This window comes from Lissotriton vulgaris, chromosome 12 (assembly GCF_964263255.1).
Source record: "Lissotriton vulgaris chromosome 12, aLisVul1.2, whole genome shotgun sequence".
Lineage (NCBI taxonomy): Eukaryota > Metazoa > Chordata > Amphibia > Caudata > Salamandridae > Lissotriton > Lissotriton vulgaris.
The window spans coordinates 118,770,689-119,347,404 of record NC_141700.1 but is presented as its reverse complement, the minus strand read 5'-3'; the positions used below and the strand labels follow the sequence as shown (position 1 = coordinate 119,347,404).

At 47.5% G+C, this 576,716-nt stretch overlaps 1 protein-coding gene and 1 pseudogene across 3 annotated transcripts; both read left to right on the top strand.

The window, feature by feature from the left end:
• The first annotated feature begins 56,469 nt into the window (after positions 1-56,469).
• On the top strand, positions 56,470-57,162 carry LOC147673583 (uncharacterized; annotated as a pseudogene).
• Positions 57,163-92,786: 35,624 nt separating this feature from the next.
• RPRD2 (regulation of nuclear pre-mRNA domain containing 2) lies at positions 92,787-568,854 on the top strand. 3 transcript variants are annotated; one of them, XR_015302626.1, is made up of 12 exons: positions 92,787-93,412; positions 227,455-227,584; positions 279,391-279,491; positions 281,345-281,413; positions 291,689-291,744; positions 292,687-292,813; positions 349,829-350,004; positions 350,384-351,182; positions 459,884-460,321; positions 461,943-462,140; positions 511,332-514,538; positions 567,727-568,854. XR_015302626.1 is itself a non-coding variant. In XM_086947466.1 (11 exons), exons 1-11 carry the CDS (start codon positions 93,223-93,225, stop codon positions 514,085-514,087), a joined length of 5,040 nt encoding a protein of 1,679 aa, XP_086803592.1. In that variant the 5' UTR covers positions 92,787-93,222; the 3' UTR covers positions 514,088-515,358. The 3 variants fall into 3 exon arrangements, 2 of the variants coding, with proteins under 2 accessions (XP_086803592.1, XP_086803593.1); XM_086947466.1 differs by lacking the exon at positions 567,727-568,854 and having other exon boundaries at positions 511,332-515,358; XM_086947467.1 differs by lacking the exon at positions 567,727-568,854 and having other exon boundaries at positions 93,132-93,412; positions 279,391-279,482; positions 511,332-515,358.
• The last annotated feature ends 7,862 nt before the right edge of the window (positions 568,855-576,716 follow it).

Genomic DNA, 576,716 nt, shown 5'->3' with positions numbered 1-576,716 from the left:
ACCACCAGAAGGTATTCCTGACTCACAGAAGGGCTACTGGAGCCTTGCTTAAAGAACAGCGAGCCTCATCTCTAAAACCAATTGGGGCACTGATTGATATCTATAGAGCAAGGGTTGTGAGCGCAGCCCTGTACGGGGCTGAACTGTGGGGTTTGCAGAGAGTTGATACCCTGGCCCATCTCGAAAACAACTTTCATAAAGACCTGATGAGGCTACCCCACAGTACCCCTACAATCCCTCTCTTGTTAGATACAGGCACACCTCCAATCTGCGAGCAAGCAAAATTGCGTCCCTTGCTACTCTGGTCTCGGATATGGAATGTCCCTGAACTCTGTAGCTATGCTGATGCCCTAAGAGATCTTCTGTCGCTTCCAGGGTGTAATAAGGTACCCTGGTTGAGGGAAGTCAAACTCCTGCTCTATGAGCTGGGTTTGGGAGATGCCTGGGTCAACAAAACTGCACCTCCCAAACAGCTACTTAAGAAGGTGTATTGGCTCTGGGTAGATAATAAGCGAATGTCCAACCCCAACCACTGTAAATCTGTCGTCCAGTTCTTGCTAGTTAAGGAGTTACCTTATAGGGAACCCTATCTGGACCAAATTCATAAGTCTGGAGACAGATCGCTGTATTTTAAATTTAGGGTGGGTGTGCTCCCTTTAGGACTGTTTACTTCCTCTTGGATCCCTCCGCTCCAAACGCTTCCTTACTGTCCGTTCTGTGTCACAAAGGTTGAATCTGTCGCCCACTTTTTGTTTGAGTGTAAAATTTATGCAGCGCCAAGATCGAAATGGCTAAAGCCCTTGTGTAAGACTTTGGGAACAAGGTCACATGTTGAAGCCCTACGTATATTGCGCTCAGATGCACGTCCGTTTTTTGCATGTTGCATGGCGAAATTCTTAGGTTGGGCTTGGCGCTTAAGAACCTCAAGGATGTTGCTGCTCCAGTAAAGTGTCCCTTGATAAAACTGAATTTCAAGCTGGTGTATATATGGAAAAGGACATTATTATCTGCACACTTGTTTTTATCGCTTTTACTCTTCGAACCTTAAAGTACTATATTGTATATTCTGTACTGTTTTTAATTGATGTTGTACTGCTTTTTATGATACGTACTGTATCGAAATAAAGTTATTACGCAAGTAACTACCAATATCTGTCACATAAAGCACAAACATTAGGGGGCAGAGCCCCGCTGCCCAAAGCAAGCAGCCACCCCTGGTCTGAAATTAAACTGGGACAGACTTTATTCCTGAAAATTTACTGCAAAGATGTATTTTTGGTTTGTTCCCAACAATGCTCCCCTACCAATGGCTTCCACAATCCCCAAATCATCTGGTGGCCAGTGGAATATCTATGAATTATCTATCATGATATGCCATTTATTAACCTGTAATATATCCCAATATGTGCTGAAACCCAAAACCTACTGTTCTCTTTATTTAGAGTTCACACAACTAAATCGCTAGGAAAGAGAATTTCATAGAACACTCTTTAGAGTGCATAGAGGGTGGTTTACTTGCTCAGAATTCTACAATTGTTGTATACAATGGTCCATTAATTGTCTGCAAAATAATCATGGGTATAGATTATCAAACAAGCAGATTCATAAAGAATCTGGGAAAAATGAGAGAATCCAGGCAACAAACCCAACAGAAAGACCACAGTTGCATCTTAACGCAATAACCTGTTATGACGTAGGAGACTGATATTTGAAGATAGTAATACTTATGTTCTGACTATATACCCGCCTAAGCTTTTCATGCTGTGGGTATCAGTTTATGATATGCACCCTTCGTTTCTTTGTAGCAAGCTTTGTTCTTATTGCCATCACTCCTCTTTGTGGCGAGTCCCTCACTATGATTCCGAGACACACAAATGTTTATCCCAGCAATGCCAGAAGTAGAGAGGGTTCTGTCGGAAACATCTTACTTGAGTTGTACGCTTCGATTAAAAAAATCAGCAGTGAGGGCGCACCACTACAAGTGGAAGGAACCAGCTCCTTGTATTCCTAGTCTTGGACATATTGTCAGATTGCTATTCGTGAATCTGGTGTATTCTTGATTACCATTTATATGCCTCTCAATCCATTGACAGGCAGATATATTTTCACTATTTATCCCTTTTGGTAAGGTTTTGGTCTCCCATTTTGCTTTAGCTCAGCCAGACCACAGGGCCAGAATGGTTAACTGATTTGATATATGTGATTTTACTGGCACGCTATTCAAAACTGTAGAATTATGAAGTAAGGGGTCATGAACACTTCTAGTTCAGAAGGAAAGTTGACTATCAATTCATCGATAACATATTTGTCAGGGATAATGTTATAATTCCAGAGAGTTGTGAGGTCCGAAGGACATTTTTTTTTATAAGTGCTCAAAATGTACCGTCTGTCAATGTGTTACTGTGAGAATCTGGCTTAGTATATGGTGCACACTTATGTAAGTGGGCACCTTGCACTAATCCAGACAACCCTTATGGTGATTTTAGTGGTCTAAGGCAACCTCAGAAAGCTCTCTAAGTGGTAGCTGTGGAGAGCAGCCTTCTGGCTTAGTCCAGAAGGAGTGTAAAGCAGCTTGTTTTACCAGAACATAATCTTATTGATTTAGATTAAGTGAAAAAGAACCACACAGGGTATTTATAAAGATATGTATTCATTATAAAACACTCACTAACACATACAAATATCTCCTACCTGGAGATATACACACTGCAAACAATACTTTGCAAAAAAACAGGTAAGTAGCACGAATACACAGTGGTCGCCAGGGGAGAGACCAAACCATATACTAAAATAGTGGTATGCGAACCACGACTCAAGTCAAGACTACACCCAGAAGACCCAGAAATGGCCGGGGACCCAAGTAACCGCCTGAGTTAAGTAACCAGGAACCCCACAGTGGGAACACGACTGCGTGCTCAATACAAGCCAATGAGTAAGTCACAGTGGCAATTTTAAAGAAGGACTCTTCCCAGTGGACCCTGAAGAAACCCTGTGGAAGATGGAAGGTTGGAGAGTCACCCCCGTGGATACCCTAGGAAACAGGATACCTACACCAGGGAAGCCAGGGCCATACGTGGCTTCGGAAACCACCGTCAAACTCAATGGAGGACTTCAAGAAGATGCTGCCGCTGGGGAAGGTTAAAGTGTCCGGTGGAACCCAAAGGTGGTGAAGATAAGAAGTACCTGCAAGCAGAGGGGAAGGAGTCTATGCCACACAGGAGTGACCAGGAGGCATGAAGATGAAAGCGCACCGTTGTATGGTGTTGCAGGAGAGCTGACGATGGCCTTGGAGCTGCAGCTGTGCGGACCAAGTGATGCTGTGGAATACCAGAAACCATTGACGAGCTGTCCCATGTCGGATATTGAGAGTTGAGGGGTCGTCCGTCAAGAGCACCAACAAGCATCGGCAACTGCAATCAATGTGGAAAGTGAAAAAAGTGCAGTATTGGGAACAGCAAGGTCCAAGTGACTCACCACAAGCAAGGGAGCCAGAGCAGGCCTGAGCAATCCGAGGAGCCTGCTGAATTCATAGAAGTCCCTCAAGAGGATCCCACAGACCGGGCAACTCTGGAGTTGCAAGAAGACCTCGAGCAGCTCACCAAAGATGCAGGCCCACGATGCAAGTGATGTGGTGAGGTCGAAGATTTTGGTCACAGGAGATGCTTGTGGTGGGGGCTACTTGAAGCCTGAAGTTCTTGGTGGAAGAAAGCCACCATGCCTCTGCAACGCAAGTTGACGCGGTGCACAGGGATTCGGTTCCGGCGGCTCCTCCGAGGGATACTGGCCTCAAACTTGGTGAGAGGACAGGGCCGGCCTCGAGGGATGTAAAGAACCACCACCTGTGATTCTGAGCCTTCCGGAGTCTGTGGGAGCCCAAGATCAGCAGACCGGTCCGCTTTGTTGCGGTGCCTGCAGATGCAGGGAAGTGACTACTTCACCTCAAGGGAGATTCCTTCGGGTGTCTTGGACATCTACAGGCCTAGGAAAGTTCCTTTATGGAGCACAGGCACGGACGTTGCAGCAGACGAGCAGGGCGACGAGACCAGAAGCAGCAGGAGTCTTCCCAGTTGCAGTCTTGATGCCCAGAGCAAAGTCCAGAGTGCGCAGATGTCGAAGAAGTGGGGTCTTGATATGAATCTTGTCCCACAATGAATATAGTGACCCACCTTAAGTACCCCAAGGTAAGGGTTGTTACGATTCAGGGTTCCCTCCCAAGGGTGGAGTCTGACAGTGGAGGGGGGGGAATACTACCATGTCCTTTGTCTAGGTTTGCACCCGAGCGTGAGCCAACTGCTCCCTGAGCTGGTTTAAACTGGACCAAGCAAGGATGGCACCAAATGCAAATGTGCCCCTCCAGCATACTGAGTAACACTAGCAAGCGATCCCACCCAGCCCCAGTACACTCAACCCGATCTGGGAGGTAGTCACACCTCCCTGTGACAGGATACCTATTGTTCTGCCTTCCCCTGCTCGGCTCAGCAGCAGGAGGGCAGAATCGTGTGTCTGGTCGGTAGCAGCAATGTTGTGTTGTCCGGGTCTAGAAGACTGGTACGAGGAGCACCGAGGACCTCCCAAAGAAGCTTTACAGTCCATGGAATCATACCTACCACACCTTTTATGGTGTGTGGGTATGATTCCAACATGACAGGATTCGTTACAGCCAGTTTAGAGTTATCCATCGCATAATGACGCATGGCCACTCTATATATCTGAATGGCTGATGCACTTACAACCCCGGAGAATGGACTCCGAAGGTTGTAGGAGTGTCCTGCTCATGCAGGGGCACCCTCACACTTGGAACCAAGCACCCTGCCGTCAGGATTTAAAAGACCTTACTTAGGGATGACTTGTAGGTTTTAGGTGCAGTGTCCTCAGATATAGGGAAACCTATATCTGTTGTAAGTGGTGCTAGCTCCAGCTTACACAGGCTGCAATGGCAGGCCAGTTGTCACAGTTTGAATGGTCTCCCATGGGTGGCATAATACATGCTTCAGCCCATGGGGGACAACGGGTGTACCCATGCCCTGGATACCTCAGTACCATATACTAGGGACTTATAAGGATACACCAGTAGTCAATCTGGGGTGTACTGGAGAACTCACCATTACCAATTTAGGGGAGAAATCACAGAGACTGGGTTCCTGATTAGCAGGATCCCAGTCAGAAACCGCATAACACCAGGCAAAAAGTGGGGGTAACCATAAAAGCAGATCGTACTTTCCTACAGTCACCAGAAGTATCAAATCTGTGTTTCAGCGTGGCTTTTTGTTGCCTTTCAAAAAGATTACAGGAGGGTCTGGAATATTGTTTAAATAAAATTAACACAATCAATGGACTATCTTCAGGCTTGACAATTTAATTTTCCAAACCAATCCGCCATGTGTTTCTCAGAGCCCGGATAACCAGGTTACCTCCAGTCTTCAACTCTAGTACCGCCAGAACTTCCAAAGCATGGTCTGGTTGAATGTAAGTCTGTTGTTGGTCACCAGCACACCTAGAGTTGGTAATGTGCTTGCTCGCTTACCATCCTATATAGGTTCTGTGAAGATGCCTTTGAGCCTAACAAAGGTTTTGCTGAGTAATATAGAAACATTCATAAATTACAGCAGGATTTTAAGGATGATTAGGGTTTTGATCTGATATTATTCCAAAGAAAGATAGGAGTGTACCCCAACACTATCATAAAATAAAGGAAGCCACAGATATTACATAGCTTAAATTCTTGAACATTATCAAACAAAATTCAGCTTAGTGTAACTCTCGAAATTCAGCAAATCTAGAATATGAGCATTTTTTGGACAATGGTTTACTTAGGATCTACCTCACTGAGGCTTACATAATGGAATAACCACGATTAATATGACTGGTACTTCCGCTGTGTCTCGGGTGGGAATATTTTGTACCTTCGCGTACCCTGACATGCAAACTCTATTTCACATGAGCATGTGTGTGTAACTGGAAGCACACCTGCTGTTCACATTGCTACTGCAGCCACCCTAGCATAGCTGCGGGTGTACATTGTTAGGGCCGTCAATCTCCTAGCATGCAAAAGCACTACCAATGAGGGCCCTGGCAAAAATGATTAGCTAGCCCCCAAGGTGCTCTAAAAGCTGCAATAATGCAACACGAGGGTCTCTTCGGTGCTGGCGGACTTGGGAGTTGACACGGACTTGTGCATTTCTAGTGATACTTTACTCGGTGAGTGTGACCAATGCGGCATCAGCAGCAATGGTCTTCTAGCCCTACTCTCGAGACATCCTTGATTGGGTCATGAGTGACTTCACTGTGTCACTCTCTGACCCTTGTGGTTGTGAGGCCTGGTTGTTATCGACTTGTGACTCGTGTGGGCCTGGCCACGGCAACCCTGTACAAGCACAATCAGTAAGTAAGTACTTCTTTATGAGTTTAATTTTAATTGCATGCGTCATGATGTGGACATGTGGGCCACTGCGGCCAGCAGTTCACTGCATGGTGGCCTGAAGTGGCTCCACCTCCGCTCCGCAGTGCTGTCCTTTCTGTGCCAGCCCTGAGCCCTGTCTGCAACTTGCTAAGCAAACAGCTGTTAGAAGGTGGTTCTGACCATCTGAACCGCCTGGATTTTTCACTTTTTGAACACCACATTTTTGAGCTTTTACTGTGGGAGATCCTCAAAAGCTTGAACTCGCTCACAGTGAACTCCTGATGAAGCAGACTGCATGTGGATTGCACCCGTGTCTGCCTTGTGAGAAAAGGCAGCTGTGCTGCAGGCAGGGTAAGGGGCACCGGACTGGTTACATGTAGACACTTGTGCACCCATGTCGTGCGCAGGCCAGGAGCAGGTACAGGTAGAATGGTGTGGCAGGAATTATGCAGAGTTCGGTGGTGACATGGAATAGGCTTTATAATGTGGGGAGAAACGTGTATGGGAAATTCAGTGTATTTTACTGTTACACTGTAGGAACACTCCATTACTCTCCTATGAAGACAGGGACCACCTGGGTTAGTTTCACTTCCCTAGGGCCTACAAATTCCAGACACTCACGGAAGTACACTGTAAGTTGTGTAAAAAGAGGTATTCTGCTGAGTCCAAAGCCATATCTGTACTTCTTGGGTCATCCAGAAATGTCATATTCCTCTGACTCAGCTCATAACCAGTGCTTGGCCGGAAGTGACCATGCCAGGCTGGATTAATTACCTTCCTCCCCAAGCTGTAGCATCCGAGGCCTAGCCCTTCATGCAAGCATTCCATGGGCAAAGGTCTCTCTAAGAGGGAGGGATGGGGGTGAAGCTGCAGGCTATCCATCAGCAGCTGTCACCCGGCAACAGGCACCAGGTATGCTCTGGACCTGGGCCAAGAAGTCAGCGGGGGGGGGCTTTTCAGAGACAGTGTGGCATGAGACCCCTGAACGACGTTATCTTGAAATATCCCAGATGTCTGTGCAGGAAGGAGGGAGCTGGGGCGGAGAGGTGATGTATCGCCGCAGGATAGGGCAGAAGTGCCTTCCTGCCAGCCCCCTACCAGTTCTTTTAACCCGTTGACCGTGGCACGAATTCTGCAGAGGTGCGGGCATTTTAATCAGTGGGCGGGGTTCGGATGGCCCTCGGCTGTCTTCCGCACACGCCCACTGTCACTTGGGACAGCCGGGGGCTGTACTCAGCACAGAACAGAGGAGCTCTCTCTGGGGTGTGGGCTTGCTGAGGAAAGTGATGGGTCAGGTCCCGGTGGCTGCCCCCAGAAGAAAGTAAAGTCGGGGAGCACTCCCCGTGAAATGGCTCCAAGGGGTGTCAGGAGCCCACACTGGCCCCTGATGAAAACTGAGGACGGGGAGCTCTGTTGCGCCCCCCAAAATGGTGTGAGTGACCCGGGACCCACAACTCTGGGCCCCACAGAAGTCGGGGAATGCTGTCACACCCCGTGAATATAGTCCTGGGGCCCAGGACCCCAACTCAGGGTCCCGAAGAAAAGGCGGAAGTCGGGGAGTGCCGTTGTGCTCCACATGAAGATTTCCCTGTGGCCCTGGGATCTCCAACTCCGGGGCCAGGTGTGAGAGGAGAAGTGGGGCGAGCGCCGCTGCACTCCCCTGCAGCAGGAGGGGGGGTGCCACCACACTCCCCCCAAGGCCCCGCCCAACTGGCAGCATCATCCGTTTCTGTCCGTCAGAGAGGGCAGACCAGAATGAAGAGTGACTCCCGAGGCAGCACGCAAGGGTGCTGCTGGCCAGTCGGGGAGCCGGCGAACGCAGTCAGGGATGGGCTCCTGGAGCGGCTCTCCAACTCACCTGGATGCGGGGTACCTGGGTGGGAGCAGGCCCCCAAGGGAGCAGAGGTGCAGCGTAGGGCTTGCGACTGAGGCAGAGCGGCTCTCCCCGGAGCAGCGGGAGAACCGCTGCTATAATGGTTAGGGCTACACTGATGTGTGAAAGACGGAACATGGATTGTCTTGGTGGAGACATCCCCTTGAGGTGGAAAGGTGCAATTCCACAAGTGGTGCCTTTACATAATGTTGTTCCTTTTGGGGACTGGAAATCACATGTGATATGTGAAATGATAATAAAATTGGGGTTATGTTGCTAGGCATTCTTGCTAGGGTGACTGGTTATAAATGCTTACTCCTGTGATTATAACTGTGATGCCTTTTACGGGCTTTAATTGCATTGCATTAGAACTGTTATTATTAGATAGGATAAGTACATGTCATTCTAAGGGATATTTAGACATGTATTCTTGCTACTGCGTTAGTTGAACAACAACCCAGACTGTCTGCCACTGTGATTCAAGGGTGTATACTGTATGGTCAGTATGAGATGCTCAGTCAGTCAGGGTTATGTGTCACTATGGCAGGTGTTCCCACTATAAGTGCTTGGTGAGAAAATGGGGTGGGCCACCACTGGGATGGTGCCAATGGGAAGGGTCCTCACTCCAGGTTATGGTCAACCCACCTGCATTTGGGGGCAAGTTAATGTGCATACTTGGGAGTGGTGGTACTAGACACCCCCTCCAGCGAGAGGGGTGGGAATATTATGTAAAGTCACGAAGTAATTCCAACGGCTTATGTATATTTGTAAATTGATGCTTAGTATTGAGTGAGTGTGTGTGTAATAAATATACTCTTCCTTTTTATAAAGAAAAGTATAAACTGGACAATCAATTATTGAGTGTTATTTCTGCATACTTGTAAATGCCGATTACTGGCCCACACCACCTACCTTGAGTAAGCCTTAGGCTGCTCTGCAAAGGGTTGTACGACGGTACAATGCTGGTAAATGCATCGTATGCCTTTGCCTCCAATTTTTTATCACGCATGTTTTTAGCGCAATTATGCATTTACATCGCATGCCAATACCATGCATTATTTTAATGTATTTGTGGGGAGAGACCCTCCACCCCCTCAACTTACCTTAAATGCGTAATATTGGTATGAGATGTAAATGCATAATCGCAGTAAAGAAATGTCTGCAAAAAAAATGTGAGGCAAATGCATACGATGTATTTACCTCGTTGTAAAGGTTGTTTCCCCTTTGTAATGGCACCCGTGATTCTCTGGATCTGACACCAGTCACAGAGCAGGCTTCCATGCTTGAGATTTCCTCCTTTTAAGCTGCGCACAGCCAAAGACTGAAAGAGAGATGGGAACAAAAATCGCTTTCCATCCCTGGCCACAAGATGTCTTAGTTTTCAAAAAGTTGGGAACTGAGAGGCGAAAATATCTGCAAATCCTCCAAATTTCACAGGCACCTTAGTAAACAAGCATTTGCAATGCAAAAGGTCTTGCATAAGGAACGTTTGAGCTATTGGTATTGTAAATGACACATTTTTTTATTTATGTGTTGGTTTTGAAAATAGCGAAATTAATAGCTTTGTCATTTACAATGCCAATAGTTTTAACTTTCGCAAATGTGGCACCTATAGCATTTGTAATGCAATATCTGTTATATTTACTTGACTTACATGTATTGTAAACGATCTGGGCTCCGCCTGATTCCGCCGTGATGCCGCCTCTGGGAGTCGGGGTCCCACAGGGCTCTATCTTGAGCCCGACCCTATTTAACATCATCATGACCCCGTTGGCGGCGTTGGTGGAGTCGTATGGCACCCAGATCGTATCCTATGCTGACGACACCCAGCTCCTCTTCTCATGTAAGAGAGGAGGTGACTTTGATGAGGAGAGTATCCGGGATTGCCTTGGGGCTGTTTTCCAATGGTTCCAACTGAACAGCCTCAAGTGCAATTCCGATAAGTCCGAGGTACTTTTCTTTGGGTGTGACACAGAGCCAGATTGGCAGGCCTGGTGGCCGATTAATATGTTCCCTCCGTCTTGTTCTTCCCAGGTTGCCAAGAATCTGGGGGTCAAGATGGATAATGGACTAACATTGAAATCCCAGATCCTCGGGGTGTCGGGCACCTGCTTCGGCATCCTTAGGATGCTGCGGAGGTTTCTTCCCCTGCTGTCCGAGGAGCACAGGAAACTGACAGTGCAGGCTCTGATTGGGTCCAGGTTGGATTATTCCAACATTCTCTACCTGGGCCTTCCAGAGTACTTGTTGCAGCGGCTTCAAGTGGTGCAGAACGCCGCTGCGAGAGCAATCTATGGTTTAAATAGACGGTCCAGTGCATCGGGCCTGTTGAAAACCTTGCACTGGCTTCCCATCCGGAAACGGATCGCCTTCAAGGCTCTGACTTTGGCCTATAAAGCTCTCCACGCGGGGGGAGCAAAGTACCTTCAAAAGAGACTGGTCTTTTATCAACCGACCAGGTCTTTGAGGTCGGAGTCCCTGTACTTGGCAGTTGTTCCGCGTGTAAAGAGAGCGCGCCTCGGAGGCCGCTCTTTTGGATTGCTGGCACCACAGTTGTGGAACTCTCTGCCGCTTGCTCCGCGGGGAGCTACTAGCCTGCTGGCTTTTAGAAAAGGCCTTAAAACATGGTTGTTTACTCAGTAGCCTGTTTTGTTTGTATGTTTTTGCTTGGCACTCTGTTCTTTCTTTTATCGGTGTTATGTTATTTTGTCGCAGCCTTCCTTTTCCAATAAAGCGCCGGGACACTCTTTTTGAGTAGCTGTGCGCTATACAAAAGAATAAATAACATAACATAACATTGATATTACAAATAACAATGGCTTTTATTTTTTTAAAATAATTAATACTTAAATAAAAGCTATTGTAATTTATAATGGCAATAGCTTAAACTTTTGTAAATAACTTTTGTGAAGATTATGTTCAGTGTATTTTATAGTGACGAAAATCCAAGAACAGAAGTGAAATATTAACATCTTTTTGTGACATTTGTAATAAAGCTTGAAACATTGAGAGAACATATCTGAAAGAAACAGGTTAGTATTAGATTCCTTACCTTAGAATATCCCCAGGCATCAGTCTGGATCTGGAAATTTTTGCGTAGCAGTACCCTTGCGCGTCGGTAGGCGTCGTCTGCGGCTCTGCGTCCGTCGTCGGCGCCGTGATGACGTTGTCGGAGTACTTAGACACCGCCTCCGCGTGCCGACGTCAGTTCTTCTTTTTTCCGTGCCAGCAGCGCAGATCCGGAAAAAGTGGCACCTTAGTCATTTTTTGACTAAACTTTTTGAGATCTTTTTGATCTTTCTTCGAGTCTTAGACTCCGATCGGTGCCGGTAGGGATGCCAGGTTTTAAACCTTGTGAGGACTGCGACCGGCTGATGTCGGTCACCGGCCCTCACCGACGGTGCCTCCACTGTCTCTGCGTCGATCATGACGACAAGACCTGCTCCGACTGTCGGGCCTTAACATCGAAAGCTAGGCGGGAGCGGTTCTGCAAGCGGCTCGAGCTCCGGCAGTCGGCCCCGCGCCGTGGGTGGTCCCGGTCTCGACGGATGTCGACATCACTCCTCAGGATCGAAGTTGTCAGGTAACCACAAGAAGTCAAAGAGACGTCATCGCTCTTCCGACTCCCCCCGACGCGGCCGGGGGTTCGGGTGACACCGCCCACGCGGCTCTGTCGGAGTCGCGGGTGCCGCGACCTGCCCCATACCCTCCGGTCCCTGGGCAGCAAACGACGCCGGATGAGATCGAGCGCTTCCTCATGGCCATGCGGTCCCTCTCTCATACGACGGGCTCCGCGGCGCCTCCGGGCCCAGCGGACCCGGCTGGGGGCCCTAGCGGGTCGGGTGCTTCGGCCCTGACGCCGGCGGGTGCTTCGGCCCCGACGCCGCCGGCGCCTTCGGGCCCGTCGCCGCAGGGCCCCACTGGATCTGCTTCTGGATCCGGATCATCGCTGGTCGACCTGACGACCTCACTGGCGCCGGTCCCGCAGGTGTCACCTCCGGCGCTATCCTCGGGCGGCGCTGTCACCGATACCTCCCTCGACCCGGTTCCGGCATCAGAGCGTCGCCGCTGGGCGCCGCTCTCGACGCCGCTTGGGGAGTTTTACTTCAATGAACCGGCCCCATCATTTGACAACCCTGATTATCAGGAGATGGGTGATGAGGAGTATTGGAAGGGGTCTCAGGACCCTCTGACACGTGAGTGTCAGTCCCAGGAGGACTGGACAGGTGGACTTGGGGATGCCAGTGGTCTGGACACTTCGCCAGACACTGGTTTTGTCTCACCTCCTACCGTGGCTTCGGAGGAGGGGGCAACCTTCAGTGTGGTGTTGACGAGTGCAGCCAAGGCCTTGGGCCTTGAGCTCCCCGTCGCGGCCATGAGGACTAACCTCCTCACTGAGGTCCTTAAACCGCAGTCAAGCTTGGCTGAGCCTCTGCTGCCGTTTAATGAGGCCTTGACTGACGTTCTTTTGGGCACTTGGTCTAGGCCCGCTACAAGTCAGCCTGTAGATAGGAACAAGGCCAGACTCCATCGCCCGGCCCTGGGCGACCCTTGTTTCCTGTCCACCCACCCCACCCCCGAGAGCCTGGTATCGGGGGATCATTTGCAGCTTCTGCAGGAGGAAGTTACGGCCCTCTTGGCCAAGGGGGCCATCGAGCACGTTCCTGGGCCAGAAGTAGGGTGTGGTTGCTACTCCCACTACTTTCTGGTACCCAAGAAGGGCAAAGGGGGCCTACGCCCTATCTTGGACCTACGGAACATCAACGGCTTCCTCCGGAAGGGGAAGTTCAAAATGCGGACACTGGCTCAGGTCTTAGCTGCCCTGGACCCAGGAGACTGGATGGTAGCGTTGGACTTGCAGGACGCTTATTTCAACATCCCCGTCCTGCCGGCCCACCAGCGCTATCTGCGGTTCACGGTAGGCCACGAGCACTTTCAGTTTACCGTGCTCCCCTTCGGCCTTACAAGTGCCCCACGGGTGTTCACGAAAGTGATGGCGGTGGTCGCAGCTCATCTGTGCAGGTTAGGGATTTCAGTCTTCCCCTACCTCGACGACTGGTTGCTGAAGGCGGGCTCGCCCCAGACAGTCGTCAGCCACTTCCAACGACGGCGGATCTCCGGCACTTGCTGGGGTTCTCCATCAACGTGCCGAAGTCACACCTGTGTCCCTCTCAAAAGCTCCTCTTCATCGGACCGGTTCTCGATTCGGCGCAGTTTCGGGTTTATCCCCCCGAGCAGCGGGTTCGGGATATTCAGGCTCTGATTCCGATCTTTCAGCCTTTATCCAGAGTCTGGTCAGGTTGACGCTGTGGCTTCTGGGGCTGATGGCTTCATGCATCCTTCTGGTGCATCACCCCCGTTGGCGGATGCGGGCCCTGCAGTGGGACCTGAAGTTTCAGTGGGCCCAGCATCAGGCCAACCTGTCCGACCATGTCCTGATCTTGGAGGGCACTGCAAGACAGCTGCAGTGGTGGCTCACGGACCGCGATTGGGTCAGCGGCAGATCCCTCTCCCTTCCCCAACCGGAGCACGTAGTTGTGACGGACATGTCCAGGGCTGGGGAGGCCACAAGGGAGAGGCGGAGATCAGAGGCCTCTGGTCTCCGGCGGAGTTCCGGCTCCCAATCAACCTTTTGGAGCTGCGGGCGATTCGTCTTGCACTGAAGGGGCATTCCTCCCTTCTGTCCGGGGGAGTGTAGTGCAGGTGTTCACAGACAACACCACCGCCATGTGGTACTGCAACAAACAGGGCGAAGTGGGGTTGTGGACCCTCTGCCAGGAGGCTCTGCGCCTTTGGCAGTGGCTGGAACATCAGGGCCTGACCCTGGTGGTTCAACACCTGGCAGGTTCCTGAACGCCAGGGCGGACGCACTCAGCCTCTGGTGCATGATGAATCACGAATGGCGTCTGAAATCTGACGTGGCGCAAGGTCTCTTTCTGCAGTGGGGAGAGCCTTGGTTAGATCTATTCGCCACCGAAGAGAACGCGCAATGTCATCAGTTCTGCGTGTTGGAATTTCCAAGGCGACACTCGCTCGGAGATGCTTTTCGTCTCGAGTGGAGTTGCAGTCTGTTGTACGCCTTTCCGCCTATACCACTTCTGCCCAGAGTGCTGAAGAAGATCAAACGCGACCGGGCCCAAGTCATCCTTGTGGCTCCGGACTGGGCATGAAGGTACTGGTATCCCGAGCTACTCAGTATGTCAGTCGATCCCCCGGTTTGTCTGCCTCTTCAGGAGGACCTTCTGTCGCAGCAGCAGGGGACGGTCCTCCACCCGAACCTGTCCAGTCTCCACCTCCATGCTTGGAGATAGAGCGGTGACAGTTGAGGCCCTTTGACTTGCCTCCTAAAGTCTGTAATATCATTCTGGCAGCCAGGCGTCCCTCCACAAAGTCGGTATACGCCTGCAGGTGGAACAGATTTGTGGCATGGTGCACAGCAAAGGCTGTGGATCCTCTCTCTGCACCTCTTTCTGAGGTTCTTCTCTTCCTTCTTTCTCTTGCCCAGCAGGGCTCTGCTCTGGGCACTATCAAGGGCTACCTTTCCGCCCTTTCGGCCTTTCTAAGGCTGCCTGATCAACCATCTTTGTTCAAGTCCCCTATTGTAACTCATTTTCTGAAAGGCATTACAAACACATTTCCACCTGTTCCATTTGTGATGCCTCAGTGGAAATTGAACCTGGTCCTTACTTATCTGATGTGCGCTCCCTTTAAACCACTTCACAACTGTCCTATCCGCCTTCTTACTCTGAAGACTGCTTTCCTGGTTGCCATCACCTCTGCCAGGAGAGTGAGTGAGCTCCAGGCTCTTTCATTCAAACCTCCTTTCCTTTCTGTCCATCCGGACAAGGTTGTGTTGCGGACTAGACCCTCTTTCCTGCCCAAGGTTGTCATGGCCTTCCACATCGGGCAGTCTATCATCTTGCCCACCTTCTTTCCGCCTTCGCATCCCTCAAAAGAGGAAGAGCGGCTCCACTGTCTGGACCCAAAACGTGCGCTCTCATTCTATCTGGATCACACAAGCCAGTTCCTGGTGGATGACAAACTCTTTGTTGGTTACGTGGGCGCTAAGAAGGGATGGGCGGTACACAAGCGGACCATCTCTCGGTGGGTCATCTTGCGTATCAAGGCTTGTTACTCCTTGGCAAAGAAGGAGCCTCCTGTTGGGCTGAGGGCCCATTCCACTCGGGCCACGGCGGCTACCACTGCCCTGGGCCGGGGAGTCCCCTTGCAGGACATCTGTCAGGTAGCTATGTGGGCCTCGCTTCACACGTTTGAGAGACACTACTGCGTGGACAGCCAAGTCCGGAGGGAGGCTTCTTTGGCCGTTCCGTCCTCCAGGACTTTCTGGTGTGATTATTGGTTCGCAGACCCACCACCGGGATTGGTATTGCTGGGGTATCTATTCTAAGGTAAGGAATCTAATACTAACCTGTTTCTTTCAGATGAACAAGTTACTTACCTTCGGTAACGATATATCTGTAAGAAACAGTAGTTAGTATTAGATTCCTTACCGCCCCACCCATCCTCCCCGTTCTGCGAACCGATATCTAGGGTTAAGGTCATCCCCTTTCAGGGCCCTAGTTTTATTGGCACCAGTGTTGGTATTTAACATGGCTCTGCGTTTCTGGTGCGGAAAAGCTGTGTCTAAGAACTGACGTCAGCACACGGAGGCGGCGTCTAAGTACTCCGACGACGTCATCATGGCGCCCACGACGGACGCGGAGCCGCAGACGACGCCTACCGACACGCAAGGGTACTGCTACGCAAAATTTACCGGATCCACTCTGACGCCTGGGGATATTCTAAGGTAAGAAATCTAATACTAACTACTGTTTCTTACAGATATATCGTTACCGAAGGTAAGTAACTTGTTCATTTGAACCAGTTGTTTTTGAATGGTTGCACAGATTGATGCTGTGGTGTTGCTGAGTGATGTTGTGGTGGCGACGAGTGATGCTGTGGCGTTCAGTGATGCTGTTGTAGCGCATAGTGATGTTGTGGTGCCCCTGAGTGATGCTGTGGTGGTGGTGGACGACGTGGTGGTGGACGACGTGGTGGTGGTGGACATGATGGTGGACATGGTGGTGGTGGACATGATGGTGGACATGGTGGTGGTCGTGGACGTGCTGGTGGATGTGGTGGTGATACAGGTGGTGGACATGGTGGTGGTGGTGGACGTAGTGGTGGATGTGGTAGTGGATGTAACAAGTGACATGTGTTTGAGTCGCGGCAGTTATAAGTTAGACGATACAGTGAAATAGGACGACACCAATTCACACCGGCGCTTCTTTTCCCGCCCAAGTCCCTCACCTTTCTGTCACTTTAGATTTAAAATCCTAGTTCTGTGTAAATAATTCCCTTTCTGCACCTTCAAAATGCTGCAGCATGCGTTCAGAGGCAGAAAATAAAGAAAGGACAGTAAACAAACTAAGCATTTGGTGAAACATTGCTGGAACAGAAGAGAAGCTGGCTGCGGGGATAAATCCGGCATTCGGCTTAGATTAACTGTGCGGCAGGTGCCCTGGAGTCAGTACCAAGAAGGGAAAGAGTATATGATACTTCAGGAATATCGACAACAAAAACACGTTTATAAGTGGTTAAATTCAGGAAAGTTCTGAGAGTAATACAGAACAGAACGCACGTTCAAAAAGAGTGCTAAATGGTCGAAATAAAGCGAACATTGTCTAGGCTCTGGCTTTGAAACGAAAATGTTTCCTCAGCAGGTGGCGCCGTTTTCACTAAAATAAGACCCTTCCTTTACCCTAAAGCGCACTGGGACTTCAATAACATGAGAATGTAAAGCATTAGCAAATAAAAAGCGCCAGTATAAGTGAGTGGAACACGATTGGAGAAGTTAGAATTGCCCACAAACAGCTGTTGAGCTATCAAATTAATTATTCAATTAAAAAAATGAAAGACATTATACTTTTTCTGCGTTCGTGAATTCAGTTCATAGGAAAAAATATATTTAAAGATATGCATAATCCTTTCACCTGTTTCGGAAGTGCACAGTGTTTTTTTATTTTATTCTGTAAGTGTTCATTGAAAATTATACTAATTGACATATTCCTATATTTATATGCGTAGTATGAATATTGATAACTGTTTAGATTGTGATAATTTGTTCTGAAGCGTGTTGCTATCGCATAATCCACACAATGGTCTGCAGTACACATACAATACTTTGAATGTAAAAATCGCTAAAACTCGACGTCCGACAATTCATTAAATAATAAGAGCGTGAGTTAAATAGAGGGACTGCTCGAGCCTTTTCTCTTTGTTCTATTAAAAAAAATAAGTGTATATATTTGTATGCCTAAGTGGTGTAATTTTGAATATGATTTTCATTGTTCTAGTTAGAAAATGACTTTTTCCAGCATATATATATTTATTTATTAAGTATTTAATTTTAAACAAATTGTACCTTTAGCCGAAATACAAATGTCATGCACCGAAAGCGACATTTTAGGTATCATAGGTGAATGTTATTTATAAAATACAGATTCATATTTTGTCTTCTTTGGTGGTGGCAAATGAGTTCGATCATTAACCAATTAAAAGGTGTTTTTTATCTTTTATAAACACATGGGCACTTTTGAGGTACAGCTTCGTAGACATATATCTAAAACACGTTTCATGACATTGTTCGCCATGAGGCTTTGTAATTGTGAACTATAATGAGGGCAGATAATGTTAATAAATGTTTTATCTTAGTATATATTCCATCAGTTTGTTCCTCCTCCTCCTGCTGACAGCCTTAGCGCCGGGACACCCCCGTTGGGGGTAGCCGTGCGCTTTACAAAATTCATAAATAAATAAATAAATAAATCAGTTCACCTCGGTACACGTGTCACTTAGTTCGGTGTTCTCCGTCCTCTGTAAAGAATTAAGTGTTCCTCAAGTCTTAGAAAATAGATATGAGAAGGAAGGGAATAAATTGGTAACCACTTAGAAACCACAGAGAAGGGAAATATATCTGCTGTTCCTTCTTATCAAATCGAGTTAATTATGTACCACGCTCAGGTATTGGATGAAGAAACCGACGAGAAAGAGACAAGTGGAGAACAAATACTGGGAAGCACTAAGATAAACACGGCAAAAGCAAAGCAGTTGCTACATTGGAACACAAGCGATGCGCGCTCTGTGCTGGGGGAGGGCCATTAGCCTGTGAGAACTCGCGGCGGAAATCAAAGGAAGGGTGGGAGGGACATTGGCGAGCGAGGGGTGAAGGGGTGTGCAGCCTGGTGAGCTGAAGTGGCAGCAGAGGTGGAGCGCAGCACACGCGCACAAAGTGTCTGGTGGCAAATGGAAGCTGTGCACAATGCGTGTGGTTGTGCTCACATGCACTGTCCCCGGTCCGCACTTTGGGTGCACTTTTGAAAGCCCTTACTTTAATCTCGCAAAGCATCCCTAACGGGATGTCTTCAGCGAGACCTAAAAAGAATAGTGCGTACCTTCTCGCAGATATCATGGGACAACCCAACTCCCCTTACCTGTGAATGATCTATCAGGAAGCCAGTCTGGTGTAGAACAGGCTGCCGTCCTTTACAGGATAGAGACTGGAATCATCAGGGCTGCATCTCAGTCACAGTGTCTAGGATAATCCATAGAAGTGCCCCTCTGAAAAACTTAACTCAGAGGCAGTTTATGTAATGAAAGCCTAGTTCCATTCGCACTGTATCAAGCTGATGTGATTGTGTGTCTTTAAGATTCAGAGCTGTTTCCAACTGCGCAATAAAAAGCAAAGGCAACATGTTCAGTGTTTTTTTTTTTTCCTCTGAGTCCTATGATTATGCTGGCTGAATACTCTTTGGGCTATGTCGGGCACTCCCAGTTTGGTACTGGTAGCTCTACGACGAGGGCTATCTAGCTCTTGGAGCTTGGTAGAAGAGTTTATCCCAGCTGGTTTCTTCATTAGCACTCATGCAAGTTTTCGTACCAGTAGGCGGGTTTTCCTATTTCCAGAAGCCTACGCCTCTCAGCTTTCTCAAGCCTACGCCAAGCCGGCGCCCAGCGCCAGACCCCCTGGCCCCCGTCCCACCCACCCCACCCGCATTACATACGACGCCTCCACCCTTTTAGCCCTTAACCCCGGCCGACTCCCCACCTGCACCCAAGCCGCTCCTGGACACACCCATGGACCCTTCTCATGCAACTCCTGCAAGTATGACAGCACCAAGACCAACTCCTCTTCCACTAACACCAAACAGAGATCCGACACCAACCACCTAAAATGCATCCTGCTCAACACCCGCTCAGTCCACAGACACGCCATCGACCTCTGGAATCTACTAGACACCATCTCTCCGGACGTCGCCTTCCTAACAGAAACATGGATGAACGCCTCCTCAGCCCCAGACATCACCATTGCCATCCCGGAAGGCTACAAGATCATCCGTAAGGACCGCACCAAGCAAACAGGAGGAGGCATCGCCATCGTCCATAAGAATTCCATCCGCATCTCAACCAGCTCTGACGACAACCTCGCTAGCGCCGAACACCTTCACTTCCAGATCCACACCGACCCCAAGACCACACTCAGAGGCACCCTCCTCTACAGGCCACCTGGACCCCGGGCACAATTCAGTGAAGACATCACTGACTTTATCACCCCACACGCCCTCCCCTCCGAGGACTACATCCTACTGGGAGACCTCAATTTTCACCTGGAGAAGAGCAACGACAGCAACGCCACCACCCTTCTGGACAATCTCGCCAACCTTGGACTCAAACAACTTGTTAACACCCCCACCCACTACGCAGGTCACACACTCGACCCCATCTTCACCTCCAGCAAACATATCTCCTTTAGTCACACCACAGTTCTCCATTGGACGGACCACAGCTGCGTTCACTTTGTTTACAAAAAGACCACATCCCACAACCATCCTCAAACTACTCTGCGAAGAAACTGGAACAAAATCACCATCGACCAGATCTCCTCATCGCTTCTTCAAAACCCCCCTGCCCACTCTTCGAACCCCAACCAAGCAGCCATTAACCTCAATCAATGGCTAACCAACAGCGCCAACAACCTAGCACCTTTGAAAAAACGTCAACTCAAACCAGGCAGCAAAAACGCTTCCTGGTTCAACGATGATCTTAAGAAATCCAAGAAAATCTGTTGCTCCCTTGAGAAGGCCTGGAAAAAAGACCCAAACACCAGCACCAGGGACGCCTTCAAAAACGCCACCCGCACACACCACCAACTGATCCGAACTGCCAAGAAAGCTGCACTTAAAGACCGACTTGACAACAAAACCCACAACAGCAAGGAATTATTCAACATCGTCAAAGAATTTACCAACCCCTCAGCCAACTCCAACGACATCACTCCCTCTCAAACCCTTTGCGACTCCCTAGCCTCGTTCTTCCACAACAAAATCGCAGACATCCACAACAGCTTCGACAACCAACCCGGAGACCAACCCTCCCAACCTTCTGCCGTACCCTCACCCCCCTTGAACATCCTTAATGAATGGAACCCTATCTCCACTGAGGACACCATCCGCCTGATGAACTCCATTCACTCTGGATCCCCTACAGACCCATGCCCTCACCATATCTTCAACAAAGCAGACTCCATCATAGCACCACACCTCCGAGACGTCATCAACTGCTCCCTCAACTCCGCCACCTTCCCGGAAAGCTGGAAACACGCCAAACTCAGCGCCCTTCTGAAAAAACCCACAGCTGACCCCACCGAACTCAAAAACTACCGCCCCATTTCGCTCCTACCATTCCCGGCCAAAGTCATCGAGAAAGCTGTCAACAACCAGCTCGCCGCCTTCCTCGAAGCCAACAAATCCCTCGACTCCTCACAGTCCGGCTTCCGAGCAAAACACAGCACTGAGACCGCCCTCATCGCAGCAACAGACGACATTCGAACTCTACTGGACAATGGAGATACAGTCGCCCTCATCCTCCTTGACCTCTCCGCAGCCTTCGACACAGTCTGTCATAGCACCCTCCTACAATGCCTCAGAAACATCGGAATCCAAGGAAAAGCACTGGAATGGATCACCTCCTTCCTTACCGGAAGAACTCAGAGAGTCCGCCTTCCACCATTCAGGTCAGAGGCCACTGAAGTCATTTGCGGTGTACCACAAGGATCTTCACTCAGCCCCACCCTCTTCAACGTATACATGAGCCCCCTCGCGACCATCGCACGCCAACACAACCTCAACATCATCTCCTACGCCGATGACACTCAACTGATCCTCTCACTCACCAATGACCCGAACACCGCCAAAACCAACCTACATGAAGGAATGAAAGAAGTAGCCGAGTGGATGAAGCACAGCCGTCTGAAACTGAATTCAGACAAAACAGAAGTCCTTATCTTAGGTACCTCCCCCTCCGCCTGGGATGACTCTTGGTGGCCAGAGGCCCTTGGAAAAGCACCCATCCCGACGGACCACGCACGGAACCTGGGCGTCATCCTGGACTCCTCACTCTCGATGAACAGACAAGTCAACGCCGGTTCATCATCTTGCTTCAACATTCTCCGCATGCTCAAAAAAACATTTCGCTGGCTCCCCACCGAAACTAGAAAAACGGTCACCCACGCACTGGTCACGAGCCGCCTGGTCTACGGTAACACCATATACGCCGGCACCACCGCAAAACTTCAGAAAAAACTCCAACGCATCCAGAACGCATCAGCCAGACTCATACTAGACATCCCGCGCAAAGACCACATTTCTAGTCACCTGAAAAACCTCCACTGGCTCCCCGTCAATAAGAGGATAACATTCCGCCTCCTAACCCACGCACACAAAGCACTCCACGAACTTGGACCTGAATGCCTCAACACACCACTTTCCTTCTACACCCCCTCCCGTCAGCTACGCTCCTCCAACCTAGCCCTTGCTGCCGTACCTCGCATCAATAAAACCACCATGGGAGGAAGATCCTTCTCTTACCTGGCAGCTAAAACCTGGAACTCACTTCCCATTCACCTTCGCCTTACTCAGAACCACCTAGCATTCAGAAAGCAGCTTAAAACTTGGATATTCGACAAGTAATTCCCCACCCTTCCTCAAGCGCCTTAAGACCCTCTGGGTATGTAGCGCGCTATATAAATCATCTGACTTGACTTGACTACTGAGTGTGGGTACGGACAACTTGAGCGTGCACTGAAGTGAGATTGGTGGCGAATGAGGATAATAAAAAAATAAAAATAAACACAAACACATGCTCAGTGTGCCTTAGCCTTGGACAGAGTGTACAAATGTCATGATAAAGCAGTGTCTCCAATTAAAACTGATGTAGGCTTTCATGTCTCTATGATACGTTTAACAAGCTGCCCAGGAATTAGGCAATGCACTCAAACACATGTGGATCTATAACAACAAAAGTATTTGTTCAAGCCTCCAATGGCAGGGTTAGCCTGCAGGGAGACTGGAATTCTGGAGTTGCAGGGGCAGGAGAATTCTACTATGGACGCGTTAGATTTGTGAGCAAGCTATATCACGCAAGAGGCGGGATATAGCTTATCAGAACCCAGGCAAGCACATTTTAGCAAAACATGCTGTCAGCTATCAGCTGATTAGCATGACAAATGTTAAACAATGCCCCATCTACATTATAATGTGTTACTCTAACACTAGATGCTACATATTTGCCAGAGCTGTGTTCAGAAATTTTGCTCATAAGAGAAACAACACTCAATGTGCCCTAATATTGGGCTGATCCTGAAGATTCTTTCAAAACTGATTTTACAAGCACCAGAATACCCTTATGGTGGGGAAGATAAGAACAAACTGTGTTTGGTAATCTTACGTTTCTGTTTTATTGGTGCTGCCAGGTTCAATCTTTCCGGCAAACCTGCAGAGTAGTCTTTAATCTTTGACAAGGCTGGTTTAGTAATAGTAACAACAGTGGTGAAAAATCACCACTTCAGAAACAAAAATAATCATACCTGCATCATTCAATGTATTCAATGTTGGCCTGTATGGCCACCAGCTGGATTATACAATAACACTGGTGAGGACCGAGTGTTTTAACCAAAACCTAGACATGGCCAGCAAGCACCACTGTTAAAGAAGTTCATCCACCTTGGCTCCTTACTGAAAAGTTTCAATGTGATCCATCAAACAGGGCCTAAAAAACAAGCATTTGCAATGCAATAGGTCTCTCATTAGGAAAGTTTGAGCTTTTGGTATTGTAAATGACACATTTTTTATTTATGTTTTGTTTTTGAACATAGCGAAATTAATAGCTTTCTCATTTACAATGCCAATAGTTCTAACTTTTGCAAATGTGACACCTATAGCATTTGTAATGCAACATGTTTTGTATTTACGTGACTTACATGTATTGATATTACAAATAACAATGGCTTTTACATTTTTTTTAATAATTAATACTTAAATAAAAGTTATTGTAATTTATAATGGCAATCGCTTAAACTTTTGTAAATAACTTTTGTGAAGATTATGTTCAGTGTATTTTATTGTGACAAAAATCCAAGAACAGTAGTGAAATATTAAAATCTTTTTGTTACATTTGTAATAAAGCTTGAAACATTGAGAGAACATATTTGAACCAGGTGTTGATGAATGGTTGCACAGATTGATGCTGTGGTGGCGCTGAGTGATGTTGTGGGTCCCTGAGTGATCCCATGCTGGTGCTGAGTGATGCTGTATGCTATGCTATGCTTTGCTATCCTATGTTTTGTTTTGTAATGCTATGCTATGTTTTTGCTATCCTATGCTTTGATTTGTTATGCTATGCTATGCTGTGTTTTGTTATGCTATGTTTTGTTATGCTATGTTTTGTTATGCTATGTTTTGTTATGCTATGTTTTGTTATGCTATGCTATGTTTTGCTATGCTTTGTTTTGCTATGCTTTGTTTTGCTATGCTATGTTTTGTTTTGTTATGATATGCTATGTTTTGTTGTGTTTTATTATGCTATGCTTTGTTTTGCTATGCTATGCTATGCTTTGTTATGCTATGCTATGTTTTCTTATGATATGCTATGTTTTGTTGTGTTTTATTATGCTATGCTTTGTTTTGCTATGCTATGCTTTGTTATGCTATGTTTTCTTATGATATGCTATGTTTTGTTGTGTTTTATTATGCTATGCTTTGTTTTGTTATGCTATGTTTTGTTGTGTTTGGTATGCTATGCTATGTTGTGTTGTGCTATTATATGTTTTGTTTTGCTATGCTATGTTTTGTTGTGTTTTGTTAAGCTCTGCTATGTTTTGTTGTTTTGCTGTTTTGTTATGCTATGTGTTGTTTTCTTATGCTATGATTTGTTATGTTATGTTTTGTTTTGCTATCCTATGCTTTGTTTTGTTATGCTATGTTTAGTTTTGCTATCCTATGCTTTGTTTTGTTATGCTATGTTTTGTTGTGTTATGCTATGTTTTGCTATGCTATGCTTTGCTATGTTTTGTTATGCTAAGCTATGTTTTGTTATACTATGCTGTTTTGTTATACTATGCGATGTTTTGTTATGCTCTGCTATGCTTTATGTTATGCTATGCTATGTTATGCTATGCTATGTTATGCTATGTTTTGTTATACTATGCTGTTTTGTTATACTATGCGATGTTTTGTTATGCTCTGCTATGCTTTATGTTATGCTATGCTATGTTATGCTATGTTTTGTTTTGTTCTGTTATGTTTTGCTATACTATGTTTTGTTTTGTTATACTATGTTTTGCTATCCTATGCTTTTTTGTTACATTATGCTATGTTTTGTTTTGTTTTGTTTTGTTTTGTTATGTTACGCTATGCTATGTTATGCTATGCTGGTGAGGGTGAGTGAGGGTGTGTGAGGGTGAGGGTGTGTTAGGGTGAGAGGGTTGTGAGGGTGAGGGGTGTGAGGGGGAGTTAGGGGATGTGAGGGTGAGGGGTGTGAGGGTGTGAGGGTGAGGGTGAGGGTGTGTGAGGGTGAGAGGGTGTGTGAGAGTGAGAGGGTGTGTGAGGGTGAGAGGGTGTGTGAGGGTGAGAGGGTGTGTGAGGGTGTGTGAGAGTGAGGAGGTGTGTGAGGGTGAGTAGGTGTGTGAGGGTGTGTGTGAGGGTGAGAGGGTGTGTGAGGGTGAGGGTGTGTGAGAGTGAGGGGGTGTGAGGGGCAAGGGGTGTGTGAGGGTGAGGGGGTGTGTGAGGGTGAGGGGGATTAAAAGGAGGTCAATATTTTTTGATGCACGATTTTTCAGACTAGAAAAAGCGAGTCTCCAGCTTAGGTTATAACCAGCATATTCTGGACTGATAAGTGTAACAACAATCAGCTGCCTAATCAGAGCACATCTTACACTTGTGAGTCTTAGGTGATATGTAAGGGAATCTATTACTCATCTCTAAGTTGTGTCTGTAGCGCAAGTCTTGTGAAGGAGTTATGTCACTGTCCAGGCGGTCCGTACGGATTCACCTCAATTGACGCGGGGTGTCGAAAGATTGCATAAAAGTAGCGACTGATGATTAGTCCAGGGACCTACTGAGTGTCTAAAAAGTGGTCATCAGTGTGTACTCTGGGTTCTAAGTCAGAATGGTAACATGAGTGGGTGGAGTAGAACAAGTAATGGACGTCAGTGCGCACTGTAGGTCCTATATCAGGGTAGAAACATAATATGGCGGAAACAACTTAGTAATGGTGGCAGGTCTATAGCCGAATGGTATCCTGAATGGAAAGAGGAGCACAAGCAATGGAAGAAGCTGGGTGTGCCGCAAAGCCATGGGGTAAGGTGTGTAGAAAGACATATTGGAGACAGTGCCAGGATGCGGTCTGGGCGCATAGACACTGGAGCAGTGAGATAATACTGTGGCAGATGAAGTAGTCACATGATCTGCAAGGTTTCAAAAGTGACAAGGGGTTACCACCATAAATGGCCACAAGTGGAGTATCCAAAACTCTATACAATAAAAAGCAGAACCAATAAACGATCAGAATGGGTGGTGTCTAGACACTCAATGATACATACCGTATGTTTGTTCTGAACGGTTCAGATGGGTTCCGAAGTAAAATGGTCTCCTCGTGTGACTGGACCGTTTTCGTGTGTGGGAGAGGTCACATTTTAGATGGTGACTCCTGGACAGAGAAAGCCTCCTTGATAAGGGCCCAAGTGATGCGTCTGCCACGGGGGAGGGGGGAGCGTAATATACATAAGCAAGTATGTCAGGGATGTAAAGGCCAGCCCACCTGAAATGTGACAAAATTAAGTCTATCCAGAACCAGTGCAAAAGATGGAACAGAGAGGACAGGTGAGGTCTAATGTAAAAAGCACAAGGGTTACAGGCAAGTGCAAGGGTAATTGAGACCCAACTAAGGCCCCGGCAGTAAACATGCATTCCGTAATCAAAAAGAGGTTAATAAAACACGCATGGGCCCACAGGTAGCGGTCAGAGACCCTTAGGGGTCTGGGCCGCCATGTGAATCATTAAAAAGGTGACAGAGTACAGCGAGAAAGCAGCACAGTGGTGGATTATATGGTAGGCGAACAGCGAGAAGCAAACACTAAGGTAATGCCTAGAATCAGTAGGTGAAGGACCCAGATACCGTGCCTCACAGGGAGAAGTAGAATGCAGTGAGGGGGTCAGCCTTAAAAGCAAGGAGGGACAGCAGAACACCATGGAAAGGCAGCACTAAAAAGGATTTAATACTTGGGGACAATGAAAGCGAGGACAGCGATGATGTCGAAGATCGGCGTGCACAGGATAACAGGCTCTGTAAGTCCCGACTCGCAAGAAAGTACAAAGCCGGAAAGGGAGGCATCCCGCTTACCTGGAGCCGTAAACAACCTGTGCTCCTTCCTCGTATCGCCTGTGGATAATGTGGAATCCATACCGGGGTGGGCCAGTATATATAGAACAAGTGAAGAGCGCGCACCGAACAGAACGTAGGAAGAGAGACTCAATGGTGTGTTCATCCCTCGGAAGGTATTGCTATCAGCTAGTTATCCTGCGTGTGATGGAACGTCAGGAATGTAGGAAACCGCCTGATGCGGCAAGGCTTCTGCAGTCTGCATGGCTACCAGGTAAAGTACAGGGCATGAAAAAGAGACTAATGGATAAAGCAATGCACACTAAAAGAAAGCATCGGAAATCCCAGTAAGAATATATTGTGCCCGCACCCAAGATCACTGTGGTGTTGGCATGTTTGAAAATCAGAAACCTTCATGCGGAATGCAACAAAGTAATATGATAGTCAGGATGAAGGAGAGAAAAAGTGTGTGCGCAGGGGGCGGAGAGTGGTGCAGCAGCACAGAGACTGAAGCAAAAAAAAAGCTCTTGGCATTGCGTGGCGCGGGAGCGGCTTCCTTTGAAGTCTCATGGGGGGAGCGGGGGAGTGGCTTCCTTTGAAGTCTGATGCTGAGGCTCAGACAAATGGTGTGGGATGTGGCTGACAATGGTGTGGGTGTGCGATGTGCACGTGCCTGGCTCACATGAACTGTACTCGATCCGCAGCTAGGTAGACTTTTCGAACTGCTTACTATAATCTTGCCTATTTAATCCCTACGGGAGAGAATAGGCGAGACCTAAAAAGGAATGTTACCAACATATAGTTAGGCCACAACACACCAATTTAACAAAGTGTCAAATCCGTGCACGGGGAACCAGTAAGCTAGGATGTGTTGAGTATGATGGACGATAAAGATGAAGTCATATCATATGAATGGCTGACTGCAAGGCAATAACAAATATGTTGCACTGAAGCGTAGGATGCATGTTTAAATTCCGATAGTCGTGGTTCAAACAGACACAGGCTCATCACTGTTACCTTACAGCACGCATCACAAGAACTGTATCTGACTCCACAACCGAATCAGCAACTTTTTCATAAGACAACAAATCACCCATCCCAGTTGAGAGAGTCTTTGTTCCTATTGTGACACACCATTGTCTCGAAGTAGCATTCAGTTCAGTTGCGACACTACAGACACACTACGACTTTTCACTTTCGCAATCAACATCAGGAAGATATACTAACAAAATGTTATGACTTTTTCAATGACCTGGGGTCACAGAATCAAAAGAATAATATTAAGCAATGGTGAATTCAAATTTGCATCCGAGTGGAACGTGAGGGACAAAAAACTGAAGGCTGTCATCACTGCAATAGCAGTTGGCTTATCACCATGGATCTCCTCACAAGTCTTTACCAGAAAACTGAAAAGTATGCCAAAGTCTGCAGCTGCATGGAGATGTTCATGTCCAACAAAAACATAAAAAGGGAATGTGATATCTCCTCCACACTCCTCAAGGATTGCTCTCAGAGCAGGGTATAATGTTGAGTTAGCTGAGCCCTCAAATAAACACTACTTCTCTATTAACACAGGTCCAGGGCGGTATTACAGAATTGTATCAAATGGGTATTATCTAAACTAGAACGAGTTATAACTCTTAGCAACAACATTTTGGTACATGTTATCCCCACCGAAGAACAACATACCAAGCTCTGACTTTTATTCAAGAGGATTAAAGACTCTGCTCTCCCCTAATTTGTAACAATTCTAAAACTGGGAGCAGAAAACTCTGTTTTTTGGTACCATTTCTTTACAAAAGGTCTTACCCTATAAATCATAAAGGCTGATGATATCCATTTGGCACCACTGCTACAATCAGTATGCAATTTATTGGGTATGTCACCTGGTGTGGATGTTTCATTACAATCTAACTGCACTGACCAACACAATGTCAGGACTCAGTCTGGGACACTGGCATGTGTCTGGGATACTGGCAAGGACAAAGTAGGCAGAATACTGGATACAGATCTGCCCAAGATCACACTGTGAGTCAAAGGAGAAAAGAAACCCAAAGAGGAAGCGCTGTATCAGAGAATAAGAGAGTTAAGGCTCAGAAAGTATAGGCACTCAAAAGGCCATTTAGCATTCAGAATAATTATCACCTAGGACGGGTCTGTAAGACACACACGAGGCCTCTAAAAGGCATATTCAACATAAGAACGGCGAGAGGAGATCCTTTCATGACACAAAAATACCAGAAACAATGTCACTCCTGTTCCTATTTTCTTTTACTGCCACCAGCACAAAAATACAGGCCAGGTCAGAAAACACTGTGCTGCAGACATGTTTGCAAAGGGAAGCAAAAACGTTGTAGCTCACTGCGTGTGAGAAATGGTACATTAAAAAAGGATGTCTCAAAGATGTCTGTTAGGACTGCTACAGGAGAGGGACTCTATTTTATGTCTTGTGATGCCTCTACAGAGCTATGGCTTTTTAAGAACACGTTGTATTATCAGAGTTCCAGTTCTTTGTTTACCATGGGAAAAATCAGATGAAAAATTCAAGGAAATGACAAAACCTCACTAATTAATAAATATCTAGGACTAGATAATGGCGTCACTGTTGTAACTTCGAAGAGAAGTTGAAGCTTATTTAGCAGCAAACCCAAAAAAACACCTCAGCGCCATGCACCATTCCCAACTGTCGCTAAACTTCTAATTCTCAACAACAATGGAACCCCATGACTGCATTCTTATACACGGCTGACATTCCATAAAACTCCACATTACCATCTCTAAGAATACAACAGTCACACTTAGACCACCAAGCAAAAGTTGGTCCTCTTCAAAAGCTTACAACTTAAACCGGGTACCGCTAAGCACTAGAGAGGCACTTTTTCACTACTCACCTTCTTGCAACAGAGAGGTCTTTTTTTGCCGCTCTCAGACTCTCTTGCCAGCTATGCACCGCCATCTTGGGCGCTGAGGTATGGCATACCCGTCACTATAGCTACAACATAGTCATGCTCCCGGAAGAAAACCATCACGTCCCTGTTCTAGCGATCTTTGTTCTCCTTCGTGCAAATGACCAATCGCTTTCAAGTGTGTATTTTTGTTTCAAGCTTACTTTAAATGCTTTCTGTAGAACAGCCAAACTCATCCAAAAGCAAATTCTCATCTGTAAGTTCAGGAAGTCCTTGGTTTCATCAAAAAAATTGGATGACTTATCCTTTAAGTCTCGCAGCAATTTAACACCTTACTATGGAGACCATCTTTTTTTGGCACATTCTTAATTATACTGCAGTTAAATATCTTTGCCCTTAAATTACTATACCAATACACTATCTCAATGATTAAACAGTAAGGATGTAAATTTCAAGATGGCCGCTACTCTTACATGGGTTAGTAAGGGGATTATCTTTACTAGTGCCTCTTTTGTTTTAACTACCTTAGTTCAGTACATTTCCTATCAATCCCCTGCCGGTATTTGGATTTCACACAGTAAGTTTTCGTTGCAGTTCGAGCAATTTGAGGTCTGTAGTTAAGAAACGTGGGAATTATATGATCTGTGTAAGAATGTGACAATCATAATATTGCAAAGGTTCTCAGAAGAAAGACATTTATAGTCTTCCAAAGGTTTGGCAGATGGAGACCACCCTTTGGGGTTTGTTTGGAGATATTTCACTTTGAAGCCAATGGGGTATTCATCGTTAAAAAATAAAATAAACAAGTATACAGTAGCGCTTGTTAGAAGCAGAGTGCTCTTTAAAAAAAAATATGCAGAAACCAGCAAAGCGAGCGGCCCGCATATTGAAAGTGAAAGCTCAAGCGCCTTTTACACGAAACTTGACCCACGAACAACAAGCTCTCTGCATTGGGGGCGGGGGAGCTGCATTGGGGGACGGGGGAGCGGCTTTCTTTGAAGTGATGCCGATGGTGTTTGATGTGCACGCCCCTGGCTCACATGAACTGTACCCGATCCGCAGCAATTTGGGTAGACTTTTGAAAGCCTTACTATAATCTCGACAAACAAGCATTGCTAAACAATGCTGTAAGTCAAGACCTAAAAAGCATGGCCTTTTTTACAAAACTGTGGATTTCACGATTTATTTTTGCAAATTGTTAAATCCTGGAGAATTTGAGAATGTATTTTGCAGGAGATTCAAAACTGGGACTAGACAAAACACAGATCTCTCCAGCAAACAGGTTAACCTCCAGAGATATCTTACCATTATTAATATCCCCCAAGACTAAGTTGACACACAAAGATCTCTGCAGCAGGTGCCTATCCATAATATATTTTAAAATGCAGACTTTACAACCAATTAAGCAGAACAGATTTACTGCCACATTTCTCCTTTCTGACAATTTCTTTTCGGTAGAGTTTTGAAAAATAAATGTAAAAGTGGAGGCCCTTTCGGGTTCTTTGTTGGGTGGTAACAGAATGCGCTACCTTTATTGTGAATGTTTATATTGCACAAACCTATCCCAGTCGGGGAATAACAGAATTATATGTACCAGATGAAGTACATGTCCAACAGGCAGGGCCTGGGAACCATGCAGGAGGTTTAAAAACATAACAGACATTAATAGACTACATAGAATGAGAGGGCTGGGAAGGGAAGCAGTAGAGGGTTTAGTCAATATTTAGGAGTAAGATGGCAAAGAGATTCGAAGCAAATATCTGGTGTGATACTTGGATCATATGTAGGAGTATAAGGCTTTTCAGATGTGATTAGGGATGTTATAAATGTAGTCATTGAATGTCACAAGTGATTTAATATTACAGGGCAGAAGCAGTGCCTGGCGGGGGCAAAAGTAGTAGTTACTTTAGGGTGAATTTCAGTGGTTGGTTAGTTTCAAATAGTATGTTTTACGTGACATTGTCACCTAACTATAACATCCCTTTGACCATTGCTTTTTTCCAGTGAATTTTTAAGGTTTGGTTGATGTAAACTTAGGTATTCTTACAATTCCGAACTATAACATCACTTTAACCTTTGTCTTTTTCAGTGAATTTTTAGGGTTTCTGTAATGTAAAGTAAGATGTCCATCTTAACGCACGACAGGGAGGCTGGACGCGTGGTCTGGCCTGGCATTGTCCTTTGTGCTGCCCCGTCCACGTTTGCTTCCCCTAACCCCTCTCCTTTTTGCCCTCCATTGTCCAAGTCCATACCCCTTCCAACACATCCAGCCCTATGTGGCCGTTGTTCTGCCACTGCCCTTCCCACCTGCCCGGCACAGTTAGCTTACTGCCCCTAGCCATTTCCCCCCTGCTCTCTGCTGTCCACGTCCATGAACCTCACTTCTGCCCTGCATGGTCTGATGTTTAACACTGTCCAATGTTTCCTCACTGCCCAGGACTGGACTGGGAACACACAGAGGCCCTGTCAATTGAGTCGGACCGCCTGGGAGGGGGTGTTGATTGTTGAATACACTGCAGCTGCTTATGTTACAGAGAGGTACAAAAGGGGGTGGTGATGGACGGAGCATCTGAATCAATCAAACACTCACACCCAGTCAAAAGATCTGGGTTTAATCCATCACCGTTCTTTAGCCCACTCTGCCACCCCAGTTCAGACATGGCTATATGCAAATCAGTCTGACCCTGTGCCTCATGGGAACAGTCCAGCCCGAACTGCCAAGCCATGTCTTCCCTGGACCGGAAACAAGCTTCCGAGGACCGGTTTCTGGCATTCCAGTCGTCTTCAGCCCGGCTTGCTTGAATCCAGTGGCAAAGTGAGCAAGGGACTCATGTCTGAGCATACCCTGCCACACTTATGGCGGCCAAAAGCGGTACAAAAGGGGGTGGTGCTAACTGTTCATCATCCTTTGATGACAATACAGTAATCTCTTTTTTGGGAGAGTGGCATAATAGAGGCACCTCAAATCAAAGAAACTAGTCAGACACCAACATAAAAATACCACCTGGCAATTGAATTATTGGCAGACAACTTATATTTGCATTATTATAGTGAACCAGCGCAAGCAAAACTTCAAAATTCCCTAAACTGCATGCCGTATGTTTAATGGAGATTACAGAACCCATCCTTGGGTAGAGTATTCAGTCCTTAAAGATGCTGTTTATTGTTTTGCATGCATGCATTTTAGTGCGGTTTCTGTGGGAGGAGCAGGACGTGAACCTGGCAATGTTGTGTTTGTTGACATTGGCTTCAGTAAGTGGGGAAAACCTACTCATTCTTTGTCCAAACATTCACAGTCAGAGAAGCATAAATCATCAGTTATTGCTTGGACCAACTACAAATAATTGCAGCAGCCTACAAACAATCAGCAGTCCGTTTCTTCCATACTAGTAAAAGATGCAGAGCAAGAAATTTAGGCAAATAGATGACATGTGGAGCTGCTGCTCAAGGTTGTATGTTTCTTAGGTCGTCAAGGGCTTGCATTCCGTGCCACGGATGAAAATGAGGATTCTCACCACAGGGGAAAGTTCATTGAATTCTTAGAGAGGATTTTGGATAAAGATGAGAGGTTATGAGCAAAAATGTCCAGGAGGTATGGGCACTATACCTGTCCTGATTACCATAGTGATATATTTGTGGTGGCAGCCTTTGTCCGTGAGCGTATTGTCAAAAAAGTGATAACATATTTTGCAATGCTTGTTGATGAAACCAAAGATGTCTCGCATAGAGAACAGCTGAGTTTTATTATCCGCTTTGTTGATGGAAATGTACTGGAGAAGGCTCCAAAGTGTTACCATATGGAGAAGTTAGATGCCTCCAGCATTGGTGCAGCCATTGTTGAAGCATTACAGAAACCTGGACTTGACTGGAAGAAGTGTGTTGGAGTGCTACAATGGAACATCCATTATGAGTGGCTGTTTTAATGGTGTCCAAGAAAAAATAAGAGAGATCGCCTCACAAACATTGTGTTAGTGCAAACAGTAACTAACATACAACAGTCATTTTCCACATTGCAAGCAGTTTGTTTTTCTTTCTCAAAGTTCACCAAGCCATGACCTCTTTGTGAAAACTCAGAAATCTGTATGTAATGATGCTAGAAAGACTCTCGGGTATGATTTTACTGGTTCTCTTGTGCTAGAAAAGTACAGATGCGTCTATTATCCTTGTTCTCTGTGTAATAGAATCACAACAACGTGGTAAGGAGGCTAGTTCTGAAGCCAGAGGAATTCTTAAAAACATTGAAAACTTTGGTTTCTTACTTACATTGCAGTGTATGGAATTCATTCTCTGAAAGATTCACAGTCTATCCAAACTACTACAGAGAAAAGACCTTCACTTGCAGGGAGCATGTGACCTTATTAAGTCAACGCAAAGGGATTTGGTGAAACTCTGTCAAGACAGCCAGTGAACCGAATTGTTAAGTCAGGCTAAGGGCTTAGCAGAGCAGTGTGGAATTGAGATTCAAGAAAATACAATCCAAGGGCTTTACCTTTAACCCCTTCCATGCTGGTGACGAACCCCAGCCGTCATGCACTACAGTGCTCGTGTGCTGATGACGACTGGGGTTCGTCATGGCCTGCCCGTGTTCGGCCGGCGGCCGCACACGGGAAAAATCGCGGCCGCACGGAAGGGGTTAAGACACCATAAATTGAGTAACAAGCTGAAAGATTATTTTGTCAATACCTCTGTAGGGAATAAATCCAGTCATATTGATGTCTCAAAGTCGATCTCCACTGTCTGAGTGCTTAAAGCATGGAGTTTATTTTCCTACTTTGGATAGATTTGTAAATGAGTTTGATGGTCGGTTTACAGACAACATGGGCCTCATGTCTACTGTCGGAATGTTCAATCCAAAAGCTGCATTTTTTGGGGGCGTTTCCTCTGCACTAGTTATTGTTGACAAATATCCAGAGGCTGCAGTACACCGAAGTCTTCTGCAATCTGAACTGGAAACTGCAAAATCTTATGTTTCAGACACGAATGTACTGGGTATTCACTCTGTCATGTATCTACCAGGAGCATTTCCTCAGGTGTTGGATCTTTTAAATCTAGTTCTTACATTACCTATTACTTTTGCTACAATGTGAGATTCTTCCTCTGTATGAAAAGGGTGAAAAATTATTTGCACAATAAATGTGGAATCAAGAGAATGATTTAATGATAATGGCTTGTGAACCTAATGAGGTAAAACAGCTCAATTTGAATGAAGCCATCAATAGATTTGCTGACATGCGCTCCTGGAGGTATCCTTTTACAAAACAAGCTGGTCCTTTCCCTCATTCAGAAAAGCATCCTCACACTTTGCCAGGCAGACAACAGTTACTCCTCGATCACTCTCTATTACGCCACCTGAATAAATCTGCCAGTAAAATCTCAGGAGCCAGTACCCTATGCAGGGTCAAGAAGACAGATGCTATCAAGCTGCCAAACAGTATTGGCCTTTTCATGATGGCTAGGCAAGCAACAGCTATTTCACATCAGTCCCAGTCACTTCTCACCTTGAGGCATATGCCCCCTGAAGATATCCGCCTGGGTTCGCAGAAGTCAGTAACCTATGCAGGGCACAGACATCGGTTACCATGCTGGAAAACATATCCACCTCCTCAATGGTGAAGTGTGGCTCACTGGTTAGAGCAGGCAGACCCTGAAGCAGAGGTCAGACCCGGGACCAGGGTTCAATTCCCAACGCGGCAGGGTCTTGAGCTCAAATGTCCATGGACTCGATAATTCTCGCTTCGGTGCCGGACCTAATCATGCAACTCTTGGCATTAAGCTTGCTTAATCTCCACAACGGCCCCCCGCGGCGGGATGCCTGGCTTTCACCTTGGGGATGCCCTGTAGGGGCTATCTCACAGGGAAAAACCAGGACGGGTTCCCAAGGCAAGCGCGGAGATACCCCTTCGGGGGTCGAATCTGGAGCTATATAAGAAACATAATAATAATAATAATAATAATAATAATAATAATAATATGGCCAGGCAAGCAACTGCTGCTCTCCAGTCCATCTGTTTACACCTTGAACCATTTACTGTCTAAAAATAGCAGCCGGGGATCACCGAAGAAATTATACTCTGCAGGGGCAAGAAGACAGCATCTACCACACTGTCATGCAGTATCTGCCTTCTCCTGATGGCCCGGCAAACAAGTTACTCCTCGATCAGTCTCTATTCCCCTTGAGGCTTATGTCACCTGAAGATATGTGCCAGTGATCGCAGAAGTCAGAAACCTATGCTGGGGCAAGAAGAGAGCAGCACCAAGCTTCTAAGCACCAACTTGCTGTCCATTTTGTATCTTTCTGTCAGTGGATATGCAGCCTCATCACATATGGGGCTGTATTACAGAAGTGCCCAGGGGTGCAATGGGTGTTTGTGCCCGCATTGCATGCCCCAGGGCATTTTTGTATCACAGAAGGGGCCGCAGAGGCTTGTGCTTCCCCTTCTTTAATACCGATAGCGCTGGCATAAAAAAAGCTCCAGTGCTATAATCAGAGGGTGTTCCATCATTTGCATGGGGGCCCTGCCCTGTGCAAATGAGGGAAATACTTTTGCCGCTGCGCCCGCGCTGTATTATAGATGCAGGCGAAGAGGCAAAGAAGCTGTCGGGGGCGCACTGACAGTACACCACCTTAAAAGTGGTGCACTGTCAGTGCGCCCCCTGATGGCAGCCCCCTGGAGAGAAGCAAGGGGGTCACATGGACCCCACCCCCAGACATCTCCTTAAAAGCGCAGGCGGGTGCAGTCACTCACTGAACCCGCCTGCAAGGGGAATCTCCAATTCCCCTTGAAAGTGCCACCTGCAATGGGAAACACAGAGCGACGTCAAAGCAGCTGCTCCATTTTTCACAGGAATGCGCTGCGCCTAGGGCAGCGCATTCATCATAATACTGTGCATTTTCCTTGTTTGCTCTGTAGTATCAATATGATAGCCCGTATCTCCCTCCAGGTGAGTAAAATCCGCCCACATTTTCTTAACACTCTTTAAACATGCTAATGCAGAACAAGCATGTTATTGAGCAACACAAGTACTGTACCAGTGATGTGCATGTTTTCTGTGGAAGAAATGAATGATAGTAAACCTGGAAAGATTCATTGGCTCTGCAGGTTTAGAAGTATGTATACCATGTCATTGAAATGAAGGTTTCTGGGAGAACTTGACCTGCAGTACATAGCACTGATATGTACGTTTCAAGACTTACATTTAATTACATGGTACTCTTTATTTCTAAAACAAATGATAAAGTGAACTTGTTTTGAATAATATAGGCCCATCAACCGTCTCATTTTATATGTTATTTGATATTGATAATGGCTGATTTCAACTTGCCAAGTGTATTCTCCATTGTTGTACACTATTTATCTGAAAGAAACACGTTAGTGATAGATTCCTTACCTTAGAATTACCCCAGGCGTCAGACTGGATCAGGAACGTTTTTTTGTCAGCAGTACTTCTGCGCGGCGAAAGGCTCCACGCCCGTCTTTTGCATTGTGTTCGCTGGGAAGACATCGCAGCAGCTACTTAGATGCCGCCCTCACGCGCTGACATAAGTTCTTTCTTTTTCTGCGCCAGCCAACACAGATCCGGAGAGAGCGGTACCTCCAGTCACTTTTTGACTGAACTTTTTGGCGACGTCTTTTTTGAGTCTACGGCTTTAAGGTATGCGGCTCCTGTACCGACTGTTACGGATCTGCACCCCAAGTCGTGCCCCAACTGCCGGTCCATGGCTTCTGAAGGATTTGCAGGAGCGGTCTCGAAAGCTTCTTCAGCGCCGACAGTCGCCTCCGTGCCGTTCGAGGTACCGGTTGCAAGGGAGGTCGAGGGACCGGTCGTGGTACCATCATCATTCTTCCAAGTGTTCGAAGTCTTCGCACTCTGGGTCGGGTAAGTCGAAGCATAAGAAGAAGTCGAAGAAGCATCGTTGCTCTTCAACTTCTCCCAGTCGGTCAGCTGACATGACGAGGGATGTGGGCGGTGCCACTCCTGCGGCTCTGCATGCTGAGCCTGCTCAGTCAACTCCGGGCTTTCCCGGGACCCGGAGCGACTCCTGCCCAGCTTCGTACGTTCTACAAGGCGATGCACGCCATCTTTGGGCAGCCCGAACCCGCCGGCGCACCTTTGGGCACCGTGGACTCGGTTGGGGGTCCAGGCCTTCTGCCGGCTGCTCAGGCCCCAGCGCCACAGGCCCCCCTGGGATCCAGGCCCGGATCGGCGCCGGTTGACATTATTACACCTCCGCCAGCGCCCCTTATTCCGGCACCGCTACCACAGCCGATGCCGGTCATGCCCCTGGCTGGCGTCGACCCCGGTCTCCATCCTGATGTGGACCTGGAGCCAGAGCGGCTGCGGCAGATAGGGGTTTTTGTGCCCCTGTTCACTCCTGGGGTCCCTTTTCAGCCAGATTGGTACTCAGAGGCTGATGGAGCAAGGACTCATATAAAAGAGACTTGCTCGGATGCAATCCTCTCTTATAAACCCGTAATGTAGCATTAATAATGTATTTTGATACTAATATGCACCACATTTCATATATTTTTTGTTAGATGAAGCTTGCCTAATGTGTTTTACTAACGAGTAACCCAAGTGTGACTTAAAATGGCAGGAAACTGTATTTCGCATGCATCAGCTGCATCTACGCAGAATGACGTCTTTATGCTTGGAGGGAAATTTCTGCTTCTGCGCAAATGCATCTAAAATGGCCGCTTGGAAACTCACATGCTAAGCATTTGCTTTGCTGAAACTAAAATGAGTTATATACTAAATGCTAATGCATGGAGAGTCTTTATAAGTAAATGGGGTTAGAGTAGAATAGGTGGTATACAGTGAAATCATTTTATTTTGAAATTAATACTTTTTCTTTTGATCTCTCTATTAATTCATTGTGAAGGGTTGACCCCTACCTCGAGGGAACGGCGGAGCAATATGGACTCTTATCCCTCCGGAACTACTCCTCTCTCTGTCTTCCCGCAGGCCCCATCGGTAACCCCGATACAAGACGGACTGGAAACGACCCTTCGTGACCCCGGAAGTAGGGTCGATAGTGAAGGACCGGTAGTGACCTCACCTAACCCCGGAAGTCATTCGACCGGATATCGGCAGGAGAGTAGAAAAGCCGACGACTCGAACGACTCGGGGTTCCCAACAGCAAACTCGTGGCAGGAGTTGGCAGACCTCGGAGAACCAGCAGCGGAAGAACCGAAGGACCGGAAGGAAGAAGCAGACGAAGAAGACGTCTGATGTGAGGACTGGTGGCGTCCTCAGGAGGTGGCTGGAGAGCGGCCGTAACTCACAGGAGAGTTACGGCGGTGCATGTGAGTACCTTGTTACCATTTTTCCCTGTTTCCACTGGTAGCCGTGTACATAGTGTAAATAGCCCTCCGAACCACTTTCACTGTAAAAACGTGCACCGACACTGTATAGCATTGCGCACTGTTTCTTTCTCCCGTCCACGCACGCTCCACCCTCTACCCGTCTCCTTCTCTTACCGCAACCCAAACCCGTCACGCCCTTCCAAACCCTCCACCCCCCAGGTGTTGGTGTCAGTATTGTGATAAGTTTTGTTACCCCTGGACTAATCGCCCTGTTTCGTTCTCTTTTTCCTCCGAGGGACTCACCGTACCTACACCACGGAAAGACGACCGCAGCCCAGCAGCGAACATCCCTACGGACCCTTCCCGAAACCTCGTCCCTACAACCCGTCTGGATTTTCACCCGAACCTTCTCACCCATTGAACCGTGTTTCTTTTGTGTGAACAATAAAGTTTTCGCTAATCATAGCGCACTTCATACGGCCTCCACGCCTGTTATTCCGGCCCGCCCTAAACCCCGCTCCACATTCATATTTGGGCCTCTGAACAATGCTAAAGTCTGCACCCCACGTCGTTCCTCACGCTGGCGCAAAGATGACAAGCCTGAAACCGTGAGGTCAAGTCTTGAAACTCGTCCAAGGACGTTCTCAGTACATGTCCTGGGAACCAGCTGGACATCCTGAAGACTCAATGGATAACTGTAAAATGTATACATTGTTGTTGATAAAATTGAGAATACGGGTGGGAAATAAAGCTTGGGAGAACAAATTAATGGGCGGGAACTTAAAACAAAGAACTAAAGAAAATTTAATAAAACTTAGCATGGTGTGATGATCATCCCCTCAGCATGTCCAATCAGAAGAAGCAGCTTAATAAAGTTGAAACATTTAGGGGAGGTACATGTCATTAGGAAAATATAATTGCGTTAGCTAGTTAGAACAGTGAGCAGTTGCTGCAAGACAATGCTGAGAGACCAAGATGCTGTCCGAATGCTGATCGAATATCTGAAAAAGCAGACTTAGACTTTTAAAAGCTATAAGAATTAGAAGAAGATCGCGGAAGAATCGAGGAGGTAATAGAATTAGAAGAAGATCGCAGAAGAATCGAGGAGAAAGTTAGTGTCAGAGAGGGGTAAGACGCAGGTGTTAAATCCATAAGAGGTCACTTATCCTGTCCTGAATCCTGTCCTGAAGTCCTTGTCACCTGATCCTTCCAAGGGACTCATTAAACTCTTGGCCCGAGGGTCTGATTTCACATCATCTTAGGTAAATATGTATATCTCTGTGTATTGTGTCAATGCCTGTGGAACAAATGTGTGGCATGGTGCACAGCAAAGGTTGTGGATCCCCTTTCTGCCCCTCTTTCTGAGGTTCTCTTGTTTCTCCTTTCTTTAGCCAAGCAGGGCTCTGCTCTGGGCGCTATCAAGGGCTATCTGTCAGCAATTCGGAGAATTATCAGGGCGGAAGGTCAACTCGTCGAAAACCTGCTTGTTCCCCCTGAGACGGGACACAGCAAGGCCCGACCACCGTCCTGAGCTTAGGTGGGAGCCTGTTTGCTTGAAGTATTTAGGGGTGTATATATACCACACGGCGGCGGACATACTGGAAGGCAATATAGGCAGATGCATACGAGCGCTGAAGGGCTGTATGACCTTATGGGCTACGCTTCCGCTGACAGTCACTGGGCGCATTTCATTATTGAAAATGATCGCCCTGCCGCGCCTCCTTTATTTTTTTTGCACCCTTCCTGTCTGGATTCCTAGATCCCTGTTTTCTCAACTGGAATCCCAGATGACCTCCTTCATAAGGGGGACGGGCAGATGTAGGATTGCACTGGCGACACTCATCCGCCCGAAGGATGAGGGTGGACTAGCGGCCCCCGATTTTGAACTTTACTATTTGGCTGCTAGACTGCAGATCTTTACGCAGGAGGTGGCGAGAGTATACCGCGGTCCAGAGAGCGAGAGAGATAAGGGCACCCCACGCCACGTTTTGGCTTATATAGCTTTACAGCAGAGAATTGCTCTTGGGGATCTGACACCCGAGGAACGGACGTTCAGACTTTGCTGGGACCGATCTCGGCGTCGGGCGGGAGAGCAACGCTCATATGCCCTGGAGATACCGTTAGGAATGCTAACAGCACTCCCCCACGTCGGAGACTGGTCCCAGTTGCAGAGTTGGGAAGAAGCGGGAGTACAAGTGGTAGGCGACCTCTACGAAGACGGGGTACTGGTTCCGTATCTGGAGCTACAAGAGAAATATGAGCTGCAGAGGGGAGGGTACTTATTGCACGCCGCAGTGACTAGGGCCATCCAAACGCACTCGAAGGAAGGTCTTGTGGAGCCAAAGACAACTATGGCCTGCCAATACACCATGATGGCAGCCGGAACCTATAAAGCAGTAACTTGCTTATACTCTAGAATGATACGGGAAAATTTACCACCGCTGTCGGCGCTAAAGGCCAAATGGGAAGCAGATCTTGATAGGGAGATCCCTGAGACGACTTGGGCCGGTTTAGTAAGGCGAGCTAGAAACAGCACGAGGAATGCGCGCTTTCAGCAGATCCATTTTTATGTGCTGCACCGGGCTTATTTAACACCGGGGAAAATGAAGAAATATTTCGGAACAGACACTGCGGCGTGCCCGAGATGTGCTTTGGAAGGAGCGGAGCTGAAACATATGTTATGGTCCTGCCTTGGTCTCCGAGAATACGGGCAGGCGATAGGCGATACTTTAACGGAGGTGACGGATAGGACATTCCAATATGATATAGCAGTTTGTTTATTACACTGGTTCCCCCACACGCCTAAAAACAAAACCACAATTACATTTATAGACATGGGCCTGATGGTAGCCAAAAGGGAAATCACACGACACTGGAAGGCGAGAGTAGGTGCCACACACAGGAGATGGACCAGTGAGTTCTTGAAATGGGCCGCTCGTGATAGTACACACCAATACCAGATGGCTCGCCGTAAACCAACTGATAGGTCATTGGACACGGCGACGGCTTGGGAGACACTAGTCCAAGCCCTGAGAGATAGCACAATACAGGGGGATGAGGCAGAACTGGGCGACATTGGGGACAGCCCCAGCATCACACCGGGAACATCGCAAACCTAGATAGACACTAGACATTAACTCCTGATTGGACCCATAGAAGAGATAGTGGCAAATACTCCTGAGTGGGTGGTGGACATCTGGGAGGGGGGGGGGGGGGAAGTTGGGGACAATTCGTAATGGTTGGGGGATTTCATAGAAAGGGTCAGAAGAAAAGCAGACGAGCACATATTTAAGAGGGAGGACTACACCTGCTACATATTGCCAGGCATCGAGAAGTTTTATGTTTACCGCCGCCCGACCTCCGGGTTGTGGGCTTCAAGGCTGTGTGCAGATGCTGATGCAAACGGACGAAGGAGAGAGTTAAGAGGGGTAACCCTGTGAGACAACTGTGGTACTGCAAATCTGCAATAAAAATTATTTAAAAAAAAAAAAAAATCAAGGGCTATCTGTCAGCCATCTACGCCTTCCTTCGGCTTCTAGATCAGCCTTCTCTTTTCAAGTCCCCGGTTGTTAATCGTTTCTTGAATGGCATAACTCTTCTCTTTTTTGCCCACCTTCTTTCCGCCTCCGCATCCTTCGAAAGAGGAGGAGAGGCTCCACCGTTGGGACACAAAACGTGTGCTTTTCTTTTATCTGGATCGCACCAAACAGTTCCGGGTGGATGACCAGCTCTTTGTTGACTACGTGGCCACCAAGAAAGGAGATCACTGAAACAATATTGAGGTCAAGAATATCGAGTTACAAAAATATCGAGGTAAAAATATAGAATACCAAAATATCGACCTCCTATCTCCAAACAGGTAAGTACAAAAATATCGAATCAAAAATATCGATGTAAAAATATAGTTAGTCAAAATATCGATTTTTTAAAATGCTTTAAATTAAATAAAAATGTATGAAATAATAAATATAATAAACTTAAACATACTTAAAATACTTTAAAAACCTTACAATTAATAAATAATTAATATAAGTAAAAAAATAAATAATACAAATAGATTTTTTATATATATATATATATATATATATATATATATATATATATATATATATATATATATACTTAATATTAATAAAAAAATTACAATATTTTTACCGTAGGATAGCGGAAAAGGTCAAATTTACTATAACCACTCCAGTGAGTGCAACAGTAGGGAAAGCATTGGATAGCGTAGGGGTAAAAATTACTATTCCAACTCCAGGGAGTGCAACAGTAGGGAAAGCGTTGGATAGCGTAGGGGTAAAAATTACTATTCCCACTCCAAAGAGTGCAACAGTAGAGAAAGCGTTGGATAGCGTAGGGGTAAAAATTACTATTCCCACTCCACAGAGTGTAATAATAGGGAAAGGGTTGGACAGCATAGGGGTAAAAATTACTATTCCCACTCCAGAGAGTGCAACAGTAGGGAAAGTGTTGAATAGGGTAGGGGTAAAAATTACTATGCCAACTCCAGAGAGTGCAACAGTAGGGAAAACGTTGGATAGCGGCAGGATAAAATTTACTATTCTCACTCCAAAGAGTGCAACAGTAGGGAAAGCGTTGGATAGCGTAGGGGTAAAAATTACTATTCACACTCCAAAGAGTGCAACAATAGAGAAAATGTTGGATAGCGCTAGGGGTTAAAATTACTACTCCCACTCCAGAGAGTGCAACAGTCGGGAAAGCGTTGGTTAGCGGGAGAGTTAAAATTACTATTCCTACTGCAAAGAGTGCAACAGTAGGGAAAGCGTTGGATAGCGTAAAGGTAAAAATTACTATTCCCACTCCAGTGAGTGCAACAGTAGGGAAAGCGTTGGATAGCGTAGGGGTAAAAATTACTATTCCCACTCCAAAGAGTGCAACAGTAGGGAAAGTGTTGGATAGCGTAGAGGTAAAAATTACTATTCCCACTCCAAAGAGTGCAACAGTAGGGAAAGCAATAGATAGCGTAGGGGTAAAAATTACGATTCCCACTCCAGTGAGTGCAACAGTAGGGAAAGCGGTGGATAGCGTAGGGGTAACATTTACCATTCACACGTCAGAGAGTGCAAAAGTAGGGAAAGTAAATACTTCATATATGAATAAAAATTAATTAAATATTAATACCAAATACAAATTAATTAAAAGTAACTAACAATTTTATATAATATAATCATTAATCAATTAAAAATACAAAAAATAATAATTATTAGAAATAATTACCTATTAATACAAATTATTTACCAATTAACAATTAAAAAATTATTAAAAATTACAACAAAACAAAACCAATAAATAAATAACAATATTTAATTATTTACAATTAAATTACTTCCCACCCTGTTCCCCTATAAACCCACAACCTGCTACAGAAAATACAATAATAAAATGTACATAATTATCCATTGATCAATTAATTAAAATGAATTACCAATTATATTTTAATTACCAATTACAAATTTAAATATCAATTAATTCAAAATAAATACCAATAAATACATTTAAAAATGTAAATAATTATATTTAAATTACTTCTCACCCTATTCCCCTATAAACCCACAACCCGCTACAGAAAATACATTAAAAAAATTATCATGATTATCAATTAATCAATTAATTAAAATAATTAACAATTATATTTTAATTAATTACCAATTACTTATTAATTAACAATTAATTCAAAATAAATAAAAATAAATAAATTAACATATTTAATTAATTATAATTAAATTACTTCCCACCCTATTCCCCTATAAACCCACAACCCGCTACAGAAATATATTACGCAAAATTAAATACCATAAAATTAATTAATTAAAATTAATCATAAAATAAATATACACTTTTCACACATATACTAACATAAAAAATACTTGAAAAAATTAATATTAACTTACTTACGTCAAATTCGATATTTTTGTTGTCCATATTCTGTCCATTCAATATTTTTGTTGTCTATATTCTGTCATTCTATATTTTTGTTGTCTATATTCTGTCCATTCGATATTTTGTCCATTCTATATTTTTGATTTGATATTAATGCTATTCTATTCGATATTTTTGTAGTCTATATTCTGTCCATTCAATATTGTGTCCATTCTATATTTTTACCTCAATATTAATGTAACTCGATATTAAAAACTCGATATATTGAGTGTATACCGTAGAAAGGTCAGGCCGTGCAAAAGTGGACTATCTCCAGATGGGTAGTTTTGTGTATCAAAGCCTGTTATTCTCTAGCAAAGAAGAAGCCTCTAGTGGGACTGCGCGCGCTTTCCACCCGGGCGACGGCAGCCTCTATTGCTTTGGGACGGGGTGTTCCTCTAAATGACATCTGTCAAGCAGCTACAAAGGCTTTGTTGCACACATTTCCCAAACACTACTGCCTTGACAGTCAAGTCCGGAGAGATGGCTTCTTTGGCCGTTCTGTTCTCCAGGACTTTCTGGTGTGATCTTGGTTTGCCGACCCACCTCCGGGGTTGGTATTGCTGGGGTATCTATTCTAAGGTAAGGAATCTATAACATGTTACTTTCAGATGAACAATTTACTTTCCTTCGGTAACGATATATCTGTAAGGAACATTAGTTAGTTACAGATTCCTTACCGCCCCACCCATCCACCCCGTTCTGCGAACTGATTTCTAGGGTTAAGGATATCCTTTCAGGGCCCTAGATTTGTGCACCAGTGGTCAGTGTCTTGCATGGCTCTGCGTTTCTGGCGCAGAAAGACGTGTACAGAATTGATGCAGCGTGCGAGGGCGGGGTCTAAGTAGCTGCTGCGATGTCATCTCGGTGACCGCAACGCCAACAACGGCACGGAGCCGACTGACGCCACCTTTCGACGCACGGAGGTGCTGCTGACGAAAAAACTTTCCAGATCCAGTCTGACGCCTGGGGGTAATTCTAAGGTACGGAATCTATAACTAACTAATGTTTCTCACAGATATATTGTTACCAAAGGTAAGTAACTTGTTCAATAAGTTCTTAATCAATGCTATATTATCTTAATTGTACACCTGAAGATACTACCTGAAACAACATATGCAGCTGCATTTTCAATAGGGGACCTCAACCTCTACTTAGACTCCCCTAGAGAACCAGTGGTAGCCTGTTTCATGGATACAATTAGCGTCCTTGGCCTAACCCTGTTGACACAGGAATCTACACATATAGCAGGCCACATACTAGACTGCATTTGCTCCAATTCAGACACGCTGACGATCAAACCCCCTTGTATCCAATCCTGATCAGATCATAAATTCATCCCATTTGATCTTTCATGGGAAACTAATGTCCCAGGTAAAGGTATCAAAAAAACAGCCGGCAGCTTCAAACCAGATTGGAAAAAATTACTTACCTGGCCAGATCTCTTAGAGAAAGTAAAAGATAGTAGACCCACACTTACTGGCCATACCTCGACAGACAACCAGCTGTTTTGTGAGTGGATCACGACACTCAGCAAGCCCTCAGACGCAACGAGCGTAAAAAACTGTGGTATCAAACATAAAAAGTGTGCCCCATGGTTCTCACTAGCCTTAAAAGCGGAGTTAGGCGAAGTTCGAACGCTGGAACGGAGGTGGCGTAGAAACTACGAGGCCAATGACTGCAATATCTATAAAGCAGCCCGAAGGCAGTACCATGCCTCAATTAAGCTGGCAAAAAAGCCTATTATCTAGAGGCGATATCCTCCTCTGAAAATGGACAGAAAGAGATCTTTAAGATTGTAAACAGTTTCACCAACTCTAGAGCATTCTCACAGGAAATTCCTCCTTCCCTGCCCCTCTGCAATTCTATTGCCAACTACTTTGAAAAGAAAATCCTACACATTGTTAAGGATTTTCCCCAACCAACACCGACCTCCTTGGATTCTGAAAGGGTTGGGCCAAGCTGAAACCCATGAAGAAGCAGGTTAGCGCTGGGATACTCTCTGAGTTACTACGCGCTTTATAAAACCATTAAATAAATAAATAAATAAATAAGCAGGGAGAATACTAATATGGCCTGTTTTAACGCATTTGACCCTATCTCCCTAGAGGAGTCACACCAGGCCATCCTTTCAAGTAAATCCGGATCCACCTTCGACCCCTGCCCCCCATCGTTCCTACAAGCCTTGGGTAATGAGGTGAACCCTATCATCAATCGCATTATTAATTCCTCACTCACCACGGCGGAGATCCCGCGTGAATGGAAAGTAGAAGCAGTTAAGCCCCTCCAGAAAAAACCTTTACCTGATCCGACTACTCTCTCCAACCTGCGTCCCATTTCGCTGCTCCCACTGTTGTTTAAACTGACTGAAACATTTGTCAATACACAACTCACGAAATTTCTAGAAGACAATAATATCCTGCACACCAACCAATCAGGCTTCAGGTCCAAACATTCAACAGACTCTGCCCTCCTGTTCACGGCAGAGACCCTGCGCACTGCTATGGACCAAGGGAAGAAGGCCGTCCTGATACTTTTGGATTTATAGGCGGCCTTCGACATGGTCTCACACACAATCCTGGTCGACCGTCTATTAAACTCAGGTATAGGAGGAGTAGTGCTGACATGGTTCAAAAACTTTCTTGGCCAAAGACGACAAGTCACGGTATTGGGTGAATTCAGCTCTGAAGAAAAACTCATCAGTACAGGGGTCCCTCAGGGCTCTAGTTTGAGCCCTGTACTTTTTAATCTATATATGGTCCCCCAGATCGAGCTTATTTCTTCCTACCAGATTAGTACAATATCATACGCTGATGATACGCAGCTCATCCTTGTACTTGACAGGGAGCGGCCTGGAGCAGAAGAAAACCTTAAAAACTGCCTCACTGCTACATTTGAGTGGATGAAGAGCAACCACCTCAAATGTAACTCGGGGAAAACCGAAATCTTGCCGTTTGGTTCTGTAAATTTGTTTTCACCCAGACAGTGGTGGCCCGAAGATGCCGAAGCCCCTCCTAATACCATCTCCTCTTCCCGCAATCTGGGCATTAAGTTTGATGACTTATTGTCATTTAAGCAACAAGCAGTGGCCGTGGCTGGCACTTGTTTCCACATCATCAGAACCCTCAGAAAATTCTTTGACCTCCTCCCATTGCCAGCAAGGAAAACGGTAGCAGTTGCGCTCATGCGGGAGCAAATAAATCTGTGCTCCACAGGCTGCAGATGGTCCAGCACGCAACCGCTCGCCTGGTCCTTGGCTGGCCCAGGAAGTCATCTGCCTCGGCCGCACTCAACGCCCTCCATTGGTTACCAATACACAAGCGTATTCTTTTAAAAATCCTGGTCATCACCTTCAGAGCCTTTCATTCACAAGGGCCCAGGTATCTTTGAAATGGCTTCAGACGCTATCGGCCTGCCCGGAGCCTGAGGTCCTCAAATCAAAACCTACTAGTAACCCCAAAATTCAGGCTTGCCACTAAGGGTGGGAAATCCCTTGATGTCCTGGGTTCCAGGGCATGGAACAAACTGCCACCACCGCTTCGGCAAATTTCAACAGAAAGCCACTTCAGGAAAGTCCTGAAGACCTGGGTGTTCTCTCTCACTGACGCTGCGTGTAAAGCCTTAGCATAAAGTGGGAAGTGTCCATCAAGCTGCTATCAGTTAACCGACCTGTTCCACCTGGGTTGGTACCAAGCACCAAGATGCTCCTTGGAGTGGTAGTAGCGCTATACAAATGTACTTTACATTACATTAAAAGGATTTTAAAATATTTCTGTTCATAGGTACTTCTTTTGTATTTGGAGAGATGTTCCAGCCTCTGTGTGTGATGTAAGTAACCAAAAATTTGAAATTAGATCACTTCCTGTGACAGCACTAAGTCAACGGTCAAGCAATGTCACTTCTTTTGATTTCATGGGGGTCCAAAGGGTAGGTAATGTCACTCCCTGTGATGTCAGCAGGCAAAGGTTCATGTGATGTCACTTCCTATGATGTCATCAGGACAATGTCCGTGTGATATTACTTCTTGTTGCATCAGGTAGGCGGAGGGTGGGTCACATGGCTTGTGATGTCAATTATACTACCCCAGGCATTTTGATGATTGACGTCCATGTTTCAAGCAATCATCTGCTTTTGGGGAAAGTCTCAGCTCTTTGTCGATCCAGCGGGGAGTTTCGGTCCTCAATAAGGCCATGCTGCAGATCTGCAGTGCTGGGGAATGAGCACTCCCCAGTACTGAGCACCAGAACAGCACGACGAAGATGATGAAGAGGCAGATATCTGGTAACCTATGAAATATGTGGTGCTGGCTTATATCTTAACTTGAATGCCAGTGGCTTAGGTACCTCTAAATAATCTGCAGTTGAGTCCCCTTAGTGTCCGTAAACCAAAGAAAGCGCTTACAACACAGGTGCAGTAAGGAGTGCAAGAGATGCTGTGGAAATACTTTGAAATCTGAGCCTTCTTCTTCAGAGTCTCTGTTGCATTTAACAAAGTTGTTGTAAACCCATTTATGGCAGCATGCTCAAAACCTTTTTACTACCAGAAATGCATTGACCTATTGCTAAGTCCACCATCTGGTTACCCGACGTTCTTTAAACATCATCCCACTCAGAAGAGCATTGTGGTGCAGGCCTTCACTTGCCAGGTGAACACTTAACTCTGGCTTATTCCTTCCCCTTAATATATAATTCACCTTGCAGCAATGCAAACTTTTGTCATAATAAATAGAATGAGCGGGAAACAGCCTTTACAACTAGGTTTTTACCGTTTTGTGCCTCTACCATGCATTTTGTAGCACGCATATTTACACAGTTGTTAGAAATTGGATTTTTGGTAGGCTAGGGCATGTGCCAAAGCCAGGCAGAAACCAGTACTCTAGTCAGGATAAGGGACTTAAACTCCTAAAATAACCCCTGCTCACCCCCTTGATAGCTTGGCACGAGCAGTCAGGCTTATCTTGGAGGCAGTGTGTAAAGCATTTGCACATAACCAACAGTAATACAGTGTAAGCACTATAAAAGGACACCACACCAGTTTAGAAAATATCCAATAATTGTATATACATAAGACAAGACCAAACACAATAAAAATCCACAATGCAGTACTTAAAAATCTTCAGTCATCAAAATATGCTTGAAAAATAGTTCCTTGATGTCGATAGCTCCGTCCGGGGCTATCACGGCGTTGTGAGCAAACCAATCCAAACAGTTCCAAAACGTTGCAGGCCAGCTACGGGGTCGTAAAGACCCGCCAACAGTACCTTTTAGAAATGCAGGGCGTCGGCGCCATCTCTTTGGGCTTCCAAAAGCACGGCATCCGCAGGTGTCGGTTCTGGAGGTCGGTGCATGAGTTGTCTGGGGCCCTCGAAGTCACACGTGTTGCAGATAGATCTCCTCACTGTTGGAGTCAGGAGCGCTGGCGTCGGCAGGCATTGGGTGCTATGGTACTACGCCTAATTCGCTCGGACTCGCACTCGCTGATATCTGCTACTTGAGATTGATTCTCCTTTGCCCGATCACTGACTGGATCGGATGTCAGATCGCTCCCCCGTACCCCAGCATTCAGCCTTGAACGACCCGGCCCACAGGCCCGGTGATTTCGCATCGACGATATCTAGTTGTGTGCCCCAGGATTACCGCTGATAACTTTATTTCCGACAGCACCGTTTTCCCTTCAACCCAGTCCTGATGAAGATCCCAAATAATGATGATCGAAACGCCATCGACCACAATGTGGTTCATCCTAACTACAGTAAACCTAAATTAGAACCCAAGCTTCTCAATTCATCTGGAGCCACATTGTTTCATTTACTCACTGTATATATTTAAGCCCCATTCACCATGCGCCGTTTATGCTGATCACATTGTCACTTGCGTCGCCACCCTGTTCATCACATGCACATCTTGAGCACCAGCTACAATTAGGGTTGTATTATTTGTTTACCTACAGTGCTGCTACTACTGTAATTTGCCCAACTGTCTCTAGATAAATATGATACCATGAGCACATTTGAAATAATCAATGAGTCTCCTTATTTCTCTGCTGATAATGTTTATTACATATCCAGGCTAATTGTCTTTCAATAATACCAGTTGGGATACTATCTGTTTATTCCGTGGTACGAAGTGCAGCGGTGTGCGGTGCCCTCAGGTCGCAGTGCGAGCAGCGGCTCTGTGATGGGGTCAGATGGCGTTGTTGGTGAGAACAGGGTTGCGGTGCAAAGTGAATGCTGTGCGTGCAGTGGTGTAGCTGGGGGGGGGGGTGGTGGTGGGATGAGTGGGGGCAGTCCGCTCCAGGCGGCACTATTTTTTAGGTGGCCGCGTGGCACTAGAGGACCGTTGCGGCCGCGGAGGCCTTTATAATTTATTTGGGATCAAACACAGTGTCCCCAAATAAATTATAAAGGTGGCCACGGCCGCAACAGGCTCCCAGTGCTGCGGCCACCCGCGGCCGTTTAAAAGTGCAAAGCCACGCTTTGGTTACAGCTGAGCTGCACAGTGCACACATTCACAACACAAACGCTGGACTTAGTTTTTGCCAATTTAATTGAAAGCACTGCAGGCGGCCGCCACGGTGCTTTCAATTAAATTGCCAAAAAAACTCCTCGACCGCTGTTGCCCCCCTCAGAGTCTAGGGCTGTCAATCTTGTAGCGAGCGCTATCAATTACGGCCCTGTAGTGATATTTTGGCTAGCCCTCCTCGCCTCGCGATTAGAACATAGCAGTGACGCGTTATGCGATTCACTGCTACGTTCTCTTGAGGAGTCAATTCTGGCCTGGGGCAGTGCAGTTCTTTATGCTTGCAGGCAGCTTTGGGTATTTTTCTGGCAGGCTCTCTGGACATCACTCAATACAGAAGAGGTATGGTAACAGAATACTACGCACTATATATTGTGGTTTACAAATACTGTAACATAAGTGTAGGCAACCAAAATATCGACATGGTACGTACATAACGTTTTAATGTAGGTTTACTATACATGATTCTACATAAAGCGCCACTAAATCAGTCGCACACCAGCATACTCCCTAGAAGCTTTTACATACAACTAGCATGCACACAATACTGCATCATAGGACACCGACGTGGGATGTAATACGTGTTTAAAAAGCAGTATATACCCTAGCCAAACAGAGCACCTGTAATCCCCAGGCCGATGGAACATCCATACATCACAAATAAAACACACAAAGGTATCCCTAGGTCAAGCATTTTACTTTCACACTAACTCATACACTCCATTGTGAACACTGCACAAACTTCTGAGCACACACAACCAAACCCCAACAATCTGAATAGATAGCGTCAGCCAATGGTTCATTGAGTACCATTCGTGAACGTCCTACATTCGTATGAAAAACTACCCAGATAGAGAATGCGCTACGATTGTCAGGACTAGCTTCGCAGGATTCAGACGCAGTAGAATAAAGGACCATCTCCTGACATCACCAAGTACCCTGACACGGGGTTTCCCCCCAGGGTCTTCGAGTTATGAAGCGAGGGACACCAGGTAGGGGTGGGGTCAGCAGGGACAAAGGCTCTGAAATGACATAAACACAACCATAAGATAATGTCAAACAATCTACTCTCTTCAATTCTCGCTAAAGCACATATGTCTAAAATACCTGTTTGTCCTCTGCATACGTATATAACAAAACACCATATGACCCCTGTAGCACCGTCTGATGAAGAAAGCAGAATCATGTATCAGTGTATATACATTCATGAATAGATTCTCAATTAAGTGCTTTAACAGAACCCCTACCCTGCTGGAAATCCTATGTGCATCACAGGACCTGAAAACCTCCAGGGAGTATTGAATCCGAAGGCAGAAAAGCAAGGATAGAAAGTCCCCTGAACTGAAGGCTACCCAAGCAGTGATACAGAAGCCTTCAGTGGAAGTAGACAATTGGTTACCCCCTACCTAGGAAAGTAAATTGTTCGGATATGAAAGAAACCATATACGCGGTTAATCTCACAGCATAAACATAAAAATGTACTCCAAAGGAAAATCCGCAATTACGGTAACTTGCGGTTGCGACCACCGCCAAGCCCCGCACTTAGTATCCATAGTATGGATCCCAAATAACAGACGGTGTAACGCTGCAGCCGCACGCAGTAACCCGCTGTAATGTCTATGGCACACCTGTCCACCCGATGCAACAGACGGCGTTACGCTGCCTCTTCAGCACGCAGTAACCCGCTGTAATGTTCACGCCCAACCCAAGAAGAGTCCTCACATACGGTGTTACGCAGCATTTAGCACGCAGTAACTCGCTGCGCCGAAGTGAACGATCCGCCAAGCGTCAAAAGCCCGCCAGCAGAACACCAGCAACAGAAGAGAGGTGGCGCCCCAGCCGCAACCGCTCCGTTACTCACGGACTCCGCCGAAGCTCCGTCACTGCTCTCCTCAGCTCTACACTCGCTCTCCAGAAACAGGACTTGCTTCGTCAACCCGACGAAGAACCAAAACAGGAAGAATTACGCGCAACCTCTCGCGCTTCATGACAGGATTTATCACTTCCTGTCAGCACACCGGAATCATGGGAATTGTAGGTCCGTACCGCCCAACGCTGCTACAGGGGCTGAATCCTGACAACGATACCATAACAATGAGTGTTAGGACTTTGGGGATCCCAGTGAACTTCTCCCAGGTATGGGGGCGCGGGAGCCACGACCGGCTGATGGTCTTCGACGTTGATCCAATGGACCCGAGCCCACACGCCTCCTCTCCCTTCCTGACTTTGATTTGCTTTAACTATGTCCCCCCCCACCCGGACTTCTCCTGGCCCTTTGGGTCATACCCACTGGGTTACTCTCATGGACTTCTTTACATTTTTTCTTTTGTCCTGACCGCCTTTTTGCTACTGCTCTCGGCCGCTTTTTTCTCCTGACCCTGGCCCGCCATCTTGTCCGTTCCCTCGGCCTTTATCCTTCTCCCTCGTCTTTTTTCCCCAGAACCCCCCACCCCCCAAGGGGCGGCAATCTGATGGATAGCCCTGGGTGCCACAAGCTCTAGCTACGCCTCTGGGTGCTTGTCGCGGTGCTGGCAAGTCACTGTACAAGCAGGTCACGATGCAAGCAGCGTCGTCGTCGATGCTGAAGTGCTGTTGTCGGTTGAGGGACTTGAGTCGATGGCGCCAGAGTCGGGAGGCTGCCGTGTGGGATGAGAGCGGTGCGTTGTGTAACTTTACGAGCGGTGCCCTCGATCCGCGGTGCAAGCATCGGCGTCGATTTTGGCATAGAACGGCGTCGTCGGGGATACCTAGGCATCGTCATGAAGCAAGGCAGTGTGAAGTGCGTGGCTCGCAGGTCGCGGTGCAAGCAGCGGCCCTGTGGCGGCGTCAGCAGGCGTCGTCAGTGAGACCAGGGTCGTGGTGCGGCAAAATGCATTGCTTTTAAATCTAAAAACAATGCGTGGTATTGGCATGTGTTGTAAAAGCAGATTCGCAGTAAAAATTTGCACGCTAAAAAATATGTGGAAAAGGAATGCAAAGTAAATACCTCCGTTGTACAACCAAAATGAGCAAGGCTCTTATGAAACGTATTAGGTAAATTTCAGGACACCACAAAGGCTTCCTCTAGCATACATAAATGCGTACTTACCAACAGACCAGATTCAGGCGGGAGACTTCAGATTTTATGACAAGACCGGAGGCTCATATTATGCTTATTTCTTGTTTTAATTAAAACCGCCACCAAGAAAAAAAACTACAATACCCAAAAACCCTGGGAAAGAACAACATACATTACATGGCAATACAGTATCCAATAGGACGTTGACTACAATAATAAAAATCTTGACTAAGAGCAACAAGCCCTCTTTTCTTGCTGCTTGCAGTCAAAATAAGTATTCTGCTTGCAAACTTTTTATATTTATAATGTTGGCTATAATATTGGTTATATTGTGTATGCTTACTGGTTGGGCATTTTGATGTATTCCTCTGCCTGCGATCGTGCTAGCGGCGTTCCATGGCCCTTGCCCCTCACCTTTTTCCTTAACGGCTTGACTCACTTGTTTCCTTTCCTGAGCTGACAGTTGTGGCTTTGTGTGTTTCCCTTTCTGAGCGCGCTCGACTCTGGCGTTCGTTTAAGTTGGGCCTGTGGGGGGTTCTCTTTGTTTCCCGCTTAAGAGTTTCCCTCCGTCTGTGCCGGTTTCCGTGTTCTGGGCCTCCCTGCTTGCGGCCTGCCTTCGGACACACCCCTGTCTCTGGCAGACCTTTCCTGAAGGCTAAGTTAACCCTTCAGCCTCTCTGTCTGTCTGCTGTATTTAGCTACAGTTTTTGTGGGCTTTAAAGCCCTGTTTGGTCATTTTTATAGTAATATAAATGTAAATTGATACTTGTATAGCGCACTACTCACCCGCAAGGGTCTCAAGGCGCTTGTACGAATACCGCTGTGGAACCCATCCTGGCTTTCCCTGTGAAGCATCCACTCCTGGGCACCCCCAAGGTGGAGGCCAGGCATCCTTAGCGTTGTGGGGGCCGTTGTGGAGATTAAGCAAGCTATTGCCCAGAGTGGGACTCCATGATTGGAATAGGCACCGAGGCGAGAATTATCAGGTCTGTGGAATTTTGAGCCCAAGACCCGCCGAAGCAGGAATTGAACCCTGGTCCCGGTTAGACCTCTGCATCAGGGTCTGCCGCTCTAATCATTGAGCCACACTTCTCCACCATATATGGCAATGTCTGATGATGAGGTAGGCTACTCCATGAAGGAAAATTTTAAATCTTTTATAAAAGATTCTGTACAGCATGCTGTGTCTGATTCTATGTTAGCCTTATCAAAAAATGTGAAGGCCTTTATTTCTAAGATGTTATATGGCCCTAATGAGATTCCTTCCAAAAAAGGAAAGAAAAGTGTTGTCCCTATGAGTGGTTTTTCAAATAGAGATTTGATTAAGATTGATCCTCCTGCCAGAGAGGTTGCATTCTCGGGGCTTCCTACCTCCCCCCTAAACATTACTAATTTGCAGGACACTGATATTGATGATGATGGCGTCTTAGATGACTACAGGGCTGATTCGATTATCACTGATGGTTTTTTCTGATAATGGCCTTTGGAGAAAAGGCATAAAATGTTTCCCTCTGAGGGTACATCCCTTCCAGTGTCCAATGCCCTTTTGAATCATTTGGAGGAATTTATGTTCGACTCTGTACTGATATATCACCCGAATTGGTTTTCTTCTGACCACGTGTTAGATTATGTTTCTTTTTATTTGAGGCACTCCCTGAACAAGTCTTCCAGAAATAAATTGAAATCTGAGTTTCCCCACAAGTCCCTTCCCTATAAAGTGGCTGATACCCCTTCTATTGTCCCTATTACTGTTTTGTCACTAAATTTGGGAAAGACCCAAAGAAAGGGGTTGATGGAGCCTGGTCTAATTGCTAGGACAGTATTTAGGATCTGGTGGGTCCATTGACCAGGATTCTGGATTTGGTCGAGGAGGCTAATATGGAGGGAGAACAGGTGGATCCCGACTCACATTCGAACTGGGCTCAATGGGCCACATGTGTGTTAGGTCATGCGAATGCTTACATTTCACAGGAGAGACAGAAGAGTCTTTTATTAAAGATAAACCCTAAACTGAGTAGAGTGGTTGCTAAAGAAGAAGGCCCTCAGGCTAATGGCCTTTTATTTGGGGATTCCTTCATTAAGGAAATGGGCAAGTACGTGTCCACTTTTGCCACCACTGACAAGGCCCAATTTAATATGAAGAAGATATTTTCCAGTTGGGTTTTTAGTAGGGCTGGCAAAGGTAGGTGTTGCTTTGCCGGCTGTTATTCCGCCAGGAGTTAATCCCTCCACAGAGGCTCCTTTAATCAAGGCTCCCAACAGGATTTCTATCAGGAGTACAACCCCCAGTTCTATCTCCACCGTTCCCGTGGATTCCAGAACAGGAGATACAGAACCAAAGGACAGCAGTTTTCAGTCCTTCCTCCAGTAGGAGGCAGATTGGTGCATTGTCTAGATTCTTGGTTGTCTCTAACCTCAGATCCTTGGGTCATTCAGTACGTCTAGGGTTATTGCATAGACCTTTATCAAGTTCCGATGCAAGGTTGTCTTCCCCATCCCCTACGCTTTTCACAGGAGCAGTTTCTCCTTGTGCAGACCTTAAAGCCCGCCTTCTCTGAAAGTTGATCCAGTTCGGCCATAAAAGCCAGAAGAGAAGTCTGGGGGTCTTCCAAGGTTGCCACCACATTGTCCGCATATTAGCTGTGCATATGTTTATCCCCCCCCCCCCCCCCCCAAAGCATATCCCCGATATAAGACGGTTGTTGCAAGTCCTTTTTGCCATTGGCCCCATGCATAAAGCAAAGAGAAGGGGTGAGAGTGGGCACCCCTGTCTTGTTCCTGTCTGGATGGGAAAAGGGGTGGAGGTGTAGCCATTTATTCATACCGACGTCAAAGGCCTGGTGTAGCTACTCAAGACATATTTTATAAATCTGGCAGGGAGACCGAAATGTCACAAGGTCTCTCTTAAGTAAGGCAAGTGTACTCCATTGAACGCTTTTTCTGCGTCGGTAGAGAGAAGCATGCGTTCAGTGTCAAAGCGCTGCACTTTATCAGTGATATGGGGTAGTCGCATGGTGTTATCAGCGCAATGGCGATTGGGCATGAATCCTGCTTGATCTGGGTCAATCAGGCCGGGAAGAAGGGGGGGTAGTCGCTTGGCCTATAAGAAGCGCTCTGCCACTTGTCCTTACCGGGCTTTGGTATTATGACCAATGAAGCTTTCAACATAGTTGGTGGGAGTGATAAAGAGGTTCCAACAGCATTGTAGGCCTCATTGAGGACAGGGGCCAGAACAGAGCAGAAGGCCTTGTCAAAAAGGAAAGTTAACCCATCAGAGCCCCGGAATGTAAGTAATTTCTGTTTTGAGATGCCAGACATCACCTACTCTATCCTGATAGGGGACTTGAGAGAGTCGGCCTGGTCTTCTGTTAATATAGTGGTAGGCCGCTTCTCAAACGTAGCTGGCGGGGCATCTGGGGAGAGGTATTGCGCCTCATAGAGGTCTGCGTAGGACTGGCGAAATGTTTCGGCAATCTGCAGGTCTGTTCCTTTACTCTCAGGGTAATCACCAATGTGATCACGGATGCCTGCCACTTTACTCTCAGCCTGTTGGCCAGCAGTCTCCCATATCTGTCGCCCCCACTGTAGAATGCAAAAACAACAGTTGATGGACAGAATGCAGAACAATGTCATACATTCACCCCAATACAGAGATCTGGGCCTAAATCCATCGTTTTTTTGCACTCCACACCACCCCAGTTCAGAAATGGCCATATGCAAATCAGCCTTGACCCTGTGCCTCATGGGAACAGTCCAGCCCGAACTGCCAAGCCATGTCTTTACTGGACCGGAATCAAGCATCCTAGGACCGGTTTCTGGCTATCAACCATCAGCCAGGATAGCTTGACTCCAGTGGTGTGGAGAGCATGGGACTCACGTCTGAGCATACCCATCCCACTCGGGGAGACAAATGCAAACACAACAGTTGATGGACAGAATGCAGAACAATGTCATACATTCACCCTAGTACAGAGATCTGGGCCTAAATCCATCGTTTTTTTGCACTCCACACCACCCCAGTTCAGAAATGGCCATATGCAAATCAGCCTTGACCCTGTGCCTCATGGGAACAGTCCGGCCCGAACTGCCAAGCCATGTCTTTACTGGACCGGAATCAAGCATCCTAGGACCGGTTTCTGGCTATCAGCCGTCTTCAGCCAGGATAGCTTGACTCCAGTGGTGTGGAGAGCATGGGACTCACGTCTGAGCATACCCATCCCCCTCGGGGTGACAAATGCAAACACAACAGTTGATGGACAGAATGCAGAACAATTTTGGAAAAGGTGATGGGCAGAGTTTCTGAATGATGCAGAATACTCCTACCCAGTCAAGAGATCAGGGCTTGATCCATCACCGTTTTTTAGCTCACTGCACCATCCCAGCTTCAGAACCTGGCTATATGCAAATCAGTCTGTTCCTGTCCCAGTGCATGATGGGAACAGGGCAAACCAAACTACCAAGCCAATTCTTATACTGGGAAGGAGACAAGCTACCGGGGACCGGTTTCTGGCATTTCAGCCTCGTCGCCCCGGCTTGCTTGACTCCTGATGGTGCAATGAGCTAGGGACTCACGTCTGAGTATACCCTCCCACACATAGTGTGGATAAAATCAATTTTGGAAAAGGTGATGGACAGAGTTTCTGAATGATGCAGAATACTCCTACCCAGTCAAGAGATCAGGGCTTGATCCATCACCGTTTTTTAGCTGACTGCACCATCCCAGCTTCAGAACCTGGCTATATGCAAATCAGTCTGTTCCTGTCCCAGTGCATGATGGGAACAGGGCAAACCAAACTACCAAGCCAATTCTTATACTGGGAAGGAGACAAGCTACCGGGGACCGGTTTCTGGCATTTCAGCCTCGTCGGCCCGACTTGCTTGACTCCTGATGGTGCAATGAGCTAGGGACTCACGTCTGAGTATATCAGGATCCCCCACTGACCCATGCCCTCATCACATCTTCAACAAAGCAGACTCCGTCATAGCACCGCACCTTCGAGACGTCATCAACTGCTCCTTCAACTCCGCCACCTTTCCGGAAAACTGGAAACACGCTGAACTCACCGCCCTTCTGAAAAAACCCACAGCGGACCCCACCGAACTCAAAAATTACCGCCCCATCTCGCTCCTTCCATTCCCGGCCAAAGTCATCGAGAAAGCTGTCAACAACCAGCTCGCCGCCTTCCTCGAAGCCAACAAATCCCTCGACTCCTCACAATCTGGCTTCCGAGCAAAACACAGCACTGAGACCGCCCTCATCGCAGCAACAGACGACATTCGAACTCTACTGGACAATGGAGACACAGTCGCCCTCATCCTCCTCGACCTCTCTGCAGCATTCGACACAGTTTGCCACAGCACCCTTTTACAACGCCTCAACAACATCGGAATACATGGAAAAGCACTTGAATGGATCACCTCGTTCCTCACCGGAAGAACCCAGAGAGTCCGCCTTCCACCATTCAAGTCCGAGGCCACCGAAGTCATCTGTGGCGTACCACAAGGATCCTCTCTCAGCCCCACCCTCTTCAACGTATACATGAGCCCCCTCGCGACCATCGCCCGCCAACACAACCTCAACATCATCTCTTACGCGGATGACACTCAACTGATCCTTTCTCTCACCAAGGACCCCAGCACCGCCAAAACTAACCTACACGAAGGAATGAAAGAAGTTGCTGAATGGATGAAACACAGCCGTCTGAAACTGAACTCAGATAAAACAGAAGTCCTCATCCTAGGTACATCCCCCTCTGCATGGGACGACTCTTGGTGGCCGGAAGCCCTTGGAAAAGCACCCATCCCGACAGACCACGCACGGAACCTAGGCGTTATCCTGGATTCTTCACTTTCAATGAACAGACAAGTCAGCGCCGTATCCTCATCCTGCTTCAACATTCTTCGCATGCTCAAAAAAACATTTCGCTGGATCCCCACCGAAACCAAGAAAACAGTCACCCATGCTCTGGTCACGAGCCGACTGGACTACGGCAACACCCTCTACGCAGGCACTACCGCTAAACTCCAAAAGAAACTCTAACGCATCCAAAACGCCTCAGCCAGAATCATATTAGACATCCCACGCAACGAACACATCTCTGATCACCTGAAAGACCTCCACTGGCTACCCGTCAATAAGAGAATCACTTTCCGACTGCTAACCCACGCACACAAATCACTCTACGACATCGGACCAGAATGCCTCAACTCAAGACTGTCCTTCTACACCCCCTCCCGCCAACTACGCTCCTCCAGCCAAGCCCTCGCCACTGTACCTCGCATCAACAAGACCACCATGGGAGGCAGATCCTTCTCGCACCTGGCTGCTAAAACATGGAACTCACTCCCCACTCACCTTCGCCTTACCCAAAACCACCTAGCTTTCAGAAAGCAACTTAAAACGTGGATATTTGACAAGTAATCCTCCTCCCCCTCCTTAGCGCCTTGAGACTCTCTGGGTATGTAGTGCGCTATATAAATTCTCTGACTTGACTTGACTTGACTTGACTCCCACACATAGTGTGGATAAAATCAATTTTGGAAAAGGTGATGGACAGAGTTTCTGAATGATGCAGAATACCCCTACCCAGTCAAGAGATCAGGGCTTGATCCATCACCGTTTTTTAGCTCACTGCACCATCCCAGCTTCAGAACCTGGCTATATGCAAATCAGTCTGTTCCTGTCCCAGTGCATGATGGGAACAGGGCAAACCAAACTACCAAGCCAATTCTTATACTGGGAAGGAGACAAGCTACCGGGGACCGGTTTCTGGCATTTCAGCCTTGTCGGCCCGGCTTGCTTGACTCCTGATGGTGCAATGAGCTAGGGACTCACGTCTGAGTATACCCTCCCACACATAGTGCGGATAAAATCAATTTTGGAAAAGGTGATGGACAGAGTTTCTGAATGATGCAGAATACTCCTACCCAGTCAAGAGATCAGGGCTTGATCCATCACCGTTTTTTAGCTCACTGCACCATCCCAGCTTCAGAACCTGGCTATATGCAAATCAGTCTGTTCCTGTCCCAGTGCATGATGGGAACAAGGCAAACCAAACTACCAAGCCAATTCTTATACTGGGAAGGAGACAAGCTACCGGGGACCGGTTTCTGGCATTTCAGCCTCGTCGGCCCGGCTTGCTTGACTCCTGATGGTGCAATGAGCTAGGGACTCACGTCTGAGTATACCCTCCCACACATAGTGTGGATAAAATGAATTTTGGAAAAGGTGATGGACGGAGTTTCTGAATGATGCAGAATACTCCTACCCAGTCAAGAGATCAGGGCTTGATCCATCACCGTTTTTTAGCTCACTGCACCATTGGGGTGACAAATGCAAACACAACAGTTGATGGACAGAATGCAGAAGAATGTCATACATTCACCCTAGTACTGAGATCTGGGCCTAAATCCATCGTTTTTTTGCACTCCACACCACCCCAGTTCAGAAATGGCCATATGCAAATCAGCCTTGACCCTGTGCCTCATGGGAACAGTCCAGCCCGAACTGCCAAGCCATGTCTTTACTGGACCGGAATCAAGCATCCTAGGACCGGTTTCTGGCTATCAACCATCAGCCAGGATAGCTTGACTCCAGTGGTGTGGAAAGCATGGGACTCACGTCTGAGCATACCCATCCCACTCGGGGCGACAAATGCAAACACAACACTTGATGGACAGAATGCAGAACAATGTCATACATTCACCCCAGTACAGAGGTCTGGGCCTAAATCCATCGTTTTTTTGCACTCCACACCACCCCAGTTCAGAAATGGCCATATGCAAATCAGCCTTGACCCTGTGCCTCATGGGAACAGTCCAGCCTGAACTGCCAAGCCATGTCTTTACTGGACCGGAATCAAGCATCCTAGGACCGGTTTCTGGCTATCAGCCGTCTTCAGCCAGGATAGCTTGACTCCAGTGGTGTGGAGAGCATGGGAACTCACGTCTGAGCATACTCATCCCACTCGGGATGACAAATGCAACTACAACAGTTGATGGACAGAATGCAGAACAATGTCATACATTCACCCCAGTACAGAGATCTGGGCCTAAATCCATCGTTTTTTTGCACTCCACACCCCCCAGTTCAGAAATGGCAATATGCAAATCAGTCTTGACCCTGTGCCTCATGGGAACAGTCCAGCCCGAACTGCCAAGCCATGTCTTTACTGGACCGGAATCAAGCGTCCTAGGACCAGTTTCTGGCTATCAGCCGTCTTCAGCCAAGATAGCTTGACTCCAGTGGTATGGAGAGCATGGGAACTCACGTCTGAGCATACCCATCCCACTCGGGGTGACAAATGCAAACACAACAGTTGATGGACAGAATGCAAAACAATGTCATACATGCATCCCAGTACAGAGATCTGGGCCTAAATGCATCGTTTTTTTGCACTCCACACCACCCCAGTTCAGAAATGGCCATATGCAAATCAGCCTTGACCCTGTGCCTCATGGGAACAGTCCAGCCCGAACTGCCAAGCCATGTCTTTACTGGACCGGAATCAAGCATCCTAGGACCGGTTTCTGGCTAACAGCCGTCTTTAGCTAGGATAACTTGACTCCAGTGGTGTGGAGAGCATGGGACTCACGTCTGAGCATACCCATCCCACTCGGGGTGACAAATGCAAACACAACAGTTGATGGACAGAATGCAGAACAATGTCATACATTCACCCCAGTACACAGATCTGGGCCTAAATCCATTGTTTTTTTGCACTCCACACCACCCCAGTTCAGAAATGGCCATATGCAAATCAGCCTTGACCCTGTGCCTCATGGGAACAGTCCAGCCCGAAGTGCCAAGCCATGTCTTTACTGGACCGGAATCAAGCATCCTAGGACCGGTTTCTGGCTAACAGCCGTCTTTAGCCAGGATAACTTGACTCCAGTGGTGTGGAGAGCATGGGACTCACGTCTGAGCATACCCATCCCACTCGGGGTGACAAATGCAAACACAACAGTTGATGGACAGAATGCAGAACACTGTCATACATTCACCCCAGTACAGAGATCTGGGCCTAAATCCATTGGTTTTTTGCACTCCACACCACTCCAGTTCAGAAATGGCCATATGCAAATCAGCCTTGACCCTGTGCCTCATGGGAACAGTCCAGCCCGAACTGCCAAGCCATGTCGTTACTGGACCGGAATCAAGCATCCTAGGACCGGTTTCTGGCTATCAGCCGTCTTCAGGCAGGATAGCTTGACTCCAGTGGTGTGGAGAGCATGGGACTCACGTCTGAGCATACCCATCCCACTCGGGGTGACAAATGCAAACACAACAGTTGATGGACAGAATGCAGAACAATGTCATACATTCACCCCAGTACAGAGATCTGTGCCTAAATCCATCGTTTTTTTGCACTCCACACCACCCCAGTTCAGAAATGGCCATATGCAAATCAGCCTTGACCCTGTGCCTCATGGGAACAGTCCAGCCCGAACTGCCAAGCCATGTCTTTACTGGACCAGAATCAAGCATCCTAGGACCGATTTCTGGCTAACAGCCGTCTTTAGCCAGGATAACTTGACTCCAGTGGTGTGGAGAGCATGGGACTCACGTCTGAGCATACCCATCCCACTCGGGGTGACAAATGCAAACACAACAGTTGATGGACAGAATGCAGAATGTTAGACGGACCTGGAGGGTCGGCCGAGGACAAGGGGAGAGGTCTCCGGGGAGAGCCGTCTCCAGCGGTCGTACAGACGAGTAACTTCCCCCCCCACAGATGTACACCACACAAAGATAAGGTTTAACATTCTTTATAAGCAATCTTTAAGTACGGTAGAATGGTACAAGGAGGTCTGTACTCAGGGGTCCCCTCGATTCTAGTCTCTTGGATGGGAAAGGGGGTAGCGGGACAGTCTTGTTACCAATCTGGTAGATGCGATGATATGATGGGTAGCTCACAATCCTCGAGCTCGGCGTTCTAGGAGGACGGGCCGCGGCGGCGCCAGCAGGTCCCGAGATGATCGTAGGTAGCGACGGTCCGCGGCAGCGCCAGCAGGTCCCAATGAAGGTGGTAGTTACAACGGGCCGCGGCAGCGCCAGCAGGTCCCGACGAGGATGAAGGTTGCAGAAGGCTGCGCAGCGCCAGCAGGCAGGACGATAGTTCACAAGGCAGGGCTGCGGCAGCGCCAGCAGTCCGTCAAGGATGAGTTCTTCACGGTGTCTCTCGACTCCAGGATACAACTGCCTTCCTGCTCTGGAGCTGCCCCAGTTATAGGTCTGGCGCCCTTTGATGTCCGGACCCTCGCACTTGGAGGTCGGGAGGTCCGGGATGAGGAAGTCCAGACACCCAGCAGGGGGGTGGAGCCAGCGCCCGGGGAAGCTGGGGGCGATCGGCACCTGGCGGGGGAGAGCCATCGACACTTCTTTCTCCCATTGACCCGCCAAGTGGTCCGTTCACCTCCTGGGTGGATGGTGGTGCCGGGATGTCGGGGCCTGGCCAGGCCCAGGGTTAGGGTCGAGTTGAGGCCACGCGGCCTCGTGGTGCAGTGTCCAAGATGGCGGCCGGGCCGGGCAATGGAGCTGACAGTGGCTCGGCCCAATGATACAGAGATGTCCGGGGGCAGGAGTCCCGTAGGGGACGGGGTGTGGGTTGCTTTGGTGGGTAATACCTAGAGGGCCAGTGTCCGGGCCCTGTCATGCGGGGAGGGAGCGAGCCCTTCGTGTGGCCTGTCCAACATGCGTCCCCCCCAGCTGAAGGCGGGGAGAGTCACTCATCCTCTTTGGGACTCTCCACGTCGAGGCGGAAAAAGCGTGACAGGCCATCCGCGTTGGCGTGGTCCTGGCCAGGTCGGTGCTCCACAGTGAAGTCCATCCCCTGCAGGGAGATGGACCAACGCAATAGTTTGGGATTTTCCCCCCGCATCTGCATTAGCCATTGCAGGGGCCGATGATCTGTTTGCACCCGGAAGTGGGTACCGAAGAGGTAGGGCCGGAGCTTCTTGAGGGCCCACACTACTGCGAAGGCCTCCCTCTCGATGGTGCTCCAGCGCTGTTCTCGGGCCAGTAGGCGTCTGCTGATGAAGGCCACCGGTTGGTCAAGTCCATCAGGGTTCAGCTGGGAGAGGACAGCCCCGATGCCATGGTCGGAGGCATCGGTCTGTACGATGAATTCCCGGCTGTAGTCGGGGGCCTGGAGCACAGGGGCGGTGCACATGGCGGCCTTCAGTTTCTCGAAGGCCGCTTGACAGTCTGGAGTCCAGTTGACCTTTTTCGGGTGTTTCTTGGATGTGAGTTCTGTGAGGGGCCCCACAATGCTGCCGTAGTCCTTCACGAACAGCCGGTAGTATCCGATGTGCCCCAAGAAGGCTCGGACCTCGGTTTGCGTGATTGGAGGCTGCCAGGACTGGATGGCAGCGATCTTGAGCTGAAGAGGGGCCACCAGGCCGCTTCCCACCTGGTGTCCGAGGTAGGTCACGGACCCCTGACCAATTTGGCACTTGCTGGCCTTTATTGTGAGGCCGGCCTGTTGGAGTGCCTGCACGACCTCTCGGAGGTGGCGGAGGTGGTCTGACCAGTGGCGGCTGTACACAGCGATATCGTCCAGGTAGGCGGCGCTGAACTCTTCGAGACCCGCCAATACCTGGTTCACCAGTCGCTGAAAAGTAGCTGGAGCGTTCTTCATGCCGAATGGCATGACTTTGAAATGGTAGTGGCCATCAGGGGTGGAGAAAGCGGATCGTTCTTGAGCCCGGGGGGTGAGGCCGATCTGCCAGTAGCCCGCTGTCAGGTCGAAGATGCTGAGGTAGCGGGCAGCCCCCATGCGGTCGATCAGTTCATCTGCTCGGGGGATAGGATGAGCGTCGGTTCTGGTGACAGCATTCAGACCCCGATAGTCGACGCAGAATCGGAGCTCAGGAGTGGTGCCCGGGGCAGCAGCTTTGGGGACCAGCACGACCGGGCTGGCCCAGGGGCTGTCCGAGGGCTCGATGACCCCAAGCGTGAGCATTTTTGACACTTCTTCTTGGATGCAGGCACGTACCCGATCTGGTACGCGGTACGCCCGATGTCTGATAGGGGGACTGTCCCCAGTGTCCACGTCGTGCAAGCACCAGGGGGTGACCCCTGGGGTGAGGGAAAACAGGGTCGCAAATTGCAGCAGGAGGCCCCGACAGTCTTGGCGCTGTTCCGGGGTGAGGGCATCTGAGAGTCGGACCCCGTCCACTGAACCATCTTTCTCACGGGTCCTTAGGAGGTCAGGGAGGGGCTCGGAGTCTTCTTCCGCTCCACTGTCTGTAGCCATCAGTAGACTGAGCTCCGAGCGCACAAAGTGGGGTTTGAGTCTGTTGGCGTGGAGGACCCGGAGGGGGTTCCGGGGAGATTCCATATCGATAAGATAGGTGACGGGGCTCTTGCGCTCGACTACCTTGAAGGGCCCTGTCCACTTGTCCTGCAAGGCACACGGTTCGGTGGGGGACATCACCCATACTTGTTGGCCAGGTTCGAATTCGATGGAGGAGGCATTTTGATCGTACCACTTCTTCATGTCCTCCTGACTGGTCTCAAGATTTGCTTTTGCTATTTCTCTGAATCGTCTGGTCTGATTGCGTAGGGTCAGGAGGTACTTGAAGACGTCTGGAGGGGTCTTCCGGGGGGCCATCTCCCAACCTTCTTTGACGAGGCTGAGGGGCCCTCGAACAGGGTGTCCGTACAAGAGTTCGAAAGGGCTGAAGCCGAGGGACTTCTGGGGGACTTCTCGATAGGCGAAGAGGAGGCACGGGAGTAGCACATCCCACTGGCGACGGAGGGGCTCTTCCAACCCCCCGATCATTCCCTTGAGTGTGCGGTTGAACCGCTCGACCAGTCCGTTTCCTTGAGGGTGATAGGGGGTCGTGAATCGGTAGGTGACCCCGCACTGTTGCCAGAGGGATTTCATATATTTTGAAATAAAGTTTGTGCCTCTGTCGCTGACGACTTCTCGGGGGAAGCCCACCCGGGAGAAGATCCCCATTAAGGCCCGGCCGACCACCGGGGCTGTTACAGTTCGCAGGGGAACAGCCTCGGGGTAGCGGGTGGCATGGTCCACCAGTACCAGGATGAATCGATGTCCTTGTGCTGTTCGGGGGTCCAGGGGCCCCACAATGTCTATTCCCACCCTTTCGAACGGGGTGGTAACAACCGGGAAGGGTTGCAGGGGTGCCTTGAGTTTGCGGCCGCTCTTCCCGCTGGCCTGGCACGTGGGGCAGGACCGGCAGTGGTTGAGGACGTCATTTCTCATTCTTGGCCAGAGAAATGGGTCACCAGGCGGTTGTAGGTTTTGTCTTGTCCCAAGTGTCCAGCCAGGGGGACATCGTGGGCCAAATTCAACAGGAAGTCTCTAAAACGGAGGGGCACCACTAACACTCGACTGACCCCTAACTCCGGGATTCTCTGTTCGCTATACAACAGGTCGTTGTCCCAATAGATCCAATGGGCTCCTGCGGTATCTCCCGCGCTCTGGGCGAGGGCTTGCTGTCGTAGCCCCTCGAGGGAGGGACAGGTCTTTTGCTCTTGACGGAACTGTTCCTGGGTGGGCCCCCCTTCTTGACGCCACTGAGCCAGGTCGGGAAGGTCCTGGAGCTGGGCGAGCCTTTCTGGGGTTTGCTCTGGGGGGTCGGTATGGTAGGTGTCCTCTACTGGAGCGATCGGGGGAGGAGGTGCTGGCCATTCGGGTTCTTCAGGTCGGGGGATGGCACGGGCGGCCATGGACCGGGTGGTTACGCACGCCCAGTCCGGGAGGCCCAACATCCCCAGGTGCTCTCTTCTTTCCACTGCGGCCCACGGGGAACTCTCAAGATCATTCCCCAGGAGACAGTCCACGGGGGCATCATCGCGGACCGTCACCTTCAACATGCTGGAGACTCCTCCCCATTCGAAGGGGACGCAGGCCATCCGACACAGACTCTCAGAATTGTCAGCTGAACGGACGGGGCAGAGAATGTTCGGCAGGATCTGTTCTGGGGTCACCAGGTGACAACGGACGGCCGTCACACTGGCCCCCGTGTCACGTAGGGCTTCCCCCTTCACCCACTGACTGTATTTTCTAGTGTTGGTGGGTAGGGGAGCCCGCGGGATCATGTCTCTTCCCCCTAGGCACGCTAGAACCATGGCGGCCGGTTCCCACTCTTGTTGTTCTTGTTCGTATTCTTCCTGTTCCACGGAGATTTGCTCTTCTCCCAGGGCGACGGCAGCTACCTGGCGGGGCCCCGGGGTCTGGTTCTTTGGCAATTCGGATCATTGGCGTAGTGGCCGACTCGCTGGCATCGGTGACAAGTGACATTGGCTCGGAACCCCGGGTGCATCGGGGGGTTGCCCCGGCTGGCCGGGGGTGGGGTGCTGGTAGCGGGAGCGGCCGGGACGGTGTCTCTCCCCCGTCCCTGGCCTCCTCCTCCTCCTCCTCGGGGACGGTGCTGACCTTGGTTGTTCCTGTTCTGTTCGTTCGGCCCACTCCGGCCTACTCGGGTGCTTTCCCATCGGTCAGCCTCTGCGGCGAGCTGCTGTGGATCAGTCAATTTACTGTCGAGGAGGTGCTGCCTGAGCTCGACGAAGCAGTTGTTGGAGAGGTGCTCCCACACAATGAGGTTAAAAAGTTGCTCGTAGGTCGTTACGTGGCTCCCCTTGATCCAACCCTCGAAGGCTCGGCTGAAATAGTTCACATATTCCACCCACGTTGTACCCGGGATTCGGGTGCAGTCTCGGAACCTTTGGCGGTACATTTCGGGTGTAAGCCCATATCGAGTGAGGAGGGCAGCCTTCATGTGGTCATAGGACGTCATTAGGTGGTCTGGAAGCTGTAACAGGGCATCGCGGCCTTCATTGACGAACCTCCCCCATAGACCGGCTCCCCAGTCACTTCGATCGATCCGGTGGGAGGTCATGGCTATCTCGTAAGCCTTGAACCACTGTTGTATGTCGTCGTTTCGGAAATACTCTCGGACGACATCCTTGGGGATGTGGACCTTTGGTTCTGTAGCTCCTGGGGTGCGCGGTTGCTCGGGCACCCCCAGGTCTTTGTTTTGCTTCCGTAGGTCTAACTCTGCCAGTTTGCGCTCGTGTTCATACGCTAGTCTCTTTTCTTCGAGTTCTCTTTGTCTCTGTTTTTCTTCCCGCTCTTCCCGGAGCCATAGATATTCTAGGTTCAGTTTTTGTTCGGCTAGTTTTAGTTCACCGTCCATCTTGAGCCGTGCCATTTCTAATTCATGTAGTCTGCTTCTTTCTCTCTCTTGGATCTCTTCCTGCGAGAGACCCGTTCTTCGCTCTTCGGGAGCAGTGGTGTTCCTCTCTGATGCTGCAATGTTTTGGTCCGGGGGTCCGACGGCCCCGGTTTCTGCCCAAGACTCAATGGCGTGCTTGAAATCGTCTTTAGTGCTCAGACCGGTGGTAGCAATGCCTAGTTCAATGCAAAATTGTTTCAACTCACGATGGTTGTACTCTTCCAATTTGTCCATCTGGAATTTTTCTGCGCTCTCTCTGGTTGTCATTGTGGTTTAGTCGTGGGGTGAGTCACTTTCTGTACGTACGCGTTGATTCGGATCGCGCCGCTGGCCACCAATGTTAGACGGACCTGGAGGGTCGGCCGAGGACAAGGGGAGAGGTCTCCGGGGAGAGCCGTCTCCAGCGATCGTACAGACGAGTAACTTCCCCCCCCACAGATGTACACCACACAAAGATAAGGTTTAACGTTCTTTATAAGCAATCTTTAAGTACGGTAGAATGGTACAAGGAGGTCTGGACTCAGGGGTCCCCTCGATTCTAGTCTCTTGGATGGGAAAGGGGGTAGCGGGACAGTCTTGTTACCAATCTGGTAGATGCGATGATATGATGGGTAGCTCACAATCCTCGAGCTCGGCGTTCTAGGAGGACGGGCCGCGGCGGCGCCAGCAGGTCCCGAGATGATCGTAGGTAGCGACGGTCCGCGGCAGCGCCAGCAGGTCCCGATGAAGGTGGTAGTTACAACGGGCCGCGGCAGCGCCAGCAGGTCCCGACGAGGATGAAGGTTGCAGAAGGCTGCGGCAGCGCCAGCAGGCAGGACGATAGTTCACAAGGCAGGGCTGCGGCAGCGCCAGCAGTCCGTCAAGGATGAGTTCTTCACGGTGTCTCTCGACTCCAGGATACAACTGCCTTCCTGCTCTGGAGCTGCCCCAGTTATAGGTCTGGTGCCCTTTGATGTCCGGACCCTCGCACTTGGAGGTCGGGAGGTCTGGGATGAGGGAGTCCAGACACCCAGCAGGGGGGTGGAGCCAGCGCCCGGGGAAGCTGGGGGCGATCGGCACCTGGCGGGGGAGAGCCATCGACACTTCTTTCTCCCATTGACCCGCCAAGTGGTCCGTTCACCTCCTGGGTGGATGGTGGTGCCGGGATGTCGGGGCCTGGCCAGGCCCAGGGTTAGGGTCGAGTTGAGGCCACGCGGCCTCGTGGTGCAGTGTCCAAGATGGCGGCCGGGCCGGGCGATGGAGCTGACAGTGGCTCGGCCCAATGATACAGAGATGTCCGGGGGCAGGAGTCCCGTAGGGGACGGGGTGTGGGTTGCTTCGGTGGGTAATACCTAGAGGGCCGGTGTCCGGGCCCTGTCATGCGGGGAGGGAGCGAGCCCTTCGTGTGGCCTGTCCAACACAGAACAATGTCATACATTCACCCCAGTACAGAGATCTGGGCCTAAATCCATTGTTTTTTTGCACTCCACACCACCCCAGTTCAGAAATGGCCATATGCAAATCAGCCTTGACCCTGTGCCTCATGGGAACAGTCCAGCCCGAACTGCCAAGCCATGTCTTTACTGGACCGGAATCAAGCATCCTAGGACCGGTTTCTGGCTAACAGCCGTCTTTAGCCAGGATAACTTGACTCCAGTGGTGTGGAGAGCATGGGACTCACGTCTGAGCATACCCATCCCACTCGGGGTGACAAATGCAAACACAACAGTTGATGGACAGAATGCAGAACAATGTCATACATTCACCCCAGTACAGAGATCTGGGCCTAAATCCATCGTTTTTTTGCACTCCACACCACCCCAGTTCAGAAATGGCCATATGCAAATCAGCCTTGACCCTGTGCTTTATGGGAACAGTCCAGCCCGAACTGCCAAGCCATGTCTTTACTGGACCGGAATCAAGCATCCTAGGACTGATTTCTGGCTATCATCCGTCTTCAGCCAGGATAGCTTGACTCCAGTGGTGTGGAGAGCATGGGACTCACGTCTGAGCATACCCATCCCACTCGGGGTGACAAATGCAAACACAACAGTTGATGGACAGAATGCAGAACAATGTCATACATTCACCCCAGTACAGAGATCTGGGCCTAAATCCATTGTTTTTTTGCACTCCACACCACCCCAGTTCAGAAATGGCCATATGCAAATCAGCCTTGACCCTGTGCCTCATGGGAACAGTCCAGCCCGAACTGCCAAGCCATGTCTTTACTGGACCGGAATCAAACCGTTCCCATGAGGCACAGGGTCAGACTGATTTGCATATGGCCATGTCTGAACTGGGGTGGTGTGGAGTGCAAAAAACAATGGATTTAGGCCCAGATCTCTGTACTGGGCACCTGTGGTTTTTGCATTTGTCACCCTGAGTGGGATGGGTATGCTCAGACATGAGTCCCATGCACTCCACACCACTGGATTCAAGCAAGCCGGGCTGAAGACGGCTGGAATGCCAGGAACCGGTCCTCTGAAGCTTGTTTCCCGTCCAGGGAAGGCATGGCTTGGCAGTTCGGGCTGGACTGTTCCCATGAGGCACAGGGTCAGACTGATTTGCATAAGGCCATGTCTGAACTGGGGTGGTGTGGAGTGCAAAAAACGATGGATTTAGGCCCAGATCTCTGTACTGGGTTGAATGTATGACATTGTTCTGCATTCGGTCCATCACCTGTGGTTTTTGCATTTGTCACCCCGAGTGGGATGGGTATGCTCAGACGTGAGTCCCATGCACTCCACACCACTGGATTCAAGCAAGCCGGACTGAAGACGGCTGGAATGCCAGTGGCAAAGTGAGCAAGGGACTCACGTCTGAGCATAACCTGCCACACTTATGGCGGCCAAAAGTGGTACAAAAGGGGGTGGTGATGGACGGAGCATCTGTTATGTTATGTTATGTTAAAGGTATTTAGTACCGCGCACATACACCAATTGGTTTCTTGGCGCTCGGAGACCAGTGGAGAGGACACAGGGGAGTGGGTGCAGCTAGCCATGAGCATGACGGAACAGATATGGTTTCAAGAATTTACGGAAAGTAGGATAGTCAGGGGTGAGCCGGATTGAGAGAGGAAAGGAGTTCCAAGTGGACGGAGCAAGAAAAGAGAAACAGGCACCACCATGCTTCTTACGTTTGAACCTAGGAGTGATCAGAAGATTGTGAGCAGAGGATCTGAGGTGTCGAGAAGGAACATAGGGGTGCAAACAGAGAGAGATAAAGACAGGAGCAGAGGCAAAAAGAGATTTAAAAATGGTACATCCCAATTTAAAGATACAGCGTTGCGCAACCGGGAGCCAGTGTAGAGTTTTTAGCATCGGGGTGACGTGTTGGTGTTTGGGCTGCTGAAAAATTTATCTGGCTGCCTGGTTTTGCACCAGTTGGAGTCGGTGAAGATGGTATGCAGGAATCCCCACGTATAGACAGTTGGCATAGTCTAAACGTGAGGTGACCAGGGCCATGATGACAAGGGTGAGAGCCTCTGATGATAGGAACCTTCGGATCTTCCCGATTCTGCGAAGATGATAAAAGCAGGCCGAGGTAACAGCGTTGATGTGCGGCCGTATCGAAAGGTCACTAGAGATAGTAACACCGAGGCTCTTCACAGAGTTGACTGGGCAGGGAGGGGGACCAAGGGCAGGGGGCCAGAAATTGGGAGTCCAGGAATGTGGGAGCCCGCCAATCAAAACCAACTCTGTCTTGCTAGGATTGAGCTTCAGCTGGCTGAAGTTCATCCACTCATAGATGGTAAGCATTGTGGTTTGAAAATTGGAGCAGGAAAGAGGGGAGGGGTCGATGGGAAAAATAAGTTGCAGATCATCTGCATAGTTGAAGGTGGTAACAGAGGAGTGACGAAGAGAGACAAGGAGGGGCTGCATATAAAGATTAAACAAAAGACGGGACAAAGCAGAACCCTGGGGTACATCACAGGAAAGTGAAATTCGGGGAGCAGAGAAGGAAGACAGGTGAACCGATTGGGAGCGGAGTTGGAGAAATGACACAATCCAAGACAGGGCCAGGCCCGAGATGCCAGCATTTCTGACACGGTCGACCAAGATGTCATGGTCGACCGTGTCAAAAGCGGCCGAGAGATCAAGTAGCACTAGGGCCTGGGCCAGGTTCTTATCAGCCCCCTGTCTCAGCGTGTCCATGACTGCCACCACCACTGCCTCCGTGGAATGGGCTGGTCTAAAACCTGCCTGTTGATCATCGAGGAAATGAGTTTCCTCGATGAAAGTGCTCAGGCAGCGGGTGACGTAGGTCTCCAAGACCTTCCCCAAATAGGGGAGGAGGGAGATAGGTCGATAGTTACCCAAGACCGCAGGGTCAGAACCGGGTTTTTTTAAAATAAGTACCACCACAGCGCTTCTGAAAGCATTGGGGACAGAGCGTGTAGAGAGTGAGCGATTTAGAAGGTCAAGAGGAGGGCCGGGACAGGCCATAAAGGCATCTCTTAGGATTGAAGGAGGGCAACAGTCATTGGGGGAACCAGAACCGACAACCTGGAGTAATGAAAGAAAAGTATCCAAGGAGATAGGGGGAAATTCGTGCAGGAAATGAGGATTCGGAGAGGGAAGGGCGCTGACCTGAGACATGGTGGTAGGGGGGATGTTATTTTTAATTGTGGAGATTTTGTCGATAAAAAAAGAATTAAGGGAGTCTCACAAAGCTTGCGAGGGTAGAGGCTGAGGTGTAACTCGGTCGGGTAGGGAAAGTTCAGCTACGATGGAAAAAAATTCTATTATTTTGGATGCAGAATTGATAACTTTCTGGGAATAATGGGAGGATTTGGCCAAAATAATAGATTTTTTGTAAGATTTTAATAAATCAATATAAATAGACTTTAATAAAGGATCATAGTTACGCCTCCAACGGCGCTCAGCCTGTCTGAGAAGGAGTTTGTCAGCCTTCAGTTGGTCAGTGAACCAAGGCTGAGCGTCGTGAGGGCGTTTAGATTTAATGATTTTAACGGGAGCAACCACGTCACCGGCTTGAGACAGCCATTGGTCCAATGTGGCTGCTTGAGAATTCAAGTCAGGGTGGTCAGGGGGGAGTGTGGAAGCAAGAGTCGAATGAAGGAGGGAAGTGTCGGCGTGCTTCCAATTACGTGCCGAAAAGTTGGAAACTAATGGGGGACGGGTGGGTGCTGAGAGTTGTAGGGAAAAAGAAATAAAAAAATGATCGGACCAGGTGCTGGGATAGACCGTAGGGGGGGAAATATCCAGGTTGGTAGTCCATACCTGGTCCAAGGTATGGCCCTTGTTGTGTGTAGCAACAGAGATATGTTGTGAGAAATTTAAACCAAGTAGCAGACCGGAGAATTCGAGTGAAAGAGAGGATTCCAGGGGGTTTAGTGGCCAATAATTGAAATCGCCAATGATCAAGACCCTAGCGGAGTTAATGGCCATCTGCGAAATTAAATCGCTAAACAAGGATGGGAAGGAGGGCATGTTAACAGGGGGGCGATACACTAAGACACAAATGAAAGAGTGTTTAGGAGATGTGAATTTCAACGTGAGGATGTCAGAATTTAGTATAGGGGTGGTTGTAAGGGAAGTGAATTGTAGGTTGGAGCGGATGATGGCAGCAACTCCACCGCCAGGTCTACCAGAAGTCCTGTTAGAATGAAGGATATAATAGCCCGAGGGTATAGCGGCCAGGATGTCAGGATAGGAGTCCGCATGGAGCCAGGTTTCAGCGAGGAGCAAGATGTCAATATGGCCATGTAGGAAGGGGGAGACTCTAGTTGGCGCAGTGGAACACTAGCGACAAGCAGGGACTCCCGCTTCCTCGTCAGGGCTGAGGGTTACCTTCCAGACAACCTCTGCTTACCCTCTAGGTAGTGTGGCTTAAGCAGTCGTAGGCTAATCTTTGGGGCACATAGGGTTAAACACTTGCAATATTACACCGTCACAACCAACCCACCACACAATGAGACCAGACTGTATTCTGTAAAAATATATATCTTTATATAGATTTTAAGCAGGCTTGTGAATACAGTTATCAGACTTTCAAATAGCGGTTCCAAGTTACTTAGTTCAGGTTGCCACAGTTCGTTCTAGCAATAAGAGTTCTTTAGGGCCTTCTGCCCAGTTCAACAAAGTTCTTGTGGAGCAGGCGGCTTCCGGGGGATCTGTCCCACGTTGCGTTGCCTTCCCGGGGTCGCTGTTCTTTGCGGCTCTCAGCCGAGCAGTTCACGGGTCATCCGGGGCAGCGGTGTTCTGTGGCGGCAGGGTCCTCTCCTCATCGTCCGCTCCGACCTTGGAGGCGGCGGCTGCGTGGTGGCGGCAAGTGGCAGTACGGTCCTCAAGTGCAGGACGTACCCAGCCAAGTGCCGGTGCAGCTGTGTGCTCACAGCTGGGCTGTCGGGCAAAGTACCGACCTAGGGGACTCTCAGAGGGCAACTGTCCATCTTTGCAAGTGGATTGGCTGCTCGTGGCGCAGTCAACTCGAGAGCTCGGACCGGACTGGTCCTCCTTCGCTTTGCTCTCGGGCTCCCGGTGCGGTTGCGGTCACGGTGTTCGGGCCAGCGGCGGCTGGTCCTCACTTTGCTTTCGCTGTTGCTTTGGGTCCCGGTCACGGTGGTCAGGTGGATGTCGTTGCCTTGGAGGAGATTTCTCCGTCGGTACTGCAGCGATAAGCAGCACACGCAGTCGCTTTCTTCAGGGTGTAGCGCCCACTGGCCCTGGGGCACTGGTCAGGGGGCAAGTTCAGTTGCAAGCCCTCGGAGATCTTTTAGCAGAGTTTGGCACAAAGTCTTGTAAAGCAAAAGTCTTCTCGTAGTCTTTCCTTTTTCCTCTCCTTCGGCAGCAAGGCGCCAGACACAGGCAAGAGACAGCACTCTTCCTTGTCCTTCCCGGTCCTTCTCGTCGGGCAGAGTTCCTTCTGTAGCCCAAACAGGATCTAATTTTCAAGGAGCAGGGCTCCTTCTTTTATATGGCATTTCTTTTGTTCTCGCCGGCCAGGGGGGCCTTTGCATAGCCACTCTCAGTCCTTGAGTACCCTGGTGGGTGTACTCCGGCTTCTGCTTTCAGTGTGAGGGGCAGGCGCATCAGACGCCCCACAGGAGGTGGAGCCAGCATTGTGCGGACAGGGGCGGCCAGAGTACCTTGTTGATGGGGGCTTCGCCCTTCCTAGGCCAGGTGCCGGCTGAGTCATCAGTCGCTCCCCAGGAGGGTGGAGCCAGCATTGTGGTGGCAGAGCACAGCTACAGTTCGAGTCAAGAGGCACTCCTACCTCCCCCTAAGGTGTAATCTGCGCATTCACCACCTGTCATCCTCCCAGCCCTGTCACTCACACGTCCCAGACAGTCAGATACACATACCAGCAAAGGCGGGCTGAAATGGTTAGGCAAGCAATGCTAACTTTCTAAAAGTAGCATTTGCAAACCCAGGATACTAAAATAAACTTTACTAAAAGAAATACTTTATCATCCTGAGTTCAGGCATACTAAACACGACGCGCTACCATGCTCCTTGAGCCTGCTGGGATTATAGGGTGTAATAATTCCAGCAGCTCAGTCTGGCCTAATGGAGCAGGTAGCCTTCAATAGTGAAATACGGTTTTGGTTGTAAGTCACTACTAGGACATGCCACACACATCAGGGCTTGTCCTACCTTACACCTACAAGGCACCCTGCCCGCAGGCCTACCATAGGGGTGACTAATATGTAGTCAAGGGAAGGTTCGGGGGCTGGCAAGTGGGTGCACTTGCCCAGCTATCGTGACAGTACGAGACCGCACGCGGGTTCTGCGATCGCAGTTCCCAGACACATCTTTACGGCTGCTTCGGTGGGTGGCGCAACCAGCGCTGCAGGCCCACCATCAGTACTGGCTTCTACAAGCCCCGGCACTCCTAGTGCACTTTACTAGGGACTAACAGTAAATCCAATGAACCAATCATGGATACCAATCGCATGTACAATTTACAGTAGGGAGCACTTGCACTGCGGCACGGGTCAGCCGTGGCGCAGTGCCCTGAGTATCGGAAAACCAGCAAAACATCGGAGGCACATCAGCAAAAAGTGGAAGGGAGACTCACGCCAAGGTGCCAGGTCTAACATGTGTCCCCTCCAGCTGAAATGTGGGAGGAACTACCCTTCCCCAGGGAGTTCCACATCACTAAGGCGGAAAAATCTGGACAGACCGTCAGCGTTGGCGTGATCGGTGCCAGGGCGGTGTTCCACCGTAAAGTCCATACTCTGTAGAGAAATGGACCACCTCAACAGTTTCGGGTTCTCACCCCTCATTTGCATCAACCATCTGAGGGGCCTGTGGTCCGTCTGAACTCGGAAGTGAGACCCAAACAGGTAGGGTCTTAGCTTCTTCAGCGCCCAGACCACAGCAAATGCTTCACGCTCTATTGCACTCCACCTACTTTCCTGTGGAAGTAACCTCCTACTTATGAAGGCTACGGGTTGGTCAAAGCCCTCCTCAGTCATCTGTGAAAGAACAGCCCCTACACCATGCTCTGAAGCGTCTGTTTGCACTATGAATTCCTTGGAGAAATCGGGAGCCAGGAGCACGGGCGCCGTGCACATGGCAGTCTTCAGGGTGTCAAAAGCCTTCTGACAGGTGTCAGTCCAAATCACATTCCTGGGCTGCTTCTTCGAAGTCAGCTCTGTCAAGGGGGTCACGATCGTGCCATAGCCCTTGACAAACCTCCTGTAATACCCAGTGAGCCCCAGGAAGGCTCGTACTGCAGTCTGGGTCTTGGGGGGTTCCCAAGCCAGGATGGTCTCAATCTTGGGTTGCAAGGGTGCTACCTTGCCACTCCCAACTTGGTGTCCCAAGTACACCACTGAACCCTGCCCAATCTGGCACTTGCTTGCCTTGATTGTGAGGCCTGCTCTGCGCAGGGCCATCAACACTTCCCAGAGGTGTCGCAGGTGTTCTGGCCAGGTGCCACTGAACACCGCGATGTCATCCAGGTAGGCGGCACTGAACTCGTCCAGCCAACACCTGGTTGACCAATCTCTGAAAGGTGGCAGGGGCATTCTTCATCCCAAATGGCATAACCCGGAACTGGAAATGCCCATCTGGTGTAGAGAATGCTGACCTCTCCTTTGCCCCATTGGTCAAGGCGATCTGCCAGTACCCAGACGTCAAATCAAACGTACTGAGGAACCGGGCAGCCCCTAGCCGATCAATGAGCTCATCAGCTCTGGGGATGGGGTGCGCGTCAGTCTTCGTGACTGAATTGAGTCCTCTGTAGTCCACACAGAACCGGAGTTCGGGTGTGGCTCCCGGCGCAGCAGCCTTCGGAACCAAGACCACGGGGCTGGACCAAGGACTGCTGGAAGACTCAACCACCCCCAGGGCAAGCATCTTGGAGACCTCCTCCTTGATGCAGGCCCGGACCCTGTCAGTCACTCTGTAAGCCTTATGCTTCACAGGTAAGCTGTCTCCAGTGTCCACATCATGGACGCACCAATCTGTGACACTCGGAACCAGGGAGAACAGATCTGGAAACTGCCCCAGCAACTGGCGGCAGTCTTCCTGTTGTTCGGGGGTCAGGGTGGGTGAGAGGTTAACTCCATCCACTGACCCGTCCTTCTCACAGGCCACTAAGAGGTCAGGGAGAGGTTCCGACTCCTCCTCCATTCCGTCATCAGTTGCCAACAACATGCCCACTTCGGACCTTCGCAAGTGGGGCTTGAGGCGGTTGACATGTAGGACCCTCAAAGGGTTCCTGGGCGTCTTCATGTCCACCAAGTATGTCACTGGGCTCTTGCGCTCCACAACCTCAAATGGGCCTGTCCACTTATCCTGAAGGGCACAGGGCTCCACTGGGGCCAGGACATACACCTCTTGTCCAGGCTGAAGCTCGACCAGAGTGGCATTCTGGTCGTACCACCGCTTCATCTCCTCCTGGCTCGCTTCCAGGTTTGCCTCGGCAAGTTGTCTGAAGCGTCTGGTCTGGTTTCTGAAGGCCAGCATGTAGCTATATACATTCTGGGGAGGTTTCCTGGGAGATTGCTCCCAGCCTTCCTTTACCAAACTCAGAGGTCCTCTCACGGGGTGACCGTACAGTAGCTCAAAGGGGCTGAACCCTAGGGACTTCTGTGGTACCTCGCGATATGCAAAGAGTAGGCATGGTAAGAGGACGTCCCACTTACGCCTCATCGGACCTTCTAGGCCCATGATCATGCCCTTCAGGGTTCGGTTGAATCTTTCAACCAACCCGTTACCTTGGGGATGGTAAGGCGTGGTGAACTTATACGTTACGCCACACTCTTGCCAAAGGGACTTCATATACTTGGATATGAAGTTGGTCCCCCTGTCGCTCACCACCTCTAGAGGGAATCCTACTCGTGAGAAAATTCCCATCAGTGCACGTCCCACCACGGGGGCCGTCACTGTCCTCAGAGGGATGGCTTCAGGGTACCGGGTGGCATGATCCACCAAGACCAGGATGAACCTGTTGCCCATGGCTGTCTTGGGGTCCAGAGGCCCAACGATGTCAATACCCACTCGCTGGAATGGCGTACCGACCACAGGGAAGGGTTGGAGGGGAGCCTTGTTCTTCCCTCCGGTCTTCCCACTTGCCTGGCAAGTCGGACAGGTTCTGCAATGAGCGTCTGAACTCTTATGCATTTGGGGCCAGTAAAAGTGGGTGACAAGCCTGTCATAGGTCTTGTCCATCCCCAAATGTCCTGCTAAAGGCACATCATGAGCCAGACCCAGTAGGAAGGCTCTGAACTTCTGGGGTACCACCAGCACATGGGCTGACCCAGGTTCAGCAGCCTTAGGCTCCGAATACAGGAGGTCGTTCTCCCAGTACACGTAATGTGTTTTGGCCTGAACACCATTGGCCTGGTCTGCAGGCTGCTGCCGCATACCCACGAGAGAAGGGCATTCTTTCTGCTCCTTGCAGAATTCCTCCCTGGAGGGTCCTCCTTCTTGCTGCCAATGGGTCAGCTCAGGCAGGTCTTCCAGTTCGGCGATCTGTTCCCCTGTAGGCTCCAGGGCATCCCCCTCAAGGTCTGCTTCCTCCTGGGCCGTGGGAACTTCAGGGGCCAGTTTCCCGCACCCCCTGCGCCTTCTCCCTAAGGCCGGTTCCTGGGCCTCTCCTTCAGGCCCCAGGACCTCTTGATCCCCCCTACTGGCTGCCATGGACCGGGTGGTCACGCACGCCCAGTCAGGCAGACCCACCATCTGCAGGTGAGTCGTCTTCTCCACCTTTTCCCAAGGGGAGTGCTCCAAGTCATTCCCTAGCAAACAGTCAACAGGCATGGTTTTCCTTACACAGACCTGCAGAGTACCAGAGACCCCCCCCCACTCGAAGGGAACTTGAGCCATCGGACACTGACTCTCAGAATTATCAGCGTTGATAACCCTACAGTAGGCATGGGGTACAACCTGCTCTTGAGACACCAGGTGCTGCCTCACCGCAGTCACACTGGCTCCTGTGTCTCGAAGAGCCTCAGCTTCCTTGCCATTGATGATCACCACCTGCCCATATTTCTTAGTGTTAGAGGGCAGGTAGTTCGTAGGGATCATCTCACTGTCTCCTAGCGAGACCAGGGTCATGTGAACGGAATCTCCACCCCCCGGGACCATCACTTCTTCTCCTAAGTGAACACTAGTCACTTGTCGGGGCGGAGCACCAGTGGGTGCGGGTTTTCCAAACAGGCGACACTTGGGGTCACTGGATATGTGCCCAGGCTCGCCACATTTGTAACAATTGAAGGGCCCCTTTGGAACAGGCTTACCTGTCGGGCCCCATTCTGCTTTGGGGGTGGGGGAGGCTGAGAACCTTGCTGCGGGTTCCCCTGGGAACTACTTTGGGGGCCTTTTTGGAACCCTTTCTGTTTTCCCCCCTTGTCCCCCCCAATCTTCTGCTGGGGACCCTGCCCACTCTTGGCGGAGTCTCCCACGGGTCCCTTGTGGACCCTGGTGCTGAGCCAGCGGTCCGCCTCCTCAGCAAGCTTCCTCGGGTTGGACAGCTTGCTATCGATCAGGTGTTGGCGTAACTCAGGAAAACAGTGATCAGACAAGTGCTCCCATGCAATTAAATCAAAGAGACCTTGAAAATCATCCACTTTGCTACCCTTCACCCAACCATCCAGTGCTCTGCAAAAATAAGTCACATACTCCACATACGTATTCCCAGGCCGCTTAGTACATCCCCTAAACTTCTGTCTATACATTTCAGGGGTAAGCCCGTACCTGTTCATTAAAGCTTCTTTCATGTGGGAATAGGATCTCTGACTTTCAACGGGCAAATCTAGCAAGGTATCTCGCCCTTCGCTAAGGAACCTTCCCCACAACCCCGCTCCCCAATCCTTGTCAGGGACCCGGTGGGAGGACATGGCTACCTCGTATGCCCTAAACCACTGTCCTATGTCATCCCCCTTAAAGAACTCTTTAACTACGTCCTTCGGGATGTGCACTCTTGACTCTACCTGCACTGGCGATGTGCTGCCACCAGAGGGAGGACGATCCAAGTCTCTCTCCTTGAGACTTATCTCCCTCATTTTCACTTCATAATCCATTTGGTGCTTTCGCTCTTCCAGCGCCATTCTTTTGGTTTCAAGCTCCAGTTGGATTTTCAATTCTGCCAGTTTTCTTTCGTGATTCCTTGTTTCTTTCCTGTCTGCCAGCTCCTCTGGCGACAGGCCTTTACCAAAGCTGTGCACGCTGTCTTGCCTTTCGAGATCCACCAGATCCCCAAGTGCATTCTGCTCCTCCGTTGCATCTTGCTCCGCAAGGGCGTCTTGATCCTCCGGGGCCTTTCTGGACTCTATCCAGGCTTTCAGGGCCTTGTAGAGTTCTGGCTTATTCTTGCAACCAGCGTGCGGAACCTTGAGTTTCCTACAGAAAAACTTCAGCTCATCCTTGGTGTATTTATCCAGCTTCGCGGCGTCCCACTCGACCTCCAACACCTCCGAGGTCGTGGACTCCGCTCCATCCAGGCTCTTCGTGCCCGGCATGGTTTCCACACTCGGAATCTTCTTTCGGCAAAATTCAAAAAGCAAAGTCTGTGGCTAAGTAACTGGACTGTACTCACTGTGCAATGGTCAGAAGTTAAGGTATAGATACTGCAAGTGTAAATTCGAAAATCCTCACCGCTGCGTCCAATGTAGGAAGGGGGAGACTCTAGTTGGCGCAGTGGAACACTAGCGACAAGCAGGGACTCCCGCTTCCTCGTCAGGGCTGAGGGTTACCTTCCAGACAACCTCTGCTTACCCTCTAGGTAGTGTGGCTTAAGCAGTCGTAGGCTAATCTTTGGGGCACATAGGGTTAAACACTTGCAATATTACACCGTCACAACCAACCCACCACACAATGAGACCAGACTGTATTCTGTAATAATATATATCTTTATATAGATTTTAAGCAGGCTTGTGAATACAGTTATCAGACTTTCAAATAACGGTTCCAAGTTACTTAGTTCAGGTTGCCACAGTTCGTTCTAGCAATAAGAGTTCTTTAGGGCCTTCTGCCCAGTTCAACAAAGTTCTTGTGGAGCAGGCGGCTTCCGGGGGATCTGTCCCACGTCGCGTTGCCTTCCCGGGGATGCTGTTCGTTGCGGCTCTCAGCCGAGCAGTTCACGGGTCATCCGGGGCAGCGGTGTTCTGTGGCGGCAGGGTCCTCTCCTCGTCGTCCGCTCCGACCTTGGAGGCGGCGGCTGCGTGGTGGCGGCAAGTGGCAGTACGGTCCTCAAGTGCAGGACGTACCCAGCCAAGTGCCGGTGCAGCTGTGTGCTCACAGCTGGGCTGTCGGGCAAGGTACCGACCTAGGGGACTCTCACAGGGCAACTGTCCGTCTTTGCAAGTGGATTGGCTGCTCGTGGCGCAGTCAACTCGAGAGCTCGGACCGGACGGGTCCTCCTTCGCTTTGCTCTCGGGCTCCCGGTGCAGTTGCGGTCACGGTGTTCGGGCCAGCGGCGGCTGGTCCTCACTTTGCTTTCGCTGTTGCTTTGGGTCCCGGTCACGGTGGTCAGGTGGATGTCGTTGCCTTGGAGGAGATTTCTCCGTCGGTACTGCAGCGATAAGCAGCACACGCAGTCGCTTTCTTCAGGGTGTAGCGCCCACTGGTCCTGGGGCGCTGGTCAGGGGGCAAGTTCAGTTGCAAGCCCTCGGAGATCTTTTAGCAGAGTTTGGCACAAAGTCTTGTAAAGCAAAAGTCTTCTCGTAGTCTTTCCTTTTTCCTCTCCTTCGGCAGCAAGGCGCCAGACACAGGCAAGAGACAGCACTCTTCCTTGTCCTTCCCGGTCCTTCTCGTCGGGCAGAGTTCCTTCTGTAGCCCAAACAGGATCTAATTTTCAAGGAGCAGGGCTCCTTCTTTTATATTGCATTTCTTTTGTTCTCGCCGGCCAGGGGGGCCTTTGCATAGCCACTCTCAGTCCTTGAGTACCCTGGTGGGTGTACTCCGGCTTCTGCTTTCAGTGTGAGGGGCAGGCGCATCAGACGCCCCACAGGAGGTGGAGCCAGCATTGTGCGGACAGGGGCGGCCAGAGTACCTTGTTGATGGGGGCTTCGCCCTTCCTAGGCCAGGTGCCGGCTGAGTCATCAGTCGCTCCCCAGGAGGGTGGAGCCAGCATTGTGGTGGCAGAGCACAGCTACAGTTCGAGTCAAGAGGCACTCCTACCTCCCCCTAAGGTGTAATCTGCGCATTCACCACCTGTCATCCTCCCAGCCCTGTCACTCACACGTCCCAGACAGTCAGATACACATACCAGCAGAGGCGGGCTGAAATGGTTAGGCAAGCAAATGCTAACTTTCTAAAAGTAGCATTTGCAAACCCAGGATACTAAAATAAACTTTACTAAAAGAAATACTTTATCATCCTGAGTTCAGGCATACTAAACACGACGCGCTACCATGCTCCTTGAGCCTGCTGGGATTATAGGGTGTAATAATTCCAGCAGCTCAGTCTGGCCTAATGGAGCAGGTAGCCTTCAATAGTGAAATACGGTTTTGGTTGTAAGTCACTACTAGGACATGCCACACACATCAGGGCTTGTCCTACCTTACACCTACAACGCACCCTGCCCGCAGGCCTACCATAGGGGTGACTAATATGTAGTCAAGGGAAGGTTCGGGGGCTGGCAAGTGGGTGCACTTGCCCAGCTATCGTGACAGTACGAGACCGCACGCGGGTTCTGCGATCGCAGTTCCCAGACACATCTTTACGGCTGCTTCGGTGGGTGGCGCAACCAGCGCTGCAGGCCCACCAGCAGTACTGGCATCTACAAGCCCCGGCACTCCTAGTGCACTTTACTAGGGACTAACAGTAAATCCAATTAACCAATCATGGATACCAATCGCATGTACAATTTACAGTAGGGAGCACTTGCACTGCGGCACGGGTCAGCCGTGGCGCAGTGCCCTGAGTATCGGAAAACCAGCAAAACATCGGAGGCACATCAGCAAAAAGTGGAAGGGAGACTCACGCCAAGGTGCCAGGTCTAACAGGCCACCCTCCAGGAGTTGAAATACATCAAGTTGATGTTTCGGGAGGGAGCGGGTATTAAGATAAACTGGTGAGATAGGACGAATACCAGAGGAGCTTGGCTTAGTAAACATGGGGGCGGCAGAGTTGAAGGAAGAGGTGGCAGGGAAAGGAGCCAGGGGAATAGTAGAAGGGAGGGAAGAGAATATACCGAATTTCTGAGCGATAGCAATTATGTGAGGAGCAAGGGGGGCAAGGGGGGCACAGGGGAGTAGAGAGCGAAGTTCATGTGAGGAATAAGTGATGCGTCGGGCAGCATGCATTGCCCCGGGCCTCGGTCGGCCTCAGACGGGCGCAGACGGGCTTGACTTATGCGCGACTTCGGCGCGAAGTTGGCGCTCCCGCTGCGCTCGTTCGCCATTTATGCTGGCCGACGTGAACCACTAGACCGCTCACCTGCACGGTGGAGAGGCAGGGCGGAAGTGGTGCAGAACCGGAAGTGGCGCTCGTGCAGGGACCCTCCGCGCAAACGGCACACTGCCGGGGTGGACCGGGGTCGAGAGCAAGGTAAGTAAGGTGAGCGTGACAATCAATGGATAGTGCGGGCGCTGTAGGGCATAACACATAAAATAGCAGTAAAGTATTTCAGAAATGCGCAAGCAGCTCGTAGTCGAATGGGTTACACACAAAATAACAATGAAGTCTTTAAAAATGAGCAAGCAGCTCGTAGTCAGCTGAGATAAGGTTAAAAATCCTCGGCAGCGCTGGTGCACGCCTGCGGCCTTCAAACCACGTTTGTCTGAATCAATCAAACACTCACACCAAGTCAAAAGATCTGGGTTTAATCCATCACCGTTCTTTAGCCCACTCTGCCACCCCAGTTCAGACATGGCTATATGCAAATCAGTCTGACCCTGTGCCTCATGGAAACAGTCCAGCCCGAACTGCCAAGCCATGTCTTCCCTGGACAGGAAACAAGCTTCCGAGGACCGGTTTCTGGCATTCCAGCCGTCTTCAGCCCGGCTTGCTTGAATCCAGTGGCAAAGTGAGCAAGGGACTCACGTCTGAGCATACCCTGCCACACTTATTGCGGCCAAAAGCAGTACAAAAGGGGGTGGTGATGGACGGAGCATCTGAATCAATCAAACACTCACACCCAGTCAAAAGATCTGGGTTTAATCCATCACCGTTCTTTAGCCAACTCTGCCACCCCAGTTCAGACATGGCTATATGCAAATCAGTCTGACCCTGTGCCTCATGGGAACAGTCCAGCCCGAACTGCCAAGCCATGTCTTCCCTGGACAGGAAACAAGCTTCCGAGGACCGGTCTCTGGCATTCCAGCCGTCTTCAGCCTGGCTTGCTTTAATCCAGTGGCAAAGTGAGCAAGGGGCTCACGTCTGAGCATACCCTTCCACACTTATGGCGGCCAAAAGCGGTACAAAAGGGGGTGGTGATGGACGGAGCATCTGAATCAATCAAACACTCACACCCAGTCAAAAGATCTGGGTTTAATCCATCACCATTCTTTAGCCCACTCTGCCACCCCAGTTCAGATATGGCTATATGCAAATCAGTCTGACCCTGTGCCTCATGGGAACAGTCCAGCCCGAACTGCCAAGCCATGTCTTCCCTGGACAGGAAACAAGCTTCCTAGGATGCTTGATTCTGGTCCAGTAAAGACATGGCTAATCAGTTCGGGCTGGACTGTTCCCATGAGGCACAGGATCAAGGCTGATTTGCATATGGCCATTTCTGAACTGGGGTGGTGTGGAGTGCAAAAAAACGATGGATTTAGGCCCAGATCTCTGTACTGGGGTGAATGTATGACATTGTTCTGCATTCTGTCCATCACCTGTGTTTTTTGCATTTGTCACCCCGAGTGGGATGGGTATGCTCAGACGTGAGTCCCATGCACTCCACACCACTGGATTCAAGCAAGCCGGGCTGAAGACGGCTGGAATGCCAGAAACCGGTCCTCGGAAGCTTGTTTCCGGTCCAGGGAAGGCATGGCTTGGCAGTTCGGGCTGGACTGTTCCCATGATGCAGGGGGTCAGACTGATTTGCATATGGGTATGTCTGAACTGGGGTGGTGTGGAGTGCAAAAAAACGATGGATTTAGGCCCAGATCTCTGTACTGGGTTGAATGTATGACATTGTTCTGCATTCTGTCCATCACCAGTGGTTTTTGCATTTGTCGCCCCCACTGTAGAAGGCATGGCGCAATCTAAGCACTGCATACTCCGCCCTGTCCAGATCTAGGCCAGCCAATTGGGCTTGTGCGGCCTCAAGCTGTCGCCAGATCGGGGGGCGCCGGTCCGTCAATGTATGCACTCTAACTCCTGTACCTATTTTGTCAGGAGATCCCTCTTGTCTCTACAGATCTTATTATCTGAAGAGACAATGGCAATAAATTCTCCTCTAATCACCGCCTTCAGGGTTTCCCAAAGGATAGCTATGGGGGTCTCAGGGGTGTCATTTGTCACCAGGAAGTCGTGAAGTGTCTTCGAGATCTGTTGGATCACCTCAGGACGATGCAGTAATGTGTCTCTGAGGCACCAGGATCCTGGTGGAGGGTGAGTGAAAGGGAGGGAGAGGGCCAATGTCACCGCTGAGTGGTCCGACAGTGTGCGGGTCAAAATGTCTGCTTGTTGGGTGTGGGATACGATGCTCTGGTACCCTGAAAGCAGTCAATTCTCATGTAGGTCTTATGGGAATGGGAGTAAAAGGTGTATTCTTGGGCCATTTGGTACAAGGTTCTCCAAATATCTGTTAACCCCATCTCTTTTAACATTTGTAGCCCCTCCTCAGAGAGGGCCCCAAACTGTCCCAGACGTTGAGCCAATCTATCTAGAGCATTGTCAAAGGCAGGGTTTAAGTCGCCCCCTAGCCGCGGCATTCGGTCGGTTGATCTAGTAAGCTCAGTCAGTGCCCTTCGCAGGGAAGCCCTCTTGACCCGCATTTGGGACATAGACCGATCCTATTGTGAGAGTGTGTGAGCCTAGTATGAAGGAGTAGGCCAATAGTTTGCCCTTACGGTCTGCTTGTTCGGAACCAATCTTTCCGGGGAAAGCAGAATAACAAGGATGGCAATCCCTGCAGATTTAGTGGACTGGTAGGAAAAGACCTGATGGGGGAATGCTTTGGAACAAATCTTTTGGGTATCATCGGGGAGGAGATGGGTTTCTTGGAGGAGGAAGATGTGGGCTACAGAGTGCTCAAGGTAGGAAAGGATGGCATGAATTTGATTGGGTTGTTGACCCCCCTCACATTTAGTGTGATGATTTTAAGAGTCTGGGTCATTACGAGGGCCTTTAGGTGGATCTATTGGAGCTCGCTGTTTGAGGGATTGAGAAGTGTGGTGACCGAGGATAAGGGGGTAATTCACCTGAGGCCAGTGGCTTAGAGATGGGGCGGTCAAGGAGTCTGATCTAAGGGAACCCAGGAGTGGGAGGAGGCCCAACAAACCCAATTCAATACAACAAAAAGATAACATTATATAAAAAATATCATTAATGTCCCGGGTGGTGAGACCCATGAGAGAGGGATGGAAGAGGTCAGCAACACTCCGCCCCGGCCCCCATCCGGCCAGGGCTGCCCGCCGCTTTGGAGAAGGGCTAGTGAAGGACCATTGGAAACCAAGATCTGCTTGGAACTGGTGGCCTGGTAGAGGAACAAGGATCCATTCACGCCGGGCCGGTGGTGTCATCTCCAAGGGAGGCCAAGACCATCCTACGTTCTTTTGCTATTGTTTCTGTGTCTGGGCGTAGCTGGGCCAAGGTGCGACCCACTGTCTTCCATTCACGAGTCCCTGGATCTCTGCCCAAGCCGACAGCTGGAGGAAGGTTCCCTGAGGGATCATCAGTGATGTTCAACAGTTGGTGGGCCTCCTTCACTGAGCGGATCTGGTGGATCCTTCCATCCAAGTGGAAGATTAATCAAAAAGCGTGTTCCCAGGAGTAAGGGGCTTCCATGGAGCGGAGTTGAGCCCTGATCGGTCGAAATGCCCTCCTTTTTTGCAGCCTAGAGGCAGCAAGATCTTGAAAGAGAGTGGATTGATATCCCCGAAACTGAACTCGATCTTTGTCTCTAGCCTATTGGAGGATGCGTTCCTTTAGCTGGAAGTTATGAACGCAAGTAAGAATGTTGGCAGGGGGTGCCGGGGAAGGCCTCTTCGGGACAACATGCTGTGTTCGGTCTAATTTGATCTGCAGCTCAGGAGGAGTCTCCAGAATCGATCTAAAAAGATCTCCCATGAATGAGGCAATGTTTTGACCATCCGCTCCACTTGTAATCCCCCGGATGTGTATGTTATTTCGTAGCGAGCGGTTTTTTGAAGTCTTCAGCGTGTGCTTGGAGGTCTAGGTGCTGGTCTCTAAGGCGGACTACCTCTTGCTGTAGTTGTTCAATCTCCTCATCTCTAGTCGTGCCCTGCACCTCTGTGTGTCTACCCTGTCTCCCAGCGCATCCACATCTTTACTCACCTCCCTGAGTTCCTGAGCGAGTTCCATCTTCATGGTTTGTAAGTCATCTCTCAGAGAAGCAAAAGCATTTCTATGAAGGAGCGGGTGAGCGGGCCTGGGTATCACTAGTATCCATAGCTACTTGTGTTTCTAGAGGGAACGCAGAAGTGTCAGTACTGGAGCTGGATGCTTTGAGAAGTAGGTCCTTGACTGAGCAGTCTTTTTCCCCTTGCTAGTCGCCATGATGGAAGAGTGAGGAGTGTGCACTGCAGGTGGGGACGCTAATTTCTCATTCACCAGTGGTCTCCCCAAGCTCAGGTGAGGGGGAGTTTGCAACTCGGTAGATCTCCCAAGCATCTAGGTCCACTGTCTGATTCCAAGCCTGTCTCCCTCTGAGACCGGTCTCTGTAGACCTGAGATTCAGCTCTTGTGGGAGGCTCTTGATTAAAGGGGGGAGGCATCTATGGGGGAGGTCTTCGTGTAGGTATGAGTAGATCAGTAGTTTCTTTTTAGGGGAGGTCACCAGCTAAATGGGCGCACCCCCAGGCATCATAGGAGGGCCCAGCCAGACAAGGTACTCTATTCTCCAGGACATGGCTATTGCGGGTCCTGGCGGCTGAGGTCACGGATGCTGGGTCTCCGGGGGGGGGGGGAGTGGCTACCATTGTATCATGCGTATGTAGATCACCTGCTGGGTTCCCCTCCGTCATTCTCTCCTCCAGGGGGCAGCAAGGCGGCCACCCACAGGGGGTAACCGCTGAAGGTACTCTTCCTACGTGTTGCAGCTCACCAGGTGAGAGCTAGGTGGTGGAACAGGCCTGGTGTTGTGTCCACAGGGGGTGGGGAGGGCACCACTGGTCTTGGTGTCTGGGACTCCCGCCTTTGTGTCCCAACATCTGGACTTGTGTGACTGCAGACTTTCTGGGGGCCTCTGCCATCCGGGCAGTTCTTTACGGGCTCAGTAGGGGAGGAGGCCCTCCTTGCTGGGCACCCTCAAGGTTTCCGGCCTTGAGACTTGTGACCGCAGGGAAGTAGGCTGCAGCACATGAATCTCTTGATCTAGCGGGAAGGGCTTGTCGTTTCACCTTCTGCGTGGCAGGCACCATCTGGTCAGAGCTTTCTACCTCTTGGGCTCTCCTTGGTGCATGCGTCTATCCTTCAGCGCTGAGGGTGGCCCGGCCTGTTCTTTGTCTCTAGGAACTGCCCAGGTCCCGTGACGTCTTGCTACTGGGCTGTCTGCACACCTCACTCGTCCTCTGGGCCTCCATTATGCAACCGGACGACCACGGGTTCCACGGGGCAGGGACGTCCAGCGGGTTTCTCTCAGGTCCCAGTCGGCCAGCTTCCTCCGTTGCTGTGGTACACCAATCGATGTTAGAGGCCGGCCAGGATCAGTAAGCCTACCGCTGGCGGTGTAGGTGCGGAGTTTGGTCTGTTCTGGCCTCTCGGTTTCTTGGGGTCTGTTCCTGGGCCTGTGCCTCGGATCTCCAGCTTTGGGGCAGTCTCCTGGCTCGCTCACTGCCTTCGGGGATCGTCAGGAGCCCAGCCAATCACTGCTGGTCTTGCGCGGCATCGGACCACCAGCTCTCTCAAGGCATCATGATCGCGTCTCAGCCCACACCTCTCCTGGTTCTCAGTCATCTCAGGCCACCGCTTGACCTCTAGGGCGACCTGTGGAGTTCTTATACTGCTCCTCTGGTCCGGCATGACAAGGCATGGGCAGTGGGCCCTGTCGGCAAGATGGAGTGACGAGTAAGTGCGTCCTACTCAGTTGCCATTTTGGCCACACCCCCATCTCCGTTTGCAGGAGGAGGTGCAATCCCTTCTTTTAAAACGGGCCATAGAAGAGACTGCCTTCGATCCAACAGGGTACCTCAGCACCGTTTTTCTGGTTACCTCATGGGAGCAGTCTAGACTGATTTGCATATGGATGGGTCCAAACTGGGTTGGCATAGTAAGCAAAAGAACAAATTAAACCCAGTTCTTTGACTGGGGGTGAGTGGTTAAAAAGTTTCAGCACTCCGTCCATCATCTTGTTGTGTTTGCTATGTTTGCCCTTGGTGGCCAAGGGTATGCCCAGACATGGGTCCCTTGCTCGCTGTGCCACTGGATTCAAGCTAGTCTAGCTGATGAGGAGTAATACCCTGAAATCTGTCCCAGGATGCTTGTATCTGGTCCAGGGAGGACCTGCCCTGGCAGTTCTGGCTGGTCCCATGAGGAACAGGTTCAAGACTGATTTGCATATGGCTGGGTCCAAACTGGGGTGGCATAGTGAGCAAAAGATTGATCCATCATCTTGTTGTGTTTAATTAAATCTAGCATTTCAGACACCAAGGCTAGGAAAATCTCATTTTTTAAGGCAAAAATTGCATTATTTCACCTGTCTCCAATCTAAAATTTCCTCTACTTGAATAAATGTTAATAGGGAAGATTAATTCCCCTCCCCACAAACCTCTCAATTTCCTGTTGTGAAATATTGGCATGTATGCACAGGACTACTGGAAGCACCTTGGAACGTCATGATCTTACAGGAGAACTCCCACAGTATACTCTTCGTTACTTCTCGCCACAAAAAGGAAGGATACAATCTTATAATTATTTGTAATGCTTATGGAGCTATAGTTCTCAAAAATAACATGCCCGATAAATTGATTATCGCGGAGACCGAATAGTTGAGTAATTAATACTCAGTTCGGTTCAGTTTCCTAAGCGGTAGCGCTTGACAGCAAGCAAATCGTTTTTCCACCGTTCTACGCCCAGACTATTGTCCGTAACATGCGTACTCTGTCCTATCTACGTGACTACTGTTGCCTTCACGTTTAATATACGTTCAATGCAAATAGTATATCACCATAGGTTTGCGTTTCGAATGATTTCCGAACCAGAAATACCCTACTTTTCGTGATGGTATGGCCCAAATCCCCAGCGCATGCGCACAATTCCAACCGTTTAGTCCCCTCGTTTCATCTAATGGTATCAACCATACGTCAACGCACGCGCATTACTCGCCGAGCTAGTGTGTGTAGAGGGTGTCAGTGAATGTGCGCGCGCGGTAGGGAATGAAAGCACAGAATATTGAGGTCGTGCAATAGATCACTGAGGCGCCCACACCAGGGTGTTATTTCGCTCTTTCAAAGCTCGGATTGGAGCTCAAGGGGAGGGGTCCCCGAAATAAAGAGAGCCTGCGGGCTCTGGCGGGTACGTGGGAGAGGACAGCAGCATTGAGCGTGCACAGATACACAGCTGCACGGGGCGGAGCTAACGGATACCAGACGCTCACCAAGGGGTGTGTCGCGTCAGGAGGAGGTGCTTCCACTGTGAGAATTCCGTACTGCGCATGCGCGTCTGCTCCGTGTTGTCCTGAACTGTCGCGCGTTGTATCTAAGCTCTAGCTGTCGCGTGCAGGGGGCGCGCTCGGTGCTTGAACGTGCGCGCCACCCGCCAGTGCGGGAAGATGGCGGCCGGGAGCAGCTCTCACAGCAAGGGCCGGGGCCTGTCCGGGGCCCTGGAGATCGCATTGGACAGGAAAATGCAGACAGTAACCAACACTATGGAGTCCATCCAGAGCCTGAGCGCCTGGTGCTTGGAGAACCGCAAGCACCACAGTATGGTCGTGCACTACTGGCTGAAGTGGCTCAGGCGCTGTAAGTATCAACAGCTATTCTGTTTCTGCACATGACCAGTCCTGTGTGTAGCAGAACACCCTTGTAAGCAGCCATGGACACCAGTGTGTAGCCGTAGACGACATATGATACAAACCACTTTAGTGCGAACTGTCTTTCGTCAGTGCCTGCAGTTTGTCCGCTGTTCAAGGTCTCCCAGAGGCAGTTTGTTTATAAGCTAGGGTAACCAGACGTCCAGGATTTCCCCGGACAGTCCAGGGTTTCACAGGACTGTCTCAGTGCCCTGACACTTATTAGTTTTGGATACATGGTCATGGGGCGGGTCAGAATTGAAAGGTATGCTCTCCTTTCACTCGGTCCTCTGATGTCTGAAATAATGAAAGTAACTTATGTGTTTGTCAGGCAGCACACAACTGGGTCCGTTGCATGCCCCTCTCACAGGAGAGTGGAGGAGAGCAGGCGGCTCGTAGTGGAGGAAAGTCTAAGGTCGCACTCTGACTACACCCACCAGCAGGTGAACCCCAGGAGCATCATGGTAGATGCGGTCTTTGTAGCGTGTGCGCTATTCGAAGATCGTGTGTTTTTGCATGGTTGCAGCACCAACTCTGGACACGGGTGTTTCGGAATAATTGTTCCTCATCAGCAGAGTGTAGGATTCTTCGGGGTTTTCTGTGCAGGCTGCCAAGTGTTTTCAGGTATGATACCTCTCAGGGCGCGTGATCAGAGCTCGTCAGCTCGTAGCTCAAGGGAGCCAATTTAACTGAAAAGTCTAAGGTCGCACTCCGAATACACCCACCAGCAGGTGAACCCCAGGAGCATCATGGTAGATGCGGGGTTTGCTATGCAGGCTGACGAGCTCTGATCACGTACCCACGCGCCCTGAGAGGTATCATATCTGAGAACACTTGGCAGCCTGCACAGCAAACCCCGAAGAATCCTACACTCTGCTGATGAGGAACAATTATTCTGAAACACCGGTGTCCAGAGTTGGTGCTGCAACCTTGCAAAAACACACTATCTTCGAATAGCGCACACGCTACAAAGACCGCATCCACCATGATGCTCCTGCGGTTCACCTGCTGGTGGGTGGAGTCGGAGTGCGACCTTAGACTTTTCGGCTCGCAGTGGAGGTCCTGCCATGGCTTATTATATATATTTTTTTACATGGACAATCCAGATATAGATTAAGTAAGACTAAAGCTTTAGTCCTGCATTTATGTATGGCCTGTTCCTGTTTGTGCTTCTCAAAATTTAGTCACCCTATTATAAGCACACACATCCCACAAGAGTGACCCAGAGGTGAAAAGGGGGCATGCATAGTAGCTAGAACTAATATATACTTGTCAATAATAATGCTTGGTCAGCTATTTCTCTTGTACAGTAATTCCTGGCTACAATATGTTATAGAATTAAAATCACCAGTACTGGTTCAAGTGTACTTGAACGGTACCAGCTTTTGAACTGATTGTATTGTAATTGCTTTTTTTAGTACTTATGCTGCTCACAAGGCAATAGTGCGACTTGTGGCGAGTAGCCTGCTACTCCAGAATCCAAGGTTGGTGGTTACTTTGTAGTTTAAGGTTAGTGAGTTTAGTTGTTATCATAAGAAACCCCTACATGCACTACTCTAGATGGTGGTGACATCGGAATAAGTTAGATATATTTTGGTAGTGTGGTTGGTGGTAATTAGTGAGGTGAGTAGGAATTGTAAGTGGAAGCTCTCATTTGAGAGTTAGACGCCCATGCCCTTAGACATGGGGAGGGGGGCATTCAGAGATAAGTAAGCTTGTGTCAAAGTATGAGGAGTGAATAGATACGGTAGAGGAACCTTAGACACTTGCTGTATTGCAGGTGTGTGATTACTAGTTTGCCAAAGAACAGGGTTTAGACTGAGAGATGAGGCATAGGCTATTTGCACATGTACATATAGAAAAAAGGCATATAGCTTTTCAGGACTCGAAAAATCCACTCGCAATGTTGAGTGAGATTTTTTCAGGTCGTGCTATTTTTAGCTTTTACTCGTCCATGCTGGCAAGTTAGCTTAAACTGGAAGGAGCAGGTGTTCTGTTCCTTCAGAAAGTAAATAAAGACGCCTTTAAACCTTGTTTTTTGTCTTGACACATTTGCTGTCTGTTCAATGACAGAGGTCAAATGTCAGTTTGTCTTTCTACTAATTGTTGCTTATCTGTTACTGGAAAATGGTGTTTTCTTTCTCTTTTTATAGTTAGTGCTTTTTTTCAAGTGAGTTATCTGACAATAATTGTGAAACAAAAGGCTATAAAATGTCATTTTTTTCGAACAAAACTTTCAAACAGCATGTAAATGAATAGCGCATGTATTTCTCAAAATATTATGAAAAACTTTTTTTTGTAATTCAGAAGTGTGATGCAGACAAAGATTTATATAGGGGCTTAACAAATGAGAACGCTTGACTTGATGTGTAAATGATGAATATTTGCAGAAACTTGATTTCTGGACATTGTACACTATATAGTTTTAAAACCTCGTCAGTGGGAAATTCTGTGGGCATTTCTATATAAAATCGTCTGATTGCAAATTAGTGTGCTGCTTACGTTATGCTTTAGTTATGTATTCATTAAAAGTGACAGTTTTTAAACATAAGTTGAGGAACATTCCTGCCCCCGCACTGATGACTATGCAGTTAATGAACTGAGGCAGGTCAGCGTCATGTGTATCCTATACGTGGCTAGATTTGTATTATATATGGAGCAAAAGTTTAGTCTATTAAATCAAACAAGAGATTTCCATTTAGTCTAATAAATCAAACGCGATTTCTGTACAGCAGGCATGCTGAGCTCGTTTATTTGAAGGTGCTCTCATGTGATGAAGAAAATGGCATCTCAGTGAATTAAAATACTTGTCAAGGATCACATAATTTGAAACCAATTTATGGGTCAAGATCATGATAATTAGGTCGAGTAGATTATTTGAGTCAACAGACCTGCAGGTCTAGTAAAATGTTTTGGATTATTCGAGGCCTCACTTTGTGCAGGAAACAATCCGAGCCGGACATGCTGATTATTGTAAATAATCAGTCCTTTTTTTTTCGTGCAGAAATGGCAGTGTGGTGGAAGATTGCTTGCCGGTTTCGTACAGCCATCAGCAGGCGAAAGTACAGAAGAAAAATATTTGCTTGTTTGATAGTACTTTTATTTTAGGTTTAATTATGTATGGGCGGGGTGGGAGGATTATCTTTCAACAAGAAAGATGGATGTTTTGTATTAGATCTTGACAAGTTGGCCAGAGCTTCTGATTGTGGTACGAGCAAGCTTTTATTTTTGCTGTGTGTCTCGCTTTATTAAAAATTGTATATCAGCGAGTGGTGACCTTCAGCGCTTGGGGAGGACCCAGTCGTCGGCCCCCCCACCCCGATTACTCCCAATATAAGGGTGATTGTTGATCCTCTTTTGAAGACTCAAGGGCTCAACTCCTGTTTCTTTTTCGTCCTGGCTAGTTCAGTGGATGCTTCTGACCTTTAATGGTTGCTGCCACCACTGTTGATGGCTTATTTGTTTTCTCTGGGTGGTTCAATCCCGTACTTAACCCCTTCTGAGCCTATGGCGAATGTTTCCGTCATGAGTGCAAGTGTGCAACCATTTTGCCTTGGGAGGTGGGAAAGAGCTTCCCAACCTCCCAAGGCATAGTTTTAGTTTCCCTTTAATGACGATAGCGCGCTGTCATCATTGCAACTAACTGAAAATTAGTTTCAGTTTCACAGTTTTAGTGTTCGTGGAGCTACCTCAGCCCCGAGCGCAGAAACAAATGGGAGAGGTATCAGAAAGGTGAGAATCTTCTCTTTCCAATGGTACCCTTCCCTAGTGGTTCGCTGCTTGGGGATCGCCCCAGGAGGGAGTCTACTAGGCACCAATGTTTTTTTTTCCTCCAAAGTTCAGGGTGGGGTCTGCCCAGAAAGGGCATGCCAATAACCCCCTCCTCAAAAAATGCCACACTTTCTAACCACCACCCCTCCCCCAACGAGGCAGTTGTGGGCAATAGCCCCCCAGGGGGCAGAAGGCCACTAGGCACCGACCTTCTTCTCTTTTTTTTGTTTTGCAATGTGCCTAGCTGTGGATTTTGGTCACTAGAGCAGTCGGCACCTAGGGAAACCTAGCACGCCTATACATTTTTGAAAGCTAGACACCCAGGAGAATTCGGGAGGGGTGACTTGTGTGGCTCTCACCAGGTTCTGTTACCCAGAATCCCTTGAAAACCTCAAACTTTGTCACAAAAAACAAATTTTCCCCATATTTCTGTGATGGAAAGTTCTGGAATGTGCGTGGGTCCAGAAAGGTTCACCCACCCTGCTTTCTCCAAAGTCTCCCGATAACAAGCATTTGCAATGCAATAGGTCTCGCATTTACACAAGTTTAAGCTATTGGCATTGTAAATGACAATGCCTTTTATTTATGTTTTGAAAAAAAAATAAAAGGCATTGTTATTTGCAATGGCAATAGCTCAAACTACGAGTAAATGCGAGACCTATTGCATTGCAAATGCTTGTTTTCCCCCCCTATGCAACTGCTTTCTTAAATTTGTGCACCTGGTACCGTTTTACATTTTCTACTTCGAATATTTTAGCTTATTCTATTATGTTTGGGCAGCAGTGGCAAAACTCTCCTATCAGTGCAACGCTGTCCATACGTTCAGCTTGAAGGAGCTGCACAGTCCCATCCTGTGCTCAGAACCCAGTGGCATTTCTTATAAGCAAGTTTTGGCGAAATATGCAAGATACGGACTGTCAAACCTCTTCGTATATGCTGTTTAGAAAACTAATCAATATATTCATGTGTCCTCAATTTTTAAGGTAAAAAATTATAGCGATACTTCTCAACTTGATTTAAAAAATAACTGGTGTCAATCATTCTATCTATCTATCCACCCATCTGTCTATCCTTCATTTTATTGCTTTCCTCAATGTCCACGTTAAAAAAAAAACTATTGTGGGACTTCGCAACTTGAGATCGAAATTCACTGTTATCTATCTACCCATCTATCTATCTACCCATCTATCTATCCTGTCTAGTGTCCGATTATTTGCTTATCTTTTTTGTCTGTCAATTTAAACTATGTTTCTAGCTCATATCCATTTAGTTTGCGTTCTTATTTGCAACTTACAAAAAGAAGCATGTGTAAATAGCTTAGTGGTGAGTGACAATAAGCATGTGCAGGTGCATAAGCCCCCAAAGATGCAGCAGGCGTTGTATGCCAGATATATTGATATTTTTGCAAACAGAAAAAAACTTTAGTTCTGTTATTTACAGAGACTTTTCACTTAAGCTCATCTGCTGTATGTAAATACCCTTCAATACATGCATTATGTGATTAGCCTCACATACATACGATCCGAACTTTTTGTTATAAGTTTTAGTGAATTATATTTTGTAAGCAATACTTTCTCCAAACAAAAAATGTGCTACTGCACCAAAGAGCCACACATTCAATGTTCTCTAAACACATTCAAACACATAAAACATTGATCAGCACAATTTTGCATATTCAGGATGTGACAAAAGTTCAGCTGTGACCAGTTCATCACTGTCTCCAGACCCCTCTCTGGTTGGGCCCGTTGCTCTGTGGAATAAAGCACCTACTCCATGGATCTGTGTTTTGCCTCACAGTCACAGATTGAAACCCTGGCAGGTCCACTCGGCCATTCATCCTTCCGTGGTCGATTAAAATTAGTACGATTTGAGTTGGATAAAAATATACATCTGCTATTCAGCACAAAGATGCCCCAAGTGGTCAATGAATGATTCAAAATACACAACATATGGTTATATGTCTGTCAGTTGCATGGCTTTGTCTGTAAAAGCCTTCTGCCATTTCACTTTGCTTTTAGAAACCACAGACTCTTCTTCACATGTGAACACCAGTATGTTTGATATTACATTATATACCAAAAAACGTTAAAAAATATAATGCCACAAACAAGAAATTGCTTGAAAAAGAAACGGGCTGAACCAGTGGAACAAAGGTCCAGTTGAAATTTGACCTATGATCAACACATATGTATGTTATCACATGTGTATGACACTTGGGTAAAGCACTCAACCGGCAGATGTGCTTTGAAGTAGTTTTAAAAAACAATGCATGCATGCACGACGCAACCTCGCAGACCCCTCGTAAATATTCATAGTCACGGTGCGTCCACATAAGTGCACTCACCTACCGTTCTTGGTGACAGTAATTTCATTCGTCACCACTTTGAATTTGTGCCACAGCTCGCCGACCTCAAGGGTCACCTGTAGCTGCTTCTCCGTTGGGGACCCTTTCTCCTTCCCTGACATGAGCTGGCTCTCCACCACATTGAGCAGCCTGTACACGGAGCAGTCGGCGTCCTTTCAGCCGGCATCAGTCATGGTGGCTTAAAGTGCACCCTCAAACTTTTCACTACACTGTGAACAGTCTCAAGCTAATAATTCTGAATGAGTGAGGTAGGGACAGCCTACTGACTGGACTTCCATCACAGAGGGGTGGCGGGGCTGCCGCCTCCTCACCTGCCGGCTGCCAATAACACCACACCATTCCTTTCTTATAGGTTTGCGCAACCAGGATTCAGCACTAATTATTTGGATGGTCAGGTGGATGACAGGTTGACGTACTGATTGGTTCGCTTACAAATAGCAGGCATTTAAGGCAAGCACTCCATGCTAATTGCCGCGCGCTGTCTTTATGAAGAGTTCCCGCCTGTACAAGTGACGGACGCTTTCTATTGCGATGTGGATAATTGGACAGCTCATCAAGGGAAATTATTTACGCACGGACAGGAAGAGAAATTGTGAAATCGTGTGTGGTTGTCTAAATGCAAATATAAGCAAGCTCATTACTGATAACCGCAGCAGTGTCAGTGAGAGTACCACAGGAAAAAGAAAAACGGTTTCACGAATCTAAGATTTTGCAAAGAAGCCTTAAAAATGTGCGTGTCTATCCTGGAATCAGAATTCTCACGTTCAATTTATGTACTGATCTCTTAATCGGAGAGGTTATGTACGTCACGCTAGGGGCGCGGCTTGTTATCAAGCTATTTCACCCTGTGGTTGCGCTTGTTTCGGCACGCGTCAGGAGCCCGTACCCACCGTGCCACATCAGAGGCTCGCGCTCCTGCCGGGATGGTATCGGCGACTGGTGCTCGACACGTAGCCACTCCTGCCATGATGCTGGGCGACACGCTGCTCTTCCACCCCCGGCTGCTGCTGCTGGACTGGAGCCTGAACACTGTGTCCTTCCAGCGCATCGAGGAGGTGGTAGTGAGCGGTGACTGCCGCGGCCGACAGCTGGGCAAGGGTGTTTGTGTGTGCACGGCGGGGGGGGGGGTTTCTATGTGTGTGTGCGGCAGGGGGGGTTGTGCGTGCGTGCGTGTGTCTGCTTACAAGGAGCCATGGGAGACAGGAAGCGCGCGCGACCTGATCCAATTGCGCGCGACCTGATCCAATTGCGCGCGACCTGATCCAATTACGCGCGCATGCACATCTCTTGTCTCCTGTCTCCCTTGACTCCTTGTAAGCAGAAATGATTACAATAGAGTCTTGCAGCGACGATCGCTTCGCGACTGGTTTGCAGTGCGAGACCTAAAAATGGTACCTCACTTCTGTGGGTGGGCGAAGAGCCCACGGCAGGGCCGGGCCCAAAACATATTGTGGAGACATAAAAATTACCTACCAAAAATTGACCTGGTTTTGAAAAGGGCTCACCTGGGTTTTTGACCACGTGCTCGGCAGCCATCTAGTGAAACCTACCAAACACAGATATCTTTGAAAACCAGATACCCGGGGGATTTTAGGAAGGTATGGCTTGTGTGGACCCCCCAATGTTTTCCCACCCAGAATCCCTTGCAAACCTCAAATTAAGCTAAAAAATGCGTTAAAAAATATTATATATATTTTTTTCTTCCCTAAAATTTCTGTGTGGGAAGGTTGTAGGTTCACAGGGGTGACTCAAATTTCCTACCACCCAGCATTCCCTCAGGTGTCCTGATAAAAATGGTACCTCACTCATTTAGGTGGTCCAAGTACCAGTGACAGGCAAGGGCCCCAAACGTATTGTGGAGACATCAAAATTACCTATCGCAAAACCACCTGGTGTTGCAGGGGGTGGGGGTGTCATCTGGATTATTGGCCCCGGGCTCGGCGGCCATCAAGGAAAACCTACCGAACCCACACATTTCTGAAAACTATACAGCTGGAGGAGTCCAGGGAGGTATGGCTTGTGTTGATCTCCCAAAGTTTCCCTACCCAGAATCCCCCTGCAAACTTGGAATTTAGCTGAAAAAATCACTTTCCACACTTTTGTGTAGGATCAATGTGCTGTCACAACTGTCCTACCACCCAGCAGTCCCTTTGTTCTCCCGAGTAAAATGATACCTCACATACTTATACACAAATACGGTGTGCCAATTAAATGGGTGGTTTTTACTTTTTTTATTTTGCAGTTTTATATAGCGCAAACTCGACCCGAAGGTAATGGAGCGCTTTACATGAGCATCAGTTACATTACATTGCTCAAGATCACATTCCTTATTGGTAGGCACAGGGAGATCAAGTGATTTGGCCAGAGTCAAAGTGTGTTGAGCCAACGCCGAGACTTGAACCTAGTTCCCAGCTCCAAAGTCGGCAGCTTTGGCCTCCGTCACCCCTTGAATATATAACGTGTTCTTTATCTGCAGTGACTAGCGTAGGGCCGGGCGTATTTAGTAGGGACGAGTTGATGATGCGTTTAAAGTGTCTGGGGACTCAGCATAAGTTTCTGCTCCTTGGCCACTGCGGTCGCCAGTTCCTACAAAGGTATGTGCACCGTAATGAAAAACCATGAACACACAATTGCTGCATGTGAATGCCTGTCACTAGCATCAAAGTGGCCAGAAGAGTATGAGGCACTGTAAATAAGAAACTAAGTACGGTACACATCTGGTGAACCAAGGTTCTCCAGAGTCGGTCCTGGAGGGCAGGATCCATGCCGGATTTATAGCATATTACCATTAACTTCATTTATCTTATCTTAAAAATCTGGCATGTATCCGGCCCTCCAGGACTGATTTTTTGAGAGCTCTGTGGTAAACCGTAAGAAGAGCAGACCCGATCATGGAGGGTCCAGGTATGACCTTCTGTGGATCTTGTCTGCCCACACCTACTGCTACTTCTGCTATGTTGAGAGAACTGCTTGAGAATATGGGGCAAAAATAGGTGCTTTTCGTTTTACATAATTTCATGTGATTTTTGTAGAATGGTCGTTCTGTTGAAGTTTGTTTTGTTTCTTCCCACAATAGCTAATAAAGGCTACGATAATCCTCAAGTTTATTTCACAGCATTTTCTGCCCATGCAGATGAGAATGCCGGGTCGACTCTCCATGAGGAAGTGGGCACTGCAGTGTATGAAGGCTGCACTATGGATGCAGCTTCTGATAGGACATCCCTTGGGTGGCTGTGAGCAGAAGTCCCATGTGTATCTTTAGGTGCCTCACCAAAAGAGGTGGTGAACGGTGCCAAATTTGCTGACCAGAGGAATATGGCACTTCACAAGAGTTGCACACGTGTAAGGAAGTGTCAACATGCACATGACGTCTAATGCAGATGTATGTTTGGATGGTGTAGAACCTAATGGCAGAGAGTGTACCATCTGCACAAGTTATACTTGAATTCTAATGCCCCAGCGTTTGACACTGTAAGTCGGTTCGGACTGGGCATCGGGCGTTTCCCAGGAGGCTCGAGGGGTGGGGTGCGCTTTTGTGACTGGGGGCCCGGTTTTGCAGCAGTTTTAAAAGTGCTGTAGAGCTACTTGTATATCCAACAGTTTTTAGGTAACAATAAAAGTGCCAAAATAACTCTGGTGATTATCGTCCCTAAGAGATGGGAGTTTTGTCTAGTGGCAGTTTTAACTCCTCAATGGTAGCGCAGAGGGTTAATATGCCTGTTGCAAGGAGTGTGTACTATGCAAATCACAGAATTTTGTGTGCATAGATCAGTAGGTTATTGCTTTTGTCAAAGGGATCCTTTTGTTCATTAGTTATAAACTTAATCTAGGTTAGGAAGTTTTTTTTTTTTTGTCCCAGTCTTTCATTATCCTGATTTTGCTACAAAGGGTTTGTTTGGGTAGATATACATTTTTAGGTCGAGCCTGGGCACGATATGCTCTGCGAGGCATGCTGTGTTAGAGTATGGACTTGTAGCCCCGCTCACTCTTATTTTTTTAGGTCGAGGACTCCGTCGTACTGCGTAAGCAGTGGGCGGAGCCCTGAAGATTTAATGTTTATTAGAGGGGGCTTGGAACCCGCCCCTCTTCTCCATTGGCTGGCTTCCTAAATGGAGGCCAGCCATTGGAGGAGAGCGGCGTCACTCGGTTCAAGCCCCGTCTTTTTTTTTTTTTTTTTTGGATTCAGGGGCGTTTTTTTAAGCTTCTTTCTATTTACTTTCTCTCCTCCTCCCATTAACTGGAATGTTACCTTCCAGCCAATGAGAAGAGGAGAGAAAGAAAACCACGCTCCCTAATCTGAAAATGTCGGGGCTTTTCGGAAGCCATTTCTGTTTACAGAACACGGTGAGCGCTTGTTTTTTGACGCTAGACTGTTTAAAGCTACTTCCCGTGTTTCTTGTCAGATGTCTGTGTGCAGGTTTTTTCATATTCGTCACGTTCACTGTGCCCCTCTGGTGGAGTTGTACTTAAGCAGAAAAATAGTTGAATTATCTGAAAATATGCACGCGCCGACACTCTGAGCTCTTAGGGGTCCTCGCCGGTGGGTTTACCAGCAGAGATCACAAACAAACTAATACAAAATGGCCCGGCTTGAACTTCGTGAGTGTCCGACAAAAAGGCAGCATTTCAAAGCCTGGGATGGGTAACCAGGCAACGAGGCTCGATTTCAAACTCCGATCTCAGAAACACTGGCGGCAACCGGCGTGTGAGAGAGGCTTTCTCCTCCCCGAGCTGCGCGAAGAGACCGGCACGAAAGGGGCCATTGTGTAGCACCCATTCCCACCACGGGAACAGGACACGCTTTTCCAGGTACCTGCTGTATGTACGTACACTATAGCACCCATTCCCACCACGGGAACAGGACACGCTTTTCCAGGTACCTGCTGTATGTACGTACACTATTGTATTTTCCAAGCGCCTCAAACAAAAATGCTCTATAGACATTGAATACGGGAACTACACCGTGAGTGACTTGGTGCAGTTTTCACAGAGCTCCCAAGATGAGCATGTCCTGTGTGAGCAGCTTGTGCGGGTGTGAATCATGATTCGTGCATTCTGGGATGTGTGGTCTTGCATGGATAACCCGCTCGCCTTCCCATTTTCCTCAGTAGCTGAAGTTTAACTCTCGCCGCGTTAGATTTGAGTGGTCTTCCGGGCCCGGCTGGTTACTCACTTGCATTGGTTTGTAATTGTACAACAGTTTGAGTATGGTCAGGCGGTGTTTGTCGTGCGTGGTTGGTAGTGTGAGTGTGTGGTGTAATGCAGCGTGCGTGATGGAAGAGTCTGTTTGACGTGCTTGCGGATAGGCGCACGCCAATCACGTTGTGGCCTGTGCACTGCATACTGACACAATCGCAGTTTTGCTTTTCACATGATGCATACATGTTTACACTGAAGCATACCTCTCAAACTGCCGAACTCTTCCCCTTCGGGCCTCTGCCAAAGTTAGGGTACCCTAACCAATTTAATCATCATTTTTCTGTGACTTTCTTATTCTTCTGGTGATGCCTGGGCCCTTCCATTCTGGACATAATAGTAATTACAAGGTCCAGTGGATTTATTTATTTCTTTATTTATATATAACCGTGGACATTACCCAAAGGTGTTAGAGTGCTGCTAGTTAAAAAAAGAGATAAAAAGTTACAAATTGCTGCTAGTTAAGATCATTACAAGAAGCACAAAGTATCAAGTCACGACATATGGATATTTGCTCGTTTTGATCATTACAAAGGCACGGATTTACAGATTGTAAGAGAAGGTACGTATTGTAGGTAGCAGCAGCAATGTTAGATTAGGTGAGACAGGAGTAGTGCAGTTCATCTCAGCCTTGGGAGGGTAAATTATCTTCGGGGAGGTTGGCTAACAGGACAACTGGGCAAAATGTCTTTGTAGGAGAAGGGCTTTCAGCTCCGTTTTGAAGACCAGCAATGAGGTGGTGGAGCATAGTTTTGGGGACAGGGAGTTCAATATTCTAGTCGCACTATCTGTGAAAGAGGGAGACACGAGTCGTTCCTTTGTAAAGGTCGAAGGTTCTAACAACATTGCTTGTGCATTTCACAACAGTCTGGACCCTCTCAAAAGCTTCACTTTGCTAGATAGCGAGGTGTATGCAAGGCCTTGTGGGTGACACAAGCCGTCTTATGCATCACCCTGGCTTCTATGGGGAGCCAGCAATGAGTGACCAGCATTGGTGAGATAAGGTTGTTTCTTTTCACCCCATGGATGTAGCATGCTGCTGAATGTAGACCTGATTGCAGAGGGGTGAGGTGGGTCTTGGGGATTATAGTGTAAATAGAAGAAACTTTACTAGCGACTTCCGCCGGTTTGGATATATGAGTTTATTGTAACTCTTCCTTGTGGTTTCACACAGTTAGTAATTATTGGCAATCTTTGTGCCAGTGTCCGACTGATAACCCAGACTCATCGCTAGTAAAGTTTATTATATTCTCGCAAGTTGGACTGTATCCTGCATTGCACTCCAAACTGCTCTAGTGCCCTTTCATACTCAATATCTTAAGTTCTTTCAGCTCATTGCCAAGATTTCCATTATCAAGTATCTGTATGAAATCTTTTTCTGGACCACCACTGGCCGGACATAGTGTTCTGATCCAGCATGAATTATATCTTTTCACATTAAAGCCACTAAGCATGTGGGACCTCACAAAATAGATGTATACTCAGGTTGCTGTGTTTTGGGGTGTTCACTGTTTTTGATAACCTGCTTTACATGGAAGCGAACATCTGTCAGCTACTGTGGCAACATTTTGTGTTGTGAGCTTAATACACAAACTGGAGCTGCCACAATGAACACACTAAGATTTGGGCCTATTTGCAAGAAGTCAGAGGGATTACCGTGGGGGACGGGGAGCCACCACGTACTGGGGAATGGTGGCTCTGTGTGTTTGTGTTTGTGTGACTCTGTGTGTGTGTGTGTGGCTCTGTGTGTGTGGCTCTGTGTGTGTGTGTGTGTGGCTCTGTGTGTGTGTGTGACTCTGTGTGTGTGTGGCTCTGTGTGTGTGTGTGTGGCTGTGTGTGTGGCTCTGTGTGTGTGGCTCTGTGTGGATAGCTTTTTTCGTAGGTTGCTCTGTCTGTGTGAGGGTGGCTTTGTGTAGGTGGCTCTATGTGAATGACTCTGTGGGTGGCTCTGTGTGTGTGGGTGGCTTTGTGTGTGTGGGTCTGTGTGGGTGTAAATGCAATAGGTCATGCATTTGCAAGCGATTAAGCTATTGGCATTGTAAATGACAATGCCATTTATTTAACGATTAAGCTATTGGCATTGTAAATGACAATGCCATTTTATTTATGATTTTAAAAAAGTCCTGAGCAATGCCAATAGCTCTACCTTTAATAATGCCGAGACCATTGCATTGTATATGCTTGTCATTGGCTTGCGTCATTGTCCTTCATGAACGCTAGCTTCTGATTCGTTAATAGGCTTGTTAGTCCCTCCTTAGTACAGCCTTGTCTTCATTTGTAACCTCTCATGAGGACTCGCCCTTTTACTTCTGTTACACAATATGCCTTATTTAAACTGTATATTTGAAAACAACAAAGGCACCCAATAAAGTCAGCAAGGTACCCCTGGTGATACATTCTTTTTAAACAACAGTGGTCCCTTACAAGAAGGAATACAATTTAATAAATATAGACGGTCGTTTCTATATTGGTGTGACCTGTCCAGCCGGACAGAGGTCTAATATTTACTTTTTAGTAATAGCAACAATTTCATCAGCAATTTACAAGGTGGGGCATAAACCTGTACCCTACTTAGCATTAATGAAACATACAGTTGGAAAACGTGAAACACAAAGGGCTTTTAGGCAAAAGCTTATGGTTTTGAAATGTTCACAATTTCAATGGTAAAACAGGAGAAACATACACCTTTACATATTAAATGACACAAGGTTCATAAACGTATAAGGTGCGCAATAACGTCAACTGTGTTTCGATCCCACTACATTATTATGGGGATCATCATCAGGACATGTAATGAATGCCTAATGGATACAAGCCTCATTTGCCGTGGACGAGCCAGGGAGGAACAAGCCTCTAGAACCGGTATTGTGCCGTTAATATTGCGAAGGTCGGAAGCCCAGAATCGGTGTCCTATGTGCTTGGTTCATCAATGTGTCAACTTATCAAGAATTGATTCACCTATGGTCAAGACTGCGCCCTATTTCTTGTTCTTTGATTATTAATTGTGAGATTAAATAGTCTACTGACATTATAGTCAGTTGTAACTGTTTACTGTGCTGTACTCTGTTTAATTTTCTAATTTGAAGTTTTGGAGTACGTTTTCTCCTTATACTGGGTAACACTGTTGGTGGCACAGTGTTTACATTGAGCACTCCATATAGACTGTGAGATCACGTTTGCAAACCCAACCGAGGTGCTGGCTTCTTCTTTTTAAACAACTACCATCATTTGGATATAATCATACATATGAACAATGGTCCTTAAATAGTTAGATCTAAGCAGGATAAATATAGACTAGAATCAGTACTATATTCGGAGTGTCCAGCCGGACAATCAATTTAATAAGGTAATAAATCCAAACAACATATTTGTGAATACAACAACAATATAGTGGGACACAATCCAGTATCATACAAGGAACATGACATATACAAAACACAGGACATTTTAGGTAAGACCAGGGTAGCTTGTTAAATGTAAGTTCTATCAAGCTTAGTACAAACAGTCAATGCACTTCTTTTAACACAATGGATTAATGTGCATGCTGTTTTACATGGGTCGACAAAGTTTAGATCCTTTCAACAAGATAGGAGGATCATCATCAGTCAATCTAAAGGAATCTCCCTTGGATATCGCGGCATATCGTGCATTGTCACACCGCTGGAACTTCGAATTGCTTTCTGATTCATAACTGAATTCCGATTCGAATTCGTTCATAAAGATCCCAATTTTGGTTCTTGTAACCCTGGACCGCCCCTACAATTGGAATTGTTTTTCTCAAAGATCCGAGGCAATTTCTATAAAATCAGGCTTGCACTATTCATTGTCCTGATGATGTTCCTACTATCTTGAAAGGATCGAAACGTCGTTGACCCATGTAAAACACCGTGCACATTAATCCGTTGTGTTAAAAGAAGTGCATTGACTGTTTGTACTAAGCTTGATAGAACTTACATTTAACAAGCTACCCATGTCTTGCCTGAAAAGTTCTTCTGGTTTTTGTATGTCATGTTCCTTGTGGGATACAGGATTTTGGCCCACTATATTGTTGTGTTGTTCACAAATATGTTGTTTGGATTTATTACCTTATTAAATTGTCTGGCTGGACACTCCGAATATAGTACTGATTCTAGTCTTTATTTATCCTGCTTAAATCTATCTATTTAAGGACCATTGTTCGTATGTATAACTGCTACCCAAGGTCATTAATTACCTTGAGCGTTCCCTTGTTTTTCTTCAGAAATCATTTGTATATAAATCATTCACCTATATGCGACTTTTACGCGGGGTCAGCAACTGTCAAAATGTGACCATTTGTGCCCTGCGTACCATATCATACGTAAACATACACAAACCTTCACAAAATTAAGCCTCTTTTCTCAGGTGAACCTTGTGCTATTGTGCTCATTGTAATCCGTACCAATACTTGATTAATATCGGTTTATCTGCGCTGAATAGATATGCCATTTTATACACTACTGCAATCCGTGTTCTGTATTAATACCTTGTAACAAAATTAAATCCCAAGCCTAAATTGATAGTACCCTGCCTGTGCAGAACTGCTCTGTCTAAAAATCTGGCAGTGTTCTCAATAACTAATCCGGTACTAATCAGTGCCTGTCCCTGTTCAATAGATTTTTTAGGTCTCGCCTGGCGTTGCAGCGCGCATACTCTGCAAGAGCTTCTTGGAGTCAATACAGTTTCAGAAGTGGTGTTTCTGCTCCGCCCGTAATTTCTATTGGTGTGCGTCATTTCGCGTAATTGATTATGCTAAACAGAGTGTCATGATTGCACCGTAGGCTTTTTAGTCTCTCCTGGTTACCACCCTGTCCACTTTTAGCCACACCCACCTGGACTGGATCTTTTACTGGCGGTGTGACACAGTGGGTTTTATAATTACTGTTGGCACTTTTTTTTACCATTACTTGTGTGTGATCTGTGCGTTTATTCTTGTTTACTTTAACACTGAGCGCAGGGCCCGCTTGAAGGAAACCGCACTTGGTTTCTTTATATTTTTTTAACTTTAACACTGAGCGTGGTGCCCGTGTTAAGGACACCACGCTCAGTGTTAAAGTAAAAAAAAAAAGCAACCAAGCATGGTGTCCTTCAAGCGGCGCCGCGCTCAGTTTTAAACTGCTCGGTGGATGTTCATCTCCGACATCATTTTTTTCTTATTGTACTTTGCATATTTGAAACCCGGTCCTTATACTTTGAGTAAAGCATGCACATCGCGCGAGGCCACGCTCAGTAAGGGCACCTTGTTATTGAGTTTCGTTCATTCTCAGTTGTTTATTTCTTCAGCTTTCCGCGCACTCTCCACATAATAATTCATAGCCTTATACAGGAAGCACCCTTTAAACATGGCGCATGTTTCGGGTATTCATTTTTAGTCCCTTTTCTATTTCCAGGGCGTTTTAGAACTTCCTTCCATACCTGTTCTGTTTACTCGGTTTTCCTAGGAGTGAGTTCGGCGCGGCAGTCTTGGTGTGTCGAGTTAAGAAGAATGCCAGTACTTTGGATCAAGAGTTAATATAGTTACTTTGCGCACGTCTGTGCTAATATTGAGACTCTACTAATTCTTTCCAGCAACCTTTGAGGCCATTTCACCTGGTAACAGTGCGGTTACCGATCAAGTTTCACTGGCATTCAGTCTTATGAGGTAATTACTTGACGTTTTCAAGCTCACACATTTTATAATAATAATAATAAGCATTTATTAAGCGCCTGGCTGCACAAAACTGTGTGTCCCCGCGCTGACTGCAAATGCAAACCCATTAGAGGAGCAAAGAACCTTGGGAGATGAGGCTAGTATCTGGGAAATAGATGGGTTTTAAGTTTAGCTCTAAAACTCTTTTCAGATGGCTCCGCAGATGGATCGGCAGAGCATTCCAAAATTTGGTGGCCAGGTAGCGGAAGGATTTTCCGCCCATCTTAGCTTATGTGATGCAGGGGATTTTAAATAGCATCATGCCCGACGATCTGAGGTCTCTAATCGGCCGATGGATGGTAATAAGATCTCTCAGGTAGCCAGGGCCTTTGTTTTGAGCAATGCGGTATGCATAGCATAGTCTTGAATATAATTCTCTCTTTGATAGGGAGCCAGTGAAGCTTGGCAAGCGCCTGTTTAGCAGATGATCTTCGAGGGAGACCGAGCACCAATCGTGCTGCTGAATTTTGTATGCATTGTAGCTGGTGCAGCCCCTTCTGATTTAGACCGAGTAGGAGAACATTGCCATAGTCCAAGTGAGGAGATATTAATGCATGGACAATGGTTTTTCTCGCTTCGGTCGGCACAAGTACTTTACGAAGTACCTTTAGAGTACCGTAGCATTTGCTTGTGACTTTATTCACCTGCGCTTTGCCTGAAAGGTCGGCGTCAAGCATGACTCCGAGGTTTTTTACCGTCTCCGCAGGCCGCGGTAGTTCTCCTAATTCGCTAGGCCACCAAGCCTGGGACCAAACAGAGGCATTTTTCCCCACTATCAATACCTCAGTTTTATCTCCGTTTAAACGGAGACAGTTGGTGTTCATCCACGCCGCTATCGATAGCATACAATTGGAGAAGTTGGCAGCTGAGTCTCTATTGTCTGGCGTTATTTTGAACACCAACTGGGTGTCGTCGGCATAACTGACAATGCCCACCCCATATTCCTCCGCAGTGTGTGCCAGGGGCTCCATATAAATGTTAAATAAAGTAGGGCTATGGACGTCAGTTAGCAGATATTACCAGTGCTTTCTACCATTTCTTAACCATAGGGTGAGGAAGTGTGTTGCTGCACGCAGCAATTTAAATTTGGGGTTCAACTCCACACTTTTCAACATTGTTCAAGGGTAAGGGATACTGATCAGCTACTGTTGACATTCATAGACAGTGTGGCTTTAACAAGCTCAAACATGAGGTTCAGATACATTATGATACGTTTTGTCTTTAGATCTCTCCAGATGAAGTGCTGTGGTTGCTATAAGTCGTTTTATATTGTTGCAGAGCAATTCTGTAAGTGGTAGTCTTTCTTGAGCAATGGCAGTGACGGTTTTTACGTTTTCTGGGATACTGTTGCATTATGAAAAAAACTTTCACACTGTCTGCATGGATCGCTATCTCATCACGTCCCTTCACTGAGCATGAGTTTTCAGCTTTTCGCCTCTTGGCTTTTTTTTCCCCGGTGTTCTTTACCCTTCACTTTTACACATCCTGGCATCCATTGGGAGTACTATTGCCATGTCTATGTGTTTTTTTGGGTGCTACAGGCGACTACCCTGTATGTTTGAATGTTCTATAATTTCACTGAAAGTAATTCAATAACAGCACAAATGTATAATGGCACGGTGTCCTTCAAAGTGCATAGGTATCTGCACAAGCTCCGTTCCTTATTCCTCATACTGCTCTCCACACTTTCCTACATTAAAAAAAACGCAATGTACTACATACTTTATTCCTTCTCCCTGTTTTCTCTCCCCCGCCCCTTTCGCCACATCCTCTTCTACTCCTCACTATACTTCATTAACACACAGGCTATTCTTCTGATCATTTGCCTTCCCAAATCTTAAACACTGCTCTTCTCATACTAACCCTATGCTTTAAACTACTACACAGCTAACCATTACAATTCTAACAAGAACCACAACACATCACAACCATATATTAAATAATTCAAAGCTATAATACAATACCATTAGCAAAGCAAATGGCTGTAACTTAATCAAAGGTGAGACCTATTGCATTTTCAATGCTTGTTTTACTTCAGTATCCTTTCCTGTCTTTGGTGAATTTACAACAAGAATTGTAGGTTGAGAAGAAGGAAAAAAAAACCAAAGGTCACTTGAGCAAAATCTATTTGCCCATTTAAGGAGCAAATGATTCAGAGAAAGACCTGAAGAGGGTATTTTGTGCACCATTCGTGCAGATCTAGTTTGGGGAGTTATTTATGTATTCAAATAAATGTTAAGTTGATGTATTTTGAGCTTTCTTGTCTTTGTGCATGTAACCCAGATTAGTGTTAGGTGATAACAGATTAGAAGTGGGAGCTACTGAAATATGGCTGGGCCAAAGGGGGGTTGTAACAATAGCGTGTCTGAGGGGGAAAGAAGTGGAAAAAGAAACATTCAGTAGAAAAAAAATTAGATTAGAAACTGTAGCGTTTTTTGCTTCAAGTATTTTAATGAATTGTAGAGTATTTGGCTCTTGTCTGGTAATAGATTGTTCGACTGCTTCTGCATGTAATGAAGCGTTATTTACAGCTTCTTATTTAACCATGGACAATACAGAAAGCTTGGTTCCCTTCCCTGGGCTGTTGAAGGTTTATTCTGAGAAAGAGAACATAGAATTTATATAACGACGCCCTGGTGCACCTTTTTAGGTTTCGCTGGGGAGCGGAGCCGATTAGGCTCCGCCTCCAGAGAAATCTAATGAGTATAGTAAGCACTATGGAACACGCCCCCCCGTCCGATTGGCTAGCTCCATAAATGGAGCCTAGCCATTGGACGAGGGGCCTGTCCATCAATGCCGGACCAGACACGGGGGCGTTCCCGAGATTCTTTGGCTTTGGCGACGTCACGCGACGCCGGGAACGCCCCCGAGTCTGGTCCGGCCGGGCCGTGCTTGCTGCTGTCCTGCCTTACTCTGTGTCCCTCCTCCCGCCGTCCCCCTCCCCCCGCCCCCCTCCTCGCTGTCCTGTGCACGTTTCCCGTTTTTCGACCACGGCCGCCGGAGGAAGCCCTGGTGAGTGCGTGTTAAATCTTGCCTTCCCGCCCCCTCCTCCCCCTCCCCGTGTGTCCGTTCCGCCCCCTCCCCGTGTGAAAGGGATTTGTTTCTGGAGCTCGGCTCGGGTCCATTCCCGCCCCCTCCCGCTTCCCGCCCCCCCCTCCCCCCTCCCGCTCGGAAGTGCGTGTGCAGTTGCTCATCTTGCCTTCCCGCCCCCTCCTCCCCCCTCCCCGTGTGTCCGTTCCGCCCCCCTCCCCGTGTGCAAGGGATTTGTTTCTGGAGCTCGGCTCGGGTCCATTCCTGCCCCCCTCCCGCTTCCCGCCCCCCCCTGTTCTGTGCCCGTTCCCGCCACCCTCCCTCCCTGTGCTCGCCCCTGTCCTGTGCCCGTCCACTTAAACTGCATCCTCTGATGCATTTGGTTTTGTTCCCGCACTCTTTCGATCAGGGAGCCATTCTTCCAGTGCTCGAACTCTCCCTGCTGGTTCCAGTGTGCGGACAGCACCTGTCCCCCTACAAACTTTAAAGAGAGCACACGTGGTGCCCGTTAGCTCGGGTCCATTCCTGCCCCCCTCCCGCCCCCCCCTGTTCTGTGCCCGTTCCCGCCACCCTCCCTCCCTGTGCTCGCCCCTGTCCTGTACCCGTCCACTTAAACTGCATCCTCTGATGCATTTGTTTTTGTCTTCCAGTGCTCGAACTCTCCCTGCTGGTTCCAGTGTGCGGACAGCACCTGTCCCCCTACAAACTTTAAAGAGAGCACACGTGGTGCCCGTTAGCTCGGGTCCATTCCTGCCCCCCTCCCGCTTCCCGCCCCCCCCTGTTCTGTGCCCGTTCCCGCCACCCTCCCTCCCTGTGCTAGCCCCTGTCCTGTGCCCGTCCACTTAAACTGCATCCTCTGATGCATTTGTTTTTGTTCCCGCACTCTTTCGATCAGGGAGCCATTCTTCCAGTGCTCGAACTCTCCCTGCTGGTTCCAGTGTGCGGACAGCACCTGTCCCCCTACAAACTTTAAAGAGAGCACACGTGGTGCCCGTTAACATGCGTGGCCGCCTGCTTGCCGCCGTCGACTGAGTCCTCTGGCTGTCTCTGTTGTGACCGTCACACTGTGTGATCTCTGACCTGAGAGTTGCTTGTTTGAAGAGGGGTGCGGGGGACGGTGAAGGTATGAAAGCTGGGCCGCGGCTTCCGAGCCTTTATCGGTAGACTCCAGGCAGCGGTGCAGTGCTGAGGGGCGCGGGGCTACGGGGGCCACTTCCGGTCACAGTGAAGAGGGGCCAGGGGGTGCTGGGCCCCCCTCGCAGGGGGCGAGAGCAGTGCGGACAGATAGGACGCAGGGAGAGATTACCAGCTGCCACTTTTGAAACTTTTTTTTTTAACTTCCTGCCCCTGGTGTGATCTGTGTTTGGCTGCAGTCTTCACCCCCTTGAGTGTGCGCAGCAGCGTGTGTCTCGGTGTTCACGGCTGCTAGTGTTTCTCTGTCTCAAAAAAAAAAGTGCGCAGCAGCGTGTGTCTCGGTGTTCACGGCTGCTGGTGTTTCTCTGTCTCAAAAAAAAAAGTGCGCAGCAGCGTGTGTCTCGGTGTTCACGGCTGCTGGTGTTTCTCTGTCTCAAAAAAAAAAGTGCGCAGCAGCGTGTGTCTCGGTGTTCACGGCTGCTGGTGTTTCTCTGTCTCAAAAAAAAAAGTGCGCAGCAGCGTGTGTCTCGGTGTTCACGGCTGCTGATGTTTCTCTGTCTCTCTCTCCCAGTGTCTGGCTTTTCTGGTCCATATATTTGTCTGCTTTCTGTGTCTTAGTCTCTCTTAGTCTCTCTGTGTGTGCAGCTCTTGTCTGTGTGACTGTGTCCTCTGTTTCTACCTGTGTTGCCATCTCCCAAGGTGTGTCTCTTCTAGTGTCTGCAGGCTCTGTTGTCCGTCTGTCTCTTAGTGTCTGTGTCTCCCAGTGTCTGAGTCGTCTGCGTCTCCCATTTGTTTGATTCTCCCTTTGTTGCATCTCAAAGTCTGTATCACCAAGTGTCTGTGGCCCATCTCTTTTTCTTTGTTTCTTAGTGTCTTTCTCTCGGTGTCTGAGTCACTCTGTCTGCCTCTTCCATATGTGTGAGTCTCCCTGTATTGCTTGTTGCATTTCGCAAAGTCTGTCTCTTCTGCTGTCTGCAGGCTCTGTCGTCCATCTGTCTATTGGTGTTTGTGTCTCCCAGTGTCTGTGAGTCACTCTGTCTGCCTCTCCCATGTGTCTGATACTCCCTGTGTTGCATCTGCCAAGGTCTGTATCGCCCACTGTCTGCGAGTTCGATGGTCCATCAATGTTTCTCTGTGACACAGTGTCTGTATCTCCCGGTGTCTGTGATACCCATGTATCTGCCTCTCCCATGTGTCTCTCTCTTCCATGTATCTCTCTCTGCCATGTCCTGGTATCTACCATTTGCATCTCCCAATGTCTGGCTCTTCCAGTGTCTGCGCGATCTGTGGCCCATCAATGTGTCTCTCTCTCTTAGTCTCTGTGTCTCCCGGTGTCTGTGATACCCATGTATCTGCCTCTCCCATATGACTCTCTCTCCCAGTATCTGCGGGTTCTGTGGTCCATCACTGTGTCTCTGTCTTAGTGTCTGTGTCTCCCATTGTCTGTGATACCCATGTGTCTTTCTCTCCCACGTGCCGTCATATCCCATATGCATCTCCCACGGATTGTCTCTCCCAGTGTTTGCAGGTTCTGTGGTCCATCTGTGTTGCTCTTAGTGTATGTGTCTCCCATATTCTGTGTCTCTGCGTTATGATTCCTATGTGTCTGGTCTCCAGTGTACATCTCCTATGTGCCTGCATCACCCAAAGTCTGTCTCTCCCAGTGTCTACGGGTTCTGTGGCCCACCTCTGTGTCTCCATGTGCTTGTTTCTCCCATGGGCTTGTTTCTCCCATGTGCATCTCCCATGTGTTCGCATCTTCCATGGTCTGCCTCTCCCAGAGTCTGCAGGCTCTGTGGTCCACATCTGTATCTGTGTCTCTTAGTGTCTGTGTCTCCCAGTGTCTGTGATTTCTTGTGTCTACCTCCCATGTGTCCACATCTCCCATGGTCTTTCTCTCCCAGTGTCAGCAGGTTCTGTGGTCCGCCTCTGTCTGTGTGTCTTAGTGTCTGTGTCTCCCATTGTCTGTAACTGCCTGTGTTTGCCTCTTCCTGCGTTTCCATTTCCCCTACATCTGTGACTCCCTTCTGTCTCCCAGTGTGTGTTCCTCGTGTCCATGCCTTCGCCCTCTGCTGTCTGTCTCCCAGTGACTCTCTAGTGGCCCCTTCTGTCTCCACACATGAGTGGGTATAAGTGAGGAGAAGAGCTGAAGTGTGATTGAGGACTGCACTATCAGATGTATGTGATTGGCAGCTCGGCAGACACCTCTGATGATCTTGTAAATGCTGCTTGGCAGCTGCAGTGGGTCCCTGCCAGTGCTTTGATTCTGGGGTGAATGCTCCTGTTAGAAGTAGGGAAGGGGGTGTGCGGTGTATTTGTGGTCCTGGGGAAACGTTCTCTTTAAAGCCAGAAACTTCAAGGTTTTTCTCCTCCATATTTGTTCATAATTATTGATTTTTTTTTTAGCTGTTAGATCTATGCAAATCTCTTGTTTTGTGGTTATTTTTTGTGGCAGCTAGTCTGAGTAAACAGTCGGTGTGTCTTTTAGATGAGGAGCGTGTGGCAGGGAGGTAACAGATTTGTCCAGGATCACAAGTGGGAAAGCCAGCTCTAAAACTTCAGAATCTTGGTTTTAGTGTCAGCAACGAATTTGTGTATATATTTTTACATCTAACTTAATCACTGAGCCACGTGTCCTGGCGTTATCGCATTTCTTAAAAACGACTATCTAGTTTTTTTTTCTTCTTTTGCTTTGGTAAGCTATGGCACATTTTTTTTCTTATTTCTATTGTTTGTTCCACATTTCCTGTAGCCCTCACCAAATAAGATTATTATTATTAATTCCAGATTTACATCACTGTGCTTCTCCTTTCTGGTCAGGCGAAATCTTTTGAGAAGCAGTATGTGGCTTTGTCCCGCCTCTCTCTTCCATTGACTAGCTCCATAAATGGAGGCTAGCCATTGGAAGAGAGATCTGTCAGTCATTGTCCGAGGCGATTCGTGGGCGTTCCGGTGACTTTTTCCCTCTCCGCCCCTTTGTTGCCTTCATTGCGGCGGTGGGTGTTGTCTTATTTTTTTTTTCCCCAGGATGTTTGCGGCCAGCATTTTTTTCTAGGAGCTAGGGCGAGCGGGTGGGTTCACGTAATGCTCCTTTCTCGTCAGGAACCTCCTGCAGCCTCTCCCTGCCCTGCCAGAGCCGAGGAGACACAGCCGTGGCATTTCTCCCCGTTCTTTCCACCCCCCTCCCAGTCCGATGCCTTCTCTCTGATCTTGCAGCCGTGGCATTTCTCCCCGTCCATTCCACCCCCTCCCAGTCCGATGCCTTCTCGCTGATCTTTTGTCATTAGGTAAATGCAAAAATGTGTGCTGCGATTGCCCCTCTTGCCACGAAGGACGAGGAAAAGAGCTGAAGCCGGTGCCGCGCCTGACGGTGGGCGAGGCCGGCCGGGACATAGAGAAGAGCCTCGCAGGCTCCATTTCCACTTCTCCCGGCTGGGAGGAAGCTATTGGCCAAGAGAAAGGCAGGAAGTCCACGGGAGCCTACCCAGTGCTCCTCCACCACCGGATTGTAGCCAGCGTCTCTCCCCGAGGCTCCCCCAGCGAGAGGAGGGCGAAGGAAGCAGACCAGCAGCCAGAGAGTCCCGCATGCCGGCAGCAGAGTGACCTTATCGGAGTGGGACCGGAGCAAGGAGAGGCTCAAGGGGCATAATTGAGTGAGAGCCTGAGAGGCTCCCAGGGGCATTTCTGATTTAAAGCCCACAAGGGCTCCACCTGGGCATGGTTGGTACCGAGTCCCCTGAGGAGGGACTCCCACATCTGGGCATAGTTGCTTTAGAGCCTGCTGGCTCAAACACAAATAAGACCCACCTGCACCCTAAGCCAATGAAGACTTTTACACTGAAGGGCATCCTGAGGTTCTTTACTCCTCCCTTCGGTACATAGGTGATGATGATGTTTTTACAGTCATTAACCAGTGACTGGGTGATGGTAACTTTAATTGCGACATGGAATATTTTATTTTTAGTATTTTACTTTTAGTTCCCTGCCCCCTCGCTGTGCTTGCTCTCCTGTGTGTGTGTGGCTCTGGGTGGGTGTGTGTGTGGCTCTGGGTGGGTGTGTGTGTGGCTCTGGGTGGGTGTGTGTGTGGCTCTGGGTGGGTGTGTGTGTGGCTCTGGGTGGGTGTGTGTGTGGCTCTGGGTGGGTGTGTGGCGCTCTGGGTGGGTGGGTGTGTGTGGCTCTGGGTGGGAGGGTGTGTGTGTGGCTGTGGGTGGGTGTGTGTGGCTCTGGGTGTGTGTGTGGCTCTGGGTGGGTGGGTGGGTGTGTGTGTGTGGCTCTGGGTGGGTGTGTGTGTGTGGCTCTGGGTGGGTGTGTGTGTGTGGCTCTGGGTGGGTGTGTGTGTGTGTGGCTCTGGGTGGGTGTGTGTGTGTGGCTCTGGGTGGGTGTGTGTGTGTGTGGCTCTGGGTGGGTGTGTGTGTGTGGCTCTGGGTGTGTGTGTGTGTGTGGCTCTGGGTGTGTGTGTGGCTCTGGGTGGGTGTGTGTGTGTGGCTCTGGGTGGGTGTGTGTGTGGCTCTGGGTGTGTGTGTGTGTGGCTCTGGGTGTGTGTGTGTGTGGCTCTGGGTGTGTGTGTGTGTGGCTCTGGGTGTGTGTGTGGCTCTGGGTGGGTGTGTGTGTGTGGCTCTGGGTGGGTGTGTGTGTAGCTCTGGGTGGGTGTGTGTGTGTGGCTCTGGGTGGGTGTGTGTGTGTGGCTCTGGGTGGGTGTGTGTGTGGCTCTGGGTGGGTGTGTGTGGCGCGGTGGGTGGGTGTGTGTGGCTCTGGGTGGGAGGGTGTGTGTGTGGCTGTGGGTGGGTGTGTGTGGCTCTGGGTGTGTGTGTGGCTCTGGGTGGGTGGGTGTGTGTGTGTGGCTCTGGGTGGGTGTGTGTGTGTGGCTCTGGGTGGGTGTGTGTGTGTGTGGCTCTGGGTGGGTGTGTGTGTGTGTGGCTCTGGGTGGGTGTGTGTGTGTGTGGCTCTGGGTGGGTGTGTGTGTGTGTGTGGCTCTGGGTGTGTGTGTGTGTGTGTGGCTCTGGGTGGGTGTGTGTGTGTGGCTCTGGGTGTGTGTGTGTGTGTGTGTGTGTGGCTCTGGGTGTGTGTGTGGCTCTGGGTGGGTGTGTGTGTGGCTCTGGGTGGGTGTGTGTGTGTAGCTCTGGGTGGGTGTGTGTGGCTGTGGCTCTGGGTATGTGTGTGGCTGTGGCTCTGGGTATGTGTGTGTGTGTGGCTGTGGCTCTGGGTATGTGTGTGTGTGTGGCTGTGGCTCTGGGTATGTGTGTGTGTGGCTGTGGCTCTGGGTATGTGTGTGTGTGGCTGTGGCTCTGGGTATGTGTGTGTGTGTGTGTGGCTGTGGCTCTGGGTGTGTGTGTGGCTCTGGGTGTGTGTGTGTGTGGCTCTGGGTGTGTGTGTGTGTGTGTGGCTCTGGGTGTGTGTGTGTGTGGCTCTGGGGGTGTGTGTGTGTGGCTCTGGGGGGGTGTGTGTGGCTCTGGGTGTGTGTGTCTGTGTGGCTCTGTGTGTGTGTGTGTGTGGTAGTAATTGCTGTCTGCTGAGCTCGTCCGTAGGGTACAATAGGTCTCACATTTGCGAGAGATTAAGCTAATGGCAATGTAAATGACAATGCCATTTATTTATCTGTTTTTAAAACCAACACATAAATACAAATTTTGTCATTTACAATGCCAATAGCTCTAACTTTTCCAAAGGCGAAACCATTGCATTGTAAATGCTTGTTTTCAAATGACTGCTATTTCACTTAAAAAGTAACACTAAGCTGTGAACTCTCCAAGCAACTGAACTAAATTGTGTAAGCCATCAGTGAAATTGTCATGCTTTGTGATATCAGTATCCATTCGAAATGTTCAGCTTAGCCATAGACTATGCTGCACACCGTAGTCCTTATTTCAACTTCAATTGAATCTAGTCTCGTCACATTGTCCTATAAATAGACAACACATCCCAGATACTTTCAGACACCAGTCTAAGTTGATAGCATTAGAATGCGGCATTTAGAACCCCAGGCAACCAATGCCAAGAAGACTGCAATAGGCAGGGACTGTGGACATTTCAAATTGCAATTACTTGACCCATTTTACAATAAAACACAGTTCCAATCCGACCATAGTTAGAAGGCTGTTGTGAATTTGGCACTGCTGTAAAGAAAAAACAGAGGAAACCGTGTACAGACACCTGTCAACTGATAATCCAATTTCTTACACAAATGGTAGTACTAAGTTTGTGTATGTTAGAGTTACAATAGGGTTTACATTTTAAATGTTTATTACATTTGTTGGCTGTAACCACAAGTTAAAATTTGTCATTCATACCAAGATTATTTTTTATTTCGGAAAGGCATTCTCTAGGTTTTGTTATTTATTGTGGGCAAGGACTCCTTTCTGCTACAATAAATGCTAAAACGTATTTTGCTGAGTCATTTGTTTGAATTTTTTACATTAATAAAATACATTTTTAAGGACTCCTTTTCTAGTTTTCCGAGATTTATCAATATTTACGAGGGCACATGCTTGTATAGTTTAGTTATGATGACATATTTGTGTGATATTGTACTATTGTGAACAGACCAAGTAGTTTTTATTTTTTTCAATTGCGCTGTAAACAAGCATTTACAATGCAATGGTCTCGGCATTATTAAAGGTAGAGCTATTGGCATTGTTCATGACATTTTTTAGGTCTCGTAGAGAGACCTATTGGGTTAAAACAGAAAGCCAAACCAGGCGGATTTTGCCGAGTGCATGTGTGTCCGTGCACGCGCTTTCCATTTGCTTCCCGAGCCGCCTGCCTGCGTCACACTTCAAAGGAATGCGGCCCACGCAATGCCGAGAGCCAGCGCTTCCCCCCCCCCCACTCGCTCACTCCCCTTCTCCCCCGCCCCATCCGACTTGTTCTTGTTTGTTATAATTTCAATTCATTCATTCATGTTTTTTTGCCATTGTAATTCACAACATGTACGTACTTTGCTTTATGCTATACTAATCAGTTAAAAACCCCACATTTCTGTGTAGTTAATTTTGGAAAGCAAATGGAAGAGTCTTTTAAATGACCACGTTGATTAGAATCCCCTGCTGTCTCTTGTCGGAAATATAATTTGAAAGATGCTTTTGCCGCCAATTTATCAATAACCCGAAAAATGAATGAAACACGTTTACGTGGCTTTTAAGTCATCTTTCCTTGTATTAGTTCCAAATTTCTTTGTACCTTTGCACTATTTATTGCTACCGGTAACAATGATTGGGGGAGTGTTGTAAATAGCGCTTCACACCACATAGGCGCTATTCTGAGCACAGAAGCAAAAAATATTTTTCCACCAACATTTGGAATTAGAAGTGGGCAGTTAAACGTTCTCACTCTAAGACCTCAGCTGAGAGAGTCCAAGGGTTTGCAAAGCTGCCTTTGGATTCTTTCTGAAGAGGAAGCCGAGCCACTACAAACAAAAAGTGCATGTGGTCTCGTGAATGCGCTTCTATCCTCCTGCCTGACGGGAGCTTCACACACTTCAAAGGTTCCGCTCCCGCCTGCACTTCGCACTCTCCGACTTCCCCTCCCACGGCCGCTCTTCCCATTCACGCGCTCGTTACCATTTGCTCCCGAGCCGCATTCCACCCCCCCCCCTGCCCCCCACGCACCCCCCCCCCCCCCCCCCCCCCCCCCCCCCCCCCCCCCCCCAATGCCAGGAGCTTGTTTTGTAAATACCCGTTGACAGCTGGGGTGGACAGATAGACAACCAGAATATATCCTGCTGGCTGGAACCCTTTGAACACATGGGGGGGGGGCTCTACCCTGCATACATATTACACTATTGCTGTATTCTTCAACACACAACAGTTCAGACACTCTTTGTCACTGCTGTTCTTTACAATGCTGCCCTTATTTGTTTAAAACCTGACCCCCAACCGCACACATCGCCCACAAATCTTAAGAGGCGCTAACACCACCAGTCCGGTAATAGCGCCAGAGGTACTTGAGGCCGGGGGTGAGTTTGCATGACATTTTATTTATTTCCCTGTGCGCTTTGTTAGCATTAAGTGCAAACTTCTAGTTTCACAGAGCACTGTATAGACTGGATCGCTTCTGGGTGCTATATTTAAATGTAATGCTCTGAAGGATGTCCTAATGACAACACAGGAAATGAAATTGATATAAAGTAATTGCAGATCACACGCTTTTCAGGTTGGGCAGGTCCAGCCCCTTTAGATTCATTTCACGCTTTGCATCATGGTATTCGTAGTCTCTCAATTTATGCTCAGCACTGTAATTTTTCACAAACCTATGTTGATTTTTCTTTAAGCTTTGTAAAAAAAAGCATCTACTCAGTGTAGACAAGGGCACAGATCAAAGGGCAAGGAATAGAATTGCCTCTTGAGGGGCGCACGCACCCCCGCACAGGAAGCAAGGCTCCGACGGACCATGTTAATATGCCTGAAAGCGTGAGAGCTACCCCGACAAATCAGCTTATTCAACATTTAAAAGTGCTCGGCCCCCGTTGAGGGATTCATTTCACGCGAGGCATTATGGGACTTGTGGTTTTTATAATTTCAATTCATTCATTCATTCATGTTTTTTCGCCATTGTAATTCACGACATGTACGTACTTTGCTTTATGCTATACTAATCAGTTAAAAAAAAAAAGGGAGGGAAGGGGACAAGGGAAGGGGCTTAGTATATAGAGTTGCCGTTTGCGGGTTGTCGAGGGAAGGTTATCTGGAATTTGCGTGTCATCAATAACGTGAGGAAGGGCCACCACAATTCGGGAAATTCCGACCCCCCTACCGGCCAATGTAAGAGTGAGTTTTTCCAAACCCAACACCAACCAAAGCCTCTGGAGCTAGCCAGTATGCGTGGGAAGCAGAGTGGTGCGCCAATGTATCAAGATATTCTGTATATTAGCCCCCTGGGCTATCGCAATCAGTCTTCCCCCTCTGAGGTTTGAGTGTGTATGTCAGTGGATTGGGTAGTCCCAGAAGGATGTATGAAGGCAATCGTGGGAGTTGCTTCTCGAGGTGCAGGTCAGTCTCGTCAAGGACTTGGGACCAGTAAGATTGCAGACCGGGGCAGCTCTATAGTATGCGTTCCAGTGTGCCCACCTCCCCGCATTCCCGCCAACAAAGGTTGCTGCACCGGGGATCAAAGCGGTCTAGCCGATCCGGCGTATAGTACCAATACGTGGCAACCTTTGTTAGGGTCTCCGTGAGTCCCATGTGATAGGCCGAGTGTCTGGCCCTATGGTAAATACCGTCTCATTCCTTGTGGCTTAAGAATCTCCCTAGGTCTCGCTCCCAGCGTGCACGGCCCGCATTGTATGTATACGTGGCGTTGGCCAGAAGCTTTTTTATATAAATCTGAAATGATTTTCTTATCGGAAGTGGGTGTCACAAGCCATTTCTCGTACGGGGTCAGGAAACGCTGTGCTTGCGTTTTGACCTGTGGATGTAAAGCCCAGTGCCGAATTTGGAGGTAAGACATACGCTCAGTCTCCGGGAGACCACAGTGTTCCCCGAGATGGGGGAAGGCCATAATGCCATCTAAGTGGAAGAGGTGACCTAGGGACCTACAGGGGGAGGCGCACCAGTTCTGAAAGGATCTAGTGACAGTGCCCGGGTGAAAGTCTGGATTGTCGAATATCGGTGTGAGGGGCGATGGGAAAGTGGTCAGCTGGGTAGTGAGATTGGTGTGATCCCAGAAATCCATGCTTGTGATGTATGAGGCATATAGGTTAGCTGGGCGATGTTGTCTACAAAGGAAGGGGATACCTTGTAGTGGTCTGCCCGCCACTGCTTGGTCCTGAAATAGCCAATGTTTTTCTGATTCTAACCGCTGCCACTCCACAAGGTATTTAAGCTGGGCGGCGTGGAAGTAGAGTTGGAGGTCTGATACACCCACTCCCCCCTTTTCAGGTGGGAGGATTGGTATCTGGTGTCGGAAGTGGTGTTTACGGCCGTGCCAGATTAAGCGCGATAAATCCCTCGGAGTCCGTTGAATCCAGCCTAACGGGGGCCTAAGGGGAAGAGTCTGAAAGATGTACAAGATCTGGGGGAGGATGGTCATCTTGGTGGCTGCTATTCTACCCAGCCAGGATATCATGCAGTGTTTTAATCTGTTCAGTTTCGTGTGGATGTGGGTGCGGAGAGTGGCCTAGTTAACGGCAATGGTAGTGGGGATGGTAGAGGCTAATTGAATGCCTAGGTAGGGGATCGCAGTTGGGGCCCACTATATTGGATGTTCCTCCTGAATGGAAGTTAGAGTGTGCGGGGAGAGGGCGATGTCAAGGGCCATGGATTTGTCCATGTTGATCTTGAAGCCTGATCCACATGCAAAGCTGTCCAACTCTATGAAGAGGGAGCGCAAAGATGTGATCGGATCCGACAGGGAGAGAAGGATGTCATCAGCATATAGGCTGATGGTATGTGCGTCCCACCCCCCCCCCCCAAAACTTGATCCCTGTTATGAGTGGCTGCCATCGTACTCTAAGCGGCAAGGGCTCCATTTGGAGCGCAAAGAGGAGAGGTGATATAGGGCACCTTTGTCGGGTGCCCCTGCCAATGGGAAATAGGGAGGAGGTGTGACAATTAACTCGGACCGTTGCCATTGGAGAGCGATAACAATTCAGAATCAGATTATGACATTTCTGACAGTCCGACCGCCATCAGTACCATCTCCAGATTGGGCCAGTGCACTCGGTCAAAGGCCTTCTCGCGTCGAAAGCCAGGAGCATGTACTCCCCCGGGATACGAGAGGCTTTTTCTATTAAATGCAGGATGCGTTTAGTGTCACTAGTCTGCCTTTGCTGGATAAAACAGGCCTGGTTCGGCTCCACTAGTTGGGCCATGTATGGCGCTAAACTGGCTGCTAGGATGCTAGTCTACAACTTAATGTCCACATTTAGGAAAGATATAGGCCTGTAGGTTCTACATTCGGTTTTACCTCTCCCCGGTTTTGGAATCCCAACTATCGCTACCTCGAGCATGTCTCCCTGGATGGTACCACTCTGTTCAAACGTGTTGAATAGGGCTGTCAGGGCAGGAGCTATTTGGTTGCAGAAGGTTTTATAAAAGGCAGCCGTGTAACCGTCTGGTCCCGGTGATTTGCCCAGTTTGAGTCGGGAGATAGCCGAGATCATCTCCTCCGTCTGGATTGCTCTATCTAGGTGTGCAGCTTGCGCTTGGGATAGGGAGGGCATCTGCGCTGCTGCAATATATCCTGCACTATTGAGGTTGTCTAGCGAGTCCCCCTTGTATAGGTCTGCGTAAAAATCGCAGAATACTTCAGCTATCTCCGCGTCCTCCGTAACAACTCAACCTGTGGGCAACCGAATACCCTGAACTCCCTGGCGCTGCCTAACCTCCTGTAGCTTGTTCGCCAGGAGATTACCACACCTGTCCCCTCCGGTGTAATAAGCGTGCCGATGCCCGAGTGCCGCATATTCCGCCCTATCCTGATCAAGGGCTTCCAATTGCTTCCTCTCCACACATAGCTGCAGCCAGCCCCTGGAGGGGCCCGTCCTCTGATGCAGCTGTTCAAGCTCCGCAACCCTCTTGAGTGATCTCCGCTCGCTTACGACTCCGTTCCCTGTTCTGAGCAAAGGATATAGCTATGAATTCACCACGAACTACTGCCTTTAGGGCTAGCCATTGGGTCGCTAAGGAAGTGTCTGTGTTAGCATTCTGGACATTGTAGTCGGTAATGCCTTGCGGATTTGAGCAACCACTCTGGGCTTGTATAACAGTGTCACGCAGTCGCCAGTGTCTTAGAGGACGCGGGGGCGTGGCAGCTGGAAGGTAGCAAGGACAGGGGAATGATCCGAAAGGGAGGCCGTCAGTAGTGAGGTGGAGCAGAGAAAGTAGTCCAGTCAGGCATAGGTCTTGTGCGTGCCTGAGTGGAAAGTGTAGCTACACGAGCGTGGGTGTAAGTAGCGCCATAGGTGTGAGAGCCCCAGGTCCCGGAGGTGTGTCTGCCCCGTTGGTGGCAATACCCCTACCTGTGTTGTTCTTTGGCATGAGCGGTCCATGACATTATTTAAGACTATGTTAAGATCCCCACCCAGTAATAAGTGTCTATTGGGCGTTGCGGCCTTGAGGAGAAATTTGAATTGCCCTTCATTAGGAGCGTATATGTAGCCTGCCAAGTAGGTCGGATTCCCCAGTGTAAGCTGGCATGTCTGTAGGCGACCTTTAATCTCAGCCTCCTTCTGCAAGACCCTACCTGGAAAGGATCGAGAGAACAAAATAGCCACCCCTGCTGACTTCAAAGTGTTAGAGGAGAATAATTGCGTGAGGAATGCCTTGGGCTTCAATATGTGGTGTTCCTTCGCAAGGAGGTGTCTCCTGGAGAAGGCAGATGTCTGCTTTGGAGTGTTCCAGTAGATGAAGGACGGCCCTGCGTTTAATGGGGTTGTTTAAGCCCCTTACATTGTGTGTGAGTACCTTAATGGGATCAGATTGCAGCAGGGAACAGCAAGTGGGGTGTAGCGTGGCATGAGCGATTGGCCAGCGCGAGCAGCAAAAGGGAGTTTTGCAAGCCCCCCGGGCGGTAGGGTTGGTCAACTCCTAGGGGCAGGGAGGGGAGGTGGACGAGAGAACCCAAACATGAAACCCTTTAAAAAAACTAGTCTATAGCGAGAGTCCGTTGTCCCAGGACAACTGGTACCACCATCAAACGGGGTCCGTGATACGGTCATTGTGGATAACTTCTCCCCCCATCATCCCCCAAAAAACAGCAAAGAAGCTTAAAGAGGAAGAAAGACAGAATCCCAACTTAGTGTCTAAACGCGTCAGCAGAGTCTTCCCCGACCAGTGCCTCCGCCACCACGGACAAGGCCTCCTGTTGGCCACGAGCAATGTCCGAGGCTGCCGGTTTCCTCAAGCGTCGTCTCCTGCTCTGGCGCTGCCAGCCTGATGGTGAGGTTTCAGGCCCCAAGGTGGAACGCCCGGCGTCTTCTTCCTCACTGGGTGGTGTCAGTCCCAATAGCCTGCATGCCTCCTGTATGGAGCGGATTTGCTGTAGCCTGCGGCTGTATTTGAAGATCAATTGGAAAGGGTGACCCCAGGAATAGGTGATTCCCAACCCTCGAAGGTGCTCCGTCACTGGACGAAATTGCCGACGCCTTTGCAGTGTGGTCAGAGCCAGATCTTGATAGAGCACAAGGGAATGACCCCGGTAGGAAATGGGGTGAGCAGCCCTTGACCTCGATAGAATGGCTTCTTTCGTCTTAAAGTCCTGGACACACACCAGTATGTCTGCCGGTAAAGCATTGGGACCGCGGGGCGGGCCCACTCTGTGTGCCCTGTCCAGTATGACGTCTACTGCCCAGGAGTCACTCAATACGTGCTTGAAGAGACCGGTGGCAAAGGAAAATAGGTCGCGAGTGTCTTCCGTCCCTTCACTCCTCAGATCCTTATGTTGTGTCTGCTTGCTGAGCGGTTTTCAGTGTCCTCCAGGTGTAGCTGCAGGTCTATGTGCTGGTCTTGTAGCCTAATGACCTCCTGTTGGAGAGTCGTCAGGTCCAAGACAGTTATTTCACTCTTCTCCTCCAGCGTACCCACCCGCTCACCAATATTATCAACATCTCTCCGGACTTCCTTAAGTTCAGTAGCGAATTCTGTTTTCACTGACTGAATGTCCTCTCGGAGTGTAAGGAAGAGTGGTAATTGGTTCATCCCCTGTGCTTCCAGAGGGTCTCTCCGGCTCAGTAGAAGGCGTCGCGGAGGCCATCTTGAGAGCAGGTTGCGGCTGGCTACAGATGTCCTTGAGAGTTTTCGGCTTTGTGCTTCTAGAACTGGACATGCTTCCCAGCACTCTTCGGGCAGGTGTGAGTGCAGTGTAAGTCAGAGAAAACTGCCCGAGCTCCAGTGCCGCGTGGCAGGTATCTCCTCATGATATAATAGGGAACGGTTAGCCCGGGGTCAAAGGGTGCTGCCTCTCCAGACTGCCGTCCTGATATGAGAAGGGTGCAGAAAAAGATGGCCCCCGTAGCTATTCAGTCCCAAGTGTCGGGGTAGGTGCCGCCTCGGCTCCGAGGGGGCAGGACGGGCGTCAGATCTACGAAGTGCTGCAATTGTGGAACCTCGTCTCAGCTGTTGGGGCTCTCTATGCGTCGGAGCGTGGGATGGGGTGCAGCTACTGCTCGCCACGGGGGCCCCTCGGCGCCTGCTCGCCTCTCCCAATCCACCAGTCCGTGCTGCAGGATCGGGCGCTCTGGTCTTGGGCCTGGGGAGAGCCAAGATGCCGTCCGTGGGCTGGGGGCCGCTGGCCGTTCACCACCCATTTTCTTAGCTTCAGTGCGGTTCCCCCCTCTCACTGCGTAGGTCCCCACTCACATGGCCCACCGCTGGCCACAACTCAAAGTCCCTTCCAATCCTGGGACCCCAAATCACTGGGGGTGGAGGTAGGTCCCAGTGCCAGTCCCGGTGTGGTCCGCTAGCGGCTATATCATCCCTGTCGCCTCCCCAGTCGCCATGCCGCGTGATTCCTAGCGGGTGCGCGCATACCCCCACAGTACCTGCTTCGCGGGATCGCTGCCTTCCCTCTCTTGTGCGCTCCGGCTCCCAAGCTGAACCAGGCCCGGGGCCGCGCAGGGGGTGTTTCCGCCACCGGTGGAGAGTGGCTGGAATCCGAGGCGGTGGGTCCAGAGATGTGGCGCAGAGAGGTAACAGCAGGCCCGCCCCCTCCACCACGCCCCCGTCTCGTGTAGGGCGCCGCCGCTTTGCCTGCCTCCAAGCCGGATCCTCGAGGAACCGCAGGCCAGGGATATGTGCGGCCCGGTCCGGTGGCACAGGGCCCGGGCCGCAGGCAGCACTCAATCCGCACCTACCGGCAGTGTCTCATTCATCTGGGAGTCTTAAGCAGGTGGCAGGGCTCTCTGTATAGCTCGGCTGCCCCCTGTCTGTCGCCGCCTCGGAGACCACGCAAGGCCCCTCTGTCGTACCCGGGTTTGCTCCCCTCGGAAGTCACTCTTCTAATCAGCCCCAAGGGCGAGCGAGCGAGCCTCCGGGATGGCATCTGTGCAGGCAAGCCGGGAGGCAAGTAGCTGGCCTCGGTGGCTCGCCCCACGAACCACCTTGTTGTGGAGGCCTCCCACACGTGGGACGCCGGGGCCGTCTCCCGGCCGAATCAAAGAATCGCTTGTCCCTGTTCACTCGACCCAGATGTCGGGCCCAACCAAGGTCCGGGACGGTCATGGGGGGAGTGCGACCACTCCTCGGGTGATTTGGCGCTTCGAAAGGCCCGTGCTGTGCTGTCCTGGGAGGCGGCAGGTAGGAGCAACAAGAAACACATCCTATCCCGCCGCCATCTTGACCACGCCCCTCTGTTTGTCCATTTTTAATGTAAATCATTCTGTCCTCAGTGAGAGAAATGTTCAAATGGTATTATAGCTCTTTGTGTTTTTTTTAACATGGATGTTCAAAATGTACTATGCAATGTATCTTTTATGGTCTAAAAGACCGAAATAAAGAATTTTTGGATTGGATTGGATTATAGCTCTTTTGCCTCTAGTACATTCATTGTTAAATGCCCTATCTTCTGTTATGGGTCCTCGCTTTCAGATCTGGCCTATAGCTTTGGAAGGGAGGACTGTTTATCACTCTCTAGAAAGACATAATACTGTATTAATTGCCACCGCGCCACAGTTATAAGCCTGTGTGTTCAGTGAGGACCTTAATGGTTCAGGTGATAATTCCTAGTCACGTTGCCTGCAGGTAAGGCAATAAGACCATTCCCAGCCTAACCCCCAGGCTGATGGTAAATTCTATTTCTCTGTGTGCATGATCTTTGTGTGAGCGTAACATTATAGAACCTGGGTATACACATGAGAGTTTTGATTTGAAGCCTTGAAAGTGGATTGGTGGCTGTGCCAGAGCAAAAAGTAGATCATGTGCATCAGAGCGGCATTCAGCAGGGAGCCTCAGATGACTTACTAAGCGGGACCAATTGGTAGTAGCTGCCGGTAAAAAAAAGCTTTGTGATTTGCTGTCCAACAGTGTTCCACAGTGGTGCTAAAGTGACATGTGTCATTTTGGATATATAGTTAGACGTTTTGTCCAGTGTTTTCCGTTCAGTGTTATTGTGGGGCTAAGGAGCACTGTTCAGGCCTTCTCATGAATACATTTTCTAATATTTGAATAAATCCCTTTCAAAGATGGCATCAGTGGAATTTGTTAGAAGAAAAAACAATTTTAAAAATCTGCCCATCACACACGTCTACAGTGGCGCTGTCCTGAAATAATTACAAAACCTTTTTAAATTTGTCATTTCTCACAGTGCGGCAGGAGGGGAAGAATAAGATTGCATATTTGGCTAAATGCAGACTTCATTCATCATGTCACCACACGTTTATTTTTGATGGTACTATTTAATTGTAGTTGTATGTAACAGGTCCTACATTTCCATAGGCATTTTTGTTGTTGTTAATAGTACAGCATTGCATAAAAACATAAATCAATACAGACACTTGGCAGGTGTGAATCATGCATATTAAATTAAGTGTAAATAACGTGAACCTCATTATTGACTTTTTGTTAATTAAGGGGTTTACTTTCAAACTATTGTCCATTAAACATTGTCACCTGCCTGGGTACTTTCTAGTGTTCTTGTATCTAGTGCAAAATTTATGTATATTTAAATTAAAGCACTAGATTACTGCACTGCAGTGCCAACGCATTTCGTTCTTATGTGGGGACCAAAAGAATTCACAAGACTTTCTTCGGAGTGTATGCAATTTAACAAAAAAAATCTTTATAGACATTTTGATTTTTATGAACATCCCAGCAACCTGTTTAAGTGGGTGCTACATGTACATCAGTATCCATTCGAATTTAATTTCAGTTCACATCACACTGGGCACAATATACAAAGATCTAATGCACCCAGAGTCTACACCCTTCCCACTCCCATGTTGGTTTTATTTGGGGGGGGGGGGGGTGCTGTTGTCTGAGGGCTCTGTCGTGCTATTTATTAATCATATCTCCCCAAGTTACTAAGCCTCATTCCACTGCCTCATCTGAGCATATACAACGTTAAAGCAAACCAGGTGTTTATGGAAATAATCTGAGAGTAATGTTTTATAGACACTTAAAGCCTTATTGCATATTTGCTCCTGCATCTATATAGTGACGTTTATCATACTTATCATTACATGTTTGATAATCCATAGCTCGTTGTTAACCTCTTTTTTTTTTTTTTTTTTTTTTAGCGAATGAAATAACAAAACAAATATAAAATTGAGTATTTTAGTCCTTTGGTTTTTGTTTCTTTATACAAGGTCCAGTTACATGTCACATGAATTTCTTAAATCTGTTGCTATATTGATTCCTGGGGGTGTCAGACATGGATGGCAAGAATCAAACCTCCAAATTGATTGGTTTGTCTCACAACATATAATCATCACACCAACTTGGTCATTGAAATTTTAATGGAAGAACTGGCATTTAATTACACGCATTGGTAAAGCCAATGGATCTTGGCAATTCCCAAGCTATTGGCCATAATCCCTTTTAGCCATGTTGTCAAGCAGCACATCTGCTGTTCACCTTGGCTGAAAGCCCAGAATCACAGAATGTTGAGCCGATGCAGAGTCTCTTCGCCCTCCATGTTTATGGTCCTGCCCCTCCTTACACAAAAAGCTCCAAAAATGTAGGGGTTTTCCCTAACAATTCCACTACATCTGGGAAAGGTGAACTATCAGAAAACATGACAATGTGTGGGAACAGATTATAAGCACTTATTTCAATAGAAAAAAAAATGGATCCCTGTTCATGGGTACCGTAATCCCAAACTGCATATGTTCACACAATTCTAAACTTGTGAGCCACCTCCAAAAACAGGGTATCAAACGCTGTTTATCCTACAAATAAATATTTTCAAAACCTACAATATCACATTGCATCAATTATATCTGTTACAAACAACTTTTTCTTTCACACCCTATCATTTTTACATATTGGTTGCTGCAGAAAACACTAGTCCAACAGAAAGCCACATTAGAGGTAGTCCGATACACACTAGAGGGAAAACCAAGTCCAGGGTGTGTATCCAATTTTTTTATATGCCATAATGATCAGTCAGAATCCTCCATTTCCGTAGAGTAGACTTGTTTCCGCTCAGCGACATGGGTAGAAGAAAAAGCACACCGCATGATTTATTTTGATTTTTTTATAATTATTTTTACTGGTATTTATAGGGTACAAATAACATATACTGACAGTCATTTGAATCGTTTTCGTCGCCATTTAAATATAAAACATAAACCGTACAGTGGTGGCGGTCAGTTGGACAGAGATAGGACCAGGTCAAGGTGTGGACCAGAGAGATCTCTGTTGGAGATCTGGTGCCTATGGTGGTTTGAGGGTGATCATGTGCATGTCCAGTTTGGTCCACATCGTTCTATTATGGTGTCTGCCTGAAGTGTTCCTGAGGGTGGTAGTGTCTGCTCCTCTTAGGAAGGTCAACCAGTTAAGCCATCCTTTCAAGGTGGCCTTGGTGGTGTCCTTCCAGTTTGTTAGTATTATTTTCGTTGCTGTAGAGAGGAGAAAGTCAAGAAGGTTACTGTCCTCCTGCTTAGTGACTTCTTTCGATATCTGTGCGTACCTAAGGAGGCAAATGACAAGTTGATGGTGGCACCCAGTTTGTTGTTGGTAAAAGCTGACACTTGTTTCCGGAAGTTTTTGACTTTAGTGCAGCTGAAGATGAGATGTTCTAGATCGCCTTTTTCTATACCACAGTTCCAGCATCTGTCAATTTCCTTTAGACCTATTGATGCTAGTCTTGCCGGTGTCCAATAGGCCTGGTGGAGTAGCCAGAACTTTGTTTGGGCCAGTACTGGGGATATCATGTTCTTAGAAGGAGAGGCCCACATAGTTTGTAGTTCTTGTTCTGACAATTTTGCCTTCATTTTGCTTTCCCAATAAACCGTTTTCTTCTCGTTAAGCTTGGCCGTGGCTGGACGGAGCAATTTGTATAGATGTGAGACTTGGTGCCCTATCTTGTTTATGTTCTCCAAAAGTTGGAAGATCCAGGGTGTATGTCTGTGTAGTTTTGCTTTCGTTAGTGCTGTTTTTATGGCTAGGAAGTAGTATAGTTCTATGCTTGGTATATTGTGTTCTTCCCCAGGTTGTTGAAGGTGTATGGTGTTCCTTCTATTTCTAGTTGTGTTGGGAATTGTATTCCCCGACTTTTCCATTCTGTCATGTCTAAGGTTTTACCACTATATTTAATCTTGTTGTTCCCCCAAAGTGTTTCCCACTCTGAGTTTTTAATGCTGACCTCTAGTTTACGATCTATCATCAGTAGTGCCTGTCTTGTGAGTTTTAGTATCGGGTTGTTTCTGAGTGCTTGTGTGTTCGTGGTTAGTAGAGTGAGTGGGGCCGTGTTGTTTAGCATGGCTCTCTATGGCTAGCCAGGTCAGCGTGTATTTTTGGCCGGATAGTATCCTGTGCATTCTTTGTCTGGCTATGAAAGCCAGCTGGAACATTTTAAGGTCGGCAAGGTTAAGCCCGCCCAGTTTTTTTTTGCTAGTCTGAGTTTACCAAGGCTTATCCGCGTTTTTTTACCTTGCCAAATAAATTTGTTGATCATTAGGTCTAATTTTTTGTGGACGTCTTCTGTCATGGGCACTGGTAGCATATCCGCCAAGTAGTTGACTATGGGTGTGACCATCATTTTGATCGTTTCTATGTGTCCCCACCTTGTGATGAACTTGGGGGACCATGAGTCTAGTAGGTACTTTACCTTGCGCAGTGTAAGGGTCTCATTCAAATCTAGCGTGCTTCTCAGGTTTCTTTTGAACTGGATGTAGGAGAGTAGGGTCTGCAATCCTATGATCACCTGGACTTTTTGCTTTTGTTTCACTGGTTTACGACTTTCTCGGGCTGTGGACCTGCTAATCAGACCCACAGCCTAGCGGTTCTCTCACTAAATTGATGCGTGTACCTTAGGTGCATTACCCAATTGGAACTGGGCCACCTTGTCAGACCCTGTACCTCAGGGCATCGGTGTACCCAGGGCCTACCAGGGGCCGAAGCATGTATTATGCCACCCCTGGATGGCCATCTAAATCTGACACAACTGGCTGCACGACAGCTGGGGCACCGTAGCGTACTTCTGTTACTGTGCCCTCCGCTCCGCAGTGGTTGAATGCTTTTGTTAGGACTGGGGCTAGGAGCTCTTTGTACTTTTTGTAGAAGGGTGCTGTGTAGCCGTCTGGTCCTGGTGCTTTGTTGTCTTTTAGTGACTTTATGGCCATTGTTATCTCTGATTCCTTGAAAGCTTGGCCAAGCGCCTTTGATTCCTCGTCTGATATCTTGGGAAGGTTCCGTTTTTTCAAGTAGTCTGCGGAGCCTGCCTCGTCCAAATTGTTGTCTTTGGTATATAGTTCTTTGTAGAACTCTCTGAAGGTTTGTAGGATTTCCGAGTGGTTTGTGTGTGTGGTGTTTTGTTTGTCTGTGATGTTTGCTATGGAGTGCTGTCTTTGTTTGCGTTTGAGGTATGACGCCAATATTTTCTCTGCTTTGTTAGCCTCGCAGAGGTTGATCCGTTTGTACTTCCTGATCCACATTCCTGATCTCTCACTTAGGATTCTGTTGTATTCATATTTCTTACTTGTGAGTGTTAGGAGGAGATCTGAGTTTGATGTGTCTTCTGCGTGTTTAGCTTCTAATATTTTGATGTCCCTTTCTAGTTTGTTCAGTTGCTCTGTTGCTTCCCGATCTCTTCTGGCTTTGATTTCTATTAGGTGTCCTTTTATAAGTTGCTTTCAGGGACTCCCACAGAAATTTTGGGTTGGTGTCTTCTGTGTCATTTTCCGTTATGTAGTTCTTGATAGCGGTTTCTATTGTGTCTTTGTCCTCTTGCCTTGCCAGAGTTATATTGTTGAAATGCCATTTTCTTGTGATGCGGTCATTGTGTCTGCCTGACGTGTAGGCTAATGTAGGAGTGATTGAGATTGTTCTTGCTGCTATGTCTGTATGTTCAGTCAGGTGCGTGTGTGATTTGGAGATGAGGATGTAGTCTATTCTGCTGTACGTGTTGTGCGGGTTGGAGTAGAAAGTATAGTCTCGGGTGTCAGGGTGTTGTAGTCTTCATGGGTCCTCTAGTTGGAATCTGTTGCATATATTTCTCAGAGTGTTGTGAGAGGCCGTTGACCTTATCTTGGCATGTGATTGTCTGTCTAGAGTTTGATCTAGGACTAGGTTGAAGTCGCCTGCAACTATGTTTAGGTAGTTGGTATGGTGCTTTTCTAGTTTCGTAGTTACATTCTCCCAAAATGCTGCGTCGTCAATGTTAGGTGTGTATAGATTTGTTAGTTCTAGTGTTTCCTCTCCTCTTTTTAGTCGTGTGAGCAGAAATCTACCCTCTGCGTCATGATCTACACTTTCTATTGTTATTTTGGCCTTGGAGCTTACTAGGGTGATAACGCCTCCTTTTTTAGGTCTCGGCATCGAGACCTATTGTCACAGAGTTCGCTCTCAAGGGAGCTAGAGCGGTGCACGAGCCGACCAGGGTCTGTGGACGCGCACACACAGGCTCGCACAGACACACACTCACACACGTGCAGACACACACGTGCAGACACACACGTGCAGACACACACACACACTCGCACACACACTCGCACACACACTCGCACACACACTCGCACACACACTCGCACACACACTCGCACACACACTCGCACACACACTCGCACACACACTCGCACACACACTCGCACACACACTCGCACACACACTCGCACACACACTCGCACACACACTCGCACACACACTCGCACACACACTCGCACACACACTCGCACACACACTCGCACACACACTCGCACACACACTCGCACACACACTCGCACACACACTCGCACACACACTCGCACACACACTCGCACACACACTCGCACACACACTCGCACACACACTCGCACACACACTCGCACACACACTCGCACACACACTCGCACACACACTCGCACACACACTCGCACACACACTCGCACACACACTCGCACACACACTCGCACACACACTCGCACAAACACTCGCACACACACTCGCACACACACTCGCACACACACTCGCACACACACTCGCACACACACTCGCACACACACACACACTCGCACACACACTCGCACACACACTCGCACACACACTCGCACACACACTCGCACACACACTCGCACACACACTCGCACACACACTCGCACACACACTCGCACACACACTCGCACACACACTCGCACACACACACACACACACACCCCCCCCCAAGCCCCACTTACCGCATCAGCGGCCTCAGCCGCCACTCCTTACTTCTGCTCTCACCGGCCCTCTGAGCCATCCACTCCGTGGGCTTCTCGCAAAGACGGAAGTCCCGCCCCACGACAGCCGTGAGCGTGCACATCCCGAAACCAGAAGTTCGGGAGCGTGCAAGCTCACAGCTTGTTTTGTGATTGACAACAAGTGGAAACAGGTAGTGCCTGCTCTGATGTTCCTTACCTCAGGGTCTGTATTTTGTTGACCTACTGTAAATAGCTGTTGACAAGTAATCTATTTAAAGGGGATTCTGCTAAAGGAGACTTTTTCCTCAGTCGTTTTGTTTTCCCCGTAGATTGGTGAACTCGCTGCCCATTTCCTGGCTTGAGGCTTTGCCTGAAGCTGACGCCTGAGTCACCCCGGCTAACAGGGGAAGGTAGAAGGGAGACACACCTCAATTGTTGGCTTACATCTTCCTTTCAGCTATCGCACGGCTCCTTCGCAGCTTCGTGACGCATTAGCTGATGAGCAACTTCCTGTCCTGTGGAGTGCTTCCGAGGCAAGCAGGTCTTATGCCCACCTAGACGAACCATGTGCAGATTTCTAAGCAGCAGGAAGCCCTTTACCCCTTCATTGTGAGTCTCGGCCTCTCTCTCACGGATTTGCCTCCGGGGAAGGAACCGGGCAGTGTAAGAATAGCCGAGGTTTACACTCCAGTGTCGACGCATTTTGCTTTTTGTTTCCAGGTCTAATGTTCAACTTCTCCCATCCGACTGCTCGGTGATCATTTCAGAATCATTTAGAGCTGTGAGTGGTAACGCATTGTTTCCCAAATGCGAAGCAAGTGTCCACGCTGTCGGTTTTCTTAGAAGCCCACCCCACGCTGAATGTCAAGGCTGCTTGGTTTTATTTCCACTCCATGCCTCTCTTCCTTTCACCACCCTGCACTGCCCGTCGCCTTATCGCACGCCTGCACATTCCTTTTTCACCGTGCGTTCCTCTCTAGAGGGTTTCCTGTCTCCATCTCCCTCTTTCTCACCTTCGGACCTTTTCTCTGTGCTGCAGAAGGAGCACGCAAAAGAAGTCTGACTCCAAAAACGAGTTCCAGTGCCCGACACTGGCACAAACGAAGGACTGGCCGTTGGAATGATTACTTTCTTATGCTCATTGCGCTGAAAATAATATTACATTCAAAAGGTTTGGCAAAATTGTATTACTGGTATGAGAATCATTTTTTGAAACTGTACTTGTTTGCATTGATATATTAAGTTCACACATTGATTCCTGGAGCAGATTGTTATCTTTTAATATTATCTTAGAAACGTGCGGAACTGCGGATCTGCGGAAACTTGACATCTATCTATCTATCTAGCTGGATCACAAACATATTTCCAAGGAGGTTGAGCGTTGAAATTGTTGCATTTGTCGGATGGAATGGCCCTACTCGACCACCTGCGCTTGGTCGGAAGAATGGTCTCGTCACCACGTCGCGGTTTTCGACGTTGTGCCCTCTAAGAACCTGCTGACAGGTGTCATGTAAAGGAAGATTAGATACATTCGCAAGAAGGAACTGTTTCATATGAGACCTAGGACACCAGTGTCTTTTTGTGGCAAGTTGGGACACGGCTTTGGAGCAGCACACAACCCGGACATACCACAGGCCCCTTCTGATGCATCCCTGGAATGTATATATTCCTCGAAGACCCTGAAGCCCTTTCATTGGAATGAACAAAAACTCCTGGTGGCTTCAGTCCTCTGAACACCTCCTGAATGTTCCTTACAAATTACTCCAGTGTGGCCCTTTTTCAGGGTTACCAGAGCGGAAACGCCAGTATTTTAAATATTTTGTAAGGCTTCCTTAAAATCTAAACTACTGCAATCTCTTTACTTGGTTTATGATTCTAAGGTGATCCTGTGCAATTGTTGTTTATTTTCTAGGTTTTAATTATTCCTGCAGTACTTTAAAGTGATCTATTGCAATCTGAATCTGTGTCTGTTTTGTATGATTATTCCTGTAATCTTACGTTTTAGTGACAATATATTTGGGTTCAGTTATTCCATAAATCTTTAGTAAATATCTGTTAAGTCCTTGCAACTTTGTTCTGTATTCGTAAAACGCTTCAAAGCCCCCCGAGTTGTCTGCAAAAATAAAATAAAAACTAAAGATTGGGGTTCTCTACATTAGCAGAGGAACCGTCGGGCCCAATCCAGGTGTGTCTCAACAATATGAATTGATATGGTTTTCCCTCAACCTGTCATCCCCTGCTAAGTTCCAAAGCTGGGGGCGGGATGAAGTCTGGCAGAGCGCGCGGCGGCGGACTCCCCCTCAGTACTGCCCTCTTTGCACTCCACGCGCTGCATGCACCTTCCGCTCCTACACTCGAGTTTGGGGTCCTAAGCTAGACCCCTCTCAAGGCAGGGGACTGTCACTCCTTTTGTGCACGGTTATCTCTGCAAACACCAGCGCCCCCATTTATAGCACGCATATAGTCTCCTGGATACATACAGGGTACATCTCCTCCCACAATACAACAGTCACATTTATACATTCCCTCTAGTTGTAGCTCCATCTGTGAACGACGCCAGGCCTGATCTTCTGCACCCCACCCTCACTAATTGGTTTCAGGGCACGTGTCCCAAGGCTGGGCCCTTTGCGAGACTGCAACTTAGCTTTAAAAGTGGCCCTTTAAATGAATTGAGCACAAGAGGATACAGGGTGAAACTTCTACTCTCAACACAAGGATGGGTTTAAAAGATCCGGCACACTAGAAGGCAGGCGGGCTCTGATGAGTGTGTCCAGTGGAGCTCTGGAGAGGTGTCGGAATGAGCTGTTTTCGTTCTGAATATATTTTGGAATTTGAGGTCGGGCAGGCTGTCAACTGAAGTTTTTGAAAACAGTTCCTTAAAGGCACAGCAGTGCTCTCAGCCTGCGTTTAGTACCTTTTTCCTTCAACCTGTTGTTTATCCCAGATTCCAACAAAAAACGAGTTATTCGTATGTACTTCTGTTGTTCAGGCAAGTTTGACTTAAATACGCTGAATTCAAACGAGGTTCACTTCCTCTCAACTTTCTAAAAAGTTGCCTGTCGTAGCCTTTTCTGCTCTCATTAAGTTGTTGCAATTAAAACCTACAATTGAAGACAAGGTATGCATGTAGATAGATAGCTTTTAAGTGTTACCCTGCCACCGACGCTTTTCTGGTGACCTGTTCTTGTCATGTGTTTTGCTTGCCATGTGCTTACATTTCTTTGGCCTAGTTGGCTTGAAAGCTGTTCCGAATGACCAGGCTTTATTTCAAAGAACTGAACAGCCTGCAATATTCAACTAATGTGTTAGAAAATAGATGCATTGATTGCCTACGTGGGCGAGTCTGTTTTTTGGTGCACAGTACCTTTACTTCTTGTAGTTGTTGTGCTTCGTGTGTGTGTGGCTCTGTGTGTGTGTGTGTGTGGCTCTGTGTGTGTGGCTCTGTGTGTGTGGCTGTGTGTGTGTGTGGCTCTGTGTGTGGCTCTGTGTGTGGCTCTGTGTGTGGCTCTGTGTGTGTGTGTGGCTCTGTGTGTGTGTGTGGCTCTGTGTGTGTGTGTGGCTCTGTGTGTGTGTGTGGCTCTGTGTGTGTGTGTGGCTCTGTGTGTGTGTGTGTGTGGCTCTGTGTGTGTGTGTGTGTGGCTCTGTGTGTGTGTGTGTGTGTGGCTCTGTGTGTGTGTGTGTGTGTGGCTCTGTGTGTGTGTGTGGCTCTGTGTGTGTGTGGCTCTGTGTGTGTGTGGCTCTGTGTGTGTGTGGCTCTGTGTGTGTGTGGCTCTGTGTGTGTGGCTCTGTGTGTGTGTGTGTGTGGCTCTCTATGTGTGTGTGTGTGTGTGGCTCTGTGTGTGTGTGGCTCTGTGTGTGTGTGGCTCTGTGTGTGTGGCTCTGTGTGTGTGTGGCTCTGTGTGTGTGTGGCTCTGTGTGTGTGTGTGTGGCTCTGTGTGTGTGTGGCTCTGTGTGTGTGTGGCTCTGTGTGTGTGTGTGGCTCTGTGTGTGTGTGTGGCTCTGTGTGTGTGTGGCTCTGTGTGTGTGTGTGGCTCTGTGTGTGTGTGTGGCTCTGTGTGTGTGTGTGTGGCTCTGTGTGTGTGTGTGTGGCTCTGTGTGTGTGTGTGTGGCTCTGTGTGTGTGTGTGTGGCTCTGTGTGTGTGTGTGTGGCTCTGTGTGTGTGGCTCTGTGTGTGTGTGTGGCTCTGTGTGTGTGTGTGTGTGTGTGGCTCTGTGTGTGTGTGTGTGTGGCTCTGTGTGTGTGTGTGTGTGGCTCTGTGTGTGTGTGTGTGGCTCTGTGTGTGTGTGTGTGGCTCTGTGTGTGTGTGTGTGGCTCTGTGTGTGTGTGTGGCTCTGTGTGTGTGTGTGTGGCTCTGTGTGTGTGTGTGTGGCTCTGTGTGTGTGTGTGTGGCTCTGTGTGTGTGTGGCTCTGTGTGTGTGTGGCTGTGGCTCTGTGTGTGTGGCTGTGTGTGTGTGTGGCTCTGTGTGTGTGTGTGGCTCTGTGTGTGTGTGTGTGGCTCTGTGTGTTTGTGTGTGTGTGTGTGGGGCTCTCTGTGTGTGTGTGTGTGTGTGTGTGTGTGTGTGTGTGTGTGTGTGTGGGGCTCTCTGTGTGTGTGTGTGTGTGTGTGTGGGGCTCTCTGTGTGTGTGTGTGGGGCTCTGTGTGTGTGTGTGTGGGGCTCTGTGTGTGTGTTTGTGTGTGTGGGGCTCTCTGTGTGTTTGTGTGGCTCTCTGTGTTTGTGTGGCTCTCTGTGTGGGTAGCTTTTTTGTAGGTGGCTCTGTGTGTGTAGGTGGCTCTGTGTGTGTAGGTGGCTCTGTGTGTGTAGGTGGCTCTGTGTGTGTAGGTGGCTCTGTGTGTGTAGGTGGCTCTGTGTGTGTAGGTGGCTCTGTGTGTGTAGGTGGCTCTGTGTGTGTAGGTGGCTCTGTGTGTGTAGGTGGCTCTGTGTGTGTAGGTGGCTCTGTGTGTGTAGGTGGCTCTGTGTGTGTAGGTGGCTCTGTGTGTGTGTGTGTAGGTGGCTCTCTGTGTGTGTGTAGGTGGCTCTCTGTGTGTGTGTAGGTGGCTCTGTATGTGGGTGGCTCTGTGTGAATGGCTCTGTGTGGGTGGCTTTGTGTGGGTGGCTTTGTGTGGGTGGCTTTGTGTGGGTGGCTTTGTGTGGGTGGCTTTGTGTGGGTGGCTTTGTGTGTGTGGGTGCAAATGCAATAGGTCTCGCATTTGCAAGAGATTAAGCTATTGGCATTGTAAATGACAATGCCATTTATTTATATGTTTTAAAAACATAATGTCATGAGCAATGCCAATAGCTCTAACTTTAACAATGCCGAGACCATTGCATTGTAAATGCTTGTTTCCTACTGCCGGAGAGCAAGCTAGGTGACCTATCAAACGCGCCTTGATCTTGCTCGCATCCTCTGCTGATAGTTTAGTTTCTTGAATAAGGATGATATCTCCCTTTGTTTTTGCTAGGCAGTCTAGAACCTTTTTCCTTTTCATCGGGTGGTTCAGTCCTTTGACGTTTAATGATATGACTTTGAGGTCGGATTGTAGGGTCTCTTTGCTATTCATTGCAGTGTGGTGATGGTTGTTGTGTTTTCGAACTATCCAAGTTCCTGGGACGTGTTTTGTGTGGTATCTCTTGTTGGCTGGCACTGAAGTCAAGATCTGCGTGATGAGGTCCTACTTTCTGTCTGGAGTTGTACTCTGCGTATGATTTTCTGGCGTGACATACATGACGAACATGAGATACAGACATAAATCTACAAAACAAATACACTGAGCAAATCTGAACCCCTCTCTCTCCCCCCCGCCCTGCCCATCCCTCTCCTCCCTCCCCTCCCCCCATCTTCTTCTTTCTCGTACTGTAAGCATGTGACAGCAATGTCTTCTGCCCCCTTGCTCCCCCGGGACTTCGCCCTGGTTTTATGATCTAGTTAAGATTATCTTTTGTGCCCCCTCCCTGTGTCCAGCTTTTTCTTTGAAAGGATATGAGTGTCTGTGTTTGGCTTGATTGCTCATGATGTCTTGTTCTGGATATGGTGTTTCTTATTTGATCATTCGCGTTGACCTGTCGTTGGAGGTTTGCACGTCACTTTGGTTGAGGTAGATGCGTTGCTTGGCATATTCAGTGCTCTTGTCTTTAGTTCGCTTATTTGTGTGAGGTAGATATGGTTGTAGTAACATGCTCTTTTCCACTCACCCGTATGTTGATCATTAGTTGTGCGTCTTTTATTCTTTGCCTTCGTCTTGTGATGCTCTTCTTTTCGCTGATTTGGTTTTTAGTTCCATTGCTTGCGGTGCCGTGCCCATCAGGTACCGTGACAGTTCTGTCGGGTCATCGAAGATTTGGGTTGAGCCGTTGTTGGTTATTGTGCATCGTGAGGGGCCTACAAACAAATAGGGGATGTTTTTCCTTCTTAGGTGATCTCTTTGTGCCAGGAAGCCTTTCCTGATATCTACTGTGGGTTTGGATTAATCTTGAGTGAGTATGATCTTACAGCCTCGCCATTGCAAGTTTGTGTTTTTTCTTGCTACTCCGAATATGGCGTCTGTGTGGTCTGACCTTAGCTGCTTGCAGATTGGTCTTGGTGTTTGTCTGTTTCCTTGTCTTTGCGCTGGGATTCTGTATGCCTTGTCCAGCTCGAAGGGGTTATCAAACTTTAGATTTGTTATTTTTGGGATGAGGTCTTGGAGCATGGCCACACAGGATCCCTCTTTGTCTTCTTCCCCTTCGGGTATGCCAAGGATTCTTATGTTCCCTTTCCTCTGTCGGTCTTCAAAATTGGCCGCTTGTTTTTCTAGGTCTGTTGTTGCTCTGGCGATGTGGCTCACTGTCTTGCCTAGAAGTTGCGATTTGTCTTCAATGTCGCTGATTCTCTGTTCGACCGAGGTGATCCTGTTGTTGGCCGTGTGGATGTCTGCTCTGCAAGCAGCTATCTCCAGCTTGATGGCATCAGTGTCGTTTTTAGTCGATTTTGCTAGATCATGGACCTCGGCTAGTTTCTTGAGGATGCTATTTAGTGTGGCGCTGATCTCTGATTTTTGTTTGAAAGGTGATTCAGGTGTGTTTTCTGCTTTTGATTTCTTTTGTTGTTGGGTCACCTTCCCCTCACTTCCCGCCATACTGCTCGGCCCTCTTTTGGTCTGTATGATCGTGAATCTTCTTTCGTTCCCTGGTGCTGATTTCTTGTTTGGTTCCCTAGGGCTCACTGCTTTTTGTGCAAGTTCTGGCCTTCTTTTTGCGCGTGAATAACCTACTGTGCCTCTGTGTTGTGCCCTTGGTGTGTGCGCGTCTGTTGCTTTTGGAGCCCCCTCCTGCTTTTGCTCTTTTACGGTCTTTCCTGCGATTTTGTTGTTTGTTCTATATTCAGGGGCTGACGCCACCTTTGTTCGCCGTTAGTCGCCCGGTGGTTGGCTTAGCTTGTGCCCTTTATCTTGTGTGTTTTGCTGCTTTCACCTTTGGGCATATGTGCTTGCTCTTTCGTTGCCTGTAAGCAGCGGTGTGGGCGCTACGTCCTCCCCCCTCCCTGTGTGATGTTGATTGTGGTGGGGGGAGGGTTCCGCTTTTGCTAATTGCTGTTCCGCTGGTGTTTCCTGTGTTGGCGCCACTGGGCGCACTAATTGGTGATTATTTCCTGTTTCCACTTCTGAGCAGCACCGTTGTTTATCTCCTTTCTGGCTGGCCGTTGCGTCGTTGTGCTTTCTTAGGAGCTATTTGTCCCTACCCAAATGGCCACCACGTTGCTTATGGCTTGCTTGATGATACTTGTTGATACTGTCCCCAACAAAGATGGCCACTGTTAAATTACTACTTGTTATGTGTGCCCGTGTGAAATGCGCTTTGATGCTGGCTTAGGGTAGGTAGTGGATTTCTCTGCCTCTGCTTTTTATTAGGCTGGGCTACCTCCTTGTTTTTCGATGGTTGTGTGATCTTCGGCGCTTCGCTCGGAGCCGCCTTTCTATGCCGCCTGATTACTAATGCAGGTCACCAAAAGAATTTCTCCGTCTTGGTGAGGCGCCGTCCCACATTTGTATAATTACTTCAAAAGACTGGAGTCAAGAGAAGCCACAGGTCTACCTCTGGAAAAATGGTTATGACTAACAGTGGGTTATCCCTACAGCAACTTTCGTGTAAGTATCTTGAACGTCCTATTCACTTGGTGTGCCTTGCTCTATACGATTTCCGTAAAATGCAATCTTTGCCATAGGCAAAAGCTCAGGGTTGGTGAAGGAAAGTGCCCAGTGCAGAACCGTACCACGGAGTGAATCCTGAAAAGGAAGTGCAAAAAGCACTATGGCATTTCCTGCGCTGGCCGCATCATAGCATTTTTTTTGTGATTTTCCGCCATGCTGAACAGCAGATGTGCTGCTAGACACCTTGGCCAAAAGACATTCACATTGACCATGCCAATAGCTCGGCCATTGCCAAGATGTACTTACTTTTCCAATGCTTGTTCGGTGTTGACAGGGGTCTTGCTGAACAAATGTGGATTTGAAAAATTGAGGAGTTTTGAAGTGAAGTGAGGATGTGGTGTAATGATCTAAGCCAGGGGTCTCCAAACCAGTCCTGGAGGGCCGGATCCATGCCAGATTTTTAAAATAACTACATGTATCTCAATGGGGATATCCAAAAAATCTGGCATGGATCCAGCCCTCCAGGACCGGTTTGGAGACCCCTGACCTAAGTAGTCGACAAGGAAACTGGGCACAGAGGTTTGAATCTCTAGGTCGACTGAACAGTTTGAGATTCTTGGCAAATCACATACTCTTCCCTATAAGCATGACAGTGAATGTGTAATGTAACTGCTGAACACATAAAGCTCTCCAATACCATCAGCTTGTGTTAGCACTGTGGCAAGATGGAGAAATTGCTCCAGTACTATTGGATTGTGCAAAATATAAAAGCAGCAGCGACAATGGTAGTAGTGGGGTGACTGGTGAAGCAGGAGGTGTTGGGGAGATGGGCAAGCAATGGTGGTACAGGAAACCACAATGAAGGGTTAAAAAAAATACCTTAATTGAAGCAGGATCAGCTACATAAATGAGTGTGTCATTGTGAATTGTAACTGGTGAGCACTTAAAGCGCTCCAAATGTCCCCGGCTCAAGTTTGCGCTATGGCATGACTGAGGCTGGAGCGAGTGCTCCACTCCAATACCATCGGATCGTGCAAAAAAAGTGGTGTTTGTTTTAACAACATTTTAAGAAATGCATTTTAGTGGTATGTGTACAAGGGATACTGTCTGAAAACACAAGTAATCCTATGGAGTGATTGCAGACAAAGTAAAAAAAATAGCTCCGCAAACCGGGAGCAGTGTAAGGAGGCATGTACTTCATCCATGTGCTATGGGAGGGATAAACACAAGAAGATGGCGTGATGCCCGCATGCCATGGTGAATGGCATCAAATAACAAGCATTTACAATGCAATGGTTTCGCCTTTTGAAAAGTTAGAGCTATTGGCATTGTAAATGACACAATTTGTATTTATGTGTTGGTTTTGAAAACAGATAAATAAATGGCATTGTCATTTACATTGCCATTAGCCTCTGCAGTCACTCTGCAGTCCCTAGCACTCCATAGCACTCCCTAGTCACTCTGCACTCCCTAGTCACTCTGCACTCCCTAGTCACTCTGCACTCCCTAGTCACTCTGCACTCCCCAGTCACTCTGCACTCCCCAGTCACTCTGCACTCCCCAGTCACTCTGCACTCCCCAGTCACTCTGCACTCCCCAGTCACTCTGCACTCCCCAGTCACTCTGCACTCCCTAGTCACTCTGCACTCCCTAGTCACTCTGCACTCCCTAGTCACTCTGCACTCCCTAGTTACTCTGCACTCTCTAGCACTCCCCAGTCACTCTGCACTCCCCAGTCACTCTGCACTCCCCAGTCACTCTGCACTCCCCAGTCACTCTGCACTCCCCAGTCACTCTGCACTCCCCAGTCACTCTGCACTCCCCAGTCACTCTGCACTCCCCAGTCACTCTGCACTCCCCAGTCACTCTGCACTCCCCAGTCACTCTGCACTCCCCAGTCACTCTGCACTCCCCAGTCACTCTGCACTCCCCAGTCACTCTGCACTCCCCAGTCACTCTGCACTCCCCAGTCACTCTGCACTCCCCAGTCACTCTGCACTCCCCAGTCACTCTGCACTCCCCAGTCACTCTGCACTCCCCAGTCACTCTGCACTCCCCAGTCACTCTGCACTCTCTAGCACTCCCCAGTCACTCTGCACTCTCTAGCACTCCCCAGTCACTCTGCACTCTCTAGCACTCCCCAGTCACTCTGCACTCTCTAGCACTCCCCAGTCACTCTGCACTCCCTAGCACTCCCCAGTCACTCTGCACTCCCTAGCACTCTGCACTCACTCTGCACTCACTCTGCACTCACTGTCACTCTGCACTCACTCTGCACTCACTGTCACTCTGCACTCCCTAGCACTCTGCACTCACTCTGCACTCACTCTGCACTCACTCTGCACTCCCTGCCTATGGGGGACTTGAACCCGACCCTTCTCCCATTGGCTAGCTCCATAAATGGAGGCTAGCCATTGGAAGACATCGTTGACAATCACTTTTTCCCACTCAGAACGCGAATCGTGGGCGTTTCTGACTCTTTTTTTAAGTCCCGCTCCTTGTTGCCGTGTGTCCGGGGCCGTGCTGTGATTGGCTGCCGGCCCGGGACCTGACTTGTTTACAACTGTCAGAGCCCAAATCAAGAGTCCCGTTAAATGCAAGGCATCGCTCCTCATCCTCACACGGGCTCGCATGGAGGAGGGGAGGGGAGGTGGTGCACCTACTTGTGGCCAGCTCCCTCGCCCTGCCCTTGCTCCTCACGATGCCGGTTCAGGCGCAGCTTTGCTGACAGCTCACGGATCCGAGGGGTTTTCCTTCTTTAACCCTCCCCCCCCAACCCCCCCCCCCCCCCCCCCGACTCTCGCCCTCGTTCTCCTCTACCCCTTCTCTTGCTCCTGACATGCTATCTATCCGGCACTGTCCGTTTCGGAAACCTTCGCACGTGCGCACCACGGTGACGCCAACAACTCGGGGGAAAAAGTTTAGATTTCGGATGTGGAGTGTCAGGAGCCCTCTTCTGCCAACCCTGATTGGTCCGGGAGGGGGTATTCCGGTCCACAGGCCACAGACCGATGGCCGCAAGCACTGCAAAGCCCGGCATTCAACCCTGCGGACAGGTTCATGGGCAGTGTCAAACTAAAAACACAAAAACTGTTAAAATTCAATGAAGTATTCACCTCGTACCTACAACAATCGATACATACATCTGTCGTGCCGTTGCATCAATTGTCCACGAAATTCCGGGAGAGGTGTCTGTTTTGGTATTGTGACATTTTTATATCGCGACAATACCTGCATTCATTTTTGCGAGGAGCCGGTTGCTATAATGCGCACCGTTCAGGAAACCTCCCCCCTTGTATTGTTTTAGGTGCTCGAGGACGGCGTGTATGGATTGCGAGGTGGCTCCAACCATAATTGCCTTACCTGTCTCTGGCGATATTCTTATATTGCGACAATATCGCCAGTCACTGTATGTGCAGATGTTTCATGTTGCAGCAAGTGTTGAACAAAATCCTGTGAGACAATATTTACAGAACCACGACTATGGTTTCACAAGCAGGAAACCTTTGCATCTGGGACCGTCTTGAGCGTAGGTTCTATTTTTTTGTCGATTGCCTTCTTTTGCAATGTGTAAATCTGTCATTGGTATGTTCATACCGCAGACAATGTAATTTAAAAGTGACAGGGGCCTGGGAATGCCCGTCCGCTCGCAGGAACATTCGTCGGGATGCTAGACTTTACATTCTGTAATCAATTCTGTTTGCGCAGCTCAGGCATGCTCGACTTTCACTATATATGGCCACATATCTGATTTGGAAATTCTGTACAGCAGCTCTGATGGATCTACATTGATTCCCTGCGGTTTAGTTTGTCTCGAGTTTGAAAATCTGTTGAATATTTGTCTACTCTGAGGAGTAAAATGTATGCAGGCATATTCAAAGTGATCCCTGTCAATCCTTGGCATCGTGTGGCGTTCTGGAAATAACTGTGGACACCCCTGGCATATGTTCGGCTTCTCTGGCATATGCTGGCTATACATGTGCATGCAATGACAAGATCCTTATGTCATTACTTGATAAAAATGGACAAATGGTACATCCTAGAAAAAGGAAAAGGTAGTATTTCAGGACTAAAATATTTTTTTTCTTAAATTACAAGTTTTTGGCGCATTTAGTATATTGATAAAAAATGAAGCGACTGTATCTAAAAGCAAAATATGTGTATTTTCATTGTCCGTAATGATGAAGCCTTTAATGGCGTTCTCACTTAACCTGTTTGATGACCAATCCTTTAAGTTGAGACCTGCTGCCTAAGCCTGCAGGGTGTCTGTAACCTAAGCAGTAACAGTCTGTGCCCTCCTCAAATAAATGTCTAGCGCTGTTGTCTGTGTAAGGTTTATGTTGTCCACCCCTTCCCTTTCCAAGAAGATTGTCCACCCTAAAATGACTAACAATCTACTTGTACAGGCAAGTATGAAAACCTAAGGTGGCATATTTTAAAGCTAGGATAACAGCACATGGTACAAGAAAATACGGACCAATATTGGAAGCATTCCGTGGATGCTACAGAAGTGAGGTAGTGAGGTATGATGCTGGTTAGTAAAGAGACATATTGTGAGGATCCTGTTCTTTCCAGTGGGGCACCCTGTATCCGAATAAACTCCTATGATACAAATGTGTTGTTTTTTAGTGCACCCATTTTTAGAACCGGGCACACACTTTAAAAACAAAATGCACATACATTATCCAGCTATCGAGAAACAGTATTCCATGTCCCTGTGGGAGAATCTATAGTAATTGCTCTGCAGGTCTTTCTCAGAAGTGCCATGAAATCCATGACATTATTTCCTATTTATTTGTGAATAATTACTGTAAAATGTAGCGTTTTACCACATCTTTCGTGGGAGGTTAATTCCTGCAAAGCCCCCTAGAGGTGGGGACTGGCATGACGGTTTTTGGAATGGTTGATTCAGCCTTTCAGTCTTGTTCTGTCAGGGTGGAGGGGGGACTTGTTCCAGTGTCAGGCACAAAACAAAAACATAAAAGCAGCTGCATTTGCAATGGAATAGGTCTAGCATTTGCGATAGTTGGAGCTATTGACATTGCAAATGACAATGCCTTTTATTCATTTGTTTTGAAAACCTGCAAGCGGTGCATAAACACGCACTTTGTACGTATAGTCCTTGCTTACGAGAAGCAAGGCTGGCAGTAAAAGAGACTGCCAGCCTTGCTTCTGATAAGCAAGGACTAGAAGTACAAAGTGCGTGTTTACGCACAGCTTGTTTTCCGATTTGGTTGAAAGGATTAGTTTAGTCTGGCGGACGGATACATTGGGTGTATAACCAAAGAGGGCGGAAGCACTCTCGCGTACATCTGCCGCGCAAGTATTTTTTTAATGGGGTAATTACTTATTCTCTCCAGAAAACATGAGTCTGACTCCACAAGTGGCACAGCTGCGGGAGGCAGTTCTGGTATACCTAGACAGGAGAGGCGGCCTGCAGAAGTTTGTTGAAGATTGCAAAGCATATGATGGTACCACACGCCTTTATGCTTTAAAAGTGGGGTGGGGAAGTTTGTGATTGAATGTATTGTAGCGTTTATGGGTATCTATCTGTCTTTTGCAGACGCTTTATTAAAACGATCGACGTGTCTAATAGTACGTGTTGTAAGGCAAATACGTCGCATTTTCAATCTCAACACTTGTCTTGATTTCTAGATTCTGGTCTCCGTATTTACAAAATAAATAGCTTTTCCTATGGGTACTTTTTATTAATTAGGGTATTCAATACATGAATATTTGCCTCCCCGTCCGAAAAGTAGAACATGTGCTAAATTTACTGAATTTTCTGGGGCAGATTTTGAAAACGTAGGATTCTCCTGTTTAAATCTGGGTCGCCTAGTCACCATATACGTAGACCTAGTAGGTGAAACTGTGTGTCAAATCCTTTCCATACATTTCTTACTAATTTTCCATTTGCTTTAGTAATTGATTGGAAACAATTCAGACAGCACTCAAATGTGTTTACAGTAATCTAGTCATGTGTTTGCTGTTAGGTTTATATTCTAAAAAGAAAAAACCTGCTGGATTTCACTGCTTTTACCATTACTTTAGGTTTCGCCTGTCGAAAGCTGCGCGGCAGTGTTTCGCGCAGGCGAAATCTTTTGTTTACAAGTATGTGGGCTGTGTCCCGCCTCTGTCTTCCATTGGCTAACTCCATAAATGGAGGCTAGCCATTGGAAGAGAGGCGCATCTGTCATTCTGCGAGGCGACTCGTGGGCGTTCCGGCTTTTTTTTTTTTTTTTTTTTGGATTTTTTTTTTATATATTTTCTTTTTTTCTCATCCAGCCCTTTTTAGCACTATCATTGCGGCGGTGGGCGGGTGTTCTTTTTTATTTTTTTAACCGTGTTGTTTTCGTCTTTTTCAAAGTGCCTTTAGCCGGAGTGGTCTGCGAGATTTAAGTTGCCAGAAAGTTATTTGCGATCAGATAAGCAGCATTTTGTTTATAATTTTATTTGCATGTGTATCCCGTCTCATGTCGTCTCCCTTTTTGTACGTGTACCCAGTCTCCTGTCTCCCTGTTTCTTTTACGTCTTTGTGTGTGTCTTTGCTGTCGTCTCTACATGCCCCGTGTTGTGGATGTTTCTCTTTGCACGGCATGTTGTGTGTCTCGTTGCTGTCGTCTTTACATGCACACTTCCGACATGCCCCGTGTTTGTACGTGTACCCCGTCTTATGAGCGGCCACCATGGGGAGCCGGAGACTGTTGACGGACATACAACCATCGCTCATGCTCAACACCCGGGCCTGGGGGTCAATTCTGCCCCGCTCCACATCCTCGTCCCCCGCCCACCAAGCACAGCAGGCCCCCTTATTTGGAGAAATTTGCCGACTGTGTGAGTACGACTAGAGTATACTAAGAGGTATAGATACACGCCACAGCCAATCCGCGCTTCGGAATTCTGTGCGGTGAGCTAGGATTGGCTGAGAACCAATGTTCCAATGGTAGGTTACCTTACACACTTTACAGTAACAGTACCTCCTATTTCCAGACTAGTCCTGGAGTATGGTCAGCGGTGGTGTTTGTGATGCGATGCGATGCGGAAGTGCTAACACAGGAACAGATAGTGCGTGGAACCCACGGACCGTCCGTGTAAGTACCAGACAGAAGGTAACTTTAGCAGGGTCCGTACGCGCTGACCGACATATAGTGCATATCATTGTAGAAAGCGCAATCATAACAGTATGGAGATGTGCCGGTGCAAACGCGTTCAACCAATGCCACCGCTACTATATGTCACAAACGTCGCACATAGGCTGATGGATTATTGGATGAATCTGGGGTTATCAATATGCGGTTGTAGTTGGGTGGATGGGAGTGAATGTACAGATGGATGAATTAACACATAGTGATTACATTGTTCAGCGTCGGCGTGAGTATGGGTGGACGGATGTAGATGTGGGGGAGAGACTCATTTTAGGTTCGTGGATTTTAGCGAAATTGTAATAATGTGGCAGAGCAGAACTGTAATCTTTTTAACTTGTGTTTAAAACAGAGTACTGTCACATTAAGATCAGTGCAGTTTTACGTAGTTTCTGTGGTTGTTACATATACCGGACGGTGTTTTAACTCTGCCAGCATTTCCGTTCATGGGGGGCCGATCCATAACATGATTGTATTATAATTGAATTTGCATCGCGCTTACTATCCCTTATGAGGCGAAGAAGCGCTTTACTGGATCACCACGCTATTCTGAAGCCCAAAGTTATTCAGCTGCCTCCAGAGTGTGGGGTGAACTATTGATGGTGGAGTGATGCTATGCTGCTGTCAGATAGGTATAGGAAGACGGCAGTGCACGGCACACTTGTGTAGAAATAGATGGGGTGTTTGAGTGGAAATGAGTGCCGTAGCCTTGCGCTGCACCTGCCTCGCCCTGCTGTGCAGAGTTTAGCGTCTATGCAGAGGAGAGCTGCTGTGCAGGTTTTAGCTACTGTGATAGTGATCAGTGCGCCAGTCGTGCTCTGCAGACTTGTGTGGAAACAGGTGGTGAAAACAAAGGCTCCGCTCTTGCGTTGCACCTGCCTCGCTCTAGTATGCAGGGGGTAGCTCAGCTGCTGTGCAGGGGTTAGCTGCTGCTCAGGGTTTAGCTGCTGTGTGTGTGGCTGTGTGTGTGTGGCTCTCTGTATGTATGTGTGTGGCTGTGTGTGTGGCTCTCTCTGTGTGTGTGTGGCTGTGTGTGTGTGGCTCTTTGTATGTGTGTGTCGCTCTCTGCAGGTGTGTGTGTGAGAGGGACAGCAGTGTGAGAGGGACAGCAGTGTGAGAGGGACAGCAGTGTGAGAGGGACAGCAGTGTGAGAGGGACAGCAGTGTGAGAGGGACAGCAGTGTGAGAGGGAGAGCATGGTGTGTGAGAGGCAGCTGTGAGTCTTCTAGGGAGAGCATGGTGTGTGGGAGAGCATGGTGTGTGGGAGAGCATGGTGTGTGAGAGGCAGCAGTGTGTGAGACAGCAGTGTGAGACCTTTTATTTATGTTTTGGTTTTTGAAACATAAATAAAACGCATTGTTATCCTCATAGCTGCTATTAAACATTCCTCCCCAGTGCTGCGCTGTCCATTGGAACTAGTGCTGAATGGACGTCCAATGGTCGTGCGCAGCACTGGGGAGGTAGTGCTGCCGTCGGCCAATGCACCGAGGCAGCACTTAAGGGGTTAAGTGCAATATCATTAGCTCAAACTCGCGTAAATACGCGACCTATTGCATTGCAAATGCTATAGGTCTCGCATCTGCGAGAGATTAAGCTATTGGCATTGTAAATGACAACAGCATTTATTTATTTTCAAAACCAACACATAAATAAAAATTGTCATTTACAATGCCAATAGCTCAAACTTTTCAAAAGGCGAAACCTTTGCATTGTAAATGCTTGTTTTTCCCCCAGCTATAAACACCGTTGCCAAACAACCACAAATGGTGTAAAAAACAAAACACACACACCCACCCCCACCCCCTAGTACCCACACATGTGGAAAATAAATAGACTACACATGTGCCAAGTAATAGCATACATGTAGTCATGCTCCTATCCGCACGTCCCCTTTATAGAAACAGGATATTATAATACAGAAAACCACCACTCACTAGAATTAAAAAGACTACAATGGGGGTTTACAGGAGTGACGGGTTTGGGGGAGAGGATGATTTGTGGACTGGACAAGCACCGAGAGCTGCAAGGGAACAAACATCAGAAGGGAGGAGGTAGGTATACGAAAAGCAGTGACGGTAGAGGGGTGATTTCTGACCGTGGCTTGGGCTGGTAAGAAGAGACTGAGCTAATAAAAGCACGAGCACTGTGTAGAGTGCTTAAAAAGTAGATCCTAAATGGTCGTAAAAATGAGAGCCGAGTGAGTTTACAAGTACTTGGTCCATGCTAAACTCGAAGAAGTGGCATGACCATGCATTAACAGGGACAAATGGTGACAAAGAATATGAGCCAGACGATGGAGCAACCAAATGGGATGCCCACAGATTAAACAGGAGTCTCTTCGAGACATCGCATGCTCTATCAAGTCCATGCCTAAAAACGCAAGCTGCATCAATGGAAGGTTTTTTGTGCACTTAAAAGAATCAGGAATATTAACAGTTAGTGGTATGGGCTTGCACATAAAAAAAGAAAACAATCCACTACACTATGATCCATGACAGGCCGTCCACCAATTCGTGCACACCACAGATGTGTGGGAACTGCTCAGAATGCCCCTTAACATTGGAGAATTAAAATTAACAAATTAATTAATTGGCCAAAGCTGCACATTTCTTTAGACCACACAAGCTGCTATGAGCCTGTTTTTACTCATTGTCAAGGTTAATAACTTTTTTTATGTGAAAAGATGCGTTGCGTATTGGAAGGTACATTGATAATGACCAATGCTGTACATTGAATATTGTGATGGGCTAGCCAAGACAGGGTTCCTGGTGTACAGCAGCACGCTATCAACATAATGAGATATTAAATGTTGGATCCCTGACTAATTTAGGCCTTTCTCCAAGCTCCATCGTCTTACATAGACTAGTGGTTCCATCGCTGGGTAAAATTGCACAGGCCATTCTGTGGGTCATTGTCTGGTTCCCCTTTTCACTATTTAAATGTAGTTTATAAGTTAATAATCGGCAACAGTATTTGTGTAGGAGTGTGTTAATACAATGTTTGTCATAAATTTAATGTTACACATCAGCAGATCTAGCATGCTATATGCTAGTTCCATAGACTGCCATACTGAGGGAGGAGCAGTTTTTCAAGCAGTAACTAGTCTGTATTTAGTAAATGCTTTTTATACCCTTTATATATCAGATATCAGTATGAAATGTTAGTTGTAAAAGTAACATTTCACATGTGATGCTTATAAGAATGTTTTTGAAATTCTTTATTTATAGTCAACACAGACCATAAGTTTATTAATGTTAGTGCATCATCATCATCTGTTTTTAAGATGAATTATGTGTTCTCCAGTGAACTCCTGCATCCATGGATCCCAGTCGATGAAAATCCTAATGGAATCAAAGAGTCAACACTTATGCAAAGGAACCTACATTGGTTATGAATAGTGTGTCACAGGTTTGCTGTAGGGTCATGCAAGCTATAATTGGGTAGATTCATTAGAGGCTGGGATTTTCTTTTTGTACCCGTCCTGATGCAACCATGTTGATGGGTGCAGCTGGGAGATCGAGGGAGACCAGCTGCATTGTGTGGATAATTGGTTAACCCAGTGATTAAACAAGAGAGGGCAAAGTGGGGGATCTGGGGCACAGTGTGGCTCCCTTTCAGAGCTTGTTCCGAAGGCCTTACTCGAAATGAGAGCACAATATATTGTCTGAGAGTGGCAATGGCAATCTGGCTCACTATCCTACTCAACACCCTGGGTGGACCCTGAAGTAGGACACATTCTTCATATTGTTTTAGAAATACTGAACTGGTTTAATGGTTAATACACCTACTTCCTCTTCGGTTACTGTGCAAGAGGCTTATATGAGCAACACAAACAAGGTGAGCAAGGTGGTGAGGAAATTCAAGGTTAATTTAAATGAGATTTCACACTTAATTTAGTTTTATTTGGTTACGCATATTTGTATTTATTGTTACCATCGTAACACCTTGCATACTGATGACGGCCCCCCAGCCGTCATGCACTACGGCGCTCGTGTGCTGATGATGGCTGGGGGCCGTCATAAACCCGCCCACTTGCGATTTTGCCGCACAGGCGCAGAATCGCGGCCGCATGGAAGGGGTTAAAGGCATCTGCTGTAAAGATCTTGCCTAGTTTAGCAGACATCGATAAATAAACAAAAAGGTAGATTTCCTCACCCGGTGGAAAACAGACTGTTATTCCTGCCTAACTCTAAACAGGAAAGACCACCAGTTGAGAGCTAGATAAAGACATCTTAATGCATACATGCCACAGTAAACAAAGAAAGAAGCGATAGCTGTTTCTCAAATCTAGGCTAGTCATGTTCTGGTTGGAGTTAAAATTTCTTACCCACTTTTCTTTTTTTTTTTTTTTTTGAAAACCTTTATTGATGCATTCAAAGTATTACAAGCGCAGGCCTACAACCACAGGGGCCGGCCGCAAATTCAGCAAATCAAAATAGAATTTATGCATCTATCATCGACCCTGGCAACAGCTGCGAAGAGATTACAGCGTATGATTGAATGCGCCACCAGTACAAAGGATATATCAAAGGTTTCGTTTTTTCTATTTTGAAAGAAGCAGTAGTGGCATCACTGTAAGAGGCGTCACACCATACTATAAGAAGCAATAAGAGATGAGGGGATGTACCACGCACTGCAGTCAAGAACCGGTAACGAATAATTCAGCCTTAGTCACGCGACAGACAAGGAGTAAAGGTTGATCTATTAGCAAGCGATCAAGTGCGAGCACCATCCAGAAAACCCACCCGTAGGAGACAATAAAGTAGAAGCTGGTATAGACGCCCAATAAAGCAAGAAGTGACAGAAGGAGAGACAGCCGACCCTACTGAGAAGAGGAAAGGAAAAGAAAGGGACCATAGAACAAAACAAACTAAAATACCAACCCCCCCCCCCCCCCCTTCTCCCCCCAACACCCGCCACCCTGCACCCCTGTAATGGCTACGGCCTACCCCACTAACATTGTGCCTGTCGCCCCGGAACTACCCTAAAGAAAGGAAAAGAAAGCAGAGGAGGAGAACAACATACACACTCCCGGTACAGACATCCGAGCGTACATGATAGTGATTTGAGAGTGGAGCGCCACAATGGCCGCCATTAAGGACCTCAACGATATTGTGCCGTCCGTCCCCTCCAACCCCTCTCGCGAAGAGACGAAGCAGGATTCGAACCCCGGACACAACTCCGAGGCACCAGGCACACACAAAGCCGATGACCACAGCGGGCGCTCGCAAAACTGGCAGAATCGACACCTTCGCCGCTCGCGGGGGCCAAGCCCGTCGACCCCCCCCCCCCCCCCCCCCCCCCCCCCCCCGGAGGGTCTCCGGGCGTCAGACCCCCGACCGCGGTTGCCGATCTTCACTTGCGTCACTGTACCGTGTCCTTAGGGGAAGCCGGTAACTGAGTTGCCAATCGAAAATGCAAAGAATGATCCACGTTCGGGAGACCGGACGCAACCCTGGTCCCACACCCGATTTTGTGCAACTCCAACCCGGATGGGCTAGAAATCGAGGTCCCGGCATCAGCCCTGGAGCAGGCCAAGAATAGTACTCAACATAACTTCGTCACCCGGTAAGTTGGGAAGTCCGGGATTGCACCGCAGGAGTCAGGAGCACTTCATGTGCACGGGAGTCCGGCGGGAGGAAAGGATAGCCAACAGGATATACGAGCCGCCGGCGGAGGTTGGCGGAGCCAGGAGCTTATGCAGCCATCTTGGTTCGTAGCGTAGCTCCTCCCCCTCTTACACACTTCACTCCCACCACTGTAACACCTCAAAGTATTTACTACCTAGAAATGGTCTGGCTACCCTAACAACTCATCTGATTTATTAGATGGATAGACCAACACATTTTTCTATGGCCATAGAAATGTTCAGTTGAAGATCACCCTTAAAACTTAAATTCAAACTTAAAAACCCTCTTCTCTAAACCTGCCATCCTGCCACAGAAATTAAGCCTCATAGTGACGCAACAAACTCTCTAGACCAAGAGAACCTCTTTGTTCCTTTCTTTTCTCTTGCTCGCTCTCTTCCCCCCACCCCCTTTTTTTAGGACCTATAATTCTGTGTCTCGCCCAACATTCAAGATGTTGGTTCTTATAATTCTACCATTGAAGGAATAAGTGGCAAATATACCACAATATAAGAGGCCTCAACCTGAGCTGTAGAGACATTCCTTCTTTAACTCCGTCCAGTCGTCTCTCAAATGTCCTTACAACTGTAGATTCGCTGGCGAATGTAGTCTGGATATCACAGTACAGATCGCTAACAAAAAACTAGACCACCTTTCTTAGTCCGACCTGCCTTAATGAGACATTAGAGCCGTTCTTTGGCCTACTCATGCAACCAAAACACATTTATTCAGCTTGATTGCCTTGGGAAATCTAATAGCGGTGTGACTATTATCCATAAACACTTCAAGGAAAGTAATTCTTCCAATACTTTTCAGCAAAAGAAATGCATTAAATAACACCTGTCTTCGTTTCTACACAGCAACATTCTTGGTTAACATACTGCTGTTGCCACACATGGAAAACTATTAACCTCTAGTTGTCCATGATGAGTTGATTGTGGCAGGTCCTCTTACCTGTTTTGATTACCTCAACATACAATTCAGTCTCCTCTTCTAAACTAATAAGAGAGAAAGGAGAAAACCCAAACTCTGAATGGAAGAATACAAAGATACCAACCTAGGGTCTCTCTCTCTGACAAAGCTTCAACAGTTTTACACATTCAAACCACTTTATGGGTTTCTGGTATCGCAGAGCAGTGCACAGAGTTTTCCCATTCATGAATCTTCAATAAAGAACACCAGTAAGATGTTTCTCTGAGAAATGGATTATAGAGAGACCAGCAATTGGGCCGATGGAGTGAATCGGGCCACTAAATATGTTGATGGGCACCCTACATAAAGTTTAATCCGTAAGAAAAAAGTACAAAAATAACTAATCTTTTTGGCCCAAGCTTTATTTATTTGTCTGGACCAGTTTAATCTGATGTAACAAACATTTCAGTGACTCATCATGTTGAACAATAACCCCTGAAGTAATTTTGAAGACCCCATTTCCTTTAGTCTTCCTCTAAAATCACTGATTCCCACACTGAAGTCCAGGTCCGCATGCGGCAGAATTCACATACATTTCACAATCTGTTCTTTGCAGTATCCATGTAAATTTAAGACCTTTGATTCACTTCTCTAACCCAATTCCAGAATCTCAGCAAAGAAATCAGCAAGTTCATCACACCATTTTTGATCAACGTTAAAATTATTTTCATAGGCATCTGTGAAAAACGCATTTTATTATTTTGATCATCAGGTCTTCCATTTTGTATTTTCCCAAGATGTTGAATCGCGAACATTGGTGTCTTTCTACTATTTGTTTCAAGTCAAAACAAACCGACTTGCTTTGCTCATCTCTTTACACCCCTGGTGTTAACATACCGGCTCTTTGCCCATCTGAGGCTTATCCGTGATCCACTTTCAATGTTTATACTTGGTTGTTCGTTTGTCTGTCAGTGCATGAGAAGGAACCAGCAACGTCCACTGATAATGTTTATACTCTGTTGTTAAATTGTGTGTCAGGATAAGAGAATTGGGTCACTTGCGTATCCTTGTTACCTAATCAGTTATTGCACCTTCTGTAAATATTTTGCACGTCCCCAGCTAGTGTCACAAGCATAAATCAACTTGAAGATCTTTATAGGATGTCCACTCCTTTTATAGTCACCCTAGTGCTGTAGATATGTGCACTCGCGCCCCAATAATAAATAAAAGATACTTTAGCAGACCTCTGACTTCTGGCCTCTTGGTAAAGTGGTGGATAAAGGAATCCGATTTCCACAGATCCATCCCAGAGACCACAAAATAGGCAAAGTCACTCCACTTCTGGAAAATGACGTATGGTGACCCGAAAAATATGCATAACTATCATACGTCTTTTCAAGGCTAAATTCATAGAAAGGTGTGCTGAATAACTACTCCAAATATCCTTACTGAAACCAAACTTCTTTGCAAATTCCAGGGTAGATGTTGGAAGGGGGATCCCAGAGGCCAGGTTATGTCTACCCGACTCCTCCGTGACCCACCTCTCCCGCCAATAATGCCAAGCCTTAACGAGAGATCCCCGCCGGGGGAGACCTCAAGTATCGAATCGTACACACGAGGACCACACTTATGAACAGACACCACACCGTGGGTTTTCGATATCAGCTTCTTTATAATCACATAAAATAATTAGCACTCTTATATACAACGATCGAGGGATCGCAAATGTCTCAAGGCTTCAGGGAGGGGGTAGCGGGACAGGCTCAGTCTCATAGGCCAGTACGTAGCGTACCCTGCGCACAGCTCTCAATCCTCGAGATGGGGGGTTACGGAAGATGGTAGCCCCACTGGTGATCCTACTCACTTGGGGGTGACTCAACGCGCGTTGGTATCGTCTATAGTCCAGCCGGACTAGAGCACTCCTCGAGCCGCGACGAAGTCAGCAGGGCTCGATCCGGAGGGTAGTTCGTGAGGAGCCGCGACCACGTCAGCAGGGCTCAGAATGTTCGATGCAGAACTTCAGGGTTCAAGCTTGAGCTGCGACGAGGTCAGCAGGGCTCTGATGTTCCAGTTCCGAGAGTGAGCTGCGACGGCGTCAGCAGGGCTCGAAGAGTTATCAAGTTCAGTTCAGCCGCGATCAGATCAGCAGGGCTTCCTTGTCCAAGATACAACTGCCCGCTAGTTCAGGGGCGGGCCTTGATATAGGCCAGTGGCCCTTTGATGTCCGGACCCTCGCAGGCAGAGGTCCGAGGCCTTGGGGGCGGCCCGTGGGTGAGGTCCGGCGGTTGGTCCTTTGATCCCTTTGAAGATGCGTCCGGGAATTCCCAGACGCCCAGCAGGTCTGGAGCCAGCACTCGGGGAGGCCAGAGGTGCAATCGAAACTGGCCCCCAGGGGAACACCAGAGGTGACAGAAACCAGTCTCTCAGGGGAGGCCGAAGGTGCCATCGAAACTCCTTGTCTCCTCTCACTAGGGTAGCCTTCACCCTCCCAACGGGGGCTGGTGCGTCTGGAGCCTAAGCTGCGCTGGGGCCATGCTAGGCCCACGGAGTCAGGGATCTCGGGAAGGGAAAATGACTGCTGGTGGGCCTATGGTGCCTTGCAGGTTTGGGGCGCGCGGGCTGGGAAGGTGGCCGGGGACAGGCCGATGCGGGCCATGGGCGTTTGGTCGGACATAGGCAGGCAGCTAGGGGTTTCTAAGTACGGGGCTGGGCTAACGGGGAGCTGAGTAGCTGGGGGGGGGGGGGACCCCGCCACGAGGCCAGGTCCAACACAGGGTGGATTGCAATACTGAGAACTGAATGCTTCTGGTTGTTGATGACACAGTCCTCTTCCATTTGTTAAGTGGACTCAGTTCCTTCTCACCCTCCTTGATATCTGCAGCTGTTGACCAGGTTTAAACTCAACCATCTGAATATCCTTGATGATAGACTTTCATAGTAATTTTTTAGAGGTAGTTCGCTTCTTTCTTTGATAAGCGCTGTTGTTTCCAGTACCTGCTCCAACCTTTCACTGGTATGGGGTGTTCCTCAAGATTCCATAGTGTTGCCAATCCTCTTTAACCTATACATGGACTCCTTTGGTTCTGTAATATCAAACTAATATAGCTTACCACTTCTGTGACCAGCAGCTTTACTTAAAAAGGTAACCTTTTCTTAAGGCATTGCCTACCTAGCATATAACCTGCAAAATGTGCATATGTGCAGTACTCCACTGTAAAATTGAACCCCACAAAAAAGGTAGTTCACCACAGATACTCTACTTCAATTATAGTTGAACGCTCTCCATCGTTTATTGCGCTACATCATTATAGTTCACACTAGACAAAAATCTTATTGACCAAACTTGCATTAATTCTTTAGTGAAAACAGTGAATTTCCAAATCAGACCACTATGTGGCATATAATGATTCTGCATTGAAGAAGGCTCAACGCAAGTGGATCATTCTCTTGTACTCTCAAGTTGAGACTATAGAAACACTCTACTAATGGGGATCACAATGTTAAATCTTGCTCTTTTGAAAGTTGCAGACTGTGCTGCATCCAGACTGGTCTCTGGAACTGAGTTGTATTGCTCTTAACTTGACCTCTTTGAATTAGTTGCCGGTTGAAGCTAGAGGCGCTGTAAAATTTGCCTGCATCATCGAAAACTCTTCGGTCTGACACTTCTGAAAATCAAACAAGTGCACTTTCTGTTCCATGTGGATTGAAACTTAGCACCTCAGGCAACCCTCTTACAGTACATAATATGCAATGAAGCTTTTGGGCTGTCTCCTGCCTGCTTGCTGTTGGAATGTATCTCGCTTATGAAGTCCTCAAAACTGAAAAGAAAAATTACTTAAGCAGATCTTCCTCCCTTGGCCCTCTTTGCTGCAAGCTCCACTGTTGAAAAATGTAATTGCTATCTTTGGACTTCATAAAACGAGATCTAGCAGTCCTCTCTAGGAAATCTACAACCATGTCAATGAAAGCATGATTTATGTTCGCCTGTATATCAGTTCTACTGTCAAATATGTATCTATGACCTGTACTTTTTCCAATTGTATTTTTTAATGAACTTGCTACATGCAATATCAGGTGTTCTCCTTTATATTGAGTTAGTTGTGCATATAGGAACATAGCCTTTGATGGGGTTATTGTTGTCTGCATGATTTGCGGACATGACCCAATGATGTGAGTGAACTTGTGAGCTAGTTTCTCCCTAGTTTTGCATTTCGCTTTGTTCTCCGTATACACAAGCATGTACGGTGAGAGCCCCTCTGGTAAGTGCTATAACTTGTAGTGCCCAAGATAGCATCTGTGCCTTTTGTAGATTATGGGACTATTGTCCCCTCACAAGATTATACGGCGGTGGCAGTATGAATTGGTTAGAAAAAACAATTTTTTTTTACTAACCGTAAGCAAATTAGGATCATCATACATTGTTGCAAAACGCCGGTAACTGTGTGATCGTCCTGCCAGAGGACCCTTTATGCATTTCTTATAATACAGAGTGACAATTTGCATGCTTCTTGCATAAACAGATCTTTTTGTGCTATACGGGCCCCAGTCTTAGGTACAACATTTCTATAACACTCAGGGGGGTGAGCTCCTCCTCGCATTACCCAACCTGTAGCCACATTTGTGTATCTACCAGAGTGATCTGTGTGAAATTGCTACCCTCCCGTCGTCGTCTCTCCTTTTTTTGTTTTACAAAACAATTAAAGTTATTGGAGCTATTGACAGCATCTGGAAAGTACGGCATCCTCCCTGTCATTATACTTTTGTGTCTCTGATTAAGTGTAGAGAGAGGTTTTCACGTGTTTTTGCTTCCCTCAACCCATGTCCCCAGCCGAGGTGCTACTGGGTGGGTGGAGTATGATGCAAAGGTGGTCTAAGGGAAGAGTAGATTAGTGAAAAGGGCATGTTTAATCAATGAGGTCTCCAAGGCAGCGGCATGTGAGCTTACTAGCGGCTAGCACCCGGGTGCATGTTTTGGGCCAGGAAATGTTCCTCAGTGAGAGAGGGGTCAGAAGTTGTGGTCATTTTGAAACTATGGGATGGGGGAGCCACCGGGGAGTCCCTCTGTGTGGGTGGAAGGATCCCGCTCTGCGATTGTACAGTGTTGCTCACTTCAGTGTGGCCTGTCCCCTGTGTACTCTCCAGCATAATTCCCCAGGTCTCTAGGTCTCAGTCAGTGTTCTTATCTGTACAGACAGCGCGTAGACTGTGTTCTTACTCTTCTCCCATTCGCACAGGTCCGCCCTCCACCTCTCCGGCAGGGGGCTGTGGCTTGCTTCCAGTGGATTGCTATGCGGCGCTTCGCCAACACCAGCCCCAGCATGTTGAATTTATGCTGCATATGGTTTGTGGGCTTGGGGATCGGTAGCACACCCAGCCGGCAGTGCTGGACTGTTGGCTCAATCAGGAGTTTGTTTGCCTTCCGCAGCGCTGTGCTCCGGTAAGAACGGAGCATGGGACAGTCCCAGGTCACATGCACAAAGTGGGCCAGAAAGGTGCCACATCTTAGGCATTTTGGTGAGTGCAAAGGGTCAAACTTGGATAAGCGCACGGGGGGGGGGGTGTCCGGTGCAGGGATGTGAAATTCCTATAGCCCGACGCCCAGGACATCTTGTTTGGGGTCAAGGGGTGTTAGAAGGGGCGATCCCAAAGGCCAGGTTATGTCTACCCGACTCCTCTGTGACCCACCTCTCCCACCAATATTGCCGAGCCTTATGAGAGATCTCCGCCGGGGGAGACCTCAGGTAGTGAATCGTACACACGAGGACCAAACCACACTTGCGAACAGACACCACAACGTGGGTTTTGTTATCAACTTCTTTATAATCACATAAAAAGTATTATCACTCTCAGATACAATGATCGAGGGATCGCAGAAAGTCTCAAGTCTTTAGGGATGGGGTAGCAGGACAGTCTTAGTATCGTAGGTCAGTACGGAGCGTACCCTGCGCACAGCTCTCAATCCTCGAGCTGGGGGGATACGGAAGATGGTAGCCTTACTGGTGGTCCTACTCCCTTGCAGGTGGTAGCCGTACTGGTGGTCCTACTCACTTGCAGGTGATTAAACTCTGGTTTGGTAGTGTCGATAGTCCAGCCGGACTAGAGTTCCTTGAGCCGCGACGACGTCAGCAGGGCTCGCTCTGTTGAAGTTCTGGGGGAGCCGCGACCACGTCAGCAGTGCTCAGTAGGTTCAGTAGAGGTCTTCAAGATTCAAGCTCGAGCCGCGACGAGGTCAGCAGGGCTCCGATGGTTCAGTTCCAAGAACGAGCCGCGACAGCGTCAGCAGGGCTCAAAGAGTTCACAAGGTTCAGTTCAGCCGCGATCAGATCAGCAGGGCTTCCTTGTCCAAGATACAACTGCCGCTAGTTCAGGGGCGGGCCTTGATATAGTCCAGTGGCCTTTTGATGTCCGGACCCTCACAGGCGGAGGTCCGAGGCTTTGGGGGCGGCCTGTGGGTGATGTCCGGCGGTTGGTCCTTTGAGGATGCGTCCGGGAATTCCCAGACACCCAGCAGGTCTGGAGCTAGCACTCTGGGAGGCCAGAGGTTCAATCGAAACTGGCCCCCAGGGGAAGGCCAGAGGTGTGACAGAAACCAGTCTCTCAGGGGAGGCCGGAGGTGTCTCCGAAACTCCTTGTCTTGGCTCACTAGGGTAGCCATCACCCTCCCAACGGGGGCTGGCGCTTCTGGAGCCTTCGCTGCGCTGGGACTGGGGTCATGCTAGGCCCACAGAGTCAGGGATCTCGGGAAGGGAAAATGGCTGCCGGGGGGTTTATGGGGCCTTGCGGGTTCAGGGCGCGAGGGCTGGGAAGGTGGCCGGGGACATGCCAATGCGGGTCGTGGGTGTTTGGCCGGACATGGCCAAGGCAGCTAGGGGTATCTCGGTACGGAGCTGGGCTAACTGGGAGCCGTGTCGTGGGGGGCGGGGGGGGGGGGTGGAAACCACGCCACGAGGCCAGGTCCAACACACGTCCCCCCAGCTGAAGGCGGAGAGAACTACCCATCCCCTTGGGGGTTCTCTTCACTGAGGCGGAAGAATCGGGACAGGGCGTTGGCGTGATCAGCACCTGGCCGGTGCTCAACAGTGAAATCCATCCCCTGGAGGAAGATGGACCATCGCAACAACTTGGGGTTCTCTCCTCTCATTTGCATTAGCCACCGGAGGGGTCGGTGGTCGGTCTGGACCCGGAAGTGAGTACCGAACATGTAGGGCCTCAGCTTCTTCAGGGCCCAAACCACTGCGAAGGCCTCCCGCTCGATAGTGCTCCACCTTTGTTCTCGAGGGTGTAACCTCCGGCTAATGAAGGCCACTGGCTGATCCAGGCCTCTCTGGTTCCATTGGGACAAGACTGCCCCGATGCCATGCTCGGACATGTCCGTCTGGACGACGAACTCTTTGGAGTAGTCGGAGGCCTGCAACACGGGGGCAGTGCACATGGGGTGCTTCAGGGCTTCAAACGCCTCTTGGCAGGCGGGGGTCCAGCTAACTTTCTTCGGCTGGTTTTTGGAGGTCAATTCCGTGAGGGGCACTACGATGCTGCCATACCCCTTTATGAACGTTCGGTAGTACCCTGTGAGCCCTAGGAACGCCCGCACCTCCCGTTTGGGTGGAGGGGGGCCTCCCAGGCCACGATCGCATCGATCTTGGGTTGGAGGGGAGCTACGAGGCCGCTGCCGACCTGGTGCCCCAGGTAGACCACGGACTCCTGTCCGATTTGACACTTACTGGCCTTAATGGTGAGACCCGCCCTCTGTAGGGCTAACAAGACCTCCCGGAGATGGAGATGTTCGGACCAGTGGGAGCTGAACACCGCAATATCGTCCAGATATGCGGCGCTGAATTCTTCCAACCCAGCCAGTACCTAGTTCACCAGTCTCTGGAAGGTGGCGGGGGCGTTTTTCATGCCGAAGGGCATCACCCGGAAGGGTAGTGACCATCCGGAGTGGAAAAGGCGGATCTCTCTCGGGCCCCTTCGGTCAAGGCGATCTGCCAGTATCTACTGGTCAGGGCGAAGGTGCTGAGGTATCGAGCAGACCCTAGGCAGTCAATGAGTTCGTTTGCTCGGGGAATGGGTTAGCGTCGGTTCTGGTGACTGCGTTGAGCCCTCGGTAGTCCACACAGAATCTCAGCTCTGGGACAGCGCCAGGGGCCGCGGCCTTGGGAACCAGCACCACGGGGCTGGCCCATGGGCTGTCAGAGGCTTCGACCACTCCCAGGGCTAGCATTTGGGGGATTTCGGCCTTGAGGCAGGCTCGCACTCGGTCGGGAACGTGGTAGGCCCTGTGCTGTACCGGGGGACTGTCCCCAGTGTTCACATCGTGGACGCACCAACTGGTGACTCCGGGGACGAGGGAGAAAAGGTCAGAGAAATGTCCCAATAACTGGCGACAGTCCTCGCGCTGCTCAGGGGTGAGGGAGGGGGCGAGGCTCACTCCCTCTACTGAGCCGTCTTTCTCCTTCGCACACAAGAGATCGGGGAGGGGATCCGTCTCTTCTTCTGCCCCATCGTCGGTGGCGAGGAGTAAACTCAACTCGGACCGCACAAAGTGGGGTTTCAGGCGGTTCACATTTAGAACCTGTAAGGGGTTCCTCGGGGACTGGACATAAACGAGGTATGTAACCTTGCTTTTTCGTTCCACCACCTTGAAGGGACCTGTCCACTTGTCCTGCAGGGCACAGGGTTCCACAGGGGCCATCACCCAGACCTGCTGTCCGGGTTGAAACTCGACCAGAGTGGCATTCTGGTCATACCACCTTTTCATTTCCTCTTGACTGGCCTCGAGGTTTGCCTCGGCCAGCTCTCGGAACTTCCGTGTTTGGTTGCAAAGAGCCAGAATGTATCGAATACATCTGGTGGGGGTTCCAAGGACGCCGTCTCCCACCCTTCCTTGACCAGACTGAGAGGTCCTCGGACGGGGTGCCCGTAGAGCAGCTCGAAGGGGCTGAACCCTAGGGACTTCTGGGGGACTTCGCGGTATGCGATCATGAGGCAGGGGAGGAGGACGTCCCACTTGCGTCTCAGGGATTCCTCGAGGCCCATGATCATCCCCTTGAGGGTGCGGTTGAACCGCTCGACCAGGCCGTTACCTTGGGGGTGTTACGGGGTGGTGAACTTGTAGGTCACCCCGCACTGTTCCCAGAGAGACTTCATGTACTTGGAGATGAAGTTTGTTCCTCTGTCGCTCACTACTTCTCGTGGAAACCCCACCCGGGAGAAGATCCCCATGAGGGCCCGCCCCACCACGGGGGCTGTCACTGTTCGGAGGGGGATGGCCTCGGGGTAACGGGTGGCGTGGTCCACCAGGACCAGAATGAACTGGTGTCCTAAGGCCGTTCGGGGGTCAAGAGGCCCCACGAAATAGATTCCTACCCGCTCAAAGGGGGTACTGACCACAGGGAAGGGTTAGAGAGGAGCCTTGCGTCGCCCTCCGCTCTTCCCGCTGGCCTGACACGTGGGACAGGATCTGCAGTGGGCCTCCACATCAGAGCGCATGTGTCGCCAGTAGAAATGGGTGACCAACCGGTGGTACGTTTTGTCTTGACCCAAGTGTCCCACCAAGGGCACATCATGGGCCAGGTTCAGGAGGAATCCGCGGAAACGTAGGGGTACCACCAGCACTCGGGCTGACCCTAGTTCGGCAGACTTCTGTTCACTATATAGCAGGCAATTTTCCCAATAGACTTGGTGGGAGCCGGACTGGTCACTGACGGCCTGGGCGGCGGCCTGCTGCCGCGGCCACACTAGAGAGGGACAAGAAGTCTGCTCTAGGCAGAACTCCTCTCGGGAGGGCCCCCCCTCTTGGTGCCACTGGGCCAACTCGGGGAGATCGTCCGTGCTCAGGGCAGGCTCACCAGCTTGGTCCAAGGGACCGGAGTCGGGGTCGTTGCTTTGACCGGGAAAGAGGTCAAGGCCTTCCGTCTGCCTGCTACCCTCTGGTTCGGTGGGAACAGGGCGAGGTAATTCGGTAGTCCCCTCGGGGTGGCCACCCGGGCAGCCATAGATCGGGTGGTCACGCAGGCCCACTCGGGTAGGCCCACCATCTCGAGGTGAGTCTTGCGCTCTACTTGCTTCCAGGGGGAGCTCTCTAGATCGTTACTGAGGAGACAGTCCACGGGCATGTCGGTGCGGACTGCAACTCGTAACTCTCCGGAGACTCCCTCCCACTCGAATGGGACCTAAGCTATTTTACAGGTGCGGACAGAGTTGTCCGCGGAGATCACTTTGCAGGAGGCACGGGGTACGTTCCAGTCTGGGGTGACTAGGTGTTCTTTTACGGCAGTGATACTGGCCCCGGTATCTCGGAGAGCTCCTATGTGGAACCCGTTGACAGTCACCTGCTGTCGGTATTTCTCGGTGTTATCTGGAAGGAAGGTACCGGGGACCATTTCTCTATCCCCCGGGGAAACTAAGGTCATGGCTGCTGGGTCCCACCCCTCAGGGTCCTCCACCTCCTCTTCTTCTTCTAGGGCTATGTTGGCGAGGTGGCGCGCAGGGGGGGCCTGCAGCAGGGCTCTTCTTGAGCAGGGGGCAGTTGGGGTCATTGGCATCATTGGCATAGTGCCCTGTCTGATTACACCGGTAGCAGGCTGTGGTGATTCTGGGTCCTGATCTAACGGGAGGGAATCCGGCCTTGGCGTCCGGCGGGGGAGTCCCTGTCTGGTTCCTTGGGGGGCTGCGGGGAGGCCCTGCCTGGGAACCCCTCTGTCTATTCTGATTCCCTGCGCCTCTCTGACGGGAAGATCCTTGTTCGTTGTGGTTATAGTCCCCCACGGGCCCGCGGGGGACTCGGGTGTTCACCCACCGATCAGCCTCGACAGCCAACTTCCAGGGGTCGGCCAACTTGCTATCCAGGAGGTGCTGTCTCAGTTCTACAAAGCAATTGTTGGATAGGTGTTCATAGGCGATGAGGTCTACAAGTCGTTCGAAGGTGGACACTTTGCTGCCCTTGATCCACCCTTCCAAGGCCCGGCTGTAGAAATTCACATATTCTACCCATGTGGTGCCGGGGATCTTTTTGCAGTCTCGAAATCCCTGCCGGTACATCTCCGGGGTGAGCCCATAGCGAGCCATGAGGGCGTTCTTCATATGGGTGTAGGAGTTCATGACTGGGGAGGGCAGATCCAGCAGGGTGTCTCTTCCCTCGCGGAGGAAGCGGCCCCACAATCCGGCCCCCCAATCCTTCTCAGGTACTCGGTGGGTGGTCATGGCGACCTCGTAAGCTTTGAACCACTGCTGGATATAGTCATTCTTATAGTATTCCTTTACTACATCCTTGGGGATGTGTACCTTTGGTTCGACCGGGGGTCCAGGGTCTCTGTTCCCCGGGGGTCGGGTCTCCTTTGTTTCGGGCTTTAATTTCGAGCTCTTTCAAGCTGCGCTCGAGCTAGAGTTGGAGTTTCTTCCCTTCGTGCTCCCGCTGGAGCTTCTTTTCTTCCAGCTCCCGCTGGAGCCTCTTTTCTTTCAGCTCCCGCTGGAGCTTCTTTTCTTCCGGTTCCCCTTGCAGCCGTAATTGCTCTACGGCTAGTTTCTTTTCCACCAGCTTTAGTTCTCCTTCGATTTTAATTCGGGCTAGTTCTAGCTCGTGGTTTCGGTTGCGCTCTCGGTCTGCCATCTCTTCTATTGACAGACCTCTCTCAGTGCTGGTATTTCGTGGCAGGGATTCGGATCCCTCTTCCCTCGGGCCGTCAGTTTCAGTCGGCGGCTCTCCCTCTGCCACGTTTCCTTCTGTCGCTGGGAGAGGGGCCCCGACTTCTACCCAGGCCGTCAGGGCTTTCTGGAAGTCATCTTTGGTGTCAATCCAGTTGTAGCGATGCGGAAATCTTTACAGAATTGTTTTAATTCCTTGTGTGTATAATCTTCCAGTTTTTCTTTCTGAAATGCGGATTTCTCGCTGGTTCCGGGAGACTCATGGTTGCCCTTGTTCGGGTGGTGTGTCAGTCGCTTTACTGTACGATTCTAGACGTAGGCTCTTATCCCGCCGCTTGCCACCAATGTTAGAAGGGGCGATCCCAGAGGCCAGGTTATGTCTACCCGACTCCTCCGTGACCCACCTCTCCCACTAATATTGCCGAGCCTTATGAGAGATCTCCGCTGGGGGAGACCTCAGGTAGTGAATCGTACACACGCGGACAACACCACACTTACGAACAGACACCACAACGTGGGTTTCGTTATCAACTTCTTTATAATCACATAAAAAGTATTATCACTCTCAGATATAATGATCGAGGGATCGCAGAAAGTCTCAAGTCTTTAGGGATGGGGTAGCGTGACAGTCTTAGTATTGTAGGCCAGTACGGAGCGTACCCTGCGCACCGCTCTCAATCTTCGAGCCGGGGGGATACGGAAGATGGTAGCCACACTGGTGGTCCTACTCACTTGCAGGTGATTAAACTCTGGTTTGGTAGTGTCGATAGTCCAGCCGGACTAGAGTTCCTTGAGCCGCGACGACGTCAGCAGGGCTCGCTCTGGTGGAAGTTCTGGGGGAGCCGCGACCACGTCAGCAGGGTTCAGTAGGTTCAGTAGAGGTCTTCAAGATTCAAGCTCGAGCCGTGACGAGGTCAGCAGGGCTCCGATGGTTCAGTTCCAAGAACGAGCCGTGACAGCGTCAGCAGGGCTCAAAGAGTTCACGAAGTTCAGTTCAGCCGCAATCAGATCAGCAGGGCTTCCTTGTCCAAGATACAACTGCCGCTAGTTCAGGGGCGGGCCTTGATATAGTCCAGTGGCCCTTTGATGTCCGGACCCGCACAGGCGGAGGTCCGAGGCTTTGGGGGCGGCCCGTGGGTGAGGTCCGGCGGTTGGTCCTTTGATCCCTTTGAGGATGCGTCCGGGGATTCCCAGACGCCCAGCAGGTCTGGAGCCAGCACTCGGGGAGGCCAGAGGTGCAATCGAAACTGGCCCCCAGGGAAAGGCCAGAGGTGTGACAGAACCAGTCTCTCAGGGGAGGCCGGAGGGGTCACCGAAACTCCTTGTCTTCGCTCACTAGGGTAGCCCTCACCCTCCCAACGGTGGCTGGCGCGTCTGGAGCCTACGCTGCGCTGGGGCTGGGGTCATGCTAGGCCCACGGATTCAGGGATCTCGGGAAGGGAAAATGGCTGCCGGGGGGCTTATGGGGCCTTGCGGGTTCAGGGCTCGCGGGCTGGGAAGGTGGCCAGGGACAGGCTAATGCGGGTCGTGGGTGTTTTGGCCGGAGATGGCCAGGGCAGCTAGGGGTCTCTCGGTACGGAGCTGGGCTAACGGGGAGCCGTGTCGCGCGGGGGGTGGGGGGTGGGGTGGGGGGTGGGGTGGGGGGTGGGGGGTGGGGGGTGGGGTGGGGTGGGGTGGGGGTGGGGGGTGGGGGTGGGGGGGGGGGTGGGGTGGGGGGGTGGGGTGGGGGGGTGGGGGGTGGGGGGTGGGGTGGGGTGGGGTGGGGGGTGGGGGGTGGGGGTGGGGTGGGGTGGGGGTGGGGGGTGGGGGTGGGGGGGTGGGGTGGGGGGGTGGGGGGTGGGTGGGGGTGGGGGGTGGGGGTGGGGGGGGGGGTGGGGTGGGGGGGTGGGGGGTGGGGGGGGGGTGGGGGGTGGGGGGTGGGGTGGGGTGGGGTGGGGGTGGGGGGGGGGGTGGGGTGGGGGGGTGGGGTGGGGGGGTGGGGTGGGGGGGTGGGGGGTGGGGGGGTGGGGGGGGGGGGGGGGTTCAGGGGAGAGAGAGGACCACGCCACGAGGCCAGGTCCAAAACGGGGCAACAATTTTCATGTGGATTTTGTCCTTGACCCAACCCTCTGCAGCACAAACCCGTTGGCTGCCAGTTTGCAATACTTCATTATGGATGAGGAAAGGGCACTTTCTGCAGTTCAGGTATTATTTTTTCCATATGTTAATGCTGTTCAAACTTGTATTTATGGTTCATTAATTGAAAGCATTTATTATTAGGGTGAGCACTCTAAGTAAATGTTGTAAGCTCTGACTGCACTACTGACAGTGGTTCCAGTATAAAAATGTGTACACACGTTTTCAAAGTTTAGCAATATGAGGCTATGTGTAATGCTCCCAGAATGCTCTCTGATTTGATGTAAATATTTGCAGAAGCTTGAATGAAATAAATTGTTGATTTAAAAAATAACAGGAAAAAAAATGTCGCTGAACTACTGTACAATTTCAGGTACCATATCCTTGCCGCATCATTTAGTAACATGTGTTGATGCATGATAGTATTTCCCAAAAATATTCATAATGGAAAATTGGAGTTACCAGTTTTAATAAGATTATGGGAAACAAAAATAAACCAGCATTGGCCAAGCCAGTAGGTCTGACATTGACGGTCAGCTTTTTTTGTTTTGCCAATGTGTGACTCGTTTTGGCATGGTTTTTGTAAAACCTTATTGGTGTGGGAGTTGCCGGGCCCTCACCATTATAGCTAACATTAGCAAAAGCAAAAATAGTTTTTGATCTAAAAAACACACGCCGCCACAGTTGGTGGTACTGAACAAAACTACTTTGTGTGCTTATATGCTCCTTGTGAAGGAGCAGAATGCTGTTACTCACAGTGAAGCCAGCCGATTCAGAGAGAGAGACAGAATTTTAATAAGCGCAAAACTTCCTGGTCAACTACAGACCAAATTAGGCGCCCAATTATTAAAGAAAGTCTCAAAAGTGCACCCATGGTATATGTCCTTGCATTAAGTGCAGCTATACAGGTTTCGTGAATTCCCAACAATTTACAGAAGTAGGACAAGATATAGTACTCCTAGATGATATTTGTGAACTGCATTTTATCATGAGCAAATATGCATGTGTAGATTTGCTCATGCGAAAATCTAAGTGTTCCCAGGTTTATTTTCCCTGCAACCAACTCTGGAAGAAGGTCTACGTTATTGTCAGTATATATCCACCATTTCTCAGTTATGGAAAAGATTAGAGAAGAGTTGTTAAACTCTTGAAACATGCAAGTTTGCACAGACTCAAAAGGGCATTTGAACCCTGGAACTATTGGTTACCAAGACCTAAAGCCCCAGTAAGTAGATCTGAGGAAACGTGGCAGCATAAGGGGATTGCAAGTATTCAAACACTTCTATGGTATGAGCCCTGGCTTAATCAGAGGCTATATCAGAGCTCTTATATAATGAGGTTGCTGCCATAATTTGTTGCCACACTACATGGCGCCAAATGGACAAGGGGATTTTGTTACAGGGCAAGTGTATTTATGAAGCAACCTGCCAGTGGACAAGTAGATAATTTTTATTAAATTCCACGCACCTGTTAGGTGGGTGGTTGGAGGTAGTTGAGCTTTGTAAGCTTAAATTGTGCCTTGCTCCCAATGTCTTGGACCTTTGGAATGCACGTTTCCATTCCCCCTCTGTTAATGACACCGGTAGATCCTCCTCCCACCTGTCCTGAGTCTTTGCTAAATCAAGTCTACAATCTGTTTTCAGCGCTTTGTATAGCTGAGATATTAATCCCTGAAAGGAACCTGGATCTAGGATTGTGCATAGACTGCTAGATTCCTCTGGCTCGTTCAGTATCTTAGTCTAGATTTCGCGGGTCGTGCAAGTTATCTTAGTGTACTAGAGAAAGTGGCCTTCTGAGACCCTGTAGTGTTTTTTTGGAGCCTCAAAGGCTAGAAAGGTGTCATTAAGGTAAAGGTCACCCCGCCGAAGTACAGCTGCCTTCATACCAACCAGCCACATCCATTACCAATTGTATGTGGCGGAAACCGGGTAGCCATTTTAGGTGGAGAATGAGGGCAAAAGGGGCCTTGCGCAACACGGAGACCGCTCGCTTCCAGGCAACCTGTTTGATCACAAATGGGCAGTCTAGGGGCGGGATCCTCGAACCCATCATTAGTCCCATGACCAATAGCGATAGTCGGTTCCAGAAAAGTATGGACTCTTTCAAGCTGTCAAGGGTTTTCACCATATTCAGGGCATTTTAGGCTTCTGTCGAGTGGGCTATCTGCACCCCTAAATAACTAAAGTGGTCCCTCTTCAAAGTGAGTGCCAGTGGTGGTAGTTCAGCCGCACCCCTCCCCGCTAGACCTGCCAGCGGAAATGCGACTGACTTTTTAGGTCTCGCCTACGTAGCGCTCATGCGCTGCATAGGAGGACATTTAGCCTTCACTCTGGTAATTTTCAAGCACACACTCGTGGTTGTGGCGACATCCACCTTGCGGGAGCAAGCAGGGGCGCGCCACAAGCACGAGTGCAGTGCTTGAAAATTAGCAGACTGCTAGCGCGCGCACCACTCGCGCGTGCACTCCTCCGCCTCTCTCTCTCCCTCTTGAACGCCTTTTTTTTTATTTTTACTTTCACCGAGAGGCGAGCGCCTGTTTTACTAATCCTCCTTTTCCTCTCCTACGTTTTCCTCTGAGTGATTTGAGTGGGAAGGTGATTTTGTTGGGTAATCCCAGCAGTGTGTAGGCAGGTAAACAAGGGATTTCGGTTTCAAAATATTTGTCAATGTCCCGGAGTACTTGCTCCCAGTATTCTTGCACCTCCGTGCATTCCCACAATATGTGGGTTAGCGTGCCTGTTTGACCACACCCCCTCCCACACAGGGGATCGCGGCGCGGGTTGCTTTGGTGAAGCTGTGCTGGCGTCAGGTGCCAATAGTAACCAATCTTGACTGCCGATTCCTTGCTAGCCACATTCTTGGCGGTGTGGTGTGCCCTGTAGTATATGTCCTGCCACTCTTTATCAGTGAGGGATCGACCTAGTTCCCGCTCCCATCTTTTCTGACCCGCTGAGCGCAAGGGGGGAGCGGGGGGCATAGCCTTTTATATAGTTCCGTTCTCGCCTGCTTGTCCTACTTCTTGGTGTGGAGCCATTTTTCAAACTGGGTGAGGTGTCTACTGACCTGCGCTAACATGTCCCTGATCGTGAGCCAGTGACGGAGTTGAAAGTATTCGAAGCGTGGGATCCGTGGAAGCGCGTGGGCGTCCTGTAGGGATTGCGTCATCATAAAGCTTTCGAGATCGAAAAGGTGGCCAGCCGATCTACAATCCGACAACCGCCATTAGTGGAATGTTCCACAAACTGTACCCGGTTCAAAGGCTGGATTGTCGAACAGAGGCGGCAGCGGCGATGGGTACGTGGTGAGTCCCCTAGACACCGCCACCTTTGCCCACACCTGCAAAGTAGTGCGAGTGATAAGTGATTTTTTCATGTATGCGGGCCCATCCTGCTGCCTGAGGAGAGGATCCTCCACAGTGGCATTTGGGCCATTGCGCGGTCTTGAACAGCCACCTCTTTTCGGTGCCATTCCAGGAGATATCGGAGTTGTGCCGCCTGAAAATATCCCAGTAGGTCCGGAACTCCCAGTCCGCCTACCAACGTGGTGTGTCTAGTGAGGTCCTTGCGTATCAGCGGTCTCCTGCCGGCCCAGACGAATGGTCAGATGGCATCCTGAAGTTTTGTTAGTAGACCTATTGAGGGCGTGACTGGCAGTGTCTGGAATAGATACAGGACCCTTGATAGTAGAGACATTGTGATCGCCGCCACTCGCCCCAACCAAGAGAGTGAGTGTTGGCGCCATCTCGTTAGGTCGCCCAATAATTGACTGAGGAGGGCTGAGTAGTTCTGTTCCACTGTTTGCGCCATGTTAGGCTTTCGGGATATGCCCAAGTAGGGCACGGACATGCTGGAGGAGAGTCCCCCTAGGTTGCGGGAAGTCTGCTAGCGCCCGGGCATTACACCCGAGTGGCAGGATCAGAGACTTTCCAACGTTTATTTTAAACCCTGACACTTTCCCGAACGTCTCCATTTCCGATAAAAAGGCTGGGATCGAATTAATAGGGCCCTCCACTGCTGCGAGGATATCATCAGCGTAGAGGCTTATGGTCTGTGCCCCCCCCACCCCCCAAACTTAAGGCCGGGTTGTCCCTGACCTTTTGTGCGAACGGTTCGATGTAAATAGCAAAGAGCAATGGAGAGAGGGGGCACCCCTGTCTTGTCCTTCTTTGGATGGTGAATGGTTTGGAGCACACCCCATTAACTCTAATGACCGCTTGCAGGGCAGCATAACAACCAGCGACCCAGGCACGGAAGCGTTCTCCGACCCCGAAGCGCGCCAGGGTGGCATCTAGGTACCTTCAATCGACCCGGTCGAACGCCTTCTCAGTGTCGACCGATACGAGGGCTGCATCTGAATCATTGAAGTGGGCCTTGTCTATGACATGCAGCAGACGTTTCCTGTTGTCTGCACATTGTCTATTGGGGATAAATCCCGCATGATCAGGTTCGAAGATATCTGAAAGGCATGGGCCCAATCTCGTTGCCAGTATGCCAGTAAATATCCTGAGGTCTAGGTTGAGCAGTGATATGGGCCTATACGCTGCACAGTCCGCTGTCCTTCCCCGGTTTCGGCAGGACGATGATATCGGCCTCTAGCATGTCGTGTGGGATGGAGCCTGCGCCCCCAAAAGAGTTAAACAGTCTGGCCAGTATCGGGGCTATCAGAGGGCAAAACGTTTTATAAAAGCCAGCCGAGAAGCTGTCTGGTCCTGGCGATTTGAGCGGCTTGAGGCGCGCTACTGCCGAGATTACCTCGTCCGTCCTTATCGGTGCCTCAAGAGAACGCGCGTTCGCCTCATGGAGGGCCGTGACTGCCGCTGTGTTAAGATAAGAGTCCGCACTCCCTTCACCCGCAGTGTATAATGATGCGTAAAATGCCCGAAATGTTTCGGCGATCTGCTCATCGTTCTGCTGCTCTTGCCCACTACTATCCCGGATGGATGTGATTTTCTAACAAAGGACCTTGGCTTTGAGTTTGCTGGCTAGCAGGCGACCTGTCGCCGCCCACATAATAGGTGTGGCGCAGGCGTAGTGCCGCATATTCTGCTCGGTCCAAGTCCAGGCTCGCCAGTTGGGCCCTGGCTGCTTTAAGCTTGCGCCATATCCTTGGGGCCTCAGTCCTGCTATGGACCCGCTCAAGCTCAAGCACTTGATTGGACAATGCCTGCCTTTTATCCCGGGCTTCTGCCGCTATCAGCTCCCCGCGCACCACCACCTTCAACGCCCCCCCATATCGCTGTCAAGGAAGTGTCTGCTCTGTCGTTTGTAGCTAAATACTCAATGATGCACGTGGATTTGTTGTGTGACCCATTTACGGTGCAAGAGTTTCTTTAAGGCGCCATTTACCCTTCCATGCCTTGGGTCTGGGAATCTGTATGTGTAGCGCTAGTGCGTCGTGGTCGGAAAGTGCTGCAGGGATGACCTCTGCCTGTGATCAGAGACTCCACCTCCGAGGTGTAGGAAGATGGATACCCGACTATGGTTGCCCCCAACTTTTTGCCTAGTGTTTAGCTGGTTTTCGACTTAGCCTGGGGTCCTGAATAGCAGGATCCCAGGCCAACTATCTGCTCTCTCTGTAAAATGGACTCCATGTACCGTAGGTACTTAGCAAATTGGATATTGGGTCACCCTTGTGAGTCGCTGTATAGTGTACCGTAGGTATCCAGGGCATAGGTGTAACCAAGGCCTACCAGGGGCTGCAGCATGTATTATGCCACCCCTGACTGGCCACTCAAATAGACGCAACTGGCTGATCACTCAGCTGGGGCAAGGTCGTTTAACCACCCCTTGCTTAGGTGTAGTATTCCTATACCTACTTACATATAGACACATAGTAACCTAAAGTCACTCCTATGGCAGGCCTTAACAATCCTGGAGGCAGAGTGCTTGGTTATGTGTGAGATGGTGCTCTAGCATGAGCTGAGCCTGTCTGCAGCTTTCGGAACCATGTCCTTATAGCTGTTCTATGATATTGCCATACCATATACTCTTAAGTGCATTATAATCCTCGCGGGTGAATGCTACTTTTTGGTTTGGCTTTATCCAAACATGTCGTGTAAGGTGTCATACGCTTTGGAATACTGCCCCCTCGCCAATTCTGGTGACGGGGGTAGCATTCCACCCTTCTAGAGGGAGAAGACATGTTGAAACTACTGTACCCAGTTAAAGGTAACCAGAGCCCCAGCATCACAAAATGGATGCTGTTGCCACAGACACAAGTCTGACCTCCTGCTGGTGGGAGTCCTTCCAGTCACGGAGGTTTGGACAATAGGTTTCCTGCTTGGGGAGGTGCGAGCACCACCCCAGACAGGAGGATGTGTATTGGGACAGGGAGGGCTGAATAGAAACACACTGCCTGGAGCACACTAGGTGCTCCACGAGTACCCCAGTTCAAAGCGGTTGCTGGGGCACTCCAGCCCCAGCTCTGATGCGAAACTGGACAAAGGAAAGGGTGTGTGACCACCCCCCTTCCCGGTCCCACCCATAGGAGGGACCTAGTGAGTAAACTAGCCCCCTTTAGTTGTATAAAGGTAGGAGCTGACCCAGGAGACTTTAGATTAATCCTGGAATCGACTTGAAACGAAACTCTGGACCCTTCGACATTCACCTGAGCTGAAGACTGAAGAATCTCCCTTGTGGCCAAGGAGTGACCACCCTGGGCAACCAGGCACCATCCAGCAACTCGACGGCTTGCTTTGTCCCCGTTCCCGCCGGAACTCGAGCACAGAGCCCGACAAGATACAGACTCCCAGACCTCTCTGAGCCCACTGCATGACTCCAGCACAGCTGAGCATCATGGAAGGCGTTGGGACACGTGGGACCGGACATCTTGGAAAGTCTGCAACTTGCTAACAGCGCAGCTCCTGAGGCATCCTCGAAGCTGTGCAATGGGGACTGAGACACCCCGACACCGAGCTCCACCTGCACCGTAGACCAGCCCTCCACACTCCACGAGATCTGCGTGGGGCCCTTCTGCTTGTGTTCTGCTCGACGCGTTGTCCGGTTGCTGGCATGTTGGCTAGTAGCCCTGTGGCGACAATCCTCTTTAAAATCCATCGCTGGTCTGGTTGCTCCAGACTGGCCCTTGCTTCCCTGCAAAGGTGAAGTACCTCAGACCCTCCTGGTCTGCACCAGAAGCCTTTTGTTTGTCCCAGTACTGGAACTTTCATAGATTGCCATGCTTTGTATCATTCCCATCGTCGGAATGGGCGCCTCGGTAGTATAAAAACCATAGAAACAAAAGAGAAAAACAGGCCTAGGCCTAGGCCTCATCTCATTTTGTATCCTATCACTCTCTTTGTGTAAAAGAGACCAAACTTTTGCCAATCAGAGCAGCCTCACCCTCTAGAACCTTCCTGAGAGAGCTCAGAGCCTCAGATTTTTTCTACCGCACGTTGCGCTAGGGAGTCTCCCCTGAGCTCTGCTCAGTTTTCTTCTAAAATATTATTGGATTTTTGGATTACTACTTAAAATGTTTCAACTACTTTCAAGATGTCTGACAAGGAGAAGAAGGCCCTGTTCAGGTCCTGTGCCTCTTGTGGGAAAAAAACAACTTTTTGTGGAGGATAGGCTTGACAACTGTATTTATTGCTTGTACCCGGACCACAAGGCCACCGACTGCAAGATCTGTAGAACCTTCTCTTCCAAGACTCTCCGTGACAGAGAGGGTCGACATTTGAACTGGCTTCAAAAGATGAAGACTCGGAAGGAGCTGCTTTCATCAGATGAAGAGGATTCAACATCTCTGGCGTCCTCTCATAAGTCCAGGAAGAGGGGTAGGTCTCCCCCTGGTTCTTATTCTTCAGTTGAGCCCCCTCTTAAGGCCCCTCACAAGATCTCTGATAGGTCTGAGAGGGCTGGTCCCCTTCAATCTCCTCACGGAAGTGAAAAGGAGAGGCAGGGACAGGCTACTGGATTGGCTATGGCCTCAAAGGACAGAAAGGAGGTTTCCATTACTTCTCCTCCGTCCAAAAAAGAGAAGGTCAGTGACAAACACTCTTCTGTCACTCCTGGAACCGGTCCGGAGAAAAAACAGCGTCCGCCGACGACGAAAACGTCAGGTACGTCGACGACTGTTCCTTCTGTGAAAGTTCCCGCTGTTTCCTTGGCTCCGTCGACGGGCTCGTCGGCGGTAGCGATCTCCACGACGTCTTCATCGTCATTCAAGGTTCCAGGTTCGTCGACGATTGCTGCTTCCACGTCGACGACGATGAGCTCCGGTAAGGTGCTGTCGACAGGCTCGACGACAACGAAAACCACGTCCACGACCACGACAACTTCGACTTTCGACGCTGATGGTTCTGACGACGAGTTCGTCTACGAAACCGTTGACGACCAAGGCTTCGTCGATGACGGCGGCTGCCCCGTCGACGATGGTCCCGTCGACGACCACGACTCCGTCGACGATGGTAATACCGTTGACGACTGCTGCTCCGTCGACGAAGATGGTTATACCGTCGACGACGGCTGCTCAGTCGACGACGGCTCCGACGACGAGACAGTCGACGGGTCAAAAGATGCATTTTCCACTGAAAAGGATGAAAATTACACCGGAAATGACGTCTCCACGACGAGTGTCGTCGCATCCACCGAATATGCTCCTAGATAATGAGTCTGAGGAAGAAGAGGATGAGTTTAGCCATTATGGGGATGCCTACAGTCCCTCGGACCTGCATGTAAAACTGCAGGACACTGACACGGAGGAATATTTTGAGCATGCAGGTGACCAACAGGTGCACTATGTTTCACAGGAGCGACGTCCCACTGGTTTAGGGCAGGACATGGTGGCCATGCCCGCCTCTCTGCTCTCTGATCTTCAACTGATGTTGCAGGACTATAGAAACAGGTTTCCTTCTGAACCTTCTACGCAGTCTACACAACCTCCTCCTCAGGGATTGCCACAAGCACATTCAGTTACTGCACCGCCTCATTCGCAGTTGGTGCCCCACCTACAACCTCAGGTTATACCTCTGGTCCGACCTCGAACACCGGATCCGGAACCATCCGATCCTGTCCGCCTGGATACCTCTTCGGACGATGAAGCTGTTCAAGTGGATCCCTTGTCTGATCCATTACAGGACCCAGATCTGGATCAGGGTGACAGTGGGCTTCAAGACCTGGACGCCACTGGCCGTGATACATCTATATCTCCTCCTGCGTGGACATAGGAGGGTTCCATCACCTGATGGAGAGAGCTGCGAAAAGGTTTGGACTGCCGATTACGAGAGAGGAGTCTGAATGCTTCCTCTACGACTTCAAGGAGCAATACAGGAGATCTGTCAAGTCCATTCCGATCATCGAACATGTGTGGGAGGAAGGCATAAAAATCATGCAGAATCCAGCCACTGTGATTCCGGTTCTCCCCAGGCTGAAAAAAATATATAAATCTCCGGAAGGCAGTCCAGCTTGTCTTCTTGGTCAGCCGAAGCCTGATTCAGTCATCTCTCAGGCCGCCCAAAGCAAGTCAAAAAATCCGACAACGCCTTTGACTACGCCTCCAGACAAGGACGGTAGACGTCTGGATAATGTGGGGAAGAGGTTTTCTTCTCTCGTCGTTCTGGGCAGATACGATCGCCAGATGTGGTGCGACATGGCACCGTTTGTGGAACAATTGCCAGACGTGACAAGAGAGGAAGCCAAGAGAGTGCTGATGGAAGAAGAGAAATCATCCTCCGAAGTCATCGACTGTGCGATGGATATCGCCTCCACTGCTTTTCGGGCCTTAGCGGGTTCAATGGTGCTTCGTCGCCAGGGCTGGTTAAGAGCCACCTGGTTTCCTCAAGAGGTCCAAAATAAGATCCTGGACCTCCCATTTGATGGAGAAATGCTTTTCGGTAAGCATGTTGATGATACCCTCCAAAACATAAAGAAATATACCGACACGGCAAAGTCGCTGGGATCTCTCGACTATCGTAAGGTCCCATTTAAAGGTGTTCGTGGCAGAGGTATCTCTTTGTATAGAGGCAACGCCCAGCAGAGATATTCTTCATAGTCGTCCCAGCCTTATAAGACCCAGTACTCCAATCAGCGGCAGGGTCAATCGGCGTCTTACTCTCGCCAAGCTCCTCGAGGGCGTCAGAACAGTCAAGGACGTGATGGCGGCAAGCGGCAATAGCGGCCTCCTGGCTCTACCTGCTGTTCCTTCCCTCCCAGTCACATCGGTGGGGGCAGGATATCTTTTGTCTGAACAGCTGGAGGTGCATAACATCGGACCGGTGGGTCCTGAATATAGTACAGAGTGGCCATACGTTGGAATTCCAAGATCTTCCTCCAACAAGAGCTCCGGGCGCCATCCGCAACAAACATCTGGGACTGCTCCATCTAGAAGCCCATCAATTGTTCCTCAAGGGGGCAATAGAACCAGTACCTCTTTCTCAAAGGGGCAGAGGTTTTTATTCCAGATTCTTCCTGGTGCGGAAGACGACAGACTTGGCGCCCCATTCTAGACCTACGAGAGCTCAACACTTCTCATCAAACTCTTTCAGGATGGTCACTCTCTAGGAAATTTTTCCTCTTTTGAAACCAGGCGACTACTTGGCTTCCCTGGGTTTGGAAGATGCGTATTTCCACATTCCAATTCGCCCAGCTCACAGACAATATCTGCGGTTCACAGTGAGCAAGAGCCATTTCCAATTCAAGGTGCTTCCGTTTGGCCTTCGGTCTGCACCTCGGGTGTTCACCAAGGTGTTTGCACCAGTGGCAGATTTTCTAAGGACACATTCCCTGGAGGTGTTCCCTTACTTGGACGACTGGCTAGTCAAAGCTCCATCTTTCGAGGAAACCTCTCAGGCTGTTTCAACTTGCATTCAGTTGTTCCGACACCTAGGCCTTCAATTAAACAGATGCAAGTCAGTTCTGCAACCCTCAAAAACCACACGATTTCTGGGGGCCATTTTGAACACCACACAGTGCACGGCTCGTCCTTCGGAGGACCGTCAACGAAAGCTGATCGTATCAGCTCGCCACCTGTTCCACAAGAAATGCCTCTCAGTCCGTCAATACAAGTCCCTTCTAGGGTCGATGTCATCCTGCATTACCATTAATACCGCATTGCAGGCTGCGAATGCGCCCTCTGCAGGAAGAACTAGACAAACAATGGCGCGAGGCAGAAGGCTCATTCAACGACAAGGTGTTGGTGACTTCGGCAATGAGGCATGCGAATGGTGGATGGTACAAGAAAATGTCGCACAAGGTCTGACGTTCAGAATTTCTCCATCTCCCCTCATCTTAACCACGGATGCCTCTTTGGAAGGCTGGGGAGCGGTGCTCCGCAAACTTCAAGTCAGAGGACACTGGAGTCCAGATCAGCGCCAGTGCCATATCAATTTTTTGGAGCTGACGGCCATTCGGTTGGCCTTGCAGGCTTTCCTTCCTAGAGTTCGCAATCATTCAGTGCTGGTCTGGATGGACAATACGACGGCCATGCACTACGTCAATAAGCAAGGGGGAATGAGGTCGCAAACTCTGTCCACAGAAGCTCAGAAAATCTGGGATTATGCTATACTTCACAACATCAGTCTGAGAGCCGAACACCTGGCAGGCTCACTCAATGTCAAGGCGGACGCCCTGAGTCGACAGACGGAGGTGACGCACGAATGGGAATTGAATCAGTCCATTCTGGAGAGTGTGTTCTCGGTTTGGGTGACACCTACCATCGACCTATTTGCCTCTCCAGTGAACGCCAAATGCCGGTTTTACGCAAGCAAGGTTCATCATCAGGGGTCCCTGTGGAACGCTCTTTCGATGGCCTGGTACAGCGCATTCTTTTACGCTTTTCCTCCAATTCCCCTCATTCCTCGAGTCCTCAAGAAGATGAAGGCGGAACCGTGCAAGATGATTCTCATTGCACCAGTGTGGCCCCGGCAATTTTGGTACACAGAGCTCCTGCGGCTCTCCCAGGCTCCTCCAATTAGCTTACAATCAATTCTGTCCCTGTTGCCCAGGAATCAGGGGCAGGTTTACCATCCGGATCCTAAATCGCTCCACTTGACAGTGTGGCTCCTGAACACAGAGTTTCATCATCTGAACCTTTCCCAGGAATATCGAGACGTTTTGTCACAGGCTCGAGCACAGAGCACAAATACGACTTACAAGGCAAAATGGAGAAGGTTCTGCCTATGGTGTCAAAGACAAGGTCTCCATCCTTAGAAATCTCTGCCTCACCAACTCTTGCCATATATACTATCATTGGCTAAATCTGGGTTGGCACATTCGTCTGTAAAAGTCCATCTTGCAGCCATTTCAAGGTTTCGGTGTACTTCTTCGGGCCCTTCCTTATGGTCCCCTCGGATCGTTAAGCAGTTCTTGAAGGGTTTATTCCAGATGTACCCTCCAGTTCGACCTCCTCCACCAGTTTGGCAGCTCAATCTTGTCCTGGCTCAACTCATGAAACCTCCGTTTGAGCCTGTGCACAAGATGGACATCAAGTTCCTATCCTCTTAGCTCTCACTTCAGCGAGCTTCAAGCCCTCTCCATAGTGCATCCATTCCTTTAATTCAAAAAGGATGTTCTTATTCTTCGCACCAATCCGAAGTTCATTCCAGAGGTGCCATCTGAGTTCCATTTGAATGAACCTTTGATTTTAAAGTCTTTCTTTCCGCGCCCTTCTACACCTGTGGAATGCACTTTACATTCTTTGGACGTTCAGAGATGCTTGAAGTTCTACTTAGAACGTACAAGACCCTTTCGAAAATAATCCCAGTTGTTTGTGTCCTACAGCGCACCACGGAAGGGATTTCCTTTAGCAAAGAGTGGCATTTCCCGCTGGATCTCAGTGCGATTCAATTTTGCCATCAAGAGGAGTGCAAGCCATTGAACAGTAGAGTTCGTACCCATTCTACAAGGTCTGTGGCATCGTCTGTGGCTCTTTTCTCTGGAGTCGCCATTAAGGATATTTGCAGGGCAGCAACGTGGAGCAGTACTCATACCTTCACAAAACATTACTGCCTAGAGTCTGCAGGACGAGACGACCCAGCTGTTGGTCAAGCAGTTCTGCCGAATCTTTTTCATTGAGAGGTGAGCTTTTCCTACAGTCCCTCCATCCTTGTGAGCACATTTTGTTTATTTTTTCTTACTTGACTATAAGTATTACTATATGGTTATGTGATGCCATGTTTTTACAAAATGTGTCTTGGTGCTTTACTGCTAGCTACTCTAAAACAAAGCATGGGAATCTATGAAAGTTTCAATACTGGGGCAAGAAAACCAGTTCCTTACCTGTAACTTTGGTTCCCCAGTATTGGTAACTTTCATAGATTCCCATGCGCCCACCCGCCTCCCCTGGGAAAGCTCAGTCTTTTCACTTGAGATAGTGGCGGTTTGCACAACGGCTACGAAAATCTGAGGCTCTGAGCTCTCTCAGGAAGGTTCTAGAGGGTGAGGCTGCTCTGATTGGTCCTGGCAAAAGTTTGGTCTCTTTTACACAAAGAGAGTGATAGGATACAAAATGAGGTGAGGCCTAGGCCTGTTTTTCTCTTTTGTTTCTATGGTTTTTATACTACAGAGGCTCCCATTCCAACGACGGGGAATGATACAAAGCATAGGAATCTATGAAAGTTACCAATACTGGGGAACCAAAGTTACAGGTAAGTAACTTGTTTTCGTATCCTGCGTGGGTTGCCTTTGCTTAGGCTTGTTGGCTCCGATCTTGAAGCCGACCCCTCCATCTGCGAGAACCTTCGTGGGACAGCTCCTCTCCAGCACCTGGTCGTCCTGGACGCGTCCTGGTCCGCGTGGCTGCAAAGACAAGCTTCACGGCAGCGCCTGATTGCTCCTTGACGACGTCTGGTTCCTTCCTGGTTCCACCTGGTCACTGGCGAGTGACCTAGACTCTTTCCCCTCTGCTTTCAGGTCTTCTTCTGCTCCGATCCACCCTTGGATCCACCCGGACATCTTCCTCCCGGTCGCCTGCAGCATCTTCTTACAAGGCTATATAGGAATCAACGAGAAATCCAGACACACTGACACCTATGCACCCTCAGCCCGTGGGTGAGGTAACGCGAGTACTTGGGTGCTCCTGTAGTGCAAGGGATTGACTATCCTAGTGTCCAGTTTTGTTAGTTGTATCTTCCTAGTTAGACCGGAAGTGTCCTAAATCTCTATTTACTTACCTTTTTAAATACCCATTGACTTTCTATTGACTCTAGCGTGAGTGTACTGACACTGCACGCGCCGCCTGTGGGCCTCCTACTCCTACCCTAAGGGTCAAATAGTGTAGCACCAGTGATGCCCTAGGCCTTTTCCTTTCCCAAGTCGTGGTTCTTATACCACTTACTTAGTATATGGTTTTACGCGCCCCTAGGGCCTAACTGTAAATTGTGCTATTTAAAGTATTTCTGAGAGTAACTTGTTGTGTTTGTGCCTCTGACCTCATAAAGAGTTCAGAGGAGTGTGTTAGTAAATAAATCCATATATATTTTATATATATCCTGTGTGGTGTCTTTTCATTTGGTATTCAAGGGGTTACATATGGTAAACCAGCTGGGTTTACACGCCCTCAAGAGTCTTTTAGCCTAAGACTGTTCTGTCCACGCTACCTCTATGATAGCTGGTCTATAAGGTTGACTTTACAACCATCACCATAAGGGTTGTTTGGACTGGTCAACAACAAAAAATACAGAGTTCCCCGGGCAAAGTCCACTAAATGACTGGCATTAACCTCTCTCTCATCGAGTACAGCAGAAAGGGTGAATGTTGTGAACCCTTTTCGGAATTTTTAGGGATACCTCACACAGGTCACCGGTTGGACGACACTTGTAGTCCCACCCGGTGATCATCCAGCGTCATCATCGGTATCCTGCCCCTGCGACAGACTGGCGGTGCAGTGCCTGTCGGGCAACAACGGATGTTGCACTTTGGCGGGGATCTTCTATTCCTTAGCCAAAGGGTGTGTGGGTGTGAGGGGCATAAAAAAAGGGGGGGGGGGGGGTTTGTGGTTGTGCAATAGTGAGCGTGAGAGTGGTTTAAAAAAAGTCAGTAGAGTCCATATAATGAATTTTTAATGGCATGGCTCACTGCTTTATTAAAACAAACGATAAGGGGTATTGAGGCGGGACAGTCAAGGTAGTTGAGCCTCATTCAACCCTTAGTGAATATATGGTCAACATGTTTCTTGCCACACAGGCAATTCGTTAGGACCAAAAACAGTGCTCATATAATTGCTGGGGATCCCTCAGTGATCAGAGGAATCAAGTATACGACCTGGTGTGTGTCGTAAGGCAATCCTTCGTCAGAGCCCTTCCCAGAACCGTATTCCCAATAGTGGAACTCCCTCGCGCTGACCTGGTGGGGCCAGAACTCGGTGTGAGACACCTGATTGTTGCTGGCAGAGGGCGTCTAGACACCTACCCCTCCGGTAATACCGCAGGACAGCCGGTGACTTTGGACTGGTGCAAGGTGTTCATTAGAGTAGTGAACATCATATACCAGGTCAACTTCTCACATGAGGATCCCAGGAAATGGTTTATTCGGGCGTATGTGTGATGTGCGTGTGAGTAGGTGTATCCCGGGCTGTCTGGGTGTATCATCCTCCAAATGTCTACAAACCCTCTACTCTCTAAACATTGCTCCCCCTCTCTGGAGATCGCACCCGTGGAACCGAATCTCTGTCCCGACCTGTCCTTTTGGGAGTCCATCACTAGGTTAATATCGCCCCCAACGAGCGTGGAAGTGATGTTGTGAGTGAGCTTATCTGCCAGAGCCCCGTGAGAAAGGATTCCTGCTTGGTGTTGGGTGCATATATCGACCCGATCACGGCTGACCACCCTGCCAGCTGAATTTTGTAAGCTAGAAGCCTCCCTTTAATGTCTGCGACTTTGTCCCCAACCAAACCCTTGAAGTGACGTGCAAACAGAATGGCTACCCCCGCTTTTTTCTCTGTGGTGGAGGAATAGTATTGTTGGAAACGCCCTAGAGCGCATGCGGTGCCATTCCTTGGACAATAGATGCGTTTCTTGTAGTAGGCATTTCTCTGCCCTGGAGTTTTCCAGGAAAGATAGGACGGCCCTGCGTTTGATGGGGTTGTTGAGCCCCTTGACATTGAGGGAAATAATCTGCATAGTGGAGTCAGTCGCTTGGGATTTGCAGTGATTGTCCCTTCATTTCTAGGCATCATTAGCTGTGCTACTCTTCCTGCGCTGCCTGCAGTGCGCCACACCGGAGCCTCCCCCCCAACCCGATCCCCAACTGTGTCCCCCATTCCCTGAACCCCCCCCCCCCCACCCACCTACCCCCCTCGACCCCCACACCTCCCCCCTCCCTTACCCCAACTGAGAACCCCAAAATGCAAACCATAGTCCCAGGCCTATCGAAACCAGTTCAGGGCTGCGGTAAAGTCTTGTGGAGGGTAGTGTGGCAGTGGCGACCTCGCTGGCCCCCCCGCCCGTCCCCCCTGCCCGAGAGGGTGTAGATCGATGAGTGCAGATCCCGTGTCGGTGCCGTCTCCGTGTTCGGCCGCAGTGTCCTTGACCACCTCTTGTATGGCCGCCGCTTGTTCCTGAGCCATGGTCGTCTGGTCCGGTTTGAGTTCCGCCCTGGGGGGAGCGTTGGCGCCCCACTCGTTGCCATTCGCCTCAAGGTTTTTGCACGGGCCCTCCCTGTGAACGCCGCGGTGAAGTGTTGCCCTCGTGCTCATTTTCCTCCGGGTCGATTCCCAGCAGTGTGCATGTGTCCCTAAGGGAGCGGAGTTGGTGCAAGGCTCCTTTCCATTTGAATTCGAGCCGGAAGGGATGACCCCAAAAGTAGGGTATCCCGTTGTCCCGGAGGAACGCTGTCGCCACCCGGAAGGCCTTCTGCTTTTGCAGGGTGATGGCAGAAAGGTCCTGGTACAAGGCCACTGGGTGGCCCTTAAAGTGGATGGGTTGTGTCGACCGGGCCTCCTTCAGAATCCTTTCCTTCAGGTGGAAATCCGGTAGAAAGGCCAAGAAGAATTGGGGGGGGCAAGCACTCTTCTTGGCAGGCCAACCCTGTGCGCACTGTCTATGCGGATTTCAAAGTCTGCTGGTTCGCCTATATTATCTCTGAACAACCCCTGCAGATATTCGGTTACGCTGTTCCCCTCCGCTTTTGATGGCACTCCCCGGACGCGGATGTTATTCCTCCGGGAGCGGTTCTCCAGGTCCTCTGCATGTGCTTGGAGGTCACTTGTTTCTCCCGGAGACGGATGACCTCTTGTTGTAGGTGTTCCACCTCCTCGCTCCGTGTCTGGTCCGTCTCCTCCACAGTCGCTACTCTCTCCCCCAGGCTGTCCACATCGGGGCGAAGTTCGCGCTGTTCCCTGGCCAGTTCTTGCTTCAGGGTCTGAAAGTCCTCTCTCAGGGAATCTCGAGGAAGGCCTTGGTGATGGGGGCCCAGTCCGTCGTCTTGCCCGGAATTGCCCATCGCCGCTGGGGGGGGACGGGCTTTTGTCCCCCTTTGGGGTGCCCTTGGTGAGCATGTCCGTAATCGTACGACCTCCCCTGCGCCCCGTGGCGGCCATCCCGCTCTTTTCTGTCTACCTGCCGGGTCTGCGGCGACCAGTGGCGCTCACCCAGGGCTGGCGGGCCGGTCAAGGTGCTGTTTAAATGCGCACAGTTGGCCCGGATGTCTTCGGGGTTGTCGCTTCACAAGGGAGTCAACCCCCACCCCCCAGTCTTGGAGTTCCCCTCAATGGGTCGGCCCCCACTGTTGAGTGTAGTTCACTGGGCACCCCTGGCAAATTCCTTGCCCCTCCTCACCTCAAGTGCACATCGGGCTGCTTCTGGTCCCCTGCGGTTCCAGCCCCGTGAGTTCTTGGAGTATCCGGGCGGGCTACGGCCTTCTAAGTGCTTGCCCCTTGCTGTAGGCCCAAAAGCCTGGGCCTCGATTTTCGCACTGGGCCGCGTCACCAACGGCGGTCCCTGCACCCTCCAAACGTAGTCTCCAGGTGCTCCCACTGCAGGGGTTAGGGTCGCTGCCCGATCGCTGGTTCTGGACTTGGGGCCTGCTCATTAGGGCTCACCGATGCTTCAAGGGTGCTGTGGGGGCCCGCGGCGTTGCTGTCGGTAGGCCCAAGACCGGGGCCTCGATTTTCGCGGCTCCCACTTGCGGGACACCGCTACCTCCGCTATCTGCTGAGCGGTGCTCCCGGCGTTGGAACCCACCTTCACGGGTCGGGTTCTGGCTGTGCTCGGGTTTCCCTGTGTTCTGCCTCCGACCCGCGGCAGAGCCCTCGCTGCTCCGGCCCCCGGAGCTCAGCTTACGTCTTCACGCCGTTCTGCCGTCAAGACACCGCAGCTCTGGGTCGAGTTTCGGGCCCCAGGCGTGATGGCGCTCTGTGGGTGCTTCTGGCCTGTCAGTCCGCCCCAAAAGCGAGTCAATTAGATCCGCAGGTCAGCAGTGGCAAACGCCAACCTTACTGGGGATCTGCAAGCAGGTATTCAGGCTTTAATGGGATCCGAGCCGGAGGAGCCTCGCGCTTCAGCGTCCTCTCAGGTCGCCATCTTGGCCACGCCCCCATAGACAAATTTTAAGTGCACCAAGACAGTCTAAGCAAGTGACAGGGCTACCCCACGTGCCGTCCCTGACCTCTGCGTGACATTGTGTCCTAGACGCTGCAGTTCTGATTGGCTGAGAGGGGCTGCACTATATTTATATCACTTTGACCGGCGCTTTAAGCTTTTGCACACTATTTTTGAAATTTCACTGTCATCGCCACACTGCAGGCGGCAGGGTCGATTTAACGTCCTCGAGCAAGGTGCCCAGAAACTTAATATTAATTATTTGCCCGATAGGCAGTGTTGCAAACCACATAAAGCGCGCAATATGCAGAGTACATTATATTGGCTTAGGGCATGCACTGCTTGTGCGCTGGATATCCGTCCATTATTTACAAATCATCGGCGTGTCAAAAAACTGTTCCTCAATAGAAAAAGCTGGAGTCCGATTATGGACTCAATAGATCAGTGCCCCCTCAGTCAAATGCAGAAAATAATTTCGTTCGCAAAAGTAATGCCTACGTAAATATTCACGTAGAGTCTCTGGCACGCAAATGTTTCTAGTTAAAACCTCTTTAAACTGTTAAATATAGAAAGTAGCAACATCCTTTCACTCATGTGTGTCAAAGTTACAAGAATGTTTACAGTGTATGTTTAACTGTCTATAAGAATACATAGAAAATAAACCACGCAGCTACTCAGGACTTTTTTTTTTTACTTCTGAACATTCGAAAGTGGCGCATTATTTAGAGAGTAGAAAGTAGAGGTTTTTCTACAAGCTAATTAATTGTCCTTATTACAGAGACTTTTTAAAGCAATTCTAACTCATGTGCTTCAGAACTGTTTATTAAAAATAACCAGCATTGGCATAGCCAATACGTCTCACTTTTGGGACCCTATAAGTGTTTAGCCATGCAACAGTTGATGTTGTTGCACCAAGGATATTGTGTCGTCATAACTAAACTATGCCAATGCTTGTTTTCTTTGTCTAAGGAGCTGACTGAATGAATGAATAAGGTATTTATTGAGCGCACGGTGGCCAAGCGGCTTCCTGGCGCTGAGAGCTCTCCTGAACAAAACAGGGCCGAGGAGTTTTAACAGGGGTATGCCTGGGCAAACGAGAAGGTCTTGAGCGCTTTACGAAAGTGTGAAGATAGGAATTGAACGCATGGATAGAGGAAGGGAATTCCAGAACCGGGGGGCAAGAACAGAGAATCTGGTGCCACCAGTGCGGGATTTGCGGAAACGGGGAACAGTGAGGAGGGCAGAAGTAGAAGAACGGAGGGTACGGGCCGGGGTGTGAGTAGAGATCAGGGTATTAATGAAAGCCGGAGCAGAGCGATCAACAGCCCGGAAGACTAAGCACCCTAGTTTAAATAGGGATCTTTGCAAAACAGGTAGCCAGTGAAGTGATTTGAGGACCGGAGTGATGTGGTGAGTTTTGGGAAAATGAAAAATAAGACGGGCAGCCTGATTTTGGATTGCTTGGAGACGGCGAGTTTCGTAGGCAGGAATGCCCACGAACAAGCTGTTCCCATAATCAAGACGGGAAGTGATAAGGGCCGAATTGGAATTGAAGACTGGTCCGAACAACCATGGCTACACCCCCTCCGGTCCTGCCGTCAGGGCGATCAGCCCGGAGGGCGTAATAGGAATCGGGGAGGATGGCCAGGATATCTGGAAGTGAAGCCTCTGAAAACCAGGTTTCTGTTAAAAACAAAGTCAGGAGAATCTGAGGTAAGGAGGTTAAATAATTGCGATTGATGCTTGCCAGCCGAACGAGTATTAAGGAGGCAGGCAGAGGCGATATGGGAGGGAGAAGAAGTAGTGGTGGAAGGCATGGAAACCTGGGAATGCAAGGAGGGAATAGACTGCAGGGAAGCGGCTCGGCCTGGGTGAGGGGCGTAAATACCTAGGGAAATAAGATGCTGCGTGAGGGACAAGGGAAGAGGCACATCAGCGAGCAGGAAAGGAGTTGCCCAGAGGAGTATGCAAGCAAGGGGGCAGGGTGTGTGGCCCCAGGTCCCGGCCTGTCACGGACGGGCGCAGACGCTCAGAGCGTCTGAGTTCCAATTTAAGAACCTTGAGTTCAGAATTGAACCATTTGTGGGCCTCGTGTGGGCGAACAGACTTAACTATCTTGAGGGGGGCAACTTGGTCGCAGGAAGAGGATAGCCAGTTGCTGACTGCAGCAGCCTGGATATCAAGGGGAAGACCATTAAGGTCAGGAGAAGAGGATGCAAGGGAAAGAGAAAGGGAATGCAGATCCGCGCGGTTCCAGCTGCGGGCAAGGATATTCTTAGGGCGAATGGGTTTGTAAGGGGAGCCAAGATTAATAGTAAAAGAAATAAGAGAATGGTCAGACCATATGCAGGGAAGAATGCTAGGGGTAGAAACTATATCTTGAGATGACCAGACTTGGTCCAGTATATGGCCAAGAGTGTGGGTGGGAACAGAGACATGGGACTGAAGGTTAAGACACAAGAGAGTGGCCGTGAAGTCCTTGGACGGCAAATCCTCCCTGGGATCGCCAGGCCAGTAGTTGAAGTCTCCCAGCAGGAGAACCGAGGAGTTATTACCTACAAGCGTAGCAAGGAGTTCCTGCAGGGAGGCCACAAATAAGGGCATACTCAGGGCGGGCGATACACAAGGACGACTGTCAGAGGAACAGGAAGGTTAGTGGAACGGGCAACCAAAAAGTCCACACCAGCTATAGAAGGTTGAGAGAGAAGCTGGAATTGAAGACTGGTCCGAACAACCATGGCTACACCCCCTCCGGTCCTGCCGTCAGGGCGATCAGCCCGGAGGGCGTAATAGGAATCGGGGAGGATGGCCAGGATATCGGGAAGTGAAGCCTCTGAAAACCAGGTTTCTGTTAAAAACAAAAAGTCAGGAGAATCTGAGGTAAGGAGGTTAAATAATTGCGATTGATGCTTGCCAGCCGAACGAGTGTTAAGGAGGCAGGCAGAGGCGATATGGGAGGGAGAAGTAGTGGTGGAAGGCATGGAAACCTGGGAATGCAAGGAGGGAATAGACTGCAGGGAAGCGGCTCGGCCTGGGTGAGGGGCGTAAATACCTAGGGAAATAAGATGCTGCGTGAGGGACAAGGGAAGAGGCACATCAGCCGAGCAGGAAAGGAGTTGCCCAGAGGAGTATGCAAGCAAGGGGGCAGGGTGTGTGGCCCCAGGTCCCGGCCTGTCGCGGATGGGCGCAGACGGTCTTAACTTAGGCGCAACTTCGGCGCGCCTTCGTCGCGCCCGCTGCGCTCGTCCGCTGCGCGGCCGGGATAGAAGTGCCATAAAGTAGGCCACAGGAACCAGTAGGGGCGTGGCAGGGGGTGGAGGGACAGAGGAGCTGCACCGCCAACTCCAGAGCAGCCCAAGATGGAAGCCACGCCCGTCCCCGCCCCGGTGACCTGCCCGTCAGAGGGGGGGAGAACGCTCAGCGTGGGGCGCTCGGCAGCGTGAGCCAAGGGGGGTGAAGTAGCAGCAATAGGGGTGCGCGGTGTCCAGAGCGCCGCCCCAGGTACAGTGAAAGTCTTAAAAGCGTTTTTTTTTTAAATAAATGCAGAGTAGCGCCACAACAGGTAGCTTTGTTGCTCCCGGCGAAGCCTCGGGAGGTCTGTGTGAGGAAGAGCCTGACTGCAGCCGGTATCTCCAAGCCTGCAATGGTGTGTAGTATGTGAGTGAGTCTATGCAAATTCATATATGTGCCTCGACTTGGCATGAATCCGCATTGGTCGTCTCGTACTAGTTGGGTTACTACTCTGTTCAGCCTTGTTACCAGAACTTGGCCAGAATTTTGGTGTCTAATCCCAGCATGGAAAGGGGGCGAAAGGAGCTTGGCGAAGTTGGGTCTTTGCCCAGTTTGAGCAGCATTGCTATGTGGGCTTCTCTCATGGACTTCGGTAGTATCCCCGTCTGCTTTTCCTCGCACAGGGTCTCCAACTGCCATGGGAGCAGCGATTCTGCAAATGCCCCGTAGTATTCTCCGGGGAGGCCATCGGGCCCTGGGGCCTTACCGCCTGCCATATCTTGCTCAGCCTCTTGGAGATCTTCAAGGCTGATCTCCACCCCCAGCGTCTTGCCCTGCTCACCAGCGAGTCTTGGCAGGGGCATTCCATCCAGAAACGGCACCTGGCCACCCCCTCACCCTCTTTTTAGTCGCCTGGCCCTGTCGTATTTGTCTGCCAGGTGTGCGCATAATTGCTAATTCAAGGAAGACTGTGGGTCTGTAAGGGACCCGTGCTTCTGGCTAATCAATAGTATGATAGCGGGTGGGCACTCTCTCTTGAGAAGCCACGCTAACAGCTTCCTGGTTTTATTGCCTTCTCTATGTAGGAGCTGCCGGTATTCTTGCTTTACCAGGCAATCCAGCCAGTCCCATATTTCTCCCACTCAACGGTGGGATCCCAGCCGTTCCTCATCTGTAGTTTCTGATTTGGGACTTGCACTCTGTAAAGTGTTCAGGTCATTCTCAGCTGCCACAATGTCCTTCTCCAGTCGCTCTTTCATCCCGCCCACCTTAGACAAGCATTCTTCCTGTAGCACTACCTTCAATGTGTCCCACTACGTCCCTGTTGGAAGGGGGTGACCCCAGGGGTCAAGACTGCTCTCTTAACCACCCGAGACCCTCCTCTCCCACAATTCCTGCCGAGTCTTATCGAGAGAAGGTCCTCGCCGGGGAGGACTGATCGTACACACGGTCTACACACCACACTTATGAACGGACATGACACCGTGAATCTTTATCAAGTATGAACTTTATCAAAGTAAAATAGGTAGCAATACACAGCGATCGAGGGATCGCGAAAGTCTCGTGAACAAGGGAACGGGGAAGCGGGACAGTCTTAGAGGGCCAGTCAGTACGCCGCGTACCCTGCGCACAGTTCTCAATCCTCGAACTGGGGAGTACGGGGGCTGGCGATGGGACTTGCTGTCCTACTCACTTCGGTTCGAGGTAGTCGTGAGGGTAGCGTTGATGGTCCAGCCGGACCAGAGGGTTCTTCAAGCCGCGACGAGGTCAGCAGGGCTTGATCTTGAGTACTCTGTAGTACTCGTAGTCAGGTGGAGCCACAACAGCGTCCGCAGGGCTCAGGATGGTATCAAGGGTCTCTCGTTCTCAAGAGTGGGCCGCGACGAGGTCAGCAGGGCTCCGATGGTTCAGGTCTTACTCTTCGAGAGGGAGCTGCGACAGCGTCGGCAGGGCTCGGTGGTTCAGTTCCGTAGCTTCGACGATGAGCCACGACAACGTCAGCAGGGCTCGGTGGTTCAGTTCCTTAGCTTCGAGGATGAGCCGCGACCACGTCAGCAGGGCTCGGTGGGTCAGAGTCTGTTCTCCTCAAGGTCAGCCGCGATCAGATCAGCAGGGCTTTCTTGTCCAGGATACAACTGCCGGTTGGATGGGAGGCAGGCTATCTTATAGTCCAGGTGCCCTTTGATGTCCGGACTCTGAGGCAGGAGGCCGGTGGTCCGAGGGCCAGGCGGTCGATTGTCTGGGCGGCTGGTTCTTTGATGCTTTGGACCGTGCGTCCAGGGGATCCTAGACGCCCATCAAGGTCTGGAGCCAGCTCGCTAGGAGGCCAAAGGTGTGATCAAACCAGCCCCCAGGGATAGTTCAGAGGTGTGAGGGGAACCAGTTCCTCGGAAGGGGGCCGGAGGTGTGATGGAAGTCTTGGTTTCGGGTACTTGGTGAGTCGTTCACCCCCCGGGCGCGTCTGGACGCTCACGCCTAGCTGCAGCCAGGAGCGGCCGAGGGCTGCCGAAAGGGAAGAAGGCGGCCGGCCGGAGTGGCCAAACATGGAGTCTGATGGTCACGTGCACGGGTGCAGGCATGCGGTCTGGAGATCGTCTCAGGTCCGGTGTAGAGGCGTCATGTATAGTTCTGGGTGGATGGGGATCAGGTCCATCGGTAGTTCTTGGGTTGTGGGGATCAGAGAGGACCACGCCACGAGGCCGGGTTCAACAGTCCCGCTGGCGTCGGTAGATAACCAGTTACTGTTGAAGAAATTAGCAATTGAAATACCGACATCTGTACTGAATATGTTGTGTTTCAGTACTCCGGGCTGGAGCCGCCAAAGCGGGACAGCGGGCCTATAGCACCTAGCGCCCCATTGGAGTTTCACTGGGGCATGATCCGATAGGAATCTCCCGAGTATACAGGTAGTGTGAATTGTTAGTTGTAGGGGTAGGATCCTGATCTTACAGTGACCTAGTTCAGAGAGCCTGTGCTAAAAAGATTTTGCATTACAGGCTGCACTTGTCTGCACACCTGTCTGACCTGCAGCCTCCATTGTTTTCCCAGACTGATTGCTCTGCTAATGGCTCTTGCTAAAGGAACCTGGGAAGATAGAAAGGGCTGGGCACAAGTCCTTGTAAGACTGGCAGTTGCACCAGTTGAGACTGAACAGCATCTATAGCCTAGGTTAAGCTTTAACTGCTAACCTTATGTGCCACTAACTCAACAAAGGCAGAGAAGGACTGGAGGGCTAAACGCATGTCGTCTTTAAGTTTGATTCTGTTAGTACCCATCATGTTTTGTCTGAGGTCACAGAGTAGGCAAAAATATGATTGAATTGAAATACTACCCTGAGGAATTGCCAGTAGTTAGCCTATTTATAAACATTCCTCCCATCACCTTTGGAACATTTTATGTAATGCCATAAATAGCGGAGAATGTACTTGGACGCGACTGCCATGCTCACTGTGCCACTACAACCACGCTGCACCTGCCTTAAAAGACCCAACTAGGTCAACACCAGTCTTGTGTTGCTTGTGCTCCGGCTTGGAGAGGACTTGACTTTGCAGTTCGGGCTGGACTGTTCTGCTTGGTGCCGGAACCAGGCTGAATTGTATATGGCATGATGTAATCTGAGGTGGCATAGTGGCCAAAAAATCGATAGGTTAGAATGCTACCTCTGGCGATTGCCAGTTCTTAGACTACTTGCAAGCATTATTATTCACCTTTTTGTTTGATATTCTTGTCCTGGCAAATGGATATATCTAGGTACGAACATCGCACACACGTTTTCACTGAAAAAAACGTAGTGAGCTATGGTTCAGGCTTAAATACGTAAGACTAGTTTAATTCACAATTCATGCTTATCAATGCACCCTCAACACATGCCATAACTTGCGCTGCCTGCTACCGTGGGTTGTGTCTGCGCAAGGGCGGTTGGGTCGATCAAGAGCAGCCCATGTGATTTAGCTCAGGGCCTGCCCTCCTGCCAGTATCCAAGGGTTGGTCTTTAACGGGATATATATATATATAAATCATTTAGGTTACTCCAATACAAGCTTTGCACCCCGAATGTTGCATTATGATGGTGATTTCTGACTCTTAAATCCCAGGTGGGTGCAATGGTCCACAGCTGCCATTTAGGGTGTCTGGGATTTTACAAGTCAGTCTGGCCCTCGAATCCTGCAACTTTGAAAAAAGACATTTATATAACCAAATGGAAGCTCTTTCAGTATTTCCTCACTGTTGCCTGTGATCTGGTTGTGCCTCCCTGCCCCCTTATAGGCTGTTTTTCTCAAAGCTACAAGACACAAGGACTGTACCTCCAGTACAGTAATGAGAGCTACCTATGAAATATTCCTCTTAATGCAGCCAATCCGATCTCTAGGATCTGTTAACAAATCCAGTAGTGTTGGTTTGAAAGGATTTCAGGAGCAATGATAATACATTTCATTTTACCTTTTTGCTGCTTTCTTTACTTTCTACCATTCTTACTTGTCCGTTTGCCCCTGATCAGAGTAAGTGGTGGAGTGCATTACTAGTTCTTGCCCCCCCATTCCTAACCTGAACATAATCTATTTTCGATTCTGTTCACCTTCTGCTGAATGTACTCTGACACTTACTTTGCATTGTGTTGATGATACCATAAATACTTTTAGCTTAAAACTATCCTTGAGCGACCCATTTACACCTCTTTTCTCTATCTGTTAAGACCTGGTTGACCATCAATATGTTAAAACGCGATGCCAACAAAACCAAGTTGTTGACTTTTGCCGAGATGGTCTTTTACAGACTGACTTCTGACTTTGTTGTGCTAAGCCAGGTAAAGAATCTTGGCTTAGGGCTTGACAAGGAACTTACTTTTGGGCAATCAAGTCAGCTCTGTAATTAGCACCAGTTTTATCCAATTAAAACTCTATAGAAAGAGCCCCCTGTTTACTCTTCCCAAGTTGAGCCCCAATGTGGTAGTAGCCATTCTGTGTAGTATTGATTTATAATACCTGCTTCCTAGATTATGGTCCTAATACAGCTTCTCCAAAATACAGCTGTCTGACTGAACTGTGGTCTGGGTAAGTTTATCTTGTTTTCTGAAGCTCGCCTCAATCTGCTTCGTCTGCCATTAGTGCAGAGGATAATTTTGAAATCATATGCTTGTTCTACTGTGCTCTGCATTTTACTGGTGCCGCAGTCATTCCTGATCTGATTTTGCGTATTTGCTCTTTAGTGAAACTACACGTTTTTCTGTAAATTACTTAACTCCTCTCTTCCGATAACCTTTATTTCAATTTCGCTTCAATAAACCAGTCCTAGTACCAATATTCTACAGAATAAACAGTGTTTATGAAATATATTAGTCATTCTTTCAGTCACACTCCACTTCATAAGTGAGCACTGGAATCGTAATAGTTTTTCTGGCGCCGCTTTATTCTGTACAAATTATTCTAGAAAGTTGTCTGTGAGATAATATGCATTGATTTCTCAAGGCTGTTAAGCTGTAGTGTTCATAATATTTAGCAGGTGCAGTTACTAAGTCCAGCACCTTTCTACAAAGTTTGATTGTACTCTTCGAAACCAATATTACCACTTCCACAAGGATGGACCCTTCTTCCACCATTCAGCCACAGAGTTCAATTCCATTGCGTTACAGCATAGTTTTGTATGAATGCTATTTTGACACATTGTAACACATCATTACTTGCATTACAAGCAGCTCCACCACAGATATCATACCATATTTGGATATGATGTAATATATGAGCACGCATAGGTTGTGAGGGCTTTTTTTGTTTTACCTGTAATGACACAAACATCAGAAGCCGCATGTCCAGCATCTTTGTCTATAATCTAGAGAGTTGACAAAATCTTCCTCTTCAGTGCTGCTTCAAGTAGCCACATGTCCTGTGAACTAAGTCACTGTGAAAAGCACTTGCAGAATGTAATACAATGACTCTGTAGTATAGCTAACATTGTACAGTGCATTGACTAGCTAGAAAATAATTTTTGCACTTAAAATTTAAAATGTTCATGTGGATAAATAACCTGTTCCTGAAGTGAACACAAATTCATACATATTCAGAAACTAGGGAAAACACTTATTTGACATTGCCATTAATCGTACAAAGTATCAATCAAGTGGTTAAGTATAGCTTGATATATACTGGAAGTGGGACACCAAGGCAAAAAATGCAGTGTTGGTAGAGTGGAGACTGAAGTTATTTTGCTTTTACTTGAGTAAAACCTGTTTGTAGAATATTGCATGTAACATAGTAAAAACTGTTTTATAATAATCGTACATTGAAATGTGTTAGACGTTGGCACAATATCTTATTATTAAGCAAAAGCAATAGTTTATTAACATATTTTGTAACTTAATATTAAAGAACATTCTCCTGTCAAGCTGACAAACTGTCTTAACTGTTTCTTAGGCTCTAAGCATCATGGCAACAGGTATTGCCCGCAACCAACTTCGTTTTCCTTCAGTTTGTAAATTTTTTTGTTTTACACTTTTTTAGGTCTCGCGCCGAGATTTAATGTTTTCTAAAGTGGGGCTTGAACCCGCCCCTCTTCTCCATTGACTGGCTTCCTAAACCGAGGCCAGTCATTGGAGGAGGGGGCGACTCTCCGTTCAAGCCCCATCTTTTTCATATTCGGGGGCGTGTTTTTTCGCTTTTTCTTGTTTCTTTCTCTCCTCTTCCCATTGGCTGGAATTTTACATTCCAGCCAATGGGAAGAGGAGAGAAAGAAAACCACGCCCCCGAATCCCAAAATGACCGTGCGTTTCTCCGAGGCATTTCTTCCTCGCCTCGGAGAAACATGGTGGTCTTTCCACCACCTCGGCTTCTTTCTCCCGGTTGCCTGCTCGGACCCCTTTCTCCTGTCTTACTGACATTGTGCAGAGCCCTGCGCCTGAACCAGCCTACTCTTTTTAGGTCTCGACCTGCCAATGCGCAAGCGCATTGCAGCTCGACATATAGAGTTGGATCACGAAAGCTGGCAAGGGGCTTTGGCAGGCGGATTACGCAGAGTGCATGTGCCCGTGCACGCGCTTGCAATTTGCTCCCCGAGCCAGGCATCCGAAGCATCCACGCCCCCCCGCCACACCTGCCACGTCACAAACTACCATTTGTTTGTGCCTCGCACCATAGCATCAGACCTGCCACAGCAAAGCAGAGAGCTTCAAACTTCAAAGGAATGCTCTCCCCCGCCCCCCTCTGCGCAATGCCAGAGCTTGTACTTCGAGAGGCATGACATTTAACACCAGCCCCTTCATGCGCCCCGCAGAATCAGCCCTCCTCCCAGCGCTGCCTGTCCTTCAGAAGCAGCTTGTTTTTATAATTGTATCCCTGGCCCGTTCCTCAAGTGCCCCTTTGTTGACCTTTTCTTTTGTTTTATGTATTCCTTCAGCAGTACAGGGTGACTGAGAGGCGGTCAGTAACTTGGCCAAAAAGTTAATCCAAATACAAGTTGGCTTTCCAAACCGAACACTTAAATGAAACTTGCCCCATGCGCACGTTCACAATTACACAAGTATTTTTTTTTTTTTCTAAATGCATCTTGCAGGGAGCGTGTAAGGTTTTGCAACACTGATCCATTGGTTGTACAGCTACAGGACCGTGCTGCTATTAAGTTCGTCATCTTTGTCCAGCTGGAATTTACTCAAAAACTTTTATGCATATTTTTCATAGTCCTATATTCCAAATAATGTGAGCTCATCTAGTAAGTCTGGTTAGCAGTGTTCGACAGAGTAGAAGTACAGGATATAAAATGCAAACAGATGTACCGCGAAGTCAGTGTGTATTATAAACACGGCACAAAAACAGCACTTAATATCGCACACGCACGGCTCGCACTGTTAATGGGCATCAACCAATACCACGGAAACTTGTTGCTTTTGTTCTATGTCAGCTATGCAAAAACGCTTATACCTACATATGAATGTAAGTTTGTTTTCCAGCAAACTAAATCTATCTTCCCCTTGTGACTCTTTTCAATGGGATTCTTTTTGGTCTCAAATTATAGTTCTCCTAATCTGACAAAATTACTTCTTTGCTAAACCTTTCTAATCTTTACTGTGACTTTGTCGATTAAGAGCATTATTTTGTCACCAAATGAAGTCTCATCATCCTTGAGAACTTGTAGCATCAATTTCAGATTTTTGCCCTTGTGGCAGTTTAATTATTTTCCTTCAATTTTCCTGACTTTTCACAGCTGACATGTCATTTTGAGTCAAATAATCTTTTCAAAGTACTTATCTACCAGTTTCTTAGGTGGTTGGGAAGATGTGCGTGAGTTCTGCTCTATGGCTGCTACTCCTTTCATGGTCGTTTCAAGAATCCGAAAGGAACAGTTGGATACTACTCCTTCTCCAGATTGTTTTGTATTTGAAATATCCCAAGTAAAGGCTGGGACGCCAGCCGTCTTATTACAAGCTGCCAGGATGCTTATGGGTGGCACTTGTATTTCATTTCCTCTCATGGAATTGCATGACATGGCATTTCATCACCTGGCCTAGTACTTAGATGGCACACTGCACTGAAGCTCATCAGTGCTGCTTTCTGATGAAAGGGCACCTGAATGCCCCTTGGAACCAGATCATATGGTTCAAAAGGCCACACATTTTAATCTACATGTCTTCATTCTTTGATTTGCCTACAGACTACTTTATCTGGTAGGTGTCGAAGACCTAATGCGTACAATACAAATCATCTCGTATGCTTATAGTTGTTAATTTAATTTTTTTATTAAAGTGCTTCCATTACTCTTTTTTGTTTGTCCTGCCCCTGGAGCAAAGCTGTGTTTCTAAATGAATGAGTTGTATTCCTCCACTGCTTTACAATCAGAGAACTCCTTTTTTCTTTCTTTCAGCACTCCATGGGTGTGCATATGTTTTTTTTCTATCGATCTCGGGTACCTACTTTGTTTGACATATTTATACCCCTCCTCCTTTTCCTCTATGCATGCCCCCCGTTACTGCCCCCCCATTACCGCCCTCCCCCAGCCTCTTGCTTCCTCTATTGTACACTGCTCCTGGGCTGCTCACTTCTTTCTTTTCACACTTCCAAATGCTTTATGTATTTTTAGGTATGGCTTAGAGGTAGCACAAATTTGCTGTTCTGCGAGGCATGCTATTATGGAGTATGCACTTGAAGCCCCTCCCACTCTCCGCCCGCGATCACTTTGTGTGCTTTTTTTTTTTTCAGTCCCCCTGGGGCACAAGCATGCATCCACTTCTGTCTTTTTTTGCTGCGATCCGCTGTCCTAACAGAAGTGGATGCCTGCTTGTACCCCGGGGGAACTGACAGCAAAAACAAGCATGCATCCAGTGTAATTGTTCATAACCTCACACAAACACACAACCACAAAAACACACACAAAACAACCACACACACACACACACAACCACATACAACCACACACGCAACCACATACAACCACACACGCAACCACATACAACCACACACGCAACCACATACAACCACACACGCAACCACATACAACCACACGCAACCACAACTACACACACAACCACAACTACACACACAACCACACCACAACACACCAACACACAACACACAAACACAACACAAACACAACACCCACACACAACCACAACACACACAACCACAACACACGCAACCACGACACACACAACCACGACACCCACACACAACCACGACACCCACACACAACCACGACACCCACACACAACCACCACACCCACACACAACCACCACACCCACACACAACCACCACACCCACACACAACCACCACACCCACACACAACCACCACACCCACACACAACCACCCCACCCACACACAACCACCCCACCCACACACAACCACCCCACCCACACACAACCACCCCACCCACACACAACCACCACACCCACACACAACCACCACACCCACACACAACCACCACACCCACACACAACCACCACACCCACACACAACCACCACACCCACACACAACCACCACACCCACACACAACCACCACACCCACACACAACCACCACACCCACACACAACCACCACACCCACACACAACCACCACACCCACACACTACCACCACACCCACACACTACCACCACACCCACACACTACCACCACACCCACACACAACCACCACACCCACACACAACCACCACACCCACACACACCACCACACCCACACACAACCACCACACCCACACACACCACCACACCCACATACAACCACCACACCCACATACAACCACCACACCCACACACAACCACCACACCCACACACAACCACCACACCCACACACAACCACCACACCCACACACAACCACCACACCCACACACAACCACCACACCCACACACAACCACCACACCCAACCACCACACCCACCACACCCACCACACCCACCACACCAACCACACACAACACACCAACCACACACAACACACCAACCACACACAACACACAACACACAACCACAACCCCCACTACACACACAACCACAACTACACACACAACCGCAACCCCCACACACACACAACCACAACTACACACACAACCCCCACACACAAACAGTTTTTTTTGGCTGTCAGCATACATACGCTGTCACCAAACACAATGAACACCTTGGGAAAGTTTGGGAAGTCACCCCCAACTACGAAACCACTTGCTGTTGTAGAGTATGTGCTATACACATAGCAATACCTTGACACAGCGGACTGCTGCAAGGAATGCTTTGAGCCTCTTAGGCTGACAGACCTCAGTCTGTGCATTAGTTCACCCCGTCTTGGCGCTGCATGAAAACAGGGTGCCCACTGCCCAGCATGAAGTGAGACTTTGACATCGGGGCTGGAGATGCTTTTTATCCTTCTGCTTAGAACATTGTTTCATTTATGGCATTAAACATAAAGGAGCACTGGCAACGCTGATAAAATGGATTTCATTTTGAGTAGTGACTAAAACTTTTAAAAATCCTGCAGTACTGAAACAAGCATTTGCAATGTAATGGGTCTCGCATTAGCAAAGGATTAAGCTATTGGCATTGTTTATGACAATGCCTTTTTATCTATTTTGTAAAACAAACACATACATAAATGCCATTATCATTTACAATGCCAATAGCTAGTGTTGCATTATTATTAGGAATGCCAACTGCTCACACTTTTATAATGCGAGACCTATTGCATTGCAAATGCTTTTTTTTATCGGGGGGAACATTGGAGGCCTTTATTGTGATCTGTGGCGAATGCATTTCTGGCTCGATGTTAGCCGTCATCTGCGCCCAAAAGCCTCCCAGGATTAAAATAACACAACGCCAGAGCGTCCCACCTTTTTAAGCCTCGATGTTGTCGGCTCGCTCCGCCCCCTCAGCACACCGGTGTGGCCTCCCTAGTTTGCCGAGAGACTACAATCCCAGAATATATATATATATATATATATATATATATATATATATATATAATTTTCTCTCTCCCCTGTTTAATTCATTATGTAGCCCGTTGGTAGATTTGGACTTTGTTTTAACTGCTATAATCGGGTTTCCGTTTCCATGAATGGTGCAAGCTAAAAATGTTTAGTAGCTTGCAGTTGCCATCTTTTAATAGTTTCTTCTTTTAAAGAACGACCACTTACAGCCTCTTTCTTTTCAAAATTCAACAACCATTTGCAATGCAATAGGTCTCGCATTATAAAAGTTTGAGCTGTTGGCATTACTAATAATAATGCAACAGTAGAAGCTCAAAGATTCAGTAATGGGAGACCTATTGCATTGCAATTGTTTTTTTTAATATACATCACAAACTTGAGTGAAAGGTGTGTATTTATGTTGCATTGACTACAGTGTAATTATGTGTTGTGTTTTTATGTGGCACAGATTGGTATTGTGTGGAGATTATTTATGTGTAGTGCAATTATGTAGTACTGAGTGGTGCTGTTTTGAATACAGTGTAATTATGTGATGTGTAATTATGTGGTATTGTGTGGTATGTTGGGTGTAGTTATGTACTCTACTCAATGCAACATAAATACACCCCTCATACAGCTCAGTACCATACAATTACAACCCACACAATTACACACTAATCAATGCAACATAAATACTCTCCACATAATTACACAACACATATTTACACTCTACTCAATACAACATAACTACACTCAACAGAATACCACTCAGTACCACATATGCTTGTTTCAAGGGTTGTGGTCAGTTTCAGATGTCGTACTGCAGTTAGTTTCACGTACTGTGATCAGTATCAATCAATCAATATATTTGTAGAGCGCGCTATTTACCCGTGAGGGTCTCAAGGAGCTGAGGTCGGTGGGGTGGAGGTGGAAGCTTCACTTCTGTTCGAAGAGCCAGGTCTTGAGGAGTCTTCTGAAGGCGAGTAGCTCTTCGGTCTGCCGTAGGTGGATAGGAAGGGTGTTCCAGGCGTTGGCGGCGAGGTAGGAGAAGGATCTGCCGCCTGAGGTTGTTCGTTGGATGCGGGGGGCGGCAGCGAGGGCGAGGCTGGCGGAGCGGAGCTGGCGTGAGGGGTGTGGAAGCTGAGTCTGCTGTTCAGGTAGGCTGGTCTGGCGTTGTGGAGTGCTTTGTGTGTGTGGGTGAGGAGTTTGAAAGTGATCCTCTTGTCGACGGGGAGCCAGTGTAGGTTTCTCAGGTGGGGGGTGATGTGGCTGCGGCGGAGGCATTTTGGATGCGTTGTAGTCGTCGTAGATGTTTGGCTAGGATTCCTGCGTAGAGTGCGTTGCCATAGTCCAGCCTGCTGCTGACGAGGGCCTGTGTCACCGTTCTTCTTGTTTCGGTCGGGATCCACTTGTAGATCCTGCGGAGGGTGTTGTAGCAGGAGGAGGAGACGGCGTTGACCTGTTTGGACATGGAGAGGGAGGAGTCAAAGATGAATCCAAGATTGCGTGCGTAGTCAGTGGGTGTCAGTGCTGTCCCCAGAGTGGTTGGCCAGCAGGAATCGTCCGAGGATGAGGACCTCCGTCTTGTCAGAGTTCAGTTTCAGACGGCTGCTCCTCATCCAGTCGGCGATGGCCTTCATTCCATCGTGGATGTTGGTTTTGGCTGTGCGTGGGTCCTTGGTGAGGGAGAGGATGAGCTGAGTGTCGTCAGCGTAGGAGATAATGTTGTGGTGGCGGGCCACTTGTGCGAGGGGGGCCATGTAGATGTTTAACAGCATCGGGCTGAGGGAGGAGCCCTGGGGGACGCCGCAGATGATGTCGGTGGCTTCGGATTGGAAAGGTGGGAGGCAGACGCTCTGGGATCTGTCGGAGAGGAAGGATGTGGTCCAGTCGAGGGCCTTCTCTTGGATAACGGCTTCTTCGCGGCGTGTTTTTAGAGTGCAATGGCAGACCGTGTCGAAGGCGGCTGAGCGGTCCAGGAGGATGAGGGCAGATGTTTGCCGTTGTCTAATTGGCGCCTGATGTCTTCTGTGGCGGCGATGAGGGCTGTCTCGGTGCTGTGGTTTCGCCTGAAACCGGATAGGGGACGGGTCCAGGATGTTGTTGTCTTCGAGGTGGCGGGTCAGTTGCATGTTGACGATTTTCTCGATGACCTGGAACGGGAGCAGGGAGATGGGCCGGAAGTTCTTGAGGTCCTTGGGGTCCGCCTTGGGCTTTTTGAGGAGGGTGTTGATTTCGGCGTGCTTCCAGCTTTCTGGGAATGTCGCGGTTTCGAAGGAGATGTTGATGATCTTCCGTAGTTGGGGTGCAATGGCTGCGTCTGCCTTGTTAAATATGTGGTGTGGGCACAGGTCTGTCGTTATCCTGAGTGGTTGGAGTTTATGACCTTGCGTGTCTCGACGTCGCTGACGTTGGACCAGGAGGTCAGGCGGTTGGTTGGTGCTGTTGGTGCCGTGGTCGGGTCGGTCGTGGTGTTGAAGCTTTCGTGGATGTCTGCGATCTTGCGGTGAAAGAAGATGGCCAGTGAGTCGCACAGTTCCTGTGAGGGCTGGATGGCGTCTGTGTTGGCACTGGGGCTGGAGAGTTCTTTTATAATGCGGAAGAGCTCTTTGCTGTCGTGTGCGTTGTTATCCAAGCAGTCTTTGAAGGACAATCTCTTGGCTGATCTGATGAGGTGGTGGTGTCTGCGGGTGGCGTCCTTGAGGGCTGCGTGGTTGTCCGGTGTGCGTTCGTGGAGCCATTTCTTCTTCAGTTTCCAGCGTGCGCGCTTGGAGGCCAGGAGCTCGTCTGTGAACCAGGTGCTCGCTTTCAGGTATTGTTGCTGATTTGAAGACTGTGGTCTGTTTTATGTTGTACAGTTAGTTTGAGGCAGTCAGGTGCTAGTGTTGCATTATTATTAGCAATGTCAACTGCTCAAACTTTTATAATGCAAGACCTATTGCATTGCAAATGCTTGTTTCTCTTGCTGCAGCCGTTTGTGGTTTTTTTCTGCGTTGCGCCCTGAGCACCTAGATTCAACAGAGGATAGGCTGGCAGCGCCCACCGCCACTCGGGGATTGGCTGCCCGCTGCCACCCGAAGCGGTAGGAGAAGTCGCCCGGTGGAATCGAGGCGGGCGGTGGAGGCGGCGCTTGTTCTTTGTCCCCTCCGTGGCTCCTGTGGTGAAAAGGGAGCCCCGGCGCCGCAAGTGAAGCAGGGCACCGGCGAGGAGCGAAGCTGGCCCCCGCCACACTCTAGAGTAGACCGCGAGGAGAGAAGCAGGAGCCCGGTAAGTGAGGACTGGGCATGGGGGGGGGGGGGCACGGCAGCATGGTTTCTTGTGCGGCTCCCGCCTGATAGGGGGCCGCTCCAACGATGGGGCTAATTTGATTTAAAAGCCCCCAGTACCTGACTGAGGCACCGCCAGGGTGCATTTAGGGCGGCCCCGGATGGCTGTGGGCTGCCCCAACACTCCATCACTGGTAGGTATCAAGTGGGAAGAAATTAGTCTTTTCAACTACCGTGGAGCCGAACATGTGTACTGTCTACGCTATTAGCTATTGGAGAGAAATATAGAGTGTTGATACAGCAGAAATGTGCTGAATATACATGATACCAGTCAAACTGACTGCCCAAAAACGGGACAAGCACTGAGAAACTCTATGGGCCTCGCCATTCTAACCGATTGGCTACGGTGTTTAGCCATTCTGATCAGCTTTTGCGATGCCACTTACTTAAGATATCCCCCGTTATTTCGTAGACGCCTGCATCACTCCTATAAGCTAACACAACTACTCTCTTTTTTCATTTTATTTATTTTTTTACGTTGGCTACTCTGCACGCTAGCTTTTTATTTTGTTATCGATCCGAGATTGTTCGGAAACTAAAAGAAGGATAACCTTGCGAGAGGGAAACTGATGCAATGGGGGACTGGGTGGCACATTGGGTAACGTGCGAACAACACGGGTAAGGGGGCGAAAGCAACAGGGGTTGTCGCTCCAAGTAGCAGCAGGAGGGAAGAGGAAAACACTACAGATAGCGCGAGAGAACTGGGAGAAATACAGTGGAGTAGTGCACAGCGGAGCCCAGAAGGGTGGACTGGGTAAGGAGACATGCTTACTGGAAACGGACAAAAACCGCTCTCGTTCAGTGCTTTGCACAAAGTTCAGCTTGAAAAGCAAGTATTGAAAGCAGAAATACCAGACAGTCAAATTGATGGTAAAGAGTCAATGTTCCACGGGAGGGACAGCCCAAGATTGATGAGCTAGGGCACTAAAGAAGGGGGAAAATTAGTGACTAAGAAAGCCAACCAAAGGGGAGTGGTCGGTGGGCTCCAATACGCTCTTTGGTTTTGGTACGCCACAATACGTCCTGCTAAAACCCGTGTAGTAGACTCGACCTAGAAGGAGAGTTTAAAGGGGAATCATTGTCTGACTGGCGGCCGGGGCTAGTATTTCAGATGAGGCATAAGATCATGCAGGTGACATTCCTCTGGGCCAACTGTAGCCTCAGATATAGTTACTCCAGTAATCCAGTCTTCTCCGTAATGGCCCACTAACTATAGAATGATTCAACACTGTTACAAGAAAATTGTCTCGTGCAGTTCGTGAAGATGTTAGACGCTAAATTTGTGCCCTTTAGGAGCCCCTTTTAACATGGCAAATGACACGAGAAAGGAATTCACACAAGACTGCTTCTCTGTGCTTCATAAAGACTTGTAGTAAATATCTTTATTTATAGTTAAGTTAATATCCATTATCACTTTACATAGTTTTAATTGGGATTCCACTTGTATTTCATCGAAGCTAAATGTTCCTTGTCTATTGTCAGGGTACTGACTCTGCCCTGATTGCAGTAGCGGAGGAAGCCAGACGCATTCTTGACGCAGGAGGCTCCGCAGCTGTGGTCCTCCTTGACCTCAGCGCGGCTTTTGATACCGTCAATCACGGTATCCTTATTCAGCGCCTTACTAGGGTGGGAATATCTGGCCAGGCTTTAAGCTGGATGACTTCCTTTCTGAATGGTCGGTCCTACCAGGTCTGTGATGGCACCAACCTTTGAGTCGATCCCCCTCCAGTGTGGAGTCCCGCAGGGCTCCTCGTTGAGCCCGACGCTTTTTAATATCTATATGGCCCCACTGGAGGATGTCGTTTCACCTTTCGGGGTGAAAATAGTGACCTATGCGGACGACACCCAGCTTGTCGTCTCGCTATCCCACCATGAAAATGCGGCAGAAAGATTTGGGTGCTGTTTGACAGGTATCATGGCTTGGATGACAGAATCATGGCTGAAACTCAATGGGTCCAAAACGGAACTTATGATGTTGGGTAACCTTTCCACCTCCCTTCCCAAAACCATGTGGCCCCCCTGTCTGGGTGAGGCGCCCCAACCCAAGAATGAGATTAAGAGCGTGGGAGTATGGCTGGAGCCCGACCTGACGTTCAGAGTACAAACTAAGAAAGTGGCAGGGATCTGCTATGGTTTGTTACGCTCTGTCCGGAAGGTGTTGCCTCTTCTTCCCTTCAGTTCAAGGAAACTCCTGATCCAGGGGCTAATACTGTCAAGGTTGGACTACAGCAACGCCTTGCTGCTCGGTGCCCCTGAATCAGCCATTAACACCCTCCAGCGAGTACAAAATGCGGCGGCCAGGGTACTGACCGGCACGGCGAAAAGAACTTCGGCCAAGCCCGCTCTCAGAGCACTCCATTGGCTCCCCATCCGGGAGAGAGTTAAATTTAAGGCCCTTTCCATCGCCTTTAAGTCTCTCCAGGGAATGGGCCCCCCTATCCTCAGGGACCTTATATGCCCCTACAAGTCCTCGCGTTCCCTCCGCTATGACGGGAGCAATTTACTGACCATCCCCAGAGTAAAGAGCTCGCTCAGGAGGCAGGAGGTTCTCTGTGAATGTAGCCAAGACCTGGAATGATCTTCCTGCCGCTCTCCGTCTGGAACCCTGTCTCCAGAAGTTTCGGAAATCTTTAAAAACATTCTTTTTCCTACGAGGAGTATGAGTCCGTTGTCTGAGGATCTTGGAAGCTAGCTGTGTGTATCAGCGCTGGGACGCTCTTGGGCAGCCATGCGCTTAAGAAACCTAATTTCTTTTTCTTTCTTTCTTTCTTTCTTTCTTTCTTTCTTTCTTTCTTTCTTTCTTTCTTTCTTTCTTTCTTTCTTTCTTTCTTTCTTTCTTTCTTTCTTTCTTTCTTTCTTTCTTTCTTTCTTTCTTTCTTTCTTTCTTTCTTTCTTTCTTTCTTTCTTTCTTTCTTTCTTTCTTTCTTTCTTTCTTTCTTTCTTTCTTTCTTTCTTTCTTTCTTTCTTTCTTTCTTTCTTTCTTTCTTTCTTTCTTTCTTTCTTTCTTTCTTTCTTTCTTTCTTTCACGAGGCCAGGTCCCACACTACCCGGGAGAAGATCCCCATGAGGGCCCGCCCCACTATGGGGGCAGTCACTGTTCGGAGGGGAATGGCCTCTGGATATCGGGTGGCGTGGTCCACCAGAACAAGGATGAACTGGTGTCCTAAGGACGTTGGGGGTCAAGAGGCCCCACGATATCGATTCCCACCCGTTTAAAGGGGGTACTGACCACGGGGAAGGGCTGGAGGGGAGCCTTGCGCCTTCCTCCGCTCTTTCCGCTGGCCTGACACGTGGGACAGGATCTGCAGTGGGCCTCCACATCAGCGCGCATGTGGGGCCAGTAGAAATGGGTGACCAAACGGTGGTACGTTTTGTCTTGACCCAGGTGTCCCGCCAAGGGCACATTGTGGGCCAGGTTCAATAGGAAGCTGCGGAAACGTAGTGGTACCACCAGCACTCGGGCTGACCCTAGTTTGGCGGATTTTTGCTTGCTATATAGCAGGCCATTCTCCCAATAGACGTGGTGGGAGCTGGACTGGTCACCGGCGGCCTGGGCGGCGGCCCCACTAGAGAGGGACAGGAGGTCTGTTCCAGGTTCCCCTCCTGGCGCCATTGGGCTAACTCTGGGAGATCGTCTGTGCTCGGGGCTGGCTCACCAGCTGGGTCCAGGGGGCCTGGCTCGGGGTCACTGCTTTCGCCGGGAAAGAGGCCGAGGCCTTCAGTCTGTCCGCTGCCCTCCGGTTTGGCGGAGACGGGGCGAGTGTTTTCGGGTGCCACCTTCTCGGGGGCGGTCACCCGGGCTGCCATGGATTGGGTGGTCACGCAGGCCCACTCGGTTAGGCCCACCATCTCGAGGTGAGTCCTTCGCTCTACTTGCTTCCAAGGGGAGCTCTCTAATTCGTTACCAAGGAGACAGTGCATGGGCATGTCGGTGCAGACTGCTACTCGTAACTCTCCGAAGACGCCCTCCCACTCGAATGGGACCTGAGCTATCCTGCAGGTGCGGATGGAGTTGTCAGCGGAGATCACCCTGCAGCAGGCGTGGGGTACTATCTGGTCCTGAGTGACTAGGTGTTCATTCACAGCAGTGATACTGGCCCCTGTATCTCGGAGAGCCCCTATGCGGTGTCCGTTGACGGTCACCTGCTGTCTGTATTTCTCTGTGTTATCTGGCAGGAAAGTTCCGGGAACCATATCCCTATCCCCCAGGGAGACTAAGGTCATGGCTGCTGGTTCCCACCCCTCCGGGTCCTCTATCTCTTACTCTTCTAGGGCTACGTTGGCAAGGTGGCGCGAAGGGGGACTCGCAGCAGGGGGTTTCTTGAGCATGGGGCAGTTGGGGTCACTGGCATAATGCCCTGTCTGTTGACATCGGTAGCAGGCGGTGCTTATTCTGGATCCTTGTCCAACGGGCAGGAATCAGGCCCTTGCGTCTGGCGGGCGGTCCCGGGATGGGTGCTAGGGGGGCTGCGGGGAGGCCCTGCCTGGGGACACCTCTGTCTACCCTGACCCCCTGCGTCCCTCTGACGTAGAGATCCGTTTTCGTGTCGCCCATAGTCTCCCACGGGACCCCGTGGGACTCTTGTGTTCACCCATCGATCAGCCTCAACAGCCAGCTTCCGGGGGTCTGCCAACTTGCTGTCCAGAAGGTGCTGTCTTAGTTCCACAAAGCAGTTGTTGGATAGTTGCTCATATGCGATGAGGTCCATAAGTTCTTCAAAGGTGGTCACCTTGCTGCCCTTGACCCACCCTTCCAAGGCCCGGCTGTAGAAATTCACGTATTCTACCCATGTGGTGCCAGGGATTTTTTTGCAGTCTCTAAATCGTTGCCGGTACATTTCCGGGGTGAGCCCATATCGAGCCATGAGGGCATCCTTCATATGAGGGTAGGAGGTCATGATGGGGGAGGGCAGGTCCAGCATGGTTTCTCTTCCCTCGCTGAGGAAGCGCCCCCATAATCCGGCCCCCCAATCCTTCTCAGGTACTTGGTGAGCGGTCATGGCGACCTCGTACACTTTGAACCATTGCTGGATGTCGACATTTTTATAGTATTCTTTCACCACATCCTTGGGGATGTGGACTTTTGGTTCTACTGGGGGACCAGGGTCTCTGTTCCCCGGGGGTCGGGTTTCTTAGTTTCTGGCTTTAATTTCTAGTTCTTTCAAGATGCGCTCGTGTTCAAGTTGGAGTTTCTTTCCTTCTTGCTCTCACTGGAGCTTCTTTTCTACCACTTCTCCTTGCAGCTGTAATAGCTCTACGGCTAGTTTCTTTTCCGCCAGCTATAGTTTTCCTTCGATTTTAAGTCGTGCCAGTTCTAGCTCGTGGTTTCGGTTGCGCTCTTGGTCTGGCATTTCTTCTATCGACAGACCTCTCTCCGTGCTGGTATTCCGTGGTAGGGAGTCGGGTCCCTCTTCTCTTAGGTCGTCCGTTTCGGTCGGCGGCTCCTCCTCCCCACCATTTTCTTCTGTCGTGGGGAGGTGGGACCCAGCCTCTACCCAGGCCGTCAGGACTTTCTGGAAGTCGTCTTTGGTACTCAACCCAGTGGTAGCGCTGTGGAAATCTTTGCAGAACTGTTTTAATTCTTTGTGGGTATATTCCTCCAGGCGGTCTTCCTGAAATGCGGTCTTTTCACTGGTTCCGGTGAGACTCATGGTTGTTCTTGTTCAGGTGGTGTCAGTCGCTTTACTGTACGAATCCTAGACGTAGGCTCTTATCCCGTCGCTTGCCACCAATGTTAGAAGGGGCGATCCCAGAGGCCAGGTTATGTCTACCCGACTCCTCCGTGACCCACCTCTCCCACAAGTAATGCCGAGCCCTAACTAGGGATCTCCACCGGGGAGGACCTCAAGTATTGAATCGTACACACGAGGACCACACCACACCACACTTATGAACAGACACTACACCGTAGGTTTTCGGTATCAAGTTCTTTATAAACCGGTAAAAGGATTAGCACTCTTATGTACACACGATCGAGGGATCGTAGAAGTCTCAAGGCTTCGGGGAAGGGGTAGCGGGACAGTCTTAGTTTTTAGGCCAGTACGTAGCGTACCCTGCGCACAGCTCTCAATCCTCGAGCCAGGGGGTTACGGAAGATGGTAGTCGCACTGGTGGTCTTACTCACTTGAGGATGACTCAGTTTGTGTTGGTAGCGTCGATAGTCCAGCTGGACTAGAGTACTCCTCGAGCCGCTATGGAGTCAGCAGGGTTCGATCCGGGGGATAGTTTGTGAGGAGCCGCGACCACGTCAGCAGGGCTCAGGATGCTCGTTGAAGGTCTATAGGGTTCAAGCTTGAGCCGCGACGAGGTCAGCAGGGTTCTGATGTTTCAGTTCCAAGGATGAGCCGTGACAGCGTCAGCAGGGCTCGAAGAGTTACGAAGGTCAGTTTTTCCCAAGGGCAGCCGCGATCAGATCAGCAGGGCTTTCTTGTCCAGGATACAACTGCCCGCTAGTTCTGGGGTGTTGGACCCGGCCTCGTGGCGTGGTTCCCCCCGCTACTCAGCTCCCCGTTAGCCCAGCTCCATACCTACAAACCCGTAGTTGTCCTGCCCATGTCCGACTAAACACCCATGGCCCGCATCTGCCTGTCCCCGGCCACCTTCCCAGCCCGCGCGCCCCAAACCCGCAAAGCCCCATAAGCCCATCGGCAGCCATTTTCCCTTCCCAAGATCCCTGATGCTGTGGGCCTAGCATGACCCCAGCCCCAGCGTAGCGTAGGCTCCAGACGCTCCAGCCCCCGTTGGGAGGGTGAGGGCTACCCTAGTGAGAGAGACGAGGAGTTTCGATGGCACCTCCGGCTGTCCCTGAGAGACTGGTTTCGATCACACCTCTGGTCTACCCCCTGAGGGCCAGTTTCGATTGCACCTCTGGCCTCCCCGAGTGCTGGCTCCAGACCTGCTGGGCGTCTGGGAATTCCCGGACGCATCCTCAAAGGGGATCAAAGAAACAACCGCCGGACCTCACCCATGGGCCGCCCCCACAGCCTCGGACCTCCACCTGTGAGGGTCCGGACATCAAAGGGCCACTGGACTATATCAAGGGCCGCCCCAGAACTAGCGTGCAGTTGTATCTTGGACAAGGAAGCCCTGCTGATCTGATAGCGGCTGAACTGAACCTCGTGAACTCTTTGAGCCCTGCTGACGCTGTCGCGGCTCGTTCTTGGAACTGAACCATCGGAGCCCTGCTGACCTCGTCTCGGCTCGAGCTTGAACCTTGAAGACTTCTACCGAACCCTCTGAGCCCAGCTGACGTGGTCGCGGCTCCTCCTGAACTTCCTCCAGAGCGAGCCCTGCTGACGTTGTCACGGCTCGAGGAATATTCTAGTCCGGCTGAACTATCGAAGATACCAAACCCGGGAGAACCATCCTCAAGTGAGTAGGATCACCAGTGCGACTATCACCTTCTGTATCCCCCCGGCTCGAGGATTGAGAGCTGTGCGCAGGGTACGCTACGTACTGGCCTACGAGAGTAAGACTGTCCCGCTACCCCCTTCCTAAAGACTTGAAACTCTCTGCGATCCCTCGATCATTGTACATAAGTGTGATAATACTTTCCTTCGTGATTATAAAGAAGTTGATAACGAACCCTTTGGTGTTGTGTCTGTTCATAAGCGTGGTGTGGTCCTCGTGTGTGCGATTCTCTACCTGAGGTCTTGCCCGGTGGAGACCCCTCACAAGGCTCAGCATTATTGGTGGGAGAGGTGGGTCACGGAGGAGTCGGGTAGACATAACCCGGCCTCTGGGATCGCCCCTTCTAACATGGGGTGGGCCTTGATATAGTCCAGTGGCCCTTTGATGTCCGGACCCTCGCAGGCAGAGGTCCGAGGCCGTGGGGGCGGGCTGTTGGTGAGATCTGGCGGTTGGCTCTTGGATCCCTTTGAGGATGCGTCCGGGAATTCCCAGACGCCCAGCAGGTCTGGAGCCAGCACTCGGGGAGGCCAAAGGTGCAATCGATACCGGCCCCCAGGGGAAGACCAGAGGTGTGAAAGAAACCAGTCTCTCAGGGGAGGCCGGAGGTGCCATCGAAACTCCCTGTCTTCTCTCACTAGGGTAGCCTCCCAACGGGGGCTGGCGCGTCTGGAGCCTAAGCTTCGCTGGGGCTGGGGTCATGCTAAGCCCAGGGAGTCGGGGATCTCGGTAAGGGAAAATTGCTGCTGGTGGGCCTATGGGGCCTTGCGGGTTCGGGGCGCTCGGGGCTGGGAAGGTGGCCGGGGACAGGCCGCTGCTGGTTGTTGTCGTTTGAACGGACATGGGCAGGGCAACCAGGGATTTCTGGGTACGGGGCTGGGCTGACTGGGAGCTGAAGAACGGGGGGAACCACGCCACGAGGCCAGGTCCAACACCTGTCTTGACTATGTAATCCTGCTGTAACTAATGTGAAATGTTTTGTAACTTGTAACCCCAAAGTGGGGGTGAGATCCGATTGGGGCCAGTTGCTGGAGGCAGCAAAAGGTCTATGGAAGCTCACAAAGGTGTCAACCTATCCTGGCACCTTCTCCCAGGATGTACACTGTTTCAGCCCCAGAGAGCAGCAGGCTCTCGACTCAGGGGTCCAGAAACCTGTCTGGTGGGGGCAGCTGGTGAGCAGGCACTCAGTCTGAACTCTAGTGTTGGGTCGTTTTTCAGGGGGGATCTTAGAGATGAATTTGAGTCTTCCAGAAGCGGCGCGCCACAACACTAGTGCAGTGCTTGAAAAGTGAAGACTCTCCCAAGCGCGCGCACCACTCACGGGCTCACCTCCTGCTTCCCCTCTCGCTCAACAGTTAACTTTCGCGTTCGAGGGACCGCGCTTGTGTTTTATTCTTCCTCTCGCCGTCATTTTTGCCTTAGTTCTACATATCCAATTTACTACTGTTTTTTTACTCCAGCTCCCTCTTTATTTTGTGCACTAGTGACTAATGCAATCCAAATGCAACCAAACGAGAAAAACACATTAATCTCTAGCGCACTTCATCCTCGCCATTTCTTCTTCGAAGAACAGTCTTTTTCCTTTGAGGGAAACCTGTGTTAGGTAGGGGATTCGCCTGAACGCAGCCCGACCGAGGCAGTAAGTCTGCACATGTTTACCAGACGCACATAAAGGGGGTGCTGCATGCCAGACAGCTGTATGGGTGCTTGGGATATTAAGGGATGGATCGTCATCCCAGGAGGCAGTCCTTCTTTATATTCGGTTGAGCCTGCCAGCTGCTGTGAAGTCAAAATGTTGATTTGAAGCCTGGGATTTAATCTGCCTCTTCACTTTACTTCCTGGAAATGGATTGCCAGTATGAACCAGAAGTAAGATTGCTTTAGCGTTATAATTTTATTTTTATTTTTTGCTCCGGGTCACAGTGAACAATGTTTTTAACCCTAGTGTGTGTTTGTCAAAACAAGTGCTTTCCTAGTTTTATTTTTAGTTATGAGATTAGGTGAACTGTCCAGAATTACAGGATGGTGTGCAGATGTCCAGTCTCAAACCTGGGTCCCAGGTTCTAAAGACGCTTGCTCTCGCCTCTTCGTCAAATCCTCTCCCATGTTGTTAGGTCTTGTCAAGCTCTGTCCCATCCTTTGTTCACAACGACTAGAGGTGCGCGCCTCTGCACAAGCAGGAACGCCTCCCACCTTGCCCATCCTTGTGAAACACCTCACAAAATATTTACAATCAATATAAAAGATAAAAACATTTTTAATAAGAAATATGGAATTCAGAACTCAAGAGAGCACCCTGCCTTCCCATCTAAACAAATAACACCCTCTCCCACTCTAGGTTATAGGCGCCCATCAATTTTGCTAGCAATTCTGCTTCAGGAATTTGAATGCTTTCTGCAGAACTAGAAGTCCATTTGTGTCTCTTTGAAAATGGCATTGCTTCATTTACTCGTGCTTATTATTAGGTCTTGCATACAGGCAACGTGTGTATGCTGTCGCTTGCCAACAACTACTGTTCCTTAAAAAATGTTTTGTATGTGTGAATTGTGGGATAGGCTGGGAATGTTCACTTCACCCCGTGTCCCTGGCTATAACAAGTATGGGGAGTTGCGTCTGTGTAGTAGACGGCATCGAAAGTGAAAGGCCTCCTTGAAACAGCTTCAGAAAGTGCGTGTTGGCGACTGCATGAGCTGGTCCAGGAGGGTAGCAAACTTTGTTGGTGAATTGCCAGGAGCCACAAACTTTCTCTTTTGCAAATCACTTGGGCCGCCTTATTGGATCACTTGGCTCTATGTAGCTGTGGTACATCATAGACCATGATTACAACTTTTAAAGATTCCTGCGTTAAAATGGTCTGCTGGGATGAGCCACCTAGATCGTGTCGGCACTACTAGTGTTCATGGAACTCTGATTTCCCCGATCGATAACATATGTTTAAACTGTCACTACAAAGTAGCATGCCATGTACATTGTGATCGTGTTTTCTATATTAATGTGCACATTTTTTATTGGCCTGTAATAAAATGCTATAATTTGAATCGCCTATTGAATATCAAGTATTACTTCATCCACTTTTAAACATGCAATTTCCCTTTTTAGGTCTCGCAGAGAGACCTATTGCCGCCCATCCACAAAGCTGACTTTTACGATCCGGCTTTGTAGAAGAGCACGTGCTCGTGACCGCGCTTCTTTCCCCCTGCCTTGCTCTTCAAAGGCTCCCCTTACTGTGACTCGCATTTCTGCTTAGCCATCTCATGCCCGAGCCTTCCCACTGCCAGCAGCATTTCCCCACAGCCGCCAGGCCACATTAAAGGTTTCCCCAACACTGCCCCGCTCATCAATCACCCTCCCACGCCAGCAGCTCTTCCCGCTCCGCCCCCTGCTGCATCAAAGGCTTTTTTAGGTGCACAACTGTGCGCTAGAGACTCGTGAATGGCAGCTTGCCATCTGTGGGGGAATTAATCCTATCCCTCCTCTCCTGGTCTTCCCTGGCAGCCCTCGCCCCTCCTCTCCCCTCCCCCAGCACCCACCGGCCCAGGCGCCTTATTTCTCAGAGCCCCGATCAGCATGCTGCTGTCCGCTCATACACCTCCAGCAGCTCCGGGCTCTCACCCTCTCCTTACGAATATCCTCCTTCCCAATCTCTCCCGGCCGCCTCAGTCTCTCCTCTCTTCCTCACCTCCTCCATCTTATCTGACTAGCTTCCCCGTACTGACGTTTTCTCCTCAGTCACCTCTCACCCTAGTTCCTTCCCTTCGTCTCCTCTTCAGGCTTCCTCACACATACAGAGACCCCTTTCCCAGACCCATGATAAACCTCATGCAATGGCGCCTCCTCCTTGTTGACAATATTTGTTTCATGACGAGTGCATTTGAGCAAGTATAAAGTTGCGTACACAGTGAAAAGTGTCTTTCCACTGTTATGGAGCCCAATATGTAGTTAATTGAGATAAAGCCGTTATACAGTCACTGTGGCCGTTACCAGTAAATTGGGCATTTTGAGGATCTTAATTTAAAAAATCATGCATTTGTGCGGTCATGGGGGTTCCATGCGTCAAAATGTGTTACCGTAAGGGTAAAGGTGTTATGTAATCTGAAAAGAATATGCAATCATACGGGCATCGAAGACTTTATACCCTGGCTAACAAAGTTGCGTGCCCATAGTAATGACAGTGTGACGCTATGCATATTTCTTTTAACATGTAACACAATCAAGTGTGTGTGAATAGATGCATTAGGATGCACTAGAGTCATTAGGGTCTTAAGATACTGAAAATGTTCTGTATTCAAATACAAGGGGGTTTCTGTAGCCATACGTGCAGTTGCACTGTCACTGTTGTATAGGCATGATGGTTTTTATACAGTCACAAGGCCCAGTATGTAGTGACAATATTCTACACAATTACGGAGGCCATTATGTAGTCTACCTTGGTGTTCTATGAACACGTGAGCTGTTTTGCAAACACCACCCCATCTATGCAGTCATGCTAGATTTAAAACAGCGACCCAGCCTTCATGCGTTTTGAGGGGAGGTTTAGGACATTCCGGGCAACGTTATACATGTTCAGGGATCATTTTTATAGCCACGGGGAGTAGGTCTTATCTGAATAGGGCATTTCTACAATGACTGAGACCGTGCTACAGTTAAAGCGGCTTACCCTGGTGCGGGGGCCTTGTGCAGTCACAAGAGCCTTTATGCAATCATGAAATACTTTACATTCGCCGAGCCCTTCAAGCAGTGTCACAGGCTCAAATTGGCCTTCTGACAGACCCTGTGGCCGCTGTACAGTGATGGGAATGAGACTTGTTTTCTCGTTTTTTGTTTTTTTTCCCGTTATTCTTATGACACCAGCGATTTGCCATTGATGGGTTTTTCCCTGTAAACGTCCTATAGGGCTAACTCCCGTACATATTTTATTTATATTCCATTGAGATGGAAATGTATAATAACTTTAATTTTGATAGTTATTTATCACCGTCGCTTTATAACGTGTTGATTACTGCGTTTTAAATTGCTTTTGTCGAGCTCGCGCAAATTTAAGTATCACACCAGATGAAATAAACTGATCAACTCTTTTAAGTCCAAGCGGATCATAGGTGCATGCGCACACCAGTGTAACTTTTTTAAATCTGAGCAAATGACCAACACCCCCTCAAACACCCTCACACATCCTCAAGCCCCTCACCCTCACACACCCTCACCCCCTCTCACCCTCACCCCCTCTCACCCTCACACACCCTCACACCCCCTCACCCTCACACCCCCTCACCCTCACACACCCTCACCCTCACACACCCTCACCCTCACACACCCTCACCCTCACACACCCTCACCCTCACACACCCTCACCCTCACACACCCTCACCCTTAATTACCCTCACTCGCTCCCACACACTCTCAGACCCTCCCCAGCATAGCATAACAAAACATAGCATAGCATAGCTTAGCATAACAAAAAAAACATAGGATAGCAAAACATAACATAGCATAACAAAGCATAGGATAGCAAAACAAAACATAGCATAACAAAACACAACAAAGCATAGCATAACAAAGCACAACAAAGCATAGCATAGCTTAACACAACATAGCATAACAAAACATGTACAAAGCATAGCATAACATAACAAAGCATAGCATAACATAACAAAGCATAGCAAAGTATAACACAACATAGCATAGTATAATAAACCACAAGAAAACATAGCAGAACAAAATATGGCATAACATAACAAACAATAGCATAACATAAAACAAAGCATAACAAAACATAGCAAAACACAACAAAACATAGCATACATAAAAAACATAGCATTGCAAAGCATAGCAAAACATAGCATAACAAAACACAACAAATCCTAGCATAGCATAACAAAACACAACATAGCACATCATAACAAAGCTTAGCATAACAAAACATTGCATAGCAAAACAAGGCATAGCATAATAAAACACAAAAACATAGCATAGCATAACAAAACATTGCATAGCATAACAAAACAAAACCGCATAGCAAAACAAGGCATAGCATAATAAAACACAACAAAACAGCATAGCATAACAAAACATAGCATAACCTACTATAGCATAGCATAACAAAACAAAGCATAGGATAGCAAAACTAAACCTAGCATAACAAAACAAAGCCTAGGATAGCAAAACAAAACATAGCATAGCATAACAAAACTTAGCATAACATAACAAAACATAGCATAGCAAAACACAACAACACATAGCATAACAACATAGCAAAACACAACAAAACATAGCATAGCTTAACAAAATACATTAAAACATAGCAAAACAAAACATAATAGCATAGCAAAACTTAGCATACCAAACACAACAAAACATAGCATAGCATAACAAAATATAGCAGAGTATAACAAAGCATAGCATAGCAAAACATAGCATAACAAAACAGCATAGCATAACAAAACAAAACATAGCATAGCAAAACATAGCATAGCATACAGCATCACTCAGGGGCACCACAAAATCACTATGCGCTACCACAGCATCACTGAAGGCCACAGCATCACTCGTTCGCCATCACAACATCACTCAGCGCCACCACAGCAGCATCAATCTGTGCAACCATTGAACAACACCAGGTTCACATATGTTCTCAATGTTTCAAGCTTTATTACAAATGTAACAAAAAGATGGTAATATTGCACTTCTGTTCTTGGATTTTCGTCGCAATAAACTACACTGAACATAATCTTCATAAAAGTTATTTACAAAACTTTAAGCTAGTGCCATTATAAATTACAATAACTTTCATTTGAGTATTAATTATTGAAAAAAAATGAAAAGCCATTGTTATTTGTAATATCAATACATGTAAGTCACGTAAATACAACACATATTGCATTACAAATGCTATAGGTGTCACATTTGCGAAAGTTATAACTATTAGCATTGTAAATGACAAAGCTATTAATTTCGCTATTTTCAAAAACAAAACATAAATAAAAAAATGTGTCATTTACAATACCAATAGCTCAAACTTTTCTAATGCGAGACCTATTGCATTGCAAATGCTTGTTGCTTGTTTGGAACACTGACATTTGTACTGATGCTCCTTTACAGGTGAGAAGTTCGAACAGCTTCACATCGCCCCAAGTAGCTGCAGTGCACATCGCCCTGCAAGTCTCACCAGTTTTCACCTAACATTTCCCCCTGCTCACATTTCTTTTGCATCAGGCTTGTAAATATGTGCAGAAGATCCCTATGACCATGAAAGGCATATACTGCCAGGTGCACAAAGTATGAACAGAGACCCCTTGATTACACCACTGAACATAGGGGATTAGCACTTGCTGTCTTCTCTGTCACAAGTCTCTTCTTAAAAAACTTTTTTATTGTCCTCATACCATCATTGTATGCAAATAACAGCCTGTAAGCCGATCTGTACCTCCCCAGGCTTTTGCTATAGTTCAATAGCCCTGTGCTCGTGCCCATCCAGTGCCTTGGTTACACGATCCACGCAGGTGTAATCATAGGACTGATGGGGTTAGGTTTTAGGTGCTTGTAGAACCGCTCCAGTTCTGGGAAGCAGCCCAAATCTTAGAATGTATATTGGTCTCCAAGTCAGTATCCAATTTACAAGTTCTTTTTACTGCTAGTAACCAGTCTATCCCAAGGGGTCGGGCAGCTTTAATCCATGTTTTACAAATGACTCGCCTAGTGAGAAGAACTAAATAAAAGAGCAGAGCCTGTTTGTCACTGTTAAGGGGCCTGCTCAGGTTATCTTCTACTCCCAGCATTATTAATAGTAGGCTTATTTTTATGTTGGTACCTAAGATTTCATTTATAGTCTTTTCCACTACAGACCAGTATTCCTCTGAGGGTATTCGAAAAATATATGCCTGTCGTCGGCACTTAATATGCCGCATCTGTGTAATTTAAGGGGGGCATCTGTAACAAACTTTGCTAATTTGCGTGGTGTCCAATAAAGCCTGTTAGCCGTAAAAAAGAGATTTATTTTTAGATTCGATGGTTTGTCTGTTTTATAGAGCAGCTTAAAAGAAAGATGCCATTGTTTTTTTAGCTCAGAGATCTGCATCGCTTCATCCCATATCTCATAAGGGGCTTTAATTTTTTTCTACTCAAAAGTCAATAGTGTTTTATACATCCACTTACTTCCTTCTTCATTGTAGTTTTGTTCTGTAGGTTTTTTTTCGAACTCCCAAAAGCTTTCAGTTTCATGCCTATTCGCCTCCCCCCAGGACTTCAGCTGCAAATACCAGCACTCCGGCGTGCCAAGTGAATCCCAAATTGCCCGCCCCCCAAGTAGTATCCGATTCCTAATAGGTTCCTGATCCTTACCCACAAAATTAGTGCTGCCTTCAACGTCTTTAGTTTTGCTTTTTTTAAAAATGTCTTTGCACCAAATTTAAACAGAAATCTTTCCCGCCCCACTCTTTAATCATCTCCTCAAGTAAGCCACCCTGTGCCCCGGTGTACATAAAAGAACTCTACAATTTTTAAACTGGAATGCCATGCAGTATAATTTTAAATCTGGTAATGCAAGCCCTCCATCGGCTAGTTTACATTGCAATTTCTTCCAGGGCATACGTGCTCCCCCATCAGCCCAGACAAAACTGCCCAGTTTGCCCTGTATTTTATCTATTAAGCTGCTTGGGAATGTGAGAGGTATACAATTAAAAAGAAATTTAAGCTTCGGCAATATCGCAGTTATCACGTTGACCCTTCCATATACCGTTAATGGGAGATTTATACACCTAGTTAATATTTTCTCAATTTCCTTTGTAATTCTCTCAAGATTACTTTGTGGAATATCCTGCAATGAATTGAGAACATTTGATTCCCTAATACCTATTCTCTTTCTGTACACTCCCCCTCCAGTCCGGGATGTTATAGCACATAATCTCGGGTTTCTCTCTATTTACTAGGTATCCAGACATGGCCCCATATTCTTCTGCCAATTGCTCTACTCTTGGGATTGTTGTTGCCGGTCTGCTGTATAAATAAGTTGCCACATATAGGGCAATTTTTTTTAAAAAAATTTAAAATTTAAAATGTATTTATTTAATTTTTCCCCCCAAACGTTCCTACACGAAAAGCCTTCACTTGGTTATCTTGGCGAAGCGCCTGGGCGAATGGCTCGAGATAGATAGATAGATAGATAGATAGATAGATAGATAGATATATTGAAATTGGACAGCCCTGTCGCTTCCCTCTTGTAATCTTAAAACTCTTAGTGAGTGCTCTATTTAAGAAAATCCTTGCCATAGAGCAATTATACAGTGCTCTTGATGTGAGTAAGAAAAAAGGCCTGAATCCCATAATTTCAAAAACCACCCATAAATACTCCAGGCAGACTCGGTCAAACGCCTTGCTGGCGTCCAATATGGCCACCGCCAAAGGAGCAGATCTCTCTGCAGCTATATCGATGCATCCTATTAATTGCTGGGTCAGCTCGCACATTTGTCTCCCAGGGATAAACCCCTTTTGATCCTCCTTTATTAGCTTAGATATTACTCTAGATAACCTTCCTGCCAAAAACTGACAAAGATCTTATAGTCCGCATTTAACAGGGATATCGGCCGATATGATTCCGCCTTAACAGGGTCCTTAGCAGGTTTCGATATCAAAACTATAGAGGCTTCCTTCCAGGACTCTGGGACCTGCGCTTCCCCTCTACATATCAAGTTAAACACATTCTCCCAGACAGGTAATATTTCTTTTATTACCATTTTATATGTTTCAGATGGAACAGCATCAAGCCCTGCCGCCTTCCCATTTCTTGATCTTTTAATTGCTCCCTTTGTCTCTTCTTGTGTCATTTGTGCTTCCATTATTTCTTTTCCTTCTTCGTTCATTGCCGGAAGGTCAAGCGAGCTAAGCCAGCTTCTCACCTTCGCAGGGTCAGAAGTGATATTTTCAGTTTAAAGTTGGGAGAACAATACTACTATATGTTCCTGCATGGTATCCCAGCTGCCAAATTCTCTCCTGCATCCCTTTTTAGCTCCTTTGTATAGTTTCTTGATCTCACCACCCTTGCTTTCCAAGCGAGCAGAGCTCCTGCTTTTTTACCATATTTGAATTCGTTTATATTCGCTGCTTGCCATCTTGCCCTACACTTTTGTTCTAACCTTATTTTAAATTCTAGTTGCACCTCTTCTAGCCTCCCTTCCATCTTCAATTTTTCCTCCCCCTCGCTTATAGAGTACAGAGCCTCCTCCAAATTCCCACTCTCCTTTTTCATATTCTCTAGTTCTGTCCGTTCTTTTAAAGAAGTGAGGCTTTTTAAAATTCCCTGTATATATGCCTTTAAGACATCCCATACAGTACCCGGGGGGTTGGGGCAGTATCTTTGTTAACAAAATATTTGGTTGCTGCTTCCTTCAGAGCTATCTCTTCTCCATCTTCCAAAAGCAATGCATGCTTCAGAGTCCATCTCTTAGGTGGTTTTGGTCCTGACGCTTTCACAATTATCATTACAGGTGAGTGATCTGCAATATTGGCAGGGAGGTGTTTAATCTTTTTAATATTCGTTGCAGAAGATCTATCGGCTAAAAAATAGTCCAGTCTAGAAAAATTACGCTGCTTTTTACTGTGGTACGTGTATCCCCTTGTCTTTCCCTTCAAATGTCTCCAGACATCCACTAAGTTAAGGTCTTGTATCATACTTTTCAGGGCATTTCTCATTCTGGGAACATATACACTCTCTCTTCTTGTGGAACGGTCTAGCACAGGATACAACAGGACATTAAAATCCCTGTCTACAATTACAGGAGCTGAAATTGCTGCCATCCTCAATTCTAGTTCTACAGTATGTTAAGGGTTATCCTCGAGAGCTTGCTTTTTTGGGTTGAATGTGTTAAGGTGGACAAGAAGAGACTTGGGGCACGCAGGAACGGGGAAAAGAGTGCTTGTTATAATTTCAACAATAAATCTATGCTTTGTTCAGAGAATTGTTTTTCTTGTGTCCTGTACTCTAGGTTAACACGTTAGAAAAAGGTAATCAGTAGCACATCTTTCTCAGTATTTATCTTAACCTTTTTATGATTTTTTCCGTTTCATTTATTTAGTATGTGATGCATTCTTACAGAAAGCTGAGCGAAAGGTGTTAAATTGAGTGGGTGGCTGATTTATTGTGCCTAATTCTTGTCAAGCCATATCTTCCTAACCATATTTATATCTGGTTTATTCTTGTTGCTTCCAGCTGGTATTCCTCATCGACTGAACCTCTTCTACTTGGCAAATGATGTCATACAAAACTGCAAACGTAAAAACGCAATTGTTTATCGAGAGTCTTTTGCAGAAGTTCTTCCGGAAGCTGTGACCCTTGTAAAGTAAGAGAAGCATTTCTCATGCGTGTTCAAAGGAGCACAAATGAAATGATGTGGTGGAGCTTAACTGTGGGTGTAAATGATTGTGACTTTATTAACACTGTCTGGAAAGTCTTTGTTTATGTAAATTATTGTGCAGAACGGATAAAGGCAGCAGCTTCATATTGATCCTTTTTTGTATATTTCAGTTGGAATGGGTATTGTCTCCATTTGCAGAGCTTGTATCAAGAAGCTTTAAACTTTAAAAAACGTGATGCAGCATTGGCCAGTAAAATCTGAGAGAACTAAGTAATGGCTTAACACTTAACAAAGATATACAATATGGCCAGTTGACCTAATCGCCCTAGAAAAGCCTGTTTTGTAGTCAAAATAAGACATTTTGCATTCATAAGTGACATTAGAGGCTTAATAGATGATGCTTGTAAATCATTCTAAAGTTGACAGATGGCATATATAAAAGAAGTAGTGTTGGTTTTTAATGAAGTCTAAATGTTCGTCATTGATGTTCATTCCTTCAACCATACTTCCGAGTTGTGTTTTCCGCGTTTCTCAAATGAGGATTACCAATGCACCATCTCTTGATGTTACACAATTTATTGCTGGATATCAAAAGTGCTGATTTCTTTGTGTTGCCTACCAACTTGTTTGCAGCACTCTGGTGTTAGGTTACACCAAAGCCCTCTAAATGCTAATGACTGTATGATCTAAAATAATGGTTGTAACGGCATGATCAGTCTGAAAGCGAACTTGCCTAACCTAGGTGAACAATTTCCTCCATCAGACAAATCAGCAGTATATGAGATAAATGTAGTGTGTTTGAGTGCTCGATTTATCTTGATCATCCTAGAGATGTGACCCTTGTCGGCCAATTGAACTTAAACCCACTTAAACCCAGGTGTTCCAATGTAATGCATGTGTGGCACTTAATGGGGAAGTAATCCCAATCGTGACAGTTTAGACCAGCTATGCTTAACATTTTGTCTTCTGTGGAACCCTTCTGAATCCTTTCTGGAATCTTGGGGTGGGGCTGCCTCAGAGTCGTTATTAGGAAGGCGATGACTCCCGGACTTCGACATCTCTATTAGTTAAACATCAAAACAATACACAAAAATATAAAAAGAAATATACACCAAACAAATGCCTACAGGTTTCAATATTTTATTTCATTCACAATTAAATATAGAAAATTTTCACATTTTCAGTTTTGATTTGTGTACTCTTATTACTTAATTTTAATATTTATTTTGTAAAACAGTTGAGGATAACCTGGGTAAACCTCACGGCCCCCAGTGGTCCTCCAAGCACAAATTAAGAGCCACTGACTTGGTCCATAAAATTGCTTTGTCCACTCAATGGAAAGCTATGAAATGCTTTATGATGCAGGCAAACTGACTACATTAAAAAAAATATATATATATATTTTTTTTACTTTAACGAATCTTCATTGAGTGCCATTATATTATGGGTTGTGTTGCTGTATGCTATGCAAGTTTTACGCATACATGAAATTAGATTATTTGATTTTACCAAGGTATTAAGTTGATTTAGTCCTAATTAATATAATACCTAGATTTGCTGCCAAGAACGGCACTACTTCAATAATCGGTAACTTGTGTAATATTGCCTTTTTTGTGTACTATGTGTAAGATAGAGCCCTTCCAATATGGGTCTCCAATGAAAAGGAATAAGGAGTGGGTCAGTAAGGGTAAACCGAATTTAAGATTGACCTTTAAAAGGTGATTTGGAAGACAATTGAATCCACGGGAGCCATCAGATTTTGATATTTTAACAATGTTACAGATCCTGCTTCCTTTAAATACAGCTGTATAGAGAGTTTGAAAATAAGAGATTTCTCAATCTCCCAAGTTATATTACGATTTAATGTTTGCAACTCATTAATTCTGATCAATCAAGTTGTCCACATCGATCACGTATTGAGAGTTCAAACTATTTGTGTATTGGGTAAACATTTTTAACAGCCAGTTGTGCAAATGTCAGTTACTTTTCACTATTGCTGTATTGTATAGGCATTCAGTGTTTCCATACCCATTTGTAGTTTTCGTAACGTTTGTGTTAAACTCTTCATTATTAGAACCGTTGCAGAGTTTTGCGATCTACTAGTAAAATTTAATATTTTAATATTTGTCTCTGGGTTGCACTTTATACATGTGGGACACGGTAATTCGCAATGATGTTCTAAAAAAAAATGTGATTAGTCTCTCTCCATCCGTTTCTTAAGTTTGACTAAAACGCTGTTAGACCAAAAGATGCTTTCTAACTCTTGACAGCCATTAGTATTACCTATTTTTATATAAAACTAATATCTAGGAAAAAATATTTGCTAAATGCAGACTTTGAGAAGAATGATTACTCTGTTACCATTCCAAAATTTCAAAACTAGTAAAATATGTGATGTGGTCATCTAAAGCAAGTGTAATAGAGTCCTGTATTTCGTCTTTTAGAAAAATTCATTTCATAGGGTTATTGGTAGAATGACTACCATTCAGTGATTGTTAATAGAGTATACAAAGCTTATTAGATTAAGTCCTTTAGTGACAGGCACTGAGAAGGTTAGATTACAACTGGGATGCCCCATATGCAATCTGCATAAACAAATGAAGCCTCATCAGTTAGATTATGCACCAAGTTTAAGTTCTAATAACCCACTAATGAAACGCGTTCTTCAGACCTCCAACAACCATATTTAGAGAAAATCCATTTTTTTTATATTTTGAAAAAACCTTGTTAACTGTGTGAAAAAAAAACAATAATAGCAAGCAGCATGTTCAATTTACCTGAACATCCCTTTCATTTTAACTTAAGGGCCTGAATAGTCTCAAGTCCCAAATGGAAACCAATAATGGTAAAATATAGGGAATTTGAAACACAAATTTTCCAGTCAACCTAACTCCTCAGTCCCCCCAATCTCTCCTACACCCACAGATTTCTCTTTAAGTACTTGAACAGTCAAAACAATAACCTAATATAATAACTGGTTAAATGCCCAAGTTTCCTTACTAGTATCCTCCTCTTTAAGAGTATGTGTGCTAGAACAGTGTTTCACAAGGCATTCCCTTGAAACACGATAACATTTTTGCTGCTAATATCGTTTAGCCTTAAACACAAATAATAACCAATGTATTATGCATAAGCCAGGAAAGGGAGTATTCACAAGTAGTAAATTTTATGTTTCAGACAAGAAAGTGGCAAAGGGAGTCACAAGTGCTTAGTGTCCTCAGTGATCACACACGAGAAACGAGAATGTGCATAAATGACCTATAGGCACAGTGAACACACAACTTTGAGCAATTATTTTGTTAGTCTTTACTTGTGTTGAGATTGGTTAAGGACATCAATGTAAGTTTGTGTGTGGTAATTGGTTAAAGTTTTATCCTTATTTATATTGTTGAGGTCTCCTCAGGATTGACAAGATGCGGTACACTTGTAGTTGGTTGACTGACCCCTCGCTTAGATCCTTAGTAGGACAGATATCGAAAGGTCTTAAATAATGGTCGCACCAAATGAGATAAGCACACTAACAAATAACTCGAACCCCGGGTCATGAGAGCGATTTCAAGAATAAGTAGGATAGCTTATCAGGGTTGCACAAGGTTCCAGAATTTAGCATCATGCGTTTATCATACGGCGAGTATTCTGGCAGCATCTGAACAAAAGTTACTTGCCTGTAAACTGTGGTTCTCCACTATTGGTGTCTTTCATAGATTCACATGCTTGAATATTCCCAGTCAGAGTGGGAGTCCCACAGTACATAAAATAGTAGTAAAAAAAAATCACATATATAAAAAATGTCATAGTAATAATAATAATACAATCGAATTTAATAATAGAATGCTTGAAAGTACCATATAACATTATTAACACATAAGGAAGCATTGAGGGAGAATCCCTTTACTGGCATATCCATGTCGTTATGATAGTCCAAAATCCAGCCAATTAGGCTGTCGCACCCTTTAGAACCTTCTCCTCAGAAGCTCAGCCCCTCAGATTTTCGTAGCACAAGAGTGACAAAAGAGTGGATGAGGAGAAGAGAGCCTCTGAGGGGAGGAAGGGTGGGTCGCATGTGAATCTATGAAAGACACCAATACTGGAGAACCCCATTTTACAGGTAAGTAACTTTTGTTCTTCTCCAGTATTTGGGTGTCTTTCATAGATTCACATGCTTGAATAGAATAGCAAGCAATAGCCAATATATCCATAAAAGGCTACAACTGTAATGCATGAACATATTGCATATTTAAACAAACCCTATTAATGGTACACTGATGCGAAAATGCAAAAAGCTTTCATGGCAGGAGGAGGGAAGCAACATAGGCTCACCTTACTTGAAAAAATTCAGAAGCATTGCTTGACCCACAGTAGTGTCTGCGCTGTCAATTACCTCCAGACAGTAGTGCCTTGTGAAACATACGTCTGCTGGACCACGTTGCTACTCTGCAGATCTGATAGAGAGGCACTCAAGCGAATTGGGCAGTGAAGTATGAAAACTTGTCGAGTGGGCCCTCACCGGAGTAGTTAAGGGCTTGCCCATCTTTGTATGAAAAAAAGAGATAGCTGATGTCAAACCATGGGGCAATGGTTTGTTTGGTCACTGGATGCACTAAACGCATACACAAGAAAGGTGGTCTAGCTTGCGAAGGCATCTGTCCGTTGTATGTAGAATTTAATAAATTGTTCGAAATCTAAAGAATGTAGAGAGCGCTCAGCTGAAGACTGAGGGTTTGGAAAGAAAGTTTCATAGGATGACTGGTTCATAAAGGTGAAAGTCAGATAGAACCTGTCGTATAAATAATGGATTGGTGCGCAGCACCAGAGAGTCACTTAAAAGTTGAAGTTAAATATATTTGATGGTAAAAGCTTGAATAGGACTCACACGTCTAAGACGTGAGAGCGAGTAGGAGAGAAAGTTTCCCTGTTAGAAATGTCAAATCCGAAAATGGATTGGTTCAAAAGAAGTTTAGAGAAGCTGTGCTAATACGACGTTGAGGCGCCGAGTGGCGGGGAACGCCCGATGGGTGGACACATCCTGTAGAGGCCCTAAAAGAACTTGCGTATAATCCGGGAGGAATAGAGACCTGAATCCATTATGGTGAAAACGAGAAGTGCAGCCAGTACTTTTCAAGACTAAATAAGAATAGGGCTGACTTTGCCATAAGGAGAACAGGTAGGGGTTTGTTCTGGTGTAGCGTGCACAGAATTGCTGCAGACCGACTCGCACCAGATACCAAACCGTTTAGATTTTAGTTTATATTTCTAAGTAGTGGAGGGGCTCTTGCGTGCGCCATCTGCGTCAACCTAGCTAACTGGTGACAACGCCAACCCTCGACAAAGACAACCGTCGACGAAGCTTTCTGTCGTCGTCAAAGTCCATTGTTGGACAAAGTTGATGAAGTAATTGCTGAATTGTAACTTCTACGGAGCTGTCCGCCGACGAGGCCACCGTCGACTAGCCCACCATCGACGCAGCTCTGTCGTCAACAAAGCCAATCGTGGACGAAGGCAATGATCGACGAAATACACGAAGTTTACAGTCTACGAGATACCACCGACGAGCCCACTGTCGACTAAGCCGACTGTCGCCAATGGGCCAATCGTCGACGAGGACAACTGACGACGAGACCACCGTCGACTAGCCTACCGTAGACGAGAGGGCACTGTCCTCACTGTCGTCGACGGAGGCCGTCGATGACGGAAACTTAGAAGTAGAAAATGGCCTTTAGACTCGTCAACACTCAACGTTGACGAAGTGATGACGACTGAGTCTTTCATCGTCGACGGGCGTGTCGACGAGCCCTTTCACGGACTGGCACCTTTCTAAGTGTAAAGGTGGCAGTAAAAGTCTGAAGACGCCAGAGACCAGGTCCCGTAGGCTTGGAGGCCAGCAGACTCCAAGGGGGAACAATATCCAGAGGATCCTACTTCATCCTTGGAGGCCAAGAAGAAGGAATCCCAGTTCCACACCCACGCTTAGAGAGGACTTAGCATGCCCAGAACAAACACTCACCATGTCAGAGACCGGGATGACCGGAAGTCTACAACTCCTGTAGCCACAGAAGGAGACGGACCTCTCTGCTCTCAAAGGTCCTTTGAGAAAAGGTTTCCACAGAACTTGCGACTACTCACCTGAAGTTCAGAAAAAAGACAGGACTATCGAGATGGGTCCTTAGAAAAAGGGCAAAGCTTTCCACAGGCGAAGCAGAGTTGAAAATAGACTTCTTTGAAGAAAAGTAAAAATACTTGCAGATTGTAGAAATCTGAAGAAAAAACTGAGCAGTGCTCAGGGAGACTCCCTTCATGCGACGTGCGGTAGAAAATCTGAGGGCCTAAGCTTCTGAGGAGAAGGTTCTAGAGGGTGCGACAGCCTGATTGGCTGGAATTTGGACTATCATAATGACATGGATATGCCAGTAAAGTGATTCCGCTTCCTTATGTGTTAATGTTTTATGGTACTTTCAAGCATTCTATTAATATTATTAACCCCTTGTATGCTGATGACGAACCCCAGCCGTCATGCACTACGGTGCTCGTGTGCGGATGACGGCTGGGGTTCGTCATGGCCCGCCCCTGTTCATTTGTTTACCGCACAGCGGCGGAAACGGGCCAGCAGCGAAGGGGTTAAATTATATTTTATTATTATTACTATGACATATATTTTTATATATGTGATTTTTTTTTTTTACTACTATTTTATGTACCGTGGGACTCCCACTCTGACGACTGGGAATATTCAAGCATGTGAATCTATGAAAGACACCCCAATACTGGAGAATCATTCCATGATGCGAGCGCAGCCCATATTATTTAAAATGCTTCAGTGTGCTGTTTATGCAGATTTGGTGCCTCTGGTTTGGGGCACTTGCACATGGGAAGGGTAGGTGGAATAATGCAACCAGTCACTACCCGCAAAGTGAGATTTAAAATCTGTCCGGACAGGTCTAAGTGATGCAAGTAAGTTTTACCCAAATTTTACGGTAACAGTTCAGGGTTGAGGCCTGCAAGCTCCACTCTTTGCCCTCTTGTAGTTCTGGCAATTGCTTTGAAGAATGAAGCCTTTGCACCCAACCAGTTTCGCCATTGTATTGACAATTGATTCAATTCAATACATCTTTATTCAGATATAAAATATCCATAAAAGCACAGGTCAAATACCAGCAAAGATGCATACATTTATAAAAATACACAATATGTAAAGTAATAGCAGCATAAAAGCAATAGACAAGTAGGGTTTTTGGTGCGTACCAAATAACAAAAATATGTGCATTATAAAAGAAGACCTAATGTGCAGGGCAAAAACTTTATAAAAAACACTGACCCGATTAGAGCTTATAGCCCTTAACAAATAGCATCATAATACAGTAAAGTGCAATCAAATGTGTACTGTAAGGAAAAGAAACCTGGTATGCAGAACAGCAACTTCTTAAAGAACACTGTCCGGGTGAGAATTTATAACTCCTATCGAATAGCAGCATGTTGTAACATACTGTTTCCTTATGTAAAGCGCTCGGATACCTCCGGGTCAAGCCAGCGCTATATAAAACTCAAATAAAAAATTGATGTAATAAAGTGCAATCAAGTTTCTACAATACGCGGTCGGGAATAGTTCAAAAGGCACATAGATGAGGAACGTCAGAACTATCAAAACAAATTAAACTAAATATTTTAACTAAGCAACGGAAATTAGAAACTATGGGGAACAGCCATTAGTCGGTGCTCATTGAGATACGTGAACGAACTGCCACTTTCAAAAACGAACTCACAGGGAAAACCAAGTCATCTCCCTTCAGTTTAAGAATTTCCATGTAGGCTGCTCTATAAGGTGATGGCAGTTACCTTGAAAAAAGGATCAGAAATTGTTTTGAATATTTTTGTCAATTACTAAAGAATAAAAAATGTAGCATTGATTGCTGTGATTGCCACAAGGGCAGGGCATTTGCTCATGATTAACATTGAACCATAAGGGGAAGCAAAGCAGATATTTTAGAGTGCCAGCCCTAAGACGAAAAAGCAATCTTTTTTTCCCAGCGACCGATGTTCTTTTAAAGATAGCTGGATGCCAGATGTGATGGGGGACAAGTTGGGTCCATCAGGGACATATACCTTGCAACGGACTATTTCGAAAGCTCTGTTACAAATCTTGTGTTACTATATTGATCATTAAGAAACTCCTGGAGGGATTTTGTATTTATATCCTCCATACCACTTGGATTTAAAAAGATATTTTCAAGATTCACACTGATCAAATTTTTTCTAACCCCGGCGAGCCAGGGCATGTCTCCACCCCTATCACATTTAAGACGATCAACTATTATATCTCTTGTTAAGGTCGTTGCCGGGTTTTGCCAAACTTTTAGCCAAAATATGGCTGGGCGAGCCCTGATGTAATCTGCAATGTAAAACCATTTTAATTCCTTATGGCAAACAAAATGTGAGGAGGAAGTTGGAGCCCCCAGAAGTTTCCGACCGAATCTATTTTCCTCACCCTGGGTACTGCAGCATTTAGTAAAACCCCAGACTTCAGCGCTGTATGTTGCAGTGGGAATGCACAGTGTTTTATACATTTTGATTATAGATGAAACCACCTCAGCTCTTTTTGGTTGCGGAAGGCACATAATTGAATTGGTGGCTTTTAAAAACGTACTCCTGCTGTGTGCCACATGATCTGCCCAAGAGTTGTTGGCTGAAAATACTAACCCTAAATATGGGAAAGGGTAAGTGCGTGATTATCGTTCGGATCCTGAGGTAATTGAGTTGATAAGGTGGTTTTTGGGCCGCGGACCATTAAAACAGATTTTTTTAATAGGTACAAAGATCTTAACCGGTCATAAAATCCACAAATCCCCGAACTAAAGTGCGTAGTGCATTGGGTGTGCGGCCCATTAGGACGGCATCATCCGCGTACAGTAGGGCGGGGAATGTATTACCATTAATTCTCGGGACATCATTATTAAGTTTAGTCAGTACATTATGCAAGTCTTTAATATATTAAATAAATAGGAGAGGGGACACGACGTGCGGTAGAAAATGTGAGGACCTGAGCCTCTAAGGAGAACATTCTAGAGGGTGCTAGCGTCTGACTGGCTGGAGTTTGGACTATTCCCAATGACTTTGATATGTTATAAAAGTGACAAGTTTTTCTCTCTATAAATCTCTATTATTCAATGCAACTGTTTTTTTCTTACCTATACTATGGTTGTGTTATTGCTACATTGCTGTGTTATGTACCGTGGGACTCCCACTTCAACAACAGGGACTATTCAAGCATGTGAATCTATGAAAGACACCAATACTAGAGAACCACAGTTTACAGGTAAGTAACTTTTGTTCTTCACCCTTATCTGTCCACAGGTCCTTAAACCAACAAAATGGAGATTGGCACGGAAGCTGGAATATCAAATAACAAGTTTATTTATCTCTTATGAGTGGGACTACATCAATACAACACCCTCAGGTACTGTATGAGGTAGTACATGGAATACAGAAACCAGGGGCCTTATACACACTTTGTAGCGGAGTAAGCATGGAGACTCAAATAGAAGGTACACGCATACACAGGAATAGCTAAAGACTAACCTGGTCAGACAAATATCTCTTAATCAGCAAAGTGGGAGGGGGGCAAAACTGCTTCCATCAGTTAAAATAGCCTGACAGTTACATTCTAAACAAGCATTTGCAATGCAATAGGTTTCGTATTAGGAAAGTTTGATCTATTGGTATTGTAAATGACACATTTTTTATTTAGGTTTTGTTTTTGAAAATAGCGAAATTAATAGCTATGTCATTTACCATGCCAATAGTTATCTTTCGCAAATATGACACCTATAGCATTTGTAATGCAATATGTGTTCTATGTACGTGACTTACATGTATTGATATTACAAATAACAATGGTTTTTAATTTTTTTTAATAATTAATACTTAAATAAAAGTTATTGTAATTTATAATGGCAATAGCTTAAACTTTTGTAAAGAACATTTGTGAAGATTATGTTCAGTGTATTTTATTGTGACGAAAATCCAAGAACATATGTCAAATATTAACACCTTTTTGTTACATTTGTAATAAAGCTTGTAACATTGAGAGAACATATTTGAACCAGTTGTTGTTGAATGGTTGCACAGATTGATGCTGTGGTGGAGCTCAGTGATGTTGTGGCGGCGATGAGTGATGCTTGGCGTTCAGTGATGCTCTGGTAGCGCATAGTGATGTTGTGGTGCCCCTGAGTGATGCTGAGGTGATGCGATGGATAGTGAGGGCGATATACAGAGGGAGGGCGAAAGATAGAGGGAGGGCGAAAGATAGAGGGAGGGCGAGAGATAGAGGGAGGGCGAGAGATAGAGGGAGGGCGAGAGCTAGAGGGAGGGTGAGAGCTAGAGGGAGGGTGAGAGCTAGAGGGAGGGTGAGAGCTAGAGGGAGGGTGAGAGCTAGAGGGAGGGTGAGAGCTAGAGGGAGGGTGAGAGCTAGAGGGAGGGTGAGAGCTAGAGGGAGGGTGAGAGCTAGAGGGAGGGTGAGAGCTAGCGGGAGGGTGAGAGCTAGCGGGAGGGTGAGAGCTAGCGGGAGGGTGAGAGCTAGCGGGAGGGTGAGAGCTAGAGGGAGGGTGAGAGCTAGAGGGAGGGTGAGAGCTAGAGGGAGGGTGAGAGCTAGAGGGAGGGTGAGAGCTAGAGGGAGGGTGAGAGCTAGAGGGAGGGTGAGAGCTAGAGGGAGGGTGAGGGATAGAGGGAGGGTGAGGGATAGAGGGAGGGTGAGGGATAGAGGGAGGGTGAGGGATAGAGGGAGGGTGAGGGATAGAGGGAGGGCGAGGGATAGAGGCAGGGCGAGGGAGGGATGGAGTGGGGCGGGGAGGGATGGAGTGTGGGGTGGGGGAGGGATGGATGGAGTCGGAATGGATGGATGGATGGATGGAATGCGGGAATTGATGTATGGGGTGCAGGGATGGATGGATGGATGTGAACCTATTATTCCTTGTGGAATTAATAGGGCGAGCCCTAAAAAAAGTAGTTATCTCACTCCCATACATGAGTGGTAAAAGTGAGCCCCAGCGCCTTGACAGCCTGAAGGTGGAATGGGTGCTACCCAAACATCTGATAACATACCAGTCAGGCCGCAGCGCTGAGGGGTTGAGCTAGAAACGGCAAAAAAGAGAGGATGATGAAGAGATGAGAGAGAGTTAGAGACTGCCCGAACAGAGAGTCTGCGGGGGAGGGAGAGGGGGGGGCTGGAGAAGAGAGGGAGAGCAAGAAAGGGGTAAAGAACAGTAGAGAATGGTTAAGAAGCACGGGGCGAGATGGGGTTGCGAGACAAGGAGAACGAATTAGAGGAAGGCAGAGATTTAGGAATGAAGGGGCAATAGAATAGAGGCGGGGGGTGCTACCCAGGAAGTTAGCAGGACAAAGTCGGGCGATAACAGTTTGGGCGAGAAGCGGAGAGCTAGAGACAACAGCGAGATAAAGGGAGGAAGAGAGACTGTGGGACAGAGAGAGGGTGCAGAGGAATACCAACGAGTGACTTGAGCAGAGAGTGACAGAGCGAAGCAGACAGAGCAGAACAGGGAGAGACAGTGCAGATAGATAATATGAGACTGCTAGGATTTTCAACAGGCTGAGGGAGCGAGAGGGCAAAAACAGAGACATCCGGAGAGAGGCAAAAAGGCATGAGAGAGATTGATCTCGGCAGTGAGAACACAATGCAACAGAGACAGCTAGAGAGGGAGAGAGAGGACGACAGCGGGAGCGATGAAGAGAAAAGAGCGGCGGCGAAGGGCAATAGCGAGAGGCGGTAAAAGAGACAAGACAAGGCGCAAATGATAGCTCTTTACACCAACGCACCAAAATGAATGGCAGGCATGCACGTGCAGTCTGAAGGTCGTAGGTTCGAGCCAGAGTGCCCCTCCCAGCCTCTCATCCTTGTGAGGTTGGTAAACTTTGCACCATTCAGCTGTGTGATAAAACACCAATTTCGTCTAGAAAAGCAATGAATACCACTAAATGAAAAACCGTATTGGTTAAAAAGAGATCATGCAATCCAGAGATGGAGAGACCCACGAGTAGGACAATGACACAAGAAGAAAGACTCGGGATAGATTCGGAGAGTAAAATCCCTCTCTCCGAAGCGGTGGTGTAGAAGGATGCCATTGGCCTTGGTGCATGGAAGCAACATGCTCCCTATGCTGATGTGGCAGTAAAATGAAACATTTATCAAGGTGCAATAGATCCCGGTGTCACTGCACCTACTGCACCAATGGTAGCTACACCCCTGCTCCCAGAGGAGAAGCAGGGGAGCGGTCCAGCAACGGGGGATAGACGGATGGAAAGAGTCAAATATACTGGAAGGGGAAACGGAAGGTGGTAGTCAGACCAATACTTATTTGTATTATTATCTGTCTCGGTGGGTGCGTGGCATCTGCTCTAATAATGTTAAGAGCCGTCGCAAAGGCTACCGGGCAGGCAAACCTTTCCTCCAATTTGAATTGTTGATCCGTGGCCTAGGGTGACTGATAGCGAGGGGTGAGAGCGAGACGGGGGAGGGGAGAGTTTGGGTAAAGGGGAAGAAGATTAGTTATGGGGAGAGGGAGGACAGTGGTTAGGGTGGGATAGGCAGATGGGAAAGAATAGGGCGAGCAGAGAAGCTAGAAAGATGGTTAAATGAGGGAATCGAGCAGTAGAAACCGGAAAAGAGGAGCGCCGACACAATGGGAAGAACAGAAAAGGCCTCAAGAGGGCATGGGTAAAAGAAGAAGGGAATAAAGAAAGAACACGAATGTGAACAAAGAAAGCACAACGGGTGGAAACGGGTGTGAAAAATCGCAGCTTTTTTCATGAAGGTTTGTGACATTCCATGACAGAGTAAAAGGCGGTTTGCTGGTACCTTCTGTAGCTTTTTTTATGCAAAGGCACACCTCGCAATTGAGAAAACATGTCTCTCAGCAACATGCTTTTAGTGCGCATCAGTCTTCTGCTGGTATCTCGTGCAATTGTTTTTTTTTTTTTTTAAGTTGACCGCTTACTCAACAAGCAACAGGAAATCAAGGCTCTAACTGGAAGCAAGGTAGGAAGGGTGACGAGACGCATGGGGAGCAGCAGCCTTTGATGTGCCGGCCGGCCATGCAGTGAATAATTAAATGGGGGGGGAGAAATGCCGGCCTGAGGCAGAGCGCAAAGCAACAGATGGCTTTGATGTGGAGGCAGGCGGCTCGGGCGGATAGAAGCGCGTTCATGGACATAGATGCACATCGAAACATTAGGGCAACATCCCTCACACAGGAAACAGTAGGGCAAGCTTTACTTGCACAGGTTATGTGAATAGCACAGAAAATTCAATTCAAGTGCTTCCCTCGCTTTGGAAACATGTATGTGCACGACTGCACGAGAAACCTAAAGGGAAGCGCCCGTTACAATGGGAACAGTAATGCAAGCTTCAGTCACGCGGCGGTGTGAACAGCACAGAAAATACAAGGAAGCGCGCGTGCGGCTTGGGATACATGTACGTGCACCGGAAACATAAAGGCAAGCAACCCGTATAAAGGCAACAGTAATGGAGGCTTCAGTCACACGGTGGCGTGAGCAGCATAGAAAAAAGTGCGTCTGCTGCTTGGTAAACATGTATGTGCACCCGATATATAAAGGCAACCGTCCATTATAATGGGAACAGTAATGGTAGCTTCAATCACACGGCGGCGTGAAAAGCGTGGAAAATTCAAGGAAGTGCGTATGCCACTTGGGAACTGCATCGGAAACATAAATGCGAGTGTCCCTTACGATGGGAACAGTAATGCAAGCTTCACTCACGTAAAGGGCGTGTCTGACGTGGATACCACAGGAAATACAAGGGTGCGCTTACCTCGCATAGGAAATATGTATGCGCACCAGAAAAATAAAGGCAAGCTTCCCTCACATTGGGAACAATAACACAAGCTTCACTGCCGCAAGGAACGTGAATAGCACTGAAAATGCAATGGTGAGCTTACCACACAAAGGAAATAAAATGAATGTCCATCGGAAATAATAAGAGAAGCATCCCTTACAACAAAACAGCAAGGGCAAAACCCTCTCACACAGAGGGGTTGAATGTCACAATAAATGCAAGGGTGAGCTTACCTCGCATAGGAAAAGTGCGTCCATTGAAATATAAAGGCAAGTGTCGCTCACACTGGGCACAGTGGGGCAAATTTCCAACATACACTGGGGGTGCCGACCTAGCACAGGAAACACATGCTTGTCGGAGATATTAGGGCAAGCACCCCCCACACAAGGAATAGTACTGCAAGCTTCCCTGACACACAAGTTCAAGTTTAAAATTTGTATAGCGCACTACTCACCCAGAGGGTCTCAAGGCGCTTGAGGGAGGGGGGTGCTTTACTTATCGAATATCCAAGTTTTTAGTTGTTTTCTGAAGGAGAGGTGGTTCTGTGTAAGGCGGAGGTAGGTGGGGAGAGAATTCCAGGTCTTGGCCGCTAAGTAGGAGAAGGATCTTCCCCCCCCCCCCCCCCCCCCCCATGGTGGATCTTTGGATGCGTGGAATTGCGGCGAGGGCTAGATTAGACGATCGAAGTTGGCGGGTGGGGGTGTAAAAGGACAGGCGCGTGTTGAGGTATTCGGGCCCTAGGTCGTAGAGGGCTTTGTGTGCGTGGGTGAGGAGACGGAACGTTATTCTCTTGTTGACGGGGAGCCAGTGGAGGTCTTTCAGGTGTCCGGAAATGTGAGCTTGGCGGGGGATGTCTAGGATGAGTCTGTCTGAAGCGTTTTGGATGCGTTGGAGTTTTTTCTGTAGTTTGGTTGTGGTTCCAGCGTAAAGGGTGTTTCCGTAGTCCAGTCGCTTGTGACCAGTGCATGGGTGACCGTCTTTCTTGTTTCGGTGGGGATCCAACGGAAGATTTTTTTGAGCATACGTAGGATGTTGAAGCATGATCTAAAGAAAACTACATGTCAATGTTGCCATTTATCCACTGACCACGTACAAATAAAAGCCTTACAGGTTAGAAAACCCACTAACAATGCCAAGATGAGTTTAGAACAGTTCTTATTCTTTAGCATTAACTGCCGCTCATTACCTAAGCATCGAACTGAAATCTTCAATTTACTCTTGGATGAGGTTCCCGGTGCAGTTTTTCTAACTGAAACATGGCTTCAAGATAGCTCTGGACCTGACTTAGCTATGGCACTCCCTGAAACCTATGCTATTAGACTTGATCGTGAAAAACCACCAGGAGGAGGGATAGCAATTATTTTTAAAAATAGCTACAGCTGCGAATTCAACAAACTCCCATGTGAGGGTTGTGAAGGCTCAATTTTTAAACTTTCACTTACACCGAATTTTACTTTCTCAGGAGCACCAGGCACCGCCTCTAAATGGATACCTCACTTTGTCGAACTTATTGGACCTCTAATTATGAAAATGGCTTGCTTCACTATTCTAGGAGATATGAATCTACACTTGGAGAAAGATGATTGCGCTATAGTGAACGACTTTAAAACGGATCTAGTATCCCTTAATCTGACCCTAAAGAACTCCGGCCCCACACACAGAGCTGGTCATTTGTTGGATCCGATCCTTTCCAACTTAAATGACTTATCTATATCCACTGCCATTCCAGTGCCCTGGTCTGACCACTTCCTGATTAAATTTTCCTTTTTTGTAAAAATCTCTAACGGGGCTAGTACATCAGCTCCTACGCAACTAATCAGGAAATGGAAAAAGCTTGACTTAGATAACCTCAACTCCCTTCTTGAGGGCCATCTCCCTTGCACAAAGTCAACAATACAAGAGTTCTCAACATCAGTCCAAACTTGGCTTACAAAAGCCATTGACTCTGTTTTGCCTAAAACTAAATTAAAACAAAACTCCCACCGCCCCCCTGCTCCTTGGTTCACTGAAATCTTGAAACAGGAAAAAAGCACATGCAAGACCGCAGAACGTCAATGGAGGAAATCCTACTGCCCTGATGCCAAATTGGCTTACAAAAATAAACTCTCAAACTACCAGAGGCTCTGTGCTAAAGCTAAAGCTGAACATGCTTGCACAAAAATCACCGAAGCCCTATGCCAGTCCAAAACTCTTTTTAAAACTGTAAGAGAACTTGCCGGTTCCCTCACTTTACAATCTCCTCCAGATCTTAACAAATCACAATGTGACGCTCTTGCAGCCTTCTTTGTAGAAAAAGTTGATAAGATATACCAGGGTATAGAACTAACCACAAAGGAAATTGCCACGTCCATGGTGTATCTGCCTTCTACTGACATTGGCCTTGAAACTAATACTTCAACCCCCATCATCCCAGCTGAAACAGAGTTGTATTCATGTATACTTCCACATGATGTAACACCTCCAGCTATTCTAGACAAATGGCCGCTGCTTGACTTAGACCTGGTTCGTAAACTATTAAATTCCATCAAATCAGGTTCACCAAATGATCCACTACCTTGTTCCATCTTGAAAAAACTAAATAACAGAGCCCTAGAGACAATCACCAATCTTCTAAATAAATCACTACTGGAAGAAACGGTACCAAAGGAGTGGAAACATGCAATGATTCACCCTTTATTGAAAAAAGCAGGAACAGATCCCAACTTGCCATCCAATTTTAGGCCTATCTCATTATTACCAACCTTTGCAAAGATACTGGAAAAACATGTTCACAGAGTCCTCACTGATTTCATTACCACCTATGATCTACTACCTCTTCACCAGTCAGGATTCCGCACAGGATTCTCAACGGAGACGACCCTGTTAGGCGTAACTGAGAACATCTGTCTAATGTTGGACCGCGGAGAAACGGTTGCCTTGCTGTTACTGGATCTCAGTGCAGCATTTGATACTGTGTCACATGCTGTACTTGAGCAAACACTCCACGCTACCGGTATCAGAGGCGCCGCTTGCAACTGGATTAAATCTTTACTAGAACAACGCACTTTCCAAGTTTTCTCCCAATCAGCCTGCTCCGACACGATGATCCTTAAACATGGAGTGCCGCAGGGCTCCATATTGAGCCCGCTGCTTTTCAATATTTATATGAGCCCACTGGCCAAAATGATAGAAGAGACTGGACTACTCATGTTCTCTTATGCTGACGACTCTCAGCTTATTTTTTCTCTATCATCCTCGGATTTCAACAACATCTCGTCAATAAAAATCGGCCTCACCAACATCGCAGAGTGGATGAGAAAAAATGTTCTCAAACTTAATGGCGAGAAAACGGAGCTACTTGTTTTGGGTAAGAACAAAGAACTTTGGGGACCCCAACACTGGCCTGATGTGATGGGCACCCCCCCCGGTTCCAGTCAAATCAGCCCGCAACCTTGGAGTCATCATTGATGAATCACTTAAACTTAACCAACAAGCTACTAAGACATCAGCTACTTGTTTCGCGATTTTAAAGTGGTTAAAAAAAATCTGTTGGATGCTGCCCAAAAATACCCAAAAATCGGTCATCAATGCTCTGATTACCTCCAGGCTTGATTATACCAACGTGCTATACCTGGGGGCAAACAAGGCCACAACCCGACGACTACAGACAGTGCACAATGCTGCCGCAAGATTACTGTGGAAAATTCCCATCTCCACACCGACCACCAAGTATATCCGCGAATTGCACTGGCTGAAAATCGAGAACCGGGTAAAATTCAAATCCTTATGTATTATGCACAGGATTTCAACTAACAAGGCACCCAAGTACCTACAAAATCTTATACATCCCTACCGTCCATCACGTACCCTTCGCTCAGCTACAGCCAACCAATTTGTGATCCCTAAAATCAGGCTGGCGAGAATGGGCGGCAAATCTTTTTCATTTCTCGGACCTTCACTCTGGAACACTCTTCCATTGACCCTTAGGCAGGAAACCAATTACTTGAAATTCAGGAAGGCCTTAAAAACCTGGCTGTTCAATATCTAAAATCTGAATCTCTCAATGCATTGGATCATCAGCGCCGGGAAACCCTTTGTTGGGTAGCTGTAGCGCTATAAAAGTGAAATAAATAATAAATAAATAAATAATAAGTTCGAGGCATGTGGGCTGCTAAATTCATATCTTAGCATTAGATCGCCACCTAGTGTTGGGTCCGGATGATCGCACATTGTTGTCCTGGAAGAGTCTTCGAAGTATCCTGAGATGGGTGGCTCCTCCCCTGGACTACAGTGCGCATGGGCATCGGCTCCATCCCCGGATTGTTTTTTTCCGCCATTGGGTTCGGATGCGGTCTCGACGTCTCTCCGTCGGAACCGAATAAACATCTAATTTAACGGCCAAAAGGCTTTGGGTTCTTTACGTCGGTATTGTTTGCGTACGGTCTCGAGTTCTTCCGTCTCTCGGAGCCGGAATCAGCGGAGTTTTTACTACTCTTCGGACATCGAGGCCTTCTCATCGCGACTCGTCACTAAGTTCCCAACATGGAGCGGAGCCCGTTTAAGCTCTGTCCGCTCTGTGGGTCCAAATACCCACATATAGACGTGCACCCGGTCTGTAATCAATGTCTTTCGCCAGACCATGACGAAGGAAGTTGCAGGGCCTGTGCGAGTTTCAGGTCGAAGAAAACTCTCACGATTCGGCGCGCGGTGCGCCTTGTGGCCAAACAGGCGGCCCCGGATCCAGAAAACATCTTCGACGACCAAGAAGAGGAGGACCGGAGCCATCATCTTCAAATCTCCCCACCTGAGACGGAGGTCGAGGCTGATCCGGAATATGACGACGACGGAGTCGTGGGTCAAGGCCTTGAATACGTCGACGAGGTAGGGGACGACGATATGGTTTATGGGGCCGCGGAAGATAGCTCAGGGGACGAGCTATGCCCCGAAGTTGAAGGACATCAGGAGAGGGTCGCGGGATCGCCTGTCGGCCTTACCCAAGACCCTGTAGCGCAAGCCACGGCCCCGCCTGCTGGCCCGGCCACGGACATACTTGCTGCGCCAAGGGTTTCGAAACCGAAACTGAAAGCAACGGTCTCGACTGCACCTAAAATGGCCGACCCGAAACCGAAACCGAAAGTCAAGGACTCACTCGTCCCTAAGATGGCGGTCGCAACGGCAAAAACAAATAAACCGGCGGCCTCATCGACTCCGTCGACCTCCGGTCCGCAGAAGCCGAAGAAACACGGCGATTCCTCAGGGTCAAAATCGGCGCCGGAAGAGAAATCCTCTAAGAAGGGTGGCACGCACAAGACAAGCGCGCCGGCGCAGGCAAAGCCAGCCAAGGCAACCGACACAGCCCCGGCTCCAACGGGGACATCTGCGCATCGCTCCAAGGACTCGGGGTCGGCGCCGTCCATCCCTCCAAAAGACCAACGGAGCGTTGCATCCGAAGGCAAGGCCGCCTCGTCGGTGCCAAAGACATCGGTCACCGACGCATCTCTCGTGGCTGCTTCACTACAAAGAATTAGGGAGAAGGCTCTTTCTTCGTCGACGCCAACGCCATCGACGCAGAAGGCGACAGACGTCCCGGTCAAGCCCGCAAGTAAACTCCTCTTCCTTCTACCGCCAAAAGTGGCGCCGAAGGCCTTCTCATCGAAATCGACGCCAAAGAAGTCGGAATCTTCTACGGCATCTTCGGGTCAGGTGCTCGACCCAGAAGAGGATTCGGAGTGTTTCATAGACGCGGACACGGGGAAGTTAACCCTTTACAAAAGGAAGATCACTTCGCAGCCGGTGGAATCCTATGTCATCCCCCTAAAGAAGAAAAAGTTTCCACAGGACGCCTCAGGCCTCATGGAACCTATCCAGCCTCCTCTGGGAAGGAGCCCAACACCGTCTCCAGACCACTCTGAAAGTGAGGGCTATGGTGAAGATGAACAATACACGTTCCCAGTAAATGAACCTGATGCACAGCCAGATTCTTATTATGTCACTGGGGACCAAGGCACCCAAGATGTGGGACAAGACCCACAGACTTTCAGTACACGTGCATCCCCTACAGAGGATTCTGCAGGTTTTCATGCACTCATTGAGAGGGCAGCTGCTAATCATGATGTGGACATGCATGCTGACCCAGTTGAGGAAGACTTTCTATTCGACACCTTTTCAGTTTCGGAAAGAACTGTAAAGACCCTGCCTATGCTCAAAGGGGTCCTCAAGCATGCTGCGGACATCTTTAAAGAGCCTATCAGGGCGAGGGTGGTCAACCCACGTATTGAAAAAAAGTACAGACCAGCGCCTGCAGACCCTGCTTACATTCGAGGACAGTTGCCGCTTGACTCCCTGGTGGTAGCAAACGCACGCAAGAGGGCCAACTCCCAAACAACGGGTGAAGCTCCTCCCCCGGATAAGGAGTCCAAAGTGCTAGAGGCAGGAGGCAAAAGAGTGGCTGCACAGGCTGCCAATTTCTGGCGTATTGCAAATACACAGGCACTACTGGCACGTTATGATAGATCACATTACGACACACTAGAGCAGATTGTGGAACACCTGCCTCCGCAGTTTCAAGAGGGCACCAAAATGATTATACAAGAAGGACAACTGATCTCCAACGCGGCCATAAAGTGTGCACTTGATGCCGCGGACACAGCCGCTAGGGCCATTAACACCAGTGTCATGCTCAGAAGACAGGCTTGGCTCCGCATATCGGGGTTCAAACCTGACATTCAATCAACCATACTTAATCAACCAGTCAATCCGGATAAACTGTTTGGTCCAGATGTTGACACCACCCTGGAAAAAATTAAAAAAGACACTGAAACTGCTAAATCTATGGGGGCCCTACAATCACAGCAGTTTCGTGGCAATAATTTTCGTCGCTCAGGTGCCCGTGGAGTCACCAGAGGACAGTTGGGTCAACAGTCACAGTTCCCTAGAGGTGGAGCACAGTCCTCGTACCCCAAACAAAACAAGAGGGGCTACAGGGGAAACAGCAACAAAGGACGTGGCAAAGGAGGCAACAATTCACGCTCCTCTGCCCCAAGCAACCAGTGACTCTCTGTCACTGCCCCCCGACCATTTAACACCTGTCGGGGGGAGAATACAGCAGTTCCTGCCCGTCTGGATCAACATCACCACAGACAGGTGGGTGCGACAGCTTATCCAGTACGGTTATTGTCTAGAGTTAAAGTCCACTCCACCCAACATTCCACCAAGGCAAAGACCTATGTCCGCAGAGCACTTGCACTTATTGCAGCAGGAAGTGTTGGTGATGCTGCAAAAAGGGGCAATCGAGCTCGTGCCAGAGGGGGAGGAAGGAACAGGGGTTTATTCCCTGTACTTCCTCATTCCAAAGAAGGACGGATCTCTCAGACCAATTCTGGATCTCCGTCCCCTCAATCTGTACATACTGTCAGAGCATTTCCACATGCTTACACTGCAACAGATCCTTCCTATGTTAAACAAAGGAGACTTCTTAGCAACCTTAGATCTCAAGGATGCTTATTTCCACATTCCGCTACATCCGTCCCACAGAAGGTACCTCAGGTTCACTATCCAGGGCACGCATTATCAGTTCAAAGTCCTACCCTTCGGAGTCACAACTGCCCCAAGGGTGTTTACCAAGTGTCTGGCGACAGTAGCAGCGCACCTCAGGAGGCAGAACATCCATGTCTACCCCTACCTCGACGACTGGCTCGTTCAAGCCAGGTCGGAACAGCAGTGCGCCGCGGACATGTCGACTACCATTCACCTCCTTCACGACCTGGGTTTCTCGTTGAATTACCCAAAGTCACACCTTCAGCCGGCACACGTCCGGCAGTTTCTGGGTGCGACAATCAATACCCTGACGGCCAAGGCGCAACCAAACCAGGTCAGGATAGACGGCATACAGTCTTTAATCCAGAAGTTCAGACCGGGACACTCACTTCCAGCAAGAGTGTTCATGCAGTTGATAGGCATGATGGCCTCCTGCATCTTCATAGTCCCTCACGCACGGTTGCATATGCGCCCGCTCCAGGAGTGCTTAGCAAATCAGTGGACACAGGCTCAGGGACAATTAACAGACCTAGTGTTGGTTACCAGTCGGGCATACAACTCTCTGCATTGGTGGACTCCACACAACCTTTGCAAGGGCCGACTGTTCCAGGAGCCAGTGCCACAGGTTATCCTGACAACGGACGCATCTCTCCAGGGATGGGGAGCTCATCTGCTCACTTACACGGTGCAGGGACTATGGACGACGCAGCAGCAGAAGATGCACATCAACTATCTAGAACTGATGGCGATCTTCATGGCACTCAAGTCCTTCATTGTACATCTGTGCGACAAGGTGGTGTTAGTCCGGACGGACAACATGACCGCGATGTACTACATCCAAAAGCAGGGAGGCACCCACTCACCACAGCTGTCTCACCTGGCTCAGAGCATGTGGAAGTGGGCCATTCAGAGGAACATCTTCCTCATGGCAGAACACCTCCCAGGGAAGGACAATCAGATGGCGGATCTGCTCAGCAGATACAGTCATCAAATGCACGAGTGGGAGATACATCCATCGGTACTCCAGCCGTACTTCCAAAGGTGGGGTCGTCCAGACATAGACCTGTTCGCCACAAGGGAGAACGCAAAATGCCAAAGCTTCGCCGCCAGGTTCCCACACCCCCAATCGCAGGGCAATGCGATATGGATGAACTGGTCAGGCAAATTTGCTTACGCTTTTCCCCCGACACCTCTGATACCACTGGTGGCGAGAAAACTAAGGCAACACTCGATGACACTCATCCTAGTTGCTCCAACGTGGGCGCGCCAAGCCTGGTACACCACGTTCCTCGAACTCTCAGTGGTGCCGCATCAAAGACTGCGCCTCACGCCCAGACTTCTGACGCAGAACCATGGAGAAATTCAGCATCCAGATCCGCAACAGCTCAACCTAGCGATCTGGCTCCTGAAGTCTTAGAGTTTGGATACCTCAACCTACCTCCTGAATGCATGAACATCATCAAGGAGGCGAGGAAGCCGTCAACCAGGGCATGCTATGCCGCAAAATGGAAACGTTTTGTCATTTACTGTGCAGACAATGACATAAACCCGCTAGACGCATCTATCCCTAACATCATTTGCTATCTGTTACACCTTTATAAGTGCAAGCTAGCGTTCACTTCTATTCGGATACATCTATCCGCCATCGCAGCTTACCTTCAAAATAGGCAGCACCTCTCGGTCTTCAGGGTGCCTGCCATTAAAGCGTTTCTTGAAGGTCTGAAACGAGTCATTCCCCCAAGAACACCGCCAGCTCCGGTGTGGAACCTCAATGTGGTCCTCACCAGACTGATGGGACCACCGTTTGAGCCAATGCACTCGTGTGAACTGCAGTTCCTAACGTGGAAAGTTGCTTTCCTAATTGCTATTACATCACTAAGGCGTGTTAGTGAGCTGCAAGCGCTCACAATACAAGAGCCTTTCATCCAGATTCATCCAAATAGGGTAGTGCTACGTACTAACCCCAAATTCCTTCCAAAGGTGGTGTCACATTTTCATCTCAACCAAACTATCGATTTGCCGGCATTCTTCCAGAACCCACAAACGGTGGCAGAAAGAATGCTCCATACGTTAGACGTACGGAGGGCATTGATGTACTACATAGACAGGACACAACACTTTAGGAAGACGAAACAACTCTTTGTTGCCTTCTCACCACAACACAAAGGCAACCCAATTTCCAAAGCTGGAATAGCCAGATGGATTGTTAAGTGCATTCAAATCTGTTATCATAAAGCCAAGCGCACTTTAACAATACCCCCAAAAGCACACTCCACACGCAAGTTGGGGGCATCCATGGCTTTCCTAGGAAACATTCCTCTAGAGGACATTTGCAGAGCAGCCACGTGGATTACACCACATACCTTTACAAAACACTACTGTGTTGATGTACATTCCAAACAGCAAGCGGCTGTAGGGCAGGCTGTTCTCAAGACACTTTTTCAGGTTTCTGCAGCTGGCACGGGCAACCGCCGCTGATGGAGGGACTGCTATGTATTCTATGCTAAGATATGAATTTAGCAGCCCACATGCCTCGAACTGAATATGCTACTTACCAGTATGCATCTGTTCTTGGCATGTAGGGCTGCTAACATTCATATCGCCCACCCTCCTCCCCGGTGCCTGTCGCAGCTGCAGATATACTATTGTATTCAATCATTAGCATGGACATCCTTTACACTTTTCACTCCATCCTCTGCCACAATGGCGAAAAACAATCTGGGGATGGAGCCGATGCCCATGCGCACTGTAGTCCAGGGGAGGAGCCACCCATCTCAGGATACTTCGAAGACTCTTCCAGGACAACAATGTGCGATCATCCGGACCCAACACTAGGTGGCGATCTAATGCTAAGATATGAATGTTAGCAGCCCTACATGCCAAGAACAGATGCATACTGGTAAGTAGCATATTCATGATGAGACTGCGTTGACTTGTCTGGTCATCGAGAAGGAGGAGTCCAGGATGAAGCCCAGGATACGTGCGTGGTCCGTTGGTTTGGGTGAGTTTCCCAAGGCCGGTGGCCACCATGAGTCGTCCCAGGCGGAGGGGGATAATCCTAAGATGAGGACTTCCGTTTTGGCCGAGTTTAGTTTTAAACGGCTGTTCTTCATCCACTCGGCTACTTCTTTCATCCCTTCGTGTAGATTGGTTTTGGCGGTGTTTGGGTCTTTGGTGAGAGAGAGGATTAGTTGGGTGTCTTCTGCGTAGGAGATGATGTTGAGGTTGTGTTGGCGTGCGATGGATGCGAGGGGACTCATGTATACGTTGAAGAGGGTGGGACTGAGTGATGATCCTTGTGGTACGCCGCAGATGACTTAGGTGGCCTCTGATCTAAAAGTGGGAGGCGGATTCTCTGGGTTCTTCCGGCAAGGAACGAGATGATCCAGTCCAATGCTTTTCCTTGAATTCCGACGTTGCTGAGGCGTTGTATAAGGGTGCTATGACAGACTGTGTCGAAGGCCGCGGAGAGGTCAAGTAGGATGAGGGCAGTTGTTTCTCCGTTGTCCAGAAGAGTTCGAATGTCGTCTGTTGCTGCGATTAGGGCGGTCTCGTGCTGTGTTTGGCTCGGAAGCCGGACTGTGAAGGGTCAAGGGATTTGTTGGATTCGAGGAAGGCGGATAGCTGACTGTTGACGGCTTTCTCAATGACTTTGGCAGAGAATGGGAGGAGCGAAATGGGGCGGTAGTTCTTAAGTTCAGTGGGGTCTGCTGTGGGTTTCTTCAGGAGTGCGCTGAGTTCGACATGTTTCCAGCTTTCCCGGAAGGTAGCGGAGTTGAGGGAGCAGTTGATGACGTCTCGTAGATGGGGTGCGATGATGGAGTCTGCTTTGTTGAAGATGTGGTGGGGACATGGGTCAGTTGGCGATCCTGAGTTCATCAGGCGGATGGTGTCTTCAGTGGTTAATGGGTTCCAGGCGCAAAGGTTGTTGGAGGGGGGTTTTAGTTTGGAGGTGGGTGGGGTGGACTGGACGTCGAAGCTGTTATGTATGTCAGCGATGTTGTTGTGGAAGAACGAGGCTAGAGAGTCGCAGAGGTCTTGGGATGGAGTGATGTCGTTTGTGCCGGCGGTGGGGTTGGTAAACTATTTGACAATGTTGAATAGTTCTTTGCTGTTGTGGGCGTTGTTGTCGAGTCGATCCTCGAATGCTGATTTCTTGGTGGATCGGATCAGTTGGTGGTGTTTGCGGATGGCGTTCTTGAAGGTGGTTAGGTTGTTAGTGGATGGGTTTTTTCGCCAGGGTTTTTCGAGGGTGCAACAGATCTTCTTGGATTTCTTGAGGTCATCATTGAACCAGGGGGCTTTTTTGCTACCTTGCTTGATTTGATGGTTTTTCAAGGGTGCTAATTAGTCAGCGCTGTGGGTGATCCATTGTGTGAGGTTGGTGGCTGCTTGGTTTGGGTCCGATGATTTGGCAGGGGGGTTTTGGTGAAGCGATGAGAAGAGCTGGTCGGTGGTAATTTCGTTCCAGTTTCTGCGGGGAATAGGTTGTGGGTGGTTGTGGGTCGTAGTCTTTTTGTAGTTGAAGGGAACGCAGCTATGGTCCATCCAATGGAGAGCTGTGGTGTGATTGAAGGAGATGTGCTTGCTGGAGGTGAAGATTGGATCGAGCGTGTGTCCGGCTTAGTGGGTGGGGTTGTCAACGAGTTGTTTGAGTCCGAGATTGGCGAGGTTGTCCAGAAGGCTGGTGGTGTTGTCTGGTTTCTTTTCCAGGTGGAAGTTGAGGTCTCCCAGTAGAATGTAGTCCTCGGAGGGGAGGGCGTGTGGGCTGATGAAGTCTGCGATGTCTTCGCTGAATTGTGCGCTGGGTCCTGGGGGTCTGTAGATGAGGGTGCCTCTGAGTGTGGTCTTGGGGTCGGTGTGGATCTGGAGGTGAAGGTGTTCGGCGTCTGCTAGGTTATCCTCGGAACTGGTCGTGATGCGGATGGTGTTCTTATGTATGATGGCGATGCCTCATTCTGTTTGGTAGTTGCTGTCCTTTCGGATGATCTTGTAGCCATCCGGGATGTCTATGGCGATGTCGGGCGTTGATGAGGCGTTCATCCAGGTTTCTGTAAAAAAAGGCGACGTCCGGGGATGTGGTGTTGAGTAGGTTCCAAAGTTCAATGGTGTGTCTGTGGACCGAGCGGGTGTTGAGCAGGATGCACTTCAGGTTGTTAGGGTCGGAGCTCTGTTTGGAGTTTGTGGATTTGGTGTGGGTCCTGATGCAGTCGAACTTGCAAGAGTGGCAGGTGAAGGGTCCATGGGTGTGTCCTGGGGCGGATTGGTAGCAGTCTGGGATTCGTCCGGGATTACGTGCTGAGAGGGTTGCGGAGCAGTAGTGCAATTTCGTCTCGCACAGGAGACATGCTTTCCTTGCACAAGAAACACATCCACATTACAAATAATACAGCAATAACCTCTAACACAACAAGAAGCGATGGGCTGGATGGGGTGGGGGGCTGCACTGCATGGGGAGATTAAGTAAATTGTGAGCAGTGACGGGCGCTGACAGGAGGAGGAAACTAATGGAAGAAAACAAGTATTGTAAATATTGGCAAGATTAGTAAAGAGAGGGAACGAAGCAAACCGGCGCTGCAGCGTTAGCTGAAAGGATAGTGTAACAATTGAATTGTCCTGTACCTCCCCATTTGAAATTGAGGCTTTTTTTTTTTTTACAGTTACGCCTCGTGCAGCATATATTTTGTAGCTGAGTGAGTGGTAAAGATATATATGGGAAACTTTGGCTGGTTGTGTGTGATCAGCAAATGACAATAATTTAAGTTTACTTCCGATTTGTGCTGTGCCTGCCTGGTGTTACCGTAGTGGCGCTAGTCTGGAGGGAAAGTGAATGCAGCAGGGGGCAGAGCGGATCACTTTGAAGCACGGCCGCCGTGAAAGAAGTGTGTGTTAATTAGGGGGAGGAGAAGTGAGGCAGAGTGCGCTGGGGAAGCAACAGATGGCTTCAATTTGAAGCTCTCGGAGGCAAGCGACTAGGATAAAAGCGCGGTCACGAGAACTCATGCACTCGTGGAAATCCGCTTTAGGTAACGTTTTTTGGTTCACCGTAATAGGTCTCTACGAGACCTAAAAAGGTGCATTCTAGCAACTACAGGCCTTTCTGAGCTCATACATGGCTCTGGTTCAGTACTGAAGGAGTTAACTACAGTTGATGACTCAAGCAGAAGAGAAAGGCAAGCAACAGTGAAGACTGAAGAATCCTATGTCTAACAAAATGGGTGCCACACCAAAAATGGCTTCAGCTCATGCTTTAGCCAATTTCTGTTGAATCCCACAAGTCGACGTGGAACACATCCCTGTATGCCATGCCTACAACTCACTGCCCTGGCATAGGTAAGCCACCCCTCTAGCTGGGTGCACTATACAAGTGGCCCTGTACCCCTACAGTGTCTAAGCCAATTCTTAGACATTTTAAGTGCAGTAATGCCATGAAGAGTATATGATGCTGAGGGATTTTCATTATGAACTCCACAGTACCATAATGGCTTTACTGAAAACTGGGAAGTTTGGTATCCAACTTCTCAGCACATTAAACCCACACTGATGCCAGTGTGGGATTTAATGAAAAAATGCACTCGGAGGGCGTCTCAGAGGTGCCCCCTGAAAAACGACCCAACTCTAGTGTCCTGGCTGAGTGGCTGCTCGACAGCTGCCACCACCAGAGACTTTTCTGGATCCCTGGGTCGAGAGCCTGCTGCTCTCAGGGATCTGGAACAATGTACATCCTGGGACGAGGTGCCAATCCTCCTCCCCAGGATGGGCATGGTCCAGGAGCTACCCCAGCCCGGTTCTGACCCCCACTTAGGGCAGGAGAATCGGAGCTAAACCCTAGTGAGGAAGGGAGGTGGGCCCACCTTTGCCAACCCCACCCCCCAGGTGGGAGAATCGAGGTGAAGCACAACTCTCAGTTCCCACCATCTTGCAGATGGGGGGACCCAGCTAACCTGAGAGAGGTATATGCCCCCTTCCCACTGGAAGGTGGCATAATAGGGGATGTACCCGCACCAAGAAAGGGACCCATTGGTCCTGACCTTTACCTACCTGTAACGCCCCTAAATCTAGTATTAAGGGGCAACCCTGAACCTTACCTTCTCAGACAAGAACCGACTAGAAGAAGAGAAGAAAGATCGAAGAATCAGTGATGCACTAAGAGGTGGAGGAAGCCCACTAACTTGGCTCCAGCCCTGCCAGCCTGTCCGCACCTCAAACCTGCTCTAGCGAAATCCCGGTGTGTCCTGCCGCCAACAGCCCTCAAGAATCCGAAGGACCTGCCCTCCAAATCCAAGACTGTCTCCCGTGAGCACAGGATTTGCTCAAAAGCAGACTCTGCCTCTGGCCAAATCTGAGAGTCTCCACCACTCTGCACCCGACGCCCATGGCCCAAGTTTGAGTGGCCCAACTCCACGAGGAGGTCTCCCCGACGTTCCTGACCTGAGATCTGATGATTTTTGACCTGCCTCGAGTCTCCAATCGACGCCTGCAGTCCCTTTCTGGAGGGTCCCCCGACCGGTACCGGAGTTGGTAAGAAAACCCGACCCCTAAAGACACCCTTGCACCCGACGTCCCATGGCCTTGAGTGGCAAAACTGACGCTGGCCCAGCACCCCCAGGCATCCTAAATTACCTCTCCATCTGGTGGTCCTCTCCAGAAGATCTTCATCCCGAAGCCTGCAATGTATGTTGCAACTGGAGAATCCTAGTTATATCAACAGGGCACCCAACGCTAAAACAGCACCATGCACCCAGTCACCCCTGTGCTGCTGCAGGTGTACTTTGGGTGCTAACTGGGATCCCCCTTTGCCATGAGCCTGACACCAGGAGCTTTGCTCCCATAACCTTGTGGCATGCTCATGAGCAAAGTGATACAAAAGGGGATGATGGACGGAGCGTTACAAAAGGGGATGATGGACGGAGCGTTTGAGCAAATCAAACACTCACCCCCAGTCAACTGATCTGGGTTTAATCCATCACCATTCTTTAGCTCACTCCGCCACCCCAGTGCAGACATGGCCATATGCAAATCAGTCTGACCCTAAGCCTCATGGGAACAGTCCAGCCACGAACTGCCAAGCCATGTCTTCCCTGGACCGGAAACCAGCATCCTGGGACCGGTTTCGGGTTCATAATCCTCATCAGCCAGGCTATCTTGAATCCAGTGGCTAAGAGAGCAAGGGACTCACGTCTGAGCATACCCTGCCAATTTAGGGCGAACAAAGTGTATCAAAAGGGATAATGGACGGAGCTTTGGAGCAAATCAAGCACTCACCCCCAGTCAACTGATCTGATCTGGGTTTAATCCATCACCATTCTTTACCTAACTCCGCCCCTGGAGTCAAGCTATCTTTGCTGATGAAGGCTGATAGCCAGAAACCGGTCCTAGGATGCTTGATTTCGGTCCAGGGAAGGCATGGCTTGGCAGTTCGGTCTGGACTGTTCCCATGACGCACAGGGTCAATACTGATTTGCATATGGCCATGTCTGAACTGGGGTGGCTTGGTGAGCAAAATAACGATGGATTAAACCCAGATCTGTGACTCTGGGTGAATGTTTTGCCATTGTGCAACATTCCGTCCATCATCTTGTGTGTTTTGCTGCTCATGAGCAGCCATCAACCGGAGGCCCCCTATTCCCCATTGGATAACATTGGGACTCAGCACCTGGCTGCCCTAGTGCCGCTGAGGGTGCATTGAGAGTGCATCCTTGACCCTAGGGGAACCCTGGTTCTAACCCCAGAATACCAACTCCAACAAATAACTACTTACCTGTAAACGATAACTCCATTTCCTCCCATAGGATTGCATAGAGTTGGTTCGTATGAACCACTGAAAAACTGCACATGTACTAATAGTGTATTAGTTTTCTTTTGTCTAGGAATTGTCTCAATGTGGTATCTAGGCATATTACAATGATTAGCAAATTAATCTAAACAGTAACATGCACAGTATTCTGTAAAGTAACTGAAAAGTGATTTTGAATTGTTGACTTAACTGTAATTCCATCAATGGCATTTGAACCTGCATTCAACTGTAAATTACTGAATAAGATTTTGGAAAGTACTGTTTAACTTACTTGCACCAGGCTTGGCTTGGTTCTAGAAATAAAATAACTACAGAATATTTTTTTTTATACAAACATATTGGTCTGAGTTCAGTCTTCAATTGTGTGACATCATTTGCTGCCTGAGTGTGTACAACAAATGCTTAACACTACCCTCTGATAAAGACTTACTGCTTGCCAACACTACCACAAATAGAGATTAAGGTGCTATCTACTTTTACTTCTGCCTACCTTTGGGGTTCCACTCGACTATGTGCACACTATACCTCATTTTGGTATAGTATATACAGAGCCAGCTTACTGCATATGGTGTGCCTACTTTGGCAGTGAAAGGGCTTATTCACACATAGTGCCATATTGTCCACTTTCTTACCTCCTTCAAGGTTACTTGAGTTCATTGAGATACATGGTTGACTTGGAAATATAGAAAATTGTCTTAGATTCAGATTCCGATTAGCTAAACTTGTTAAATAAGAATTTGATATGTGAGTTTTATTTGGCTTATTTAGTTTCTTGTGTTTTCTAGAGTGGTTTTGTCATGTCTAATGTAGATTGATAAACTAGGTGGCACCTTCCTCCCACCGCTGCAACTTCAAGGCTGAGCTGTGTGCCCCTTGGATTCTGTCCACCCAACAAGGCTCCACCTCACCCAGTTCTTGACTGTATTTGAGACTGATAATTAGCAGCCATAGTTCTGAGACTTGCTGAGCAGGCTAAACTGCAACAGCCCACCCCCACCTGCTCCCCAGAGACATTCAGAAGGGCGAGTTCAGGGGTTGTGGCAATTTATGTGTAAAGCTCGTATTTTCAGAGCATACATAGTAACGGGAAGCACATGTGAAGAGACCAAGGGTGACGCAAGAAAGTTGAGGCAGAGTAGGTGACTGAAGCAGCAGCAGACTTGTTCATGGTTGGCCATTCCCACTAGAACAGTAACTTGAAGGAGCAACTGCAGCAAGCACAATTAGTGTTACTTCATTGGAGGAAGCCAAACATACAATGATAAAATATATATATAGAGCTGTCAGTGTGTATCTTAGAGGCATTGGTCAGATTCAGAGCCAGGGGATACAAGGACACTATTTTAAAGAGAGCGGTAGACAAAATGAACCAAAGAGAGAGGGAGTCACTATTTAAACCAGTGAACTCACCGTCAGAAGGCAAGGAAGATTCGGCTGAATCTTCCATTAGGTTCATAACTGCATTTAGCCAGCAGGAGAGAAAGATTAGATCAATTCTCACAAAAAGCTGGCCGATACTTTTGACGGATGCAGTTTTATCACCACAACTGCCGGACTCTCCCAATATTACGTTTCGGAGGGGACCCTCCTTACGTACGCATGTGTCTAACCCATTTCCAGAGCTACCAAAAAAGAAATCCTGTCTTCCACCTAAATTGGGGTTTTACAAGTGTACCAGTTGCAGGGCATGCAAGTTTGGGGTTAACACCCAGACTTACACTACTCCATTCAGCCCTGTTCCATTGCCAATCAGAGGGAACTACGGTTGCAAAACAGAGTATGCTGTTTATGTTCTGGCATGTACCTGTGGCCTGAGATACGTGGGTAGTACCAGGCTTCCGGTGCATGCCAGAATATTGCAGCATTTACGTGCAATCGTAAATAACGACAGTTCATATCCCGCGGCAAGACACTTTAAAAGTGTACATGCAAATGATTTGCAGTGTCTTAGCTACTTTGTCCTGACCTCAGTTCCAAGACCCAGAAGGGGAGGTGACAGGGACAAATTGCTCCGGCAATTGGAGTCTAGAATGATCCTTAAGCTAGACACTAAGGTACCAAACGGATTAAATACTACGGAAGACCTTTATCATTTTCTGTAAACTTCCTGTCTATCATGTTGAAGGTCTTCTGTTTACTCTGACCCCACAAACTTTATAATATTACAAATTTAGCTCCTATTGGTATGACCGTCCCCCGTCCTAATCACTCAGTGTTTTAATTTAGTCCGTTATTTGATTTAAATAAACTTCACTCCCTTCCCTGTTTTTTCTTAACACGGTTTATAGTTCTAGGATAAAAGTATTACTATTCCTGAACTATACTGGTTGCACTTTTCACTTTAATATGAAAAGAAAACAATGTTTTTCCTTAGGTAGAACATGTACTACTATAATATAGGGGTTGCCATCAAACATAGATGTCCCCAGTTTGATACACTGAAAAACATGTTCATAGAACTAAATTATGAACTTAAAGGTTTAGGTCCAATGAGCCTCCTATTTATTGGCATGATTTGCACATCTGTAGTTATGTTTACAAATGCGACTATTTTGCACATTGAGGTGGTACCACAATTTGTACCACAATATAATACTGATTTTATATGAGATTTTTAAGTATGTACATTATTACTTTTAATCTATATGAAATTTTGTACTATGATATTTATATGTTTATTTATATTCATATTTATATTTATAGTAATGTATTTATGAGTGGCGATATTTTGCACATACAAACAGCAAGGAAATAATATGCACTTTATGGAGTATAACTCATATTGGACTATAAGCTAATTTTGAATTAACCAGCATTCATGCAGGTATTATATTAACTTGGTTATTAAAATGTATCAAAGACATAGGAACAACCTAATAATACAACCATGTACCCCTTTTCAAACAAGTACTTTTACTAGTAGTATGTTATCTAGTTTCACTAGTCACATGGTGTATTCACAAGCATTTAAAGAGGGCATTGTGGGAATTTAAATCTGATGTGATCAAGGGCTTTTGCCCGAAACGCGTCATCTACTGCGCTGCTGAGTTTGCAGGAATAAACCCTTTTGCCAAAAACTTTGGGACTCGTTGGTCTTTGTTTAAACAGCTGAATAGCTGGGAGGAATTTGAACTGACCTTTTCCATTCATATATCTGCGGAAGGTGGTTGCTTCCGCTACGAGTCCACTCTCTGAAAGCTGTCCGTCGGACTCAACCAATCTTCACAAGTCTATGGGAATAGAATTTTTCGACGGACCCTGCCTGCAGTCAACACGCCCACAAACCGGTTTGCAACGCTGGAAACACCGTTTTGAGATTGCCCGTGAGAAACGACGGAGCTGAACAGCAGGAGTTCACGCAGGTGCAGCAATAACGTGGGGTGAGTGTTGCTACTGAAACCCAGGCGGTGGGGAGGACACTTGGCAAGTGTGGAAGCCGACTATAGATTTAGGCATCACACGCTGATTATTGATTAACTGCAATAGCAAACTCAGCAGGGCGCAGTTTGTAATGTCGGATGAAACTGTGAGAGGACGGGAGGCGGCATCCTTGGAGCTCTTCCAAAATCTGCCTAAAATTACAAACAGAGGTGCAATAGCAGGAGCCTCCGGAAAAGTACAGGCTGCTCCCCTTTCCAACGAGGCAAAAATAAAAGAGCTTCTGAAACGAATGGAAAAATGCATGAGAAATGAGTGCACAAAGTGGTGGGAACATAAATCCCTTTCAATGTATGTGGCTGAAGGTCGTGTCCCACGAGGGTTAAGAATCCTCTTAGCACCAAGTTACGACAAGCCACACCCGGACATGTTAAAAGAATGGGGGTTAACGAATTTGGAGTCCTCCAGTAAACTGTTAAACATCCTAATTAAATATGCGGAAATAGACCGGCAGGAACTTCTAAAGGAAATGGAGGAAATAAATACTGAATTACAAAGCTTAGAGCCCAATGAATTAATTCCCAAACTAAAAAAGGAAACACAAGAACGTCTTAAGGCACATGAAGACAAAATAAAGGCCCGGAAAGCGTGGAAGTTTGCGCGCGATAAAGATGACTTTGAAAATGGAAGAATTTACACGTTCGCGCGCAAATTTGACAATGCAAAGCGCTTACGGATAAATCAAAAATCAGCCTTGAAAAACATCACAACCACCACAGTCATGTCAAGTGCAGGACCCAATACTGGAATACATGTGCCAGTGACAGAAAATAATGATGTGGAATCTGACAGTGGGAGCAATAGTAGCAACAGCAGTGTCTATTCAGACGATGACCTTCAAGGGGGAGCAGGCGCACAAATACCACAATTAGCCTTGGATGTTGGAGAGGAGGTTGATTTTTTAGTCAACGCGCGCCTCCAAAGTCTACGCCCCCGCCAACAAGCTCAGCCACAAAAAGGGCAAGGATCAACAGACGCCGCAAAGAGCGCCGGGAAAAAGTGGAAATCAAAACAACAACAAAAAGAAAAAGCAGTACTGGCGCAACAAGAAGTGAATAAAACAAAGGATAATACTATAATTAATTTATCCACGGTAGTATTAACAACGGCGGAACAACAACTCTTGAGCTTGGGTCTTTCATACTGCCCCATAACAGATTTCAATTACACTTCAACCCGAGTGGATGTGTTCCGATACATCCGCAAACTAAAACTGCGGAAATTCTTTAACATAAAGGAAGGATTACAAGAGACTGGGATTACAAAAACAAGTGCCCCTTTAGCAGGATTAGAAGCCTGTGATGTTAGAGGACTTCTTACCCTACACCAATTAGGGGACCCCACCAGCAATAATGATGCCAGTCCCTCAACCCAGCAAGAATTGAGGGAAGCGGAAATACACCAAATGGGAGCAGGGGCGAGCCCATTTAAACCCGCCTCAAACTTTATTCCAACTATGCCAAAAGATGCGATTGACTCTTTTCATGAAGTAGTAACGGCAGATCTGAAAAAACTTTACCACCAGGTGAAACACCGTAAAAGAACCAAGGAATCTAAGGAAAAACAATACTGGGCACTGATTACCAAACTAAGAAATGACCATCAAATTATTGTCTGTACATCCGATAAGGGGGGTAATATCGTCATCTGGCCCCAAACCCAATATATTGAGGAAGCCAATCAACAACTGTCGGATGAAGTATGCTATCAAAAGACAAATTTGAAAAGGTATGACCAAGCAAAAGAGAAACTGCAAAAACTTCTTTATAAATACAAAAGAGAAGGACAGATCTCTTTAGAGGAATTCAAATTTCTCAATGTCGAAGAGCCGGTGATGCCTAGGTTTTACTTAATACCTAAGGTCCACAAAGGTAAAATACCAGTCCCAGGTCGGCCAATAATATCGGCCATAGACAGTGTAGCGGAACATTTGGCCCAATATACTGACTATTTTCTACAGTCCCTTGTTTCAGGTCTACCAACATACATAAGGGACACAGGGCATTTCTTACAAAAACTAAAGGACATGGCTTGGACACAAGACAGCTTGCTGGTAACTTTAGATATTGAAGGACTTTATACCAGTATAGACCACCAAACAGGACTCAAAGCTCTGGAGTATTTTTTAAGTACCAGGCCAGTGGAATGTTACAACCATAACAAGATGATAATCGAATTTGTAACATGGAGTCTTTATAATAACTATTTTATGTTTGGTAGAGAGATCTTTGTGCAAAAGAGAGGTGTGGCCATGGGGGCCTGCTTTTCCCCCAGCTATGCGTGCTTGCACGTTGGCTGGTGGGAGAAGCGGGTCCTCATGGGAGAACACCATGCTATGTTCTCAAAACATGTAGGGATGTGGGTTCGTTTTATAGACGATGTGTTTTTAATCTGGAAGGGAGATGAAGCGAGTGTGAAAGAATTCATCTGTAGATTGAATAATAACCAGGAAAATCTTAAATTCACTCATCACATTAGCAAGGAATCTGTGAATTTTTTAGATGTAAAGGTCTTTCATAAAGCAGGAAAAATCGCAACCACCCTACACAGAAAGGACACATCAGGGAACACAACCCTCCATGCCTCAAGTGCCCATCCCCGTCATGTCATAGACAACATTCCGTACGGGGAATTACTGCGTTTAAAAAGAATCTGCAGTAGCGAGGAAGAGCTGTCAGTGTGTATCTTAGAGGCATTGGTCAGATTCAGAGCCAGGGGATACAAGGACACTATTTTAAAGAGAGCGGTAGACAAAATGAACCAAAGAGAGAGGGAGTCACTATTTAAACCAGTGAACTCACCGTCAGAAGGCAAGGAAGATTCGGCTGAATCTTCCATTAGGTTCATAACTGCATTTAGCCAGCAGGAGAGAAAGATTAGATCAATTCTCACAAAAAGCTGGCCGATACTTTTGACGGATGCAGTTTTATCACCACAACTGCCGGACTCTCCCAATATTACGTTTCGGAGGGGACCCTCCTTACGTACGCATGTGTCTAACCCATTTCCAGAGCTACCAAAAAAGAAATCCTGTCTTCCACCTAAATTGGGGTTTTACAAGTGTACCAGTTGCAGGGCATGCAAGTTTGGGGTTAACACCCAGACTTACACTACTCCATTCAGCCCTGTTCCATTGCCAATCAGAGGGAACTACGGTTGCAAAACAGAGTATGCTGTTTATGTTCTGGCATGTACCTGTGGCCTGAGATACGTGGGTAGTACCAGGCTTCCGGTGCATGCCAGAATATTGCAGCATTTACGTGCAATCGTAAATAACGACAGTTCATATCCCGTGGCAAGACACTTTAAAAGTGTACATGCAAATGATTTGCAGTGTCTTAGCTACTTTGTCCTGACCTCAGTTCCAAGACCCAGAAGGGGAGGTGACAGGGACAAATTGCTCCGGCAATTGGAGTCTAGAATGATCCTTGAGCTAGACACTAAGGTACCAAACGGATTAAATACTACGGAAGACCTTTATCATTTTCTGTAAACTTCCTGTCTATCATGTTGAAGGTCTTCTGTTTACTCTGACCCCACAAACTTTATAATATTACAAATTTAGCTCCTATTGGTATGACCGTCCCCCGTCCTAATCACTCACAGTGTTTTAATTTAGTCCGTTATTTGATTTAAATAAACTTCACTCCCTTCCCTGTTTTTTCTTAACACGGTTTATAGTTCTAGGATAAAAGTATTACTATTCCTGAACTATACTGGTTGCACTTTTCACTTTAATATGAAAAGAAAACAATGTTTTTCCTTAGGTAGAACATGTACTACTATAATATAGGGGTTGCCATCAAACATAGATGTCCCCAGTTTGATACACTGAAAAACATGTTCATAGAACTAAATTATGAACTTAAAGGTTTAGGTCCAATGAGCCTCCTATTTATTGGCATGATTTGCACATCTGTAGTTATGTTTACAAATGCGACTATTTTGCACATTGAGGTGGTACCACAATTTGTACCACAATATAATACTGATTTTATATGAGATTTTTAAGTATGTACATTATTACTTTTAATCTATATGAAATTTTGTACTATGATATTTATATGTTTATTTATATTCATATTTATATTTATAGTAATGTATTTATGAGTGGCGATATTTTGCACATACAAACAGCAAGGAAATAATATGCACTTTATGGAGTATAACTCATATTGGACTATAAGCTAATTTTGAATTAACCAGCATTCATGCAGGTATTATATTAACTTAGTTATTAAAATGTATCAAAGACATAGGAACAACCTAATAATACAACCATGTACCCCTTTTCAAACAAGTACTTTTACTAGTAGTATGTTATCTAGTTTCACTAGTCACATGGTGTATTCACAAGCATTTAAAGAGGGCATTGTGGGAATTTAAATCTGATGTGATCAAGGGCTTTTGCCCGAAACGCGTCATCTACTGCGCTGCTGAGTTTGCAGGAATAAACCCTTTTGCCAAAAACTTTGGGACTCGTTGGTCTTTGTTTAAACAGCTGAATAGCTGGGAGGAATTTGAACTGACCTTTTCCATTCATATATATATATATATATTCTCCACAAACACACCAGCGTGGAGCACTCGCCGACGGGTGCTTTCAGACGCGGGGGTGCGCCCGCGTAATCTATTACGCTCCAGTCTCCCTCATTTCATGAAAGAAGGAAAGCACTCCAGAGATCGTTTCTGTTATTTATTCACAGAATAGCACAACTCCAAAAACAGACGCGTTTCGGTATCCAACCTTCGTCAATGTTTACCGAAGCGCCTGACCACCATGTTATTTAACGTACATTTCCAGTGTCAATATAGTGAAAGGACTCATCGCGCTGCAGTAATCGCGAGCCATCTTGGACTACCTAATGGCAAAACATCGCGCATAGGATATACAGATGTAGAGCATTGAACAAGTATATCATGCATAATTATTGCACTAGTTCAACAGCAGTGATCTCAATCCAGCCCTGTATGGGCCTTGTCCTCTCACAAAAAGTCAATCACTGGAACCAAAGTAAACTAAGGTCCGATATACATCCTCAAATTAAAGGAAGAAGTCATAGTAGTATACAAGTGAGAATATGGAGTACCTCAGAAGGAGAGAAGACATATTTAAACATATATACATATGTACATACTAATCAGATCCCCCAATAGGAGACAAATAATTGAATCATGAGAAGTCCATTCAAAACACAATCCAGAAAAAGGAACAACCCTTACCCTTATCCCAATAAGTTGAACCCCACTCTATACAGGTGTTAGATGCCAATACTGAATGCAAATATATATACACACAAATATACAAATATACAGTATAACGAGTCACAGATCTATTTACAAAAATGGGTCCAATAGTAACCACGTAACTTACTCTCCTAAATGTATAGCTAATTCTTCGCTGCTGTTCAGACCTAGCGGGGCCTTGGTTTGGAGGTCTATTATAAACCTAGATTCCAATCTCCTAAGGTTGAGCACCCTATCTCCTCCCCGTGGATTTATTGGAACCTGATCCATACAGAACAAGCTCAACTGGTCTCTGTTCCGCTTGTGAACTGCGTCAAAGTGACGAGCCACAGGGTATGTCTCATCTCCTTTGCCAATGGCTCTCATATGCTCCAAGACCCTGATCTTTGCTGGGTGGATCATGCTCCCCACATAACGTAGGCCGCATGGGCATACTAGGCAGTACACTACATAAGGGCTGGTGCAGGTAAGAAATTTTCTGATAATCCTCTTCTCTCCAGTAATCGGAAAATCATAGGTAAGGACCCTTCTACTGCCCTTGCACACCTTGCATTTCCCACATGGGAAAAACCCTTGCATGTTGCCAAAAGATGAGGTCATATGATCTGTCAGATGACTATGGACAAGATCATTCTTGAGTGACCTGGCCTTCCTGAAGGTCACTAGCGGGTTGGGTGGTAAATCAGATCCTGTCACCCGTCACTTCTAAGAATATTCCAGTTCCTTCTCATAATCCTTCTTAGGTCTCCTGCATTGCTAGAGTAAGTAGTGATGAGACGAAATTTCCCTCCCTCACTCTTTGGGTCACTGTTTTTCACAATGTTAGTTGCTGTGGATAACAGCAACGTTTCCCTCTTAAGGGCATCCGCCCTATGGTATGCTCGTTCTAACACCTTATTGCTATACCCTCCAGCTTTGAAGCGTCCCAAGCATTCTTTAGCTGCTTTCTGAAATTCACCCTCATCAGTGCTGTTACGCCTGATCCTTACCAGCTCCCCATAAGGAATACTCTTCACCAAATCCTGTGGGTGACTGCTTTAGGGATGCAGGACAGAATTGCCCGCAGAGGTTTTCGGATATAGCCTGGTTTTTAGTGTCCCTTCTCTACATAGATGTTCAAATCAAGATAATTCACAGAGTCAGAGCTAATTTCTCAGGTAAATTCTAGGTTGACCTGGTTGGTATTCAAGATCTTAATATACTCCTGTGCAACTTCTGATGGTCCATTCCAAACGATGAAGAGATCATCGATGAAACGGTACCATCGAACCACCTGATATATATATCATTAATAAGAAATTTACCATAGAACATAGGCCCATAGAATCCTAAAGGGAGAATTCACTTTAGTAACATATCCATGTCATTATAATGGTCCACATTCCAGCCAATCAGGCTGCAGCACCCTCTAGAACCTTCTCCTCAGAAGCTCAAGCCTTCAGATTTTCTACTGCATGTCGTGTGAAGGGAGTCTCCCTAAGCTCTGCTCAGTTTCTTCATTCTACAAACCTTTTATCTTCTTCTATAATGTCTTCTACAAAGATCTTTATTCAGGCCTTGTTCTGCTTGTGGAAAACTTTGCCTGTTTCATGAGGACCCTCATGAAAAAAGTGCATCTATTGCCTGTACCCGGACCACGAGGTGAGGAATTGCAAATTTTGCAGAACCTTTTCTTCTAAGACCCTAAACGATATAGCGGCCCGTCTCCTTCTGTGGCTTCAGAGGTTGAAGACTTCAGACAACCCTGTATCTGATTTAGAGAGTGTGTCTTCTTGCCATTCCAAGACCTCTCTGAAACTTGGGACGGAGACGGATGCCTTCTCCTTTTCTAAAAAAGAAGCTTGTGGACGCTCCAAAGTCTGTCTCCCCACGGCATTTGCCGGCCTCTACGCCTACGGGACCTGGTTCAGTCCCAATTTGTGCCCTCATTGTCTAAAAAGAGTGCCAGCTTGTCAACGAGAACAAGATCCGTTGACGTTGTGCCTACGACGACATGCTCTATGTCGACGAAGACGACGACGTCCGCATCGTCGAGGATGAACCAAGAGGTTAGGCTTATAACCTCCATTGTGAAGATCTCGTTGACGGCGAAGAAATCGGTCTAGTCGACGACCTTACCAAAGAAGAATTCGTCGACAAAGGCTTCGTCGACAACCACCTCATCGTTGACAGCTCCGTCGACGATGAAGACCTCGTCCAGGACGGCTGCACCGTCAGCGAGAAAAGTCCTGGCTCGGTCGACCGTTTCTGTAGTAGGGGATCTCTGTGTATAGTCATAATCTAGGGAATAGTCCCGCCCATGTGCGTGGACCCCGGCAATCAAAAATAATCTCTTAAATTGTCAAATCATGCAGACCCTGCAAGACACTTAAGAGAGAATTTAAAGACAAATAATGCAGCCTATATCCACAGGCTACACTGTACAGTACTTCAACTAGAAATTCCACCAAACAACACCACACACAACCCAGCCTGCAGTTTCTACCATAGAGAAACTTGCCTCCACCAGTAAAAGACTCTGGAATGATAGAGAGGAAGGCATGGACAGACAAGCCCGCCCCATAGGCTGCCATTATGTGGCTTAACTAGGATACTGTGCCTTTAAGAGAACTTTCCAGAACTTTCAAGGCATCCTCCTTCTCGGAAGCGCGAGCACACTTCCAGAAGACGTGCGTTCTCTTGAACAAGCTGGGGTTGCACATCAACATGTCAAAGTCTGTCCCGACTCCGGTCCAATGCATACAGTACTTGGGAGCCTCCATCAATACGCTGTCAGCAAGCGTGTCTCCTTCGGAAGGCTCAGGCTCTTATGACAACTCCATCTACAACAGTGAGGACGGTGTCTTCTCTACTGGGATCGATGGCCTCTTGTATCTTCCTGACGCCACACGCACGGCTGCACATGAGACCGCTGCAGGAGTGCTTGGAAGACCAGTGGGGTCAGAGGAAAGGATCTTGGGACGACAAGATACGACTGTCCCTGCATGCTCTTCAGTCTCTGAAGTGGTGGTGTTCAGCGGAGAATCTCCTCAGAGGGGTTCCCTTCCACAAGGACATTCCCTCGCAGACTGTTGTGACAGATGCTTCTCTCCTGGGGTGGGGAGCGCACTCCGGGAACCTACAGATTCAAGGAACTTGGTCACCGATGGAGGCAACTTATCACATCAATTTCCTGGAACTCAGAGCTGTTCACTTTGCACTGAAGGCCTTTCTTCCGTCCTTCCAGACCAACTCTCTGCTTGTACAGACGGATAATACCACCACGATGTATTACCTCAACAAGCAGGGGGGCTCGAGATCACGCACTCTGTCGCAGGAGGCGCAGGCGATCTGGCACTGGCTCCTAGCCAGAGGACTGACGATAACGGCTACCCATCTGCCAGGTGTGCAGAATGTTCAGGCAGACGCACTGAGCAGACTGGTTCAGGAAAACCACGAATGGGTCATAAACGACGAAGTACTAGGAGAAGTCTTCGCAAGGTGGGGAACTCCAGACGTAGATCTGTTCGCCACCGCCGAAAACCGCAAATGCCGAGACTTCGCCTCCAGGTACTACCAGCAGGGAACGCTGGGGAATGCGTTATGGATCAACTGGTCGAACAGCTTTCTGTATGCTTTTCCTCCCATTTCCCTGATTCCGGCGGTGCTCATCAAGCTGGCCCGGTCCAGGGCTCGGATGATACTCATTGCCCCGGATTGGCCCAGACAGTGGTGGTTCACGGACCTGCTTCACCGGTCTCTCCTTCCTCACATTCGGCTGCCGTGCAGGCCGGACCTTCTCACGAAGTTCGGGGGACGGATGTTACACCCCAACCTCTCGTCTTTGAGTTTGGCGGCATGGCTCCTGAGTGCAATATGGCCATCTGAATCTGCCAGAGGATTGCATGGACATACTAAAGGAGTCTAAGAGACCTTCCACTCGGACTTCCTATGTTTACAAGTGGAAGAGGTTCTGTATCTGGTGTCAGTCTAAGAACCATGACCCGACGACGTGTAAGGAAGATGTCATCCTTCCTTACCTTCTACATTTGGCGCAGTCTGGACTTAATGTTCATTCCATTAAGGTTCATCTCGCTGCATTGACTGCCTACAGGAAATGCCCTTCACGGACTTCCTTTTTCCAAATCCCTGTGATCAAAGATTTTCTGGAAGGATTGAAGAAAGTATTCCCTCCTGTCAGACTTCCTTCGCCTTTATGGGAACTGAATGTGGTGCTGTCCAGGTTGAAGAAGGAGCCTTTTGAACCTATTCATAATGCTTCGTTGCAGCACCTGTCCTGGAAGGCGGCGTTACTCATGGCCATTACATCGGCCCGCAGGGTGAGTGAAATTCAGGCGTTGTGTTGCCAAGAACCTTATACTGTATTTCATGCTGCTAAGATTGTTATGCGTACTCACCCTAAATTTCTTCCCACGGTTATTTCTGATTTTCATGTCAACCAGACCATAACTTTGCCTATGTTTTTTCAGACTCCTTCATCTCCAGCGGAAAGGTCTCTCCATTCCCTGGATGTTAGGAGGGTGTTGAAATTTTATCTGGATAAAACCAAAGATATTCGTATGTCTGACCAGTTGTTTATTAATTATGGATCAGTCAGGACGGGTCTTACTACATCTAAGCAGTCCATTTCTAGGTGGATTGTGTCCTGCATACAATTGTGTTACCAAAAAGCTAATAAGACCTTAGGAGGTAAGCCTAAGGCTCATTCCACCAGGGGCACAGCTGCCACGACAGCCTTGCTCTGTAACGTGCAGATTGCTGAAATCTGCAAAGCAGCCACTTGGAAGTCGGTTCATACCTTTCTCTCTTAAGTGTCTTGCAGGGTCTGCATGATTTGACAATTTAAGAGATTATTTTTGATTGCCGGGGTCCACGCACATGGGCGGGACTATTCCCTAGATTATGACTATAACAGAGATACCCCTACTACAGAACTGGAGTTACAGGACAGAAACGACTCCTTCCGCTTCTTCGACGCCTGGTTCAGCATTGACGAATCCCTCAACGTTTTCGACCACAAGCTCGTCGATGGGCCCGTTGACGGAACACTATTCTCTGGCAACTGCAACAACCTTTACTGTGGTGACAGCTTCTATTGTAAAACATCCCGCTCCGCTGGATTGGAGTCCTCTTCAAGGTGGTTCTGGCTCCCCTGCTCAACTCTTTGCGTCTGCAGAGGAGGAATCTTCTGATGGGTCTTATGTTGATGACACCTTTCGTCCTACAAGCAGTCCTTCGGAGCTCAATATAAAATATCAGGACTATGAGGATGAGGACAATGATGACAGGGGGTCACTCTTCCCAGTTCATGATGACCAGCTGGATGTTGACCACGAGGTTCCTAAGGCACAGATACCGGTGTCTTTGATTTCAAACCTTCAGCACATGTTGGACGATTACAATCGTCGATTCCCACCTTATTCGCAGGCCTCTCCTACTCCGCCTCCTCCAGCAGGAGAGCCACTTCCTGTTGCTCAGGCAAAATCACCAGTTCTTCCAGATCCTGGTACTGATGATGATGATGATGATGATGATGATGATGATGATGATGATGATGATGATGATGATGATGATGATGATGATGATGTCCGCAATGATACGGACCAGAACGACGACGCTGTCCTTGCAGATTGGGACAATTATCGGGCCCAGACCCAGTCTCCTCCTCCTGCTTCTCCCCTGGCTTTTCCCCCAGTGGACATTGGGGGTTTCCACAACTTAATGAGGAGAGCCGCAAAGCGTTTTAATTTGCCCATGGTCGTCAAACAACAAGACTGTTTCGTTTATGACTCCAAGGATCAAAATTTAAAGCAAATGCATACCATTCCAATTATTGAATTTATATGAAAGGAGGGACTTAAACTAATGGAACGGCCTAACTCCATCCCGGCCGTGCTTCCGCGCCTTGACAAGAAGTATAAGGCGCCTGAGGATTCACCTGCATGCCTTATGTCACAACCAAAGGCTGACTGTCATTACACAAGCCGCTCAAAAAACGTCGCGTAACCCGGCAACTCCGTTAACTTCGCCACTGGATCAGGAAGGTCGCCGCCTGGATACCATTGGGAAGAAATTCACCACTATGGCTGCCACGACGGTCAGGGCGGCAAACTCCTTAGCCATCCTCGGGCGATACGACTGTCAGAGGTGGTCAGAGACCTCGGCTTTGGTTGACCTACTTCTGGAATCCTCCAGGGCAGAAGCCCACAAGATCGTGCAAGAGGGAGGGAAAATATCCTCTGAAATTATAGACTGTGCCATTGATATTTCCTCTATGGGTTTCATACAGCTCGCAGGTGCTGCAGTCTTAAGGAGGGAGGGCTGGCTTAAGACTACGGCTTTTCGGCCTGAAGTGCAGGCAAGAGTGCTCAATTTGCCTTTTGATGGAGAGTCCCTTTTCGGCAAGCATGTGGACGACGCCTTAGAGTCCATCAAGAAAGACACGGACACTGCTCGTGCCTGGGATCTCTCCAGTACCGGAAGCGGACCTTTCGTGGAGCACGTGGCATATGTACTTCCTCCAATTTTTGTGGCTCCTCCCTATGGTGAAAACAAGCAGCGCTACTCCTATCAAACAGAATAGGCAATCCGATTCCAGGCCTTATAGAAAAAAAACACCTACAGAGGAGGTGCTACCTTTAAAAAACAGTGACTTTCCACGAGTCAAGTGTTCTCCTGCTCTGAAAATTGGAGGTCGAATCTCCCAACACTTCTACAATTGGTCAAAAATAACTTCAGATCGTTGGTTCTTGGATGTCATCTTAAAGGGCCACGCTCTCTCTTGACTTTCTCAAATTTCCTCCTACCCTCTGGCCCTCCCCCAGCACATTTAAAGGAACTGTTTGCGCAAGTAGCAGTTATGATAAAAAAAAGGGGCTGTCGAAGTGGTTCCTTGATTACAGCAAGGCAAGGGCTTTTATTCCCGCTTTTTCCTTATCAGGAAAAAATCAGGAGAGTGGCGCCCAATCTTAGACCTCAGAGCCCTCAACAAGTTCATCAAGTCCCAAACATTTTGGATGCTGACCTTGCTGGAAATTTTACAGTTCATGAATCCCGGTGAGTTCCTCTCCAAGATGCATACTTTCATGTGCCAATCAATCAGACACAGTAAGTATCTTCGTTTCACAGTGGGATCGAAACACTTCCAATTCAAAGTTTTACCTTTCGGCCTTCGTTCCGCTCAGAGAGTCTTCACAAAGATCATGGCTCCGGTTGCGGCTTTTCTTCGCCTACAGGGCATACAGTTCTACCCTTATTTAGACGACTGCTTGATAAAGGCCCAAACCTTCCTTGCAGCAAGACAACACATTCAGACTTGCCTATCCGTCTTTCAAGCCTTGGGTCTTTCCATCAACCACGAGAAATTGCATGTCCGTCCAGCACAACAAAGGATCTTTCTAGGGGCATTAATAGACTCTCGTCTGGCGAAGGTGTTTGTTTCCAAGGAGCGCCAAGATCGCATTATCAAAATGGTGGCTCTTCTACACTCCAGATGGTCCGCTTCTGTCCGAATGTTAAAATCTTTTCTGGGCATGGCATCGTCCTGCATACAGCTGATCCCCAATTGCAGGCTACACGTGCGAGTCCTCCAAGAGGAGTTAGACAAAAAATAGCGGCAAGTCTCAGGGTCGTTCAACGACAAAGTCTGCCTGACCACCCGCATTCACGGCCCTCTGGAATGGTGGGCCCACCGTCCAAACATCGCAACTGGGCGGCCGTTCCAGGACACAGACCCCACACTTACCCTTACGACGGACGCTTCCTTAGAGGGTTGGGGTGCACACCTCGAAGTGTTGTCAGTCAAAGGCAAATGGACGGCAGATCAATGCAAAATGGCACATAAATCGCCTGGAACTCTTGGCTAACTTTCTCGCCCTAAAATCTTTCTGGCTGCTGGTGCAAGGGGAGTCACTGCTGGTGTGTACGGACAAAACCACCAGTATGCACTACCTCAACAAGCAAGAGGGTACGAGATCTCTTCTGCTATCTAGACAGGCACAACAGATCTGGGAATGAGCAATTCACCATCGAGTCCAGCTAACAGCAGTTCACGTACCTGGTGCCTCCAACGCCCTTGCAGACTCTCTCAGCAGATAGGCTATGGACAATCACGAGTGGGAACTCCATCAACCGACTCTGAAGTGTGTTTCACTTGTGGGGCCAGCCGGAGCTGGATCTGTTTGCGACTCCACTCAACCGCAAATGCCTACACTTCGCCAGTCTGCATCCCCACAACGGATCGAGCGGGAATGCGTTTTCGATGACCTGGTCGAACGAAATTACCAATGCTTTTCCACCAATCCCTCTGATACCACGCCTACTGCACAAGATGAGACTTTAACCGTGTCACATCCTATTGATTGCGCCCAGGTGGCCGCGTCGCACGTGGTTCACGGATCTTCTGTTTTCCCTGTGCGATCCGATTCTTCTTTGTCCCTGCCTCATCTGCTCACCATGAGCCAGGGCCAGATTTACCACCCGGATCCAGCGTCTCTCCAGCTTCACGCTTGGAACATGAGCACAATGAGTTTGCGCATCTGAATATTGCTCCCGAGTGCAGAGAGGTGCTTGCTCATGCACGCGCTCCTTCCTCAGTCAAAACCTATAAACTGAAATGGAAACGGTTTTGTGTTTGGTGCCACAAGGAGAACGTCGATCCTCTGCTCGCCACACCTGAGAAAATCCTGCCTTTTTTCCTCCTTTTGGCAAAGTCTGGACTTTCGCATTCCACTCTTAGTCTTCCTGGCCCCGATTTCCCGCTTTCGCCACAATGGCTCCACATCCCTGTACTCCTCTCGAATTAATAGTAAGTTCTGTAAGGGCCTGTTCAGGATGTTTCCACCTATCCGGCGTCCACCACCTGCTTGGCGTTTGAATCTGGTCTTATCGCAGCTCCTCAAACCTCCTTTCGAACCTATTCATTCAGCGGAATTAAAATTCTTTACTTGGAAAGTTTCCTCCTCCAGGCGAGTGAGCGACATCCAAGCTTTCACCATTCAGCCTTTTCTTCAATTCTCAAGGGACCTGTTATACTTCGTACGAATCCTAAATTTATTCCTAATGTTCCTTCTGACTTCCGCCTTAATGAACCTATCATTCTCAAGACTTTTTTCCCAGATCCTCAGTCTCCCGCTGAGAGCTCTCTTCATTCTTTGGACTTGAAGCCCTGCCTCAAATTCTACATCCAACGCACTGCTGCCTTTCGTAAATCAGACCAGCTCTTTGTGGCCTATGGACGGATGCGCAAGGGACATCCGGTCACTAAACAATCCATTACTCAATGGATTTCTTCTGCCATCTTCTTCTGCCATCAACGAGCTGGCAAGCCTCTTTCTGCTCCGGTCCGAGCTCACTCGACAAGAGTAGTTGCATCCTCTACCGCCCTATTTGCTGGAGTGCCTCTACATCAGATTTGCAGGGCGGCAACGTGGTCCAGCAGGTACACGTTCATGAGGCACTACTGTCTGGAGACAGCTGACGCTGCAGACACTGCTGTGGGTCAAGCGGTGCTACAAAATCTTTTCAGATGAAGGTGAGCCTCTGTTGCTTCCCGCCTCCTGTCATAAAAGGTTCTTTCCTATATATGCAATGTTCATATATGCATTTATTTGCTTGCATCGGTTTCTTATTGCCCTTTATGACTCATGTGTTGGCGTACTGCTTTCTATTCTTATTCAAGCATTTGAATCTATGAAAGCCACCCTAATACTGGAGAAGAACAAAAGTTAACTGTAAACTGTGGTTCTCCAGTATTGGTGTCTTTCATAGATTCACATGCGACCCACCCTTCCTCCCCTCAGAGGCTCTCTTCTCCTGCACTCTTGGTCACTTTGGTGCTACGAAAATCTGAGGGCTTGAGCTTCTGAGGAAAAGGTTCTAGAGGTTGCTGCAGCCTGATTGGCTGGAATGTGGACCATTGTAATGACATGGATATGTTACTAAAGTGAATTCTTCCTTTAGGCTTCTATGGGCCTATGTTGTTCAATGGTACTTTTACATTTCTTATTTCAGTCCTTTTTATATATATTATATATTTATATGTATATTTATGATGTTATATATATATATATATATATATATATATATATATTTTTTTTACTGCTATTTTATGTACCGTGGGACTTCCACTTCGACGGGGAATTATTCAAGCATGTGCATCTATGAAAGACACCAATACTGGAGAACCACAGTTTACAGGTAAGTAACTTTTGTTCATATGTACCTCAGAATATTGATGGAAGCAGTACCACCGGACCCTAACTATACATGTATACTAAGTCTGGGAAAGCGGGTGAAAAAAAAATAAGGGAAAGTAAGAAAATAAAGCTAAAAGATTTTCTATTAGTCGTACATTTCTAGTCTGTACACCATTATAATAACGCTATCCAAACCCCACCTTATTATCAACCTTTATGTACAAAAAACATAACACAACAAACAAATTGACAGTACCAATGTAAAACACAAATAAGGGGCTATTTTGTCGAGGGAACACGAGGCTCTTTGAGATCCCTTCAAAAGGATCTCTGAGGAACACTATTACAAACCTTTTGATGCTCTAATCTGTTGATGAAACTGTCCCATTTAGATGGTATATTAGGACTGATTGAAAGTTGCATATGATTTAAATGCAGAGCAGTGATGGAATGTGAAATATTTTCCGAAGTTCCTTCTAAATCTAACAAATTGCTGCCAGTCTTTTTCTGGCCCTTGAACACAAAAGTAAATGTCTTCTTTGGCACTACCCATATACTAAATCTTGATCAAATTTACGAGAGTCCAGGTAGTGCCAAGAGGTGATCCTAATGCGAAACTTAATCAACAAACCTGATTTTGGCCTAGCAGCCTGAAATCTATCTGGCATGAAACTCTATCCAAATCGGTTTTGGTGAAGTGTAATGCAAAGAACTTCAAGCAAGTGCGTCAAATGTATTGTGTGGGAACTCATAGTTCACAAAAAGGTGCTTGGCCTAATAGTTAGTCTCTTCACAACACTAAACAATGGGACATGGCAAAGCTTTGCATTCATTGAGCAAGAGAATGAGTGCAAGGGAAACATGCCTTTCGAAAAACACACTTTTGTAAGGTATTCCTTTACACCCCCTTTCATACCCTCCAATCTGGAAAATAATAGTGCCTAACTAAGGAACCTTATGTTGATCCTAATTGCTCTTTAGAGGTCTTACCAGAGATTCCTTATAAATCTGCTTTACAGCTAAGGACTACCTCACACATGAATGATGTGTTAGGATTGGTCAGAGCATTTGTCAGGCTAATGCACATCCGTTTATAATTTCTGAAATTAATGGTCTGAATCCTTCATTCCTCCAAAATGGCGATTTGAACTTTCTAGCACATTTTATGAACATTGTCAAAGAAGTCACATGACCATACATCTAGTGATCTGCTAGTAAGAAACATACATTTGTATGATCATTATTGCTTTTCAAACAAATTCAGGTAATATATTTTACAACCTGCTACCCGACATTCCTGGTTATTCTTTGTGTCTTAATTCTAGTGATTAAGGATATTTTGGACAGTCTTTAAGGGAGTTACCATAGTTAAAAGTTAAATATTGCTCTTCAAACAGAATTGAGTTGCTTTTGAACCCATTCACAAGGTTACTCTGCTGCATATATATAGGAAAGAATCCAGTTTATCTACACATAGGGCGATATAAGCTGTATTTTTTAACACTTCATACTTTCCATAGGAGTGTGGGTACTTTAAGAAATCGCCCGACCTTTCTCCTTGAAGTAATTTCAGGTTTCCAAATTCAAAGTGCCATATCTCTTCCTGCATTTTCTCCTTCTCCACAGCAGTTGAGGTCTGTTCACTTCATTGATGTAAATAGGGTATAAAAGACATTTGAAACCTAAACAAAAACAGTGGGCCTCGCTACTTTTAAATTAGTCGCTAGATAGCTAATGTCTGGCTTCATAACATTTTAGTTAAAAACAAAGCAATCTGCCTCGGGAACTATTTGAGCACAATTAACAAGACGCAACCCAATCACTTCAGAAACATCCCTGTAGTATGCAGAGCTGCTACCTGGAGTACTGTAAATAATTATTTGGTAATATTGCAGAAACTCCAGCACAGATGCTCTTAAAGTTAACTTCTCTTACAAACCTCTTTGATTGAAAACCTTGTTTTTTGGGGGTGTCCGAAATTCATAAACATGAAAGAAAATCCAGTGTTGAAGTAAAATGGTATTTATAATCCACAAAATGAGCCACCAGATAGGCATAATTAAAACTATATCTATATTTGTGTTTTCTACAAGGTTTCACAATCATACGTGTATGGAAAGATATGTTTAGTGCTGATGAATTCAGTGAAGATTCCGAGGATGGAGTCCTGGGTTCACAAGTAGTATTCCGTTTCTATATCTAGGATTCAGACCCACAATGAACATCCCACAGTTTGGAATCCATCAATTCTAGTAAATGTTGATTTGTGAATGATTTTGATTCTCATCCAGGAGCTCCACGGTATATGTGACCTATGAGCTGTAATCTCCTGATCTCCGTCTGTATTTTAAATACAAAAACTGTTTTTGTTGTCCTTTTTTTGTCCAGCCACCAAATTAATGTGTGTTCCCCAAATAAGAGAAACATCTACATGACTAAAAATGTATGTTGCCTGTTTAAAAATATATATATATATTTCTGGACTCACTAGATGTTTCTTCAACTACGCACTGCTATGTATGTTCCTCTACCTTTTCACCACAACCCACGCTTCAGTAAGTTGATTTCTAGTCTTGGCAAAAGCATGTTGTGAATTCTCACACATACATATTTTTTATTAATATTGAATCCGTATTTGTGGAATGCATTCAAGACCATTTGTTATAACTGTGTCCTGTCCTAGAGGTGCACAAGTGTGACACATATTTAAATTTCTTTTTTTCCCTTGTTTTTTTTTTAGGGATCCTTCCATTATGAAGGCTGTCGAGCGAATCTTTAAGATCTGGGAAGAGAGAGGGGTCTATCCAGAGGAGACAATTGCAGCACTTAAAGGTGTTTTGAGTATGTATTTTTCTTTTGTAATTTATGTTCAGATTTGTGTAGGTAATTTGATATACTGGATGTATTGGAATCTGTGTGCCAACCACGAGGTGTTTTTGTTAAATATAATTTAGTGTTATTCATGAGCAACATCTAGTCTTTGATATTAATGCTGTATTCGTAGAGTGGGTCTGATCCGAGTTTGCATCAGGTGTGTGGATATGCTTGCTTTTCTTGACTGCCATGTTTAGGGGTTTCTTACTGTCCCCATATTAAATGTTAGTTCATTCATTTCAATTTGGGGGCAGATGTTTGCTTCTTAATCCCAACTGATCCGTCAGTGTTAATACGTTTTGAAAGCATTCCAGGTGAACGCCTTGAATCATGCCTTTTCCTTGCATAGTAAGTGCACCTAACTGTGTTCAACTTTATTTTATGTCAGTTGTGTGGGTGTGCCACTAGCTTTGTGTGGCATGCACCCCTATCCTGTCAACCACTTGATTCATTTGAGAAATTCTCATAATTTGTGAAAATAAAAGGTGTTGGAGACCCAGCTGCATAGATGCTATTTGAGCACTTCACCTGTTAAGGTTACACCATATCCAGCCTTGCGATTGGCACTGTAATGGTCCATTTTATTTGGTCTTTAGTGAATTAAGGCATACGTTTGTGGTCAGTTCTTGCTCGTGATAGTCTTGCTTGTGATCTCCATCACAACTGTCCCTCTCTAGACAATTTATTTCTCTTTTGTAGTATTGGTCTTCCTCACAGTAAGGAACACCTACTTACAAAGCTAATTTGTGAAGCGTGTAGGTTAGCAGAATTGTAACCACCTTCATTAAAATAAAAAAATATATATTTTGTTTAATATACTAATAGTAATCTTTATGTACCTTGCTCCCCACAAAGTGAGTTCCATAACCACCGATAATTGGTGGTATGAGTTATCAGGTGTTGTGATTTGTCTCAATGTTACTTTTTATCAACGTTTAGAAAGGTGTAAAGGAGCTAATTTGACCTATCCAGAGTTTGAACGCTAGTTAGTTTCCCCTCCTTTCTGTCGCGTTTGGCCCTTCTCCTATTGAACATTCTTCAAAAATCTAGAAAATAATTAGATTGGCACCTGCAGGAAACATTGTTACCAAATATACAGACATTTCAAGAAAAACATACATGCAAATGTGAAACACTGGCTAGAATATAACCTTTAAAATTGTTACTTTAACTGGATATTGAAATATCCCGGCTTAAAACAGACTTACCTCTGTAGACATCCATTTATACTTCCTGCTGATCTGATTTCTCCAATATGCTCTGAATCATTCATCTAATGGGCACAACATGTAGTGTGCATTAGGTTTTGTTGACTAAGCTTCCTAGATGTTCGTAGTCTAAAGAGTAATGAAAGTGCGTTTTTTTTTTACCTTAGCTGTGATGGATCAGTTTTAGAATAGGCAAAATATAATTGTAAAAAAAAAATGTAATGACCATTATAATCCAAAATCTTTAAACATCCAGTTTATTTCAGTTAGGTGAACAATCGCTTATTCTCAGTGGCAATTATTCAAAGTGTTAGGGCTTAGGTTTCTAATTTTTTTTTATTACACTGTATAAATTGTTTTGGAGATTCTTACCTCTCTTTCTGTCAGTCCACCATTTAAACAATTTTTTCTATCTCGAATATAGAGTTGCCAAATGTCTCTGCTCTCTTCAAGATGTTATCTATAATGTAAAAAATGGATTTTCGGATGCACTTGCCAGTTTTTAATGCAGTGGGCCGATGTGTGGTCATTAAAACCTCTGGAATATTGATCTCCCTGGGTGGGAATTGGGTTTGAAGGTTTTGTTGCTTTTAATTTGTTTCTTTTTATAAGACACGGGCTGGGGGAAACGCGAACGAAGCAAGAGCGTCCGGACCAAAGTAACGGAGAAAGTTGTGGAAGGTGAGAAAGACCAGAGAAAATGATCTGATTCTTTAATAGAGATGTCTAACACCATCCTTGTTTGCATACACACTTAACAATTATACTTTCTTTTATGTCTTTCTCCTTTCACTTAATTTTATGGAAATTGTGAAATTTTACGAGATTCCTTATGAGGGGTGTTTTCTCAGTGTGTCTCCTGCATGTCCTTGGCCACCTCCATTTTTTATCTTTAGTCCAGTGAACTCTACAGTAGTGTCCCATTCCTTTTTAGATACACTAACATGTTCTCATACTTTATTTTATTTGGGTTTAGCCAGTTATCGGTCTGCATCTTCCTTGCTGGCTGGTCAATGAAATGAACGCTTGGTCTGAAGAACTACACATTTTTGTGAAATGTTATAAGTGTTCGAGTCTTGCAAATGTCACTCATAGTAGTTCACTAATGTGGCCAGCTTCTCACAGGTGCTTCCGAACCTACCAGGCCTCAGTGCATTAGGAGAGAATAAAAGGAGTTTATCCAAGCACTCATTCAAATTGTAACTGTAATTTTAAAAAAACTTCCTGGTAAAATGGGGAGCAGGCATCCAGCATACTCTTCCTACATGAAAATAAATATCTTGGAAAAGAAGCGGCACCAACAATGCCCCTCACAACCTCTGATCGCTTCACATACCCCTCCATACAGCTAACCACTAATTTATTGTTTTCCTGAAAACGAAAGTTAAAGTGCTTCTTGCATCTTAGTTCTTCTTACGTTGAAAGAACACAGGCTTGGAAGTTGCTAAGCCCTGTTTTCACCTCCAAGGGGCTTACGTCTTATATCTTTTTGTGGGAGACTAAACATAGTAACCAAGTCCCATACACGGATAAGGCTCTCGATTCTAAAGAGAAATTCTCACCCAAACTCTCCAGCTCATCCATTGCTGCATTAACATGCCAGACCGATGAGTACTTTCTATAGGCAGCTTCAGTACCCTCACACTTATCAGTCTACTCACCAAAACATCCCACCGTAATGAAACTACTTTCACCAAAGCACTTCCTGCTGCAAATTCTGACCTATACAAAATCACTGGCCTATAGGGTAATCCTTTTTCAAAACGTTCTGTTGAGAAGTTTAACACATGAACTCCATTAGTCAAAAGGGGAGCAAAATCCCATTTTACACTCCGATGTATCAGTTTACTCTGTGCCAGTGTGTATTCTTGCCTGATGGCCACGAGTCCTATAGAATTCTAAAGCCTCCTGGCGAAAGGTCAAGTTCCTCCCATTGTCTCCAGTTCCTCGATGCCAACAGAGCGAAAGGTTCCTGCAACTCTAAATCTTAAAATTCCCTTTAGGGGCCATTCACATATGCAGGGACGTATCTACCTCAGATAATCCACTGACATATCTATCATGTCTGGAACCAAGCCTGCGTTCTCCATATTGCAGTCACTGCTGCTACTCTTTTTTTTTTAAAACCTTTATTGCACAGTAGAATCATACAAGTACGGGCCTACAACCATCCGGCCGGCCTCGGCAGCAACTGAAGCACAGTAGCAAGCTGTAGGGCGACCCGGCAGCATAGGAGCACAAAACAGGATAAAACTGAGTTACACTGGAGACATATGTGCCACCGGGAAGCAGGAGAAGTGAGGTTTAATTTTAAAGTTTTTAGTATGTCCATAAAAAAAGCTAGAAAGGATCTGAGGCAAAATAGACCATCCAGGACATAAGTGGGCAAGTATCAGCATCAATATCAGGCAAACAATATCCGCTAAGCAATTGACCGCAGAAGACCGGACTGGAGAAATTGTAAGCAACCATTGCTACGGTCGGCAGTTACCGCCCACACCATAACGATCCACCCAATGACCCCGAGAAAAAGGAGGAGAGAAAGAGTAGAAGTAGGAGAATTAAAACTAAGGCCCATAGTAACAAAAAACGAACATAAGAATACCCGCCCCACCCTACACACATGCAGAGGCTACGGCCTACCCCCCCCCCCCCCCTAGCAGAGTGCCTGCGCCCCAAAAGGAGTACCCGAAATGCAGAAGAGAAGAAAAGAGAGAAAAGAAGTCACAGAAGTCCGGGGGAGGGCCCAGGTAAAGGAAACATACAATCAACGTGTTCACCCTCGGCCATCCCTCCTCGGATCCCGACCCGACACCGTAATAGCATATACCACCCCAGCAGTTCTAGTTTTCCGTCAACCATGTGAGCATCCGACCGCATTTAAAACCTGAAGATAGTGTCAGCCTTGTCCCCGTCGATCCAGCCGAACAATGAAGTCCAGGCGGGCAGCGGCCATTTTGGACGAGAGGCGCAGATGTAAAGACCACCACCAAGCCAAAAACCCCTCGCAGAGATCTGTCCCACGTAGTGCCGAACAGTCAGTAGCTACCCAGTAAAGGTGGAAACCCAGCAGCAGTACCTGAAGGCCGACTGGCCAGGGCCATTGCAACAATCTCCTGGCAGAGCAGGGGGGCCCTCCGGGGGACCCCAAGGTGGGCACAAAGCAGGTCGACCAGCAAGAACTCTCCAGCCGATGGGCAAGTTCCAGTGCCACACTTCCCAGCACATCCAGAGTGGGGGGCCTGGCAGCCGATTCGTCCGGGGTGTTCCGTGCTTCAACACACGGCAGGATACACAGGTCACCACCGCCGGTCACCGGGTGCAGCAGGGCTGGCGAGAAGTAGCAAGCAATACAGTCGTCCGGGGGCTCACCAGGCAACACAGCATCCAGTCGGTCCTCCAGGTCCCGGGCGTGCGCCCGCATAGATGATCGCATGTCGCACAGGGCATTTAAAACAGCAGCAAGTACAATGGGCTTCTCAGCAGCAGAGTCCTGCACCCAGAGGGCGTCGCCATGTTGTCGTCCTCTGTAATGTCCGCCAGAGCCCATCCCAAAGACAAAGCCGATAGTGTTATCAATAGGCTCAGTCACCACGAAGCTACGCTGCAAAGTAATCTCCAGCTGCCCGGATACTGCTATAAGCTGCTTACGTTATGAAGAGTGCCCCATGCAAGTCTCCAGGGACTGCAAGCCGAGGTGCAGGGCGCCCGGTAAAATGGCGTCAACCGCAGCGCCAAAGGATGGAAAAGTCACCCAGTGCCGATCTCGAGACGGGTGAGGGATACAATGTAGCGCCTGCTACAGTCTTCGGAGCAAGCGTGGAGGGCCGGGCGGCAAACTGTAGCAATTGTTGCAACAGTAACACGCCAGCCGCCGGTCCCTCCCGCTGCAGGCGTCCGCTGTTGCCGAGTCCAGGGGCAGCCTTTCTGAAGAACAAAGACCCGGTCCCTCACACGCCGCGGTGGGGCAAGACGAGGACGAATCTCCGGGTCCACAGCAAGCTGACCGACGAGGAGCACATCATCCGAGTCGGAAGCCCAGCCCGATTCCGAAGCGCCAATTTTTATACAGGATAGACAACAGGATCCGCTGCGCTTCGGGTAGAAAGCGGGCGGGTCAGCGGAGCCGAGGAGTCAGGCGGCCATCGTGGTTGCTGGCTTGGCTCCTCCTCTGCTGCTACTCTCTTGACCTCATTGCAAGTGTACCTACACTCATTCCATGTGTTTAATTTTTTTCTTTATTTTTTAGCAAAAACATCTACTTTGTATGCTACTAGATCTACTTACCAGCTGAATAATCCTGAAATATGAGTATTCTGTTTACTTGCAAATAAGTCAACCCTGTATGTTCATATTTGTTTGCATTGCCCAGCAAATGGCTTGCTGCAGTTACACTTCACCCATCTCCTTATCATTCAAGTAAACCTCCTCTGCCACATAATAAATTGTAAGAAGACCCAGGGTATCTAAAAGTCAGTCCTGACCGAATTTTATCACTCTGTCCAGTCCTTACAGGAGGCTCTTTCCTCCTTTACTTGGGAATGCCAAAACATTTGCATCCAACATGGCTATGTGTAAAGTTTATCTGCTAGTGAAGGTCTTGGGCATTCAATCGTATTCTATACTTGACCTCTTTCAGAATTTCCCCATGAATCCAAAAGCCCACATGGGTGGACAGAGGCCTTTCTAGGGACAGCAGGTGCTTAATCTAAAAAGAAGCCTAACGTTGTTTCACAAATGATGTATTAGTGCATTGTTTGAGGCCTATTCTGCTTAATGAAGTGTCATTCCATGACTCAAAATTACCTCTTCTGTCTGAATTGCTTTAAGATTAAATGGATAGTTCTAATACTGAATCCTTCGTTACTTAATCCTCTTTAAAATAATTTTATTACTTCTTTTCCTCCCATCCAAGGTGCCATCAGCACCATCATGACTCCTTATAATTGTATTCATATTCTCACGTAAATCTGTCTCATTTACATTTTACTTCTTGTCCATGAGCAAGGAGTCCTCATTGGAATTCCTTTTATAGTCTATATTACCAACTCCATCCCTTCAGCCTGCACTCGTTAACATTCGGCTTTGGTTATTTCCCCTTAACCTGTCATACTCAATACCGCTGTGATCTTAAAACCAACCAAATGCTCTCTGACCTTCCTGCCAAAATTTGTGGTGAACAAATTGGTAATCTGGCTAGATAGTGAACTCACTCTTGATCAGTAGATCAATATGGTAATCTCTTTGACATCTTCCTACCTGGATTATGGTAACAACCTTTATCTGGGATTCTCAAAGGCTTACTTACCCAGACTTGACACTTTTCAAAACGCAGTTGAAAGTCTCTTTGGCTCTGTTCCCAAGTTCTCTTCTGTGAAGGCTATAAGTGAACAGTATTGGCTTTCCATTATAAAGCACATTTAATTGAAAACTCTCTATTTCACTGACAGAGCTCTGACTCACTTGTGGCCACACTATCACACACTCTTATATGGTCACACCTTTCCTCTCCATAAGATCCTGTATTGCTACACCCCCCAAATAATAAAAAATGCTGCACTCCCACCGGAATCACACATGGCGATGTGATAAAAACACCTGGAAAGGGATTTAACACTCACAAAATGAGGCGCATCAAAAGACAGTTTTCAAAAGAAAGCATGGGATTTTATTTGTGCAACACTCTCTAATAAAAAGGCTTTCCCAGATGTCAAATGAAAACAATATACAAATGTATAGAAATATATTTGTATATATGTTCAAGCAATAATAACACACTTATAAGTAAGCAAATGTAACGGTTAAATGCATGGATTAAAATACGTGGAATAAAATACAAGCAGATAATACTGGACGTCCACTGCAAAAAATAAACACTGTTAAATGCAAATATTCAAACACAAGGAATAAAAAAAAAAGCATGGAAAGCTATGATATAATCACTAAATACATCAGATGATTAGAACTATTGGAGACTTGAATGTGCACACACACATCACCATGCCAATAATCAAAAAGAATACATCACCGAAAGAGTGTTCAACATTCTTGCCAACTTGGCTGGAGGAGCCCTTGACAGCCAGGCAGAAGTCTCGATCGGACCCTTAAAGTTCCCTGTCAACATGTCTGCTCCACAGCGAGCTCCTGTATGACCGCCAAGATTTCCTGCTTTTAATACCTTTTACTCAACCTGTGGAGAAGCATCTGAAAGCCTCACCCCCTTTCTTCTGTTACGAAAACCAAGCTGACTGCACTGGACTGTGTGTGTGTCAGGGTCAAGACAGAATCTGGCCAGGTCACTGTGTATTGACTCCGAGACAGAGCTGCACATGTTATGTTATATATGACTTGTAGCGCGCACAAATACTCATGAGTTTCTCTGGCAACAACAATTTCTGCTCTGAAAGGTACCAAGCGCGCATCCCACACATTATCTTAGCAAATCTTAGCAAAGTCTCTATAAGTACAGAAAACCATCTTGAACGTGGATAGCCTAAACAACTTGAGAGATCTAGGGGCCTGCTTGTGTGCTCAGAGCTCAAGCTAGACGGAGTCAGAAATCAAGATGGCATGAGGGCATGTCCAATCAAATAGTAAGAACTTCATAATACTTCCCAATGTACAACACAATGCACTTTTGTGCACCACTGCCTATAACTCTACACTCCAAGATAAAGAAGTACATTGCACACCTTTCTCTCTCACGCTTTTAAATGCACATCCCACATGTTCTGTTCTCCTGGCAAGGATGTAAAAAGCAAACACCCCGGCTTTGAAGCTACAAGGAGACACAACAATCTTCAAGGAAAAAATGCACATGCAGGAAAAATGATGTTGTACATTGAGCTAGAATAAATCAAAGGACCTAAAATCAATTAAAAGAATGGTAGTCAAAGGTCATCACGTGGTCCCAATACATGGTAGTGCCTCTTGCACTACAGATCCCTACGCGCAGCCCATCTCAAACTGGCCCAGGTTTCTTCAGTATCTTGCATTGGACATGGAGTCCGATCTTTTAGATATCTGGCACAGAAGTTGTGGAATTTACTCCCAGTAAAGCTTCTTATAAGCCCATCGGAAGCTATTTTCCGTGAACATGTTACTACTTGGCTTTACTAACTGGCAATGGTGGACTGATTTAGGCTGAAATCAGGTTCTACTGCTTTGTTGGTGAACCCTATTTGGATAGTCATGTGTTGTAATGTTTTATATTAGTTCTGATGTATTACATGTGCCCTGCCCTCTTCTTGTTGAATTCAGCAGGGCTGAGGGATGCCATGGGAGCTTTGGTGTTTGATGAATTTCCGTTTAAAGAAGCTGGCAGGGAGAGTTCAACCTACTTGTGAATTAAAGTGTAATTTCAACATTACTCTTCTGTTGTGTTACTTCACAACGTCATGCAATCTGTATAATAGATAAACAGAAATAGCTTCTTCTCAATAGCATCATTAATGCTCACCACAATATTTACCTTTTGCTTGATTCAACGAGCTCTCAATCTTTGCATTCGAATGTTTTCTACTTATATTTCTGCCTACAACCACCATTAACATTTACCTGTGCTGACTCGCAAAACTGGCATTGAGTGAAATAATAATCTCACAATTGGCCGAATCTTCTAAACGGTCACCTCCATAATGGGAAAAGTACTTTTCTCATTGGAAAAATATTTTTTTCCCCATTCTATCAATATGGCGGACGAACGAGTCACACGTTGTGCCTTCTAAGTTCCTTGTCTGCAAATCTTTTGTCCTCCCTAGTGCAGTTATCAAAAGCATGAGCTAGTAGCACTTCTGAAATGTGTAGGACGCTCCCCTTCTGGCACACCGTGGCTGGTGTTTGTTTTGCTTACATATTAAATTATGATTAATACCACAAAGTACTAATCGTATAATTTACTGTTCATGGAGAACAACTTAAATCTGTAGAATATTCTGGTGAAACATTGTGCTATTCCCTGTATCCATCCTGATAAAGCTTGAAAGTTAAATACTGCTTCCCAGTCACACTTTTTTTAATCCCATCTAAACAGTTGCTCAAGACTCCTTATACCAGGCAAATCCACTCTAGCTTTCAAGCCATTACACTGCTAGCCTTAGACCAATCGTAAAGCTTTCATGCCATTTCTCTTGTGATAGCAACAGTAAAAGAAGGAAGATAGTTGCTTGTTCTCTGTTTTTATTAACTCTTTGAATTTTGGGAAAATTTCAAATTCTGTCTTTTGTTCCTCCTGTGAGGAGACCCAATTAAGAAGGTATACATATTCTTATCCTTGATCGCTTACATAAAATGCAGATTTCCTGCCATCCAGCGTCTGGAAAATCTACGTTGTCCTGTCCATATACTACTCTTATAGGGACAAGATTCAATTTAAAGGGAATACATTTCGAACATTCAGGAGTGAAGTTACTACATAAAAGTTTAAGTAGGCATAACCAAGTAAGGGCAAGTCTACATGTAGAAAGAAAGATTTAAGGGTGAAACTTAAGTCTGAATAGGAAACTCTCATTACATATGTCTATTGTTGGAGCCTTCGTTATATCTCCTAATAGAGAGTAGAACAAATATTCATCTGGGCTGATTTATGTGTGCTTCCCAAAATGAGGGACACACCTCCTCAATGGTATCAGAATGTTCTTCTGGCCATGTTGATGAAGCATCTTTCTGAAGCCATGCCCTTTATGCATCCAAGGGTCTGGCTGACAAGATGTTTGCAGTGACCATCACATGGGTGTGTGTGTTTTAGTGATTGTGGTATTTCTTCTTTCATATTATACATCTTTTCTAGATATTCATGTTCTTCTTACGGCTCAAATATCAGGCAGTAGTAGACTTAAGATAATACATTATAAGTTCCTACAACGGCTATACTGCACTCCGGTTAAGAAACATAAGTTCAGACTGACGGATAACGACAGATGTGAGCGTTGCTGCGCAGAACACGCAGGCTTCCTGCATCTTGCCTGGGAGTGCCCTCCTATTCGCCTCTATTGGCAACAGGTGCATGACGCCCTAGTGGCCATGACAGGGGAGTCCATGTCTCTCGACCCACTGCTTATGCTGCTCGGCTACACGCCGCATATTCCTAAATCCTGCAGGAAATTCTTAGATATTGCACTGCTCTTGGCAATGCGGCGCATAGCGTGTCGCTGGGGGCATGGCAGAGCCCCTAAATTCAAGGAGTGGTTAGCCGACATGTCATATAGTCAGGAACAGCACGCAACTTTCACTGAACTATTACCGATTGCAAGTCAACCCAGGGTCATATGGGGTCCCTTAACCAGCTATCTACTAGCCCAGACAGATTAGAGGGACGGCCCAGGGGAGGGAGATACCTGTACTTCCACTGACGCTGGAGAATGCCTAGTATCGCCTACCAATGAATGCCCCACTAGGGCTTATTCACAGTAATGCATCAGATTCACACCTGAATATCTGTCCCTTCAGGTGACACACACGACCTAGATAGGCTGTCAGCCCACACTACGTCTATGATTACTCACGTCCTGTTCGCACCCTCTATGGGAATTCCGAACTTGACCCGTAATGTGCATGTTTGTCTATTGATAATGTGCCTCGTTACTAAGCAAATGTACCTACCTCGAAGACGAACTGTTATTGTTGCTTACGCTTCAGAATCAAAGTATACACCACCGTATTTGTTTGCTATTATGATTTTCCTAACTGAAACCTCCATTCCATGTACGTCTTTGTATTTTTTTCTCCTTTTAATGTTTTATGGTTTAAAAACGAATAAACAGAATTAAAAAAAAGATATTCACGTTCTGAGACCATTCTTAATTCAACCCATGTCTAAGTGGACATGTCTCCCACATAAATATTAAGACTGTCTATTTAAGTTAGGTTCTGGTTAACCACTATTAATGACTAACAGTGCAAAAGACATGTTGTAGGACTGTTTCTGGGCCTCCCAATTTCCATTGGATCGTATATGTTCACATCCATTCGTACATACATTGTGAATAAAACTTTTGAGAAAAGTGCCCGTGGCTGATGCCTGTTTTTTTGTTGTGGCTAAGCCTACTTCACAGGCTCTGCAAACATTGTGCTACGTGTAGAAACTCAATTAGATGCATTATTGGTGGCAAAGAAGTCCTGTCTTACATGGCTGGATTAAATACCTGGCTGGATTGAACATCACTCATCTCATAATGCACCCTGCTTGGTAATGGGTCTTCAGGGAATTACATCAGAGACTTTTGGACAGAGGAGTAAATCTGCTCCTATTTTTTTTTCCTGCTATGCTTCCTTCTGTTTCAAACTCCCACCTTCCTACTTTGCTTTGCCATGGCTATAATTAAATGTGGTCCTGCTCAGGTAGGATGATATCAAGAAGTGAGTGGACATAGAGCCAAACTTTTGGTTTGAATGGATGGATGGTTTGTGGGACCCCACACTGTGTTGCTCCTGCCTTTTCACTGCTGAGGCACAATTTCGGAGTCTGTCAGAATGCGGCCTAAAGATATTGGAAAGCTTTTCTTCAAATTTTACATAGTTTTCTGCTTGAAATTTGATTGCTGTGCATATTGACACCACCACCCTTATTTATAATAATTAGGAGTGTCTTCTCCAGAAAATATCAAAGGAGATTGAAGTGGACCATCAGTCACAAGGTGTCAACCACAGATAAACAGGACCTGGGGTACTCAGAGATCCACCTCCATGTGTCAGTTTTCCACGAACCATTGTTGGACAATATTCAAGCTGGCTGATTGTAGGGTCTTAAATACAGTCACTTTAATGAGAAATGTACTCAACTTGCTTCGTTGGAAGTTAAAAGCATTGTTATTAGCTTCTAGTATAATTTGCTTTTCAAAAACGCAAATAAATATTGGTTTGGATTTTAATTTTGGGTTGCCTTTTAAGAGAAATCATCAATTTCATGAATATCCTAACAAGGTTAATTAATGTCTGTTTTTGTGCATTGTGTTTCAGTGGCAGCTGTAAATCCAAAAGCAGTTCTGAAATCAAAAATTGTTGCAGAATTCAGAGTAAGTGCCAAAACTGTGAAGTGACGCAAATACTGAACGTACCTTTTTTTAAAAAAAATTTAAAGTTTTGTATGTATAGATTTCCATTCAGTTCTTCCTGGATTATATACAAGTATGTATTGCAGTTTGAAAGTTATGTTAGAGCTTGTGGGTTGAAGGAGAAACTTGCTCTGATTTTACTAAAAGTAAAAACATAAGTTATAGTCTCTCGTTAATTGCAATACTCTGCAGTGCAAAGAACAAGGTATATATCTGATAGAGACTACTACCCGCAGATTGCTTCACGTACAATTAAGCCGAGCGTGAGACTGGAGATGTCTACGTGACGCAATCTGCGGCTAGAATCGTCTCTACCAGATACATTGTTACCGAAGGTAAGTAACTCATACTTTCAGCTCCTAGGTACAAGTGTCTCTTTCAGTGCAAATGAAATAAGTGCATCTGCGTTTTTAAATACTTGGCATTATAAATAGGTTATTCGTGAAAAGTGATTTTTATGCCACACCTATTAGGTTTCATACTGTGGTGCCTATGTGTGCCACAGAACCCTATGGGCTTCTAGATTTCTCTTGTATAATGTTAATCACATCTAGATTACAGTAGGGCATCACTGCTGAACAGGACATCTGATTGAATAAAATGGGTCCAAAGCATCCACCTTCTGTGGCATTTTGGATTGACAAGCAAGCAGGGATTTAAATAATTAATATTTCACGCTAATACAATTTTGTAATTGTCCATTTATGTACTTCGATGTAACAAGTATCTCAACTGGTTGTCTATGAAGGTCATTCGTGCATGATGTCAGTATTTTAATCTAGCCCTGAGGCAGCTTTCGGTATCAGTGGACTTGTACATTTTGTTCTAGCTTGATTGTATGAACCTTCAGAGGAAAACATTGTAATTTATGTGCTTTGTTTTTTGTATAAAAATTATTCTCAGCCGCAGGCCCTCATCGAAGAGTTGTTGGCCTATAAAGGCTCTGTAGACCAGATTGACTTGAAGGAAAAACAACTTTCCACGATGCGAGTGGATGTTTGCAGCAGCGAGACACTGAAACGCTTGAAAGGTATTTGTTGCCGGTTATTCGGTTTCTACTTCGGTATTTTATGCTATACATTTGTATATAATGTATCCAGTCTCCTCTTAAGTGACAGCTGACTGTATATCTTATTGACACTTATGCAGAGCAAACCTACTAAACAACTCTGCTATTATGTAGCAATTGGTCCGGTTAGGAAATAGTTGATACTACAAGGAGAAGTTATTCAGTTGAAAAGCAAAAGTAAGTATTAAGAGTAGAGGACAGAGGAGTATGGACAAAGCAAGACCAAGAGATAGTATTAAACTTTTTAGCAGTAGCTTTGTAATAGAGGACTTGTATGAGGATGAAGTGTTGATGGAAGAAATGATTATTAATTCCCTGCTAGGAGTGGAGGCTTGCTTGAGCAGTAAGGGATGGGGGCCCAAATCATTGATGCATAACAGGAGATGGCTCGTCCTGTTCTCATTCTGCAGTTTCTGATGTATACTTCATAGATTCACATGCTTGAATAATTCCCCGTCGTCGAAGTGGGAGTCCCACGGTACATTAAATAGTAGTAGAAGCATATATACATAAAGTACATACTTATATACATATATCGATATATGCAAAAGTATATAAATAGATATCAAAATATATCGAAAAGAAATAAAACCTTAAAGTACCATAGAACAACATTGGCCCATAGAAGGCATTGAGGGAGAGTTCACTTTAGCAACATATCAATGTCATTATAATAGTCCAAATTCCAGCCACTCAGGCTGTAACACCCTCTAGAACCTTCTCCTCAGAAGCTCAAGCCCTCAGATTTTCTACCGCACGTCGTGTGAAGGAAGTCTCCCTGAGCTCTGCTCAGTTTCTTCATTCTACAAACCATCTATCTTCTACAACATGTCTTCTACAAAGAAATCTTTATTCCAGCCTTGTTCTGCCTGTGGTAAACTTCGCCTTTTCCATGAGGACCCTCCTAAAAAGTGCATCTACTGCTTGTACCCGGACCATGAGGTGAGGAGTTGCAAGTTTTGCAGACATTTTTCTTCAAAGACCCTAAAGGACAGAGAGGCCTGTCTCCTTCTGTGGCTACAGAGGTTGAAGACTTCAGACAACCCCGTTTCTGATATAGAGAGTATGTCTTCCTGCCATTCTAAGACCTCTCTGAAGCGTGGGTCAGAGACCGAGCTTCCTTCTACTTTTCTTAGAAAGAAGCTGCTTGTGGATGCTCTCAAGTCCGTCTCCCCACGGGATCTGCTGGCCTCTACGCCTACGGGACCTGGTTCTCTGGCGTTGTAGTCCCACTCTGTGCCCTTGTCATGCAAAACGAGTGCTAGCTCGTCGACTAGCTTGACGACGACCTGCTCTATGTCGACGACCACAACGTCTGCATCGTTGACGATGCACCAAGAAGTCAGGCCTATATCATCCATTGTGAAGATCTCGTCGACTGCGAGGAAACCCGTCTCGTCGACAACCTTACCAAAGCGTCACTCGTCGACGAAGGCTTCGTCGGCGCGTCCCTCGTCGACACTACCACCCTCGTCGACACTACCACCCTAGTCGACGGTAGCCTCGTCGACGTCTAGTACCTCGTCGACGTCCACCTCGTCGATGATAGCTCCGTCGACGACAATGACATCTTCGACGGCGACAGCGCCGTCGACGACAAAGGCCTCGGCTCTGTCGATGGCATCTGCTTCTTCGTCGACTCCTGGATCCTCACCGACTAATCCCACAAAGACGACTTCGACGACGAGCTCGTCGACGGTTCCGTCGACAGAGCAGTATTCTCAGGCAACTGCAACCACCTTCACAGTTGTGACAGCGACTACTGTAAAACGTCCGTCTCCTCTGGTTCTGAGTCCTCTCCTGCATGGGTCGGGTCCCCCAGCTCAACTCTTTGCGTCCGCAGAGGAGGACTCTTCCGATGGCTCTTACGCTGACACCTTTCGCCCTGCTAGTAGCCCATCGGAGCTACATATAAAGTATCAAGACTACGATGATGATGATGATAATGATGAGGGGATCGCACATCTCAGTTCGAGATGACCAGCAGGATGTTGACCACGAGGTTCCTATGGCATTGTTAAGTCTTGGATGTCAGCTCAAAAGGCCACGCTCTCGAATTTCTCAAGTTCCCTCCAACCCGCCCTCCCTCTGGTCCCCCACCAGCACACTTGAAGGAACTGTTTGCACAAGTTGCAGTTTTGATTAAAAAAGGGGCAGTCGAAGTGGTACCTCGATTACAACAGGGGACGGGCTTTTATTCCTGCTTTTTTCTTATCAGGAAGAAGTCAGGAGAGTGGCGCTCGATCTTGGACCTCCGAGCCCTCAACAAGTTTAAGTCCCAAACATTTCGAATGCTGACCTTGCTGGAAATCTTACAGTTCCTGAATCCCGGGGAGTTCCTCTCCTCAATCGACCTCCAAGACGCATACTTTCATGTGCCAATACATCAAAGGCACAGGAAGTACCTCCATTTCAAAGTAGGATCAAAACACTTCCAATTCAAGGTCTGCCTTTCGGCCTTCGTTCTGTGCCGAGAGTCTTCAGAAAGATCATGGCTCCGATTGCGGCTTCTCTGCGCCTACAGGGCATACAGATCTACCCTTATTTAGACGACTACTTGATAAAGGCCCCATCCTTTCTCGCAGCAGAACAACACACTCAGACTTGCCTGTCTGTCTTCCAAGACTTGGGTCTTTCCATCAACCACGAGAAATCGCATGTCTATCCAGCACAAAAAAGGGTCTTTCTAGGAGCATTAATAGACCCGCATCTAGCAAAGGTGTTTGTTTCGCAGGAGCGCCAAGATCGCATTGCCAAACTGGTGGCTCTTCTACGCTCAAGAAAGTCAGTTTCTGTCCGAATGTTAGAATCCTTTCTGGGCATGACCTCGTCCTGCATACTGCTGATCCCCCAAATGCAGGTTACACATGCGAGTCCTCCGAGAAGAATTGGACAAACAATGGCGGCAAGTCTCCGGGACTTTCAACGACAGGGTCTTCCTGACCCTTCGCATCCAGGGCGCATTAAATGGTGGGCTCCCCTTCCAAACATTGCAACAGGGCGTCTGTTTCAGGAAACAGCCCCCACGCTCACTCCTACGACGGACGCTTCCTTAGAGGGTTGGGGTGCACACCTCAAAGGGTTGTCAGTCAACGGCAAATGGACGGTAGACCAGCGCAAGTTGCACATCAATCACTGCAACTCTTGGCTATCTTTCTCGCCCTGAAATCCTTTTGTCTGCTGGTGGAAGGAGAGTCCCTCTTGGTGCGTGCGGACAACACCACCAGTATGCACTACCTCAACAAGCAAGTGGGTACGAGATCTCTTCTGCTCTCCAGACAGGCACAACAGATCTGGGAATGGGCAATAAAACATAGAGTCCAGTTAACTGCAGTTCACGTACCGGGCATCTCCAACGCCCTTGCAGACTCTCTCAGCAGATCGGCCACAGACAATCACGAGTGAGAACTCAACCAGCTAACTTTGGAGTATGTATTTCTCTTGTGGGGCCAGCCCGTGCTGGATCTGTTTGCAACTCCACCACTCAAACGCAAACGCCTACGCTACGCAAGTTGGAATCCCCACAAAGGGTCGAGCGGGAATGCATTTTCGATTAACTGGTCAAACATTCACATACGCTTTTCCGCCTATCCCTCTACTACCTCGCCTTCTGCACAGAATGAGAGCACAAGCATGTCACATCCTGTTAAGTGCGCCCAGGTGGCTGTGTCGACCATGGTTCACGGATCTTCTTCTTTCCCAGTGTGATCCGATCCCTCTTCGTCCCCTGCCTCACCTTCTCACCATGAACCACAGACAGATATGTCATCCAGACCCTGCATCTCTCCAACTTCACGCTTGGATTCCTGGCTTCACCGTGGGGGGTGCCCAGGAGTGGACATCTCACAGGAAAGCCAGGAAGGGTTCCACAGCGGTATGAATACAGCGCTACGAGACCTCTGGGTAGAAGGAGCTATATAAATACAAACACATTTACATTTACAATCACCATCGCTCGTTTGATTTCTTCTGCCATATCCTACTGCCATCAACTGGCTGGCAAGCCTCTTTCTGCTCCGGTGCGAGCACATTCAACGAGAGCAGTAGCATCCTCTACTGACCTATTTGCTGGAGTGCCTCTACATCAGATCTGCAGGGCGGCAACGTGGTCCAGCAGGCACACATTCATGAGGCACTATTGTCTGGAGACCTCTACTGCTGCGGATGCTGCTGTGGGTCAAGCGGTGCTGCGAAATCTCTTCAAATAAAGGTGGGCCTCTGTTGCTTCCCGCCTCCTGTTTTCTTGTGCATTCATGTACAGGTTGCAAATGTGTATTGATATGCTTGCTCTTTATTTTGGCCCTTTATGACTCTGGTATTATGGAGTACTGCTTTCTATTCTTATTCAATCATGTGAATCTATGAAAGACATCCCTAATACTGGAGAAGAACAATAGTTACTTACCTGTAAACTGTGGTTCTCCAGTATTGGTGTCTTTCATGGATTCACATGCTACCCACCCTTCCTCCCCTCAGAGGCTCTCTTCTCCTCATGCACTCTTGGTCACTCTTGTGCTACGAAAATCTGAGGGCTTGAGCTTCTGAGGAGAAGGTTCTAGAGGGTGTTACAGCCTGATTGGCTGGAAGTTGGACTATTATAATGACATTGATATGTTGCTAAAGTGAACTCTCCCTCAATGCTTTCAATGGGCTAATGTTCTATGGTACTTTAAGGTTTTATTTCTTTTGGATATATTTTGATATCTATTTATATACTTATGCATATATCTATATATGTATATAAGTATGTACTTTATGTATATATGTTTCTACTACTATTTTATGTACCGTGGGACTCCCATTTCGACGACTGGGAATTATTCAAGCATGTGAATCTATGAAAAACACCAATACTTGAGAACCACAGTTTACAGGTAAGTAACTATTGTTCATTGCTCACCTTGGATTAATACCCAAGCTTGTTCAGGAAAGTTCTTCAGCAGTGTTTATGTGCGTACTTTTGGGGCTCCACTTTGACTTGATACTGCCCTTGAAGTGACAGACTTAAGTACGTTACATTATTATAATTCTTTCCGTCCTGTTTCTGGAATTCTCCTCCCAATTCTGTTGCTTTTCCCACGACTTCTAGCACTACAGCATGCTAGTAAATTATATCCCCCAGCCAAAACAGCAGTTTTCAAACTGTGTTGAGACTGCAGAAAACAAATGTCGGTCATAGACCCGCACAGGGTGCGTCTTGGGTTTCTGGCTCCGGCCACAAGTCAAAGTTGTTTTATAAATATGCCCTCATGCACCTAAAGGCGATCACGGAGACCAAGCTATGTGTTGTGGAACATAAAACCGTTGTGGTCTTTGCATTAGTCTGAATTCGGAACAAGAGACACCAGGATGTGGATGATAATAAGGGTAACATTTTACTTCTCACTACACAAATGGTACCTTTTATTTGGTTTTGCAAGGGGCCAGTGGGCTTAATATCCCCTAACGCAGGCTTTTACTTGCCGTTGGGCTACCAATGGAAGAAAGTGCCTTCTTTCGAAGGGTGGTCTTGAAGGCAACTGAGCTTCTTGATTTATAGCTGCCTTTAGTTCAGACCAAACTAAGCATCTTAGCAGATAATTTGCACTCTGCCAGCAACTTCTGAGCCATTTTTAGCTTGATGGCCACTTGCCAAAGCCCAGTCCCAGATCACTGGTAAATAGGCAGGTGGCTAGTTCTATCAGACCGGCTCCGGACAATCCTGATTTTCTTACCAAACATCCTATCCATAGAGCCCTGTGATTCAGGCTTCAACTTGTATAGAGAATCCCAGTTCTTTCCCCGTACTCCAGTTATGGAATCTTAGAGGATTGAGGCTTTGGGAATGTCTAGATTTCCCTTGACTAGTCTGGCTTTGCGATTCGTGAACGCTGCTGGCTTACACCGCTTACACGAATGCCCATGGGACAAGGCCAGCAAGATCTTGCTGGCAGTCCCAAAAGACTTTCAGGCCTTTTGTCATAAGCAATTGATGATGGACAAGATGCAAACAAATGTTATCAACAATGACCTGGTTACTACCACGGTTTGCTTGTGGAAGGCAGCTGGCACCTGTGTTGTCTCTGTGCGCCACAGGTTTATCTAGCAATGTATAGCCCTTCAACATGTATATGCCCTTTAGTTGGCCATGTTTCTACATAACATGGGAACCAGAGAGTCGTCCGGGACTTTACGTAAACACTGCCACTACACACCAGGCAGAGGAGCATTGTCTCCCTTGGCTTGGAGACGCAACCATTTGGTAAAAGGCTACACCCAAATACAAGAAAGAAGACCAGGTCTATTGTGGTGTGCTGTAATGTGCGGCAAACAGGATCACATGAATGCATGTGTGACAATAATTGAGTCGCGCTGGGCTATTAAATTTCCCTTCAGACCACCCTCGTGGCGGAATTACATCATATGGGAAAAAGCATTCGCTCCAAATGCCGCCCAACCGTCAGCTGACGGTGCGGAAGAAGAAAGCGACGCATTAAGCCACAGTGTTGCTCAATGGGTAATGCTGAATGAGTGCAGTGCTCTAATGATAGTGCTAACTAAAATTAACTACCCAAACTCAAGATAATAATTAATAAGGACAAGTGTGGGTGCCAAGATTAAAAACACGCCTAGTAGTTGAGGTGTAAAACTACACTATGGCGCTGTGCAGAGTGGTCAACTAGTTTCAGCTTGATGGAAAAATACTCCAGCTTTCGTCAAGACCTAATGAATACTAAGCTACTGCAACAAACTATACTAAATATGTGAGATTGCAAAGAAATTATATTTGCATCAAAATCAATAACGTGAAGTGTACTTGGAAGAATCAGTATCTGCCAGGAACTTGGAGTCCCAATGTCCGCTGGAGACAGGAAGGTAATCTTCTTCCTGTTAACAAAATACAGAAAGTACACACTGTACATTAAATTGTACACATAAAACCACATAACCTCACAGATACCGCACAAACAAGACACACATGGGAGACAATTTGCGTTCCACATAACAACGAACATATTAGCTCAATCACACGGAGGCATTTCCTCCTAGCGATACTCATCCAGCTTTGTGTGGGTGACGACCTCCCCTCACCCGGCAACCGCTCGGGAAGTAGAGGCCCCGCTTTGATGTGTAGGAAAGAAAGGGCACAGTCAACGCACAAAGCTTCTGTACCCCACCAAATTGTGCTACACATCTACCCCAAAGAATGTGTGATAGACACCAAACTGCCCCTCTATATATATATACCTCAAAAATACGGCCCATACTAGTAGCTCAAAGTTGACAATTAGCTCTGGTCGTGTAGTAAATATGGCCACTTGCGAGCATCTAGGTCACACTATGCAGCAATCTGCAAGGCACAGTATTAGTGTAAACATGTGCCGAAAAAGAAGGATACCAAATCTATGTGGGCAAATAGGACCTTAGTCTCTTGTTCTTAATGAAAGAGCTGAGGAAATAAGCACCTAGATATCCTTCACTTATATTAGATATATATGTCAGACTCAAGACGGCGCCTTATTCCAGTGATAAACAAAGATAAACAAAGCATCTGCTGGCTTACCTATCCGTCGGTGCCCCACGTTGAATTCAAGCGGAAGGGAAGGTGCCGAAGGGATCACCCACCTGATTTAAATATCGGGATTGCTTGGATCTGCCGCCTATCACGGCGTTCGGGACTAAAGTAATATCATATGTCCCTCCTTCCCTTCCCTTTCGCACTAAGCCGCTGTCATGATGAAAGCTTCCGTTGCAGCTAAACACAGCGCTGATCCTTCACACATGCGTGCGTGCGACCTACTTCAGGTTGCAGTGTCTGAACACTGTGTCGTAGCGCATGCTCTATAACGTCTCTGGCCGCCTGTGAACAAACAGGATAATAAGGCAGAGTTTGCCATTGACCCCAACGGCGGACTGATATTGATGAAAAAAAACATCCTAGATAGACGTTTGCAATTGGGGCTGATATTCAGAAGTCACATGTCTTATGAGGACGCATTACAACAGTTGTCAGAAATGCTAAGTTTGGAACAGGACTAAGTAATAAGATGTCGAGCAAAGCTGCATCCTATTCCGTGGCATACAACTAGTGTCCGCAAGACTGAGGTAGAAACATAGTGGGCAGAGAGAGTCGAACACAATTTAATTGGCGAGAGCAATTCATGTAAACATATTCCTGAGTTTACAGCCAGGAAAGGTAGACCCGCAGCCAGAAGTATCACGAGATAGGTGGCTCCTCCCCTGGACTACAGTGCGCATGGGCATCCTCTCCATCCTCAGATTGTTTTTCTCCGCCATTGGGTTCGGATGTACTTTCCTTTACTCGAAGTTCGGAATCGAAAAAAACTTCTCAAAAAGGCCTTCGGACTCGTCTGTATTGTATTGTTTCGATCGGTGCCAACAGCTTTATCTACAGTTCATTCAACTCAGGACGTCTAATCGGGCTGTAGGCCTTTTCGACGCCAAGAAGATCCATTCAAAAGATGCCCTCTTTGTAATTCTAAATACCCACATATAGATAAACACCCTGTATGTAACAAGTGTTTATCCCCAGAACATAATGAAACAGGCTGCCTAGCCTGTGCACAATTTCGATCTAAAAAGACACTTCGTGTTCGACGGGCCGCAAGGCAAATCATGCAGAAACCAGCGCCGGAGCCCGAAAATATCTTCGACGATGAACAAGATCTCATCGAGGCCAAAGATTCAGATCAACAGTCGGATCAAGATTCAGACCATGACTCCAACTACTATGTCAACGACGACATCGTCGAGGTAGGAGACGGCGAACAAGGGATCGGGCCGTCTAAGACGGCTCCAGTGATGAAACGGGGCCAACTACATCGGGCCAACCGCGAGTACAACGGCCCAAACATATACTTCTGTGATTCCACAGGCTCGGGTCGAGGCATCGCCAGAAGGCCTTAGGCAAGATCTTCAAACACATTCTATAGCCCCGCGACACAGCTCGGCTAAGAATATTACAAAAGAGCCATCGATTCAACGTAACCTAAAGTTGTTGATATCGAAACCGAAAGTGATGGAACAAAAACAAAACCGAAACTTATCGACAACAGTCTTCGGACCTAACTACGTCGATCCATCTGAATCGATCCCAAAGAAGATCGTTGACAATACGGTCTTCGGACCTAACTATGTCGATCCATCTGAGTCAAACACAAGTGTCGTCGAGCCGAAGGCCGTCGCACCTACATCCATTCCAAAACAAAAGGCTGTCGAACCGAGGAAATCGGCGTCGACAGTCAACAACACAAAGAAGGGACTCGATCGAAAAAAGGTTGTCGAACCGAAGCAGAGAGTCGACAAACCAATGGATGTGCAAGAAAACCATATTGAGCCGAAGAAAATCGACCCGAAGAAAAGCATAGAGCCGAGACAGCAAAGCATAGTTCCGAAAACACCAGTTCTGAAGATGCTAAAAACTCATAAGGGGACTATCGAATCGACAAAAAATGTCGAAACTATAAAAACATAGGCTCAAAAGAAGCTGGCACAGCCTAAAAGGACTGTTGAAACACAAAAAAATCTGGGACCGATCAAATTTGGTCTACCAATTTCCTCAAAAACTAAGGCAGTCGACCCGAAAACCGGCATCGAGCCAAAACAAAGTAAACCAAAGACATTGGCAAAACAAACAAGAACTACTGAGCAGGAGATCGTATATCAAATCCCCTCAACAGAAGAACAGTCAAAACTTTACATTGACCCTAATTCTGGGAAAGTCACTCTCTACAAAAGGAAAATAAGACCAGAAACTGAAAAGGAGACTTATGTCAAACCACTCAAAAAGAAAAGGGACTGTGCAACTTCACCTATTCTATTGGAGCCTATAAAACAAACTATACCACACACATACTCGTATACACCCACACACTCAGATGAAGAGGTGGGTTATGAGGATAATGAGGAATACAATTACACAGTGGACCCCTGACCAAGACAGTCTAACTCAACCATGGGCAGACCCAATACATCCTGGTGATTCTCAGCCCATTCCAGATGCACCTGCATACCCTGCTAAGGCTTCTCCTACAGAAGATACAGCTGCTTTTAATGCACTTATAGATAGGGCAGCCCTCCCATCACAATGTTGAGATGCATGCAGACCCCATTGAGGAGGATTTCCTCTTAGACACTTTTGCCACATCAGAAAGATCTGTCAAAACACTACCAATGTTAAAAGGGGTACTTAAACATGCAGGTGACATATTTAAAGAAACAACTAGGGCACAGGTCATTAACCCCAGAATAGAGGGGAAATACAGACCAGCACCAGTAGACCCCACATATATTAAGGGACAACTGCCTTTGGATTCCTAGTGGTATCCAACGCACGTAAACGTGCAAACTCACAAACCACTGGAGAAGCTCCACCTCCTGACAAAGAATCAAAGATCTTGGAGGCATCAGGAAAGAGAGTAGCTGCTCAAGCAGCTAATATATGGCGAATATCTAATTCACAAGCACTGTTAGCTAGGTACAACAGGGCACATTATGACACCCTAGAGACACTTCTCCAACATTTACCTGAACCTTACAAGGAATAGGCTGAAGACCTAGTACAGGAGGGAAAGCTAATAACTAACGCCTCCATTAAATGTGCCCTAGACGTGGCAGACTCAGTGGCCAGATCAATTAACACCAGTGTTATGCTCAGCAGTCATGCTTGGCTTCGCATCTCCGGTTTCAAAAACGAAGTCCAGTCCACTTTATTAAATTAGCCAGTAAATCCTGACTATTTGTTTGGTCCAGCTGTAGATACAATCCTAGACAAAATGAAAAAGGACACTGAAACAGCTAAGTCTATGGGAGCCTTACAGTCCCAACAGCATAGATGCTCCTTTCGTCGCTCCAATTACAGAGGTGCTGCAAGAGGTAGCTCATCACAGCAAACCTCAGTCTACAAAGTAAATACACAAACCACCTACAATAAAAACAATAGAGGTGGATACTGCGGCAATAACAACAAAGGCAGAGGACGAGGGAATAATACCACCAGATCCTCTACCAAAACAAAACTGACTTCTTAGCGCTACCCCCAGACCATACAACACCAGTCGGGGGACGATTACAGCAGTTCCTACCAGTCTGGCAAAACATCACAACAGACAAGCGGGTAAGGCAAATTATCCAGGATGGCTATTGCCTAGAGCTAACCTCCACACCACCCACCATACCACCAAGACACCGTCCTATGTTTGCAGAACACCTAAACTTATTGCAGGAAGTCATCAGCATGCTGCAAAAAGGGGCCATAGAACTAGTACCATTAGAACATCAGGGTACAGGGGTATACTCACTATACTTCCTCATCCCCAAAAAGGACGGGTCTCTCAGACCCATATTGGACCTCAGGCCCCTAAATCAGTACATTTTATCAGAGCATTTCCATATGCTGACTCTACAACAAGTCTTACCACTGTTGCAACAAGGAGATTTCCTCGCAACTTTGGACCTCAAAGATGCATACTTCCATATACCAATACATCCGGCTCACAGGAAGTACCTACGGTTTACAATACAAAATAAACATTACCAATTCAAAGTCCTTCCATTTGGTGTAACTGCCCCAAGGGTGTTCACAAAATGTCTAGCGACAGTAGCTGCACATTTAAGAAGACAACATATTCACGTCTATCCTTACCTGGACGACTGGCTAATACAAGCAAAGTCAGCCCAGCAATGTGCCAGCCACATGTCCAAGACCATTCACCTCCTGCACAGTCTAGGCTTCACGTTGAACTACCCAAAATCTCATCTCCAGCCGTCCCATGTACAGCAGTACCTGGGCGCAACAATAAATACTCTGGAGGCAAAAGCATACCCAACCGCTGCAAGGATAAACAGTATGCAACTCCTCATCCAAAACTTCAAGCTCCAACACTCTCTCTGCCCGAGTGTTTATGCAACTCATAGGCATGATGGATTCGTGCATCTTCATAGTCACTCGGCTGCACATGCGTCCACTACAACAGTGCTTAGCACAGCAGTGGAACAGGCTCAAGGACAATTAAAAGACCTAGTGTTGGTGACCAGTCGTGCATACAACTCTCTGCATTGGTGGAATCCACAAAACCTTTGCAAGGGACGACTGTTCCAGGAGCCTGCACCACAGATAGTGTTGACAACAGACGCATCCCTGACAGGATGGGGAGCCCATGTCCTTCAGTACACAGTGCAGGGCCTATGGACGCCACAACAAAAGAAAATGCACATCAACTTGTTAGAGATGATGGCAATTTTCTTGTCAATGAAAGCGTTCAAAGTACATTTATGCAACAAAACCGTGCTGATCCGGACGGACAACATGACGGCACTGTACTACATACAGAAACAGGGAGGAACACACTCTCCACAGCTATCACATCTAGCCCAAAGCATGTGGAAGTGGGCCATTCAAAGAAACATTTTTCTCATGGCGGAACACCTCCCAGGCAAGGAAAACCAAAAAGCGGATCTGCTCAGCAGACACAGCCAACAGATGCACGAGTGGGAGATTCATCCCACAGTGCTACAACCGTACTTCCAACAGTGGGGTCAACCAGAGATAGACCTGTTCGCCACAAAAGAAAACGCAAAATGCCAGTACTTTGCCGCCAGGTTTCCACATCCGCAGTCGCAGGACAATGCGATATGGATGAACTGGTCAGGCAAATTTGCGTACGCTTTTCCTCCAGCAGCGGTAATACCGCCAGTAGCACGCAAACTACGCCAACACTCATTGACACTAATCCTGGTTGCTCCAACATGGGCGAGGCAACCATGGTACACAACTTTCGTGGTGCCTCATCAAAGACTACGGCTAAAAACCCACTCTTCTCACTCGGAGCCATGGAGACATACAGCACCCAGATCCGCAACAACTGAACCTTGCAATCTGGCTCCTGAAATCTTAGAGTTTGGGTACCTAAACTTACCTCCAGACTGTATGAACATTATCAAGGAGGCAAGAAAACCTACTACTAGAGCTTGTTACGCATCTAAGTGGAAACGTTTTGTCATTTACTGTAATAACAATGACATAAACCCACTAGATGCCTCAACGCAAAATATAATTTGCTACCTTTTGCACCTACATCGTTGCAATCTAGCTTATTCCTCTATAAGAATACACTTAGCTGCCATTGCAGCTTATCTTCGAAACAGGCAGCATCTTTCGCTGTTTAGAGTGCCTGCAATTAAAGCATTCATGGAGGGACTCAAACGAATAATCCACCCAAAACACCCACCTTCACCTGTCTGGAACCTAAACGTTGTTTTAACTAGACTAATGGGACCACCATTTGAACCATTGCATTCATGTGAATTACAGTTCCTAACATGGAAGGTAGCTTTTCTTGTAGCGATTACTTCACTTAGAAGAGTTAGTGAGCTGCAAGCCCTAACCATTCAAGAGCCATTCATCCAAATACATGCAAATAGGGTAGTTCTTAGACCAAACCCTAAATTTATGCCAAAAGTGGTATCCCATTTTCATATAAATCGAACAATAGAACTGCCAGTGTTCTTTCCAAATCCACAGTCAGTACCTGAAAGGGCTCTACACACACTAGATGTCAAAAGAGCTCTTCTATACTACATTGATAGAACTAAAGATTTTAGGAAAACTAAACAGTTGTTTGTTGCCTTTTCACCACAACATAAAGGCAACCCCATTTCAAAATCTGGGTTAGCCAGATGGATAGTTAAGTGCATCCAAATATGTTATCTTAAAGCAAAACGCTCTTTAACAGTTCCCCCAAGGGCGCATTCCACACGCAAACTAGGGGCATCCATGGCTTTCCTAGGAAACATTCCTCTAGAGGAAATATGTACAGCAGCCACATGGACCACCATACATACTTTCACAAAACACTATTGTGTAGATGTACATTCCAAACCGCAAGCTGTTGTAGGACAGGCTGTCACAGGTAGCCACCGCTAGGGGGAGAAACTGCTATACATTCTATGCACAGATATGAATTCAGCAGCCCACATGCCTCGAACGGAATATGCTATTTACCAGTATGCATCTGTTCTTGGCATGTAGGGCTGCTGACATTCATATCACCCACCCTCCTCCCCGGTGCCTGTCGCAGCTGTAGCATTAATTCTTACTCTTACTTTCTTGCATGGACATCTCTTACTGTACCACACTCCATCTCTGCCACAATGGCGAAAAACAATCTGAGGATGGAGAGGATGCCCATGCGCACTCTAGTCCAGGAGAGGAGCCACCTATCTCGTGATACTTCGAAGACTCTTCTAGGACAACAATGTACAATCATCCGGACCCAACACTAGGTGGCGATCTATGCACAGATATGAATGTCAGCAGCCCTACATTCCAAGAACAGATGCATACTGGTAAGTGGCATATTCCATTTGATTGGTCGCATTGCCTATGGGACATGGTTTTCCATTAATTTAATTGGCCATGGCCTTTCAGTGAGTTGGCAGACAGTCCGAGTGCTTTAAGGAAAGTAGACCCACAACATACCCCCTGGGCCTGTTGACTTTGGCCAACCATTTTCCACACCACTTATAATGTACAAAGGCAATTCCAGTGATTGGGCATATAGCACAGACCATCTTCTCAATGTGTTCAGCAGTCATCCCAGACCTTTTGCGGCAGTTGACGCATGTCTGGCAGGCAGTGCATGGGTCAACAGAGGCACCAATTCACCTATTCCTCCTCACCTGTTGCAATAACCACCGAAAGACTTTTACCCTCCCCTTTTCCTTGAGCCGAAGTTGAACCTAGTGGTGTGTCTCAGACCTATTTCGGACCTTTGCTCCCTATATACCTCACTGCGAAATTAAAAATTAAAAATGCTCATCCTGATCCAGTTTGTCCTGACTCGAGTGACAGGATAGTGTCCTTGGATCTGCCGTCCCACATATGTTACTGGTAGTTTCAGGTAGCTCCATAGCATTTTCAGCTTGCTGTGCTTCCCTTAATCCTCACCAGCTCCCCTAGTGTGTTCCTGAAAGTGATAATTGTGGTCACTGCCCACTTTCGGAAGTTTGGGATACCAGTTTTCCCATACTTCAACATCTGGCTAGTGAAGGTGGGAGCACCACAGTCAGTTGTATATCATCTCCAGATGGCAGCAAACCTGATGTTATTGAGGTTCACTATCTAGAAGTCGAAGTCTCACCTGTCTCTTTTGCAGAGACTTCCATTCATTCGGTTTATCTTGGGCACAGTGCAGCTCAAGGCCTTCCATCCGCCGCAATGAATCCTGAGTATTTGGACTATGATCCCGATGTTTATTTCGATTGTGTATCTCAGTGAGAATAGCTTGGAGACTTACTAACTTACTGCGTCAACCTCCTCAGCTGTGCCAGTTGGCACGTGTGGGCTCCCCAGTGGAATCTTAAGTTCCAGTGGGCCAGCACCAAGGAAATCTGACTGATCTCACCCAGATCTCAGAGTAGAAGGCTCACAATCTTCAATAGTGGCTGCCTTCAATAGTGGCTGCCTGAATGCAATTGTTGCAGAGGCATGCTAGAGCTGAAAGTAGTAACACACTTCCCGGCTGGGGAAGTAATCTGGAGATGGAAGAAGTGAACTCTGATTTCCGACTAGAGCGGGGCTCAACATAAATCTGCTAGAGTTGTAAGCTGTTTGTCTGGATCTGAAGGCCTTCCTGCAGTCCATCAAGGGGGGTCTGGTTATCACTTACAATACCATAACCATTTCGTATTGCAACAGGCCGGGTTGAGGGGGTACTGGGGAGAAGTGTGGCTCACTGGTTAGAGGAGGCAGACCTGGAAGCAGAGGTCAGCCCGGGACCAGGGTTCAATTCCCGGCTCGGCGGGGTCTTGAGTCCTAAAATGTCCATGGACTTGGCAATTCTCGCTCCGGTGCCTATTCGATTCACGGGTTCACACTCTGCGACTCTGGGCAATAGCTTGCTTAATCTCCACAACGGCCCTTAGTGGCGGGATGCCTGGCTTTCACCTTGCGGATACCCTGCTGGGGTTATCTCACAGGGGAATACCAGGACGGGTTCCCTAAGCAAGCGCTTAGAAACCGCTCGGTGATTTGCGCTATATAAATTCCTGTACATTTACATTTACATTTAATGTGTCCCGTGCCCGAAGGCTCAATGTCACTGGAGTTGGCTTGAGCACCAATCGAGAACAACCTAGCAGGACCCCTGAATACCAGAGTGGATGAGCCGAGCAGCAGGCAGGCAGGCAGGCAAGCATCTGGCAGATCACAAGTGGTTTCTACATCCACGGTTGGCGCTTGGTATCTTGTTACAGTCTGGAGAACCCTGGCTAGATCCTTTTACCACAGTAGAGAATGCTCAATGCCTAAAGTCTAGCTCATTGACGTTTCTGCAAGAACACTCATTAGGAGAGGCATTCCAGTGGAAAGGAATACGGGACTCTTACATTAATTCCTGCCCTTGCTCCGAGTTCTGAAAAAGATCAGGAATGAATCGGCACAGGTCATCCTAGTGGCTCCAGATTGGGCTCAGGAGTGTGGTTTCTGTAGTAGGGGATCTCTGTGTATAGTCATAATCTAGTGAATAGTTCCGCCCATGTGCGTGGACGCCGGAGCAACCAAAAATTATCTTTTAAGCTGTCTTCACTGCAGTCCTGCATAGACACTTAAGAGAAAATTAAAGACCATAATGCAGCCTGTACCTACAAGGCTACACTGTCCAGTACTTCAGCTAGAAATGCCAAGGATATAACACCAATAACACATTTAATACAATTTGTCAAGTTTTACTCATAGAGAAACTTTCCCCCCCTCACCAAATCTTTGGAATGATAGAGGAAGGGATGGACAGACAAGCCTCCATAGGCTGCCATTATGTGTCTGGAAAAGGGATACTGTGCCTTTAAGGAACTCTCTAGAGACCCTCGGTATCCCTGCATGCACAGCCCCTTCCTTTTACTTTCAGTTCTTTTTTCCGGCTCCTGCTAGCAGGACCCTGGAGCATTGAGCTCTCCCTCTTTGGGTGTTTTGTGTAATTTTTTGACACTTTTGGAGTGTGTTCACTCAACCTATCTTTGCTTCTTCTTCACTTTACTGGAGTTTTAGGGTGGTTTTGTCAAATATGCCTGCCTTATTTGAGAAATGCCCAGAGTGTGCCAGGAAGAAGGCAAGATCTGATCCACACAGGGTGTGTATCCTGTGTCTCCCTTCTTCTCATGTTCCTGGGACCTGTGAGATCAGCCTGCAGTTTTCCAGTAGGACCCTGAAGGACCGAGAGAAGATCAGGCTCCAAGGACTGGAGCAAAGAAAGCAGTAAGGTCAAGGTGGGTTTGGGCAGGAAGGGGCTTCTTCCTCTGCACGTGCTGCGGCCTCTGGGGGGCTCCCCAGTAAGAAGAAGGCCAGAAAACACCACCGGTCTCCGTCGGCGTCGAGAGGAATGACCACAGTCTGCTCCCCGTCTCCCCAGGGCTCTGGGTCGAAGCGACGTCGACAGGATTGACGTCGAGACCCCCGACGAGGTCGACGTCGAGGACTGCTTCGTCGTCGAGCCATGGTCGATGTCGAGAGGGTTCAAGGCGTCACCGGCGTTCGACGTAGACTCGACGTTCGACGTCGAGAAGGCGATCGGCGACGTCGAGAAGGCGATCGGCAACGTCGAGAAGGCGATCGGCGACGTCGAGAAGGCGATCGGCGACGTCGAGAAGGCGATCGGCGACGGCGATCGGCGACGTTGAGACGGCGGTCTTCGACGTCGAAAAGGCGCTCAGCGTCAAGGAGGAAAGCATCGTCCTCCAGGAGGCGTTCCAAGGCCAGGACTGTGTCCTCGTCCACAAGCCCACTGTCACGGAGGCGCCGTCATTTGGCTACCAGGGGAACAGCCTCTAGGCCTCTATTTGCCCTGAAGAAGTCCGTGGAGGACGAAACGCGTTGGCTACAGTGCGTTATGAAGATTAAATAAAGATTGAACTTCAAAAATAACATTGTTGATTCTGCTACTGAATGCTTCACTACTTTGAGTTGCTAAATTGTGGTTATCATTGTATATATTTTATAAAAAAAGAACTTTGTGTGCTGGATCAATATTGATACAAAACAAGAAGAAATATAAGGCTCTTGACTCGGACCCAGCATTTCTTCGGGGGATCCCACGCCTGACTCGGTGATTGTGACGGCAGCAAGAAAACAGCACGCCACCACCCCACCACCCCATCATCGACTCTGCCTCCTGACAAAGAGAGCCGGTGGATGGATTAGGCAGGCAGGAAGGTCTGCAGGACGGCCTCCACATCGATGAAGGACGCGAGTGCCTCAGCCCTGTTGGGACGTTACGATCGGGCTCTGAGGGAGTCCCTCCAACAGTTTTCAGAACACCTTCCCCAGGAAAAAAGGGAAGTTTTCCAAGAGATCCTTGCTGAAGGTCTGCTGGTTTCCAACCAGGTAATAAGTTCCGCTGCGGATTCTTTCCTCTTGGCAGCCCTCGGGTACTGCCATGCGGTCAACCTGAGGCGCCACGCCTGGCTGCGTCTTACATCCTTGAAGCCTGAGGCGCAGCAGAGTTGCTAACCTTCCCTTTTCGGGCGAGACCCTCTTCGGGTAACATGCGGACGACGAGATGGTCCGCATGAAGGCGGAGGCGGAAACCCTGACGACTGTCGGGTTGGAAAAGCCTAAGGAACAGAAAAAGACCTTCCGCCCGTTCCAGAGGCGGTACGGTGCGCAAGGCAGAGGGCAAGGTCGACAGGCTGGACAGCAACAACAACAGCAGCAGTTCCAGCAGAAACCATTCCAAAAGCGCCAGAGGGGCTGAGGTGGTCAACAGTCTTTCGCCGCGACCAAATGCCCGGCTGGGTCTAGGGGGAAGCATTCAACATTACCTGGCAGAGTGGAGAAACATTACTCAGGACAAGTGGGTGCTGGATATTGTTTGCAATGGATACAGTCTTCGTTTCACAGCCCGCCTCCAGGAATTCCACCGGTCGGCTCGCAGTTCCAACTGCGCGAGCTCCAGGCGGAGGCCGATACCCTGTTAAGAAAAAGGGAGATATAAGATGTCCCTCTGTCTCAAAGGGGAAAGGGTCTGCACTCACGCTTCTTCCTAGTACAGAAGGACAAGAATGAGTTGAGACCCATTCTGGATTTGCGACAAGTAAACAAGTGGATTCGCAGGGAGAAGTTTTGCATGCTGTCTTTGCACCATATTTATCCTCAGCTGCAGAGAGGAGACTGTCTGTGTGCGCGATAGATCTGCAAGATGCGTACTTCCATGTGCCCATTGCACGGAAACATCAGAACTTCCTGCGCTTCCTCGTCTGCACCAATCACTATCAGTACACCGTACTACCGTTTGGACTGAAGTCTGCACCCAGGACTTTTTCGAAATGCATGGCTGTGGTTGCAGCGCACCTGAGAAAGAATAAGGTGTTTGTCTACCTGTAAAATTAAATTTTAAGAGGGTCAGAGGGAATATATTTAACGACCTGTCATCTCACTTCCCTACATTATAGTCTCATCATACTGAACAGAAATGACGGTCCTATGTGTGTTTTGCGGTACTAGTAACTAAGAAAACAGGACTCATGCAAAAAGTGAATGAGTTACAACTGGCTGAGATATTCCCATCAGCCCACCCTTCTGGCGGAATCTCATCATAAGGGGATTTGTTAATCCATCCAAATAGCCGCCCAGACCATCAGATGATGGTGCGGATATGGATGTGAGACAGAAACTCTAGCCAGAATGTTACTCAAAGGGTAATGCTTAAGGTGTGTGGTGCAGTGCTCTGGTGAAGTGAAAATTAAAATTAACGACTTAGACAATCCTCATTAAACATATTTTTTGTTTAAGTATTAATGTTAAAACCACGCCGGGTAGTCTGCATGTATAACTACACTATGGCGATGTGCAGGACGGTCAACATGTTTCAGCGAAATGGAGAAAACTATCCGGCTTTCGTCAGGACCTTGATGATAATAAGCTACTGCAACATATGAAGAAAGTGAACAGTGCAAAATTGTATAACCAAAATGGTGTTGTACTATATTTGAAATACTTAATCTACCAGGAACTTGGAGCCCCAATGTGCACTGGAAGAAGTAAATTTGTCTTTAACCTGTTGAAAAAAGCGTACAAAAACAGACACATATTTACATGTATATCCACATATTCACAAATTAACTGTACAGACAACACACTAGCATAAGTATATTATACTCCGCTTGTTCTTGAGTATATTAACTCTATCACAGAAAGAAGGACCTCTCTGTAATACTCACCCCGCATTGTGTGGGAGACGACCTCACCTCGCCCGGCAACCGCTCGGGAATATGAGGCCCCGCTCTAATGTGTAAAAAGAAACCATGAGGCATAATTTGCAATGTTATATATGCCCCAGCTAGTAGCTGTTACATCTATCCCTAGCAATCAAAATGTGGACGCGGTCATTATCAACCATGGATGGATTAACAAATCCCACATGATGAGATTCCGCCAGAAGGGTGGGCTGATGGGAAATCTCAGCCAGTTGTAACTCATTCACTTTTTGCATGAGTCCTGTTGTTTTCTTAGTTACTAGTACCGCAACACACACATAGGACCGGTCATTTCTGTTCAGTATGATGAGTTTGTCTACCCGTACTTGGACGATTGGTTGATCAAAGCCTCCACCTTCCAGGAAGCGCAATCGCACTTCAACAGGACGGCCGCCCTGTTAAACCGTCTGGGGTTGCACATAAATCTGTCCGAGTCTGTCCCGATTCCTGTACAGTGCCTACAGTACTTGGGAGCCTCCATCAATATGCTGTCGGCAAGCGTGTCTCCTTCGGAGGAGAGAGCTTATCCATCCTTCCGAAGGCTCAGGCTCTCATAGCTACTCCATCTACAACAGTGAGGACGGTGTCTTCTCTACTGGGATCGATGGCCTCTTGTATCTTCCTCACTCCGCATGCGCGCCTACACATGAGGCCGCTACAGGAATGTTTTGAGGACCAATGGGACCAGAGGAAAGGGTGTTGTGACGACCGGATTCAGTGGTCCCTTCACGCCCAACAGTCCCTGAGATTGTGGTGCTCAGCAGAGAATCTCCTCCGAGGGGTTCCTTTCCACAAGGACATCCCGACAGACTATTGTTCCGGATGCGTCTCTCCTGGGATGGGGAGCGCATTCAGACCATCTACAGATCCAGGTAACGTGGTCTCGGGCATGGTCCACGTATCACATCAATTTCCTGGAACTCAGAGCAGTTCACTTGGCACTGAAGGCCTTTCATCCGTCCTTTCAGACCAGCTTCTTGCTTGTACAGACGGACAATACGATCACGATGTATTACCTCAACAAGCAGGGGGGCTCGATCACGCACACTGTCACAGGAAGCGCAGTCGATCTGGCACTGGCTGTTAGCCAGAGGTCTGACGATAACGGCGACTCATCTGCCAGGTGTGCAGAATGTTCAGGCGGACGCCCTCAGCAGGCTGCTTCACGAAAACCACGAGTGGGTCATAAACGACGAGGTGCTCTTCGCCATGTGGGGCACTCCAGAAGTGGATCTTTTCACCACCGCCGAAAACAGCAAATGCTGTGACTTCGCCTCGAGGTATTACCAGCCGGGGACTCTGGGGAACGCGTTATGGATCAGCTGGTCTAACAGCTTTCTGTACGCTTTTTCTCCCATTCCCCTGATTCCGGCGGTGCTCATAAAGCTGGCCCGATTCAGGGCGCGGATGATCCTCATTGCACTGAATGGCCCAGACAGTGGTGGTTCACGGACCTGCTTCACCGGTCGATCCTACCTCATCGGCGGCTGCCGTGTCGGCCGGACCTTCTCACGAAGTTCGGGGGGCAGATGGTGCACCCCAACCTCTCATCGTTGAGTTTGGCGGCATGGCTCCTGAGATAGTGCAATATGGCCACTTGAATCTTCCTGAGGATTGCATGGACATATTGAAGGAGGTTAAGAGGCAATCTACTAGGAACTCTTATGCTTACAAGTGGAAGAGATTCTGCATCTGGTGCATGTCTAAGAACTATGATCCGACGACCTGCAAGGAGGATGTTATCCTTCCATACCTTCTGCACCTAGCTCAGTCTGGCCTTAATTCCCATTCCATTAAGATTCATCTAGCTGCATTGACTGCTTAGTGGAGAAGTGTGGCTCACTGGTTAGAAGCGCCAGACCCTGAAGTAGAGATCAGGCCCGGGAACAGGGTTCCATTCCCGACGCGGCAGGGTCTTGTGCTCAATGTCTGCGGACTCGATAATTCTCTTCCTACTCTAATCATGGGTCCCACGCTGCAACTCTGGGCGATAGCTTGCTTAATCTCCCCAACGGCCCCAACAACACTGGGATGCCTGGCTTCACCTTGGGGGTGCCCAGGAGGGGCATCTCACAGGGAGATCCAGGAAGGGTTCCACAGCGTTATACAACGCCAGGACGCCCCGTTGCTGGGGCAGCTGTGCGCTTTACAAGTATACTACATTTACATTTACAGAAAATGCCCTTCGCAGACATCCTTCTTCCAGATTCCTGTGATTAAGGATTTTTTGGAAGGGTTGAAGAAGGTGTTCCCTCCTGTTCGGCTTCCTTCACCTTCATGGGAACCGAATGTGGTGCTGTCCAGGTTGATGAAGCCTTTCGGACCCATTCATAAGGCTTCACTGCAGCACCTGTCTTGGAAGGCGGCGTTCCTCCTGGCCTGTACATCGGCCCGCAGGGTGAGTGAAATTCAGGCATTGTGTTGCCAGGAACCTTACATTGTATTTCATGCTGCTAAGGTTGTAATGCGTACTCACCCTATGTTCCTTCCCAAGGTGATTTCTGATTGTCATGTTAATCAGACTATAACTTTATCAACATTTTTCCAGAATCCTTCCAGTCCAGCGGAACATTCTCTTCATTCCCTGGATGTCAGAAGGGTGTTGAAATTCTATCTGGATAAGACTAAGGATATTCTTAGATCCGACCAATTGTTTGTCAACTATGGATCGGTTAGGACTGGTCTGGCGACTTCGAAACAGTCCATCTCTAGGTGGATTGTGTCCTGTATCCAGCTCTGTTATCAGAAAGCAAATAAGACCTTAGGGGGTAAGCCTAAGGCTCATTCTACCAGGGTCAAAGCAGCTACAACAGCTTTGCTTAAAAATGTTCCCATTGCAGAGATCTGCAGGGCGGCCACTTGGAAGTCGGTCCACACCTTTGCTAAGCATTACTGTCTGGACTCTGATACTAGGGCAGATGCTCCGGTTGGGCAGGCTTCGCTGCGGAATTTGTTCGCACAATAGTGGTGTTGTCTATTTTTCTCCACCGCCGGGTTGTTTTTGGATGAGCTTGCCATTCTATTCACTAGATTAGGACTATACACAGAGATCCCCTACTACAGAAGGAGTAGTTTCTTACCTATAACTCCAGTTCTGTAGTAGGGGTATCTGTTATAGTCATAAGCGCCCGCCCTCCTCCCCGGTGGAGAAAATGGTACTGTGATCTATGCTACAGGCCTTACTTTATGCACCTTCAAAAAGAACTGAAAGTAAAAGGAAGGGGCTGTGCATGCTGGAATACCGAGGGTCTCTAGAGAGTTCCTTAACCCCTTCCATGCTCATGACAAGCTCAGCTCGTCATGAGGCACAGTTGAGCTGTGCTGATGACGAGCTGAGCTCGTCATGAATAATAGGATTCAAGGAACTGCAGCACAGGGGGGAATTACTGCAGCAGTCAAGGTGTTAAAGGCATGGTATCCCTTTTCCAGACACATAATGGCAGCCTATGGAGGCTTGTCTGTCCATCCCTTCCTCTCTATCATTCCAAGGATTTGGTGAGGGGAGGAAAGTTTCTCTGAGTAAAACTTGAAAATTGTATTAAATGTGTTATTGGTGTTATATCCTTGGCATTTCTAGCTGAAGTACTGGACAGTGTAGCCTTGTAGGTACAGGCTGCATTATTGTCTGTAATTTTCTCTAAAGTGTCTATGCAGGACTGCAATGAAGACAGCTTAAGAGATTATTTTTGATTGCTCCGGCGTTCACGCACATGAGCAGGACCATTCACTAGATTATGACTATAACAGAGATACCTCTACTACAGAACTGGAGTTACAGGTAAGAAACTACTCCTTCTGGAACATGCTGGGCTGAGCATTAGTCCTGTTTTTTGAGGATTATATGTCTTAGTACCAGTACGCTGTCCCACACATCTCTTTGTGGTCTACACCTACATGTGTGAAGACTTGACGGTGGCAACTGACAGCGTTTACTGATCCATTTGAGGTGGTGGATGTCATCCTTGCCATCAGGCGGCCTTCCACAAAATTAAATTATGCAGGGCTCTAAGACAAATATGTGGCCTGATGTGTGCTTGTTTTACTGATCCTTACAAGCAAAGCTATTTGTTTGTTTTTATCTTTTGCCTATCATAGCTTTGCAGTGGACCAGCCATGCTTGTTTTAATCACCTGCTGTGATGTGGTTTATAAAAAGCACCACACACGTTTTCTTCCAAGCTGTTGGTGATGCAACACTGGGCTCTTAACTTGGTCTTGACATTTCTTACATGTGCTCTTTGAGCCAATGCGCCGTTGCTTGCGGAGTCTCTTCACTTCGAATACTGTCTTGCGTATAGCGATTACGTCAGATTGTACCTGGAGTGAACTCTAGGAACATTTAGAGAAACCACAGTTCAGCATTTATTTTTCCTGGACAAGTTGTTGCTAAGGACCATGGCTGCTTTCTTGCCAAAATTCATGGCTCCTTTTGACATTGAGCAGTCCATCACTTTACTTGCATTCTTTACTCCTGTCGTGTTCTAATCTAGGACCCCGATCAATACTATGACTTTATGCCCCTATACAGCTATAATCCATTTATTCCCCAATAATGGCATAAACGATCAAGAGTAATATTTCAGAAACTCGTCTCTGCCCGAACACGAACAGAGCCACATTTCAGAATCACTTCCTCTGCAGCTCATTAGAGCAAATGACACAGCAGAAGCCACTATCTAAGATTCCTAGATTACACTCCGAGTTCTTCAACAAGATAAAACTCAGCAACCTGGGAAAACCCCGCTTGCTATGTTTTGATTAGTAATACAGCTCTAATGAGCACTAAGACGATCACTTCCTAGTGACATCTTTATTGACGTCTTATGTCCAAAAACGTACGTCAAACTAGGCACCTTTCAGGTATAAATATTACCAACGTTGCCTTCAGCAAACGCTGCCTCAACGACTTCGATGATAGCGATGGTGTGGTGAACATAGGAGCAGAACAGCTGTCCCTTACAGAGCCCAGCAGATGCAAGCTGCCCACGGACGCTGCCCCTCCTCCTCCTCGACGTGCTGAGAGAGACGCTGTCTTTTCTCCTGCCGAGAAAATCCAGCTCCGGCGTTTCCAGCCTACTCTTGCGAGTGACTGGGACATAGAGTCCTGGAAGGAGATACAAGACCTCCAACATTCTATTCCAGAGGTATGGTGTTGACTAAACCCTTAGAGAGAATTCTTGAAGCAAACCTTGGCAAAACCAACTTAACTAAAACTGCTACTTACTCCCTCCCACGTATTCGGCTTAGATCAGGTACACTGGGGTAGGCGTAGTTAGAAGCACCAGTTGAGTACGTTAGCTGAATGTATATATGAATGTATATATTTTATTCATTTTAATCATTGTATGGCTAAGAAACTATATCAATGCTTTTACAGTATTAGTTCGCAATCCTCATTTTACTGTACGCACTTTTTATAATAACTAGTCTTGCAATTGTGGCAATTCATTTCTCTTGCACGAGAAGAAAGACTGTTCAATAAATAATACCTTTTTATTGAAAACGCCCGTCTCTCTATTCTCTGCATCTTGGTGAAAGTAAACTGCACAACTTACTGAGTAAAATAACTGTCTATTGTTTCACACGACTCTAGAGATTGACTCTTATTCTAAGGAGCAAAGTTGTCATGTTTATGCGGTTGTTGGAAAACTGAATCCCTTCTTGTCTGTACCAGGGAAGCTGATCACTTCCTATTCAGTCAAGAAAGTTTCCAGTGACCTCTGAGCTAGTTGGTAACAAACCCAATTAAGTTTAGCATAGTCAGTGGAGACCTGGAAGATCCGCACTTCTACGTCCATACTACTGTTTGTTATTCCAATGCGCAGGGCCTATTGGGAAAATAGGAACTACACTACATGGCGTCCAACGTTTGGTAAGGCGATAAAACTAACGCAAGGCCTTAGAGTAACTCAGTCGTGCATTTTTCACACAGACCCCTTTCTACCGTAAATACTCCAATAGACGTCTGGAGTGGGTGAAAGGTTAAATTCCGCCCGAACTTAGTAGGAAGAGATTCCTATGTAAAGCTCTGGTTTATTCAACGTTGAAGGATACAGTGTTCCAAAATATTGTGCACCTAATCTTTGTCTCCTTGGAGACCTGCTCTGCAAACCTTGCATTTATACAATGCCGGAAGAAAACTGAACTGCTGCACCCGCAGTAAATGCGGGTCCCGACGGTACTACTGAACCGGGTGCAATAATCATCCTGGCAAATTTAAGAAAATCTATAACGTCAAAACTTCTAGAGAATGGACTGACCACACAAGGTGGCACAGTCGTCTTCGTGATAGAGGCACACGAATATCGGCAGACAGAGGTATTCTATTCTTGGATAAAATTTCCAGCGGCAAACGCCGCAACACACGAGTTCCACTACTACATAGTAGGGGATCGACCGGATGAGTACGCTCCTTTCGGGGAGATTGAAATCCCATTAAAATTCCAAGAGCATCTGCTCTGGTTTAAAGGCGCCCTAAAACATAATGATCATATTACCAGGCTCGGTCCACTATGTAGACCAGGAGCAACGTGGCCGGTTTTAACCAGCTACACACCACACCCAGACATTGCAAAAATGTCTAGTGAAGAACTCTTAGTCAAAATAAGAGAATTAACAAAGGCATATAGAGAATTAGTTCAATTGACAAGGGAGGATAAAACGATCCGCCAGAAGTTGAAGGAAACAGATGTAACAGATCAACCAATTGAGCTTGCCAGAATTATAGAAAAATGTTATGAAGAACTAGGTAGAGACCGCTTGGGTGGAAAACCAGTAAAGCCCCAACTGCTCGAAAATCCTGAAAAATTATTTATTAAGAATAATTCAAACACTCCTAAAAAGAGCTGGGATGGAAATAAACAATCCACTCCCAAGGAAAAAGTTTTCCGGTCCAGAGGAAGGTCTCCTCGACGGAGGGAAAAAACTCCGACTCGAGAACACCAGTCTCCCCAGAGGGAGCCCTCTGAGAAAAGATATAACCTTAGAAATAGGGATAATTTGAAGAAACCTGATAGATTTCAAAGTATTGATACACGTCCCTCTCGATCTTTTTCGCAGAAATCGGAAAGAAGAGGACGGTCAGACCCAGGAGAGCACACCAAGTCAGAAGACAAGGAACCTTCTCAGAGTAAAAAATCTCAATTTCCAAGAAAGAAGGTAGCCAGTATTAGGGTAATCGAACATGCCGAGAATACTGAGGACACAGTTGAAAAATGGGGAGTGGGCACAGACAATGCTAGATAGTGCAGCAGAAATTAGTATAGCCCGCAAGATCCTGATGAGTCATCTGGAGACAGTGGACACGAATGAATACATTCAGGTAGAAACTGCCGACACCAGAGTTAGCGAGCCCCATAAGATATACGAAATAACACTACGTATAGAGGGTGATAAGACTAGGAAAATAAGGTGTCTATTTTGGGATAAACTCTCAAAAGGCTATGACATTCTGTTAGCTGAAAAAGATTGGCCCCCGGAGTTTGTCAGGGAGTGCCCTCGTGCCGAAGAAATGATTATGCCTGCCTTCTCGAATCACATTCCGATTCACAAAAAATATACTTATGCAAGGAAATGGGCAGTAGCCCAGGCACCAGCATTATATAAAAATCATGTAGGATGGGATGAGGACTCTCCTCCGCACAAAATCCAGTTAAAAAGTCAACCGACTGCACAAAGGCAGTATCTAATTAAGCAAGAAGCTAAAAAACAAGTCAGGGAGATTTTAGATCAACTTGAATATCAGGGGGTGATTGAAACATGCACCTCATTAATGAATAATCCTTTGTTTCCTGTCTCCAAACCAGACAATTCATATCGTCTAGTTTTGGACTACAGACACCTTAATGCATGTTGCAAAACATTTGCAGTACAAAATTCGCATAGTGCTGCACTAATGAATAACATAGTTAGGAAAAAATATAAAACAACATTAGACATATCAAACGGTTTCTTTTGTCAAAATATTGCACCAGAAAGCAGATACTTGACCGCTTTCTCAGTAATGGGGTCTCAGAATAATTTCTGTAGGCTCCCACATGGATTCAAGAACAGCCCAGGACTATTTTCAGCCAGAGTAACAGAGTTACTACAAATATATGATGATGAGGCATTATCTTATGTAGATGATATCTATCTCACAGACGACGACTTGGAGACTCACTTGAAAAGAGTGAACACCATTATACTTGGGTTTGCAGCAGAGGGTTACAAATTCAACTTTAAAAAGTCTCGAATTGCCCATCTGACAGTATTATTTTTAGGATACGAATTATCAAGTGAAGGGAAAAGCCTAGCGGACAACTTCTTAGAGAAGTGCGCTGTACTCCAAGCTCCAAAAACGCTGAAAAACTTAATATCGATTCTAGGTTTCCTGAATTTCGGAAGAACATACATACTAAATTATGCGGAGAGGGTTAAACCTCTCTACGAACTAATTAAACCTGATTTTAAACCAATCAACTGGACTCAAAAACATACAAATTTTGAGATCACTGCAAACAGACATGTTAGCAAAAACAAAATTAGATACACGTGACAACACACGCGATCTTGTAATCCGAGTCATCCCAGGAAGATGCGGATTCACGTACCTGACCTCTAATGAGGGAGAAAAGGTACCAATTTCAATTAAATCTCACTTGTACACACAAGCAGAAAAAACATTCAGTCCAACAGAAAATACTGTGAAAGCAGTAGAAACTGCATTAGCGAATGAACGAGAACTAGCACATGGTAGAAGGATCAATATCCTCCCAGCGGAATCCGCCTTCGAGGCGCTATTCAGCCCAGTAAATCTGCCCACAGTGTCACTGGATCCGAAATGGATACAGTGTGTAAATTCTCTTGGAGCGGAAGATGTGAAATACTATTTTGCTCCGCAATTCGAAAAACGGAATGATTTGACTTATGAATAAGAGTATCCTCTGCCAATCGAACTTCTGCCTCTCCCACAGTACGCCTGCATAATCTATACAGATAGATTTGTACAGCATTTCAACGTAGAGAACAAATCCTACGATGCAGCCTGTGCGATTGTTAAAGGTCGCTGGCTGTGCGGTAAATTCAGACCGAAAATAACAAAAACTGAATCAGTTAGAAACTGTTCGGCTCAGAGAGCTGAAATCAGATCTATAAAGATGGCGCTTGAAAATGCAGAACGTGAATTCCCGACACTAATCGTGTGCGATTCACATTTTTGCGTCAACTCTTACAATAATAAGTTGCAGAGCTGGATTGAAAATGATTACAAAGATGACACAGGTGCCACAATCAAGCATAAAATGCTTTGGAAACAAGTAGCTCTTTTACAGAAAGAACTACAAAAGACTCACGTGATACACTCTGAGTCATCAACGTGATGGCGTTCACGTTGCAGGGAATTCATTGGCTAATACAGCCACAGCGGAAGCAACTAAACCGGTTTCCGTAGCCACAAAAAAGCATTCAGAAAAGCACATAGACGGGGAAACTATGTTGGCAGTAAAAACGTCCGTAAAAGACGACTGTGCAGCACTACCCATGAACTATCCACTCAATTATGCATACGTAATTGATGCAAACTCCGTTCCTTTTGCTCAAATCCCTGGAGTGGGGGATAGAGTAATTCCAAACATGAACAGGAGAAGATTCCTATTACAGGAGAATATTTTTAATAGCAGACACACATGGGATTGGGTCCTAGGCACAAAAAGATCAAGGAATCTCTGACTGAATTACAATCAGTATACTGGTGGCCGGGGATGAGCGTGCAACATCAAATATATGTAAAGACCTGTCCCGACTGTGACAGGGATCGCAGTAGTGAACTGGTCCAGTCTGTTGCCCGGCTACCAATTAGAAACAGCGTAATGCTGTCTACATGCCATCCAGCGTCCTATTAATCATTAAGACAAAATCCACTTAAAAAATATGGCCCCCAGCACTCGGCTGACGCCAGAACAGTTATAAAAGATCTGCGAGTCTTTATCGGCACATACGCAATTTCCATGTTCCATTCTGACCAGGGTCCTGCTTTCAGCTCTCGAGCTTATAAGGAGGCCATGGCCAGCATGGGCGTTGGCTTGCGGTATTCTTGTCCGTCACACCCCGAAGGGAACAGTGTGGTAGAAAGAAAAAACCGGGACATAAAGCAATCTATAACAGCGAAGGTATTAGGTTCGGGTGATGGGTGGGTCAAACATTTAATAAGTGTCCAGATCAGTCTTAACAATTTGCCAAGAAATTCTCTAAAAGGTTTCAGCCCGTACGAACTATTGTTCGGAACTAGAATGTACATTCAGGACTTAGATAGTCAGGTATCAGTGGTAAAAGATAAGAATACAGACTTTGACATCAAAGACCGTTTGGCTGTTTTACAGGACTTGAATGAAACCAGAAAATCCTTAAGCAACATAAAGTTAAAGCAACAGCCAACTACCACCGACGAGGCACCACCAGCCCCAGCAAGGCCTGTCTGGATTCCAAAGATTGGGGATCTAGTCAGAGAAAAAATAGCGGTGAAGAAGGAATTTGGACCTTCCTACAGAAAAGCAGTACCGGTCTTAGCTATCAAAGGAACAAGATCAGTAGTACTACCGCCCCTTGCTGGTAAAAAGGAGAACAGAGTTGTATCAATCGACCTGGTAAAACCACAAGCATGTGGCCTATAATCAACAGTAGGCCCAGTGGACTCCAGAGAAACAACAGAATACCCAAACTTGCAACAATGCAAAAGGTTCGAACTGAAACACTAATCGCATTCGATAAGCCTGCAGTGCACAGAGAGGGACTATACAATAATGCCATGGAACTCGTGCCACTTGGAACACAGATTGAAACAGTTCGTCAAGAAACACCAGTCTACAATGATGTGGCATCAGAATGTGCTACCGAAAGACAAATTGAAAGAACAATTCCAACAATTGACAGAACTGCCTCTGGCTACTTCATCAACTTCGACAACTTTTCTGAGGATCAAAGCAACCCAGAAGTGATGCCAGAAACAAAGACTTTTAAAGAAAAAGCAACAGAACTCTCTTCAAATCAAAGAAGTATATCTAGATGCACCATTGATTGAGCATTGGATTATTTCAGGGGTATTTATACTCCTACTGTGCCTAATTTTAGTTTTAATTTTAGGAAAGTTTATTACAGTACAATGGACACAGCAAGTCAGAACATCAACTTAGTCCTAAAACCACACAGATCATCCCACGTGAAGAAAAGAGAACTGTCAACAGTAAATGTCACAGCCATTCCAATACCCGGCGGGGTAGTATGGGACAAAACTGACTATGAAATATATGGTCCGGTCGAAATCCTGAAATATCATCATCAGTTCAAGGTTTCGTTAAGTGACTTTGTAAAACCTAGTACATTTTCTGATGATTGGGATTTTGAAAGTATTAATAATATGATGTCTGATTTAGTGTTGTCAGCAAGATTTACAGAACATGATTATTTACAAGGTTCGTCTAGTTATGAACAGATGTACTGCTTCTCGCATTATGGAGATCATTACTTGCATAAATCTGCACAACCTAGAAATGTTTTTAAATATAACCAATGGGAACATTGTGCTACTCCACCTAAAAGCAGTTCTAAAACATTCTATGAGAAATTTCAGTACTTCTCAGGGTTTAACACGAGTGATGCAGAAACGTTTTATTATAAACTGTTAGACAAAACAGGATTGAAAACTATGCTGACAAATACTAAATTGATATATTCAGAAGGATTTAATGAAAAAATGATGACATTTGGCTTTGATTATTGGAAAAATAACATTAAAACAAAAACAATCTGGGGTACAAAAGATTGGCAGGTACAAGGCCTAGAAGCATTATTTCGAGCCTGCATGATCCCAGAACAATTAATGTTTTTAAATGACACAATTCACCAAACAACCTGTCTTGGCCTAGCTAAGATCAAAGACCTTAACAAACCGTCTATTCCAAAGCCAATACCTGATAATGCCACAACAGATATTGAAATAGACGTATCTAAAATTTTACATCTAAACAGAACACATCCTGATTGGAAAAAGTGGTTAATCTGGCCCATTGACACAAATAACTGTCAAGATAGATTCCTGAATAAAACACAGGGGTTAACAATGTCCAGACCAGACCCTAGATACTCCCAGAGACAACATCCAGGGATAGTAACATACAGTGTAGGGAAGCTGTGCCTTGAATGGCTAGAATCATCCACACTGGCAGAAATTAAGCAACACTTATCTTTACTTAAAGATGGTGCCGATTTGCGAGATTTCATTCTGGGACCACGCAAACAGCGTCAAAAACGCTTCATAGCGGCCAGCATCTATGCGGCATACAACGAGGCTTGGAAAGTCACACAAATTGAAACAGCTGAAAAAATACGAGAAATTGATCGTATTAATTTGGAAAAATCACTTTCTGTAGTTGACAATGGGTCAATGACTCTGTCCTCCAGAATATATTCACTGGACAGTATTGTATCATCTGCCATAGATATAATAGACAAAGACTTTCTAATGTTACAGCATGGCCAGTCACAATTGCGTTCTATTGTACAGTTAGGCTGGACGCTGCAAAATCTTCGTTCAGGCTATGTGCCTTGGCGTTTTATCAACACAACGTCATTGTTTTCCATCTTTAACCTTACTGATAAACAAATCAGCTTGGCACAGAAAGGAGCAGACTATACAATCCTGAGCATCGAAAAACTTGAGAGATTACCTTTGACAATGTCAAAGTCCTGTCATTGAATGGATAATACACAGGATTATCACAATTCCGATAACAACTTTCCATTTTAAAAATTGCCTTGAATACATACCTACTGGCCAGTATGAACGATTGGGTAAAGGATACGTTAAGTCAGCATGGAAATTACCATACACACACACACATATGCTATAGTGACAGCAACAAAATTGTATTTCTTAGTGGTGAAAACTGTAAACATTCACTAAGCGGTATACGTTTGTGCCAGGGTATTAATTTACACGGAGCCTGTGAAGGAAATTCTAACAACCTTTCATGCCACCAGCATGTCACACCTGCAACGCAGATAGAGCCTTTCTTTAAGCAGCTCTCGAATGGGAGTTACATTCTAATAACGGATCGCAGCTGTTGTGGCCTTTTGCCAGGGAAAGCATATTTCGTAAGCGTAACTTCCATGGTCAAATGCTGTATGCAAGCATTGTTTCTAAACGGCCCTGGAGACTCAGAGACTCCTGTATGGCCTCGTTTGAATTTCTCTTCTATACGAATTGATACTTTAAGCAGAATGAAGTCTGTGCTTTTGCAGACAACAGTGCCCATCACGTCATCAAAAGAGACGTATGAACTCCAAGTTGCAAGGACAACATCAGAGATTCATGACCTTTTATCAACAAATTGCCCTGTGCATTTCACAGAAATTCTTAGCCAACTCCTTAACATGTCTAGTGCCACAGGCATCCCAGGCATATTTAAGACCATTTTTACGGGACTGTTAACACCATTCAAAGCAATTCTAGGAATCATTCCTAATTTTGTCCATTCAGTCTTTGGCGGCATACCCCTATTTTTGGGACTTGTAGCAGGCATTTTATTTTTGACCCTCCTGCTCCGATATGGCAAGCCAAAACTCAGACATGACTCCTACAAGGATGGAAGAAACGATCCTAGCAATACGCTTCCGGGACCGAATAACTAGAGTCCTTGGATTGGCCAGGCTGAGAGATCTGAACATGACCTGGTTTCTTTCATTCAGACCGATAAGGCAGACCAGCATCTTACCTGTGCTTCGATGTATGCTATGCGGAGATGAGTGCGTGTTGGACATTTGTCTTGCACTTCCATCAGCAGTACCAATGGATATCGATTCTTTGCTAAGTCCGATAACGGCTCACGCATTGTGTTGTCCCCAGCGGCTACCAATCCTGATGACTGCATTCGTTGAGACTCCTGTGCTACGACTAGGTGGTAACAGTGAATAAAAGCGACATCACCCAGGTACGACCTTCTGTGAGCATTGCTGATCCAGACTTTGATGATAGCAATCATTCTCACACCTGCCAAGTTACAGCACTATCGAACTTGGTCGAACTGTCACCTGATTTTGTAGACCAATTATTTGAGAGCCTGTCTGATATGATGTTCTCCCCTGAACAGAAACAATAAGTTTTGAAAAGCATTCCGACACACAGCGTTCCCATGAACTCTGAATTCGGCCTTCAGTTTTGATCAACAAAAACTGCTGAAAAGCGTTGGAACTCTATTCCCCCGTTCACCAAAATATTTTTTTTGAATTGAACACTTTTTAAAAAATATTTACCTTTTTCTGGCACGAAATTCTTTGCTTAAAGTAGACCTATTCATAAAGAACAGAAGCTTCTATTCTTAGGGAAATCTAGAGACATAATAACTTTACACCAGCCTCTAGCACATTTTTCAGCAATTGCATTTCTATGTGATGAAATTATCTTGCCCTTCGTTTCTGTATTAAGAGATATTTCATGTGTATTTTTTCGCAAAATCGTTCATTGATTACATATGCTATAATTTTGAATGATTTCTAGGCTTAAAGACGTACAGTACAATCCATGTATTTCAAATACCCCATTTCAAATGCGAATATGTATTTTGGGGTGGGTAATGTTACACATGCATCCTATTGCTATAGTTTTTAGTAATTTGATGGACATAAATTCGTGGAGTGGGTGTCGTGTTCTAATCTAGGACCCCGATCAATACTATGACTTTATGCCCCTATACAGCTATAATCCATTTATTCCCCTATAATGGCATAAACGATCAAGAGTAATATTTCAGAAACTCGTCTCTGGCCTAACACGAACAGAGCCACATTTCAGAATCACTTCCTCTGCAGCTCATTAGAGCAAATGACACAGCAGAAGCCACTATCTAAGATTCCTAGATTACACTCCGAGTTCTTCAACAAGATAAAACTCAGCAACCTGGGAAAACCCCCCTTGCTATGTTTTGATTAGTAATAGAACTCTAATGAGCACTAAGAGACGATCACTTCCTAGTGACCTCTTTAGTGACATCTTATGTCCAAAAACCTACGTCAAACAAGGCACCTTTCAGGTATAAATATTACCAACGTTGCCTTAAGCAAACGCTGCCTCAACGACATAGAGGATAGCGATGGTGTGGTGAACATAGGAGCAGAACAGCTGTCCCTTACAGAGCCAAGCAGATGCAAGCTGTCCACGGATGCTGCCCCTCCTCCTCCTCGACGCGCTGAGAGAGACGCTGTCTTTTCTCCTGCCGAGAAAATCCAGCTCCGGCGTTTCCAGCCTACTCTTGCGAGTGACTGGGATATCGAGTCCTGGAAGGAGATACAAGACCTCCAACATTCTATTCCAGAGGTATGGTGTTGACTAAACCCTTAGAGAATTCTTGAAGCAAACCTTGGCAAAACCAACTTAACTAAAACTGCTACTTACTTACTCCCTCCCACGTATTAAGCTTAGGTCAGGTACACTGGGGTAGGCGTAGGTAGAAGCACCAGTTGAGTACGTTAGCCGAATGTATATATGAATGTATATATTTTATTCATTTTAATCATTGTATGGCTAAGAAACCATATCAATGCTTTTACAGTATTATTTCGCAATCCTCATTTTACTCTACGCACTTTTTATAATGACTAGTCTTGCAATTGTGGCAATTCATTTCTCTTGCACGAGAAGAAAGACTGTTCAATAAATAATACCTTTTTATTGAAAACGCCCGTCTCTCTATTCGCTGCATCTTGATGAAAGTAAACTGTACAACTGACTGAGTAAAATAACTGTCTGTTGTTTCACACGACTCTAGAGATTGACTCTTATTCTAAGGAGCAAAGTTGTCATGTTTATGCGGTTGTTGGAAAACTGAATCCCTTCTTGTCTGTACCAGGGAAGCTGATCACTTCCTATTCAGTCAAGAAAGTTTCCAGTGACCTCTGAGCTAGTTGGTAACAAACCCAATTAAGTTTAGCATAGTCAGTGGAGACCTGGAAGATCCGCACTTCTACGTCCATTCTACTGTTTATGTTATTCCAATGCGCAGGGCCTATTGGGAAAATAGGAACTACACTACACTCCTCCTGCCTACTCAAAGGAAGACCCCAAAAGGGCTTTAATTTTTTATTGTATGCATAGTTAACATCCTTTCCTATTGCAAGAGTCACATGTAGCTTTACACCTCCCACCTATATACATTCATTTCCTATTTGGTTTTTCTAGGAAACTACCCCTGTTTGCATGGTTACCCCCTACTTTTTTCCCAGATACCTGATGCCAACTTGACTGAGTATGTACTGGGACCCTGCTAACCAGGCTCCAGCACCCCTGTTTTGTTTCCCCAAAAACGTTACCTTTGTTCCCACAATTAGCACACCTCTGGACCCCCTGTAAGTCCCTTTTAAAAGGTACCCCTGGTACAAAGGGCCTTGTGACAAGAGAGTGCAACTGAGGGATGCAGCATGTATTATGCCACTCTTTTAGCCCCCTCACCTTAACACCCACACACTGCCATTGCAGGCTGCGTGTTATGGTGCAGAACAAACAAATCCCTGTGTGCCATGCCCACCAAAGCTGCCTGTGGCATGGATAAGTCTCTTCCTCTAGCAGGCCTTACAGCATTAGGGCAGGGTGCACAATACCACAGGTGAGGGCATAGCAATTAGCCCCTACAGTGTTGGTACCATTCACAGACATTGTAAGTGCAGTGAAGCCATTTTGAGCACATGGGCTGGGAGGTTGTCATAACGAACTCCACAGCTCCGGAATTGCTTTACTGAAAACTGGGAAGTTTGTTATCAAACTTCTCAGCATAATAAACTCACACTGATGCCAGTGTAGATTTTATTTTAAAATGCACTAAGAGGGCATCTTAGAGATGCCCCCTGAAACTGCCAACGTCTATTGTATTGGCTGACTGGTCCCCGCCAGCCAGCCACCGCCAGACAGATTTCTGACCTCATGGGGTGAGAGCCTTTGTGCTCGCGAAGGGCAGGAACAAAGCCTGCTCTTTGTGGAGGTGCTTCACTCCTCCTCCTGGCAGGAGAAGCAACACTTGGTGATGAGCCTCAAAGGCTCTCACCTTATGTGCTGATTTGGCAGTTCCAACTAGTGGAGATGCCCACCCCTCTGTCCAAGGTACCAACACAGGGTTTGGCTTCAAGACAGCAAGGCCAAGCCTACTATGCTGCAAATAACATAACAAAGCGTCAGTGTTGCAACACTTTTACAACTTCCTAAAGTACATTGAACAAAACCAATGTCACCATAACCACTTTTCCCGTTCGATTGAATTCAAATATTCTTTAAACAATTTACATTAGTTTTTTCACATCACCACAAAGTATTGCCTACAGTTTAGAATTTTTCATTTCTCTTACAAAAAAGAACCACACTTACCCTACTTAACATACCTAAAAACCTCATTGATATTCCCCTTATCTGAAAGAGACACGTTAGTGATAGATTCCTTACCTTAGAATATCCCCAGGCGTCAGACTGGATCCGGAAAGTTTTGCGTAGCAGTACCCTTGCGCGTCGGTAGGCGTCGTCTGCGGCTCCGCGTCCGTCGTCGGCGTCGTGGGCGCCGTGATGATGTCGTCGGAGTACTTAGACGCCGCCTCCGCGTGCTGACGTCAGTTCTTCTTTTTTCCGCGCCAGCCAGCGCAGATCTGGAAAAAGCAGTTCCCTGGTCATTTTTTGACTAACTTTTTGGATCTTTTGATCTCTTTCGAAGTCTTCACGACTCCGACGGTGCCGTTATGGATGCCCGGCTTCAAGCACTGCGGCGGTTGCGAACGACTCATGTCGGTTACGGATCCGCACCGACTGTGCCTGACGTGTTTGGGCGTCGACCATGACGACGAGGCCTGCTCCGACTGTCGGGCCCTCTCGAGGAAGGCCAGGCGGGAGCGGTCCCACAGGCGACTCGAGATCCGCCAGTCGGCCCTGCGCCGTGTGAGGTCCCGGTCCCGGTCCCACGGGAGGTCGAGGGACAGGTCGCGGGGGCGGAGCCGTCACAGCTCCGGGAGTCGGCGCCACTCCTCCGGGTCCAAGTCGTCAGGTAAGAAGCATAAGAAGTCGAAGAGACATCATCGCTCTTCCGACTCCCCCGACGCTCGCGCGATGCGGCCGGGGGTTCGGGTGACACCGCCCACGCGGCTCCTCAGGAGTCGCGGGCGCCGCGTTCGGCTCCATACCCCCCAGTCCCTGGGCTGAACGCGACGCCGGAGGAGATAGAGCGCTTCCTCATGGCCATGAGGTCCCTGTCTTCTCCGACGGGTTCCGCGGCGCCTTCGGGCCCAGCGAACCCGTCTGGGGGCCCTAGTGGGTCGGGTACAACCCCGACGCCGTCGGGTGCTTCGGCCTCGACGCCGCCGGCGTCGCAGGGCTCTGCGATCCCGACGCCGCCGCTGCCCTCGGGCTCGGCGCCGCAGGGTTCGGCGGTCCCGGCGTCGTCGGTGCCTTCGGGTCTGACGCCGCAGGGTGCCGTTCGGCCCTCGTCGGGCGATGGAGCGTCCCCGGTGGACCTTACGACCCCCCCCGGGGTCGGTCCGTGTGGTGTCCCCGCCGGCGTCGATCCCGGCCGACGCCGTCCCCAATACCTCCTCTCTATGGGTCCCGACGTCGGGGCAGCGCCAGTCGGCGCCGATCCCGACGCCGTTCGGGGATTTCTATCCCTATGAACCATCCTCATTCACTAACGACCCTGAGTCTCAGGAGATGAGGGAAGAGGAGGACTGGGAGGGGTCTGAGGACCCTCTGACAAGGGAATGTCAGTCTAGCATGGACTGGACAGGAGACCTTGGGGAGGCCAGTGGCCTGGACACCTCTCCAGACACTGGATTCGTCTCTCCTCCTTCCGTGGCTTCGGAGGAGGGCGCTACGTATAGTGTGGTGTTGATGAGGGCTGCTAAGGTCTTGGGCCTTGAGCTCCCCGCCGCGGCCGTGAGGACTAATCTCCTCACTGAGGTCCTTAAGTCATGCTCCATGGAGCCAATGCTGCCGTTTAATGAGGCCTTGTCGGACGTTCTGTTGGGCACTTGGTCCAGGCCCGCTACAGGTTCGCCTGTAGATAGGAACGTGGCCAGACGCCACCGCCCGGCTCCGGGCGACCCATGTTTCCTGTCCACCCACCCCACCCCCGAGAGTCTGGTTATCCAGGCCTCTAACTCCCAGACCGCCTTCCCGTCAGCACCCCCTGATCGGGAATCCAAGAGGTACGAGGCCTTTGGCAAAAAAGTCTTCTCGTCCCTTAGCTGTGGACTGCGGTCTTCCAACACCGCATGCCTCTTGGACCGTTACACCCATTCTATATGGGAAACGGTGGCGGAATTGCTGCCAGAGTGCCCGTTGGAGGTACGGGCCAAACTCGGCCAAGCCCTGGTGGAGGGCCGGGACGCACGGAAATATTCGATCAGGTGCGGACTGGACACAACTGACTCGCTGGGCAGAGCGATGGCTACGACGGTGGCGATTCGACGCCACGCCTGGCTTAGGTCCACCAACTTCTCGGCTGATGTCCAGAATACACTCATGGACATGCCGTTCGATGGCCGTCGCCTCTTTGGCGACAAGGCAGACCACGCGCTCGAGCGCTTTAAGGACTCCAGGGCTACGGCCAAGTCCTTGGGCCTCTCGGCCCCGCGCCAGCAAGTGGGTGCCTTTCGCTCCTTTCGTGGCCAAGGAAGGGGCGTCCCCATGCGTGCCGCCAGCCACTCGCCGCAAACTGTCGTCCAGCGCGGCGGCGGCCGTGGAAACCGCCGTGGAGGCGGTCGGGGAGGCAAGCGGAGCCAGTCCACACCTGCCCCCGCAGCATCCGCCTCTAAACCCTCCTAGTCCGTGCTTTTCGGCCCATGTGACGCCAGTGGGGGGCAGGGTTCGCCATCACCACTCTCACTGGCGCACAGTCACTTCGGACAGGTGGGTGCTGCAGATCGTCCGAAGGGGCTACTCCCTCCCCTTCGAGACGACCCCTCAAGCCATTCCACCGCAACACCACCGCGTATCGGGGGATCATTTGCGGCTCCTGCAGGAGGAAGTTTCGGCCCTCTTGGCCAAGGGGGCCATCGAGCGCGTTCCTGGGCCAGAAATAGGACGTGGTTGCTACTCCCACTACTTCCTGGTACCCAAGAAGGGCAAAGGGGGCCTACGCCCTATCTTGGATCTGAGGAACGTCAACGGCTTCCTCCGGAAGGAGAAGTTCAAAATGCTGACCCTGGCTCAGGTCTTGACTGCCCTAGACCCAGGAGACTGGATGGTAGCGTTGGACTTGCAGGATGCGTATTTCCACATCCCCGTCCTGCCGGCCCACCGGCGTTACCTGCGGTTCACGGTAGGCCACGAGCACTTTCAGTTTACCGTGCTCCCCTTCGGCCTTACCAGCGCCCCACGGGTGTTCACGAAGGTGATGGCGGTGGTCGCAGCTCACCTGCGCAGGTTAGGGGTTTCAGTCTTCCCCTACCTGGACGACTGGTTGTTGAAGGCGGGCTCGCCCCAGGCAGTCGTCACCCACCTCCAGACTACGGCGGATCTCCTGCACAGGCTGGGATTTTCCATCAATGTGCCGAAGTCACACCTGTGCCCCTCTCAGAAGCTCCTTTTCATCGGAGCGGTTCTCGACTCGGCGCAGTTTCGGGTTTACCCGCCCAAACAGCGAGTCCGGGATATTCAGGCCCTGATCCCGGTCTTCGGGCCGTTATCCCGGGTTTCGGTCAGGTTGACGCTGCGGCTTCTGGGGCTGATGGCCTCCTGCATCCTTCTGGTGCATCACGCACGGTGGCGGATGCGGGCTCTGCAGTGGGACCTGAAGTTTCAGTGGGCCCAGCACCGGGGCAACCTTTCCGACCATGTCCTGATCTCGGAGGGCACTGCGAGACAGCTGCAGTGGTGGCTCACAGACCGCGATTGGGTCAACGGCAGATCCCTCTCCCTTCCCCAACCGGAGCACGTAGTTGTGACGGACGCGTCCCTCCAGGGCTGGGGTGGCCACTTGGGAGAGGCGGAGATCAGAGGACTCTGGTCTCCGGCGGAATCCCGGCTCCATATCAATCTGTTGGAGCTGCGGGCGATTCGTCTGGCACTGAAAGCATTCCTCCCGTCTGTCGGTGGGAGTGCAGTGCAGGTGTTCACGGACAACACCACCGCCATGTGGTACTGCAAAAAAACAGGGCGGTGTGGGGTCGTGGACCCTATGCCAGGAGGCTCTGCGCCTCTGGCAGTGGCTGGAACATCAGGGCGTGACTCTGGTGGTTCAATACCTGGCAGGTTCTCTGAACGCCAGGGCGGACAAACTCAGCCGTCGGCGCTCGATGGATCACGAATGGCGTCTGAACTCGGACGTGGCGCAAGGCCTCTTTCTGCGTTGGGGAGAGCCTTGGTTAGATCTATTCGCCACCGAAGAGAACGCGCAATGTCATCAGTTCTGCGCGTTGGAATTTTCAAGGCGGCACTCGCTCGGAGACGCTTTTCGTCGCGAGTGGAGCTGCGGTCTGTTGTACGCCTTTCCGCCTATACCACTTCTGCCCAGAGTGCTGAAGAAGATCAAGCGCGACCGAGCACAAGTCATCCTTGTGGCTCCGGACTGGGCCGAAGGTTCTGGTATCCCGAGCTACTCAATATGTCAGTCGATCCCCCGGTTCGTCTGCCTCTTCAGGAGGACCTTCTGTCGCAGCAGCAGGGGACGGTCCTCCACCCGAACCTGTCCAGTCTCCACCTCCATGCATGGAGATTGAGCGGCGGCAGTTGAGGCCATTTGACTTGCCTCCTGAAGTTTGCAACATCATTCTGGCAGCCAGGCGTCCCTCCACAAAAACGGTATACGCCTGCAGGTGGAACAGATTTGTGGCATGGTGCACAGCAAAGGCTGTGGATCCTCTCAATGCCCCTCTCTCTGAGATTCTTCTCTTCCTTCTTTCTCTTGCCCAGCAGGGCTCTGCTCTGGGCACTATCAAGGGCTATCTTTCGGCTCTTTCAGCCTTTCTGAGGCTGCCTGACCAACCGTCTTTGTTCAAGTCCCCTATAGTTAACAGATTTCTGAAAGGCATCACTCATACCTTTCCTCCTGTTCCTTTCGTGATGCCTCAGTGGGACTTGAATCTGGTTCTAACATTTCTGATGTGCGCTCCCTTTGAGCCACTTCATAACTGTCCACTTCGCCTTCTTTCTTTGAAGACTGCATTCCTGGTAGCCGTCACCTCTGCCAGGAGAGTGAGTGAGCTCCAGGCTCTTTCTTGTAAGCCTCCTTTCCTTTCAGTCCATCCGGACAAGGTTGTTTTGAGGACTAGGCCCTCCTTCTTGCCTAAGGTGGTCACGGCCTTCCACATAGGGCAGTCCATCACATTGCCCACCTTCTTTCCGCCTCCGCACCCCTCGAGAGAGGAGGAGAGGCTCCACCGTCTGGACCCAAAACGTGCGCTCTCATTCTATCTGGATCGCACATGCCAGTCCGGGTGGATGACCAACTCTTTGTCGGGTACGCGGGCGCTAAGAAAGGGAAAGCGGTGCACAAGAGGACCATTTCCCGATGGATTATCATGTGCATCCAGGCGTGTTACTCCTTGGCTAAGAAGGAACCACCTGTTGGGCTGCGGGCTCATTCTACTCGAGCCACGGCCACTACAACTGCCTTGGGCCGAGGTGTGCCCTTGCAGGACATTTGCCAGGCTGCTACGTGGGCTTCGTTGCACACGTTTGCGAGGCACTACTGCCTGGACAGTCAAGTCCGGAGGGATGGCTACTTCGGCCGTTCCGTTCTCCAGGACTTTCTGGTGTAAATATTGGTTCGCAGACCCACCACCACGGGGATGGTATTGCTGGGGTATCTATTCTAAGGTAAGGAATCTATCACTAACGTGTCTCTTTCAGATGCACAAGTTACTACTTGTGTAACGATATATCTGCAAGAGACATTAGTTAGTGATAGATTCCTTACCGACCCACCCATCCTCCCCGTTCTGCGAACCGATATCTAGGGTTAAGGTCATCCCCTTTCAGGGCCCTAGTTTCTTGGCACCAGTGTCGGTTTTTGTCATGGCTCTGCGCTTCTGGCGCGGAAAAGCTGTGGCTAAGAACTGACGTCAGCACGCGGAGGCGGCGTCTAAGTACTCCGACGACGTCATCACGGCGCCGACGACGGACGCGGAGCCGCAGACGACGCCTACCGACGCGCAAGGGTACTTCTACGCAAAACTTTCCGGATCCAGTCTGACGCCTGGGGATATTCTAAGGTAAGGAATCTATCACTAACTAATGTCTCTTACAGAATATCGTTACACAAGTAGTAACTTGTGCGACAAACACTTGTGCACACTCTCTACACACCAATCACAGTACATGAATCAAAAAAACATTCTACACATTACCACACTCCTGACAACATACTACCCACTTTCACGCCCAACCAAGGTTGCTTCTACAGAATGTTTTACTGAGGAAACACTTTTTTTTATCACAAACTTGATACAAAAGAACTAAATCCAAGAACAGAAAAGGCCATCAACAAGATAATAAAACAAATTCAAGTCTATTCAATTCTTTTTCTTTTGATTGGCCTAAACGCCGTGGTCTAAGTGTTTCCAATCTCTTCAGATATGGGGATTCTCCTCAGGACCAAGAATAGCTGAAAAACAGGGAAAAGGAAAAACCTGGTCTTACTTGATGTTCTCTAAGAGTTCTCTCACCCACACCCACTCCTGTGCACTTGTGCTCTTACCTTCACAAACTTACGAATTCAATTGTTCCTTAATTCCTTTTTTGTCACTTATGAAAGAAGTAGTTAAACTGTCACAGTCAAGTCCCTTTCTGCGGCCACTGTGTGCAACAACCATTGAATAGCATGGAAATCTTACTTGTGATACTGGGCGAGGGGCGCCAAGTCTCTGGCGATTCACAAAGCTTTCTACATATCTGAAAGACGATGGTCTCTTATTAGGCACAGTAATGTGAGTTCAACTAGTGGTTGGTCTATCATGTATGCGGTTTGTCGTACCTGTTCGCGTGTCGAAATGAGAATAACTCAAAAGCAGAGGCACCACCACTGTAGGGAAGGTTTTCGGTGCCCTACAAAGACAAAGATGGGTCCCTGTGAACTGATGTACCATTATTTAAATATATCTAAGGAAAAAGTAGTAAAACAATCAACGCACTGTAAATTAATCACAATGAGTAAACCAATACAATTGATAAATACTGTGAAAGGTCAATTTCATTCGAAATACAAACACTCTTCAACGGCTTCAGATCCCTGAGCGAAAGTGAGGGATCATCACATATCCCATTTTTCTTAAGATTGTCTATATTGACACTGGTATAAAAATATATCCAAATTAGTGCGGGCGGTGTCAACTGAGGAAAGTAGAAAGTAGCCGTCGACGTTTCGACCCCACGCTACAATTGTAGGCGTACTTGTTGCCTTACATCGGGGTCTTCATCAGGACAGGGTATATACAGGGTGCACTACAATTTCTGTAAAGATGTAAAGAGTGTAACATGAATATAATGAAGAGCGACAGTGAATATCGAGTTACCGTAGTGAGCGGTAAACAAAACAATTCAAATATTACCATGGTTCTAAAGAAAAGTTACTTATAGTAATAAAGATAATAAATTACTGTCTTTGGATCACCAGAGATGAAAAATCATCCATTATACACTATTGGATACTTGAATGAATACTTTTCTAACTCAATGAATGGTACCTAACTTATCCACGTTAAAAACAACGAACAGAAACACAAGCAATCCTGACTCAACCAGGAGAAACCAAAGTACTGTCAATAACAGGGTTAATATTCTGGAACATAGTATAGCTGAAGATCATTGCATGAGACATTAAGAAGTAACCTTCTAAAAATGTTCAAGATTGACATTTGGACAGTATAGGCATGAGCCTATTCGTACTAGTGAGGAAGGAAGTTGATATGGTTATCATATCGTATGAGATTCTTCGAAGTATCGAACAATTGAAGCTCTGATATTACATGCATTAGGGTTGGCCTACCTGCAGCAAGGAACACCGAAAGTATGTACTATTCTTTACGTTTTCGGTCAGAGAAATATAGGACAACCTTCAAGAGTAAACAGGAGGGGCTATGTAATTCAAATCGGCCTCCAATGTAACAGGCCATTAATTATAAGGGAGCATAGTGCCCACGTACCTGTGGCAGGAATTTGGATTGTGTCAAGGCCGATCGCTCCCAAACGCCGTATCTGTAGGGTGGTAATTATGACTCTCAGTGATATTGAATAAGCGTGATGAAGAATCAGATGGCAGATTTAAATGAGCCCAGTCTTACCTAATACTAGCGTGAAATTCTCCTTAATTACGACCCAGCCTCTTGGTGTCTACAGTCGCTAAGGTAGTGGTTATCCCGTCATGGTAACCGAGGGCTGTGCGTCATATACGATCGCACCCAAACGCCGTATCTGTGGGCGGTAATTATGATATTTAATAGTGTGGGGCAAGCGCGATAAGGCATAAAGTGAACATGGGTCTGGAGCGTCTCTTACCTAGTACTGGTGTCAGTTCTCCCAAAGCGTGAGAGCAGCCTCTTCGTGTCTGCAATCCCTAAGGGAGTGGGTGTGTTTGCCAAAAATAGAAGGAGGACTACGAGCCCATCCGGGTCGTTGCTGCGGGCAACAGCAGAATAGCCGCACAATCATTTCCAGGTCATGAACTAATGTAAACAAACTCGTCCTGTTAATGGGAAAGCACCGATGCGATCTTAGCGGAAGAATAAGCAAAACTACTTATTGCAGTTTAGTTCGGAGAGGGCCCTATCATACGCCTGATGTATGATCAAAGTTCATAAACGGACAGCATTGGTCAAACAAATTAAATTATTCTCGCATACAGCATACCAATAATTAATCCTGCATCACGTTGTATAAACATTAGGATATCATTTGCCGAGCACCTCTCACACAGGAGGGTGAAAAGGCAAAATGTATTATATTACAGTATTTCAATGTTAAGCAAATGTAGAACCCCAGATACTTAGCTGGGCACTTATAATATACTGAGAAACATTTCATGAAAGATGATACATCAAAGATTCGATCCACAAGGAAGCATGTTAGCATGTTTTAGAAGATGGCTCAATCAAACCATGTCAAAATAAGTGCATTGCTGGAACAGAATAAGGACTTAGTCTGATAATACAGTAATTCATTTAAACAGATGCACCTCTCAGACATGAGGGTGAAGATCTTTATATTGAGCAGCTCAATGGCCGAACCTAGCCAGTTGAGCATGACTACTTTCAGCCTCATTCAGCCCATTACGAATGGTATCCAAGGTTGTCATCCATTTGGATTCCCTCAGGGTGAGGATATGTGCAATATCTCCACCTCTGGGTCCCAAATTGATTTTCCCCAGTACTACCCACTGTAGAGTGTCTGGAGTGTGGCCTTTTCTTGTGCAGTGGTCTACTAAGGGGGCCCCCTGTACTCCACATCTAATTCTGCTACCATGTTGTAGGTCTTAACCTTTTGTTGGGTTTGGCCTACATACGCCAAATCGCATGGGCATTTAATCCAATAAATTACGTTAGACGTATTACAATTGGTGTGGGATTTGAGTGTATAGGTCTTGCCCCTGTAGGTTAGATCTTTGGTCTGAATTGTCGTATTGCACGCTGCGCACGATCCACATCTAGTGTGTCCTACAATGTTGTGGGAGATGCCACAATGATTGAATGGTGGGGTTCTGAGGTATCGGTAAGAATGATTGTACCACTTGGTCTCTGATGTTACGTGCTCTCTTAAAAGAATGTAATGGTAAGGCCTTCTGTCCAATATCGTCTGCCACTAAGCTCCAATGATGGTTGATGATTTTCTTGATATCATTGCTGCGAGTGGAGAATGTGGTGACACATATAACGCGTTCTCTGGCCGAGTCCTCTTTTTGCTCGCAATTTTCTCGAGTGCTATACCAAGCTCTTTTGCGAGCACGTTTGACTAGACTTGCCGGATATCCTCGTGCTGTTAAGCACTCTGTGAGGTCCTGCGATTCCGCCATATAATTTTCTTTGCAGGAACAGTTACGGCGAATTCTGAGGATTTGGCCCACGGGGAGGTTGTCACGCAACCCCCTGGGGTGGTGGCTGTTGTACTCTAATAAAGAGTTTCGTTCGGATGGTTTACGAAATAGTTGTCTCTAGCAAGTTGGTCTCAGAATTGACATAGTGATGTCCAAAAACGGGATCCTCTCTTTACTTGCTTCCAGAGTGAATTCAATGTCCGTACTCTTTGTATTAAGCCATGTGTGAAATGATGTAAGGTCCTCTTTAGTGCCGTCCCAGATGCACAGCACACCATCTATATAATGGACCCACATAGCCATGTGGTGTCCGAATGGATTGGTGTCACTGAAGATGAATTTACTCTCATAGTCATCCATATATAGTATTGCCAGGTTGGGGGCAAAAATAGCCCCCATCGCTACTCCCTTGGTTTGGAGAAAAAAGTCTTGTTGAAACATGAAAAAATTGCTCATCATTGCAATTTTCAAAAGTTCTAAGATGAAGTATGTTGGGACTGGAACTGGAGCCGTCCTAGTGTCAAGGGCCTTTGCCATTACTGCAATGGCATCGAGTTGGGGGATACTAGTATACAGTGATACTATGTCGCAGGTTACTAGTAATTGAGTATTGGAATCGAATGGTCTTTGATCAATCAAATTGATAACTTGGGTGGTATCATGGAGGTATGCCCTGGTTTTGATGGCGAGGGGTTTTAAGAAGAAATCAATGTACTGGCAGAGAGGTTCCAACATGGATCCGCATCCGGACACAATTGGGCGTCCGGGAGGGTTATCTAAGCCTTTATGTACCTTGGGCAAGGTGTAAATTGTCGCCAGGCGAGGATGACTTTGATTCAGAAATTTGAATTCTTGCTCCGATAAAAAACCCTCATCCAGGCCTTTTTGTGTAGTATGAAATATCAACAAAGCCAGGTCTTTTGAAGGGTCACTGTGGATTTGTTTGTAACTCACTCCATCTCTTAGTTGTCTGTAAATTAATTCAGTTACCCCTGAAGAAGGGCTTTCATATGCCTGAAATGCATTGGGTTAATAAAGAAGACTGCTTGGAACCAATTTGTGCATTTTTTTGACCGTTATTTGCGAAGAGGCTCGGATGGGCAAACGTGATAATGAGAAGCTGAACAAAAAAGCACTTAAAGTTTTGTGTGGATTTTTGAAAAATGACTTAAAAACATGATGAATTTGGCGAAATATATTGGACGAGTTTGAGTAAAAAGGTTAAAGGCCTAAGGTTAAAAAACGAAGGTTAAGGATCTAGTATCTATTCATGCATTGCAACCGGGAGTGAAGCGCTAATCACGCTCCCCACTTGCATTATACAATTATGGTGCACTCTGGGCAGAGCACTACCCGGTTTTGCACGCACTACGGAAACATTGAGAAAAAATGACAAGGATCAAACGCTGAAGAATCAGGAGTGCAGACCACCACATGCAATGTTTAATACTAACAGGAAGACAGGCAAGGTATTGGCCCAAAAGGCAAACTTCAAAAGGAAAGCCACCTTTGAAGGGCAACCATTAAATACACTAGAGAGGGGCTGTTTTGGTTGGGCAGAGAGGTTGGCATCCAGGAGAAAGAGTGGAAAGCAATGGCTAAACCGTTTTTTCCAAGGGTCTGTTGCCCAGGGGTAGCCACACCTCTTGAATGGATGACGCCCCTGTCACCCAGAACTCTGATTTAACTTGACTGGACAAGACCACCGAAGGGCTGCCCTGGAACTAGCAAAGAAAAGGCTGAACCGAAGTTGGACTGCACATGCTGCTCTTTGAAACTAGCAAAAGAAAAGAATGTGCCTCCTCCTCTATGGCCCTTTTCCATCATCCTTTAAGGAGACTTTGTGGCCCCCTGAGTATCCCCAGCTGTTGTCATCTGGCAATCCTGCAAAAAACCTAGGGATCTGGTTTGAGGAGGATCTTCGTTTTTCCACTCAAATAAAGCGATTGGCAGGGGTATGCTTTGGTATCCTAAAATCTCTTAAGAAGTTCTTCCCTTTGCTACCTCGTTCTGCTAAGGAAATGGTCACTCGGGCATTGATCTTATCCAGTATTGACTACGCCAATGGCTTATGCGTCGGACTCCCGGGATACCAGTCAAAGAAATTGCAAGTGATTCAGAATGCGGCGGCCAGGGTTCTGCTGCAAATCCCTCGGCACACAAGCATGAAGCAGCATTTACGCGACTTGCATTGGCTGCCTGTTGTCCACCGCATTCAGTTCAAGGCCCTTACGCTGGCTCATAGAGCCTTGCATGGTCTTGGCACGGTCTATCTCCAGAGGCGCTTTTCCTTCTACACGCCTTCTAGAAACCTTCGCTCTACCACTCTGCGCCTGACCACTGTTCCCCGCTTCCGCAGGGTTCGGTTAGGGGGTAGCTCCCTCTCTGTTAAGGCTGCAGTGGCCTGGAATTCCCTTCCACTGGAGCTGCGCAATATCCAGGACACTATGCTTGTTAAGAAAGAGCTGAAGACCTTCCTTTTTAATCAATCCATCTAAATATGCTGCTTGTTGTTATGGTTCTGTAGTAGGGGATCTCTGTGTACAGTCATAATCTAGTGAATAGTCCCGCCCATGTGCGTGGACCCCGGAGCAATCAAAAATAATCTCTTAAAGTGTCGAAAAAATGCAGAACTGCACAGACACTTAAGAGAGAATTTAAAGACATATAATGCAGCCTATAAAAGGCTACACTGTCCAGTACTTCAGCTAGAAAGTCCACCAAAAATCCACAAAACAGCAAAGCCTGTGCAGATTTCCCTTGCCTTCAGCACAAACCGCTCTGGATGATAGAGAGGAAGACATGTACAGACAAGCCCCATAGGCTGCCATTATGTGGCTCAGAATAGGATACTGTGCCTTTAAGAGAACTTTCCAGAACTTCACAGTATCCCAGAATGCCCTGCAGGTCCCTCTTATTTTCTGTTCTTTTTTCCGGCTCCTGCTAGCAGGACCCTGGAGCATTGAGCTCTCCCTTTTGGGACTTATTTGGTGTTTTTTCACTATTTTTCACAGTTTAAGTACTTTATTGTACTTTGGGGCCTTTCTTCTTGGTTTTCTCACTGTTTTTGTCGAAGATGCCTGCCTTATTCGACAAATGCCCGGAGTGCTCCAGGAAAAAGGCCAGGTCGGACCACCATGAGGTGTGTATCCTCTGCCTTCCAGCTTCTCATGTTCCAGAGGAGTGTGTTATCTGCCAAGGCTTCTCTGGAAGGACCCTGAGGGAAAGGAAACAGTCCTCTACCGCGAACAAGGGCCCGGCCGGGTCTCGACCCTGAGCGGTTACTTCCCCTTCATCCGTTATCCGCTCCGGTGGGGGGGAAGCGTTCAATTTTTTCTGGCAGAGTGGAGAAAAATTACTCAGGACAAGTGGGTGCTGAATATTGTTTGCAATGGATACTGTCTTCGGTTCATCAGCCCTCCTCCAGCGATCCCTCCGGTCAGCTCGCAGTATCCAGGCGGAGGCCGATATCCTGTTAAGGAAAAGGGTCGATAAAAGACGTTCCTCTGTCTCAAAGAGGAAGAGGTCTGTACTCCTGGTTCTTTCTGGTTCGCAAGAAGGACAAGAACGAGTTCAGGCCCATTCTGGACTTGCGGCAGGCAAACAAGTGGATTCGCAGAGAAAAATTTCGTATGCTGTCGTTGCATCAGATTTATCCTCAGTTGCAACAGGGGGACTGGCTTTGTGCATAGACCTACAGGATGCGTACTTCCACGTGCCCATCGCGTACAAACACAGGAAGTTTCTGCGATTTTCAAGTCAGCACCAACCATTACCAATACACAGTGCTGCCTTTCGGACTGAAATCCGCGCCCAGGACATTCTCTAAGTGCATGGCAGTGGTAGCGGCACACCTCAGGAAGAACCAGGTGTTTGTCTACCCGTACCTGGACGATTGGTTGATCAAGGCCTCCTCCTTCTCGGAAGCTCAAGCAGACTTCCAGAAGACGTGCGTTCTCTTGAACAAGTTGGGGTTGCACATCGATATGTCCAAGTCTGTCCCGATCCCGGTCCAGTGCATTCAATAATTAGGAGCCACCATCAATACGCTGTCATCAAGCGTGTCTCCTTCGGAGGAGCGACGGCGATCGATCCTTCGGAAGGCTCAGGCTCTTATGACCGCTCCATCTACAACAGTGAGGACGGTGTCTTCTCTACTGGGGTCGATGGCCTCTTGTATCTTACTCACTCCTCATGCACGACTACACATGATACCACTGCAGGAGTGCTTGGAGGACCAATGGGACCAGAGGAAAGGATCTTGGGACGACAAGATACGACTGTCTCTGCATGCTCTTCAGTCTCTGAAGTGGTGGTGTTCAGCGGAGAATCTCCTCAGAGGGGTTCCCTTCCACAAGGACATTCCTACTCAGACTATCGTGACGGATGCTTCTCTCCAAGGCTGGGGAGCGCATTTCGGGAGACTTACAGATTCAAGGAACGTGGTCTCAGACGGAGTCCACGTATCACATCAATTTCCTGGAACTCAGGGCTGTTCACTTGGCACTGAAGGCCTTTCATCCGTCCTTCCGGACCAACTCTCTGCTTGTACAGACGGACAATACGACCACGATGTATTACCTCAACAAGCAGGGGAGGGTCGAGATCGCGCACCCTGTCTCGGGAGGCGCAGACGATCTGGCGCTGGCTTCTGGCCAGAGAATTGACGATAACGGCTACCCATCTGCCAGGTGTGCAGAATGTTCAGGCGGACGCACTGAGCAGACTGATTCAGGAAAACCACGAATGGGTCATAAACGACGACGTACTAGGAGAAGTCTTCGAAAGGTGGGGGACTCCAGACGTAGATCTGTTCGCCACCGCCGAAATCAGCAAATGCCGAGACTTCGCCTCCAGGTACTACCAGCAAGGGACGCTGGGGAATGCACTCTGCATCAACTGGTCGAACAGCTTTGTTTACGCTTTTCCGCCCATTCCCCTGATTCCAGCGGTGCTCATCAAGCTGACCCGGTCCAGGGCACGGATGATCCTTATTGCCCCGGAATGGCCCAGACAGTGGTGGTTCACGGACCTTCTACACCGGTCCCTCCTTCCACACATACGGTTGCCGTGCAGGCCGGACCTTCTCACGAAGTTCGGGGGGCAGATGTTGCACCCCAACCTCTCGTCCTTGAGTTTGGCGGCATGGCTCCTGGCTTTTTAAGAAAGAGTTGAAGACCTTCCTTTTTAATCAATCCATCTAAATATGCTGCTTGTTGTTATGGTTCACCTCCGCGCCGGGACACTCTTGAGTATCCGTGCGCAATATAAATGTTTTATTTATTTATGTCCTGGTCCTGGAGAAGTCGTGCCCCTATTCCAGCCAGAAGCAGAGACTCCAGGAGGAACATGCCGGCAGCAGGCTGACAGCTGCTGCGGGGCTCCGCACTCTGAGGCACCACAGACCGCCTATTGCGTAGAAATTTCCCCACGAAGGAGATGAACGCCCCATGACTATGCGGTGAGGATTGATGGCATCTTTTTGAAGCACTTTTGGGCATTACTGAAGATCCCCCCTGCTTGGGTTTTCTTTTGTTTTCTCTTTGCCGGGGGTCGGCTGCAAGCGCTCCGGGGCACTAGGACCCAGCGGAATGATTGAGCGGTCCTACACCAGGAAGGAGACGAGAGAGCGGAGTCGCGTAACGAGCCGGTCATGGAAAGTTGCTGCTACACGCAACCAGATTGCTGAGGATAAGCGTGTGCAACGAGAGGTTCTCGATAGTAGAAGAAGCCTTTGGCATCATTCCAGGGGAGAGCTTATCTCCCGCATAAGAGGCCCGGTGTGCTGGAATCCTGCTGCAGTCCCGATTTTTCGAACTAGCGGTAAGGAGGTTCCTAGAGGGGCGGTCTGCATGGAGGCTGACACACCGAGAGTAGCCTCAACTATACCCTTTCAGAGTGGTGGCAGTAAAGCAGACAGAGTTAATAAGGGTTGCAATGCAGAGGAGGGGGCATTTCCAACTCCGGGGGCTTCCATTGCCAATTCTCACCAACCTGAGGGTTTTGTTCATAAAGGAAGAGTCGGAGAGTTAAAGAATAGATACCAGCTTAGGTCCAAGCAGGACCTGAAGAGGCAGGGGGTTTTGGACTCTACAGAGACAGTTGAAAGAGGGGGGCCAACGCCTTTGTCTCCCTATAAACAGAAGAGGAAGGGTGGAGCAAGGAAAGGTGCTGCTAAGGTAATAATGCAACTCCAGGCGCAGAAAAGTACTCCCTCACTTAAAAGTTATTTCAAGATAATGGAGCAAACTCCAAGAAGGGCCCAGGGGAGAAATCAGGAGTAAAGTTGGAAGCAAAAATGACTGACATCGAGACTGCAGGGAAAGAAGATGAGGGGGTTGAGCAGGGGGCTACCTCTCAACCAGATAAGGTGCCTAGCTCTCCCACTTTGCCACTGAAGAATAGGTATGTAGCACTGGAACTGGTCGCCAATGATGAGGATTCAGGGGTTTTGGCTCTCTCCAACCCGGAACGTGACTCCATTTTTAACGTTCCACCATTAGAAACTCAGGGGCCTCCTGCTCTGATTGCCCCAGAACCCACGGTGGGTTTAATTCCGGTCTCATCTGCAGCTCAGGCCTCACCGAGCTCTGCGGCCCATTCCTCCCCTCTAACCCCTCATACAGCTCCAACTGAGCCCCCATCTCACTCCTCTCCCCCTTCTACCAGTGTTATACACAGTCCTGTCACACATACCAGCGAAATGCCTGCTGAGGTTGGGATCGAGAGGGACAGACTTAGTTTTTCATTTCAATCACTCAGGGAGGACTTGCTGGACAAGTTTGAGATCTCCGAGAGCAATCAGAGGGGTTGCATGACAGATTCGAAGCATTAGAGGCTAAGCTAGAAGGGATTGCGGCCCGAACTAGCGCGCTGGAGAGTAAGGTCACCAAGCTCTCAGAAATATCAACAGGGAACTCCAAAGACATAGATGCTCTTAAAGCACAAAATCGAACTCTTATGATGGACATGGAGAGAATGGAAACGCAAAGTCGGCGGAATAATCTCAGAATCCTTAAAATACCTGAAGGGGCTGAAGTTGAGGACATTAAGGGATTTGTGTGCAGGCTACTACGAGAAGATATTCTAAAGGATCGGTTGGATATCGACTTAGACGCTGAGATTCAGCGGGTGCACAGAGACCCCTTTAGGTTGCATCCAGATTGTAAAGCGCCCAGGAAGATCTTGGTATACTTTCAAACATACAATGTCAAAGAACTGATTCTTAGTAGATGTCTGGCACGTTCTTCTCTCCATTATAGAGCCAACCCCTATCGAGTAAGATCTGATATAGGGGGAAAGACGGCTCAAAGGCAGTGGGAGCTGGGCTCCAGGATGCCAGAACTTCGTTCCCTGGGAGCCCAAGTCCAAATGAAATACCCCGCTCTACTTAAGATCATGTGGAATAATAAGATGTTTACCTGTAACCATCCAGAAGAAATGGACAAACTACTATTAAAAATGAAGAATTAGTTCGTTCCATGTAACAACTAGAAGCAAGCTTAAGAAGGAGAAAGAAAGAAGAAGAAAAAAAGAACTCAAGGAGCTGCTCCTACATAAGCCCAGAACTAGTAGATGGGTAATAGAATGAGATAGATCCACTCTTCCATGTGATCAAATTCGCTAACCGGAAGATAATGAAAAAAAGGGGGGGAGGGGGGAACTACACTAATAAAAAGGTAGGAATGCAAAAAAGGAGAGAAATGGGGAAAAAAACAGGGAATAAAAAAGGGGGCAACTTTAACATTTAGCACGGGGGAATATTTCTTATTTTTTATCTCTTTGCATTTAGTGTGGTGTTTCAAGGGTGTGGGGTCCCCCAAAGGCGTGTCCACGCCAAACAGGATGGGAGGGTTCCACGGGGGGAGGGAGGGGTGAGATTGCAGGGGGGGGTGGTAAAATACATAAAAATGTCCTCATATGCCATAAGTCCTTATGCTCTTAAGTTTGAATCTGAATATAGGCCACTATTAGCCAAAGGTATGTTTACATTAGATAATGGCTCTTACTGTAACATCAAGTAGCAAATTCCTTTCCTGGTATTTGAATGGTTTAGGTAGCCGGAAAAAACAAATAAGAGTGTGCAAATTCTTAAAAAATATTGAGGCCTATGTATACCTTCTACAAGAGACCCATCTTGAAGCAGAAGTGTGTGATCAAGTATTCACAAAACTCGGCCGGGTTCAGGAAGTTCTTTGTTCCAAACAAAAGGGTTCCACTAGAGGAGTAGCTATTATAGTGCGTGCAAATAAGGGAATCAGGTTTCATAACTGGGGACTGATCAGTCTGGGCAGTCCTCTCTATAGGCAGCTCCAGCTTCCTATGTGCTGTTTACTACGGTCCTAATGAAGATAACTCCAGTTTTCTTCAAAAATTACAGGTCAAATAGCCAATGCCAAATGGGAAATCATGGGGGAAGATTGCAAACAAATAGCACTCACTTTACTTGTGAACGTCTAGTTCTTTCTGTAGTCTCACAGTCCAGTCTGTGGCCTGCACTGTCTCTCAGTCAGAGTCTCCGAGCGCCGGTCCGGGGGCCGCGGCGGTGAGTTTACTGGGTTGCAGCTGGCCGCACAGCACTGCAAGATGCAGGCTCCCTGCACCGCACACAGCGTCCGATCATGCCTGTCATGCCGCGCGGCCACCATGATGAGACTCAGAGAGTGAGTCAGGTGAGGTCAATGCTGTGCCGTCCCGCCCGTGGTCCAACACCGGATGATAAATACGCACTCAGCAGCGCACTCTCTCTCAGACTGCGACAACGATACAGCACAACACTCCTGTCGAGTCCCGCCGCTTCTGACCGACGACTTCCTTCCTGTTAACTGTTCCATGACGTGAGGTGACCAGGTCACATCCCCCCCACGGCGCCACATGCACTGTAAGCACAGCCATTAACGTAACGACCTGCTCAGGCCAGGCCCCGCCCGAGGTCTCGGTATTGGGCAGTGAGCGCGAATTTCAAAGCAGGCAGGCCCAGCCCCCAGGGCAGATTCATCTGTAACATTGTTGCACTAGATTCACCCAGAGCTAAGCAGGCTGCCGTCAAAATGAAATAATAATTTATTCGAAATTGGCGCAGCACTGCAGCTCACACCAGGCCTCTCGGAGAGCCAGGCGGTCTGATTGTGCTTATTTAATGTACTGCTGTAAGCACTGTGTTCTGTTGTTGGGGCCAATTTGGACCGATCATTACGCACGGTTGGTCCAAATCGGCCCCAACACCAAACCGGCCCCCCTGTCACGAAACCGGCCCCCACCCCATCCAGCCTACCGAGGGATTGCCCGGACTGACCAGTCCTCCCGTGGGTTGTAACCCAAATATACAATAAATCTAATATCCGAAGAATCAACTCTTCTAGCCTGCAAATACTCAGGCAGTCAGGACTTGAGTCACAAAGGGCTCCGCCGCAAGTGCGGAGGCCCTTTATGAATCAGGCCTTCAGTCTGTATTTGACTTTTATTTTCACTGCAAGGTTAATTTAAAGAATGTTTCACAGAGAAATGAACCTAAGGGCAGCTTTCATTTAAAATTGTTAAAAGATGAAGAGACAGGATCTCTCTGGTGTGTTAATTGAGAATTGTCAATAAGGTGTCTTTTCAAAAAGACCAGTTCAATGCAGTTGTACATTGCTTACATTTTTTTTTCTTCAACACTTAAACACTTTCTTGTGATGACCTGAGTCTCTTTCTGACTGACTTTCTAGATAAAGCAGGTGGGAAGAAATTTTCCAAGGACTTTGAGGAAGCAAGTACGAAGCTGGAGGAGTTTGTGTCCATTTTGGACAAGCAGGTGAAAGCGAGCCCTAAGGTGACTGAAGCCTTGGAGAATGCAGGAGTTTTTTACGAAGCTCAGTATAAGGAGGTGAAAGTGGTAGCTAATGTAAGTTTACTTCTTAATTTAGTCAATAAGCACTTTGGTGGGTTTTACAAAATGTTTGTCTTAATATGTGGCGGCAGGTGAAGAGAACCGCTGGTCATAGTATTGTCTGTCTGGTGAGTAGGATCTGCATTTCAATGTTCAGATTAACTCAAATTAACTTTGAGCCTTTAGTCCACAGTATTGATTTCTTCAAGTACATTCAAGACACTCCCCTTATTAACCTCCCGTTTTATTTAATTTGTATTGGAATCAAACAATTTACTGTTGTCGCACAAGGTGCATGATAATTGTTTTGCATGAACACTACATTTCTTTCCCGAATTATTATCTTAGCATTATTAACCAATATGAAACTGAAAAAGCTTTTTCTTTCCACTAGGCTTATACAACATTTGCTAACAGAGTTAGCAACCTGAAAAAGAAACTTGATCAGTTAAAAGCTACCCTGCCAGATCCAGAAGAATCTCCGGTGCCTTCACCCACAATGGATGCACCTTCTCCAGCAGGTTCAGACTCTCCTTTTCCTGGACTAGATGAAGAGTCTCTTTCACCTACGTTGGAGCCTAAGAAGTCTGTTCCATCAAAGCCGGCAGTAGATCAACACAAGGAGTCTGTGCCAGAAAAACGTGACAAGCCTGTTGTAGATTGTGCAGAACCTTTTGGGGTCAGTCCCAAGCCTGCGACAGTCCGTGCTGAAGCATTAACAGTCCATACTGCGACAGTTTCGAATCATGCCAAAACAACTGCAGTTGGTAAAGAGTCTGCCGCAGTGCGTACTGAAACTTCTGCAATTCATGCCAAACCTACCCCAGTTTGTGTGCAGCCACCAGCAGTTGGTGCAGAGCTTGCCATAGGTCAATCCACCCCAGCAGCTGCCGTTCGTGTGGAACCTTCTACAGTTCATACTGAGTCTGCTGCAGCCCTTGCTAGGTCTGGCACAGTTCAGACTTCCATGCCAGGTGTAAACAATCATTCCAAGTCTACTACAGTGAATAGTTCTAAACCTGCTACAGTACAAAGTGCTGAGTCTTCTGCGTCCTCTGTTCATAATAAAGAACCTTCCACTGTTCATCTAACCAAGCCCAACCTAGATTATTGCAGTGAGCCAGCGGCAGATAATCGCAATGTAGAGGATATGGAACTTTCCGATGTTGATGAAGACTCCGCAGAAATCATTGGTATGTTCCTCTACGTACTTTTTAACACCTTGGCTGCTAAGGGTTTTCCCGCTGGGCGCTGATCATTTATGAACCCCATTGTTTGTGACAAGGTCAACTCGTCATAAGCGCAGGGCAGGTAAAGCCCATGACGAGTTGACCTTGTCATTAGCATGGAAGTGGTTAAACCCACACATCTTTTTTTATCTTTAAAAAGAAAAATGCAGGCTTCAGCTTCTGTTGTCTACTGTTGGCCTCATGTTTGCACAGTAGATGATTCAAGAGCCAAAAGTACAATACCGCACATTTGGGGGAAGTGTACTCCACATGTTTAGTTCCCAATACTTTGTGCTTCTTGGTGTGTGTTTTTTTTTATTTTTTTTTATTGTTTTACTCTTTGTGCCTGATACGTTAACCTTCACTGATGCTCACCATCAACTACTAGAATCTTTGCAATGGGTTTAGCAGGATCCCAATATAACTTTAAACACATTTCAAAAATGGAGGTAATTTAAATAGAAAAAAACTCCTGTTTTTGTGTTTCAAAACAACCAGAGGCTGCACTTGTAGTTAGGTGCTGCCCATTCAATACAACCGGCTGTGTATCTTCCTCAAAAGGCTGTTTGTAGTAAATCCTACAGTGGCTTTTTGCTCCACTGTAGCTCTGACTTTGTCTGTTTGCAAACGTTATGCTCTAACTTTTGTTTTCATTTTCTTAATGCTGATTGGATTTTTAAATTGCTCGCTTTGGGAAACTATTGTCCCAAGCTTGGTGGTGAGGTTAGGGGTAGGCGAAATGCTGCTTCTTTCTTTCCCTTTTTGTTAACGGACCACTGTAATGTGTACAATTTTTAGCACGATAAACAACGCAAGACAGTCTCTGAAAGAAACAGGTTAGTATTAGATTAATTACCTTAGAATATCCCCAGGCATCAGACTGGATCCGGAAACCTTTGCGTAGCAGTACCCTTGCGCGTTTGTAGGCGTCTACGGCTCCGCGTCCGTCTTCGGCGTTGTTGGCACCGGGATGACGTCGCCGGAGTACTTAGACGCCGCCCTCGCGCTCTGATGTCAGTTCTTCTTCTTTTTTCCGTTCAACAATCGCCGATCCGGAAAAAATGGTACCCGTAGTCATTTTATGACTAAACTTTTTCGATCATTTTTGATCACTTTTCTAAGTCGAACGACTCCGGTGCCGGTAAGGATGCCCGGGTTCAAACCCTGCGTCAACTGCAGCAAACTGATGTCGGTTACCGATCCCCATCGCTGGTGTCGTCATTGCCTGGGGCCCGCCCACAATGACAAGTCGTGCCCCGACTGCCGGGCCTTGACGTCGAAGGCTAGGCAGGAACGGTCCCGCAAGCGCCTCAAGCTCCCAGACCGCATTTCCGACGGCTCCCCCGATCGGGAATCCAAGAGGTACGAACAGTATGGTAAGAAAATGTTCTCCTCACTGAGTTTGGGATTTCGGTCAGTTAACACCGCGTGCCTCTTGGGCCGTTATTCCCACTCTCTGTGGGACACTGTCGCGGACGTGCTGCCACAATGTCCAGAGGAGGCCCGAACTAAACTTGCCCAAGCCCTTGTGGATGGTCAAGATGCGGCACAGTACTCCAGCCGATGTGGGTTGGATACAATAGGGACAACGACGCTGGCGATTCGTCGCCACACCTGGCTGAGGTCCGCCAACTTTTCGGCTGATGTCCAAAACACCCTTATGGACATGCCGTTTGATGGCAGTCGCCTCTTTGGCGACAAGGCAGACCGTGCGCTTGAGCGCTTCAAGGGATCTATGGCTACGGCCAAGTCCTTGGGCCTGTGTGCCCGCGCCAGCAACCTGCTGCCTTTCGCTCCATTCGTGGCTAAGGAAGGGCCACCCCCACACGTCCTGCCAGCCATGGGCCACAGAGTAACCTCCAGTGCGGTGGCGGACGTGGTAACCGCTGTAGCGGTGCCCAGGGACAACGGCGAGGCCAGACAACATCCACCCCCGCAGCATCCGCCTCAAAGCCCTCCTAGTCCGAGCTTTCAGGCACACACAACGCCAGTGGGGGGCAGAGTTTGCCATCACCTCCTACACTGGCGCGCCATCACTTCGGACAGGTGGGTGCTGCAAATCGTCCGAAGGGGCTACTCCCTCCCCTTCGAGGCGACCCCTCCAGCCATGCCACCGCAGTACCACCGCGTGTTGGGGGATCACTTGGATCTTCTGCGAGAGGAAGTTGCGGCCCTCTTAGGCCAAGGGGGCCATCAACCGCGTTCCTGGGCCAGAAGTAGGGTGTGGTTGTTATTCCCACTACTTTCTGGTTCCCAAGAAGGGCAAAGGGGGCCTACGCCCTATCTCGGACCTGCAAAACGTCAACGGCTTCCTCCGGAAGTAGAAGTTCAAGATGCTGACACTGACTCAGGTCTTAGCTGCCCTGGACCCGGGAGACTGGATTGTAGCGTTGGGCTTGCAGGACGCTTATTTTCACATCCCCATCCTGCCGGCCCATCGGCACTACCTGTGGTTCATGGTAGGCCACGAACACTTTCAGTTTACCGTCCCCTTTGGCCTTACCAGTGCCCCATGGGTATTCACGAAAGTGATGGCGGTGGTCGCAGCTCATCTGGGCAGATTAGGGGTTTCAGTCTTCCCCTACCTCGACGACTAGTTGATGAAGGCGGGCTCACCCCAAACGGTCGTCTGCCGCCTTCGGACTACAGCCGACCTCCTGCACCTGTTGGGGTTCTCCATCAATGTGCCGAAGTCACACCTGTGTCCCTCTCAGAAGCTCCTCTTCATCGTAGCGGTTCTAGACTCTGCGCGGTTTCGGGTTCATCCTCCCAAACAGCGGGTTCTGGATATTAAGGCTCCGATTCCGATCTTTCAGCCGTTATCCCGAGTCTTGGTCAGCTTGACTCTGCGGCTTCTGGGGCTGATGGCCTTCTCATCCTTCTGGTGCATCACGCCAGGTGGCGGATGCGGGCTCTGCAGTGGGACCTGAAGTTTCAGTGGGCCCAGCATCAGGGCAACTAGTCCGACAGTTGCAGTGGTGGCTCACGGACCGCAATTGGGTCAGCGGCAGATCCCTCTCCCTACCCCAACCTGAGCACGTAGTTGTGACAGGCGCGTCCCTCCAGGGCTGGGGGGGGCACATGGGAGAGGCAGAGATCAGGGGCCTCTGGTCTCCAGCGGAGTCCCGGCTCCACATCAACCTTCTGGAGCTGTGGGCGATCCGTCTTGAACTGAAAGCATTGCTCCACTCTGTCCGGGGGAGTGTAGTGCAGGTGTTCACGGACAACACCACCGCCATGTGGTACTGCAATAAAACAGGGCGGGTGGGGTCGTGGACCCTATGCCAGGAGGCTCTGTGCCTCTGGCAGTGGCTGGAACATCAGGGAGTGACCCTGGTGGTTCAACACCTGGCAGGTTCCCTGAATGCCAGGGCGGATAAACTCAGCCGTCTGTGCATGATGGATCACTAATGGCGTCTGAACTCTGACGTGGCGCAAGGCCTCTTTCAGCAGTGGGAAGAGCTTTGGTTAGATCTATTTGCCACAGAAGAGAACGCGCAATGTCATCAGTTCTGCGCGTTGGAATTTCCAAGGCGCCGCTCGCTCGGAGGCGCTTTTCGTCGCAAGTGGAGTTGGGGGGTCTGTTGTACGCCTTTCCGCCTATACCACTTCTGCCCTGAGTGCTGAAGAAGATCAGACTCGACCGGGCCCAAGTCATCCTTGTGGCTCCGGACTGGGCACGAAGATACTGGTATCCGAGCTACTCCGCATGTCTGTCGATTCCCCCGATTCTTCTGCCTCTTCAGGAGGACCTTTCCAAGGCAGCACTTTTCGTTGCGAGTGGAGCTGCAGTCTATTAAACGCCTTTCCGCCTGTACCACTACTGCCCAGAGTGCTGAAGACGATTCGGCGCGACCGGGCCCAAGTCATCCTTGTGGCACCCGATTGGGCATGAAGATACCGGTATCCTGAGCTACTCAGCATGGCGATCTTCTGTTGCAGCAGCAGGGGACGATCCTCCACCCGAACTTGTCCAGCCTCCACCTCCATGCGTGGAGATTGAGCGCCGACAGTTGACAGCTTTCGATCTTCCTCCCAAAGTCTGTGATTTTCATTCTGGCAGCCAGGCGTCCCTCCACTAAAACAGTATACGCCTGCAGGTGGAACAAATTTATGGCATGGTGCACAGCAAAGGCTGTGGATTACTTTCTGCTCCTCTTTCCGGGGTCCTTCTGTTCCATCTCTTTGGCCCAGCAGGGCTCTGCTCTGGGCACTATCAAAGGTTATCTTTCGGCCATCTCTGCCTTTCTATGGCTTCCAGAACAGCCTTCTCTTTTTAATTCCCCGGTTGTTAATCACTTCCTCAAAGTCATTACACACACGTTTCCTCCCGTGCCTTTTTTTATAATGCCTCAGTGGGACTTAAATCTTGTCTTGACCTTTCTGATGTGCACTCCCTTTGAGCCCCTTCATAACTGTCCATTACGTCTTCTCACTCTCAAGACTGCTTTCCTGGTAGCTATCACCTCTGCCAGAAGAGTGAATGAGCTCCAGGCTCTTTCTTCTAAACCTCCTTTCCTTTCTGTTCATACGGACAAGGTGGTTTTAAGGGCCTGTCCTTCTTTCCTGGCAAAGGTTGTCACGCCCTTCCACATCAGGCAGACATCACTTTGCACACCTTCTTTCCGCCTCCGCATCCTTCAAAAGAGAAACAGAGGCTCCACCGCCTGGACCCAAACATGCGCTCTTGTTCTATCTGAAGCACACACAATAGTTCCGGGTGGATGACCAACTTTTTGTTGGCTCCGTGGGAGCCAAAAAAGATCGGGCCGTGCACAACCAAACCATCTCTCGGTGGGTCGTTCTGTACATCAAAGCATGTTACTCGTTTGCTAAGAAGGAGCCTCCTGTGGGGCTGCGTGCCCATTCTATCAGTGCAACAGCAGCCACTACTGCCTTGGGACGCAGCGTTCCCTTGCAGGACATTTGTCAGGGAGCTACGTTGGCCTCGCTGCACAAGTTTACCAAACATTACTGCCTTGACAGTCCGGTCCGGAGAGATGGCTTCTATGGCCGTTCTGTTCTCCCGGACTTTCTGGTGTAATCTTGTTCGCAGACCCACCACCGGAGTTGATATTGCTGGGGCATCTATTCTAAGGTAAGGAATCTATCACTAACGTGCTCTATCAGTTGCACAAGTTACTACTTGTGTAACGATATATCTGTAAGAGACATTAGTTAGTGATAGATTCCTTATTGTCCCACCCATCCTCCCCGCTCTGCGAACTGATTTCTAGGGTTAAGGTCATCCCTTTCTGGGCCCTAGTTTCATGGCACCAGTGGTCAGTTGCTTGTATGGCTCTGCGTTCCTGGTGCGGAAAGTCGTGCACAGAACTGACAGCGTGCATGGGTGACGCCTATGTAGTCTCTGTGATGTCATCTCGCCGCATATGACGCCAGTGACGGACGCAGAGCCGTACAACACCACCTTCCAACACGCAGGGGTACTGCTGATGGAAAACCTTCCGGATCCAGTCTGACGCCTGGGGATATTCTAAGGTAAGGAATCTAGCACTAAATAATGTCTCTTACAGATGTATCGTTACACAAGTAGTAACTTGTGCGTTTGTCTCGAATACATTATTATATGGTATACATATAATAATTTAACTAAGCAAAAACTTCTGTAATAAGCTGGGCTGCACCCAGGAGAGCTACTCACAGGTACCTGGAGAGTTACTAGAAGATCACAAGGTACTTGTTGGGGACACCTGAGTCTGTAGAGTGAACTGTCTGATAATTCTGCTGAATAACTAGTATGAAATGGAAGGCTGTAACATGTCAGTTTTTTCAAACATTTAAACGGATTGTAAATGAACTGCACACATCTCAAAATATATTTTGGAAGTTAGGAGCACACACCTATATTTTGTAATTCTGTGTGCTGGACTCAAAGAATTTAATAGGATTAAAAAAATAAATCTGGACACTTTAATTGGTGATACCCAAATGATAAATATATTTGCTGAAACCCAATTTCCACAAACTATTTGTATGCGGTATAGTTTTATCAGCAAAACTGCATTTTAGTAGGAACGTTTGTGACAGTTTAAATAGAGAATATGCAGTCCGTAAATGACAGTGTGCTACCACGTCATACCTTAGTAATATATTTATGAACAGTGAGTTTTTAAACTGAGAAACATTGCAGCCTGATGACAATACTATTGGTGAACTGAGAGGCAAGTCATGGGTCATTTGTACCCTTCGTGTGGGCTACAACCTTATCACACATGGAGAAAAAGTTTAGTCTATTGAATCAAACAAAATACTTTTTTGTGCAACAAATGCAGAACTCACTTGTTTGAAGGTGCTCTCGTATGTGATTAGTAAATAGAAAAGCAAGACTGTATTGCCAAGGATCAAACAATTTGAGACCAGTTTACTGATCAAGTACATTACAGTTAGATCGAGTAGATTATTCAAGTCACTAGACCAGCAGATCTGGTAACTTTAATGATTTTCCAAGGCCTGTTTATACTGTGTTTGTATCAGACCACCCAATCCTCAAATATTGTTCTGCTGTGCCCAAAACGTATAATTCAGTTCTTTTATCAGGCACTGGGGCATCTGTTATAACAGGGGTACTCTTATGTCCTGCAGGCTGCTTAAGGTCCAGTCTTAACTTCTTGTGGCCGCTCTCTAAATAGCACTATTTGGCTACTGTTCACTAGACTGAACGAAGACACGCATACGTGTCCTGCTCTACATTGCTATAGGAACGTGTTTGTGTTGTGGGACAGCAATATGGAGGAATGTGAATGCCTACAAAAGTAGAACTGAACCATCATGGGACTGCCATAAAGCGATTCCATTATGCAAATTAAGTGCCACTACAGGCACTGGTGAAAATCTAATTAGGCCTATTTTATTTTCTCCAAAAGGGAAAAGGCACTTTTGTGAGTGGAGGAATAAGTCTTCCACACCAAAGAATGTGTAAGAAGTTTAATATTGCCACAACAGTGTTATAATAAATAAAATTCAAGAGCATAGACATAATTTGAGCTCAATAGTTATTGTATTTCAGTAATCTCTCAATGTAGCTGCCCAGGCGGTTATCGCCTGTGAACTAGCTTTTATTTAGCCATAACATGATTTAAAAATAATCATATGAATACAATTGCCCCAGGGGCCTTTCCTTGGAATTTTTATTAAATTATTGATATCCTTGGTGGTCATTTTCTGTGTGGAGTCTAAGTAATAACTTTGAGACAAAGGCTCTGTAAGGATATGGTGTGTCCAAGATCAAGCACTTTTGTGAACTAGGTGTGCTAAGACTGCAACACAGGAATGCTTGATCTCCATTACAGCTAATTTTAATATGTAAACAGAGACTTGGTGATGTCCTCTATTGGTGAAACCTGCCAAATGTTTGGTTGCAGTTTAGGTTTCTTGGCACACAAATTACCAGTCTTTGTTTTAAAAGTTATTTACTTTAGTCACATTGAGCGGCTTGGATTACAAATATCACTTCTGTGGTTCCACAGTTTCCATCTTTCTCCATGCATCACAACTGAGGTTGGAGTTGTTCAGATGGCGAGGGCCAGGGTCTCCTCCCACCACTGCAGTGTGACCCTGTCCAGATTTTTAATGGAATTAAGTTCCAATACATTTTTGCAGCATGATAATAATTGGCATGTTTAATAGAACCAGTATCCCTGTGACATGCCTAAATGCCTTCTTATTGGTGGTGAGGTGGTTTTCTCTGCCCTGCTCTGGGAGTTGCTCGCCTTGTTTGGGGTTTAGTACTCTGTGCTTAAATAGTGTATGTCTCTGAGAGTTTCAAATATCTTAAAAAAAAATCCATTCTAATTAATTTGCGTAGTAAGGTTGATTATCTGACTGCAGGGATCGTAAACCAAGCACAGGTTACTAAATGCAGGAGTGGAGGAGCCGCAGTTCAGGCATAGCAGAGTAATCACACTAGGTAAACCTAACAACTGGCCAGATCTACATCCTTCTCAAAAATATATTATAGGGGCTAATTTGAAGGAAGACAGTCCGGAATTGATCCCCAAACTGCATATAATGACACCATGTATTGCATATTTTGACACTACCACACCCCATCTTTCTCTGATGCTGGTATCTAGGCAGCTCTTGGTCACACTGTAAGAAAGTGGCTCTATATATACTGGACCCAAGTAAGGTACAGTGTGTATAGAGTCCACAGTCCCCAGAGGTTTTTGCAGAGGCTAAAGTTAGATATAACCTTGCTTTCTAAAGTGGTAGCTTGGTCGAGCAGTAAGGCAGTATCAGAGGACAGTGTAAAGCCTTTGTACACACTCAGTCAGCAAATGGTCTCGCACACTCAAGAACTGAACTCTAGGCCAATTGTTTTGTATCAAAATATATAGTTTTATTTTAGAACCAACAAGGTATCAAAATATACTTTCTCAGGTGAGTTACTTTGGTTAAATGCTTTTCAAATAGGCAATAGACTTTTTAGGTCGAGCTGTGTTAGAAGTGCGAAGCACTGCGTCAGCGAAGCATCTATTGTTGCCGACTTGCTGGGAATGTGAGTCAGAGTGTGGGCACGCGCAGGGCCGTCGGCGATTTCATCGCGTGTGCGCGCATGTACAGCCCTGCGCCGTGCACATCTCCTATCCCACATTCCCAGCAAGTAAATAACACATACACACACACACAGCCACACTCACGCATGCACACACACACGCAACAGCCACACTCGCGCATGCACACTCGCACGCAACAGCTACACTCACGCATACACACACACGTCTGCGTGTATGGGAGTCCGCTCCTGCACGGGCCCCCGCGGGGCCTCCCTCTCACCTGCTTCCGATAGCCGTTCCTCAACGCTGCTGTTGGGGACAATCATTTCTGGAGCGCCGTGTCCTCGGCTCCCGATGGGTGGGCGGCGGCAGCGATGCAGCCAGGGCCTCCCAAGCAGGGACAGTCTGACAACTTCCAGCGGTGCACGGGCGGGGCAGGACGGCGGCTGCGCAGGATTCGTAGCCCCTGCACTTCGGCCGCCCCAGGGGCTCCACCCTGCTAGCGCGCCATTGGCTGAGTGCCCCTCAGCGCTGGCCTGTCCCCAGAGCTCCCTGCTGCACCGTTTGCTACCTCTTGTATTTTGTTTGCTCACAATTGTCACTTTTGCCTCATATAACGTAACGTTTGCTTTTGTAATTTATTCACTTACTCCTCGCCTGCCTGTCATCTCTGCTGGGCTGCTGCGTTCCTCTGCGCCTGACAGAAGACAGGAAGCAGTACTGTTGTGTCGCTACTGCTTCCGGGGGGAATTTGTTGTCCTTAGCTGCCCGTGTTTACAGGTAAGGGGATCTAGCCCAGTGTGAGTGCTGCCGGCCTCGGAGATGCGGGGACTCTCCGGCCCACGGGCTCTGCTCCTGCCCCGCAGCCCAGGCCTGCTTCTGCTTCTCTGCTACCACCTCTGCCCGGGCTCTGGCAGCACCACTACAAGACCGCCCGCATCACAGCGTAAGGTCAGGGGTGGGCAGGGCACCGGGTAAACAAAGGGATGGGCACAGCTGTAGTGCATTGGAGTAGGGCATGTGGGTTATTCAGAAACTTGTCTTATTCCCGCACCCCGTCAGTGTTACAGCGGCATTAATGGTGGTGCGTGTACGACTTTAGAAAGTGGCTGCCAGTGGCTTCATCACTGTATAACTTATGTACTGCTTCACCCTTCGGTCAAAGCCACTAAGCGCTCCTTTGCATGGATGACCGCAAGTATGCAGTTAACTTTCTGTGACTGTAGCTGGGAATAGCATTGATGAGCCGGCTGGCTGTTTTGAGTTCTTTAAAAAACCTCTGATCTGAACCGCGTAATTCAGTGACTTTCTATGGGGTTTTGGCGACTTTTGCTACTTTTAGGAGGCAATCAGGCGCTAACAATGCTGTGGATCTGTGCTTTCAAATCCAAGAGGTCCATCTGGCTTATTTTCTTGAATAGCAGATTAAACACATCGTCAGGGTTAATAAACACTCTAAATGTAATTACAATAAAAAACATTCTTCCATTACATCCGTCGTTTCCATATTCTTAAACGCCCCACAACTACTGGGTTTGTCCTGAGATTCAAAGAAAATGTGACGAGACCCTGTATGTTGAATGGCCAATAAAATTTGACCAATGAGTTTAATGTTTTACGACAGTGTAGTATTAAGATTTCGGGGTGAACTCTTAGGGAGACTGGGGTGTCTATGCAGTGAATTTAACCTTCATGGTCGTGGGTAGCACAGGAAGAAACAAATAAAACTGAAATGTATTATAAAAATATAGAGCAATTTATTGGGTACCTCCCTTACAGGGTTACACTCTAAAATTAAAAACTTTAAAAACAATAAAAACAATGCTTTTATAATTTGCAAATAACACAGTATACATAGTCACAAGAAGTCAAAAAGACAAGAGTCGACGCGGCGTTTCGGTAATTGCTACAATAGTTTCACCTTCTTCAGGACGTTTTTTTGACTAGGGTTACACCAAAATCTTCAGATTGAAGACTTCAATGTTGCCAAGACCCTCTTTAGCAGTAGTGTCTTATTCTGGTAAATATCCGTTAAAAATGAAGCAAGACCTTATTTTAGTTACTTTTTCCTTTTCAATTGGTTCAGAGGAGCCACCGATACTTGATATAATAGGATGTTCTCTGTTGATGCTTTTATCTGATTCCTTTTTTCAATTGGAATCAGAAAGGAAGCAATTTATTCCTCCGTTCTGTACACTCTTCGGTGAGATGCTCGAAGGGTGACTTGTTTGGAGATTTTTTTCTCTCTCTGGGCTGATAAATACGGCCTCCCTGCTCCTCTGCAACCGGGTTTCCATCGATAATTGTCATGAGATTCCCCAGGCTACAGAGGCGTGTATAATACTCTTTCACGTGACGTTCTGTGCCCTTTGTTAGTTGTTAGACTGATATTGACATGACATTTGACATAATACCTCAATAATGGAATGATTAATGAAACGCAAAGGTTACTGTTTACCAAGGAATACCAAGCCTGCTTCACAGTCCTTCTAAATTGTCAGCAATGCATCCCCTTGTCCAAGTTATACAAACCTATTCTAAAACTGTTCTCCTCCAGGTACTTTGTGTAAATATGTCCTCGGTTAGATGCAAATATTTATATACCCCCCTTGTCCATTGACTTCCCAGTGTGGCGGATACTTCCCCTTTATTTATTATTCATGCATGCGCAACCACATAGCATAATACATTTCATCCTCCTCTTTAACAGGTGCTGCTAATATCTATCTATTATGTTTTTTACTAAACTAAAAATCTTTCTGGATGCAAAAGGTATATCTGGACATTCATCACATCTTTTTGCTTCTTTGCCTCTTCCTGTTTTGTTGGAAATATTGTGAATTCGATATTTGTAAAGGCCAAGACGTCAGCCTCTCACTGAAAGGTGTGAACTCTAGCACTGCCACGCTTGCGAATGCCTTACAGTGCAACCACACACACAACACCACACACAAACACAACCACAACCACACACACCCACCCACAACCACATAAACCACACACACAAACACACACACACACACACACAACTACACTGAAAACCAAACTGTTGGTGCACACTTTCACCACGCAGACACCATCACTCATCAGAACACGCTTTACCACACACAAACACCACCAGCCATCAGTGCACGCTTTCACCGGAGACAGACACCACCAGCCGTCAGTGCACGCTTCCACCAGGCACACATCAACAGACATAGTACACACTTTCACCAGGCACACACACACCATCAGCCTTCAGTGCACACTTTCACCAGGCACGCACACACCACCAGCCGTCACTGCACGCTTTCACCAGGCATTCACACACCACCAGCCATCAGTGCACACTTCTATCTATCGTCCTCCCTCTATCTATCGCAATACCACAGCATCACTCAGCACACCATCACTCGGGGGCACCACAACATCACTATGCTCTACCACAGCATCACTGAACGCCACATCATCACTCATCGCCACCCAAACATCACTCAGCGCCACCACAGCAACAATCTGTACAACGATTCAACAACAACTGGTTCAAATATGTTCTCTCAAGCTTTAATACAAATGTCACAAAAAGATGTTAATATTTCACTTCTGTTCTTGTATGTTCGAGGCATGTGGGCTGCTGAATTCATATCTGTGCATAGTCCGCCACCTAGTGTTGGGTCCGGATGATTGCACATTGTTGTCCTGGAAGAGTCTTCGAAGTATCACGAGATAGGTGGCTCCTCCCCTGGACTACAGTGCGCATGGGCATCGCCTCCATCCCCAGATTGTTTTTTTCCGCCATAGGGTTCGGATGTGTTTTCGGTTCCCTCCTTCGGAACCGATAGTTGTTCGATTCTACTTGAGACCACAAGGTCTTTAGGCTGGGCGTCGGTATTGTTGCGTTCGGGTTTTCTTACTGACTCTCAGCTCCAATCTCCTACTGCCCTTCCACGTGTTTCGACGCGGACGGGCCTACACTACCACTTTACTATGGAGCGGACTCCATTCAAGAAGTGTCCGCTGTGTCACTCAAAATATTCGCACCTCGACGTGCACCCCGTGTGCAACACATGCTTGTCACCGGATCATCGTGAAGACACCTGCATGGCGTGTTCAAAGTTTCGGAGTAAGAAAACTTTGAAGATTCGCCGGGCTAATCGACTCCAGGCACAGTTGTCGGCTTCGGCGCCCCCACCAGATGACATCTTTCAGGAATCGGTCGAGGAGGGAGACAGCGTACAAAGGTCGGACTCTGAACCCGCGTCCGAGGAAGAAACCTACGACGCGGATGAGGAAACCTGCGACGAAGTCTCCGGTGAGGTAGGGGACGACGAACTGATTTGTGCCACGATGGAGGATAGCTCTGAAGAAGAGCTTCCCCAACCGGACTCCGGGGTTGCCCCCAGTCATACGGCCCAGGTCGAGGGATCGCCTTCGGGGCTTACCCAAGATCTTTCTATGAGTCCTACGTCCCCGCCTCCGGGCCCGGTCACGGACATTTCTAATAAGAAAACGAAAGTGAAGCCAACTGGTCCCGCACCCTCGGATGCGAAACCGAAACCGAAAGTGGCGTTGGTAAAGAAGGTTCTGGAGGCGTCAACTTCCAAGACAACCAAAATGGCCGACTCGAAGAGCCACGCCAAAATGGCCGACCACAAGAGCCGCGCAAAAATGGCCGAATCCAAGCCCTCTGGGTCGGCGCCGAAGGTGAAGGCATCCGACGCGGCTGCGTCGGCACCGGAAGGGGTCGCGGACCCGAAACAGGCTTCGAAGAAGCGTCACGCTGATGGTGCGCCGGGCCATGGGGCGTCGGCACCGAAGAAAAGGCCTACCGGCGACCGGACTCTCGGAGACGAAGAGTCGCTCGCGACGGTTCAGCCCTCGGCATCCCTTACAAAGAAGGTGGGAGAATCCTTGAAGCGGATCCAACAGTCCACTGTTGTTCCCAGCCAGGACACTGTAGTGCCTAGGCCCACGCCGAAGCCTGCCAAGGAACAAACGCCAATCCGTTTTACCCTTCCTCCCAAGTCGGCGCCGAAGGCCTTCGCGCCTAAGCAGAGCGGACACTCTCAGGAAGTATTGACGCCGAAAGCTGCCTTGGTGGTGTCGAAGCTTCGGCTCCAACCGCTCGCGGTGGAGGAACGTCGGGAGGTGACCATCGACGCCAACACCGGAAAATTGTCGCTCCTCAAACGAAAAATTACGTCGGAGCCGCCATTGGAACCCTTTAGGATTCCGCTTAAAAACAAAAAGTACTCTGCGGACTCTTCGGCTCTGGAACCCCTGTCTCCACAAGCCATGGAACACTCGCCGGCCCATTCCCCAGTGCCTGGTGTGGACGAGGACGACGATGAGTACAACTATCCTGCGTACTCGGATCCGGAAGAGGAGCAGGTGCCCTGGACAGCAGGATGCGACATGGACGACCCGCAGTCCGGCCAGGATGCTCAACTTTTCGCCGCAAAGACGTCCCCGACGGAGGACTCGGCGGCGTTTAATGCATTAATTGAGAGAGCTGCAGCGAACCATGACGTCGAACTGCACTCGGACCCTGTGGATGCGGACTTCTTAGTCGACACCTTCTCGGTAGCCGAGAAGCAAGTCAAGACGCTACCTATGCTCAAAGGGGTGCTGAAGCATGCACAGGAGGTGTTCAAGGAGCCCACCCGGGCGCGGGTGGTCAATCCTCGCATCGACAGGAAGTATAAGGCGGCGCCCACGGATCCCACGTATATTAAGGGACATTTGCCATTGGACTCCCTGGTGGTGTCCAACGCTCGAAAGAGGGCGAATTCGCAGACTACTGGTGATGCTCCTCCCCCAGACAAAGAGTCAAAAATCTTTGAGGCATCGGGCAAACGCATTGCTGCACAGGCAGCAAACATCTGGAGGATCTCTAACACCCAAGCCCTGCTTGCACGTTATGATAGGGCCCATTATGACACATTAGAGGCCATCCTACAACACTTGCCTGACCAATACAAGGAGGCGGGGGAGATGCTCATTCAGGAGGGTACACTCATTACTAATGCATCCATCAAATGTGCCCTAGATGTAGCAGACACTGCCTCCAGGGCTATCAATACAAGCGTGTTACTCAGACGCCATGCCTGGCTTCGAATTTCTGGGTTCAAGCCCGACATACAAACCACATTACTGGGTCAGACGGTGAATCCTGACCATCTGTTCGGCCCTGAGGTGGATGCCTCCCTAGAAAAAATGAAGAAAGATACCGAAACTGCCAAGTCTATGGGGGCTTTACAAAGTCAGCAGTTTCGGGGTGGTTCCTTTCGCCGCTCCAATTCAAGAGGCACCTCAAGAGGGCAGGCATCACAGCCCACGCAATACTACAAGGGTAACACCCAGTCCTCGTATAATAACAACAAGGGCAGGGGTGGCTACAGAGGCAATAATATCAAAGGTAGAGGACGTGGAAACAATGCCTCCAGGTCCACCGCCTCCAACAAGCAGTGACGTCTTGTCACTTCCCCCCGATCACACAACACCTGTCGGGGGGAGACTACAGCAGTTCCTGCCGGCGTGGAGGTCCATCACCACGGACAGGTGGGTGAGGTCTCTTATCCAGTACGGGTACTGTCTAGAACTTACGTCCATTCCACCGGACATACCGCCAAGAGGCCGTGCTATGTCCGACGAGCACTTGACCTTGTTGCAGCAAGAAGTACTAATCATGCTGCAAAAAGGGGCGATAGAGCTCGTTCCATTGCAAGAACAGGGAACAGGGGTTTACTCCCTGTATTTTCTAATCCCCAAAAAGGACGGATCACTCAGGCCGATCCTGGACCTCAGGCCCCTGAACTGGTACATCAACTCAGAGCACTTCCATATGCTCACATTGCAGCAGGTGCTTCCCCTGCTTCAACGGGGGGACTTCCTAGCAACGCTGGATCTGAAGGATGCTTATTTCCATATTCCCCTGCATCCTTCACACAGGAAGTATCTCAGATTCAAGATCTTAGACCAGCATTACCAGTTCAGAGTCCTGCCGTTCGGGGTCACCACGGCACCAAGAGTTTTCACCAAATGCCTAGCGACTGTAGCAGCGCATCTCCGTCGCCAGCACGTACATGTCTTTCCATACCTAGACGACTGGCTTATTCAGGCAAAGACGGAACAGCAGTGCGTAGACCACGTGTCACGCACCATTCACCTCCTGCACGATCTGGGATTCTCTCTGAACTACCCAAAGTCCCATCTCCAGCCCGCCCACGTGCGACAGTATCTGGGCGCGACGATCAACACTCTGGCGGCCACTGCGCAGCCGAGTTCAGTGAGAATCGCCGGTATCCAGGCGCTGATCCAACGATTCAGACCCCAGACCTCGCTTCCAGCGAGGGTGTTCATGCAGTTGATAGGCATGATGGCCTCCTGCATCTCCATTGTCCCGCACGCGAGACTACATATGCGTCCGCTTCAGGAGTGCCTGGCACGTCAGTGGACTCAGGCTCATGGACAACTGACAGACCTAGTGTTGGTGAGCGGTCGGGCGTACAACTCTCTGCATTGGTGGAATCCACAAAACCTTTGCAAGGGCCGACCATTCCAAGAGCCTGTCCCACAGATCATCCTGACGACGGACGCCTCTCTCCAGGGATGGGGAGCGCATGTACTCCATTACACAGTGCAGGGACTATGGACACTTCAGCAAAGGAAGATGCACATCAATGTGTTGGAACTGATGGCAATCTTCATGGCCTTAAAGGCGTTCAAAGTACATCTGTGCAACAAGGTCGTGTTGATCCGGACGGACAACATGACGGCCATGTACTACATCCAGAAGCAAGGGGGAACACACTCTCCACAGCTGTCTCATCTGGCTCAGAGCATGTGGAAGTGGGCCATTCAGAGGAACATCTTCCTCATGGCAGAACATCTCCCAGGCAAGGACAACCAGATGGCGGATCTGCTCAGCAGACACAGCCATCAGATGCACGAGTGGGAGTTACATCCATCAGTACTCCAACCGTACTTCCAAAGGTGGGGTCATCCAGAGATAGACCTGTTCGCCACAAAGGAGAACGCAAAATGCCAAAGCTTCGCCGCCAGGTTCCCACACCCCCAATCACAGGGCAATGCGATGTGGATGAACTGGTCAGGCAGATTTGCGTACGCTTTTCCCCCAGCACCTCTGATACCGCTGGTGGCACGCAAGCTCAGGCAACACTCGATGACGCTCATCCTGGTTGCTCCAACGTGGGCTCGCCAACCATGGTACACCACGTTTCTGGAACTCTCCGTGGTACCGCATCAACGGCTTCATCTCACTCCCAGCCTTTTGACGCAGAGCCATGGCGACATTCAGCACCCAGATCCGCAACAGCTCAACCTGGCGATCTGGCTCCTGAGGTCCTAGAGTTTGGCTACCTCAATCTTCCTCCCGACTGCATGGACATCATTCGGGAGGCGAGAAAGCCCACTACTAGAGCTTGTTATGCGGCTAAATGGAAGAGGTTTGTCGTCTACTGCGTGGAGCACAGCATTGACCCGCTAGACGCTTCCATTCAAAACATCATATGCTACCTCTTTCACCTGTATCGGTGTAATCTTGCCTACTCTTCCATCCGCATTCACCTGTCGGCTATGGCAGCATACCTCCAAAATAGGCAACACCTGTCACTCTTTAAGGTCCCTGCTATCAAGGCTTTTCTGGAAGGACTCAAAAGAGTCATTCCACCAAGGACTCCACCAGCTCCGGAATGGAACCTCAATGTGGTTCTTACAAGGCTGATGGGTCCCCCCTTTGAGCCACTACACTCTTGCGAACTGCAGTTTCTGACCTGGAAGGTGGCTTTCTTAGTAGCAATCACATCGCTACGGAGGGTTAGCGAACTGCAGGCGCTCACCATCCAAGAACCTTTCTTCCAGGTACATGCCAACAGGGTGGTGCTCCGCACTAACCCTAAATTCTTGCCCAAAGTGGTCTCACAGTTTCACATAAACCAAACTATTGAATTGCCGGTGTTCTTCCAAAACCCAGAGACGCTGGCGGAGCGGATGCTCCACACTCTTGATGTGAAGAGGGCCTTGATGTATTATGTGGACAGGACAAAAGATTTCCGCAAAACCAAACAACTTTTTGTTGCTTTTGCCACTCAACACAAGGGGAACGCAATCTCCAAAGCAGGAATAGCTAGATGGATAGTAAAGTGCATTCAGATCTGCTACGCTAAAGCAAAGCGCACTCTCACTATACCACCGAGGGCCCACTCCACTAGGAAGTTGGGGGCCTCTATGGCGTTCTTAGGTAACATTCCCTTAGAAGACATCTGTAGAGCAGCCACATGGTCTACCACTCATACTTTCACCAAGCACTACTGTGTAGACGTGCATTCAAAACAACAGGCAGCTGTTGGTCAGGCTGTTCTAAAAACGCTTTTTCAGACTGCTGCAGCTGGCACGGGCGGCCGCCGCTAATGGAGGGACTGCTATGTATTCTATGCACAGATATGAATTCAGCAGCCCACATGCCTCGAACTGCAAATGCTACTTACCAGTATGCATCTGTTCTTGGCATGTAGGGCTGCTGACATTCATATCGCCCACCCTCCTCCCCGGCGCCTGTAGCAGCTGCAGTATGTATTCATATACAAACATATGCTCATAGCATGGTCATCACTCACTTCTTCACTCCATCTCTGCCTATGGCTAAAAACAATCTGGGGATGGAGGCGATGCCCATGCGCACTGTAGTCCAGGGGAGGAGCCACCTATCTCGTGATACTTCGAAGACTCTTTCAGGACAACAATGTGCAATCATCCGGACCCAACACTAGGTGGCGGACTATGCACAGATATGAATGTCAGCAGCCCTACATGCCAAGAACAGATGCATACTGGTAAGTAGCATTTGCATTTCGTCACAATAAAATACCCTGAACATAATCTTCACAAAAGTTATTTACAAAAGCTTAAGCTATTGCCATTATAAATTACAATCACTTTTAAGTATTAATTATTTAAAAAAATAAAAGCTATTGTTATTTGTGATATCAATACATCTAAGTCACGTAAATACAACACACATTGCATTACAAATGCTATAGGTGTCACATTTGCGAAAGTTAAAACTATTGGCATTGTAAATGACAAAGCTATTAATTTCGCTATTTTCAAAACCAACATATAAATAAAAAATGTCATTCACAATATCAATAGCTAAAACTTTCCTAATGCGAGACCTATTGCATTGCAAATGCTTGTTTTTTTTTTGTAGCCCAGGTGGGCATCTACGTCCCACCTTCTAGTGTACTTCCTGTGACGTCGGCACGCTTCCTGCGGAAGCTCCCACCTTTGGGCGCCATCTTCAGATTCTTTTTTCTGCCGTTGGGTCTGGATTTTCACCGAGAGGCTCCAGAGTTTTTGGAGGAAAGAAGAGGAAAAAGACGAATTCTACACGGAAAAGATTAGAGAAGACACAGAGGAACAAGATCGCCGGGACGACTAAGAAGGAGGAGAACCTCGAGAAAATAGACGTCCAACGGAGAATGCGCACACAGGGGACCCCCGGAGCTCAGGAATGGACAAAACACCTTTTAAATTCTGCTGTAACTGCCACCACAAATATGCGCAGAAGGACCAGCACCCGGTGTGCAACCTCTGCCTACCGGTCGACTACGAGAGCAAGGATTGCAACGCCTGCTCAGTCTTCACCCCGAAGACACTCTGGGTTAGAGAGAGACAGAGAAGAGCCAACTACACCATGCAAGGCAAAGGCCAACCTCCGTCGCTTCGGTACCTGGGCCTCTCCATATGACGAAGAGGACAACATCGCCGAGGGACCAGATCACTACACTGTCGTAGAGACCAATAAGAAAACATCTACAGAGGTAGGACAGAAGTCGACCCCTAAACCCCCGACACTCTTGAAAGTCTGAGTCAGACTCTCGAAAAACAGAGTCTAAGTCCATGAAGGGAGCACTGGCGCCGAAAATCTCGACGGCCGCAGCTGCAGCCAAGGACAAACAGCCCAGCGAATCCTTCGAAAAGGACTCCCAGATGGTGAAAACTGGCAAAAAGCCAAGGTCGTCTAACGTCCCTGAAAAGGACCGCTCGACTTCAAAGGAGAAGGACCCAAAGGTTACTTCGACGTCGGCGACTACATCGAAGAGATCGGCTGAAACACATGCCGCCGAACAGGCCGCCGAAATGGAGAGAAAGAAAAGAAGGCTCGAGGCTGAAATGGAGAAAATCCTGCAAAGCAAGAGAGAGTTCGACGAGAAAATGAAAAGGTTCACGATTCCTTCGAAGCTGCCGATCGTTAAAATAGAAGAGGGAGAGGAGTTAGACGCCAAAGAACCGCCAAACTCCAGAGCTCCAGGAACACTTAGAGGAAGAGGGCCTATACTACGACGAGGAAGGCGACGATGACCAGCGGACAAGTTTCGGCTCTGCATCCTTGGTGGCACAGGACTCGGAGCGGCAGGGCCTCGACGCCGAAAGCCCAGAAGAGCCCGTGGAGACGTACCCTTCAAGGCCTTCGCCGCCGGATGACATTGGGGTCTATAACATGGTCATCAGGAACGCAGCAATGGCTTATGGAGTCAAACTGGAGGAAGAAAAACCAAAGACATGCTTCCTCTTAGAGACCCTGCTTCCCACTCAAACGAGGAGTCCATTCCTCCCCATGCTCCCAAGTGTCCTGGACCAAGGGAGGGAGGCATTCAAAGACCCTGTGACCTGCAGGTCTGTCACGCCTCGGACGGAGAAGAAATACAAGCACTCCTCTAAGGACCCCCCTACATCCAGGGATCCGTCACGACGGACTCCATTATTGCGGCAACAGCCAGGAAAAGGGCAAACGTTCCAACAACCACAGGCCCACCACCAGACAAAGAAAGTAGGAGGATGGACTTAACTGGGAGGAAAATAGAGAGGAATGCAGCGGTACACTGGTGCATTGCAAACTCTAATGACCTACTAAACAGACACCAGTGCCAGCATTGGGACGAGGTCAGACAGCTGCTCAAGCACCTCCCTGAGCAATACCAACAGAGCGTCACACCTGGTGGAGGAAGGCAAAAATATAGCAAATTCTTGCCTGAAATCAACCTTGGATGGGGCTGACACATCCAGCAGGTTTATGATGATCGGGGTCACAGAAAGAAGGCATGCCTGGCTGAGGATCTCCGGCTTTAAGCCGGAAGTACAGAACAACATTCTGAGCACCACCTTCAATGGAGAAACACTGTTCGGGGCACTGGTGGATGAAAAACTCACCCAGCTAAAGAAAGAAAATGAGACTGCAAGGTCCATGGGAACGTCGCACCAGACTTTCCAGCAGGCCTACCAGGTCGACAATCAAGCGCAGCAGGGCCAGCAAAAACAAGCCTGGCAGTACCAGTCTTTGGGCCCAGTCCTTTCGCAGGAGTGCGAATGGATGAGGGCAAACAAGAAGAGGGGGCCAGCAACCCAACTCAAAGTGACTTCGTCCCACCAAGCGTGCCCACCCACACGACCCCTCTGGGGGTGGGGCACAACAAGATCAACAAGAGAGGGTTACATGGGCCAAACATCAACGAACATGTAACACCAGTAGGAGGCAGGCTAAAACATTTCTTCCAGGAATGGAAGAAGAGAACTACAGACAAATGGATACTCCACATCATACAGTTTGGATACTGCATAGAACTGGAAAAGAAACCACCAAACAGAAAACCAAAAAGGAAGGCGCATTCAGCAAAAGAACTAGCGCTGCTCCTAGAGGAAGCACAAGAACTCCTCCAAAAGGAGGCCATCGAACCAGTTCCATTCAGAGAAAGAAACAAGGGAGTGTACTCAAACTATTTCCTAGTACCAAAAGTGGACGAAATGCTAAGACCCATCCAGGACCTAAGGTTCCTAAACCAATACATAAAGACACAAAAATTCAAAATGACATCCCTACAAGAGGTCATTCCTCAGATAAGGTACGGAGACTTCATGTCCACCGTAGACCTCAAGGATGCCTACCTACACATTCCCATGAACAGGCAGCACAAACATCTACTAAGATTTACCATCAACAAAGAACACTACCAGTTCACAGCCCTAGCCTTCGGACTATAATCGGCACCAAGGATCTTCACCAAATGTCTTGCTGCCATGGCAGCGCACCTGCAGAGGTAATGGGATTTGTGTATACCCTTACCTCGACGACTGGCTAATAACATGCATGCAAGGAACATGCACAGCGGGACACAGAAAGGCTGACAGACCTGGGCTTCTCCATACACTGGGGGAAATCCTCAATGGAACCGGAGCAAGTGAAGATCTTCCTGGGTGCATAGATCAACACCATACAGAGCAAGGTGTTCCCCAGCGTCAAGAGAGCACTTGCCCTGCTGAAGGAGACATGCCACTACCAGAAGATGCGAGCTATGACAGTGAGCAAGATCATGGGGATGATGGCGTCCTGCACACACCTGGTCCCCAATATACAACTCCACATGAGACTATTCCAGGAATGGCTGCAACAGCAATGGTCACAAGCTACAGGAAGTTGGGAAGATCTAGTGGTTGTAACGCACGCAGTGCGGGAGGAGATAACGTGGTGGAACAAGGAGAATGTAACAAAAGGGAAGCCTTTAACACCACCAGCCCAAACAGTGACGATCACCACAGACGCATCCCAGATGGGATGGGGAGCACACATGAACAAGCTCAAGGTGAAGGGTCTGTGGACTCCTGCAGATGCGATCGGACACATCAACTACCTGGAACTAAAGACCGTGCTCCTCGCCCTGAAGGGCTTCCAGAAACAACTGTGCAACCAGAGAGTGTTGATACAAACAGACAACACAACAACGATGTTCTACTTCAACAAACAGGGAGGAACACAATCAGTCGCACTATCCAACCTAGCGCAGGAAATATGGAGATGGGCCATCCCACTCAAAATAGACCTACTAGCCATACATCTACCAGGAAAGAACAATGTGGAAGCAAGCAGGCTCAGCAGGCAGACATCAGCATCCCACGAGTGGGAGCTCAATGCACAGGAAACGCAAAGGCTATTCAGGAGGTGGCGAACACCAACAATAGACCTATTTGCAACACTCCAGAATGCAAAATGCCGATATTTCGCAGCCAGGGGAACAATCCCAGGGGAATGGATAAGCTTGTCAAAAAGATTTGCCTACGCTTTTCCCCCGATACCACTGATTCACAGGGTACTCAGCAAGTGCAGAACCATCAACATGACACTGATCCTGGTGGCACCACAGTGGGCAAGGCAGACCTGGTACTCGCAGATAATGGAAATGGCGCAGGGACCACCCCACAAGTTCGGGAAGAGAAAAGACATACTCTCCATGCAAAACGGAGAAGTAATGCACCCAGAGCCAGAGAGCCTCAGCCTAGCTGCATGGCTCCTGAAGACAGAGTTTGCACACCTAAGGCTACCAGAGAGCACTCTGCGGGTGCTACGAGAGGCAAGGAGACCTACCACACGAAGGTGCTATGTGGCAAAGTGGAAGAGGTTCACACAATGGTGCAGCAAGGAAAAGCTACAGAAGAAGATGACAAGGGAATCAACGGTGCTAAAATATCTGACACACCTGCTGAAAGCAAAGCTAAGTTCATCCTCGCTAAGCGTGCACCTAGCTGCGATAATAGCCTACACAAGAGGAGAGACAGGAAAGAACTTCTTTACATCACAAGTAGTCAAGAGATTCCTAGAAGGGGCAAAAAGGATCGCACAACCTAAGAGGATGCCGCCACCGGCATGGAACCTCCATTTAGTCCTAACCGAGCTTATGAAAGCGCCCTTTGAACCCATTCATGAGGCTTCACTACAAATGCTCACAAAGAAGACAGCCTTTCTGGTGGCAATCACCTCGATGCGCAGGGTAAGCGAGCTGCAAGCACTGACTTTACAAGAACCCTACATCCAAATACACAATGACAGGGTGGTAATGAGAACGGACCCACACTTTATGCCAAAGGTGGTGTCAAAGTTCCACATGCACCAAACAATACAAATACAGAGCTTCTTTCAGAAACCATCCAGAAGCGCAGAGAGGGCACTGCACCCTTTGGACGCTAGAAAGGCAGTAATGCATTACATGGAAAGAACGAAAGACCACAGGAAAACAAAGCAGTTCTTTGTGTCCTTCGCAACCAGTTTCCTGGGTAGGCCAGTAACAAGACACCATTGCACGATGGATCGCACAAACTATACAATTCTGCCACAAACCGGCAGGGCAAGAACTAACAGAGCCCACTTTACCAGGAAAAAATGAGCAACAATAGCCTTCCTGGCTAACACACCCAGTCAGGACATATGCCTGGCGGCAACATGGGCTTCAGTGCACACGTTCACTAAGCACTACTGCATGGGTATACAAATGAACAAGGAAGCACATGTAGGACAGAAAGGGCTTCAACATATATTCAGCAGCCAACGCTCCTCTTCCACCCAGGCGCCACAACCGTAATAAACTGCTACAAAGTCTATGCACAGCATAGTGAATCCAGAAAGATTCACGCTGCAAAACAAATAGTTTCTTACCTGTCTGTGTAGTTTTGCAGCTTGAAGATCTTTCCGGATTTACTAGCGAACCCACCCACTTACGCCAGGAAGATGAGGCAGGAGAAGGTGGAAATACAAGCAATAAAATACAAAAGACACTTTAAGAGACAAAGTGGAAAATCATTTACTTTAAAGAAGAACTTGAAAACATTGCCAAGGATTCACAAACCGAACACAAAAACAAGAAAAATCCAAAGATGGTGCCCAAAGGTGGGAGCTTCCGCAGGAAGCGTGCCGACGTCACAGGAAGTACACCAGAAGGTGAGACGTCGACGCCCACCTGGGCTACGGAAAAAAAAAGAAAGAAAAGACGATGATTCCGGACTCAACCACTAGTGCGTGGAATAATGCACAGCATAGGGAATCCAGAAAGATCTTCAAGCTGCAAAACTACACCAACCGATGAGAAACTATTCGTTACAGTTGTTGCAATGGGCAACACAATTTCAAACACAATACAACATTGATCTCAATAGGAATTTCTAGATAAATGCAATTAATTACTTTATGGATTACTTTTCTAACCACAGGACTGGATCCTAAATTCAGTCCTGGGACATCTCCTGTAAAGAGTTAAGTAAAAGCGTTTTGGTTACAGTAGTGATTTTTAAGGATTATTATTGTATTTTAAAAGTTGACTTAAAATTTTTCTCATACAATCACCTATGTTATCCTATGGGAGAAAATTCACTTAGCTGGTAAGTAGTGTTATCGTTACTTTTTCTAACTCCGGGTTGGATCCTGGATCCAGCCCTGGTGCATCTCCTGTAAACAATTTCATTTTTTTCATTTTCAATCTTTATTTCGACCATTCGGTCATAAAAGATACACAGTACAAATAAAATCACATGGAACTCTGTCATAAACAGATAAAACATTAAGTACATATGTTAAAAAGCACGGACATAAGAACAACTTAAAAAAAGTGAAGCATTTCTAGGTCCTACCCAGCATTTTTTTAAAAGCGATTACGCGTGTACCAAACATTAGTAAAGAATTTGGAAAGTGCAAAAACAGTTGGGCCGGAAACATCGGATTTTAAAATCCTATACATTGGTGCATATTCCCTGCCACCCAAATTCTTTATCAAAGGGAGGAGCCAGTATTTTCTGGCTGCCTTGTAGGCTGGGCAGAAGAAGACCACGTGCAAGTCATTTTTCTCTTTGTCAGTACAGACAGGACAGTGCTTTGTGGAGGGGGCCAATGACCAGGAACTTGTAAAGGACCGAAAGGGCAATGTACCGTATCTCCATTGGAGGAACAACTTCCTAGCAAGTGTGGGATATATAGGGTCCAGTGCCTTCTCAAATCTATAGAGATCCTTGCTTTGCAGGAACACAGATGATAGGGACCCCTCTGTCTGGGTAGCTTGGGCCCTTGCCCTTTTGTGTTCATGATACAAATTCGCCAGGGATCTCTTGGAGATGCTTGGTGCTACGTTTGCCGGCTCAGACCACAATTCAGGGAGCCCCAGTTCCGTGCAGGTAGCTTGGATGTTTTTGACCCAGGGAATGCTAAGCGCCTTGGGGTGATTTAGTAATTCGACCAGTTCCGCCCTATAGTCGGCGAGATCATTGCTGCTCCATAGCCTACGCCAAAAGGCAATGGGTCTCAAGCTTATCTCGTCAGCAAGTGGTCGTAGCCCTAAGTCAAGCCTCAAGGGGAGGAGCGGAGTGCTAGGGGGAAGTGCGGCTATCTGTCTTATGAACTTATTTTCTGTTAGTGACAGGTTCCGGCATGGCATATAGCCCCACAATTCAGACCCGTACATAATCGCCCCCCTGGCCTGGGCCTTATATATCTGGATTAAAGCCCCCAATGGGCGGTAGGACGAGCCGGTCATCATCCGGGAAATACCCCCGGTAGTTTGTATTAGTTTAAGGTTTGCCCTACTCTGATGCGGTCCCCAGGTCATGGTTTCGTTGAGGGTCACACCAAGATATTCAAAGGTGGCTACTCTCTCCAGCCGCACAGCTCCCAGTTGTGGATTCGGGCGCTGTTTCAGGCTCGGGTTCAAAACCATGAATTTGGTTTTTGTAGCATTGATTTCTAGCCCTCTATCAAGGCAGAAAGCCACAAAGGAATCAAGTATCCTTTGTATGCCCATGGGTGTTTTAGATAGCAACAGTGTGTCGTCCGCAAACATAATTGCGGGCACCCTGTTGCCATTTAGTTTGGGGGCGTCAGTATAGTCGGTGGCATTGAGATGGGCGATTACCCCGTTGACGAAGAGGCAAAACAGGGTCGGCGCCAGCACGCAGCCCTGTCTTACCCCTCTGCCAACGGGGAATCTGTCAGTCAGTTCCCCCGACCTCCCACACCACACACGGGCGTAATTATTGTGGTGCAGCCTCTGCAAGATCAGTAGGATATCTCGGGGCACACCCATCTCTGCCAGGACGCTCCAAAGTTTCCCCCTGGGCACCAAGTCGAAGGCGGCCCGTAGGTCCACAAAGATTGTGTACAAACTGCCGCCCTCGTCCTCCAGTAGTTCAGGTTCAGTCTAAAAACCTGATCCACTGTAGATACCCCCTTCCTAAATCCCGCCTGATAGGGACTAAGGGCGCCCACCTCCTCCATCCAATCCTGAAGCCTGTTCAGCAAGACCCTACCGAACAGCTTCTGTGCTACATCTATCAGACTAATCAGTCCGTAGTTGGCTGGGAGGAGGGGCGAGCCCTTTTTAAAGATAGGTACCACCTCTGCCCCCAGCCAGGTACTAGGGATTTCCATCCCGCCGAGAACACTGTTAAAAAGAGCAGCAAGGTAAGGCGCCCAGACGGTGGGCTCCTGTTTAAACAGGTCCCCCGGTAGCCCGTCCAGTCCCGGCGCCTTCCCTGAAGCCAGACCTGAGATAGCAGCAGTAACCTCACCTAATGTTATTGGATCCCCTTGGCAGCCCGGCCACTCCACCTCAATAGGAGCAGGGAGTTCTCCCGGCTCAGAGCTGTATAGGGACTGAAAATGGGCCTGCCACACTCCAGGTGCTATATTGGGCTCTAGTGCCGAATGTAGACTCCCTGATCCCCCATTCACGGTCCTCCAGAACAAGCGTTGATCTTGAATCGCTAGGGCCTTAGTGAGTTCTTCCCACTGGTTTTCCTCCCATTCTACTTTAGCCTGGACAAGAAGCTTCTTATAGGCTTGCCTGCTTTGTTTAAGGCGTTCCCCTCCTATACCCTCCTTAATTACTCCAAGAAGTTCTGTTTTGGCCCGTCTACATGTTACATTGTACCACTGTGTTCTGCCTTGGCGCCTCTCCCTTGGCTTTCGTGAGCTACAAGTGAAATGAGGTGCCGCAACTTTTATAAGTTCCTCATGGGCTTCAAACAGTTTGCTCTGTGAGTCTCTATTGTTTCCCTCGATGTCAAGGCTCCCCACGATTTCCAAGATGGGAGTAATCTCCGCATAAAGCAGAGGGAGTTTATCCTTGTTTGTAACCATATGCTCCCACCTTATTCTTCTCCTGCTGTTATCCAGGAGAAGCGTGGGGTTGTTCCCTTCCTCATAAGACACTGAAGCTTGGGGGCCTGGGTGGACAAGGTCAAGCTCAAGGGCGTTGTGATCACTGTCGGTCCTATCCATCACCCTGAAATCCTGTATTGTCGACCACCTCGCTAATTGGACCAAGACGTAGTCCAAGTGGGACTCTCTCCCCCGTCTATTGTAAGTATTTTTACTGGGTATGTCGGATTTCGTTCGCCCATTACAGGCTCTGAGTCCGAACCTTAGAGTGAGGGCAGTAATTTGCAGTGCTAGTGGGGTCCAGGCTTTCGGGGGTGGAGCTTCCACCAATGGTACTGCCCACCTAGCCTCTTCTTCTGATGAGAACCCTTCCAGAAGGCCGGGGAGTGGCTCAAAATGAGAATTAAAGTCCCCACCCACCACATAGTATGAATCAGTCTGCAGTTCAGATAGAAAATTCGAAAGTTCATCAATGGTTGGTGATTCCTTTGCCATTCCCATCGGCCTGGAATAGATGTTAACCAGCAGAAGTTTAACTTTGTTTGGCCATATTAATGAGACCACAAGGATATCATCAGAATTAAGCGGCCGCCGTGTGGCCACGCAGCCCAAGTGAGCTGCGACCCACGTCGTGAGCCCCCCTGATGGGCGGCCTTTGCCTTCCCACCTTGCTGGGATGGAGAATGATGAATAGCCTTGATGTCCGTGATCCTCTCTGGCCCAGGTTTCTTGGAACATACATATGTCGCCAGTCTCGATGTAGTTTGCCCAGTCCGGCTCATCCAGTTTGTTGGCCAATCCCGCGATGTTCCAGCAAATTAGCTTCAAGTGTTCGGGGGTGGCGGTTGCCATACCATAAGGGTTAGAGGAGATGATTCCGGGCCCCACTTCTGTTGCAAGGCCTGGGGCAAGGGCAGCAGGAGATGTAGGTGGCTCAGAGAGTCCAAGCGCACCATTGTCCGCAAGAAAAGGGACCTTGGCTGTCCCCTCATCTACGGCTACATTATCAGCGGTTAGGTGAAAAGATTCGCTGATGCCGTAGTCGAGAGCCACTAGATCGTTCGATGGGCCAGGGGTTGTGCCAGGGGCCACGATGGGGGGTTCAGAAAGTCCGCAGGAGCCATTATCCCAGGTCACTGGCTTGTAAACAGTAAGTCAGTCAACCCCGTCCAAGCCATTCAAACAGTTGAAGCGATTAAAATGGCAAAAGGGTGTGACCGGCGGTTGGAAATGCGGGCGTTGTGCATAGCCTTTGTGTCTACGTCTATGTTCCACCCATGTCCAATCATCATGCGATGGAACCTGGTGCCTGCGAATGGGGGGGAAGAAGAAAGATACTGGGAGGGTCTGTATGGTAGAATCCAGCGATCTATTTACTCCTCCACAGATGTGCAGAACAGTGCCCGGGTCTTTAAAAGTTACCAGAATGCAGTCCCCTATTATGGTTTTTCTGGTCTTCCCTAACCAAGGGACCCTTCTCACCATAATGATCTCGTTGTTAAAATGGGATGGTAGGGGTCGGTTCCAATTAAGCCATTTAATGACCTTTTTCTTAAGGGATTGATAATCCTCATTTTCCCCTGATCTTAGATGGGGAGCACCTGCTAAAACCACCGTTAGGCTATTGGCTTCTGGCGGGAGGTCTGGCCTCCGTGGTCTAGGGGCTGGCCGGACTGGAGAGTGTGGGGGGGCGTTAACCTCTTCTTGGCCTCTTCCAGTAGTGTCCGTTTGAGATCTATGAGGGGCATGATCTGCTGATTGTGTAGGTCTATTACTTTGGTTGTTATGCTGTGCCTGGAGTGGGATGGCCATAAGAGGTTGCAAAGGGGGGGCAGATGGCGCATTCCGGGGGGGGGGCTTTATTGACATTTGCTACAGCTCCTACTTTTGGAGGGTCCCCCACAGAAGGATAAGTTCCCACTAGCTTTGTTTGTTTACTTACTAAGGTGTAAACAATTGAAAGAAAGCGTTTAAGTCATACATGCGATTTTTAAGGAATATTTGTAGTTTTTGAAAATCGACACTTAGATACTTTTCGGGTGAAAATCGTACAATGGATTCCTATAGAAGGAAATTCAAGTTACTGGTAAGTACGGTTAGAATTACTTTTCTGGGTCAGTGCTGGGCAAAAAGATGCATTACTGGGTTCTCTCCTGATAACAGGTGAGTAAATTGGAATTCCACTCGGGCACAGGCCGGGCTCGGCGGGTCCACAGTGTGCTGGATTCGCGGTTCCTGGCTGGCACCAGGGGTATTGCTGTTTGAGCAGAACCACTACTCATGGGAGTCCCAGTCTTTAAGAGTTTAAAGCAGGCAGGTCCTTTGGGGTTTTTGAGGTTGCTGTCCGCAGGAGTCGCCGGGATTTAGCAGGAGCAGGTTCAAGGATCAACACGCCTGTAGGGCTGGGGTCAAGCCAGTTGGTGTCTTCCTCCTGTTAGCAGCTGCACTGCAGGTCTTCTTCTTGATCTCCTTTCTTGTTTTCAAATCTGGATCTGCGGAAGGAAGGTTCAGGGTGCCCCTATATACTAAATTTAGGGGTGTTACAGGTAGGGCAAGGGCAGGGACCAATAGGTCGCTGTCCTGAGGTGAGTACACCCCCTATCCTGCTCCTCTCCTGTGGGAGGGGAGCAGGAGCCTATCCCTGATTGTGCAGGGCTCCCCATCCTCAAGATGGCTGGAGCCAGGAGTTGTGCTTCACCTTGCCTCTTCCACCTGAGGGGTGGAGTTAGCACAGGCTGGCACACACCCTTTCCTTACGTAGGGTTTCCCACCAGTCTTCCGGCCAGAGTGCGGGTCAGAACCGGTGGGGGGCATTTGCTGAGTACAGCAAGTGGCCTGGAGAAGCTCCCAAAGGCAGCATCCCTTTGAAGCTTCCCATGCCCATTTTGGGGGAGGAGACCTAGCACCTTGCCAGGATGTGCATTGTTGCAGGCCCAGGAGAGTGGAGGGCTCTCTACCCAGGGGTCCAGCAACATGTCTGCTGTGTGGCAGGCTAGGCAGCCTCTCAGATAAGACGTGGATTGTAGGTTAGGTTTCAGTGGGCATCTCTAAGATGCCCTCTGTAGTGCATTTTACATTAAATCCCACACTGCCATCCGTGTGGGTTTAATGTGCTGAGAACTTTGATATCAAACGTGTCAGTCTTCAGTGAAGTCATTATGGTGCTGTGGAGTTCTTAATGACAATCTCCCAGCACCATATACTCTTTAATGGCATCACTGCACTTATAGTGCCCAGGAATGGCCCTGGGTACTGTAGGGGCACAGGGCTCATGCACCTGTTCCCACGCCACTGGCATAGAGCACCCAGCTAGAGGGGTGACTGAGGTATGCCAGGGCAGTGAGTTTGTGGGCATGGCACACAGGGATGTGTGCCATGTCGACTCTGTTTGGTTCTGCACCAAGTCACTAAGCCGGCAAAGGCAGTGTGTGGGTGTCAAGGTACAGGGCCCCTAAGGGTCACACGATAAGTGCTGCAGCCCTTAGGGGTCTTCTCTGCCCTGCGTACCTAGGGTACCATTTACCAGGGGCTGACTTGTGGCCAGAGATGCCAATTGGGTTTAGGTTTCAAATAGTTTTAGGGAAGGAACACAGGCCCTGGGTACCTGGTTGGCAGGAACCCAGGGCACACTCAGTCAAAGTACATCAGCCATTCATCAAAAGGTGGGGGCATACCATGCAAGAAAGATGGCACTTTCTCTCACACACCACAGATCGTACTCGTTAGTCCCCCGGTAAAATGTTTGAGGACCCATATACTGTAGCATTACACATCCTACTACTTGAGATATTTCTCAAATAATCTGTCAAGTCTTCACTAAACTTACATTTGTACCTTTTTCTTTATTTAGGCCTACACCTTTCATATCTTTAAGCCATCCTTACTTTATGGGCAGAAACACTGGAGCTGTTGGTTATGATTTTGGCATTCTCCGAAACAGGAGTACATTGACCCATTCCCTTGAGTAATTGTATCCACAGTGAAATGCAGTTGTTCCTCTAGCTACACCTAATGTGTCTGTTTCTCTTTCAGTCAAGATTTTTGTGGTTTTCTAATGTGATGGTGAAAGCTTGATTCAGTATTTATTTTTTAATTTCTTTAAATGGGTACTTCTTACCGCTTATTTCCCAATCTGTGAATACACCCAAGCAGCAGAATTGTTCTACTGATTTTTCTCAATAGTGCCAATGAGTACTGCTAGGTGGTGGTGTGTGGTTCCATCATGTCCCAGAAGTGATGACTGGGCCACATGTAACTACCTACTTTGTGTTGCCATCTGTCCCTTTCTTTCTGTAGCTTTTGACCATGATCTTGAGCTTTCTGCCTTCATTCCATCACTTGACAGAGGCTTTTTTCCTAAATTCTAGCTGTGTGCAAGGAAATATCTCTTTAGTTGCCTCCTTGACTCGTATGCGTATGTCATCAGGTCAGTCTTAGTCACTATCAGCTGCTTGGGTAGGGCAGTTGATAGCAGTGTGGTGCTTCATCGACACAAATAAAAGACAAGGGCTTTTTGTGATCCTCAATCATCAGAGATAGGTGTCATCCAATGGCATCCATCCATCTATCTCTTTGAATACAAAGCAGACTCTGCTTGGAGCGCTTCAAAGAAAGCAAAGTTACAGCAGGCTCCCTTGGCCTTTCAGTGCCCATTTGGCACTTGCCTTAATAATTGTGCCTTTTTCAAGACTTCGGAAGGAGCTTACAATGAAGGCAGTGCCAAAACCTGCCTCTCCTCCAGCTCACCTTCCCATCCTTTCCATGGCCACCAGACCAACTCATAACACAGCCCCCAGTGCCCCACTTCTGCCACCTCTCCATGTGCACTTTGGTTTGCCCCCAGTGGCACATTGTAGCCTTGTTGTAGGCAGGATAAGAGATTACCTCCAGGGAAGGGAACTCCTCACTTCAGAAAGATGGGTGTTTCAGATTATTTGGGGTAAGTATGCATAACCTTTCCTAGCCACCCTCCACAAATACCACTTACACCAGTACAGCTTCCAGAGGACCACATGTAACTTTTACAGGCATTACCTGCAGAGGCACTTTGTTCGCATTGCTACCTTTTGGCCTCACCAGTGCCACTCTGTGTTCACTAATGTGATAGTGGTGTTTGTTGTCCATTTTTGGAGGTTAGGAATTCCTATTTTCCCATACCTCGACAACTAGTTGTAACGCCTGAATCTGTCATGGACCACCTCTAGACGGTTACCAACCTGTCAACATTCTTGGGATTCTCCATTAGTAATGTGCTGAAGTTGCACCTGACTCCTTCAAAGAGTCTTACTTTCGCCTGAGCCCTACAGGATATGGTGTCTCGAGCCTTTCCTCCTCCTCAACGAGTCCAGGACATTCAGCTACGTTCCTCATGTTTCAACCTTTGACTCGGTCCCAGTGAGAGCAGCTCTGAGACTTCTTGACCTCATGAATACTGATAGTGGAGCACACCAGTTGACACATGCGGCTCTGCAGTTAAATCTCAAGTCCCAGAAGAGCCTGTCCGATTCCGCCCAGGTGTTGGAGGAGACTGCAACAAACCAGCAGTGGTCTTCAGATCAGTCTGTTGGAATTGCAGGTGATTCACGTGGCCCTAAACTCTTTCTTTCCCCTCCGCAGTCTGAGTGGAACTAGTCCAGGGTCTCAGACAATGCAACCGCCACTTGGTACTGCAACTTAAAGGGTCTGGTGGGGTCATGGGTCCTGTGCCAGAAGGCTCCTCTCCTCTGGAACTTGCAGAGTCTTCAAAGCATCTCCATGGTCATATAATCCCTCACAGGATCATAAAACTCAAGGGTGGGCAAAATCATTTGGTGTTACCTAGCGAATATAGAATGATGACGCCAGAGGTGTCGCAGGGCACCTCTGGCTAATCTTTTTACTACTGCTGAGAATGTGCAGTGTACAAACATTTGCATGCTGAAGTTCTCAAAGCAGGTGTCCTTGGAGATGCCTTTCCGCTGGAAAGGGTGACTTCTGAACGCCTTTCCTCTGCTACCTTTCCTGCCCAAAGTTGTAAAGCTCTGGAACTACGGGGCATATGTAATCCTACTGGCCCAGGTTGTCCAGAACCTCTGGCCCTGAGCATCTGCCCTCCGATTTGGTTGCCACTCTTGGAGGATCTCCCGTGGCAGCAGCAGGGCAGGGTCCTTCATCTGGGCCTGCACAACTTGCACCCCCAAGGTTGGAGACAGAGCGACGGCAGTCAACTGCCTTTAGTCTTCCTCCCGAGGTAGACAATGTAATGTTAGCATCCTGGCATGCATCCACCAAAATACTGTGCTTAACGCCGGAAGAAATTTGTTGGATGGTGGTGGCCTCCGCGTATTCGAACCCTTTCTTGGTATCTGATGTTTTACCTTTTACTATAACCTTACCCCAGCAAGACCTCGATGTAGCTACTGTTGATAGTCATTGCTCAAGCCTGTTTGGATTTTTTTACGATTGCCTGATTAGTCATTTCTGTTTAAATCCTCTGTTATGGTGCATTTTCGCTAACATACATTTTTGCCAAAACCTTTAGTGGTGCCCGAGTGGGACCTGAATGTTGTTCCTCATTCTTGATGTGTACCCTGTTTGAACTAATGCACAGTTGTCTGAGGGGCTAGTGTTCCTCATAGCAATAATGTCAGCTCGTCATAAAAGGGAGATACAAGCATTATCAGCCCTGCACCTGTATATCACCTTCTTTGCCGACAAAATAGTACTTATTCATCCACAGCGGAAGAGAGACTCCATCGTTTGGACACGAAGAGAGCTCTGAGTTTTTATATGGATCGCACCAAAGACCATGGGTAGACAGTTGGCATTTTGGGTTTTTTCTCTGGATCAATGGAAGGCACGGCAGTGCATTAAGACCTGCATTGGATTGGCTAAGAAACAACTTCCGTAAGGACTACGATGACTTCAGTCCACCAGAGCCATCACTGTGCAGGTGAGCAGTGTATATATCTTTGACATCTGCCAGGCTGCTACGTGGGAGTCAGTTCACACATTCACAAAGCACTACTCTGTGGGTAGCCAGGTCTAGTGAAATGGTCATTATGCATGTTCAGTCCTCCATGACTTTTTGATCTGAGACATTCCACAGGCACACCACTATAGAAGTTGCTGCTTTGGAATCCATATACAATATGAGGAATCTGTGGTTAGAAGTATCCATCAGAACAAGTTACCTTCAGTAACGCTCTTTCTTGTGGATACGCTACCTGCATATTCCTCGCTGACCCTCCCACCTCCTGGTTCTGTGAAATTAACTCTTTTCTCTCTCTAAAGAGTCCAATTTGATATCTGCACACTTTCATATCTGATTCCATCAGAAAGAAACTGACTATGTGCAGGGGTGGTAGTTACATATGGCCCTGATGTTACTGCTGAGTCTGTACCGACCTGACGTAGAGCCGAATGATGCGTTCTGCTGAAACACGAGGGAAACTGTAGAGAAAAATCAAGGATTGAGTCTTGACCCTGTGGGTATTTACTAGTTGAAGAATCTGATGGCGTCTACCAGAAAGAGTATTACGAAGGTACGTAACATGTTCGCGTGTGTGTGTGTCACAAATCAGCAACACTACTCATCTGTCCGATTATCCACCTGATATTTGAGTTGTGTGTCTCAAAGGATGAATCTGAGATCTGAAAGTGTGACATATCTGATTCATTTTTAGGTCTTGCCAGCTAGACAGCACTTTGTTGTAAGACCTACTGTTTGGTTACAGTGGGTGTAGACCCTGCCATTGCTTGTGGTAGTCTGGCTTCATTATCACTCATTTTCTTTCTTCTTATTCGTTAGGGTGTTTTGGCTTTCCTTCCTCTTTTTGTGTTCCTCTCATGGAGCATAGATGCATTACTTGAGTCCTTCCACTGTCCCCTTTTCATCTGCTACTTTTTTTAGTCTGAAAGAGACACGTTAGTGACAGATTCCTTACCTTAGAATATCCCCAGGCGTTAGACTAGATCCGGAAAGTTTTGCTAGCAGTACCTCTACACGTCAGTATGTGGCTTCATGTGGCTCCGCGGCTGGCGTCGTAAGCGCTGAGATGACATCACTGAGACTACTTAGGCGCCACTCATACGCGCTGACGTCCGTTCTTTCTTTTTCCGCGCCAGTAAGCGCAGATCCAGTTAGAGCACGTACCTTAGTCACTTTTTGGCTATCTTTCTGGGACTTTTTGTCTCTTGGTGGTCTTCTCTGGTGCATGTAGGGATGCCTGGTTTTAAGTCCTGTGGGGCCTGCCGTCTCAATGTGTCGGTGGCGGACCCCCACGACGACTGTCTCTACTGCCTAGAGCGCAACCACGACTCCCGGTCCAGTCTGGACTGTCGGTCCATTGTCCGCAGGCCTTGAGGGAGCGGTGCCAGGAGTTGCTTGAAGTTCGGCATTCGTCACAGCGCCGTTCGCGGTCCAAGGGCCATTCTAGTGAACGCTCGTGGGACCATCATCACTGCTCCTTGGACTCCAAGTCTTAACTTTCGGGTAAGAGGCGACACAAAAAGAAGTCAAAGAAGCGTGGTCACGCTCCGACGTACCCCCGTAGGTCCTCGGACGAGGGGGACAGGGGTTCCGCCCCTGTGGCCTACCCCCCTTACCCGGGTATGTCAGACTCCCGCACAGATGCAAGAGTTTCTTGCTGCCATGGACCGCCTGGTTAGGCCTCTGGCTCCTGTCGGTGCGCCTTCGGGCCCCGCGGTCCTGTGTCCGAATCCTTCCGGACCGTCGACTCCACCAGCAGCTCCGGCCCCGCAGGATCCTGCGCCGTTGGCTCCGGCAACAGCGCCATGAGGTCCCACGCTGCCGGTTCCGGCCCCAGCTCAGCCAGCGGCGCCGCAGTGGATGCCATTGATTCCGCCTCTGCCCCGGTTCCCGGCCGGATTTGTCCCCGCCTGGGATCCGAATTGGGACGCGGCACCGGTTGTTCCTTCCCCGGTCCCTACCCCACCGCTGCGGTCTACGCTGGGGAGGTGGAGGACAACTGGGAGGGATTTAAGGACCCTCTTGCTCGTCAGTGTGACTCTGAGCAGGATTGGGTAGACGACTTGGAGGAGGCTGGCGGCCTCAACGTCTCCTCTGATCTGGGGTTTGCCTCTCCCCCGCCCACTATGGAGGAAGGTGCCTTGTACACGGTGGTGCTCTGTCGGGCAGCTGAGGTCCTTAACCTTGATCTCCCTACAGTGGCCCTAATGACTAATCTCCTCCCTGAGCTGCTCCAGTCGGCGCCCACTTCATCAGAGCAGCTGCTGCCCTTTAATGACGCCCTCACTGACGTCTTATTGGGCACTTGGTCACGGCCGGGCACAAGGGCTCCTGTGGATAAGAACGTCGCCAGGCGTCATCGCCCCACGCCGGGTGACCCTGCCTTTCTGACCACTCATCTGACGCCCGAGAGTCTGGTCATTTAAGCTTCAACATCCTAGAGTGCCTTTCCCACGACTGTCGTAAAGGCACTCTAAAAGGCTGGAGCAGTTGTTCTGAGCCAGCTTGGGGCTGCGGCGTTAGGTGAACACCGCATGTCTGTTGGGCCTTTATTCCCATGCAGTGTGGGATACTGTTGCTCAGGTGCTACCTCAGTGCTCGGAAGAGGTCCAGGCTGTGCTGTCCCAGGCTGTGGCTGAGGGGTAAGGATGCGGCTAAATTCGCCATTCGTTGTCGCTTAGACACCGCGGACTCCCTCAGTAGGGCAATTTCAACGACTGTGGCGCTTTGTCGCCACGCCTGGTTGACATCTACCGGGTTTTCTCCGGACGTCCAGAGCTCGCTCGTGGACATGCCCTTTGACGTAACTTGCCTGTTTGGTGATAAGGCCGACAGTGCGGTGGAGAGCTTTAAGGATTCTTAGGCTACGACCAAGTCCTTGGGCCGTTCTGCCACGAGCCCGGCCACGTCTACTTCTCATTCCTTTCATGGCCATGGGAGGGGTGCCCCTGCCCGCTCATTGTCAGAAGCCTGCGCAGAACTAGACTAAACGTGGCAGTGGGCGTAGAGGCCGCCATGGCGGCACAGGGGGCCAGCAGGCGGGTCAGTCCACCCCCGCCCCTGCAACATCCGCCTCAAAGCCTTCCTAGTCTGAGCTTTGGGACGCACCCCACGCCAGTGGGCGGCAGGATTCAACTTCACCTTCCCCACTGGTGTTCGCTCACCTCTGACAAGTGGGTGCTGCAACTCGTCCGGAGGGGTTACTCCCTCCCTTTCGAATCCTAACCCGCAGCCATGCCACCTCAGTTCCACTGCATGTCAGGGGATCATTTTGCGCTTCTCCAACAGGAAGTTGTGGCCCTCTTGTCCAAGGGGGACATCGAGCATTTTCCAGGGCCAGAAGTAGGACGTGGTTGTGATTCCCACTATTTTCTGGTCCCCAAGGACAAGGGGGCTTGCGCCCCATCCTGAACCTCAGGAACGTCAATCACTTCCTCCGGAAGGAGAAGTTCAAGATGTTGATTCTGGCTCAGGCCTTGGCTGCCCACGACCCTGGAGACTGGATGCAGGACGCATATTTTCACATCCCCGTCCTGCCCGCCCACTGGAGTTACCTGCGGTTCACGGTCGGCCGGGAGCATTTTCAGTTTGCCGTGCTCCCTTCGGCCTTACCAGCGCCCCTCGGGTGTTCACAAATGTTATGGCAGTGGTCGCAGCTCATCTGCGCAGGTCTGGGGTGTCAGTCTTCCCCCTACCTCGACGACTGGTTGTTGAAGGCGGGCTCGCCCCAGGCAGTCGTCACCCACCTTCAGACTACGGCCGACCTCCTGCATTTCCTGGGGTTCTCCATCAATGTGCGTAAGTCGCACCTGAGTCCCTCTCAGAAGCTCCCCTTCATGGGAGCGGTTCTGGATTCGGCACAGTTTCGGGTTTATCCTCCCGAGCAGCGAATCCGGGTTATTCAGGCTATGGTTCCGATTTTTCATCCTCTATCCCGGGTTTCAGTCAGGATGACCTTCCGGCTCCTGTGCCTGATGGCATATGCAGGTTCTGCAGTGGGACCTGAAGTTCCAGTGGGCATAGCATCAGGGCAACCTGTCCGGTTATGTTCAGATCTCGGAGGGCACTGAACGAAAATTGCAGTGGTGGCTCACGAATCGCGATTGGGTCAATGGCAGGTCCCTCTCCCTTCTCCAACCGCCACGCACACAGTGGTGACGGATGTGTCCCTCCTGGGATGGGATGATGATCCGACTTGCACTGAAGGCATTCTTTCCCTCTGCCCAGGGAAGTGTAGTGCAGGTGTTCACAGACAACACCACTGCCATGTGGTATTGCAACAAACAGGGTGGGGTGGGGTCGTGGACCCTATGTCAGGAGGCTCTGCTCCTATGGATTTGTCTGGAACATCAAGGCATTACCTTGGTGGTTCAACACCTGGCAGTGGTGGCTCACGATCCCTCTCCCTACCCCAACCGGAGCACGTAGTTGTGACGGACGCGTCCCTCCAGGGCTCGGGAGGCCACATGGGAGAGGCGGAGATCAGAGGCCTCTGATCTCAGGCGGAGTCCTGGCTCCACATCAACCTTCGGGAGCTGCGGGCGATCCGGCTTTCACTGAAGGCATTCCTCCCCTCTGTCCAGGGGAGTGTAGTGCAGGTGTTCACGGACAACACCACCGCCATGTGGTACTGCAACAAACAGGGCGGGTGGGGTCGTGGACCCTATGCCAGGAGGCTCTGCGCCACTGGCAGTGGCTGGAACATCAGGGCGTGACCCTGGTGGTTCAACACCTGGTAGGTTCCCTGAACGCCAGGGCGGACGAACTCAGCCGTCGGTGCATGATGGATCACGAATGGCGTCTGAACTCTGACGTGGCGCAAGGCCTCTTTCAGCAGTGGGGAGAGCCTTGGTTAGATCTATTCGCCACAGAAGAGAACGCGCCATGTCATCAGTTCTGCGCGTTGGAATTTCCAAGGTGGCACTCACTCTGAGACGCTTTTCGTCGCGAGTGGAGTTGCGGTCTGTTGTACGTTTTTCCTCCTATACCACTTCTGCCCAGAGTGCTGAAGATCATCAGATGCGACAGGGCTCAAGTCATCCTTGTGGCTCCGGACTGGGCACGAAGATACTGGTATCCTGAGCTACACAGCATGTCTGTCTATCCCTCAATTTGTCTGCCTATTCAGGAGGACCTTCTGTTGCAGCAGCAGGGGACGGTCCTCCACCCGAACCTGTCCAGTCGCCACTTACATGCGTGGAGTTTGAGCGGCGGCAGTTGAGGTCATTTGACTTGCCTCCTGAAGTCTGTAATGTGATTCTGGCAGCAGGCGTCCCTCCACAAAATCTGTATACGCCTGCGGGTGGAACAAATTTGTGGCATGGTGCACATCAAAGGCTGTGGATCCCCTTTCTGCCCCTCTTTAAAATGTTCTCCTCTTTCTTCTTTCTGTTGCCCAGCAGGGTCTGCTCTGGGTACTCTAAAGGGCTACCTCTCTGCTATTTCCGCCTTCTTAAGGCTTCCTGATCAGCCCTCTTTGTTCAAGTCCCCAGTTGTAAATAGGTTTTTGAAGGGCATCACTCATATGTTTCCTCCTGTTCCTTTCGTGATGCCTCAGTGGGACTTGAACCTTGTTCTGACTTATCTGATGTGTGCTCCCTTCGAGCCACTTCATAACTGTCCTCTTCGCCTCCTTACTCTTAACACTGCTTTCCTGGTTGCCATCACCTCTGCCAGGAGAGTGAGTGAGCTCCAGGCCCTTTCTTCTTAACCTCCTTTCCGGCCATCCGGACAAAGTTGTGTTGCGGACGCAACCCTCTTTCCGGCCCAAGGTAGTCACAGCCTTCCACATCGGGCAGTCAGTCACCTTGCCCACCTTCTTTCCGCATCCCTCGAAAAAGGAAGAGAGGTTCCACCAGCTGGACCCAAAACGTGCGCTCTCATTCTATCTGGATCGCACACGCCAGTTCCGGGTGGATGACCAACTCTTTGTTGATTACGTGGGCGTTAAGGAGGGACGGGCGGTGCACAAACGGACCATTACCTCGATGAGCCGTCTTGTGCATCAAGGCTTTTTACTCTCTGGCTAGAAAGGAGCCTTCTGTGGGGCTACGTGCCCATTCCACTCGGGCCACCGCGGCTACTACTGCACTACACGTACACAAGACAAGTCCGGAGAGATGGCTTTTTCGGCCGTTCCGTTCTCCAGGACTTTCTGGTGTGATTATTGGTTTGCAGACCCATCACCGTGATTGGTATTGCTGGGGTATCTATTCTTAGGTAAGGAATCTAATACTAACCTGTTTCTTTCAGATGCGCAAGTTACTTACCTTCGGGAACTGTATATCTGTAAGAAACAGTAGTTCGTTTTAGATTCCTTACCGCCCACCCACCCTCCCCGTTCTGCATACCGATATCTAGGGTTAAGGTCATCCACTTACAGGGCCCTAGTTTCATGGCACCAGTGTTGGTTTTTATCATGGCTCTGCGTTTCTGGCCCAGAAAAGATGTCTATAGGAACTGACGTCAGCGCGCGAGGGCAGCGTCTATGTACTCCGGCGACATCATCCCGACGCCGACGACGGGCGCGGAGCCGCAGACGACGCCTACTGACGCGCAAGGGTACTGCTACGCAAAAGTTTCCGGATCCAGTCTGACGCCTGGGGATATTCTAAAGTAAGGAATCTAATACTAACTACTGTTTCTTACAGATATATCGTTACCGAAGGTAAGTAACTTGTGTAACGTCTCTTTCAGATGCCCTAGTTACTACTTGTGTAACGATATGTTCGAGGCATGTGGGATGCTGAATTCATATCTGTGCATCGATGTCGCCTAGTGTTGGGTCTGGATGATTGCACATTGTTGTCCTGGAAAAGTCTTCGAAGTATCACGAGATAGGTGTCTCCTCCCCTGGACTACAGTGCGCATGGGCATCCTCTCCATCCTTAGATTGTTTTTTTCCGCCATTGGGTTCGGATGTGATTTCCAACTCGGAGTTCGGAATCAATAAAAAACTTTTCGAAAAGTCCTTCGGGGCGTCGGTATTGTTATTTCGATCGGTACCAATAACTTTCTTTCTGTAGTTTATACTCTGAACGTCTAATCGGGTCGCGTGGCCTTTTCGACACCAAGGACGATCGTCGATGGAACGAAGTCCATTCAAAAGATGCCCCAACTGTAACTCAAAATTTCCACACATAGATAAACACCCTGTGTTTAACAAGTGTTTATCTTCGGAACACAATGAAGCCGACTGCTTAGCTTGTGCGCAGTTTCGATCGAAAAAAACACTTAGGCTTCGAAGAGCTGCGAGGCCGACAATGCAGAAGCAAGCACCTGAGCTGGAGAACATCTTCGAAGATGACGAAGAAGTCGTCGAAGCTGAGGACTCAGACCAACAGTCAGAGCAGGGGTCGGAACATGACTCTAACTACTACGTCGACGACTAAGACGACCTCGTCGAGGTAGGGGATGACGATCCAGGCATAGGAGCCGTCGAGGACGACTCCGGCGAGTACACGGGGTCAACCGGGAGTACCAAGCCCAGTAATGTTACCGATACGCTTCCAGAGGCTCCGGTCGAGGCATCGCCGGAAGGCCTTAGCCAAGACCCTACCATCGATTCTATAGCCCCGCAATTCAGCCCAGCTAAGAATATCAGACAAGAGCCATCAGTGCAACATTACCATTCCTTGGTAATATCGAAACAGAAAGTGAAGGAAGCAAAACAGAAACCGAAACTGATACTTTACAGTCTTCGGACCGAGAGGGGCGGATCCATCGGCGCCGACCAAAAAGAAAATGGCCGTCGACCCCGCCGGGTCGCATATGAGGGTTGTCGAGCCGAGGGCCAGTACACCCAGAGACATGCCTACGCTGAAGGCCGTCGAACCGACAAGATCGATGTCGACGCCAGGCAACATAAAGAAGACGGTTGTCGAACTGAAGCAAAGAGTCGAGAAGACGGTGCAGACAAAAACACTCGACCCGAAGGCAAGGATCGAGGCGAAGGGGTCCGTCGAGTCAAGGCAACAAATCATCGCTCAGAAGCAGCAGGCTTCGAAGACGTATAGAACACAAAGGGAACCCTGAACCTACTAAAAGGATACGAGGGAACAACCCCCCAGGGAAGTTAATAATAAAGACAACATGAACGGGAAGTTCCCATAACTCTAAAGGACCAATAAGTTCCGGAATAAACAATTGCCCACAGAAAAGCTGCTGATATCAAATCATTTTATTTTCATATACATATATATTTATTAAAGAGACTTCATTACTTCAGAATTTCTATTAACACATGTAATTCATGTAGAGTCCACCCAGAAGAACAGAGAACAATAAAAGCATTTTATATACAATGGTCATCCTCAAGCATACACACATCCAAAAGTCACCACATACATCAAAATACTGTAAACTACAGCCACATTCACAACCAACAGACAGAAAAAAGCGCTGACGCATGTTTCGAAACAAGTGCCACCATAGAGGATTCCTTCATCAGGGCGCAAGTAATTCATTTGTATGTGGCCATCAAGATCCTCCAATTTGTAGAGGGGATAGGATTTTTAGCTCAATTCCAGGCTTCGAAGACGACACGAGCCCAAAAAGTGATTATCGAACCAAAGGAAACGATCGGATCAATAACAATTTCGGCACCAAAGAAGTTCATCCAGCTGAAAAACACTGTGGAGGCACAAAAGTCCCTCGGACCGATAAAATTTGGACTTCCAACGCACATGAGGCAAAAAACGGTCAAACCGATAACGGAAATCGACCAGACTCCAACAAAGAAGGCAATAACGGGGAAAAGAGCTCAGCCACATGAAGAGCAAGAGCCCTTAACAGAAGAGCAATCAAAGCTGTACGTCTACCCCGATACTGGCAGAGTTGCCCTATTAAAAAGGAAAATCAGACCAGAGACTTATGCTGAAACCTACAAAATTCCACTAAAAAAAAAAGAGACTCTTCAACATCTCCTACTCTCTTTGGGCCTATCAGACCACATCTGCAAGAGACTTATACATATTCTCCCACACACACAGATGAGGATGTAGAATATAAGGATAATGATATTTATAATTATCCTATGGACAATGACCAGGACAACCAAACTCAACAATGGTCTGACCCTGTAGATCCTGTTGACTCTCAACCCATGCAAGACAATACTGCATACCCTGTAAAGACTTCACCTACAGAGGGCACAGCTGCTTTCAATGCATTGCTAAAAAGAGCAGCATACAACCACCACGTGGAAATGCATGCAGACCCCATTGAGGAAGACTTCCTTTCTGATACTTTCAACACCTCTGAAAGATCAGTGAAAACATTGCCAATGTTAAAGGGGGTGCTAAAACACACAGGGGACATATTTAAGGAAACAACCAGGGCATGAGTCATTAACCCCAGGATAGAGAAAAAATATAGGCCAGCACCAGTAAACCCTACCTACATTAAGGGGACAGCTACCTTTTAGACTCTTTGGTAGTATCCAATGCACGCAAACGTGCAAATTCGCAAGACTACTAGCGAGGCTCCACCTCCAGACAAGGAGTCTAAGATTCTGGAGGCCTCGGGCAAAATGGTAGCTGCTCAAGCAGCTAACATATGGGGAATCTCAAACACACAAGCCCTGTTAGCCAGGTATGATGGGGCCCATTACGACACTTGAGCAGATTCTCCAGCATCTGCCTAACCTTTATAAGGAACAAGCAGAATACCTAATACAAGAGGGCAAGCTCATATCTAATGCCTCCATCAAGTGTCTCTGTCTACAATTATGCAGATGCCCTCCAGCTTATCTTTTCTCTATCCTCTTCCTCAATATCCAATTTTCAGTCTGTTATGACCTTCATTCAGGACTGGATGAACCACAACCACCTAAACTCAATCCCGATAAAGCGGAACTGGTGTTGACGGGTGGTTGCTCCAGTCCATGGTCCTCCCTCTTTTGGCCCCTTTCTTCAGGTCCCCCGCCCACTCCCGTCTCCTCTGTTAAGACCCTTGGTTTCAAACTCAATGATCAACTTTCCCTTCATTCCCAAGTCAGCGCGGTCGTATCTTCAGCTTTTCTTTCCCTCCGGACAATCCGCAAAGTCTCTCGGTTTTTCTCCCCATCTGCCCTCAAACTCCTACTTCTGGCGATGGTGACGTCCCGCTTGGACTACAGCAATGCCCTCTATTGTGGCATGCCGGCGTACCTCGTGAGGCGTCTCCAGTTGGTTCAGAACCAGGCGGCCCGCCTGGTATTCAACTTACCTAAATCACATCACGTTACGCCCCTTCTTAAATCTTTACACTGGCTCCCTGTTCAGCAACGTGCCCTATTCAAGCTTGACTGCATCATTTTCAATGTCCGGTCTGGTTCTGCCCCTGCATTTATCGGTTCTGCAATCCACGACTACACCCCGTCTAGAGAATTGCGATCAGCCACTCATCAACTTCTCATTGTCCCTCGCTTCAAACGAAAAAAATGGGGAGGATCCAAGTTCTCTACTTTGGCTCCTTCCTTCTGGAATTCTCTCCCATTTCACTTGAGATCCTGTTCCCAGTACCCCCTTTTTCGTAAAGCCCTCAAAACTTTTCTTTTTGCCCAAGCTTTCCCCTCTTAAATCCTCCCTTGGCTCCTAGTCTTTCTCGTTCCTTGGGTTGGTAGTACTACATAGCGCCATGAAACCGCTTGGTGTACGTGCGCTCTAGAAATATTTTTAAACTCAAACTCAAGTGTGCGCTAGATGCGGCAGACACAGCAGCCAGGGCTATCAATACCAGTGTCGTGCTTAGACGACATGCGTGGCTCCGCATATCTGGGTTTAAAAATGAGGTTCAAAGCACTTTACTTAATCAACCAGTGAACCCTGATTATTTGTTTGGCCCTAATGTGGACACAATACTGGACAAAATGAAGAAGGATACCGAGACTGCAAAGTCGATGGGAGCCCTGCAGTCACAACAATACAGAGGTGGCTCCTTTCGTCGCTCCGGCAACAGAGGAGCTGCAAGAGTAGGCTTAACACAGCAAACCTCATATAACAAGGGGAACAAGCAAAACACCTACAACAAGAACAGTAGAGGTGGATACCGTGGCAATAACAGCAAGGGTAGAGGACGAGGGAATACCACCACCAGATCCTCTACCAATTCCAAACAGTGACTTTCTGTCACTACCCCCAGACCATGTAACACCGGTCGGGGGAAGATTACAGCAGTTCCTGCAAGTCTGGGAAAACATAACCACAGACAAGTGGGTGAGTCAAATTATACAGCATGGCTATTGCCTACAATTGACCTCCACACCACCCAGCATTTCCCCAAGACACCGTCCTATGTCCGCAGAACACCTACACTTATTGCAGCAAGAAGTCATCAGCATGCTACAAAAAGGGGCAATAGAACTAGTACCCTTAGAACACCAGGGTACAGGGGTGTACTCGCTGTACTTTCTAATCCCCAAAACGGACGCGTCTCTCAGACCAATTTTGGACCTCCGGCCCCTAAACCAATACATTTTATCAGAGCATTTTCACAGGTGCTACCACTGTTGCGTCAAGGAGACTTCCTCGCAACACTAGACCTCAAAGACACATATTTCCATATACCAGTACACCCAGCACACAGGAAATATCTCCGGTTTACAATACAAAACCAGCACTACCAATTCAAAGTTCTTCCTTTTGGGGTGACAACAGCCCCAAGAGTTTTCACCAAGTGCCTCCCAACAGTAGCTGCACATCTGAGAAGACAGCATATTCATGTCTATCCGTATCTGGCCGACTGGCTGATACAAGCACAGTCAGCCCAGCAATGTGCCAGCCACATGTCATGCACAATTCACCTCCTGCAGTTTAGGTTTCTCGCTGAACTATCCAAAGTCCCATCTTCAGCCGGCCCACGTACAACAATACCTGGGAGCGACTATAGACACTCTGGCAGGGAAAGCACAACCAAATTCTGTCAGAATAAACAGCATTCAGACGCTAATCCAAAAATTCAGGCCACAACACTCGCTCCCAGCCCGAGTGTTTATGCAGCTAATAGGCACGATGGCCTCGTGCATTTTCATAGTCCATCACGCAAGACTACACATGCGTCCGCTGCAGGAGTGCCTAGCACGTCAGTGGAACCAGGTTCAAGGACAATTGAGCGACCTAGTGTTGGTGACCAGTCGTGCATACAACTCTCTGCATTGGTGGAATCCACAAAACCTTTGCAAGGGACGACTGTTCCAAGAGCCTGTACCACAAATCGTCTTAACGACAGACGCATCCCTGATAGGGTGGGGAGCCCATGTCCTCCACCACGCAGTGCAGGGTTTATGGACCGTGCAGCAAAAGAAAATGCACATCAACCTACTGGAGCTGATGGCAATTTTTAGGGCATTAAAAGCTTTCAAAGTACATCTCTGCAACAAGACCGTGTTGATCCGGATGGACAACATGACTGCGATGTACTACATACAGAAACAGGGAGGAAAACACTCTCCACAGCTGTCACATCTAACTCAGAGCATATGGAAGTGGGCCATTCAAAGAAACATTTTTCTGATGGCAGAACACCTCCCAGGCAAGGACAATCCGATAGCTGATCTGCTCAGCAGACACAGCCGACAGATGCACGAGTGGGAGATTCACCCCACAGTGCTTCAACCATACTTCCAACAGTGGGGACAACCAGAGATAGACCTGTTCGCCACAAAAGAAAACTCAAAATGCCAGTACTTCGCCGCAAGGTTCCCACACCCGCAGTCTCAGGGCAGTGCAATATGGATGAACTGGTCAGGCAAATTTGCCTACGCTTTTCCACCAGCACACTTGATACCGCTAGTGGCACACCAACTGCGCCAGCACTCCATGACGCTAATCCTGGTTGCTCCAACATGGGCGAGGCAACCGTGGTACACCACGTTCCTAGAACTTTCCGTGGTGCCTCATCAAAGACTAAAACTAACACCCAGTCTCTTAACGCAGAGCCATGGAGACATTCAGAACCCAGATCCGCAGCAGCTGAACCTTGCAATCTCCTGAAGTCATAGTTTGGCTACCTAAACATACCTCCTGACTGCATGAACATTATCAAGGAGACCTACCACAAGAGCATGCTATGCGGCAAAGTGGAAACGTTTTGTCATTTACTGTAACAACAATGACATAAACCCACTGGACGCATCAACTCAAAATATTATATGCTATCTTTTGCACCTACACCGTTGCAATCTAGCCTACACATCCATTAGGATACACTTAGCTGCCATATCAGCTTACCTTCAAAACAGGCAACACCTTTCGCTATTCAGAGTGCCTGCAATTAAAGCATTCATGGAGGGGCTCAAACGAGTGATTCCCCCAAGACACCCACCTTCACCTGTCTGGAACCTAAACGTTGTTTTAACCAGACTAATGGGACCACCTTTTGAACCTTTACACTCGTGAGAAATACAATTTTTAACATGGAAGGTGGCTTTTCTCGTAGCGATTACTTTGCTTAGAAGATTTAGCGAGCTGCAAGCCCTAACTATTCAAGAACCATTCTTCCAAATTCACTCAAATAGGGTTGTGCTTAGGACAAACCCTAAATTCATGCCGAAAGTGGTATCCCACTTCCACATCAATCAAACAATAGAACTTCCAGTGTTCTTCCCAAACCCACAGTCAGTTCCTGAAAGGGTTCTACACACACTAGATGTTAAAAGGGCTTTCCTATATTACATAGACAGGAAAAAAAGGATTTCAGGAAGACAAAACAGTTGTTTGTTGCTTTTTCACCACAACGCAAAGGAAACCCCATTTCTAAATCTGGACTAGCCAGATGGATAGTGGTGCATTCAAATATGTTATCTTAAGGCAAAACACACTTTAACAGTTCCCCCAAGAGCGCATTCTACACGCAAAATGGGGGCATCCATGGCTTTCCTAGGAAACATTCCTCTAGAAGAAATATGTAAAGCAGCCACATGGACAACCATACATACTTTCCCAAAACACTATTGTGTTGATGTACATTCCAAACAGCAAGCTGCTGTAGGACAGGCTGTTCTGCTGCAGCTAAGGGAGAGACTGCTATACATTCTATGCACAGATATGAATTCAGCAGCCCACATGCCTCGAATGGAATATGCTACTTACCAGTATGCATCTGTTCTTGGCAGGTAGGGCTGCTGACATTCATATCGCCCACCCTCCTCCCTGGTGCCTGTCGCAGCTGCAGCATTCATTCTAACTCACACTTTCTTGCATGGACATCTTTTACTGTACCACACTCCATCTCTGCCACAATGGCGAAAAGCAATCTAAGGATGAAGAGGATGCCCATGCGCACTGTAGTCCAGGGGAGGAGCCACCTATCTCGTGATACTTCGAAGACTCTTCCAGGACAACAATGTACAATCATCCGGACCCAACACTAGGCGGCGATCTATGCACAGATATGAATGTCAGCAGCCCTACATGCCAAGAACAGATGCATACTGGTAAGTAGCATATTCCATCTGTATGAGACATTAGTGATAGATTACTTACCGCCCCATCCATCCTCCCCGTTCTGCGGACTGATTTCTAGGGTTAAGGTCATCCCTTTTAGTGCCCTAGTTTCATGGCACCAGTGGTCAGTTTCATGCATGGCTCTGCGTTCCTGGCGCGGAAAGTAGTTTACAGAACTGACGTCTGTGCGCATGGGTGGTGCCTAAGTAGTCTCAGTGACGTAATCTCGGCGCTTACGACGCTAGCGGCGGACGCGGAGCCGCATGACGCCACCTACTGACGTGCAGAGGTACTGCTAGCAAAACTTCCAGATCCAGTCTGACACCTGGGAATATTCTAAGGTAAGGAATCTATCACCAACTAATGTCTCTTACAGATCGATCGTTACACAAGTAGTAACTTGTGCTTTGAGCACTCTATGCAAGTGCTTGTGTTTTCCAACTGTCTTCCTTTGTACTTCTCCCCTTCTACTGCGCTTTCTCATGTTGCTCTTTCGCTGACTGTTCTCTCTCCCCACCCTCGTCCATGATTCTGATGTATTTTTATCCACCCGCGCATATTGCCTTTTGGCCATGGCTTCTTGCTCCCAGCTTCATGTTGCACTCTCTTGTCTGTTTGCTCACTCCACATTACTGTCTCTGTATCCCCTTTCCCCCACCCACGCCCACATTTTGCTTCGCACCCCTCCTTCTGAGGGGCTGTTCGCACTTCTACCCAACTGACCTTTTTAGGTCGAGCCTATCCCATTCCGCAAGGAATGGATAGGGTCGAATTTTAGTGGCAAAAATAGGTTTTCAAACCATCAGCGGATTTAAGACAGTTCACGTGTGTCACGTGGACACAAGCACGCGCATTTTCCCACATCAAAGCCATCAGCCTCCCTCCCACAGGCTTCCCCAGCGTGCGCAGTGCGCGCCGGCCCCACTTCTCCTCCCCCTGCGGCCGTGAGCTATATCAAAGAGTTCGACTCCCCGCCTCCTGCTTCACGGACGCTTCTCAGGCCACCAGCCTGCCCAATACTTGTTTTCCATTAAAAGCTGCACTGCACGGCACTGTCCATCTCCAGCGTCGTCCAGCACACATCAGCCCGGGCCCGCACACACACACGTCCTTCTTGCGCCATGTCAATCAAAAATGATATCGGCAAATTGTAACACTTTCAATCCGTTGTTTCGTTTTACATAACTTGTGGGAGACTGCGACATTAGTCGGTGTTCGTGAATTTCTATGTTCTCGGGCTTCCTTTGAAAAAGGTTGAACTTGTTTTGGGCTTATTTTCAAATTGGTTGCTCCTTGTTTGGGCAAGCAGACCTGGCAACTTCACAGCAACATTTGTCTGCTTTCCATGGGCGCTACTCGGGCCCAGTGGCTACTGGGAATGTTAGTCTAAGGGTTAGCAACGTGGCGTCACTTGCTCCGAAATGAGACGGGAGCAGAGACTACAACACCCGCCATTCCTTACTATGTGTAGCGAAAGAGAGTGATAGCAAAGCTGGAGATTTGAAGGATTTACAGTTGACCGTTTAGCATTACATAAGAAAACAATCTTGTTGGAGTCCTGGGATTCAGACACGGAGCAATCCTTGGAGGAGTATCAGCGAGACCTTAGAGGTGAGGAGAGGGAAGTGCGTTTTGCACACTGAATACTTCTGCAAAGGCGGCATTTTTAAAGTGAAAGTGATGTAGCTTATCCGAACAACACTAAAGCAGTACTGGTGCTTTTTCAAAGGGTCGTGATCTGGACATGTAAAATGACTTGCGTACTTGCACTGTGCACAATAAGTGTGACGCTATTTTTTTAAGCACAAAATCCGTGACACAGCCAACGCTTCTGTTTTGTTATAAGTACCTGCACATATGAACCTTGTTTCAAATCTCACAAAGCATACTCGCACATGATTTTAAGCACGTTAAGCTTGTTATACCAGGCCACATTTACAGCTGTCTAGTTTACATGGTTTCTTTTGTATTGAGGTGAGAAAGGAATGACTCGGTCACTTACCGATAATATCATTACTCCTAGTCTGTCTCCTCCTTGTCACATTCATAATGAGGTGCGTGCAACTAGACTTAAACTTGGGGATAGGGGAGGTTTGGGGGCTGTACAGGGGGCTAATATTCCAATTCAAGGAGGCATGGCTAACATTCCAAACAATTGGGCAGAGCAATCCATAGATGCAATATAAGAAAACAGAGCATTAACATGTACATTTTGAAAATGTTTATAGTATACTGACAGAAGTCTTTAACAAGGGAAATGGGTGATTTGACAACTAAAATGTAGCTTTCCACAGATTTCAATAAAAAGTCCAGAACCAGTTTTCACAGTTAGTTGAAGCCTTCGGCCTTTTTTGCTGATTCTCCCAAAATTCAGGTAATTACTGGCAAAGAGCTCTTGAAATTTGTAATTCCATTTACAGAAAGAATTGCCTGCATATTGACCAAAGGTACATTGTGCAGTCTGCTCATCAGGAGAATGCTACAAATGTTTGTCTGCGGCTGTGCACACACTTGCCTGAAAATATTGAGTTTACTGGGTTAATGTACCTGATTTAGGGATGTGTGACTATGAAGTGTAGTGTATCTCCCGTTCCTCCTGAGTTTGAATAAGTGAATACAAATTAGTTTTTTTTTTTTTTTTTTTTTGGAAGACCTTTATTGCACATTTTTCATATACACAGCGGTGTGCCTACAACCCACTGCTGGGGCCGGCCGCCATCAGAGAATCACATATATCATACAAGCTTGAGACCATACGTCAGAGGTACGAGTGCAGAAGTCCAGAAGTCTTAGCTCAGATAGGCACTACAGAAGATTCATATGCATTAAGTCCAACACTCCCATCGATTGCGGTCGTTTTGCCCCCATGTGATCTTGGTCTAATTTTCGGTTTTTATAAACAAAGACAACATCAACAAATCCGAACCCCCCCTCCCCAACGTATCCTGATCATAATAAGTATTCCAAGTCCAGCAGTCATAATATGATAGGGTAGGCAATACGGCAGACGTCTGACAGGGCATCCAGAGATAGGAAACCTTCACCACCTTCCCAGAACTCCCCAGAAGCTTTAGCGAGGCATAGTAAGGCATACCTGCATACCAGTCTCAGCAGATCCAAACATTCCCACTCACACGAGCATTGTCTAGGTATTCCACGCAGCACACAGTGCAGACTTAACGTCATTCCAGAAGGACACCTCACTCAGCTTCATCCCCTCCATCAGACAAAGCAGTAACCACACTCTCGTCGCTGTCGGATTCTGTCAAAGACAGCATGTAAAGTGTGAACGGAGTCCATACATCCCTCGGGCGGGCCACCGCAGGCAATTCGTCATAGTAGCAGTTCAGTTGGTCCCTGCAATAGGCCATATCCTTCAGCCACAGTTGTACCTCAGGCGCTCTCCTCCCTCCCCAAACCATAGCGACCCTCCTCTTGGCCAATTGAAGCGCCAGCACCACCAATCGGCGCGACGGAGCAGCCACACCAGAAGCAATGCCCAAAAGACACAGGCGTACATCCAGCTTCACCTCAATCGAGGTGATGACAGTCAGCCTTTCAGTCACCTCCCTCCAGAAATCGTAGACACGGGGGCACCCCCAGGCCAGATGAATAAAGTCAGCCTCCTCGGCCCCACATCGGACACATTGAGCAGTGGACCTAAGGCCATATCTCACCAGTTGGGTAGGCGTATAGTACCATTGTTGCATAAACTTATAATGTAGAAGGCGGAAGTTGCCATTGATCACATACCCCCCAGTCATAGCACAGCATTCATTCCACTCATCATCACTCAGCGGTTCCGGGAGACTCTTGTCCCACCGTGCTCTAGCCAGCGCCGCCCCCCCGCCCTCATCTTCTTGTGCAGCCTTATATAGTTTAGATAATAATTTAGTCCTGTCTTTAACCGTATAGAGCAACTGCAGGGCACTTAGTGCCAGAGGTTCTCCCGGATAAGTAGAGTATAGGTCACGCACGGCGGCCCGTAATCTGACATACATAAAGGTGGACATAGTGGCATTTGTCGAGTGGGTCGTCATCTCCTGAGAGGAGATAAACGATGCTCCCGGAAACAGGTCTCCCATGGTCTGTAGCCCAGCTTCCCGCAGGATCTGCAGCCCTCCCGGTTCTCCCGACACAGAAATATCTGAGTGATAGAGTAGCGGCATAGCCGGGGCGTATAGCGGTAGTCTACCAGCCCGTTTGCCCAAGCTGTGCCATGCAGTCGTCGTGGAATACAAATTAGTTGGCAATATCACCGTCTGTTAATTATTCTCTCAGGAATCTGTGCTATTATAAATTGAAATCAAATAGAGCAATTCTCATGTGAGATGACTGAGCTATAGCCATTCAGGAAGCCACCAGGTCTAAAGAATTGCGAACAATGTAATTGCCTTGGAATCATATTAAAAAGCTCCACACAAAATAGCAAACAGTGGGATTACCCAATATCCACATAAAGTGAAAAGCAGGTTAGCACTTATAGAATCCATGTACTTTAAGTACTGGTAATACATAGTGTTGCTTAAGAAATTGATAACATTTACAAAAGAAAGCAAAGTGGATCAAGTTCATAACAGAAGTTCATCACAAGGGCAGGTCAATATTGTTAGAGTCTTATGCTACCCAAGCCAAATCTGGTCAACAGTGATCTTTCCCAGTAGTTTTAAACTAAGGCCAGGTAGGGCTCTGTGGCAGCAGTTTTTTTAAAACTGCATATTCTTGTAATATTAGCTTTTAAAGTTCTTTCTCCTTTCTATTCACATGTATTAAAGTCATGGACATCCTTTTTTACCCTTTGCCTTTCACACTTGGTAAACTGTTCGGCCAACATAAACACTCTGGTGCATTGAAGCTTGAGGGCCCCCGCAAGGTACGTGAAGGGGCCCACTCTAGACTCAATCAGAAGCTCTACAGCCAGAGTATTGTGCTAAGGTGGCTCCTCGAAGCTTTGCGCCCTCACACCACTGGGACTGCTGGGGCCTTTGTTACGCCACTGCTTAAAAAATTCCGGTCTGCCGATGGTTTCAGCAGGCCCACTAAGAAGCTACATAGATGCTTTCTAATGCTATAGAAAAGTGTCTTGCTTGTTGTGCCTTTCTGCCCCCTGTTAGACTCGTTTTTTGTGCCTTTCTGCCCCCTGTTACTCGTTTTTTGTGCCCTTCTGCCCTCTGTTAGACTCGTTTTTCCCTTGTTTTTCTGCCCTCTGTTAGGCTCGTTTTTTGTGCCTTTCTGCCCTGTGCATCACCCCAGCATCACTCGGCGCCACCCCAGCATCACTCGGCGCCACCCCAGCATCACTCGGCGCCACCCCAGCATCACTCGGCGCCACCCCAGCATCACTCGGCGCCACCCCAGCATCACTCGGCGCCACCCCAGCATCACTCGGCGCCACCCCAGCATCACTCGGCGCCACCCCAGCATCACTCGGCGCCACCCCAGCATCACTCGGCGCCACCCCAGCATCACTCGGCGCCACCCCAGCATCACTCGGCGCCACCCCAGCATCACTCGGCGCCACCCCAGCATCACTCGGCGCCACCCCAGCATCACTCGGCGCCACCCCAGCATCACTCGGCGCCACCCCAGCATCACTCGGCGCCACCCCAGCATCACTCGGCGCCACCCCAGCATCACTCGGCGCCACCCCAGCATCACTCGGCGCCACCCCAGCATCACTCGGCGCCACCCCAGCATCACTCGGCGCCACCCCAGCATCACTCGGCGCCACCCCAGCATCACTCTGCTCCACCCCACCATCACTCTGCTCCACCCCACCATCACTCTGCTCCACCCCACCATCACTCTGCTCCACCCCACCATCACTCTGCGCCACCCCAGCATCACTCTGCGCCACCCCAGCATCACTCGGCACCACCGCAGCACCACTCGGCACCACCGCAGCACCACTCGGCACCACCGCAGCACCACTCGGCACCACCGCAGCACCACTCGGCACCACTCGGCACCACCGCAGCACCACTCGGCACCACCGCAGCACCACTCGGCACCACCGCAGCACCACTCGGCACCACCGCAGCACCACTCGGCACCACCGCAGCACCACTCGGCACCACTGCAGCACCACTCGGCGCAACCCCAGGTTATAGGTGTCACATTTGCGAAAGTTATAACTATTGGCATTGTAAATGACAAAGCTATTAATTTAGCTATTTTCAAAACCAACACATAAATAAAAAAAATTGTAATTTACAAGACCAATAGCTCAAACTTTCCTAATGCGAGACCTATTGCAATGCAAATGCTTGTTGCAAGTTCCAATCAGACTCCAAATCTTCAGGTAAGTAAAAGTCCATGTCTCCTTATATGAACAAGAAGGCCTAGTGGAACCTGTTTCTCACCACTCCTGCGCAAGGGTGAAGTCGCAAATTTGACATGCTATAAAGAACGAACTTTATGGGTGTTAATGGCGTCCTAGTCAATTCTGCAGGTGGCTCCAAGAAGCCCAGAGCTTCTTGAGCTTTTGTCTACATCTGCAGCAGGTAGCAGCCTTTAACCCCTTGGCCGCGGCGGTAATTCTGCCGCGGTGCTGGGGGGGTGTTCGCGCAGCGCCGCACTGCTTGTGACTGAACCACTCCGTCACGAGCCACGGGCACTCTGTGCTTATGACCGAGTGGTTCTGTCACGGCTTCGCCCACCCACTAATTCGCCCGCACAGGCGGGGAATCAGTGCTGCGTGGGCGGTGCGGCCGCAGCATGACTGAACCACTCCGTCTTGAGCCCAGCGTGCCCGTGGCTCGTGACGGATTGGTTCCGTCACTAGCACAGAACGAGTTAAAGAGATCATGCTGATTATTTTGCAAACAATGATGGCTTCTCTTGGAGTGCCTTTTGAGCTCCAGGAACCCACTGGGACCTAACCACAATTCTACTGACAAGTCATTCCCGGCCTCTTCCCATCTCTCTAACCGCACCATCCCATGACTCCACTCTGGTCCCGACTTTTCAGACGCAAAGCCAGACTCTAGTGCCTACTCCAGGTCTGAGTCCTGTGCCCTTTCCAATCCAGAGCAGACAACCTGATGGTTATCTCACAGCGAGATGTGTGCTTGTCCAAGTTATAAATCCAAGTCTTGAAAGATTCTGCTTGTTCCAGAGGCAAGGGGCCTGGTTAGGCTCTGATTCAAATGCTTTTAATTAAGCCAAAATGCACAAGGATGATGATAAAAAACAGTTTGCTTCCACCTCATTGCACTAATTCAAGACTGTCTAGATTTACAAAATCCTAGTGGATTTGATTCTTCCTTTGAAACAGACTTGGAATTTCCACAAGGACTACCTGCTGGAGAAAGGTGCCTCTTTCAAATTTTTTGTCTGCAGAGCAGCAGTACTAGACCACCAACTTCAGCCTACAGAAACGAAATTCAGTTTTTAATGGAGATTTTGAATTTTGGGCTCAATATGATTTACCCTTTACTACAACTTATATGAATCTGTAAATGGCATCCTGGATGAAATCATGCTAATCTATCCCAGTAAGTCGCCCAGTGGGTAGCATCCTAGACTAGCCCCTGGATCCTCGACCTTTCTTACAAGACTAATCATAAATGTTTCTGAAGCATCTACGTCTCCTTGCTTCATCAATTCTTCAGCCCCTCTTTCCTGGTAGATCGGGCAGGCCTTTTAGTAGAGCCCCTGCTTTCAGTGGCCGCAACAATGGGCCTGCCTGTCTGGCAACAATCTTGAAGGAAGCAACCAGTGGTGGCAAGTGCAAACCACCCTTTTGTGCGGCAGCCAGTTTCTATTCTCCAACCGGAGCTCACAGTGAGTAGTACCAGATGCATGGTCTCTGGTTTGATTTCTGCTATTATATAAATGTCCGATGTTCGATTCGGCACACTGTCATCTCCAGTCTGTCCTGGTTTATTCACATCTGACAGCACAGAAGAATTCAAGGGGAGTGTGCATGGGTGATGCCTACATGCAGCTTTGGTTTTAAGAGGGGCATGGTTTCAGATTTATACATGCTACTGATTGAGGTCTTATTTTCTAAACCTCTGGAACATGTTACGAGAGTCTAGTGACAGACCCCTTCCATAAATAATATTTCGAAAACTAGTAGTCAGAACATGTGGAGATGCGCAACCGAATGCTTCTTGAAGCGGCAATAAGTTCTACTTAAATATTTTACATTCATGGATTTGGCCTCAGTTGAGGTTACACAGGGCTGGTTTAATTCCTGATTTTAGACACTGGAGGTGTGCTTCACCTCGCTGTGACTATTTCCATATCTTGTGGCATTGTGCTTCCCCACAGACATTGGCAGGATATTTTGAGTGGGCAGAGGAGAAAACCCATTCCCTTATTTTAATTATCAGGGAGTGAATAGGCTCACACATAGATGGTCCTGTTCAAGGCATGTGGGCTGCTGAATTCATATCTGTGCATAGATCGCCGCCTAGTGTTGGGTCCGGATGATTGCACATTGTTGTCCTGGAAGAGTCTTCGAAGTATCACGAGATAGGTGGCTCCTCCCCCGGTATACAGTGCGCATGGGCATCCTCTCCATCCTCAGATTGTTGTTTTTCCGCCATTGGGTTCGGATGTACTTTTCTTTACTCAAGTTCGGAAACTTTCTAAAGGCCAAAAGGCCTTTGGGGTGTCTGTATTGTTTTGATCGGTGCCAAAATCTTGTTCAAGTTATTCTTAAGCAGGACGTCGAAGAGAGCCGCGTGGCCTTTTCGACACCGGTGACAATCGTCGATGGAACGGAGCCCGTTCAAACGATGCCCCCTTTGTAACTCCAAATACCCGCACATCGATGTACACCCGGTGTGCAACAAGTGCTTATCACTGGAGCACAATGAAGACCGCTGTCTAGCTTGTGCTCGATTCAGGTCAAAGAAGACGCTTAGACTCCGACGTGCAGCGAGGCAAACTATGTAGAAGCCAGCGCTCGACCCGGTGAATATCTTCGACGCGGAAGACGATGAGGTCGTTTAGACCGAGGATCCTGAACAGATGTCGGATCTAGGATCGGAGCATGACTCCAATTATTATGAAGACGACTAAGAGAACGTCTAAGATGAAAACGTCGTCGAGGTAAGGGACGACGTATCCCCCATCGGAGCCGTTGACGACGACTCAAGCGATGAACAAGGCCCAACAGGGCACGAAATAGACACTCAAAACCTTCCAAAGGCTCAGGTCGAGCCATCGCCACAATGCCTTAGCCAAGATCTTCAGGAACATTCTGTAGCCCCGCGTCAGGCCGGGCTAAGAATCCATCACATGAGCCATCAGTCCAGTTACTAAAAACGAAACCGAAAGCCCTAGAGTCAAAATCGAAACAGAAATTGCTGAAAACAGTCTTCGGGTCGAAGAGCTCCACTACATCGGAGTCGACGAACAAAAGGTGTCGACGACCCTGCGGGGTCGAAGGTGAAGAGTGTCGAGCCGAAGATTCTTGCGCTAAAATCCACCATCAAATCCAAGCACGTCGAGCCTACGAAGCCAACGTCGACAGACAGCGACACAAACAAAGGACTCGAGTCGCGGAAGCTTCTCGATCCGAAGCATCTGGTCGACAGGCCCCAGCTCGTCAAAGGCCTCGAGTTGAAATCCAAAGGCGCCTCGAAGGACCGCGTCGAGCCGAAACAAAAAAGCGCGGCTCCCACGCTACAAGCGCCGATGTCGCCGCAAGGACATAAACTTACTGGCGACAAGGCAAAATCAGTCGGGGCACAATCGACACCGGCCCCGATGAAGGTCGGTCTATCTAAACACAATATGCCTCCGATAAAATTTGGTCTGCCCACGACTGCGCGCCCTAAGGCGCTCGATCCGAAGACTGGGGTAAAAACGACCTAGGTGTCGTTGGGGAAAAAGGACACTTCCTCTGGAGGAGGATGTTTTGTAACAGGAGCCCTCGTATGACGACCAGTCAAAGCTTCATATCGACTCCGAATCTGGTAGGCTTACTATCTATCAAAGGAAAATAAGGTCAGAACATCCTCTGGAATCATACAAGATCCCACTCAAGAAAAAGAGGGATTCTTCTAAGTCGCCTGTCCTTTTTGAACCTATAAGGCACCATGGCCAGGACACTTCTGCATACTCTCCAACACCCACTACTGATGATATGGGGTATGACGATGATGAACAATATCATTACCCTGTGGACACGGATCAGGATGACCAGACTCGGGCATGGACGGACCCTGCTGACCAGGGGGAGTCACAGACTATTCCGGATACTCCCTCTTATCCTGTTAAAATTCCAGACGGAAGATACGGCTGCATTCAACGCGTTAATTGAAAGGGAAGCGCTGAATCATGATGTGGACATGCACGCTGACCCAGTTGAGGAGGACTTCCTATTCGACACTTTCTCCACCTCGGAGAAATCTGTTAAAATGCTAAAAGGTGTCCTTAAGCACGCTGGGGACATCTTCAAAGAAACCACTAGAGCAAGGGTTATCAACCCCAGGATTGAGAGAAAATGCAGACCGGCGCCTGTGGACCCTACATATATTAGGGGACAGTTGCCATTGGACTCGCTGGTGGTCTCAAATGCAAGGAAGCGGGCAAACTACGGGTGATACTCCTCCTCCAGACAAAGAATCAAAAGTATTGGAGGCTTCAGGGAAACGGGTGGCTGCTCAAGCAGCTAATATCTGGAGAATTTCCAATACACAGGCCCTGTTAGCCAGATACGATAGGGCGCATTATGACACTTTAGAGCAACTGCTTCAACATTTGCCAGAGGCCTACAAAGAAGGTGCATAAATGCTCATCCCGGAAGGGAAGCTCATAGCAAACGCATACATCAAATGCGTGCTTGACGCAGGAGACACTGCAGCCAGGGCCATCAACACAAGTGTTATGCTCAGGAGATACGCTTGGTTGAGAATCTCTGATTCAAACCTGAAATTCAGACCACATTACTAAATCAGCCTGTGAACCCTGATTTTTTTATTTGGTCCTCATGTGGACACAATCTTAGAAAAGATTAAAAAGGACACAGACAGCCAAGTCGATGGGTGCCCTGCAATCCCAACAGTTCAAGGGGTGGTTCCTTTTGTCGCTCCAGTAACAGAGGAGCCACGCGAGGCCAGGCATCACCACAAAGTACATACAATAAGGGGAGCATGCAAACCACCTATAATAAAAACAATAGAGGTGGATACAGTGGAAACAGCAGCAAAGGCATAGGACGGGGAAACAACAACACCAGGTCCTCCGCCAATAATAAACAGTGACGTCTTGTCACTGCCCCCGGACCATGTAACACCGGTCGGGGGGAGATTACAACAGTTCATGCCAGTCTGGGAGAGCATCACCACAGACAGGTGGGTGAGGCAACTTATTCAGTACCGCTATTGTCTAGAGCTCACTTCCATTCCACCCAACATACCCCCAAGACACCGTCCTATGTCCGCAGAGCACATAGACTTATTGCAGCAAGAGGTGGTCAGCATGCTGCAAAAGGGGGCCATAGAACTCGTCCCAGTACAAGAACAAGGCACAGGGGTATACTCGCTGTACTTCTTAATACCCAAAAAGGACGGGTCTCTCAGGCCAATACTGGACCTCAGGCCCCTAAACCAATACATATTGTCAGAACATTTTCACATGCTCACTTTACAACAGGTTCTGCCATTGCTCACTCAGGGGGACTTCCTGGCAACGCTAAACCTAAAGGACGCATACTTCCACATACCAATACACCCTGCACACAGGAAGTATCTCAGGTTTACCATACAAAATCAACATTACCAGTTTAAGGTACTACCTTTCGGGGTAACAACAGCCCCCAGGGTGTTAACAAAGTGCCTAGCAACAGTAGCAGCGCACTTACGAAGAAACCATGTCCACGTTTACCCATATCTGGACGACTGGCTCATCCAAGCAAAGTCAGCCCAGCAATTTGCCAGCCACATGTCTCGCACTATTCACCTCCTCCACAGCCTCGGGTTCTCATTGAACTACCCAAAGTCCCATCTCCAACCATCCCATGTGCAACAGTACCTGGGAGCAACCATAGACACTCTGTGTTAGAAGTTGGCCTGGTTTGTGATGCTCACTAATTCTAGTGATCACCTTGTACCATGCCAAGCAACCCTTATGATGATTGGTGGTAAGTCAACCTTATAGAAAGGCACGTGAAGCAAGCTGTTTTACCATACACAATCCCCTTGAATACCAAATGAAAGGACACCACAAAGATATATATTGAAAATATATATATATATATATTTATTTACTACAAAATCCCCTATACTCTTAATGAGCACAGAAGCAAATGCGTTAAAACAAAACACAGTTTAAATACACAACAGTTGCACAATATGGATGAGCCCTAGGGGCCACCTAAACCATATACTAAAATAGTGGTATAAGAACCACCTACCTGAAAGGAAGTAGGCCTAGGGCCTGGGGAATCGCTGGAGCTGTTCGGGACGAACAGTTATGAAGTCGGGAAAGGCCCGCGGGACTCTGGTGCAGTGCGGAAAGTGCACGCATATACCAATGGTGCGTAAAAGTTACAAAGTTAGTTATTAAGGAACCTTCCGAGTGACCTAGAGGAGTGAAACTTTAGACACAGACTCTGGAGGTGTGTACTAGTGTGGGAACACCGGCGTTGCTGAGTTACCTCACCCACAGGAAGCTGGTGCACAGGTGCGAAGTAGTGTCGGGTTTCGTCACGCAGTTCGATGGTGCTTGGAGCTGAAGATGCTGGAGGCGGCTCGATGTGAAGAGTTCCGGTGGATCCAAGGGTGGATCTGAAGTGGTGAAGACCTGAAAGCAGAGGGGACAATGTTCAAAGTCACTAGCCAGTGACTACCGTGGAACCAGGATGGAACCAGGCGATGTCGGGTGCAAACAGGCGATGAGGTGTAGCTTCTCTCTGCAGCCACGTGGACACGAAGAGGTCGAGGACGTCCAGGCGTCGGTCACGAGCTGTCCCACGAAGGCTCTAGCTGATGGCGGTTTCGGCAACTTGATTGGAGCAAACAGACCTTGGCTAATGCAAGCCACGCAGGAATCGAAAAAGGCTTATCACTCGGACCAGCAAGGTCAGAGTGGGTGCTCCGTTTTACAGGAGCGAGGGCAAGTCTGGAGCAACCAGACCCGCAGTGTAGATTGTAGGTTTCGTCGCCAAGATGGCCGCTGACCAAGTGGCCGGGATGGCGCGTCGAGTGGCACGATGCAAAAGGGCCCCGCGCAAATCGTGGAGATGCTGTGGGCTGAACCACACCTGGACCCCGATCAGCACCGAAGACACCATCCGCACGATGAACTCCATCCACTCCGGATCACCGACCGACCCCTGCCCTCACCACGTCTTCAACAAGGCCGACGCTGTCATCGCACCCTACCTGCGAGACATCATCAACATATCCTTCGACACCACCATCTTCCCTGAGAGCTGGAAACACGCCGAACTCAGCGCTCTACTCAAGAAACCAACAGCGGACCCCACCGACCTCAAGAATTACCGCCCCATCTCGCTCCTCCCGTTTCCAGCCAAAGTCATCGAGAAGACCGTCAACAAGCAGATGGCCGCCTTCCTCGAGACGAACGGATCCCTCGACCCCTCACAGTCCGGCTTCCGAGCCAACCACAGCACCGAGACCGCCCTCATCGCCACCACCGATGACATCCGAGCCCTGATGGACAAGGGAGAAACAGCGGCCCTCATCCTCCTAGACCTCTCCGCGGCATTCGACACGGTCTGCCACCGCACCCTAGTACGGCGCCTCAGCAACATCGGAATCCAGGACAAGGCGCTGGAATGGATCATCTCCTTCCTCGACGGAAGAACACAGAGAGTCCGCCTACCACCGTACAAGTCAGAGGCCTCCGAAGTCATCTGCGGCGTCCCCCAAGGATCATCTCTGAGCCCCACCCTCTTCAACGTCTACATGAGCCCCCTCGCGGCCATTGTACGCAAACACAACCTCAGCATAATCTCCTACGCGACGATACCCAGCTGATCCTCTCCCTGACCAACGACCCCGCCGCCGCCAGAGCCAACCTGCACGAAGGGATGAAAGAGGTAGCCGAGTGGATGACGACCAGCCGCCTGAAACTGAACTCGGACAAGACGGAGGTCCTCATCCTGGGCTCCTCACCCTCCGCCTGGGACGACTCCTGGTGGCCTCCCGCCCTGGGCACCGCACCCAAACCGACAGACCATGCACGCAACCTGGGCTTCATCCTGGACTCCTCCCTCTCCATGACCAGGCAAGTCAACAACGTCTCCTCGGCGTGCTTCAACATCCTACGCATGCTACGGAAGATCTTCTGGTGGATCCCCACCGAGACCAGGAAGACCGTCACCAGCCGACTGGACTACGGCAACGCCCTCTACGCTGGGACCACCGCCAAGCTCCAGAAGAGACTCCAGCGGATCCAGAACGCCTCAGCCAGACTCATCCTCGACATCCCACAAACCAGCCACATCTCCGGACATCTGAGAGACCTTCACTGGCTCCCCGTCAACAAAAGAATCACCTTCCGCCTCCTCACCCACGCACACAAAGCCCTACACGACCAAGGCCCGAGCTACCTCAACAGCCGAGTCAACTTCTACGCTCCCAAACGCCACCTCCGATCAGCCAACCACGCCCTCGCCGCCGTCCCCCGCATCCGAAGAGCGACTACAGGAGGAAGGTCCTTCTCCTACCTGGCCGCCAAGACCTGGAACTCCCTCCCGACCGACCTGCGCCTGACCCAAGACCACCTCTCCTTCAGGAAGAAGCTGAAGACCTGGCTGTTCGAGCAGTAGCGGCCCCCCCCCAGCGCCTTGAGACCCTACGGGTATGTAGCGCGCTTTATAAGTGTCAATGATTGATTGATTGATCTTCGGTGCAAGGGCTGCTCAGTTGTAGGGGTTCTCAATCCCCAAAGCACAGCGTCGATGGTGCCTCGGGTGCTGCGCAGTCAGCTTTTCGGGGGTCTTCCGAGATGTCCGGTCCCACGTCTCTCGGTGCCTCCACGGGTCCCTTCTTCGCAGGGACTGTGGATTGGGCGGTGAGAAGTCTGGGAGTCTGGGTCTCGTCAAGCTCTGGGCTCGGGTTCCGGCGGGAGGCGGCGGCAAAGCAGACGTTGAGTTGCTGGATGGTGCCGGTGTTCACAGGGTGGCCACTCCTAGGCCACAAGGGAGATGCTCTTCAGTCTTCTGTGCAGCAGAATGTCGAAGTCCGGCGTCTTCTTAGTTTTAGGATGATTTCAGGATGATCTGAGGTGCTATGGCACTGCTCCCACTCTTATTCCCAATCTGAGGGGTGGATCACCTGCTAGGTCCCTCCTCTGGGTGGGACCAGGAAGGGGGGCGGTTACACCCCCTTTCCTTTGTCCAGCTCCTCGCCAGGCCTGGGTCTGGAAAGTCCCAGGACCGGTTTGGACTGGCTTATGCACGAGGACACCTTGTGTGCCCCGGGCATGTCTGATTCTATTCAGCCCTGTCCTACCCAATACACAAAATCCTGTCTGGGGTAGTGCTCGCACCTCCCAAGGCAGGAAACCCTTTGTCCAAGCCTCCCTCGCTGGAAGGACTCCCAGCAGCAGGAGGTCAGACTTGTGTCTGTGGTGGCAGCATCCATTTTGTGATGCTGCGGCTCTGGTTAACTTTAACCGGGGTTAAGGCTATGTACATGTCGTGTCCCTCTAGAAGGGTGGAATGCTAACCCCGTCGACAGAACTGTCGAGGGGATACTATTCCAAATTGTATGACACCTTACTCGACATGTTTTGATAAAGCCAAACCAGTTAGCATATAACCGCGAGGATTATAATGCACTTAAGAGTATATGGTATGGCAATATCCCGGAACAGCTAAGGGAGTTATTCCCGACAGCTGCAGACAGGCTCAGCTCATGCTAGAGCACCATCTCACATGAAACCACGCACTCTGCCCCGAGGATTGCAGGGGCCTTCCATAGGAATGGCTTATAGGTTAACATGTGTCCAGTTAAGGTTAGATATAGGGATACTATATCTAAGTAAGAGGTGATTACACCAACTTACCCCAGCTGAGTGATCAGCCAGTTTTGTCAAAATATGGAGGCCAGGCCAGGGGTGGCACAATACATGCTGCAGCCCCTGGTAGGCCTTGGCTACACCTATGCCCTGGGTACCTATGGTACACTGTTACATGGGCCTATAAGGTGAACCAGTTCCAATTGTGTATGCACCTAAGGTACATGGAGTCCATTTTAAGGAGAGGGCAATCCGCCTGGGGCCCTGAATAGCAGGACCCCAGGCCAACTATGTCAAAAACCAGCTAAACACCAGGCAAAAAGTTTGGGGGTAACCATAGTCAGATATCCACCTTCCTACACTCTGGTAGCAAAAGCGCAGCCAAACTCGGCAAGAATCAACCGCATTCAATTGCTGATTCAGAAATTCAGTCCCCATCACTCGCTCCCAGCAAGGGTGTTTCTCCAGTATTTGGGTGTCTTTCATAGATTCACATGCTTGAATATTCCCCGTCGTCGGAGTGGGAGTCCCACGGTAAATAAAATAGCAATAAATACTAAATATATAATAATATATAATAAATATATATATACATAATAAGGAAAAACCCAAAAAATGCATACAAGAAGCATCTGGTACCTAACCAAAAAGTTCCCCATAGGAATGCATGGGGATAAAGAAGTTCCAATGCAGCCTATCCTTGTCATTATGTTAGTCCAAACTGCAGCCAATCAGGCGTCAGCAGCCCTCTAGAACCTTCTCCTCAGAGCTCAAGCCCTCAGATTTTCTACCGCACGTCGTGTGTAAGGGAGTCTCCCTGAGCTCTGCTCAGTTTTTCTTCTTCAAGTGTTCCAGTTCTCACAAAATGTCTTCAAGTAAGAAGTCTCTCTTCAGAGCTTGTTCCTCCTGTGGAAAGCTGAGATTATTTCATGATGACCCACACAGTAAGTGTATTTACTGCCTTTACCCGGACCATGAAGTAGGCACCTGTAAACTCTGTAGAAAATTCTCAGAGAAAACTCAAAAGGACAGAGAAGGCCGTTTACTTGTCTGGCTTCAAAGGCTAAAGGACAAGGACAATGTACTTTCTGATGCTGAAAGTCTTGGGTCAGGCCGTTCTAAAGCAGCTTCTAAACGTGGTAGTGTGCAGGAGGTGCCTTCACCATTTCTTAAAAAGAGGAAAGTTTCCCTCGCTTTGGCCCCTGCGGTGTCTTCACCTTTACCTACCACGTCTGGGCCCACGAGACATAGCTCTCAGGCTCCTTCTGCTTCAAAATCCAGTGTTTCTGTGAAGAAAACGGAATCTTCGTCGACGACGGTAGTCCCAGCTCCGTCGACGAGAATGGCTGTCTCTGGTTCCAAATCGACGACGACGGTCACGACGACGCTGGCCTCTGGATCGTCGTCAGCTTTAGCGTCGACGTCTTCGTCGTCGATGAGAGTGGTTCTCAGCTCCAAGACCGTGTCTTCTTTGATTCCTATTTCATCTTCGTCGACGAAGAAAGTCCACTCGTCGACGACCCGGTCGTCGTCGACTAGAAGTTTGAAGACTCTGACTCTGTCGACGCCCTCGACGATGAGCGCACCGTCGACGTCTGTCCCGTCGACGAGGGGGCCTGTGCCATCTGCTCCGTCGACGACCGCCCCGTCGACGACCACTCCGTCGACGACCGCTCCGTCGACGACGACTCCGTCGACGGCGACTCCGTCGACGAAGACATTGAAAGTGAAGGCTCCATCGACGATGGCTCCGACGATACCAATGAAGATTGCTCCGTCGACGGTCTCCTCGTCGACGATGGCTTCCAAGTCCATTCCATCGCAGAAGTCGACTGATGTCATGCCGTCGACGCGTACGCAAGACACAATTTCAACGCCGGCCTCTTCATTTGCTACAATGCCTCTATTGCCTTTACAGTCCAGCAAACCACAGTTCGAGACTTTTACTGAGCAAGAGATGATTAATCCTCCATCTCCGCTGTTTGCTACTGATTCTGATCAAGAGTCTGATGACCAAGCGCACAGTCTTTCGGATCTGAATATTAAGTGCCAAGAATTCAGTAACGACGAGGAAGATCAGTATGGCCAACATCAAACAACTCACCCTCAAGTTCCAACTGCGATGTTGCCTATATCAATGATATCGAACCTCCAAAGTATGTTGGAAGATTACAATCGGCGTTTCCCACCAACGCCACAGGTTACAGCTGTTCCATCGGTGCTGAATCCAGTTTCTGACCCGGTTCTGGCTCCTCCTCAACCAGCGTCGCCTGTAACTGTTCACCGAACTACATCAGTTCGTGTTCACACTACCATTTATCCAGAGGATGATGATGACGAGAATCCTCCAGAGCGTGAGGATGGTGAAGTTTCTGAAGTAGATGAGGATGGTGAAGAACATTTAGCGGAGTGGGATGACTATCGTGCTCAAACACCATCTCCTTCTCAGGTGCCAACAGCGGATTCTCCTCCAGTAGACATCGCAGGCTTCCACCAGTTAATGGACAGGGCGGCGCAGTGATTCAAATTGCCACGAGCACACCGAGAGGAAGATTGCTTCCTATACGATTTCAAGAACCAGCCCTTGAAACAGATCCACACAGTCCCGATTATAGACTTCATCTGGTCTGAAGGGGAGAAATTAATGAAGACGCCAAACTCTCTGCCAGCACAACTGCCGAGGTTAGAGAAGAAATACAAAGCTCCTGTAGGATCTCCAGCATGCCTTACAGGTCAACCTAAGCCCGACTCTGTCGTCACGCAGGCAGCTCAACGAGGTTCAAAGAATCCGGCGTCTACAATCACTGCTCCTCCGGACTGTGAGGGCCGTCGCCTAGATGCTATTGGGCGAAAATTTTCCTCCATGTCCTCTACAACGGTTCGAGTAGCTAACGCAATGGCCATATTAGGTCGTTATGACAGTCAGGCTTGGGCTGACATGTCCGCCTATGTGGCGTTACTCCCGGATGCTTCCAAGGCAGAAGCACAGAAAATTCTGCAAGAAGGGGAAAGGACGGCAGAAGAACTTATTGATTGTGCAGTGGATGTAGCCTGCACTGGTTTTCGCCAACTCGCTGGAGCGGCCGTCCTGCGTCGCCAGGGTTGGTTACGCTCAATTTCGTTTCGACAGGAAGTTCAGGCAAGAATCCTGGATATGCCATATGACGGCGAGTCATTGTTTGGAGCGCATATTGATGAAGCGCTACAATCCATTAAAAAGGACACGGACACTGCACGTGCTTTGGGTACCCTTCAGTTTAAGAAGCAGCCCTTTCGGGGTGCTCGAGGACGTGGCACTACCTCTACTTTTCGTGGAGGAAGCAGTCAATATCGGTCCTTCAACCAAGGTAACCAACGTTTCACCGGTAACCTCCAGCAGTCTTCCCGTCAGCAACCTGCCAGAACTTACAGAGGGAAGTCTAATTTCAGAGGACAATCCAACAAACGTCAATGACTTGTCTATCGAACGGAGAATTGGAGGTCAAATCTCTCTGTTTGGTTCTCAATGGTCCTCCATTACTACGGACCGTTGGGCACTCGACATTGTGAAGAGAGGCCATGCATTGGAATTTGTCGAGGTACCTCCTCCAACGCCACCTTCCGGACCGCCACCTCCGCACCTCAAAGAACTATTTCATCAAGTTCGCCTTCTCATTCAAAAAGGTGCGGTGGAAGTTGTGCCAAAGTCTCAGAGAGGGAAGGGGTTTTATTCCCATTTTTTCCTTGTCATCAAAAAGAACGGAGAATGGAGACCAATACTGGACTTGAGAGCTCTCAATCATTATCTCAAGGATCAGACCTTCCGTATGCCAACGCTTACAGAGATCTTGCGTTTGCTCTCAGTCGGAGATTTCATGACTACCATCGATCTCCGAGACGCTTACTTCCATGTCCCAATTCTAGCGGGTCATCGCAAGTTCCTGCGCTTCAAGGTGGGGCACCTTCATTTCCAATTCAGGGTCCTTCCATTTGGCCTCCGTTCGGCCCCCCGAGTCTTTACAAAAATGTTGGCTCCGGTCATGGCTTTTCTTCGTCTCCAAGGCATACAGATATTCCCATATCTCGACGATTGCCTCCTGAAATCTCAATCCCGCGCACAACTTCTACACCATACTGCAGTTTGTCAGACAGTATTCCGCTCCTTGGGTCTGTCCATCAATCTGGAGAAATCTCAATTGCAGCCAACAACTTGCAAGGATTTCCTAGGAGCAACGCTGGACACCAAACTAGCCAAGGCATTTGTCTCCCGGGAACGTCAGCAAAGGATTCTCCGACTAGTTTCGCTACTTCTAGCAAAGAAGTGCGTTTCAGTCCGTTTGTTGAAGTCCTTTCTGGGGATGGCTTCGTCGTGCATCGCTCTTGTTCCTCATTGCCGACTACGAGCACGACCTATCCAACAGGCTCTGGACAAGCAGTGGCGTCAAGTCACCGGTTCCTTCAACGATCAGGTTTCCATCACCATTCCCATGAAGAAGGCGCTCAAATGGTGGGCACAACCACACCAGCTAGCGGCAGGCACGTCTTTTCTGTCCAACACCCCAGATCTGACACTAACGACGGATGCCTCCCTGGAGGGCTGGGGAGCTCACCTCCAAGACCTGTCCGTCAAAGGGAAATGGACTTTGCATCAAAAGACCTGGCACATCAACAAGTTGGAGCTTATGGCTATCTTTTTGGCCCTGAAATCATTTCAACCAGTGCTGCAGGGAGAGTCAGTTCTCATACAGACGGACAACACGACCTGCATGCATTATATAAACAAGCAGGGCGGAACAAAGTCTCCGGTGTTATCCCGCCTGGCAGAGGCGATTTGGGACTGGTCCATCAATCATCAAATCCAAATCACCGCAGTTCATCTTCCGGGGTTGTCCAACCTCCTGGCGGATTCCCTAAGCAGGTCCCGATCATCCAACCACGAGTGGGAACTCCACCAGCCAACACTCGATATGGTCTTTCACCGCTGGGGATTCCCGGAAATCGACCTCTTTGCGACTCCAGAGAACCGCAAATGCCACGCTTACGCAAGCTGGCATCCCGACAAAGGATCCCAAGGCAATGCCCTTTTGATGGATTGGTCGAATCTCTTCGCCTACGCTTTTCCTCCGATCCCTCTGGTGCCTCGAGTACTTTGGAAGATGCGGAGAGAACCCTGCCATATCCTTCTGATTGCTCCCAGGTGGCCACAAGCGTGGTTCTCAGAGCTGCTACTCCTGTCTCAATGCAAACCCATTCTTCTTCATCCTCGAATGGATCTTCTCTCCATGAACAGGGGTCAAATCTACCATCCTGACCCCTCTTCCCTGAGCTTGTCAGCCTGGAACCTGAGCACTGTGAATTTGCACATCTAATCATTCCTCAGGAGTGTCGTAACATCCTCGCTCAGGCCAGGGCTCCATCAACTATAAAGACTTATAAGTTGAAATGGAAGCGCTTTTGCCACTGGTGTGCAGACGCCGGAGTACATCCTTTGCGTGCCACGCCCGCTGAGCTCCTCCCTTTCTTTCTCCATCTGGCTCAGTCGGGTTTGTCACATGCTACTTTAAGGGTCTTTCTTGCGACAATATCACCCTTCCGCCATGATGGCTCCGCCTCCTTATGCTCATCCAGGTTGATACGTCAATTCTTCAAAGGACTTCTTCGGACTTTTCCTCCAGTTCGGCGTCCCCCTCCCGAGTGGCGCCTCAACATTGTCCTTTCACAATTAATGACTGCACCGTTTGAGCCAATCCATAAAGCGGACCTCAAGTATGTCACCTGGAAGGTTGCGCTTTTACTTGCTCTGACGTCTTCACGTCGAGTGAGTGATATGCATGCTTTCACGATCAAGCAACCATTTCTGCAGTTTAAACCGGAGTCTGTGCTCTTACGCACTAACCCTACTTTCTTTCCGAAAGTGCCGTCAGACTTCCATATTAATGAGCCTGTTATACTGAAGTCTTTCTTTGCTAACCCGCAATCTCCTGCGGAACAACGCTTGCACTCTTTGGACATTAGAAGATGTTTAAAGTTCTACATCAGCAGAACAGCCCAGTTCCGAAAATCGGATCAGCTCTTCGTGGCCTATGGCCGTTTTCAAAAAGGGCGACCAGTCACCAAACCTACAGTAGCCCGCTGGGTGGCTTCGGCGATTGCTTTCTGCCATCAGAAAGCGGGAAAGCCTTTACAGTCTACAGTAAGAGCCCACTCTACCAGATCTGTAGCCTCTTCGACTGCACTCTTTGCCGGAGTTCAATTGCATCAGATTTGCAGAGCAGCCACGTGGTCCAGCAGGCACACGTTCACAAAGCACTACAATCTGGGTGCCATGGCTGAAGGAGATACCGCAGTGGGGCAAGCTGTGGTCCGTAATCTTTTTCAATAAGGTGAGCCTCTGTTCTACCCTCCTCCTATGGTTTCCAGTTTTATGCATGTCTTCTCTATGTATACATATAGTTGTATAACTTCTATGGCATGGGTTTATACCTGTTGATTCCAACCTTTGGTGTATACATTGCATCCTGGAAACTTTGTGTTCGGATACGGACTGCTTACTATTCTATATTCAAGCATGTGAATCTATGAAAGACACCCAAATACTGGAGAAGAACAATTGTTACTTACCTGTAAACAGGTGGTTCTCCAGTATTGGTGTCTTTTATAGATTCACATGCGACCCTCCCATCCTCCCCTCAGAGGCTCTCTTCTCCTCATGGACTCTGTGGTCACTCTTGTGCTACGAAAATCTGAGGGCTTGAGCTCTGAGGAGAAGGTTCTAGAGGGCTGCTGACGCCTGATTGGCTGCAGTTTGGACTAACATAATGACAATGATAGGCTGCATTGGAACTTCTTTATCCCCATGCATTCCTATGGGGAACTTTTTGGTTAGGTACCAGATGCTTCTTGTATGCATTTTTTGGGTTTTTCCTTATTATGTATATATATATTTATTATATATTATTATATATTTAGTATTTATTGCTATTTTATTTACCGTGGGACTCCCACTCCGACGACGGGGAATATTCAAGCATGTGAATCTATGAAAGACACCAATACTGGAGAACCACCTGTTTACAGGTAAGTAACAATTGTTCTTATGCAGTTGATAGGCATGATGGCCTCCTGCGTGAGGGACTATGAAGATGCGAGACTACATATGCGTCCGCTTCAGGAGTGCTTAGCACGGCAGTGGAACCAGGCTCATGGACAATTGAAAGACCTAGTGTTGGTGACCGGTCGCGCACACCACTCTCTGAATTGGTGGAACCCACAAAACCTTTGCAGGGGACGACCGTTCCAGGAGCCTGTGCCACAAGTAGTCCTGACGACAGACTCATCTCTCCTGGGCTGGGGAGTGCATGTCCTCCATTAAACAGTGCAGGGACTATGGACGACGCAGCAACAAAAGATGCATATCAACCTATTGGAATTGATGGCAATCGTCATGGCAATGAAGGCGTTCAAGGTGCATTTGTGCAACAAAGTCATGTTGATCCGGACGGACAACGTGACTGCCATGTACTACATACAGAAGCAGGGAGGGACACACTCTCCACAATTGTCACTCCTAGCGCAAGGCAAGTGGAAGTGGGCCATTCAAAGTAACATATTCCTCATGGCGGAACACCTCCCAGGCCGGGACAATCAGATGGCGGATCTGCTCAGCAGACACAGCCACCAGATGCACGAGTGGGAGATACATCCCTCAGTGCTGCACCCGTACTTCCAGCAGTGGGGTCACCCAGAGATAGACCTGTTCGCCACAAGGAAAAACGCAAAATGCCATAACTTCGCTGCCATGTTTCCACATCCGCAGTCTCAGGGCAATGCGATATGGATGAACTGGTTAGGCAAGTTTGTGTACGCTTTTCCCCCAGCCCCGCTCATACCACTAGTGGCACGCAAACTGCGACAACACTCCATGGCACTCATCCTAGTTGCTCCAACGTGGGCGAGACAACCATGGTACACCACGTTCCTAGAACTTTCCGTGGTGCCTCATCAAAGGCTGCGATTAACACCCAGTCTTTTAACGCAGAGCCATGGAGACATTCAGCACCCAGATCCGCAACAGTTGAACCTTGCGATCTGGCTCCTGAGGTCATAAAGGTCGGATACCTGAACTTGCCTCCTGACTGTATGGATATTATCAAAGAGGCAAGAAGACCTACAACCAGAGCATGCTATGCGGCGAAGTGGAAACGTTTTGTCATCTATTGTACCAATAACGACATAAATCCGTTAGATGCATCCACTCAAAACATCATATGTTACCTGTTACATTTACGTAGATGCAATCTAGCTACAGCTCCATACGCATACATTTGGCTGCAGTGGCAGCTTATCTTCAGAACAGGCAACACCTTTCGCTCATCAGAGTACCTGCTATTAAAGCTTTTATGGAAGGACTCAAACGAGTAATTCCTCCTAGACACCCACCTTCACCTGTATGGAACCTCAATGCGGGTCTAACCAGACTGATGGGCCCACCTTTCGAACCTCTACACTCGTGTGAGATTCAATTCCTAACCTGGAAAGTGGCTTTCTTAGTGGCGATTACATCATTCAGGAGAGTTAGTGAGCTACAAGCCCTAACTATTCAGGAGCCATTCATACAAATAGGGTAGTGCTGCGTACAAACCCTAAATTGATGCCGAAGGTGGTCCCCCAGTTTCACATCAATCAGACTATCGAACTGCCAGTGTTCTTCCCGAATCCAGATTCAGTGGCAGAAAGAGCTCTACATACCCTGGATGTTAAGAGAGCTCTCCTGTACTATATAGACAGAACAAACCCTTTCAGAAAAACTAAGCAACTGTTTGTTGCCTTTTCACCACAACACAAAGGCAACCCCATTTCATAATCAGGTATAGCCAGATGGATTGTTAAGTGCATACAAATTTGTTATCTCAAAGCTAAACGCACATTAACAGTTCTCCCAAGAGCGCATTCCACACGCAAGTTAGGGGCATCCATGGCTTTCCTGGGAAACATTCCTCTAGAAGACATCTGTAGAGCAGCCACATGGACTACCATACATACATTTACCAAACATTACTGCGTAGATGTACACTCCAAACTGCAGGCAGCTGTAGGACAGGCTGTACTCGGGACTCTTTTTCAGGCTGCTACAGCTGGCGCAGGCAACCACCGCTAAGGGGGAGACTGCTATACATTCTATGCACAGATATGATTTCAGCAGCCCACATGCCGCGAACGGAATATGCTACTTACCAGTATGCATCTGTTCTTGGCATGTAGGGCTGCTGACATTCATATTGCCCTCCCTCCTCCCCTTTGCCTGTCGCAGCTGTAGCACTCAGAATTATTCTATAGCATGGTCATCTCTTACTGTATCATACTCCATCCCTGCCACAATGGCGAAAAACAATCTGAGGATGGAGAGGATGCCCATGCGCACTGTAGTCCGGGGGAGGAGCCACCTATCTCGTGATACTTCGAAGACTCTTCCAGGACAACAATGTGCAATCATCCGGAACCAACACTAGGCGGCGATCTATGCACAGATATGAATGTCAGCAGCCCTACATGCCAAGAACAGATGCATACTGGTAAGTAGCATATTCCTTACCTCCTGAGCTGCTGCCACGATATGCACCCTTCGCCACTGATGAAACACTATCTACTGTGGAGGAATGTCTCATTGAATTGACAATTGCATATGATGAATAGATTGGTTGCCAATAAACTTTCTGACTTCAGTCAGGTCTGATATTCCTTTCTGCAGCAGGCAAATGCCATCCAATAATAATCTATGAAGGTCTGAGTGAATTGATCACTCCCCCATAAAGGTCTTAATCTGTGGTTGTGCTTTGGGCCTTTTTTGTTCTCTTTGAGAAATGGGTATGCTGTATTGATGCATCATGTGTTAATTGCTTGTTATTGGCTCTACCAACGATATTTGACATGAATCCCGGCATTGTTTTGTCTAACACAGTAGAATTAGCTTCCATGTTGTCTTTATTTCACTCGTGGGATAGCCTATGAAATTGTTCCCTATACTGAATTGTTGCTGTTTGTATTTCGTAGCCTGTGCCTCAGCAATTTATTTCCTATGCATATGGATTCTAATTTTTTAAAGCTTAGTTTCTATGCATAAAACGTTTTGTTTACATATGCCTGGCTTTATCACTCTAATGTTTGATCAGATGTAATTGTTGGAATTCCCTTCCATTTTGTCTACCTTCGGTCATCCTTTCAGTTTTCTGTATGTATTCCCGTTCCCTCCCTACCTTTCTGGGGCTTCTGGTTTTCAATAAAGAAAGATTTATTGCAAAAAAAGACACCAACATTGCGAAGTCCATAGGTGTGCTGCCTTCTTCCCACCCCAGTTGGAGATCTGCCTTTTGTAGACCACTAATCAAGGGTTGGGCCTTGGTACTGTCTTGAATTACATACCATGCCTCCCAGCTGCTATTCCCTAAGCTCAGACATGTCCAGCTTCTAGAGGAGGGAGTTCAGACGCAATTGAGACAGTTCTTGCACACAATGTGGGAAGGATGGCTCCCTCAGGCTTATCCTAGACCTTCGCCACAGAACAGGTTCACCCTCGCCGAACACTTTCACTTGGTCACTTTGCAGGAGGTAATCCTCCAGCTCTGCAAAAGCAACTTTGGCAGCGCTGGAGTTCAGCGTGCCTAGCAGTAGTAGTAGCAGCAGCACATCCGTGCAGAAATGCCAAACATGACTCTCCTCTCTTGGACAGCTGACTGATCAAGAGCATCAGCTAAAGTTGGTGTCTAGCACACACTCAGATGGGACGACAGAACACTGTGCTATGATGTAACAGCAGCACCCTGTGATTCAGCAAGCCACTTCTGCTGACTAGCATCACCAGCAACATCGCTCTTGAGGTGGGTTTGGCGGCCCACCTCAACAAAATAACCATTGTAGGAACCCAGACCCCACATTAACGGGGGGGCACTTAAATTAATCTGGAACTGCTAGCCATCTGTCTACCCCTAAGTTTCTCAAACTCCTCCTCCTAAACAACATAACCATATTTTAAACCCAGAAGCGTGGTGGAGTACGCTGCTACGCTGAGCTATCTGCAGTGTCTCTAGAGGTTTGGTACAAGGCAGCATGCAACAACCTTCACCTGTTGGCGTAGCACCAGAAGTGGAGAATGACTTTGCATACCTCCCCAGCATGATGCGCCAACAAATAGGAACCCCAACCCTAAGACCGTAACAAGTACTTTATAGAGGAGGGGGACCCCGAACCATCAAGAAGATTTCTCCAAAAAAAACACAAAGGTCCTATTTTGCCTCCAGGTTCACACATGCGCAGGCCATGGGCAATACACTATGGATGGACCTGTCGGGGATATTTGCTTCTGCTTTGCCGACATTCCCCTTCATACGGTACATGCTCAGGAAAATGAGTTGTCTCCATGACCCTTTACCTGGTTGCACAAACCTGAGCAAGACAGCCAGGTATTCAGTGCTCAGAGATGTCACTCGGGCCCTCCTAGAAGCTCCTACTGAGGCCTCCTCAAGACGCGGTTCCATTTGGGACTGATTTTCTGAGCTAGTATCTGGGGGGGCTGAGACGCCCAGATCCAAGACACCTGAACCTAGCGATGATCCCCGAGGTTGGTTACCTCAAACTTTCAGAGAAATTAATGCTTATCTTGCGATAGTCACTTAAACACAACTGTTGGACCAGCTAAGTAGGAGAAGGTTATGCACTAGTTTAATTCCAAACAACTACACCCTGTTAAGTGTTCTATGCAGGACATTGCATGCTACCTCCTACACCTAAACAAGGCTGGCCTTGTCTACACCGCCATACTCTTACACTTGACTACAATTCCAGCGTACTTACAGACAATTCCTGTTGCTTTCCTGGGGTCCAGTTGATAAACTCCTTATGGAGGTTGTAAAGTGGGTAATAACCTCTTAAGACTTCTCATGTGAAATCTGAACGTGGGCCTCATTTGACTTATGGTCCCACTGTTCCAGACCCTACTCATGTGATCTACAGTTCTGGTCGTAGAAGTTGGCTTTCCTAGTTGCAATCACCTCTGTCATGTTGCATTAGTGAGCTTCAGGTCCTTCTAGTAAAAGAACCTTATCAGGTTCACAAAGATAGGGTAGTAATTTCTACCAAGCCTAGATTTCTGCCAAAAGTTTTTCAATTTTTCATTGAACCAGTCCATTGAGTTGCCTGCTGCCTTCCGGGTCTTCTCACTCTGGTTACTGGTTGCTAAGGGACGTGCTCATGTATTATATTGATAGAACAAGATGTTTTAGTAAGTACAGTCAACATTTTGGTACTCCCAGCCAATTTGGCTGTTTGGGGTCCTCTCTTTGTGCATGTTGAGGACTGCTATGTTTGTTTCCACATGCTCCCTGTGCTCCGCAGTCTCTCTCGATAACAGACCGCTGTCTGAGCTCTCACAATCTGCAACATTATGCTCTATTACATATCACAATGCACCCTGTGCTCAAAACATTAGTTAGGTTTACTCTGCTTCATTACGAGTGCAAGTTACACTTAAACCACACTCTTAATGATGATGCATACGCGCATGGATTCAGACTGCATGCCTACTTGCAAGATGGTACTTGGGGGCAGAGTTGGATGCCCATCATGATTGTGGCAGCCTAAGTGCACCCACAGTATCCCTGAATAATGCGGAGTTCCATTGTATGCCTTCAGCCTACTTCAGCTCCTGTGCCTGATAAATAGAGCATTATGGATCAGTCTGAGTGCACCATGCACTGTCGAGTAATAAGCTCTGTACAAATGTAAGTAAACTGGACCACACCTCCTGTCTCGTGTCCGGCCCAAAATAAACATTTGGGAGGCCTCCGTGTGCCAGACATCTCCCCTGTCCCGCCTCAGCTGCTTTGATCTGCTTGTACTGCAAGAACCATGAAACGGGCAGTGATATTAAGGAAAGAAACATTTTTGTACGACATGCAACGAAATGTCTTTGTTAAAAAAAACTGTAGATTGTAAAATTATGCCACCTGATTGCTATGGGCATTGTGTCTTTATTACACTGCTGTAAAAAAGCTTTCAAAGTACAGACCCTTGATAATTAACAGTAAATAGTCTGATAATGCTTTTTTTTAATTATCTAGTCTATTTTCAGAATAAGTGGTCGAATTTGATTGTGCCATAGTTTACCATTTAATCGCCATCTTTGTACAGCCCTCATAGTTTAACATGACAAGCCTCTTTCCAAGTTTATCGTTTGCAGATTAGACCACGGTTCAGCTGAACACATACAGCATGGCATTCATTTCTAAAATGAATTTAGGCTTTAAGGTGCTTCAGCGTTGTATACAGAAGACCAATTTAGATCAAAGCATGTCTCTAACAATATGGAAGAAAATCAGAAGTACACCAGAACAAGAACTTTTGAAAAGAAAAACTGTAATAAACTGGTGATGAAATAACTTTCTCAAGCAATGAGATTCCAGGAAGATTGAGTCACTTGGGGCGATCATCCCACTAAAGTGAATGTAGAAAAATACAATTTTGTGGGTGAGAATTTCAGGTTGGGTAACCCTGAAGTATAGGAACCATTTATCAATTGTGGGCCACAGTCAGAGAGTTGGAGGAGTACACCATGCAGGAAGTTTAACCACCCGTCCCCTTCTTCTCATCACCTCTGCCCGCATCTTCCATCCACGGACTCTGGCAGTAGCCTTTAACATTAGGGCCACTGAGTTTAATGGTATCTCGCTCCCCTGAGATGTGACGTCTGCTGTTTGTGTGTTTGCAGTTTCTTGAGATCTTTAGTTGATGTGCAGTCTGAGGAGTGATTTGTGTATGTCTCGTTCAATTCCAGGTGTGACTGTGCACGTAGGGCTGGACGTACATATGCCTGTAGGGTGTGTTTGTCCCATTTGAATGGTTCGAGTGGGAGCCAGGCAGGAATGATTGCAGGGTGTATGTGTCTCATTTCAAGAAGTTATCTGTATAGGTTGACTGCAGGATTGTGTTTGTGTGTGTGGGGGGGAGGGGTAGTGGGTATGTTTCACTTTAAAGAGCATGTGAACCTGTAGTAGCTGGGTCTGCAAGGTTGTCTGTGTTGCTGCAGAGATTGAGCATTTGATCACGTCTTGTGTTTGTCTGTGAAGCTTTTTGCGACTCTCCGCAGCACTTCCCGACCCTCTGCGCTCTATAGAGATCTTTACAATATTAACTTGTTAGCTAACCCCGGATTATTCGGCTCTGCTATTTACTTTGTCAGCACCAGTCCATTGACGTGAGACAAAACAGGATGGAAAGAGAAAAGATGACAAGGTGACAGACTATTAAAAATTAAACTAGGGATTGCATAAAAACAAGAAAAGTTATTGAAATACAAAATATATTATCAAATTTATAGGAAATGAGAAACCACAGGCCAAGGAACACAAGAAAAGAGGGACTGGAAAAGTATAAACATGAGCATTAAAAGTAGTAAAGAAGATAATCTGTATGTTGGGTAAAATCTGAGTCAAATGCCAAACGGAACATACCTGTGACAAACCGCTGGCTGTGATCTGCAGTTGGCTGATACCAACCCTTGAAAGACTGTTCAGTGGATTCATAATGGGCTGCACAGATGGACATTTAGTAAACAAGTGATGGGTCTTAATCGTAGAACTATGCACAGATCATTGTGTGTTCCTTAAGCTCGCATATTATAATATCATAGTGATAGCTCTGTAGGTTAATGCAGCTAGTGAACAAATGCTTTACATTTTTTGATTCCTGATTGCAATCTTTGCATTGATAAGCTAGTTGATGCACCTACAGTAAGAAAGTGGCTCTATATATACTGGACCAAAGTAAGGTACCGTGTGTATAGAGTCCCCAGTCCACAGAGGTATGACAGAGGTTAAAGTTAGATATAACCTTACTCTCTAAGGTGGTAGCTTGGTCGAGCAGTAAGGCAGTATCAGAGGACAGTGTAAAGCATTTGTTGTACCCACTCAGTCAAAAGGTTTCACACACTCAAGAACTGAACTCTAGGCCATTTGTTTTTATATCAAAAGATATAGTTGTTTTATTTTTAGAACCAACAGGTATCAAAATATACTTTTCTCAATGTGAGTTACTTTAGGTAATTACTTTGCAGAAAGGCAATAGACTTTTTAAGAACCATAGCTACAGTGGTTGCAATAGGCAACACAATTTAACATTGAGCTCAATGGGGTTTTCTACATAAATGCAGTTGATTACTTTAAGGATTGCTTTTCTAACCACAGGACTGGATCCTGGATTCAGTTCCGGGACCTAAGTTGTAAACAGTTAAGTAAAAGTGTTTTGGTTAGTTGTGATTTTTAAAGAATATAAATGTATTTTCAAAGTTGACACTTAGAAACTTTTCAGTGAAAAACCAGCAATGATATCCTATGGAAGGAAATTCAAGTCACAGGTAAAGTAGGTTCTCGTTACTTTTGTAACCAATACTGGACTCTTAGGTTCAGAACTGGGACATCTACCTAAGACAGGTAAGCAATTACGTTTTGGTACTTGGTATGATTTTTAAAGAATATTTGTAGTTTGTAAAAATCAACAGAAGAAATTTCACAGAAAAGCAGTCAATGGTTTTCTATGGAAGAAAATGCATGTAACTGGTAAGTACAGTTAGGATTACTTTCGCGGTTCAGTACGGGGCTAAAAGGTACAGTACTGGCTTCTCTCCTGATCACAGGTGAGTATTTCGGAATTCGTTATTTGGCTGATTTTAGATGAATATTTTAAAGTTTCAAAACTCCACACTTGAAGAAATTTCAAGTGAAAACCAGTCAATGTTAACCTATGAAAGGAAAGTGAGTTATCGGCTTTTAGGTAAGTACTCGACTGGCAGAGTTAAGGTTCTGGGCATAGACTCCGGGGTCTCCCAGGGTCGGAAAGGTACAGTTGTTACACCCTCAGCGGCACAGGGGCAGCCGGGTGCATAGAGAGTAAGCCCAGTGCAATCCAATGGAGGGGAGGGGGCCTGTGGTTGGTAGCTGCAAGCATGCAGGCCACGCGGCTGTGGGAGCTGAGCTCCACTTACTCAGGGCAAGTGGGGAAGTGGAGTAGGGTAGTAGTTGCACTTCCAGCGGCACTCGGGCGGCTGGGTGCAGGGTGCTTTTGAGCATCAGGCACTCAATGTTAATCAATGGGAAGGTTAAAAAGTGAACAAAGTCTGCAGGCTTGGGGACGGAGATTCTTCAGGTGCGACCACCACTTCGAGAGGTAAGTTGGGATCTTGCAGAAGAGGTAGGTACCCCAAAGGAAGGCAGAGGGGGCGCCGGGTGCTGGGGTGTCTTTTGGCGTCTGGGAAATTTTACCCTCAGCTGGTCGTGGTTGGAGGGGTCCCTGGTTCTGAGGCTGCAGGCATCGTCTGGTTCGTCGAGTAGGGTCTTTGGGCACTGGAATTCGGGTCCCAGTCGCCGGGGGATGTCCTCATGGTCTTGGTTCACTCGGGCACAGGCCGGGCTCGGTGGGTGCACAGTGGGCTGGGTTCGTGGTTCCTGGCTGGCACCAGGGGTATTGCTGTTGGAGCAGAGCCTCTGCTCATGGGAGTCTCAGTCTCTAAGAGGTTCAAGGCAGGCAGGTCCTCCGGGGTTCTTGAGGTTGCTGTCCGCAGGAGACGCCGGGATTAAGCAGGATCAAGGATCAGCAGGCCGGTAGGGCTGGGGCCAAGTCAGTTGTCGTTGTCCTTTCGTTGGCAGCTGCAAGGAAGGTTCAGGTGCCCCTAAATACTAAATTTAGGGCCTTACAGGTAGGGCAAGGGCAGGGACCAATGGGTCCCTGTCCTGGTGTGGGTACACCCCCTAGCCTGCTCCTCTCCTGTGGGAGGGGGGCAGGAACCTAGCTGTGATTAGGCAGGGCTCCCCATCTTCAAGATGTCTGGAGTCATGCTTCACCTCGCCTCTCCCACCTGAGGGGTGGGGTTGGCATAGGCTGGCACACCCCCTTTCCTCACTTAGGGTTTCCCGCCGTTCTTCCCGCCAGAGTGGGGGTCAGAACCGGTGGGGGCCAGTTGCTGAGTACACCAAGTGGCCTGGAGAAGCTCACAAAGGCGGTATGCCTTTATAGCTTCCCTTGCCCATCCTGGGGGGGAGGCTTGGCAACTCGTCCCAGGATGTGCATTGTTTCAGGCCCCCAAGAGTTGCAGGCTCTCGACCCAGGGGTCCAAGAACATGTCTGGTGGTGTCCGCCTCGGTAGCCACACAATCAGGACACTTGGATTCGTTTAGGTTTCAGGAGGCATCTCTAAGATGCCCTCTGTCGTGCATTTGACATTAATCCCACATTGGCATCAGTGCGGTTTTACTGTGCTGAGAAGTTTTATATCAAACTTCTCAGTCTTCAGTGAAGCAATCATGGTGCTGTGGAGTTCGTAATGACAACCTCCCAGCACCATATACTCTTAAATGGCAGCACTGCACTTACAGTGCCCAGGAATGGCCCTGGGTACTGTAGGGGCACAGGGCTCATGCACCTGTGCCCACACCACTGGCATAGGGCACTCAGCTAGAGGGGTGACTGATGGATGCCAGGACAGTGAGCTTGTGGGCATGGCACACAAGGATGTGTTTTGTCCCAAAACGGCTTGTAGGAGACGCACACCAGTGTAAAGTATAGTCAATGCCTATATAGATGGGTGGTGCCCGTGTAGTAACTACCCCTGTACTTGGGGTGAAACGATACTGTGAATTGCACTGTTTCCCTCGAGATCAGTGTCCCTCCAGGGCACTCGAGTAAATCGTTCATTAATTTATTCGAAAAAGGTAATCAAGGTTCTCATATGTGGTTGATTTCATTCTTTTTGTTTATTATTTTTGTTGTAGATTCATCACATTATTACTTTCATTAATGTTCAAGCAAGTGGCCCTGGAGGGACACTGATCTCGAGGGAAACAGTGCAATTCACACAAGGATGTGTGCCATGTCGACTCTGTACTTGGACGCTCAGCCTGCAAAGGCAGTGTGTGGGTGTCAGGGTTCAGGGCCCGTAAGGGTGGCACAATACGTGCTGCAGCCCTTAGGGGTCTTCTCTGGTTACCATTTACTCGGGGCTGACAGGTGGCCAGAGATGCCAATTGGGTTTTAGTTTCAACACAGTTTTAGGGAAGGAACACAGGCCCTGGGAACCTGGTTGGCAGGAGCCCAGGGTACACTCAGTCAAAGCACATCAGCAATTCAGCAAAAAGTGGGGGCATACCTACGCAAGAAAGATGGAATTTTCTCACACTTATTTACTGCATGGATCTTTATGTAACCTTTCTACCACAGGTTCCATTTTTAGGGAAGTACTTCCATATCAGTAGTACACTGACCATATGATCTCTATACCAGTAACTCTCTGGGGTTAAAACCTTGGAGAAAAATACAGTTTGAAACGTTTATTTTCGAAATGTACGAATATCACACCCAAAAGCACCCCCCCATACTGCAAACACGTATTCCCAGTTGAAAAGTATTAATTTTGTCGAGCCATTGGGGGGCTTGGCCTGGCGCCGGCGAAGATGGCTACCTGAAAGTAGAGCTCAGCTGAGGGGAAGCCTACTACCTTAAAATCCATCCTAAATCCGGCTGAGAAGGCTCACATTTACCCCGTGGAGTTTTTCCGCCCGTCCTGGACCAAGCCCAGAGAAAAATCGGGCCGGTGGGGGACGCCCGGAGGAGGAATCACAACATTGCGGTGTGACCGGAGCCGCTGCAAAGGCCGCGCGTGGCCCGGAGGATAAGTGCAACTGTTTCCAGACCTGCCTCCTTCCGGGTGTCCCGCCGGGGCGATTGTGCGACGCTGAGGTCCATTATCTCCTATCCGGGTGCCCCGGCTGTCCGCCGGCGGCCATAATCATCGGGACCTAAAGCTGTATGTACTTTGGTCCACAACCTGAATTGGCGCTGAGCTGTGGGACTCAGGCGACATCGCTGCGCCGGAGTGTGGGGGCGGTGGCGCTCTAGGCCGAGGCGGTGGGGGGGCCCCCTCGGCGCTGAAGATTGGCAGATTGTGCTCTCCCCTGCGGCTGAGATGAGCTGGAGTGCTGGTGCCCACTGCATTGCTGACTGCTCCAGCCTCCCCTGCATTAGCTGATACCGGGTAAGAAGTAGCGGATATTACCCCGGAGGCGAGGCCTGGAGCGGCAGACTCTGTCCGCGGTTCGGCGTGCTCTGGTGGGTGGGGACTTTGTGCTGATACGGGCTGCCTGCCCTGAGCTGCGGCGACAAAGAGATTGGTGTAGAGGTGCTGGAGCCTGGAGATTTTCCTCCGATCCCTGCAAACATAGTGGTGCCTGGTAGTGAGTGGAGGCCGAGCGGGTGGGAACTGAGTGGGCCCATGGAGCTGGGGCGGCTGCTGCGGACTGACGCCTGGCGCTCCGGCCCTCCGGGATCTGAGCCAGCGGAGGGTGTTGCATGGCCGGATTGTGGCGCCTGAGGGGAGTCGGACACTGAAAAAAATTCTGTGTTGCATGTGTTAAACCAGGCAAGCAGTGGTTGCGATCCAAATCGGGTGCACAATCGGGTGCACATGGAGCGGACATAGTGCATCGCAAAACAGAGAGCCAGTCTTGCCCGTCACCCAGTGGCTGGCGAGTCGTAATTGAAAGTGCAACCTGTTGCCCGTAATCAGCCCAGAGCTTGACTGCGCCATCTCCTCGTGTGAAGATTGGACCTTCTCCTGATCCGTCCCTGCAGTGTTCGGGTTTGTTGGTTCCTCATTTCTACGGTGAGAGCAGTGCCGTTCGTGTCCCACCAATGTACCATCATCACTCTTCAGCCTCAGCTGAGTCGCTGGGCACAGGTACTGTCAGGATGAGGCCCAAGGTCACCGCAACTGTCCAGATGAACAAGCTGGATAAATATGCAGTTCCTAAACCAACTCCAGCGGAAGAAGTTGCCCAGGTTGGGGAAAAGGTCAACACCGAACCCTCTCTCCCCTCCATTATGGCAGCCATCCAGGTGCTGGCTGCCACGCTAGAGACTAAAGTAGACAAAATCTCTATCGAGATGAACTTGATGAGGGCAGATATGAACAAGACTATTGAGAGAGTCAAAGTTACCGAAGCAAATGTTTCAGACTTTCAGGTATCCACCAAAAAACTCGAACGGGTACAGCAGCTGGTGCACCAGCACCGGCAAATGGCCCTCAGGCTCGAGGACTAGGAAGGGAGAGCCCTCCGAAACAACATCAGGGTGGTAGGAGTCCCAGAGGGTTCCGAGGGACCAAGTGTTGACCTCTTCCTGGAGGACCCAATCCTAAACCACCTTAAACCAAAGCGGCTCTCATCCCTATTCACCATCGAAAGGGCACACCGGCTGCCAATCCCCAAACTCATACCGGGAGCGGAACCCAGGACTATTATCGCAAAAATACTTAATTACAGAGACCGCGACGCTATCCTACAAGCAGCCCGAACCCAAGGAGACCTGCAATACGAGAATGCGACAGTGAGATTCTTTACTGATTTTACGCTTGGGGTCCAGCAGGAACGCCGCTCTTTTGATGAGGTCAAGAGAGCTCTGGAAAAGAGGAATCAAATGCATGATGTTCTTCCCAGCGAAACTTAAGGTCCTAGCAGACAGTAAATATCTCTTCTTTACAAACCCATCGGAAGTGCAGGACTTTCTGGAAAGGGTAGCAGCCCAGACATCGGCGGTAACTGCAGGTGATAACTGGAGAGACACTCGTGTCCATTCACCAGGCTCGGCGGACGGCGGATGGAACGTACACAGACAGAGTCAGCGCTCCTGGAGGTCGTGGTCCAGTAGCCCGGGAACAATTAAGAGTCAAGGGGACTGACCGGTCTAAACTTTGGACATTTGACCCACTGGACCCAATTCGACGAGCTGTAATGTATACACTCCTTTGTTGGGGGGAGGGAGGGGATGTGTTTTCTACGCGGCGGGTAGACTTTCTAAGTGTCTTGCTTCGTTGTTGCCCTCATAAGTCCTCTATGGGTCGAGGTGTTCCTCTGGAGACAAGAGCTGGTGCTGGCCTTTTTTCTCTCCCATCACCTGTTTTCAACTGTTCTTGGGGCGAAAGGCGCTCTGCTAGTTTGTGGATTTGGGTCGTTTCAAACCTACGTGGCAGGGTAGCAGGGAGGGGGGGTCAGTTTTGGGTCATGAACTGTATATTTTGCCATATTGTAATGGTTTTATTTTCAGGTGGGAGGGGGGAGGAGTTTAGGGAAGGTCTTTGGTCATGCAGAGCAAATTATTCTATGCATTGGTTGTGTCACAGGTTACGCGGGTGGGATACCGCCCTGATTCCTCGAAGTCCGTGTGAAGTGGGATAGTAGTTTGAAACTTATCAGTTGGTATGTAAATGAGCTTGGGGACAAGGTGAAAATAAGCGTAGTACCCCAATATGTAAAACGTCACTTTGCAGGCACTTATCTAGGAGACACACCTAATTGGTAACTCCTGTAAAGCTCTTAATAGGTGGGGTTACACAATGGTGGCACATGCAGGTTTCACTTCTTGTTCCCGTGGAGTGGGCGTCCTTCTCAAACGCTCGTTCCCCCTCAGCATCAAACACACTTGGGAGGATCCACTCGGACGCTTCGCGGGGGTCTCGGGGCAATGGGAAGGACAAACCCTTACACTGTTAGCAGTATATAGCCCACTGGGTCTTCAGACCCAATCATATAAAGACCTTGGGGCGCTCCTACTATCACTTCCTAAAGGGCAACTTATACTGGGTGGAGACTTCAATGCGGTATTGTTGGGGGCTCAAGATCGTCACCCGCCCCGGGACATTCATACTGGGCACAACTGGCTTTTCAACTTCATTGAAGCATTCGGCCTCACAGACCTCTGGAGAACACTCCATCCTGACCTTCAACAATACGCTTTCTTCTCAGGGTCTCACTGCACATTCTCTAGAATAGACTATATCCTCATGCCTGTCCAACAAAACACTTAAACAATAAATAAGACACCTAGCAATAGGCATCTCTGATCACTCCCCCCTGTGGGTTCACCTTACTATTGGGGAAAAAAGGGTGGGATGTATAGCGCCCATTAACCCTTGTTATCTCCGTAATCTGGAAATTAAAGAGGCACTCTCTAAGAACATCGACCATTATTTTCAAGAAAACGATGGCACAGTGCCCTCCCCTTCTATCCTGTGGGAGGCGTTTAAGACAGTGGTTAGGGGACAGGCCCTTTCAGCCATTGCTGGACTGCGTAAAGAAAACAACAAGCAGATAGTTGCGTGTGAATGCGATCTCCTACGCCTCGAGGAGGCGGCAAAGGAAGGATAAAAAAAGAATGGGCCAATAGGTTAGTCCTGGAGCTTAAGAGTAGTACAGGTGACGTGCTCACTGACCCACATACCATAGTCCGAGAGTTTACCACCCACTTTAGGCAGGTCTACCGGAGTGGTTCCACACTCCCAGAGGATGACTCCGCAGCCCTTCTAACAGACATCCAACTACCCTCCCTGTCCGATGCTGAAAATGAAGTGTTTGAGAGTCCCTTCACGGCGGATGAGATAGCCACGGCGATCAGAACGTTAAAACCAGGGAAAGCCATAGGCCCCAACGGCCTACCCATCGAGCTGTATAAACTCAAGCCTGACAAACTAGCCCCGTATTTAAAGCGCATGTTTGAGGACAGTAAGGAAATTGGCAAACTCCCCCGAGACCAACGCATTGCCACACTGGTAGCCATACCCAAAGCAGGTCAACCGAAACAAGACTGCACCTCCTATAGACTCATTTTATTGCTGAACGCTGAGCCCAAGATCCTTGCTAAGATACTTGCACTCCGGCTACGGCAAGTGATAGAAAAACTAGTTCACCCTGACCAATCAGGCTTTATGCCACATCGGAACACCGCTCTGAACCTGAGAAGGCTACACGTTGCACTGGGGTGACACACAACTATCCAAGAAAACGCTGTTGTAGTGTCGCTCAATGCCACAATGGCTTTCGACACCCTCGAATGGGCGTACCTAATGTCAGTCCTTCGTAAATTGGGATTCTGGCCCAATTTCATCGGCTGGGTAAAGCTCTTCTACACTGAGCCATTGGCGCAAGTGGTGGTAAACAACAAATCTCAACCCTCTTTGTGCTAGGAAGAGGAACTAGACCAGGGTGTCCCCTCTCGCCCCTTCTCTTCGCGCTCTCCCTTGAGTCGTTAGCAGCCTGGATTCGGAGAGACCCGTCCATCAGGGGACTTAGGTGGGCAGCAGACTGGGAAGACCGGATATCCTTATATGCGTACTAAATCTTTTTATATTTGGCCTCCCCCAAAAATCCTTGAGCGTAGTCCTTGATACTTTTACAAGTTTTGGAAGAAACTCTAGTTATAGAATTAACTGGAGTTAATCGTTGCTCTGTATTGCACAGCGACCCACCCACAGTCCCGAAAGACTACCCAATCCAAACTGTAAAAGACCGATTTAAATATTTAGGTATTTTCGTCTCCACAAATGCCAAGATCCGGTATGAACGAAACCTTCTCCCACCCTTACAACGGTTCAAACGAGACACTGAGGCCTGGAAGGCACTTCCACTGTCTCTGCTGGGTTGTGCAGCCCTCTTCAAAATGATGGCGTTGCCCCGTTTCCTTTATGCCCTCCAGAATTTTCCAGACCCAATGCCACAAACATTTTTCAAAGTAGTGGAATCCACTCAAAGAGACCTCCTCTGGGACGGTAAACCGCGCATATCACTTCAAAAATTGACTCGGCTGGTATGCTGGGGGCATAGCACTCCCTGACATTAAAAAATATTACTGGGCAGCCCACCACTCAGCCATAAACCAGTGCATCTACTGAGGCAAGGAAGAACCCGGATACTGGATGGACAAGTGGCTGCTCCCAGACGGTTGCTTCACAAGGACCTTGTACTCCAGGCCTAATAAATTCCACCTGACAGGCCACACAAGACTTTCAGTGCAGGTTTGGAACACGGTAAACCGTACTTTAGGATGGGGAAAGCAACTCACACTTGCAACCCCACTGTGGGATTCTGAATCCTTGGGTATGCTGGGCCGCACTAAAGGATTTGACAAATAGGACCTTATAGGTCTCACAAATCGGTTACCTCTAGGGGGAAGAACGGGGTGATCATGTTTGCCTCTCTACAACAGACACACAATCTAGCCTCATCGGAATACTTTCGGTACATGCAAGTTAGGCACTCCCTTCAGGCTAACATGCCGGCTGGGACTCACTTGCCGGATTCCTCTCCGCTTGAGGACAGATTACTGGACGGGCACCTGCCAGACAAGGCTATCTCCCTCACATACAAGAAGTTAATACGCAACACCCCAGATCTTCTCACTACCTTGTGGGAAAAATGGGGGTGGGACGATCTAAAATTAGACGAGGAATGGCAAGAGGCATTATCCTCGCCTAAGGAAGTTGCCATTTTGGCCAAACTTAGGCGTATTCAATTAAAAATCCTGCATCAGGTATATCTCTCTGGTCCTAGACAGGCCCTGATGGGCAGGAACGAGGAGGGGCTTTGCAGGAGGGATTGTGGCCTGGAGTGGACCTTTCAGCATATTATCTGGGACTGTCCTTTCATCCTCAAATACTAAAAGGAGGTACACAAATGTATGAGTGACGTGTGGGGGGGTCACAATACGACTTGAAGCCAAAAGGTGTCTGCTCAATGTCTGGGAGCCCGCGGATCTCAATACAAGAGGTAAACACTGGTCAACGCTCGGCCAGATGATAGCCAAGCGGAATATCGCCCGCTGCTGGGGAGTGCTGTCACCACCAACACTTGGTGCCTGGAAAATCGACATGAACTGGTGCATGGCATGGGAAAAAACTATTTGTGTCGCGTGGTTGTCAAAAGAAATGGATAGTACTCTGGACCAAATGGAACGTTTACCGTGGTAATATATGTGAACCTCCATGTTCCACCCCCCACCTCGAACCACTGACTCCATGATGTATGCTATTGTTGTCCTGATTCTTTCACTTTATCATTATTGTAATGACCTTTGTTTTTCGCGTAAATGTGAAACACCTGGAATGGCAGATCTAATGTATGCACTGACCAACCACTAATATTGTTTAATAAAAATATATTTTTTTTAAAAATGGTGTAGAGCAATTTAAATAAAATAAAAAAACATTGTTTAGACCAGCTTACTGATATAGGTAAGTTTGGGGAAATCTGTAAAGTACATTTTGTCCTTGAAATATGGAACATAATCCCCTCCGGGGGTAATACTTTACCGGTTAGATCCAGACCTCCAGCATCCAAAACCAATCTACGGGTTAACCGATATAGGAGGGTAGCCAGTTTGGCCGACATCTCCTTCCTGGAGAGGTATTTGTTAAATTGCCAAGAGAAAAAGGTTCAGGACCTTGTTGATGTCCCTCAGTATGGAGTACCTGGGATCTGGAGACAGATATAGTCTAATGCTAATAACAAGTTTGCGGACAAGTGGGTGCTGTCCCATCGAATGGTCACCAATGTGAGAATGGCCTGCCGAAATTGCCGATTTGAAGGTATTGTTTGACCAGCAAGCCATACAATCTGAGGCCAAAGAAGCGAGGAAGTTCGTTTTATAGGCAACATTTGTCCCCTCTGATACCAGCAAATTCATTGAGACCAGTCCAACCTATAATGTTTAATTGTGCTGAGGTACCAGGTTTTGGAGAGTAGGGGTGCAGCCTGTCTCAAAAGTCCCGGGACTTTTCAGCGTTGCCTGTAATCCTCCAAGCCATAAGTTGCAGAAATCCGTACAGTAGCAGATGATTAGGGTTCCCCACTGGATCTCGGAGGAGATCTGGGGACCAGGTAGGCAGATTGGAAAATTCCAAGAAAGTTCCATCAGATCTGGATTCCATACTTGGAATCACCAAATTGGTGTTACTACCACCAAATCTGCCTGCTGTACCGCACCTCGGCAGAAAGCCACATGGTCATCACGAATGGGGGAAATGCATGCCCTTTGTCCGGCTGCCAGTTTTGGAGAAAGGCATCGGTCGACACCGCGTTGGGATCTGGCCTCCAACTGGAGTATCTGTGGAGCTGATGGTACAGGTGAGATGCGAAAAAAGATCCACAGAGAACAGATCCCACTAGGCCTGTAGCGTCTGGTAGACTGAGTGCAATTTCCAAAGGCTCACATCCTGCAGATGGCAGCGGTGCCAGTCTGCTACCTGGTTGGACTTCCTCTGGGGATGTTCTGCCGTCACTGAAATTGGGTTCTCGAGACAGGAGTCCCAGAAGTTTCTGGCCCGGTAAGAAAGGGCTTTGGACCTCTTTAGTGTGATTGATGTACTGCATCCCAACAATGTTATCCATTTTTAGCAGGATGCAGCATTGCACCTTGTCCTTGGTCCAGCACTTGACTGCAAGTAAGCCCGCCATCAATTTTAGACAATTCATGTGGAGGGATTTTTTGAAAGATGACCATTTTCCGCCTGAGGAGTATTCCGCACACCTTGCGCCCCATCCTGTGTTACTGGCATTGGATTCTATTACCATATCGGAAAGGGAGATGAACATTGCCCGAGAGAATGCTAGTGGGATAGGTGGAACCCTTTGCAAAGGTGAGCCGTAAAACTGTATATGGAATTCCTGGCGCGTCTGAATAACCCGCAAGTCCGAGGTGAGAGCCATCCGGTTGTGTACAAATCTCTTCATCCTGCCCCCCAGATTTTGCAGGATGTAAAGGATTTACACTCACCTTGAGAGGGGCTTTGTTTACCGCCTCCTTTATGGCAGCCTTTGGAACCCCTGTGATGGGGGAATAACCTCTGGTGTCACAGAAGTTGCCAAATATGGAATTGCCCTTCCACTGTCCCCTGCGTGCACTGTAGCCTGTGCTGGGGGCTTGGAACTGGGATTGGCCTACCTTGTGCACCCACCCACGACTTGCCTTGGTAAAAACCAAGGGGGTAAAAATCTTCTTGATAGAGGCCTGGGCTTTACCTAATAAATTGAAAGTCGCCACATTTGTCCAGCACTCGGATTAGCATGTCACTGGAGAGCCCCCTTGCGTGATCTGGCCCGCCTCCGAGGTGGCCACATCTCCCAACTTTGGATCAATCTTAATAAGCAGCGACAAGTCTTAGTTGAGATAGCGCGGTTGGCGTTGCCTAAAATGTTTATGGCGTGTTAGAACCATCCTGACAGCACTTCAAGGTAGATCTGGGATCCTTGACGCCATGGTGTCCTCCACCATGTCAAGGTTTTTATGTTGGCGGCCTGGATATGTTCAATTATTTTTTATTAATTTGAGTTTTTGTAGGCCACATCACTAGTATTACAGCACTGTAAAGCTCCCTTCTTTCTACAAGGTGATACCCTGCCCCAGAGGAACCCTAAGCTGAAAACATACAGGTTTTCATTTTCTTCCTGAATTGAAAATGATCCTCAGTAAGGCAAAGAGCCAAAGGAAGAGAATTCCACTATACTGCCACCAAATATGAGATTGATCGTCCACCTGTGCTGTTTTTTTTTTTTTTTATCCTAGTGGACTTTGGAAAGGCCTGGTTTCAAGATCTTGGATTCAGAGCCGGCTTATAAAATTTCACTCTGTCCTGTAAAATCTCAGAGCCAGTATTCTATTCGGCCTTGTGGGTATGGAAAATGAATTTCAAAGATGCTCTTTTTCAAACTGGAAGCATGTGTAAGGATGTCAGGCAAGCTGATGCCGAGCCAAATCTGTCGATCCTGCAAATCAGCGTGGCTGCAGCGTTTTGGATCACCTGTAATTTTATAAACTAGTAAGCTGCCATGCCCACAAAAGGGCATTGCCATAGTCCAAGCGACTGATAATCCGGGCCTGAGCTATGGTTTTCTTCCAGTCAATCTGGATGCAACTGAACAGCATCCTCCATTTTAGAATGCTGAAACATTTGCCACAAATGGCCTTGATGTTATCTTGTATTGAGAGAGAAACATCCACAATTACACCAAGGTTCTTAGCTGACCTCTGGGGGTAGGCATGTCCCCAAAAGAGACCAGCCACCAGTAGGCATCTCAGAATAAATCCGCCCCACCGACAAGCAGGATATCTGTGTTTGTCTGCATTTAATTTTAAGCAGTGTCTGGCCATGCATCCCACTAATTTTGGAAGACATTTTTTCAGCTTCTCTTTTGATCTGTTGCCCTGGTCCTGACCAGATTGTATTATTTTAATGCCCTCTATCTGGACATCAATAAGGGATCCATCCATAAATTGCAGCTTGTACAGAATGCAGCGACTATACTTGTGATGGATCTTCCTAAATTACACCCTGTTTCAGCATCTATTCGTAAGCTGCACTTCCTTTAGGAAAGAGAATTTTGTTCAAGACCCTCTGCCTTGTTCATAAGGCTCTTCATTATGCAGGCTCTGAAGGGATTAAAAGGCTCCTTCGGCTGTATGTCCCTACCAAACAACTGCGGTATGCCAGCAAAAACTGGCTGGTAGTTCCCAGGGGAGCCGGGGAGGGGGGGGGGGGGGGGGGGGGGGACTTTTTCTGTTGCTGCCTCTGAGCTCTGGAATTCTCTCCTGCTATTGGTCTCTGGACAAGACTCTGGCACCTTCTGTTCTGTAATTCCTTAAAAACATGGCTCTTCACTCTTTAACTGTTGGGCTCCTTTTTGTGCTTCCTACGACCGCCGGCTCTTTCCGCAGCTCCTTGTCACCTTTGGGCAAAGTTTGCACTTTAGAAGATTAATATTCTTGAGTCACGCTCCTCCCCCAGCAATAAAACCAGCTGGGTGACGTCTGCATATTAAAAAAAAAATCAAAGCCCCATTTCCTTATAATTCTTGCCATTGGAGCCACATAGATGTTTAAAAGAGTCAGGCTGAAAGTAGAGCTCTGTGGAACTCCGCAGTTTGCTTTATGGGAGTGTGAGCGATAATTGCGGAGCTACACTGTATAAGAGCTGTTTTCCAGAAAAGAGCTGAACCAATGGAAAGCCTTTGAATTTACACCAACTTCATGTAGTTTGGTAATTAGCTGACTGTGCAAGATCATATCGAGGGTCGCCCGGAGATGGATCATGGCCATCGCTTTGCCCTGATCCACAGCTAGTCTGTCATCAAATACATCCATCAATGTAGACTCCATGCTTTTATTCGCATGATAGCTGGTCTAAAAGGAATCTATAGGTTGTTTGTTTCAAGAAAATCGGACAATAGTCTATTCACCACTTTCTCCAAGATTTTAGACACATATGGAAGGTATAGGCTGATAATTGCCAAGAACAGCAGAATCAATTCCGGATTTCTTAGGCAAAGGTAACAAGATCGCTTCTTTCTAAACCTCAGACTAGATAGCCTACTCAAGCGATTGGTTGAAAATGCGAGTAAAAAAATAGTACAAAGAATAGATGCTAGGCGAGCAAAAATAAAATGCCGGCAGGGGTCTAAGGGAGATCCAGACATGACCTCAGTCATCGGCTTCAAGATCTGTTCTGTAATGTTATTCAAGATGCCCAAATAGGGTGCTGGTTTCGGTATGGGGACCCATTCAGAGCCCTAAAGGCTCCTCTAACAATTGTTGGGGCTCCACGGTAGAGTATATCTTGTTCTCCAGTATTAGGGTGTCTTTCATAGATTCACATGCTTGAATAATTTCCCGTCGTCGAAGTGGGAGTCCCACGGTAAATAGAATAGTAGTGAGAAACATATATATATATAACGGCCGAAATGCATTATGCACACGCTGTTCATTTTTTAATTAAAGATCCTCCAACGGTATCCCCTGAGTGGCCTCCACCTGTTCTTTGCGGAGTGGGAATTCGTTTGATGTTTTCGCGCCGGCCAGAGGCGCGTGGGAGGTCCCGTTCCTTCAAGGGGCCGGAGCTTCACTGGCACCAGCTGCGTGCAGCCTTCGTTTGCTTCAAGTTATTGAAACAGACTCCAGCCCGCCTCGAAGTAAATGCCTCAACCTTGGCCTCTGCGTGATGCAGCTTGTCAGTGACATGGAGACGGGTTCACTGTAACTCCGTTTCGAGGTCCAGGAAACGGCACACATACAACGAGGATGGAACGTCGAAGGGGACCAGAGGAGGACCGGCGATTAATCCTTTTGCCAAGACTCGTGATTTTACACCCTGCACCGTCCCAGCTCAATGCCCCATACTGATGGGGGGGATTCTATTCAGCCACCGCCTAACAACACTCACCCAAGCCTACAGCATTCTGGGAGCTGTAGTTGTGGCAGAACTACAGTGGGTTGGCATACAAGTGACCTGAAGGTCAACGGACTTCCGCCAATGGCAGTGACTCTGGACAGTGATAAGTGGGGGTGGAGCTAACCTAGGCAACACAGCAAGCATCTGAGGAAGGCCTTAACGGCCGAAATGCATTATGCACACGCTGTTCATTTTTTAATTAAAGATCCTCCAACGGTATCCCCTGAGTGGCCTCCACCTGTTCTTTGCGGAGTGGGAATTCGTTTGATATATATATCTCCAATAGTGTGTATATTTAAAAATAAAAAAAATTCAGTACCATAGAACAGTATTGACTCATAGAAAGCATTGAGGGAGTGTATACTTTTCTAACATATCCATGTCCTTATAAGGGTCCATATTCCAGCTAATCCGATTGCAGCACCCTCTAGAACCTTCTCCTCAGAAGCTCAAACCCTTAGATTTTCTACCGCATGTCGTGTGAAGGGAGTCTCTCTGAGCATTGCTCAGTTTTCTTCTATCAAAATCTACAGAATTTTCAGAATGTCTTCTTCTAAAAGGTCTTTGTTTCGGCCTTGTACTTCCTGTGGAAAACTTCGCCTTTTTTCTGAGGACCCTCAAAAAATGCATTTAGTGCTTGTATCCGGATCATGAGGTGAGGAATTGCAAGTTGTGCAGTACCTTTTCATCAAAGACATTAAAAGACCGAGAGGCAAGTCTCCTTCTGTGGCTGCAGAAGTTGAAGACCTCAGACAACCCAGTGTCTGATAGAGAGTATCTTCCCACCATTCCAAGACCTCTCTTAAGCGTGGGTGTGAGACTGAGATTCCTTCTCCTTTCCTTAAAAAGAAACTCTGACGCTCTGAATCCAGTTCCCCCAGGAAGTTTGCCGGCTTCTACGCCTAAGGGACCTGGTTCACTGGCGTCGCAAACTCTCTCGTCGACGGCCAAGAAATCCGTCTCGACGGCTCCCCCAAAATGCAAATCAGATGCAAATGCAACTCAGTAGACATTGACTCTATGCTCGCTACCCCTGAGCAAATCTTGCCTTTTTTCCTCCTCCTGGCGAGGTCAGCCCTTTCTCATCCCACACTGAAAGTCTTCCTGGCTGCGCTTTCTCGCTTTCGACATGATTGTTCCACATCTCTATATTCCTCCAGGATCATTCTCCAGTTCTTTAAAGGGCTATTCCGGATGTTTCCACCCATCCCACGTCCTCTGCCTTCATTGCGCCTGAATCTCGTCTTGGCTCAGCTTCTCAAGCCTGCATTCGAACCAATCCACTCAGCGGATTTGAAATTCCTCATTTGAAAGGTTTCCCTCCTACTCGCACTTATGTCATCCAGGCGTGTGAGTGACATACAAGCTTTTACTATTCAGCCCCCTTTTCTACAGTTTTCAAAGGACGCTGTCATACTTAGTACAAATCCAAAGTTTATACCAAAGTTTCCACCAGACTTCCACCTGAATGAACCTGTGATACTCAACTTTCTTCCCTAACCCTCAGTCTCCTGCTGAGCGTACTCTTCATTCACTTGACCTAAAACGATGCCTTAAGTTCTATATCCGTATAAAGCACACAAATTGCCTAAACCACACTTAAACGAAAAAACGTTTTTAGGTTAGAAAAATATTTATTACATTCCAACCAGGCATGCTTATTCAATGCCAATTATTTTGACTTTTAAAGTATCTTTTTTAACATTAATAGGCAGAAATGAAACGGACTGTGCATTCAATATTTACATCACTGTACAATTGGTTTGATACAGATAGAAACAAACAATGTCAAAATAATATATCAAACATCCTACAAAGAAATTAATACATAACAAAACACCAATATCATATACCTATAGAATCAATGAATAAAACAAATCGAAAGAATGGAGAATATGGTCAACTGAATGACTCGAAATTGATAATGTCTTGACTGGCTAATCCTAGTATTGCTTGTTAATAATGCTCTATTCCACCAAAGCTGCCGACGCGTTTCGAGACCAGGACAAACGTCCCTGGGCTCTCATCAGGGCTTTTATTCTTTGTATCTGAAAGATGCAAAGAAAAAAAGCGTTTTACTATTTTGATTAAATGAAAGCCTCTATTCTAAAGTTGCTACATATACTACTAGTTTGTGCATGGATAGAATCTACATACCAGGCTCTTTTTATAGGGTGGAGAAGGCTTGTGGGACTTGTTGTCAGAGTGCGGGGAACCAAAGGGATCAATCGTTTTCTGTAGTGCATCTTGCCTTCGGGGTTGCTTACCTGTACTGCTTCCAGTGTCTGCAGGCATGGCACACAGGTATGATGGCCCAGTCGTGTTTTCACTTTTATCTGCACCAAGCCATGCAGCCGGCAATGGCAGTTTGCATGTGCTAGGGGTCCCTCAGGATGGCATAATACATGCTGCAACCATTGAGGGCACTTTAGCTTTCTTGCCCTAGGTACCAGGGGTACCACTTACTGGGGATTTACAGAGGGTGCTAAAGGTATTTTCAATTGTGGGTACACTTGTACAGTTAAAGGAAAGAGACATGGCACTGAGGATCTGGAAAGCAGGAACCCAGTGCACTTCTGTCAGAATGGCATAAGATAACAGGCAAAAAGTGGGAGACCTCATATCATAAAGGGCATTTTCCTACACCATTCACATATGCCAAGCTTTTAATGTAGCTTCCCATACTTTCTAGCAGGCGTTGGTTGGCCAAGTTGTCCTAAGAACATTCTTTCAGACATTAGCACCCACCTGCTCCTCAGCCACCTATTGCGGAGGGACTGTTGTACTGTCTATGGATCATGTGGGTCTACAGCCAGGCTGGTTATGAAATGAAAATGTTACTTTCTCTGTAAACATCTGTTCGTAGCATGTAGACACACATGCAACCTCTCCTCACTGGGAAGCCTGCAATGAACAGATGCTTCTGTGTCCTTTATCTCCTTTACTACTAGTTCAGCACATTGTGTCTTTGACATTGCTTTCCGCTTGGGGAGTGAGTAGTGCAAGTGGAGAGCCATGTAAGGTGGAGCCAGAGTCCTGGAGCATGATGTATAAACGGTGAAGTCACAGCACAGTGTTACAGCCATTAAAACTTGTAAACTGTACTCCCTGGAGTGCAACAATTACTTACGTTTTTGGATTTATTGGGAAGTAAAGGTTTGTCTTCCTCAACTGCACCAAATGATATTGTGTGCCCCAGAGCCTCTAATTAGACCACATTGCTACACATTTGTGATGAAGGTCTAGGAGTTCCAGAGGTGCTCGTGCCAATCTTCGTCGTGATCCCAGACTTCTTCAGGTAAGTCTCACAAGAAATCTGCTTCATTACACCTCCCCCCACCACCACTACCACACCCCTCTGGAGCGCCTTCAGGCCCCAGGGGTTTGGAAGGTTCTTGGACAGGGGCTCCGCTGGCGTGTCCGCTCTTGGTGACAGTCGGTCCCTCAGGATCCATGTATAGATCAAGATTGGCCCGGTCTGTAACTTAGTGACTTTCTGCGGGAACCATTCCAGAAGCTGTGTCCCCCCTGCCGCCGACACCCATTGATGTCACCAATTCATTGTGATTCCCAACTCCTATATGGAGCTGGACCTGCTTCACTCGACAACTGCTCTGACTGGGACTACATGACCTGAGTTGGTGATGGAGCCCTATTTTCCAGGTGGGCACGCTAAGGAATGGAGGGGATCTGAGTATCCCTATGTCTTCTCTGACCCTAAAGTAGAGTCCATGACTGATGACACCTGGTACGAGGACTTAGCTGATGCCAATGATCTGGGCACCTCACTTGACACTGGCGTCCTTTCTCCTCCCACAGTGGCTACAGAGGAAGTGTCTTCCTTTACAATGGGAATCTGGAGAGCGGCTGAGGTCCTGTACCTGCAGCTGTACACAGTTGAGGTCAAGACCAATGTCTTAACAGGAGTGATTCAGCCAAGATTATATTCATCAGAACCCTTACTCCCATTTTAAAGAAGCCATCACTGATGTCCTACTCGGGGACTCAACCAGGTCCTGAACAGGCACTCCTGTGCACAGGACCATTGCCCTTTTCCTAGGGACCCTGCCTTTCTGTTTCAACATCCCACCCTTTAGAGCCTAGTAGTCCAGGCCTCCATCTCAGGGATAAATCTTGGTGCTTTCCCTATCACATCACCGGGTACTGAATCGAAGAGGGTGGATAACTAGGACAAGACAATTTTCTATTCCACCAGTTTAGCGCTGCTGTCCATGAACACAGCATGCTTATTTGTCTCATTTATCACCACACTAGGGGATATAGTTGCGCAAGTGCTGCCCATTTTCCGGAGGTGGCCAGGGCCATACTCTCCAAAGCTGTAGCTGATGGGAGAGATGTGGCAAAGTTTAACATCAAATGCAGTTTGGACACAACTGCTGAGCAGAGCCATTGCTTCCACTGTGGTGCTTTGTCATCACGCCTAACTGAGGACAGCTGTTTTTCTAGTTTGTCCAGGCATCCCTTATGGACATGCTCTTTGTTGGGACTTGCCTTATTGTCGACAAGTCAGATTTGGCTCTAGACGATTTAAGGACAATAGGGCCACCACTAGGATGTTTTGGCTCGCCATAGCCCGAGCCAACCACAAAAAGAGACTAAGCGGAACTATGACTCGCACCCCTACCTCACTCATTGCTTAACCCCTTTAAATTACATCACTTATAGAATGTTCAATCATAGCATTCCTAACACTCCTAACATCTCAAATGATCTAGTTTATGAGAAGAGTGTGCATGGTAGAAGGCGCAAATTATAGTTAACTTAGTCTGGCTAGCGAGTGGACAACACTTTAAGAGCTGCACAAGTTATAAGTAGTTTTGGGCGGATGTAAATTATAACTTTAACTTATAACTATAAAGTTATATCTAATTTTTAAATGTATACGGTGTGTGTAGTTTAAGTTAGTTTTGTACAGAAATAAACATTGACGTTTTATTAAATGGGAGCGGAGATTCAGGGAGGAGTCAAGATGGTGGGCTGACACCGCCGAGTGAAGGAGCTTGCATGGAGCCGCTCCGTATCGCTTCTGGAAAGTATCACGGAGAAAGCTTGGAGAGCCGCTAAATGACCGCGCAACTTTGTAACAGAAAAACAGCCAAATCATAATTTTCTTTGTGAACGTGAGCCAAGTGCTGGAATTAGCCGAAGAGTAGCTGAATCAAAAGCGCATCTTCCGTTAACAAAAGGGAAAAAACAAAACAATCTTCCAGCGTTTTACCTGCAATATAACTGCTGTTCAACTCGGATGCTGCGTTTTGCCTATCGACTGAGCAAGAGGGGTGGTGCCGGTTTGGAGGCTTTGAAACACCGGTCTCCTCCGAGCGCTCGAGCGGACGTGCTGCAGGGCGGGCCCTGGCCTTGGGCTGACCCTTGCACAGCTGTGTGCACTTACCGAGGATCAATCTGCGTATCCACCTGTGGAACCAGCAGACCCGAGCACCTCCGCTGTTACCACGCTGATGACTTCACGCCAGGCAACTCGCTCCACCAGGACTGGCAGAGCTGGATAGACGGCAGTATCGAAGCAAGACGAACCAGGTACGATAACGGCGGGGTCTGCAAATAAAACTAAGACTGTCACAGGACTTTTAGCGGGAGCTTGCTCTCCGGCTCTAGAAAGCGAGAAGTGCACGACAGGGGCCTAGTTAGAGCAGCAACAACCCCATAAATGAAACTAACTAGCAGCATTAACTGGGATACTGTGTCAACGAATTGTCGAGCAGGGAATATACACCCGGAATTATCACATGGCTCTCTTTCCTCAAATGACTTGGCGAAGACAGGTACAAAAAAAAACGGACGTTATTTGCATTTCAGTTGCATCTCCCAATAATATAGATATTAGTCAAGCAAATATCGCTGGGGAGGACAAAGATAAAGATAATAACAAAAACACAAATGCAAACGCTGATAAAAATAACCAGCCAGAACCTGATACTATAATTGATAAGGCAAGAGATGAAGTGACTGATGCCATACATGTGGATATGGATACTACCGATGGTGCCACTCATGATATTGAAAACATTGATTTGACACGTATACCTTCAGCACCGAACTTAACTATGAGGTACGAGATTGAAATGTGCAATCTAACTAAGAATTCTACGCCCATATTAGAGACTGGATAACTACAGATAAATCAACATTTAAGGAGTCACTGGTAGATAACTTAACCGATAAATAAGACCATTTACTAAATGTTGAAACTGAAAGGGCAGTAGAAAACTCCAATCATGACTATGAAGAGATCTCTGGAGAGAGTGAGCTAGATCAAGAAGTAACTCCCACCAGAGACCATGCCGGACAAGCTAACAATACAAGGAGAACAACATTTAAAGCTAAGATCAAACAAAAACAAAAACTTATGACTCGCAAATCACTGAGTAAAGATCTTTCTGCGAATAAAAAAGGACGCAAGGCTATAATTGAGGATAGCCCATTGAGGAAGTGGATCGAAGCAAAAGGAGGGGTGAAGGGCATGGCCCTAAGGCTATCAGGAGCAAGCTTGAACGACGGCTTGCATATAAGGGATAATACAACTCTGGGGACAGATAATGCGGATAACACGGATACCGCTGATAAAACAAAACCTAAAACGGATGCAACAATCCCATTGCCCCCACCAATTGAAAACAGATCGGCTGATAACGATGCCATCACTACTGCACAGCTGGATGCCTCATATGCTCAATCGGCCCGTATCTCTCAACTAGAAGCTAAAGTTGAAGACCTTGAGAACCAGGCACGTAGACACAATCTAAGACTATTTGGGGTCCCTGAAGGGGCTGACCCCTGATCTTTCGTAGTGAGACTCTTTCAAAAAGCCTTCTGTGATCTCTCTGATTGGGACTGGGATTCCCAACTTCAACGGGTCCATAGACTACCTTCTGTTCCAAAGAATCAAAATAACAAATTTCCCAGATCCCTATTGATATACTTTGGGAATGTCTTACTGAAACAAGCGGTAGCCCTCAAAGCCAAAGCTAATAACCCAGTCACTATGGATAATATTACCTTCTTTTTACGCTCTGATTTGAGCAAGGCTACAATGGATCGGCGTTGGGAACTTCGCAAACTTATAGATTCTTTCTAAGTAATCGGCTGTACAGTGTATTTACAGGAATCCGCTCGCCTCAAAGTCATTAGGAATGGTCAATCATCATTTTTTACTGATCCGGAGGAGGCGACTAAGCATTTGGAGAAACACACAAGAGAGAAACCCTAAGAAATCTTTAAAACTCACTAAATAATCAATAAGAACTAATAAGATATAAATTTGGACACTAGTAACGAAATCACCTTCTTAGTTTATTATTGCTCTCTTTCTTTTTCCTTCTATCACTTCCTTTTTTTTCTCTAGCTAGACTGGTTGCTCTCCAATTACTGTTCATTGCTCATTGATATATACTCTGATTCGCACTAATTGTATTTCTTGAGCGATAGCTGTATGGAGCAGACTCCATGCTTGCGACTACACTGTGCTACCCCTCCAGCGGTAGCAAGAGATAAAGGGGTGCTCCCCCTCGGGGGTCTTCAAGATGTGGGGGTGGTTGGGTGGGACTGAGCTCTTTGGGTGGGTAGGGGGAAAAAAAGGGGGAAAAATATATTGCAAGGGGGAAAAATGTATAAAAAACTATAACAAGATTATAGAGTTTATTTTATGGAGAAGACTGAGTGAGGCCAATATAATTTATGTCTACTCTTAGGTGTTTGGTTTGGAATGTTGCCGGTCTTAATAATAAATGTAAAAGAAAACTGGTACAAGAAGAAATTAATATGTACAAACCACATATGGTATTCCTTTCAGAAACTCATATTGGATACAGTGACCGTAATTTATTATCACAAATGGGCTACCTCCTCGTCGTCTGCTCTACTATAGAGACAACAAACCGAGGAGTTGCTATCCTGAAACAGAAATGGTTAAAATTAAATGTTATCAAAACTACTGGTGATGCTAAAGGCAGGTGGGCAATAGCTCAATTACAATTCAATCAAAAATGCTATGTATTCTGTACTATTTACGGCCCAAATGTTGATATACCCAAACTGTATGAACAATTGACTATTGAACTACTCCATTGGGATGGGGAATTGTTGTTAATGGGGGATTTTAATTGCGTCATGAACTATACTATATATTCTACAAGCAAAGGAACTAGAAATAGGATGAGGAAAGTGAGATCTGCTATAGAGGAACTAGTTAGGATGCATAATCTGAAAGATGTTTGGCGTACTAAACACCCTACCATTCCCGGCTTTACATATTTTTCTGCCCCACATCAAACTTTCTCTAGGATTGATCTGGTATGGACAACAGACAATATTTTAGCAAACTGCGAAATAGAAATTTGTCCTAAAGTTACCTCAGACCATAACCCGATATTGTTCGAATTCAAAATTTTGGATACTTAACAAACTACCCGCCAATTTACATTTCCTAGATATTTACTCACTGACTCTAAATTCACCCTGGGTTTGAAGAATCACATACTGAAATATATATCATTAAACATTAATTCCACTGCTGTTAATTATGTATGGGACTCCTGTAAATGTAGTATTAGAGGTTACGCACAACAATATATATTTCGGGATAACGCAGAAAAGAGAAGAGTAGAAAAACTAGTCACTTCCAATATCTTAACAGCCGAACAACAACTCGCAGATGCTATTACACAAGGCAACACTAACATTGAAGAGCTAAAACTAATACTAATCTCATTAAGAGCGACCCTAAAGAAAACTCTTAGAGAAAAATATAGCTCCAAAATTCATAAATATAAGCTGACACAATATGAAGGGGGAGACAGGATTGGGAAAATTCTGGCTTATAAAGTAGGCGATAAAAAGGCTAAAACCATCATAAAAACAATAAAAGGGTTGGATTCTAAAATCTATAAAAAACCAGAACAAATCTTGGAACAATTCACCAAATATTATAGTCACCTATACACTCCAGAGAATGTACCCACATTAGAAACAATAGAATCCTATTTAGAAATACACAGACCTGAAAGAATGGACTCAGAAAAAAATAGACTACTTGGCACTAAAATTACAACGGAAGAAATAAAAAAAGGCTATACAATCACTTCTCTTAAGTAAGGCCGCAGGTGAAGACAGTCTGCCTATGGAGATTTACAAGATTTGCGAACGACTACTCCCAATATTCCATCAGGTGATAGACTCTATAGGTGAAACAGGCAGCGCCCCTATCTCATGGCGCACTGCTACAATTATTTTTTTCTTGAAAAAGAACAAACCACCGGAAGAACAGGGATCATATTGACCAATTTCATTCATTAATACTGACGCAAAAATCTTCGCCAAAATACTTTCTAATCGGTTAGCCCCTAAAATGCCCGATCTGGTTAATTGCCAGCAACATGGATTGGTGGTGGGGAGAGACACCACTGCCCATGTTAACACCGCGGTTACTGCTTTCGACGTTGCGGCGGCTACTCTTACCCCACTTAGAATGGTCATGCGAGACGCGGAGAAAGCATTTGACCAAGTGGGGTGGGAGTACCTCTGGGCAACATTAAGGTCATTCGGTATACAGGGACAGTATTTGAGATGGATTCAATCCCTATACGAAACACCAACAGCTATAGCAAGCTATTTGGGAAACAACTCAGACAGTTTCTTAATAGAAAGGGGTACTAGACAGGGGTGTCCTCTCTCACCCCTGCTATTTGCCTTAGCCTTAGAACCATTCTTAAATGCGCTAACAATTCAAGACCACATTATCCCAATAGAACATGAAGGCAAGAGCTTAAAAATCACCGCTTTCGCTGATGACATTGCCATTTTTACCACCGATCTGGTACAAGCTATACCTAACATAATTAAGGAAGCTAGGGACTTTGGCGATATCTTGGGCTATCGGTTAAACGTCAATAAAACTCAAGTGATAGCGAATTATCAACCATTACAACCGATAGTAGGCTTACGCCCCGACGCCACCTACCTAGGGGTGAAACTTACCTCCAACATTGATAAAATAATTTCATTAAACTATGAACCCCTACTTAAAGATATTACATCCACCCTTAAAAACTGGCATAAAATACCACTCAGCTTGATCGGACGCATCAATACAATTAAAATGAAAATAGTATCGAAAATACTCTACTTGTTTAGATCTATCCCGTTACAACTGAACAAATCTTACATTAAGAGGATAGAAAGCATTTGTAGCAACTATATCTGGGGATATGAAAAAGCCTGCAGGTCATTGACGGCACTGAAACTATCAATTGTAAAAGGAGGATTAAATTTCCCGGAGTTAAAAATTTACTTTTTTGCTACTTTTATTTCACGTATACGTAGCCTCTTGTCTAAAGAAACCCCCCTATTCTATCATCAATTCATGCTAGGGCCACAAAGTAGCCAGTTTCTATTTCGGGTACATGACCCAAATTACTACAAGAGAGTCAAATTTAAGACTGCCAGAGCCATCAAAAGAATCTGGGATCAAATTATAGATACTGATAAAATATCCTTTTTCAACGCTGAACTACCAATATGGGGGAATCCGGGGCTGCCAAACATCTTCTCCGATGGTGCTTGTGCTCAATAGCTAGATCATTAGGAGATCTTTATGGTCCGGAAGGTCTTCTAATCTTTAATACATTAAAAATACTATATAAAATTAAAGATACTATGTATTTTAAATATATGCAGATACAGGATTTTTTGATTAATAAAAAGAAAATCAAGAGTGTTGAGCAATCAGACATCTTACAATGTATTTACTCGAATCTTATTAGATCTCTTATTAGTAAAAGTTACACTCTTTTGAATAAAGGCCACGTTGGTGATTGTGGGAAAATGGCGGACAAATGGACTAACAGGTTGGGAATTAATATTAATTCCAACCAGATAAGTAGCTCACTTAAACAAATAAACCGAGTGGTCCACTCCTCAAATCTAAGGCTACAATTCTATAGGACAATCACCCAACTATACTATACACCACAAAGAATTTCTGGCTGGACTTTTGGCAATACTCCCAATGAACGTACTAAATGTTTAAAATGCAATAAAGAAGCCGCTGGTATTGAACATATGCTTTACCAGTGCCTGAAACTTTCAACCTTTTGGGCAGGAATAACCGACGTTCTTAATAAAAAACACATAATTTTACCGGTCCTATCCACCCATCTAGTTCTGCTTGAAATACAAGATACTAATAGTAACTTTAAAGATTTAATAACAGTCATTTTTGCTTGTGCGAAACTGGCCATTGCGCGAACCTGGATATCAAAAGAACCCCCAACTGTTATGGATTGATGGTATTTAATTCATGAAATCTACACTATGGAGCTCTCATTGGCTAAACTAAGAGGCCCAAAAGCATTAAAACAAAGGGAAAAAATATGGGGAACATTTATTAACTAAATGTATGATCTTACTGCAACATCGGTACGCTTGTTCTTTTTTGTACTTTCTGTAATTTACTATTTCCTTTTATTCTTCTCCTCTTTTCTTTTCTTTTATATACACAATGACTATTATATGTATAGCTAATCATATATGTATGTATAATTAATGTGATTTCAATATTGTAAATGTTTTCTCTTGCGACGTTTTATTAAATATACCTACTCTTAAATCATTCGTTTTTTAGGTCTCGGCGTCAACGCGCGGAAGCGCGTCTCCGCCGTAGATCTTTTGTCAGGGACTATGCTTCCCAGGAGACAGCCTTGGCCACGCGCATTGCCTCTTCAAGGAGGCGATTTCCGCTGGCCACGCGCTCGCGCACGCGCTCAGCTGCTGTCTCCTGGGAAGCAGCAACACCACACGCGCATGCGCAGAAACAGCGACAGACACACACACGAGCGCTCATGCACGCACGCACCCACACATACAGCGAACCCAACCCCGGCGTCGCATGCATACACACACACACACGTGCACCGAGCATCCCCCCCCACCCCTCCGCCGTCGCATCCCGCCGCCCACCCCTCCCCTCCGCCGTCGCACACACACACGCAGACATACAGGCATTCTCTCCCCGCCCCGCCGGACACGCAGACATACAGGCATTCTCGCCCCCCCGCTCCCCCCTTCCGCTCCGCTCCGCTCACCGGTCAAAGGCCCTCCGGACTTGTGCAGCCTCCGACCGCGGGGCTCTCCCTCGGTGCTCCTCCAGGCACTCCGTGGGCGCGGGCTTCACAAAACGGAAGTCCCGCCCCACGATAGGTTTCGTTTTCTCAGTCCCGCCCCACGATAGGTTTTGCCTGCAGCTCGTCTGTCTGCTGGGCCGGTGTCGGCTCGGTTTGCATTGGCAAAGTCAGTAGGTCGGGTTTAAAGGGTCAATGCATATAATGGCATTCACAAATGCAGTTTACATGCGCCCCATGTACAAACTCAATTTTACATTAACAAATGCATTGTTAGCTTTGCCAGTGCGGCGGAAAAAGAGCCAAAAAGGACTGCTTTATCTATAGAATACATTTAAGAAATTAAAGAATTGAGTGGGGGAAGCAGCGTGATGATTGAGTTAATTTTTTAGATTGCAAATATCCCATCGTGCATTCTACTGGAATAGTTTAAAAGCTGAGTAACAAACCAAGCCACCAGTGGCATGAGGTGAGCGGGCAGTGCTGCTCTGGGTGGAGAAATTGATACAGTTGGAATATTTGGGATCAATACTTTTAGCAGCCATCTGTCTAGTAAGTAACACCTAAAACGGATATTTTTAATGTATACTTCTAACTGCAGATGTTAAGCAACTAAATAACCACGGGCATATTGGTATCGGAGATTATATTTAGTTACACTAAAGGGACAGGTGTAGTGAGTGCAGAGTAGTGAGTGCAGAGTAGTGAGTGCAGAGTAGTGAGTGCAGAGTAGTGAGTGCAGAGTAGTGAGTGCAGAGTAGTGAGTGCAGAATCTTTTGATTTAAAGAAAAAAAAATGTCATGAGCAATGCCAATAGCTCTACCTTTAATGATGCCGAGACCATTGCATTGCAAATGCTTGTTATTATATATAGTATGGGAATAATATGTCTTCCGAAAAGTGATGCCTCGAGCGAGTCATGATGTCCCTCCCATCTCTCAACAATGTTAAAAGCATATTATTCAGTGTGCATTTGCATATAGAGTGTGTAAGCTTACTGGGGACTAAGTATAAATTATGCCTATGTTAATTTTTGTGTTTTGTTTTAAATTTACTTGTCTTTTATGATTTTTTTTTTTTAATCAAATAAAGAAATTGATTGATTTTTTTATGCCATGGCATTTTATTCATGCTTATTTGACTTTATAAACAGTATTTTACCAAAACTAGGATGCCTGGGTTATATTTACACAGTATGTTAAAATCGCACTGAAGAGTTTGTGTATAAAGCAATTGTTCCATGTAATCGATCAGGCAGTAATACTTGTTTTTCCATGATAATTTAATGTTCTGTGGTAACAATCTCTAATTTGACCATACTACTTTTCTAATGTATGTGGATCTGAATTTATCAATACAGATAACATGTTATTAAACTATTTTCACAGCCATGAGTGGAGAGAATCCATTCAATAGGGGGAAATGTTTCATGTTTATGAAGCCGCAGGTTTGTTGAATTGCGGTTAACTGAAAAAAGGCAGCTCAACAGATTCATGAATTAATAGAAAGTTATGGAAATATTTAAAATATTGTTTATCATTATTAGGCTGTCACCTTATCTTTATATTTACTAATCACCTTTTTAAAATCTTATTTTCTTTTTTTGCTGTGAATAGTGGAGGATGGTATGAAAGAGAAAGAGGTAGTTCCTGCATCACCTCCTGGAAGAAACAGCATTTTCTTAAATGCGATACCAACTACGGCTGTAGACGCTCCTCCGCTACCTTTGAGTATTCGTCTTGAATCGCTGCCTCCTCCGAGCCCTCCTCCGAGTCTTCCTCCGAGTCCTCCACCGAGTCCTCCGCCTGAGAGCCCGCCTTCTTCACCTACAGAATGTATGATGACTCCACCGCCTCCTGTACCAAGTCCTCCCACCCCTCCTACACCAGCTCCTCCGCCTTCTACCATACCAACTCCTGTCACTCCTGGTAGGAGTTTCAGTTCCACAATGGTGTCCCCCTCTCCATCCGTTCCTTTACCAAATTTGGCCAATGTCGACTTAGCAAAGATCAGCTCCATTCTCAGCAGTTTAACTTCTGTGATGAAACATACAGGTCAGTAGCCAGTCTCATAAATCCTGCTATGATACACTTTTCTAGAAGTCACTTTTTTCCCTGGATGCTTTGATTTGGGTACTTTTCAGTTGTTGCCTTGCACAGGCTCCTTTTTGTGTTTGACATGAGGCCTGTTGGAGCTATCCTAGGCAAGTGAGTACAAAGTAACCTACCAATGTGTGAGATGGGCTCACAAATTGAAGATTATCACATTTTGTTCTTGCAAGAACTGTTAAGCCAACCCAGTATTGTGTTTTTTTGTTGCTTAAGACTCAACATCCCTAATACTAAAGAAAGCATGAAATGGGATGTGAGGCAAGAAATCCATTGAAACGTATTATTAAACATATGTTTGTAATAAAGGTTGTGCTACTTAGTGAGAGTCAAACTTTTTAAGGAAAACTAAAGTTGAGTAGCCAATTTTGACTTTAATGTTGAGGACCAGTTAGTCATTACCCTCACAGGTATGAAGGTGTTATCCCTGGATGCAAGCTATGTTTTTAAAGAAGAAACATAGCATTTTTTCCATAAATGATCGCTAAAGAAATTTTTTCGGCATTTGGGAGGGTTCATTGGTTAGCACAGTCATAATTATTAACCGAGATGGCTAGTGTTGCCTTTTATTGTATAATTTTGTAAAAGAGTTCTACATTTAAATGTTGTTGAAAACTGGTGCATGTAGACCAGTGACATCTAATCCTCTGAACTTCATAATAATGCACATTTTAGGTTTGTGAATTGAGTGCATAAAATACATTGATAAGATGCAGATTTTGTCCTTTTTATGGGAAAATTAAGAATGTGGCTTTTCCCAAAGGTGGTATTTTGGCACAAACTTTGACCTATCATTTCTCCTGTTGGTTCCTCCATTGATTAGTAAGCCTTGAAGCAAGACGGAAAGCTATATATTAGGTTGAATCCTTAAATTATCAACAATGAAACTTTTTAATGAAATTAACGTGGAGCCTGAACTCTGCCAAGTAAGTCATAGTCCTTTGGAATATTTCCTATTCCCATTTAAGCAGAGTATATTTTAAACATCACTTGTTTGCAACATCCCTGATATCGCTACTTCATCTCAGTCTGCATTCCTGACTGAGCGTTTGTCAAGTGTGTCCAACTATTGTCCATACCAGATATTGAGGACAACCATTGAAATGTTGGGTAACTTCCATTTAGACACGTGTATGTCAATGTATTGAATGTGTTTGTGCTTTTACCTGGCTGTGCTGCTCATGAACTGAAGTGGAACACCTGTAGTAGAATGATATTGCTATTTGTAGAATGTATTTTCTAATGTGTAGATTTTGGTACTGTTGTTAATATGGCACATTGTTGCGTAAGTAATTAGTAACAGCAATAAATTGAGACACTATTGGATTACCATGGAAAACTCTTGAAAGCAGGGATAACTTTTGCAATGGAAGGCAGGTTTGTGATTTAAAGTGTATTTCTATACTTGAATATGATTCGGATTGCACCATTTCTAAAGAAGTTAATGTTCTGCAGCAATTTCCACTGTCCTACATTCTTCCCTCTTTTTTTAGTTTCCGTTTTTTGATCCAAGCTATTTTATTAAGTAGTCGGGGAATTTCCACAAATTAATGTTTTTCATTTGTAGGGGTGAGTCCAGCATCGAGACCGTCACCTGGAACTCCAACAACACCTACAGCCAGTGGTCCTAAGAATGCTGCCCAAGTCAGTACCCCAGCTCCTCAAATTCCACTTGGAAACATACTCTCTAAAGTCGAGATTACCCCAGAAGGAATTAGGTCTGCTCTCTCCAAGACCCCGGCTATTGCTCCTTCAGGTTTGCAAGGTAGTGTGTTTGGATCTGAAATTAGCATGCATATCTGTGTTTACTGTGTCATTAGACATTTATTTAAAACTTCAAGAATTGTTAGTCATTTTTAATTTTAGGGTTCTTTTAGATATGAAACTGGTGACTGTCAGTCTGCATGTGCAGGAACCTGGATGCTTACCAATATTTGTCCCTTCTGGATTTTCCAATTAAGCTTGCTTTCTGATTGCCCATCGTCTCACCTTGTGTACGCTGACAATCTAGCTATTTACTCCAGGGAGGAGTTTCGTCGCCAGTAGATTTGGATATGGACAATTGGGTGTACACCTTCAGTTCACTGCCTGATTTCTATCTTTCTGTTGTTGCGCCAGAGTCTTCAAGGGAAAAACCAAGGTCATGATTAACCTCTTTCACCTTGGTCAACAACTAATCAAACATAACCATTATATCTGAAAGAGACTATTAGTTATGAATTCCTCACCTTGGAATTACCCGGAGGCGTCAGACTGGATCCAGAGAATTTTTTCTTCAGCAGTACTGCTGCGCGTTAGTAGTTTGCGTCGGTCGACTCTGCGTTCGTCATTGGCATTGTGGTCATTAGAATTACACTGCGGTATCTACTTGGACGATGCCCCTGCGCTCTGACGTCCGGTCTTTTTCCTGTGCCAGCCAGCGCAGATCCAGAGAGAGCGGTACCTCGTGTCACTTTAATGACTCTATTTTTGCGACTTTTATTGACTTTTTTTTTTTTTAGTCTCTCAACTCCTGGTGTACAGGGATGTCATCTCGGCGGAGTGGACCGGCTTCAAGCCTTGTGGCTCCCGCCACAAGCTGATGTCAGTGTGAGACCCCCATCTTGTGTGCCTCTGGTGCCTGGAGCTTGACCATGACCCAAAGTTGTGCTCCGACTGCAAGGCCATGGCCTAGAAGTCTCTGCGGGAGCTGTCTCGAAAGCTTCTGCAGGCCCAGAAGTTGGCCCTGCACCGATAGAGGTCCCAGTCGAGAGGGAGGTCGCGGGACCGGTCGCGGAGCCATCACCATCACTCCTCGTCGAAGTTTTTGTCTTTGGGTAAGTCCAAGCACAAAAAGAAGGCGAAGAAGCACCGTCGCTCTTTGCGTTTTCCCAGTCCGTCGGCCGAGGCGGAATGTGGATGGTAGTCATCCGGCTCCGCCCGTGGAGCCTGTTGGATCGACTCCGAGCCTCCCTTCCCGGGACCCGGGCAACCCCCTGCCCAACTTCGTTGTTTTTACGAAGCCCTTCACTCTATTTTTGGGCAGCCCGACTCCGCCGGCACGCTTAGGGCCCCACGTACTCGGCTGAGGGTTCTAGACCTTGGATGCTGGTGGCTTCTGCTCCGGCGCCGCAGGGCCTCCAGGGATCCAGGGATGGGTGCTGGTTGACCTTATGACACCTCTTCCGGGCACTGAACCCAGTGGCAACACCTCCGCCCCTCCAACGCCGTTTTTGTCCCCAGCAGATGTAGTCTCCCCCTCGATGTGGACACGGAGCCGTACTGACGTCGCCTGATGTCGGGACCGGTGCCGACTGGTACTTTTGTACCCCTGTTTTTCCCTGATGTTCCCTAGCGCCCTGAGTGGCTACCAGAGGAGTGTGTGGAGGACTGGGAGGGGTCTGCGGACCCTTTGGCAGACCAGTTAGAGGAATCGGACTGGAGAGAGGAGTTGGGCGAGGCCAGTGGTCTGGACACGTCCACAGACCTTGGCATGCTTTTTTCCCTTACCGTGGCTATGGAGGAGGGTGCATCATACGCAGTGGTGTTGCATAGGGTGGGTGAGACCTTAAACCTTGAGCTTCCTACGGTGGCGATCAGGACTAACCTCCTGACTGAGGTGCTTCAACCGGCAGCAGCCTATTTGGATCCCCTGCTGCCGTTCAATGAGGCCCTATGGACATCCTTTTGGGCACTTGGTCCATGCCCAACACAGGGGCTCCTGTGGATAGCATGATTGCCCGACGCCACCGCCCCGGCGACCCAATTTTCCTCTCCCAATACCCCACCCGAGAGCTTGGTGGTCCAAGCCTAGACTTCCAAGGGTGCATTTCCTACCGCACCACCTGATGAGGAATCCAAGAAGCTGGACCACCTTGGAAAGATGTTGTTTTCTTCCTCCAGCTTAGGACTGCGGTCGGTGAACACTGCATGTCTCTTAGGCCGTTACTCTCACTCTGTGTGGGACATGGTCGCGCAGGTGCTGCCACAGTGCCTATAGGAGGCCCGGGCTGTGCTCTCCTGTGCAGTTGCCGAAGGGAAGAGACGCAGCGAAGTTCGCCATAAGATGTGGGCTAGACACCGCCGACTCCTGAGCAGGACGATTTCAACCTCAGTAGTCCTGAGACGTTACGCCTGGCTGAGGTCCACTGGCTTTCGGGTGATGTCCAAGCTCCCCTTTTGTACATGCCCTTTGATGGCCGTCGCTTGTTTGGCGGCAAAGCATACAATGTACCCAAGCGCTTTAAGAACTCAAGGGCTGCGGCCAGGTCCTGGGCCTCGCTTCCACCTCTCGCCCTGCGCAGTCTGCTTTTCGCAGAACCACTGGCCTGCGCAAGCTGTCCTGCCTCTGCGCAGCCAAGGACGTGGGACCCACCGCCGTGGGTTCGGGGGGCCAGCAGGGGGGCCAGTCCACCAGCGCCCCTTCAGCAGCCTCTAAGTCCGACATTTCAGGGCCACCGTTCGCCAGTGGATGGCAGGATTCACCATCACCTCTCCCACTGGCTCAACATCGCGTCGGACAGGTGGGTTTTGCAAATAGTTCAAAGGGGCTACTCCCTCGCCATTGACGATACTCCTCCATCCATGCCACCTCAGTTCCATTGCATGTCAGAGGATCACTTAGCTCTTCTCCATTAGGAAGTTACTGCTCTATTAGCAAAGGAAGCCATCAAGTGTGTTACTGCTCCAGAAGTAGGTTGTGGTTATTCCCACTACTTTCTGGTGCCTTGAAGGACAAGGGCCCACATCCGATCTTGGATCTCAGGAACGTCAACCACTTCCTCTGGAAGAAGGTCAAAATGTTGCCATTGGCTCAGGTCCTGTCTGCCTCGCCCCTGGAGACTGGATGGTAGCGTTGGACTTGCAGGACGCTTATTTTCACATCCCCATCCTGCCGGCTCACAGGCATTAACAACGGTTCATTGTAGGCCGCGGGCACTTTTTAGGTCTCGGCCTGCTCAGGCTGCGCTTGCGCAGTCTCGCCGGCGAGATTTTATGTTTTCCATAGTGGGGGCTTGAACCCGCCCCTCTTCTCCATTGGCTGGCTTCCTAAACTGAGGCCAGCCATTGGAGAAGAGGGGCGTCTGTCCATTTAAGCCCCGTCTTTTTCGGATTGAGGGGCGTGTTTTTTTAGGTTTTGTCTCTCCTCTTCCCATTGGCTGGAATTTTACATTCCAGCCAATGGGAAGAGGAGAGAAAGAAAAACACTCTCCCCAGTCCGAAAATGACGGAGCGTTTCTCCAAGGCATTTCTGCTTGACCTCGGGAAAACATGGTGGAGTGGAGCGCTCCTCTCTTGCCTTCCGGAGAGTTTTCCCAACTGGAGCCTTTCGAGGCATTGTGTTACAAGTCGTTAGTTTAATTTGGAGTGGCCCTTCTTGTTCCTCGGACGACACCACTGAATATTGTTTTGAATGCTTTGGGTTTCAGAGCTACGTCTATTCCTGTGCTTGATTTAGGGTATACAGCTTCAGGCGAAAGGAAACCTGCTTAATTCTAGAGTTCAAAACACGAGACAAGAAAAGCTATTCTGCGGCTCGGAATCAAAAGACAACCAATCTTGAAAACGGATACACCTTATTGTAAAATTCATACTCCGGTAGAATGAATGAAACGTTTCTTTGCTGTAGCACTTCCAAGATGGCCGCTCTGCTCCCAATGCTTTGCCCATACTCGCTCCTCGCCGAAGTCAGTACAGAAGTCAAATTCGCTCTCAGTATCCGCAGATTCCAGGCGGCAACTCACTACTTTCTTATTGTTAAGATCAGATTCCGCTCTCTCAACCTTCTTTCTTGTGCTCTCTGGGATAAACCCCGTGTAAAGCGGTGTTCGGGCTCAGGTTTGTCATACTATTTAACGCTGTCTTGTGTGTTCCCAAATGTTGCAGTGTATGTTAACGGATTCGTAGGATGGAGCATAACCAGTTTCACCTCTTTGTCCAGGCTCCAGTCCAAGAAGCCGACCGAGGGGTGTGTTCAGAAACAGAGCCCTGCAAACGCTGATACCTGGAGCTTCCTCGCAGACAGGCCATCGAGCATCCTAAACCATGGTTACATTTGGGAGTTACTACCCACAAGTAGGCCGGTTTGGGAGAGATCTCCTACCCTGATGTTTAGGGGCATGTGCAGCATATTGAGTTGGACGTTTAGACAATGCTGTTTAGACCTGTCCAAGGATCCGCGTTTAATTGCGGTGAGTGCTGTTCCTCGCTACCCCCCACACCCCACCCCATCCCCGCCGGCCCGATACTGGGCAGCTCTGCACTGCTTATGCAGTGGTGAGGTCCGCTGTCTCTTAGCATGAGCCATTACGAGGGCCTTCGCCCGCTGGGGCCAGCTGCGCGGGAGTCAGTCATTACTGGGAGGTATGACTGAGGTAAAACAGTCACCCGGTCTGACCGGGCTTCCGTCGGGGTGGGGGTCACCGGGTGTTGACCCCCACCTTCGGGTTCTTGATTCTTCCTGCTTTTGGCCTGGCCATCCCCTTTGGGCGAGGGGTGGCTTCACACGGGTAGCGCTGCCCATTCCTGGTGCCCCTGGCCATACCGGGCTGCCTGGGAGAGGGTAGGGACAGGAGTTCGTTTTGTGGAGCGCAGGAGGCGAGCTTGCACCCCCGCAGGCGCTCTTGCCAGTCACTGCGTGTGTTCTGGGAGTTGTGGGGGAGGGGGCAGCACTCCCGGTATGGTTCCCCCCCCCCCCAACGGGGTAATGGGCCTTGACCAGATAGGGGGGGCGCGTGCGCGCGCGTATTAGGCATACCGGGCTTGTTAGCTGGCCCAAAGGACGCGCTGCCTGGGGTGACCTGCAAGCCTGCTGCGGTCCTCATTTATGTACCACTGAGTGCAGGTGAGCTGGCGGAGGGGCGGGTGGCTGCGGCCACACAATTAGCATATGCAGGGCCAAGCCGTAAAGCCTTGGTACTGAGGAACAGTGTTAGGCAGGCTTCTGGGCTCCTCGTGTAAAAATGGTGTCAATACATGCCATGCAAAGTAATTTTCACCCAGAAGTGAAGCCAAACAATGTGTTCTCTCCATGTTTGCATCAATTTCTATAGGGTAAACAATGCATTTACGGCAGGTGCTAGAGGGGAATGAGAACCCCGAGCATGAGAGATATTGCTACACTTCGTCCCCTGTCGACGTTATCGCTTTCACACTTGTCACTACCTCACAGCACCTCTGAAGTAATTTCTTCCTGCCCAGTACTGCTGTTTTGCTCACCCCACCCCTGCCCATATGGGTAATCACTCTTGTCCATAGTAGAACAGCACTTTCCGTCACTTGTAACGTTGGTTACTTTTTAGGACTCTCGCCTGCCTGTGGCCTTCGTTCAGCAGTATGTGCAATGCGAGCTTAGAGGCCCTGGCACTGCCTGGGCATTGTGGGGTGGCGGCTGCGAGAGGGGTGGCTATCCCAGAGATAAACACTACTGGCCCCCGTACCATAACCAGCCTCTTGCTCTGACGGCTGTGCTGCCCATCTGAATTTCAAAACTTGGCAACCTGAGAAGTCACAGGCCAGAGCAGGGCTTCGCGTCCAGGGTGGAATAACGCACGGAAGGTGTATTGGGAGAGTGTGTTATTGTACGCTCTGCACAACACATTGCATAATCAGAGTGTACCTGGGAGCCTGCCATCCCTGTCTAAAAGCCAGTCTCAAATTTCCTGATACAGTGGACATCTGATGTGTTCCCTTCTAATAAAGGAATGACCTAAGCCACTCAACAGTAATACATATTACAGCTGAGTTCTGAATTCACAGTGCCTGGTGGGTGTCATTCCTAGGTCCAGTCCGGAAGAGTGATGAGGGGGTCGTAACCTTTGCGCTGTGCATATGTATTCAGCCAGTATCCGAACGGCATCCCCCCCCCCCCTTTCTTTGTGCTAACCAAAAGGTGCATCTAAGCTGCCCTAAGACCTGAATGGGATATTTCAAAGCAGGGGTCCCTTAGATGCTAGCGGTTTTAGTAGGGATGTGTGTGTGACTTTGTGTGTGTGTGTGTTGGGCTCTGTGTGTGTGTGTTGGGCTCTCTGTGGGTGGCTCTCTGTGGGTGGGGCTTTGTGTGTGTGTGTGGCTTTGTGTGTGTGTGGCTTTGTGTGTGTGTGGCTTTGTGTGTGTGTGTGGCTTTGTGTGTGTGTGGCTTTGTGTGTGTGTGTGGCTTTGTGTGTGGCTTTGTGTGTGTGTGTGGCTTTGTGTGTGGCTTTGTGTGTGTGTGGCTTTGTGTGTGTGGCTTTGTGTGTGTGTGGCTGTGTGTGTGTGTGGCTTTGTGTGTGTGTGTGTGTGTGTGGCTGTGTGTGTGTGTGTGTGGCTCTGTGTGTGTGTGTGTGGCTCTGTGTGTGTGTGTGTGGCTCTGTGTGTGTGTGTGTGTGGCTTTGTGTGTGGCTGTGTGTGGCTTTGTGTGTGGCTGGCTCTGTGTGTGTGTGGCTCTGTGTGTGTGTGGCTCTGTGTGTGTGTGTGGCTCTGTGTGTGTGTGTGGCTCTGTGTGTGTGTGTGTGGCTCTGTGTGTGTGTGTGTTGGGCTCTGTGTGTGTGTGTGTTGGGCTCTGTGTGTGTGTGTGTTGGGCTCTGTGTGTGTGTGGCTCTGTGTGTGTGTGGCTCTGTGTGTGTGTGGCTCTGTGTGTGTGTGGCTCTGTGTGTGTGTGGCTCTGTGTGTGTGTGGCTCTGTGTGTGTGTGGCTCTGTGTGTGTGTGTGTGTGTGGCTCTGTGTGTGTGGCTCTGTGTGTGTGTGTGTGTGGCTGTGTGTGTGGCTCTGTGTGTGTGTGTGTGTGTGTGTGGCTGTGTGTGTGTGTGTGTGTGTGTGTGTGTGGCTCTGTGTGTGTGTGGCTCTGTGTGTGTGTGTGGCTCTGTGTGTGTGTGTGGCTCTGTGTGTGTGTGTGGCTCTGTGTGTGTGTGTGTGGCTCTGTGTGTGTGTGTGTGGCTCTGTGTGTGTGTGTGGCTCTGTGTGTGTGTGTGGCTCTGTGTGTGTGTGTGGCTCTGTGTGTGTGTGTGGCTCTCTGTGTGTGTGTGTGTGTGTGTGTGTGTGTGTGAGGCTCTCTGTGTGTGTGTGTGGCGCTCTGTGTGTGTGAGGCTCTGTGTGTGTGTGTGGCTCTGTGTGTGTGTGTGGCGCTCTGTGTGTGTGTGGCTCTGTGTATGTGGCTCTGTGTGTGTGGCTCTGTGTGTGTGGCTCTGTGTGTGTGGCTCTGTGTGTGTGTGTGGCTCTGTGTGTGTGTGTGGCTCTGTGTGTGTGTGTGGCTCTGTGTGTGTGTGTGTGGCTCTGTGTGTGTGTGTGTGGCTCTGTGTGTGTGTGTGTGGCTCTGTGTGTGTGTGTGTGGGGCTCTGTGTGTGTGTGTGTGGGGCTCTGTGTGTGTGTGTGTGTGTGTGTGTGGGGCTCTGTGTGTGTGTGTGTGTGTGGGGGGCTCTGTGTGTGTGTGTGTGGGGCTCTGTGTGTGTGTGTGTGTGGGGCTCTGTGTGTGTGTGTGTGTGTTGGGCTCTGTGTGTGTGTGTTGGGCTCTGTGTGTGTGTGTTGGGCTCTGTGTGTGTGTGTTGGGCTCTGTGTGTGTGTGTTGGGCTCTGTGTGTGTGTGTTGGGCTCTGTGTGTGTGTGTTGGGCTCTGTGTGTGTGTGTTGGGCTCTGTGTGTGTGTGTGTGTTGGGCTCTGTGTGTGTGTGTGTGTGTTGGGCTCTGTGTGTGTGTGTGTGTGTTGGGCTCTGTGTGTGTGTGTTGGGCTCTGTGTGTGTGTGTGTTGGGCTCTGTGTGTGTGTGTGTTGGGCTCTGTGTGTGTGTGTGTTGGGCTCTGTGTGTGTGTGTGTTGGGCTCTGTGTGTGTGTGTGTGTTGGGCTCTGTGTGTGTGTGTGTTGGGCTCTGTGTGTGTGTGTGTTGGGCTCTGTGTGTGTGTGTGTTGGGCTCTGTGTGTGTGTGTTGGGCTCTGTGTGTGTGTTGGGCTCTGTGTGTGTGTTGGGCTCTGTGTGTGTGTTGGGCTGTGTGTGTGTGTTGGGCTGTGTGTGTGTGTTGGGCTGGGCTTTGTGTGTGTGGGTTGGGCTGGGCTCTGTGTGTGTGGGTTGGGCTGGGCTCTGTGTGTGTGGGTTGGGCTGGGCTCTGTGTGTGTGTGGGTTGGGCTCTGTGTGTGTGTGGGTTGGGCTCTGTGTGTGTGTGGGTTGGGCTCTGTGTGTGTGTGTGGGATGGGCTCTGTGTGTGTGTGAGGGTTGGGCTCTGTGTGTGTGGGTTGGGCTCTGTGTGTGTTGAACCTGAGGCTACTGGGCCTCCTGCATCCTGCTGGTGGACTATGCCAGATGGCATATGCGGGCTCTGCAGTGGGACCCGAAGTTCCAGTCGGTGCAGCACTGGGGGAATCTTTCCGATTGCATCCAGATCTCAAAGGGCACTGCACACAATGGCAGTGGTGGCTAATGAACCGGGATTGAGTCAACGGCATGTCCCTCTCCCTTCCCCAGCCAGAGTTCACAGTGGTCACAGATGCATCACTTCTGGGGTGGGGGGCCACATGGGAGAGGCAGAGTTCAGAAGCCATTGGTCTCCGGCGGAGTCCGGGCTCCACATCAACCTTCAGGAGCTTCTGGCGATCCGTCTTGCACTGAAGGCATTTCTTCCGTCTGTCAATGGGAGAGTAGTGCAGGTGTTCAGGGACAGCATCACCGCCATGTGGTATTGCAAAAAACAGGGCGGGGTAGGGTCGTGGACCCTATCTCAGGAGGCACTTTCTTCTCTGGAAATGGCTGGAACATAAGGCCAAGTCCCTGGTGGTTCAACACCTGCCAGGTTCTCTGAACGCCAGGGTGGACAAACTCAGCCGCCGGTGCATGATGCATCACAAATTACGTCTTCACTCGGAGGTGGTGCAAGTTACCCCAGTGTTGGAACATTCTTAGATTCTCATGCTTTGTATCATTCCCCGTCGTCGGAATGGGAGTCTCGGTAATAAAAATACCATAGCTGTAGGTACAAAAGACAAAGGAAAAAGGCCTAGGCCTCATTCCCTTTTGTAGCATATCACCCTCTTTGTGTAAAAGAGATCAAACTTCGGCATCAGCCAATCAGAAGTGCCTCACCCCTTAGAACCTTCCTGAAGGAACCTCAGAGCCTCAGATTTTCTACTGCACGTTGTGCTTAGGGAGTCTCCTGTGAGCTCTGCTCAACTTCTACTTTTCTAAGGAATTATTTTGGATATTTTCTTTAGAATCTTTTAGATTCTCTTCAGGATTACGGACTGCCTTCCAGGATGAGTGAAATGGAGAAGAAAAAAGCCCTTTTCAAGCCTTGTTCCACCTGTGGCAAGAAAAGGCTTTTTTTGTGGAGGATAAGCACAAAGACTGCATCTATTGCCTCTATCCTGACCACCAGGCTGCTGACTGCAAGATCTGTAGCACCTTTTCAACCAAGACCCTCCGGGACCGTGAGGGTAGACTCTTGACATGGCTCCAGAAGCTGAAGTCCAGGACGGATACTGTCTCTAGTGAGAGTGAGGATGCAGCGTCGATGTCTTCCTCAAGAAGGTCAGTGAAGAGGGGTAGGGGTTCGCCTTCCCCTTCTGTGGAAAGACCTTCTAAGGCCTCTAAAAAGATCCCCAGTGAGTCTGAGAGCCTAGGTCCCAGCAAATCTCCTCACAGAAGTGACAAGGAGAAAGTAGGACCTGTTACGCCTTCAAAAGGTGAGAAGACGGCCTCAGCCTTCAAAAAACCTTTTTCACAATCTTCTGAGAGGAGCTCTATGTCCTCGACGACGAAGACGGCAAAGGTTCCGTTGACGAAAAAATCTGCTTCGAAGTTGATATAGTCGACTGTGGCGTCGACGGGAGTTTCGTCGACGAAGGTACCGTCGACAGCAGGTACGTCTGTGTCGACGGAGAAGGCGCTGACGAAGAAGATTGCGCCAACGACGAAGGCGCTGACGAAGAAGATTGCGCCGACGACTAAGCCGCCGACGCATGTACAGCCTTCGACGATATTATCCTCTGAGAAAAGGATTACCATTTCTGTGACGAGAATCACGCCGGACATGACTTCTCCGAAGAGTGTGTCCCCCCTGCCACCAACTATGCTGTTTCAAGAAGGGGAGTCCGAGGATGAGCACCAGGACGCTTACAGCTATGCCAATAGTCCCTCCCAACTTCTGGTCAAGTGCCAGGAAACGGACTCTGAGGGTGAATACGTCCAGGAGGAGAGTGGTCATCATCAAACGGCCCAGTCGCAACATCATTCGGGCCAAGATATGGTGACAGTGCCATCTTCCTTTCTCCAAGATCTACATAATATGCTGCAGGACTACAAGTCTAGGGCGAATAGGCCACTTCATGTTCCGGCGCCATCTGCTACACCTGCAGTACTTTCACCAGTGACGCCATCTTTACAGGCTCAATTTACCCCTCAGCCATAGACATCCTTCCAACAATATTCCTCCGGGTTGCAAGAGGTCCATGATGATGCATCGGATGGGGACCAGCAGTCGGATCATGACTCTATTCCGAATACTGAATATGATGAATATATCATTGCGGATCCCGCTTCACCAGTCCCAGATCCGGCGGATTCCCCGCCAGCGGACATCGGGGGTTTTCATCAGTTGATGGAGAGAGCAGCGGGCAGATTCAAATTGGCCATGCCTTAGGTTACTACTGATTGTTTTCTATACGATTTCAAGGAGCCTTTTAGGAAATCAACAAAATCCATCCCTATTGTGGATCATTTGTGGAAGGAGGGCCTTAAGGCCATGAAGAACACGGCGACAGTGGTCCCTGTGCCACCGCGTCTGGATAAGAAATACAAGGCACCTGATGACGGTCCCGCAGCCTTGACGGGTCATCCAAGACCAGATTCCGTTATCTCGCAGGCAGCGCAGAGAAAATCCCGTAACCCCTCTGCTCCCTTAACAGCTCCACCGGACAAAGAAGGGTGGAGATTGGACAATGCGGGGAAGAGGTTCTCCTCAATGGCGAGTTTACTAGTACGGGCCGCTAATGCCCTGGCGATCTTTGGGAGATATGACCGCCAGCTTTGGTGCGATATCACCCCGTACATTGACCAGCTGCCTCCAGAGTCTACATCTGAAGCAAAAAAGATCCTGCAGGAGGGGGAAGTGACTTCAATGGATATCATTGACTGTGCAATGGACATTGCAACCACAGCGTTTCGATCCCTGGCTGGGGCGGCAGTCCTCCGTCGCCAAGGATGGCTCAAAGCGACTTGGTTCCGGCCTGAGATCCAGAACAAAGTCCTTGATCTTGCTTTTGATGGTGAAGCTTTGTTTAGGAAACTCATCGATGATACCCTTCAAGAAATAAAGGATGCGGAGACTGCCAGGTCCTTGGGGACCCTTTAATACCGCAAGTCTCCTCTTAAGGGAGCCAGAGGCAGAGGTGGTACCTATAGAGGGTCCTTCCAACAACAGCACTACTCCTCCACGGGCTCAGGTTCCCAGCAATACCGTCAGCCCTATCAACAGCGCCAGGGCCAGTCGACAAACTACTCCAGGCCTTACAGTAAGGGAAAACAGGCTGGACGAGGACAGGACTCGTCAAAGCACCAATAGCGGCCTCCTGGCTCTTCCTAATGGACCCTACTTCAAGAAATCATCAGTTGGAGGCAGGGTCACCAAATACCTTCAAAACTGGTCCAAAATAACATCGGACCGTTGGGTGTTCAACATCATTCGGAAAGGGCATGCTTTGGAATTCACGCAAGTCCCTCCACCCATGCCCCCGGCAGCCATTCCGTCGAAACACCAGCGTCTCCTGTGGCTCGAGGTCCAACAGATGCTCCGGAAGGGAGCGATAGAGCCGGTTCCCTCAAACCAAAGGGGACAAAGATTTTATTCCAGGTTCTTCCTGTTAGGAAAATGTTACAAAAATGGCGCCCCATTTTAGACCTCAGGGAGCTAAACACCTATCTCTTCTCCCTGTCTTTCTGATGGTCTCTCTCCAGGACATCTTGAAGCTCATCAATCCGGGAGATTTCATGGCCACGCTCTATCTCAAGGATGCGTATTTCCATGTTCCGATCCACCCAGCACACAGAAGGTTTCTGCGATTCACAGTAGCCAAGAGCCATTTTCAATTCAGGGTTTTACCCTTTGGACTCCGCTAAACCACGAGAATTTTTACAAAGGTGCTGGCGCCAGTTGCAGCTTTCCTGCGAAGAAACCATTTCCAATTCTTCCACTACCTGGACGACTGTTGCTGAAAGCTCCATCCAGGGAGGCAGCGCTAGAGGCTGTTCAAGCTTGTACGAATCTGTTCCAGAATCTAGGCCTCACTCTGAACAACGAGAAGTCCTCTCTGGTCCCGTCAAAAAAGGCTCTCTTCTGGGGGCCCTCTTGGATTCAAACCTCTCAAGAGCCTTCCCTACTCAGGAAAGGAGGGAAAAGTTACAGATCTTGGCTCTGGACTTACGGGCAAGAAGGTGTCTTTCTGTACACCGATACAAATCCCTACTGGGGGTGATTTCATAGTGTATTCCACTGATTCCCCATTGCAGACTCAGAATGCATCCTCTGCCGGAGGAACTGGACAACCAGTGGCAACAGGTCCACGGTTCATTCGAGGACATGGTGATGGTCACTCCGAGGATGAAAGACGCAACCTTATGGTGGACAGATCAAAACAATTTGTCCCAAGGTCTATCCTTCGTAAGCGACCCATCCCCACATGTAGTGACAACGGACGCGTCGGAGGGTTGGGGAGCAGTGATGCAAGACCTACATGTCAGCGGGCATTGGTCGCCCCCAGGAGAAAGGTCTCCACATCAACCTTTTAGAACTAAGGGTGATAAGACTGGCTCTGCAAGCTTTTCTTCCTCGCCTAGAAGGTTCACAAGTGCTTATCAGGACGGACAACACCACGGCCATGCATTATGTGAACAAGGAAGGAGGAACCAGATCTCGTCCTTTGTCGCAAGAAGCTCAACAGATCTGAGAAAGGGCGATCCTTCAGGGAATATCACTGAAGGCAGAACACTTACCAGGGATCCTAAACGAAAACGCCGACAGGCTGAGCAGGTCATCCTCAGTCAGCCACGAGTGGGAATTGAATCAGACCGTTTTAGATGAGATCTTCAGCCGGTGGGGCAGACCGGAGATCGATCTCTTTGCCACTCCGACCAACAAGAAATGCCGGTCTTACGCAAGCAGGCTTCACCATCAAGGTTCACTGGGGAGTGCGCTTTCGATAGCATGGTCGAGGACATTTGTCTACGCTTTCCCTCCCATTCCTCTGATCCCACGACTTATCAGGAAAATCAAGGTGGAGCCGTGCAGGATGATCCTGATAGCCCCGGCTTGGCCGAGGCAGTTCTGGTACACGGAGCTCCATCTGTTGTCGATAGCTCCTCCCCTTCCGTTAAGGATTCTGCCGGATCTTCTCACAATGTCTGGACAAATTTGGCATCCAGATCCACAGTCGTTACACCTGACTGCATGGCTCCTGAGCAGCGAGAGTTTATGAACCTGCCCTTATCAAGAGAGATTAAGAAGGTTCTGTTCCAGGCAAGGGCCCCTTCAACGAACAGGACTTACCGCCTTAAGTGGAAAAGATTTTGTTGCTGGTGTAAGAAAGAAAGCATTGATCCTTTCAATTCCAAGCCTCATCAGATCCTACCTTATCTGCTGTCCTTGGCTAAGTCGGGACTAGCCCATTCATCAATTAAGGTCCATTTGGCTGCTTTGTCAAGGTTCAGAAGGGCAGGATCCGGTCCTTCCTTGTGGTCTTCCAGGATTATCAAGCAATTTCTTAAGGGCTTGTTCAGGGTCTATCCACCGGTGAGACTGCCCCCTCCTACATGGCATTTAAATCTAGTCCTTTCTAGACTCATGAAGGGTCCATTTGAACCAATCCATCGTTCTGACATGAAATATCTTTCATAGAAATTGGCTCTCCTCCTTGCTCTCACGTCGGCTAGGCGTGTTGGAGAATTACAGGCTTTGACCATCCAAGAACCTTTCCTTCAATTCAAGAGAAACACTGTGATCATGAGAACTAATCCTAGGTTCATGCCTAAGGTTCCCTCGGATTTCCACTTGAATGAACCGGTCATTCTGAAGGCGTTCTTCCCTCAACCTACTACGCCAGCAGAAAGAGCATTGCATTTGTTGGATGTGCTACGGTGCTTGAAATTCTATTTAGAACGTACTAAAGGTTTTCGAAAATCTTCATAGCTATTTGCTATCCAAACAGGGTGTTTCAAGATGGATCACAAGTGCCATTCTGCATTGTCACAAGCCTGCAGGAAAACCTCTAACTGGAAAGATCCGAGCACATTCCGCAAGATCTGTGGCTTCTTCAACAGCCCTCTTTGCGAGGGTGCAGATTAACCCTTTCGATGCTCATGACGAGCTCAGCTCGTCATGATGCACAGTTGAGCTGTGCTGATGACGAGCTGAGCTCGTCATAAATAAAGTAATAAAGCAATTTCCAGCACAGGGGGGGGAAAACGCCTAGCAGCCAAGGTGTTAGAGACATTTGCAGAGCTGCTACCTGGAGCAGCGTTCACACTTTTACCAAGCATTACTGCTTGGAATCTCTGCAACAAGATGATGCAGCAGTGGGACAGGCTGTCCTGAGGAACCTCTTCCACTGATGAGATTTCCTTTCTTTCCCACCTTCCGTCTTTCACAATTTGTATCTTCTGTCATGTTGCCTATTGCTATAATTTATTATGCAAAATGTGATTTTCTTGCTAACTGCTTGCTACTCTGATACAAAGCATGGGAATCTATGAAAGTTCCAATACTGGGGTAAGAAAACAAGTTTCTTACCTGTAACTTTAGTTCCCCAGTATTGGTAACTTTCATAGATTTACATGCGCCCACCCGCCTCCCCGAGGAAAGCTCAGCCTACAACAGATATGGTGTCGAAGTACACAACGGCTACGAAAATCTGAGGCTCTGAGGTTCCTTCAGGAAGGTTCTAAGGGGTGAGGCACTTCTGATTGGCTGATGCCTAGGTTTGGTCTCTTTTACACAAAGAGGGTGATATGCTACAAAAGGGAATTAGGCCTAGGCCTTTTTCCTTTGTCTTTTGTACCTACAGCTATGGTATTTTTATTACAGAGAATCCCATTCTGACGACGGGGAATGATACAAAGCATGGAAATCTATGAAAGTTACCAAAACTGGGGAACTAAAGTTACAGGTAAGTAACTTGTTTTTGTCTCTTTTAGCGGCAGGGAGAGACTTGGTTCGATCTATTCGTCACCGAAGAGAACGCGCAGTGTCAGCAATTCGTTGGATTTTCCAAGGTGGCACTTGCTAGAAGACGCTTTTCGTTGCGAGTGGAGTTGTGGTCTTCTATACACCTTTCTGCCTGTACCACTTCTGCCCAGAGTGCTGAAGAAGATAAAGCGTGACCGGGCCCAGGTCATTATTGCGGCTCCGGATTGGACAGAGAATCTGGTATCCTGAGCTCTTACACACGGCCTTCGATCCTCCGATCAGACTGCCTCTTCGGGAGGATCTTCTGTCTCAGCAACAGAGGACGGTCCTCCACCCTAACCTGTTCACCCTCCACCTCCTTGCATGGAGATTGAGGCTGTAGATCCCCTTTCTGCCCCCTTTCAGTGGTTCTCCTCTTCCTTCTTTCTTTGGCCTAGCAGGGTTCTGCTCTGGGCATCTTTTAGCCATTTTGGCCTTTCTTAGGCTTCCTGACAAGTCTTCTCTTTTCAAGTCCCCTATTGTAAATTGCTTTATTAAGGGCATTACTCACTTGCATCCTCCAATTCCTTTGATAATGCCCCAGTGGAACTTGAACCTGGTTCTGACCTATCTTATGTGCACTCCTTTTGAGCCGCTATATATCTGTCCTCTCAGGCTTATCACACTTAAAACTGCCTTTTTGGTTGCCATCACCTCTGCGCGCAGGGTGAGTGAGCGACACACTTTTTCTTCCAAACCCCCTTTTCTGGCTGTTCATCCGAACAAATTTGTCCTTCGCACTAGGCCATCTTTCCTTCCCAAAGTGGTTACCCCTTACTATATAGGACAGAAAATCACTTTACCCAACTTCTTTCCGCCCTGCATCCTTCTAAAGAGGAACAGAGGCTCCACCTTCTGGATCCAAAACGTGCGCTTTCATTCTATCTGGATCGCATAAAACAATTCCGGGTTAATGACCAGCTCTTTCTTGGCTATGTGGGAGCCAAGGAAAGTCTGGCTGTGCAATCTGCTATTCCTTAGCGAAAAAGGAGCCTCTGGTGGGGCTGCGTGCCCATTCCTCCAGGGCAATGGCAGCCACTACTGCTTTGGGACCTGGAGTCCCCCTTCATGATAACTAACAGGCAGCTATGTGGGCTTCATCACACACATTTACTAAATGCTACTGCCTTGACAGCCAAGTCTGGAGAGGTGGCTTCTTTGGCTGTTCAGTTCTCCAGGACTTTCTGGTGTGAACTTAGTTCGCAGACCCACCTCCGGGGTTGGTATTGCTAGGGTATCTATTCTAAGGTGAGGAATCCATAACTAATAGTCTCTTTCAGATGAACAAGTTACTTACCTTTGGGAACGATATATCTGTAAGAGACATATATTAGTTATGGCTTACTCTCCGCCCCACCCATCCTCCCCGTCCTGCGAACTGACTTCTAGGGTAGGAGCACCCTTTCAGGGCCTAGTTTGTTGCACCAGTGGTCAGTGTCTTGCATGGCTCTGCACTTCTGGCGTGGAATGTCGTGTGAAAACTGACGTCAGTGCGCAGGGGCGGCGTCTAAGTAGATACTGCGACATCATTCCGGCGACCCCGAGGCCAACGACGAACGCAGAGTCGACCAACGCCACCTACAGACGCGCAGGGGTACTGCGGAAGAAAAAATTCTCCCGATCCAGTCCGACGCCTGAGGGGTAATTGTAAGGTGAGGAATCAGTAACTAATACATGTTGCTTAAATATATATCGTTACCGATGGTAAGTAACTTGTTATTCACGTAGGTCCATGTAAGTCTTGTAAATACAAACATCAATGGCTGAAGAGGGGTGAGACACCGAAACCGGTCCTAGGATGCTTGTTTCCGGTCCAGGGAGGACATGGCTTGGCAGTTCAGGCTGGACTGTTCACATGAGGCACAGGGTCAAGACTGATTTGCATATGGCCAGGTTTAAACTGGGGTGGCATGGTGCGCAAAAGAATGATGGATTTTACCCAGATCTCTTGACTGGGGGTGAATGTTTTGCATTCCGTTCATCAATTGTGTGTCTTTTGCTTTCTCGCCCTATGTGTGTTTGTGTGCACATCTGTTGTGTGTATGTGCATATGTTTGCTTTAGCTTACCTGCCTTGCCTGAATGTGTTGTGATCACCTATCAGTTTCTTCATGTGTGTCTAAGCTATGTGTCATTATGAGCCTGTGCCTGTGAGAATATTGGTGTGTATGTTTTAACATGTGTGCTACGCGCCTGTGTGTGCAGATCTGTTTGTGTGACCTGTCTGCTGCGTATGTCTGCCGGGTGTTTAATGAATACCTGTGTGTTTTTGCACGTGTGTTTATACAACGTGTGTGTGTGTGTGTGTGTCTGTGAGAATATCGATGTGTGTGATGTCCGTGTACCGGACGCACAGGGCCGTTCATAGGTAAAGAGACCCAAGCATTTAAAAGCCCAAACCAGTGTGCGCACGCAGTGTGTGTGTACAGCAGTGCGTGTGTGCGTGCAGTGAGCGCACAGCAGGAACCGTCCCTGTCCAGTGCGTCTGCTTCAGAGGAGCTGCCTAGCAAAGAGTACTTGTGTGCACGCAGTACGTGCAGCTCTGTGTCTGTACAGGGTAAGCATGTGTGTGTGTGTGTGTGTGTGCTCTTGAGAAGACTTGAGTGCCTGACTGCACAGCCAGGCACTAGAGGTTGCGCAGGTTCAGAACCCGACCCGCTAAAGCAATTGCATTAACCGACTGAGCTTTGTGACCGAGATTCATGTCTGTGACCTTCGCGCTACATGTGGGCCATGGTAGGTGATGCATTAACTGACTGATGAACTGTTTATAAAGGATCAGCTTAGCTCCCGCCTCAGCCATGTCCGGGCCAAACCACACTTTGCAGAAACAGGTTGTCTGTTTAGATCCCATTACACGGTGGGGTTCTGGAGAATAGAAAAAGCATGGGAACGGCGTTCCCAATAGTTCCTGCCCACTTCGACCTCTGTTGTGCGGCAGTGGTTGTGTAGCAAAAAGTTTGAGTATTAGCTTCATGTCTGCAGTCGGAGCGTGTGTGTGTGTCGAGTCCAGGATGCTTGCTTCCGGTCCAGAGAGGAACTGGCTTGGCAGTTCAGGCTGGACTGGTCCCATGAGGAGCAGGGTCAAGACTGATTTGCATATGGTTGGGTCCAAAGTGGAAGGCGTGGTGAGCAAAAAAAAGTATGGATTTAGGCCTGGATCTCTGTACTGGGGTGAGTTTTTGACATTATTCAGTGTTCAGTCTATTAATTGTTCTTTTTGCATGAGAGATGTGCTGCAGAATGTTTGTGCGCACGCTCAGTGTAAATCGTAAACCCGGTATTAGTGAGGCGCGAACTACTCACCCCTACGGGGTCTCAAGGCACTGGGAAAGGGCATGCTGCAATCTGTTTTAGTGCATGCAATATTTTTGTTGGAACAGTTACACCCTGCTCCTGCACAGCTATTCCAGTTTCTACTAAAAAATCGACTATTTTGAACATAAACGCACAAATTAACACATCTAGTTGTGGCACAGTCGCCTTAGGAAAGTGCACGGTGTGCCTGGCTATGCGGGAGAGTCCATGTGCACAGAAGCAGGGGGGTATTCTCAAATCACTGCGCTCGATTTATAATATGGGAGCCAGGGGCCCCATCACTAACGTGGCGGTGTACCCTGTCCGCCAAACTGACTGTCCGCCCGCTCTATTTAGGATGGGGCATACCGCCATATTGCCAACATCAGCATTTCCGTTGGCTCCGCCCATGCAAGCCTTACACTGAAGGTCCTGTGACTCACTACACATGCCACTCTGACCTTCTTGCCTAGGTGGTTCTGCACTATTGCTCCCAGTCACCGGCCCTAGTAATTGCTCCCTCATGCCTCTGGTGACCCAGCCCTTCTTGCCCTAGTGGCTCTGCCCTATTACCCACAATGACAGCCCCTACTGTTCCCTCGTCCCTCCAGTGACTGCCCTTCTCGCCTCTGATTCTACCCCCTACCTCCAATAACCGCGCCTAGTAACTGCGCCCTTGTCACTCCAGAGATACTGCGCTTTTTGCCCCGGTTGTTCTGTCCTAGTACCCTCAATAACCGCCCTAGTAACTGCTCCCTCCTACCTCCCGTGGCTCTGCTTTTTCTGCCTAAGTGATTGTGCCCCATACCCTCAATCACTGCCCCTAGTAACCACGTATTCCTGACTCCAATGATACTACCCTTCCTGCCTCAGTGGTTCTGCCCCCTTCCTCCAGTGACCACCCCTACTAACAGAACCCTCATGTCTCCAGTGAGTCTACCCTTGCTGTCACGATGGTTCTACCCCAACCCATAATGGCCTCACCTAGTGACTGCTCCCTCACTCTTCACTTCCTTCCTCACAGGTCCTCCCCTCCTCCTACCCCACAACCCTGTCCCTCCAGAGACTCTGCCCTTCCCGCCTTAGACGCTCTGCCCTCCCACCACCAGTGAATCTCCCCAGTGAACCTGGCCCTCTCATGCATCCTGTGCACCTGTATGTCTCCCCAAATCAGTGGTCGGCAGCCTGCACGTTAACAGCCCCAGTTGTAGAGAAACCATCCCTGCGAGTACAGTCATCCTCGGGGAGGGCTGGGCGGTGGGGGCCGGGAGCACCCCTCCCCCAGTGGGTGCTCGAATTCCATTTCTGAGCCTCTTTTCTGCTCCAGGGCTTCAGCTCTTCAGTTCTGCTGGGGTAATCTCTATCGAGAGCACCCCGTTAGCATATCCCTCTCCTGTCTCCGTACAGCACCCCCATACCACACCCGTCTGCTTCGCTCAGAGGAGCACCCCATTATCACACCCCTCTAATCCATTCCAAGGAAAACTAACACTACCACCACAATCAACAGTACCACCACAAAGTACCACCACCACCAATATCAATACCACCACCACTAAAAACACAACCAGTACTATAACCACCACTACCATTATTACTACACTATTGTGATAGTAATAATAATTGTAATGCTTATAATACAGATGGGAAATTACTAATATTAATTGCAATATCTATGCACTTTTAAAAAGCCATTACCATTTACAATACCAACAGCCCCAAAACTCTCAGTTGCGAGACCTATTGCATTGCAAATGCTTGTTCTCTCTGTGATGACCTTTTGACCTTGCTAGTCATCTCATATTTCTCTGGAAAAGAGGTATTGTTTCTTTATTTATTTGGGAAGATGTCTGAGGGCTCCAAGAAGGTTATTCAGACCCTGCAGATATTGTGGGAAGGCTAGACTGTACTCTGAGGACCCCCAAAAAGATCGTTTATATTGCTTATATCCAATTAATGTTTCTAAGGAGTGGAAGCATTGCAGGACTTTCTCTGCCAAAACTCTCAAAGATAGGCACGTTTGCTTCTGTGGCTACAGAAGAAGAAATCCGTATCAGTCTGGTTCAGAGGCTGTAGAGGCTCCCTTTACTCCAAAGATGAAACTAGAGCCTGCTGTTTCAACAAGCATTTACAATGCAACGGTTTCGCCTTTGGAAAAGTTTGAGCTATTGGCATTGTGAATGACAAACTTTATATTTGTGTTGGTTTTGAAAACATAAATAAATGGCATTGTCATTTACAATGGCAATAGCTTAATCTCTCGCAAATGCGATTTGTATTGCAACTATTTCAGTTATCATTTTGCACTACAATGAAAACTGGCTTGTGCATTTACTCCTGCAGAAGAGTATCCAGAGGAGAGTCAGCAGGCGTCCCTGTAGGAGGTAGTGTATTCAAGACTGTGCAATACATACAATACATGCTCCCTTCCCAACTCACTTGGTCTCGAACGCCCAGTCATACACTGCACCACCATACATTGCGACACAAATCTGGACATACATTAAAACGAAAAACCGCCTGTTTGTCTATAGTTGATTGTACTCGGTGGCCTTGAGAGAGGAGGCAGAACTGTGGTGAAACTGCTGGGTTTCTGTGTACGAGGGAGGAGAGGAGTTGTATTTGTGACAGAACTTCTGGGTGTGGGCGAAGGAGCTGGGAAGACCTGGCACAAGAGTGGAGGAACGGCAGGGCGCACTGGGGCAGTACGCGATGCCGGTCGAGACGCCTTGGTAAGAAGCACGGTTGCATCACTCTGCACGTGGGTGGCCGGCATGCAGGGCTGTACCCCTATGTCGGAGGCAGAGTTGTATCATCCAGCGCTTGTATTGACTACCTGTGCTCTGCTGAGATGCAGGGCCCCATCCCCCCAGGTTGCTTAGGTTGGATGCAGGGTTGCATCATCCACCGCATGGCTAGGAGACACGGTTGTGAAGGTAGGGGTGCAAGGAGGCCCCGCCCAGCGCATGTCAGAGGCAGGCTTGCGTCAGCTAGCGCTTAGATGAAACGCCCTGTGACTCTCTTGGAAGCAGGGTAGCATCAACCAGAGTATGGTAGGGACCTCGAGCTGCATCAGCCGGTGCTAGACGGGACGCAGCACAGTGCTTAGGTGGGGAGCAGGGCTGGACGGGCCGGATGGTGCAAGGCTGGAATGCAGGATCGTGCAGCTCGGACGCAGGGTGTTACTCGCCGGTCCCTGATATGACACACAGGACTAGTCCCCGGTGCTTACCTGGGCTTAGGGGGGAGGTCCTCGGGCCTGGAGTGCATGGGGAGGGCTCGACACATCGACAGGTGCAGCAGGCTGATGTAACCCAGTGCAGCAGGGCCTTCATGGGCAGGCTGGGGAGAGTCCCGGTCCGGGAGGGGAGGAACCCCGCGCAGGTCAGACCGCTGAAATACAATTTGTGAGACATGAGCGGGAGGGCGAGAGGAGATCAAGGAGGGTGAGGAGGGCAGCCAGCGGAGAGAGGGGGAGGGTTGGGGGACGAAAACAAGGAGAAGAGAAGGGACGGGGTGAGGGGGGACAAAAGTAAGTGTGTGAAAAGGAGACCGGGTTAAGAAGGAAAGGAGACAGAGCAGATGGAGATGAAGGAAGACACCCCAAAAAGTGCGCGAGAGGGAGAATAGAGACAGAGAAGTGGGGAGAAGCAGAAAGAAGTGCGCAAGAGAGAAGGGAGAAAGAAGAGAGAAGCGAGGGGCAACAGAAAAAGAGAAGTGAGACATTCACAGAAACGGGTGCGAAGTTGAAGTAAAAGACGCGAGAGGAGTAAGAGAAACGAAGAAAGGGGCGGTAAGTTAATACAGAGGTAGGTGGGATGCAGAATGTGGTCACTGATTTTGACTCCCGACTTAAATGAGTTGAAAGAAGATGAACCCATGACCGACTTCACAGGCTAGAACTCTTACAGAGCGGACAGGGCACAGCAGCAGCTGAAGCTGCGAGTGAACCGGAGGCAGCGTCCAGAGGCTCCAGTAACAGGCTGCGTGTCACCGGCGTGTGGAGAGAGAGAAGCCGCCCGGGCCACCGAAGCAGGAGAGAACGGGACTGAAGGGCGGGAAAGAAGAGAGAAACCCAGAGAATGAGCACGCGTGAGGAGCAGAAGTGCTGTGAGTCTGACACTGAGAGCGGGGTAGGGACAGGGCAGGCGAAAGATGGGAGAGGGTGCCAAGAAAGAACAACACTCTTGGAGCAAGTCGGGCGAACACGTTAAAAACAAGAAGCACGGGCACACGGACAGCGGGGGCGGGAACGGACAGCGGGGGCGGGAACGGACAGCGGGAGGGGGGGCGGAAAGGCAAGGAAAAACAAGCACTCACCTGGACTTCCTACGGCTTTCGGCCGCTGAATGGCCAAAACAAACCTGGGCGACAAAAAAAATAATCCACGGCCGCATGACGTTGCGGAATGCGAAAAGTCGTCGGGAACGCACACGAATCTGTGACGGACAGACTAAAAAAATAGCACACATCCACCGCCGCGATGACGATCAGAAAAGGGTGGAGAGGGAAGAAATTGCGGTAACGCCCACGAATCTGGTCCGGCCATGACGGACAGATCTCTGTTCCAATGGCTAGCCTCCATTTATGGAGCTAGCCAATGGAACAGAGGGCGGATTCCCAAGCCACATAGTATTCTCATTAGATTTTCGCCTGCTCGAAAAGCTGCGCAGTGCGCAGCTTTCACTTAGGCGAAATCTAAAAACTGACTCTAAAAAACAAAAGGTCAGGACAAGGTGCCAGAAATACTGCCTCCTGAAGGTGTCCCTAAAAAGTCGTCTTCATCAGTGCCTCACACTTCTCATAAGAAATCTGTGGAGAAAAAGGCCCCTTCGACTGCAGCCTCATCGATGAGTGACGGTTACTCTGACGACGACAGCATCTTTGACAAAAGGAACTTTGACTCTGACGACAGCCTCATCGATGGCCGCCACAACGACCGCATCGTTCGACGACCGCTCAGTCGACGACATCCTCGACAACGATGGTAATAAAGTCTCTGAATATACAAAGCTAGTCTATGACCATTTCACTAAAAAGATTTCCACCGTCGACGAAAAGAAAAAAGTCCTCTGTCATACCTGATTCAGGAAGATTTTATTCAGAATTGGCATCCTGGAGCAAAGTCTCACCGCTTCCACCAGCCCATCTGTTGAAAATGCAGTAATCTGAGGAGGAAGGTTCTTCTGGGCCTGCGTGTAGTCCGTCTCCGCTCAAGGTGAAATGCCAAGGCACAGATGAGGAAGACTATCCAGATAAAACTGAATATTTACAAGAGGATTTCTCTTTTAAAGATCGTCCTCCATCAAGATCACAGAAGTATGATCTTATCAGGACACTTATGAGTACGTAGAGGAGGATTATCCTCATGCCCAGAGAAGATACTAGGTCAGTGCCAATTTCATTGGTCACAGATCTAAGGCTCGTGATTAAGGACTATTATGAACATTTTCTGAAAGCAAATGCTCCTTTACCTAACACCCCAAGTAAGATGCAGAGTACACCCTCTGCTGAGAAGGCAGCACCACCGCAAGCCTCACAGAAGACGCGTCCCCCAACAGTGATAGCCATCAGGGGGAAGAGCCTGTGGGTGATGAATGGGATCAGTATATCGCTCCGTCATCTCCTTCACTAGCAAATTCTCCACCGGAGCATATTGGAGGATTCCATGAGTTAAAGGAGCGAGCCTCAAAAAGGTTTGATCTTCCTCTTCCGGTGAAACAGGCCAACTGTGTCCTATACGATTTCAAAGATTCGGCTAGAAAGTCAATTCAGACCATCCCATTGGTGAGCTAAATATGGGATGAAGGCCTAAAAATTATGAGAAATCCAGCATCTGTTTCGGCATCAGTCCAGAGAATGGAGAAGAAATATAGAGCCCCAGAATAGTCTCCGGCATGTCTGATAGTTCATTCCAACCCGGAATCGGTGGTTATGCCAGCAGCGCAGAGACGCTCTAGAAACCCGGCTGCTACATGTTCCGCTCCACCAGACAAGGAAGGTAGAAAACTAGATGGCACAGGTAAAAGATTTGCGGTTATGGCAGCCGTATCCATTGAAGCATCAAATGCTTGAGCCATAGTAAGCCGGTATGACAGACAAATGTGGTCTGATTTAGCGCCTTTGCTATCTCACCTTCCTGAGGACCAGAAGGAATAGGCGACGTAAATTCTTCAAGATGGGGCTAGGGCAGCCTCTGAAATGATCGACATAGCCATGGACTCTCATCAGTGGCTTTTAGGCAGATGGCAGGGGTGGTCGCTCTTCGCAGACAGGGCTGGCTCAAAGCCACCTCTTTCCGTCTTGAAATTCAAGCAAAAATCATTGAGATGCCATTCGATGGTGAAAATATTTTTGGTAAACATGTGGATGATGCTCTACAGGGAATTAAGACTGATACAGACACAGCACGTGCTTTATAGATCCTTCATCAACAAAGGTTTAAGTCCTTCCGTGGTAGAGTAGCAAGAAGCCATTACTAACAAAAGCAATTGTTTCAATCATATAGGTACCAGCCCTACCAACAAGGGTATCGACAATATCCTAATCAACAACAGTTTTGATCGACCAATGCAATGCACCTTACCATCAACAGGCGAATAGAAAAAAAGACCTCAGCGAGAGGAAAATCACAGGACAGTGGTAAGCGACAGTGACATTCTCAGGACGCCAACCACCTAGTCAGAAAACAAACCTCATCAGAAACACGACCTCTGTTTTACCAACAATTGCTGTGAATAACCTCAGACAAATGTGTGTTGGACATTATACATCATGGTCACACTCTAGAGTTAATTCAAAAACCACTGGCCTTACCTCCCATTCCCAAGAAACATCAACATCAACATCAACACCTACACTTACTAACAAAAGAGATTTTGAATCTCCTTATAAAAGGGCCAATAGAGGAAGTTCCTCAAAATCATTGAGGGAAAGGATTCTGCACGCATTTATTCCTAATAAAGAAAAAACAAAGTACCAAACGGAGGCAGGTGATGGATCTAAGAGGTTTAGACAATTATAGCAGAAAGCAATCTTCAGAATGTTATCACTGCAAGAGATTCTTCTAATGCTGAACCGAGGAGATTATATGACATCTTTAGATCTATTAGATGCATACGTTCATGTTCCAATACACGTCAAACACCGATGGTTTCTGAGATTGGTGGTGGTGGCGTGCCACTGCCAATTCAAAGTGTTGCCCTTTGGTCTTCGTTCCGCACCAAGAGTATTCACGAAGTGCATGGCGGCAGCATATTTGAGACAACAAGGACACCAGGTTTACCCTTATCTAGTCGACTGGCTGATTAAAAGGTCCAACGTATCATTGCACTCAGAACTCATTAAAAGCTTGCCGCAGGCTATTGGTGACCCTAGGTCTAAAAATAAATGTGGGAAAATCTTCTCTGATACAGTCAGACTCAACAGTTTTATGGGGCAGTGTTGAACACAAGAGAAGCAAAAGCGTATCCGTCAGAAGATTGCATTCAGAAAATGCTATAGCTAATTTCTCTGATTCAAAAAAGAGTCCGTTTCAGTGAGGATGTATAACTCCATGCTGGGAATGCTCTCATCCTGCATTCTGTTAATTCCAAAATGTCTGCTCCATATGAAGCCACTTCAGGAACTTATCGACCTACAATGGGTTCAGGCTCCATGATCTTTCGAAGATCTAGTCCTCGTGAATCCACTAATAAAGAAAGCTCTGTCAAGGTGGGGGATAAGAAAAAATCTTTCCGCAGGCCTGCTTTTCGAACTTCAACCTCCCAGTAACATAATGACAACGGATGCATCCTTGCAGGGAAGGGGAGCGCATCTGCAGGACCTGGAGGTACAAGGTCATTGGAACTCGCAAGAAGCGAAGATGCATATCAATTGGTTGGAACTAATAGTGGTGTTTTTAGGTCTCTAGGTTTTTCTCCCCAGCATTCACGATTCCCCAGTCTTTATCAGAACAGACAATACGACCACTGTTTTATCTTCTTAAGCGAGGGGGGGGGTGTACAAGGTCGAAAACTTTGGCACACAAAAAATGGGGATCAAAGCATTAACTCTAATAAAAGACAGGGACCCAAATACCAAATGGAGTGGGTACCGGAAGACCAGAGTCAATAAGTAAAATTCCCCTTGGGCACATTGATTTGAGTAAGAATACTCAGACATTCACAGACCTTAATACGCAGGGCACATATGTAACAACCAAAGAGGCGGTGTAACAATCCTAGATTAGGTAAATATACTTCACAAATTTATTAAAAACAAGTGCATTGAAAACCAATATGGTCAATATCATAACGTTTCAGAATACATTCAAAAATCATATAATAAAAATATACACTATTAATAATACAGGGACAGAATTGAAAGGAAAAGTAGGTTCCTATTGGTAAACAAGGAGACACGAAAAAATTATGATAACAATTAAGCTTTGCGTCAGAATTGCTGTCTCTCAAAGCATAGCGTGTTTCTCCTTTCTTTTTAAGCATCAACGTGTTTCGGTGAGCATCTAAGATATAGCCACCTTCAGGAAAACATTTTACCATCCCATAAAATCTGTAATTAAAAAACATAATTTTTTCTCTCAATCAGCACAAGCATAAATAATGTACCATATATTCTCTTGTTATAAAGCCTCAGTATTGACACATATTTACACACAATAAACATATAAAACCATTAGTTAATGGGGACAGTTATGGTTACATGAGCAACATATCTATTAAATCTCAACAAACAGACAATAAAAATGCATGGAATGTTTTCTCTGATAAAGATCAGTCCTGTTATCATACACCACAATTGGTGACCACGTAACATATTATACACATACTTCTATCGATCCTCAAGACGGGGTAAGTTTCATATTCCCCACATATCGGTAGATATTGTAACGTTTTACACACTTTAGCTACTACTCTCCTATACCACAGTAAAATTGTTGGCTCTCTATTTCATAGCAAGGTGCAGCCCATACTCCCCGATGGCATATCAATTCACTTCCTGAGGTAAAGTACCCGTAATATTCCAAAACTGTATGGTTTATTCTGCAGAAAGTCTACTTACAATTTGACAAATCGCCATATAAAAACAAACTAAGGGTTTTGTGTAAAATATACATCTACCTACGTAGAAAGAGGAGCAACATACCTTATATAAAGATACTGACATGCAGCCTAGGCCTCTGCTCAAGGACACACGTTATTATAAAACTTCCCTCTTATCATTGGGAGTTGTTCATATCCACGATGGTTAATAAAATAATGGATCTTGTTACTAGAGAGACAAGATGGAAAATTGCTATCAATGTCCCCTTCACATACTCTCAGGCTATAGGGGCCTCTCCAACAAGCACGCACTTATATCCTATACACTTACTTTTCTGCCTGTTCATGCTTCACAGAGAGGAGAGAAGGAGCAGATAGTTCGCTCCAGATATGCAATGCACCGAGATGCTATTTAACTGCAAGCATCCCTCGCCTGTAGAACAAGGAGGACAAACATAATGACTATAACAGTCTTGGAACTTGTATCTACTCTCTATGCGTACTATTTACAACGACAAGATATAGTTAGTGCTAATCACTAACCAGCAAACATACCGGGATGTATTGGCGTAGCTTAAAAACAAATCACTGCGGCTCCTCGTTAGTAATTAATACATATATCTTGGGGAGCAGGTATCCTGATTCATAAGATGCCGCAACAGTTATTTTCGATGTTCCCCAGTCACCTAAACATACAAAAACAGCACCAGTGTCATCAATACGTGTGCCGGCTTATATCTCTACGTCACTCTCACTAGAGTATATTTAAAGACTCACTTGTAAGCTAAGGTCTTTGAAAGTATACAGGAGAACCGAGCCTCGCAAGCCAGTATCTGATGCCGTGTAGACGCCAGTGAGGTCCTTACATGCTCGTTACTGAAATAAAGGTAGGGCAGAACGGCGAGTAAGTCAGACGGCTACGAATGAGCCAGTAATCAAGGCCCCCTTGTTACGCCATGCCAAGATCACATACCTTAATGCTTTATGCGATCGAACGGGAATGCAGTCTCCGTACTTTGCTTGTAGTAAAAGAACGCCATGTTCTCCCACTCTGTTTATATACACCGGTGCGCATGCGTCAACGAGCCAATACGCTTCTGTGTCATGCCCTCTCAGAGACACTACTAGAGCGGAGAGCAAAGGCCATAGCTGGAGAGAAAAGAAGACAGACTCGCTATACTCGTTTTCAGTCTGTTAAAGTCTAATTAAACTTTAGTCGAATTTTAAAATTATATTCTTATAGCCGAAAACCCTAAAATGGAAATGGGCATCTTATCGGAATATTTTGCAGCAACGAAAAACTATTTAAGAACATATAGACAAAAGTTAATATCGACGAGCCTTCTATGTGGGCATCCCTATAGTACGCGCCAGCCAGCACATCCTAGTCAGTGGACAATTGCAAAACATAAGGATTCAGACAATACGGTCTAAGTGATCATTGGTTAAATACACGGCACAGTCTTAGCTATGATGTCAGGGGGCCATATGTCGATATTCACTTGAAATTTCGTATGGAGTGATACCATGTGCACAGAAATCCTTGCCGAATATAGATACATAAAGCTAACTAGTACACAAATTACTGAGAAGGCTAGCCAGTGGCCCGCCGACAGTATAATACATATCTGGCTCAACTAGACTCATAAAATCAGTTACTGATAGGCAGTAACTCTATTTTATTCTTTATGTATCTATATTCGGCATGGATTTCTGTGCACATGGTATCACTCCATAGGAAATTTCAAGTGAATATCGACATATGGCCCCCTCACATCATAGGTAAGACTGTGCCGTGTATTTAACCAATGATAACTTAGACCGTATTGTCTGAATCCTTATGTTTTGCAATTGTCCACTGACTAGGATGTGCTGGCTGGCGCGTACTATAGGGATGCCCACATAGAAGCCTCGTCAATATTAACTTTTGTCTGTATGTTCTTATATAGTTTTTCGTGGCTGCAAAATGTTCCAATTCGATGCCCATTTCTATTTTAGGGTTTTCGGCTATAAGAATATAATTTTAAAATTCGACTAAAGTATAATTAGACTTTGACAGACTGAAAACGAGTATAGCAAGTCTGTCTTCTTTCTCTCCAGCTATGGCCATTGCTCTACGCTCTAGTAGTGTCTCGGAGAGGGCATGACGCGGAAGCGTATTGGCTCGTTGACGCATGCGCACCGGTGTATATAAACAGAGTGGCAGAACATGGCATTCTTTTACTACAAGCAAAGTACGGAGACTGCGTTCCCGTTCGATCGCATAAAGCATTAAGGTATGTGATCTTGGCACGGCGTAACAAGGGGGCCTTGATTATTGGCTCATTCGTAGCCGTCTGACTTACTCGCCGTTCTGCCCTACCTTTATTTATTTCAGTAGCGAGCGTGTAAGGACCTCACTGGCGTCTACACGGCATCAGATACTGGCTTGCGAGGCTCGGTTCTCCCGTATACTTTCAAAGACCTTAGCTTACAAGTGAGTCTTTAAATATACTCTAGTGAGAGTGACGTAGAGAGATAAGCCGGCACATGTATTAATGACACTGGTGCTGTTTTTGTATGTTTAGGTGACTGGGGAACATCGAAAATAACTGTGCTGCATCTTATGAATCGGGATACCTGCTCCCCAAGGTATATGTATTAATTACTAACGAGGAGCCGCAGTGATTTGTTTTTAAGGTACGCCAATACATCCTGGTATGTTTGCTGGTTAGTGATTAGCACTAACTATTTCTTGTCGTTGTAAATAGTACGCATAGTGAGTAGATACAAGTTCCAAGACTGTTATAGTCATTATGTTTGTCATCCTTGTTCTACAGGCGAGGGATGCTTGCAGTTAAATAGCATCTCGGTGCATTACATATCTGGAGTGAACTATCTGCTCCTTCTCTCCTCTCTGTGAAGCATGAACACGCAGAAAAGTAAGTGTATAGGATATAAGTGCGTGCTTGTTGGAGAGGCCCCTATAGCCTGAGAGTATGTGAAGGGGACATTATTGATAGCAATTTTCCATCTTGTCTCTCTAGTAACAAGATCCATTATTTTATGAACCGTCGTGGATATGAAGAACTCCCAATGATAAGGGGGACGTTTTATAATAAGTGTGTCCTTGAGCGGAGACCTAGGCTGCATGTCAGTATCTTTATATAAGGTATGTTGCTCCTCTTTCTATGTGGGTAGATATATATTTTACACAAAACCCTTAGTTTGTTTTTGGATGGAGATTTGCCCAAATTGTAAGTAGACTTTCTCCAGAATAAACCATACAGTTTTGTAATAATACGGGTACTTTACCTCAGGAAGTGAACGGATATGCCATCGGGGAGTATGGGCTGCACCTTGCTATGAAATAGAGAGCCAACAATTTTACTGTGGTATAGGGGATTAGTAGCTAAAGTGTGTAAAAGGTTACAATATCTACCGATATGTGGGGAATATGAAACTTACCCCGTCTTGAGGATCGATAGAAGTATGTGTATAATATGTTACGTGGTCACCAATTGTGGTGTATGATAACAGGACTGATCTTTATCAGAGAAAACATTCCATGCATTTTTATTGTCTGTTTGTTGAGATCTAATAGATATGTTGCTCATGTGACCATAACTGTCCACATTAACTAATGGTTTTATATGTTTATTGTGTGGAAATGTGTGTCAATACTGAGGCTTTATAACAAGAGAATGTACAGTACATTATTTATGCTTGTGCTGATTGAGAGAAAAAATTATGTTTTTTAATTACAGATTTTATGGGATGGTAAAATGTTTTCCTGAAGAAGGTGGCTATATCTTAAATGCTCACCGAAACGCGTCGATGCTTAAAAAGAAAGGAGAAACACGCTATGCTTTGAGAGACAGCAATTCCGACGCAAAGCTTAATTGTTCTCATCATTTTTTCGTGTCTCCTTGTTTACCAATAGGAACCTACTTTTCCTTTTCCTTTTAATTCTGTCCCTGTATTATTAATAGTTTATATTTTTATTGTATGAAATTTTAATGTATTCTGAAAAGTTAGGATATTCACCATATTGGTTTTCAATGCACGTGTTTTTAATAAATTTGTGAAGTATATTTACCTAATCTAGGATTGTTACATCGCCTCTTTGGTTGTTACATATGTGCCCTGTGTATTGTGGTCTGTGAATGTCTGTGAGTATTCTTACTCAAATCAAAGTGCCCAAGGGGAATTTTACTTATTGACTCTTGATCAAGGCATTAACACCTGCACCAGTCCTAACGTCCCTGATAATTCTATCGAGCAAGATAAGGTGCAATGGGCTTGGGACACAATCCCCCAAGGTCCCAAGTAGAGAAACAAGAAAAAAACGTTCTAGTCACTCTAATACGGCATAGGCAAGACAGCCCTGCACACTTCCATGTGTTGAATACATATACATGTCAGCCAGATCCTTGTTGAACCAAATGACACATGGAGACTGGCGTTACATTCGCTGGATTACTTTATCAAATCATGACCTTCTGAGAACTGACATAACCTATATACTTGAACTTGCATAGTATTCAAATTTATTGGGTTTCACATACTAAGAACAATCATATGAATGAGAACCTTTTACATTTCATGCCCTGGAGAAGTCCGCTTGAGGACAAAACACGTTGGCGGTTTCGAATTTGAAAGAATTCGAATGAAGAGTGACTTTTAACAACGCAAGATCTTACCGGCATTTTTTCTTTAGTGAAAAAAACGGTTTATTGTAAATCGGTTATTATGAATATGGTCTGACTATGACATGTATAAGTCTTCAACACATTGAAGTGTGCAGGGCTGTCTTGCCTAAGGTTGAAAACTTTATCAGCACAAGCTCAAGAAATCTGGCAGTGGCTTCTAAACACAATATGACTCTACAGGTTCAGCTTGTCCCAGGAATCAACCACACTTGGGCAGATTCCTTAAGCAGATCAGCAAGCCTATGCCTCGAATGGGAGCTAGACCAACATCTGCTTCTCCAGATATTCCACTATGGGGAACTCCAGGGTTTGATCTTTTTGCCACTCGAGACCACAAGAAATGCAAAAGGTTTGCGAGCAGATCCCCTTAAAAAAACTCATGAGGGGAAGTGTTTTCAGCTACGATGGACGGGAATGTTTTCTTATGCATTTCCCCCATTCACTCTAATTCCGAAGGTGCTGAGGAAAATGAAATTGGGACCATGCCATCGGATACTCAGGGGTCCTGCATGGCGGAGACTGTTCTGGTTACTCCAGTATTGGAACTTTCATAGATTCCCTTAGCTTGTATCATTCCCCGTCGTCGGAATGGGAGTCTCAGTAAATAAAAAATAACAGAACAGTAGGTACAAAAGAGAAAGAAAGGCCTAGGCCTCATCTCATTTTGTAGCATATCCACCTCTTTTTGTAAAAGAGACCAAACTAATTCACAACCAATCAGATTAGCCTCACCCCTTAGATCCTTCCTGAGAGAGCCTCAGATTTTCTACTGCACATTGTTCTAACGGAGTCTCCACTGAGCGCTGCTCAGATTTCTCTTCAACTTCTGGATTTTATCTGTTTTCTCTACAGTTTCTCTTCAGGGTGTTAGACAAGGAGAAGGCTTTATTTAAAGCTTGTGCCACTTGTTCAAAGAAGAGGCTTTATGTAGAGGACATTTTTTTAAGAGACAAACAATGGTTTTGGGTGGCCTAAAAAGGTCCTTGTGTGTATGTAATATAATTTGTTATTTGAATTAAACAATGCTGGGAGAGAGGCTTTTTTGTAGGATGGCATATAAAAGGATACTTTATTCTATTTGTAAACATATACTACAAGTGCTCACATTGGTGACAAGGTGCAAAGGGTGACTGAGTGGCAAAATACGATAAAAAATATATATACAAATGTCACACAAACAAGGATATATTCCACAAAAATATATACAATGGGGCAAAGGAATTTCCTTGATAGGGTCGACGGCGTTTCGATCTATATGATTTTAGATCATCAGGACATGGTGAGCTTGTCTGAAACAGTATTGAAAATTGGAATAGTTTTAGTACTAGATCCTACAAGAATAAATTATAAGCAAAGTGATTTTGTGCTCCCAGTGGCATATCAATCATAACATATAATTGGGACATGCATGTTATTTAAAATTAGATAAAATGAATTAACCGTGACGTCTCGCGCTTTCGTGCCTATTCAATAAAGGAAGAAGCATGCGTGGACGCGCTCTTGTTCTGAGAAAATTGGGGCTTACTTAGAGGAATGGTACAGCGCATATCCATCCAGTTAAATACATAGGTAATTTGATTGCTGAGACGGATGATCTGGGAATGTCAGAACAAGAGGATAGTTGTTAGAGGAATTAATTACATTTAGGATGTAAATAGCTCTGTTCCACGTTGGGTAGACACTTACTAGTATCGAGTGTTTCAGGAAAATATATCTATTAATTTCTTAGGTCTAAGTTTTTGGTTGACAGCCACAGTCTGTGCGTGGAGAACAAAAAGGAAGGTTATTTATATAAAGAATTAGGACAATCTGAGGCAAAATAGTTAATTAATTACTCCAACTGAATTACCCATAGTAATATGGTGTTATATCATTTATGATGCAAGGCAGGCGTTGAAGGTCTTTGTTTCCTTTTTCATAGAACTAATTCAAGGGGAAAGAGTAGTGGCTAGGCAATTTTACATAGTTAGAATTACATAACTAAGTTTGAAGCAGGTATAGAACTAAGTTTAAAGCAGGTATATTTACCAGTTAGTTATACGTCGTCCCGGTGGGAGCTCGGGACAAAGAAAATTTAAAGTATTGAGATTCTCGGGTAGTGGAGGATCGCGCTACAAAATAAATACAGTAGATTACAGGTCCAGAGTCCTAGCACGGTGGGGGGGGTGGGAAGGGGTTTTTACTTACTAGATCACCGCGTCCGCGGATCCGAAGTGTCTGCCTTGCTGCTCCGGCGTTCAGTGCGAACTAGTTAGTGCACGGGTTCAGGTTCAGGTTTTACTTCCTGATTCAAGCCGGCGCATGCGTGTTGGGTATCGGGCATGCGTAGGAGACGGGGCATTTGTTTCAGAGACTGCGCATGCTTGCACATCGATACTGATACTGCATGGGATGTGTTATTTTTAATCGGGTGTGCATTTAAACAAGAAAAACAATATATGGAGTGGCGCACGGGTTGGGTTTTGTTCATGCCGGCATTTGTGTGCTGGATATTAAGCAGTGCGCCTGCGCAGACGAGGGGCACATTTTTTAGACACTGCGCATGCTTGTACACTGTTAATGGTGCTGCAGGAAATTGAAATATAATACATATATAATACGTTAGGCTCGGGTGTACATTTAAACTTGGTGCATATAACGTAATCACATTTTCTGCAGATCTGAAGTAATTTATGCACAATTTCCATAAAAGTACACGCACGGAATTGGTTAGGGGGTCTTAGTGTTAAGAGTCTTGGTAATTACAGTCTAGGTATTTGGAGGACAAGCATAAAGATTGTATTTATTGCTTGTATCCTGATCACAAGGCCACTGACTGTAAGATCTGTCTGACCTTCTCTTCAAAAACCCTGAGAGACCGCGAGGGACGTTTACTCACCTGGTTGCAAAAGCTAAAGTCACGTAAGGAGTCCGTATCCAGTGACAGTGATGAGGCCTCCTCTGCAACATCTTCTAGGAGATCCCAAAAGAGGGGTAGGTCTTCTCCTTTAACTTCAACTGACCACCCTGCTAAGGCCTTACAAAAGACCTCTGATAGGTCTGACCGGCGCAGTCCCATAAAATCTCCTCACCGAGGTGTAAAGGAGAGGGAAGGACTGGTTTCTGAGATACTTTCTAATCAGAAGGCGAGCCATGGGCCTTCTATTTCACCTCCACCATCTGAGAAGCAAAAGCTGTTCAAGAAACCAGCTTCAGTACCTCCAGAGGGAAAATCTGACAAGAAAATCCGCCCGTCGACGACGACAACATCAGGTACGTCAACATCAAAGATTCACCTGACGATTCCAGCTCCATCGACCGGCGCGTCCACTAAAGTGTCGACACTACAAGAGGTACCAGTTAGTGTCATCGATGATGACTACCTCAACGTCTACAAGGATGATGTCGATGATGGTGGCGACGTTGACATCTACAATGGTACTGACAACGAGTTTGTTAACGGTTCCGTTGACCATCATTCCATCGTCGTCGATGGTCCAATCTTAGACGATTCCTCCTCCGACGATCTTGTCGGCGATACAAAAGGTGGACATTTCAATAAAAAAACGCCAGATTATGTCAGAAATTACGTCTCCTCGGAGTGACACCACTACCTCCACCACTCCCTTTGGATGAGGAATTTTCAGATGGAGGAAGGTCCTTATGGGGATGCATACAGTCCATCCCAATTCCGGATAAAATGCCAGGACTCAGACTCTGAAGACTATTTTATGGACCAGCAACAATACCTGACACAAACTAGACCTCAAGAACAGTTGCAGCAGTGCATGATAGCCATGCAATCTTCGCTTATTAATGATCTTCAAGTCATGTTGTTGGATTATAACAGAAGATTTCCATCACAACTCTGACTAGCAGTCCGTGCAGGTGCCACCACTGCCACTTCCAACCTATTCTTCTGACACTGTAGCTCCTCCGCTTCCTCAGCCTCCGGACCAGGAACCAACGGAGCGTCACCAGAATGTTGTCGCAGTGCATGATGATTCATCAGACGATGATCAGAGCATAGAACAAGATAGGCAATGGGACGACTGTCATTCTGGATTACGCTTCACCATCGCTGGATCCTGTGGATTCTCCTCCAGCGGAAATTGGAGGTTTCCATAGTCTGATGGAAAGGGCTTCCAAACGGTTTGATCTTCCCATACCTTCTGTACTATCTGAATCCTTTCTTTATGATTTTAAGGAGCCATACAGAAAGTCTGTCCGTTCTGTCCCGATTGTGGAACATGTATGGAGTGAGGGGATAAAGGTAATGCAGTCTCCAGCTACTGTCATCCCGGTTCTTCCTCAACTAGAGAAGAAATACAAGGCTCCAGAGGATGGTCCCACTTGTAGTTGCCCATCCGAAGACGAACTCTGTCATCGCTCAGGCTGTCCAAGGGAAGTCAAAAAATCCGTCTTCACCCCTTACCACACCACTCGATAAGGAGGGTAGGCGACTAGATAATGTGGGAAAGAGGTTCTCCTCTATGTCCAGCCTCCTTGTCAGAGCTGCTAACGCCTTAGCAATTTTGGGACGATATGATCTCCAAATGTGGTGCGACTTTTCTCCTATATGGACCAACTACCAGATGGATCTAAGGCTGAGGCAAAGAAGATCCTGGAGGAAGGAGAGCTTTCTTCTTTAGAGATCATCGATTGCGCAATGGACATTGCTACCACTGCTTTCCGCGCGTTGGCAGGTCCGGCTGTCCTTAGACGACAAGGTTGGCTTCGGGCCACCTGGTTTCGCCCGGAAGTTAGACATAAGATCCTAGATCTACCATTTGATGGGGAAATGCTTTTTGGAAAGCATTTGGACGACAGGCTGCAGGATATTAAGAAGGATACAGAAACAACAAGGTCCCTTGGGACTTTGCAGTACCGCAAAGTACCTTTCCATGGAGCAAAAGGGAGAGGTTTTTCTTCCTACAAAGGTGGTTACCAACAGACGCGCTAGTCCTCCCATTCACAGCAGTCGCAGTCTTAGACCCCAGTATTCTCAGCGCCAGGGTGAATCGTAGACTTTCTCTCGCCAACCACAAGGGCGTCAGGGGTGGGATTCCTCTAAGCACCAATAGCGGCTTCCCGGCTCTGTCTACTGTTCCTTCACCCCCCTGCAACATCCGATATCACAATGCCTCCACAGCTGGGAGATCATCACATCGGATCGGTGGGTCCTCAATATCATCCGGTTTGGCCACACGCTAGAGTTTCAACACCTTCCACCATCCAGAGCCCCTCGCGCCACCGAATCCAAGCATTTACACCTTCTACATCTAGAAGCTCACCAACTGCTTCTCAAAGGAGCGATAGAACCGGTACCTCTGTCCCAACGAGGCAAATAATTATATTCCCGGTTCTTCCTCGTTCGCAAGCCAGTAGAAAAATGGCGCCCAATCTTGGACCTGAGGGAGCTCAACGCCTTTCTCATAAAACTCTCATTTCGGACGGTATCCCTTCAGGATATTTTGCGGCTTCTCAATCCAGGCGATTACATGGCCACTATGGATTTCGAGGACACATACTTCCATGTTCCTATCCACCTGACCCACAGGGGGTGTCTACGCTTTGCAGTAGCCAAGAGCCACTTTCAATTCAAGATCCTGCCTTTCGGACTCAGATCCGCGCTGCGGATATTCACGAAGGCATTGGCCCCAGTTGCAGCGTTACTCAGAAAAGAGTCGCTACAAGTTTTCCCTTACCTAGACGATTGGTTGATGAAAGCACCATCTTCTCAGGCAACTAAAAGAGCAGTCGAAAGTTGCATTCAACTTTTCAATCATCTGGGACTGCAGCTCAACAAAGACAAATCAGTCCTCTGTCCTTCCAGGTCGGCCAAGTTTCTGGAGGACTTTCTGGATACGGCTTGTTGCAAGGGTTTTCCATCAGAAGAAAGACAGAGACCGTCTTGTTTGTAATCGACGGGTGGAGGAAATCAGTCTGTTCTACCTGTTCTCATATACAAATTTATTCTAGGAGATCAATCTCATCTTGCATTCCCTTAATTATATATTGCAGGCTTCGTATGCGCCTGCTCCAGGAGCAACTGGACATGCAGTGGGGCCAAACAGAAGGATCATTCGACAACAAGATAATCCTCACTCTTCTTATGAAAGAGGCGGTCAGCAGGTGGATGATCCAGGACAATATCTCAAAGGGTCTCACTTTCACAGTTACTCCAGCTCCTTTGATACGTATCACGGACACCTCTCTAGAAGGCTGGCGGGGGCGGTCTTGCAAGACCTTCGAGTGAGCTGCCACTGGAGGCCCGTACAACGCATTCTCCACATCAACCTTCTGGAGCTCAAGGCGATTCGACTGGCATTACAGGCTTTCCTTCCAAGAATACGAAATTCCACCGCCCTGGTCCATACAGACAACACAACAGCCATGCACTATGTGAACAAACAATGTGGAACAAGGTCTCAGCTGCTCTCCAAAGAAGCCCAAGAGATTTGGGAGTGGGTGATTCATCATCAAATCGCTCTTTCAGCGGAACATCTTCTCAACACGACAGCAGATATGTTGAGGAGTCTAAGGTCGGACTGTCACGCGTGGGAATTGGACCAGGGCACTCTCGAGAAGGTTTTCAATCGTTGGGGTACTCCCTCCATAGACCTGTTCGCCACTCCAGAGAACAGGAAAAGCCACTTTTACGCAAGCAGGGAGCACCATCAAGGGAATGTGCCTTCGGTGCTTAGTCAGGCGCATTTGTTTACGCCACAGGTACTCCTAGTGCGGCCCGTGGACCTTGAGACATCATACCCGTGTTTTAAAAAAAAATTTAAGAGTGTCTGCAGCAGCGCAAGAGACTCTGCTGCTCTGTGGGGCCCAGGCGATCCTAGCGATAGCCAGAGTTAAGCTGCAGGGGCACAAGAAGAGGTGAAATACATCAAGGCCTCATTAACATGAAAATGGTCTTTTAAGGACCTGTTAAGTGCTCGGGTGTGGCTGTGTGTGTGTGCCCCGGCTGACACACAGGCAGGGTGAGATGAGAGGGAGGGGGACGGAGAGGGAAGGGGGAGTGAGAGGGAGGGGAAAGTTACCGTGGTCTTTTGAGTCACGCATACCCCATTTTTATTTGGTAATTATTCAATCCTCGGGTGAAATTAGCAAAAACAGTTCCCAACCACGCACCAGCCAACTATTTTCAAAGTATTAGGCAGTCAGTATTTTAAGACGCTTTTTTATTAATCGAAAGCCAGAGCTTCATTTTGCTGCACACTGTATTTCTTCTCCGGAAAGCTGCCAAGCACTTATTAGCGAGTATGAATATGTGAGCAGCTACCTTAGGCACTGTAGCCCTGATAACGGTCTCGAAGTTGGCAGGCGAATTCCCACATGGAAGTGCTGTTCTCCATTTTTCTTATAAACACATGCACACCTCAAAAGAAAAGCGCATTCTTTAGCTGGAAAACCACCTACTTAATCAGCACTTCTCCCTCGCTCAGTCTATTGCCCCACATTCAGGGTCTACCACAGAATGCAAGACCACCCGAGAGAAAATTACGATTTGCATTTTTGTCCACATAAATCAACGCTAACAAATGCTACTGCAGCTTTGAGTAACCTTCTTACATGTAATCTGTTTTATACCCAAACAAGGTAATTTAGCACTTTCCCTATCCTGGATGCCTGTAAGAATTCGAATATTCTTTCATATTCAGCAACACATTTATAGCACAGGTCCGGTTTTACTAAGAGGGATTGCCCAGCGTTTATTTGGTTAAAGTAGTGTATGTACTATTGATTCAGCGCCGACTATTAGTTCTATATTTGACCCTATGGCTTCCGGAAATTATGCGCTACATTTGTTTTAAAAGATATTATGTTTTTGTAGGTGTTCTCTATTCACAACCCTGTTTGCGGCTGTGAGTGTGTTTGCCCCGGCTGACACACATGCAGGGTGAGATGAGAGGGAGTGAGAGGGAGTGAAAGGGAGGGAAAGGGAGAGGGAGGAAAAGGGAGGGAGGGAGTGAGAGGGAGGGAGACGAAGAGGGAGGGAGAGAAAGGGAGTGAGACGGAGAGGGAGGGAAAGGGAGGGTGACAGAGGGAGTGAGAGAGTGAAAGGGAGGGAGACTGAGAGGGAGTGAGACAGAGAGGGAGGGAAAGGGAGGGTGACAGAGGGAGTGAGAGAGAGTGAAAGGGAGGGAGACTGAGAGGGAGTGAGACAGAGGGAGGGAAAGGGAGGAAACTGGTGGGAGAGGGAGAGAAATGGAGAGACTGAGTGAGTGAGACAGAGGGAGAGGGAGTGAGAGGGAGGGAGACGGGGGAGAGAGGGAGACCAAGAGAGAAAGAGAGATGTGTGTATGCCGGGTCTGGTAGCTCAGTGGACGAAGGCGTCCGCTGCAGGGACCTGTGATCAACCTCATGGTCAGTTTTTGTTATTGCTCTAGCCCCGCCCCCTCCCCCACTGACCCCGCCCTCACCGGTGCGGCCCTCGGACACAAATCAAACTGTAAATTTGGCCCCCGAGAGAGAGTTTGTGAGTACCCATGGTTTACGCCTTTCCACCGATTCCCCTAATTCCAAGGCTGCTCAGGAAACTCAAAGCAGAACTTTGCAAAATGATTCTAGTAGCACCGGCGTGGCCCCTATCAGAGTGCACCTGGCTGCTATTTCTAGATTCAGATGGTCGGCTTCTGGTCCTTCTCTCTGGTCTGCAAGAATTATCAAACGATTCTTAAAAGGACTCTTTAGAGTTTTCCCTCCGGTTAGACCTCTGCCTCCCATGTGGAAACTTAATTTGGTTCTGGCTCAACTCATGAGACCTCCTTTTGATCCTATTCATAGAGCAGATCTTAAATTTATTTCATCGAAAGTGGCCCTCCTTCTTGCTTTAACATCAGCCAGGAGGGTTGGAGAACTTAAAGCTCTCACTATAAAGGATCCGTTTTTACAGTTTAAAAGGACACGCTTATTCAGACAACAAATCTGAAATTCATTCCGAAAGTACCTTCGGATTTTCATTTGAATGAGCTGGTCATTCTGAAATCTTTATTCCCTCGACCTACAACTCCAGTGGAGAGGTCTCTTCATTCCTTGGATGTTCAAAGATGTTTAAAATTCTATCTCCAGTGCACCAAGGACTTCAGGAAATCTACTCAACTCTTTGTCACAAAGGTCTTCCCCTTTCAAAGCAAGGAGTTGCACGTTGAATTGCCAGCGCGATTAACCTCTACCACCAAGCGGCTGGTAAGCCCCTAGAAGGGCGGGTCCGGGCTCACACTGGTGCTTGAAATCTGAGGTAGGGTGGCTCTGCAGGGGAATTTGATATCAGGGCTGGCTTCTCATTGGCTGACTTTTGAACCATGTAATGATGGTGATAGGTTACTAAAGTATGGGTTACCTTTGTATTGGTTTACATGGAATTTTTCTTTTATACTGCTATATTTCTAATACCGTGAGACTCCCACCATGGCGACTGGGAAGATTCAAGCATGTGAATCTATGAAAGATATCAATACTGTAGAACCACAGTGTACAGGTAAGTAACTTGTTTTTTTACAACCCAGCACTGTATTGCCTGAAAATGATCTGCTGCTCAGCTCCCACTCCATGTAGGACCTCTCTCGTCACATTTTCGAGATGTATGGAGCCGCCATCTTACTATTTGTAAGCAAGGGATCACCATGCCATTAGCCAGACTGCTGGTGCACTTACCCCCTCCCCCCACCCACCCCCACCTACCTAATATGCAATCACTTGTGGTCTCACTCTTTGGCCCATTCTGTTCCTATGCCCAGAGAAGGAAGAACTGCGCCACATTTCCGAGAACTTATATCCTGTAGATATCTGTGTTAATGCAACATTTTGAATTCTCTTTTCATATATTTATTTTATTTATTTATTTATTTATTTGAATTTGTAATGCGCAACAGCTACCCACAGTGGGTTTCCCGGCGCAAGGGATAGACTGGAGAAGAAAGGACAAAGCAGAAGTACCGTAGAACAAAGAGCAGCAGCTAGTAGATCTTTCAAAAGAGCATAGTTTTCAATTTTCTCCTGAAACAAAGTAGGTTGGTCTCGGATTTCAGGGCAATTGGAAGCGTGTTCCAATATTTGGGACCTAGATGAGAAAAGGCTCTTCCCCCCATCCTTGCAAGTTTAAATCTAGGAACAACAAAGTCTCAATTGGCTGACGATCTTAGGGTGCGACTAGGCTTGTAAGGTTGAACAAGACTTTGCAAGTATTTTGGGGCCGTGCCCTGCTTGATTTTGAAGAGGTAACACAGGGCTTTAAATTTGATATGGCTGGAGACCCTGAGCCAATGTAGATCTCGGAGAGCTTGTGAGGCTGATGATCTCCTCAGGATGTTAAGAAGGAGTCGGGCCGACGAATTTTGTACAACCTGGAGTTTAATGGTTGCTGCGTCAGCACCGATGTAGAGGACATTACCATAATCCAGGCGAGATGTTACTAATGCCTGGACTACGGTTCTCCTGGTGGCATGGGGCAGCATCCATAGAATTTTCTGGAGCCATCGCAAGGTGGCAAAGCAGATGGCGGCCACCTTAGTGGCCTGCTGCCTCATAGACCGTTTATCATCTATGAGAAATCCGAGGTTAACGACCACAGATGTTGGTTGGGGGAGGGGTCCCATGTCACTGGGCCAGTGTTGCGGGCCCCAGAGATCTTTATGCTTTCCCAGGATGACAACCTCGGTTTTGTCACCGTTTTACTTAAGGAAATGCCTCTGCATCCACTCAGCCATACAAGCCAATCCAGACTTCAGTACCGATGCACAGTTACCCTCACTGCTGGAAAGGGAAAAAAACACTTGGGTGTCATCTGCGTATGAAAAAATAGTCAGCCCGCATCCTCCGCGATGGTAGCCAGGGGTCTGACATAAATGTTAAACAACAGGGGGCTGAGTATGTACCCCTGCGGAATGCTATACGCCGATGGACATGTGTCAGATGTGGCTTTTGTGGAAAAAACCTGGAAGGTGCGCTCACTTAAAAAGGAGGCAATCCAGGCTAGCGCAGGACCGTCCACTCCCAGGGACCGGAGAGAGTTCAAAAGAATGGAATGGGACACAGTATCGAACGCCGCACTCAAATCCAAAAGGATGAGTGCAGATGTCTCCCCGCGGTCGATACTGTGCCGCAACCTCTCCGTCACCCCCAGCAGGGCCGTCTCGGTGGAAAAGTGCGCACGAAAGCCAGACTGGGAAGAGTGTAAGAATCCCGAGCTTTCCACAAGATGGTTTAGCTGGATGTTGACATGCCTTTCCAGCACTTTAGAGAGAACAGGCAACAAGGATATGGGCCTAAAGTTTGCAAGGTTAGACGTATCGGCTCCGGCCTTTTTTAGGAGAGGAACAACCATTGCGTGCTTCCAATCCTGTAGCACATGGGACTCTATTAGAGATGCATTTAGGAGTCTCATAAGAACCCGTCGTGGTTCAAGATCCAGTAACTTTAGGATTTTGGCAGGTACAGGATCCCGGGGTGAGCCCGATCTTACACTGCTCAAACAGGAGAGGAACGAGCTATCATCAAACAATTGCCAGTTGATGACCTTCGCCGTTGGGAGTGGTTGTCCCATCCCTCCAGCCTCTTCCGACTGGTGCTCATTTACAGCCAAGGGAGCGCTCATAGTCGTATATGCTCTCAACCTTGGCAATGAAAAATTCCGCAATGGAGTTTCACTGAGCTTCGTCCAGGGCTGGGGGTATCGGAATAGTATCAGCTCCTGTCAATTTTTTGACAACGGAGAAGAGAGTACGAGGGCAATTCTGAGCTTGCGACACAGTACTCACAGTGTAGGCAGCTCTCGCATTTTTACATTGTGAATGATATCTCTTTAGGGCCTCTTTGTAGACAGTCTTCTGTGAGACTGAATAAGAGTGTCTCCATTTCCTTTCTAGAGCCTTGCATTCAGTTTGTAGGACTTTCAAATCAGGAGAAAACCAGGGTGCCGGGGGGCGATGTGTCCTGGAATGTTTCCGGGTTGGCGGAAGGAGAGTGGTTACGGCATTGGTGAGCCAGTGAGATACAGTCGTAGTCAATTCTGTGACTGAAGCATCACTGTCTTCAGGACAGGTATTCACAAGGTGCTGGTTAAACTTTGTAATATCAAGTTTGCCCCACCGATGGATTAGTTCACCCTTACCGCAGCCACACTTAACCGAGTTCTTAGTATAAGATAAGGAAAAATGAACAGCAAAATGGTCAGACCATTCCAACTGGCGGGCACTCAGTGAACAGTCAAACGGAAGATTGGAAAGGATAGGGTCCAGTTGGTGTCCAGCAGAGTGAGTGGGTCCAGAATTACGCAACAAAAGGTTGAGGGTTTCCAAATCCAATAAAAAGCGCTTGCTGGTAGTACACGAAGGGTCTTCTAAATGCAAATTGAGATCACCAAGAATGGTAAAATTTGCTGCCCTAAGAAGTAGGGGAGCTATGATCTCAGCAAATGAGGATATCCAAGTGAGGGAATTACCAGGGGGGGCGGTTAACCAGGAGACCCGACAGGGTAAACTGTGGATTAATTGCTAGTTTAAATAAAGCAAATTTGCATCCGGGCAAGGAAAAGGAATCAAGCCTACAAGTATAGGATGACTTGAAAATTATCGCAATCCCCCCCCCCCCCTTTTCAGGAGACTCTGTCCAACCTTACTATGACATAATTGGAGGGAATAGCAATGGCAATATCGGGACCGGAGCTTTCGGGAAGCCAGGTCTCGGTGAGAAACAATGCGTTGGGTTGCTCGTCAACTAGGAAATCATAAATATTTTGTTTGTGCTTTGGGAGGGATCTGCAATTTATACTCAAACTGAAGTAAAGGGCGGATTGGAGGATTTTTATTAGTTCTCCTCAGGCTTCCTCGTGTACGGGCCTGACATATTGCCTTACAATTAGACATGTTGCCAATATGAAAGTTACAGCCAGTACAGTTAAAATTGTGGGTCGGTAAAGAGCAGGAAATACAGTTCAGCTGTAAATTAGGACGTAAGGATACAAGAACCTCACCAGTGTATGTAACAGCTACTGATGGTAGGGGGCTATTACTGGAACTAGATGTATAACCAATCTTACGCCCATTGTATTGTACTGTAGCACTTTCTTACCTCTTGTACTTTCTAGAATGGTCTGTTAAGTGCATTCTACTCCTAATGCATGGATTGGAGAAAAGTGTTGTAGTAGCTAGACCTGTTAGTGTTGAGTTTTGGTGCCATATGTAAGGAGAGGTGATTTACTTCAGTTTTGGTGCAGCAGATTTTACTTGTTACTAAAGCTTTTGGTTGTAAGAAAAGAAATGTATGGGTAGGAACTTAAGTACCATATACAGATCAGTAAAATATTGTGGAATGAGTTTTGGTTGGGTCCAGTGTATCTTCGATTAGTGTGCAGTTTTCTTGGTGTGGTTGTGTGTGTGGTCTGAAAAGTTTGCTTAGCCGCATGTATTCATGTCTTACACTTGTGATTTTAAGGATTTGAAGTGCAAAGAGAAGAATTCAACCAGAATGTTCAAACCAGTCAGTAGTTGCATGATGGGACACAGTCGGGAACAGCTAGGCCTTTGCCTTCTGAATTCCTGATGATTGTTTACAAAGTCTTTAGAAGTGTGCCCCGGTACTTGTATATCTGGTCTTAGGTACCACCACTAAGGAGAGTGTTTTTTTCCCTTAATAATTTTTATTATAATCCGTGCAGGGAGGGGTTAAAATGGTGTGAAATTAAATGCTGCTGTGCCTAAGTTGATCTAACGTTTCTCTTATGTCTTTATAACATGAATTTCAATTGTAAGAAGATAGGTCCCTTCCCATTAACGGCCCGGTGTATAATACAGGTTGCAGCATAGCAGGATATCCAACCAAGCTTGGATAAGGCAGAGCTTGACTGTCGAGCCATGGGATCATCTATGGCCCTTCATTACCATGTATGGCTTAATACCTCTGAATTGGTTACCAACTTCCAGGCCACACAGTTGGGTTTGCCGTTTGATGGCAAAAAATCGTTTGGAAACAAATCCAAATCTACCCTTGAGCTTTGCAGAGTGACTGCTAGATACCTAGTCCTATAACTTCTCCAAAGCACTACAAACAGTATTGCAAGTTTCACGGCTTCGCAAGTGGCTTCAACTTTAGGCAGTGACAGTCCTCTCAACCTCCAAAACAAACCCAGAATCCATGCTTCTAACAATACTAGTAGTGCAAAAGGGAGAGCATTGCCAGTGAACAGTCACCCATCTCCACTTCCTATACCAAACGAGGAAATATTTAGTTCCATCTGGTCTGCCGTGGAGAACACATGGGAGGTTGGATGTCCTCCCTTCCAAAAGGCTGGAAGACCATAAATTTGGGCAGTGGTTCAAATTGTAGAAAGTGGGTAGGCTGTACCTTTCCAGCAGAGTCCGTCTCGGATTCCTCTTCCCTATCCTTGTCAGAAGACCTACATATCTTACAGCATATGGTTGCAGTCTTCCTACAGAAATGGCACTGCAGATGGTGCTGGAGCTGCAAATTGGGGTTATCTCAGTACTTCCTGGGTCCCAAGAAGGTTGGCATTCTTCAACCAATCCTAGAGCCCAAGGTCTTGAACCTTTCATGCCACAGGGAGAATGTCAAGAATCTGCCCATAGATCAGCTTTCGGGGCTGCAGGCAGGAAACTGGATTGTGTCTCTAGAATTGTAAGACACCTATTTCCACCTACTTATTCTGCAGTGGCTCAGTAAATACCTTTTATTTGTGGTTGACACCACTCAATTGCAATTTGTTGTCTTCCTTTGGACTAACATCAGCACCCCGAACAATTACAAAAGTGATGGCACTGGTGGTGCTCATCTCAAAGCTGAGTCTTCAGATATAGTGTTCACCATTACTAGTTGACATCAGCCTTGTTGTTCGACCTGTGTTTTTTCCCCAATTCATTTACCCAAACCTTTCATATATCCTTCTCAGTGCACTCTGTTTTTAAGAGCACTACTGGGCACATCATTTCTCTGAGTGGTGTCCCTTCCCAACCCCCACCCCCACTCACCCTATTCCCCGCTCAGGGGATCTGGGACATTCAGCATATGATTCGGATGTTTTGTGAAGGAGCTTGGATTTCAGTCCTGAGGGTGTTACGTCTGCTGGAAATAATAGCTCCTTGCATCATTCTGATCATGCATGCGCACTGGAACTTTAGGCTCACCAGAGGTGGTTCTGCAGGCAGTGTTTCCAGCGGTAATCTGTCTTACCCTGTTGTGATACGGGACACTGCGGCTGATCTTCTCTGGTGTGTTGTACGGAGAAACTTGTGGCAGGGATGTCCTTCCAAGCCCCACCAGGTTTGGGCACGATAGTAACTGATGCCTCTACTCTAGATTGAGGTACGCATCTGGAGGAGCTGGAGATTATAGGCTGGTCTCTGGAAAAACAGATTCTCCAACAAAGGGCGATTCATTTGTGCGCTCAAGGCATTTCTCCCTAACCCTTTGCAATTGATACAGATCTTGGCAGGGACTACAACCGTTAAGTAGATTGACATAAGCTGGGTGCAAGGGAGTCTCAGCTTCTATGTCTGAGAAGTATTACAACATTGGTCACAGACTCTCAGGTAAAAGTAAGGAAAGATCATGATTTAAACCAGTTGGAAAACACTACTGTATTTAACAGGAAATAAATGCTGGTTCAAAGGACCAACTCCCTGTTTGTCACCCATTGTTCTAAGATTTTTTGAAAGACTTAACAAATTTCTTTCCTTCTACTCTTATTGTCATGCTGTAGTGGAGGCCACATCTTAGTTTTGATATTTTTGATGGGGTCTCAGTTTGAGACCCTCCAAAGCTGTCAAGGCTCTTAACTTTCGAAACTGTTTTTCCAGTACGCCCTCCTTTTCCCTGTTTTTTCATCCACAAGACTGGCTTAGTTTCGATGGCAAGAGGAATGGGACAGTGTCTGACCTCAGGCCAGGCTCAGCACACTACATGCACTGATTAACAAAATGCCTTGGACAGCAGAGATTGACTACTGTCAGGGTGGAGTCCCAGTGCAGTATTCAGCCCTCATTGTGCACTTGAGTTTGGGCACAGCCTGGCTGCAGGTTTGGAAAAATAAGTGCATCATTGAAGTCAAGTGATCTGCCAACATTTGCAAATTAGTTAGCATTCGAGGTAGAATCATCACTTTTTTTTAAATTTAAGTGGCGTGTGTGTGTATGTATACGTGTGTGTGTGTGTATATATGTACATATATATGTATATGTATATATATATATATATATATATATATATATATGTATATATATATATGTATATGTGTGTGTATGTATCTATATCTATATATATAATGTGTGTATATACTATATAAAAAGTATTGCATTACCCACCTCTGCCATCAGATAGCTGTAGCATATACAAAGCTAAATAGGAGTAATTAAATAAGGGCACCCTTCATTCTCCTAGCATCCGCAGATTGTTTTAAATCAGATATGTGTTTGACATGTTAAAACTTGCAGAATTTGTTTATTAATCTTCTGCCTAATATCCTTTCCACAAATAGTATGATTAAATTTGTTTATTGCATATTGTGAATTTTATCCTAATGACTTTACTGTCTTAAAGGTAATTAATTGTCCCTTTTGTATGTCCTGTGGTTAAATTTTATTACAATACAATGCAATCATATGTTGGCGATTCGACAGTTTATTTGCAATTAGCTGCACCCTTTTTAACTCTAAATAACTCGCTAAACATAAACAGTGGTCACTTCGAGGCCATGAAAACTGCTTGTTTTTGGATAAGTTAAAATTTTCCATTATGCTCTCGAAAGTCTAATTGAAACTTTTCTCTTTTCAGGATTGGCCTACTTTCCAAATGTTCCTGGAAACCCAGTTTTACCCAACCTATCGACATCACAGAGCACTTCATCTCCTACTAACAACACAGTCTCCAGTATGAGGGATATAAGTGCTCCCTCTAATAGTCAACCATTTGTACAAAAAAGCTTTCGTTTCTCCCCTAGTTCTTCTACTTCTGAAGTCTCTTCCACTTCTGTCAGCCAAACATCTATGGATCATAATCCAGGGCTGCCAAACTCGGGTTTCAAACCTTCCAGTAATAATGTTGAATTGACTACCCTTCCCCCTTCTTCTGTGGAAAACACCATGAGCCAGGCTTCAGAGCTTTCTGTGACTAAGACTGAACCTGGGTCTTCATCGCCAACTAGCCTTGAAATGAAAATTCACAATTTCTTAAAAGGAAATCCTGGTTTCAGTGGGTTAAATTTAAATATCCCAATATTAGGCAACTTGCCTCCCAGTAATGTTGTGCCTGAAAGTCAATCTAATGATTTTCTTCCTGGTCCAACAAGTACATCGATGGACAATGTTGATGGTACACCAGTACGCGATGAAAGAAGTGGCACTCCAACCCAAGATGAGATGATGGACAAGCCAACTTCAAGCAACATTGACACCATGTCATTATTATCAAAGATAATGAGCCCTGGATCTTCTACTAGTAGTACAAGGTCACCACGTCAGATCAGAGATGAAGACTATCGAGAGCTATCTAATTCATTGGCATCGTACCGGTCATTCAGTCTCGGAATGGAATCTTCACCTACTGCGTACAGACCATCTTTAGACAACCTGGATCTCCCTTCCTCATTATTGGGCTCTCCACCAGAAAATTTTTATCCGGATACTTCTTTTCAGGGAGATGAAGATTTTCGTGATTACGAATATTCTGGTCCACCTCCCTCAGCTACACTTAATGTAGACAAGCAGCCTCCAAAGTCTATTTTAACATCAAGCACTCTTTTGGATTCAGAGGAATTTCAGCCGATTCAAAGTAGTTATAGTCACCGGTCACATGACTTTGGCATACAGTCTGTCTTTTCGCCATCTATAAGATCCATCCTTGATCAAGGTGACAGCTGTACTAGATTGTCAGCATCTCCTGAATTGTATGGGAATTATAGTTTAGGAGGCAATGAAGATGGGTCAGATGGAACACCAACAACTAGTAATAAAGACCAATTGTTTACGCCAGACTCCAATCAGAACAACTTTCCACAATCACTCTTGAATTCTGTTTTGCCCCCAGCACAGTTCCCAGATTCTCCTCATTCAGTGCCACTCGGACAGAGTTTCTCTACTCCAAATACACATGCTGCCACTTCTAATTTACCACCCATATCTAGTGTTGAGAGCCCATTAGGCTCTTCCATTTCCGCTACTTCAACAATTGAGTTTAAGAACATGCTAAAAAATGCCTCTCGTAAAACTTCAGATGACAAGCAGTTTGGTCAGTCTTCTAAAAGCAGTCCCAACGAAGGGGCTAGTGTTCTTAGCCACTCTGGAATGTCTCATGAAGAGCAGCAGCTACAGGAAGAGCATTACCATATAGAGACAAGAGTGTCTTCATCTTGTTTAGACTTACCAGATAGCACAGAAGACAAAGGGGCTCCAATTCAAACCTTAGGTTATCAGACCTCTGATAGATTGTCAGGAGAACCAATACAAACTGTGGAATCGATCAGAGTCATTGGTAAAGGAAGCCGAGGTCCTGAGAGGGATGGGGGCAGAGTAGGTTGGTTTGAAATGAGTGGCACAGAAGGTTCTTTTGATAATGGCCAGTCAAGTGATCTGCCACCACTGGGTAGTAACAGTGGAGCCATTTTTAATACCCAGTATAAGGAACATGTTTCACAATTTCAGGATAATGTAAATAATTTCAGAACAAATAACTTCAATCCTGCTTTTGAACCTCATATGCCACCACCTATTCCCACTCTCTTTGAAAAGAACCTGCACACTCATAGAGAACAAGCTGGTCCACCTGGGCCACCCCAGGGCCCATCTGTGGATCATGGAAGCCTTTTCGCTAGAGATCATCCTATTCCAATAATGCCACCAATGGATCACCCAAATCTCTTTTCAAAAGAAACATCAACTCCACTCCCAGTGCCTCATGGTGCTCCTCCTCCTCCTCTTCCTCCCGATCACAGTGGATGCCCTTTCCCTGTTCCACCTCCACTGCCACCTCTTCCAGACCATACAGGAATTCCATTTCCGAACCCACCACCGCCTCCACTGCCACCTGTAGAACGTGGAGGCCTTCCTTTTCCCCCAGCTCCCATGTTGGATCGAAGTGGAGTTTCTTTTTCTAAGGATCATGGAGCTGTTCCTCATGGAGCTGTTCCTCATGGAGCTGTTCCTCATGGAGCTGTTCCTCATGGAGCAATTCCTCATGGATCAATTCCTCATGGAGCAATTAAAGAACACTACAACATCAACATGGGGCTACCAAGGGACCATATGGCTGTACCTCAACGAGACCACAATGGTCCGCCTAGAGCACGGGAAAACATAGGCCCACCTATCCACCTAAGGGAGCATCATGGACCACCTCACAGCAGATATCCACCTCCTCTTTTTGGCCCGCCACGTAGAGACAACGCAGTCCAAAACAGGTTGATGATGAGAGACCCACGACAAGACTTTAGGCCTAGGGACCCTTTTAACAGCTTAAAAAGGCCACGGCCACCTTTCCCAAGGGGTCCTCCGTTTTTTCCACCTAAACGTCCCTTCTATCCACCCAGATACTGAATCCAAGATATGAAGGTATTGTGAACAGTATCAAGAACAATTGAAGTAGCTATTTTCTGATGGTCCCCTAAAATGCTTTATTAGATGAATTAATTTCTATTTCTATCATTTGCTTGGCTTACTCCAGGAAGTAATTCATCTCTCTTGGCCAAAAATAAGTTGAAAAGAAAAAAGTGTGGCCTATTATGCTGACGTCATTTTCCTAGGCAGATCACAATCTCTACATTTGTTTTGTCAAGCAAAAAAGAACACACTTCCTTTTTGTCACCACTGAAAATATATTAGACCCAAGAATGTACAGCTTGTGTTTCTGTGGAACCAAGAATAGTAGCCCAGCCTGTGCCTTTTGATGATTTAATGTATCCAGCCCACTATTCACTGATGTCGTCTAAGCCTGGTCTGTTACTGCGGTGCCGGTTGTTTTCTGGATCAACATGAGGTTTCCATCTAGGTGAGTCACAAGAATAGGGAGGGCAATATGCTAATGTATGAGCCCGTTTTTCTCAAATGTTCCAATTACCAATGCTCCCCTCCTTGCCAACTTGCCCTTCAGTTTATTCTGTCTGTTATAATTCCCTTTTCCTCCCGGTAATGGAAGACCCTGTCCCAAGTGGTGACATTAAAACGCCCTCCGCATCAGTTCGGATCAACATCACCATGTCGGGGCAAGAGGAAGAAGAATGAGCAACTTGGCTTTCCATGATTCCAGGCTAATAGCTTTATGGTGTCAGCTTGTAGTGCCTGTAGACATGTGCACACACTGGAGAGACCAACCTGTATTCCAAGCTTGGATGGAAGCATACAGATTTGCATGTTTTCTATTTCATCAAAAAGTTTGCAGGAGCATATGTATTCTACGAGTACATTCATATTCCATACATGTGTTGTTGTTTGAATAAGTTTTCTGTTTTTTTTTTTTTTTTTTTTTTTTAAGGACTAACACTCCTTCTTAAATGTATTTCTAGGTTACAGGGCATGCACATTTTGTTGTCTTCCATTTGGGTAATTGTTAGTATCCAAACTACAAAAGCAATCATGTGCAAAAGGAAGAATGTTAAAAATATATATATATATATAAAATGCAACAAATAGAAGCACAATGATAATTGACCCCTCCAATTTTCTTGTACCCTGTTCTAGCAGACATTCCCATAAAACTTGGGTTTTGTCCTTTATGATGGAAAATACTTTTTTCACCACCCTACGATGAGTTGAATGTTATATGATGCTTGTTATTTGAAATAAACCTAGAGAAATAACGATTTGACAAAGTTAAGATTTTTTTTAGCATTCTTTTGCCATGGGAGTTTTTATGTGCGATTGCCTAAATCAATAAAAAAAAACTTACCCAATGCGTTGTCTGACCATGAAACCATTTCAGCTATTAGAAAAAAATTAAGATTACAAGATGTGCAATCTAAACCATTGGTATATATACCCCAAGATACAAAATATCACTTTAGACTTCAAATTTGAGGAATATAGCCATTAACTGTTTGCTACAGCATTGCCTTATTTGGACTAGGTACCATGGTTCGTTAGTGATCCTTTGCAAAGAATGCTTACACCTCACTAGTAACAATGGTCAAACATCTAATTTGTCAACTCTTGGAATACAAGGAAAGTACCTGGAGACACATGACGACTGTAATTAATTTTTTCAACAGTAAACTCGAACTCAAGTTGGTGACTAATGTATTGTGCACTGTTTAGTGGTTGTGTCTTTTCTTGCTTGATCTGCACTTTCTGTGATGCTTTGGAACCCATCTGCTCTGCCATAGTATAACTCGTAGGGGCCTAAATGTCATTTGTGCAAATGGGTACATTGATGTTGGGGATTATTTCTTTTATTTCTGTTTGTGAATTCACAGGTTTAATCTATCGCATACCTGTAGTTAGGTTGAACAGAGATCCCTTGCAGTTGAAAAAATAGAATGCGCTCTGTTTAGAATGAATGTATGATTTCTCCTAATGTTTGTAAGATTTTTTCACCACATGCTTTACAGTTTTACTTCAAGTCTAGGTTTTTCCCAAATTTTAAGAAATGCTACTTGAAAAATCTTTAAAGCACTGTCGTACTTGTTAATACTATGTTAATATTAATGCTTGCAGATAATTTACATGTTGAAATCCTAAACCTTTATTTAGCAGTCTGCTGGTTACTTTTTGTAAAATGTCTGCTGTTCCATATAAATGTATGCCATTTCTTTAAGAAGCCACGTTTTGGTTCACCACATTGTTATTTATCTTTTTCATGAATCAGATATATATATATATATATATATATATATATATATATATATATATTGTGTGTGTGTATCTATATATATATATATATATATATATATATATATAAATATACACACACACGCACTTTAATTTGTGTTTTTCATATTGGCAGCTCTGAGTTTCTGCAATTTAAGTGTATTAAAATATATGTCCAGCAAAGATTCAGATATAAAACAGAATACTTCCCTTCATATGTCAGTGGGGGCCTTCAAAATTTCCCTCTTGTTCTTAAATCACATTCAAATAATTTTTCTCAACTTATCATGGGCATTTCCCATCCTGCTGCTAAGCTAACAGATTTGAAAAGTAGAGAAGTATCTACCAGTGAATTACTGTTCAGGTAAAGCAACCTGATTAGATAATGTGAACATGCTGTTTTGACAAGCAAAAGCAGTGGTGACCATATTCAGGTAAAAAATAGTCTACGTAAAGAGCGGGGATTGATGTCTAGAATATTGCTGTACATACTGATTGCTTTTTTACTCCATTCTTATACAGTCTGGTTACACTGCATTAGCAAAGTTGCATTGCCGGTCTTCTGAACTATTGCGTGGATAACGCTGTTTGCATTTGCGGCAGAAATAATAAAATCGTAGTTAATTGGCCATGTGTATTTAAATATTTTAAAATAAATACAACTAGATGTGGTGTTTTTTTCGTTCCATACAATTTGAAGTTCTGAATAAGATGTAGAAGACGCAAACCACAGTCTTGAGACAATAGCTAAAATTTGTTAAGTCAAGAGTACTATAAATTTAGCATAGCATTTTAAAGTTCAAATCCTACAGAAGTGTGGTCCAATTCCGCAGTCAAATCATGTTTAGTTTCTGTAAAACATTCTCCTTGCATTCGTTTGTGAAAGTGTATGCTCGAACACGTTTTATAGGCAATTTAATATGAAAGCTTCCCTATATGATTCATTTAAAATGTATCGGTTTCATTTAATGAGATTTCACACTAACAGAAATCGATATATAGTTTCACCCTCCACATCGAAATTACTTAAGTGGTTACCGTTTTCCAAATTGTGCCTGTGAAGTCAGTGTTCTTGTTTAAGATATGTCTGGCTAGAAGATGAGGCTGTATTTGCTTTGGGTACAGTTTTGCTGTGCTTTTTGAAAATCTGATGTTTTTGTATAATTCTGCAAGAACATGAGCAAAAAATATTAATGTTCCGTGATATAACAGATCTATGAAAGTTTCCTTCGGCATTTAGTAAGGAGCAGCATTCTTTGTTTGACAAATAAATAGCACTTATTCCTCCCAAAGGGTTAAACCAGTTCACATTTTCCAACCCTTAAAGTATGACATAGCAAATGCAAGAACTATGATTTTGAGAGATCATGGGTATGACAATTGCATACAGCAATGAACACTGCTCTGAATGCTGTTTTTACATAGGTGTAGGTTTGTTCTTACTGTTCCTTCCCCAAGTATAGAAAATATTTGTGTTGCAAACTGACTGAGGTTATTTGTGAAAATGATGTGTTCCAGGTTAGACGATCTGCATTTCCTGGGCCTCCGGCAGACACTGCTTGAACTTCAGTCTAGTCAGCAGACTCTCTTCTGCACTTGAGATATTACATCACTAAAGCATTCCTTAATTAATAGTACTACAGTGGTGCCTCTCGGGAAGTGGTATTTGAACTAAAATTATTCATACATATGAAACAGTGAAAACAGTCATTTTAAAAAATAATACTGCAGGGATGGAGTGGCAGCATCCACCTTTAAACAAGTTCATCAAAGTAAATTAGTCTTGTGCTAGAATTTGATTACTCACTATAAAAAGTCATTTCAGTAAGTGGGCATGTGTATATTTTAATCATGTAGAGAAGTGTAAAATGTCAATTTAATTGCATGTTTGACTTTGCTACATGCATTATTTAATTCACTGCTAACATTTCTGGCTAAAAATTAGTAAGTCTGTGACTAAAGAATGTATAAATGGACCAGTTTAAACAGACGGTCATGTAAGCTTTGCTTGATGCCCACAAAAACTAGCAAACATGTTATTTCAAAACAGACAATGCAATTAACCTGCATTTGGACCGATTGTGCTGGTCTCCTAAAATGTTTTTCTTTATTTCATGTGATTTTGTGGCAATAGAGACAGTATTGTCAAAGGCAGTTTTAATATGTCAAACTGATAAATGGCCTCCTTTTCCTTTGACATTATTTAAATGTTTAATTTAGTTAGAACAACTGTTTCTAGCTACCATTTCTTCAGGTAGTTGCCAGACTTTCATGTGTCGACTTTTCAAAATAGGTTTATTTAAAGAATGTGCTCGTCTGCCTTGGATAAGAGGACAGCATGTTAAACCCTCTCAATCAATTCACAAATATACTAGAAATTTACATCTATAGGTTTATTCTCATATTTAGAGTAAATGTGCAACTAGCATGAAATTCAGAGGCCACAACTTGTCCTGTGACTGTACAGTAGTCATTGTGAAATCCTTTATCTGTTTTACGAACAAGCTTGACTATTTTGAATACTTGAATATACCTTGTATGCATGTTTAAGTTAAACACTAAAGTGCTTTTGCAGGGTCAGACATTTTTATTCTACTGGGGAAATATGCTTTGGTGTACTAAAACCCCCTCCTCTAATGCCCCTATAGGATTTGGGGCTATTCCCACCACTTAATAATCACAAATACTTCATCAATTTTGTAGTTAGAACATTGGTTAAACACATACAAATTTATGGATTTATTAGTGTCTACTTTAGCACTTTTCATCACAGCACGTCCACTTTTTAACTTAGTGGCTTATATTACACCATACTTTAATAATATTATCTTTCTGTAAATATTACTGCGAGATTAAATCAATGTTTTCTCAATAAACTGGATGAATTTATACTTGTAAATTGCACCATTCATACACCTAAGTTAAAACTGGGTGCAGAAATAGCTTTTGTTTTGTAAGATGCTTTTGAAAAACAAACCCACTTTCTGCATTCTTAAATACATTTGATAATGATTACCCAACTTAACATCCGAGTAGCCACGCGGGGGCGTATTCAAGTCATACAATTTTCCATATTGATGAATATTTTTCAATGATCTAATCTTTTTGGAAAAATAAAATGCCATTTTGTATGGAATGTTTATATTTCTGTTTGTATCATTGGAACATGTGGCATAATCATCAATTCATCTTACACCCCTTACTAAAATGAGAACAAAGACCAGATGTATCACAAAACTCATTGCTTTCAATGTAGTTTTTCGTTTTAAAAACGTTTTACAAAAAACTACAAATAACATATAGTCATAAAGTAAATCTACATTAACCATTAAAGTTGGGAAGTCAGACAAAAAAAACTTTTCAGGCTAACAGACATTGGAGAATGTTTATATTTTGCCACAAACTAATAGTTGAGCAGCACACAGACTAATTAATACATGCCCTTTTGCGTTAACTTTTTTTTTCCTCTATGTGATGCACATCCTGAGACTAGGAGCAGGAAGTACATAATTAGCTTTCACCAAAACTTCTCATCTTAAACATTCTGAATGTTTGTAAGCCACAGTCCCAACATGTGTGGAATTCAACAGTATTCTTGTGGAATACCTTTCAGGATAAGATGACGCTAGTGATTGATACTATGAGTGTAAACTTGAACTGATTTAGATTTCACAACTGAGATTAGAAATCCTTATATGCATAAAAATGGCAGCCTTCAAGCAGTGCAGTTAGAGACACTTTCTGTCAGGGAGACAGGAAAAAACCCTGATCTGAAAGAAACACGTTAGTGTTAGATTCCTTACCTTAGATTCCTTACCTTGGAATATCCCCAGGCGTCGGTCTGGATCCGGAAACTTTTGCGTAGCAGTACCCCTGCGCGTCGGTAGGCGTCGTCTGCAGGCGTCCCCTGCGGCTCCGCGTCCGTCGTCGGCGTCGTGCGCCGTGATGACGTCGCTGGAGTATATAGACGCCGCCTCGGCACGCTGACGTCAGTTCTTCTTTTTTCTGCGCCAGTGGACGCAGATCTGAAGAGCAGTACTCCGGTCTTTGACCACGTTTTTCGAATTGTTTATCACTTTGTGCCTGTTAGGATGCCTGGGTTCAAGCACTGTGATGACTGTGAGCGCACGATGTCGGTCACAGACCATCACCGCCTCTGTCTCCGGTGTCTGGGCCCCGACCACGACGTGGACTCCTGCGTCGACTGCCGGGCCCTCACCAACAAGGCTAGACGGGAGCGGTCCCGCAAGCTACTGGAGCTCCGGGTGTCGGCCCCACGTCGGGACCGGGAGCGGTCCCGGTCCGGCCGGAGGTCGAGAGAGCGTTCGAGGGAGCAGTCGCGGAGCCGCGCCGAGCGTTCCGGAAGTCGACACCACTCGTCAGGCTCATCAGGTAAGAAGCACAAGAAGTCGGGGCGTCGTCATCGTACCCCCGACGCTCGCGCGATGCGGCCGGGGGTTCGGGTGACCCCAACCCCGCGGCTCCGCGAGAGTCGCCGGCGCGGCCTGCCCCATACCCTCAGGTCCCTGGGCACGGTGCGACGCCTGAGGAGATAGAGGCGTTCCTCATGGCCATGAGGGCCCTGTCTCCTCCGGCGGGTTCCACGGCGCCTGCGGGCCCAGTGAACCCGTCCGGGGGCCCTAGCGGTTCAGCTGACCCTACCTCGACGCCGTCGGATGCTCCGACTCCGGCGCCGCCGACGGCGCCGATCCCGGCGCCGCTAGGGCCTTTGGGGTCGACGCCGGATGGACGTCCATCCAACCCGGCGCCGATTCCATCGGGGTTGCCCCCGGCGCCGCCTCCGTGCGACGCCGGTTCCTCGGTGCCGGCTTCGGGCGGCACTGGGGCTCCGGCGCCGGCTCCGGGCGGCGCCGTCCCCTTACCTTCACCGACGCCGGACGCGGAGCCGGACGGGCGTCGCTCGATGCCGGTCCCGGCGCCGATGGGGCCCATGAACCCCGAGGAGCCGGTCTACATCGTTGACTCCGAATACGGAGAAGATGAAGAGTTCGGTGAAGGTTGGGAGGGGTCCGAGGACCCTCTGTCACGCGAGTGCCAGTATGACCCGGACTGGACAGGTGACTTGGGGGATGCCAGTGGTCTGGACGACTCTCCTAACCCTGGTTTGATATCTCCTCCTTCCGTGGCATCGGTGGAGGGAGCTGCATATTCTGTGGTGCTGATGAGGGCTGCCAAGGCCTTACACCTTGAGCTCCCCGTCGCGGCCGTGAGGCCTAACATCCTCACCGAGGTCTTCAAACCGCAGTCATGCCCACAGGAGCCACTGATGCCGTTTAATGAAGCCTTGTCAGACGTTCTGTTGGGCACGTGGTCCAGGCCCGCTTCAGGTGCGCCTGTTGATCGGAACGTGGCCAGACGCCACCGTCCTTGTCCGGACGACCCCAAGTTCCTGTCTACCCACCCCACTCCTGAGAGTCTGGTGATCCAGGCCTCGACCTCCCAGTCCGCATTCCCGTCGGCCCCGCCCGACCGGGAATCCAAGAGGTATGACCAATTTGGCAAAAAGGTCTTCTCGTCCATTAGTTTGGGCCTGCGGTCTTGCAACACCGCTTGCCTCTTGGGCCGCTACACCCACTCTGTGTGGGATACGGTCGCGGAGCTGCTGCCAGAATGCCCCATGGAGGTGCGGGCAAAACTCGGTCAGGCTGTGGCTGAGGGCCGAGATGCAGCGAAATATTCAATACGGTGTGGTCTCGATACGACCGACTCGCTGGGCAGAGCTATGTCTACGACGGTGGCGATTCGTCGCCACGCCTGGCTGAGATCCGCCAATTTTTCGGCTGATGTCCAGAATACCTTGATGGACATGCCGTTTGATGGCTGTCACCTGTTCGGTGACAAGGCGGACCACGCGCTGGAACGCTTCAAGGACTCTAGGGTCACGGCCAAGTCCTTGGGTCTCTCGACCCAGCGTCAGCAACCGGGTTCGTTTCGTCCCTTTCGTGGCCAAGGAAGGGGCGCCCCCACACGTGCTGCCAGCCACGCGCCGCAACAATCCTTTCAACGCGGTGGCGGCCGTGGAAACCGCCGTGGTGGCGGTCGGGGACAACGGCGGGGTCAGACCACACCTTCCCCCGCAGCATCTACCCCAAAATCCTCCTAGTCCGTGCTTTCGGCCCCATGTGACGCCAGTGGGTGGCAGGGTTCGCCATCACCACGCTCACTGGCGCACGATCACTTCGGACAGGTGGGTGCTGCAAATCGTCCGAAGGGGCTACTCCCTCCCCTTCGAGACCTCTCCTCCAGCCATGCCACCGCATAACCACCGTGTGTCGGGGGACCACTTGACACTTCTGCAGGAGGAAGTTACGGCCCTCTTGGCCAAGGGGGCCATAGAGCGCGTTCCTGGGCCAGAAGTAGGGTGTGGTTGCTATTCCCACTACTTTCTGGTACCCAAGAAGGACAAGGGGGGCCTACGTCCTATCTTGGATCTAAGGAACGTCAACGGCTTCCTCCGGAAGGAGAAGTTCAAGATGTTGACGTTAGCTCAGGTCTTGGCTGCTCTAGACCCACAAGACTGGATGGTAGCGTTGGACTTGCAGGATGCCTATTTTCACATCCCCGTCCTGCCGGCCCACCGGCGTTACCTGCGGTTCACGGTAGGCCAGGAGCACTTTCAGTTTATCGTGCTTCCCTTCGGTCTTACAAGCGCCCCACGGGTGTTCACAAAGGTGATGGCGGTGGTCGCAGCCCATCTGCGCAGGTTGGGGGTTTCAGTCTTCCCCTACCTAGACGACTGGTTGTTGAAGGCGGGCTCGTCCCAGACAGTCGTCCACCACCTTCAGATGACGGCGGACCTCTTGCACGACCTGGGGTTCTCCATCAATGTGCCGAAATCACACCTGTGTCCCTCTCAAAAGCTCCTTTTCATCGGAGCGGTTCTGGACTCTGCGCAGTTTCGGGTTTATCCTCCGGAACGGCGGGTTCGGGATATTCAGGCTTTGATTCCCATCTTTCAGCCGCTATCCCGGGTTTCGGTCAGGTTGACGCTGCGGCTGCTGGGACTGATGGCTTCCTGCATCCTTCTGGTGCATCACGCCCGGTGGCGGATGCGGGCTCTGCAGTGGGACCTGAAGTTTCAGTGGGCCCAGCATCAGGGCAACTTGTCCGACCACGTCTTGATCTCGGAGGGCACTGCGAGACAACTGCAGTGGTGGCTTACGGACCGCGATTGGGTCAGAGGCAGATCCCTCTCCCTTCCCCAACCGGAGCACGTTGTCGTGACGGACGCGTCCCTCCAGGGCTGGGGTGGCCACTTGGGAGAGGCAGAGATCAGAGGCATCTGGTCTCCGGCGGAGTCCCGGCTCCATATCAACCTGTTGGAGCTGCGGGCGATTCGTCTGGCACTGAAGGCATTCCTCCCCTTTGTCAACGGGAGTGTAGTGCAGGTGTTCACCGACAACACCACCGCCATGTGGTACTGCAACAAACAGGGCGGAGTGGGGTCGTGGACCCTTTGCCAGGAGGCTCTGCGCCTCTGGCAATGGCTGGAACGTCAGGGCGTGACTCTGACGGTTCAACACCTGGCAGGTTCCCTGAACGCCAGGGCGGACGAACTCAGCCGTCGGTGCTCGATGGATCACGAATGGCGTCTTAACTCGGACGTGGCGCAAGGCATCTTTCTGCAATGGGGAGAGCCTTGGTTAGATCTATTCGCCACAGAAGAGAACGCGCAATGTCATCAGTTCTGCGCGTTGGAGTTTCCAAGACGGCACTCGCACGGCGACGCCTTTCGGCACGAGTGGAGTTGCGGTCTGTTATACGCCTTTCCGCCTATACCACTTCTGCCCAGAGTGCTGAAGAAGATCAGGCGCGACCGGGCCCAAGTTATCCTTGTGGCTCCGGACTGGGCTCGAAGGTACTGGTATCCCGAGCTACTCAGCATGTCAGTCGGTCCCCCGATCCGCCTGCCCCTTCAGGAGGACCTTCTGTCGCAGCAGCAGGGGACGGTCCTCCACCCGAACCTGTCCAGTCTCCACCTCCATGCTTGGAGATTGAGCGGCGGCAGTTGAGGCCATTTGACTTGCCTCCTGAAGTCTGTGATGTTATTCTGGCAGCCAGGCGTCCCTCCACTAAGTCGGTATACGCCTGTCGGTGGAACAGATTTGTGGCATTGTGCACAGCAAAGGCTGTGGATCCTCTTTCTGCCCCTCTTTCGGAGGTTCTTCTGTTTCTTCTTTCTCTTGCCCGGCAGGGCTCTGCTCTGGGCACTATCAAGGGCTACCTTTCTGCCCTTTCAGCCTTTTTGAGGCTTCCTGATCAGCCTTCTTTGTTCAAATCCCCGATTGTAACTCGATTCTTGAAAGGCATCACTCACATGTTTCCACCTGTTCCGTTTGTGATGCCTCAGTGGGATTTGAACCTGTTTCTAACTTTCCTGATGTGTGCTCCCTTTGAGCCCCTTCATTCTTGTCCTCTCCGTCTCCTGACTTTAAAGACGGCTTTCCTGGTTGCCATCACCTCTGCCAGGAGAGTGAGTGAGCTCCAGGCTCTTTCTGTCCAACCTCCTTTCCTGTCCATCCATCCTGACAAGGTGGTTCTGAGGACTAGACCTTCTTTCCTGCCCAAGGTTGTTTCGGCCTTTCACATCGGGCAGTCCATCACCCTCCCTTCCTTCTTCCCGCCTCCGCATCCTTCAAAGGATGAAGAGCGGCTCCACCGTCTGGACCCAAAACGTGCGCTTTCATTTTACATGGATCGCACACGCCAGTTCCGGGTGGATGACCAACTGTTTGTTGGCTACGTGGGTGCGAAGAAGGGGCGGGCGGTCTGTAAACGGACCATCTCTCGATGGGTCGTTCTCTGCATCAAAGCGTGCTACTCTTTGGCTCGGAAGGAGCCTCCTGTTGGGCTGAGGGCCCATTCCACTCGGGCCACGGCGGCTACCACTGCCCTGGGCCGGGGAGTCCCCTTGCAGGACATTTGCCAGGCGGCTACGTGGGCCTCGCTGCACACATTTGCGAGGCACTACTGCCTGGACAGTCAAGTCCGGAGGGATGGCTTCTTTGGCCGTTCTGTCCTCCAGGACTTTCTGGTGTAGTTTTGTATTGGTTCGCAGACCCACCACCGGGGTTGGTATTGCTGGGGTATGTATTCTAAGGTAAGGAATCTAACACTAACGTGTTTCTTTCAGATGGACAAGTTACTTACCTTCGGTAACGATATATCTGTAAGAAACATTAGTTAGTGTTAGATTCCTTACCGAACCCACCCATCCTCCCCGTTCTGCGAACTGATACCTAGGGTTAAGGACATCCCTTTCAGGGCCCTAGTTTTACATGGCACCAGTGTTGGTTCTCTCATGGCTCTGCTTCTCCTGGCGCGGAAAAGCTGTGTGCAAAGAACTGACGTCAGCGCGCGGAGGCGGCGTCTATATACTCCAGCGACGTCATCACGGCGCACGACGCCGACGACGGACGCGGAGCCGCAGGGGACGCCTGCAGACGACGCCTACCGACGCGCAGGGGTACTGCTACGCAAAAGTTTCCGGATCCAGACTGACGCCTGGGGATATTCTAAGGTAAGGAATCTAAGGTAAGTAATCTAACACTAACTAATGTTTCTTACAGATATATCGTTACCGAAGGTAAGTAACTTGTTCATCTGGTTATAACCTTCGGGCAAACAAAAACTGGGATACTTCATGAAACAGGCATGTAGCACCAGTTAATGGCTTTGCATGGAAAACTCTTTATATTAGCAAAGGTGGAAACAGGGAGTTCTCGTAACTGCATTCAGGCGATCGACTGTTGCAAGTAAATACAAACTTAAATTCAAGACAGATTTGTAGCTTAAAAACAGCAGCAGAGGTACTTGCAATAGATTCTTGGCACTGACATTTCAGGGTTCTGCGAAATTTCTGTGGATGATGGTTGGAATAGTATTAAAAAGCTTCCTTCACGTCCTCCTTTATCTAGAAACCTTTACCTGGATTAAAAGAAAAATATACCAGGATTCAATGTAAATGGCAAGTTTGATTGAGAGATTCTAATAGTAAGAACTCTATTGAATAGAAGAATAGAACCATGCATCTCAATTTGGCAGGCATTAGTCCGATATCTAGCAGAGTACTCAATATGTCAACTTTGTCTTATCATGCACTGGCCACTACTTGTATAGTTGTAGAAGTAGGACAGCCTCTTACATCAATCTTGTAGGAGTATTAACTTGAGAAATTAACAGGGTGATGACAGACGAGGAGCCTGGAAAATAAAGTCTAGTTATCCTTTCTTCCCAGACAGTTGGGAGTGACTAGCGTAGGGATTGGAAAACACTTTTGAAAATATATGGTCACTTTTACAGCCTTCTGTGAGACTTGATTGCCAGGGCCCTTGTGCGCAACCAGTCCCCATCTCTCAGCTTGTAGCAACAAGTTTCTTCGTATATACAGATTCTTTATGTACTGATTCTTGTTGTCCTTTCCGTGAGTATCTTTTCCATGGTTCTTTTTGTTTTACTTCCTACCTAGGTGAAAGGAGAATTGTTTTAAGTTTCATTAATTTGGCTTAAAAAAATGTATGTATGTATATATATATATATATTTCTTTTACATAAACAGTGGGTCAGATTTTTAGGCACATTTTCAGTACAATAAAAAACAGTATTTCTTGCTAGGAGTTGTTGCACTGTGTTTTCTGAGCTAGGACAGAGATTTGTTAGACATATCCTTTGCGAAGTTAAGAAGAAACTACTACTGTAGATGAATGTTTACATTGACAAGCTTAGGCTTTTTCCTCTTAAGTGAAGGAGGCGGCGTCTAGAACAAGGTGGTATCTCTGGTCGCAAAATGTTGCTGTACACAAGCCACATCCAGATATGTCTGTTTAAACTTGCATTTTTCTTGACTCCTGGGTGGATATTTTGCCAGACAGTGTTTTTTGGTTTTACTTTGAGTTCTTAAGACCGACCGATGTAGTAGTTTCCAAAATTAAACAAACCTGTAACAATTTTTAAACTCTGGCAGTCCCTCACAGAATTAAATGAGCACATATTTTTTAGACATGGTGGCATCCGTCATAGCCAGAACATTGGATACTAAAGTACAAGACTACCAAAGTGTTTATTTTACACTTGCCATCAAGGTATGCAGTGTTGATCCCTAGGCTAACCGATCTGGCCTCCAAATATTTCCCAATCCAATATCTGATCATCTGTGGGCATAGTCGTCATAAAAAATATCCTCTTGTCTCTCAGACAGGTTATTGCTACCCTTGCAAATACTCTACAGTCTTACAAGCTCATTAAGCATGCACCAGTTAACATAACCGCTTTCCTGGCATAAAGGGTTACCTTTTGGCATTCTAAATTTTCCTTCAGGTCCCCCTCCTCCCCCGTGCTTACCAAATCACCAGAGCACACTTAAGTGATTAAAATGTTATTCTCCTGGATGTGCTAAAGCAATTCCTGAAAATGTGAAAGATCAGAAGTTTTACTTCAGATACTTAGTTGTTCTCTGGAGGATTGTGCACAACAGTACAATTTAGGATATTTTTTTCATTCGTCATTTTTTTTCTCGTTTACATACATCTGCCAGTTTTGCAGCGTGAATCTTTCTGGATTCACTATGCTGTGCATTATTCCGCCATCTAGTGGTTGGGTCCGGAATTGTAGTTATTTTCTTTTTTGTGGCCCAGGTGGGCGTAGACATACCACCATTTGGTGTCCTTCGTGACGTCGACGTGCTTCCTCTGGAAGCTCACACCTTTAGTCGCCATCTTCAGATCTTTTTTTCCGCCGTTGAGTCTGGATCGTTGCCGAAGAGTTAGTGTTTTGGAAGAGGAATCAAGGCAAATTGTAGGAAATCAACAAAAATCAAGTTTTCAACTACACTGGACTACAGGTCAGGTAACCGGAGCGACGAGGGAGAAGGTTTACGACCACTTCGAAGTTTGACAGAATATGCGCTTGCAGGTGGCTCCCTGAGCGCGGAGATGGACAAAACACTGTTTAAGTTTTGCGCTAATTGCCACCACAAGTACGGCCAGAAGGATCAATATCCAGTCTGCAATCTCTGCCTGCCTCTCTACCACACCAGCGAAGACTGCAACGCATGCACAGCGTTTACACCCAAGACCCTCAGAGTAAGGGAGAGGCAGAGAAGGGCGAACCACAACATGCAGGGGCCACCTCCATCGCTCCGAGACTTGGGTCTCTCCAGTGGAGAGGAGGACAACATTGCTGGAGGACTGCACGGTCGTCAAGGTCCATAAGAAGACGTCGAAGGAGGTAAGGGAGTAGTCTACCCCTAAACACCCGAGCGACACTCGAAAGGTTGAAGCTAAAGCCCTGAGTGACACTCGTAGAAGAGAATCTAAGTCCTCGAAGGGAGCTCAGCCGCCGAAACACTCAACGAAAGCAACAGCTACCAGGGTCAACCAACCGAGCAGATCCTTCGAAAAGGACTCCCAATCGGTAAAAGCCCTCGAAAAACAACGTTCATCGAAGGTTGCCCTCAAAAAGGACACCTCGGCGCTGAGAAAAGAGGTCAAGACATCGTCGTTGACAGCCCCGATGAGAAGCGCTCCAACCTCGATGCCGAATATGCCGCCGAGATGGAGAGGAAGAAGAAGAGGCTCGAAGCCGAATTGGCGAGCATCCTACAGCGGAAAAAGGACTTCGACGAGAAGATGAGCCAGTACACCATCCTGCCGAAACCCGCATTCGAAGTCGAAAAGAACGAAGGGGATGCGGAACCGCCGAAGACGCCCAAACCAGTCGAGGAACTGGGAGACGAAGACTACTTTTTCGAGGGAGAATGCAATGAAGATTTGCAATCCTACAGGACTAGACTTCCTCGGAGGCACAAGACATGGAATTGCCGAAAGAAGGCGTAGACACTAACCCTTAAAGGCACTCGCCGCCAGACAACATAGCGATCGACAGCATGGTCGTACAAGAGGCTGCACAGACTTATGCAGTGAAAATCAAGGAGAAGCCCAAGCCATATTTCCTTCTAGAAACTCTACTGCCTCAACAAACTAGGAGCCAATTCCTGCCCATGCATCCTAGTGTGCTGGGTCAGGGAAGAGAGGCCTTTAAGGAGCCAGCAGTATGCAAAGCTATGACCCCTAGAACTGAGAAGTACAAACATTCTTCAAAGGACCCTACATACATCCAGGGGTCTGTGCCAGCCGACTCCATAATTGCAGCAACGGCTAGGAAGAGGGTCAATGTTCCTTCTAATGCCGGACCACCCCCAGACAAGGACAGTAGGAGGATGGATCTCACAGGGAGAAAGGTGGAGAGAAATGCGGCAATACATTAGCGCATCGCAAACTCCAACGTCCTGATCAACAGGCACGCATGCCAGCACTGGGATGAAGTGGGGCAGGTCCTAAAACATCTACCAGACCAGTACCAACAAAGAGCAGCTCACCTGGTAGAAAAAGTAAAGAATATGGCGAACACATGCCTAAAATCGGCATTGGATACTGCAGAAACATCAAGCAGGCTAATGATGATAGGAGTGACCAAAAGAAGACATGCATGGCTCAGAATTTTGAGATTCAAGCCAGAGGTGCAAGGCAACATCCTAAATACACGGTTCAAGCCAGAGGTGCAAGGCAACATCCTAAATACACCTTTTAATGGAGAGCAACTGTTTGGCACGCCAGTTGACGACAAGTTGACGTAGCTCAAGAAGGACAACGAAACAGAAAGGTCCATGGGAGTGTTGCAGTTCAGGGGAATGAGAAGAGGCACACCCACGAGAAGGCCAGGTGGTGGAAATGGAGGCAACTGTCATGTTGCGGTCTGGTCCACCGTTCCGAAGCGCCGCAAAACACATGCAGGCATCGGAAATCCTCACTTCCGGGCGGAAGTGAAGTCCCGGTCTAGTTCTCTGCCACCAAAAGCACTTCTGGGGGAAAGCCCTTAAACGCGTACTTTCCCGCGGGCTCGGTGCTACTGATTCTTTGCTGAACCTGTTCTGAGCCCAGCAGACATCAGAGGTCCGACTCCTGCTGCGCTTCGTGACGACCCGACAGCTCCTGCCTGGAAGCGAGACTGGTAACGAGCGCAGCTACGCTGTTGGTGCTTTTTCCTTTTGCCGCTTCTGGCGTTTCATGTCCTGTTTCCCTTGGGGGTTTTCATGCCACGCAGGAGCGCTGTACTGAACTCTTTCGTGTTGACAGCTATACAGTCCCTGAAATATTCTTTGTTCTTGCAGCCGCGCAGGAGCGCTGCTGCTCATGTTTTTGGTGCACAGGAGCACTATTGACTAGATACTGGGCCGCGCTATAGCCCTTACCCTGGAGCCTGTTATTAGGGACACACAGCGCAGGAGCGCTTTCACATTGGTTTACATTCACCGCGCAGGAGCGCTATCCCTTGGTTGTTCTTTTGTCCACAGGAGCCTTTGAACATTGGTCGTTTTTCTTGCTTTCTTCGCCTTGCGCAGGAGCGCTTTCTTTTGGTGGGTTGCAGAAGCGCATGGAAGCTTAACTTGACGACCTTCTCATTGGTCCTGCCCGTGTAGCACGCCATGGTGAGTCAGAGAACAGGGGCTCATTCCTGCATGTGTTTCGTGGTTATTCTCTGTCATAAGAAACTTGACGACCTTCTCATTGGTCCTGCCCGTGCAGCACGCCATGGTGAGTCAGAGAACAGGGGCTCATTCCTGCATGTGTTTCGTGGTTATTCTTGGTCATAAGAGTAGGGCATTATTCTAATTGGGTCTTTTTCTTATTTCCTCAGACGTGCCCAGACCCTAAACCTGCTCCTCTTCCACCAAGGCTCCTCCGATCCCTTTTGGCTCCCTTCCCTGATTCCATCTCGTCCTTGCTGGGTACACTCCCGCACGGGTTAGGTGGGTACAGGGGCGGTGGTCCTTGTCGTCTCTGCGGAATAGCTTCACAAGCCCAAGTGAGTCTTGTGGGGCAACCGACAGCAACGTGCTGACCACATCGCACCAAACTTTCCAGCAAGGCTACCAAGGGAACAACCTAGGTAGCAGCAGGGACAGTAGCAGCAGAACTGGCAGTACCAGCCCGGGGGCGGTCCTTTCTAGTGCGCAGAAACGGACGAGAACAGACACGAAGTGGAGGCCAACAGCCCTCAACCGAGTGACTCCACCATGGAAGAGGCCCCCACCCTAGGGTGGGCGGAAAGACAGAAAAACTGCAGCCGAACGTTCCATGACAAACAGTACCTCGAACACTCAACACCGGTAAGGGGAAGAATAAGAGACTTCATCCAGGAATGGAGAAGGTCACATCGGACAAATGGACAGTAAACATCATAAAATACGGATACTGTATAAAGTTAGAAAAATAACCTCCAAACAAAAAAACAAGAAGCAAGGCACACTCAGCAAAGGAGCTCTCGCTCTTGCAGCTAGAGGCGCAAGAACTGCTCAGCAAGGAGGCAATAGAGGTGGTACCGCAAAACCAAAGGAACAAGGGGGTTTACGCAACTTACTTCCTGGTGCCAAAGGTGGACGACACACTAAGACATATCCTAGATCTAAGGTTCCTGAACAAATTCATAAATTCAAGATGACTCCCTACAAGAGGTAATAACACAAATACTGCAAGGGAAATTCATGGCTACTATAGATTTAAAGGACGCATACTTGCACATCCCCATCAACCACAAACCTAACCGCCTACTTAGGTTTGTGATCAGCCAAAGCCACTACAAGTTCACAGTACTGGCATTCGGACTGAAATCCCCACCAAGGGTGTTTACAAAATGCCTAGCAGCTGTCGCAGCACACCTATGAAGGCAAGGAATACACGTATAGCCCTACCTCGACGACTGGCTCGTAAAGGCATGTTCATACAGCCAATGCAAACACCACATCCAGCAGATCATACTAACACTGACACAGCTGGGTCCCTCAATCCATTGGGAAAAATCGTAAACCGAACCAGAGCAAATCAAGATATTCTTTGGGGCAGAGAACGACACCATACAGGTCAGTGTTCCCCAGCAGGAAGAGAACCTTGACGATACTGAAGGAAACACGTCATTACCGCAAGGGGGCAAGTTCTGACAGTGGGGATGGTGAGCAAGTTGGTGGGAATGATGGCGTCATGCATTCACCTAGTCCAAAATATTTGACCCCACGTGAGACCATTCCAGGAATAGATACGCCAGCAATGGTCAAGGGAAACTGGGAGTTGGGAAGATCTAGTGGTTGTCACACAAGCAGTGCATCAGGAAATAGCGTGGTGGAACATATCGCGGGAAACCATTCACACAAGCAACTCTAACAGTGACCATCACTGGGGACACCTCCCAGCTGTGGTGTGGCGCGCACATGAACAAGCTGAAGGTGAGGGGGCCATGGTCGCTACAGAATGCGGTCAAGCACATCAATTACCTGGAACTAAAGACCGTGTTCCTAGCCTTAAAAGCCTTTCAGAGGGAGCTGTATGGAAACAGGGTGTTGATCCAAACAGACAACACCACAGCCATGTTCTACTTTCACAAACCCGAGGAACACAGTCCGTAGCACTATCAGGGCTAGCGCAGGAGATTTGGACATGGGCCATTCCACTAAGGATAAAAACCTTCTAGCAATAAATCTCCCAGGGAAGGACTATGTGGAAGCAGACCGACTCAGTAGGAAGACATCCGCATCCCACGAAGGGGAGATCAACCAACAGGAATTACAGAAAGTATTCCGCAAGTAGAGTACACTGCAAATAGACCTATTTGCAACACACCAAAATGCCAACACTTTGCATCCAGGCAACCAGACCATCGGTCACAATGGAATGCACTATGGATAAGTTGGTCAAAGACATTTGCATACGCTTTTCCCCTAATACCACTGATACACCGGGTACTCAGCAAATGCAGGATCAGCAACATGTCACTTATACTAATAGCACCTCAGTGGGTGAGACAGTCCTGGTTCTCACAAATGGTGGCAATGGTGCAGGCACCAGCACATAGACTCCCCAAACGAAGGGACCTGTTAACAATGCAGAATGGAAGGGTGTACACCCAGAGCCAGAGAGCCTCAGCCTGGTGGCATGGCTCCTAAAGACCTAGAGTTTGCACACCTCAAACTAACGGCGAGCACAATGGCAGTGCTCAGGGAGGCGAGAAGACCTACCACAAGGAAATGCTATGTAGCAAAATGGAAAATATTTTCCAAATGGTGCATTAGGGAGAAACTGCAAAGGAAAATTACAATCTACTACAAAGTAATCTAAGCTACACATCACTACGGGTACACTTAGCGGCGATAGTGGCTTACACAAGAGGGCAAAAGTTTCTTCACCTCCCAAGTATTAAAAAGATTTCTGGAAGGTGTAAAGAGAACCGCGCCTCCAAACAATGCCAGCACCAGCATGGAACCTCAACATAGTGCTAACTCAATTGATGAAGGCACCATTTGAGCCGATTCACAAGGCTACACTGCACATGCTCATGCTAAAGACGGCCGCCTTAGTGGCCATCACTTCACTGCGAAGAGTGAGTTACAGGCGCTAACACTTCAAGAGCCCTACCTACAGATACACAGTGATAGGATTGTAATGAGAACAGACCCATACCTCATGCTAAAGGTCTTGTCACGGTTCCACATCAACCAAACAATCCAAATACCTATTTTTTTCCAGAAACAAACCACAAGCACAGAAAGGGCGCTGCACACACTGGACGCGAGAAGGGTTGTGATGAACTATATAGAAAGGACAAAGGAGTGCAGAAAAACAAAGCAACTCTTTGTCTCCTTCGCCAGCAGTTTTTTGGGACGACCAGTCACCAAAAATACTATTGCACGATGGATTGCACAAACCATACAACTATGCCACAAACCGGCAGGTCATCTGTTACAAGGAGCAGCTCATGCTCACTCAACATGGATTGCGTTTCTAGCTAACACACCAATTCAAGACATTTGCCAAGCTGCAACATGGTCCTCATTGCACACGTTCACTAAGCACTACTGTGTAGATATCCAAATCAATGAAGAAGCGCAAATGGGCCCGAAGGGCTTACAACACACATTCAGTAACCAGTGCTCATCTTCCACCCAGCCACCACAATAAGGACAAACCGCTACAAAGTCTATGCACAGCATAGTGAATCCAGGAAGATTCACGCTGCAAAACGTATAGTTTCTTACCTGTCGGTGTAGTTTTGCAGCTTGAAGACTTTCTGGATTCATTAGCGAACCCACCCTCCTCCACCAGAAAGATGAGACGGGAGGCAAGGGATTAAAGATAAACAAAACTTAAAATATCCGAGGGAAAACGAGAATAACGCAAGACCAGAAAAAAGAATCCGAAGATGGCGACCAAAGGTGGGAGCTTCCAGAGGAAGCACGTCGACGTCACAAAGGACACCAAATGGTGGTATGTCGACGCCCACCTGGGCCACAAAAAAAAGACTACAATTCCGGACCAAACCACTAGATGGTGGAATAATGCACAGCATAGTGAATCCAGAAAGTCTTCAAGCTGCAAAACTACACCGACAGGTAAGAAACTATACGTTACATGGCTCCTGCAGAAATAGGTGTCTAGAGTTTTCCGTTGTCCCATAGTTATCCATCTGTGGTCAGAAGGCCAATATATTGAGTATTTTTTTGTTTGGTTTTCCCTGTGGTTGCATCTCAAAGTGGAGGTGGGGGGGCATTACAACCTTCCTGGCAACCAGAGTAAATGTGAGGTTTTTATGGTTTTAGCGGTGAAAGTGTATGGCATCAGGGATGTGGGTGATTTGACCCTCTGCCTGAACCTGTCAGCTGTGTTAGTATGTTTGCTTGGGTCTTGATGAAGTGCCATATGTAGTACAACTGCACCTTCCTAGGTTTAGTGCAGTGTAAGGGGCAATTACTTTGTGGAGAGGTTTTAATTTGGTTTTAATGTCGGGCTTCTATGATGGTGATTTGTAGAGAGAACGCTTTTGTTAACCAAGTTCGTGAAAGTAGGTAAGTTGTGATTTGCTCAGGACCGGCACTATCCTGGTAATGTAACTCTTCCTGTGTTACCTATTCTCTATAACTAAGTCACCTTCTTACCACTAGTCTCTGTGTGTCATGTGCATTTTCTAAATTGCTCGGATGAGCAATGTCCCAGGCGAAGTTGTTTAGCATAAATCGCAAGTAATAGCTCGGAGCCCTTTTCTGTGGCTCCTGGCATCGCCTCCTGTTCCAGTGAAAAACTGTGCAAGTGCTCATAGATTCTATTGGGCTCCTGACAAGTAGACGATCCAGAACAAAATGATTCAGACAATTTTTAAAACCTCCTGCTTAATCTTTGTTACAGAAAAGCAGTGTACATGTATTTAAGGAAAGGCTATCCCTAGACAAAAAAGTCTGAATGATTTTTACAGTCTTTCATGCTATAAAAAAGACCCTTGAGGATTGAAAGAAAAATGGCAACTAGACTTTCAGGTGATACCTCTGACCGAAGCACCTAGTCTAATGAGAAAATCAGATTCTTTGCCTTGTGCCGTCCATGGCAGAGATCTATTGCTGGGTTCTTCAGTATTAGGATGTCTTTCATAGATTCACATGCTTGAATATTCCCTGTCGTCGGAGTGGGAGTCCCACAGTAAATAAAATAGCAATAAAATACTCATATGTATATGTAAAAACATAACACATGAAATACACATTAGCAAAAAGGCAGTAAAAGCCTAGACATAATTCCACATAGGAATACATGGAGAGAAAATACACTTGTAGTCTATTCCTGTCATTATGTTGGTCTAAACTGTAGCCAATCAGGCGCCAGCAGCCCTCCAGAACCTTCTCCTCAGAGCTCATTACCTCAGATTTTCTACCGCACGTCGTGTGAAAAGGAGTCTCCCTGAGCTCTGCTCAGTTTTCTCTGCTACTTCAGGTTTTTCCTGTGTCTTCAACATGTCTACAAGTAAGTCTCTTTTCAGACCTTGCTCTTCTTGTGGAAAGCTACACCTTTATTCAGAAGATCCTCACAGTAAGTGTATTTACTGTCTTTACCCCAACCATGATGTGGGTAAATGTAAGTTCTGTAGAACTTTTTCCACAAAGACTAAAGGATAGGGAAGGCCGTCTTCTACTGTGGCTTCAGAGACTTAAGGACAAGGATGGTGTACTTTCTGAAGCCGAAAGTCTAATTTCTGGTCGTTCCCAAGCAGCTTCAAAACGTGGTAGTGTGCAGGAGTTGCCTTCTCCATTCCTTAAGAAGATGTCACTCTCTCTGGCCCCTGCGGTGTCTTCAACTCTACCTGCTATGTCCACGCCCACGAGACCTGGCTCTTGGGCGTCTGCTGCATCTTTCACTCATGTTTCTGTTAAAAATCATGTTTCAGCGTCAACGGTCGTCCCGACGATGAGATTCGCCGTCTCCGGCTCGTCGACGACGACAGTGACAACGACGTCTGCTTCAGGTTCGTCGACTTCTGTTTCGTCAACGTCGTCGACAAAGGTAACTTAATTTCAAGACTGTACCATCTGTCATTCCAATTGCTTCGTTGTCGAAGAAGCCTCCACCGTCGACGACCAAATCTTCGTCGACGAAGAGTATTAAAAGACCAACTCCGTCGAAGGCCTTCCCGTCGACGGTTGCTCCGTCGACGAAAAAGAAGTCATCTTCGTTGACGGCTCCATTGCCATCGACGATGGATTCTTCTACTGTGGTTCCAGCAACTCCATCGTCGTCGTCAGCGCCACCAACTACTTCTTCTGCGTTTGCCTCTCTGCCTTTGCTGCCACTCTCGTCCACGGGGTCTGCCACCGTCGACACGCTCCACCAACGCCGCCAAGTGCCTATTGACCAGATCTCCATCTCCAGTGATCCAAAACCTCCCTCGCCCTTGTTTGCCACGGATTCAGATCAGGACTCGGAGGAAGATGTGCATGAGTCTTTTAGGGCGGCACGTAGCCCATCTGATTTGGTCATCAAGTGCCAGGATTATAGCAATGATGATGAGGACCAATATTTCCAGCAGGAGGAAACGTCTGTTCAAGTTCCTATTGCGACAGTACCTTTGTCGCTTATGTCTAATCTCCAGCATATGTTGGACGACTATAATAGGCGTTTTCCGCCTTCTCCACAGGTACCTACGGTTCCTTCTGTTTTAACGCCTGTTGCAATGCCTGATGCAGCTCCTCTGCCGAATCTATCAACTTCTGCTCCTCAGCTACAAACGTCAGTTCGGATACACACGACCGTGTAGGATGACGACGAAGGTGACATTACTCCGGACCGCGAAGATGGTGAGGTTTGAGATGATGATGAGGATATGGCAGAGTGGGATATCTATCAAGTACAGACACCATCTCCCTCTCCGGTAACACCAGGTGATTCTCCTCCTGTGGACATTGCGAGTTTCCATCAGCTGATGGAAAGGGCGGCTCAACGTTTTAAGTTGCCAAGAGTCCAGAGGGAAGAGGATTGCTTCCTCTATGACTTCAAAAACCAACCATTTAAGCAAGTCCATACTGTACCTATTATTGACTTTAACGGGGCTGAAGGGTTGAAGTTGATGCAGACACCAAATTCGCTGCCGGCGCAGATGCCCCGGTTGGAAAAGAAATAGAAGGCGCCTGTTTGCAGTCCAGCGTGCCTTATTGGACAGCCGAAACCAAATTTTGTGGTTACGCAGGCAGCTCCGCGCCGTTCTCGGAATCCTGCGTCTACTGTTACTGCCCCACCAGATCGCAACTGTAGTCTACTAGATGCGATAGGCCACAAATTTTCAACGATGACCTCCACCACAGTGAGAGCGGCCAATGCCTTGGCTATTTTGGGGCATTACGACCGCCAGATGTGGGCAGACATGACGGCGTTTGTGGCTTTAGTTCCAGACGCTTCAAAGGCGGAAGCTTTGCAACTTCTCCAAGAAGAGGAGAGAACATCGAAGGAGATATTGCCTGTACGGGTTTCCGCCCGCTCGCTGGAGTGGCTGTTCTACGCAGACAAGGCTGGTTACGCTCCACATCCTTTCGGCAAGAAGTGCAGGCAAAAATACTGGATAATGCCGTCTGATGGCGAGTCACTTTTTGGAGCACATGTTGATGAGGCATTACAAGCTATCAAAAAAGATAGTGGCACTGCCCGCTCTTTAGGAAATGTACAATTTCGGAAGCAGCCTTTTCAAGGTGCACGTGGACGCGGCACCTCTTCAAATTTTCGAGGAGGAAGCAACCAATATCGTTTCAACAACCAAGGCAACCAACGCTACTCCAATAACCAGCAACAGTCTTCCCGTCAGCAGTCTTCTAAGACCTATAGGGGGAAATCTTCCTACAGAGGATCTGCTCCCAAGAGACAATGACTTGCCTTTGCCCCAAAGAGTTGGAGGTCGAATCTCCCTGTTTTGTTCTCAATGGTCCTCCATCACTTCGGACCGTTGGGTTCTGGACATTGTAGAGGAGGTCTACCATCAAGACAAAGGTGTGTCTGGAACCATACAGAGTGTTAGATCAACAAAATATCTATGCGGTAACTGAATGGTCTAGTTTATAGAGTATAGTAAACCAACGCATGAAACCACCAGCAACTATAGGTGAGATCCAATATCCAGAGATGGATTACCATCAAAATCTTGTTGGTGATCTAGTTTTCTCATGTGGTCATCCACAGGGCTAGGCTGGTGTGTCTCTAGATCAATTGAGACTACAACCAGGACCGCCTGTCCGGACTGGGGTCACTCCCACAGTCACTAGCTGACCATGCGTGGGATCACCAATTGGAAGAAGGTGCAGTGCAAAGGGTGAAGGTGTAAAGAAGAAGTGAAATTAAAAAGGAATAGAGGACTCACAGTGAAGAACTTTAATGACTGAAGAGCCTCTTTCAATTTAAAAACCAGAACAGCGCAAAAACAGCAGTATAAACAAATGACTGCTTGAGGGCCGACATGTTTCTGCCAGTAGGGGATATACTCCCTTGGCTTTCCTCAGAGCCTCTGTTCTTAAAAACTTTTGCTACTGCAAGTGTTCAAACCAAATCAAACCAATACACAAATCATATACAATGACATATTTTAAAGGATATGTTCCTATTCCTCCATGTCAGCTGGTGTGTGAATCACCCTTCTTGACAGGGGAAATTACCTCACCTGGACCAAGCTCAGAGTAAGGGAGGCCACGCTCTATCCGTCGTTGCCCCAAGCTGTGTCTGAGGCTGGGGGAGGCCTCAGACACAGCTTGGGGCAACGACGGATAGAGCGTGGCCTCCCTTACTCTGAGCTTGGTCCAGGTGAGGTGAGGTAATTTCCCCTGTCAAGAAGGGTGATTCACACACCAGCTGACATGGAGGAATAGGAACATATCCTTTAAAATATGTCACTGTATATGATTTGTGTATTGGTTTGAACACTTGCAGTAGCAAAATTTTTTAAGAACAGAGGCCCTGAGGAAAGCCAAGGGAGTATATCCCCTACTGGCAGAAACTAGACCATTCGGTTACCGCATAGATATTTTGTTGATCTAACACTCTGTATGGTTCCAGACACACCTTTGTCTTGATGGTAGACCCCCAGGTTTCTTGTATTTAGATATTGTATAGTAGGGGATATTTACCTGGGCTGGTCTCTAAATTCCCTTAGACCCTCCAACCCCCGTTTTTGTTTCCCATTGTAGAGGAGGGCCATGCTTTCGAGTTAATCAAACTTCCTCCTCCTCCTCCTACTCCACCTTCCGGCCCACCTCCAGCCCACATCAAGGAACTTTTCCATCGAGTTCGCCTTATGATGCAGAAAGGGGCGGTCGAAGTGGTGCCCAAGTCTCAAAGAGAGAAGGGATTTTATTCCCATTTTTTCCTTATCAAAAAGAACGGGGATTGGCGGCCAATATTGTACTTGCGAGCACTCAACAAATATCTCAAGTGCCAATCCTTCCGAATGCTAACGCTGTCAGAGATCTTGCGGCTGCTCTTAATAGGAGATTTCATGGCAACTATCGACCACCAAGACGCCTACTTCCATGTCCCTATTCTTCCGCGACATTGGAAGTATTTGCGATTCCGCATGGGAAGGAGAGACTTCCAGTTCAAAGTGCTGCCTTTTGCCCTACGCTCCGCCCCTCGCGTCTTAAGGAAGGTGTTAGCTCCTGTGGTAGCTTATCTGAGTCTCCAGGGGGTTCAAATCTTTCCATAACTGGATGATTGTCTCCTGAAATCAGTCTCGCACGAAGTTGCTTCAGGACACACGCCATTGTCAGAAGGTATGTCGCTCCCTCGGACTTCCATCAACACCGAAAAGTCCCAATTATATCCAGCTCTCTGCAAGAATTTTCTAGGGGCCACGTTGGATACAACTCTTGCAAAAGCATTTGTGTATCAGGAGCGTCAACAAAAGATACTTCAATTGGTGTCTCTTCTACGGACAAAACAGCCTGTTTCAGTCCGACTATTAAAATCATTTCTAGGGATGGCATCATCGTGTATTGCATTGATCCCAAATTGCAGACTACGGACACGCCCCATTCAAGAAGAACTGGATTGACAGTGGTGTCAGGTCACCGGTTCCTTCAACGACATAGTCTGTGTCACCGCTCGCATGAGGGCGGCTCTCAAATGGTGGGCGCAGCCATCCAATCTGTCGGCAGGGACTTCGTTCCTCTCCATCACTCCGGAGCTTACTCTAATGACTGACGCTTCGTTGGAAGGATGGGGGGGCACATTTTCAAGGTCTGTCCATAAAGGGCAGGTGGACTCTGCCTCAGAGAGCCTGGCACATCAACAGGCTGGAGTTGATGGCCATTTTTCTAGCGCTCAAGTTATTCCATCCTTTGCTTCAAGGAGAGTCAGTCCTTATTCAAACGGACAACACAACCTGCATGCATTATATAAACAAGCAGGGTGGAACAAAGTCGCCACTTTTGTCTCAACTGGCGTAATCGATCTGGGACTGGGCTCTAAGTCACCACATTACTCTCACCGCAGTCCATCTCCCAGGTGTCTCCAACATCCTAGCGGATTCCCTCAGCAGGTCCACGTCATCGACCCACGAGTGGGAGTTACATCAACCGACTCTCGAGTTGATTTTTCGGCAATGGGGTTGTCAGTCGATGGATCTCTTTGCCACACCAGAGAACCGGAAATGCCCATCTTACGCAAGCTGGCATCCCCACCGAGGGTCACAGAGCATTGCCCTTGTGATCAATTGGTGGAATCTGTTTGCTTACGCTTTTCCTCCGATCCCTCTGGTGCCTCGAGTATTGTGGAAGATGCGGAGGCAACCTTGCCACATTCTTCTGATCGCTCCAAGATGGCCTCGACAGGCATGGTTCTCAGAGCTGCTTCTTCTATCCCAGTGCGAGCCCATCCTTCATCCGCGGATGGACCTCCTCACGATGGACAAGGGTCAGATTTGCCATCCGGACCCCTTCTCTCTGAGTTTGTCAGCCTGGGCACCTTGAATTTGCCCATTTAGCCATCCCGCCAGACTGTAGAGACATTCTCGCTCAGGCCAGAGCTCCGTCAACGGTTAAAACCTACAAGCTTAAATAGAAAAGGTTCTGCCATTGGTGCGCAGCGGCTGGTGTCCATCCCATTCATTCCACGCCTACGCAACTCCTCCCGTTCTTTTTGCAACTGGCTCAATCCGGACTTTCTCATTCAACTTTGAAAGTTTTTCCGGCGGCAATCTCCCACTTCCGCCAGGATGGCTCCACCTCGCTCTGTTCTTCCAGGATAATACAATAATTTTTCAAAGGATTGTTCCGCAAATTCCCACCAGTGCGGCGCCCTCCTCCTTCTTGGCGCCTTAACCTAGTCTTAGCACATCTAATTAAGGCACCATTCGAATCTATACACAAGGCAGACTTGAAGTTTCTTACTTGGAAGGTTGCTCTTCTCCTTGCGTTGACATCTTCACGTCGTGTAAGTGATATTCATGCCTTCACTATAAACCCTCCTTTTCTTCAATTCCAGCCATACTGTAGTGCTTCGCACGAATCCCACCTTCCTGCCTAAGGTGCCTTCGGATTTCCACATCAACAAACCTGTTTTCTTAAAGACTTTCTTTGCTAACCCACAGTCTCTAGCGGAGCAACGCTTGCACTCCTTGGACATTAAAAGGTGCTTAAAGTTTTACATCAGCAGAACAGCCCCTTTTCGCAAAGCTGACCAACTGTTCATAGCTTGTGGACGTTTCCACAAAGGGCGTCCAGTTACCAAACCTGCTATTGCTCGTTGGCTTTCCTTGGCCATCAAATGGTAGGCAAGCCTCTACAGTCTTCAGTGATGGCCCATTCATCCAGGGCGATGTCGTCTTCAACTGCCCTGTTTGCCGCTGCATTAGATCTGCAGAGCAACCACGTGGTCCAGCAGGCACACGTTTACAAAACACTACTGCCTGGGTGCCATCAACGAAGCAGATACTGCAGTGAGACAGGCTGTGCTTGGCAATCTTTTTCAATAAGGTGACCCTCTGTCTTCCCTCCTCCATTATGGTTTACCATATTACTGTATGACTTGCATGACTATATATATATATATCTATATATATCTATATATATATAGATATATATATATATATATATATGCTTTGGTCTTATAAGTCTGTTCATGGGTATCATGATTATGGAAGCCTTTTTCGGCTATTACTGCTTTCTATTCTATATTCCAGCATGTGAATCTATGAAAGACACCCTAATACTGGAGAAGAACAATTGTTACCTGTAAACAGGTGGTTCTCAAGTATTGGTGTCGTTCATAGATTCACATGCGGACCGCCCACCTCCCCTCAGAGGCTCTCTTCTCCTCATAGACTCTGTGGTCACTCTGGTGCTGCGAAAATCTGAGGTACTGAACTCTGAGGAGAAGGGTCTGGAGGGCTGCTGGCGCCTGATTGGCTACAGTTTGGAACAACATGATGACAGGAATAGACTACAAGTGTCTTTTCTCTCTTCTTGTATTCCTATGTGGAATTATGTCTAGGCTTTTACTGCCTTTTTGCTAATGTGTATTTCATGTGTTATCTTTTTACATATACATATTATGAGTATTTTATTGCGATTTTATTTACCGTGGGACTCCCACTCCGACGATGGGGAATATTCAAGCATGTGAATCTATGAAAGACACCAATACTGGAGAACCACCTGTTTACAGGTAAGTAACAATTGTTCTTTTCTATGGTGCTCGAAATATCCTCTACCTCTTACACCTACCCCAACAACCTTTACTGTCAGTCCATCAAATTCAGGAAGGACTTTTTCATTTCCTAAACCCATGTTTCTTTGGGTGCACGGCAGACTGTGATATGACAGCCACTTTTTAACACTTCCTTGTATACTTAATGTGGTTCAGTGTTAGACACCCCCTCTTGTTTCATTTATCCATTATGAAATTATTCAGATAGCAGAAATTGAAACACTGTCAAGAGGTGTATGTCTTACCAGTTGCAAGGTATTGCTCTTTATTTATTGTATTACTTATCTTGGTGAGACTGCAGCAATGTCTACTTGTTGCAAGAGTGAATTGTTCTCTGTTTAAGACCTGACCTTAGGTTAAATCGTTTGGTGATGGAGGATGGATATTACCTAAGCCTAGTTTACAGGCCTCATTAACAACACTCATCTCTCGAAGATCTTCATAGCTTTAACAGCGGCAGCCAGTATTTTCTCTCCTTGCTTAACATTGTGTTATTATTTTTTAACCTTTTCTCCTAAGGCCCCTACTAAGGAACATTAAGAAGGCTACTTTTACTGAAGGTCGGGTTCCCACAGTCCTGCCACAGAGAGTTTCTCACCCAGATCCATGGTTTTCCTCGATCTCCAAGGAGAGTGCGCTGTTCTCACAATTCTTTGGTTCTCCCGCCTACATGCATATTCAGCTTTGGAATCCTGACCTACAGTCCCTTTCTCTCAGGATCAGGACAGGGAGAAGAAACACTTTGCTTTCTGCAGCTCCTCTGCCACTTTAGTGATGCCATGCTCCAGAGCTGAAAGCTGGAGCATTCTACCTCCTACTTAGTAGGCCCGATTTCCCTGCACACTGCTTTGGGCGTTAAACAGTTGTTTTGGGAGATGACACTGTGGTTGCATTCACATATGTCTGGCGAGTTGGGAGCTTTAGACTATGTCCTTAGAGCTTGATGTTGCCTTACACAAAGTCAGGGATGTCATGTACATGGTACCTCCAAATCAAATCAGATCAAAAAAGGCTTTATTTCGATAAAAGAATTACCATAAAAGCAGCACGTACATCACAGTACACAATTTGTAAGATCAGAAAGGCATGTATAAAACATTCTCACAGATTGCATAACAGTTCATTAAGAAACAACTATGTTTTTAAAAAGGAATTAAACAGTCAATTTGAGCCTTTTGGTGCGGATGGACCAAGCCCATGATAAAACTTTGGCTAAAGCACAAGCATAGGTGGCACGGCTATCAGACGTTAATATCCTGATTGCAGTCACATGACTCCTAGTACCCAACTGCCGGCATAAATTTTTGAGCCAGACCCTTCTTGGATTTGAATACTCACTGCACTCGAACATAAAATGTGCCAATGTCTCTGGTTTGTTTAAGCACACTGGGCAAAGCTCTGTGGTTTGTTCACGTGGTTTCCAACTGGATGTAAAAGACTGAAGGGGAAGGGTTCCTGCTCTGAATTTGAAATATAAAGCCCTATCAAAGGGTTTTTCAATAATGTCAAGATACACTTCCCGCTTAGGTAGGTCTTTGAACTTCAAGAAATCCTCCGTAAGCCTACCCATAGTAGAACTAGTGTTTCTTTTTGAGGAGATCCAGTCCCAACATAATTTCTTGAGCGTAAGCTTCGGGGGTGAAGTTCTATTTGACCACGCTTCATTTAGGCCCAATTTGGATAGCAGCAACTTCATGTCTCTTAACCATTTAATTTTGTGCCACCCTGGTAGTGACATGATTTCTGCCAGGCCTTGAGCATATTTGCTGAGTTCCTCCACACGCCAAAGCCGCGCCCAGAGCAAGAGTGGACGAAACTTTGCAAGGTCATCAATTGGGCAACATCCCAGGTCTAACATGAGTGGGACCGTGGGCGTTCCCTGCGGTAAAGACATAATCGCTCTGCAAAATTTCATCTCTGATCTTGGTAGAGCATCGGAAATAGATGACCCCCAAAGTTCGGCCCCATAGAGAGCAGAGCTAACACCCTTTGCGGAATATATTTCTAAGACTGTAGCTATAGGTCTTATTTTGCAGGCGCGTTGTTCTTTCAAAGGAGCTCCTGTTATTCTCTTGTGGGTTAAGAGCATTTTGTCCAAGTGTGGTGTCCAATCCATTTTATGTGAGAGGCGTATCCCAAGATAGTCAAAAACTTCTACCCTCTCCAGTGGTTCAGCATTCAGGATAGGAGGGCGGACTGGTTTTTTGGGAGGGTTCAGGACAAGATATTTGGTCTTGCTTGTGTTAATTACCAGGCCGCGATTAGCACAGAAAGATTGAAAGTTATTTAAAAGTCTTTGGAGGCCTATTGGGGTCTTAGATATTAAGAGCGTATCATCCGCGAAGAGGAGGGTTGGTATGCGTTCGCCAGCCAGGGATGGTTCGTCTGAGGGATGTTTCCGAAGATGCTCAACCACCCCATTGATGTAAAGGGAGAAAAGGGTGGGAGCTAACACACATCCCTGGCGGACACCTCTCTCTACCGGGATACTACTGTTTTTTTCCCCCCCCTGGGCCCCACCTAATCTGGGCAAAACTACTTTCGTGCAGCCTAACAAGCAACACAAGCAGGTAGTGCGGTAACCCCATATCGGCCAGGACGCTCCATTGGGTCTCTCTAGGTACAAGGTCAAAGGCAGTCTTTAAATCGATAAACGCGAGATAAAGACTGCCCTTGCCTATGACCACAACTTTCCAGTAGACCATCATAAGCCTAAAGGCTTGCTCGATTGTCCCAGTTCCAGCTCTAAAGCCCGCCTGGTAGTCAGTAAGAATTTTATTTTCGTCTACCCAATTGAGAATTCTTAGCAGTAGAACCTTGCCAACTACTTTTTGGCTAATATCTAACAGGCTAATGGGCCTATAATTTGCCGGGTCATCCCTGGGGCCTTTTTTGTATATAGGGACCACCTCCGCCCCCTTCCACGAGGAGGGGACGGGGGCGCCCCTACAGATAGCAACGAGTAGGGAATGAATCAGTTTTCCTCACCTTGAAGTATCTGATTTTAAGAGATCACCTGGGATGCCATCCGGGCCAGCCGCTTTTTGAGGAATAATAGTGCCTATTGCGTATTCGACCTCCTTGATGGTAAAATCACAGTCGCTAGGCTGGATGTTCCTAGTTGGAAGGAGCATGGAAGAGCCCCCAACCCCCCCTTGTGAGTCGCTCGTCTGCAATTGATCAGCTTGGCGGGTGTAGAGCTTGGAAAAGTGTTGGACCCACACCTGACTAGGGATATTACAAGTTATTAGATCACTATCAGGCCTATTCCGAGCTCTAATAGTGTCCCAAAAGCTTTTTGGATCCCTCTTGGAGCTAGCTTCTTTAAGAGTAGACCAGTAGGCCTCCTCCCACTCCTTTTTTGCTAGACCTAATATTCTCTTGTGTTCTTTCCTGGCTAACTGTATTTGAGGTTGAGATTTGCCTTTAACGGCCTCAATTAGCCGGGACTTGGCTTTCCTGCAAGCTGCAGTATACCAGACGTGCATACCCTTGGTTTTATTCTGGGACGTAAGCCTCCCAGCATTGCCCTTTACCCAAAAGACTTCCCCTATAGTCTTGACAGCAGCCTCAAAAATGGGTGTTGCCCTATCCACTGCCGTGGATAAGTCAATAGAGTCAAATTCTATTTGTGAGGCCGCAAGAATCACCTCTATATTAGCAAGTTTGTCAGGATTACTGGCAACTTTGTCCCACTTTAAGCGCCTTCCGCAGGAGGAAACAGTAACCTTATGTGAGCATTTGGAGGGTGCTGACAGTGCTTCATTAGACCAGGGATTCATGATGGTTAGAGAAAGCGAGTTGTGGTCGCTCTCGACAGTCGGTATAACTGACATGTCTTCTACCCTACTCCAAAGCCCCAGGTCCAACAGGATATAGTCAATCCTTGAGGTATGACCAACCCTGTTGAACGTCGGGGCGCCCATCCGGTCAGAAGGTGTACGGCCGTTAACGGCTCTTAGCCCAAACTCAAGAGTCAGTGCATTTAGCTGTACTGCACTGCTGGTCCAGCGCCTAATCGGAGGGATGGAAAGTGAAGGGATGCCCCATCTGCTGTCTTCTTCGCCCAAATCAGGGATACCATCTAGGGGGAGTGGCTCGAAGGTGCAATTAAAATCACCTGCTACTATGGTATGATCAGCTCCTTTGCAATCCCTGAGCTGCATCTCCAGATCTGCTATTACGGGTGAGGTGTGCCCATTTTTAGTGCCTCTAGCATAAACATTGTAAAGAGCTAGGGTCAGACCACTACATGGAATACCTAGTAGGATGCCTAAAATGTCTGGATTATTTATCTGCTTGGATATTATTCTACAGTTCAGGGAGATGCTTACCCAAGTAATGAGACTCCCGAGGGGTGCCCCTTCCCATTCATTGGTTTCACTGCTGGGATGAAAAAGGTGACAAACCCAACCCGTGGAGTGGTTCTGTGCTCCAAGTCTCTTGAAACATACAGATCTTATGTGCTTCTACCAGATCACTCCACTCAGGCAGATCCAGTTTCCTATGAATGCCCGCAAGGTTCCAACTAAGAATTTTTATTTTGTCCTTGGTGGTTTTCCCTCTAGTACCAATGATGTCTCTAAAACTAGGGGATTCTACACATTCCCTCTCTAAGGCAGGGGATGGTGGCTTGGTCAAGCTAATGGCTGACTCAGTTGGAGAGTTAGAACATAATGGGTGAAACATGACTGGTGAACCCTTCCCCGCACCCCTATTGATGTCAAAATGCATGGGGAGAGCTTCAACATAATTAAGTCAATCCACCTCTTCTAGCGTGCTGAATCTATTCCAGTGGGCAAACTGGGATACAAAGGGGTCAAAAGGAGGAGGTGGACCTAGCCATGGTTGCTGCCACTGATGGATAGTATGTTGTGGAGCATGCATATACCCTCTATTTTTTGAAAAGCTGAATTGGGGGGGATATTGTCTGGGGGGCATGGGTAGAAAGTAAGACGAGGGGAGTGGGTAAATTTGAGTAGCCGGCCCACTAATAGGTGAATTTCAAATATAATTCACTACCCCTACGTCCCTAAAGTTGATAGTTATAACATCACCTGCTATGGTCTTGGTGTTTCTACCCACCCAATCCCCTCTTCTAACAGCGTGTATTTCGCCACACATGTTATTGGGCAGTGGTTTGTGAAGGTGGAGCCACTGGGCACATTTATTCTTTAATTCGACAAGGCCCTAAACCTTGAGCTCCCCGTCGCGGCCGTGAGGACTAATCTCCTCACTGAGGTACTCAAACAGCAGTCCGGCTCCGCGGAGCCCCTTCTGCCGTTCAATGAGGCCTTGTGTGACGTTCTGCTGGGCACTTGGTCCAAGCCCGCCACAGGTCCCCCTGTGGATAGGAACGTGGCCAGACGCTACCGCCCGGCACCGGGCGACCCTTGCTTTTTGTCCACCCACCCCACCCCCGAGAGCCTGGTCATCCAGGCCTCCAACTCCCAGACCGCATTCCCGTCGGCCCCGCCCGACAGGGAATCCAAGAGATATGAGCAGTTCGGGAAGGTCTTCTCGTCTGTGAGCCTAGGGCTCCGGTCAGTGAACACCAACTGTCTCTTGGGCCGCTACACCCACACTCTGTGGGACACGGTTGCGGAGGTGCTGCCACAATGCCCTGAGGAGGTCAGGGCTAAACTCAGCCAAACCCTTGCGGACGGCCGAGATGCGGCACGCTTTTCCATCCGGTGTGGGCTGGATACCACGGACTCACTGGGCAGGGCGATGGCAACGACGGTGGCGGTTCGACGCCACGCCTGGTTGAGGTCCGCCAATTTCTCGGCCGATGTCCAGGCCACTCTCCTGGACATGCCGTTTGATGGCCGTCGCCTCTTCGGCGACAAGGCAGACCATGCGCTGGAACGTTTTAAGGACTCCAGGGCCACGGCCAAGTCCTTGGGCCTTGCGGCCCCACGCCAGCAATCGGGTGCCTTTCGCTCCTTTCGTGGCCACGGAAGGGGCGCCCCACCACGGACCGTCAGCCACGCGCCGCAGAATGTTCAGCAACGCGGTGGCGGCCGTGGGAACCGCCGTGGCGGTGGTCGGGGCCAGCGGCGAGGCCAGTCCACACCTCCCTCAGCAGCCCCCGCCTCAAAACCTTCCTAGTCCGAGTTTTCAGGCCCATGTGACGCCTGTGGGAGGCAGGGTTCGCCATCACCTCTCCCACTGGCATACAGTCACTTCGGACAGGTGGGTGCTGCAAATTGTCCGAAGGGGTTTCTCCCTCCCCTTCGAGTCTTCCCCTCCATCCATGCCACCTCAATACCACCGTGTGTCGGGGGATCACTTGCAACTTCTGCAAGAGGAGGTTTCGGCCCTCTTGGCCAAGAGGGCCATCGAGCGCGTTCCTGGGCCAGAAGTAGGACGTGGCTGTTATTCCCACTACTTTCTGGTACCCAAGAAGGGCAAAGGGGGCCTACGCCCTATCTTGGATCTGCGGAACGTCAACGGCTTCCTCCGGACGGAGAAGTTCAAGATGCTCACTTTGGCTCAGGTCCTGGCTGCCCTGGACCCAGGAGACTGGATGGTAGCGTTGGACTTGCAGGACGCCTATTTCCACATCCCCGTCCTGCCGGCCCACCGGCGTTACCTGCGGTTCACGGTAGGCCAAGAGCACTTTCAGTTTACCGTGCTCCCCTTCGGCCTTACCAGCGCCCCACGGGTGTTCACGAAGGTGATGGCGGTGGTCGCAGCCCATCTGCGCAGGCAAGGGGTATCAGTCTTCCCCTACCTCGACGACTGGTTGTTGAAGGCGGGCTCGCCCCAGACAGTCGTCAGCCACCTCCAGACTACGGCCGACCTCCTGCACTTGCTGGGGTTCTCCATCAATGTGCCGAAGTCACACCTGTGTCCCTCTCAGAAGCTCCTCTTCATCGGAGCGGTTCTCGACTCGGCGCAGTTTCGGGTTTACCCACCCGAGCAGCGGGTTCGGGATATTCAGGCTCTGATTCCTGTCTTCGGGCCGTTATCCCGGGTCTCGGTCAGGTTGACGCTGCGGCTTCTGGGACTGATGGCCTCCTGCATCCTTCTGGTGCGTCACGCCAGGTGGCGGATGCGGGCTCTGCAGTGGGACCTGAAGTTTCAGTGGGCCCAGCATCAGGGCAACCTGTCCGATCATGTCCTGATCTCGGAGGGCACTGCGAAGCAACTGCAGTGGTGGCTCACGGACCGCGACTGGGTCAGTGGCAGACCCCTCTCTCTACCCCAGCCGGAGCACGTAGTTGTGACGGACGCGTCCCTCCAGGGCTGGGGAGGCCACATGGGAGAGGCGGAGATCAGAGGCCTCTGGTCTCCGGCGGAGTCCCGGCTCCACATCAACCTTCTGGAGCTGCGGGCGATTCGTCTTGCACTGAAGGCATTCCTCCCCTCTGTCAGGGGGAGCGTGGTGCAAGTGTTCACCGACAACACCACCGCCATGTGGTACTGCAACAAACAGGGCAGTGGCTGGAACATCAGGGCGTGACTCTGGTGGTTCAACACCTGGCAGGTTCTCTGAATGCCAGGGCGGACGAACTCAGCCGCCGGTGCATGATGGATCACGAATGGCGTCTGAACTCGGACGTGGCGCAAGGTCTCTTTCGACAGTGGGGAGAGCCTTGGTTAGATCTATTCGCCACAGAAGAGAACGCGCAATGTCAGCAGTTCTGCGCGTTGGAGTTTCCAAGGCGGCACTCGCTCGGAGACGCTTTTCGTCGCGAGTGGAGCTGCGGCCTGTTGTACGCCTTTCCGCCTATACCACTTCTGCCCAGAGTGCTGAAGAAGATCAGGCGCGACCGGGCCCAAGTTATCCTTGTGGCTCCGGACTGGGCTCGAAGATACTGGTATCCCGAGCTACTCAGCATGTCAGTCGATCCCCCGATTCGTCTGCCTCTTCGGGAGGACCTTCTGTCGCAGCAGCAGGGGACGGTCCTGCACCCGAACCTGTCCAGTCTCCTCCTACAAGCTTGGAGATTGAGCGGCGGCAGTTGAGGCCATTTGACTTGCCTCCCGAAGTCTGTGACATCATTCTGGCAGCCAGGCGCCCCTCCACAAAGTCGGTATACGCCTGCCGGTGGAATAGATTTGTGGCATGGTGCGCAGCAAAGGCTGTGGATCCCCTCTCTGCACCCCTTTCGGAAGTGCTGCTCTTTCTTCTTTCCCTTGCCCAGCAGGGCTCTGCTCTGGGCACTCTTAAAGGGTACCTTTCTGCTCTTTCAGCCTTCTTGAGGCTACCAGATCAGCCTTCTTTGTTCAAGTCCCCTATAGTGAGTAGATTTCTGAAGGGCATCACGCACATGTTCCCTCCTGTTCCCTTCGTGATGCCCCAGTGGGACTTGAATCTTGTTCTCACCTATCTGATGTGTGCTCCCTTTGAGCCCCTTCATAACTGTCCTCTTCGTCTCCTTACGCTGAAGACGGCCTTTCTGGTTGCCATCACCTCTGCCAGGAGGGTGAGTGAGCTCCAGGCTCTTTCTTCTTCTCCGCCTTTCCTATCTGTTCATCCTGATAAGGTGGTGTTGCGTACACGACCTTCCTTTCTGCCCAAGGTTGTCACGGCCTTCCACATCGGGCAGTCCATCACCTTGCCCACCTTCTTTCCGCCTCCGCATCCCTCGAAAGAGGAGGAGAGGCTCCACCGTCTAGATCCAAAACGTGCGCTCTCCTACTACCTAGACCGCACACGCCAATTCCGGGTGGATGACCAACTCTTTGTTGGTTACGTGGGCGCGAAGAAGGGAAAGGCTGTACACAAGAGGACCATCTCCAGGTGGATCATCTTGTGCATCCAAGCATGCTACTCCATGGCGAGGAAGGAGCCCCCGGCTGGATTGCGGGCTCACTCCACTCGGGCCACGGCAACGACAACTGCCCTGGGCCGCGGTGTCCCCCTGCAGGACATCTTTCAGGCAGCCACGTGGGCCTCGCTGCACACGTTCGTAAGACACTACTGCCTGGACAGTCAAGTCCGGAGGGATGGCTTCTTTGGCCGTTCCGTCCTCCAGGACTTTCTGGTGTGATATTGGTTCGCAGACCCACCACCGGGGTTGGTATTGCTGGGGTATCTATTCTAAGGTAAGGAATCTATCACTAACGTGTCTCTTTCAGATGCACAAGTTACTACTTGTGTAACGATATATCTGTAAGAGACATTAGTTAGTGATAGATTCCTTACCGCCCTCCCATCCTCCCCGTTCTGCGAACCGATATTTAGGGTTAAGGTCATCCCCTTTCAGGGCCCTAGTTTCAATGGCACCAGTGTTAGTTCTATCATGGCTCTGCGTATCTGGCGCGGAAAAGCTGTGTTATCAGAACTGACGTCAGCGCGCATGGGCGCCGTCTATATACTCCAATGACGTCATCCCGGCGCTCACGACGCCGACGACGGACGCGGAGCCGCAGACGACGCCTACCAGCGCGCAGGGGTATTGCTACGCAAAAATTTCCGGATCCAGTCTGACGCCTGGGGATATTCTAAGGTAAGGAATCTATCACTAACTAATGTCTCTTACAGATATATCGTTACACAAGTAGTAACTTGTGCGTTAGATACTTTTTTGGAGCCGTGTGGTGTTTGAGGCTTTATAATTGGGTCTTTACCACTAGGAGTTGGTAAAGGCGCAGGAACTTTTTCCCCCCTTTGAGCCTGATGGAGCGGTGCTGCTCCTGGTTTTTCAGATATAACTTTGGTTTTTGCAGTAGGGACTTTAGATAGGTTAATATCGATGTTATTCACCAAGGAGACTTCTTTGGTTTTCCCTTGTAGCTGAGTGGTCACATTTCCACTTGACTTGTTAGTCCATTTAGTGTTGATTAGGGATGTTAGTCTATCGATTTTTGACATTAAGGGCTTAATTTGAGCCGATATAGTAGCTTCAAGATCTGATTTTAAGTCTGCTACCATATTTTCGACCCAACAAGGAATACCTGAAATTGAAGTTGGAGCTGGTGACACAAGATTATGGTTCCTGGTGTTGGTTTTAGGTTTTTTCTTGGTCTTAGGTATATTCCTTGGTCCAGACGATACAGGAATGTCTCCTTCCCCTGATGCTTGAGGGCATTTGTCTTTGATGGGCTCTGGCCTTTCAATTGATTGGCAAGCTTCAAGGTCTGGAGTGGCCTCTAGGTCAACAAATGATGAATCAGACTCTAGTTGAGAGACTGATAAGTCAACTAAGTTTGGAACTGTAAGTGGACCAACAATAGGTTGAGGCAATGGAAGGGAACGATTAGATACAGTTTGCTGGGGAGGTGAGCTTACAGTTGATAACAGGCCCAAAGCCGAGCGTTTAGCGTTCATAAGGTCCAAGGATACTCTTCGTTCCAGTAAAGAGATACTGTGATCGATTGTCTCATTTACCCGGGATATAAATTGGTCTATAGGCCCAGTTATTTGGGCTACGGCCATCGCTGTTTTAGTTTTACCGGGCATGACGGACATGTGTGGAAGCTTAGAAGTTGAATATTGGGACGGTGTGAAGAGCCAAGAGAGGTGGCCCGGTCCGGTCACTGCCGGGCACTAACGGGCAACAACGGGCCCGCCCTTGGCCCGGGCTTAGCTCCGCGCTTGGCTCCGCGCGCGTTGCGCGTCACTGATCTTACTAAAGTACTCCCGGGTAGAGAGGGGGCGTGGCACTGGGAGGGGGCGCGGCTCACCCGGGAAGAGGACACAGCTGAGTATTTTGGAGGCTGGTCCTCGCAGTCCCGGGGCTGCGCCTCTCGCCTCCTCTGCGGCCTCGCGCTGGAAACTCCTTTCACCGGCAGGAATCACAAGAGTGGAACAGGTAACAGCTACTCCAGTAGCACGAGCAGGGTTATGGCAAACAAACTCCTCTAAGCGAGCGGCTCCCGCGAAGCGGGGGCCGCGAGGAGTAAAGAGCACTTCGGTGGGGGCGGGCACTGGGAGGGGGCGCGGCTCACCCGGGAAGAGGACACAGCTGAGGATTTTGGAGGCTGGTCCTCGCAGTCCAGGGGCCGCGCCTCTCGCCTCCTCTGCGGCCTCGTGCTGGAAACTCCTTTCACCGGCAGGAATCACAAGAGTGGAACAGGTAACAGCTACTCCAGTAGCACGAGCAGGGTTATGGCAAACAAACTCCTCTAAGCGAGCGGCACCTCCAAATGTTCTAAGGGCTTTTCGGTGAAATTCGGAATTAATTGTCCTTTTTTTCTAGACAAGAACCTTTTATTTGTTGAACTGAAGGGACATTTCCTGAGCAAAAATGCATATACAGATGAACATTCTTTCATTGATTGTTCATTTATTGCCATTGGCGTGGGACGTATTTTTTTATTCTCCATTTATTACCATTGGTGTGGGTAGTATTTCTTTATTGTTATATCCCTGGACCAGTTTTTTCTCCTCTATTGAACAGTTTGTAAAACATAACTTTGGCTTTTTGCATATACATATTCCCACTAGGACTGGGCTCTCAGTGTGGGTTGAAGTTAGTATGTACTGGCTCAGTTAATGCAAACACCAGTTAAAGCAATGGCTTCCTGCAACCTTAGCCATGTTACTTTGAAGAATACCTGCATAGCATTACATAAAGACTGTGCTATCCTTTGAATGCGCCATTGTCCATCTAAGGTTTTGACTGTTTTTATTATTTAATAGATTGGTTTGCCTGTGACAGGTCAGAGGAACAGTTTAAACCTTTAATATCTAGACATGACATTGCACAAAGTTTGAAAAGATCTTTCTTAAGCCCCCCACCCCCCTGGTGCTTGTCAGAGTATCACGTACCATTCAATTTGAAGACCTTTGTCATTTGAAGACTGTCTGAACTCCACCTGCATTCCATTTGACAGTTCATTGCTAATGGAATTCAATCTACTTTACCCCTCTTTAAACAGTGGTTCCCATAGCCTTGAGACAGAACAAGATCTTTGCTTTCGAACCATGTGCCTTGCATCTGTCATCACTTAAGTTATCTGGACATCTAAGTAGCCTGTGTTTATTTAGCAATGGCTACAGAAGTGAGACCCATCTTTATTGGAGACGTGTTCTTTAAGTGCTTCCTTTCTAGCGGGCATTTATATGGCTTCTGAAGTTTATTGGTGTCTATATTAGCCATTTCTACATCTGTGCTGTGTAACAAATTATCCAGTAACTTGTGTGGTTGAGAAACCGTTTAGTGGCCTACAACCTGCTTGTGGTTCTCTTCATTGTCGGCTGAGTTTTGGGGTGAAGATCATGTCCAAGCAGGTTAAAAATCTGCCCCGAAAGTGTACTTCAGTGCCTGCTGTATAAGCGTCTTCTTTAAAAGATCTTGTACATTTGTATGGAGCTTTCCTCGTCTGATTTGCTTTTTTTTTTGTACTTCTATTTGTTTCGCCTTCTCCCTTGGATCTTGCTTTCTGAACTGTTCCTATACATCAAAACTCTAACTGTTAAAATCTGTATTTGTAAAGCGCAAACTACTCACCCTTACTGGCCTCAAGTCGCTGGGGTCCATCGTGGAAATTAAGTGAGCTGTTGCCAAGAGTCACATGGTGCTGAGCTGAGCTGCAGCCGGGGATTGAACCGTGAACCCTGTGCTCTGAAGTCAGATGCCCTGACCTCTGCACCACACCTCTCCACCCTGTGAACTTGTTCAACCAAATTATATTTTCCTGATGGCTGTAATTCACCAAAAAGTACTAGTGGGGCTAATTTCAGCAGAGCGATTTCAAGCATGTTGTGCCTTGCATCATTCAGGTTTTCCACAGTTATGGTATTATGTTACATCCATTTATATAGCGCTGCGTATACCCGAGGGTGTCTTGGCACGAATAGTAGGCAAAGTAACTGAACATACTGTGAGGGGAAGATTACAGGTTGAAAAGCCAGGTCTTGAGTAGTTTTCTAAGCTTAATCACTCCTACAGGGAAGCTACTACCTCACCATCTGCCTTTCTTAAACCTGGATGGGGTAACATTATATGAACCCAAAGATCTGAGGTTCCAATTATCAACGAACTGATTTATAAAAGTGCAACATATTCTAAAATAAGACTACCAGGATTGTTCAATGCAGCTGGAGAATATTTCATATCAAAACAATTAATGAGAATAAGCACAAACCTAAAAATACAAGTCGGGATATCCATTTAATTCTGTGTATTATTCACACAATTAAATTAATTCACATTGGAATTTTTCCATTGTAGCCCAATTGCATTTCAGAGCGTTCAGTCTCTTGAATGACCACATAAAAAAAGAACATGTCTGTGAGCACGAACTGCAGTTTATCCATTGAAAGGATTTAGCTGCGGTTTGTTCTTGCAGTGATCATGCCATTCTACAACTTAGAGATTTTTAAATTGTCATCAGTTTCTCTGAAGAAGGATCTGCCCTCAGCTAAGTCCCAGTAAGTGCCAGATGCTCTCTCAACTTCACCTAGTCCTGATGAAGACCGTGGGATTTATCCAATGTGGTTGAAAGGTCAGCATAAAACAAGTGAACTATTGAGTTCCAAGCCATTATTAAATGATTTAAAATATATTTTGGGTCCTTTGTATAGCCCCTTATCACCACTTTTCTATGTTTCTATATTTGTTGTTGCTGCAATTCATTACTTTGAGTCACCACGCCTGACGTGATTTGGATTGGAGACCATGTTACAGTTACTTGACCATACAGTCTATCTTGCATTTTTTTTCACCAAAAGTAATGTATGTTTGTAATTGAAGCCCACTGGCAGTCATTCTGTTGTGAACGTATTACATTAATTGTATGCTGGATGCACAAAAATGTACTAAGAATCATAACTCCTATCCTTCATTTTTATTTGCCTTTGAGCTCGTTCTCCTGAAACCTTGTTTTAGTTATATGACAACATTTCAGTACCTTATGAGAGAGGTTATTGTGAGGACAGGTCTCTTGGAATTATTTACATTTGGAATGGTAAGTAAGTTGGCCTCAAAAACCCTTAGTTTCACTAAAGGAAATGTATATTAAACATCTACATCCTCCCCCAGTCACCTATGAGTGAACGAACTGCTAATTATTGCATCCAGCATCTATTTACCTGTGCCAGGCTGATAGCAGTTTGAAAATATCTTAACTTTTGATACCAGCCATTCCAAGAAGTCAGTCAGAGCCATTGATGGCAAGAAGAACTTCGTCTCAGTAGAGACAAATCACAGTTCCAACTGCGATAAGGAGCCAAGAACTAAGCTGGGTAGAACAATACCAAGAAACATATTCCCATTCGGCACAGTGAAAGTGAAATATAAGAAGCATTGAACTACAGACACTGTAATCCCACAATATTACCATTGATGGATTAAGACTATGTAAAATGGAGTGACCCTCTTCTATTTAACAATTTTCTGATGAAGATCTCAACAGAACTGTTCATCACTGCATATTTGAGACATAACATGGAAACAATTTGGATGCTGGGCAGTTTAAAATTTTTATTTTTACTTTCAAGAACCTAATATCTAACACAAGTGTAGATATGAGCAAGGAAAAATTAACTTTTTGTAAGATTTGTAACTCCTTTACCATCAGTAGGATTGATGTATCCGGATTCTAGTGGAATGTAGTCTGAACTATCTTTTTTTTGATTCTCTGAATGTCAAGCAACACATTCTATTCAAAAGTTACATATATATGTTTTCCAAAAGAAATTAATCTAGTACACGTAAATAGGTGTTAGATTCAGTAATTTGATCTTATAATGGAATAATGGGTGAAATAAGTATATGTATTAAATGCCTGTCCTCCAGTGACGCTTTAGAGGCTGCATGGTTTACTTTTAATTTCAGTGAAAGGAAATACAGTGGAGGGCCATGCTGTGAAACGTATGGACTTTGTGAGAATGCAGTCTTGAGACACCTTATGTGTTGAAGTAAAAACGGTCTTGCAAGCACCTCAGGACAAATTGATTATTAGTCACCCATGTCTCTCCGAGTGTCAAAAAAATTAAGCCTGTCTGGTATTAGAAAACACATTTTGTCTTCAGAAAACACTTTTCAGTTGTATTTAATCTCCAGGTTTCAAGCCACTTATACATGGCTCTTGGCAGTCATCATGAGCTGAATATTTTGGTAGTGGTCACTTCAGAATTATCTCAGCTGTATAAGATCTATACCCGATGATTACCAAAGTCAGCATAAAAAAGCTATCCATGCTGATGCTGCCGTTGGTAAAGGTAGTGACAACAGCCCAAAATGTTCAAAAACTGTAACATCCCTGCTATGGTGTTTGACTACCATTGATGGAGATGGTCATAGTTCTTGAAGCACATGGAACCATGCCATGAGTTTAGGAAATGTGCTCTGGACGTAGGTTGTATTTTATAATATCGTACCAGTCATGCATTATCATGGCTTTCCGTGGTACAGATATTAGATTAAAATGGGATTGTGTGTAATTTAAAAAGCGAAGGTGGCGATGCTAAACCCACATTAAGTTTATATCCGATCACTTAGCACACCTTTAACTAAAAGTTCCAGGAATCCTGTATCTGGTGTTTGACTTCAAATGGTGATGGACTTGACTTTGCAATAGAGAAGTGCAGAACAATCAGATTTGTGCATGTCCGCACAGGCTGATGCCTACATGGGAACAACAAAATACTGATTTTGATCAAATCTCATAAAGCACTCCAGCAATCTGACATTTACTTCCTCATCGCTTGGCATTAACCTGGACTTTATAGTAAGGATTAAGAAAGTGATTGAGCTGAACTTTTCTCATGAATGTCCAGCCACTCTCAGTGCGATATTCGTGTGTACAATTGTGTTCAATCACATTTTCTAGTTATTTCTAAATTTTCCAAATCTGCACTTGCCATTACAAATCTCTCTAGGTGATGACAACTAATAAGTCTTCGGAAGTCATCTTGGCTAGGCAGGAACAGCATTCAGAAATTGATTTAAAGACTGAGCAGTTCAGTTGCATATCTACTTTTTGGAGTTACCACACGTATGGCAAACAGGACTATTCGGCATTTATTTAGCAAGAAATAGGATCTCAAAAAAAGTATCATGTCTGTGCAATCCTAAGTATAGGATGATAAACTTGTTTTAGAATGGGTATAATTCAAGATAGTGATCTCCAAGATTTATACCATAATAAACAGACTGTAGAGGTTACAGGCACAAACGGTTTCAATTCTGATTGAAAGGGGGACTTGGTTCTGTTTCACATTTGTAGCAATTTTGGGTGCTGAAGGAGTCTTTAGAGCTGAAATGAAGCACCTCGGTGCTCTAGGTGTTAGCTCGAGGGTGCGATGCAGGTAGTTGGTTTGTCCAGAACATCTGGCTGGTTTTTGAAATGATAAAAGAATTCTAACATGTATCAATGCTGGTAATCTAGACTAGTCTAATGCACTTCCTATGTTAACCTCACAGATGACCAAATGTGCTGATGGTCGTGTGTACTTTATTAGTGTGCGTCTCGGATGAAATGTGGAAAGCATTTGTTTGAGTTACATTATTTTCTTAGACACCATGGCTAAAAAAAGCATTTTTTCACATTTTGTAACTAAACAAAATATTTAGAAGCAACCTTCTCTTTTAGATTCTTTGCAGTTAGGTGAATGGAAAATATTGGAGCCTTCCATTACCAAAGCAAGATGAATGACCAGCCTTGAAAATAGTGTTGTAGTTATTTTGGCCAGTAGATCCGTAAAGGGAAGACTATAACAGTACTGAGCACAGAAAAATTGTATAGGTGTTCTGACCTAAAGGTTCGCAGGTAATCTTTCTACATTTGGAAGATGTGTTCCAAGTTAATGACCCGCAGCTTCTGCACCCCATTCCTTTTGGAAATGGGATGATTTCATATGGGGTCAGACGATTTTGTGGCTTTTTAGCCTTGCTTTTTTGGGGGTACTGAATTTACAATATATATATGTACTACTCGATTTCAATCTAGGTTCTACGGTTAACTCAATGCCTGTGTATATCCTTTGTGCCACTGTAGGGTATCACTTGAACTGAGAACCTTGGATATTAATTTGCAAAGCCACAATATGATAATCATTCCACTCGTCCATGCTAAATTAAGAGTGAACTAACGTGTTGTCATGTAGATATTTTAGTCAGACTAGATAGAGGAACCCAGTTTAACAGGAAATTGAGCATCCTACTGTGGTATGGAGGAATCTGATGTTGGGATGGCTAATATAGCAAGTGTTGCCAAGTCTTTTCTTGCGCCCTGTATAAACCACTTGAACCCTGATGAAGAAATGTCCTGAACAAAATAGAATTCTTGAAAAACAAATTGGACATTGAAAAATAGTTACACTAATCAAGAAGAAGACCACAGCATGAGTCATATAGTTTATGACCAAATATTTGTTCCATGCCTGGATATTTTCTTCAGATCTTCAGCACAGCGGTGGAGATTCCACACATTCTGGTTCTTTGCAGAAAGTGATGTGGAGAAATACAGGTGGGCTTGAGATTCACCTTACTGTATTAGAGAAACATATTTGCAAGTCAGATCCTGGCTGTGTAGGAAGCTATGTGACTGATGTATTTCAAGGCATTCGTGGTCTACACTAATGTCTTATTGTAGGCTGCATTACTGTGAAGTTGGCAAACTCAATTTCAATTCCTTCAGGTGTTTGGAGACCTCCTGCAATGTTTTCTTTTCCCGGCTCATGTTACTTCTACCGAGTTGACGTCTTAATGGATTTTTAGACTTTGACCCTACAATTGCATACAAGTTACTGGAGGTAGTGTTTTGTGGTACATGTTCAGGAAGCCCTTAGGCCATGTATGGAATAAAAGTTCACATAACAAGGATGTTTAGTTCATGGCTATTCTATGTACAGTCCAGATTTTAAAAATATAGTGGGTAAAAAAATTCAGATGTTGGATTGCAGCCACCACGTCCGGTTTATCTGTATTGTTGTCGAACAGCACAGAGCTGTTCCTTTTTCCCGTTGTTTTGTTTACCCATACTAAAGTATTCTTCCAATATTTTGACCGTGTTTTGCTCACCAACGGAATCTGTTTATCCCTTTGTAAGCCTGTATAGGGAAGTTGAAATTGAGGGAGGTTGAAATAAGACACGCCTGCCACAGACTGTTTTTCCTCGCATCTACTTTTATTGTAGGCAAAGTAATTCTGAAGTACACTGGCTTTGCTACCATTGCCTAGATTAACAAGGAGGGAATGGGAAACCTATCTGAATTTTCACAAATAGGCTCCCAGTGCACCGTTTTACTTCCCTTTCCAATCATCAGTGGAAGTGGTTGGAAGCATTACTTTAGAAACCCAGGAGACAATCACCAGTATTTGATCGTCTACCATACGATATCCAACTACAAAGAAGAACGATAACCACTTTTGTTGAACATCCCCACTACTATTTAAAGGAAAGAAAAATAGGATTTTCTCTTCGGCTGAACAGAAATCCCTCCATATCAGACTTGGAAAATACGGACCCTTTGAACTTCTTGTTCATTTGAAATCTTCTTGACCCCAGCTTGTTTGTTCCCCTCCATGGCTGTATCTGCCCGCCCTGACGAAGGTGCTTTACACCGAAACGCGCGTCGGCGCTTCTTCTAAGAACTGCAGCATTTGAGTCCCTGTGGACAACAATTTACCACCCAAATCTGCCTTCTTACCCATGCACGCCCGTCCATGCAACTATAATTCCATTCTTTAGTTCCAGGCTATGCTATTTACATCTAAATGAATTGTTTGAATGTGGTTGAGTTTGAATGATCCCTTGTAGGTATGAGTGTTTGCTGAGTCCCTAGAATTGCCCTGGAGTGAGTGGAACATTGAAACTGTATGAGTATGTCTTGTTGTTTACGATACAAAAAAAATAGCACTGATCGCATCCTTTGAATCTGATTATGTATTTATTGAATGTTTTTTTAGAAATGTCAGACTGTCCAAAAATAAATAAAAATATATATTTTCTATAAAAAGCATTGACTGATTCACACTTGTTGGATGTCACTGGCTCTGATGTTCTGTTAAGTCTGCTCCCCATACAACAGTTGTGGATCCTTTAGAGGACCCTTAGGTATTTATTCTGGCAGGGTGTTGCTCTTTCTACTCGCTTTAGTTAATGGTGCCTCAATGATTTGGTGGTATTGGTTGTATTTCTACAAATGATCTTTGGAATATGGAGATTGGGTGTAGATCAAGAAAATGCTCTCCCTCAAAGATCAGCATCTACTTTGGGCCTTTTGCATAGTAGAGACTTGTTCACAAAATAACGTCATTTAGGTATGAGTAAATTTTGTGGTAAATAGTAAGTCATCTTTTATTTTGAAATAGTTATTGCCTTTCCCTCTATTTCTTCTGGACAAATCTTCCTGCACACTTCTAGGGGCTTTCACTTGAGGAGGCATTGATCCGTTTGGAATTGTGACCAGTATTTCAACACTATGATCAAATATTTGGTGTCGCCGTTAGTGCTACAGTGAGAACCTCTTGTGAGCATTTGCAGCAAGACATTAAAGAAGTGAATCCACACGAGAGGCTAGGGCACTGTGTCCAAAATAAAGCATCTGTCTTTCAAGTCGGATTTCCAGTTGCTTGCACCACACCAAATAGGTTTCTAGCATTAGGCCACGCATAATACACTTGTAAGTTCCAAATGAGCTGTTTCCAAAACTCGACAACATGCATTCCAAAAAATATTTCTTTGAAGAGTGCAAAGCAGTCAATTATTAATAATGTAAACACATGACTTGTTCATTCTTAGTTTGATCTTGTGAGCGCGAAGAACTCGAAGTGGACTAGTATGCTCACAATGTTACTACGGTGTGAGAGGCAGCATTTGAAAACAATGCACCTACATATCTTTGAGTAGAATTTTTCGGTTGCTAATACGTCAGCTGCTTGGTTCAGAACTATTCTAGCAGCAGTACCGTCGATTTGCAACAGACCACAGCTACCTTATTTATGTAATAAAGTTTATAAAAGTTACTTGTTTCAAAAATGGATCTTCTTTAAATTGGTTGATTTTACTCTAAAGGTGATAAATGTATGAATTGTTTGTGATAGATTCACAAAGGTTCAGCATCTATCTTAGTTGATGTGCCACTTTTGGCCCTTCTTAGTGTTAAAGCTGTACTACTGCGGGGAAAGGGCTCTTTTAAACTGTTGGGATTGTTAGGCAAGTATGAAAGAATGTGCTTCATTTTTGGTTGAGATTGGCACTTGGCAAGGCATTTCCAATGTGATACCTCCGGCAGTTAAAAGGAAAAATTAGATGAAGAAAGTATCAGATCTGAAACAATGAGAGATGCTGTAATACCAAACTGATTGCGAAAGAAAAATGTTCTGCTACCAAAAAAAAAAGATATTTCCTTCGGGTTCTGAGAATTCATTATTTTATGTCTGTTATGCATTTTGCTGTGTGCCATTTTTGCATGACACATGGTTGGCAGCAAACTAAAAAGCATGTGAGATAATGCTACGGAAAGGTGTGACTGCTCCTGATTCCCGAAGCTTAGAAGAGAAAACTTTAAACTAAATAACCGCATTGTTCTGGATACTCCACCTAATCGCAAAGGGTTTTCCTTCCTTAACTTTTATTGATTTCAGAGAAAATACAGGCAGTCGATTTGCAAATCCTCAAATAAGACTGCTTCTTTCAAAAACTGAAAATATTGGAAATATCATCTATACACTTCAATTCAGCGTTCTGCAGTGCTTTTTCTCAGAAATGATAGCCTCCATGTACAGATGGACACCAGTCCAAGACCACCTTTTAAAATATGGCGGTCGCACTGGTGAACCAAAGCTAGCAAACAAAGTTATAATCTGTAAATATTTCCACATACCAGGATTAATAACCAATCAGAACTTTTAGAAGCGCTAGATGACACCTTGATCTGTCGGGCATTTTAAGGCGCGGCAGAGTATTTTTAAATGTTTCCTTGCTCCACGACTCAACGGAACATGTCAAGTATAAATCTGCATGTTATATTTGGTTATTTTGGCTTTAGATGAGGCTTCCCACTATAGTATGTACTTGAGTTGGCTGCCCTTGATGCCATCTTATTTTACATTGCCTTAGTCAATTTTGCATATCCCTGATAGCCAACAGGTACTACCATGTAAGGCTCTGGAGGATTTACCTGTGTTCCCTGAAGTTGGAAGAGAACCTCTTCCTGTAGCATTGTCTTGGCAGCGCACATGGTTGAGCAAGTTAACACTGCAAATATCTTTAATTTGGCAAACCTATATGATTGAAAGGGGTGGTGGGAAATGCTCAAAAGGACTCTACTGTGTTGAAAAAAGAGTAGACCCCACACACACTCTCTTCAGGACTTTCAGGCCCTTGAATACGGCGAGAAGGCTTCAAGTTGGAAGCCTATTCTTGGGGTTAATCTGAATGTCCGCATACGTGTGAATGGGCCTTTCTAAGTAAAGTAAAATATAAAATGTGCTCCCAACCAAAAAGGATACTGAGCAACATAAGTAGATTCATCATTGGGCAAAACCGTTAAAACCAGTTTGGGTCTATGGCCTGTCCCATGGCTGGGACCTTTGCCTCCAAGTCTTTGTTTCCTGTGTGCCTCTGACATATACTCTTGAGGACCTGTCTGCACAAGCTCAAAACTTAAGTTCTGCATCACTAACTGATTTACCAGTACCTATCCACACAGAAGGGAGAAGCAATCGGGAGAACAAAACTGAAAAGTGAGAGAGAAGATCAAGCGGACAGGCTAGTGTAGTTGAAACGGCACGCAGAAGCAAAAGAGAAAATAAAAGCAAAAGAGATTAAAATAAACTTGCGGAAATACTGAACTATTACAGGGACATTACAAGGGGGTGATGAAAGAAAAGTGCCACACATGAAAAAAGCAGACGACACAAATATTGAGAGATGCTCGGGGTTGGAGAATGCAGAACTAAATTATTTAGGACTATAAAAGCGGAATGGAAAGTAGTTGAATGAACAGACCTAAACAACACAAATGAAAGAAGAAAGGAGAGACTGCTGATGAAAATAAACTAGAACTTTCAGAGAGCAGCTGGGATTGGTAAAATAGTGAAGAAGTTAAAAAATATGAAAACTAGCAGCCAAATAAAAAGCCCAAGTAGCCAGTTAAAATGCCATGTACCATATTTTTGGGGCCTGTTACAGAGATGTAAATGTATTCTCCAGGTTACACTCTCTATATTTCTGAGAAAGGAGTTTAATGCTGGATTTCAGCGAATTACATGCAGAATAGAAACATCTGGTTTTAATCCCATTCAGAACGGTCAATCTGATATTCCATTGCTAGGATAAAGCCCCTCCTGCAGTTACCTGTATTTCTGCTGTATGTATCTTTCCAAGCCGGTCACTGACTGAGATAGTTTTAAATTCATTGTGATACTTAACAAATACATTGAATCTTACTCTCATGCACCAATATTGTTCGTAGAACCACCTCAGGCTTGATATCTGTCCCGGCGTGGCCCGGCACCTCTGTTTATCCTGCCAATGTGCCTTTTAAATCTACTGTCGAGTAGCTTGTTTGTGAGACAAACAATATCTACTGTGAAGTGAGAAACAATGGTTAGTCTGCTTTGTGATTTATGCAAGACCTAAACCCTGCCTGTATAGGGCATACAGACACTATGAATGTGTGTACTGTGGATGGCATTGTGAAACACTGGGGGCACACTCACATAGTTGTCTCAAGCTATGCGTTTCGGATGACACCCACATTGGTATTGGTGAGGAGTGTGGAACAATTAGAATGGTAAGAGAATTTAGAATAGGTATCAAGTGGTCAGGGTGGTTCCTGAAATGAGATCAGTTTTGATAGTAGCTATACGAAGACTGTGTGGTTCTGTTCTGCACACATTTGGTAACAATGCCAACTTTAGGAAACTTTGATGGCCATGTGTGATTTCAACTTCGTGGTTGGTTATGAGTTAAAGAAGGAATTAAGAGCGGGTCAAATGGGGAAGGATGACTTTATTGACTCAAATGTGTAAATAGGTTTATTCAACTATCTTGGGGGTGATCTGGATGGCATGCATTTTCGTGGCAATCGAAGAACATGTTGTGTGCAATTATTTGTCAAGTAGCCTCAAACTTTTGTGATTTCTGGTCCTTTCCTAGAATCCCGTTGATGTGCTTAAGATCCACAACACTCTGTTTAGTCTTAAGCCTTGCAGTAGTATTGAATGACCTCTACTTAGCTCTTCATAATTCGGTGATAAACTGTCGCTCTACTAAGTTTTGAAAATCAATGGTGGTGAAAACTTAGGGTTGGATGATGATGAGGGCGCATGTAATCGAGGTGTTTGCTGACCAGAAGTTATTTTTTCCCTAGAACTTTGGTTGAGTTTTGTTTTGTGGCATCTGGTCTCCTGGGATTGGGGCGGGGGGGTGGGTCTGTTGATTTGTATAATCTGGAGGGTTAAGTCGACCCAGGTCAAGAGGGGGAATATAGTTTGAGGTCCCCGAAACAAGTTGTTTTGAGTGCTTTTTTGTGGGAGAGGTGCTGATGTGGCAGGCATTAGAAAGTCTCAACAAATGAAGTGCTCATATTTTTCTGTATACTTTTCTTCCATTTCAATAAACTGGTTTAGAACCACGGTGCTTGCATTTTTACACAATTCTTAAAAATCTCCATTTGTGTTCGGGCAACATAGATAAGGGACTAGTTAACTTTGGTAGGTTCACTTTTATTCTCCTGCATGGGCTAGTATCATATGCTGTTAGCACTAGAATCATTTAAAGTGTTACTCGAATACCAACATATACAAGTTTGTGACACGCTCTTCTTAATTTCACTGCTGTAGACCTGGCATTTGGGTATAGATATCAATGTCTTGGGTATCTTTCTGTTTGATTGGCATTTCTCTGTGAGTCAAAACAAACTGTGTTAACTCTAGATTGTTGTACACACGTAAAGGGGTTCCAACCATTCACAGCATTGGATAATAGCAACAGCAATGCATTCCTACGATTGAAGTTAATTAGTAGTAATAAACGTATCTTCTAAATTTCTGTACATTTAAAACAGTTTCCCTCTTTCCACAGCCAGATCTAGATGGTCTGAGAGAGCTTTTATAGTGCCTCGTGTATCCGGTTACTATCTTTGCAATATTTTCAGTAGTTCATAAGTGGTAGTGCCTTCCTTGAAAATGTATACGTTCACTTTCTTATTGGCGAGTTACTTGTTGATCTTGTGTGGCTATCCATTATTTTCTGCCAAATGTTGCATCATCAACATGGTTGTTATTCATTTGCAGCCAGAAATTGGTGAAAATAGTAAGTTCTTGCTACATGGTAGAATAGAGTCAATAGACTAAAGCTCCAAAATCAAATTTTTTACATTCAATCTAAGAAAATTAATTAACATGGATACGGCAACTAACTACCTTTTTTTTTTTCTTTCTTCCATAACAGGTATAATTACAGGTTCGTACCAGTTTGCCACATTTGTCGCGGCACACCCTGTGCTACTTTGCATGGACATCTGAGTGTTATCCCTTTCTTGCTATCATTGTGTTGTGGCTTCTTGGATTACAGGACGTTCTACACTCGATTATTGAGCAGCTAAACAGTAGCCGTATATTTTCAATATTTTCCAGCAGGATTTGTTCCTGCCAAGTCGCCATCCCAGCAAGTTCTGCAGGACATCTACCCATGTTGAGGTCTTTTGTGGTCTATTTTGAAATGAAACTGAGGCATTGTTACACCAGTAAGGCTGGTTTCCTGGTGTGTGGATTAATACGCTGCCTGGTTGGTGGATTTCAAGGGATCAACGCTTCTCCACAGACATCTAGTCACCCATATCTCAGAACAATAAAGATTTCAGTTTATGGATTAACTGGACACTCAGCTCGGTCGGTCGCTTACAGTGATCATTAGGACTGGATGTGGATTTATGAATTATGATGGCCATGTCTGATTTATTTTGAGCTTGTTTTGGACACTTTGGCATTTCTCTGGACTAATGGCAGCGAGAAGAGAAACTACATGGTTCTCAATAAGATAGAATATATACTGTTCACAAAGTTGCCTTTGCCTCATTAAATGTATGCTAGACTATGCTTCCCTGCTGCTCCCTAATCAAATCGTAAGAAGACACAAGAAGGGCTATTACTTGTCTGCAAACACATAAGGAAGGGAACGAAAGCTTGCTGGTGTTCTGGTTTATATATGAGCACTTGCTAAATCTTTAGCTCTGTTAAATAAGGTTGGAGTATGATCATTAAGATCATTCAGTTTTTTAACTGTAAATATAGTCATTTGTTTTTTAGGAGAGTAATATATATATATGAGATATAAAGATTCAAAACTGTTTTTCTTAATATTTTCATGTTCTAAACCTGTAATGGATTTGGAAAATTACTTTGGCCCATCACTTGACTTGACCCTTTTCATGGCCATATTTTGGACAGTGTACACTGTAGGGGTGATTGAGCACCTTCTGTGGTCGCAATTGGTTGATTGATGGTGTGTTGCAGCCCTAATTTGTGATGAAAATGTGACAACACTAAAGAAATATGTTTTCATTAAATAAGCAGTTTCATATATGAACTTTTCCATTTTTGGACTGGGGTGGTGACTTACTATTTGATTATATTAATTTTCGTTCTTAATTCATCGTGTCAACACCCTGGACATTGAGTGACTGAACGCTTCTGGAAAAATACAGTGATAAAAAGACCCGGTGGAGGTACAGTCAACACGAATTGCAATATAAAAATATAGATGAGAGAGACAAGATATTCAGCTTGCACTTATCAATGGTTACATTTTATGTCCTGGATGCAGCCCATGTAAAGTATTTAAGGCAGTGCTGTTTAAGATTCTTGGTTCTCGGTTTTGTACCATGACCGCATTCCATGTCTTTGCTGTGTTTCCAAATGGGGATTGTTTAAGGGCACCAGTTTGTGAATCTGGAAAGTTCAGGCTTGATCAGATGTTGACTTCTTAAGATGATGTTTCAGTTGGAGATCCAGTTTTTCGTAATTTCTGATTTGGGCAGGACACGCTCCTGCTCCCAGAAAGGTGGGGAGGCACAGAGTTGGACGATATTCAGGTTTAATCAGGTGTTTTTTTTTATATATGATGCATATAGACTAAAATACAGATGAATATTCCCAAGAAAGCCTGCCTAGTGATGGTAGGACAGGCGTTGAGCACTGAAATCTTTTTGCATTTGAGACAAGGTGACCCTTCCTGGGGCACTCCACGTTTTAGCTTCAATAGACATCTTTTGGTTTCATTTTCGAAGAAAGAACCTGAGTCTATGAGATGTTTTGAATGGAAGCTTGAATGCTTGGTTTGTCACACGTGCAACGAGTGAAGCTGCTGAGGTTGTGATCGTTTTAGGTTTTCTTAAGTTGAGTTGCCCATTCAGAGGGAAGTCTGTGGTCTTGTAGGTGACAGAAGAAATTCAGTTTCTCTGGGTTTACCTTCAGCTTCATCTCAGCCTTCCCATTTTTAGTGCCCTCAATGGAAGAGATTAAAGTTTTGAGGTGGTTTGAGCATTTAATTTTTGTTCAGTTGGATATGATACATGGAAAGCAGATATCAAATGTTCTTAAGGCATCACCTAGTGCCTGGAAATATAAATCAAAAAGTAAAACATTTGAGGATGAAGTCTTGAATGTCATTGTAGGGAACTGTTATGGACCCCAGCTTTGGGGCTGGGCCTTTTGCCTCTGGTGTTCTCGGGTCTGTCCTACTTTGCGGATGCACCCTGGGGCAAGTACATTTATACTGCACTTGACTCTCTGGATAGAGCGAGAGAGACCCAGTCTAAGGCATCTCAGCGGTAGTAGGGGTGTCAACAATAAGAACTCAAGAGGTTAACGATGGACACCATAAGTGAATTGTCCAGCCCGGTGTATTTTCTTCTAAGAGAAAAGTATTGTAATCACACCGCAGCAATACTATACATAAGGAATATGCAGCATCACTGCAAAAGTATGCAATAGGGAGTTACAGAAACTTTCCGTTTAAGCACAGGTGGAGGCTCTCTATGGGTCGTAGATTTCCAGAAAGGTGCTCCATTTCACTAAAGGTCAGTTAGTATGCTTGACGAGGCCTTTATCTTAAGCAGGTTGCACTAATCTTAAATCAAAGTCTAGTAAAAGTCAGTTCATGACGTTTGCAGTCCATGTTCTGGCATTAGCTGAAGCAAAGCTCGTTAGAGCTCTCTAGACATGGGTGTGTAGTCTTCAGCCACAGAGGGCGAGCACTAAGGGTTTGGGGCCTTGTTCAGACCTCACTGCCTCCTTTGCACATTGAGCAGATGGAATCTACAGCTTTATGGGTTAAGATGCTCCTATTGGATTGGTCCAGAACTCATATCTGTTTTATTCCTTTCTCCTATCTGGGGTGTTTGGTCGTAGTCCTTTGGGTGCAACAAAAGGGAAGTCGGCACAGGTCTTCTGATCATCCTCTGTGGTGGTTGCTGAAGGCAGGGAATCTTTTTGTTGTTTTGGGCAGAAATAGAGGTAGGAGACACTCGGGCACACTCTTACACAAAAAGGAATAGGATGAAAGAAAAACCTCTTGTGAATAAATGCAGCGCAACCAAAACAGCAAAATTGGTTAAAAGTGCTGTTACCCACTAATAGTGGCATGCTTCCTCATTGGGCTTGCTAACAACATCCCTACATAGACCATCGCCTGGGATGGAGCATAAGGGAGGGAAAGACAATACAAACATAAAAGTCTGAGGGATCAGAATGTGCAGAAACTCAATTGAGTGTGTTGAAAACTGGCTCAGGAATATCCTCAACAACTTTTATTTATGGATTTCCTGGTCAGTATTAAAGATACTGTACAGGACGGTGATGATGGGGAACATTATTATCCCTGCATCCCTCCTATCTGCATAGTTCTCAACATGTTTCAGTCATTATCTGTTGCCCATAAGGGTCAATCAGCCTTTTTCTGATGGATACATCTGCCTTTGGATTCCTCACCTTTTAAATTTCACCTTGTGCAGCATTCCACAGAAACTTTTTCATAGCTCTCCCACTTTGATGAGGATGTTACAATGGTACGGCTCCGCTCGTGACTCCGCATGATGTCATCAGAGCCATAAGAAGACCTCGTCGGCCTGCTGACAGTTCAATTTTTTTCCGTGTAACGGTTTTTATAGGGCTCTCCATTTCTTTGTGGTTAACATTGTTACATTTGTCTTTAATAGTACCTGCCCAGAAAAAGTTTGGTTTTAAACCTTGTAGGGAATGTCGGGAACATATGTCCATCACAGATCCCCATTAGGATTGCCTTTGCTGCTTGTCGTCTGACCATGACGTCGAGGAATGCTTTAAGTGGTGCAGTATGAGCCCGAAGGCTCTCAAAGAGAGGGTAGGGCAACTGTTCATGGCCTGGGCGAAGAAGCAGAAGAGGACGAAGTTGTAGTCACCGACTCAACACAACTCGAAGTCATCGAGGAAAAATAAGAAGCGGCGTCATGGTTCCATGCGTCACTCTGCCGAAGTCGGGGTTCCCAGCCCTATGCTGTCACAGGGAGGATGACATCTCCCCTTCTCCTTCAGTGCAGGTGACTCCGGTGCATTCTCCAGCTCCGAGGGACTCCCTGGCACCCAAGGAAGCGACTCCTTTGCCTCCGACCACTCCGCCCCAGGCGTCTCTGGCGCCGCAGCCAGAACCAGACTCCCGACTTCAGAGAGTTCCAGACCAGTCTGTTCCATACCCACCTTTTCCAGCTCTAGGTACGGATCCTTTGCATTTTTTAAATGCAATATATGCAAATTTACTAGGGCGGTTAACCTTTCCGGTGCGCCTGGTGGCCCCGTGGGACTGCTTTCTTTCAACATGGGTGCACCCCATCATTATGCCCAGGCACCCTGTATGCCTTTCATGCCAGTGACTCTGCCTTGGCCTCTCCTGACACCGAGGTTCTCGACGCCGATTCCGTCCCAGAAGGGAAGGATGGACTATTCTCAGGCGCCGTCGGGCTCTGGTCCGGTGCCGTCTCGACTCTGTGTGGCACCTCCAGCCCTACTTGAAGGGCCTAGATCGACGCCGGCTCCAAAGTCACCGGTACCACGTCTGACACCACTGATGCAGACACCGAAGATACGATCAAAAAGGGAGGCACAGAGTCTTCTGGAAGAGGAGGAATTCCAGAACCAGCTGGAAGAAGCAGAGGAAGGGGAGATACTGGATCCCATGCATGATTTTGAACGGCTTCAGGAAGCTAGTGGGCTGGATACATCACCAAAGTGGGAACTCTCTTCTCCCAAAGCTCTTCCTTCTCAGGACGTTTCTTCCTACCTTTCTGTTATAGGGAAGGTTGCTGACCTGGATTTGCAGTTGCCCACAGAGGAGGTCCAATCAAACATTCTGATGGAAGTATATCACTCCCCTTCTTCAGTAATGGAACCGTTGTTTCTTTTCAATGAAGCTTTGATGAAACCCATTCTGGAAGTATGGCAAAAGCCCATGTCTGCCCCAGCTGTTTCCAGAACTGTAGCAAGGCAAAACAAAGTGCACCTGGGAATCCGGCATTTTTATCAACACACCCTTCACCCAAGAGTTTGGTGGTTCAAGCTTCATGTTCATCGGAACAGTCTTCAGGTTCCTTTCTGTCCACTCAGGGAGATAGGAACTCAAGAAAAACTGGAACAGTCGGCTAAAAAGGTATTCTCATCAGCCAGTATGGCTTCAAAGTCGGCTAATGCTACATGCCTGCTAGGACACTACATCCATGCATTGATGGACTCGGCTAAGGATGTTATTCCTAAACTGCCAGAGGATGTCCAGGGCCACTTTGCGGAGGTGCTGTCGGACACTCAAGCTGCAGCATGTCCGGGTATTCAGTCCGGACTCGACATGGATGATTCTGTTGCTAGGGTGTTGGGCTAATCGGTGGCAACTAGGAGGCATGGCTGGCTGAGAGGATGTTCAATCCACACTGCTGGGTCTTCCTTTTGATGGCTTTAGACTCTTTGGGACCAAGGCTGATTCCGCGCTACAGCGTTTTAAAAGATAGTAAGCTACTGCTAGATCCCTAGGCAATCTCAGCCTAGGGGTTTTGGATACCGAAGATTTTGGGGCTTTACGAAGCCTGCTCCATTCCTGGCCCGACCGCAGCTGCAGCAACAGAACATAAGAGGAAAAGTAAGAGTTGGTCTGCGAGGACCTGCTTCCCAACAAGTCTTCTCCTCCTCCTTCTCTCCTGTTCCCCCAACTGGGTCCGCAGGGAAGCAGCTCTAGATCCCCCCATCTGAGAGCATGTTGGACCTGTGGAAGGTTGGGTGTCCCATTTCTACAAAATTGGAAATCTGTTACATCATATCTTTGGGTTTGACTCTTGTAGAAAATGGGTACGCCCTTCCTTTCTGGGAGATTCCTCCTCCTTTTCCCCGCTTGCCAGGGCTGGTTATCGGAGGACCATCCGTTGCTCCTGCAACAAGAGGTTCTGTCCTTGCTACAGAAAGGTGCAATAGAGGTTATACAGGAGCAGGAAAGGGGTCAGGGATGCTACTCCTGGTATTTTCTGATCCCCAAAAAGGATGGGCGTTTGACACCAATCCTAGACCTTAGGATCTTGAATTTTCACCTCAAACGGGAGAAATTCAAGATGTTGACCCTAGCTAATGTTCTACTGGCGCTGCAGCAGGAAGACTGGATGGTGTTGATACATTTACAGGATGCGTACTTTCACATTAACATCCTGGAGTCGCATCGGACGTATCTGTTTTACAGTAGGATCTCAAAACTACCAGTTTGCGGTCATACATTCGCACCACGAGTCTTCACAAAGGTGATGGTGGTGGTGTCAGCACATCTCAGCAGGTTGGGGATTCCTGTTGTCATCTATCTGGATGACTGGCTTCTCAAGGCAAAATCGCCAGAAATGGTGCTTCATCTTCTGCAAGTAACAACACAGCTGTTGTTTGACTTTAGTTTTTCATTATTGTACCCAAATCTCACCTGGTGCCCTCTCACCGCAACCTGTTCATAGGGGCAGTATGGACACTACTGAGAGTTGTGCTTTCCCACCCCCTCAGAGGATTCCAGACATCCAAGCTATGATTCCACTGTTTCAAGATGGACCGGCTATTCCAGTCGTGAAGGTTCTGCGCCTGCTCAGTCGGTTTTCTTCCTGCATGCTGTTGGTCAAGCATGCACGCTGGCTGAACTCCTGTGGTGCCTCCGCAGACAGTGGTTTCAACACAACGGGGATCTCAGGGAGGTGGTCAGAGACACTGCAGCGGAGCTGTTATGGTGGACTGTTCCAATCAACCTGTCTCAAGGGAAGCTGTTTCACCCTCCTCCTGTGGCCACAGTGCTAACGGATGCCTCTACCCTAAGGTGGGGTGTTCATCTGGGGGATCTTGAGATCAAGGGTTTTGGTCTCCAGAGGAGAGATTGCATCACATCAATCTTCTCGAATTGTGGGCAATACTTTTGCCTCTCAAGGCCTTTCTTCCCTCCCTTCGTGGTCAGTCAGTTCAGGTCCTGACGGACAACACTACCGCAATGTGGTACATAAACAAAGAGGGAGGAGTCGGGTCGTTTTGTTTCTGCAGAGAGAATCTGCAACTCTGGTCCTGGGCTCAGGGCCATCATATTTGTGTAATTACAAATCTGGCCGGGGTGCTGAATGTGTGTGAGGACAGTCTCAGCATGCAATACTCTGCCGATCATGAGTGGCATCTTCATCCGGAGGTGGTCCATCACATTTCCAGGATGTGAGTCTTTCCTCGGTTGGACCTGTTTGCCACTTACAAGAATGTGCACTGCCCGTTGTTCTGCGGTCTCCAGTATCCGATGCGGGGAACACTGGGGGACTCCTTTCAGTTAGATTGGGTCTCACAGCTTCTTTACGTGTTCCCTCCCATACCCTTGATTCCTCTGGTTCTTCTGAAGATTTGAAAAGACCGGGCCCCAAGTCCTATTGATTGCCCCGGATTGGCCAAGAAGGGTGTGGTAGACTCCTTCACCTCTTATCACACCCTCTGCTCAGTCTCCCTCTCAGGGCAGACCTCTTCTCTCAGTTGCAGGGGCAGGTTCTACCTCCCTACCTCCAGAGCCTGCACCTTCATGCTTGAGTTCTTTCTCTCTCCTACTGGATTTTTGTGGATGTTATATTATTGGCCAGAAGACACTCCACCAAATCTGTCTATTCTGATAGGTGGGCCAAGTTTGTTAAATGGTTCGGAGAGAGATCAAGTAATCCTTTGCAGGTCCATTTGTCGGGTATTCGAGTTTCCCCTTGTTATGGCTCAACAGTGCTGTGCTGTAGCAACTGTTAAAGGCTACTTGTCTGCCTTGTTTTCTCTGCTTACCAGACCGACACTCATTGTTTAACTCTTCTATAGACAGTGAGACCTCTACTGAATCTCATATCAGGTTTCCTCCCACTCCATTTATTATGCCTCAGTGGGATTTAAATGTAGTTCTTACTTACCTGATGAGGTCCCCCTTTAAGCTTCTACATAGTTGTCCATTGAGCCTTCTGTCATTCGGGACAATTTTTCTGATCACGATTCCCTCGGCTAGGGGTGATAGTGAGTTACAGACTCTTAGTTCTAAGCCTCTTTTCACTTCTATTCGTGCAGATGAGATGGTTCTTAGGACCAGAGCTGCTTTAATGCCGAAGGTGGTCACTCCTTTCCACCTATGATAATCTATCACTCTACCCACTTTCTATCCTCCCCTTCACCCTTCTAAGGAGGAGGAGGACACTTCACTGCCTGGGCCTTAGGAGGGCGGTCACCTACCTGGCAGGTCTAAAGACTTCAGGCTGGACGACCAACTCTTCATTGGATACGTGTCAAAAACGAAGGGCAAGGCTGTCCACAAGCGAACCCTGTCTATGTAGATCATCCTCTGCATCAAGATTTGCTACGCCTTGGCCAAGAAGGAGCCTCCTGAAGGTATTCTAGCTCATTCCACTAGAGCGAAGTCGTCTTCAGGTTTTGATGGAGGTTGTAGACATCTGCATGGCGGCAACTTGGGCTCCCTCCACACTTTTGCGAAGGAATACTGCTTAGATTCAGAGCTGAGGAGGGACGCCCACTTTGCACGTTCTGTGCTGCAGGATCTTTTGGTATAAGTAGGCAGACACCCTCCTCCGGGAGTGGGACTGCTTGGGGATTCAATTCAAAAGGTGAGGACCTATAGGCATATATATCCATCAGAAGAACAAGTTACTTACCTTATGTAAAGCTTTTTCTAGTGGATACAGTGTCTGCCTGTGGATTCTTCTCTGACCCACCCTCCTCCTCGTCTGCCTACTTGAAATGAAAATTATTTTGGGTATGGCATTTTTGTATTTCATTATCATTTGGAATGATATGATGCTTGCTGCTAGGAAATGTCTATATTTTAGAATTACCAGTTTCCTTTCTTCTTTGAATCGTTTACTGTGTATATTTACACACTTTTGTGTA

Excerpts from the sequence above, each read along its gene's own strand:
- RPRD2 (XM_086947466.1), top strand. The coding sequence starts at position 93,223 with ATGGCGGCCGGGAGCAGCTCTCACAGCAAGGGCCGGGGCCTGTCCGGG. Across the intron at positions 460,322-461,942 it reads TTCTGTGATGAAACATACAG|GGGTGAGTCCAGCATCGAGA; the intron begins GTCAGTAGCCAG and ends TTTCATTTGTAG. Across the intron at positions 462,141-511,331 it reads TGCTCCTTCAGGTTTGCAAG|GATTGGCCTACTTTCCAAAT; the intron begins GTAGTGTGTTTG and ends TTCTCTTTTCAG.